Source organism: Vicugna pacos, chromosome 15 (assembly GCF_048564905.1).
Source record: "Vicugna pacos chromosome 15, VicPac4, whole genome shotgun sequence".
NCBI classification, from domain to species: domain Eukaryota; kingdom Metazoa; phylum Chordata; class Mammalia; order Artiodactyla; family Camelidae; genus Vicugna; species Vicugna pacos.
The window spans coordinates 16,546,077-17,122,792 of NC_133001.1; the positions used below are offsets into that span (position 1 = coordinate 16,546,077).

At 39.9% G+C, this 576,716-nt stretch overlaps 7 protein-coding genes, 5 long non-coding RNA genes, 1 other non-coding gene and 1 pseudogene across 58 annotated transcripts; 3 read left to right on the top strand and 11 right to left on the bottom strand.

Moving 5' to 3' along the window:
- Positions 1–2,409: 2,409 nt before the first annotated feature.
- C15H2orf74 (chromosome 15 C2orf74 homolog) lies at positions 2,410–25,524 on the bottom strand. Of its 10 annotated transcripts, none has more exons than XM_072937683.1 (8): positions 8,356–8,508; positions 8,070–8,262; positions 7,727–7,840; positions 7,414–7,630; positions 6,591–6,689; positions 5,543–5,677; positions 2,781–2,886; positions 2,410–2,630 (listed from the first exon to the last, which is right to left on the bottom strand). In XM_072937683.1, exons 2-8 carry the CDS (start codon positions 8,198–8,200, stop codon positions 2,611–2,613), a joined length of 822 nt encoding a protein of 273 aa, XP_072793784.1. In that variant the 5' UTR covers positions 8,201–8,262; positions 8,356–8,508; the 3' UTR covers positions 2,410–2,610. The 10 variants fall into 10 exon arrangements, with proteins under 10 accessions (XP_072793784.1, XP_072793785.1, XP_072793783.1 ...); XM_072937684.1 differs by having other exon boundaries at positions 2,604–2,630; positions 2,781–2,882; XM_072937680.1 differs by lacking the exon at positions 2,410–2,630 and having other exon boundaries at positions 2,640–2,882; positions 8,441–8,510.
- A 6,466-nt stretch (positions 25,525–31,990) lies between these two features.
- Positions 31,991–32,095, bottom strand: LOC116279443 (U6 spliceosomal RNA). The gene has a single exon (XR_004188806.1). It is a non-coding gene; the product is annotated as a U6 spliceosomal RNA (small nuclear RNA).
- Positions 32,096–50,970: 18,875 nt separating this feature from the next.
- Positions 50,971–91,215, bottom strand: SANBR (SANT and BTB domain regulator of CSR). Of its 8 annotated transcripts, none has more exons than XM_072937689.1 (21): positions 91,072–91,215; positions 86,491–86,649; positions 82,567–82,753; positions 81,657–81,750; positions 79,487–79,725; positions 76,443–76,501; positions 74,871–75,031; positions 72,322–72,408; positions 72,100–72,210; positions 70,040–70,163; positions 68,620–68,772; positions 63,792–63,937; positions 62,948–63,047; positions 61,929–61,961; positions 61,041–61,140; positions 56,744–56,835; positions 55,776–55,804; positions 55,624–55,697; positions 55,060–55,148; positions 52,408–52,499; positions 50,971–51,529 (listed from the first exon to the last, which is right to left on the bottom strand). In XM_072937689.1, the coding sequence occupies exons 2-21, from the start codon at positions 86,638–86,640 to the stop codon at positions 51,493–51,495; spliced, it is 2,157 nt and encodes a 718-aa protein (XP_072793790.1). In that variant the 5' UTR covers positions 86,641–86,649; positions 91,072–91,215; the 3' UTR covers positions 50,971–51,492. The 8 variants fall into 8 exon arrangements, 7 of the variants coding, with proteins under 7 accessions (XP_072793790.1, XP_072793791.1, XP_015092508.2 ...); XM_072937690.1 differs by having other exon boundaries at positions 90,661–91,215; XM_015237022.3 differs by lacking the exon at positions 91,072–91,215 and having other exon boundaries at positions 82,567–82,784; positions 86,491–86,627.
- Positions 91,216–98,867: 7,652 nt separating this feature from the next.
- PEX13 (peroxisomal biogenesis factor 13) lies at positions 98,868–123,746 on the bottom strand. The gene is made up of 4 exons (XM_006201483.4): positions 123,584–123,746; positions 110,653–111,347; positions 103,915–104,040; positions 98,868–101,485 (listed from the first exon to the last, which is right to left on the bottom strand). Exons 1-4 carry the CDS (start codon positions 123,673–123,675, stop codon positions 101,187–101,189), a joined length of 1,212 nt encoding a protein of 403 aa, XP_006201545.1. The 5' UTR covers positions 123,676–123,746; the 3' UTR covers positions 98,868–101,186.
- On the top strand, positions 123,694–178,634 carry PUS10 (pseudouridine synthase 10). 3 transcript variants are annotated; one of them, XM_031675640.2, is made up of 18 exons: positions 123,694–124,284; positions 127,282–127,422; positions 130,165–130,428; positions 131,168–131,254; positions 153,214–153,248; positions 156,466–156,577; positions 158,659–158,720; positions 159,016–159,061; positions 161,099–161,163; positions 162,538–162,623; positions 163,675–163,800; positions 167,221–167,277; positions 168,127–168,203; positions 168,297–168,352; positions 169,538–169,655; positions 173,398–173,540; positions 175,073–175,172; positions 177,102–178,634. In XM_031675640.2, the coding sequence occupies exons 2-18, from the start codon at positions 127,297–127,299 to the stop codon at positions 177,138–177,140; spliced, it is 1,599 nt and encodes a 532-aa protein (XP_031531500.1). In that variant the 5' UTR covers positions 123,694–124,284; positions 127,282–127,296; the 3' UTR covers positions 177,141–178,634. The 3 variants fall into 3 exon arrangements, with proteins under 3 accessions (XP_031531500.1, XP_006201544.1, XP_072793795.1); XM_006201482.4 differs by having other exon boundaries at positions 123,694–124,205; XM_072937694.1 differs by lacking the exon at positions 123,694–124,284 and adding an exon at positions 124,302–124,396.
- A 9,074-nt stretch (positions 178,635–187,708) lies between these two features.
- On the bottom strand, positions 187,709–215,646 carry REL (REL proto-oncogene, NF-kB subunit). The gene is made up of 10 exons (XM_006201575.4): positions 215,271–215,646; positions 206,180–206,322; positions 204,128–204,276; positions 199,859–199,950; positions 192,680–192,820; positions 191,464–191,568; positions 191,139–191,351; positions 190,490–190,558; positions 190,276–190,347; positions 187,709–189,228 (listed from the first exon to the last, which is right to left on the bottom strand). The coding sequence occupies exons 1-10, from the start codon at positions 215,278–215,280 to the stop codon at positions 188,447–188,449; spliced, it is 1,776 nt and encodes a 591-aa protein (XP_006201637.1). The 5' UTR covers positions 215,281–215,646; the 3' UTR covers positions 187,709–188,446.
- Positions 215,647–215,934: 288 nt separating this feature from the next.
- On the top strand, positions 215,935–283,661 carry LOC116279432 (uncharacterized). Of its 3 annotated transcripts, XR_012058972.1 has the most exons (6): positions 215,935–216,173; positions 217,843–217,912; positions 272,412–272,491; positions 275,819–276,030; positions 280,911–281,101; positions 281,222–283,661. It is a non-coding gene; the product is annotated as an uncharacterized lncRNA (long non-coding RNA). The 3 variants fall into 3 exon arrangements; XR_012058971.1 differs by having other exon boundaries at positions 215,950–216,173; positions 280,911–283,661; XR_012058973.1 differs by lacking the exon at positions 272,412–272,491 and having other exon boundaries at positions 215,952–216,173; positions 280,911–283,661.
- PAPOLG (poly(A) polymerase gamma) lies at positions 273,456–306,431 on the bottom strand. 2 transcript variants are annotated; one of them, XM_006201480.3, is made up of 23 exons: positions 306,182–306,431; positions 304,051–304,212; positions 302,516–302,582; positions 298,035–298,116; positions 297,737–297,846; positions 296,612–296,665; positions 294,653–294,764; positions 292,375–292,464; positions 289,198–289,336; positions 288,277–288,349; positions 287,366–287,486; positions 286,930–287,014; positions 286,480–286,533; positions 283,663–283,782; positions 283,125–283,234; positions 281,306–281,427; positions 280,892–281,067; positions 280,406–280,494; positions 280,106–280,326; positions 279,513–279,578; positions 279,270–279,326; positions 277,446–277,540; positions 273,456–275,041 (listed from the first exon to the last, which is right to left on the bottom strand). In XM_006201480.3, exons 1-23 carry the CDS (start codon positions 306,196–306,198, stop codon positions 275,017–275,019), a joined length of 2,247 nt encoding a protein of 748 aa, XP_006201542.2. In that variant the 5' UTR covers positions 306,199–306,431; the 3' UTR covers positions 273,456–275,016. The 2 variants fall into 2 exon arrangements, with proteins under 2 accessions (XP_006201542.2, XP_031531504.1); XM_031675644.2 differs by having other exon boundaries at positions 273,456–277,276.
- On the bottom strand, positions 300,880–300,997 carry LOC116279439 (5S ribosomal RNA; annotated as a pseudogene).
- Positions 306,432–318,380: 11,949 nt separating the features above from the next.
- LOC140685680 (uncharacterized) lies at positions 318,381–331,003 on the bottom strand. The gene is made up of 3 exons (XR_012058979.1): positions 330,821–331,003; positions 324,428–324,491; positions 318,381–318,536 (listed from the first exon to the last, which is right to left on the bottom strand). It is a non-coding gene; the product is annotated as an uncharacterized lncRNA (long non-coding RNA).
- A 29,393-nt stretch (positions 331,004–360,396) lies between these two features.
- On the bottom strand, positions 360,397–369,802 carry LOC140685679 (uncharacterized). Its single transcript, XR_012058978.1, has 4 exons — positions 369,678–369,802; positions 367,838–367,980; positions 361,446–361,720; positions 360,397–360,572 (listed from the first exon to the last, which is right to left on the bottom strand). It is a non-coding gene; the product is annotated as an uncharacterized lncRNA (long non-coding RNA).
- A 2,118-nt stretch (positions 369,803–371,920) lies between these two features.
- Positions 371,921–428,738, bottom strand: LOC140685678 (uncharacterized). 3 transcript variants are annotated; one of them, XR_012058977.1, is made up of 6 exons: positions 428,670–428,738; positions 426,983–427,129; positions 408,599–409,097; positions 398,364–398,414; positions 386,254–386,322; positions 371,921–372,191 (listed from the first exon to the last, which is right to left on the bottom strand). It is a non-coding gene; the product is annotated as an uncharacterized lncRNA (long non-coding RNA). The 3 variants fall into 3 exon arrangements; XR_012058974.1 differs by lacking the exon at positions 428,670–428,738 and adding an exon at positions 428,370–428,425; XR_012058975.1 differs by lacking the exon at positions 428,670–428,738 and adding an exon at positions 428,103–428,297.
- A 26,162-nt stretch (positions 428,739–454,900) lies between these two features.
- Positions 454,901–553,212, top strand: BCL11A (BCL11 transcription factor A). 14 transcript variants are annotated; one of them, XM_072937705.1, is made up of 6 exons: positions 455,729–455,842; positions 456,313–456,487; positions 463,314–463,643; positions 537,653–537,754; positions 543,001–543,143; positions 552,701–553,212. In XM_072937705.1, exons 2-6 carry the CDS (start codon positions 456,433–456,435, stop codon positions 552,800–552,802), a joined length of 732 nt encoding a protein of 243 aa, XP_072793806.1. In that variant the 5' UTR covers positions 455,729–455,842; positions 456,313–456,432; the 3' UTR covers positions 552,803–553,212. The 14 variants fall into 14 exon arrangements, with proteins under 14 accessions (XP_072793797.1, XP_072793806.1, XP_072793799.1 ...); XM_072937696.1 differs by lacking the exon at positions 552,701–553,212 and having other exon boundaries at positions 454,901–455,842; positions 543,001–549,037; XM_072937698.1 differs by lacking the exon at positions 455,729–455,842 and having other exon boundaries at positions 456,016–456,487; positions 543,001–544,743.
- On the bottom strand, positions 515,446–536,287 carry LOC140685681 (uncharacterized). 10 transcript variants are annotated; one of them, XR_012058992.1, is made up of 7 exons: positions 536,184–536,287; positions 535,031–535,114; positions 520,764–521,094; positions 518,853–519,074; positions 518,009–518,183; positions 515,873–515,927; positions 515,446–515,661 (listed from the first exon to the last, which is right to left on the bottom strand). It is a non-coding gene; the product is annotated as an uncharacterized lncRNA (long non-coding RNA). The 10 variants fall into 10 exon arrangements; XR_012058986.1 differs by having other exon boundaries at positions 515,446–515,761; XR_012058991.1 differs by lacking the exon at positions 518,009–518,183 and having other exon boundaries at positions 515,446–515,761.
- Positions 553,213–576,716: the final 23,504 nt, after the last annotated feature.

Here is a 576,716-nt window from a genome sequence, read left to right on the forward strand (position 1 = left end):
TGACGCATTTGATTAGCCTTTCTCAACTAGGGGTCCTCATATGAACTACAGAACACAGAAAATGATGTGAGTAACTATTTTCTTGATTTTCCCAAGGATGTTATCTAAGTAGTATGATTCTTAACACATAGGAGAAAAAAATATGAATTGAATGAATCATTTCATAGGAGTAAAAGAAGACATTGGTTGATGAGATATGAAAGGAGTGAACTGGGCTTTGAAGGTAGAGATGGGAGAGGTCGGTCCAGACCAAAGAAGAGAAGCATCAGCAAAGATGCGAAAGTCATGAAAGTCGGGGGCAGTAGGATGGACACAAATAGAATGGACGATAAGACTATAGTGAGGACATTTTGAGGGTGTGAAAGCCAATATGAAGAGCCCTTTTTCACTTCAATAGTGAAGGAAACGTGTGCTGAGTTGTAGTGTCAGACCACACTGGCAGGCTCTGAGCCCTAATACTTGGATCCAAGTCTTAGCTCTGCCACTTACTAGTTGAGTGACCTTAGGCAAATTCCCTAGCCTCTTTGTACTTTATCACCTCTTTGTACTTTGTAAAATGGAGTATTATTACTATTACTACCTATCTGTATTGTTATTAGTTTCAACTGCTAGTTACAAAGTAGCAGTAACAAAATAATACAAGATAGCCTTTTCCCTTCAAGTAAAAATAGGCAGTCCATGGCAAGATATACATGGGAGCTATACAATCATCAGAATCTGAGCTTATGTCAAAATCTTCAACACATGGCTTCCACATCGGGGTCCAGTTTCAGGCAACATATCCACATTCTAACCAGCAGGAACCAAAAAGAACAAGAGAAGAGAATATCCTCAACCTGTAAGACGCATCCCAACACTTGTGCTTAGACCCTGTTGGCCAGAACACGTCCCATGACCATCCCTAGCAAGGAAGGCTGGGAAGTGTTGTCCTTATCCTGGTTAGCAACGTGCCCAGCCAAGATGTGGCAGTTCTCTTCCCAAGCAATAAGGGAAGAAGAGATACTGGGGGACAACTAGCAGTGTCTGCCACATAACCTCATAGGTGGTGTGACGTTAAAAGAATTAATACAACTAAATCTCTTAGAACAATTCCAGGCATGAAGGAAGCACTTAAAAATGTTTTTGTTGTCTTATCTTCACCCCTCCTCTGTGATCTCCTTTACCTCTGTACACCAACTACCACCAAACTCCAAATACTCGTAAATTGACCTTTCTATCCCAGATTTCCCAGCCAAGCCAAAGGCAGCTCCTAGAGCCAATGTTCCTGCCAAAGGAGTCCTACTTCTTGCAGGAATGGTATCTTAGTCAGCTCACACATTGGTTAGGAGCACCCTGTGAGTGGCCTTGGCACTAATGCAGCAGTGACTCAGAGAATGGCAGCAGGGCTGGCCCTAATGCACACTGCTCAGGAGATCTGAGAAGCACATTCTCCTCCATCACTTTCCACCCCACTTTTACATAACTTCTCCAATAGTTAGGATAAAGGCTAGGCTTCTGTAGCCAGAGACTCTCCCCAACCCCACCTCTTCCTCCCTAAAAGTGGCTTAAACTGTTGGAAGTTTATTTCTCTCACTAGTGGTTTAGGACCAGTGTGATAGCTGGATGGATGTGTGGGGCTTCCAGATTACATCCTGCTGCTCTGCCACTTCTAAGATGCTACCTTCATCTGCTTTGTCAAAGATGGCTCACAACCACCTCCACATTCTTACCTGCAGGAGGAAGGAAAGATAAGACAGGCGTGCTTCTCTCCTTCCAAGGGCATGACTCAGAAGTTGCAGAAATCACTTCTGTGCTCACCTTAATGGCCAGAACTTAGTCACATACTCCCAGAGAAAATACAGGGGTAGGGGTTGTTACTAAAGGAAGATGGTAGCATGGTTATTTGGAGACCAATTTACAATCCCTGGCTCACTGCCACTTCCCTTGAACCTGCTCCACCTCTTCCTCTCATGGCTTCCCTCTGTCCTGTCTGTGGGCATCATCATCTATCATCCAAGGGCTGGGTGTTCTATTTGTCCACCCTGCCCTTGTCTCCAGGGCTCCACCCTGCACAGCCCAAGGGGCGCCATCCATGTCGCAGTCTACACTTCACAAAGAGCTGTTCAGTAAGGCAGCCCTGCTCATCCCTCACAGCTGACTGGACATCCTATCAAGTCCCTCTCCTGTGTTTTTCTTGAGTCACTTTTCTTCATTCCATCTCACCTGTTCTCCTCTGGGTCTTCACATTTTATTGCTTGGATCTTTACAATGGCCTTCCTAGTGGTCTTCTTGCCCCCATTAGATTCTCTCCCCTCCAACCCATCCTCCACTGCCTCCATAGCAATCTTTCTAACAAAACCATTAATACAATAGCTCTGCTTTACATTCTTCAGGGACTTCCCATGTCCACCCCCTTAGCAAGGCTCACTCAAGGGCCGGCCTGGCCCTCATCTTGAATTGTTCCATCACCAGCACCCTGTCCAGCAGTCACACTCTGGGGCCCTCCCACACATCTGTGCCTCTGAACTTTCAGGACCTTCTGCCTGGAGGGCCCTTTCCCTTCTCACCTCCTTCACCAAGACTTTGTTCTAACATTTTCCTCTGCAAAATTTTCCTTGATGTCTCCACCTCTCAGAGAGTCACACTCCCTTCTGCTGGTACATTATATCATAGTGTTAGAATCATATCACACATTTTAAAAGCTCTGAAATGAGATGGCATTGTCAGCTGGCATGCTCTTGACCTCTACTGGAGTCATGTTCTCCCAGAGAGGACTGCCAGCCACCAGAGGCAGCACCAACCTGAGACTCGACAGCCTTCTGGATGACCATCAACGAGCCCGGCCTCTCGGTGTTCATGTCCTTGTGTATCCTCTCCCCTTGGGCGTGGGCTGGACACAGTGACTTGCTTCCAGTGAAGAAGAGTACAGCGTAAGTGACTGCCAATGAATACTGCCTATTAATAAGTAAAAACTACTCATTAACTTTACAGGGGAGAAATCTGACAGACACCATCTTAACCAAGTGGTAAAAATTAAAATTACACCAATACACATGGCAGCACACAACTCCTGATGTGATGCACTGAGGTCACAGGATCACTTCTGGAACATTCCTGCCAAAGACACATGGCCTGAACCTAATCATGGAGAAATATCAGGCAAACCCAACAGTGAGGGACATGCTACAAAGTACCTGATCTGTAATTTTCAAAAGTGTCAAGGTCAGAAAAGTCAAAGCAAGTCTGAGGGAATGATCCAAATTGAAGAGAAGAAAGAGACGTGACAGCTACACGGAAAGCATTGTCATGAACTGGATCCTGGACCTATATGGAATATAACTGGGACAACTGGCAAATTTTGAATGAGCCCTCTTGATTAGATGGCAAAGGTATCACTGTTAGTTGATGGATAGCTTGTGGTCATGTGGGAGAATGTTCCAGTCTGTAGGAAGAATGTGCTGAAGTGCTAAGGCTGAATGACACAGAATGTGTGCATCTTCCTCTCAAATGCTTAAGACATCTGAATATATATATATGGAAAGAGAACAAGAAAACAAATGTGGTAAACTGTTAGCTGGGGAATCTGAGTGAAGGCACACAGTTCTTTGTTCTATTCTTGCAGCTCTTCTGTAAATTTCAAATGATTTAAGTATAAAACTTTAAAAAAGCCTTCCCAGTTGTTACTGGTGTTTTGATTTTCCATTAGTTCTTCCTAAACAAGTTTTTAAAAAGTCCAATTTATCAAGCTTTTCCCTTTTGGCTTTTGGGTGATGTGTCTTGCTTGGGGTAGTCATTTGAAAAAAGTCCCAGAGTCCACAGCTAATTAAAGAGAAAAGGTGGTAAGTCTGATCCCACTTCTACAAGAGAAACACCAATGGGCACTGAGAAAGAATGCTCAGCTTTTTTTAACTAGAGCTGTAGCTTAGCAGATGGAAATGGGGGAGTCCTACTTGACTGCCCCCCGGGCATCTTCAGTTGAATTTCTGCAAACACCTCAAATTCAGCAGAACTAAAACCTAGCTAATCTTTTCCCTCAAACTAGTCCCCTCTCTGGACTTTTCTACTTCTGACAGTCAGGTATCCAAACTCAGGAGTCACCTTTGTGTCCTGTCATTCTTCCCACATTGAACCAGAAACTGACCTTCTTTACTCTGTGTGTTCTGCCACCTCCTATTCCAGACCCTCATCCTTTAACCCTGGGCTGGCACTAGAGTCCTCTCCATTTATCTCCTACTTGCTGCTGGTCCATCACCTAATCCTGTAATAGAGCTCTTCAACCACCCACCACTTAACTGCCTTATGTTGTTTTTTATATATAGTATTATTTTAAAATACGTAGAAACATAACATCAACCCCTTATTCTTAGAGCTCTCATTCAATTCTAAAGTCAAAACAAATTTACAAATCAAATATAAACAAAAGCATAAAACTAATAAGATTCAAATTAACATTTAAGGCCAGATGCTGTTCTATTGATTCACCCCATGGTTGTGACACCACTGACTGGCCTTTCTGGAATTCCGTGTGCCTGTAACATCATGGGCACTGATGGCCAATTTTCCCACCATTTTCCCCTACTGGAAGTTGTACAAAACCACAGTTAGTACAGTCAGTCACAGGAAATTGGCCTTCACTTCGACACAGGTGCATCATTATGGATTCATTCCTTCTCTACTCTTTTCTTGTCAGCTTGTGACAGAGTAACTTGGTTTCATAAATACAGATGCAGATACAGGCAATGAACCATGCCAACATATGGGGAATATGCACCTATAAATGTTTATCTGGATAAGTCTGAATTTTCTTAGATTGAAATTTTAAACCATCATAGCAACATTATTCACAACAGACGAAAGGTGAAGCAACCCAAGCGTTCATCAACAGATAAACAAAAAAACAAAATGTGGGATACACATACAAATGGGATATTGTTCAGGCTTCAAAAGGAAGGAAATTCTGACACATGGATAAACCTCGAGAACATTATGCTAAGCAAAAGAAGCTAGTCACAGAGGACGAATACCGTGATTCCACTTATATGAGGTGCTTAGAGTCATCAAATTCATAGAGATACAAAGTAGATTAGAAAGTAGATTGGTGGTTGCTGGGGCCTGGTAAGGTCGGGAATGAGGAGTTAGAGTTTAATGGGTACAGAGTTAGAGCTGTGCAAAATGAAAACAGTTCTTTGGGTGGATGTGATGGCTGTACAACGTGAGTGTACTTAAGATTATTTAACTGTGCACTTAAAGATGGTTAAGACGGTAAATTTGTGTTTTACCACAATTTAAATTTTTTTTTAAATTTTAATGTTACCATCAGGAGAAAGATTGGGATTTTAAGTGCTTGTAGACATCTCATGGGCTCTGAATGAATACTTCTGTAAACCCCTCCCCTGCAGTCCCATGGCTTTACCCCATCTTCCACTCCATACCTCTAGCCTGGGATCCTGAGACTCACCTTACTCTGGCTCCTCACTGCACTTCACTGTTATATCTCAACGCTCCTCAGCACCAACCTGGCTCCAGCTAACTGGTGTCCACCAAACTCAGTACACACTCTCACCTCTTTGCCTTGGCTTGTGCCTGTGGCCATCTGAAAGACACTCTTCCCTCTGCTTGTCTTAGCCAATCCTTCCATTCCATTAAGTCCCTTCTCTGCCCCACAGTGGAACGGTTCCAGACCACAGGGACTTCTCCCCTACAAAGGGCATCAACACTCCCGAGTTAGCGTCAGGCACACATTCTAAATTATTTTATCACTTATTCCCCTAATCATTCAACAAACATTTATTAAGTGTATGCTGCACACAGGACAATGTGCGAGGCTCCTGAATCAAATGCTATGTTTTCTGCTTTTTATCTCTCTCATAGCCCCTTACACATTTTACAAATGCTGTACTGGTCTGTACTGTCATAGTCCACACATGAAAAACAAATTTTAAACTACTGAAATCAAGAAAAGTATCATCTCAGGATTTGCCTAAAGTAACAGGCAGTTTGTTGCTGATGGTAGTTGTTTTGGTGTCAATCTTAAAAAGCAGCCATCAGTACAAGAAAGTTTCAGGACTGAGTTCAAAGGGAACTGCGTAGTAGGAGGCCCTAGTCCCAGCTATTGGAAGTTTCCATGATGACAGCGGTAATACTATTTGGTCATAAATGCCTGTGATCAAAGCATCAAGAACCTGTACTGTTGCCAAAGTCCCCCTTGAACATGATTTACCTAAAAGACATCTGCACAAACACAAATAACTTTATTCACATGTTATGACAGTGTTTGAGTAGACAGAATTTTAAGGACACTTAATACAATTAACTTCTTGAACTCAGATTTGACTTTTTAAAAATCTATATTCAAGCTCTGGATATTTTACTTACAGAATTTTGCACATAGTCCACTTCTTTCTGCACAAAGGTAAAATACTATCTGAATTTGTTTAATTCCTCATTATTTTGCTGTTTCAACGTGATTCTGTACCCCAGTCACTTCACTGTTAGTCTAAGGTTACATTTCTTTCACTCTCAGTGTTTTCTGAGCTTCATTTTCTCTCTTTATGTAATCGAGTATAGCTTCGAGCTACAGGGTTGTCCTTCCCAAGGTCCACAACAATTACCTCCCTAGAAAATGTCACTCCTTTTAAGGGTCTTTTGTGGTTACCAATAGCTGAAGGACTTCCAGTGACAGGGATGGGTGGTTTTTGCAAATAGTCATCCTGCAAGAGAACGGGACAAACGGTCTAAAGTGATAAATTTATGAACGCAACAAGCCCTGCTTTTAAAACTATAGGTTTTATGTACATTTTTAGTGAGAAACAGCAAAGGTATTTCTAAATGATAGAGGAAAGCATGAAAGACCATCATGATCTAATTCAGATTCGTATGGTTACAAAAGCATACGCTGCTCTATTCAAATAGCATTTGGTGATGTGTTATTCTCTCTATGAAGCAATCAAACCCAAGAGCCACCTGGACCATCATTCTGTCTCCTACTGGTCCTGGGGCATGTGAGTTGTTCTTATTAGGGAGCTCCAAACATGGAGATCAGGAAGGCCCTGCCAATGTTTACATGCTGTTGTAGAAGGAATAGAAATAGAGCAGGTACATGGGGTCTGGTCTTGAGTTCAGCCTTGGTGGGGGAGTAACTTTGAACAATTCATGAGAGAGTTGGATCCCCCTAAGTGATCTCCAAGGTCTCTTCCACCTCTAAGATTTTAGGATTCTGAGTGAAGCAAAGTGAAGGGGAACTATTAAGACAAACACAAATGTAAGAATGAAGATGGGGCATGTGTCCAGGAGCGGCATGTGTAATCTGTTTAATAACATGAACCAACAGGCTAGAATATGGTTTAAATGACTGTGGACACTGTACTCCTTTCCAGACACAAACCTAAGTTACAGACAAGACCACCTTTCATTATACCTAGCCAAGGCATTTACCTCCTCTTCAATCAGACAAATTCTAAGCTGCCCCTTGAGAGTAGAAAAGCCCATCATCACCTCCTGACCGTTTTCGCCAGCAGTCTCGGGCTTTTGCTTCTCTTTTATTTTGTCTTCTTCTTCATCCTCCACATCCTCTCCATTTCCTAAGGGTATGGCCACCACCTCTTTACTCTGTCTCTGGACAAGAATGCCAGGCCTCATGGGTACAGGAGGCCTATAAAATCAATCAGCAAGGTTTTAAAAATTCATCTTAGCCACCATTATCACACACAGAAATGGCATTCTACCACATGCTAAGGTACAGACTTACTTTTCTTGGTCTCCTAAATTGTCCACCTCCATATTAGCAGCTGTACAACCTTCACCTCCATTAGCATCTGTACAAGGACCTTTCTCTGTCTGTTCATCTTCCCCGTTTTGGGTACTGAAAATAATCAAAAAATTCAGAAAAGGAAGAATGGTCTTAATGTTAAGGCTTGAAATGGAACTTCATTTTTAAACAGGAAATTATCATTTCTAAAACCCTGAAATGGAAAAAACAGATAGCTACAGCATTATTATTTGCTCTATTTTAAAATGTTTTATATTATTTCTAGATACATTTGCTAGTGTGACTTGAAAGCTGATCCCAATTTATCAGCATGGATTTATACCATTTATATAAAAAAACCACCAATAAAAAGAAGATGCAACTGAGGCAAATTAGAAGGATGATGAAGAAAGTGAATGCTGTGGTTTCAAAGCTCATAGGGTAGCTAGGAGACTCGTCCACTCTCACAGTCATAGACTGTCCAAATATACTTTTCCAGCTCAGTTTGAATGTAGTTCTCTTGTTCTTTAAGTTTTCTAGAAACAGAAGAATAAAAGGATGTTTTCATTGTTGTTCTTTTGATGAGCTTCATAAAAGATGCTCTGCTTGTTTTGGTGACGTGGACTCACAATGGTTAATTTCTCTCCATAAATGTGGTGGGGGCTGAGGTGGCTAGAGGGGAGACTGAGCTGGGACACGTCGGACTCAGCTTACCTCCCCTCACCCCAAAAACTATGAGAATTCAGAGGAGAGAGAAATTGGAGCAGCTGGAACTGAGCCCAGCTCCCCATTCTTCTCTCTTCACTGACATCATAGAATCATGGAACTCCATTGAGTAAGTGGGATCAGAACACCAGCCCAGCCCCACCCATCACCTGAAGTCAGGAGAACCATGAAACTCTCTGCTGGGCTGCAGGCTGTCCCCTGGCGTCATTCTGGCCACTCTATGGACTTTCTTTCTACATTCCAAATACCATCTTTCTGTTCTTAACCTGAGCCTATCTTACTGTTTCCTTCACAGATCACGAACAATCAGTCCACTTCCTTCTTATAAAATCACTCTCTACAGTGCTGAGATTAGTAATCAACTAACCCCCTAATGGTGTTCTCTCCAGGCTGACTAGCCTAAAGCCTTCAGATCCCACATCACTGGGCCTAATTCCTGGAACACAGAAGAAAACTGGCAGCTCTAGAAGCCACAGCTGAAGAAGTAGGAGTAGAACAAGATGGTTAGAGTAGAGATGACCCCCAGGCCTGACCTAACTTCAGGTGAGTAAGTGATGACCATGACACCAAGCGAGAGAGCAGAGCTAGGATTTTCTGAGGAGTAAAAAAGTGTATAAGGAGTACAGCAGCTGCTGCCAACCATGTCTGAAAAGTCAGAAGGTGAGCCCTGGGGCCTTTGGCTGCAGCAACACTGGCTCTTCTCTAGAAGGGCAGGGACAGTGATTTCTTTATCTTTGGATACTCCACCAAGTCAGAAGCTGAAAATTCCATGCTGAATGAATGAATGTGTGTATGTGCATGTGTGTGCGTGTGTGTGTGCGTGTGTGTGTGTGTGTGTGCGCGCGCGCGCAAGTAGAGTTTGTTGGAGGGCTCAGACCAAAGCTGATTTTGCAGAATATGTGAGTATCTGAGCCATTCCTGGCAGAGTCAGCAGAATTTTTGGATGCTTTCTCCAGCTAAGGCTCAGAGCCCGTCTTACCCTCCTTACTCTACACTGCTGCTAGACTGAGATTTTGAGTCTAAATCTTCTCATGTCTCATATACACTAGCAATGCACAATGGCAATATTTTATATTGATCTACTGGTGGCTACACAGGTCTAGACATATGTAAAAACCCATCAAACTAGTGAACTTCATGCCCTCTATAGTACAGATATCATATTTGAATAAAAAGGAAAACAGAGTCCCATCCCCATGCCTGAATTTAAGCATGTATGGTAAAAAGAGTAATGTGGGACTAGAGTGACTGTTGCTAGTTGTTCCTGTCTCCAAGATTGTCTGCCACACATACTTTGAGACAAGGGATCTTTGGCAAGAATACAGTAGTAACAAAAAGTAAGGGCTGATAAAACTGTATCATTAAGGGCTTTCTTTCACTGACTGAGGCTTGGGAATCAATATCTTAAATTGTTAGTTATTATAATTTTGAATGTGTATAGTTAATATAATTAGAATATAGTTAATATAATTCTGAAAGTGGAAGGTTATCCAACTTTAGTCTCTAAATCACATTTTGAATTCACTGGACTGTAAGCTCTGTGATGACATGGGGTCTTACTCAGAGATAGGGCTCCAAAACCTAACACAATATGCCTTGCACACAGAAGGTATGTGTTCAAAAAATTATTTATGTTGACACAACATTGTAAAATGATTATAAATCAATAAAAAATGTTAAAAAAAAATAAACCACTAAAAAAATTATTTGTGGTGGGACATTACTACTAGTCCTACAGAAATTAAAATATAGCCTAAGAGAGTACTATGAACAATTGTATGATAAAAAATTGAATAACCTAGATGAAATGGAAAAATTCCTAGAAAAAAAACTACCAAAACTGAATCATGAAGAAATAGAAAATCTGAATAGAACTATAGTAAGAAAACTGAATCAACAGTAAAAAAAAAAAAAAAAAAAACAGAAAAACAAAAAAACTGCCCAACAAAGAAAAGTCCTAGACCAGATGGTTTCACTGGGGAATTCTGTCAAACATTTAAAAAAGAACAAACACCAATCTTTCTCAAACTCATTCAAGAAACTGAAGAAGGAATAAGCCCTAAATTATTCTATAAGCACAACATTACCTTGATACCAAAGCCAGGCAAAGATACTTAAAAAAAGAAAACTAAAGACCAATACTTCTTATGAATATTGAGGCAAAAATTTCCAACAAAGTAATAGAAAACTTAATTTATTCAAATTTTTAAAGGATTATACACCATGACCAAGTAGGACTTATTCCTGAAATTCAAGGATAGTTCAACATACAAAAATCATGTAATGCAAACTATTAATGGAATGAAGAGGGGAAAATGATCATCTCAATTGATGCAGGAAAGTAATTTGCCAAAATTTAACATCCTTTCATGATAAAACACTAAAAAAAAAAAAAACCTAGGAATAGAAGAAAACTACCCCAACATAATAGAGGCCATGTATTAAAAACCCCACAGTTAACATCATACTCAATGGTGAGAAAATATTTGCAAATCACATATAGGATAATAGATTAATACCCAGAATATATAAAGAACTTCTATAACTCAACAAGAACAAAACAACCCAACAACTCAATTCAAATATAGGCACAGGGCTTGAACAGACATCTCTCCAAAGAAGATATACAAATGATCATCAAGTACAAGAAAAGATACTCAACATCACTAATCATTAAGGAGCTAATCAAAATCACAATGAGATACTACCTCACATTCCATTAAGAAGACTATTATTTTTGAAACAAGGAGGGGGGAAACAGAAAACCAAGTGTTGCTAAGGATGTAAAGAAACTGGAAACCTGGTGCATTGCTGTTGAGAATGTAAAATGGTACAGTCACTGTGGAAAACAGTATAGCAGTTCTTCGAAAAGTTAAACATAGCATTACCATATGATCCAGCAATTCCCACTTCTGGGTATATACACAAATGAAGAAAAGCAGGGACTTTAACAGTACACCCATGTTCACAGCAGCATTCTTCACAATAGCCAAAAGCTAGTAACAACCTAGTATTCATTGACAAGTGAATAGATGAACAAAATGTGGCATATACATACAACGGAATGTTATTCAGCCTTAAAAAGAAATGAAATTCTGATACGTTACACATGGATGAATGGTTGAAGGCATTATGCTAAGTGAAGTAAGCCAGATACAGAAGGATGACACATTATGAGTCCACTTATATCACATTCTGTAACAGTCAAATTCATAGATGCAGAAAGTATAACAGTAGCTACCAGGTGCTAAGAAAGGGAGAAATGGTGAGTTATTCTATAATGGATACATAGTTTCAGTTTGGGATGATGAAAAAGTTTTGGAGATGGATAGTGATGATGTTTGCACAACAAAGTGAATATACTTAATGCCACTGGCCTATACATTTAGAAAATGGTTAAAACGCTCTTCCATGATGCCATCACCACCCACTGGGCTTCCTTCCTTCTTGCTTTCTCTCAGCTGTCACTTCAACTCAGTAACACACCATGTCACCTACCTGCATCCCAAATCCTTGTCCCATCCAGCTCCAGCCACAGACATGCTGGAAAGTGGCAGATTCTTTCATGCTCTGTGTCATTTCTCACCTCCCACCCCATTTATTCCTTGACCCCTGACTCCCAGAACCCTGAAAATTTCATTCCCTCTTGTTATCAAAACCTTCGTTTTAATCCTTTGTACCAAGAATGCTGATTAAAAACATAAAGTGTTTCCACTCTCAAGGATATTTGTTTATTAACAAGAGCTTAAAGTGAAAGCAAGACAGTTGGGGTAGAATTTCAGGTATCAGCCAGGAGATGGGGAGTTCTCTTTGGAACAAGTGGGGCTTTTCTGGTGCTCCTGGCATCTGCCACATTTGGGTCAGACATCCACTCCTCCTAGGGTGAGCAGTTCTGCCCTGCCTCCCCTCTCCTGCTTTCAGTCTCCTTTGGAGTGGTGGCCAGAGGGTGTCAACTCCTGGTGACAGGGTCCACAGCAATTTGTGCTACAGATGGGTCCAGGGTGCATGTGAGTCCCCAACCACCTCCCTAAGGCCTTGATCCATGTGATTGGGTGAGGTCCTCTGACAAGAGCATGATCCCCAAACAGCAGGATCAAGACGAGGACATTCAGAGGACTCACAAGTCACAGCTGCCTGAATTTGGAAACTGGTAATGAGCACAGGACCCAGGTCTGGCTAATCAGAAGAGTCCACAGTTCAGGGGTCAACCTGTGACCTAATCAGCTCAGTTAGTCTCAATGTCAAGACATCTGCAGAAACCACCAGCACAGAAGAGAGCAGGGCTGAGAGGTGTGGAGAGAGACAAACTACAAATGACTCTGCTTGATCTAACCATGCCTGAAGCCTTGATTTTCAGTGTGGAGTAGACACTGAGCTTTCAGTTATGTGAGCCAATGCTATTCCTTTTGGGCTTAAACTGGTCTGAGTGGGGTATATGTCTCTTCTGATCCAAGGTTCCTGATCAAAACACAATGTAACCAACATCAGACTGCCTCCCTTTCTGAGCCTTCCAATCTTAACATGAGATTCCTTGATTTCTCACACAAGAGTCATTGAGCCATCAATCATGTCCTGACCTTAGTGGACATTAAACAGGTTCCCTTCAGCCTCCAAAAGACAAGTGGAATAAAATGAGTGCCATTTCTTGTTCATGAAATTAGTGCAGCCTTTTTCCTACCACAGCTAGTAGGGCTGCTTGGAGGTTCTATTTTGGATTTTAGAAAGCTAACTGGAAGTGACCAAAACTCATCAACATCGAGCTGTGACATTTAACAGGGCACCTGGGTTGAAATAGTTTTTTCTTCTACATTAATGGCCAAAGTCTATCAGTTTTTACTAGAGGAAGAAAGAAAAAATGATATTAAACAGCAAGATAAATGGATAATATTTCAGTACATACAATGTTCACACAAGAGAAAGATGGTTCTGTTGAGAAGTCTTTGTTATTTATGATTCGCAGTTAACCTTTTCATGCAGAAGCCATTTATAACCTCAGGAAGTCATTACAGCTTGATAAGGTTTTTAGAAAATCCATTCATCATCCAGCTGTTTATCACAGAACAAGTTAACACTGAGCTGTACAACAGGAAACACTGCCCTTGGCAGAGGTGATGACACTTAAGACAGTACTTCTCTCACTAAGGAAACAGGCACCAGTTCCCAAATGCCACAGTTAAGCACAACAGCCTACAAAAATCACTGCAAAAGATTTTGCAAAACTTTATAGGAAGTATCTCTTCATGTGGAACTGAAATATCTTTGAGAAAGAGTGTGTTAGCAGTAGTGTACTTTTATTTTCCTTTCTTTCTTTTTAATGGAGATACTGGGGAATGAACCCCAGACCTTGTGAATGCTAAGCATGCACTCTACCACTGAACTATACCCTCCCCTTAGAAGCAGTGTACTATTAATATCACATTATAATCACCCAAATTGGGTAAATACATTCCTGGCTTCAACCACGCTAGCCACAACATCCATCTTGGGCCACATTTTAAAGTCCCTTGGTCTTGCAGGCTTCACGAAGATGGAAGAATACGAAGTTGAAGATTCAGCCACCACTGAGCCATCATCCCAGTGGTCCCCTTCGACCCTCTCGTTTGTGAAGGACATACCTAGGCTGCAGGCAGAGGAGAATGTTCTTGCCACGTATCTGAGCATCTTCTGCCATGCCCCATGCTACACGGTTAGTAAGGATCAAATTCCAAGGACTTTGAAAAAACAGATCGGTCTCTGATTCAACATCTTCCTGAGATGTCTGGGAAACATGTTAAAGCCGACCTGGTTCATCTGTTCCTGGGAGACTTCCTGACCTAGTGAATCCAACCCAGGGAAGAGGTGATTCGTCATTCCAGTCTACCTCAGGGTTTGTATAGGCTGAGCCTTTTGCACTCACATTGTTTTCAAGTCTCCTCCCCATTTCCCAACCCTGTAACAACTCAGAACCTGTAACAATCCCTGGGAACCACTATCAAGAGGCAGATGGGAGACTTCCTTTGGTGTTTGAGTTTGGAAGCTCCAGCCTTAGAGGCTGATGGCAGTGGTTTTGTTTTGTTTTTTCCTTTTCATTCAGTTCAGTCTGTAAGCTTTCTGCTTTTATTTCCTTCTAAACATAATGTGCTCTAATCATCTGTACTGTTATGATTTTATAAATCAATCCACTTTTTTAGTTTTTATTCCTTTTGATCAACCCCTTTGGTTTCAGCATTTCTGAAAAGGATACTAAGGAATTATCTAGGGCAGGGCTTCACTAACCCTCTGTGTTGAAGGAGCAGGTTTTTGTTTTTAATTCCAATCCACTGAGGATGAGTATTTTAGTAAAACAGAATTAACCATACACTTGAATATCACAGCAGTGTAAAATAGTTATCTAAAGTTTCTAGGTATTTACTGTCAATTTCTGCATTTAGTTGCAGACCAGTGACATTTAGGGACCAGCACCATTTCACAGATCACATTTAGAGTAACACTGGTTACCAGTTTCCTCATTTATTTGTTTTAAATGCAATTTTTCATTGTAAAAATTTGTAAAATGTAGAAAAAAGAAAATTAAATCTCTCATAATTCCACTACCTGCAGAGAAAAACTGTTGAAACATACTGGTATTTTATACTATATATACTGGTATATATACTGACATATATGTTATACCTATGGTAATTGCATAACCATCACCACCATCTAAATTTAAAGCGTTTTTATCATCTCTAAAGGAAACCCTTTACCCCTTAACAATCACTCCTTATTCCCTGCTCCCCAGTCCCTGGCAACCACTAATCTATTTTCTGCCTCTTATAGACTTGCCTATTCCTGACATTTCATACAAATGGTATCATACAATATTTGGCTTTCGTGTTTGGCTTCTTTCAACTTAGCATAATAATTTTAAGATTCATCCCTGTTGTAGCTGAATTCATCCCTTTATATTGCTGAATAATACTATATTTTATGAATAGATCAAATTTTGGACATTTGGGTTATTTCCACTCTTAATATTATGAATAATGCTGCCAAGAATATTGGCACGTTTGGTATAAGTTTTTGCATAGACATATGTTTTCATTTCTCTTGGGTAAATACCTAGGTGTGAAATTGCTGAGTCATGTGGTAACTCTGTGTTTAGCATTTTGAGAAAATACATATGTACTGTATAGTTTTTTAAATTGGAACCATTGTGTATATACTTTGTTAAACATCATTTTTACTACGAACATTTCCCAATGGCTTTCAATAATCCTCAAAAGATGATTTTTGGCAGCCCATCCCTCTTCAGAGATGGCCCGCATTCTGTCTAAGGAATGTGTACCTACTTTTAATCTGAGCACCCAACCCCCACACCTCATGGCCTTTCTCTTGTATCTCTTTGAATAAATCTACCTTCAACGTATCTCTCTGAATAAATCTACCTTCACTCAAAAAAAAAAAGATGATTTTTAATACCTATACATATCTCCATTTTATAGAAGCATTACAATTATTTTCTTATTGTTAGACAATTATCTTTATAAATAGCATCAATGAACATATCTGTACATAAATATGTGAGCACAAATCTGATACAATTAAATTTTTAGTTTTATTAAATATTAATCTTTTCTTTTCAAAAGCTTACTGGCTTCTGGCTCTTTTATTTTAAAATCTCATCCATTTTGCGTCGTCGTTTTCTGGCTCAAAATATCTTTACATATTGATCTTTTATTTTTATCTCCTATTTATTCCCCCCTTTTTAACCTTATTTCTAATTTCTTAGATTCAGTCTCCTCCTTTTGTTAAGGCAAAAACAAATCTTTATTACTCTATTTGAATTAAAAGAAACCCTAGACTCACAAAAGTGCCATTTGAGTAATTCAGTTTTTTAGGAACTTGCTTAAACTTGATTAATCACTTTCAACTTTTCTGTTAACTTTTCAAGCTCAAGGTAAAAATGATCATGGTACATCACTGATGATAGTTACTTTCATACTTCACTTCATTCATAATTTTATGTTCTTCTTCTTAAAGAAGTCCCAGATGTAGTATAGCTTCAGGAGCCACAGGACCTGCACCCAGCCCTGTGCAGGGTACGTGTATCAGACGCGCTCTGAGAAGTCTCCTTCAACGAGGGGCTGGTTCCTCCCTCCTCCCACCATGGGAGAGGCACACCTGCAGAGTATATTGATAATTCTCTCTCCTCCCTCCAGGACCTTTCACCCCAAACTCTTCAATGGGTGGGCAATTGCTGATGCAGGAAGAACCAACCTCTCCTTCCCTTACTTGGGCGTGGGTCCTAAGAGTCTTTGTTACCTCCTATATCATGCTTGACGTTTGGAGTCTCTGCTATAAGTCCAAGTCAGAGCCCCTTTCTAACATCCTATAACACAAGTAAACAAACATGAATTTCAGATCTTGAGTAATGCCACAAAGAATATAAAGTAACAGAGATCAAGAATGAAGACTACTTTCCATGACCAGGACCTGAATGAGAAGGAGCCACTATGAGAAGATCTGGGAGCAGAGAGAAGAGCTAGTGCAAAGACCCTAAGGAGAAACCGAGCTGGGCGCATTCAAGGGTCCAAAAGAAAGCCAGTACATCTAGCATGTATCATAGGGATAAGCAGTCTGGTTGGAGTCAGGGTCTGGCAGGGGCTAGGTCATAGAGAATTTTGCAAGTTTTACAGAAATTTATTTTTTTCTGAATAATTGGAAGTCATTGGACAGCTTCAGTAGGGATGTGATGTGCTCAGATTTTTTATTTTATTTCTTATTTTCATTATGGTTGCCATTGGAAAGTAGACTGTAAGCAGGAAGGAGAAAAAGCAAGGAAGCTGGAAGCTGTTTGGGGATGATGACTTGGATTAGGTGATCCAGTCAGAACTAACCTGAAACATGCAGGTGCCCTAAACAGGTAAATAATCCAGCATGCCTTCAGTGAGACCCCAGTTGGCTGTTTCCAGGGTTGGTGGCAGTCAAGCCTTCAGACAATATCATAGACCTTAGGATGCCACCTTGACTGCAGCCTTGTGAGAGACTGGAAAGCAGAGGACCCAGTTAAGCTATGCCCAGAATCCTGACCCACAGAAACAGTGAGATAACACACATGTGTTGTTTTAAGCTGATAAATATTGGGATAATATGTTCACAATAGGTAACTAATGCAGCTCCTGGATGATACTGATGCTCTTGGTCTGAGGACCACATGCTGAGTAGTCAGAAAGTAAAGGAGAAGAGAAGATCGCTGAAGAAGGGCTAAAGCAGTCAGCAAAAGGCACTGAGTCTGTGGTTTGAGAGCATCTCAGCCACTGATGTGTTGCTGTTTGTCTTCCTGGTGCAATTACAACAGCATAAAAGAACCAAATGTTTGTGCACACACGTTTCTTTGCCTGTGCCAGAAGTTGCTAATGGTTTGTAGGTTCTCCCAAGAAAGAAAATCATTAGGATAAAGGAGTCAATACAATTTGGTAAACAAATTCTCCAGCAATTTTCTTAGGTTTGGAAAATTATGATTTTCTGTAAAGTTCTTTATTACTGATGATTTCAGATATCTTCACAGATTTGTAACCCTTCACTTTATGTATTAGCTTTTTTAAAAACTGTTACTGAATTTAAGAACTTGGAAGAAAAAGTCAAGGTCATTGTTTCTCTCCTTAGAATATTGTATTAGGTAATCTATCCAATCAGATCTTCCAAGCATGTCACCACATTAAGACAGTGCATTTTCGTATGATATTCTGTATTTCTATTTTGTTTGTTGTAATTTCTCCATTTTCCTTTCTTATTTTGCTAATTTGTGCTCTCTCTTTTTTCTTTTTTGTGAGTTTGGCCAGAGGTTTGTCGATTTTATTTACTTTTTCAAAAAACCAACTTTTGGTTTGGTTGATTTTTTCTATGGTCTTGTTAATCTCTATTGTATTTACTTCCTCTCTGATCTTTATTATTTCCTTCCTTCTGCTGCTTTTTGGGGCTTTTTGTTCTTCTTTTTCTAATTGATTTAGGTGGTGGGTTAACTTGTTTATTTGAGATTGTTCTTCTTTTTTGAGAAAGGCCTGTATGGCTATAAACTTCCCTCTTAGCACTGCCTTTGCTGTGTCCCATAGGTTTTGAGTGGTTGTGCTTTCATTATCATTTGTCTCAAGGTATTTTTTAATTTCAGCTTTGATTTCCTCATTGATCCATTGTTTTTTCAATAACATATTGTTTAATCTCCATGCTTTTCTTTTTTTCTCCTTTGTTTCTCTGTTGTTGATTTCCAGTTTCATGGCATTGTGGTCAGTAAAGATGCTTGAGATAATTTCTATCTTCTTAAATTTGTTGAGGTTTCTTTTGTGTCCAAGTACATGATCAATCCTGGAAAATGTTCCATGTGCACTTGAAAAGAATGTATATTCTATTTTTGGGGGGTGTAAAGCTCTGAAAATGTCCACCAAATCTAGTTTTTCTATTGTAGTATTTAATTTCTCTGTTGCCTTGTTTATTTTCTGTCTGGAAGATCTGTCTAGTGATGTTAATGCAGTGTTAAAATCTCCAACTATGATTGTATTCCCATCAATATCCCCCTTTATCTCTGTTAGTAATTCTTGTATGTACTTAGGTGCTCCTATATTGGGTGCATATATATTAACGAGTGTAATATCTTCATCTTGTATCACTCCTTTAATCATTATAAAATGTCCTTCTTTATCTTTCTTTATGGCCTTTGTTTTAAAGTCTATTTTGTCTGAAATCAGTACTGCAACACCTGCTTTTTTGGCTTTTCCATTTTCCATTTATGAAAAACTATATGGAACCAAACTGGATAACCTAGAGGAGATGGACAAGTTTCTGGAAACATACTGTCCACCAAAACTGAATCAAGAAGAAACTGAACACTTGAACAACCCGATCACTAGAAAGGAAATAGAAATAGCAATTAAAAACCTCCCTACAAATAAAAGTCCAGGACCGGACAGCTTCACCGGGGAATTCTACCAAACATACAAAGAAGAACTCATACCAGTCCTTCTCAAACTCTTCCAGACGATTGAAAAGGAGGGAATACTCCCAAACTCTTTCTATGAAGCCACCATCACCCTGATACCAAAACCAGGCAAAGACACTACAAAAAAAGAGAATTATAGGCCAATATCACTGATGAACACAGACGCCAAAATCCTCACCAAAATTTTAGCAAATAGAATCCAACAACACATAAAAAAGATTATACATCATGACCAAGTGGGGTTCATCCCAGGGACACAAGGCTGGTTCAACATACGCAAATCAATCAATGTAATACATCACATCAACAAGAGAAAGGACAAAAACCACATGATCACCTCAATCGATGCAGAAAAAGCATTTGATAAAATTCAACACCCATTTATGATAAAAACTCTCGCCAAAGTGGGTATAGAGGGAACATATCTCAACATAATAAAAGCTATATATGACAAACCTATAGCCAGCATAGTTCTCAACGGTGAAAAACTCAAAAGCTTCCCACTAAAATCTGGGACAAGACAAGGATGCCCACTATCACCACTCCTATTCAATATAGTCCTGGAAGTCCTAGCCACAGCAATCAGGCAAGAGAAAGAAATAAAAGGGATCCAAATTGGAAAAGAAGAGGTAAAAGTGTCATTATATGCTGATGACATGTTACTATATATAGAAAACCCTAAAAGGTCCACAAAAAAGCTACTAGAGCTGATCGAAGAATTCAGCAAGGTAGCAGGTTACAAAATTAATGTTCAAAAATCAGTTGCCTTTCTTTACACTAACGATAAATCAACAGAAAAAGAAAGTAAAGAAACAATCCCCTTTAAAATAGCACCCAAAGTAATAAAATATCTGGGAATAAATCTAACCAAGGAGGTGAAAGAATTATACACAGAAAACTATAAACCATTGATGAAGGAAATTAAAGAAGACTTTAAAAAATGGAAAGATATTCCATGCTCTTGGATTGGAAGAATCAATATTGTTAAAATGGTCACACTGCCCAAGGCAATCTACAGATTTAATGCAATCCCTATCCAATTACCCAGGACATATTTCACAGAACTAGAACAAATCATAATAAAATTTATATGGAACCATCAAAGACCTAGAATTGCTAAAGCATTACTGAAGAGAAAGAATGAGGCTGGAGGAATAACTCTCCCAGACTTCAGACAATACTATAGAGCTACAGTCATCAAGACAGCATGGTATTGGTACCAAAACAGACATATAGACCAATGGAACAGAATAGAGAGCCCAGAAATTAACCCACAAACTTCTGGTCAACTCATCTTCGACAAAGGAGGCAAGAATATACAATGGAATAAAGACAGTCTCTTCAGCAAATGGTGTTGGGAAAACTGGACAGCAGCATGTAAAACAATGAAGCTAGAACACACCCTTACACCATATACAAAAATCAACTCAAAATGGATTAAAGACTTAAACATAAGACAAGATACAATAAACCTCCTAGAGGAAAACATAGGCAAAACATTATCTGACATACATTTCAAAAATTTTCTCCTAGAAGAAATAAAAGCAAGAATAAACAAATGGGACCTAATGAAACTTACAAGCTTCTGCAGAGCAAAGGAAACCAGAGATAAAACAAGAAGAAAACCTACGGAATGGGAGAAAATTTTTGCAAGTGAAACTGACAAAGGCTTGATCTCCAAAATATATAAGCAGCTCATACGACTCAATAAGAAAAAAATAAACAACCCAATCCAAAAATGGGCAGAAGACCTAAACAAGCAATTCGCCAAGGAAGACATACAAATGATCAAAAAACACATGAAAAAATGTTCAATATCACTAATTATCAGAGAAATGCAAATCAAAACTACAATGAGGTATCACCTCACACCAGTCAGAATGGCCGTCATTCAAAAATCCACAAATGACAAATGCTGGAGAGGCTGTGGAGAAAGGGGAACCCTCCTACACTGCTGGTGGGAATGCAGTTTGGTGCAGCCACTATGGAAAACAGTGTGGAGATTCCTCAAAAGACTAGGAATAGACTTACCATATGACCCAGGAATCCCACTCCTGGGCTTGTACCCAGAAGGAAATCTACTTCAGGACGACACCTGCACCCCAATGTTCATAGCAGCACTATTTACAATAGCCAAAACATGGAAACAACCTAAATGTCCATCAACAGGTGACTGGATAAAGAAGAGGTGGTATATTTATACAATGGAATACTACTCAGCCATAAAAACCAACAACATAATGCCATTTGCAGCAACATGGATGCTCCTAGAGAATGTCATTCTAAGTGAAGTAAGCCAGAAAGAGAAAGAAAAATACCATATGAGATCGCTCATATGTGGAATCTAAAAAACAAAAACAAACAAACAAACAAAAACAAAGCATAAATACAGGACAGAAATGGACTCATGGACAGAGAATACAGACTTGTGGTTACCGGGGGGGGGGCGGGGTAGAGGGTGGGAAGGGATAGACTGGGATTTCAAAATTGTAGAACAGATAAACAAGATTACACTGTATAGCACAGGGAAATATACACAAAATGTTATGATAAATCACAGAGAAAAAAATGTGACAATGAGTGTGTATATGTCCATGTATGACTGAAAAATTGTACTGAACACTGGAATTTGACACAACACTGTAAAATGATTATGAATCAATAAAAATGTAAAAAAAAAAAAAGACAGTGCATTTTATATATATATATATATATATATATTTAAATGTACACAATTGTTCCTAGCATAGCAGCTCTATGCTACTGATAGTCAAAAACTGGGGGAAAAAACAACGTCTAACAACTGGAAAATGAATAAACAAATTGTGGAATAGTCATACTATGGAATACTATGCAGTAATAAAAAGAATGCACTACTGATATACAGAGCAACACAAACACATTTTAAAAATATCTCGTTGAGTGAAACGAGCCAGACACACAACGATACACACTCTATGATTCCATTTATATGAACTACAGAACAGGCAAAATTACAGTCAGAATAGTAGAGACCTCTCAGAAGGGAGTATTAAAAAGAAAGGCTATGATGGAACCTTCTGCTGTGATAGAAACGCCTCACGTGCGGATCTGCATGGAGGCAACATGGATGTATACATATGTAAAATTCACTGAGCTGTATGCTTAAGGTATTTGCATATCACTGTATTTTTTTTAATTAAAAAAGGAGGCAATGGGATAGAAGATCTAGGAAGACATCTGAGCTGGAGGTGTAAATTTGAGATTTTTATGCACAGGAAATATTTAATGTCATAGATCTGCATGAGATCAATTGGGAAGAGAGTTTAGATAGAGGAGAGACCCCCCAGATTAAGCTCTAGGGAACCAGAGGTTGGGAAAAGGAAAATAAGTCAGTGAAATAGACTGAAATCAAGAAAGAGAGAGAAGGAGCAGGAAAATAAGGGCTCAGAGAAAATGCTTTAAGAAGAATGGAGTGATCACCTGCAATGAGAGCTAGAGATGAAAGCAGAGAAGTGTTAGTACGAAAGAGACACCCAGCTGTCAAAACAGGCTCTGTCTAATGTAGGACAACTATCCTCCACTTCCAACCCTAACTCTGCTACCAATGACCTCAACACACAGCCCTTAAATCCTGAGAGCTTCTGATTTAAAGAACAATAATAGCTTTTTTAAAAGTCCACCTGAAAATCAGCTGTAAAATATTTTAAATTTACATCGATAAAGCTCCAAGGCACAGTCTTACTTCCAAAACACAAAAAAAGAACATAAAATTAAGACTTATTTTTTTCTTTAAAGAAGTCTTGAAACATTTTTTTTTTATTTTTAAAAACTTCTGCAGAATAAGCAGTTTGGACCAGTTTTCCTAGAGGACAACTGGAAAAGCTATATAAAATATTTTAAATTATTTGTTTGAAAGCATAGGAGGGCAAATAAGGCCATGAAGAATTATGTGCCAAGATCTAGGAGAAAATGGAGGGATAGAAATCTAGGTAGCTGAGCCCAGTACTGAGGGCTCTGACAGTCTTCCAATTTCCGACGATGCAGGTGAGAAGCTGAAAAGAGCTTTGGACAGACTCATGGGGTTAGGGGAACACGATTCAGGGCAAATCCTCAGGCTTTAGGTTGAGACACAAGGGGTCACATTCTAAGAATAGGTTGAATAGACAGGCCCTCAAAAGTACTGAAGGCCAATTCTGAATTATCTCAATTTCAGAATCGATTAAGTTGCCCTGAGATTGATAGTGCTCCCAGCCACCTATCAGAAGCAAACATGAATTCCCTCTCGAGGAAAAGGGCATTATTTCAGGCTTCAAATTATCTCTATAATTTTTCCATATACAATGACCACATTAAAAAAAAAAAAGCCAGGCATACAAGGAGACAAGCTGATATCTTAACAAATCAAGGGAGGAGGAAAAAACCAGACCCAAAGGGGAACCAGCTGGTAGTTATCAGACATAGATTTTTAAATAGCAATTCTTAAATATGTTCAAGGAAAAAAAGAAAAAGATGACTTTGGCAGAGCACTGGAAACTATAACAGACAAACAAATGGAAATTCTAGAACTAAAAAATAACAGAAATTAAGAATTCAATAAATAAGTTTAATAGCAGATCTGTTAAACAGCACCAAAGAAAAAGCACCATCCATTTAAAAAAATTGATAATTGGACCACACTAAAATTATGATCTTTTGTTTATCAAAATATATTAAAATGAGAAGACAAGCCAAAGAGTGTTCATGTACAAAGGACATATATTCAGAATTTATAAAGGACTCCTGTAAATCAATAAGAAAACGACAACCCAATAGAAAATGGGCTTTTTTATTAAATGGGCATTTCACAGGAGAGGATATCCACACGACTAGTAACTCACAACTAATATCCTTAACTAGGATAAATTAAAAAACAATTATAACAGACTAAAATGTTTTGATTAAAAATAAAGCTTTCCTCCGTATTTCCAAAGCATGTGAATAACATATATCATAAGTAAATTTTTAAAACTACTTTAAAATTAAAGCAACTAAGATACTAGAAGAACATACACTTAATCGTTAATAGTAGTAACCTTCAGACGGGAAAATTAGAAGGGGAGATTTTTCATTTTTTATATTATGTATTTCTGAATTTTTTAAAAAGTTACAATAATTTAATTTTTCCAATGATTAACATTCATACGGTTCAAAAAGCAATGCATTATAATGTATAATTGAGAAGTCTCTCACTGTGCCTCTGTCCTCCCTTCCACCCCATAAGAAAGCATGAGTATTCGTTTCTTGTGTATCTTTCCAGAATTTATGTGGAAATAAGAATCATACAATCTTATTCTCCTTTCCTACACAAAAGGCATACCTTATAAGCTGTTCTGCACCTGGTTTTTGGTTTTTTGTTTTTGTTTTTTATTTAGCAAGATATCCTGGAGATCTTTACATATCAGTACGTAGGGGACTTCCTCATTCTTTCTCACAGCTGCATAATGCTCGATTGTGCATATATACCACTGCTGTAAAAACCAGTTCTCAGTTCTCTGATGGATATTTGGGTAGTTTCCAATCTTTTGCTAATTATAGTCAACAACTTCATACATCATTTCATATGTAAGCAAGTGTTATCTATAGGAAGAACCCCCCAAAGTGCGATAATTGGAACAAAGTGTAAATGCAGCTGTAGTTTTCTAACCACTAAGGTTGCGACCCTTTGCTCTCCCACCTGCACTGTAAAGCAGCCTCTGTTACCTCACATTCTATAGAGTATATCGCCAAACGTTTCAATGTTTGCCAATCTGAGGAGTAAAAAATAGTACCTCAATGTGGTTCTAATTGGCTTTCTCTTAATACAACTGATGCTACACATCTTTTTGTATGTTTAAGGCCTATTTGTAATTATTTTTCTGTGATATCTTTGTTCCCCAGTCCTTTGCCTGTTTTACAGTGAATATTCAATATATATTTGCATTTGGGAAAAAAAATGATTCAAGAGGGTAAAAGATGTTAAAATTCCTGTCATAAAAACGAATATACCAGCCTTTCTTCCGCGAGTCTGGAATCCGACCAAGGCGAGGATCCTTGAAGATTCTCCAACCATGGCGACGGCGCCGGCACCCGACAGCGCATGCTCAGAGGACTCTCCCTGGATTCCCAACATCTGCGTGCGCGAGCTCACCAGCCTCCTAACGGAAAATCTGTTGCGCATGCTCCTTAGCGTGTCCTCCCAGGCGATTTCCCGCAAAGGCGTCGGCTGTTGCCCGTGGCTGGCGCTGAGAGCCTCGCCTGGCCCCCTGCTGTTGGAAAATGTCCCGAGGCACCATCCCTGATTTGAAGAAGGAATCCCACTACGTAACAAGACTTCTTCCTGAGGCTTTTAAACAAACTTACATAAGCGGGTATTCAGTAATGCCCCTGTCTAAACAGTCTAAAACGCGTTTTTCGAATTGATGCTTTATATTGAGGAATTTGATTATAAATGACTTTAAAGCGTGTCATGAGTTTAATAGTAAACTGTATACTTTTTAATGTTCCATAGGCTGCGCTAGAGAGAGAGTCGCCTAGAAAGAAAAGCCTGGGGAGAAAATACTTGTGAGGAAAAAGAGGCTCTGGCATTTCAAGTTTGGTTGATGAGACGGAGAATTAAACCTTGCCCAAAGACACCATCAACTCCAAAAAGGATGCTGCGCCAGTCACGTTTCTGCATTTTGTGAGACATTTTGAAATCTATAGAGACAGTGTCCAAGGTTTTCAAGCTGAATACTGGAGCAATGGTTCTGGATGCTCAAGGGCTGCTTTCCCCAGTAAAGAGCTGTAATGGCTCCACTCTCGGCTCCCCACAGAACATCTTGTGTTCAGTATCTGGTTTTATTATGGCCTTAGGAGAGAAGTTTAGGGACCAGTGATTTTTTTTTTGAGTCCTACCAAATGTTTTCTTAATAAATTTCCCTTTCTAAGCAATAGATTGAAATGTCAATACCTGCCTAAGAGGGTGTGATGGAGATGGCTAACCAAATGTTTCTTTAAAACGCCCAGTTTTCCCATTTCAGAAGCTGCCCATACCTGGTGAGATGCTTCATCAAAGCTCTAATGGGCCTGCTTATTTTGGAAAATGGATCAGAGCCATGGCTGCCTACATGCAGTTTTGCACAACTATGGCACTCCTATGTGGAGCCAGTTGGATCAGGAGACCTGTCCATAAACTAATATACCCCAGGTCCTGGTCTTAGTAATGTTAATTATAAAAGGAGGGCAGTGTATTGAACCACTGTGAGGGTAAATTCTTTAATAGTGACTTTGGGTCAGATTTCTGCATTAGAGTTTCTTTTCTTTGTTCTGAAGCTTGTAACTATTTCTTATTCTTGATGTTTATTTGGACTCAGAAATGTGGATATTTTTTAATGGCCTTTGTAGAAGGATTTTCAATGGCATTGCGGGGACAGAGGTGCAATTAGGGTGGATTTTAAGAGTGCATAGGAATCAGTACAAAAGCATCTGTATACCAGTGGCCTTCAAACTAGGGCACACAAAGACTTTCCAAGGGATCAATTTTCAGGTCCTCAATTTCATGTAAACTTTCCTAAAATTGCATTTTCCTAACAACGGTGTTCCTGAGAGCAGGCCTGTGTTGTGGCCACAGCTTCTCCTTTCCTGCCTCAGCTTTCTCAGTCATCCTTACCCCTTTTTATAAAGGAAAGGCAAACAGCTCCTCCTTGTTTAACAATGGGTGTAAAATGTCCAGGGATGACAAGCAGAGGGACAATTCACAACATTGACCTGGACTTGAGAAAGCAGTAACTCCAATAAATTATTTTTAAAAGCCGGGTGTTTTCATATTCTTTCAACCAAATTGAAGAAGATGATAGATGATAAATGATAGTACACACAGTCATATTTGGCATTAATTTAGGAGTCCAAAGAAATGACTGGTTTTGCTGTAAGAGGACTTCTATCTACTTAGTAATATGAAGAAGTTTCTTATCACATAAATATGAGCAATTGGAATATAAGTGATGCTGAGCCCCATCACTCTGAACAGTAAGTTATGCTTGAAAAGATAAGCCAGTTGAAAAAAAACCCACTCATTTTACTAAGACAGCACTGCCAATAAAAGTTTACTTCAATGTGATTTTGATCCATTATGTTTTAATAATTACAATAAACCCATGAGATATTGTTTAACTTTTAGAGACTTCTGGTCACAGGAAAAATGTAAACATTTTAATTTCATATACTTTTTTTCAAAGAAATATGATAGGTAATCAATAAAAGACTGTGAAACATAAGATATATTACATTAGGATAAAATTCTGTGGGGGAAGTGAATTAGAACTAGGAGTTAAACTTAAAAAAGTGATGTAAAATTTGTGTGCTAAAGACAAGATTTTAAAATTGTTTTTGGTTTTTTTAGTGAATGATGAGTATCACATTTAGATTTACTTGATACATTTTAAAGATTCACATGACAGTGTTAAAACACCAATGTTTACAATATTCTGGAAATTATAGCCTTCGCAACTATGTAAATAATATGAAAAAATTTAAATGTTAAACTAAAAACATGCCAAGGGAGTACACAGCTTTATAAAATTCTTCTAAGGTGTTGTAGGCAAAAAACTTTGAAGACCCTGCTGAGGAAAAATTCCTTCAAGCTTTGCTGTGAAGGAGAATAAAGAAATGGGATAGTGGCTGAAGGGTTAATGCTTGGTCAAGAGGGATGATTTAAAACATGAGATGAGGTATATTTCTATGCTGATGGGAGTGTAGGGGGGGAAAATTCTTCTCTACCCTCTTAGCGTCTCCAGCTGGGCTTCAGAATTAAACTGACATAGGACAGATTAGCAAGAGAAAAGCATACAAGTTTTATTAAAGTTTTGCATGTACATGGACCTTCACAAGAGAATGAAGACCCGAAGAAGTGACCAGATCAGGAAGCTTTTATACCTTCTAAACAAAGAAACAATAAACTTGTGAAGAAATAACAAGACAAAGGGGTTTGGGCTAGGAGCAGTCAATGATGGGAAAGCAGCTATGAGATAAATGGGAGCAGGGCAAAATAGACGAGTGATTTTGGTAAGTTTGTACAGATCCACTGCAGCATCAATTCCCAGTCTATGATGATAAGGGTTGTCTTCTCTTCCTAGTACAGGAAGGGTACCTTTCTCACAGGAAATTTTATGGCCTGTTTTTAGATAGAAAAAAGGAGGTCAGAGAGCCCTTCCTGCATCTGTTTCTTAAGTGCGCTCTGCTCAAAATAATCAATATGCTCAAGTGGCTTATTTTGGGGTGGCATGTCCTGATAGAGCTGATGTAGGAGGTGGAGTGAAGTTCTAGAGAAGGTGAGAGCCAGAGGGATCCAGGGCAGAGGCAGAGCGATTGGTCACTTTTGATACGGGAGGAAAGGAGAAGGTGGCTGCAGGTTAGGTAAATCATAGATATGGTGAAAGGAGATGAGATTGTCTTTTTCTCAGTAAAAAGTGAGTGAGATGGGGCATCAGCTGAGAGGGGCAGTAGTTATGAGGAATGTTTAGGAGATGTTACGAAGTAGGAGACAGACATTATATATAAGCTTATCTGACATCTACACTTATAACCTAGATAGATGTCCAAATGTGTTTGGTGGTCTGTGGAAAGACATGTATGTTTTTGCTTTATGGGAGGGAATTCTAGTGATCTATCACTCAAGGAATTCTTACCAAGAGATTAAACATTAAAATAATAAGTTTTTCCTATAATCAAGCCCCATATAAATCAGTTTTCATTTATGTTTTCAACATTTTGAAAATCCCTTCACAAATCTCAAAAAGTCCTAATGTTTGGTATATATTGTCACCTCTGACTGTGAAAGACTCTCCTGGAATACTAGAGGATCATCACTGCCATTTTGAGGGTTATTTTCACACCTTTTATACAAATTTGAAAAAAATATACAGCAGTCATAGAAGTCAAATAAGGATAATCATTTTATCAGAAGTGAATACAGAAGAAATTTTTATTTCCAAACTCTGCTAAAAGTACTTTGCTGCTAAAATCAAATTTGTTTTATTTCCTTTATTGGAAGCTTAGAGTGGTGGTGAGTATTTTAAAAATTCTATTGGTTTTTGTAAAGATAATAGATTTTTGTCAAATTGGTCACTTGATAGCAAATATATTTCCTTAGTTATTACCACATCTACTACGTAAAACTAAAATACTAAAAAATAGAGCTACTCATTCATATTTAAAACTTTTTGTCATAGGAATACATTTAATACCATATATATTGGGAGCTTTCTCCTAAATACCAACTGATTAAAATATAAACTTCATACTTCATGATCTAGAGTTTGTTCTTACCTAAAACACTGAATCTATTATGGCAAGGAACAGCATAAAAAACTTTCTTTAAAAACAGAAACAAAAACAAATATCCTAAATACGCTATCTGAATCCTGAGTTTCAGTTCCTGGATTTAGGTAGAGAATCCAAAGAAATCTTGTTATCCAAATCTATCTGTTTCTGAGTGTCAGCTAGCCAATAGCAGGAGTTTAGATAGCAAAAAAAAAAAAATTATCCAAAAATTTCTTGAATCTCAAGTTCCTGAGTTTGGATAGCAAGGATTGCCTTGAGTATCTTTCTGCACATATATGCACAAAGATGTTATAAGTACTCAGATGTATTATCTGTCAGAAACAATGTGCATCATCCTGAACTTTTCTCTCTCTCCTCTCATCATAAAACCCAATCAATTCCTTAAAGGTTGTATTTTCTAACTCAAATCTATTTATATCCATCATTCTCACCAGTTCCAATAAGTCTCTTAATGGTCTCCCTGTAAATCGCATCCCTCCTTAGTCCATTCTTTACACTGTAACGGAGAAAATATTCTAGACATTTAAATCACACTACTGCCCTGTTTAGCACCCTTCAGCACCCTTCAGTGGTTCATCATTGCCCTTAGGATCAAGGCCTGTATCTCCAGAGCTTCATCCCACATCTTTTCCTGCTACCCTAGGTTCCTTAAATCATCGCACTTGCCTTTTCCTGACAGAGTCACATCCTCTTATCTCCAGGGCTTTGTTTATGTCCCCACCTTCCTAGGACAATGTCATCCTCTTCATGTGGATAACCTCTACTTCAGCTCTCTGCCTAAAATGTTACTTTCTTAAGAGAGGCATCTCCCATCCTTCCTTCCCCTCACCCAAAGGGTAGATTAGGGATCTATTCTCTGAATTCCCATTGAAACCCGTACTCCCCACCATACCAGTCTATTTGTGAAGCATCTTATCTAAACTCCCTGAACTCTAGGAGTGTAGCCACTATCCCTAGTTCTTAGCAGTGTCTGACACACAGTAAGTACATGCTCAATAAATATTGCTGCATGGATGAGTTAACATTTCCAATAAAATTAGTATAACCTGCTCTACAAACTCAAATACAAACCTATTTGCAATGCTTTTATTTTCTCCCAAACAAATGCTTAATCACCCAAAAGCCCTTTTAGCAGGAAGCCCATTATTTCCCACTTGTGGAACACTCCCTCATAGATTGCCCAGATACCCCAAGGGATAACTTATTCAGTCTACAGTGGGTTCTGTTCTTAACTGGAGTCTGATCAGTTGGCTAATGCTATAGTTTCCCATTATCTCACATTGTCACTTTTGGAAACTGGATCCAAGAGGCAGTGCTTGTGTGGATGTCACCCTTGCCGATCTATATTTCTGCCGTGAGGTCAGACTCTTTGAGGAATGATAGGCTGTTTGCCAAGGATGTTCCTTGGCCCACATTTGGCCTAACAAGAGCCCACTCTTAACAATCAGCCACAGCAGATCACAGACAGCCTCAGGAGGGTTGGGTCAGGATGACTGGGTTTACCATGGTTCCAGAGCCACCATTTCTCCCTTTCTCTCCAGTGAGCACCACTTACCAAAAAAATGAGGCAGTTTTAAAAATTCTGTTTATCTCAAGACACAGAAAGTCTTGCTGAGCCTTTCTCTCAGCACATTCAGAATCCTTACTGCTTGCCTATCCTTCTAAGTAAGGCTTCCTTCTGTCATTCTCAATCCTAGCCCGTGCTGTGAAAGGAAGGAAAAACACAAATTTGATCTTTGGTAGAGTACTTTTCTGGTCAGGCAGTCTGGCATGTCAAGAAAGAAGAGACTGGTGTGGAAAGACAGTGAACTAGTTGAAGCTTGCAAACTTGAGTCTCTTAATTTTGCAGCCAACTAGTTGGTCTAATGACTTTAGCCTCTTTAAGCCTCAGTTTCTATTATCTGCAAAAATAGGAGACTCTCTGATCCTTTCCAGCTCTTTAGAAGTCTATAACCAATATTTTTTAAAAATCATTTTTGTTGAAATAATTTACATACAGTGAAATGCATTTTAAGTATGCAGTTTCAAGTGTTTTGACAAATTTATACTATAATCAAGTTACAGAACATTTCCATCCCCGCAAAATGGAATTTCCATTTCCATCATAGTTCCCTATGGCCCTCTGCAGTGAGTCCTCCTGCCCTTAGCAACCACTGACTGGCTATTTGTCACTATAGATACAGTTTTTCCTATTCTAAAATTTCATGTGAATGGAAGATATGGTATATATTCTTTCTAGTTTACTGATTTTTAAAATCATAGCAAGATATATATAATGCTTCATAAATTTGTATCATCTTTGCACAAGGATCACACTAATCTTCCCTGTAAAGTTCCATTTTTGGTATACATGCTGCCAAAGTGAGCACAGTATGTAAAACACAGTACGTAAAGACTTCTTTTGTACCTAGGTTTGTTTTTTGTTTTTTCATGGCATAATATTTTTGTGATTCACTCCTGTTTTTGCATGTTCAAGGTATTTTAAATATATTTTAAAAGCAAATAGATCCCCAGTACCTCCATTAAACAAATAGATAAATAAACCTAATTACTGCCCCCCCCCAAAGCAAACAGTGTTTTTAGACTGGAGAATTTTTTTTGAATACTGTCATTCTAATATTAAAAAGTTAAATAAACTTGAGTAATTTCTTGATGTTATATGGTATCTGTTTATTAGCAAAGAAAAAGGTCATATGCTATTTATTTTCAGAATCAATTGATTTCACAAGTGAGAACATAATAGTGAACCCTATAAGGATAGTATCAGAGCAGGGAAACAGGGATGACCCTATGGCAGCAGATAATGGCAACCCATTGTGAGGAAAGCACTGCAGAGGGTGGCAGGGGCAGTCAGGTGGGGTCAGGAGATTGGCTTGCACAGGGGATTCAACATTATCAGTAAACATATTTCAGATAATGGTGGCCAGATTTCTCACTGACTGAAAAGGAAGAAACAAAAACAAAGAGGGAGAAAGTTAGATGAATCCTGCAGTATTGAATTGGACTTGGAATTATCAATGTGAATTAGCAGTTTACAATACAGGTGGGGAGTTATAAAAATATAGAGGGTATATACTTATACTTCCTAGCTCTGTCCACAGAATGGGCCTGGAAGCAGAAATATCCCAGTAGAAATGAGCATACCTAGGACCCAGATGTTGGTTTCTAAATACCATTCCTCACTCAAAGAAGCCAGTGTTTCTTGAATAACTAGCTGATTCCAGACGAGAACAGGAAAAATTAAAGTTGAGCTTGGAAAAACTTATTGTGCCAAGAGGTATGGAAGTGTTAAAAAAATGATGGAGACATGTCAGGAGAACACACAATTCAACATGAAGTGGCTCCCACTGGCCAAGTCTGGGATAACCTAAGCATCAAACTAATGCCATTTATACATTATAAATCATTCAATTAAGTAGAACCCACGATATGACTATATGAATAAAATACAGGGAGAGGAGACAGTTTTTTCTGACAGTAAGATAGAAATAGAAAAATGCCATTTGGCAACTATCATAGTAATAATTGATTCAAGAAAGAACCATCAATGGGTGCTAATACTGGTAGATAAAAAAGGGGTGAGGAACTAGATATGTGTGTAGTTTCAAAGTATCTCCACATATAATATATGTTAACTACAAAGAAGAAAAATAACTTCACAATGGAGAAGATAAGAAGACATTATCTTAATCAAATGATGAAATTTACCACCACCACTAATGTACAAATTGACATTGTGTGCCACTCAGCACGATATGAGGTGTCATCGTACGAATCTAAATTGAGGGACAGTCTACAAAATTACTGTCTTATAATCTTCAAAAATGTTAAGGGCATGAAACTCAAAGACTCAGAAACTTTCCCTGATTGAAACAGTCCAGAGAGACATGACAACGAGGTATAAGGCTGAACCTAAATTGGATCCTTCCTAGGTAATATAAAGGATATTACTAGGACAATTCACAAAACTTGAATGTGGTCTCGGGGTACATTTGGGAATTCTCTGCACTATTCTTAAAATTTTTCTGTAAGTTCAAAATTATTTCAAAATGTTTTTTTTTTTTAAAAGATCGAATCAGTTGGTTTCAGAAATCACTTTAAAAAAATATATTTACTATCTTGGCCAGAATTTGTTAGAATCTTTTTTCCCTCCCAGAACTCTTTTGGATCTGTTACAATATATTTGCTTGCAAGTAACAGGAAATCCACTCAACTGTCTGAAACAATAAAAGAAATGCATTTTCTCAGAAAATGTCCTGGGGTAGTTTAGTCAACGGGTTAATCACCAGCCCAAGACTGTCTTTAAATTGTTCCCCTTTCATCTCTCAGCGTAGCAGCTTTACCCCATCTTGGTTCCCCTCATGACTGCAACGAGGTTTCAGCAACTCTAAGCTTAATGTTCTGACATTACAACGTCCAAAGGCCCAAAAGGGAAGAAGAGTACATCCCTTAGTCATGCCTATTTTTAAACATCAGGGGAAATTTCCCAGGAGCACTTCAGCAGACTTTCCCTCACCTTTCATTACCCATAATCACATGTCCACTCTTAAATGAATCACTGGCAAGGAAATTTGAATCCCCATTACTAGAGTGGATTGATCAAAATTCATCTTCTGGGGCTAGCGAAGGACCAGCTTCCCTTAAAAGCATTTTACCACTTAATACCTGAATGAAATTGGAATTCTATAAGCAAAGAAGAAAGAGAATGGCTGCTGAGTAAGCAACCAACATTATCTGTCCCACAATACTCCTTAATTTAATTGAATAATCTTTAAAGATTTCTTTAAACATCTCTATTTTCCAGTGTAAAGGAAATTTTAAAAGAACATATGTTACATATGATGGATTACTGAATTTACTTCAGAACATTCAGGCATTTAATTTTTCTAAATCCAGTTATAACCAGTTCAAGTCTCCACTCACCCCTCTGATTCACACAGATTCCAGTGCTGGCTTCCCTGACACGTAATTCATTAATCTAGTCACTGGCTAACTCTCAACCTCAGCAATCACTGAGATGTACTCACATCTTGATCTGATCACCATCTGTGTGGCCCCATAGAGATCAAGGTATAGCTTGAAGGGAGTGGGAAAGGGTGAGCTGCGAACAAAGGGATTACAGGGACAAGCCCTGCCCTCTTCCCACCTATGTTGATTCTAAAAGTTGAAAACCAAAAAACAATGTTTACATTATTGTAGTTATGTAAATGTCGTTCACTGAAGAGCCAGACTTTTCTATGATTGCACTTTCTTCTCCGGTTCCAATGCATAACTTAAAGATCCTCTTCATATCTCTCCTCTGCTGGGTCCCTTGTTTTTTGGGTAGCCACACCTTCTTTTTCGCTGTGTTGGTGTATGACATACACAAATAACCTGAGAAAGTATGTGTGGAAGGTACACTTTTTTGAGTCAGTGATTAACTACAGGTCTTGTGACTCTTTCACACTTGATAGTTTAACTAGGCACAGAATCCCAAGTCCAAAGCATTTTCTATTGTCTGCTTTGCTCCACTGTCCTCTACCTTCCAGTGTTGCTCTTGAGAATATATCATTTCAATTTCCTATGCTTTGAATACGGCTTTTTTTTTCCCTCTGTGGAAGGTGTTAGAGCTTCTCTCTATCCTTGGCATTGTAAATTTCACAATGACATACCTTGTTTGTTTGGGCATCACTTACTTCTATTTTTCAGTATAAAAAGCACAATTTTAAGAAATGATGACTATGACAAACAGAACCATGGCAAGTTATTAAACATATTTTTGTACACATATATGAATATTCCAAGAGTAAAATATCATTAAGTGTGAAACACATGATAGCACTATCCATATATACAGAGCTCACACACAGATCCACCTGGGTCATCTCTGGATCTTTTATATACATGTCATTGATACAAAAAGTCTGCAGTTGAACTTCTACTCTCCAGTTGTCCTTTTCCTGATATAAAGTTAAATATTTAAGGAACTTTAGAGATATAAAGAAAATGCATTAAATGCTAAGAGCTGTCTGTGCTTTACCCTGAACAATTGTGCACTATACCTTGATAAAAACTTCTGTAGCCCATTTCTAGCTAAGATAGTGGAAGATTCTTCTAGTTCCTTTTTAGCCAGTTTATTTCTTCATAGTCATTTGAGGACAAGGTACAAAAATAGCTCAGGAAACAAATTCCATTTATATGGTTAAGTTCAGTATAAAATGCCACTCAGTTTTTAAGTCACTAAAAGGACACTTTCTGCAGCAAAAAAAAAAGTTCAAGTTTTTGTTGTTTGACAAAGACATGATAATGCAATACATATATTATATAATCATTACAACAACCTAAAGTGAAATGTATACAGTTTAAGGGAAACAAGTTTGCAATTGTTTTAATCTAGAAATCTGTGTTTCTTGGTTGTAGAACTTTTCTTGAATTATTTTATTTCATTGATAATTTCATCCTCCTTCTGATTTTCTCTTTCTGGAACTCCTATTAGTCAGATGTTGAATATCCAAAGTTGAATGATCAAAAGTTCCCAATCATCATTTTTCCTCCTATAGTCACAGCTATTTCCTTAATCTTTCCTATAATTGCATTTTTATTTCAGCAAGTAAAGAAGCTCCTCCTTATTCTCTTTTTTCTTGTATTATCTTGTATTTATTTTATGGATACAAATGTTCTTGAATTTTTCTGAAGATACTTATATTAAAGTTATTTTTTAATGTTTTATTTTGTTACCTGAATTAGTTTTTCCCTCTAAGGTCATTTTTTCTCTTAGTTTATTTTGCTCTTTTTCTGTTGGGTTGTTAAGAAATGTTTTTTGGCTATTGGTCACATTTAAGAACTAGGCAAGAGGAAGCCTGTCTACAAGCCTGTGCTTTTGGGTGGGGCCCTCTCCTGGCCTGCTTTAGTGTGAATGACAAGAAACTGGGCACAATTCTACCAGACACCCGACTCCAAGTCTGCTCTTCTATTTCTGGTTCTCACTTCAGCCGGTGGCTCTTCCAAGAAAAAAAATCTTGAGATTATCTTCAATTTGTCCACCCCTCCCCAACCATTTCCTAGGTCATTTTCTAAGTTTTGTTGATTTTCTTTCCTAAACATCTTTTTTTTTTTAACATCTCTTAACTCTCATGCTTCCTATTTTATCTCCACTGTGATCATTTTATGTGTCAATCTGTTTACGTTATAATAGTGAATCTATACTGATTTCAAACTATGTAAAGAATAGTTATGTTCAGAGAAGCCCAGCTTCTGCAGTTCTAATCCCTCCATCTCATTCCTGCTCCCCAGTGATAACCAGTTTTGTTTTTGTTTTGGTTTTGGCTGATCTTTTTTGTTTCGTTTTGCAAAAATAAAGAAATGTATTTGTTACTCAATAAGAAAAAAATAAACAACCCAATCCAAAAATGGGTAGAAGACCTAAACAAGCAATTCTCCAAGGAAGACATACAAATGATCAAAAAGCACATGAAAAAATGCTCAATATCACTAATTATCAGAGAAATGCAAATCAAAACTACAATGAGGTATCACCGCACACCAGTTAGAATGGCCGTCATTCAAAAATCCACAAATGACAAATGCTGGAGAGGCTGTGGAGAAAGGGGAACCCTCCTACACTGCTGGTGGGAATGCAGTTTGGTGCAGCCACTATGGAAAACAGTGTGGAGATTCCTCAAAAGACTAGGAATAGACTTACCATATGACCCAGGAATCCCACTCCTGGGCTTGTATCCAGAAGGAAATCTACTTCAGGATGACACCTGCACCCCAATGTTCATAGTAGCACTATTTACAATAGCCAAAACATGGAAACAGCCTAAATGTCCATCAAGAGATGATTGGATAAAGAAGAGGTGGTATATTTATACAATGGAATACTACTCAGCCATAAAAACTGACAACATAATGCCATTTGCAGCAACATGGATGCTCCTAGAGAATGTCATTCTAAGTGAAGTAAGCCAGAAAGAGAAACAAAAATACCATATGAGATTGCTCATATGTGGAATCTAAAAAACAAAAACAAAACCAAACAAACAAACAAAAACAAAGCATAAATACAGGACAGAAATAGATTCATGGACAGAGAATACAGACTTGTAGTTACCAGGGGGGTGGAGGGTGGGAAGGGATAGACTGGGATCTCAAAATTGTAGAATAGATAAACAAGATTACACTGTATAGCACAGGAAAATATACACAAAATGTTATGATAAATCACAGAGAAAAAAATGTGACAATGAGTGTGTATATGTCCATGAATGACTGAAAAATTGTGCTGAACACTGGAATTTGACACAACATTGTAAAATGATTATAAATCAATTAAAAATGTTAAAAAAAAGAAATGTATTTGTTGTTAAACTAATATGGATATATTAAGTAAAATAGTGAATATATTGTTTAAAAATAGAATCTATTAGATTATTGTTTCTATTTTCTTCTTGAACAGAAGACTCTTGATCTATACACTTCTTGCTTCTTTACTTAAGAATATATTCACATAAGTTCATAGAAATAATCTTTGTCCTTGTTCTTCTTAATGGCTGTTCAGTATTCTAATGTGTTGGTGTCCTATTATTCAACCAGTTTCCTGCTGAACATATGAGTTGTTTTCACATTAGCGCTATTGTGTATAAATAATTCCACACTGAGTAATCTTCTGTTTGTATTGTCTTACATTTGTCAGGTTGTAACTTCATAGTAATTTCCTAGAAATGGCATTGCTGGGTCAAAGGATAAATACATACATATATTTACTAGATACTGCCAAATTCCCCTCCTTGAGGTACTACCACTTTATTCTTTTGGATTTTTGTCATTTTGGTACTTAAGTGTAGTTTTAATTGGCATTTCTCCTATAATACATTGAACATCTTCTCATTTGTCTGTTTGAAGTCCATTCATATATCTTTTCCTGGGAACTGTTTATTCAATATTTTGTTCTTTTCTCATACGTTTTTGTCTTTATGTCTTTTTGTCTTGATTTTTAAAGAAGTTATTATATATTAGTGAGAGTAGCCCTATGTAATAAAACCGTTAATATTTTCTCCAGGTTGTAATCTCTCCTGACTTTATTTCTTTGCCATGAAGAAGTTTTTTTTAAAAAAGTAGTTAAGGTTACCAGTCTTTCTTTATTGCTTCTCCCACTCCCAGATTATAGAAGAATTCATCTATATTTTCTTCTAGTATTTATATGATTTAATTATTTACAAAGAGTTCTCTGATTCATTAGGATTTTATTCTAATATATGAGATCAGGTATAATCCAAGTCTATATTCTTCAAAATATTCATTTGTCCTGATGCTTAATTTATAGTCCATCTCTCCCAGTGGTCTGAGATGCTACCTTTGCCACATACTAAATTTCTTTATTTTTTTGAGTCTACTTCTGGACCTTCTCTTATGTTCTAGTGATCCACACACAGTTGCAGTTGTAGAGACTTTATAGAATGCTTTCGTATATGGTAGGGCCAGCCCATCCTGCACACCAAATTGCATTTCTTTTTCCAGATCTTCTTATATATATTTATCTTCCATATGTACTTAATAATCAACTCATCTAGTTCTCAGAAAAAATGCTTTTTTAATTGAGATCACATTAAATTTGTATATTACCTGAGGAAAACTAGTAACTTTATAATATTGAGTTATCCTATCCATGAACACAGGCTACTTTTGTATATGTTCAAGTAAAAAGCAAATATTAATGAATAGAAAACAAAAATACGATAGATAGAATTGTAGGTTAATAGGAAATGACAAGTCCACACTGGTGATTAGTCTAATAAAAGTTTTATGGCTGTAATATTATTATAGGAGATAGTCAATCAGGTTAAATTTACCTCTATCCAGGCCCTCTAACTTCTGTGTGTATAATGCACAGTTTTATACAGATAATGTGGGCTTTACAATGTCCTATATGACACAAGTTTGTGGAATGTTAAAGGATGTTGCAATATACATCATTTCTCTAAATTTAAAAAAAGGAGAGATAGTCTGTGAGCCTGCTAGGTAGCTGAGCTTTGACAAGTGTCTTTTGTAAACAGTTTGTTTTGCAAGTTTGGGACAATTTATGTGTTTACAAACTAACTGCTATATAGTCTTGCTAGCAGGGCTCTGAAAAAATGCTCTCTGTACTAAATTTTAAAAAATTTCATGATCTAGGAATGAGAAAAAAATTTTTTTTCATGTTAGCAAAACTAGCCTCATGTATTTCATAAGGGACAGTATTGTGGGGAATGATGGTGGGAGGGAATGAGTCATAATTTTAAATCTCTTCATTAATGGGATTTTTTTTTAAACCTGGTTCTTTCAAAGCCTGATAAAAGGTACTAACCTCGACAAGATTAAGAAGGAGAGAAGGCAACAGGAAATACTAATTAGAAATAAAATGATTCCATGAATGGAGAAATAAGTGTGGCCGTGTGACTGAGTTCAAAGCAACTGAATTTGAACCAAAGTGATGTGTGCCAGCACCAGGCCACAAGTTCCTCTGCTCTCCCCTTGTCCTGTGACTAGGTAACCACGGCTACCTGGAAGCCTGTTTTGAGGAGGGTGGAACCAGATGATAAGAGCCTGGGTCCTTGAATTACTAACTCAGGAAGTTACCTGCTATTTGGATTTCATTCAAATGAAAGGTAAACTTCTATTGTTTGAGCCATTTTGGGGTTTGTAGGTAGAATTACCTTAAACCAGAATTTAGTATATAATAAATTCAGCATCTCAAAATAGTAGAGGAAAGAATTCTATCTAGTATGTGTGTTTATTGACACCATGGAAACTGGGAAGCCATCTGAAAGCAAAATAAATTTGGATCACACATTATAACATGAAACCTTTCAAATGAACCAAACACTTAAATGGGAAAAATAAAATCATAACAGGTTCTAGAAGAAAACATGGAGAATTTCTTTATAGCCTTTAAATGTGAAAGGCCTTTCTACATGTGACTCAGAATCTGAAGTCATGAATGATTAGATTGGTAAATTTGAGTAGCTAAACATAAAAACTCTCTGAATGGCCAAAAGACACCATTCCCCAAGTAAAAATACAAATGATAAATAGGAAACTTCTTCATTTTGTTCCCTCAGCCCTAAGGGTGGTGGCAACTACTTGCAATTATTACAGTACCTCAATGTCCTCTTTTCACTTTTAAATTCTCCATTGTCTATTTAATCAATTTTAAAATAACAGTTGTCTATTGAAACACTTAATATGGTTTCTGTTTCGCTGATATACAATCTCTTACAGTGTTTACTTCTGAAACAGTATAAACTACTTATTAAAAATTAGAAAAAAAATAGAACAAGATGGCTGGACTTAACTAGATATCAAGGCCTTTCTAAAGCCATAGGAATTAAGACAGTGCAGTTCTAGCACAGGATTAGACAAACATCAATGGAACAAAATATGGATCCCAGAAAAGCTTATATATACATAGAAACATGATACTGTATGACAGGCCGCATTATAAATCAGTGAAGAAAGTATGAATGAAGTTGAAATCATTTTACATTTAAATGGAAAAATATAAGAATCAGATGTCCACCTCCTACCATACACAAAGTCTACACCAGGTAAATTAAAGATCTAAGTGTGAAAAGATAAAACTTTAAAACTTCTGAAAATAAACACTGGTGTAAATATTAGGATAGGAAAGAATTTCTTAAATAAGACACAGAAAGAACTAACCATAAAGGGCAAAACTGACAAGCATGACTACATTAAAAGTGGAAAGTAATGCTACAGTCTGGAAGAAGATATTTATAATGCATAGAATCAGTAAAGGATTATTAGCCAGACTATAAAGAAACCCTAAAAAATCAAATTTTAAAAACTCAATAGAAAAATGGGCAAAGGATATAAACAGGCAATTTTCAAAAGGGTAAACACACATGGCCAATAAACATCTGAATATACACTCAACCTCACTAATAATCAGGGGCATGTAAATAAAAATATCAAGTCACTATTTCATACTCACTGGACTAGTAAAAATTAAAGCCTATCAGAACTTTGATAACCATTTACAAACATTCAACCTAAAGGTAGGAACGGGGACTCTTTGAGGTGATCACATGACTTGTTTTGACCTATTAAATGTGAGCAGAAGTGATATGCACCACTTCTGTGTAGAAACTCTCAAAGCCAGAGTGCCAGCCCTTTAGTTCTTTTCCCCTGACTCTCAGAAGCATGTGTCAAGATGGAGCCTCTCAGCTCAGGTCCCCAAGTGACTGCAATGAACAGCTCTTCACTGCTGACCCACAGCACTGCGCCTGCAGCACGAGCAAGAAACAAGAAACAAACTTTTGAATTAAGCCACTGAGATTTTGTGGTTGTTGGTTATTGTGGCCTACCTGAGTCATCCTGACTGACAGAACCTTAATTGCTGGTGAGGCAGCACAACAGCGGGGACTTTCACATCCTGCTAGTAGGAGGTCAAGATGGTATTGCAACTCTGGAGAAAACTTTGGAAAGCTTTAGCCAACTTGTGCAACTCATGTATGCACAAGGACAATGATCAAAAGTTTTTGCAGCATTGTTTTAAGAAAAAAACTGCTCTACACAAACACTACAGGCCAGAAGGGGGTGGCAAGATATATTCAAAGTCCTGAATGAAAAAAAGATGCAGCCTAGGATACTCTACCCTGCAAGGATATCCTTTAGAATACAGGGAGAGACAAAGTATTTCACAGACAAGCAAAAACTGAAAGAGTTTAGCAACACTAAACCCATGTTAAAAGAAATATTGACAGGTCTACTCTAAATAGAAAAGAAGCAGGATGCTACAAAAATGAGGAACTCATAACTGGAAAGGTGATAACTATCATGAATTACAAATAGAATAAACACAAAATTGTGAAAGAAGACATCTAAATCATAAAGAGTGGGAGAGGGAAGCAAGGAAATAGAGTATTTTCTTTCTTTCTTTTTAAATTTTTTGTTCTCTGTAGGATGGGTTTGAGATTATATTACTATCTGTTTAATAAAAACAGTTATAATAATGGGTTAATAGACTTAACAAAAAAGGGTAACCACAAGCCAAAATCTTACAAGTGAGTCACAAAAACTAAATAAAATCCAAGATAATACAACGGAAAATTACCAAACCACAAAAGGAAGAAGAAAGGAACAAAGAGGAAATACCAAATCAACTGCAAAAATAAGTTCAAAATGGCAATAAACACACACCTATCATTAATTACTGTAAATGTTAATGGACTAAATCCTCCAGTCAAAAGACGTAGAGTGGCAGACTGGATAATAAAGCAAGAACCTTCAATATGCTGCATACAAGAGATCCACCTTAGGGAGAAGGAATCCTACTTCAAAATGACACCTGCACCCCAATGTTCATAGCAGCACTGTTTACAACGGCCAAGACATGGAGGCGGCCTAAATGTCCATCAACAGATGACTGGATAAAGAAGATATGGTATATTTATTTATACAATGGAATACTATTCAGCCGTAAAAACCGACAACATAATGCCATTTGCAGCAACATGGATGTTCCTGGAGAATGTCATTCTAAGTGAAGTAAGCCAGAAAAAGAAAGAAAAATACCACATGAGATACCTCATATGTGGAATCTTAAAAAACAAAACAAAACAAAAAACATAAATACAAAACAGAAACAGACTCACAGACATGAAATACAAACTTGTGGTTGCCAAGGGGGCGGGGGTGGGTGGGAAGGGACTGACTGGGATTTCAAAATGCATAATAGATAAACAAGATTATACTGTATAGCACAGGGAAATATATACAAGATCTTCTGGTACCTCACAGTGAAAAAAATGTGACAATGAATATATATATGCTCATTATAACTGAAAAGTTGTGCTCTACACTGGAATTTGACACAACATTGTAAAATGAGTATAACTCAATAAAAAAATGTTTAAAAAAATAAAAGAGAGACTTAAGAGACATGAAAAAAAAGAAAAAGAAAAAAACTGAAAATAACCTCAATGTCCGTTGACAGAAAATGGATAAATACATTTTTCTAGATTCACAGAATAGACTACTATACTATAAAGTAGCTAAAATAAACAAACATAAGGTATCTATCTCGGGGGGAGAGTATAGCTCAGTGGTAGAGTGCAAGCCTAGCATGCATGAGGTCCTGGGTTCAATCCTCAGTCCACTAAAAGTAATAAATAAATAGATAAACCTAATTACCTCCTTACCATAAAAATTTTTAAAAATTTAAAAAATTAAAATAAGCTATTTGTCTCAAAATGTATAAATCTCAAAAACATAGAGTCTAAATATTATATAAGGAGATGTACAGTATGAGTTCCTTATATAAAGTTTAAGTAGTGTATTATGCTGTGAATGTATAATATATGTAGTAAAAGTATAACAACATTCATGGGCATAATAAACATCACCTTCAAGGAAGTGTTTACTTCTGGGAAAGGAGGAGCTGGAAACAGGATCATCTACAATAGGGTGAGGATACTGGCAATATTTCACTTCTTATAAAATATATATATCATGCTATTATGTCAAAATGCTGCGTGGTAGGTAGGTACCTGGATGTTTGCTGAATTATCCTCTGTAGTTTTCTACTTGAAATATTTAATAATAATTAAAGAGAAAATACAGGCAAGCCAAAATGAAAAGAAAGAGCATCTATAATTCTACGTTCTCTGCCCCATCCCTGAATAACTTCTATTAACATATTGGTGTGTAATCTGTCCAATGTTTCTCTGTGTCTTTGTGTCTCTGCCAAGAACCACAGGAGGAACAGGGTGGCAGGTCTTCAGATAATCACAGTGAGGACAGTGCAGAGTTTAGCAGGCTTGATAATCTGGATCTTATCTTAAAAATTTAGAAGATATAGTTTTGCTAAGCTAAAATATTTACTAAAAGGAGAAACATTTCATTATTCTATATATATGGATTTGCATTAATTCATTTCCCACCACTTATTTTGTTTTGTAAACATTTTCCCCCCTCTCATTTTTTCACAACTACTAGAGACTTCTAAACATAAAACCTATAAATATACAAAAGCATGGCTATAAGAATAGGCATTTCTGGCATTGAAGATGGGCATCAAATTTAAACTTGATCTTATAAATGGTGTTTCTTGCTTTTTTCTTTTTCTGCTTTTCTTCCGAAAAAAAGGAAGCTCTTTCTTGTTTTGTCTTCTAGGATTCCTTAAGTATTTTAGCTATAATTTCTTCTTTCTTTCCCCAATATTCTGTTTCCTTCTATAAGCAATATGCCTATATACACTTGCTAAGGAAGACTAAGCAAGCATAAAGCTTAATGTGACTTTTAAACTATGGTTTCCTTGTACTTTTAGCGCCACCTTATGGCAGCGCTCTGGTGTCAGAATCTAAGCTTTCCTGTTTTTTATGCTCCTGAACACATCTCTGGCTGAGGTTTACAGTGTTAGCCATTTAAAGGTATCACGTCACATAGCAGTATGTTTCTCAACCCGTCTATAAAATAGAGTCACCTGGTGACTTTAAAAAAAAATACCAACTCTAGGCCCGAGTCCAGAACCACTGTCAGAGAGATGAACACTGATATGCTGGGCAAAGCTAGATGTCATTTAACATTCAGCTCCACTGCTTACTGGGAAAAAGTCATCTTTCTTCTCTGAGTATATATGACTGCATATACTCATGCTGTCATGTGACTACTTACGGTTAATAATGAATACACTTCAGTGACCCCCTCAACTATATGTTCCTGATATAAAATAATTCTGTCAGTTGCCTACATTTCTCAACAAAGCTTCACTTTTTCTTAATTTTTCTGACATTCTCTTAATTTTAATGGTTGATAGCTTATAGTTGGCTCAATATTTTTTTCAGGGGGGGACATATTAACCACAGAGAAGCATAGTCAAAAACAACAATCCACCACTCAAAATTAACAAATGTGAACAGTTATGTTTGTTTCATATACAATTTTACTAATAGAGGGTAAGTGTTGACTAGGGAGTCAATACCACCACCAACAAAAGCAACAAGAACAGATGACTGCTAAACTGTAGCAATGTTGTGAGTGCAATACAGTTCCGGGAGAAGAGGTCAGTGGATTCATGGAGGAGGTGCTTGGAGCAAGGGGAAAACTTCCCACAGGCAGCAAAACGAGAGAGCAATCTAGGTGGGGGATCAATGTGAGTCAAGGACAAAAATGCGAGTGAGCACAATATAGTTATTTCTAAAAGATCTTCATGTGGTCTAATAATACCACTGAACACTTTTTGAGCACTTACCTCTGTTAGACACTGTGCTAAGTGCTTTCCATGCATGTTTTACCTTGTTTAACCCAGCAATAAGGTCATCAAGAGCACACTGCTCAGGTCATTCTTTTCTGTTGCCCCTAAACAAGCTGCCATATCTGGGTCTCAGTTTCTCCATCTGTCAAAATAAAAAAGGCAGATAATACTGTTCTCTGCATGGATATGTGCATATATGCACATATAAACACAAGAAGAGACTAAATAGAAAATAGTATACCTGTTAGGATAAACTGGTGGCTAAGTGGTAACTCTATGTTTAATTTCTTTTGAGGAAGTACCAGTCTGCTTTGCACAGTGGCTGCATTTGCCACATTCTTGGAAACATTATTAGTGGCTTCTTGGTGACAGCCATTCTATTGAGTGTAAAGAGTTAACTCATGGTGATTTCCACTTGCATTTCCCTGATGGCTAATGATGTTGAGCATATTTTGAAGTGCTATTGGCCACTTGTATATCTTTGGAGAAATATCTGTTCAAATCCTTTACCATTAAAAAAAACTGGGTTGTCTTTTTAATGCTGAGTTGTAAGAGTTCTTTATAAATTCTGGATATAAGTCCCTTACCAGACTTATGATTTGTAGATATTTTCTCCCATTCTCTAGGCTATCTTTTCATTTTCTAGATTGTGTCCATTGAAGCACAAATGTTTTAATCTTGGTGAAGTCCAATTTATTTTTTCTTCTGTTGCTTGTGCTTTTAGTGCCATATCTAAGTATCCACTGCCAAATCCAGATTTGTGAAGATTTACTCCTGTGTTTTCCTCTAAAATTTTTATGGTTTGCTCTTACATTTAGGTCTTTGATCCATCTTGAGTCAATTTTTTGCATATGGCATGAGGTGTCAAACTTCACTCATTTGCATGAGGCTATCAAGTTTTCCCAGAACAATTTGTAGAAAAGCTAATTCTTTCCCCCATTGAATGATCTTGGCACTGTTGTTGAAAATCACTGGCCATAAATAGATGGGTTTATTTCTGGACTCCCAATTCTGTTTCACTGATCTGTATGTCTAACCCTACGCTAGTATTACACTATCTTGATTACTGTAGTTTTGCAATAAGAGTTGAAATCCGAAAGTGTGAATCCTTTGTTCTTTTTCAAAATTGTTTTGATAGTTCTGGGTTCCTCGTATTTCCATATGAATTTTAGGATCAGCTTGTCCATTTCTACAAAGAAGCCAGCTGGGATTCTGACAGAACTGTGATGAATCTATAGATTAAGTTGAGGGTTATTACTGTTGTTTTCAGAGAATACATTTTATGTTTTTGTTAAATATTTTATTCTTTTGATGCTATTGTAAAGGGAATTTTTTAACTTTCATTTTCCTATTTTTCATTGCTGAGTATATAGAAATAAATTGATTTCTGTATATTGATCATGCATTCTGAAGTCTTGAACTTAATTATATGTTCTAATAGTTTCTTAGTGCATTTCTTAGGATTTTCTATATACAAAATCATGTCATCTGTGAATGCATAAAACAGTTTTACTTCTTTTCCAATTTGGATGCATTTCATTTTCTGGCATGGGAGACAAACTGCAAACCAACAAAAAAAGAAAAATATTGCAGTAATAATGTCAGATTTGTACAGAAATAAAACTATGATAATGTGGCGAGAGTGGATTGGGCAGCTACTGACACTATGTAGACGGAAATGCCTCCTGTGTGATGACATCTAACCTAAAATCTGAATTATAACAAACAGCGTTCAAGACAGTGGAAACAGCTGATGTAAAGGAACTGAAAGGTGGGACTGAGCTTACTTACTGGAGGATCAGGGGGCTAATGTGACTGGAATGTAGTAGAAGACGGGAAAGGAGACCTGAGAGGCAGCCAGGGGCTAGGCCATGTGGGGCTTTGTAACCCGAGCAGTGGAGGTTGGATTTTACTCTAGGTTGGATGGGGTGCTCCTGGAGTGTTAAGCAGGGAAGTGATGTGATCTGGCTCACATTTCAAAATCACTATAGATGCTTTGTGGATAACAGAGGTTGAAGTAGGAGCTTGAATCACTTAGAAGACTTTTATAGGATTTCACGTTAATGCTTGGAGTTAGTGCTTGGAGATGTTAATAACTTGGAGTGGTGATTATGGAGATGGGAGATAAGCAAATGGATGTAGGGTAGGTCTGGGACTTGCTGATGAATTGGATGTGGGGAGTGAAGGAAAGAGAGTAATAATGAGTAATTGCTAGATATTCAGCTTGTGCATTTGAGCGAGCAGTAGAGCCATTTACTTAACAAGCAGGGAGCTGGTGGTGGGTGTTGGGGACTTACATCACAAGTTCTGTGTTTACTGTAAGATGGAGACCCCTACTGGTATTCCAAATACAAATGTCAAGTAGGCAGTTGGACAACAGACTGTAAGCACAGAAGTGAGCGGGATTACTTGTTTTCAGTTTGAAGGAGCTGCCAGTGAGCCAGGAGAGAATGTTTCAGGTGATCCAAGGTAAAATTGTTGAAGGTGTTGGAATGGGCTGATAGGCAGATTCCAATCCCAGTGTGTGGGTTACTTCACCTCTCTGAACTTTCTCCTCCATCCATAAAATGGGGATAATACCTGATTTGGGAGCTTACTGTGAGACTGAAGGAAATAAGGCACTTAAGAGAGCTGACACCACCCTCAGCATACACATTTAACCACTACCCTTCTACACTACCTCTAGTTGGATAAGAATTAGGCTTGCCATAGACAAGTAGTAAGACCAAAACTAGCTACCTTTTCTCAAGATAGCTTGAGGAAAGATAATCTTGGAAGGAGAGCTGCTCTAAAACCACGCTGCAGCCTTCACTTTCTCACTTACTGAAAGTAAACCTCTTTGAAAACAGAGTAGGTCACTACCATATATCAGGAGATAGTTTTCCTACCTAGCTCTTCCTACAAATGTTTGCTCTGCTTAAATAAGGCAAGATGTTTAGTGTAACAAAGTAACAAATGATGCCACAACCACATTGAAGTACTAGGTGCCTCTATTCTTTCCTGCATTAAACACAAACACACATCAGCCTCAGCAACATAAGCTATAGGAAGAGCGATAGTGATTTCTCATCTTAAAGAATTTAAGGGTACTTCCCAAATATTAAAATAACGCAACAACAACAGTTAACATTTCTGGAGAGCTTAGCACAGAGAATTACTATGCTAATTGTTTTAGATTTATAAATCATTTAATCCCCTCTAAATCCTATAAAGGTGGGAATAACATTATCCCCATATTATCCTCTCCAATAGGTCAGCTTTAAATGAGAGAGTTAGCTTATTAGAATTGGACAGGCTAGGTATCCCAGTGCCTTTTAACTGAGAGGTGTGAAAAGGTGGGATTCAAAATAGTCCCTCAACGAGTAGTTGAAGGTTGAAGAATTAATTCCAGGTACTGGAGATATTTTTCTTTTCTTTTTTTTTTTTAACTAAGATTTGCCTTTGGCAGATTGGCATGATAGGGCTTCAGCCTCAGCTTCCAAAACAATCAGCATATCTCACAATACCTGGTTGAGCGTTCTGAAGAAGGAAAGTAACAAAGTGACACAAGAGTATGGAATCAGCACTGTTACCATATTACTCTTTCTGCAGTTTTTATCCCTGAAATGTTTTGCTGAATCTTTACCAAAAATCTCATTTAAAACAATCTTAAAATTTGCAAATTTCACCTCTTCCATGAAAACCTGTCATCTAGGGCCCACTTAGACCTTTCTGAGAAGACGGAATGATCAAGGGACTTACCAAACAACTTTTGTCTTTAATGTTTATTTCAATTAAAGAAATGTGGATTTAGAATTAACGTAAGGTAAAACCTCAAAGTATTAGGCAAAAGAAGTGCTATTAAGAGTTTGATTAAAATGTTCGTGGTACCTGTGCCATGTACTACAGACAGACATTAACAAAATAAAAAGCGCACTCTGAAGAAAATCAGATTCTGATAAATTCTGTTCGTAAAAATCAATTCAGTGGTACAGTCCCCCCAGGGGAGAAGTAATATGCCCTGTTACCATCAGTTAAAAATCCAATGAGCATATTTTCCTCTTTTCGTTGTGACCATCACAGCACTATATAACATGTGCAAACCTAAATCCTTTTGATCAGAGAATACGGTAAACTAAGCAAGATTCTGGTATGTAAGTAACAGGGCATACAGAGCATGTACTATAAAACATTTTCTTTTGAAAATAAAAATTTTATAATCTATTTAAAAAATATCAAACAATTGAAAACTATATCAATTGCAATAAAATTTCCAAACAGTTCAATCTTGGCAAAGCCATACATATAACATCAAATAACACCCAGCTTCTTTTACCAACTATAATGCTCATTAAAGATAATGATTTCTATATGTGTAAACTGAGTGTAACATCTCAGCATTTCAACAGAAATTACTGCTTTTATACATTAGCAAGTCTGTCCTCTAAATAATTGGAAGAAATTTCCATTATAAGGCAAATGAAGACTAAAAATAGAAACAGTGCACCTTAAAGGTTTTTCAGAGACCTACATATAAGTAATTTCCAAACACATAATTTTTGTATGCTTCTAATTTGGAACAAATTCTCCCTGAGCACTCTTTCTGCTTGGTTTGAAAAATTAAAACATGATCTATAGAATGGAATTTTATTTTGATTTCTCTTGAATATATGCAATTTTTCATCTATCAAATGTATTTGGGAATCTTGCCTTCCACCCATCTCTAAAGTAGTAAATTACAACTGTTTTAAGGGGCTATTTGAATGGTGACAGATATATGGTTGAATTTTACTGCCCTGAGAACTGTACAGTGGGTGTCTCTTATAACTGAAATGATTTAATATCCTAAAACTATCAATAGTTATTTTAACAAATTCAGAATGGCACTAGCTTCACAGAGGGAAGAGGTAATAATCAGTAATTTCAGCTCAGATGACCAATAAATAAGCGTTAAAAAAAAAAGTTGGATTAACATTGTGCTTTCTATGGAATAATGCTGGAAAAAATTAAGCCTCTGCCCAACACAGGAAATACCTCACCTTGAAACTTTATTTAATGCAGTCTTAAGATCTGTTGCTCCTTAACAGTCATGCAAACTTAAAATTAGCATCACTGGGAACTTCATCACACAAATTGCAGTTCTCAGTGCTATCCCGAGATTTACAGCCCAAAAGACACTATCATCAGTGCACATGCACAGTACTACCATCTGCTGTGTTCCCCTAATTTTTAAGTCTAAAAACTCTTAGCTACTTTGAGAGTTTAGGCTTCTTCTCTTTCAAATAAATAAAGATAACAAATATCAGTAGTCTTAGCGTAGCCTAGCATCACACCAAAGGAAAACTAGATTTAAGAAGTTTCATATTTACAACTAGATTTCATAAGACCTAACTATGTATTTCCCTTAGCACTATGACTGATGCGACTTGCAAGAACAATTAACAAATAACTTAAAACATTTAGAAGTCATTGTTCTGAAGATCTTCAAGAAGTAAGCAATTCCAGACATCCACAGGTGTGTCTTCTCTCATCTTAGTTATATTTTAAGGTGCTTTACGCAGGACGACCTTGACCAAAACGACTTTTAGACCTGGATTTTTTAAACAGAAAAGAAGGTCAGAGGTGCTTCTAAAACAACAGGAAGTTGCTGCTGCTATGGGTTATATTTGCTGGACAGTGTCAAAGTGTAATGAAACTTCATATAGCTTCATAATCCATTTTCAAAAACTCGTGGAGATGAATTTTGGAATTCAGATTTTTTAAATTTGGGGAGATAATATGGTTCACATATTATATATTATGAATCTGGAGCAGTGCCCCATAATCAGACACATTAATATTTCTTCAGTGAAACAATGAGCATTTACATTAAGTGGGACAAACAAAAACCTTTATCAGATCAAACTTGAGTTGCCACCAATGTATGACGAAAGCTTTTTGGCTTTCTGGGTTTTCCTGGATTTCAGAATTGCAGATAAGGCATTTGGATCTGTATTAATGATCAAATCTCAGTAACTGTTAATCTTCCAAAGAAAATTTGTGATGTAAAATGACATAGGACCCACAAATTAGATTTTACATTTAGATTGTTAGACTAGTTAGATTAAGAGAAATAAAACAAGGAACAAGAGAGATTTCAATGACCTATAAATATTATAAAAATTCTAATTCACTGCAGCACTGTAACTTACATTTTCATCAACAGTTGGCTCAGAACAGAGCTAATTCAATAAACAGAAAACTTAAAAAAAAACAAACTATACTTTCATTAAATTTTGTGCTCGTGACCTTTTAAAGTCTTAACTTTTAAGTTAAAAATCTGGTCCTGATTAATATCTTGATGATCTAATTTCTGAAACAAAATAAAACCACACTAAAATTAGTGCTTCTAGTGTTCATATGATTTTTCCCCTCCAGAAAAATCACTTACAGGCCAGTGGCATTCTGAATTCATTGACGCTAATTTACCTTGTGTTTTTCTCTGAGCTGCTCTGCCGTGCAGTGACTGGCACTGAGGCCTTGATTTGTGCTTCGAGCCTGGAGTAAATACCTCCTGCAAACTAAAGGGTAAAGGAGCAAATTTAATTTATTATCTTTATGGAACCAATAGAAAGAAGCTCTGCTTTGTTGAAATGGCATTACTTTTTAACTTAGAAGTAACTTTATTTTGATATGTTTTAGATTCCAGCTCTTTTTGTTAAGTTTCACTTTTTATTGAAGTGTAATTGACTTACAGTGTTAGATTCAGGTGTACAGCAAAGCAATTCAGTTATACATATACATATATACACAGATATTTTCAGATTGTTTTCCATTATAGCTCATTACAGGAAACTGAGTAATAGTTCCCTGTGCTATAAAGTGGGTCCTTGTTATTTATCTATTTTATATATAGTAGTGTGTATCTGTTAATCCCAACCTCCTAATTTATCCCTCCCCCTCCCTCTCCCCTTTGGTAACCATAGGTTTGTTTTCTATGTCTATGAGTCTATTTCTGTTTTGTAAATAAGTTCATTTGTATCACTTTATAGATTTCACATAAAAGTGATATCGTATGATATTTGTCTTTTTCTGACTTACTTCATTTAGTATGATAATCTCTAGGTCCATCCATGTTGCTGCAAACAGCATTATTTCATCCTTTTTTATGGCTAAGTAGTATTCTATTGTGTACATAAACCACATCTTCTTTATCTAACCATCTGTAGATGGACATTTAGGTTGCTTCAACGTCTTGGTTATTAAATAGTGCTGCCATGAACGTTGGGGTGCCTCTATCTTTTTGAATTAGAATGTTCTCCGGATATATGTCCAGGAGTGAGATTGCTGGATCATATGGTAATTCTATTTTTGGTTTTTTAAGGAATCTCCATACTGTTATCCATAATGGCTGCACCAAATTACATCCCCACCAACAGTGTAGGAAGGTTCCCTTTTCTCCATACCCTCTCCAGCATTTATCGTTTGTGGACTTTTTAATGATGGCCATTCTAACCAATGTGAGATACCTTATTGTAGTTTTGATTTGCATTTCTCTGATAATTAGTGATATTGAGTATTTTTTCATATGCCTATTGGCTATCTGTATGTCTTCTTTGGAGAAATGTCTGTGTAGGTCTTCTGCCCATTTTTAGTTTGGGTTGTTTGTTTTTTTGTTATTGACTTATATGAGCTGTTTATATATTCTGGAAATTAAGCCCTTGTCAGTCCCCTTGTGCCTCTTTTAAGTCAATCAATTTGACACTACCAGTTCCTGACAACCACTGATCTGTTTTATGCCCCTATAGTTTTGCATTTTCCAGAACATTATATAAATAGAATCATATAGTCTGTAGCCTTTTGAATCTGGCTTCTTTCACTTAGCATCATATATATAGGAGATTCAGCTATGTTGAGGCATGTATCAGTAGCTTGTTCTTTTTCATATGTACCATAGTTTTACTCATTTACCAGGTAAAGGATATTTGGGTTGTTTCTAGTTTTTGGCAATTCTAAATAAAGCCACTAAAAAAAAGTGTGAATTCATCTGTATGGTGAGTAAACATAGTCAGTGTTATTAGAAACAGATAAAACTCTTTTCCAAAGTGGCCATTCCTTTTTGCATCCTTACTAGCTACATATGGGAGTTCCAGTTGCCCTTTATTCTTCCCAGAATGTTTTTAAAAAAATTTTAGAGATTCTACTTGGTGTGCAGTGGTACCTCACTGAAGTTTTAATTTGTATTTCCCTAATGACTAATGATGCTACATCTTTTCCTGTGCTTATTTGCTACCTACATCCCTCTTTCATGAAATGTGTGGTTAATCTTTTGCCCATTCATTTTTATTGGATTGTTTATTTTATTATTGAGTTTTGAGATTTCTTTACATATTCTGGATACAAATCCTTTACCAGATAAATATTTTACATATATTTTCTCACAGTTTATGTCTTGTCTTTTCAATCTCTTACAAATGCTTTACAAAAACAGGTTTTAAATTTTGATGAAGTCCAATTTGCCAATTTGTTCTTTTATGGATTACACTTTTGGTGTTGTAGCTAAGAAATGTTTGACTAACGCATGGTGATAAATATTATTTTCCTCTGTTTTCTTTTAGAACCTTTATAGGGAAGTAAATTTTTAAATAAGTAATTATGGGCAAGAGTTATTATGAATACATAATACAGTACTAATAATGATATATAATGCTATGACTAACATGTAATTCTAGTAAGAGTACAGGTATTTCTAGTCATCATTTTCAGCAAGATAACACCTTATTTTAAAAATAACATGTCAGCACTGCATGCAGAGTTGATCAAAATCAGCAACCTCCAGGAAGTCATCCTCTGGATAGTCAGCAATGCACAGAGTTGATCTGTTCTTGGTGGAACAGTACACTTTCAGTGACAATGTACCTTATTATGTGTGTTACAGAGGACCTATCATCCATGGGTAGTAAGAAGTGGTAAAAAAAAAAACTTTTATGTGAATGATCTGACTAACTGGTACAGAATATAAAAATATATCCAAATATTTACTCTTTTAAAATTCTTCTTAAAACATCTTTATGCTCATGATGAAAATAAAGTAGGAAGGCATTTTTAAGCAAGCACAGTACACTAGGACATAATTCTTACTTCTTTTGCTTCTTTTGACTTGACTCGGTCCAGATCACCCAATCTCATCTTTATCAGGTGCCCGGTAATTTCAGACATCCGCCGTTGATCTGAAGGTAAAAAATTAATAAACCTTACTTTTTATGAGGATGATTAATAACTTTTATTTCTTAAAGAAGATTGCAATTATCAAGAGTTTATGGAAACATCATTGGATATTATTCACAGACACATATTTATCCCTGAAGAATTTTAGGTTGCAAGTGGTAAAACAGCTTATACACAAATAGCTGCTGCTTTTAAGATTATGTAAATCAGTCTAGAACATACTTAGCCATCTTTAGAGTGGAAGGAGAGGGCAAAAGTCAGTTCAAGACACCTCAAAACCACAGATGCATAAAACAATACATTATCTACTGGGACTGTCTAGCAGTGAAACTCTGGTTGATGCCTAAGAGAATGTGCTAATTCTGGGCCTTATTCCAGTTGGAATCTTTAAAGCTATTCAGCATACTTCATAAAATAAAAGACTCCTATCATTGTTGTTTTACCTAAATTGTACATTACCCAAATAATAAAACTTACCATCTTCTCTTTGTGCATCTTGGTTGAATCTCAAGGATCTTGTGGCATCCCACTTATTCTTCTGCATACTCACACTATTGAAAAAAATTAAATAAAAATTAGCATAATGCTTTTACAGTGGACACCTGATTGGATTAAGGAGCAATACTCACATGAAAGGAGACACATCTCTAGAAGTTGACTAAAAAAAAAGTAGACAACATTAAGGCCCAATTAGAACACATTTACTAATTAGTGTTAAAGGTAATAATAAAAAGAATTTACATTTACTGAGTGCAAGATACTGTAACCAAGAGCATTACATTCTTTCATTGAAGCCTTGCAATGACCATGTGAGATAAGTGCTATCCCTATAATAAAACAGCTTCAGAGAAGTTAAGAAATTTGTCCAAAGAGAAATAGACCGCAAATTTGAACCCAGCTTTGTCTGACCTGGAAGCCCCCTCTTATGCAATGATTTAGAATCCACTCATCCTGTGTCTGTAGTCCTTAACACAGAGATGAACATATAACCCATCCAATGTAACTTGTTTCAACCTGAGCCTTTCACACATTTTTGGAATCCAGTTTCTCTTTTAGCCAAATATAGTTATATTAACCTCTTATTCCTACCTAGCTTTTTACCCCCTCCTTTGAAGGCATGGGGAAATAAGAGTAACTTTAAAAGGTCATAAAAAGTAATTTATTTAAAAAATTCAAAGCCTACATTTTTTTTTGCCTACTAATTTTTTGAATAAGTAATATTGGTTTAAAACTCAAAGTATAAACAGCACATACAGTATGTAAAAAGCCTCTGTCCCCCAGTTTCCTTCCTTAGAGCTATCCAATCATCAGTTTCTGGTGTAGCTTTCCACAGATATTTTATGGATATACAAGAAAATTCATATATATATATTCCTTCATCTATTCTACACAAACGGTAGCATAATATGCCACTATACATACTGCTCTGCATTTTCATATGTCAATAAACCTCAGAGATCTTTAATCTCAGCCTTTACAGAAGTTCAATCACTCATTTTTACACTGCTAGCATGGTATTCTTCTTTGTCAGATTTTGGTTCTACTTGATTATTTCTCAATATGAACCCTAGAATAGTAATACATAATTAAGAGGTACCTTCTCCAATGCCTTTTCTTTCTTCTGACCACAGGGTGAAGACAGTTGTTTTTTTGGTTGTTTAGTGAACTTCTTTGGCTTCTCCTTTTTCCCTGATAACAGGTCAATGTCATAAGCATAAGTCTCACATACTTCCCCAGTGCACTTGTCACATCCAAACAATAAAACCATTGGGAAAAAATTATTTTTTAAAAACTAACAGATTATCTCTGGATAAAAAGTAAATATGTGGAGAAAATCACACTGAAAGTGCTTTACAGAGGTTCATTTAAATTGCTTTTCTCCTTTCTACTTAGTGAAAAACTATGAGGGGAAAATGAGGGCAATAAATTCAAAGTCCCAGTGAAATTAAATATAGAAAAATGTTGGGGAAACTATACTAACTTATTTCTCTCTATCCAAATCAACAGTGGAATCATCCCATAATTCCAAATTTTTATATATTAAAAAAACCCGAACAAAACTATAGCCCAGAAAAACACAATTTGAGAAGGGGAAGAGAGAAGAACTCACAAAAAAAACTTTCAAATGTCTTTTGCTCATGCAGGAGGTGGGGCTATGAAGGGAAAAATGGAGGTAGGACAGAAAGGATCTTGGGAAGAAGCGGATTTGGGACAAACTGTATTCTAAACCAGGGCATTCCTGCAGCCAATATTCTGAATTTGTTCTGGCTGATAGTTTAGTGGAGAAAGGAGAGAGGGAGGGAAAAGAAGTGTTTCTCTAACAACTATGTTTGAAGGTAAGAATAATACACTGGGTCACTACTTCCCAAATATCAATGATTTGTATACCACCTATACACTTTTACTCTATCATTTTAAATGGAAACTTCATTTCACTACCATAAATGAAAAACCTGTAAAATGTATTACATAGAAGACAACCTTGAAGATAACAGAATAGAAACAAAACAGTATCAATAATCTAGATAGATTTATTTGCCTGCTCACAAGTCCAGACACACTGATGTGTGTCTCTTTGTTAAAGTGAGAGAGAACCAAAAGTTATAAAAAATTGCTAAGAGACATGACAGGGTGGGACATCTGATAATGGCAGTGTAAAAAGGTTGACAATTCCTTCCAAAACAACAATGATAAAAACAGAACAAAAATACTACAAACCACCATCTGCAGGTACTGGAAATAATCAAAGGAAAGCAGAAAGAGAGATGCAAGAGGTAAGAACTGTAAATTTATGGTTTTCTTGTCTGAGGGCATTTCCCTACCTCCCCAGCTCAGGGAAGAAAATTATATCCTTGAGTTCCATGAAGATGATGACAGAGTTCAAAGCAACTGAGAAGCTGAAAATTTAAAGGGGAAGATTTGGAATTAAGAAAAGTCAGGGTGAAAGGGATGGCTCCATGGTAGAATGTGTGCTTAGCGTCCTGGGTTCAATCCCCCAGTACCCTCATTAAAAATAAACAGACCTAATTACCTCCTCCCCCCAAAATATAAATAAAACAAGAAATAAAAAGATCATCTAAGCAAAACAAAAATAAATTAAAAAAAGGAAAGTCACATAAGACCTGAGACCTAAAATGTGAGTATAAACTCTGTCCAAATTCTTAGGTGAGTGTTAAACTATGCAAGTATATGGGATATCCCAAGAAGCCCAGCAAAAAAGGCAACCAGAAACTAGGGTGGGGTGTTGATCCTTGCAAGATGGAACAGCTCTTTCTGAGAAGTGGAGTTTCTTGTGCCTTTGACCAGATAATTTCCCCAAACTGCCTTTAGCTTGAGCTTCTGAGAGCAGAAATCTTACTGGCCTGTGTCAGAGGTCAGACTCGGGACTGGAAAAACAACTAGGAATCTAAGGGGAACTCAAAAAGCAAGGGAACTATGAAGCAGCTGAGCCCCCAAATCTGAATATAAATTTTGTCCAAATCCTTGGCTGACCACTAAAGTACACAGGTTGATGTGGCCTCTGGGGGAGCAGGCTAAAGCAGCAGCAGTTGGCAGCCAAAAAACCTGCACAGAGACATTATGCACTGCAAACCAGGGAGGAGACAGATATTTATAATTTGGGTGAGGAAAGTTAACTGCCTACTAGGACAAAAATTCCAACAATTCTCAGAAGAACAAAACAGACATGAGAGTTGCACATAGATAATCTACAATGTCCAATTTTCACTCAAAAGTTATGAGATAAAGTAAGTGAAAAGTACGACCCATTCATAAAAGAAACAGTCAACAAAAACGGATTCTGAGAGGACCAGCATACTGGACTTAGGAGACAATAACTTCAAAGCAACTATTATACTCAAAGGAAAAATGGTAGTACTGAGTAAGCACATAGAGAATCTCAACAAAGAAATGTAAAGTATAAAAGAAGAACCAGGAGAAATCCTAGAGCTAAAAAGCACAATAATTAAAATGAAAAAAATGTACCAGATGGTCTCAAGAGAAAATTTGAAATGGCAAGTCACAGACTAGGGGAAATATTTGAAAAACATACTGCATTCAAAAATATATAAAGAACTTTTACAATTCAATAAGGCAAATAATCCAATTAAAGAATAGGCAAAATATTTAAATAGACATTTAACAAAAGATATACAAATGGCCAATAAGAACATAAAAAAGATACCTAGAACTATACACCCACTAGAATGGCTAATGTTAAGAAAAAAAAAAAACAATAATGCCAAGTACCGGTACAAATGTGTAGCAACCTGAACTCTCATATATTGCTGATGGAATGAAAGATGGTACAGTCACTTTGCAAAACAGTTTGGCAGTTTCTTATAAAGTGAAACATACACTTACCATATGACCCAGCAATTCCACTCCTAGGTATCTACCCAAGAAAAATGAAAACGTATGTCCACACAGACTTGTATGCAAATATTCACAGCAGCGTTATTCCTAACAGCCAAGAACTGGAAACAACCCAAATGTCCATGAAATGGTGAATGGATAAACAAATTATGGTATATTTAGATAATGAAATACTACTCTGCAATAAAAAGGAACAACTACTGATATACACAACAATATGAATAAATCTCAAAAACATCATACTAAGTGAAAGAAACCAGACACAAACGATTACTCATGATTCCATTTATAGGAGAGCTCAGAAAAGGTAAACCACAGGACAAAAAGCAGATTAGTGGTTGCCTGGGACTAGGAGTGGGGAAAGGCAACAGAGTAGGAGTAACTGTTTGGAGTGATGTTCTAGGTCTTGATTTTGGTGGTGTTTATACAACTGTGCCAAGACTCTTCAAAGCATACACTTAAAAATGGGTGAATATTTTTTTTAATGGAGGTACTGGAGATTAAACCCAGGACCTTGTGCATGCCAGGCATGCACACTACCACTGAACTATACCCTCCCCTGCTAAAAATAGTGAATTTTATTACATTGTAAACTATACCTAAATCAACTGTGGAAAAAAACCCCCACAATATAGTAGCATTTTCTCCTTGACTAACTAATACTGAAAAGTAATTGATAAAGGAGTAGTTTTTTCATTAAGGTATGCAGCATGTCAAGAACAATTATATAAAACTTGGAAATAAGGGAAAGGGAAGATTGTATCTCCTTTAAGTGTTATACTGGAGGACTGTGTAACAAGCCTACCCAAGAATCACTTAATCCTCTAAGAACGTCCTCGTGTTTGACTTTCCTCTCTACCATTGGTTGAAAGCCTAGATACTATGAAGTTTCATGCTAACTTGCAAATTTTTGTGTCTAATAGAATTGCAAATGATTTCCATCTAACAGAAAAGATAACCCCAAATATTATGGGTTTATTGCCTTTGTAGGACATTAATCAGTTTTCTATCTAACCTGCCATCTTTTTTTAACACTCTTTTTTCAAATGCCTACAAATACTTGAGTCTTCAAATGCTCTTTGAACCACTTTCCCTGCTATTTCTCTTACAAATGGGCTAAAAAAAATTTGACACAAGTTCATTCTGTAATTGGATAAAAATCACGTTTTTAATTTTTTAAAAATCATACTTTGATGACTATTATTTAATACTTCATTTGAGTGTCATTTCAAATCATCTCAGGTACACTGTGATAGTCAGATATTTTGAGAAATCCATGAGTTTACACCTGAAATGAAAACTTGGAGGATTCTTTCTTAGTACACTGAACTTTAAACATAGTTTGAGTATTCTGTGTTAGTGTCAAGGTTAGGGAATCTTGATGAAGCCTCCTTTATTTTTTCCATGTTGTAACCTACCATGTAGACTTATAAACCCAATTCCTCATGTCTTGTATTAAAGCCTTCAGAATACAATCCCTTCATAAAAGCGAGACTTGATTTTAACTTAGAAATCCATACTTTGTTTCTTGGATACTTCTTCTTCATCTCCAACTTCATCTTCAGTGACCTCAGATCCGGTGGTATATTCTTCTTCTTCTGAAAATAATGACTGTTGTTTCTGAATTAAAAAAAAACAAAAACACATCCTATTAAAATTTTATATTATCACATCACCAATGAATTCTCTCAAATGCATTCGTCTCAATTTATTTTGGATTAATGAGCCAAACAAGAACTGATAAAATGACCACTGTCTAGCATAACACTCAGGAAATGGATATAAGAATTTTTATATTTAGGACAGGATCACATTACATTAAAAATTTTAAAAATTTATTTCCTTCATACATTATAGCAGAGTGGTAAGTACTTAGTATTTGTTGAACTGCACCTCTATCACTCAACTGAAAGTACATTCCTTGATATTAAGATTAAATTAAAATATAATAATTGCCAGTATTAACATAATCTCATAATTCTTATTCCAATCTTGTGAATACTGGTGGCAGATGGCACAGTAATGGCAAATAGGTTAAAAATCAACAAATCAACAAAATCACTGAAACTTAATTGATCTGTTGCTTTGTTCAATGTCTTTAATGTGACTTAAAAGTGACTTTTAAAAAGTCATTAACTTTGTAAAATGATTATAAATCAATAAAAAAATGTTAAAAAAATAAATAAAAAGTCATTTAAGAAGACTTGTGGATTATTTAGCTAGATAATGGAATATGTGTCTGTTTTAAACAATGACATTTTTAGTAAGTACAAAATTATGGAAGCTGAAAAGGATGGCATACGTTTAACTAAAATGTATAAAATAAGGCACTGATAAGATTCTATTAAACTAAACTTTGATTTAGAAAGAAAGAGATTCATAAAAGCAGAATATAGTTGCTCACTTACCAGTTGCAGAGTCCAGTTTTTCAGTGACAAGAACTATAAAAAAGACAAAGCAGGACATTAATATACCTGCATCTTCCAAGATTACAGCTCCCTATCTTCAAGTGAATATTGTAAAAGAGGTGGAAAAAGTTTCAAGTATAGTTCCCTTCCAGGTTGAAAAATAATTTTAAACTCATCTGAAAGTGATATATTATAATCTTTTACATCTTCTGCCTTGAGGAAAATGTATATGTTTACAAAAAAGAAAAAAATCCAACATTTCCTATTATAATTTCCAAAGGACAAGAAATCACATGTAGAAGTAATATAATTTTAGTTAGATTTTGAATTATTTCAATCACTTTTTAATGTTTATATTCATTATAAATTAAGGAACCAGATTCTATATGGATATTTAAGAAATCTAATTTGCTATTTTATATATAGTTTATAAATAAATGTTAATAATTAAACACATATACCCATCTGGACTTCATAATGCATTTTACATGGAATATTTCATTTTCTCAAGTACATGCTACTTTAACCAACACAAACATGGGAAGTTTATACGCAAAGAGATTTCTTGTGTATTAGTAGCAGGAATCAAAGGAATCAAAGCTTTCTGGTCACCTTAAAAATACCTGTTTTGAAACCTTGGAAAAATGAAATGTATTACTGGTAACAATTCAAAAAAAAATTTCATACCAAAAAAAGTTTATAAGACTAGGAAAGGATAAAATATCCAATTCAAACATCTTTATTCCTCATATCATTATTTGTCCATAATAAACCCTGAAGACTGTGTTATATTTTTTCCCAAAATATAAGTTGATTAATTATTAATTCTTTGAGGGCAAGGAATGTATCCTATCACCCTTACAGTCCTGTTAACTCAGCTTAATATCTTGTTACGATAATCAGTAAATGCAGACTAACTGAAATTTTCTATTTCAATTTAAACCAATCAGGTTTCTGTCAAAGATTAAATGTCATCAATTGTTTTTATAAGCAAAGAATAAATGAAACAAACTACTCACAGCATTGAGCTCCCCACTCTTGGGGCCCCATGGTGTATTTGGTTCCAGTAAAACATCACAGTCTAGACCCTTTTCATCACAGAGACCAACCCCAGAATCACTTGAAAGAAACAGACATTTTATGGAGAAGTGTTCAATTTAAGAATTTAAATGCAAATAATCTTTTCTTAATTGCAAATGTTTTATAAATTGCTCCTTAGAAATACAGTTCTCGAGTATAAGGTATACCTCTTGAATATTTACATTTCTTAATGCATCTAGTGATTCCCCTAGCAGAAGTCACTCCATATGGGGGAAGCATGACTACACGCCCAGCATCATACCTGTCAGGTGGTGAAATAGGCTGCTATGACAGTTTCTGCTTTGAGAACAGCCTTCACTAGAGAGTCCTCCAACCCCTAACCTGACAGCCTGCTGCAACTGCAAAATGATGGAAGTGACTTCAGAAATTACTGAATCCAAGGAATTCTAGTTTATGCAAAGATAACCTCAATCAACATTTTTTTTTCTAGTTCCATCAATCAAGATAAGATGAGCTTAAGTAACTTGGAAAAACAAAAAAATTCAAAAATTGGACTGCAGGGCCCATCTTTTCAATCATCAGAAACTCCTTTTATTAGTTTTTCTTCCCCTCGGACCTCCAGTTTTTTGAGGTATTCTTCCTATCAAATAAACAGCTTCTTGCCCTTATTGTAAAGTAACATATAATTTCAGTTAAGCTTTCTGGAATAATGTAAACTACTTGAGGACTGCCATTACTGATTTAGGGAAGCACTAGGGGATACAGGATTCAAGGATGGGAACCACTGAATAAAGCTGCAGTACAGTGTTTCCCCCATCTCACCTAACTGTGTCTTTAGCAAAAGGCACAAGAATGACATCTTTGTGTTTGTGCAGATCGTCCAGGATTCTAGCAGTTGGACAGGACAGCAAATCTTCACCCTCACCTTGATCACGAAGAGCAACCATGTGGTCCCTCACTTTACAACCCTGTTGTGCAAGAGACTAAATCTGAGAGGTTGGTTCATTATAGAGAAACATTCCTTTAAAGATGACTGTATGTTTCTGTTCTTTGCCCAGTCATACCATCCTCTCAATGATTTTACAGCTTTTTCTCAAGAAAAAACAATACTCATACAGAAAAGAGCATGAAACATAAATGTACACCTTAACAAATACCCAAGAATATTCATGTAACACCATCCGCATTAAAAAATAGAATATAGCCAGCACTCCAGGAGTATGCACAGGCCCATTCCCAATCATAACGGCCTCCCTTCTCCAGGATAGTCTCTATCTCAACATTTATGGTACTCACTCTCTTGCTTTTATCCGTTTACCACTCAAGGATGCATCCCTAAACACTAGTTTAGTTTCAATACTATGTTTTTACAATTCAACCATGTTACTGCATGTAACTAACATTTGCTTTAATGTATAGTATTCCACTGTATGAACAGTCACAATTTGCTTATCAATTTCACAGTTGATGGATGGGTTGTTTCCAGTTTGGAGCTACTACAAGTAACACTATTATGAATATTCTTTTACATGTTACCCGAAGCACAAGTGCTCATGGGTACCACATTATATTACTATCAGCAGTGTATGACAGTTCTTATTACTCTATATTCTCTCTAACACTTGGTGAGACATTTTAATTTTAGTGTTTCTGGTGAGTACATGCTCACTCTGGTTTTAATTTGCCATTTCCCCAATTACAAATGAGATTTAGCTCCTTTTCATGTTTACTGGACAAGAAACTTTCTTGTGTGAAATTCCTATTTTTCTTACTGATATACATGAGTTTAAAAAAATCTAAATATGAACCTTTTATAGATATGTGTTGCTAATATCTGGCCCCACCTGCAAGTTTGTCTCTCAGTCTCAGTTTATTTAATGTAGTTAATATACTTGAATTTAAATTTCTTCCTCTATGGTATTATCTTTTAATAGCTTTATTAATTTTTGTCTCACATATAGGCTTTTTTTGGGCAAAGATTTTGGGCCAGAGTCCAATTCTGTTTTTTCCCTCATTTTGATATCCCAATATCCTCAGTACCTCTTACTACAAAGTTTATCCTTTGCCCACTGGTCTGTAATGTCACTCTGTCATAGTCAAGTATTCAAGTGGCTTTAAGTATAGTCATCCCTCGTATCCATGGGGAATTGGTTCCAGAAGTCTCCATGTATACCAAAATCCAAGGACACTCAAGACCCAGAGTTAGAAGTCTATATCTGCAGATTCAACCAACTGCAGATCATGTAGTACTGTATGTATTTATTTAAAAAAATTCATTTATAAGTGGACCCACACAGTACAAACCAGTGTTGTTCAAGGGTCAACTGTACTTCACTCACTTCTGTTGGTCTATCTGTTTAATCTTCATCAGGGGTTGGGGGAGGGTATAGCTCAGTGGTAGAGTGCATGCTTAGCATGCACGAGGTCCTGGGTTCAAATCACAGAACCTCCATTAAAAAAACTAAATAAATGAGTAAATAAATAAATACCTTCTCACCCCCTCCCCCAAAGAAAAGAGTATGGCTGTTCCTTACAAAATCAGAAAGAGAATTGACAGAATAAAATTATATTTAAAAAAATTTTCATTAGTATCACCTTGTCTTAATTACCAAAGACAATAAATTTTGATATTGAGCAGAGCAAGTACTTCTACTTTTGTGTTCTTTTGAGAGCATCTTATTTATTCTTGGCTCTTTATATTTCCATAAACATTGTAGAATTAGGCTTTTTATTGAGAATGCATGGATCAATATAGGTCAGTTTGGGGAATATTTACATCTCTACAATACTGAATCTTTGAATTCATGAACATGGTACAACAATCCATTTTTTTAACTTTATTTTTTCTCAGTAATGTTCTATGTTTTCTATATAGAGTTCTTTCACATTACTTTATTGTCTTTTTGTTCTTGAGTTGTAAGAGTTCTTTGTATATTCCAGCTACTAGACCCTTATCAGATATGATTTTAAAATATTTTCTTCCATTCTGTAAGTTGCCTTTTCACTCTTTTTTACTGAAGTATAGTCAGTTTACAATGTTGTGTCAATTTCTGGTGTACAGCATAATGCTTCAGTCGTACATAAACATATATACATTCATTTTCATATTCTTTTTCATTATAGGTTACTACAAGATATTGAATATAGTCCCTTGCACTATACAGAAAAAAACTGTTGTTTATCTATTTTATATATAGTAGTTAGTATCTGCAAATCTCAAATTCCCAATTTATCCCTTCCTATCCCCTTTCCCTGCTGGTAACTGTAAGTTTGTTTTCTATGCCTATGAGTCTGTTTCTGTTTGTAAATAAGTTCATTTGTGTCTGTTTTTTTTTTAAGAGTCCACATATAAGTGATATCATACGTATTTTTCTTTCTCTTTCTGGCTTACTTCATTTAGAATGACATTCTCCAGGTCCATCCATGTTGCTGCAAATGGCATTAGTTTATCTTTTTATGGCTGAGTAGTATTCCACTGTATAAATATACCACAACTTCTTTATCTATTGATCTGTCGATGGATATTTAGGTTGTTTCCATGTCTTGGCAATTGTACATAGTGCTGTTATGAACACTGGGGTGCATGTATCTTTTCAAATTAGAATTCTTCTTTTCTGGATATATGCCCAGGAATGGGACTGCTGGATCATATAGTAACTTGATTTTTAGTTTTTTGAGGAATCTCCATACCATTATCCATAGTGGCAGCACCAATTCCCATCAGCAGTGTAGGAGGGTTCCCTTTTCTCCATACCCTTTCCAGAATTTATCATTTGTGGACTTTTTAATGATTGCCATTCTAACTGGTGTGAGGTGATACCTCATTGTAGTTTTGGTTTGTATTCCTCTGATAATTAGCAATATTGGGCATTTTTTTCATGTGCCTTTTGGCCATTTGTATGTTTTCACTGGAAAATTGCTCATTTCTTTCATTATTTTATTTGATCTCTTGGCAACATTTGGCATTGTGGACCACTCTCTCTTTAAATACTGCTCCCTTGACTTTCATGACACTATTCTTGTTTTCCCTCCTATTACTCTTTCTGCTCCTGATCATTCTCCTTTGCAGGCTCATGCTTCTCTAGTCAGCCAATAAATGCTGGAGTTTCTGTAGGCTCCATTGTAGGCCCTCTGCCCTTATGCTCATCCATACGTGCTGGCTTCAATTATCACTTATTTGCAAGAAGACTTACAAATTAGTACCTCCAGCCAAGACACTCTCTGAGCACGAAAACCCACATATCTATCACTCTTTGCCTGATTACCTCATAAAGCACTTCAAACTCAAAATGTCCAAAACAGAATTCATGAGATCCTGTCCAGACCTGATCCCTTCTGTTGTTTCCTTTTCAGTGAATAGCAGCACCATCTACCCAGTAGTACAAGGAAGAAACTGAGTCATCCTCGACTCCTCCTATTCCCTCTGTGAAACAACCCATCAAGTCAATTCAGTTTCACCTCCTAAATACTTAATTCATCCATTTCTTTACATTTCCACAACCCCAGTCCAGGTCAGCATCATCTTTCTAAGACTATTCTGATAGCTTCTCTCATCCCTGACTCCACTCACTATTCCATAAGCCTAAGCAACTGATATTTCAAAATCTGAAATAAAGAAAATACTTAAATGTGGCCTATGAAGTCCTGCCCCTTTGTGGCCTGACATCTTACTGCCCTCTCTATCCCTGTCTTGAGCTATGCATGTTTTCTGTAACAGGCAGTTTCAGTCTTGCTTACTCACCGTGTTCCTTTTGGCCTTACTGTTCTGACGAGAGGGCTCATTCCCTCCCTCTTCTCTTCGCATACTCCTACCCACCCTTTGGATCTTCACCAAATGCCAACTCCTTAATGGAGGGAGGCTTCCCTTGACTTCAAGGCCCAGGTCAGACCAGCCTAATACAGAAATTTATGGTCTGACATACTTCTTCAAACATTCCTTTGCATGTTTTCCCCCTTTTGATATTATTGCCTCACCTGTAAATTCCATGAAGGAAAAAACTACCCGATTTTGCATGCTGCTTTCTGTTTTGCACAGTCTGTGATGCAACGTCGGCATTTCATAAATATTTGCTGTACTGATGATGATGAAGAGCTTTAGGTTCCTTTCATCCATTAGTGAAATTTAATTACATAACATTTTCAAAAGTGTTAGTAATTGAGGACTCTAACCTAGAGCAATAATCACATACTGTACCAAGTTAAATGTGCAAGGATGTTCACTGCAACACTGTAATGCTATCAACCTGGAACACCCGAGATGTTCATCAGTAGGAGACTAGTTAAATAAATTGTGAAATATGCAGCAGTTAATAAAATGACACACAATGGTCACCTAGGTATACTGTTGAGCAAAAAGGGAAAATTACAGAATAATATGAATAGCCTGATCCTATTTCCAATATAAAAAACTACATATAATTTGTGTCTGAAATGTATAAAACAAGGTCTGAAAGGAAATTGTTAACAGAGGCTGCCTCTAAGAAGAGATGTAGAATGAAGGAGGATTTTACTTTTTATTACACTTATTCATATAGTTTAAAGTCTTTTCTACATGAATGTATATTTATATTTTAAAAACAATAGAAGAGGAAAAGATTTAAATACAAAGTGTTAGAGCTGTAATTACAAAAGGGCAACATTCAAAATCTACCTTTGTAAGCTGAGTGGGGTCGAACCGAAGAACCTTTTGGTTACAGCAGGGATAAATTCCAGTGCCAACAGTACTCAGTGAACTTCCTGCAGTAGGATAAATCACTGTTTCTGAGTGATACTGACAATGTGAAAATTCTGTACAGAGAAAAGCCTGAATAAAAGAAATGCATAAAATCAACTATTATTCCCACAATGAAATTATACATCTCAAAAATACTTAAGAACACATACTGTAGGTTCTACCTACATAAAATGTACAGAAACGGCAAGTCTCTAGAGACACAAAGTAGGTCTGCAGTTGTCGGGGGTTAAAGGTGAGACTAGGTTGGTGAGTGGCAGCAAATGGATATGAGGGATCTTTGGGGGATGATGGAAATATACTAAAGTTGGATGGTGGTGGTTGTACAATTCTGTAAATTTATTAAAAGTCAGTAAACTGTACACTTAAAATGAATGAATTTTATGGCATACAATTACACTGCACATGAGGGTATAGCTCAATGGTAGAGTGCATGCTTCACCTGCATGAGGTCCTGGGTTCAAATCCCAGAATCTCCATTAAAAAATAAACAAGTAAATAAATCCTCCCTTCCTCCACTTTCCAACAAAGAGTATGGCGGTTCCTTACAAAATTAGGAAAAAAAACTGTGGGGACAGATGGAGTCCACTAGGTAGAAACTTACACAGTTTGGAAAATCTCACTCTGATGGTTAAAATTAGCTGCTCTCCAGTATTCCTTCCCTCTACTGGAAATCATTACCCCAGTGAGAGAGGAAAACTACTGGGGGCAAGAAGGCCCAAGGGATTCATAAAAAAGTTTATGTAGAACACTCTAAATTTATATGTAAGACTAATTAGGAATGATTATGACCAATAAAGATCTACTTATTATATAAAAGGATTTATTATAGGTACCCGGAACTAGCAAGCTCTCTAGTGCTTTTATTATAGACTTCATTTACAAAAGAATGAACAAAACCTTTTTGGGAACATAATTATTATAACAAGAAGGGCACATATCAACAGCATCCCATCTGCAAAGGTGTTTCTGAATTTCTAAAGAAATTTATGGGCTAACAGAGAAGCAGTTTGGCTGGAAATAATAAAAGACAATAAGGATTCTGTATTTTTTTCCACTGAAAAAATGTATTTGATCACTTAAAATCTGTTAGTTTTCTATAAATTCACCCAAGTCACTGATTGTTTCAGCAATGAAAATTAAAAAAAGCAAGAAACAGGCAGAGAAATGAAGTCATAGGCAAGCAATGTTTAATAGCACCATCATTTTTGTCACTAATTTCTTAAAAAGATGTCAGATATTGTTCAAACACGCCAAAACAAATTAATTAAGCAGCATATATCAAAAGAGCCTGCTCTCAATGTTTACAGAACAGAATATTAAAAAAGAAAAAACTCACTTGGTAACATCTTGAACAGGTTAGCCAGTTGACTGTTCCCCACAAGCGCCAATATACATCTCTCCAAGATTTTAATTCTTCAAAAAGACTATTCAAATACTCATGAACATCCCAAGTCTTATCTCTGAGGAAAAGAACCTCAGTTGTTATATTATTTTACAAGCAAGCAATATAAACAATTTGTTTCAGCAAATGTTTTTAATTTTGTGGCTTACTTCCAAGAACATTCCCCAAATGATGGCCATGGGATGGACTACAATGAATGATAGAGAAAATTTCACTTGGGAGTTTGTTTATTCTTTTTTCCCCTTTGGACAACAGAAAAAGGTGTGAAAGATGGATGCTGAATTATTTTACTATACTAGATAAATTAAATATAGTTTGAGCAGGCTAATATGTGGGACTTAGGCATCCGTTCCTAAACAGAACCTTTACTCTAATATTACATATTATAAAATAGGTTGTTAATTTTGTTGGTGATTCTAAACATTTCATTAATATCTTAGTTCTTTAGATTATTTCCAAAAGACATTTTTTTAGTAATTGAGCAATTAAGTAATATAAAATTAAGTCTCAGTAATATACATTTTTAAGTTAACTGATATAAACTTAAAAAAATAGACAAGCCTTAAAACTCCATTTGCCATGGTCATATATATAACAGGTTCCCATTTTTCTGCAAGTCTCTAATCTTCTTGAACTTTTGTTATTTTTATCCTTAGTTCAACAAATAACAAAATATCATCAAGTTATTACAAACTACACAGGCACATCTGCTTTAATTAGACTACTTAAAAAATGCCACCAACAGCTGACTTACAGGAAAATACTTTGAAGAAAAAAATAATGAACACTGAACTTAATGTCAGTTTTTTTACACAGTAATATTAATAGTTATTGCTGTCAAATGGAAGTAATTTCACAGGTAAAATCAAGTCTCAAGACAAAAAAGTATAAACTCCCAAGTGCTTACTATAACAAATGAAATTCCCTTATTATATGCAGAGAAAAATGAAACATTTTAAATTTGAGACTGTACTATTAATGCTAGGGTCAAATGTGTTTTTCTGGATTTCTATTTTAACATTTAAAATATGAAATCTAACATTTGTAGGGTTTTTTTTTAATAAAAGTGTTGTACATTTTTAATATAGAAAAAAAACAAAGAGAAGATGAATCCATAATACTATCACTCAAAGGTAACACCATAGTTAACATTTTAGCGAACACATTTTTAGTTTTGTTTTATAGCCTGTTTTTTGTTCTTACTTAATTTACCACTAACAACTTTCTCTGTAAGTATGTATTCTTTTACATTCTCAAAGGCTGCACATTAAGAACTGACTAGATGTGTTTTATATAGATATACTATTATAAGGATATTAGTTCATTTAATCATTTGAGTGGTTTTTTTTCCTATTTATATACACAATAAATGCCCTTATTAAGTGCTTTCATAAATCAACATTAACTCTTTGGATAAATTTCTAGCAGTAGGATATTGTCAGAGAATATATGAATATGTTTTAAAGCTTTTGTTTTCCTAAGACATTATACCAACATACAACATTCTCCTATCACTCCCCAACTGAAAAGGAGAACTACTTTTGCACTTAAAAGGGAGTAAAAACTATGCATTAATGGAATACTGACAAAGTATGAAGAATAAATACATTATGGAAAATTCAAGTTTAAAGACAGTTTTCCTCATTCACCAAAATTCACCTGGAAGTATATCTGGTTCTCTTGTCAAATTCAATGTAACACTTATATAAATAACTAAAATCTATTAGTGAAAAAAAAATCATTTTAATGGCACTGACGGTAGTGTCTTCCAAGATTAACGCACAATAATTTTTACTAAAGTTTAAAAACATGAAATTTATCCAGTAAATAAAATGCAGCTTTTACAACAACTGTTTTGAAAGTAGCATCTTTCTAAATCAAAGTTGGATCACATGTAGAAAAGATGGTATCCTATCCCTTATGAGAGTAGTTTTGCTTTTATAAATACACTATTAATTCACATTAAAAAAGCTGTATTTTTATTTTCACTATACCTTATGTGAATGTAGATAATATTTCCATGTTGATCCACATTGATTTTTCCAGGAATGCAAGGAATTCTTCTTTCTGTTTCTTTTGTTAAAAGTTTCTTACACAAACTGCATCTATAACATAAGGAAGACACAAAAAACATCCAAGAAGAAGATGCTAAATATAGTAAAATTAAAGAATTTAGCTGCACTGTATAGCATATCAAGAAAAACATATCTCTATACCTGTATAATGTTGCTGCATTATTCCGAGAATCTGGATTCAAATATTCAGGATCAAACAGTCTTTCAATCTTCTTACAAAAAAGTTTACTATTAACAATAAATGATCAACAAATTAATTTGGTATATCTACTTTACTAAAGTTACTTGATAGTGGTAAATATAAATGCTAACCTATCTGCACATGTAGAAAATTAGACTAATAAATCCTTACAGAGCCCCTCTTTGGGAAGTTATAATATACTTTCAGTATTCTAAGTAAATAAATCTACTAATGAGAACTGCTTGATCAAGAATCCATTTTCATAAGAAAAATGAGACAGGATATCTACCTGTCTTTCAGTCCTTTGTTACAGGAATATTCAAGATTGAGAATTTTGGAAATTTAACAATCCTGGGTCTAAAAATAACTTGTTATGTGATCTTTGGCAACTTGATCTCTGTGAATCTTATTTTCTCATCTATAAAATGGGGTTAATAATTTCAAATACATAAGGTTTTATGAGGGTAAAATGAGACAGTATTTGTTAAAGAGTGCAAGACACAGCATTAAACATTAAATAAATGTTAATACTTTATTATTATGCATAACATAATTATGTTGTGCATGAACTTTGTCAGAATTCTAAGTATGACATTAATTCCAAATGTTTATCCTGACTGTCTCCACTTTTTGTCAAGTAATGTCTCCTACTGAGGCCAAATCTGGATTTAGGATCCCATCCCATTTACAAGAATTAAGCTCTTGGATAATTCCCCTCTGTCTCATTCCCCTTCAGGACTAAACTCTTGGATAATTCTCCTGTATGACCAATTTCTTCCACTTTAATAAATCATCCTGATTAGCATATAAGCATAATCCAACACCTTCCTTCTTTAAAAAAAACAAAAATCCTTTCTTGAGCCTACCTATCCCTAATGGCTACTGCTAAATTTTTCTGCATTCAGAGCAAAATATCTGGAAAAAAGTTGTCTAAACTGGCCACATTTCTGTCTTCATCTTACATGGTAGCAGCATTCCATACATGTGACCATTAGTCACTTCGTCCTCTCTGAAGCCCTCTTTCCTTCTGCCTTCCCTTTGATCCACTGGCTTCTTCTTCTCAGGCCCCTCACCAGCTACTCCTCTACTGAACCTCTAAATGTTGGATAGTCGTCATTAATACTCTTCTGCTAACAATTAGAAAATAAAATAAAAACAGTATTTACAATAGCACCAAAAAAATTTAGAAGCCTGTGAACAAACTTAATAAAGGAAAAATATCTTTACATTAAAAAAACTATAAAACATTGCTAAAATAAATGGAGGGTGAAAACCATGTTCATGAACTGAAAGACTCAATATTATTGAGATGTCTCTTCCCGGATTTACAGGTTGAATATTAACCCTCAAATCTGCAGGGGTGTGTGCGTGTGTGTCTGAGTGCATGCATGCATATGAGAGCGAAAGAAAATGGGCAGGCTGATTATAAAATTTATATGAAAATGCAAAGAACCTAAAATGACCAAGACAGCAATCTTGAAGAAAGGTAAAGCTGCAAAATTTAGATTACTGGATACCAAAAAATATTAGAAAGATACTGTAATTAGGACAGTGTGCTACTGATAAAGTATAGGCAAAGAAATCAACAGAACAAAATGGAGAATTCAGAAACAGACATCACAAATATAGTCACCTGATTTATACTAAAGGTGCTTCTGCAATTCCCTTTTGAAAGTATGGTTTTGCCAGGAAATCTCATCCAGTTCCATGGTTTCAAACCCCATTTACTCTTATATTTCTATTTTAAGCCTTGACCTCTGACCTAAACTTTAGACTTATATATCCAGCTACCTACCTGCCATCCCACCTGGATGTCCAAAAAGTGTATTAAATATATTAAATAATCTTTACAAGACCCAAACCCATCTCTTGATTCCCTTCATTCCAATCATTTCCCTCTCTATTAATGACACTACCATTTACTTAACTTTAAAATCTAGTAATAATCCTAGTATATACTTTCTCTTCCCACATGATTCCATTTGAAAATCTGTCAGATTTTCCTAAAAACATATGCTGAATCCACCCACTTGCACGAATACAAGGAATTCAGCTCCACTGCTTCCACTCTAGTTCAAAGCCTTTCCTCTCTCACCAGATCACTGTACTAGACTCCAAATAAGTCTTGCTTCTTATATCCTTCTAGTCTCTTCTCCACACAGAACAAAGTGTACACACCTTGCTATGACCTAAAGAGCCCATAAGTGATATGACAACTGTTGACCTTATCCCATACAACTCTTCCCTTTTATACTAAGGTCTTTCTTTATAATTTTTAACATAATTCACCACCACAATCTGCTCATATATGCCTTACACAAAACAACTAATGTAATTACTAATTTTTATCTTGAGCCACTGACTCACAATATATTTTACTTCATTTAAAATAAAATGGAAATGTATTTCTAAATATATTCTAAAAACAGAATTTTTACTAAAAAGAAATAGAAACAATGTATTTCCTCTAACAGGAAGATGACTTTTAAAACTAAATTTTAAAAATTACCTCCTAAACTTATCTTTCTTGTCCTTTAAGTCGTCAACTTCATTGTGTGTGAACAGATCAGCTATACGTGTAAGAAGATTTGCATTAATACAGTTCATGTTGCATGGGGTAGCTACTATGGCATTCATATTTTTGTGGCAATACTGAATACACTGTTCAACCTGAGAAAAACAGACACAGAATGGAAAATGAATGTTGAAGATAGTAGCATAAAGGATAATGTCATATCAATACTTTTCAAAGATAAGATTCATTAATCCATGCATTGCTAGTCAATAACTGAGTTTTGTCTCTTGGGGTTAACCTATACTGCTCCAAAGTGGTCCAGCAGTCCAAATTTGTACAAATATATATACATAGATGGAAAAATAATTTTCAGCCTTCTCAGAATATTTCAAACAATAATGCAACGAACATCTTTCATGACTGTGGCATGTATATATCTTAGTCTACAAACTCAAGGGTATAAGATATGTGACTTCCTATTAACTAAACTTAGTGACAATTTTAAGTCTCCGTATCTCTGGTAGAAACACAGTTTCAGTCACTTCAGGGTTTTGTCAGTTGTGTTATGCATGCTCTCTGACTTTCTTTCCCATTCTCCACTGTGAGATACATTTACTTTTTGAGGTAGATTTGGGTTTTGGGGAAAAACAGTACTGGCTAATTACATATTCTTCTGAATATTTTGCTATGGCATAAAAATCATCCTTTATGGCTTAGATTTTAAAAACCAGAACTCAGACTCTTTTAGTCTCTGCTTTTTTCTGTAACCCTTCTCTAAAGCAATTAATACTAGCAACTACAAGGGGAGGGACTAAAGGAGTAGAAAGAATACAGGGAACTTTTAAAACCTCAAACAAATAAACTTCACATCTGTTAACACAGCAAAGGAGTATTTCACTCTGTAGTTTTTACCAGAGGCTAAAAGCATATATTTATTTAAAGTAAAAACCACAAAAATATACAAAAACATGTGAATGGTAAAGAAACTTATTAAATAAGAGGAAAAAGAAGAAAAATATATTTAACGTTAGAGCTTGATATGTATGTGTATATATTGTGCTTTTATACTTCATCAGCTACTCTTAAACAACAGAGATGAGTGTGTGGGTTACACATACAAAATTACATTGTTTAGTAGTTGGGTATTTGTTCTTCATTTGCTGAACCATAAATGAAAGACACAAATAAGTAAAACATGCTTAAACTAATTATTTAAATAGTAAACCAAATACATTCCAATTAACTTTCATTTCATTTGGTTTAAGAGCAAATTCTTTTTGGAGTAAAGTTAATTCTGTTTAGAATCATGTACTGCAACAGCTAACTGTTTCCTTGAGGATAACTGTCTTGCTTTATGGGCATCATATACAAATGGTACGTAGCTTTAACCTCTTCCCAACAAAGTACCTCCAAATATTAGCAGTTTACTCTAATGGAATCACATTCTTGAATTAACAACCACTTCAGTGGTAAGATGTCTTAGAGTTTTCTAGACACTTGAAGGAAAAATCAAGTTACATTAAGCATGGGTAAATAGAAGAGCTTTGGTCTTTGATTAATACTTACCAATGAATCCATTTTTAAAAACTCTGAAGAAATAAGAATTGAAATGACATTTCCTGGCTCTAAAAAAAAGAAAAAAATTAAAGTCTCCTTTTGATTTGTATCTCAATCTCCTTAGAACAGGCTCCTTCTCACCCTAAAAGAGGACGTTACTTTAATAAGAACAATTTAATAAAATCTCACTATGGCTTATATACATGAGAGAAAGAAAATGCAATGTTAAAACTTAGGGTATAGAGAAAATGTACAATAAACTTGCCCTGGAATTAGATTCACATCAAGTAAAAAGACTCTAACTAAAGACATGACATATGCGAACTCCTCCTCAACTGAACCAGAGAAAAAGGTAATTAAAATGGAGACTATAACTCATCACACAAAAATCACAGTGAGAAAATTTTTTAAATGATTAGACAGCTTATTATTAGTAAAGTTATTTCAAAAGTGGTTCAAATGCTTGTTATGAACAAAAACTTAATTTATAAGATTATGAAAGATAATATAAACTTTACTATTGAAGAAATGCAGTTACTTCCTAAAGGCAGACTGAATGAGCCTTGAGAGGCACAACCAGGGAAAGGGGGATGCCGGCTGATACTATCCTTTCAGTAAACCTAAGTCAGGGGAGGGTATAGCTCAAGTGGTAGAGCGCATTCTTAGCATACATGAGGTCCTGGGTTCAATCCCCAGTCCATCTTCTAAACTAAATAATAAATCTAATTACCTCCTCCTCTGCCAAAATAAAGTAAAATAAAGTAAGTAAAAAAAAAAAAATTTAAAAAAAACCTAAGTCATCTCTCATGAAGTATATTTAAGAAAAAGAAGAAATTGTGATTTTTATCATGATAATATTAAGACAATTCTCCTAAATAAAGGACTATTAAGTCCTTTAAATAAGTAATCTCAACCTTTCCTTAAATCACAATTCTAGATTAAAGGTTCTCAAAAAGAAATGGTAGAGAGAGGAAAGAGCTGGTGAAAAAGTTCCTCAGGAAAGTGTAATATAACTCATTCTAGTTAAGACCCAAGGTCTGGATTACTACTGATTTAAATTAACCATTCTGGTAGTTTTCTTAGAATAAAAACTGCTTTTATAAAACCTACATTTGTAGCCACTGATTTAAGGTCCAAGAGTACAGAGCAACTAGTTTTGCTCTACTTCTTTCACTTTACTATTTCATGAACAGGATGGATCAAACAGTAGTCTTTTTCCTCTCTACATATTTTGATATATCTGGATGGTCTGGAATCTCTGAGCTTTGGTTGGCTGAAAATTTTGTTTTAGCAGTTTTGTAATTTTCACTTAAGGACCACTAGAAACCTTTTCTATTACTTTGGTCACAAAAATGTATTGAATTATGAACATCCTCATAAAACTTTTACACTATCAGTACAGACTGATTTACTAGTAAGAGTTTAAAAATACTTCGGTAACTACTGTAAATAGCAATTCTAGTGCACTGAAAGACTTTATTAAACCACCAGTGCGATTGCCTATGTAAGTCAACACCCAAAAAAGATTACTTAGTAATTATTCTTCCTATTGTCTAGAACATTGGTTCTCAAACTTTTGCTCCCAAGACCCTTTTACAAAAATCTTTAAATCGAGACTCCTAAAGAGTTTTTGTTTATGTGGGTTACATCTATATTTACCATATTAGAAATTAAAACAAAATATTTAAAAAATATTTACTAAGTCATTTAAAAATAATAAACTGATTACACACTAACACATTTTAATGAAAAATAACTATATTTTCCAAAATGAAAAAAATTTAGTGAGAATAACGCTGACATTTTAAATAAATCTCTTCATTGTCTGACTTAATAGAAGACAAATGGATTCTCATCTTTCTACACTGAATTTGTGGGTAGTCTTTCTCAAAGGTTAGTTACAAATGGGAATCAGAAATCATATCAGTGAACTGTTTCCACTCTGCTATCTCAAGATCCACTGATTTATCTTGCACTTTAAGTGGATCTTTAACCCATGCATACTTTTTTTTTTAACATCATGCATTGGTCATTTGGAAAGTATAGGCTCACTGAGTTATGCAGATCTTCCAAATGCTGAAACATTTTATTATAATATTAAAAAATATTACATTTGTTAATATGATCACCAGTCTCATAAGAAAAGTCTTTAGAGGGACTGGCAAGTACATGGAAGTAAACACAAGTTTTCCAAACTTTCTCACTTGAAAGCTTGAATTTTATCATTGGCAACAAATATTGTCAGTTGTTTCCCTTTAACTAACTGGCTCACTTAATTCATTTTCAAGAAAATACCTGCCAAATGCCTAAGTCTGAATAACCATAATTTGTCTGCTAGCCATTCTTCCAAGTAAAAATGGTTTCATTAAAAAATCAGCTAGTTTAGCTTGCAATTCAAGCACTAACTTTATAAGCGCTTTTCCTTCAATCATCATACTCTGGTGTGCAGCAGGACTGTACTTCATGTGTTACCACACAGAATATCAAAAAGATGTATACTCAACAATCAAGATTTAATAAAAGTAGTAACTTTTACTGCTTCATCAAGGACATTTGTAAGTGAAACTTGATCTTTTTTTCCTTTTCTTTTTTCCCTTTTTTTACCACAAATGAGCACATGGTGCTGAATAACACAGTGACCACCACTATAGTTTGATGTTCCTTCCTCGATGTTTGCTAAAGTGCCAGTGGTTTTACCCTCCATTACTTCTGTTCCATCTGAACAAAGGTCAACACAGAGAGAAAGACAAACAACATCCTGGCATTATTAAGCAGATTCTCCTGACCTTGTGGATCCTCTCAAGGGATCTTCAGGACTCCAGTGGCCAATGAACCATTCAGTGAAAATGGCTGATCTAGAGACCTGTCCATCTGCCATAAATTCACTATAATTTACTAAAAAAGGATGAGGTAGCAGTCTCCTGAAAAGTAATTACTAATCTGAGCATAAACACTAATGTTTGAACAATTTTCCACATTTCATGTTTGGCCTGAAGCAACTACCAGGTGACACAAAAATTTCACTACAAAATAATCAATAGATTGTCTTTTACCTAAAGTGGGCATCTCACAATCTTTATTCTCCTTAGTGTTCCTTTTAACATATTTTATCAACCAGTTGAAAATGTGAACGTCACAATGAACTGAAATGTCCACCTCTTCCCAGCGCTGGGCATCCATAGATAAATATTCAGCAAAGTACTTCATTTCTGATATCAAAAGATCTCGTGGGCAAATAAAATCTTCTTTCAAGTTTTTGGCTTCATCACATACATGGATCACCATGTTTGGCCTTCATGAAAAATGTTACACAGAAATGAAATTATATTAGAGTTTTAGAAGAGGAGCCATGAATATTGACATTTATTGGAAGTATGAGAACAGATGTTTCTGAAGGTTTTAACCACACATTAGTTTTATAGGGTTTGATGTTCAGAAGTTTTCGTAAGTGTCTTGCTAACCTGATCCGTTTATCTTAAAATTCTTACTAATTTTAGTTAAGCTATTGACTTAATAAAACAAATAAAAATGTTTTTTACTATAGAACTTATAATTTACAGGGATTAAAATTCATTATTTTCATAAATTATAATATTTTAAAAAATACGAATCACAAAGAAAAATTAAAGAGTACGTTATAATTCTTGTGAGGAACATAAAACAGCACTTTTACATGGTAAAAGGTATGGAAAAGAGATAAAGATCAAATATTAAAATTTCCTTATTATTAATAAATATAAAAAAGTTAAAATTATTAAAATATCAAAAATTAGCATGGCTACACTGTTACTTTTAATAGCAAGAAAGTTTGTTTCTAGGCATTCAATAAATACAAATTAGTAAATGTGGTTAAAAAATTCTTAAGACTACCATGTGCTTATTTGCATATTTAAAAAACAATTTAAGAATAAGTTTAGATGATGTATCACAAAAATTGTTTCAAAAATTATGTACTCCTTGAATTTATATACCCTTGAACATTACGTCACCTCAAAAAGAAACACCAGTGTGATCCACACTGTCTTCATGTCATTACAAAAGGAAGAGATTAAATAGGAAGATACACTATCCTATGATATGAATTTAACATGTGTTTAACTGAACTTCAAAAATTCTAAACACAAAGAAATTACATTTGAAATAAAGTTGGCTACAGAAAAAGGATTAATAACCAATGCTCTGTCAGAGTCCCACAGGAATTTAAATAACTTCACAAATTGTTCTTTCAAAGAAATTATGGTCAAAATATAAACAGGTAATGGCTGGTATAATGAAGCATGAAGTTTCTGTGGCTTTCTGGACCACAGCATGAAACACTAGATAATTCTAGTAAAAAAATTATCTGTTAAGTTCTTGTGTCACACAAACAAACCTACCCGTTAAAAACCTATGTGAATCAACTAAAATTCACTAAACTATAAAAGGGTGAATTTTCTTATTGTGATAAAATATACATAACATAAAATTTGCCACTTTAAGTGTACAGTTCAGTGGCAGTAAGTACTCATGTTGTTATGCAATTATAACCACCATCCATCTCCAGACCTTTCAAGAGAGTAAACTTTATGTATGTGAATAATGTATTAATAAAGTTGTCACAAAAAAACTATCAAAACTGAAAATACACAAAGGAACTTCTAGAGATGATGAAAATGTTCTTTATCTTCATTTGGATGATGGTTATATGGTAAACTCATTTGTTAAAACTCATCAAAGTGAATACTTAAAATATGTGCAGTTTTTGTAAAATATACAAAATAGTACAAAATTATCAAAACTTGCGTTATACTGAAAGATATATTCTAATTTTTAAATGTTTCGATAATGAGTAATTATATTTACATAGTTCTAAAATACATAGCCAGTTTCCTTAATGAAGTTGGAGAACTAATGACAGAGATTTTCCTTTGGGTTTTAAAATTTACTTTTGAAAATTTTATGTTAATAGATGATATTACTAATATTTACAAGATGAAAATGAATTTTTAAAGTGGAAAACTGTTGTCCGATTTATAAGTGTTATGAATAAGCCACACATTTAGCTATCTAAGCAACTGTTTACAGCTCAACACATGAACTACTCTGATTTCAATTGTTTCAGCAACCATGTAACATGAAATTCCTAAATTGTGGTAACTGATGTATACAATCACCAATCATATATTTTATAATTTAAAGTTGATATTCATATTAATCTTATCTAGCAAAGAACCAGCCTCCTACCCTTCAGATTCTTCAGTCTTTTCTCCACCATTATGAGTAGTACAATTTTCACTTTCTGAAGAACAATTCCTTGTGGAAGCTATACTATGTTTTCCTTAAATACAGAAACAAACACATACAAAAACAAAGGGGGGAGGTTAGCATTTCTAGCTGAGAATGGGTTTTTACTTATTGAATGGTTATACTATAAATGTATGGTTTCCAAAACTAGTTAAAGATGGTACTTTGTCAGGCGCCTTAGTACTTCTAAAAGTATATGGAAAAAGCAATACAAAAAAAGGATCACAAATTGCTAACATTACACTGAAGATTTAAAAAATACTGATATGGTGTGAACAGATGGGGTCAAATGTTCAAAATCCTACAATATAGCTTCTCCTCCTGAAGCAAATTTTTATATCGATACTCTGCTGCTGCTGAGATTAAAATAGTTCACTACACTCTAAGATTTCTAAAGCCAGTTATTATTTCCAATGTAATTGTGGAAAACATCTCTTCTACCCTGCTTCTGTGTCATCTGAAGCTACTGTTGACTCCAATAAAGGGGAGGTGGGAAAAAGATAACACGAGGGACAAAGGAAGATTCTCTCAGTGAAAGAAAATTAAGTAAAAGGTATAGGTCAGGTCCCTTCAAAATTTATGACATAGCTAGCCTAACAGACTGGAGTAGTACGTTTTGACATAGTAAAAAGCTTTTTGTAGTAATAGTGTTTGACCTGTAAATTAACATTTAAATTTTTTTTCAAATATAATTAAGACAAATTTCTAAAGTTAACGAAGATACAAATACTAACAGATTTTTCTATTAATGTTTCTACTAGCCTAAAATAAAGAAAAGTTGACTGGAATGCATAATATTTTGCAGAATTACCGTAAGGACAAGTACTGCATTTTGTTTTTAAAACCTTACCTGTTTTAGAAACTGCATCCTGACCAATTGGAGTCTCCTGAAACTCTCCCTGTGTGTTAAGAAGCGAGGACTTGATATACGTGGCTAAAGTTTCAACAGGGCTCTCTCCAGCAGCCATTAGGAGGCTATACTGGTTGTCGACGGGTGAGCTGCCACTGCTCTTCAGTTCATCAAACCTCTTTGCACACTGTGATGATACAGGGGAAGGAAATGCAAATCTGGGGGGGTTTAATATCATTTTTTATATGTGAATATAATCTGCTAGGCAACAACTAGAAAATTAGCACACATTTTGATACACAAAGCCTCTGACAGATTTTTTCTTTTTCAAGATTCAGGGTAGAATTTTCTTTAATACGCTTTAACCCAATAGCATAATATGTTTATGCTCTCGTAGAAAAATGAAGAATGCCTTTATGAATCATATTTCCCCATGGTCTACAGCTATTATTAGTTGACAATTTTAATAATTTATTTAAAAACCTGGTTTTTACTTTTACATCAACTTTCTACCAAAAACAAGACCAAATTCTAACCTTCAATGGAAATTAAACCAAAAAGCATCTGATTTGTGTACTAGATTTTCTTTATTAAAGTAATGAAGTCTTTGTTCTTACTAATAGTGAGTTTTGCCTTGCACAAAACACTGTAGTAACACTTCATGGCCACGTATTTGGGCACAGTTGTTCTAGCTCAGTGTTTTACCTTAACCCATCATTAGTCATGGAATCAATTTAGAGGGTCCAGATAAGCAATTCAAAAAAAAAAAAATACAAAAGATTAGAAAATATCAAGAGTGGATTAATCATAGTAAGGTTAAGTAGTCTGTCATGAAAATGTCATTTCTAAGAGTGCACTGCAGCATAACACAAAATGCCTTCCTTAATGTGGGTCTTGGTCAGACAACAGTGATACAGCACTCATGTTTAAATCTCCATCAACATCATATTGGATGGCAAGTTCCACAACTGACCAAGTAATCTGGGAGGTGCAAAAGGAGAAAAATACATTCCATGTATATGTGTATATGTTAACTGAATAATGTACTGGGTATGGCATCATTCATTTATTACACAAATATTTACCAAGTACCCACTAGATATTAAGCACCATTTTCAGCAAGGATTGTTAAATAATAGTACTATAGTACTATTATCATAAAGAAATGCCTAATCCAAGCTTAGTCCTTTCAAAAGGCATTTAAAAGATACGTAAGTGACCAAAAGATTATAAATCATTATGTATGTCCGTCTCTTTAAACAAAATCTTAAAACTAAATACAAATAACTAACATGATAAATGAGAAACAAAAAACATTTTCTGTATGAGGATAGAAAAAAGTAGTGATGAAAGTCTGGGCAAAGGAAAAAAGGCTGCAACACAATTAGAGAAATGTACAGATTCACAGGTACATGTATAATGTATACGATAAAGAACAAAAATGGCTTAACTGAATATTTTCCTAACAAAATGAGTTTATTTTTTATAACACAGAGAAAGTGGTATGTAGGCTTTTAAAACAGATTATTTTGGTATCTTTTAGGTAAAGCTTATAGATATATTGGAAACTGAGTGTAGATTTATCTTATTTAACAAAGCTTGTAATTTCTAATACTTAAGAATAAGAAAATTATGAATCCTGAATATTTGAAATGAATACATGATTGCTTAAACAGAAAAGCAGTGGCCAGTGAATAATTTAAACTATACTGTTAAATGTTCTTTTGTGTTTAAGCAAAAATTACATGACATCTACATGCAAAAGAATAAGGTTTGATCCCCTACCTCACACTACATACAAAAATTAGCTCAAAGCAGATTAAAGACTAAACATAAGAGCTAAAGCCATAAAATTCTTAGAAGAAAATAAAGGTATAAATCTTCATGACCCTGAATTTGGTAATGGTTTCTTAGATATAATACTAAAAGCACAAGCAACAAAGAAAAATTAGTTAAACTAGACTTCATTAAAATTTAAAACTATGTACTTCAAAGTACACCATCAAGAATACAAAAAGACAACCTGCAAAATAGGAGAAAATACTGCAAATCACATATCTGACAAAGGACTTGTACCTGGAATATATAAAGAACTTTTACTATTCAATGATAAAAAGACAAATCACACAGTTGAAAAATGGGCAAAGCATATGAATAAACATTTCTCCAAAGAAGCTCCCATAAATCCATTAAAAGATACTTGGTATTATTGGCCATTAGGAAAATGCAAATCAAAATCATAATGAGTTAACACTTCACACCCACTAGAATAGCTGTAATAAAAAAGACACTAAAAGTGTTGGCAAGGATGTGGAGAAATTGGAACCCTCAACATTGCTGGTCAGAATGTAACGGTGTAGTCAATACGGAAAATTTACATATGTTATTTCAGCTAAGGTAAACACTTACCTAGAAAATCTTGGAGAAAGGGAGGGGAGAAAACAAAGAAAATCTTAATTCATTCTTTTTCCACTTTCAAAATACCAACAGGTCAACTTTGACATGGAAAAAAATTTATAATCCAGGAGATTAAGAGAACATTCATAAAACTTTAAAAAAAAAAGTTTTTTTTGTCTACCAGACAGTAAAATAATATTGAAAGGAAGTCAATATGAAACTGTCAATATGATTAGAATTTACAGGTTTGCTGTTTTTAAAACTTAACATGTAAAAATCCAAAAGGTGAAAAAAGTATGGATTAGGGAGTAATAACACAGACTAAATAATAAGTTCCCTCATCACTTCACAAAGACCTATAACATAACCGACGGCAAGTAATCTCTGTGGGTACTGGTTTTCTCAGCTGTAAAAGAAGAGAGTGGAACTTGGTTCATTCACTGATCCCAGAAGTATTTATTCAGTATGTATGATGGGCCAGGCAAGTGGTGAATATGCTTAAAACCAACTGGGTAAAATCACTAATGTCATTTCTACTTCCAGGTGATTCACCCATTTTAGGATTCCCTTTAACAGCAAAAATTCTGAGGTGTTTCTCAAACTAGGGTTCATAGATGAATTACCAGAAAACTAAGAGTTCTCTGTAAAAGTTTTTAGATTGTAAGTTTTGACTCTGAGGATAACATTAATTAAATCATCTAGATCATTAGGATGACAGAATATTTCAGTGCCTATTTGTTTTTCTGTTGTAAATTAATTGTAGATTAAGTTAATACCAAGAAATATTTTAACTGTCCAAGACTAATTTTAATAAAGGACAAAGGTAGAGAGGAGACAGGTGAGTCCCAAGGCAAGTAATGTCCTGGTGCAACGGAAGACTTCATAGCAGGTTAGAGAGAGAAGAGTGGAAAAAGAATGAGGGCTTTGAAGGGCAAATGACAGTATAGGCTAAATGCAAAAAATTTTGTGCCACAAGGTACTACACAATATTTGTGTCATAAACAGCAATTTAATCTCAGCAAAACACTGTTACTTATCACATTAAGTAAGCTTATTAGTTTGAATTGTGTTAGTCTGCATTTTCACTTGTGTCTATATAATATGTAAATTTGGTTTATAGTTGTATAGGTGTGTTTACACCTAGTATTGTTAGTGCATATTTATTTCCACTATAATAATTTAAGTCATTGGGAGTATTCAAGTTTTTTCCTTTAAAAAGGTCTGTACATTACTCATTTGAGAAGCATAATATTAGGAATTTAATAACGTAAGGAGTTTATAAAAAATTTATTTACTCATTCAGTTGCAAACATGTAAGATAATGTTAAATTTAAACTTATCAGGTGGCTTAACATATCATATAATTTATATAATGTGTATATCGTCAAATTGTACCATATGCACATTCAGTATTTATACATGCATTTGAATATGTGAAACTCAAATTTTTTTGTTAGTAGTTATTCCTCTAAATTGATCACTTTTTCTGATTTCTTTTCAGTAGATATTTGGAGGACTGCTATTTACCTCTTTGGGTGTTAAGCCAGGCACAAGCCTTGCCACAGTTTCCCAGTTGATGGTCTGATGGATTCCAATTAATGGATAAAGGATCATGTCCAACACCATTTGGTTGTTATTGTTCAGGAAATTGTTGTTTTCTGAATGTCCACGACTCATCTTTGGGAACTACAGATAGAAAAGACAAACAGATTTATTTGTATTGGAAATCCAAATGTTTTCATAACATTATAAATCAGTTATAATTCATTCCTAAGAATTATCTGCTACTATGTAAAGGAAAAATAAAACTGACCTAAAATCAACAGAGAATATACAGCTCAAATCTCTTCAAATATAATAGCATTTGAATATTATGCATTGGTGGATGGATGGATAGACGGATGGACAGATGAATAAATATGTGATTAAAAAGTGTAATAAAATACTTTTAATTTAATTTTAAAATATTGAAATATTTTGGGGGGAGTAGGTAATTAGGTGTGTGTATGTATGTATTTAAACGGAGGCACTGGGGATTGAACTCAGGACCTCATGCATGTTAAGCAAGCACTCTACCACTGAGCTCTATATTCCCCACTCTAACAGAATATTTATGGTAGAATATAAGTGATGGATATAGAGCTGTTTGCTATAAAATTCTTTTGACTTTGCTGTAGATTGTTTAAAATTTTTAATAAAACATTGGGGGGAAAAGTTGAATACAACATATCTTCCTTTAAAAAATCCTTATGTGCATATGATTTATATTTTGATTAGCAGTTCATGCATGGTGGAATTAAACTGTAAAAAAAAAAAGCTGTTGAAAAAAATTATAATTTCATCCCAGTCCAAAGTCGTATTTCCTTTATTTCTCTGTAAGTGAAGGTTCATGCTACAAACTATGACAGTTAAGCATTTTTAATTCTGACTGATGCAAACAAATGAAACTTAAAAGTTTAAAAGCTAATCTGACATTTTAGGATAAGCACAATGACTGTTACTATGCCATGTGATTATTAGTTTTACATGGTGGGGAGATTACATCAACAATTGTAATTAGTTTTTGTGCGTTTGAAATGTTTTTTGGAAAGTTCTCTTCCTTGTCTTCAGAAGCAATGCGACAACTGTCCTGATAAAGTTTAATCATTACACACACCCAAACACAGACCCTGACTCTCATATATAAAAAGCCAAGGCACCTCCACATACATACACACATGCACTCATCCCTGTACAGTGGAGGCTTCCCTTGCTTCTTCAGCTCGCTCTCCACCCATCTCTCCTCCCATCACACATCCTCTAGTTCAGTCCAGACCTTGAATAACATATTCTGTGACTAAGGGTGTTCAAGATCTTCAGGAACAAGATGACCAAGAAAAAATTCTCTAGATGGCTTTCCAAATGGATGTAGTTCAACAAATATTTAGTGAGTCCCAACAATGAGCCTAGCATTGGGGACATAAAAAGAAATATGGCATGGCCCCTGTTCTCAAGGAGCTTACCAACAAAGAGGTAAGTCAAACAGATTGTTTTAATATCATCTGCTGAGAGGCAAAGCAGGGGCTAGCTATCAAGGGGCAGAGGAGGGACACTTAACAGCTGTGGTATTATGGTGGAGAAGGAGGCTGTGGTATCAAGGAGAAAAAGAAGCTATCCTCTTTAAGCTTGAGAGAATTTTAAGAATTTATGTCAATTATATCTCAACAAAGCTGAAATTTAAAAAAAAATGAAAGTTAACATTGAGGCCCCACTATATGCCAGGCATTGTAACTGAAGTTAGAATATAAATTTACAGATGAAAATAAAGACAAAGATTTACAGCCAGTCATATTTATGATTTAACTGATGTTGAATTTGGGTTGGGAATATAATCTCCAAGCATAAGCTGTTTCTATGGAAAATACTATCTATTTCAGGACAACAAATACAAAGCAAAGATTCATTGACAGATGAGTATAGTGGGAAAAGCAACATACATGGGAGTCTGAAGCTCTGGTTGGAGTTTTAACTCTACACGTTAGTCAAGGCAAGTCACCTGAACTTCTGCAATAAAAATTAAGTGATGGTAGGGGTGGGGGGTATAGCTTAGTGGTAGATTGTGTGTTTGGTATGCATAAGTCCTGGGTTCAACCCCAGTGCATCTGTTAAGTGGGGGAAAAATTAAGTGATGTAATACCTCTGACTGACATCATAGAAATAATCAAAGGGATTATTTTGTGAAAGCACTCTGAAGACAATAAAAGTACCTTACAAATGTGATGCAGCATAAAATAACAGTATCTACCTCCCTGGATTGTGTTGAGGATTATGCGAGATGTTTAAAAGTTGGAATGGGGAGTTGGTATGCAGCTCTCAGTAAGTGTTAACTATGATTAGTAATGTGTAATCGTTTACATAAAACACTGATATAGGACATTAGGTGGCAGATATCATAAATTATCCTACAGGTTTCTGCATGAACATTAAAAAGAAAGCAAAACAATAAGTACTCTAAAATCATAGCTTCCCAGCAACTAGAGAGGTTCCGTTGATGGGCCAGAATCGAGTTGTGGATAAGGGTATGGATTCTGGAGCCAGACTATCCCAATTTTTGTCTGCTTCTACCACTTAAGGTAGAACTGCTTCAGATTACATATCTCTAAGCTTCAGTTTCCTCCTTGGTAAAAGGAAGAAAAACAGTAGCTACCACATACTTTGAGGATATATGGACAGTGCTACCTGGCACATAATACAACATAATGTTTGTAGTAGTAACATCACCATTCCAAAGATCCTCGGATTACACAGATTCATAAAGATACATGTGACAGATGAAAGGAGAGATAGCAACTTTCCAATTAAGTATGCTCTTAACAAAATGAGTAGAAAGTCAGATCTAGATTCCTATCTAGTTTACCACTTCCAGCAGTACAGCCTATGCTTTCAATGGTTTCAGCTGTAAGGGAAATAATACCTACCTTTGAGGTTATTGTAAGGATTAAATAGTTATATATATACACATATACTATTACTATCTTTCTACCTTCCTATCTCAGCCATGATTGGCATAAAAAGTTCCAAAAATTAGTTTAAGAACTGTAAAACACTGCCTTGAGCCCAGCTGGAAATAGATTTTACAGAATTCTGTTATTTTCCACTTGACTGCCTAGCATATTATCACTTTTCATACCACACAATTTGAGGTGTGTGTTAGGGCACAGGGTACAATTTATTTGAGTCTCAGTAGAAAACAGTGTAAAATGGAATTCAGGGCAAGGACGTGGGTGCTGTCTTTTTCTTTACTTCCAAAAAGATTCATTTAAAATTTCTCATATATTTATTGTGACCCACAATGTGCAGGTACCTGTTATATAATCAAAAATACTGTCCATATAAAATACTTTAAAACTTGTATGGGTATTTCAAATCTAATACTCATTTATAATATCCATGTCTAAGAATAACTTAAATTGTCTAGATGCAAAAATTTTTTTTCTGTTGATATTTTCTTTACATAACTACCCAGTATTAAATCCAGTTAAATAAATGTTCAAGAAAGCATCCCTTAGAGTTAGAGTGTAAGTATGAAAGGCATGGATGGCACTAATGGATAATCCTTAGTAACACATAAATTCTGAGTAGCTGTCACAGTGCACCCCATTCTGGAAAAGAAGTATATAGGCTTATGAAAAACTGACAATAAGAGAAAGTTTGAAGCTCAAATTACACTACTACTAGATCTCCCATTCATGACAAAGCATCAAAAAGATGTTAATGTTTAACGTGAAACGTGTTATTTACCAAAAAAATTCTACTTGTTAAAACACTACACTTTTAAACAACACACCTCATACCCTCTCCTCTATTCCCACAACTGTGGCTTATTTAAATGTATTAGTAAGACCAATCTAATTAATTAACTAATGCCAAACAGAGGTCCACGACCGGCATGTTTTTTTTCCCTTCTTTCTTACAAACAGAAAAACGGTCGTGTAGACAGACTTTTTTTCTCCCCTAGGCAGTGGAAGATGGAAAGCGAGGGGGTCCTAGGGCAGGTCAAAGGTGGGAGATAATACTGAGTCATCCCACAACACGGTAGAAGCCCTGTGCCCAGGATTTCTGACCACAAATGAGAACGGAGGCAGCTGGCTTTCACTGTAAAGGGGGAATAAAATCACATCTGAACCCTAGGATGAAGAGATTAAAAGCCCTGCAAACCTTCGGCCCAGAGGCTCACTGCGCGGCGCGTCCTCAGGGCACTGCAGACCTTCCCGTTCTCCCCGCCTCGCCTCAGGGGAAGAAACTCTCCCGGCGCCAGGCGGGCGGGGGCGGACAAAGGCGCGGTGCTGCAGGGCGAGGCGGGGGAAGATGCGGGGCACGGAGCCGAGGCGAGGCCGGAGAAGCAGACGCTGGGGAGTCACTCAGCCGGTTCGCGGTTGGGACCGGCTCCCGGGAGCTGGAGCACGCAGGGCTGGCGGGCTGCGGGCTGCGACTCGGGGCGTTCGGGGGCACTTTGGGCGAGCGGCCCCGCCGGTCTGAGGAGGCCGCAGAGGGAACGAGCTGGCTGCCAGCCGTGCCGCTCTCGCCGTACTACCCGCCCCCGGGCGGCACCCTCGGCGTCTCGCTCACCTCCACAAGGATGCGGCGACTCTCGCCGCGCCTCCGTCACCTGCAGCGGCCGGCACCGCCCGGCCGTGAAGCCCCCCCGAGCAGAACCGCAACCCGGGCCGCGGCGCCGCCGCCCGCGCCGGCTCGCAAGCCGCGGCGGGGTACCAGGGCCGATAGGGGGATGGAGGGCGGGAGCGCCGAGCGCGACGCCGCCCGGCCAATCGCAGGCCAGCGCCTCTGCGGTGGAGCCAATGGGTGTCGAGCTCCTGCCGGGCGGGCGGGAGCCGAGGAGCAGCTGCTGCAGACGGCCGCCGCGCGGAGCCGTGGCCGGCCACCTCCCCCAACCCTCGCATTCACTCTCAGGTTTGTCGCAGTGCAGCGTCCCCACCCTCCTAGCGTCTTGTCTCTTAGCAACCAGATGCCCGCAGCCAGAACTTAGGTGGTCAACTGTGAGTCCAGAAGAAAGGAGAACATAGGGGAGATGGAAGAACTAAAAGAACAGATGCAATGGTTGGTGGCTTTAGTATACCAGCTTAGGTCATGTAAAATGGGAAAACTGCATGATATGAGGGACACCGGAAGTATCAGGTGAAGCATTGTCTTTATCAGGAGGCATCTCTTGAAAAATGTAAATAGCTCTGGGTGATACGTTCAGTTTTCATACATTAATAGGTTCAGTACGTATGTGTTATTGGTGGCGACTACTACCGGGAACCTAGTCAGATGTACAAGGCTCAGTCTTGTGGGGTAAACGCTACATGTCAGTATTTCTAATTTCCACTTGGGATGTGTCTATTCTCAGAATCAAAACTAAATGTTAGGGTCAGAAAGGATAGAAATGGGAAAGCCCTATTCAAATGAATAATTAGCATTATGAAATCTGATGATTAAGTGTCTAACTGTATAGAATGCCAGTTTTTTCCAATTGTATCATCTGTGACTTTCTGCAAATCTTTTACTATTTTTCTTCCACAAAGATTAAAATTAGGCAAGTTTGTACCACAAAGATGCTAGTTAGGTAAATCCTTAAAGAGAAGCTACTTACTCTACTCCCTCTCCTCCTTTTACACAAGATGGAACTCAGTTGTGACAGTGGAGCTAACCTAAACCCTTAAACCACAAGGACAAGAGCAACCCATAGGATATTGCAGGACAGTAACAGAAGGAACCTGGGTCCTGAATTACCTTATGAAGCAAAGCTGCCTAACAAGCCCTCGACTGCCTGCCTACCTCTGGACTATTGTATGAGGAAAATGTTTGTCTTGCTTTAGTTACTGTATTTTTGATCTATTTGTTACAGAAGCTTAGCGTATTCCCTAAAAGAGAAAGTCCCTTAAAGTGGTGTCTACAATAACAAAGATTTAAGATACAAGTGGCATTGGCGGGTAGAAACAAATTGCAGGCTGGTGACTCTTCCCAAAAGTATTTTCACCTGTGTTAACTTGAAAGGCAGGTTATCAAGCCTATAGCTCTGAGGGAAGTGGTTTAGAAAAGGTCAGATTGTGAGTTTGTGGTTGACTGTCACTCCTTGCTTTTAGCAAAGTTCATCCGAAAGAAATGAGGGGATGAAATTACACCTAAGACAGGGATTCTGACGACAACTAAGACTGTTTACACAGTAGAACCCTTGAAAGGTCCAGCACTTTAAAGCATCAGGCACCACTCCTTGTAGCCAGGTATAGTACATAAAAACTAGGCAAATAAGAAAACAAAGCAATGTCAACGCAGGAAACCCAAAAAGTTATATAAGGAATAAATAATAGAGATGAAAGAAACAATATCTACATGGTCACAATAATGCAATCATTTTCATTGATTCAACTAAAAGTTAAAATATTATAATATTAAAGATTTCATTGATTTAACTAAAAGTTAAAATATTAAAAAGATGGGGTAAGAGGAAGTATGGGATAGTAGTGGAAGGCAATTAAAAACTCCATGGGGGAGGTGGGAAGGAGAGGTTAATAGATAACTTCTAAAATTGATTAAGTCAAAATTGCAAGATGACCACATTATATTTCAAAGTAAAAAGATAAAAACAGAATAGCAAGAGAGTTAAATGTGGTTGCTTCTGGCATCAAGGACTCTGTAGGCAGGGACTACTTTCTCTCTTCATGTGTGTTTAATTACAATTTGATTTTTTAAAACCATGTGATTATATTAGTTTGATGGTTAAAAATGTAAATGAAGGGATAAAACATACATAGGAAATAAGGCTAAACAGACAAGTCTTTTGTTCAAATAGGCAAATATTAAAAATGAAAAATTAACTAACAATTTAGGATAAAAACTCCATGTGATACCAACATCGGTGAAAGAACAAGAAAGGGGGAGACAATAGGAAAAGTGAGAAAGCAGGGAGGGTGAGTGTGCCAACATTCTTGTGTTACTGTAAGACTCTATTAATACTGATAACTTTAAACACTGATAAAGAAAAATAATTATGGGTTAGAAGTAACCATAACAAGAATTAAAAATTCGACTGTATGGCTTCCAAACCTGCAGAAGAAAATGATCTATAAAAAAAAAACATGGTAAGTGCAAAACTTATAATAAGGTAGCAAAAATATATAAAATAACTGATAAAAATGTGAGACTATCAACAACTGGAGATTTTAAACATATTTATCTCAGAAACAGCAGATTTTAAAAAAGCAAATATAAAGATATTTAAAATATACATTCAACTTAACACACTGTTTAACATAATTTCCTACTTCGTATCGTTACATGGAAGTATTTCTCTAGAATAAACTGGTGCCTTTCTCCCTCCTTCTCTCCCTGTCTCACTAACTGCTTCTCAGGGAAGGAGTGATCTATCCAATTGATGAATCTGGAAGGAGAAATGACACAACGGAGTTTTCCACCTCCTCTCTACTCTCTCATTGGAGCTACTTACCTACAGTTATTTAAAGTGCTTTCTGGTCTGCCTAAGACTGGATAGAAAATTTAATTTAAGTAAATATTAGTAAATCCTATGTCATACCCTCCAAACTAGCTTTAACACAAAGTTCACTGTCAATGAGCCCTGCCTGTCTGCTCAAAGCATTCAATCAGCTATTCAGCCTCTTATTCTTAAAACAAATTAAAAAAAAGCTTTTTGGTGGGGGCGGAGGTAATTAGATTTATTTATTTTAATAGAGGTAATGGGGATTGCACCCAGGACCCAGTGCATGCTAAGCACACATTCTACCACTGAGCTATACCCTCCCCTTCCAGTCCTCTTATTCTTAAACATAAGCAGGCAACCAAAGTTCAGCAGAAACCCAAGGAAAATATCATGATAGACAGAGGTAAAACATAAACATAAACACACACACACAGAAAGTAACCCAAGGGGGGAAAAAAGACTGCAGGAAAATGGAAACTTCAAAACAAAATAATTTAGTCATTAATATTCTCAAATTCAACCTACAAGCTTCCAGAGAGGAAAACAAATAGGACCCATACAAAGGGTCAAGAATCAGAAATAGCTTCAGCCTTCTCAGCAGTCACAAGGAACCTAGAGACAACAGAGAAATCACTTCAAAATTTTAAAGAAAAATAATGGCCAACTTGGAATTTTATGTCAAGACTGTTATTCAAATTGAGAATAAAATTAAAAGACATTTTTGGACATTCAAAAGGACTCACACTTTACTTCCCTGCAGCCTTTCTCAGGAAAGAGATGTGCTAGATGTGCTTTACCTCTCCAAGAGAGCAAACCAAGATAGAGGTAACTGTCGGGTATGGAAACAAGAAAGATAGATCATAAGACTCCTCAGCAAAAAAGAGACAGAACCCAGGATAACTGTGCACCAGGCAGAGAGCAGCCAGTTCAGATTTGTGCAGAATGACTAGAGAGTCTTCAACACGATGCTTTATGTTATACTATATTTTTAATCTGACAACGCTGAGATAAGCCTGGCCTAGGTTAGCTGTACTTGGCTCGCCAGACCACATGTTAATGAAGTCCTTGCTCGTTCCTTCTGCTCCTTGGATCTTTTGAGAACACATAAGTGTTCTGCTTTGTTCCACTCCTGACTGCTGAAGGATAGCCATAGCCACTCCCTCTGACTGTATTATAGGCAGATATCAAGTTCTAGTAGCTGCCACATCTGTCAAAATACATAAACTGCAGATAAAGCTAGGTTTCCCAATATTTGCTTAGGGCCTTGCCCAATGACTTTCTCCATAAAAGGCTCTTGTAAATTTTCAGAGAAACTGAAGCCAGACTATGACCCAGTGTCTCTTTTCAGCTTATCTTCTCCCAGGAAACCTTATCAAATAGTGGCAATTCTGCCTTCTGTATACTGTTAGGTTTACTGCATATCTCACTTTTATCTTAATCATTTCCTACACTTACTCATATGTGTTTTCATTTATTTACTTATATTTAGAATTTATTTATTTATTTATTTTTTATTTTTTGGGGGGAGGTAATTAGGTTTGCTTATTCTAGAGGTACTGGAGGTTAAACCCATGACCTCGTGTATGCTACGCATGCACTATACCACTTGCGCTATATCCTCCCCCCTTATATGTGTTTTTAATGAAACAAATTATTTCACTACAAAGAAAATCAATTAGGAATGCAAGAATGGTTCAATACCAGAAAATCAATGTTATTCACTATATTACTATTATTAAAAGTAAAAAATCAAAAGACCATAAAGCAAATGCAGATTTAAATTATCGATAAAAGGGACATTCTTTTGATAAAAACTAACTAGCATAAAACTTACAGCAAACATCATATTGAATAGAGCAACTTTAGACTCTGAAGTAGAAATAAGATAAAAATGCCTGCTACCACAGCTACCGTTAAATACAGACTGGCAACCTGGCCAAAACAATAAAAAGGAAAGAAAGGTATAGGGACTAAAAAGGAAGAACTAAAACTCATTAGTTGCATTTGCATTTACTTAGACAACCAAAGAGAATCAATTATTTTAGAATAAGCATTCATCAAAGTTACAAATACAAGATCAACATACCAAGTCCAACATACTTCTCTGTAACAGAAATAATATCATTTTCAACGGCTACAAAAAGTATGAAGTATATAGGAATTAGTCAACAAACAAACAAAACCCAATAAATACATGATGTCCTGAATAAATGGAGAGAAATGATGTTCACAAATGTGATGATCCGACCTTGTAACAATGTCAGTTCTAAATTAATCCGCAAATTCAATGCAATTCCAATAAAAATCTCAGCAGCTTATTTTTGGGAACTTGATAAACTGATACTAAAATGTAAACACAAGAATAAAAATCTACAAACAGCTAAGGTAATTTTAACAAAGGAGGACAAACAGATTCACTTATCAGATATTAAAACTTACTATAAAGTTATATTGAGACAGTGCTGTACTGGGAAAGGAATTGACATATATCAATAAATAGAACAGAGAGTACCAGTTTCATGTTTATGGGAACTTGGTCTGTAATGAAATGGGGAAAATATGGATTTAGTAGATGGTACCAGAAGTAATTACTATAGTCCTTCTCTGCTTACCCAGCAAACATTCACACTCACATGACTCAAAAGGATATAACTTGGCACCAAGGTCACTTAGCTTGGCTAAAGGGTACAGCACAGTAAACACAGCCTATAGAGAGCATCCTCCTTAGGTAAGCCTTATATGCCATAGGAACCACTATGTTGTAAAAATCCCTTGAAGGTGGGTTCCAGGTCTCTGCAAGGAGAAACAAGCTTGGTTACCAGTTGTACCTTACTCAGAGAAATCTCAAAGCCTGTGTTTTCTACAATAAAAAAAATGTTGCTGGATAAACAGCTGGCATTCCATATTTATCTTAACCCAGTAGATTTCCAAGGAAATAGTGCTAAGGAGAAAGTAAATCCAAGAACATTTTCCTCTTGAGAGAAGTGGTGTTGTCAATAACCCTTTCCCCTCAATGATTAGCTGGAGAAAAAGTTGGATTCATACCTCATACTCTATCCAAAAATAAATTCTAATTAAAATAAATGTAACTGGTAAAACTATAGCATGGATAGAACAAGACCTAAAAAATACAAACAATTGGGGGCAAAATTAAAATTTCTATTCCATGGAAGACACCAAAGACAAGAAGTAATAAATATCAAGTCCAAGTTATTTCCAACATCTGAGCCTAAAAAGGAAACATTATCTAGAATATACAAAGAACTTCTTGTACAATAATCAGCAAGAAAGAGAAAAACCTAATAGAAAAAAATGGGCAAACTATAAGTATAGGCAATCCACAGAATGGAAACCAGAATGACTAAAAAGCATATGCTTAGCTTATTAGTAATCAGATAATGCAATTAAGACAAAATACAATTTCACACATATCAGATTAATAAAATAAGAGAATATGTGCTGCTGAAAACAGAAAATGAAATCCTCATGTTTTGCTGGTGCAAGTGTAAACTGGTACAACCACTCCTGAGAACAATCCAGCATTACTTACTAAAATTAAATATGCATATACTCAAAACTCCAGCCATTCTACACTAGGACATATATACCAAAGAAACTTCAGGGCAGGGTCACAGGAAGACACGTAGAAGTGGGAAGGTCTGGAAATAACCTAAATATCTATGACTAGAGGAAGATGAGCTATGGTATGTGAATGCAATAGAATAATATAAGTCAGTCAAAAGCATGTTATATACAGTAACATGAATAGGTCTTAAAAACCTAATATTTTATGAAGGCTAGAAGCAAAATGATATTTACACCATAATATCATTTATGTGAAATTGAGAAGTTATACAAAATAGATGTTATTACATAGTTTTTCAAAGAAATATATTAAAAACTTGGAAGATGGCTTGGAAGGATAAACATTAAATATGAGAGAGTGGGGACGATGGAATTGCAGGTAGGTGATGAAGAAAAACTATTAAGGTACAATGAAGCAGGACAAAAATGTAGCCTTTCTAGACCAAAGATACTGATGTCGTTAATAAAGAATATAATCAATGACCTACTCAATTCTGAGCACCTGAGATCCTTAAAATAAAAATGTATTTTATATGAACACAGAAACAGTTAAGACTTAGATTACTTGTTATTTCTTTAAATGTGAAAAACTATTCACAGGGCATAATATAGGAAGTATCCTACAGGATTTGTGAGTTAGCTGTCTTTAAAACAAACAGTTCATTCTCTCACATAAGACAGGCCAAATAAAAAACATATAATATGAAAGGATACTTCAAGACAATGCTTAAAATACAAAATTTCATGTGTCGAATAAATATTCCACTGTGTTTCTCTAGGCTGTTCTAGTAATGCAGCAAAATAATTTAAAATTACGTTTTTGGACAAAGTTATAAGTGAATGGATTTTAATTTTTAATATGCATGAATCTGAAATTCTAGACTGATATACTCTGTGACATTTTAACAGGGTGTAAGAAGTTTAAATACACATGGAAAAATTTAGAATATATATACTGCCATAATCTCTTAGTTTTGATTGTGTTTTATATTTTTTAAAAAGCACTCTCATCAGAGGCAGATGTAGCAGCTATCTCCAATGTTATCAATGAAGAAGCTGAAAAATAAGTGAGTTAAATCTTACAGTACGTAGAGGTGTCCAGACTAGAATCTAGGTCTTCCCAAACCTAGATCTGAGGTCTTATTTTTATTTTACTCACCTTCTAGATAATTTTTATATAAATGTAAACCTAATATTTTCTTTAAATCACAAGGAAATAGAACAGACGCACTGGTTTGCAGTAGTTAATACACACAATGGTATGTAAAAAAATACAGAGACTTTTATATTAATTGCAATCCTGAAAAAAAGAGTTAACAGTTTGTCTTCAAAAAATGTCAGACAGGTTTAATATATTTTTATTTGCCCAGTAAAAGTAACTTCACAACGTATTAAAAATTTTAACTGCATTTAATATTTGTTTTTCCACTGAAGAAAGCACAAGGGACAGCAGTATTCAAGTAAATGTATAATTGTGACACGACAAACTAAATCAAGTACCTAAATAAAATGTTAAAACATGAAAGTTTAGTTCTCTTACCTTTTCCTTTCTACACTGATAAACTAAAATCAGAAAATAATTTTAAATAAAACCTGTTTTCTTGTTGCAACTTGTGATTTATATTATTTAACTGAAAATGTTTTAGTTTCAGTTAGTAATTTCTGTTAAGTAGCAGTCCTTAAATAAGTTCCTAAAAATAACAATGGCGCCTTAAACATTATATTTAATCTCATCTAAAAAAATTATACTAAAACTGTCATGATAAAAAAGGTTACAAAATTTCTCTGCTTATTGTAGTCCTAAATTCCTTTTCTAGAATTTTAACAGAAAAGGAATTTTCAGACACAAATAGTTAACAATCAGATAATGTACACTATAATTATTAATCAAAAAATAAACACCCTAAGAGAAGTGAAATTGTTGTCTTTCTGTGCTATATGGTTTTCCTTATACATTTTAATAGCACAAATAGGATCCTAAAGACCCACCTTATCTAATCTAAATAGCACCTACTCAGCATTTCACCTCTACTTCACTTCTAGCATTCACTTTAGATGTCTCAACGCCAAATCTGTTTTATCAAAAATGTGTTTCAAGAACAAAATTTCCATAAATTAAGCTCTAACAAAACAAAAAACTTCTAACTGTAGAAAACAAATGGAAAATAATATAAAAGTAACCTAATCTTGAAGACTCAAAGAACTGGGTGTTAGAAAAATATACCTACAATAAACAAATTTAACAATTTTATTACTTTTTTTTCTGCACAGGGTCAACATTTGTTACTTTAAATATGTTATTATATTGTCTCAAAAGAGAGGTTCCTAAGACTTCAGTAAAATTCTATGTTGATTATTTGGTTCCTGTATGCTTTAGTCTAAACTGTTCTAGAAGTACTTATTTGTTGAACATAAAGTCTAAGAAGAAAGGTAAAAATACTAAATCAAAATCTTTATCAAATAATTCCAAGTTTTCAATGTATCTGTAAATGTGTTCTTGTACATCTATTTCATGATAGTATTATTTTGTAGTATGATCACAGCAAGTGTATGAATTTTCTAATTTTGTGGGGAAATATTCTGTGTACAGAAATTTAACTTCATTTTAAATCATGATTAAACAAAAAGCAAGTCAAATAGCATTATTATATTCTAAATGGCAATTCAGCATTTATAGTCTAAGTAGTAAAAACCAAACTGTAAAGAAATGTTGTACCCTAATGTGACACATTTTCAATGTTTAAAGTACAGCCTGAATATGGAATTTTAAAAAATTACACTAGGTAGTTAGAAGCAGAGAATCTATGAAAAGACTTAAAATCACTACTGCCAGGATTGAGTGCAAGCTCAAAGGATTTGAGTCTTGGCTGGAGGAAAACTAAGTAAATCTTTCATATACATATTCTGATTCATCCGGGGTGCAAACTAGTCATTCTGTAAAGGGATAAAAAGTTATACGATCGTCTGAAGAAATTGACATAATCTGTAAGATAAATTTCAGCCTTTTAATTAGTAGGGAAAACTATTAGGCTAAATATCGCCCTAGAACCATTTCCTTCACAATGCTTCTAGTGACCTTTTCAAGGTAAATTTTTAAAAATACAATTAAAAGATAATAGTATCAATTGTCAGTGGGTGAAAACATATTACTACTGCCTAAAGCAAACCCAACACTGGACATAATACACATCAGAAAATTTTTATTATTCAGTTTAATTAAAGTTGTTTAAAAAAATTAGCCTTTTTGCCTGTTCTCATATTTATATGTTGTCACTCAATTTCTGAGGATTCCAAGTCAATTTATCTAGAACTTTAAAATGCATCAATGATCCTCACTATAGTAAACTGTGTATTTTACAATTCATCAACAGTTACTCTTCCAATAAACATAGGGTTTCAAATAAGATGAAAATAATAGAACTCTCCATAACCTTAAAATCTAGGTGAAACAAACATTCTATGGTCCAATAACTTGTAAAATGTAACCAGGTCACTAGAGCAACATACTTGTGTACAACTTTAATTAAACTTCTAGCAGCAAAACCTCCAAAATAGCCATTAAGAAATGTTCTCACTGGATTGTAGATTAATTTCTTTGTAAGAAGTAATTCTAAAAAAGTACTCCAAAGAATAGTTCAACTGCAGGCAAGCATGAAAGATATTAAAGATCTTGTTTATCTCCATTTTTCCCAGCGGAATCAGTTGGAACTGGAACCTTAATAGATTCAATAAAAACAGATTCAAAGGCAGCTTCCTGTTCATCCAAAGAATCAGCAGCTGTGGCTCCTTTAATTAGTGTCTTGTTGGTGAAAGACTGTTGCTGCTTGGAAATTTTACTGGATTCCATTGTTTTTCTACCTCTTCTTTTACCAAGAATTTTGACATAATTAGCAGGTATAAGTCCTGTTGTTTGACCATCGAGACTAGCCAGAAGCCAACCACGCACTCTGGGTTGCTGTTCTGATAGAAGAAAAGACAGCCTTGTAATTATAATATACTTTGAGGGTCCAACAAAATATTGATAGTAAAATATTAAGTAAAATCTGTTATATTTACATAATAAAATACATAAATAGTATACATGAATATTCAAAATCAAGATCCTTAATTCTAGGATCCTATCTTGTAATTTATACTTTTAATTTTCATACTTACTAAATATTTTTTTCAACCCTAAAGAACATAAAGTTATCATCAGCTGGTGCATTCACTGAGTATAAAGATTCAGTTCTTCCAACATCAGTGATGAAATTTCATCATCAGTGAAAATTAAGCATCAATGTCTTTCATATTTTAAATTGAAATTTAAAGAATGAATATCTCATTACATCTCAATAAGGTAAGTTAAGAGTAAATATAGAAAGTGAACATATACATTTATGTAAGCCAGCTTTCCTTACATACTTTTGGCCAAAATGTAAAAATCATTCTACATGATTGTGATGTACAATCCTGAAGAACAGTGAATGTTAATTTTAATCCAAGATGGGGAAAAACTGAAGACCTCAATTACCTATAGCCACATGACAAAAAAAAAAAAAAAAAATCAAAGGCAATACTCCAAGCTTAAAATAGGAAAGATTATTTAAATATTCAATTTTGTATTTTGGTATTCTCCCGCCTATTTTATCCATGTCTTAAAAAAAAAAAGCTGTTTAACTGTTAAAAGTTTTAGTTCAACATTATAATTTAAGCCCAATAGGACATTTTCATGTTTAATATATAATAAAAGGAAAAAAAAGGTAAATTTAACCATGTCTGTGACTGATTTTGTTCTAAATGCTCAAACGTATTTTACTTGAGCAATGGTAGAAAGCAAAGATGCAAAGCCAAAATATTAAAAAGCAAAATTTGATGAATAATCTGAAATGTGAAATTTTCTGTAATATAATGTAGTTGAAAGAAATCACAATCTTCTTTATTCTTTATTTAGATTAATGAAAACTACAGATTATATGTGTTGTTCCTCTAACAACAAATCTTAAAAAAAATTCTTTTGAAATCCAAAATAGTAAGTTGCTATTTTCACTAAAGAAAAACATGGAATATAATATCCAGCAGCCTAGAATTCTTCTGAATTTACATTTTATTAAATTTTTTTCTTGGAAGCCCAGGTTTCGTGTGTGAGGGGACGAGGCAGAAATTTAGCAAGTCTGATCTGAAATTTTCTTTTCTTTTTTCTTTTGAGTAAAGGTAGATTTATTCAGAGAGATACATTGAAAGGCAAGAGAAAGGCCACGAGGTGTGGGGGTTGGGTGCTCAGATTAAAAGTAGGTACACATTTCCATGAATGTGGGCCGTCTCCAAAGAGGGAGAGAGAGAGGGGTGATCTGTAATTTTCAATTATTTACACATTAAACTAATGATCTGAACACTGAAGGTATTTTCTTCCCTTATGTGAAGAATGACTAACATCAGTAAAAGGTTAAAGTTTTCATTAATATATCACATGGCAAAGAGCCAAAGTGGTTAAAAGTACAAGTTCTAAAGTCAGACAAACCTAGGTGCATAGTCCAGCTCCACCACATCTTATATGATACTGGACAATTCACTCATTTCTGAGTCTCAGTTTCCTCATGTGTAAAACAGAGACAGGATAATAACCGTACTCATTTCACAGCATTATTACAAGGGTTAAAAGAAGTATGTGAAGTACAGTGTCTGGTACATATCAAATACTCTATAAATGACAGCTGCTATTATTGTTACTAGTATCTTGACCAACAAGATGTGACTTTTAATAGCAAATTTGAATCCCTACAAACACACAAAAAATCTCTTTTTAAAATAAAAATTCTGATCATCATTACTGGGGAAATGTGAAGGAAAAGGCCATTGTGTCTGGAGTCATTACAAACTACTAGCGACCTGGTCTGAAAGTTAACCTGAGAATGTGTATAAATTTCTTGTTGAGGTTCTTTAATATTTCATGACAGTAATTCCTAAATATTCATGTTGGATACTAAAGTAAACATCATTCAAGTAAAAAGAAAGCAAATACCAGTTCCAGCAATAAAAGATGGATAGGGATGCTCAGATGATGCTAGACAATTACTTAAGTTTATTAGATTTATTACACGTGGTGCTTATCTCATGTTTTTGGGTAGTGGTTAACTGAGTTTGGAATTCAAGTGTTCTCAGTTTAGAATAGACTATATAAACAAAATCTTTCCTTATCTCAGTGAAATATTATTGGAACAACTCTGCTGGGACATTTTTCTCCCACTCCCCCAGATTTGGAAAGTCTACAATGACATGAAAGAGAAATCCTAGTGACTACTTCTGAGTTAACTTTTATGGTGACTAAGATCCTTTAATGCAGTTTTTACTACTACATTTACACATTCTAAAAATGTACAGGTAATTCCAATTTATTCATGTTTTGTTACCTTTTAGAGCTAAGTTTAGCATATCACCAGCGCGGAAAGAAATTTCTTCTTCAGATACAGCAACAAAATCATATTCTGCTCTAGCAACTACATGGTCATCCTCACCACTTGCCCAGCTGGTATTCTCTATAAACCAAATTAAGAATTAAGATTAGGTTAGTCAAACTCAAAAAAAAAAAAAAAAGATATTTTACTGGCTAGTTTGCAAACTGTATAAACTTACTTGCCAAGAGAAGAGACTCCCCTCTTGAAGTAAAGTCTACAGTTAACAATATGTTCATTAAGATATCTATTATGAACTTTTTCCTTTTCTTTAAACTCTAAATTCTAGGTCCCTTAAAGCCAGGGGTTAGCAATTTTTTTGGTAAAGTAAAAATTTTTTTTTGATATTAAATATTTAAGGCTTTGCAGGACATAATGGCAAAACTGAACATTTGTGTAGTTTCTTATATAACATTAGAGGAAATTTTTTCCATAAATTTTTTGAAAAATTCAAAAAATAATAACTACTGAGCTTTTTTTTGTAACATAGGTCTTTGCAGAAAGGAATTTTTTGAGGTAGGATATTTCTTATTAATTGGGGTTCAAAGGCAGTGTTTCTATCATCAATATCAATTGCAAAAATTCATCTGTTAATGCTAATTTGTAATGAAATTTGAGGTATTTAATTTTGAAAATGTTTTTTGACAGAAGTACTGCCAAATCCTGATACCAATCCATTAAACATGTGGTTTTAATTGAGCATATTCATCCAAAGAAGATGAACAGAGTAGAATTGTTAAATTCTTTTGATATTTACCTTTTAACATGTCATTACATTAGAAATTAATCACTTCCAAATGAAGATTGAACGGAAGCTCTCAATGGCAGTTAAATGGATTTTGAAATACGGGCATTTTCTTTGCACTTGCACGGAGATTCTAAAACCTTTCTGCATTGTAGTTTGAGCTTGAAAAGTACATCTGCTGCAAATTTACGTGAGAATGGAAATCTTGCTTCTTGTTTTAAGTCCTGACGGCCTGGGGACGTATAAAGCAGTGTGACATTACTTGTGATTCGAACAATATTAGCTGTCGTCAAAAAGCTTTATACTCCAATGTAAGTTTTACATATAAGTGTTATTTTGTTTTATAGTTTCCGGTTGAATTCATTAAGAACATCACCAAGTCTGCAGCAAAAGCTGACTTCCAAAGCCACTAAGTGTTTACTAAGAGAGGCTGACGGTACTTGTTTTTCAGAAAAATTTCAGTCTTGGCTTTGATCTCAGAAAAACAGTAATAAAACTTAACTAGTGACTGCTCAGCCATCTAACAGCTGTACAGGAGGGCAAGTCAGGATCTTCAGCTTCTACTTCTGACAAAAATTCACAGAACTGAAAACACTTATGTCCACAAGGGTGACTGAAGTTCACCTATGACACTACATGATAAATTCAAATATTTTCTGCAGTGTACTAGCTGATTAATAGTACAATGAATAACCATAGGCTTTAAAAACTTTTTACTTTTTAAAATCAGTAAAATTTTGTCCAACTAAGCTCTTTTCTGTTTCACCATTTTTACAACCGTCAGTCACAACACATCTTTGCAGATTTAATTAACTTCATATTATGTTGGTTTAGTGAGTTTGTGTTTTTTCAACTTCTTGAAAATATTCTCATCTGTAGTTGTTCCATGCAGACTATTCACAGAGGCTAAATCTTCAGGCACTTCAAATTCAACACTGACTCCTCCAATAAACCAGTGAGCAGTATCAATAATACCTATTGGGTCATCATGAGCCAAGTAAATCCGTTTGAAATCATTTGCCTTGTTTTTAACTGACTACTAATGTTGTTTCAAATACTCTTCAAGAAACTTGCTAAAATGTTAATGGTCTTAAACAAGTTTACTTTCCCTAGATGTATTTCCTTGGCAGTTGGTAAACAGATTTCCTTGCTAATCTGACAAATGAGCCTCTCAGTAAAATTTATTTTGGTTGCAGGCTTTTTTTCTCTTCTTTTGCTCCTTTTTTTTTCCTTTTGGGTGAAGAAATATGCTACACTGCATATGCTATGATGAGATATTCCATTTTAAATTTTCTGATTTCTCTGACTGTTGTTCCTGTGAGTTGGCAATACTGTGATGAGTGCTCAGTCTGGTAATGTTGATGTATATTGTATCCATTTAATATAGCTATGTTGTCACTGTATAATAAATTCAATGTTTTACCATCCAATTCAATAACAACATAATCCAGACAATACTGTGCCTGGAAACTGTGACATTCAAAAATCCACTTTACTCTTCTTTTCTTGCATGGTATGTATGCAGTCATAGTAAAAATACATATACTGGAATATGACAATACACGTGGCACTCAATAAGCTGTCAGGTTATGTTAGTGAGATTTGCAGTGAGTGGAACAAGTGTAAAGCAGTAAGAGTGCCAGCGCAGATAGGGTCTCTGTTGCAAACTGCTCAACTCTGCTCTTTTACATGAATGAGTATGGCTGTGGTCTAATAAAACTTTACTAATGGACATAGATATTTTAATTACATATAATTTTCACATGTCACAAGTAGCATTCTTTTTGGGTTTTTTCCCAACTATGTATTGAAAATTGTAAAAACCATTTTGAGCTTGTGGGATGTACAAAAACAGGAGCAAGCCAGACCTGGCTGACATGCCATATTTTGCTGAGTCCTGTCCCAAACAGCAAAGAAGTCATAGGGCTTAAGCTTCCTCAGTTTCGCTTTTCCTCAAAAATCTCTTAATATCATTATCCACTTCTCCCCCTTTTGCCTCAAGATAAAAAATTGCCCCTCCTTTTTAACCTGCCTTGGATCATATTTTCTCCTACATCTTATAGGTCTCTTCATCTTTTTGACTCCTGTGTTTCTCCCTCTTCTACAATCACTCCTTCTCTATAGACTTCTTTCTTTCAGCCTAAAAACATGCCCAGATCTCACTTCATAAAAGACAAAGTAAAACAAAAAACTGAAAACCACATCAACTTGTTCTTACCCAAGCAGGCTATTCATTTTCTCCTTTCTATCATTCATTGCTAATATTTTCTTTTTAACACATCTTCTGACTTTATATACCCTTTATCCTCCTCCATAGTTGCTGTCTCCTCCACTTTACTAAAATTACTTGCTGGAGCTAATGACCTCCAATTGCCGAGTCTGATCATCTTTTTCAGGTCTTCATCTTATCTTATTATAGCACCTGACACCATGCATCATTCTTCTTCCCCTTCTTGAAATGTCCTCCCTCACCTCCACTTCTGTAACATAGGATTAACATAGTTCTACTTTCGCTCTTCCTGGTTTCTTAGTTCCTCTTCTATCACTGTAATCTCATCCACTTACATTACTTCAACTATCACTTCTACGTGGATGACTCTTAAATCTTTCATTTTTCATCTCTTTTCTAAGATCCTTTCCTGCCTTTTAAACTGCTTTCTGTAACTTCCTCAAGTTCCACTTGAATGTCCCACTGACATGCCAAATTCATTTTAGCTCTAACCAAACTGATGATAATCATTCACAGATCAGTTGTTCCAGGTGATTTGTCTGTATTTATTTTATTGACTTTACCCTCAAATACATATCCAGAATGTGACCCCACCTTAGAACCTGCATCATTGCCATCCAAAGCCAACCAATCATCACTTCCCACTTGAATTACTACAACGGCCCCTTGATTCTCCACATTGGTCTCTTCAACCCTAGCTTTGTGTAAAAACCACTCTCAGCAAAAAATTTTTCTTTTAAAACCTAGGTCAGATCATATCATTCCTTTGTTCAAAACTCTGTCGTGGCTTCCCATTTCGGAATAAAGGCCAAAGTTCTTACAAATGTCTACAAGGCTTATACCATCTACACACTGTACTCGTCCTTCCTTCACCTCTTGGTATTCTGACTTTGCTCCATTCACCCTGGCCTCCTTGCTGTTCACGTGACATGTCAGGCACACTGCCACTTAAATGCCTTTGCAGTTTTGCTGCTTCTCCTGTCTCAGACACTTCCCTCAAATAGCTTCCTCCCTTTATTTCCTTTGGGGAGGCCTTCCCTGACTGTGTGTAGCTCTGCAACCCCACTTCCTACCACTAGCACTCTACAACACTCTTCCCTGTTTTTTCCACCCACTATGGCACTTACTACCTTCTGACTTACTATATATATGACCTGTTTATTGCTGTCTCTCCCCACTAGTCACAAGGGTGGGAATTTTTTAAAAATCTGTTTTCTTCACTGCTATATCCCTAGATCCTAGAACTGTGTTTGGCAATGTAGTAGGCATTCAACAAATATTTACTAAGTTAACATTATTCAGACTGTGTCCAACTTAAGCTGGAGTGGGTCCAATTGGAGGCCACAGGTAAATAAAATTTTGTTTTAAGGTTGAACAAGTAGATTAACCTTACCAAAGATTATCCTGAATTACAGTGGCCACAGTGGACAACTTTTTGTTTTTGAAGTATAGTTGATTTACAATGTTGTATTAGTTTCAAAGTGATTCCTCTTTAGATTCTTTTCCATTATAGGTTACTACAAGATGAGAACTTTGACCTAGATAAGCTTTTATATTTATGAAGTATCTAGAGAAAAAAGGGTCTCAGTCAAGCACTCACCATAAACAGTAGAGTGAAAATTATTTTTCCTCCTCTACACTTTCTGGTGACCATACTGAGACCTGCTGAGACAAACCCACTCACTCCAGAGCCTGCAGATAGGATCCTGGGAAAACTGGCAGAAACCAGCAAAAGGCAAGAATTCTTACCAAAGTCAGCTTTCCCAGGTCTCTACCTGTGATGCCTGGTCAAGAAAGGAAGGTAAAACTTCATATTGCCCTTCCTTTCCAAATTTAGATTGGCAGGAAAAAGCATTAGTTATCAGTCCTTTCTCTCCCAGGGACAGCTAATGCTTTCTTTGTTTCATTTTGTGTCCTGAGAACTTGACCGTGCAAACATCAGGTTGAGGATCTCAAAAATATGGCTGGACATTAATATGGGTTGTACTCCATCTGCAGCTACATATGGTATTGCCAAAATCAACTTGTAAAGAGCTCTATTTAACTAGCTTAAAGACAAACAAGCATTTATATAAATCAAGTATACTCTCAGAAGTACGAAAACTAATTGAAATGTTTTTCAAGTTCACGTGATTTAGGATAATACTCAGTAAATAAAAGCTAATTTAAGTTTGTTGGTTTAATTAAAACAGGCATCTCTTTAGCGTATTGACATTAAATATAATACTTTTGTTCTACTGGGTTTACTAATAGCCAAATAAGCTCATGTTATCTCTGTCACAGAATCTGTCAACAAGAAAGATAACTTAAAATGATGGCTAGTTGTTTGTAACTTCCTGTGAAATTTTTATGAGTAATCTAAACATAATTGTTAAGAACAAGTGAGTTAAACAGATGTAAGATGAAAGTTTATAAATAAACTTTTCAACAATTAAAAAAACCCAAATAAAACAGTATCCCTCTAATGATTCAATTTTAAAGGTCTAGGGCATTTTGATTCCTCCTTTCTCATTATGTACTGCATTTAGCTAGTAACTAAATCACCTCAGTTCAGATCTTCATTATCTCTTGCATTTAAATGCAAAAGCATCCTAAGTGATGTCCCCAAATTAATAAATATTAAGCACCTTTCATTTGCCAATCAAGTTGTTAGCTTTGGGGAATACAATGGTAAATATAACCCAAAATTCCTTATTAACCTGACCATCCAATTTCAACCTGTGTTAACCTGCACTGACCTATTTTAATCACTTGAGACAGACTGATCTCTTTAGAGCACTGTTTATATGTCACAGCCTGCTTTAAAAAACTGAAACAAAACCAGACAACCAAAAAATCTTCCTTTCCCTGCTAAATGAAAATTAAGTTTTGTCATGGAAATTAAGACCTTCCATTATTACGTTTCAATTTAATTTCTCTGCCTTATTTCTCAATATCCTTCTATTCAATAGTATAGGACATCTGCTGATTAAATCTCATACTTCCTTCCTATGTTCAAGCTGGACCATCTGCTTAACAGTCTTTTTTCCCTACGTAACTGGTGAAATACTACCTATCTTTCCAAAATCTAACTTAGATGCCACTTTCTTTTTGGATACTAGTAGTCAAAAAATGTCAGCTTCACTTCTAAATTGAGATAATACTCTGTACTAGTCGATTCAATAGGGGTTTAACAGTCAAACAGGCCTGGTTTTGTTTCTGGTTCTGCCTTATTAAAGATGTGAACTTCAATTTTATCACTTGCATGAGGATAATTCCTCTTACGATTGTTGTAAGAATTAAATGAGACAAATTAAACAAAATACTTAGCACAGTGTCTTGCATATAAAAAAGGCTCAATAAGCCTTATGTTTCTCCCCAACTGTCATACTCCTTACACTTTCTTCCTCATTACCATTACTTGTGTACGTGTCTCATCCACTTCTTTTAATAAGTTTTAGAAAGATGAGGGGATTATGTCCTATGTATCTTTGTATCTTCCACAGCTTTAAGTTTAGTACCTTGTAAATAGTTAGGTACTGTGTACTGTTAAAATGACCTAAAAAGAAAAAATCAACAAGCCTGTTTTTGCTACATGTTCCTCTTCCAGTTTTAAAGTTCTTAATTGAAAATATAACTGGATCAAAATAGTAAATACAAATGACTACAAAGAAAGCTAATTTAAGTAATCATGATATTTGAGATTGTTACATGGCTTCTGAACCCATTCTATTACTCTTACCTGTTACTTCGTCACTGTAAGTAGAAAGCAGTTTCCAGATGAGGTAAGGACCACCAAGGATAACAGCAAAAAACAAGAATATTGGCCAAGATTTTGCTGAGTTAGCTGTTCTGTCCTCAGCACCAAGGCAAGCCACAGTTCCTTCACTTTCTGCCCACAGGTCCTCATTCTCAGAGCCTCTTCTTATACCTATCATCCACTGTAATCGTCTGTAAAGATATCTTATAGTCCTAACCAATGCAAAAGCTGAAAAAACTTTTGTGAAATGTATTTTCAATCGGGAAAAATGGTTTGCTACATCCAAGACAGCCCTGAAACTGTTATAGACAGCTGAAAAGGTAGCATCCATCATCATACTAACAGAGGCAAATGCATGCACAATACTTTCAATGGACTGAAATGCACCTCTGCTGCTTTCTTCAGCTTGCTGAACAAATCTACTAGGTGGAAGATCATCTATACGGAGGCGGTTATAGCCCAACCCATTATATCCATAACTATAAGGGCTATAGCTTCCATAAAACGAATTTCCATAGGCACCATATCCAGAAGAAAATGAACTGTAGGCAGGTCTGAAAGCGTTCATGTTGCTGCTTCCTGTCTGCTGTGATGGCCTTGGAAGAATAGGTGGTGGCACTCTGGTAAGTGTTGGTTGTCCAGGTCTTGTCAATAAAGTAGGACCCAAATCAGCAGATCTAAAACCAAAAAGAGCGTCAAAATAGTAACTGAAGCACACAATAAATTCATTCAAAATAACTAATAAACACCTTTTATATACCTAGTGTTATGACAGATTCTAGTAATGATGTCTTAACAGTAAGGAATAGCCTCTAATAACCAGATGCTTAGAATCTCAGTATTAAGAAAGGATGGATAAAATACCTGACTAAACTCCATTTTCTTGTTTACTTATGCTTGCATTGTTAGTAGTATCTTCAATCTGTGGTTCCTTTTTAAGACGCTTGCCCATTTCCTCAGGGTTAGTTGCAAGTAGGTATCTGTCCATTCCTACACCTAAACAGCACTATCTTAATTAACATAGTTTTAAAATAGGTCTTAATGCCCAATGAAACAAGTCTTCCCACAACATTCTTCATCTTCAACAGTGTCTTGGCTATTTGACCCTTCGAATTTCCATACACATTTTGGGATCAGAGCTTGAAGTTCTACACTACCCTCCCCTCAAAAGCCCTACTGAGATTCTGGTTTGGAATTACATTAAATCTGTAGATTAATTTGAGATAGTTAACATTTCTATAATATTCAGAGTTTTAATTCATGAATACACTATATGTTCCATTTATTTAGATCTTTTAAAGATTTTTCTCAATAATGTTTTTTTTTTAAATAACTGCTGAGTCTCAATGTTTTACAGTTTACTGTATGGAGGTCTTTCTTTAGATTTATTCCTATATATTTGATTTTTTTTGGATGCTGCTGTATATGCTGTCTTTCTAAAATTTCACTTTCTTCATAGCAGCACTATTTACAATAGCCAAAACATGGAAACAACCTAAATGTCCATCAACAGGTGACTGGATAAAGAAGATGTGGTATATTTATACAATGGAATACTACTCAGCCATAAAAACCGACAACATAATGCCATTTGCAGCAACATGGATGCTCCTAGAGAATGTCATTCTAAGTGAAGTAAGCCAGAAAGAGAAACAAAAATACCATATGAGATCGCTCATATGTGGAATCTAAAAAACAAAAACAAACAAACAAACAAAAACAAAGCATAAATACAGGACAGAAATAGACTCATGGACAGAGAATACAGACTTGTGGTTACCGGGGGGGGGGGTAGAGGGTGGGAAGGGATAGACTGGGATTTCAAAATTGTAGAATAGATAAACAAGATTACACTGTATAGCACAGGGAAATATACACAAAATGTTATGATAAATCACAGAGAAAAAAATGTGACAATGAGTGTGTACATGTCCATGAATGACTGAAAAATTGTGCTGAACACTGGAATTTGACACAACACTGTAAAATGATTATGAATCAATAAAAAATGTAAAAAAAAACAAAAAAACAAACAAACAAAAAAAAAACAAATAAAATTTCACTTTCTTTGCTATTAGATAGAAATAACTCATTTAAAAAAAAATATGGTCCTTACATCTAGCAACCTTATTTTGTATTCTTCTTTTGGATTTTCTATAATCCTAAGGATTTGCAGTCATAGCGTATGTAAATAATGATAGGTTTATTTCTGCCTTTAAAAAATTCTTACAGCTTTGTTTATTAAGGTATGACACCTTAAGACCTGCAGTAGAATCTTGGATAGAAGTGATGATAGCTGGCATCCTAGTCTAATTTCGAAGGGAAAATTTTCAACATGTCACCATTGATTATTAAGTTTCCTATAGGTTTGTTGTAGATTTTGTAGTTCACTTTTCTATTTCTATTTCTTAAGAGGTTTTACCATGATTAAATGCTGAACTTATCAAATGATTTCCTGGCATCTATCAAGATGATTACATGATTTTTTTCCCTTTATTCTCTTAATTTGATGAATTAACATTAATTTTCAAATGCTAAAGCCAACATGCATTCCTGAAGTAAAACCAAATAGGCTACAATATATTTCCGAACTTGATTTGCCAATAATTTGTTGAAGATTAAGAAAAATGTTTTTGTCTTTTCTTTCATTTCCTTCAACATATTAAATATAAAGTCTCTTTGGTAACTCCAATATCTAGAGTCCTTATGAATCTGTTTTTCCAGCTGTTTACTTAGTTGCCATTTATGTTATACAATGTCCTCCTGAGTCTGGCTATTTGATTTTGCTGTGCATCAGACATGCATGAAGAATTGTAGCAATAATTAGAGACTCTGGATGATGTTCTCTTTCTCTAGATGTGTTTCATTATGGATATTGGGTTTTTTTAAATTGAAGTATAGTTGATTTCTAATGTGTTAGTTTCAGGTGTATATATACATATTCAAACATATATATATATATACATATATGTTCAAGATTTTTTTTCCACTATAGATTATTACAAGATATTGAATATAGTCCCTGTGCTATACAGTAGGCCCTTGTGTTTATTTATTTTATATATAGAAGTGCACAACTGGATATTGGTTTCTAAACTATCGTCTAGTTTGGTTCAGGAAGACTGCTAGGCCTACTATCAATTTATGATGCCCTAATTAAATTTCAGGAATAGATAATCTGAGGCTGGGCTTCTGTTCCTGTAAGGGCCTGTTTACTTCTTTTATACTCTCATATCTAGATGTATCTTTTCAGGGTTTAACATAAGGTGTGGTTAATTTATCAGTACCTCCTCTTAGAACTCCAGTAACTCCAACAATGCTTCAAGAGTCTGTCAAAAGTGCTATTCAACCTGCTTCTCATTATCTAAGCTGCTTCTTCTGAAATCAGCAAAAGCTTCTATGGAAAAAGTGCTCTCAAAGGCCATGCTCAACTTTGAGGATTTTCATTTTTCCTGGATCTGGGCTCCATAAATCTTTATTTCCTTTTTCCTCTATAATGCTTTCAAGCAGATGTTTTTATATTCTGCTTAGATTACATGTTCTGCCATTATCAGAAGTCCTTCCCATAATTCTTTGACCATGTTTTCATAATTCTTGGGAGTGAAACTGCTGGGACTTACGGTAACTCTGTGTTTAACCTTCTGAAGAATTGCCAAATTGTTTTCTAAAGCAACTGTACCATTTTACATTCCCACCAGTAGTGCATGAAGGTTTCAATTTCTGTACATTTGCCAACACTTGATATATCTGCCTTTTTTATTATACCCATTGTAGTGAGTGTGAAATGATTTTTCATTGTGGGTTTGATTTGCATTTCCCTGATGGTTAATGATGTTGAGTATGTTTTCATGTGCTTATTGCCAGTTATAGATCTTCCTTGGAGAAATGTCCACAGAGGGGGGATATATGCTTCGCATGCATGAGGTCCAGGGTTTAATCCCCAGTACCTCCATCAAAGTAAATAAATAAACCTAATTACCTCCCACCACAACAAAATAAAAATTAGAAAAAAAAAGTCTATTCAGATATTTTGCCCATTTAAAAAATTAGGTTATTTGTCTTTTTAACACTGAATTGTGAAAGTCAGTATGTCTTTTGAAACAAAACTTCAGTTAAGGTTCACACATTGCATTTGGTTGTTTGTGTCTTCATTCTCTTCTAAACAGAACAATAAGGGAGTGGGGAAGAGCTCAGTGGTAGAGCGCATGCTTAGCATGCATGAGGTCCTGGTTCAATCCCCAGTATCTACATTAAAAAATAAATAAATATATTATAAATCTAATAAATTTAAATATGTAAATATACATATGAGTGTGTGTATATATTTAACATACATTTATATATTTGTTTATACACACACACACAGAATAATAATGTCTTGGACTTTTTCAAGAGTCCAGCTAGTTTTCTTACAGAATGTCCCACATTCTGGATTTGTGTTTCCCCAAAATGTTGTTTAACTTGTATCCCTATCCTCTGTATTTCCAGTTAAAATGAAATATGCATCTAAAGGTTTGATTAGAATCAGGTTAACATTTTTGGCAAGCATAATTCATGAGTGATGTTGTTTACCTCAGATTGTATCACATCTTTATTAAAAAAGGGACAAAACTTTAATAAAAGGTCAGTGGACTACCAAATAGTGTAGAATATTCAGGTTTTGATGAAGCAGCTCTGAGTAGAAGTGCTCCACTCAAATGGAACTAGTTCACTGCTTGAGGGTAGAGACTAGAAAGTGCTACCCTGGCTCATAAAAATTTGTTAACAATGGTAAAAGACATTATAAAATCTGCTGACAATGGTTTAGGATTTTTAGAAAGTTACAGAACTAAGAATGCGAAAAGACACTGATAAAGTCTCAAACCCAGGAAACCAAACAAGTTAACGACTGACTCAATGACTTAATCTGTGATATCCTTAATCTAAGCCCCCATTTTTATACGAGATTCTTACATGGAGAGTGGGTGTTGAGAAGGAGGTAGAGGCAACAGGAAACCTACTAGACAGAGAGAGATGAATAAAGAAGGGAAAGGCGAGACAACAGAACTCAAAAATTTCTACTCAAAATAAACATATCAAAAATGCTACACACAAGAATAAATAAAAATACCAAGAAAGCAAACTAACAAACATCAACAATAAGAATGAAAATTCATTCAACGAAAAACTAATTTTATATAACAGCTCAACAAAAATTCTAAATATGTTTAAAATGGTCAAAGAGATAAGCAGAACAAGAACTAATAATGAGACTGAATAAATTGCTAAAAAAGAGATAAATAAAGCAGTAACATCTGTGAAATAAAAATTAAAATTAAATAAAACCATGTAAATACGAAAAATTCCATTAGAAATCTCAGACACAATGCCCACAGCCACAGGGCATCTTGCAACTATCAGGCAAAAAGAAAATTAGTTGTTGTACACTAAGGAGCAGAGTAGAAATACAGAACTTGGGGAATTCCACTTCAACTAATGGCATTCTAGCTAATCAGACTACCCACCCCCAACAGAAAACAATTAGAAAAGACAGAGAAAATATAAAATTATCTGTTTAAAGCATGATGAAACAGACACTGAGGAATTATAGAGTCACGATCCAGGAGAAAGAGAACACCCAGAGAGCTCATTTTGAGATGTTTCTCAAGGGAAGAGGGCCAATTCTAGAAGAGACGACTGCCAGAAGAAGCTGAGCAGAGCTTTTTGGGGGAGAGGCGGGGGAGGGTAATTAGGTTTATTTATTTATTTTTTAAATGGAGGTACTGGGGATTAAAGCCAGGACCTTGTGCATGTTAAGTGCGTGCTCTACCACTGAGCTATACCCTCCCTGCCTGGAGCAGAGCTTTTAACAGCCTCCCTGGGCTAAGGAGACAAAAACTAGAGTTCAGAAACCCCAAGAGGAGGGACAAGGTAAATGCCCACACTTCAGACTGGGACCTTAAAGGGCCATATGCTAGGAGTAAGGGGGAAAAGGTTAACAAGAAAAAGACTAGCCCTGGCAGAAACTAAAAACCACAATTTCAAATTACCTTAATGCTTGACTGGATTAAAATGATCCTAGACTGTTAGTGGCCCAAGGTACCTGTAAAAAGTAAAACTCTCGGAAGGAAGAGACCATCCTAGGTCTCAAATCACCTTGTCTATATACAATGTCCAGCTCTCATTAAAAAACACTTGGGCCTTTATGATGACAAAACTACATGTTAAAAAAAAAAAAGAAGAGCAATATCAGACAATACAAAATGATCTATATGAATCCGGGTAACGAAGTTATCAGGCAGAGACTTTACACAGCTATGCTCCATATGAATATATAAGGAAAAAAAGGCAAGACTGAGATTTTCAGCAGAGACTAAAACTATAATGCAGGATTAAATGGAAATTCTAAAACTAAAAAAACAAAATACCTGAAATTATGAACTCTATGACTGACCGGTTTAATATCACATTAAACACAAAGAAAAATACTATCGAACTAGAAGAGAGTTCAGAAGAAAATAGCCAGAATGAAGCATGAGCAACAAAAGGATACATATAGAAAAGAGTATAAGATATGGCGTGTGTTGCGAACTATAGAGCATATATATAATTGGAGTTAGAGAAGTGAAAAGATGATGGGCAGAAACAATATTTAAAGAGGTAATGGTGAAGCCTTTTCTGAAATCAGTGAAAGACATCAAGTCAGATTCAAGTGTCTGTATGAAACCCACCCACAATAATACAACAAAAACCACACTGAAACCCAACAAAGTATAACTACTGAAAGAAACAAAGGGAAAATCTTGAAAGCCTCCAGAGGAAAAATAGAGATTCCTCTCGAAGGAGCAAGAATAAGACAGAGATTACTGAAACCGTCAGAAAGCTGATGGAGAAAAAGGAAGCCAAGAACAATGCAGGTCTCTTGATGACAATGTTGAGTTAATAGATCTCCATACCTCTTGTCAACTAAACAATAAATGTCTTTATAGTCTAAAGCTTGGAAAATCAGATATTGTTTTTTGTAGGAGAACTATTCCTGCTATGTTTAATAGGAGTTCCAGAAGAAGAGATGAAAAAGAATAGTGCTCAAACAATATTTAAACATAAGATTGGTGAGAGTTTGCCTGAATAAAGATATGAATCTTCAGACTGAATACTGCGGGTACTGAGCACCAACACTGTAGCTGCTGAGCAGGAGGAAAATGTAAACTTGTACATACGTGTATCTGAATATCTAGGAATATTCAGAGCCTAGGAAAGCTACAGAGGACCAAGGTATCAGGTAAAATCTTAAAGGCTGCTAAGGAGAAGGCAGTCTGAAAACGAATAAAAATCAGACTGAATAGGGGGAGGGGACAGCTCAAGTGGTAGAGCACATGCTTAGCACGCATGAGGTCCTCGGTTCAATCCCCAGTACCTAAATTAAAGAAAAAAATTAGACTGAATAGAAAATTTCCATAGCTATAAAACTTTGATACAAAACCAGAAAAGTATAACACAAAGAAAGAAAATTATAGGCCAATTTCATCTAGGAACATATATACAAACTTCTTAAAATATTAAATTTCAGCACTGTATTTTTAAAAAAAATCACAATTAAGCAGACTTCACCCAGAAATACAGGGACAATTAAAATAGCGAAGTTAACTAATGCAATAAACCAAACGTTCATATTAAAAGAAAAATACATATAATTATCCCAACAGATGCAGAAAAGTCATATAATTTAATACCCCTTCATAATAAAAATCTGAACAAAGTAGAGAGATAGGTATCTGATAGAATATCTTTCAAAAACAAAAAGCAAACGTCATATTCTACAGTGAAACTTGAGAAGCATTCCAATTAAAGTCTGGACCAACAAAAGATGTTGGCTATTTATGCTGTCTTATTTGTAAATGATAGGACTGTCAACGTGAGACTCAAGAGAATTTCAACCAAACCATCAGAACAAATTAAAAGTCTGACACGCTGGGTATAATATCTACAGCTTATAAAAGATTGGCAAAGACTTTCTGGAAACAAGTATAAAACATTATTTATGGCAAAGAAGAAGATCAAAATTCTCACCAATTGCATCTTTTACAATATTCATGGATGGACTTACTTAATCTAGAAATAACAGTTCCAATAAAATATAAAGTTCCAATAAAAATGCCATTAAGTATTTTTACAAAGGCTAAGTGTAACAAAGGCAGTTTTGAAGAATCCTAACATACAGACACCAAAACTTATTATAAAGACATTGTAGTGTTAGCATAAGAATAGGATAAATAGAGCAACAGAACATATCATAAAGTCTCCCAAACACAACCACACATTTTGGAAAGCTTGATATGATACATATATGGCATTATAAACTAGTATGGAATAAATTACTCAATAAATGGTGCAAGGACAGTAAGTTATTCAAATGGGAAAAAATTCAATTTCCTATTTTACACTGATTTTGAACAACAAAGCCGGTTCCAGGTGGATTAAAGATATGCTGGGAAGAGCAGAATATTTAAAAGAAAATATAGAGAAAAATTTTCCTGATCTGAGGTAGAAAGGATTTCTTAACCAAGACAGAATTCCTACAAATTGCTAGGCAAAGATAAAAACAATATAAAAGTGGGCAAAAGATTATCAACAGAAAAGACTCAAATGGCTAATAAACTTTTAAAAAGATGCTCAAAATATTACTGATCAGAGAAGTGCAAATTAAAGATTAAATGCCATTTTGCATCCATTATATTGGTAAATATAGTACTACAAAATAGTATCAAATGTTGGAAAAAATGTAAAGAAACGGAATACTTTGCTAGTGAAAATGTAAAAACTGGTGTACAACCACTTTGGGGGGCAACTTGGCAATAGTCAGTACTTAAAGATAAGCATACTCTTCCACCAATCAGCTCTCCTCTCAGAAAATCTCTTGGAAACACGCACAAGAAAGACACAAGGATGTTCACTGCAGCAGCTTTAAATATCTAACAACTAATACTCTAATACCTACAACAGAACAACAGTTTGCTTTTATATAACAGGATACCCTATGGCAACTGAAATGAACTACAGGCACATCTTATTTTATTACGCTTCACTTTATTGTGCTTTGCAAATGCTGCGTTTTTTGTTGTTGTTTTGTTGTTGTTGTTTTATAAATTGAAGGTTTGTGGCAACCCTGTATCAAGCCAGTCTATCCACACCACTTTTTGAACAGCACTTGCTCACTTTGTGTCCTTGTGTCACATTTTGGTAATCCTCATCATATTTCAAACCTTTTTGTTATTATTGTATTTGCTATGGTAATCAGTTATTTTATGTTACTATTCTAATTGTTTCAGGGCACCATGAACTGCGCCCATATAAGACAGCAAACTTAACTGATAAATGTTGTGTGTGTTCAGACTGCTCCACTGACCAGTCTTTCCTCCCATCTTTCTCTCTCTGCCTTTACGGCCCCCTTTTATTCCCTGAGACACAACAGTATTGAAACTAGGTCAATTAATAACCCTACAATAGCCTCTAAGAGAAAGGAAGAGTCACACATCTTTAACTTTAAACCAAAAGCTAAAAATGGTTAAGCTTAGTAAGGAAGGCATGTCAAAAGCCGAGACAGGCCACAGGCTAGGCCTCTTGCACCAGTTAGCCAAGTTGTGAAAACAAAGGAAAAGTTCTTGAAAGGTATTAAAAGTGCTACTCCAGTGAACACTCAAATGCTAAGAAAGTGAAACAGCTTTACTGCTGATATGAACAAAGTTTTAGTGGTCTGGATAGCAGATAAAACCAGCCAAAACATTCCCGTAAGCCAAAACCTAATCCATAGCAAAGCCTTAACTCTTTTCAATTCTATGAAGGCTGAAAGAGGTAAGGAAGCTGCAGAAGGTAAGTCTGAAGCTAGCAGAGGAAGGTTCATAAGGTATAAGGAAAGAAGCCATTTCCTTAACATGTGCAAGCAAGTGCTGATGTAGAAGCTGCAGCCAGTTAAGTTATCCGAAGATCTAGCTCAGATAATTAATGTAGGTGGCTCCACTAAACAACAGATTCTCAATGTAGACAAAACAGCCTTCTTATGGGAAGAAAATGACATCTAAGACTTTCACAGCTACAGTGAAGTCAATGCCAGGTTTCAATGCCTCAAAGAACAAGCTGATTCTCTTGTTAGAGGCTCATGCAGCTGGTGACTTGAAGGTGAAGTCAATGCTCATTTACCATTCTGAAAATTCTAAGGCCCTTAAGAATTACGCTAAATCTACCTTGCCTGTGCTCTATCAGTGGACCAGCAAAGCCTGGATGACAGCACATCTCTTTACAATATGGTTTACTGAATATTTCAAGCCTACTGGTACTTAGAAAAAAAGATTCCTTTCAGAATTTTACTGCTTACTGCTTACAGACAACGCACCTGTCACCCAAGAGTTGATGGAGATGTACAAGATGAATGTTTTCATGCTTGCTAACACAACATCCATTCTGCAGACCATGGAGCAATGAGAAATTCTGACTTTCAAGTCTTACTAATTAAGAAATAAATTTCATAAGGCTATAGCTGCAAAAGACAGTGTCTCTGATGGATCTGAGCAAAGTACACTGAAAACCTTCTGAAAGGATTCACTATATTAGATACCATTAAGAACATTTGTGATTCATGGGAAGAGCTCAAAATACCAACTTTAACAGAAGTTCGGAAGAAGCTGATTCCAACCCTCATGTATGACTTTGAGGGGTTCAAAACTTCAATGAAGGAAGTTAACTGCAGATGTGATGGAAACAGTAAGAGAACTAAAATTAGAAGTGGAGCCTGAGGATGGACTGAATTGCTGCAATCTCATAATAAGACTTTAACGGATGAGGAGGTGCTTCTTTATGGATAAGCAAAGAGAGTGATTTCTTGAGATGCTATCTACTCCTGGTGAAGATCCTATGAAGATTGTTGAAAAGACAATAAAGGATTTAGACTATTATGTAAATTTAGTTGATAAAGCAGCATTTACTCCAATTATTAAAGAAGTTCTACTGTGGGTAAAATGCTATCAAACAATATCGCATGCTATTGAAAAACGTTTGAGAAAGGAAGAGTCAATCAATGCAGGAAACTTCATTGTTGTCTTATTTTAAGAAACTTCCACAGCCACCCCAAACTTCAGCAACCACTACCTTAATCAGTCAACATCAAGGCAAGACCCTCCACCAATAAGATTACAACTTGCTGAAGGCTCAGATGATGATTAGCCTTTTTTTAGCAATAAAGTATTTTTAAAGTATGTACACTGTTTTTTTAGACATGATGCTACTGCACACTTAACAGACTACAGTATAGTGTAAACATAACTTTTATATGCACTAGGAAACCAAAAAATTCGTGCCACTCGCTTCACTGCAATACTTGATTTATCGCAGAGGTCTGGAACCCAACCTGCAATACCTCCCAAGTATACCTGTACAGCTATATGAATGAACAAGATAAACCTGAAAATAAATACTATTTAGCGGGAAAACATTTTGCAAATGATACATACAGTTTATAGACATTTACTTAAAGTTAAAAAATATACTAAACAATAATACATATATATACACAACATTGTAAAATGATTATAAATCAATAAAAATGATTATAAAAATAATACATATATATATAGTACACACACACCCAAACACTAAACTATAAAGTATAAAAATATTATATACTAAAAACCAAATAGGGACAGTAGTTACCGCAGGAAAGAAGAATGAGAGGGTTTAATTGTTGCTCTAATTTTTATTTTAAAAAATCTGAGGAAAATCTGGCAAAATGTTAATATTTCTTAAAGCTGGGAGCGAATACACACGTATTCATCATCTTACTCTCTACCAGTCTCTATATGCTTAAAATAATTCACTTTTTTTTAGCAGTGGGAAACGGTTAATTTTACATAAATAGAACTTTCACAGGTGGAAGAATAAAACCTCTCTCTTCCAAAGAGCAGTCCAAATTTTTTAAAGTCAAACCACTCATAAGAAAAGGTAGCAGAGTGTCACCCCAGCTTAGCAGCACAATTAAAGCTTATTACTTGTTATGCACCTATCATTATTAAACTAGCAACTGTGTTCAAGCATCTTAATAAAAGATTACAGTATTTTAGAACGTAACATTCGAGTATGTTGCGGATTTTTACATAAGTAAAACTACCATAGGCGATCTGACATTCGAGACTCATCATCTGAAGTAAGATGTCCAGATTCACCCAACACAAAACACTGTGAAACCCTTCTCTTTATTCTACTTTAACTTTTGAGTCCTAGATTCATTTAACGCTGATTAAAACCAAACAAAAAAACCCATAGGCCTTAGAAAAATCATACGCTATTTAAATAGCACACAAAGCCACTCACAGGCCTCAGTTTCGAACTCCCGCTTTAAGGTTGCTTTATAAATCATTACCCGAAGTATTGCTGGAAAAGAATGCAAAGTGTATAGGCTTGAGTTCCCGTAGCATGAAAGTGACCTTTGGAGCCTTCACCAACTTCTCAAGAGATGGTCAAAAGCTTTATATAGAGACTTTGCTCCCTACTGAGCCGGGGCTGGGGAAATGCTTCGTTCACCTGCTACGGACTGAAAGTCTACCGCTTTAAGGGAGGGAGCGAGGGAGAAGAGTCAAGCAGTTCCGTCAGAGTGTCCCACAAACAGAAGGGACAGGTAGCCGCTCCTTTTCTCCCACCGAGACCAGCGCCCAGGAGTCCCCCGAAAACGTCGTTATCGAGAGCGACCGAGTCAGAAACAGCTGACTGACATCGAAATTCCTCTCGCAGGCGCCGCCGCCCCACCTCCACCCCCTTAAAGCTTGGGAGGTGGGGGCTAAATGAGAGGGGGAGGGAGCACCTCAACCCCAGCAACGGCCTCAACCGCCTCCTGCCAAGTCCCCGCTCCCGCCCACGAAACTCGCAGCCTGAAGAGTCGCACACTTACTGAAAAGTGGGACCTGGTCCTGGTCCCGGCCCGGCCCCCGGAATCCGGCGGGTCTCCCAGGGTTTCGGGGGAGGCGGCGGCTGGGACGCCATCTCCTCCGCCTCCACTCGGCTCCCGCTTTACGCTGGGACTCTCCGGGCCCCGGGACAAGAGCTGCTTGCGCGCCAGGCACAACTTGCAAAGCGCCGAGTCCTCCACCCGGTCCGCCCCTACAGAAGGGACGTGGCTTGTAGAGCTTTGCTGGCTGGGACTACAGTGTAGGAGTATGTATTCCACTAATTCATGGGAAGAAATGCTCTCTTTATTTGCCTTAGAAAGAATTTCCGTTCTGAACCCGATGGTGAGAGTTCATCGATATTTCTGGTAGCGGCTACTATGACCTAGACGTCGGAGGCCCTTGGAGGCTTCTCTGGGACAGCTCGGACTTGGGCTGGGAGTAATTTTACCCCACGCACTTCTCCACCCTCGGGGGAGGTGGGGTAGGAGGCTGGCAGCCAGACAGCTTGACTGATAAACCTGCAAACAAGTAGGGGAGAGTCCACTCAGTCCTCGCGTGAAGGAGCTGGTACTTTCGTTCTAAAGCTCTCGTTTCCTTGGGGAACATAATATCTAGACGCAATAGGTGCGTTGTCTTTAGTCTTCCCCATTCCCTCTGAGGGCTGGAAAGGGTTAAATCTCAGGCTCCGGCGTCGTGGGAGAAGGTGAGGTAGGGAGGTCTGAGGTGGGGGGGGGGGGTGCATACTGGGTACACGAGAGGTGTGGAAGGAGGGGATCGTTTCCTTCCTGCTGGAGCGGCTTTGTTAGCAAGGAAGGGTGAGTGGGAAGTTTCTTGAACCCGACTGACAGGGAGAAGGGCTTGCTTGGTTGCCCAAAGACTCGAGGTTAGAGCTGGGGATGAACTTTCCAGAAGTCTAGAATAGATTCCGCAGCTGAGTGTATCGGTAGCGCGATGAAGTTATGAGCGCCCCCTTCTTTGGAAATCCACATCCCACCCCCACCCGCACAAGACGAATGACACCCTTCTGAATAGATATAAGTTTTAAAAGATCACAGGATGTGAGATTCAGTCTCCTTATTCTAATGGTTTTCACATGTCGCGCTTCTTACCCGTTTGCAATAGTTTCTGTAATCAACCGAGAGGTGAAAAAAAAAAAATCCGTCCTCTCTAGTAAATCAGGGACGGGGCTAGTTTGTGGAGAAGGCACTGGATTCCGGTAGGGATCCTGACACGTGGGAAGAGGTTCTGTTGCAATGACTTGTTACAGTTCTTTGTATAAACACGTAAATGAAAAGCAAACATCTTAAAGGCAACCAACAATGGAAACCTTATAGCATAGAATGCATTTCTCAGGGCTTTCCTTCAAAGAAATAAATCTAATTATAAAACAACTGATTTCTGATGTCTTATGAAATCCTGTCATTTCAGCGCTGTACACTGAGATGAAACAACCAAATTTAAGGCGTAACGTATTTTCTAATAATGTTAACGTGCCTTAGAAGTCTCTACATTGTTGTAGGTGAAAATGATCTTGAGAGGTTTGTAAGTCTATTCCTTTATTAACACATACATAAGGAAGAGAGGGGGTTTTTTGTTGTTTTTAAAGTCCTCTTCAAATTACTCAAGACGGGAGGTTTCCTAATTCTGAACAGGTTTGGGAAGTTTTCGGAGCCAACATATTGTAATTTGTCATTTATTGACTAGTATGCTACGTTTATTCGACAGAACCTACTGGAGAAACAAATACTTGTCTTTAAGGCAAAGGGGGAGAAAAGAATACATTTTAATACAACAAAAGTCTCCGGGGAAATCTTTGATACAAAGTACCCTTTTAAAGTACTTACTCATGAATTTATTGAGCAGGAGGGCTTGTTTGTTTCTCTTTTTGAGTTAAAGATTAATTCTGAATTAAATGAAATCCTTGACCTCAGCTAATGAAAAGGAGAGAAGAGAACTTAAAAGGGTGAGACAGTTTCTCTTTGAGGGGAATGCAATCAGGAAAACACTTTAAAGGCTGATAATCAGTTCCTCAGAGAATCCCAACCTCTTTTCACCATCAAACTAGCAGATTAAACGGTCTGGGGGAAGAGATTCAGAGTATTAAGAAGAAGAAGAAGAATTCAGATTATTATAAATAATAATGACCACACACTTTCATTATGTAGAGGGTGTTCTCCACATATTCTGTACTTTCTGGAGCTCAAATTTACTTAGGCAACCCTAAATCAGTGTTTCCTAATCTGTGCGTTTGAAAGTTCTCACTGGTGTGTCCATACAAGCCTGGCTTTCTTCTCTTCCCTTCCAACTCACTTGTTCATCTGAATTAGAACCCAGGCACAGGCAATCTGTTTTTATAGTCGGCCTGCTAAACTGATTTTTATGGTGAAGAGTTCCATAGAACTATCTACCTGTGTTTCCCATTATTTCGTGTCAAGGATCTACTCCTCATAAGTGGCCACAAACATTTAGAATCTTGCAAGTAAGTAGTGGGTTTTAAAGAGTTAGCAAACACAAACTAATTCTAAGAGTCATCTTAGTAAGCATTTGGAAAGAGCTTCACCCTCCCAAAAATATTAAGCAAGTTCATTTGAATTACAAAACTGTGCAAATTAAAGGTGCCAGTCTTTTATCTGTATGACTGTAGTCATACCATACTGTACCATACAATCATGGCTTTATGAAATACCAGTAGTTCCTCATTTTAAAGTAATGTGAGCTCATTCATTAATCAGATTTTTTTTTTGCCATAAGGAATGATTAAGTAATTTAATTTTTACTACCTCTCCTTCCTGGCAGCAAGAGAGTTATATTGGATTTCCCTCCATTATCTGTGTAGTATTTATTCCTAAGTGAGTTTGTTCAAATTGAAAAGATTTTTGACAATAACTACTCTAAAATATTTTGCATTTAATTTGTTTTTGTTGGAGTTTTGTGCATGATGGAAGCAGATTTTTCTCATTTTGTAACAGTTGGTTGTCATTTAGTTATTTTTTTATCAAAGTAAAATAGATGTTTTTGGATATAGTGATCAGTTTGTTTTAAATACCTGGGCAGGGGAGGGTCTAGCTCAGTGGTAGAGTGTGTGCTTAGTATGCACGAGGTTCAGTCTCCAGTATCTCCATTAGGTAAGTAAATCTACCTCCCTCTCCCTTAAATACATACATACATACATACATACATACACACATACACACATACATACATCCATACTTGATTGCTTAACCATCATTAAAGTCAGTTAAGTATTGTGTAGAATAATCTTTATTTTTTTTCCTAGCAAACTAACTTTTAATTTCTAACAGTAAAGTTTATTGAATTTATTACTCTTGTGTTCTCAAATAGTACTGAGTGGTACAAAATAAAAAGCAGAATTTCACTCTGTATTGTTGTTTTCATTACCTTCTTCAGAGACAGCCATTTTTTAAATTATTTTTATGTCTTTTGATTAATTTAGTTATGTTGATGCACTTTATCATAATCTAGAGTGTTAAAGTCCTGAACAACTAGAAACTCTTACCTGATGCATCTAAGAAGTTGCCTTCAAGTTTATGTTTCAATATGGATATAGTGAAAGGGACATTATTGGAGAGTACCAAATACTGATTTTCAAATATAAACTGTTATCCTTAAAGGTGATAATATATTTGTGAAAGTAAAACACAAAAGATGCTCATTAGTTTTACTTTTTCTTCCTTTCTAGTTATAATTATTTAATATGTTTCCGCTGACTGAAGGAAACAAGCGTGTGGCCCAGTTGTTGCTCAGTACTGGTACCTGTCCAAGATGTATCTTCAGATTCTGTGGTGTGGATTTTCATGCACCATACAAACTTCCCTACAAGGTATTTTCTTTCTTTCTTTCTTTCTTTCTTTCTTTTTTAAAGTTAAGAAAGATTCTCTATTTTGAAATCAGTATTTGTATATTTAAGGGTATGTATCTGTTCATAACTCTTCATTAAATTTTTAGAGAACTATAATAAAATAATTACTGATAATGGTAATTTGAGGATTGTCATAACCATACAAATGTAAGTTCCTTCTTAAGTGATTATATCTAACATTTAATGTAGTGGAATCTTTGTGGAGCAATTCCCTGGTGCATTTAATGTTTGTATATACCTTTCCTAAAGAACATCTAGACAGAATATCACAAAATAGTGCTTTTCACCAGATGTTAGTAAGATGTAACAGGAGTGGGTGATAGTCCTGAGATCTTCTATTAAGTGGAAGCATTGTGGGTTTGGTTGCCTTTTTTCTTTTCCTGTTTTCTATATTACCATTTGTATTTACAAATATGTATTTACAACCCTCTAGAAGTAAATGCTTATCATCATAACTGCTATTAATAACAACAAAGTAATATACTGAGATCTTTGACATTTATGGTAATATACAGAGAGCTTTGATAGTTAATAGAGTATTTCACATAAAATACATAACATTTTATGAAATATGTTTTATTCTAATAGTGATATTCTATTTAGAGGCAAATACTAATTATATATGTAAATATGTACTTATATAAACAGTACAAATACACACACAAACACATGCATACATATACTCAGTTCCTTATAATTTTTTAAAATTGCCCAGGAGTTAGCAATAGCAGTCATTTCTCCTTTGTATTAGTTGTTTCTATTATTTTGGAAATAATAATTATATTATTCATATAGCATTATTATATGTCAAATTCTCATATAATCTTCATGATAACCTATTAGGTAAGTACATACTATGATTGTCTCTATTTTCAGATGAAGAAACTGAGGCACAGAGAGGTTAAGCAACCTGCTCAAAGTTACACAGCTATTAAGTGAGCGAGCTAGGATATGAACTGTCTGAATCCAAAGCCTAGAATTTGGAGTTAGAAGACGTGGATTTGAATCCCAGGTCCACCACTTTCCAGCTTCAATTTTCTCCTCTATAAATGGGAATGATGATAACATCCACCTCACAGGATTTTAAGGGACAGTATGTGAAAACTCTTTGAAAAATGGAAATGGTACATATGCTATGTATATTCATCAATACACACTCTGACTATAAAATAGTAAGATTGATTTTGTATAACTTATACATTTTTTCAGATACATTATAATCTATTATTTTATACATATATTGTAAGATTTAAATATATAACAAGACAGTGTTATCAACTTTTGTTTGTATCATTTTATGTAAATAAACATGAAAATATTTGAGGACTTTTTCTGGGTAAACATACTTATATTTTGGTATTTTCTATTCATATAATTATATATGTACACATACATATATCTATATTATGCTATATTGACATTATAGATTTTGGGTAACAATAAACCTATTTGTGTGGGTCATAATATGCCTGTATGTGTATATATGTATGAGTATGTATTTCTTTTCTAAAGATTTAATAGGAGAGCTAATGTCTTAATGAAATGAATTAAATTTGAATGAGAGATTTTTCCCTTTAGAGTCAGTAAATTGTAATATTAATGAATTTCAAACGAGTATTTATTCAACAACTGAATAATAAAACCTGACTAATTTAGATGAAATAAAGAAAAAGTCCTCTGAGTATTTAGATGAGGGGAATGTCTGAAATATAAGAACAGTTTCAAAGGAATGGCACTTTTTTGTGTGTGTATATATATATTTTTTATTGAAGTATAGTCAATTTACAATACTGTGTCAATTTCTGCAGTCAAATGCTCTACCCCTGAGCTATACCCCCTAATACTGTGTCAATATCTGGTGCACAGCATAATGCTTCAGTCATACCTGAACATACATGTATTCATTTTCATATTCCTTTTCACCATAAGTTACTACAAGGTATTGAATATAGTTCCCCATGCCAAGCAGTATGAACTTCTTGTTAGGGAAGACACTTTTTACATTCTAACACAAAGAGTGACAGAAACTAGGCAAACCAGAATGTAGTAGAGGGCTTTTTTAAATTAATTCCTATAAATGGTTTGTTATTATGGTGCCAGATTTCAGCATTGCCAGCATCTGTTTACTTTTGTTTAGTAAATTGCCTTGAAATTATTTTTACTTGATAGACTTTTAATCTGTCTAATTGTTCAGATTTCACATTAAATATTGTATATATGATGTTTTAGTGGTTGTAAGATTATTCAAAAACCTAGGAAAGATGGAAATTCAGTTTGTATTTCTATTTGTTAATTATTAGAATTGAAGTTGGATTTTTTTTGTTTTTGTTTACTTGTTTTACTAGAATTAGCAAGTGAATGATCCTCACAACAGAACTACAAACCAGATTAATAAATTAATAAACTACAAACCAGACTAATGAAGTCTTTCTGTCTCAGATTTAGGATTTCAACTTCACTGATGTATGAAATGCTTTTGAAAAAACATTCGCAGATATATTATAGGAGTTAAATAACTCTCTTTTAAATTCCCCAGAAAGCCAATGCTGGTTAATAAAACTAATTGATTGCTCCAGAATTGATATAAATCCATATTGTATAAATCTGTGATATGTCATAATTTTCATTCCTGTTTTCATGCTTCATCTTACCCTTACGGACATTGTCAAAGGGTTATTCCTTTTTTAAAAATTAACTTTACAGGAGTTGCTCAATGAACTACAAAAATTTCTGGAAACTGAAAAAGATGAATTAGTTTCGGAAGTTCCAAACCCACCTCCCAAGAAAATTCGACTACAAGAACTGGAAGATGGGATTGATAGGATGGATAACCTGAGTCAAAATGGAGAGGGAAAGATCTCAATTATTGAAGATGGAAGCACTGCTTCCAAGAACTCAAATTTAAATGTATGCAATGTATGCCTAGGAATTCTTCAGGATTTCTGTGAAAAAGACTTCGTTAAAACGGTAAACTTTTTTATTAATATGTAACATGTAAAGATTTTCAGTTTTAAGACCTAGAATTCGTGTATTTAAAGGAACAGTGCCATTCATTTCAACCTGTCTCACACAAGTGGATCATTAGAATGTTTTCTAATTCTTTTTTCAAAAACAAAGCCTGCTATTCTCAAATTACCTTTTTACCAACATATCTAAAAGTTAATGACATATATATCCATGAATTTCGGTTATAAATACTGTTCAACTGAACAAAAATATATCAGTTTTCCCTTTGCTGTTTAACATAGCTAAAGAGTTAGAGAAAAGCTCTTAGTCCTACCTATTAATGTCCGGAAAAGACAAGTGTTAGAACAGCCTTGTGGAAGGTACATGATTAAATGTGAGATTGTCTTTTGTTTCCAGGTGTCAAAAGTGCCATATTTGCCTTTATTTTATTTAAAATCTCTTCTTAATTGTGAGGTGACTTACAAAAGTGTTTGATGTTCACTAGATTGTTCTGCAGATGAGTTCTGGCTGTTTGGCACCTCATGATATCAGTCTTCAGGGTCATAGTTGGCAAATACTGGATTTCAGGATGTTTGTGTGTTTCCTATTCAAAGGTAAAAGTTTGGAAGTTTAGCAGTGTCATCTCCTAGACTAGAAATTCATGTTATGAAGATTAATGTAAAATTTTCAGCAATTTCTGAGACTTTGTATAATACTTCTTTATGTAATAAAAAATACTTTTTGTGTAATACTTTTTTAGGTGTGCAAAAAGGTTGGAGGCTCTGGGTTTGAATTCACCAACTTGGTATTTTCAGTCTCCTTCCCACCACAGCTATCTGTAAGAGAGGTAAGATCATTTACTTGCATAAAATTATATGTGAAGTACACAATAGAAATTTCTCCAAAAATGGGGAAGTAGAGATATGCCTTACTATATTATATTTTTTACATTTTATGTATTTATTGAATGATTGAAAGCATTACATCATTATAGCTGCTTGATACTGGATGGAAAAAAGGAACGATTGGTTCAAGTTAGTTTATTCATCACAAGACTGCCACCTTTTTTTGAAGGTCCTTATTCAGTAGCAGACATTCAATGAGCATTAGCTCTGTGTGAAGCATGTTGGTCAGAGAAAGAGATTTGACGAGGACTCCAGAGGTTTTTTTGGGGCAGATGTGTGTGTTTTATAATGGTCCTAGGGTAAGATCATTTCAATTATGATGAGCTTTCTTTTTCCTGGAGTAAAATATAAAAAGGTGACACCTCTTTTAGTCATTAGAAAAAGGGAGAGAAATAGCCTCATATTTCTTTTAACTTTTTTCCTTTGGTAAGTGAAAAAAATAATAGTATTTATTATTGTAACATTCTTGTGTGTCAATACTGATGTTAAAACTATCTTTGTTAATATTGCTGGATGTAGTATAGGGAGAGTGACCTCTGTAATCTCATATTACAGCATTGAGTGGTAAGCCCATCCACTTATATGTATGAGGTATCTTTTCCTCAGGAATCCCAAAGCATCACCAGAACATTACATCTCATTCCACCACTTTCTTTAGGTGAGCATGTTTATTAGCCCCCGACAGGCTGAAGCTTGCCTTAAGACTTCTTGAAGCTGGATAGAATGGTAGAGAAGTGCTGGGAAGTGAAAAAGAGTAGAATGATTTTAAGTATTATCTCTGTTGATGACAAGATAACTGAGCAAATAGAAGAGTAAAGGGGACGGTAATGATATACTGAGATTTATAAACACTTAAAAGTCATTTTCTACTCAATTGTCAGTGCAGGGGAGGGTATAGCTCAGTGGTAGAGTGCATGCTTAGCATGCACAAGGTTCTGGGTTCAATCCCCAGTACCTCCATTAAAAATAAATAAATAAATCTAATTACCTCTCCCCACCAAAAAACACAAAACAACATAATTATCAATGCATTTCTCACTGATAGGTCATCTCCCGGGTCCAGTTTTGATAGAGAGAAACAGACTTTCAAAAGCTAAGCGACTCACAAAGAGTTGCAGTGTTTGAGTAACAAAAATAGGAATAAGAAGTATGTTTTCTAAGTGTGGTTATATATGTTACTACCAAACTCTTCCTCTCAAAGTTTATGTTTTTACATGAAAATTTGTATTGTCCATTTTTACCACTTACGCAATGATTTTAACAATATTAATATTTATTGAATACTTAAGAAGTATTTATATTCTGTATTAGAAATAGAAGATGCTGTTTTAAAAAATAGAAGTATTTTGCATAAACTATTCTTGCTTTTTGAAACTGTTTTTAACCACCAAACTATTTAGCAGAAATATGTAACTATTCCAGTTATCGGGAAATTAATACATTTCCAAAGTTTAGTGTGTTAAGTGACTCAATTGTTTTTGTTGTAATAATGAGTAATATATTTTTACCCACTCATTTGTTAGGAATAATAATTATTCACAGGTTTGCAATTTTGTATTTCCACAACTCAAATTTTTTTCAGCAAATTGTGTTTATGGTTCACTTTGTCATTTTGTTTTATTATTATGTTTTGTTACTCACTTTTACTGCCATCTTTTATTACTTCTTTGGAGTTGAGATATGTTAGCCAAGCTGGATATAAATTGATTTTTAAACTAGTTAACTTATTTTTTACACTTCCCAATTTAAACAAATTACACGTATTCAGAATATTCTTGTATTTTTGAACATAAATTCTGTGACTTCTCTATTGCTGTGTTTAATCTAGGTTGTGGTTTTTCAACTTAGATCTTATAAAACTTAGCACTTATTTGTCTGTGTGTAAAATAAACATTGATCTATGTGGAGTTGATTGATGCTAGTTATCTCATAATTCAGAGTGGAATATACAATTGAGTAAATTTAAATGATTCAACATTTTTCTACTTCTAAAGAAGAAAATTACGATCACAGATACATTGATTTGAAAGCAAATCATTTTTTAATCAACATGGTAGTATTTATTATATTCCTATTTGGAAAAGAAGCAAGGAAAGTGGTGACCTCAAGTAAAGGATTAAAAAAAGAAAATCAAACTATTAATTTTGTATTAACCCATCCATATTCTTGGCACTACCAATCCCTTTCTGGCTACAAGTATAGATTTTATTTACCATCATTATAAAAGCACTAATTTAAAAGCTTAGAAAGAAAAGCTTACACTTAGTATAATCATCGTCGTGTTCACTGAGGTTGGGAGAATATGGAGGGAGGGGTGGAGCACAGCTTCTGTATGTGTTTTCCTAGGAACTAGTTGATCTGGTCAGGACAATTATAGACTTAATATGCTAAAGAAGAGATAAACAAAACAAGACAAACCCCTGTTAGACATCATACAAAACATGGTAAGCAGAATAAATGGAGGCAATATCCAGTGATTCACAGAAAACAACAGGATGGAAACCAGCTGGACATAATACTTAGAGGTTCTAAAGTCTTTATAAGAACATACAAAATTTGAATGTTAAGTTGATTATAAAGGAGAGTAATAAATATCTCATGGCCATCATGGTGACTTGCTGGAATTGGCCTTACTATTTGAATGTAACTATGGAAGGATGTCTTGTTTATAAGACTCAGATTTGTTAAAAGGAGAGATATAACAGTGTGACATGGTAAGAAATTATGTACCTATGTTGACATCTGAGATCCTGCAAGTGGAAGGATGCTGAACATCATCCAGAGGAGCATAAAAAGAGAGAAACAGCATAGATACAGGAGTACAAGTGTGCTGTATACCCCGTGGTAATGAAGAAGTGATGAGTTGCAGATGTAAGATAGTCCCAAAGGTATTCAGTAGTATGAAGGACTCCAGGTGCCTAGGCACTTGATGGAGACCTCATTTGGTTCAAAGCACATTGTCTGACAGCATTTAAATTGAAACAGCTTCTTCTCCTAAAGTGAGTCTCAAACTTTAATATGTGTAGGAGTCGTTGGAGAGTGTCTCAGGCTCTCTAGGACCCATGACTTTATGTTTCTGCCAAGCTCCTGGGTGATGTTGGTGCTGCTGGTACAGCGATCACACTTTGAGAACCACTGTCCTAAAGGACAATGGGGGAACTAATCTACTTCTATATGAAAAATTGATAACCTTCTAAAAATTGTGTTCCTGATAGGAAGGGAGAAACAGGCATAATTAGAATATATCCTAGACTTTTGATAGGTAGACCTCAAACAGTCCAAAGAAAAGGCAAAGAAAAATGGCATAGGAATCAGCTGGAAGATAAACTGAAAGGACTGGGGGGTTCAGATAAAGTGCAATTCAGACCTTACTTAAAACCAAATTATCAGGAGGAAGGTATAGCTCAAGCGGTGTAGAACATGCTTAGCATGCACAAGGTCCTGGATTCAATCCCCAGTACCTCCTCTTAAAAAAAACTAAATAAGTAAACCTAATTACCTCCTCCCTAATAAATAAATAAATAAATACATAAATACATAAAAAAACCATATCTCAGTGAAATGAAAGTTTAGGGGAAAAATACATCTCAGTGAGAAGAAATGGGGTCTATCCTTCTTCTCTCTCTTTTTCTCTCTCTCTGTATTTACATAAATATTTGTATGACTTTTTATTTTGGAAAATTTCCAAAGTAGTAAGTCTAGTCTAATGAACCCTTATGTATCATCCAACTCCAGTGGTTAATTTTTTTTTGCCAACCTGAAATCAATTAAAAATATATATATACAGGAAAGGTGAATTCAAATTACTGTAAATGTAGAAGAAGGTTTAGATCTATAATAGCAACTGGAAAATAAAATTTCTAATGAGTACAGGCCTGCAAGAATTGCTGGGGAAGACATGGGGTGCTTAAGGTTATGTTTAGAGCAAGAAAGAGATGAAAAAGGGGATAGATCTGCTTTCTGGAACTGATGGTGTGCTGCTGATGCATGATATAGAGAAGCCAAACTCTGGAAATCCTATTTGGTTTCTGTCCTTTTTTGTCAAGGAATATGACCTTCAACCGAAAAGGGTAGAATGATCATTGGAAAGGAAGAATGAAAGTTCCAGAGAGTCAGGCATTTCCAAATGGGTTCGGGTGTTCCTGCCTGCAAGAATTACATTCCAGAATAGGTTCAGAAGGAACTTGCAGCTTCTGTGATCTTTGAGATCTTTTAAAGGCAGATTTTCCAAATGACTGGAGACAGATAAGGGCAGTTCCAGTTTTCCAAAGGGAAAGAAAATTGGTTCTATTAACTACCAACCGGGGAGCTTGACTCTAAAAGCTTGGCAAGATTCTGGATCAGGAACTAAAAAGTAAGTTGTGGGCAGTAAGGATAAGGAAAACTTTGTTGTCAATACATAGAACAAGTTCACTAGGGACAAATCATGTCTGTGTCATTTCTTTCTTTTACAGGCTAGCAGGACTGGTAGAACAGGGAAATACAGTAGCACCAGTATGACTGGAATTCAGCTAGTCATTTGACCAAGTTTCTTTCCTCATGGTAACTTCCTAAAAGTGGCAGGAAACATGAGCAAGATGTGAAGACAGTTGGATGGATTTTGTTCATACCCAAAAGGAGCTGATTAATGTCTAGTATCAAATGGAACAGTGTTTTCCCAAAGCTCTGCAGATCAACCACTTGAAACCCACCTGAGGAAAGTTGTTGAAAACAAATTGCTGGGCCTTGTCTCGGACCTCCTAAATCATAATCTCAAGAGATGGGGCAAAAAAAACCCTCAACAAGTTGTGTACATATTAAAATTCAAGAATCACTGAACTTCAGGGAGATTTCTGATGTGCTGCAGGATAGAACATGTGATGCTGAGGAACACTCACTACAGGTGTGCAAGAAACAGAGTTGGCCATATAGCACATAGGTTAAGGGTTAGAATTGAGATCCAAAAAGATCTCAGGAATAGGGAAAAATCTAATAAGATAAAATTGAACAGGATTAAACATAAATTCTTATACTTGGGTTTAGAAAAACAACTGCCAAGTAAAGGATAAGGCTGGAGTGGCTTAAGAGCTATGTTTATAGACAAGGATTACAAGGCTTACAAGGCTTAGGGGTTTTAGTTAATAGCTCAGTGAGAATTATGGGTGTGATGTGGATAACTTCTTTGGATTTTAGTCCAGATATTAGAAGTATAACATCTGGAAAGATGAAGATGACAATCCTGTTTTACTCAGTGTGGGCTGTTCCTGAAGTGCCATATTCAGATGGAATGTCCTACTTTAGGGAGAACCAGTACAAATGGGAAGGCATTTTGTGGCAGTCCCTGTAATAATCCCCAAAATTTGTGAATATGTTATTTTACATGGAAGAGAAAAATAGCACATGTAATTAAGATTAAGGATGCTGAGAGAGAAAGAGTATTCTCAATTATCTAAAGGGGCTCAGCCTAGTCATATGAGTTCTTAAAAGTACCTTTCTTGACTGAGGTCAGGGTTAAGAGGAAAAGGTTATTGTGGAGAATGGTCAGAGAGACACAATGTTGCTCACTTCGAAGTTGGTGGAAGGAAGATATAAGCCAAGGAAAACGAGTGGTAGCTAGAAGCTAGAAAAGGCAGGGAAACAGACTCCCCTGGCTTAGACCCTCCAGAAAAGGATTTGGACCTGTTGACCCAGTGATGCCAGTAAGACCAGTGTCAGACTTCTGACCTAAAGAACTGTTAAGATAATAAATGTGTGTCTTAAACCACTAAGTCTGTAGTAACTTGTTATAGCAGTAGAAACAAACACACATTAAGGTGAGTACATTCAGAATGGGGGAGACATCTAAACCCTGGCCACAGGAGCTGCTGCCAAAGGAACTTGATTTATTTAATTTGGAGAATGCGTGATTTAGTGGGATGAATTTTCTCTCCTTAAAATCTTGAGGGTTTTCCTCCCAGACAGATAGATTCAGGAGGGAAATAATTTTTGGCTATAAGGAATTATCCAGAACAGGATAGACTTTTCAGGAATAGTGAGTTTTCAGTCACCAGAATGTTTCCGCCAAGGCTGGGCAACTGCTTGGCAGAGACCTATACAGGGAAGGTGTGCACCATGTAGTTGATTAGACTAGAGATTTTGTTCAGCCCTTTCAAATTTCAAGGTCCTATATAGTTTTAATTAGAACATTTATTATAGTAATTTTTAAATGTCACCTTATACTCATGATCGATTCCTCTAAACTTCTACACCACAGTAAATTACTGTCACACTAAAATTACCATAGAATGAATAACCCAGACTTATGCTAATATTAGGCTAAACTTGCATTTATGGGAAAAGGGAATTCTAGTTATGGCCTTTTAAAAGTAAACGCTTTAGTCTTGTTAATTCTTTTAGGTTCATCTTTACTAGTAGGCTCCAGTAGGGGGCAATATTGTACTATCAATTTGGCTTATTGTTACTTCTCAGGAGCAGCGTGTGAGAAACAGTTCACTCAGTATTGACTTTGAATGGATTTGGTGTCCCATAAATTAATGTTACTTTGGTTGTATGAAACACTACTTCTCTATATGCAGCTTGATATAGAGTTTCATTTGTCAAATCAAAACCTTTTTCCTTTCATTTTTTTATACTTTGTGATATTTCCATGCTTTGCATTAAGTTCTATAAATTATATGTAGTCCTAGAAAAGTAGCCAAAAATAAAAGCAGTATCATTTCTGTGGTAGCAGTTTATATTTATAAAATTGCTTTTTCTTAAATTCAGACAAATGGATATTCAAAAGGCTTTGGATTTTTACTTAAGTCTGTTCTTAACCAGTTTGGGACCATCATCTATTTAGAATCCAAAAAAAGCAATGACTCCCTTGTCCTAAAGATGCACATATTCAAAATTTTGCATGTATATATAGGGTTCTTTTAAACTCCCAATCATTAACCTAGGATCTTTCTTGATTGCATCATACTCCAGTAATTTTCCCCCTCTGTAATTGGTTGATGTACTTACTTTTTCTAAAGGGCAATGTTTTTTCTAATTATGTTTAACTCATAGAACAAAATTTGACAAAATCGCTTTGACCTCAAGTACAGAGACCCACACTTTCAAGTTCATATTGTATGTGCAGGCCTGAGCTGGCTGTCTTCATTCATTAACCTGACTCTGATTTAGCATGTGTGTTTTCTACTTTTTGTTCCTTTTCCATGACTTTTCAATTTTTATTTTATATAATAAGCATCCTGCCTAAATTAGTTTTTGTTCTCTCTTACCCACCAATACAAACTTAAGGTTCACACAATCAACATACTTTCTGAGCTTACTAAGGAGTTTTCAGAATTTGTAGCCCTAATTTTGGTGAAGTTAGTCAGAACTTGCTTCAATCCCTATATGGTCCATTTATCCATGCAAAGTATTTTTACAAGGTTGCTGAACGAGGCACTGAAAAACATGCAAAATTATAGTAGTCACTGTCTCTGCCTCTCAAGGATCTTTCAGTAGACTCTTTATGGACGAATTGAGGGGATGTAACCTTGGTAATGTTTTGCATATACAGGATGTAACTTTTTAAGCCATTCAGAGGACATGCAACAACTCAAACCCATCTCCCTTATAAAAGGTAACCCCGCTAGCATGCCTCTGAGCACAGTACCAGTGTGTGAAAGCCTGCATCATCAGGGCCACAGAATCACAGATCTTTAGGAGACCTTGGTAATCATCTAGCACTCACTGAAAAATGTCATGTGTGTGGTTGTGATTTGTCAGAGCTCTGGCCATGTCACCACCCCAGGTATAAATCTATTAATACCTTTTGAGAATCTCTGCTGGAAAGTCCAGGAGTTCCTAACCTTTTAATCTCTGAAAGTTTAATGAATCCCCAGTATCTATGAATTGGAAAGAAGACATGCTTGGATGATTTTTTTCAGCCTCACAGTTTGGGATTACTTCACTAATCATCTCACTCATCCTCATTTGAAGAAGAGAAAACCAAAGCTTGCCCAGTGTGTCATATTTATTGGAATTTGGGTGTGTCTCCCTGCTTCATGCTCTTTTTTTGCTTGTTTGTTTTTAAACCATGCCGTCTCTCCATCTTGTATACTTATGTGTGTTTTATTTACTTAACTGCCTTGCCCTATGGGCATTGCCTTTTCTTAACTACTCTACTTGTTAAGCCATACACTCAAGAACATAACTAAGGATCAAGCAACACGAGAATGATAAATCCCAGCAGAGCTGCTGCATCAGAGGGGGACCATGGGACTGGACATGGGAGCAAGTTCAGGATTCTTTTACTCAGTATACAACTGGGACATGCTTCCAGGGGAGAAAGGATGAATGACATACAATTAGACCCAAGTCCTGGTTAGAGTGAGCAACCAGAAGCCTAGCTGTCAAGGAATCAGAGCAGATATTAAATAGATCTAATAACTCACTATTAGGGGGAACAGGTGCGGCCAGGGGGGGCATCAAATAAAGCAAGAACCTTTCCTGAGATCACTGAGGCTTGTAGCAAGGAGGAATAAGTCATATTCCTGGGAATGAGATGCCATGGTGAAGTTGGACTAGAAGCAAGGCTAATGCTAAAAACCATCACAATAATATAATGTATACTGGATTTAGGAATGCAGCTGGCAGAGTACTCAGACATATGTTTAAATATTTAAAGATGCATATGTTACTTCCTAGCTTTGCTTTTTTCTTGGCCTGAACCAGCTAAGTATAGGTAGAGGAGGCAGCAAGATAGAAAACGTTGCTATGGCTAATCCACCAGTGTGGGTAGTTGAGATGTAGCAGAGTGTGTTAAGAACATGAGGCAGCTTTAAATTTTTGAAGTTTTTTTTGTTTTAATTTGTATGGTCTTATTCTCGTGAAGTGTTGCATTTTGCATCTTTAAAATTTACAGTGAGAAATGGTTATATAACAGAATTAATAGGAATATAAGATGAAGCAAATCCTTTTTCTTTAAAATTCTATTTCCCCACCAGATATAACATATTATCACATTGCTACTTACTGATTGTTGAGTTCCTTATCAAACTTATTTTTTTCCATTCATTTTTAGGACTGTGTGGCCTAGTAGACTTTCAGAAAAAGGGAACTTCTTTTTTTTTTTTAATTTATTTATTTTTTTGGAGGGGTAGATAATTAGGTTTAGTGATTTATTTCTTGATGGAGGTACTGGGGATTAAACCTAGGACATCGTGCACGCTAAGCAGGCACTCTACCACTGAGCTATACCCTCCCCCCCGGAAAAAGGGAACTTCTAATTTAGACTCTGCTTATTTCAGATTTGGATTTCTCTTGTTACCCAATTGAGACAAGTCATCTCAATTACCCTTTTTGCTGAGATCACCACCATGTTTAAGACTTAGTAATTCTAACCTACTAAGTTATTATTTTTGAAAAATCATTGTAATAACTTATACATATATATATGTCTGTATGTATATAAAGTGATAGTTTATATGTGAAACAGCCGCACCACCACAATGTGTACTTATGTTTTAGGAGCAGCAAGATACAACTCCTTTCTTGGGAAAACAAGGGGCAGTAGCTGCCATCATTTATTGAGCATTTGTATGACAGCATGCTGTGTGTGCGCTTTCATTTAATCTGAACAACCCCTTGAAGTAGTACCTATTTTACAGATGATGAAACCGAAACTCAAGTTGACATTGCTAATAAATAACAGAGGTGGGATTTAAACACTCGTGTATCCAACTCCAAATTACATGCTTCTGATTATTGCTATGCCCTTCTTACTGCCAACACTGTGATTTGGTCAGGTATCAGAGTGGGTTATTGTGTATCTGTGTTTATAAGGAGAGACTTAGTCTAGGTTTTGACCCCCACATTCAAATGGTGCAATATCCTCAGTTAGGGAAAGGATTCTTGGTTGAAAAAGAAGAAAAGAAGAAGAAGAAGAAAAATGGAACCAGAGCTCTTCTTATTTTAACAAAAGTAGTAATTTAACAAGCATGATGATAAACCACCAGTTTATTTGGTGATTCTCTAGAACTACAACTTTGAAAATAAAATTAAAATTACATTTTTTAGTACTTACCCACCACACTTGGGTTCAAGTTTTGTTATCAGATGACTGGAATACGTACAGAAGAGGTTTTGAATCAAATATCTTATTATAGCCAGTATCTTAAAATAGAGGAATTTCCAGTCATTTTTGTGAGGAACTACTTTGATTTTCTTTTGGTCTTAGGAAGATTGGTATGTGTGTGTGATGATGAGTTATTGTGTTAATCCCTTAATAATTAGAAGTGGGAATGCCAGTTCGGCTCAGCCAGGTTCTTTCATCATATACACATCCAAATGTCCAAGAAGAGGGGGCTGGTGGCAGGTACCACCCTGATGTCAGACAAATCCAACTTCATTATCGACTTTTCAGAAACTTATTTAAGAGCTAGTACTAGTACTCCGTTATCTTTAGGAAAAAAATAAGGATCCGTTAAATTGTTTTAGACAAGATTTGTCAGTTAAGTAGTGTTGATTATTGGTAGTGCTGCAGTTGCTCCTGCTGCTTTTTAAAAAAAAAAATTAGTACTGCTTAAAATACTAAAAGTTATCTTTACAAATCTTTCCTCTTAAATGTTTGTTCTTCCTTACCAGTATTAATACAGGATCAATACTATTGTAATCTAATTTCTGGAGTAGATACCATTCAAGGAAATGTTTATCTGAGAATTTTTTTTTTCTAAGAAAACCTGAGTATTTTTCTCCTTGCCATTATTTTTATTATGCTAAGTTTTCCAATTTTTTAAATGTGATAAATATTTTTCAATCATTTTGGACACTCATCATTTGTAAAATCTCATGTGAAAGACCTTAGTTGAGCATTAGTTGGTCACTTCACAGTGGTGCTTCCTTTTTATTGCTTATAGCTTTTGGTTGAACAGTGAGTCAGAGATTAGCTGGGTGGATGGCTGTCTCTACAACCTTAGCAAGAGTGCTCGGAGCAGGTACTGGCAGAAAAAAGAGGGCGAGTTTCTTATTTTAAAAATGTGTATTATATATATGGCAAATTAAAGAGTCACGTATTATTTTTGTTGTAAGTTACAAGCTATTCAGATAAGTAACTGTTGAAGTATTGATATGACTGAAACTCTTGATCCTTTTTTCTGGTGGAATCTCAGTTTATTTCTAAAGTAGTTGTTAAAATGTTACTGTGAGTATCTGGGCAGATACAATGCTAGGGGAACTAACTTGGGTGGGGAGAAATAAAATGGATTTTATTTAAATGTAGTCATGAAGTATACACAAGGAAATGAAATAAAATAGATGCATTAGTATCAACACAGGTAGCCCTTTTATATTTATATTAAGAATCATATCACACCTATTAGAATGGTTATTATAAAAGAGACAAGAAATAGCAAGTTTTGGAGAAAAGGGAACCCTTGTACACTGTTAGTGAGAATATAAATTGGTGCTACTACTATGGAAAACAGCATGTAGATTCCTCAAAAAATTAAGACTAGAACTGTGATATGATCCAGCTATTCCACTTCTGGGTATTTATCCAGAGAATACAAAAACAGTAATTGAAAACATACATGCACACCTATGTTCATTCAGCATTATTTACAATAGCCAAGATGTGGAAGCAACCTAAGTGTCCATTGATGGATGAATGGATAAAGAAAATGTGGTATATATCCACAATGGAATTAGTCGTAAAAAGAATGAAATCTTACCATTTGTGCCAACATGAATGAACCTTGAAAGTATTATGCTAAGTGAAATAAGTCAGATAAAGACAAAATTGTATGGTTTCACTCACATGTGGAACTTAAAAAAAAGAATGAACAAATAAAACAAAAAAACAGTAAAATGCAGTAATGTTAACATTATATTTCTATTTACTGTTCTCAGTGCAATTGTTACATATCTGTTATGATAATACAGTGTTACAATGTTTGTCTTAAAAGTCATGCATATCTATTATATCGATACCCACAGATTTACCATTCTGGTGCTCCTCATTCTTTCCTCTAGATCCACATTGCAATCTGGTGTCATCTCCTTTCATGTGACTCATGACCCCCAGTGAAAAAGACCCTCATTTTACCATCTCCAGAAGTAACTCTAGTCTTTTGCAGGAGTTAGAGCAGATATTCGCCTGGATGGGTGGAGTGGTGTTGCGGATTTGAGGATCTACCTCTTTTTCAAACAGATTTTCAGTCAGTCTTCCTTATTTTGCTTCTCCTACCCCCACTTCCAGAATTCCTTGGCATTTATTCACCGAACTTTTGTTGATTGTGGAATATCAGTTTCCCCTGCTGCCAATTTAGGATTCAGGGTTTTTTGTTTTTGTTTTTGTTTTGGGGGTTTTTGTTTTTGTTTTTGGCTCTGATAAGTCCCTTACCACTCCCCTCTGCTTTCCAGCTTCCAAATTTTTCTATTCCCTACACTCTCACTGTCTCCATCCTGGTTGATTTTATGCTCTTTTAACAAATCTCTTTACTGTTGTTTTAGAGGATTAGCAAAAGTGCACACTTGAATTTGATCTTTTCTCTTTACCCAGAAGTCCGCATATATTTGTTTACTTTTAAAATACAATTTTTGCATTTGTCTCATTTTATTATAGTTACATTATTTTTATTTACTACATTAAACAAATTACTGAGACCAAAGTATACCGTCTTTCATCTGGAAAGACAGTATATTCTTCATCTGTGAGGTTAGAAATACTTTTTTGTATGGTGACAACACGAATGGAAATCTACCAATTTAGTTTTTACTTTACAAATTAATTATATGGAAAAATATGAAGACAAACTATGTGGAAAAATTATTTATTATAGAGTTTATGCTCTTTTTGGGGGCAGTTAATAGTAGGATTCATACCCGATAGTGACCCTAGGAATTTTAAGGTTATATTGTAGAGGAGTGATAGATGAAAGAGAAGGGTAGGGAAAATTAATTACCGCGTGGACTTATGAGTGTATTAAATAATAATTTTTGACATCTCATGCACTTAAGCCTTTTTTTTTGTTTAGTTATTTTAGCTTCTATTTTCATATCATATTGTACAAATTAGCAGTGGTGTAGGAATAATTTATTACCCTGCCCTTCTCTAGAAATGCACTTGAAATTTCCCACACACCAAAGGTTTGTCATTAGATCTTCTCTTCAGATAGTCTTCACCAAATTATTCTTAGGAATCCATGGTTCCTTTTCTCTTCTTTTTCTTTCATTGTCTCTATCTCTTTCTCACCTTTCCCTCTCTCCTCCCCCTTCCCTCCCTGACCTCCTCTCCCCCTCCAATCCTCTCTTCCTTCCTCCCTCCCTTCCTTCCAAATACTACATCAAAGTGTCCTAATAAAAATGTTGGCAGGATTTAAACTGGACAGGATTTACAGTCCAAGGGCCCCTGCCTTTCTCCTTTCGAAACCCTTTCCTCAAAACATCTTACTGCATTTTGTTGTTGGGTGTGTGGTTTGATCTGCCTTGATACTTATTTGCCTTCGTGTCTTGCACACATGTTAAGCACCATTCCTAGCTAGAAACTGGCCTCGTGCGGATGCTGTTCCGTTCTCAGATTCACAACAAATCACCTTCCTTAAACTTTTAGACTAAAACTAGAACTGAAAGTTTGGAAGGGGCAAGGCTTGAGGAAATCCCCTTTCTCCTTGCTGTATCTCTCAAAATTATTTCCTTTGTCCTGAGGCAGAGGATGTACAGAGGCAGGTTGAGCAATTGCCTGGATTTTTATAATAGCCTCCTAAAAGCTGTCCCTGCTTCCATGCTTGTCCTCTGCCACTTTAAAAAGTAAGTTAATTTGTGTCCTTTCTTTCCTTACCTTCCTGTGTCTCCCCATCTCCCTCAGAATAAAATCAAGTCCTTTAATTGCCTGCAAGGGCCTGTACTGGCCCTGCCCTACCACTACACCTTAGTTCACTGACTTCATCACTTGATACTTGTTTTCTTCCCTGACTATTCCAGCCACATTGGGCACAGCAGGCATACTTCTTCCTCAGGGCCTTTGCATTGCTGTTCTCTCTGCCTAAAATGTTGTCCCTCAGATGTATGCATTCCCCCACCTCCTTCATATCTTTTTTCAAGTATTTCCTTCTCAGTGAGGCTTTCCCCCCACTACCCTATTTAAAATTGCACATTGCTCTTATTCCATTCCCCTTTCCTGTTTTACTTTTCTCCACTTGACTGCATTTTACAAGGGGAGGGATTTGTGTCTGTTTTGTCTACCAGTACATGCCTAACAAACATGGGCACACAACAGCTATTTGTCATTGACTGTGGTCACCCTGAACCACATCCAGCATGTGTTGCCCAGGTCCCTAGCATCAGCAGTGGTAATTTATATCTACCCAGTGATCAGAGTAAAAGGAAGAAATGGAGAGTGAGAGGAAGGAGGTCTTTCCTTCTCCTCCACCTTTCAGAGGCCCTCATACTTCTTTGCTGAAAGAACACAGAACCTTTGAGGTTGAGGTATTTTACATAGAGAAAGAAAGAGTGAGAAGGTTATGTTCCATAAGCAATGTGGTTCTAGTCCCTTTTTCATTTCTAATGGTGTTTGTTGTTGCTAAAGTTCAGTAAGTACTTTTAAAACTTTTTTCCTTATGTACCCTTCTCCAGCCCCAAAATAATTTTGAGAAACTGTGTACCCCCTCACATATTTTTAAATTAACATCAGAAATGTTTCACTGTAAGTTTAAATGTTATCAAATAACACTGCTTTTAAAAATGTTTCCATTGGAAGTATTCACAGGTGAAATTATTTCTGAGGGTTTTTTTTTAACTCCAGCCCACCATTCTTTACAAAAACAAAAACAAAAGTAATAGAGATAGATAAAACAAGATTGGCAAAATGTTGATAATTTGAACCTGGCTTGAAGGGTACGTGGGAATTTATGCATTATTTTTTCCACTTTTGTGGTTTCTTACTTTCACGATAGAGATTTTCTTCAAATGACTAGTGATCTCTGTCCATTCATTTAAACATAGAACATTAAACAGTGTTTGAAAGTCATGTGTTTATGGAGTGGAAGGATGGTGCTTGTTGACTGGGTTTTACTGGAGAAGAATAGGTAATAAACTGACTTTTTATATGGAAGAACCGTATCACATTATATGAAAAATTTCCATCAGAAACCATCCAGTTTATCCAAAGAAGAATCCTCTAATCTCCCATCCAGAAAGGTATAAGCTAGGCAGCCTCTCAGGGTAGCCAAGAGCAGGGCAGGAAAGGGGGCTGCAGGTCTCTGTTCAGCCTGTAAACTCTCACTGACCCCCTCCTCTTCCTTGCAGGGCTTCACCAGCTGTCCTCTTGCCCAGGGCTCCTGAGTATAGACACCTCTAATTCAATTTCCCAGAATGTAAATCTCTTGCTTGGTGTCAGGGAGGGGACTTGGGGGTCTATCCGTTCTTTATACAAGCTTCAGCCATTCCCTCTCGTTTTAGCCCATGTTTCACCCTCTGTTGTCTCAGGCTTCCAGGCCTCTGCTTTGCTGACACTGAGGGATCTGCTTCCTGGGCTCTGCTACGTTTCGCTCCTGCGTCCCCTTTCTGTCGTGTGTTGAGAGTTGGAGTGATATGAATATTCTTATTTAATTGCAGGTGGAGTTTCCTTTTCTGTTTTCATTCCCCTGACTTTGACATGATTTTCCAGAGAAGTGGGCAAAAAGGGCTTTTGTCCACCGTCTTGAAGCCAAAAGTCTGATTATTTTTTGTAACATTCTTTTAGTGTATTTAAAAAGTGATATCTAAAAATTAATTTTTTGAATTTAATAAATTCTTATCCCTAAGAATACATTTAGTGCAAATCAAGTTCAACAGAGGGAATGATTCCAGTTTTGTAATTTTCCTGTGATAATTTGGAATAATTTTCAGATACTTCTCTTTATAGAGTTTTCGAGTTATTTTTTGAAGAGAGCTTTTCCAACCATTAGTAGGTTCTCAGCAATTAACAATTCGTTTGTCTCCTTGGTATTCTAAAACTTACAGTTTACCTTTAAAAGCTGTTTGTCTTGGTAGTTGTTTTGAAGTAAAATTGAATTTATGACTCCTGAAGTTGAGCACGTTGATGCATTGAAGCCTCTTGAATCTGCAGGTTCACTTCACACTAACTGGCATTTCAGTGAGGATGCTAGTTCTCTAAAATCAAATTCTAGGAGGAAACACATTTGCACCCTCAGCCACACCCAGTTGCTAACAGGTATTTGTTGAGACGTCTTTGCTTCACTGATGCTTTGAACTCTAGAGTTACCTAAAATTCACTTGTCAAATTATCCCCTCGTTAGCACATGACCCTGAAGGACAAGACTGAAGCACGTCTGTCTTTACATCTGTATCAGAGCCTCTTACTGCAGCTGTGCTAAATTTTCTGACCCTTCCCTCCACCGCCACTGCTACCCCGCTTTCCCACCCCTATAGGACTTCCTCTTGTGATTATTTGCGATCAGATCCTTCAGAGGTAGGCAAACATCAGCATCTGGAGTATTGGAAAAATGTGGTGGAAAGTCTCCTTTTTAAAATTCACAAAACAGAAATAGTATTCTCTTGAAAACTGGGTCAGTAGAGCTGTACCTAATTTGACCCTGCAGATTTATTCTATCTTTGCTGATTTGTCCTAGCTTTTCTCCTCTTGCCTTGTCAGAAACAAAATATTCAACCTTTTTTTAATGTTATCTAAAAGTTTTTATTGCCAACAGTAGTAGGAAAAGCTGAAGTGAGAAGGTTTTATGTCTCACGTCATTTTCTTTTTTTCTCAACCCTGGAGGGAAAGATAATGTAGAGGATTGGAGTGGGTTTTTAAACATGACTGACAGAACTTTTATTTATCAAAGGAGACACCCAGACTCAGTGTGTTAGTCATTACATCACAGGTCTGACACCAGAGATTCTGTGAAGCAGTGAGGAGGCGTGGGGGTAGCTAAGTGGTAGAGTCAGGAGTGGTTCTAGGAGTGTATTCGCCCTCCCTCTCTTTTGACACGAGGTGAGGACTGGGCTCTAGTGAGGTAGGTGCCTAAAGTATTGCAGGCTGGGGGGTTGGGAGGAGGAGGAGAAGCAAATCTTAGGCAGTTTTGCTGGGTGGGAAGAGGGAAGAAGAGTTTCTCGTGTTACTGATAGCATTATTGAGCCTAATTCCTAACTGGCTATTTGTGTGCAAGAAAAATACATGTGCGTGCGTGTGTGTGTGGGTGTGTGTGTGTGTGGGTGTGTGTGTTAGGAAAAGAAGAAGGAGCCGGGGGTAATACTTCTAGCTGCCCAAACAACTGTTGTCATTGCCCTGTTGGTGCAAGTCTCTATTTATATTATCTTCATTATTATAAATCAGTCCAAGAGATGTGTGAGATTCAAAAGACTTTAGAGTTTTAAGGGTATTAGTGGTAATTTAGAAACCCCAACATCACTGCTGATCACCAAGTCCTGCCGATCTGTGTCTTCATTATCTCGTAAAGCTGCCGCCTCCTCTTCATTCCTACCACCACTGCCATATATATTATTTTTTACTTGAATTACTGCTTTATTTTACCAAAAGTCTTCATTTCCCTTAGTTCCTATCTTCTTCCTCTAATTCACACTGCAACCAGCATGAGCATTCCTGAAGACAAGAGTGATCATGCTACTTCATTGCTTAAAATCCTTCTGTGGCACCATATTGCCACATATTGTGTAAAACTAAAACCCCTTAACATGGGTACAGTAGTTTTATGATCTGAGTCCTGCGTCCTCTTTTGCACTTTGCAGCCACACATCCTCAACTCTTTAGGGACCACTAACTTACAGTTCCCAGAGCCTTCCTGATATTCTGTGGCCTTTGCACTACAAGATTTCTTCTGTTTGGAACATACTTTTCCCATTCTTTTTTTTTTGTTGTTACTGATAGCATTATTGAGCCTAATATGTTGTTGGGTTTTCTCTCAATTCTTTTTTTTTTAAACAAAAACATTTTTTATTGAGTTATAGTCATTTTACAATGTTGTGTCAAGTTCCAGTGTAGAGCACAATTTTTCAGTTATACATGAACATACGTATATTCATTGTCACATTTTTTGTCGCTGTGAGCTACCACAAGATCTTGTATATATTTCCCTGTGCTATACTGTATAATCTTGTTTATCTATTCTACATTTTGAAATCCCAGTCTGTCCCTTCCCACCCCCCACTCCCTACTTTCCCCATTCTTCATCCAGTTAATTCTAAATAGCTGATCCTTCAAAGCTCAGATTAGGTGTCACTTCTCCTACAAGACTGAGCTGAGGATGTCTTAAATGTCCCTTCAAAATATGTCCCTGTCACAGTCCCCACCACTCTGTATTTTAATTTTTATTAATACTATTAATCACTATTATTAATATTTTATTATCATTTTACTTACATTTATTCTCTCCTAGTTCATGAGTTCCCTTATGAGCACGATCTTTCACGTCTGTTTTCTCAGTAAAGATATCACCACATAGGAGGTAGCCTGAAAAATAATGAAGCATTGAGCCCCTTCATCTTATAGTTGAGAAACCAAGGCTCAGAGAGGTAAGCCACCTTGCAAAGTGATCACACAATATTTAGAGGCATAACCTGCATTTTAGTCTAGTGTTGGTTTCCCTCTTTCAGAAATTAAAGATTCAGGTTTCTGTAAGGGCCAGATAGGCAACAAATATGAGAAAAGTGGGTTATCTTTTTTATAGTCATTCCAACATCTTTCTGGATCATATGCCTGTCTCACACTATATTTTCGCATGAATGATAAAGAAATATTTTAGTGTAAGAAATATTTTATTTTCCTCTAAAGCTATCATATAAGAAAAAAGGTAGTGTAAAGATAATGGTTATATTGTGACTTGATGAATTATAGAAGATGGAATGTTGTTTCTTCTTTGCACTGTCATGGGAATTTGTATATACACAGTGTGGCACTTCATGTTATAGTTTCAGTCTTTGGATTTGTGCCCTGGCTTGGCACCCCAAATCTGCTGACCTTTCCAGTTTCATCTCTAGTCATTGAACCTCCGCTCACATTTATGTACATACATACATACCCTAAGCTCCAACTTTACTGAATTGTAATTCCCCAACATGTCATTTTTAATGCCCCTCTCTGCCTGTCCTTCCTTCCTGCCACCTCTGCTTGAATCAGCCTCAATCCCTGGCCCTGCTGTCACCACTCCCATTGTTTGGTGCTGGATGAATTCAGCTCAGAAGTTCAGAGTTCAACTCAGAACTCTAAGTTAAAAGCCATTCCCAGGCATAGAGTTTCCATGATATGTGTATAAAGGTATATCCTCTGTGTGTGTGTGTGTGTGTGTGAATGAGACCAGAGTGCACAAGCACTTCAACAAGCATGTTATTCACCTGCCCCATTTAGCAAAGCAGGGTCTAGGATTAAATCCTGTGGCTCCTGAATTTTCAGGAGGTGACATACTGCCTTTGGTATCAAATTTGATTAAACTTGATAATGTTAATGCCATATGGTTCTGAGGGGGAGGAAGAATTAAATTGCTTACTCTAGAGAATGATTTTTTTTCCACTGACTAAGGAATAGAACATTTATTAAAATTATCTTGGTGACCTGAAAGGGAGAAATGAAGTTCTTTTTCCTCAGCAGAAGCAGGTCCAGGGCATTATTAGCACATGGTAAGAATTGAATAATTGAGCAACACTGACTTCTTTGGGATTCAGCCTTCCAGCCCCTGCTGTGTGATTAGTTCTGTCCAACCTGCTGGTATGCTTGAGCAGGGAGCCTGCAGAGGATTAAGAAGGAAAAACCCTGTAGCAAATCTCACGTACTGAAGACATTTGATTTAATTTTACATGTTACACATGGTAATCTGGTTTCCATTGGCAACCCCCAGCTCTGCCCTATTTTATAATCAGAGGATGGCAGGATAGATTGCAGATTTGATGGCATCACCTGGAAGTGATCATATAGAACAGAGTTTACCTCAAAAGAGGGGAGAAAAAGATCACTAAAAAGGACAGAAGAATCTGAGTCCCCTTAAAAAAAAAAAAAAAAAAGAGGACAGATAGTTCTCTATAGCTCAGATACCCATGAGGATTTCATTGACAAGGAAGGTTTCAGAACTACTTATAGCAGAGCCATTTGGGATGTGGGGGAAAGGGATCAAGCCTTGTAAATCTTTAAAGGGCTGTAATTTTATTATTTATGAATTGTGGATAAGGTTTTAATTCAAAAATGGCAATAATAGTTACCATTTATTAAGTACATGCCAGAAACCCTACTTGGTTCTTTACATACACAATTTCATTAAATCCTCATAATTTCTCTGCAAGGGGAATATTACTATATATTACTGTCCCTTTATAGATGAGGAAACAAGTATTTAAGGTATGGAAGCTGAAGAGGAATGGTGGGGCAACATTAACTCCAAGGTTTCAACTTTAGGAGACCATTATTTTTTTCTATGATCTCAATGTCTTAATAAGTCTTAATAGCTTCTGTTACAAAACAATATACTAATTAATGTTCATTAGTGATGACCTTTAGCCATCCAGAAATGTTTAATTACAATCATCTTAGTCTAAATCTCTCATTTTACACATTAGGAACCTGAGTACCAGAAATCCAGTAAAGCCTAAAGCAAGGTCTTCTGATCCCTCGTAATTTGTGTATTATTACCATGCCTGTACACTTTCAAAGAGGGCTTGAGTAAAGGGAATGAAAGAAGGAAGGGGTCCTGCAGCACTATAAATGGTATTAGTTTGGGTTAGCAAAGTAAACAAGTCAGAAGATACTGATGAGACACTTAGGCATTGGGAACAGTTCTAGTTCTTACCTAGCTAGTGATTAGTTTATTCTGCTTGGCTCATGTCTGAACCAAGTAATGCAACTAATGTTTCCGAATGATCATAAGTCTTTAAAATTCTCTGGTGTCCCACCAGCCATTTGAAGTTTAAAAGGACAGGGCTCTACATATGAACCACAACAGCTGTCAGCCTATCTTCAGGTCTTGAAATGGGGGTGACTGGCCATTTTTGTGACATGTAGAAGCAGGGACTACATATGGTATTTTATTGACTTAACACATGTATGCTTCTGTCATGTTCACAAAATGCCGTATATGAGGCATGCATTACATTTTTTAAGGTGAAAACTTTAGGAGTCTAATGGCAAACTGAGAAATCTTAGTGTCATACATTTACTATGCAAAGCATTTTACGTGAATTTGATTTAATCTTCATAACAACCATGACTGTGAATGCTATTGTCTTCATTGTGGCAATATTTTCAGCCTTTTATTAATCCTTCCCAGAGCATTTTCTCTAACATTTTATGAGAATTTTCAAAACTACAGCAAAGTTGAAAGAATTGTACAGTGAAAACCCATACACCCACCTAGATTCTCTACTTGTTGCTATTTTCCTCTGCTTTATGATCTATCTAGCCATTAGTTTATCTACCTGCCCATCTTAGTTTTTGTTATATTCCGGAGTTACAGACATTGGTACATTTTACTCCTGAACACTTACATGTGTGTATCATTAATCAGTTTAAAATGTGTTAGCCTTATGAAAAAAACAAAAACAAAAAACTGAGTCCTTCAATTCTGTTTTGGGGATACAGCATGTACTCAGTCACTTTGGGCTTTCCCCGATGAAACAGTAAGATATTTTAAGAAAAAAATGCAAGCTACTCATGTTAAAAAACACTTGTAAGTCATTAATGAGAAATAGACATCTGTCGGGAGGAGGGGATACCCCTGTTGAATTCCTAGGCCCCAGCAAGCTAGCATTGCAAAGTGACATCTTAACCTCATTTCTGATTTTAAATGAGATTGAGGTCATTGCCACATTTCTCAACACTGACTCCTCTCCTGAAAAGGAGAGTTTGATTAGCAAATTACTCAAGCACTTTGGTAATGATATTGGAACCGAATTTCAATGAACCTTTTTTACCCTTTTCTCTTCTTCCTGGGTGTGACTAAATTGCCTACAGCATGCTGCATGGTTGCTGGTAAAACAGGAAATGGGGTAAGTAATTTAGGGAATTTTTACTACCATTTAAATATAACCTACCTGATTCTTAAAGTACTTTTACTACTACTATCTCTTTTTTTTTTAGAGTGAGTTCACTAGCGACTAGAGAAATTGTCACAAGGAGAAAATTTTTATTGTATGTATTTAGTTGTCAACCTTGCTTGATTTTTTTGCACAGTATATTAGTAGTCTATTAAAGCAGATTCATTTTTTATAGATTTATTATGAATGTAAATCATATTTTATATGCATTAGGCACTCATATAATGTAGTTTGGCAAGCTATTTTAAAGGAACACATTTTACACTGGTCTTAGAAACTAAATTATAAAACTAATTATGCTATTAAAAAAATACATAGTAAAGCCTTACTTAAGGCAGAACACCAGTGAGTTTATACAAAGTTAAGACTAGAAAACATAGGTCCACAGTCCTTTATCTGAAACCCTTGGTGCCAAGTGTGTTTTGGAACTTAGAATTGTTTAGATTTTTGGAAATGTGGTGTTAAATGCCATATGTAACATACCCCTCTCCTCCAGGGTCTGGGGGTACTATAGAATCAAACACATTAATATTTCTGCAGTGAAACATGTGAATAGTCACACTAAATTCAGTAAAGTCTAAACAGCCTCACGTGTTCAAGTCAGTTTGGTTGCCAACTGAGTTAAGAAAAAAATCTTTAGTTTCCCAGAGCTTTCTGGATTTTGGAACTAAAAGTTTTATACTCTTATGAAAAGAGCCACGTGACCACTGGAGGTTCCTGTGTACCCTGGAAAGAAAACCAAAGAAAGAAATACAGATTTCTGTATTAGAATTTCATACTTGGTGATTTATAGGAAAGGTAATTGATTTGGCTTTTGTGTGTGTGTTGTATTTTGTATCTTCATTTTTAAAAGGATAATAACCACATATTTATCAAAGGTTTTGGGGTCCTGTTAGATTAAATAAATCTCCAAGTCTTGTGATTCTGGCATAATAAAATTTGATCCTACGTTTGAGAAATTTGTTAGCGTAGTCAGCGTATGCTACTTTTTTTTTTTTTGCTTCCAGTTTCCATCCATGTTGCTTGCTGTTGTTGTTTCTTATTGAAGGATTTTAAACTAAGCTGAGTTCTTAACGCTCCTGATCAATGCAGAGATACTAGAAAATAAAAATATATATATAGAATACTAGTCTTTCCTTCAGTGTCCCTAGTTCATTCTAATATAAAAGACTGTGGAGGGATTGTCATTAAAGAATTGATTCGTGGTATTTAGGGGAAGATGGTTCATCTTTGCTCTGGAATGGTTGTCCTGTTGTATCTACAGCAAAGGTGATTGCAGTTGAGCTCCTCATCAGTAGATATCTGACAGAGGAGAGAAGGAAATGCAGTTACTAAGGATTAAATTGGTGCTGAATTCACTTTAATGATTCCTCTAGGACCATCAGTCGTAAGTTAAGGGCCTCTGTGAAAACATGTACCCTAAACTATACAGAAAAGTTATTAGCCACATTCAATTTGCAGGATTGAAAATCTGGCATTTTAAGTATTGTACTTTTGCCTTAAATGTGAGGATAAGATTTCCAAAATGTCTGTTAACCCTTTCCTATAACTCTTTAATCTGGAAGGAAAAAATATTTGTAGTTGAAGTTTTAAACTGGACTAAAATGCTCTAAATGTATCAAAGACTATGAAGGATTTAAAATACCAGTTTTCTTAAATACATAATAAGTAATGTTTTAACCCATTTTTAGGATTGACGTTGGCTGCAACCCTTTGTACTCTCTAGAGTCCAAATAATTTTTAGAGTTTTTCATTCTTGTGTTTTCTGTTTCAACTTGTTATTCTTTAAAATGTGTGCTTATACCTTAATTATTTACTTTTTAACTCTGATGCTATTTTATGCAAATATCATTAGTTAAACTGTTGATACAATATCAAGATATCCTTTCAAAATACCTGAAATGTTTCTCATATTCAGAGAATTAGGAACAGTTTATGAAGCTCGAACACTTAGTGTTTGAATAAGTCCTTAAATGTAAAGAAGTGATTTAATTTTTTGTCAGATGTAGGATTTATTTACCAGGGTATTTCGTTGTTAAGCCACAATCCCAGAGCATATGAGTGCATTCTGTTTAAGCAGTTATATTCTCAGCTGGAATAAGAATGGGTAAATTAACTATTTCTTAATTTGTATTTTTAGAGGAATATGGTGTCTCTCTCTCTATCTGTATCTATATATCTATATATCTATATGTTTTTGATCAATTAAATTTAGCTATTAGCTGAATTACTTTTTGTTTTCTACCTATAGTTAGTAGCATCTTTTGGTCTTGAAGAATTAAATTACAATGGGTATTGACTATAAGTAGTCCTTTCTATCAGTGAAACTTTAAAGAAAGGATTCACAAATTGGCTTAAACATCTCTTTTGTTAAAAAAAAAAAAGTCCTGTTAATAGCCATAGGACTGATGAGAAGTTTTAATTATTTGAATGATATGGACCTGTTAGTTTATTAGTGACATTGCAGAGTAGAGTTGTTTTAATATTACCATACCATGTTTTTCTTGCCTTTGAGCGCAGTTTCTTTGTATCTCAATTTTAGGTTTCAAACTAAAAGCTCGAAATCATAATTGGGACTTCCCCAAACCTATTTATTGGCTTATGAGTAGATTTTGGGGGGAATGTCAGATTTTTATTCAGACATTTATATAATATTAAGTTGATAAGCATTTTAGAACATTGATACTTTAGGATTTAATTCTTCTTCTTTAGTAGTGAAGAAAAGTACAGCTTTTACATTGATTTCCCCAAAGCCCCCCATTATGAGGAAGAGAGTAGATGCAAAGATTTTTTTTGGTCTGGATGAGATTATTGTAATATACAGTGTTGTAGTTTCTGAGCAATAAACAATCCCATCTGTTCCCCCTTTCCATCTTCTGATGTGTAAGTCTTGGAATCTGGCAATTCTAGCTTAGATAAACTCATTAGAATGTTTTTGTCTTTGAAGCTTTAAAAACTGTCTTATATGCAGTTTCTTAATTCTACTAGAATATAGGTCCTTGAGCTGAAGAATTTTTATCTGCCTTGGTCTCTGCTTTCTATCTAATGTGTAAAATAGTGCCTGGGACATAGCAGGTATTCAATACATACTGTTTAATGATCGCATAAAGTTATTGCTTTCATGAAAATGAAGTTTTCCTGTCAATGAATTAATTTTTATGTTATTCAGAAAGCAGAGTCTGTCGCTGGGAAGAAACGATATAGTTCAACTAAAAGAAGCCTACAAATGGATAACTCACCCCCTGTTTTCAGAGGAACTGGGTGTTCCCATTGATGGAAAGGTATCAGGTCATCAGCATTATAAATTTTATTCTCTGGGTTTACTAGTTTTACTTTGTTATGTGGGAGAGTTTCGGTTAGTCAAAAGAATCTTGTCTTTAAATAATCCAATAAAGGATTTTTAAGCTTTTAAAAAGTTAGTTTCTAATAATCTTAAATTGAGGTTGAAGTTTTTCTTTTTCTTTTTTTTTTTTTTAAGATTTCTTTGTGATCCAAAACACTTATGAATATAACAGGTAGTGTTGATCTTAAAAGGTTAGAAATGAATCTATACCTTTAGTATATTTATAGTTTAATTAGAGAGACAGATTTACTGATCCAAAGCAATACATAAATAACTATGAACAAGTGTAGACTATTGGCTGATCTTGTTTTCAATTGTGCAGACAGAATCTATTCAACTGTGGTGAGCATGGGCTCAATCTGTCCTGCCTTGTTTGTATCTCAAGTCCCTCTGTTTAATTTTAAGCCGGACTGCCTTTGAAACCAGAACACTTAGCCACCTCCCTATTCCAGGGCAGACCTTGCCTCAGTCCTTGGAATGGATTGAATTTTAGGGATGAGCTTGATAGGTTTCCAGATGTGGAAACAGGACATATTCCCAGATCATCTTAAATTAGATTTTTATAGTGTGGCCTCATTGCTTCATCATTTTGCTTGAAGAAAATTCCCTAAATATCAGATACACCCCATTCAAGTAAAATCACAAAACTATCTTTCCAAGCTAAATAATTAAAAATTTTTTCATCATTCTGGATAATATAGCTCTGTTTCCTCTGTTAGTAAGAATAGACTTTTAAACTGAATACTGAGAGAATAGAGAATAAAACCACTTCACAGATAGTATGAAGAGGAAATGAAGTAATGAAAGTACTTTGGAAATTAGAGAAGTCATTGATGCAAAATATTTTTACCTCAAATTTCAGTTTGAAGCACAGATAATTTTACATGTTGAATCAGTGAGAACAGAAAATAGAAAACAAAAGCTGCAATAATGTTCTAGTAGATTCAGGATGAATAAAGGTTTCTGAGTAAAAGGAATGTGTTGTAGTTTTAATTTTATTTTGTAGATTAGAGCCAAAAAAACCCCAAAAAAACTATTCACTATTGTGATTCTTGAGTAGCTAATAAGCTTGCTGACGATCCAATGTTATCAGTAAATATAGAACTCAATAAAAAAGAAAAAAATGTTATATTGTATGACATTTATATCTTCTTCTCAGTGTGGAATTTTGTATAATCTCCATGGAGGTAAATGTATATAGAGTATGAAAGTGTGCTTTTTTTGTGTACAAGGATGTTCATTGTATCATTTTTTAATAACTTAAAAAGAAACTCTTAAGTACAACTTAAATGTCCAACAGTCTAGAGTGAAAAGATGTTCATGACATAATATTAATTGTATTAAGCAATTTTCCAAAAGTCTGTTTAATATCCCAAGAAGCATATACATTTATGTTTATATTCATAAAAATGACTAGGAGGAAACATGCCAAACTGTTACTAGTTCTTCCTCAGTGGAGTGGGATTGAAAACCCATCCTGTTTTATTATTTTATAATTTACTATGTATTGCTTTTTAAATGAAACAAAAAATTAAGATCTTTCTTTTAAAAGTCAAATCCATTTAAGAAGTTTGAGCACTTAAATAGAGCCTCTTTACAGAGTTTTTAAGCATGTGCATAAAATGATTTTGCTTTGCTAATAATTCTAATCATAGTAGTGACAGGAATAATTCTTCATTTCTTTCAGTTATCTCTTTCCACTTCCCTGAATTCTCATTCTTCTTCATGCCTAATTTATATATATGTACAAAGAAACATACAAATTTATTTTAAAATTTGTTTTAATCTTGTTTTTTTTGTAGAATCACTAGTAAATTGAGCTTTCGAATTAAAAAAGAAAAAAGCTATTTCCTTTACAGCTGCCTGTGAACAAGCTGATTTGAAAACAGTTGTATTTCCAGTTTTCCTTGTCACCGTTTTTCTGAGCCAATCTTTGAGTGTTAATTTCTATTTCCATTCATAAGTTGTTAGATGTTGGTTTCCCTTTGCTCATTTTTAAACTGTCTTTATAATTTTTAGAGCTTGTTTGAAGTGAGTGTGGTCTTTGCTCACCCAGAAACAGTTGAGGATTGCCACTTCCTGTAAGTTACAACGTAAACAACAATGCCAATTGTGCAACATTGCTAATACTTTTTGATTTTCATGAAAATAGTATCGCTCTTCTTTCTAATGAGCATATCAGAACTCATGTCTTAGTAGGTTTAAAATGTGCTCTCTGATATAAGGGTCTAGGCAAACCAATGTAGCTCATGCAGGGATTCATTTTGTCTACTTCTGATATCCTGAGTTTACCCTGAGTTTATGTTATATGAAATATATTTGAATTATATCCACCCAAACTCATTAATCTTTTATATTAACTTGAATTTTACTTAGACGTGCAACATGCCCAGATTGTTTCAAGCCAGCCAAAAACAAACAGGTAAGGATTCCTGCTTCTTATTCTTTGAGTTTTGTTTGAGCTGAATATTCAAATTAACAACAAACAGGATATACATTAGAAATGTTGGCAATCTATTATACTAAGAATCAGTCTTTAAATATTTCCATTTGCTACATTCGTTTTCACTTTTTTCAACTCTCAACACCTTTGCCTCTGGCTAGGAAGTCTTAACGTGCAAACATTTTCATGTTTGTGTCATTGTCTGGATTGTTTCCCCAAAATTACATCATTTGGGAAAACATGCATTCAACTTCAGCACCATTCTAAACTTTTGTCTAATATTCAGTTTCTAGAAATCAGTGTTTTGAAAATACAATCCAAAGTAAATTATTTTATTTAGGACAGTCCTGAATTAATAGAGCCACATTTGCAAAAGGGCATTTTATTTAAACTCCCCTTTACTGTCCGATGTGAGCTGGTGTTTATGTTAATGAACAGATTAGTTAGCATGTACTTTTAGTTTCTATTATCTAGGATAGAATGGCATGACATGATGTTGGCAAACTTTCACAGTTACTTAGCTAGTTTTGTGCAGACTCAGGCATTCCTAGTTTCATTGACATCCGTTTTGCTATTGTGGTTGTTGAAAAGAATATAAGTTTATTGTAAAAGATACATCTTTTGGTCTTACCTCTTGCTTTGACTAATTTCTGGGCCTTTTAGAACTTTGTAGAGGGGAGGGTTGGCATTGGTGGGGTGGGAGGGGTTGGTGGGGGGATTTTGTAACATTTGCCAAGTGCCCTGTGCAGAAATGATTAGAAATGCAGACCAAGCCTAAAACACTGCTTCCCTCCTCTTCTCACATCATGGCACACCTGGAACATTACCATGTTTGGTCAGCACCCTGAGGTGAACAGAAGAGGCTGCTCTAAGTTAGAAACAGCAGGCCTGGGGGTTCTCACTGACCTAGACCCTGCCCCTCAGCCCTTATGAACTAAAGGGATCTTGGCATAACTGTAGCTCACTGCTTTGCCGTAGCAAAGGGAAGCTCTGCCCAAATGACCTGTAAGCAATACTTATATTGAAGATCTAGTTTTACTTTTTGTTATCTTTGAGGAAATATACAAACATCAACATTAAATAATACAATAAAGAAATTTTTGTCAAAGCATCACAGACACCACACCATTTGGCAAGTACATGTCTTAAGTGTAGTTTTCCTGCCTCACGGCTGGGAGTAAGCTGAATGACCTTTTGAGATTCTTTCAGGCCTGAAATTTTGTATCTTAACAAACAGGCACTTAATTTTCAATTCTAACCCAGTGACACCTTGGGGTTCCCCAGAATACGGTTTAGAAAATCATTGCTCTTAATGATCAGCTGTTGAGATCCCTACATTGTTCCCCTTTTTAGTCAAGTGTAATTTCTCATAACGTAAGAAATAATCGTTATTTATCGTAGTGGCCACATATGTGTGCACTAATTTAGTTCTAGTATGTCTGCCATGTGGTTTGGCTTTTCTTATTTTTAAAAACCCAGAGTGGGACGTTTGTTGTAGATGCCTTTCTATTCAGTATAGTGGATTTGTTTACTTTGTCTGTGGCTGGTGAGTGATGTTGAGTTGTTAGATGCTAGGTCAAGCCGGTTGGCTCTGTTTTACCCCCTTACCCTGGCAGACAACTCCTAAATTATATACTGTGGCTCCTGAAGGGATGTAGGGAAGAAAAGATAGATGGATCAGTCTAAACTTCTTTTGAGGTCTGGGAAAAAATACTCAAAGCACACTTCCTGCGATGTCATCATTTGTGTATTTGAAAAGGAACCCGTTTGAGGCGGGTGGGACGGCGCGGTGAGGAAGGCGTGTTCTGCCAGGTCTGCCTGGCCTTGCAGACGTGGACTAGACTGAAGAGAAGGGCTGCGGGGCGCACCAGCTGCAGGGCTGGCAGTGTAGACACTTATGTTCTGTTGATTTTCTTGACGCTATTAAGTGTTTTTCCCTTGTAAGTGTGGCTTAAGATGATAAAGTTTCTCCAGCCATGTTCTAAATGCCTTTTCTTTTCATTTTACCCTATATAGTCAGTATTCACTAGAATGGCAGTCATGAAAGCTTTGAATAAGATAAAAGAAGAGGATTTCCTCAAGTAAGTAGAAGTATAGAAACAAGGAATAATCATGGAATTTTAGAAGAAAGAGAGTGTTGGAAATAATTGGAATTATCTCTAAAACAAGACTGTATTCATTATATCCCCAATCCCTGGCTCAGTATCTGGCATGAAGTGGTATTCAGTAAATGTCAAATTAATATTTGAATTTATGACTCAAGTCCAACTTCTTTATCTTTTAGAAGAGGATATTGAGGTCCAAACAGAGAGTTGAGTTGCCTAAGATTTCAGCTAAGTAATAGAGAGTGCACGTAGAGCCAGATTTCCTGAGTCTCCAGCATCGTACTAGCCCCATTACATCCCTAATCCTGGATTTCCTATCATTGTCCATCTACAGAACAGTGAGAAAAAGGCTCATGAGTTTCCGGTCTTGTTAAAACATGCTGCAATACAGTAAACCTTAGATTTTTAATTTTGTATGTTCATTTTATTTAATGAAAATTTATCATAGTTATCTTTCCAGAATATCCCTGAATAAATTTCAAACAATGAAGTTATGAGGAAAAAGTTTCGTATATTTTACTGACTAAAAATGAGCCTCAGAATGAAAATATTTTTATTAAATTTTAGGAAGTAAAGACAATTACTCTTTACAAGCAACAGTTCCCAAGTTTCTAAGCGATTTCTTTGTTAAGACATCTTGGGAAGCTGAATGAAATTTTAAAGACAAGCATTTTGGATTAAGTCCATATCTAGTCATTTATGGGTAGACTCCAGTGCATGGCTTTGGAAGTTCGCAGATTGTGGACAGAGAATAAAGCCATGAATTGCTCTTTCTCGTCTGTCCTCAGTTGATGTTTCTTAGCCAAAGGACAGAGTCTGTCACATTCCACTTTTCCTAGCTCTGTGGTCTGATTCCCAAGGTCGTAGTTGGAATGAAAATGAAGAAGAGAGAAAAATGGTGGAGTACCTTCCTCACAGGTGGGACATGCTCGTGTGACGGGTCTCTGACAGCACACCAGCTTTACCCAAGTGATTGAGGATTTCGTAAGCCAGCAGCAAGTGTTTGTGGGTAGCAAAATGAACTTGGAGAGGCTTCCACCTCTTATATTTGGATTTTTCTCCCAAATCTCAAGGCTGATGTTGGAAATGATCATCTGGGAACGTGAAGCCTCCCGAGCATGAAAGGTATTAGCGGAGCCCTCATTTACTTAGTGCCACTCTCATGTATTAAAAGTGGTACTCTAGAGGCCTAAAAAACCCCTCATGGTTCCAAAACTTAAAATTAGGAAGAGGCTTAGTCCTTAAGAGACTTGGGCTCTGTGTGTCTGAGACAATGCTGATTCATCGTAGTTATGTGGTTCAGTATCATGTCTGGAATATAGCAGCTGTAAAATTTATTTTGTTTTGCAGGCAGTTTCCTTGTCCTCCAAACTCACCAAAGGCTGTATGCACTGTTCTTGAAATTGAATGTGCTCATGGTGCTGTTTTTGTGGCTGGTAAAATATTTAGTCTAGAATATACTTGCACTGTCCATTTCCTCTCCTTTCTGAAAAACTCAACTGACTCCTGTTTCCATCTTATTGCTGTTATTAGTTTCTGATTAGTTAACTCTTTGGAGAAATAGAACTGATAGCCAAGCTTATTTTAGGTCATCTACACATTCTTAAGGATCACTCAGGAGATCTGATATTTAAAATGCCATGCCAAAGGGAACTGACACTTCCCAGGTGTTAATAGTTTTCATCAGAGATGGTCAAATAAAAATATGGGTAGTTGTACAGACCAGAAGCTGGTCAGGATAAACATAGCTGTGGAGAGGATGTTTTATAGCATGAAATCCATCTTGAAAAAATAATTTTATTGTCTGCAAAATGACTAAACACTCGACTTCTGCCTGAAAAAAAAATTGTTGTGTTGACTTTCCCAAGAAGTAATCTAGTAGACAGTTTTTGTTTTGAAAGCTACAGCTGTTTCATAGTAATAGCTGAAATGAAATTGTTCTTTAGTCTTGAATATAACACCCTGCCCTGCTCCCTGCCTTGGCATAGCTTTGTTCATGAAGCAGTGAGTCATATTCTGTTAGGGTTTTTTGTTTAGGTAGTTAACAAAAACTTTAAAATTTCCTGTATTCAAACTCTTTGGAATACATTATCACCGATGACTGTTACACTAAGAGTACTTATTCATCAGGCGTAAAAGTACTAATTGCTCTTTTTTTACTCCTTAGTGTGTTCCATAATACTGTAACTTGTTCAGTCAGCCAGTCAGATTAATAAGTGTATTGAGCATTCCCTTAGAACTAATTTGATGCGTCATATTTTGTCTAAAGCCCTCTCTTCTATTATTTCTTAAATCTTTTCATTGACTCATCTGTATGTCTGTGTGCTGACTCTCCAAATTAGATTGTAAGTTAGCTGAAGGCTAAGCCTTGTTTTATATCATAGCGTCTAGGATATTGATACTCAAGAAATAGTTGTTGCTTTTCTTTTTATCCTACTGTGTTAATTGTACCATTCCATCCAGGCTACTGTTACATTTCTTTGGCAGGGAGATATAATAAGTACTCCAGGAATCTACCACAAACTCCTTGGATAATTGATGGACAAAGGAAGCTGGAATCTTCAGTGGAAGAATTAATTTCAGAACATCTTTTGACAGTATTCAAAGCAGAGAGTAAGTGTTAACGATATTCATATTTTAAATACATTGTCATTCATGAGTAGACTTCTTGGAGGTGTCAGGAAAGATTTCTTTATTTTGTAAATCACCGCCAAGTCTGGGCCTCTTGCCTGACAACTTCCTGTGAACAGGGATCTCCATGTCTGAGCTCCTCTGACCCGGGCTGGATTTGAGTCAGGGTGCCTTGGGATTTCTTTTCTCTCACAAGATTGCTGCCTTTTCCTGGGCAAATTCAAAACAATTGAAACTACTTTAAATGAATGCACTTACACTGTGACCCTGGGACACCTCAGCCTCAGCCTCTTTTGGGGAATATGAGAAAATTAAAACACAGCTTCCACATCCAGTGCTTGTTTAAGAATAATCACTGGCAAATGCCTGGCTTCCATCTTAACAGCTAAAATGTACTGGAATAAAGTTCAGGCCTACGGAAAACAGATCAACAGCTGTCCTTTCACAGGGACTTAATGGTAGTGTGTTGTTTTAATTTCGTAAGTATTAATGACCCCAGGTTTGTTGGGTGAGTCAGATCCTGTCAGGCATGTACTTTCTTTGTCTCAATAGGCCTGTCAGGTCAAAGGAGCATAAAATCTGGTGATTTCACCTAGGATTAGACTAGAGGAAAGGTACCAAGATTTCAATCACAGGAAACCATGCTGTACATCAGGAAAAACTGTAGGCAGTGAGTAAGTACAATAATACTCTTCAGAGTGGATCTTCCAGTATAATTAGAACACCTTTTCTTTTCTTTTCTTTTTTTTTTTTAAATAGAGGTACTAGGGATTGAACTCAGGCCACTGTGCATGCTAACTAAGCATGTGCTCTTCCACTGACCTATACCCACCCACCTAGAACCTTTTTGGGTGGACCAGCTAGACACCCATCCTCCTCTCTGATGAACTTTGAGACAAGCCTGCTTTAGGAATGGCAAGCAGGTGACTGAAATGAGATATTGCTGTCCCTTCCAGCTCTCTGTTTGTCAAGAGGAAAGAGAAGCACTTCAAAAACCACATCCCTCTTATAATTTGTTGCCCATCAGGAAGGTGAGCCCTTTTTTAAAAGGACCATTAAGAATTATTTACCAATGGAGAAGAAAGTAGCAACCTAGTATCTTCCAGAATCTTAGTAGTAAAGACTCGTGGATATTGCCACAAGCTTTTACCTACTTAATTTAATATTTACATGCTGGTCGTCTCATAATACTTATCCAAGTTATGAAGAAGTGAAAATAAAGCAGTAGCATAAAAAGTCTCTTTCAAACCCTTTTTTTGGGCCACCTTATTCCCTTTCTGTAAGAAGATTCAAGATTTAGTTCTGATTATTTGGGTCCCAAGAGGGCTGTTGGGAGGGCTCTGAGACAGCCATGTTTCCCCCTTGCAATCTTTCGTGAAGGTGATTTGTTGTCATTTTTCATTTGAGGAGGAAAAATATTGTCCCCATACTGAATATAAAGCCAACTATGTGTTTAGCATCTCTGATTGTGTGCTGTGGAAATTATTGTGAGCCACTTGAGAAAAAGCAGACCTCTGGGCGTCTGTGCTAACTGGCTCCTTGGGATAAAATCTTGCTGTTTGAAATCCCTGATTAATAACATCAATTGGCTAAACCTGTACTTCTCAGATACATGACTTGTTACTTCTGTGATTCACATCTAACAACTCTGGGAAGATGGTTCTGACTGTTGTACCTCTAAGTTTTAAGCTCTATGGAAATAAACCAGTATTGCATGAAGCAGCCTAGCTATTTCTGTAAAGGTTCCTTCCCCTCAGTGGGAGATGCAGACTTGTTTCTCAGTCACTGAACACTCCACATCGTATTATCTACTTGCCAATTCTCCAGTTAATAACTTTGACATACTCTCAAAATCAGTGTGTCCAAGAAATGTTTTCCTAATACATTTATTACTTTACTTATTGAATAAGTATTTGTCGTATAAGTTCCCTGCTAAAAACTGGTCTATGTCTAGCTATAGGATGAAGTCCAAATTCTGTAACTTGTTATTCCGAGGCCTTCATCATCTGGCCTCTGCCCATCCTTCAGTCCCATTGTCCGTCTGCCCCCAGGTGTGAGGGCCACTGCAGACTAGCTGAACCCTTTACAGTTCCTGATCATTCTTTTTTTTTTTTTTTGTCCAACTTATTTTTTTTAAATTTTTATGGGGGGCGTAATTAGATTTATTTATTACTGGAGATACTGGGGATGTAACCCAGGACCTCATGCATGCTAAGCACGCATGCTACCATTGAGCTATACTCCCCCCAACCTGATCATTCTTGACTTTGTTTTTTTTTTTGTTTGTTTTTGAAATAACTGTTCCATTGAGCAGAAGTCTGTAGAACGCACAGTATTAGTGGTACAAGGCAAGACATAATGTGAATTTAGAACAATCAGCTAAATTTTAGACATACATTTCCTACCTGTTCTTTGGCTGCCTGTGGTGGTGTGGTATAGACAGTGGTTAAGAGACTCTGGAGCCAGACTGGCTGGCTGGTTCAAATCCTGACCTTACTACTTACCAGGGATGTGCTCTTAGGCAAGTTACTTACCCTGTCTCTGTCTCACCTTCCTTAAAAGTAAAATGGGGATAATGATAGTATCTACCTCATAGTGTTACCATATATGAAGTGCGTGGAATAACGCCTGCTCACGGTCATGTTTGCTGTAGCGATGATGGTGAAATCATCAGTTGGTTCTGAGTCTAAGAACATTGTCATGTAACCTCCCCTCCCTGTTCAAGCCTCTTTCCCATTCCAGTATTTGCAGTTTTTAGTCTGTGATGATCTATCATAAAATGAACACTTGTTTTGTCATGGTCCTAGCTTAGGTTTACTTATATAATGAATTTGCTTTCAGAGTCAAAGCTCTTTTTCTTCCCCCCTCCTTCCTTTCTTAGAGTTTAATTCTCAAATAATGTTTCTGCTTTGTTTTCCTTTTGTTTTAAGGAAAAGAAAGATTTTTCACCATAAGTTTGTAGTTAGGGTGGTGGTGGGGCCTTCCTGCAAAAAGTGCTCTGCCTTTGGATTTCCCATGCAATAACTAAGGTCTCACTTTGACATCAGAAACACCTAGCTCTTCCATTTATTCTTGTGATCTTGGGAAAAGTACTTAACCTTTCAGAAACTTGGTGTTCTTTTATTTAATACCTACCTCATAAGGTTATAATAAGGATTAAATGAAGTAATGTGTGCAGAAATTCAGTTCAGTGCCTGGCATGTAGTAAGTGCTCAATAAATGTTATTTATTATCACCTTTGCTATTTTTAGTAGAGATTGGGATTAGAGGTGGGATGATGACTATTCCTTGGGATTCTCCAATAGATTGTTCACGACAAATTGGGTTTTTGCTAAAAGATGAGAATGAAAGTCTAAGGACTATCATGTCTCTGATTTTTTTTTCTTTATCTGCTTTCCAAAGGCTTTAATTTTTCATCCTCTGGAAGAGAAGATGTAGATGTGAGAACATTAGGAAATGGTAAGATTGCGACAACATCACTTAACTAGAATTAACTTTCAGATTATCACCCTTTTCAGACAGCAGATTTATTATAGTCACTTAGTCAAAATCAGAGTGGGCATAGCCCAGAGCTGCTGCATGTGAGGAAGCCTTGTGGATTATGGAGCTGCTTTTATAAATTATATGAGTATGTTTTAACAGGAATTATTTCTTCAAAGGCCACCTTTTTTGCATACCTGTAGGTTGCAAGAGGCTTTTCTGTGCCTGATATTTTCCAAAAGTTTGGTTATTAATTGTTCCACTTAATAACATTTCAGCATTACCAGTACAGTTTTCAAAATGCACATCTTCATTTAAAAAGTGCTTCTGCTCTCTTACCCTTTCATTTCTCTCATTTTACATTGTTGAATTGCAAGAAAGATGATGGGAATAATCTTGAGCTATTTGAGATTTGTAATCCCTTTTTCTCATGGAATCTCAGCTTTTCATTTCATTAGTGGACTAGGCTAGGAGAATGTATTTCAGCTTGGTGTACCTGGGCATTACTGCATGGGACAACTTTATGTTAGGTGTAACCAAGTCAATTAGTGGCTGTTTGAATTTGATTTTATAATTAACACAGGCTTGTCCATCGACCTTTGGGAAAACAGTCATTTTCACATATTGCCCGTAGTGGGTTTTAGCAGCCCCCAAAAAGCCCCTTGATTCTTTTCACACATCCCTCCCTCCCCTAGATGTAGTCATGTCGCTAAACGTTCAGTCCCTAGAGCTCAACTCGTTTTTTCACACCTCCTAACCCTCTTGCATTAGCCCAAATGTTAACTCCATCAACACGTTTCTGTTTCATGACGGGGTGTGTGCTGCCAGGAAGGCCCTTTGCAATTGAGCTGGTGAATCCTCATAGAGCACATTTCACTTCACAAGAAATTAAGGAACTTCAGCAGGTAAACCACTTCATGACATGGAAATTGTCATGTTTCTGCCACTCCGTAACTGAGCTAGAGTTGCTAATTGTTTTTCTTTTTCTAATACTGCAGAAAATTAATAACTCGTCTAACAAAATCCAAGTCCGTGACTTGCAGATTGTCACAAGGTAAGGATAGGCCCACTGGAGATGATTTCAAAAGGGAAGTTTTGGTTGTAGGTCACATATCTGATAAAGAATCTGTATCCAGAATATATAAAGAACTTCATAATAAGAAGACAACCCAGTGAGAGATGAGAGATGATTAAGTGCGTATTTCTCCAAAGAGGATATGTGAATAACCAACAAATATATGAAAAAATGCTCGGGGGGAGGGTATAGCTCAAGTGGTAGAGCATGTGGTTAGCATGCATGAGGTCCTGGGTTCAATCCCCAGTACCTCCTCTAAGAATAAATAAATAAATAAACCTAATTACCTGCCTCCACCAAAAAAAAAGAAAAGAAAAAAAAAAGAGAGAAAAAATGTTCAACATCTTCAGTTATTAGGGAAATGCAAATAAAAACCACAGTGAGATCCCACTTCATAAAAAGACAGAAAATAACAAGTGTTGACAAGGATATGGAGAAATTGGATCCCTCATACATTGCTGTGAGATTGTAAGTGCTGCCACTTTGGAAAACAGTTTAGCAGTTTCTCAGGAGGTTAAATATAGAGTAACCATATGACCCAGCAATTCCAGTTCTAGATATATACCCATGAGAAATGACCCATGAGAAATGAAAGTGTACATCCACGCAAGGACTTCTACATGAGTGTTCATAGGAGCATTACAATAGCAAAAAAGTAAAAACAACCCAATATCTATGGATAGACAAACAGTGGTCTATCCATAAATAGACTACTGTTCAGTAACAAAAAGGAATGAAGCACTGACACATGCTACAACATGGATGAACCTTAGAAACATTATGAAGTGAAGGAAGCCAGACACCAAATACCACATATTGTATGATATCATTTTATATGAAATGCTCAGAGTAGGGAAATCTATAGAGACAGAAAGTCGATTAGTGCTTGCCAAGGGCTAGGGGAAGTGGAGAATGAGAAGTGACTGCACATAGGTGTGGAGTTTCTCTTTTGGGGTGATGAAAGTATTCTAAAAGTAGATTGTGGTGATAGCTGCACAACTCTGTAAATGTACTAAAAAAATCACTGAATCGTTCAGTTAAAACAGGGGAATTGTATGCAAATTATATCTCAATAAAGCGACTTTTAAAGAAAGGGAAGTTCAGGGCAAGGCTTGTCTGTATTTTATATATCCAGATAAACTTTCTTTTATTATTTTTGTTTAGAGAGGCAATAGGACATATGAAAGAAGGTGAAGAAGAAAAGACCAAGACCTATAGTGCCTTAATATGGACAAATAAAGCAATACAGAGGAAGGACATTGAATTCCTAGATGACATAAAGGTAATTCAGTGCTGTAATTCTTTTTATTTTTCTACTGCCTATAGAGTCTTTTGTTTTCTCATTTGTTGCCAACAAGCTCTGGGGACTGTGAGACTTGATGCTAAATCCCAGCTTTGCCATTTACTAGTTAAATGACTGGGCAATTCATCTGAGCTGTCTGAGACGCAGCGTTGCTAGTGGTGAAGAGCCTGGCTCCCAGAACGGATCGCCTCGGTGTAAATCCTGGATTTCCATTTCTTAGTTGTGTGACTTTGGACACGTTGCTTAGCCTCTTGGTGCTTCATCTATAAAATTAGTTAGAAGGATTAAATGAGTTTAGTCATATAAAGCACTTAGAATAGGATCCAACACATAGAAAACACTCAGCAATGCTATTATTATATTTGGCCATCTGTAAAAAGGAACTGTAAGATAGCACTTATCTAATAGAATTGATGCCGAGATTAAGTGAATAAATAAAACATTTTAAATAAATGGAACAGGATGATGTATGTGGAGCACAAATGTTTGGGCACATGCTAGATTTTCCTTCACATGAGCATATCACTGTAGAAGGTCTACATGTTCATTTGCATATGTCTTCCCACCTGCCCCCACCTCTTCTTGTAAAGATAATTTACTTTCAAATGCAAGGGATGAGCATAAATGGGCACAAAGACGTGTATAGTTATCACAACACTATTTAAGTGAGCCATATTTTGTAATAATTGAGATGATCTGCTAGAGGGGACTGGTTTAATCTTATGGCTTATCTATATGATGGACTATTACTAGCCAGCTGTTAGAAAGTATATGGTAGATGAGTATCTATTGCCAAGGGAAAATGTTCCTGATAAATGCTAAGGGGGAAGAAACAAGCTATAAGAATATATAGAGGATGATACATTGTGATTTAAACACACATACACACAAGTGTGTGCTTATGTATACACGTATGTATGACTATGTAGAAAACAAATGGTATGGCAGAAGATACCATAAGATACCATAACTTTATACTCATGAAAAACACAAGACACCCAAGAGAGATACATGGACAAAGCATATGAACAGATAGCTGAAGAAAGAGCAACTCCAAATGGCCAAGAATCATTTGAAAAGATGTTCCACCCCCAGAGTGAAGTAACAGTAAGACCTCACTTTATTCCTCTGAGACTAAGAATGCCTGCTGGTTGGAGAGGGGAAGAAGGCGAGCTGTACACATCGTCAGTAGAGAGTGTTTCAGGCTTTTTGGAAAACAATGTGGCAATGACTGTAAAAATAAAAAATATGCTGGACTTCTACCCAGCACTTCCACTACTGGCAATCTGTCCTGAGGAAATAAAACTCCAGTGCAGAAGGATATGTGCACAAGGACATTTGTTCAGAGTGACAAAATTAGCAACAGCAAAACTGGAAACAGCATGAATTTCCTTCAATAAGGAAATGGTAGAACAAGTTGGAATATTATTCAGCAGTTTTTTAAAAAGTTGTTTAAAAAAAACACCCCAGCATGTGATCCCATTTAATTTCTGTTATTGTGTGTATATATGCCTTAAACTATTGGAAAGAAAGATAGAGGGAAGTCTACATCTGTGACTTGTAGGAACACCCATGACATTACAAGAAAAAAGCAAAGTACAGAATAATGCTTATATTTTTAAGTGTTTTGGTGAAAACATACAAGTCATTCACCTGCTTGGAGCAGTTCATCTGTAAAATGAAAGGTGGACTAGATGACCCCCACTGGGTCCTCCAGTTCCCAGGTTCTGTGATTCCGTATCTAGAGCCCTGTGGCTTTTTGCCCTATTGTCTCGGGTCTTTAGGATGATAGTAATACCACAGACAGATATCTTTGAGATTGCAAAATAAATTTCTAAACCTCTATTCCATCACATGTGTATAGCTTATTTAGAATGCTGTGGGGAAAATAAAAACTCATTTTAAAAATAGATTCACAGTTTAGGGGTTGCCATAGAGCTAATTCAGAAATAATGCTGAAAGAATAGGTAACGTACCAGGTAGTGAAAGGGTCTATTTTAATGCACCACACCTCAGGTGCACCAGTGAGACTAGTTGACTTCGAAGTGTTAGGGTTAAAACATTTTTTCAGATATTCCTATTAGCAACAAATATATAAAAACTGAGTTAATGCCCCTTTTCTGAGAAAAAAAGTCACTTCAAATTTACTACTTTTCTCCTTGTTTTTAGGGAGGAATCCTTCTCCCTTACTACTACGTCTAAGGAAAAAAAAAATCGCTTGTGTGTGCTATGTGCTTCTGAAGATTTAGCAGTGTGGGGACAGCAGAGTAAATGACGTGGTTTCCTTTTGTTTGCTAAATAAACAACCAGACCAAAAAAGACACACCAGCGTGTGCTCATCAGAGCATTATGATGGAAGCAGTGGTGGCTCTACCAGCTCAGTTGTGCCTCCATTGACTGCTCCTGGATCAGAGTCCTGGGACTGACTTGAGGTGAAGGAGACAGAGAAGGGCACGCCTTAGCTAGTCACTCCTTTAAAGGCCAGCTGGCTCTGTGCTCTGAAGTGCAGCCGAGTCTTTACAGATTCCGTCATAATTCAGCTTTGTCCTTTTTTTGGTCCTTTTGGCCAGAGTAACGTCAACCCTTATGGAGACAACTTATCTCATCAGAACAAAGTGCTTCTAAAATCAAAGAATTACAGAATCGTAAAACCCATGAGTTAGGAGGGTGACTCACTGCTCTGATAAAAGCAGTCATGTCATTTCAAGTGTAGTCTTTGTCAGAACTTGCTCTTCTTTCTTGGTGGAGAACTTGATAGAGGGGAGACCAGATGGAAATCTTTCTTTTCTCAGCATGGCTTCAGGCACTCACTAATCACATAAATTAGGAAGGAGTTGTTCCAACAAGAAATTGCAGAGGATTCAAAGTTCTTCTGAACCTGCATAACTTGCTGGTTATGCCCAATGTCTATTTTTAAAACTTAGAATTAGTTGGCTTTTTACAATATTAATCTCTATTTTTAAATTTCTACCTTGTGACATAAAAGGAAATCTCTAATTGTGAGAAAAATAAGCCTGTGTCCCTAAAGACCTGATGAAAAAGACATGCATTATTATTCTTAAGTAATTTAACTGGGCTAACAAATATTGAGAGGTCCTGGTTTATTGTACACACTTACAATTTACTGTATTGAAACATGACCCTAGACAGTGATGAAACTGTTAATTTTCCAGATATATCCTCTTGTATAACCCAAAAAATAACCTGTGAGTAGGTATACGGTTCTCCCTAAACACGCACATGGCCCAAGCACACAAGTAATGCTGATGTCCCACCTACAAACAGCCATTTCTCACCTCAGTCTGAAATCCCCACTGGTAGGTCACTCTTTTGGGTTAGGGAACAAATAGGTAAGAACATTGTCTTCTAGAAGAGCTCTGTTAAAGGGCAGGATAGAACTCCAGGGTCCTAATCAATTTGTTGACTATTAGAGCAAAGGGGACCTTAGGGATCATTTACCTTTAAGCCTTTTTTGTTTTTTTTTAATGGCTTACTGGGGCCCAGAAAATGAGTAATTGTGGACTGGGTTATGGGAAGTCCCATAGAGTTGACTTAAACCTTAGAGGATACAATTTATTTTAGTATTGGTTTCTGTCATGACAGTGATAGATGGGGTCCTTTAAGAAAATGTCTGTAGTGAGCCATGGATGACAGAGGAAGTGCTAAGACGGGCTTCACTGGGCAGCAAAGCTGACACCATGGTTATCGTATCCTCCTCTAGGACTTAAAGATTGACCAGAAAACTCCTTTACGGGTCCTCCACCGTAGGCCCTTGGCTGTGAGAACTCGCATCATTCACTCCATGGAGACACACTATGTGGATGAACATCACTTCCGCCTCTACCTGAAGACTCAAGCCGGAACGTATCCTTTCACCTCCGGTAGCACTGATCTAACCAGAACCCTGTTGGGAGGGTTCATGCTGCCCTAGAAAAGAGGTTGAACTTGATCGATCTAGGAACGGTTAGGGAAAGGTTTGGGTTGGAGGTGTTTTTGGTCTGAGGGGTTCTTACACATTAAACTTATGTTTTTCAAAGTGACATTTTAAACCATGAGGTAACAGCCAGTTCAATGTGAACTTTAAAATATTGAGTATCTCACATAATGCTGAGTACATAGTAAGTACTCAGGGAACACTTTGATTGATTCATTGATTCATGTCTTTAACATTTTGCAAGTCACATATTCATAACCACATTTGGGTCCTTTCAGCATTTTGAGCATTTCCCCCAGATAATTAAAGAGGGATGGTAGATGGAAGTGGCCTTACTTTATGTAGTGATGTCACTGTATTTGGCCACTGGCCCATAACAAGAGAAGAGTCCCAGGTTGATTGCTTGTTCATAAGCTACCCTGCTTTGTGTGGTTTTGTATCAGATCTGAGTTGCTGGTTAAAATGTATCAGGAAATTGCCATAGTCTTAGCTTTAGTTTATTTTTCAAAGGTGCTCCTTGTTTGTTTCTCAGTTTTATATTTTTTCGTGATCCAATAGCATGATGTGATAAGATGCCTTCTAACTAGTAAAAACCAATGACATTTATTGGATATGATAAGGGAAAAAAAGTTTTAGTCACCAAATAGCATTCTCACTATATTGCTGTAATTAGCCTGCCTGCCATTCTCCATCAACCTTCTCTGCCCTCTTCTTCCCCTGCTCTTACCCCAGAAGTGACTAAGCTGAAACAAGTATAGGTTATTTACTCCTAAAATCTAAATTTTTACAGTTTGGATCAAGGCATGATATATTTAGACGAGTGGGCAGACCACTGTATCTTTGTTATTTGGAGCACATTTGCCTATTGTAGATGTAATTTCAAAGGAATCACAGATTAGAAAATTTTTTTAATCTAATTTCAGCTTTTATTTTGGTGTGCTAGGAAGAAATGCAATGGTCTTTTGAAGAAGCTAATGTCTTTTCAATCTCATTAACATACTTTTAGAACCAGCCATGTACATGTACTTAAGCCATTAGCCAAGAAATACTATTTGTTAGAACTTCAGATACTATGTGATTATACACAGAAAAATGTGAATTTTTCACATATATTGCTCAGTATACTGAACTAGTTCATTTGACTTATACCTTATCCCTCTGGCTATGAATTAAAAAACCACTCTGGACTTTTATTCTGGGGCTTTTTGGTTATCTCCCCTCATCATTGCTACTCAGAAGTAGCACTCTATAAAGTGAGAGAAAAGGGACAATTGTTAAATAATTAGGAGTTTAGCAAAGAAGACTAGATAATTATGTGAGTCAAAACATTTGGTCAAAGTAGAGTGAATAAACTATTGGAAAGTAAAGAGAACATAATATTAGCATATTGTGGTGTTACCTTTTTATTTATCGTCTAAGAACAAACTTTTTTCATTTCATTTTTTCCTTAAACAAACCCCAGCTACATTAAAGAGTTTGTACATGGAGACTTTGGGAGAACCAAGCCGAACATTGGCTTGCTGATGGATGTGACTGCAGACATTCTTGAGCTGGATGTTGAGGTAAACCATGTCGTTGCGAAACTGCCTGTTTGTACACTGAATTGAGCCATGGTTATGCTTTTTAGCATTAAGCCAAGTAGTGCTATTCACTTTAATAGGTATTTTAAAATGGTTGAAATCTCACAGCATTATACTGCAGAGAGAGACTAGCATCAGGATGTGTTCCTTTTTTTTTTTTTAAACAAGCTCTCATTATGATCCTTGCAAATATATAGCTACTTTACTTAACTGTGCTGTAAATATGACATGAAATCTAAGCTCTTAAATCAAGCAAGGAAATGAAGTTGTATGTGCCCTTCATATATCCTTTGGACTCTTTTATAAAGAATTTAAGGGAGCTTACTTAGAAACACATATTCAGGACAGGGATAGAAAATGGGATGTGCCAATGATTATAAAAAAAAAAAAGCAGTTCTATAAGGATTCTATGTTGTCCAAATTCTCTACTCTTATAGTCTGAATTGAAATCAGATTAAATTCTTAAATAATGAGAAGAATGGAATGAATGGGTCTTTCAGGCATTTCTCCATAACTGTTTTTCTCATTTGAGCATCAATAGGTATTGAGTCACAAATTGTGCTTTTTGGTGAATAACTGATTAGGAATTGAGCCCACCAAAAAAAAAAAGTTTGCACTTGGGTATAATATCAGTTATAAATAAAAAGAAATGGGTATATTTGGTATAATTGCCTAGTGTGAAAACAGCCATGGTAATCTAATTGATCACTGAAACATTATTGTCTTACCAGCAATTCTCTTGAAGTGCTTTCAGATTAGATTTTATACACCTCCTGTGGTACCTTCAAGGTTGCAGGGAGCCTTCTTAGCTTAAGAGTGTCAAAGGGCCACAGGCCAAGTTTTCTCAGCCCTGACTGTCCATTGAAATCACCTTTAGAGCTTTTAAAACCCTACAAACATCTCTACCCTCCCCTGCCCTCAACACATACAAGATTGTGATCAATAATGTTTGGTTTCAGGCTTGAGAAAGCACCCATTAATTTATATATGGGTTGTAAATCTGGGCTTTTCTAATAAAAATTTCCAAATCTGGTAGTGATGCATAGATTAATTTAAAAAATCATTTTTAGTAAATTATTTCAGGTTTTAAACTTTAAGTTTCAAAAAACAACATGGGTACAGTAGTTGTGTGGTTTTTATTTATTTAATTACTTTTAAAATTAACTTCGAAATAGGCCTTCTCGTTAAAGCAAAATGCAGTTTCATACTTTTAATGCCAGGAACATGATTATTTATGTAGGGGCGAAACAGTCTGCTGCTATAATTCCATTATGACTCAGAGATCAAGGTTTTGTTCCAAAAGAGCCAAACCAGGATGAGTAGAGATAGAGAAATTCAATTTTAAAAGAAACAAGAATTTTGCTAGACTTATATGTGACATGTAAAGATCTCTAATCCATTTCTAGTTCCAGGTGATCTTTCATAATCATTTATTTCACATTTAGTTGCTAAGCTACAAACAAGACTGTAAGTGTAGAGAGTACCTGAGTATTGTTAAATGCAAGATGGGAAAATGAAAATGATCAGAAGACTAAAAGTTGCTGAGACTTCTGAGGGAAAGTTGGTGTTGCCTCCTGAATTTATTTGCTACTTTACCCATAGATAGTGTTATCTTAAAATGTTAAAAAAATTTAAATGTTTTCTAGTCTCTTATTGGTCAAAAGGTACAATTAATAACTGGCTAACTAGCTGAGTAACCAGATACTCAGGAATCTAGGAACATACTTCAGGCCCAAGAATCCAAGTCCTAGAGTGGATCTTAAGAGTGTTCAATTGTAGTGTTCAATGGCTCTTTTCTCCCAATACAGTTTCTTCTGTTGCATTATATTAAAACTGTTAAACTTATACAGCATTACCAGCAAATGTTTACTGGAACAGTAATGTTTTAATGACTTGTTTTCTTCCTTCTAGTCTGTAGATGTTGATTGGCCCCCTGCTCTGGATGACTAGCTTTTAAATTTGGAAACAGAATAGGGTTTTCCGGCACGATGTGGACATCCATGTGGCATGCACTGTGAACTGGCTGTTTACCCACCATAACGGTGTCTTGGAAACCATTTGGATCATGTTGATCTATATATTCTTAAGTTTGTTGTTAACATCTCAGGTTCTATGTATGTATATATTTTGTGTTGAATTGTTCTTAGGATGTCTTACGATTTTTCTTGTTCCCCCTCCCCGCACAAGTCAAACTATGAATTATGAAACCATTCTCTTTCCTAATTCTTTTTTAGAAAGGTATACAAACAGGATACATTCTCTGATAATCTTGAGATGTAATTTCTTTTAGCAAAATTTCCCGCCACAAGCGAGATACCACTTTTAAAATCATGTTTTGAATTTTAAAAATTATCTTCATAAAAGTTATATCTAGATTTATGCAGCACAGTATCCTTATAATATACTAAGATATCAAATACAAGTCTGACATCATTAATATGTTTCCCAGTAAGCTTCAAGCAAGCTGTTTACCAACAGAAATACTCTTTGGTGTGATCTGTCACAAATCTTAACGATTCCAAGTTATTACTATTTTGACTATCTAAAATTGTCAGTACATTTCCTGGGGGAGAGAAAGAGAAACCTTAGGAGTTGAGGCATAACATGGTAAGAGACTTTGATAAACCTTTTAAATGAGACATAAGTGCCTTCAATGACTTTAATCCCAGAGATAAGATTTTGAAAAATTGAGATTGCTTAACAAAGGTAAACTGCTATTATTCCAGAGTGCTTCAATATATCATCCAATTTCAGACATCTTCACCAGGGAGATAGGATATTATCATCTCTACTTTATAAATATGAAAACCAAAGAATAGACATTAACTGATTTATTGAAAATTGTCAGTTACTTCCATGGCTAGGACTAGGACTGAAGGTTCCTGGTCTCTAGGGTTCTTTCTTATAAACCTTATTATTGAGCACTTGCTGTGTGAAGGAGGCACCCAAGGATGTCATTTTAATGCATATAACCATGAAAATTGAATTTTGGAATTTAGATACCAAATCAAGCTTACCAAAAAATAGCCCAAGTAAATTTCATATGCTCTCAAATGACTACCATATTTTAATAAGTTAATCATTAGTTGATACTATGAAGAGAAAAAACATTAAGCAAAACCTAAAGAAAACAGATGGGTCATTAAGAGAAAAGTTTCAGAAAGGAGTCTTATTAAAATTTCAGATTTAAGTGCAATTTCCATCGCCCTGATTCAACTATCAAAGCTTATTTTAGAACACATGTGACTTGGATAGTTTTGGATTTCCCATCTCTACATTAAACATGCTTCATAAATACTAAGATGTATATTACTCACCTTAGGAATCAGGAAAATGGTTTGATACGAAGAAATTTCATATGCAAATAATAGCAAATAATTTTGCACTATTTTTGATGCCAGAAAATGAGAAAGGGATAATAGAAATAAATTTTTGATAAAAAGGTAAGAACATTTGTGTGACTGTTTCTCAGTTTCTGGGAAAATTCTGCTGCAAAAGAGATTTAAATAATTTGGGAAATAGTCTTTTGTGTGTTCCCTTTTGGCTCAGCTTTGAATTTAGTGGATCTGCAAATGGTAGAATTAAGAATCTCCTTAGCAAACTTAAATCAGAAGACTTCTGTTGTTCAAATTTCTATTCCTGGGATTATATAAAATTTCAAGCAAAGCTTAAAACATTAGCTATAAATACTTATTCCAAATGTTCACATAATATTGAGACACAGATTGTTAAAAATTAACGAGGTCTTTAAGGAGAACTGGTAACATTAAGTAATGAGAGTACTATATAGTTTAACTTTTGCCTATATATATATTTTAAAATTAGTTTTATGATCTCTTATAGCTTTGTATAAATTAAATGTCTCTTTAAGTAACACTTAGAGAAAGGGCCTTTGTGCTTAGTATCTCTTCCCAAATATAATCTGTGCTTTAGTATAGGAAAAATACTGACTACCTGGAAAATTTGTTTTTAAATGGTAAAATGAAAAATTTTCCCAAGTAAGATAACTGGTTACATTTATAAGTTATGTGAAATCAATTTAGAAGTTAAATTTCTATTTCCAAATAGAAAAACATCTTACTTAGATATTTTCTTTTGGGACTTTATTCTTTGATGTAAGCCTTTCTGAGTTGATTTTTTAAAAAATAGTATACCCTTTATTATTACAGAGAAAATAATACTTTTATAATATTTTTAAATTTAATTTTTCACTTTGAAATAATTTCAAACTTACAGGAAAGTTGCAAGAAAAGTACCGAGTGTTTTTTCCCTTAACCATGAGCCTATCACCCCAAATACATTTAGTGTGTGATTCCTACAAACAAGGACAGTCTTCTACTTCACTACAACGTAGCTATCAAAATTAGGAAATTAACACTGACATTACACTGATATTACTCACTCAAGTTTCACCAGTTGTCCCAACAATGTCCTTCATAGTCAAGGGATAACACTTTGCATTTAATTGTTATGTCCCTTTAGTCTTCACCAATTGGAAACAGTCTTTCCTTGACTCTCGTTAGTTTAACGTTTTTAAGGATTTCGGGCCAGTTATTTTGTAGACTGTTCCTCATTTGGATTTGCCTAATGTTTCCTTATAATTAGATTCAGGTTATACCTTTCCAGCAAGAATACCACAGAAGAGACTATCTTCTTGCATCTTCTCAGATGTCACACAGTTTTGATTATTGCAGTTACTGATGATTGTGCTTTGATCAGTAAATGAAGACGTGATGTGGGCCAAGCTTCTCCACTTTTATAGTTACTCTTCTCCTTTAATAAGTGTCTTACAGGGACACCATAAAACTTTCATTCACTAGTTTTAGCATTCACTGAAGATTTTCATCTGAATTAATTACTACAATGATTATCAAATGATTTTCTAATTCCACCGTTCCTTTTACACTTACTGGTTGGCATTACACTGAAAGGTAGAGTTTTCCCTTCTTGTGGATTCATGGCTTCCTATTTTATTTGATGGTTTATAATTTGCTACCAACATTTATTTTGATTTCTAAGTGTTGACTTGGCCAGTGGGTGCCCCTTCAAGTTGGCCCCCATGTCCTTTTAACTTGTCTTTATTCTTGGAGCATGTTTGTTCTTTCTAATACAAAGATATTCCAGGCGCATCTTGTATTTCATCTGCACCAGCCTTGGAATGGGCTATTTCTCTAAGAGGAACTGGTTCCTTTTCATGGAAAATGACAGTTACAAAAAAGATCTGGGCACTAGGTGTGCTCATCGTTATTGTGGCATTGCTGCTCCCAAGCCCTCTCATGGTGCGTGCACTATGCATTTATCCACCTGTTCTGAAAAATATGAGTTTATACCAGTACTTCCAACTCCAGCCTTATTCTAGTTTTCTCCCTTTGCATATTTGTAACTTCTTTCTCTGATAGTGAGAAATTTGGCTCCTATTAGCCTTAATATATTTACTTAATAGATTCAGTCCCCATTATAAGTAACCAGTCTCCTATTACTGCATTCTTACTCCAGATCACTGAGACTCTCCTCCCTTCTACCCTCAGATGTTCTCAGGCTCCACACTGGGCCACCACCTTTGCCCCCTGTGGCAATACCTACCTGTACGTAGCTCAGAATAAGCAAATGATTTTTGTCTTGAATTGTTCAGCAAGGGACAGAGACAGGCAGGAAATAAGTCAGGAAGGCAGAAAATAAAAATCTTTTAAAAAGGCATTTCAGTAGTTACATATGCAAGTATATTCAGCTGTAGCAGTCCATAAGATGTCTAATGTTTCTAAGCAACCAAAACTACCTTTCTCTGTAAGGAGGATGCTATAAATATAAAGAAAATCTCACTGATAGTTTTAAAGTCAAATAGGTACAAATTGTAAGGGTTTTAGAATTTTTTCCATTTATTATATTTCCAAGGAAAAAAAATCACTGTATACAAGGTATTACATACAAAGGTAATAAAATATTCTGTACAATAGAAGGTATTTTGACATTTTAAAAATGATTACATCTTGATATCACACTTAACCTTAAATAATTAAACAGTACCTGAGAACTTTTAAAAATCAGTTTTTTTCAGTGCACCCAGATTCATTACAGTCATTAATAACTATATAAAAACACTCAGAACAGTTTAAAAAACTGGAATAGTGCCATTCTGCAGGGATCTGGATTCATCATAGTCAATAGTATTGTTAAGTACATTCTTTTAAAATGGAAGTCATCTTGAAAAGGGTTCATCTGATCTGAACCATGCGTTTAAGAATGCCCATACCCAAATACTGTGTTTTCCTTTCCAACTCAAAGCTACCTGAACTGTGCACCAGTGACCACCATTTTCAGCTAGTTATCCAATAAAATCAAGTGTGTTACCAACAAAGTCTTCTGAAACTGAATTCCACAAGGAGACCCCTAAATACTCCAACTTATCTATTTTTTATTACATTTTATGCAAAGCTGTAATGTTCTGATTAAAGTTTAAGAAGAAAAATAGGCAAGATGAATGTTTGATACTTTTAACAAAATTTATATTTTATTTATCTGCTAATATTCCTGAAAACTTGATATACGGAAATACCAACATTTTGTACTAATTACTGTATATTACTCTTCACACATAGGGGTTTAATGAATTTTTGGTAATTCCTTAAACTTTTAAAAGTCCAATAGTAAACTGAAGTTGTAGAAGTAAGAGATAAGAATATTAGGGTATGATAAATTCTACTCCCTTTAAATAATTACTAGCAGGTGGTATTTTTTCCCAAAGCCATGGACATTTAGAATAGAAAAAAACATTTAGAAGAAATATTGCTTAAAAATTGTATCTGTTTTATTAGTGAGGGTAGTGGGGACATGATGGTCTTTGGTTTGGGGCTTTTTAGTTTTGGGGGATTTTCTGGTCTATATTTTTGAATGCATGAAAAAAAATTACAGACACGATTACGCTTGAGATTTGATCTTATCCACTGATGTTAAGTCTGTACTTTAAACTCTGCTAAGATATATTAGTTAAAATATTAATTTGACTAGATCGTAGGCAAACAAAGGCATAAAATGGATACAGACAACCCATATATTTATCTCTGATTCACTACCCACTCCTAGGCTTATAATGTTAAACAGCATGAAATTTTCTATTATATGTGATGCAAAAAGCACCTTAATTTTGTCCCTCTCAAAGTCAATCTCCAGAAACAAAACAGATCATAAATCTTTCAGTAGCCACTTCATTAGCTATGATGAGCCTCCTTTTTAGTAAGATAGTCGTATTACTCCCAATTCATAGTCAACTTTGGTAAAGAAATTAAGAATCATAGAATTTCAGAATTGGAAGTTACTGATTTTATCTTCACTATATAATAGGAAATGGTCTGGAAAGAATAAGGCCAAATGAAGGCCTTCCAGCTAGCCACTCTAAAGAGAATCTCATCTCGGGGTTGTTACTAAAGAGTTGAATCCATAGTGATTTCTGTCACTCTGCAAACTGGAAGAAATGTTTGGATTAGAGATTAATCAAGGCCACAGGATCTATGCAGATGTCGGTTTATTAACAATGTTTGATTAGCACTGTATATTTTACAGCATTGCTTCTTATGCATTATTTTATTTAATACAATACACTTTGTGAGATAAGTAGGCTGGAAATTATATGCATTTTATATTTGGGAGAGGCCCACAGTAAAGTGCTAAATATTACATAACTTCTAAGTGGCAGAGCTGAAGATGCAAACCCAGATGTTTTGATTAAAAATTACTTATTCTTTCCATTTCTTTATGCTATTTAACATCACAAAGTTATTTTTCATCCCTCAATAAATCAATTTATGATATAATACAACAAATTATTTGGTGCTATTAGGCAGCCTGCATCATCAATTCCAAGTCTCTCCTAACATGGGCAGTATAATTAGTTTTTCTGAAGTATTAAGTTAGAAATTGACAACCCAGCTGTTTTTGTTCACTAAGGTTTTGAGTAGGGAACCCCAGTTACCAATGTAAAATGCCATTAAGACAGTGGGTTCTGGTGACAGAAATCAGAATAGTGATTTTGAGGAGAAAGTAGATTGGGGAGGGATATGAAGGAAACTTCTGGGGAGCCAGATATGATTATTTACATACGTAAAAATTCATCAAGCTGTACACTTAAAATTAGTCCACTTTACTGTATAGGTTATCCCTCAAAAGAAAAAGACTGATATCTTTGAGAGTAAGACTGGTCTCATTCACCTGTGTCATTTCTAGCACCTGATATGGTGCTTTGCACGTTAGATATTCAAAAATGTGATAGGTGACTGATTACATAAATACTGGTGTTTCTGTGCCAGGGTAAGGTGCTAAGAAAATACAACAAGGAGAATTAAGATTAAACCTGACAGATACAACAGAGAGAGAAGCAGCAAGGTCAGAGATTATGAAACAGTCTTAGTAACTATAAAATTTCTACCAAATACAGCCGACACTACAGGAGAGAGAGAGAAAAGTATTTCACGAGTCTGGTAATCCCGGCATCACTGCTTTTCCCTTTGAAAACCATATCCTTGTCCACATTTTCTATAATGACTCCTATGTCAATTTCACCCTTCCCTCTCTAATAATGCTGCTATTTACTCAGCACCAACTATGACAGGGATTGTGCTAAGTGATGGAGTCCCAAAGGTGAATAAGACAGACTTTAAATAACTGCATTTTTCAGTGAGGAGTTCTGCAATAGGGGCATGAAGAAAGCTGTACTCAGCTAGGGAGGCATGACCAAACTTCAGAGGAGAAGCCTTGTCTTAAAGACCATCTGTTGTGGTTGTAAAGAGCAGAGGCAGAGTGGATAATATGTAAAAGGCATGGAGGCCTAGTGGCCTGAAAGTTTTTTCAAGGGATGCTATCTATATGGTATGGTATAGCGAGGAATGGAGTACTTTTAACTGGAGCAATAGAGAAAAGATTCTTGTTGGGGAAAAAATGAAGGCCTACACTAAGAAAGCAGCAGGAATGAAGGAAGGACAAATGCAAGAGATTTTTAGGAGGCAGACCCAAAAGGATTTGGTAACTCTTGAGGGAGTGTGAAGGAGAAAAGAAATAAAGTATGATTTTGAGATTCCTATTAAATATCTTGCTTGGACGGCAGGGTAAATAGTAATGCCATTAATGATAGTAGAGACTTGCAACAGGAGTAAAGGCATTCAGGTACCGTGAGAGAAAGGTGAAGCTTTCTGAGCACTGACGAGGTCACCCAGGGGGAAACAGCACCAACTGAGGATGGGGGCTGAGACTCTGGAAAGAAAATCAACCTCAGACGGGAATCCTGTCTACCACAGAAACTTTGGAGGAGCATCCAAGGATGTCAAGAGGATGGGTAGGTCGAGCAGGGTGAGGACTGATAAAAAAAAAAAAAGACACTAGATTTGACAAGAGAGGTGTCTCTGGTCACTCTTCCCAGAATATTATATGAAAATGGTAGGAGATAAAAGTGAAAGACTGATGGGCTAAAGAATGACTGGGAAGTGAGGAAATGGAGGCTGAAAGCATTTCAAACGTCTGAATGTGATGGGAAGCAGCATGAGGATGGTAGGAAAGGTGTTCACCTTTTTTAGGCTAGAGAAAACGTCTACCATGTGTATACACAGAAAAGCACTAAATGGTGACAGGAGGGTACAGAAACAAGATGGGGAGAAAGAAGGAGGGACCCAGTGTACAAGTAGAGCTTAAAAGTAGAGGTCATCTTTTCCTCAAAGCTGAAAGTGGTATTGTGAGAGCAGCCGAAAGTGTAAATACATTTAAAGAAAGAGAAGAAGCAGGTTGTCAATTTTTTAAAATTATAAAATCTATGATCCATAAATAGCACCTGAAAAATGAAAAATCCATTTGATATACTCTGAACACAAATGTAACAGGAACTTAATTCAGCTTACACAGAAAAAACCCTGCAAAACAAATCAATATACTCTGAACACAAATGTAACAGGAACTTAATTCAGCTTACACCCTGCAAAACAAGTCAATTGTTTAATTTAAAAAAATCCATTTAGATATCCTAACAGTCAGTGTTAAAGCTGATAAGTGCTAATTAATACAAAATCATAGGATTTTGTATTTTAAAAAAGGTTCTCCATCTATAAGCCACTATCTGGAGCTATTCTGGGTTCATATTTTGAACAAGAAACTATGCCTTCAGGTTTCTTAATTCCTGGTAAGTTTTACTAAAGTATGTTATATGCTTATGATTTTTAAAGTTATTTAACAGAAATGTTTCATTTTGAAATCATAATTTCTGAGAAATATTAATGATACTTAGGTCCTTTAATCGTCTTTTGCTTCTCAAACTGTCCTGATCCCAAGTCTTGTCTTGCTCTCCTTCTCATTTCCCAGTTTCATTCAACTCAGAATTTTAATGGCATGCACATATTGCCCATTTTGACCAAACTGGCTAGTTTTATTTGCCCCAGTAAATTTATGGTTTGGTTGGATACTATATAAGTGAATTTTTTTCTAGCTAAGAATATACTCAACATTTATAGTAGGTTCTAGTTGTAAAATAAACTAGGTCTTTAATAAGTTACTTAGCGTCATGATAATTCCATCACAATTAAGATTATTGCCCAAATGCTACAATCATTTTGCCACTGGAATTACTCTGCTTTCAAACAATTTGGGTCTTCATTATTAATCCTCTACCTAAATGTACATGATTCTGATACAGTAAACCCAATGTCACATTAAACACAACTATAAAAATCATAAACATTCTAATAAAGCTATTCTCTCTTTCAAAAACTAAGGTTCTATTAGTAGTTCTTTGAACATTCAATAAATATTTACTGAGTGCTTAATACGAGGCAGACACTGTTCTACAAATGTAGGATTCAACAAGCAAAACACAAAATTTTGCCCTCACGGAGCTTATATTCCAATATAGGAAAACAAATAGAAACAAATGCTTAGCAGAGTCAGATCTTGATAAGTGCTGTGGACAAATTTAAAGGAGGGGGGGCATGGACTGCCAATGTATACATAGTCAAGAAAGGCCTTGATCAAATGACAGCTGAGTGAGACTGAAGGACTAGGCAGTGAGCTATGCATGTATCTGAGGGTAGACATTTAAGGCAGAGGGAACACCAAGTACAAAGGGTCTAAGGCAGGAGTGTCTGCAGTGCTTTTGTGGATGAACACAGACCAGAGAGTGCCCAGAGCTGAATGAGATGGGAGAAACGGTAGTGGAGGAGAGCAGGAGAGGGAGTGCAGGCCTGCTAATTTTGAGGATTTTGGTCTTAGAGAGCCACTGGATGGTTTTGAGCAGATGACTATGATTCTGACGTGTTTTAAAAAAATCACTCTGGCTACTTCAGGCAGAACAGATTGTAGGATTGCAAGGATGTAAAGAGAGTTTTGGAAACTATAGCTTCGATCTAGGCAAGAGATGATGGTGGCCTGGAACAGGATGTTAACAGTAGAGGTCAAAAGAGGTGGTCGGCTTTGGACACATTTTGAAGGTAGGGCCAAGCGGATTTCCTGATGGACTGGATATGCAAGATAGAAGAATAAAAGATGACTCCATTGTTTTGGGCCTGAGCAACTGGAAACATGGCATTGCCATTTAATCACCTGAGGAAGACTGAAGAGTAAGCAAGTTTGGGAGGGAAGATCAAGAACTTGGCTCTGGATATGTTGAGTTGAGCTTTAATTAGATTTCCACATGGAGATATCAAATAGGCAGATTTACACACAGGCATATGCCCCAACTCGAGTTCGGGGGATGGGTCTAAGCTAGGGGTAAAATGTGGGAGTTGACAGCATGAAATTGGATGAGATCACAGTGAGTGTGGACACGTAAGAGAGAAAACTTCTTCCCCTTAAAAATATGAGTGTAGAGCTAAAATCATAAGCAATTTTAAAAGATATGGATTTAAATAGTCCAAAATGTAGAGAACCTTCCATCACCTTGAAAGCTTACTTCAACTGCCTTCTGCCCAGCTTAGCATTTAAAAGAAATTTTGATTTACATATAAATCTAAGAAACTCCAAGAAGCCTCAGAAAACCCCTTAGGGGTCACCTTGGCCCAGGGGCCTCAAAAATAAGAAGAAATTAATTTTTCCAATGGCATAGCCATTACAGGTTTTACCTTAAATTTGCTTAAAAGCAAATATCAGTTAATTCATTTAATTAAAAATACATTATAAAAGAAGTATAAAAAAGTGTATCTGGTACACATTACTATATATATAAAGTAGATAAACAACAAGGACCTACTGTATAGCATAGGGAATTATATTCAGTTTCTTGTAATAAGGTGTAATGGAAAATAATCTGAAAAAAAAATCTATGTATATGTACAACTGAATTGTTTTGCTGCACCTCAGACTAACATTGTGAATCGACTACACTTCAATAAAAAAGAACTAAAAAAATTTTTTCTTAAAAGTGTATCTGCAGAACCTGGAGCCTTGCTTTAATGTTCTCCTAAGTCTGTCCTGGGAAAATGCGGCAGGACTCTCAAGACAGAATTCCCACCACACACAGTGTCAGGTCACGTGTTTCAAAAGAAGAAACAGTAAAACTTTTATTTATTTATTTATTTTTAGGTTTTTTTTCTGGGGGGGTTAGGTTTATTTATTTATCTATTTATTTTAATGGAGGTACTGGGGATTGAACTCAGGACCTCGTGCATGCTAAGCATGCACTCTACCAGTGAGCTATACCCTCCCCCATACTAAAGCCCTTTTAAATGACTATTTGAGAATTTTTCTTTTATGACAGTTTCCAACTTGTATTCTACATACTCAAAATTGTTTTTTTTTAATGGAGAAACTGATTTTATTCAATATTTAACATGTCACAGATTCATCATACACTTTCTATGGTCACATAATTTAACCTGGGCTGAAATATGTACTAGTTTAAATAAACATTCTTTGCATGTAGGATTTCACAATGCATCATAGCCTAGAAGTTCAGTCTGTGTGGATTATCTACTTTTAAAGCATAAGTCATCTGTAAGTGCTGGACTTTTCCTAGCTCTTCGTGAAGTTGGGGAATGAGTTCATCCCTCTTTCAGCTGCAGCTTTAAGCACTGAGCATTCATCTTTCATTATATCCCAACAAATTCTGCCAGCAAAATGAGAAGCTCCCAAGCCAAGACTTAGAGGAATCCCCTACATACCTAAAGTTATAATTACAGTTGATCCTTGTGTTATAGTTTCAGAGAAATATCGAACACAGAATCTATATACGGAATATCAAAATGGTTGCAAACCTTAGACTTAATTCTTGCTCACAATTTAAACATTACAAGTTACCTTGGAAAAAATCCAAGTGCAAATGAGTCACTCAGTTGCTCATTCTGCATAGTGCCAATACCTGAATACTGACTATTTTGAACAAAACTATGACTGTTTGGATTAGTACCGTTTGATGGTCCTGACTCATTTATCATACTGTTATCTGCACAAGTAAAGTCAGATCCCTCAAATGCCTCTGATTGTGCGACAAAAGCAGTAGTACTGGAACTGGCGACTGCTGACATACTGGAAGAGGACATCTGATGGAGCTGTCTCAAGTCTCTTGGGTCTAAAAATGAATTACAGGAAGGGTTTTCAAGATTCATGCTCACAAGTCTCGGATTATCAGTCTCCCTCATGGTGTCATTACTGGGCGGTATCATATTCACAGGGCAATTAGGCAGCATGCTGGCATCAGAAATACCATATAAGTCAGCTGGTGACACGGATGATGCTTCCATTCTGCCTATGTCATTAGTATTGTTATAAATGCAGGTACTAGAAGCATTCAGATCACTCACAGACATATCCAGGAATGGTGAGATAACTTGTGAATTAGAGGAAAGTGCCCCTGTTGAAAAACTGCTCAGTGAATTTGTATTCACTGAGCGTGAGGTGGAGTGGGCCACTGATGACCAGCTTGAAGAAGGCTGAGGTACCACTGGTGGTATGGGTGAAGCATGATGTGACAATGCACTTGAGATGGACACAGATGAGGAATAGTAGGATTCTGCTTGACTTGAAACTGGCCTGGATGTTTCTGTCAGAACTGCACCATGAGAAAACAAGTTTGATTCTGTGGGGGAGGAAATGTATTTTTACAAAACTGAAATAAGCAAAATTATAAAAAGCATTATTTCTAAATTAAAATTACATGAATACACTAAATAAAAATGTTTCAAGGAAACTGACGTAACATTTCAAATAAAAATGTTAAATAGCACTAAAATTATTATGAGTCCAAAACTGAATTATTAATACTTACTGTTTTTACAAACATCTATAAAATACTTTGGTAAGTTATTTCGGCATAGATAATTTCATTTCAGTTAAATGTGAAAATCTAGCTTCTGAGGCCTTATAAAGGTGTTTCTGAATGGTGACAAATACCAGAATTTCAGTAACTGGGTCTCTAAACAGCCAAAATCATTTTATATTCTCCACTTTTAGGAGAAAATGAAGGGTTGGAGGAAACAGTGGTTAGGGATAACTGAAAAATCCACATAAACTTTCTAAGCTATATTAAGATATAACTTAAAGGTACTACAAAATCCCCAGTCAGAAAAAAATAAAGGATTCTGTATTTACTGACCTGTTTTATGACTGCTGTACATATTAAACCAGGATAAAGCACTGACTTAAGAATGTAAAAAGAAAAAAGGACTTCCAATTAACCCTGCTTGAATGGTCTAAATCAGAAATTGGCAACTTTTTTCCTAAGGGTCAGACAGTACATTTTTTGGCTTTGTAGGCCACATAGCCTCTGTTAGAACTGCTGCTATAATACAAAAAAAAGCAGCCATAAACAAAGTTCATTCGAATGAGCTGTGTGCCAGTAAAACTTCACAAATAAAGATAGGCAACAAGCCATTTCTTCATGACACACTGTAATTAGGAAAATTACCAGCATATAAACAAAATGCAATTTCTCAAACAATAAACCCCCAAAATATACATAGTTACCAAAAAGGACATTCAGAAGCTGAGATCAATTCATCCAATATTCAGAACATGAAAAAAGACGTAGGAGTGGGATATATCAAAGAGGCAGTTTTCACTCCTAAGAATGTGCAAAGCACTGGTCTCTCTAATCACAAGGAATACTCTATAGGGAATAAAATACCTTTTTTGATGAATCTTCCTTCTCCAGTTGATCCTAGGGGGCTAGGTCTAGGTCTTTCAGGAAAAGTAACTCCTGTGATAAATTTTTTCCATTATTAAATGTAATTTGAAAAACAACTGTCTCAGTTAAAATTTGGAAAACTGAATAAAACCAATAAACAAAAACAAAAACCCCAAATTTATTTAAATCACAAATCCACCCTAAATATTCTTACCACAATCCTGCCACAGTTTCTGGAAGAGTAGACTTGTTTTTTGCTTCTTTGCTTTATTGCCATATGTATCTGGTTAGAAAGAAACCGAGAAACCATGTGAATCATCACAGGATTACACTTCCTCTCCTCTAATAAATATATAGATGTTTTATTACTATATAGAAAATGCTTTAAATAAATGTACGTAATATGGATTTATAAGTGTTGAAAAGTGTGTTCCAAGTCAATAATGAAGGATATTTTTCTCTTAGTAAAAAAGAGTTTATAATACTCATTTTCTTATAGCACCTACAAGTCACCAACGTCAATTAACGCAAAAAGGGCCAAAATGGAGACCACTTTCTCAATGGCAAGTTTGCTGTCTATCAAAAGGGTACATACAATAAGGACCAAAATGAATCTCAAATATAAAACAAATTTTGATAAACAGTTTGGATACTTTGAAATTATTCCAGATTTCTTTCCTAATAAAGAGATGCAAAGAGCACAAAGATCAGTCAGTATAAAATCGACCAAAAACTTTCAGGAAAAGAAATGCAAATTATGAATAAACATAAGCGTAATGCAAATGTATCTTACAAGAAAATGTTATTAGCTAGCACGACTAACTTTAAGAAATATATAATACATTACCACGAAAAAGTCATACCTTTTTCATCCGGCAGATATCTAAAATCCATAGATTCACTGACTTCCTGGTCAGAAGGTCTCCGCAACTGCATTTTTACTGTTACAGGTTCCGTTATTGCTTTGCAATACGGTGGAGTCTTGAAAACAATGGCTACTTGACGGTGTACATCAGCTTGTGAAAAGATACCTTTTGCTTCCCAATCGTTCAACACAAACCGAACTTCTATGTCATCTAGTGAATACGAAAGCAAACAATAATGGGAAAACAAAGTAAAATACATCTATTGATCTAAAATATATTCTGAATTCAGTGAAACAAAAAAACAAAACAAACAAAAAAATACCTTTCTGAACTTTATCACAGAGTAGAAATATTTCATCTCCTCCTCTGACACTTCCACAGTTCTTGTTCACACGACAAATCCTTAATTCTGCAGTATTAGGAGCACCTAAGCATAAAGGATTTTTTTTAATGAGTTGCTACCTTAGTAATATGTTTTATTCCTTTTTGATAGATAGAATTTTAGGAAAACAATTAACAGCATAGATTAAAAACTTCAGTGTATAAATAAATTAAGGACATTAGATACTTAAATTATCCACATCTGTCCCTTTCCTTTCTTAAGAGCATTGCTCAAGCTGGTCTAGAGCCTTATGATTTCATTTCTAGGCAATGACATGTCCTCTAATTAAATGTCTTTGCTTCTGAATTCTGATTCTTCCTATCTGTCCTACACCTGTCATCAGATTAATCTTTTAAAATCACCACCACCCTATGGCAATGCAATCTTCATGCTTCCTCTTACCTGGTCGATATTATTTCCAGTGACTCCCTGGCATTCAAAGCCCTCCATGATAAGGCTACTGATCTACCTTTATAGCCCTGTGTTCTGTCCTTCTACATGCACAACAGGTATGATCATACACCACTGGTGGGCGCTTATATAGGAATATATACACACACACAAATAATTGAGGGCAATTTCATAATCTTTCAAAACTATAAATATCCATATCCTTTGATCTAGCATTTGCTAACATTTCTACTTCTGCAAATTTATGACATTGGCACAAGATATGCACATATAGGATATTTATTGCAGTATAAATTTGTTGAAGCAAAAAGAAAAAAATTGAGAAGGAAACAAACCAAAAATCTTGTAATAGGGTAATGATTTAATAAAAGTATGATACAGCCATGTAAGGACATATGCAGCTACTGAAAAGAATAAGCTGCCTGAAAGGGAAAAAGGTTCAAGATACAACGCTAAAAGGGAAAAGAAGTTTTAAAACAATCAGTGATTTTTTTAAAAACTTGCCAAAAATATATTATGTGAATGATGATAATGATGATGATGTGGTATCTGTGTGCATGTGTGTAGAAGAAACTGGTGAAATATCTTTGGAGGATGAGATTATAGGAGATTTGCTCTCCTTGTTATCTACTTCAGTAATGTTTGAATTTTTCCTATAATGAAGAAATTCTTTTAATTAACAAAATATTTAAAAAGTCACTTTTAAAAAGTCAAGTCTACAAATACAAGAAAATAAATTACTTACGGTTGTCATAAATTGGGTTAGAGACCAGAGGAGGTAGAGCAGTTGTCAAATTACCATGTTCATCAGGGAGGAAAACTTGAAAACATAATCTCACCACATTGAGGTCGCAATCTTCAATATCAAGCAGCTGTTGTTCAGGGACTGAACAGTACATTTTTTTTTAAGAATATATAACAGTCACATGGAACTAAAATCTTGCTAAGTCATCCTCCCTGCCCAATATAGCCAATAACCTTGAGTAGCAACCACATCTGCACTAACAAAAATAGAATGGTACACAATCTCAAGACTGCCTTTTATCCTTTTCATCATATAGTCACTATTCAACATACTTAAGGTATGGCCATGGTCAGGAAGTAACTAGCCCAGTCATCTGAAATTTAGAGCAGAATCCCAGATTGACATTAATCAAATTTTTACAAAAATTGCTGCAGGTTATACACAGCTGAGAATAGGCATTCATGCATTAATTCAACATATATGTATTTAGCCCAGTCATGTGTTAAGGACTCTGTAAATTATCTCCAAATTCTTTATAAGAATGACTTCATTTTACAGATGAGGAACTGATTTTAAAGAAATGCAATCACTTGTACAAAGCTACACAGCTAAGAAGTGGTAGAGTAGGAATTCAAACTCAGGCCATTGAATCCAGAGGCTATGCTCTTAAACAGTGAACTCTATTAGAAAATTTTACATATATTTTGCATAAAAATGACATACAAGGGAATATTTACTAAAATTTAGATCAATATGTTAGGGATTAAATACCAAAAGGATACTAGATGAGGCAAGGTAGTTTCCATAAGAAATTTTATGAGCAAACTAAGTTTGTTAAAAAAAAAAAAAACCATAGCAAGAAAATTTTATAGTTCGGAAAAAAAATTTTAAAAACATTCTTTATAACAGACTATAATATAATGACAGTTTATTAAATTGCTCTTTAAAAGAACTCCAGTGTCAGAGGAAAACATTACTGCCTTTACAAATACTAAAGTGTAGCAATCACACAACTAGCATATCCATATTTTTTAAAAGTGTGAAATACACATATTAAATTATTTAAAAACCTGTATTTTTCAAGAAGCACTAAAATTTGAAATACAAATTTTGAAAACAGTTAAAACCCAAGTTCTTAGTCTTACAGGCAATAACTAATGAAAATGACAAAGTAATTTTGACTGCTTTTATTTAAAATACACTCACAGTCTTAGTAGCTATCACAACATTAAAAATTATTCCGTTATCAGCATTCTTAAGCCTAGCATTTGAAAGAGACTAAAAAACCAAAAAGCAACTAAAAGGTCAAATGTTTTGAAATAAACACCTGTACCACAGCAGCATACTCTACTGGCACAATTATGTAGGCAATGAGGTATATCTCTTCAAAATCATTTTTTTATAGCATCGTAAATTTAGAGTTTAAGACATTAATGTTTCTCAACTCCAAAGATGAATAATCAATACACAAAAAGATAAATTAATAAAGTGCTTTGACAAGTTTAAAAACAAACCTATGTGAATAGATAAACAAACTGTGGCAGCCAGAGAATTAAAAAAAAAAAAAAACCCAAACTATGGATATATACACCAACACGGATGTATTTCAAAAACATGATGTGATAAAAAGGAACTGAATATAAAATATATACCATATGCTTCCATTTATATGAAATTCTAGAAAAGATTAATTGATGGCAACAGAAAGCAAATTAATAGTTGACTAGGGCCAGAGGAGGAAGAGGGAATTGACTGGGGAGTGGGCCAAGGAAATTTTGGAGGAGTAGTTAGTGGTGGTAGTGGAAATACTCTTTACTTTGTATGGTGGTGTTATATATATCTGGGTAGATCCTACTGTATATAAACGAGGCCTTAAGAAAAGTTTATTTAAAATCTTTTAAAATAGTACATAAAAGAAAAATAAACTGGGTAATAAACGAGGAATGGGAATGAAGATGTATTTATTATAAATCACAATATCACAGAAACCCAGAGAGGTGAGTTCAGAATAAGAGAACTTGTTTTTCCAGATACAGCCTGCCAATTTTGTAAAAGGTGGCTAAGAGGATGAGAAATTGAGATGAACTCTCAAAAGACTGTAGGTGAAAAATAAAGGAGTTCAGGGTCTGCTAAAGATGGAGGATCTGATAAATGCCTGGTGCTCTGACTGGGGCTCTGGAGGAGCTGTACCCTAGGAGTGAGGGTGAACTGGATGGAAAGATAGCAGACCTCACAGTGATGAAAGCCCAGCTTCAGACAACCTAAATCATTCACTGATACTAGATGATGCGGGATTGCTGTGAGACCAGCCACCGACCAAAAGAAAGTCTTCTGAAGGGAGGTAACAGCCTAGAACTAAAAACTTTTCATATAGGATGACTGGTATTCTATTTTAAATAAGCAGGCATAGAGGAGACAAAGCAATTTCTTTAAAAGAAAAGAAATTGTTAACAGACTAAAGAAACAGACCAGAAAGGTTCCAAATAAAGAAGTTTTCAGACACATTATTTAAAATATCTATACTTAATATATTTGAGATGAAGACAATATTGAGAGTTCAGTAGAGTACTTGTAACTATTAGAAAAGGAACCAAACAAAATTCTAGAACTGAAAAATACAGTAAACTGAAATTTAAAACATCATCAAATTTATCAACTGTTTTATAGAAAACATTTTGTGTCCTGTCTTTCTACGTGCCAAGGACTAAAATCTATTTACCAGTGTTCTATACGAAGAATTTTCTAAAGTGTTGATTTGCATTAAAGCCTCTGATTCATTTGAAAGCTGATTTTATTTTTAATATGGCAAGAAATAGGGAAACCAACTTAAATAACCATTTTTTCCAGCTTCACTTACCAAGTATTTCCTCCCTTTCGCTTGAACTGACATGCTACCACTGTTACATACAAAAGTCTCATATTTTCACAAGTCTGTTTCTGTGCTCTCAGTTTTACTCCACTGGCCAATCTGTCTATTGTTACCCCAACACTTGGGGTATTAACCTCTTCATTAGTACTTCTTCATAGGAAACCCTAATATCTGATAAGATCAGTTTCTCATCTTCTATAAAGTACCCTCCTTTTCCTGTTCAGAAACATCTTATCGTACTTAATGATAATCTTGTTGGGAGCCTGGAATTTCACTGTATCAGCCTGGGGGAAAAACCCATCTTTAAGGATAATATTGATATTAGAGAACATGATATACCTCTCCATTTATTTAGGTGTTCTCTATTAGCACATAATAAAATTTTATAATTTTCCCTAAAGAAATCTTAATCATCATTTCTTACATCTGTTGCTATGCATTTTATATTTTGACAATATTTCCTTTATTTGCTGATGTATAGAAAAGCAACTGGCTTTTGTACGTTAATTTTGTACGTTACATGCATTCACACTTTTAAACTTATTTTAATAATTTGTATATCCTTTTGAATTTTCACTATAAATACAGCTTCCAATAATTATAGTTTTATCTCCTCATTTTCAATCAGGTCTCAGTGCACTGGCTACAATCTCCACTACAGTGTTGAATAACAGTGGCAAGAATACACATCCTTTTCTCATTCCTAACTTCAAAGTGAATGCTTCTAAATGTTTCCTACACTTAGCGTAATGCTTGCTGTAGGCTTTTTAATATATACATATCATTCTATAATATGAAATACCTCATTTTATTTTGCACTGTGAAAAATGGTACTCAGTTGCAAAATCTAGCAAAAGAAAGCATGAGACCAATCAAATTCTCTTAATTTTTTCTTAAACTAGTTTAAAATTTCCCTTTACACTTGATGAAAATGATACATACAAGGTAACAACTATTCTCCCTAATTGATCTTTAGAAATGTTACTCCTTAGTCCTAAGAGTAGCATATATGTAATAAGAATTTCATTTTATCTGAAAAACAATATAATTTATTTCTTTTGGAAGTAGGGATTAAATTTTTTATACCAATTATAATACCTACTAGCTCAAGAGAGCTAACACAGTGGATTAGGTGGCAGAGATGCATATAGAAGACAGTCCCCACGTTTCAGAGTCTCACGATTTAGTGAAGGAGAAACATGTAAATAAGGTATAGCAAACTGTATTAGAAATATGTACAGCACTTTGAGAAAACATAAAATATGTTGCTGTCAGAGAAGGTCACAGAAAGGTTAAAGAAGTGACCCTTCAATCTGAGGGATGAGCAGAAAGAATTCACCAGGTAGATTAAAGCATTTCACACAAGGGAACTGCAAGTATAATAACATATAAAAAATATGGCTCTTCTAACATGGCAAAAACAGAGCATGCATGTTTGCACTCTGTTGGGGAAGGAGGGACTGAGAGCTGACAGAGAGGATGAAAGCTGGAGATGATGCTGGGATGGAAAACAAGGATCAGATTATGAAGGACTATGAATGCCATGCTTGAGAAACTGAATTTATCAAGTGTATCAGTTTCCCAAAGTGTGGTCTATGGATCACCTGCGTTAGAATCAACTAGGGCAGAGATTTTTGAACTGTAGTTTGGGATCCACTGATTATAAAATTAATTTACTGGGTTAGACATGCATTTTCTTAAAAAAAAAAACAAATGAAAAGGAATTGAATAGAGAGTATATTGCACACAGTAAGAATATTTTTTATCTATGTGTATCGGTGCACATCTGTGTGTTTTGAGCAGAGAAATAAAATCTATTTCCTACTGTGAGTTGCAGGCAAGAAACATGGATCTAGACAAAGGCTTCTTAAAATGCAGAGTCCAAGGCTCTGCACCAATCTATCAAATTAGTGAAAATGTGGCCTGGAATCTACATTTTTAACAAGTACTAAGGGATTCCTAAGCACACTCAAACTGAGAATCACTGCTGAAGATTATTTGGAGCCACTGAAGGATAATAAGGAGAGTTCTGAAATGATTCACACTGATTTTAGAAGAATGTGTTTGGATGCAGAGTACAAACACTGCCAGGAGGATGATCAAGAACAGAGGCAGGAACACAAGTTTAGAGGCTATCAACAATGGTCCAGGCTAAAATGATGCAAGCTGACATTCCTACAACGGTAGTGAGAAGAGTGGAGAAGACTGATTGCGACATGGTCAGGGTAGGTGGCCAAAGCAGTTTTTCTGGAATAGTAAAGGGTTCAAGAGGAATAGTGGAAGAGATGGTAGGAAAGGTATGTTGGAGCTACATGACTTTCAATTCAGGGCCATTTACTTTTTAAACTATTGAAGGAGCTACTGCAACTTTTTAATCACAATAATATGTTCTAAGATTATTCTAATGGTGGGGAGGGAGTTAACACAACTCAAATTATGAGATAAGTTCCTAAATTAGGGAGACAGCAAAAGGACTAGGGGAAGGAATGAATGTTAAGAACAAACAAACAACTAAACACAAAACGTAAATACTGTGAATGATCAACTGGCAGGATTGTTCTCTTCCCAAATCTATATTTAACTGGGCAGCACAGCAGAGATAGGACCAGGAGCCTGGAAGCCAGGCTACCTGTGTTTAAGTCCTAGCTCCATCAGGTATTATTTCCTTGGGATTAATTTTCAAAAGTAGAAAATTTCTGGGTCAAGAGTATGCTCATTTAAAATTCTTTTTTTTTTTAAATATTTTTTGAAAGAGTGATTGATTGATTGATTGATTGGTGGGGGGAGGTATTTAGGTTTATTTATTTCTTTATTTTTAGAGGTGGTACTGGGGATTGAACCCAGGACCGCATGTATGCTAAGCATGAGCTCTACCACGTGACCTATACCTTCCTCTCCTCACTTAAAATTCTGATTCATAGCTAAAGTAAAAGAACAACTTTTAAAGAGGTCATCAAATCTAGATGTAGTATGAAACAGGAATAATGTATTATAAAATAAGGAGATTATAAATAATATCTACTGTTTATCATTTTTTGTTTGTCAAGGAGTAAATGTTAAGTACTTTATGTACACTATTTTATTTAATCATTGTAACATTGCTTTACAGAACAGAAAACCAAAGCTTTGGTTACATAACTTTCCCAAGTCAGGTAGCACATATAAGTGGCAGAGCTGGAATCCAAATCCACATCTCCTGATTTAAGTGGACAAGGCATTAAAAAGGAAGGTGTAGGAGGAAAAAGGCACATAGGCCATCTATGGAAGTTTGGGGGTTTTTTTAGTTTGTTTTTGTTTTTAGCAACCCAGAACAAGACATGGTATTAATAACATACACTCATGTGGCACTTATAATAGCTCCTGGTACGTAATAAATGCTTTACATGTTGTTACTTCTTTTAATTCTTGTAACAACTTAGGAGGTAGGTACTATTAGTATCTCCACTTTTATAAATAAGGAAATGAGGGCACAGAAAAATTAAGGAAATAATCACACAAGAGCTCACAGTATAAAAATAATAATAAAAAATAAAGCTTTTTTAGTAAAACAAGAATAACTTAAATGTTTATTAATAGATGACTAGATAGATTACAATCTATCCAAACCACAGAATACTCTGTTCAATACCCAAAGTATGCATATTTAAGTAGTTGCAGATGACTTTACAAAAGAGACTACCATAGTGTAGGATGCCAGCATTCAGCCTGGTAGTCATTTTTCTATTCAAACAATATGGCCCCTTGCCTATTCTGTAGCAACTGTGGCACAACTTCCAGGTGCTAACACCAGGTGGTTTCATCCCCAACAAAACCCACTGGACAGTAAATATCTAGCCATAACACAAACGCACTATGCAAATATTTTATATAGCTTCTACTATTTCTATACTACTTCCACACTGGGATTAATTTAAGTTTCACCGTTGAATATACCCTTGAGTTAAACACACCCCAATACCTTATATCCACAGTGCCTATTCAACATTCGGTAAGGGGTATGTGTGTATCGTCTGCTGGAGCGGCAAAAGGAAGGCCAAGTTCAAAGAGAATCTGAATATTTTTGAGGTTTTCTTACAGAAAACAATGACACTCTTTACTGATAGTAGAAAGCCTTGTCTCTGTAAGAATTGATTTTCAACACTAAAAGATTTTAAATATACTTGATTCCTCAGATACAGGTAGAAGACAACAAGTATATAAGTGAACACAGAACTTAAGACAACTTTTAAAACATAGGTTCAAGATACAAATAGAAATCACAAGTAAGACAATATCCAAATAATAGAAACAATTATATCAAATATACTTACCACTGAAAGGATTGATTCCTGCTCTTATTCTTGAAATAATAGCTTCTTTGACTTCCTTTTTTTTTACACAGCGAATACCCAAATTTTGAAAACTAGAAGGAAAACACAGAACTTTCAAACTATGTTATGGTTAAACACAAGCATATATAAATGAGATTTTACTGAAGAATATTATAAAAATCAAGCAAATATCCAACACTGAAGAGTCATCAATTACATCATATTATAAAAATGTGAGGATAAAAAAGTGGGGTTATATTTTTTAAGAGAACTGTTAAAAGTAGTATATACCACTTTTACATACAGTCTTTTACAATTACATCTTACTAATATGTCTATGTCAAATATACTGAAGTAGACAAAGATTAATAGGAAACTGACACAAAAAAGCTAAAATTCACCTCAAATCAGTAAAATCTGTATATTTGATAATGTAAAGCAAAAGTTGGAAAAGATGCCCACAGGCTAACACCTACAGGTATGGTTTTGCTGAGCTCATAAAAGTGTTAACATTTTAAAAAAATGTGCACAGACAACCAACATTTAAAAATCAGATAACCACATATAAACATCTAGATTTCTGGCTTCTCTAGAACATTTTAAGGTCTAACAACAGTGGACTGACACAGAAACACCTGACCAGAGCTGAGCACCTGTGGCCCCATTTATGCAGGGCTCTCCAGTTTGCTACAGTGCCTGCTAGCCCTCGACATCTGAACCTCTCCACTCCATGGACATCTGATTTTTTTTTTTTTTACTTCAAATGACTTCACTGTTAGTAGCAGTGGAATATGTTTTATGCCATATCATATGAAGTAATAGTAATTATTCATCACCAGAAAGCATTGAAATATATATATATATATTTTCATTAGAAAGATGTTTAATGGTAACAATAATATTTAACACAAGTTTCAAAATGTCATTTATGGAAAATTTCTCAACAGCTACAAATATTACAAATTTGCATATGTGTAGTACAGATGATGGTGGGGGGAACTCCCCTACCACCACCAGCATACTTGTTCCCACATGGAAAAACCATGACATCATTAAAGTTGGGTGGGTGTGAATAAGGAAGCAAAACTTGGTTATAATAACATTACTCTCACTGCAAACTTCATATGGACCTTCTCAACAGGAGGCTGCTTGCCCTGTTTACCTTCATGTTATGCTCTTCACCTTCACCACGCTTGTGATTTTGTTAGCACGTAAATTACCTTTAATATTTCCTTCCTCTGCCTCCAGTAATTAAAAAACAAACCTTGAACTCATAATTTTTTCTTGAAATCCTGAAACTACAACCCTCCTCAAAAGTATTCCACTTCTCTGAAAGATTCTTAGCTTGGTTCTTACTTTTTTCCTTGACAAAAGATTTTAAAGAATTCTTCATTTTAATATATTTATATTCTACATGATTTTGTTTCATCTGAAAAACCATATTTGACTGCTAGTCACACAATATTAGAAATAGCAGGGATTTCTGAAATTCTGACATGAGGAAACCATGGATCATATCGAGATTATTTGGGGTTCTTACTATGTACCAAAAACTCTGGAAAGTACTAGGAATACACAATCCCTCCTCTCATGAAGTCTAATGTAGGGGTTGGCAGAATATAGTCCATGGATTAGATCTGGCCTACCACTGGTTTTTGTAAATAAAGTTTTACTGGAACACAAACTGATCTGTTTGCATATTTCCTCTGGGTGCTGTCGTGTTACAATAGCAGAGCTGAGGCACCAGAGACCACTGGGCCTGCAAAGCCTAAAATACTTACTATCTAGACCTTCATAGAAAAAGTTTGCTGATCTCTAGTCTAGTGAAACAGAGAGATACTAAGTAATCACACACAAAAATGCTAAACTGAAACCATGATATGTTTTATAAAGGAGATATACATGACGTCACAGGAGCCTATGGTGGGAGACAGTTGATCAATTAGTGTGTCGGTGATAGAGGTCACTGAGAGAAGTGGAAAGACTCAAGACCTATTTAGGAGGTGCCCATCAGTGACTTTAATGTGTACACTTGTGTGTGTGGGGGTGTCAAGGATGACACCTTTGGCACTTTTACAGCAACCACTAAGATAAGGTACATTGAAGGACCAGTTTTGAGAAGAAAGAGATATGATCAGGGTAATATCATGGTTTGGGGCATATTCTATTTAAGGTGCTTTTGAAATATTTAAGGGACTATGTCAAAGAGGCCATCAGACTTATTACCATTCCCCACTGAAAGGTACTAGGGATCCTTAGAAAAAACTGATGATTTCAAGGCTGGGGCAAGAAAAGTACAAGTAAGTCTTGAACACTTTGCTGTGTCAGAAAGTAAAGAGGTGCTCAAAGAAAGATGAGGACACATCAGGACAAAGGAAACAGTCTGAGGGGGCTTATACTGGTCAAATTTGGGTCAATTTGAAAATTAAAGTAAGATTGCTAGTAGTGGACTAGCATTCAGTTATAACAAAATGAATATAAGAATCCACTGGTCTATATAGTGGTAATTTTTCAAGTTGGGTAGGGAAAAGATGGCAGTTTTTCTTCACAAAGAATATCAACAATGGGAAAAACTAGTATCACATCTCCTGAAGCGATTATTTTGAGAACAATACAGCATTACCTCTGCAGATTCCTTGTTTTCTTTCATGTTAAGGTGAAAATACAACCCATGCTATTCATAGTAACATGGATATGATCACAAGCAACCTTTGAGACTAGCCCACACTGAACAACAATCTTCAAAACAAATAACCTTAACTCTTCAAAAATGTGAACATCATGAAAGACCAAAAAAGGCCAGGAAACTGTTCTAAATTGAAGAAGACTAAATAAGCATGACACCTAAAAGTAGTATGTGCTCCTTAACAGAATCCTGAATTGAAGGGAGAGAGGACAGCCACAATGGGCATTACTGGACATGAGTAAGGCAGTCCAAAAATTAAACTGCCCGTAACCAAGATCGAGAAGGAATAGCCAGAAAAGTTAAAGAAGGAAAATAGGAGAGTTTGTTCTCACAAAATCAGAAATCAAGGAATAAGAGTATTTTAAGAAAGGAGTGGTCTACAACATAAAATGCTGTTGGAAGGTCAAATAATATAAACAGGAAGTATTTCTTGCCAGTTTGTATAACTAGATATTTCATGTTTTGTGTTATTATTGAAAGAGGAATATTTCAAAACTGCATTTTTTAAGTGGTTACTACTAGTATTTAAGGAGGCTACTAATTTTTTCTTGTTGCATTTAGTTTCATTTTGCCTCAAAAGCAATACATGTTCACCACAAAAAATGAACTATAAAATAAATACAAGTTAAAAGAATATAAAACCCCACAATCCTTCCCACCCAGAGACAACTACTATCAACACCTTAATGTTCATATTACCATATACATGTACATATTTATTTTTTTAAAAAACTAGTTATCACACATTGTTTTAAAGCCTACTTTATTTACCTAAACGTTGGGAATATCTTTTAATACAAAGACACATTTACAATGTTATATTCAAGGCTACACAGAAGTACACTGAATGGATGTAACAGTTTATTTAATTAATCCCCTTTTGTTTATTATTTGGATTGCTTCTAACTTTTTCCATTACAAACAGAGTTTCCATGAACACCATTATAGCTAAGTGTCTGAACATGCTTAATTAGAAATTATTTCCTCAGGATAAATTCCGAGAAGTAGAATTGCTAGTTCAAGAGATAGTCATATTTTTCAGGCTTCTGCTAGGTAGCTGTTAAAGGGCCTACCAGAAAAATTTATACTCTCACCAATGTGATGAACAGACCCACTCAGCAGCCTCATCAACATAAAGTGTTACTTTTTTTTTAAATCTTAACTGTTGTTAAGAATTGTTGTTTATAACTGCCCTTTTCAAATAATAATTCCAGTTTTCCAGTTGATCTTCTCACATCTGGTAATTTTTAAGTTAACCGTTAACAAAAAGATAGAGTAAAAATTCATGAAAGAAAACCTTTCATAAATTGCTCAAAGAACGAAAATCACAGTATAAAATAAGTTTATGTTTACTTTCAGTAACAATAAAGAAGTATTCCTGCTACAGTCAGGGGCTGCATCTACTAATAAAGAATGAAAGCGTAGTTCTAATGCAAATAGTAAGAAAATTTAAATGTTTACTAAATAGAAGTACGATGAGGAATTCATTTATTCTGTTAAAAAATAACAGATGTACATGGATAGAAAACAAGAGCATCTTATGCTTATCCTATTCCTGAAAATGTCTGTGACTGTGTACTTACAACAAAGGTCTGCGTTCTTGTCCAAATTCTGCTTCATAGTAGCCATCTCTGCAGTCTTTTCCTACTAAATCATGAGGATGAGGTTTATATGGGTCGTTCTTTGTTACTAATGTAATTCTCACTTTTCCTTTTCCATAGTAGTTCATAATCTGAAAAGGGGGTAAATCAAATATATGATCCACAGATATATCACATTAAGAACTGATCTACTAAGTGAGAGTTCAATTTATATAATATAGTTAGCGCTGGATAAAGTCCAATTGACTGGCAACTGCAGTTTGGATGAAACTTTTCAGAGAATACCTGCAGAGAAGAATTTACCCCTCAGTTCCTTGGCATATTATCTTCTGTCCTAATTTCAATCAGTCATATCATCTGGTTCTGCTTATTTTAAAACAAGAAAAATTATACCAAAATATTATCACAGAGCATGAGGAAATATTAAGATGTTGAATCACAGAATGCCATGCTCTTATATTCATAGCTATACCATAAACATCCCTTGAAAGTATATATTTAAGCCACTTTGGAAATGATACCACATCAATATGATCATTTTACTTAATATGTGACATTTCATTTCACAAAAATATTTGTTAATCAATAAGCATATCTCAAGTGTTCACTGTACAATAGGCAGTAAGTCCAGTTAAGGTTTGCAAAATTAAGTTTTCACACAGTAAGTACATCTAGAACACAGAGAATGAAGAAAAGGGTTAAATACAGGAGAGGAGGAAGGACATCCTGAGCACGTGGGGAGAAGCCAATGTTTAGTTTGGAAGCTAGCAAGTTTGCAAGCACAAAGCAGGGAATGTAAAAACCAGCATACAAGGGAGCGAGGTAACTAAGCAGGAATGGGTGGCTTTGCAGATAAAAGGGCATTAAAATCCATAATTTTGATTTTAAACTTAATTTGAAGAGTAACCAGAAAGTACTCATAGCCTTTCTGAGTAAGAGAGAAGGTAACAACTTAAAAGTATAAGGTAGGCTGATGGAAAACTCAAGCTGTAAAGTTGGTTAGAACCTATTGGAATGGTAGGGATACAGATCTTAAAAATATTAAAGAAAATGCATAAAATATGCTGAATTATGGAGAAGAGTTAAAAATCGCTCCTTTTTATTAGCATCTCTCCCATTTTAACATTTAAATAAAAAGACTTGTATAACTCAAATCCATATTGCTGCCAAAACATGTAATAAAAGTCATGAATTCAATATGTAATTTTGCCACTGGCTTTTTCTATAACTTAGCATTTCCTTTAAGTTGAACAGAATAAACTTTGTAAATAATCCAGTAACAAAATGATAAATTAAGATCTGTTGATGAAAGAATAAATAACACTTTTCAAAATCCATTCTGCCATTAAGGTTTTAAATTGGCATTTAAAGAATAAAAAAATTCATTAAAAATCGGATGAAATATAGTATATAAATATAGTATATGTTATAAATAAAGCATACTACAAAAGTCATTTTGGATCAAAAACTACTTTCAAAATTTATGCTAATATGAAAAAACTGTATTTAAAAAAGTGACAATATTTCAAATCAGTCAATGCAACCCAGGGTATCAGGGATAGGCAATAAAGGTAAGAGGAAAAAAAAAAGACAAAAATACTCCCTTTTTCCATAGCAGATTAGCCAACTGATTGTAGGAGAACTCTAATTGAGTTCCCAAATGTATGTTTTTCATCTACAGAACAATTTTGCTCATCCCTGGAAGGAGAGAATGCTTTTTCCTCATTAGCTTTTGGTTCCATGAAAGACACCATTTTCCAAAAGCTGTCAATGTACACTAACTAAGCACTAAAGAATCACTCTAGTTAGATGAATATAGAAACAATGTATAACTATCTGCAGGGATGAAGAGCCCATACTATTTTTAAGAAACGTCCCTAGAGATCTATCCAATACAGATCAATTAAAAAGAAAAAAAAAAAGGAGGGGAGAAGCCAGTGGAGATGACTATGAAGAAGCTGCATCTTTAAGGTAACTGCTGGAGCTATACTAAGAAGCAACTAAGAGATAACACACAGGAGAATGGTTTATTACCTGGATGGATGGGTATGTTCGGTTATTGTCTGTGCTGTGCTCCCCTGGAATGCTGCCTGCTGATCGTCCTTCACATTTGTATCGAAAACGCATTCCTCTCTGCCTGGGTTGTTCAATTATCTCAATATATGGGTTATATCCACCTGAAAATTTTAAAAGGGGGGGAAGGTGAGATTAAGATAGAAATAATAATGAATTTTAACTTTTTTTCCCCAAAACAGTAGGCTAAAAAATTTTCCCTTTAATATTAAGTAACAAAGTTGCAATGTAATGATTCAAGACTGGGTGTAAAGACACTTCTCTCTCCCATTCAAATTGAGCTCCCATACAATGTAAACACAAATCATTCAAATCATATTTACTGTTTAGTATTTTATCATTTAATATCTATAACTAACATCAGTGTAAAGTTCTGCAATAACCACTTCAGAGATACACACTTTTGACATGAGACCAAGCAGAAGGGTTTTCCCCAAGATTCCCCCAAAAGGGTCAAGAAGATAGTCTTCAGAAATACAATACTATACTCCAAAAGTGACTTTCCTTGATTTTACATTAGATTCTTAGCAATGGACTACAAGACTATTTGTTGAAAATGAAAATGTATTTAAATCCTTGCAGAAGAAAATGTTAAGTTTTTTATATTTCCATTGGTATCTTAGACTTATACATAATACACCAAAACAAGTTCCAGAAGGGACTACAGGCTCAAAAGAAGCCAGTAAGTTCCATCTAAACCTCTTTGAAAGTATATGACAAAATGGAGGAAAAGAAAAAAATTATTTACTTATAACAAATATAATTCAAAACATGCACCTTTAGAAGGAACTACTGATACACACAATATAAATAAATACCAAAGTAATAATGCTGAGTAAAAGAAGCCAGACCAAAAGAGCACATACTGTATGATTCCATTTATATAAAATTCTAGAATATGTAAACTAATCTATCATGAAAGAAAGCAGATCACTGGCTGCCTAAGAATAGGGGTGTGGAGTGGGTGGGGAACTTTGAGGGATGAAGGACATGTTAATTACCTTGAATGTGTTGATGAGCCCAAAATTGTATACATATGTCTAAAGTTGTAAAATTGCACACTTTAAACATGTGCAATTTATTGTAGATTAATTATATGTCAATAAAGCTAAAATGTATGTATCTTTACCCCCTTTTATTATCCAAATCATGGAAATGACAATTCAATAAAGACACTCAAGTGTGCTTATAAGTAAGGTACTTAGTAAAGTGTCTATTTCAGAGGTATGAAAATATCTTCCACTAAAATATAAAAACAAAAATACCTTCCTCAGTTTAGTGATTTCTAAATTCCCTCATTTAGATATCCATTTCTTTGACTAAAGGCTTATCCTCTGTTAGAATGCAAGCAAATCTTCAGAAAGGCTAACACAAGCGGGTCTTATCAGTGAAATATGGGGAAGAGGCCTTTTTGAGTCCTACCCAGCCAATCTTGACAGTGAAAACCCTGGAAATGTTACTGTATCTCTTAAGTCCCTTACTGTATAAAATGGGGATAATAACAATAGCACCTACCTCATAGGGTTATTGTGAGGACTAGAGATAACGTATGTTAGGTTCTTATCAAGTGTCAGGCATATAACAAATATTCAGTAAATGGTGTCTATTATTATTTCAGATGCTTTCTTGAAATCAGTGATTTATAATTATCACCATAAATGGTGTAACAACTGCTACTTTCAAGGATCTCACAGAACAGTGGGGCAAACAACAGAAATTGTTATAGAGGGAATGAACAAAAACAAAATTTTGTTTATGCTAACATAATTCTGCATAAAATGACAGTAAGAGCAAAAGAGTCAGAAATGTCTAATTACGTCAAAGGAAGAGAGTTAATGAAGCAAAAAGGTAGGGAGATAGGAAGGGGAAGGGAGAAAGGCAGGCATTCTAAAGAAAGGGAAGACTGTGTGGTGGCACAGAGGAAAAGAGCTGAAGAATCACACTACAGCTCCAGTGGAAGTGGAGTATATTTCCATCCTTAGAAAGAGAACTGAAAGTCAGTACATTTGGGGATCTTGATTTCATTCTATGAGTGACAGAATCAAAGAATGGTTTTATGCAGAGGAATTACATGATCAGATTGACAGTTTAGAGTAAGCGTTCTGGTGGCAGTGGACAGATTAAAAAGAAAGGAGAAAATAAAGTGATCAGTTAAGAAGCTGTTACGGTAATGGGGGCAATGATGAGGGTAGGTCTGAAATTAGGTAGTGATAATAGGAATGAAGGATTATTTAAAACATAAAATTGATAGTACTTGGTGACAAAGTGAACATTAGAGTTAAGAGAAAGTAGAGAACCATTGATGGTTCCATGCTTTCTACTTTGGGTTATTAAGTAGAGTATTATTGGTATCTTTAATTTTATTCTGTTTGGGTCAGACTCCTTGTTTTTGAATTTACTACCTATTTGTTTATTCAAAAGACAAAGAGCCAAGGAATACTGACATTGACCTAATCAAGTTCATAACATTTATTTCAATTTTACTGAAAAACGTAAGGCATGCAGATGAGTATTTCAATTTCACACCCTTATATACCCTTGTATATTTCAAATAACCAAATTCACATTTCAGTTTCAAATATTTCACATCCTTAAATATCCTTGTAGGAGTATTTAAAAGAAAGTACATTTTCCTCTCAATACGAAGTTCAAAATACTCAACAGTAATTTTTAAGTGATGTATTAAATAGGTTAACGTGGTTGAATTAAAGGTCAAATAAATCCCTGCTCACTGCTTATTTAATGTCTTTATGGGAAGTTGATATAGAATGACATCATTAATGGTAAGTGGCTAACTCTGGGGGGAGGAGTGTGAATAAAATTGCTGGACTCATAGTGAGCATTCAAATATTTCATTGGTTACACAACACTTCCTTACACTAGAAAGTGTGTTTATGAAAAAGGTCTCTAGATAAGAAAATAGAAAAGTAGTTACTGAAAGATTAAACAAAACTTTTTGAAAAAGATTTTTAAATTTGAAAAATGATAAATATTAGTTATATAACATCAAGTGCTTAAAAATTCATGAACTCTATTCTTCCTACTGTAAAAGCTCTTTATTGGTAAAAAGTCAACCAAGTAACAAGAGTCTATTTTAAGAGCCTCCATTCTCCAGCTGGAAATAATCTTCCCCTCTTTTAAACCACCATACTAAATTCACTACACCTCTGTACTCCTCATACCCATTCATATTCTAATTTCTTTACCCATATTTATGATTTTAAAGAATTTCCCAGCTGTAAATCATTTATATCATGCATCAGAACAATGTACCAGTTACTTCCTTCCTCAGTACCCTGTTTTGAAGCGCCATTCTTTCTGAAGATAAAAAGTGGTGAATTACAGTCATCTATGGAGTGGAAGATGATAAAATGTAAATCAGGGAATTGTAGGGAAAATGAGTATTGTTAACTTAGATTATCTCAAATCACTACAGTTTGGAAAATCATAGAAATATCTTCAAAATTGGTTTTAAAGAAGTTGATTACTGTACTTTTCTTAAACCAACATTATGCAATATTTTTAACAGTATTCCTATATTTTTAACAGTATTGTAAAATGCTAATATAGACCAGAGTAACATTAGAAATACAGCCAAAATGTCTGCAAGATCTATTTGTTTTCATTTGCACTGAGGCAAAAAAGAGTGTTATCCGAGTTTTTAAGATTTAAAAAAGTACATTGAAATGAAAGTTAAGAAATCGATTATCAATTGTCAGAAATAGGCATATTATTAACTAAAACATAGCTAGCACTGGGAATCACAATTAGAAAAAATGTTATTTATAGTAATTACAATGTTGTTTTAAAGCACTTTTATATACACTTCTCATTTGATCCTCTTAACTTTAAACTTCATAAAAACAGGACAGAATTATCCCATTTAACATTAATAAAACTTCAAAATTACATGAAGTTATAAGAAAAAGAAATTATGAAAAACATTATCAAATATGACAGGTTGGATTCCAGGGGTCAAATTCGAAGAACAACAAGCATTAAAGCTGCTGGGGATAAAGTCACAATAACTGATACAGCAAATAAGTTAAAATAAGTGCAACTTAGTTTAAGAAGATAATGCATCTTGGTAGAGGCAAGTGAGTATGTAGAGCCAATGAAATTCCTGGAACAGAGTTCATACTGGGGGTATATATCAGAATCACCTAGGTAGCTCTTTCAAAAAACATACATGTCCTGACCCCACCCGAGATTTGCTGAAAACAAACAGAAATCCATCTAAAGCCCAGACATGTTTCTGAAAAAAGACTTCCAAGAAATTCTAACACACTCCTGGTTAAGAACCATTGCTCTAAAACATAACGTAGTGGAAACAACAATGCACATATTTAGAGAAGCAATCCAAAAATTCATGTAAAGGATGGGCCAGGGTGATGGATAAACTAGGTAGAGGAATTCTGACTACTTGTAACTCCCACTCTAAAAAACTTATCCAAACGCAAGCAAGAGAAAAACTCATTATTATAAAGATAACCTTCAACTGCACTGGTTTATTTAAAACAAATCTTTTACAGAGTTAACATTTTAACTATCATCAGTAATACTTCGTACAACACAGTAAGCCAACGTGTCAACACCTCAGTTCTGAATAACTGACTGGAGACTTCATCTCCCTCACTGAAGTTCTGGATAACAGAGTGCCTGGGACCTAAAGGAGCAAATGGAGCTAGCATATACTTTTCCAAATATCACTTCTACTCACTTTGGAGGAAAAGAAAGTATCTTTCTTCTCTCCTCAAGTCTAGGAACCCCACTGAATTATGGTGATGATCTTCTTTAACTTAAGATACAGGTGAGTTTTTCCATTTCTTCCTAATTATGATCAAAATTTAGAGTTACCATTTCCTACATAGATAGAATTGCATCCAATTAAAAAAGGGGCAAGAAAACTTAAGCCTATTCCCATAAGGACAGAAAAAGACTACCACAGAAGGTTCAAAAGAAATCAAACGAAGGATAAGTTACATCAGTAAAGTTAGCAAAGGACACATGGTTTATCCATGAAGCAATTTTTTATTTACTTTTTTTTTTCCAGAATGCTTACTATTATTTAAGTGGACAAAGAAGACCGCCTCCAAACATCACTCAGATTCTACTCCCCTAGTTTAAATATACACAAAATAATTCCAAATTGTTTAAAAGTAAATGGGCATTCTTACATATTCCTGATATATTTTCTACCTAGCATCTATTCTAATTTTTATAGATGTTAAGGTTCCATAAAATTCCAGAATCATCAGGATACTTAAACAATGCTCAGGTGCCAAGTGTTTCTAGTAGCTCCTGTTTTCTAGAGGCCTGAGTCCCAAAACTGTCTCAGTACAGAAGAAAACTAACATTTATGGGCATGCATTATCTCATTTGCTCCTAACAAGACTCTGCAGTGGTTATTTCCATTTTTGTATCACAGAGTGGCAGAACTGAAATAAAAACCAACCCAGGTCCATCATGGGCTAAGGTCCAGGTTTATTCGAATATATCAGGCTGATTCTCTCAACTGGGTCTTAAGAATCCAAGTAAGAGAATTTACAGATGAGTATTTGACTGATGTATGCACCACAAAGTAAATAAAAAATGTAATAAAATTCTGGCAATAGAAATTTTACTGCTAGAGATTCCACTGTGGTTGGGAGGGTGTGGTGGAGGAATAAGCCTCAAAAAAAAAAATGTTTACATTCAGGGTGAAAAAAGTAGAGAAACCAAATTAAAAATAGATGGCAGGGCCAAATCATCTGTCTTAAGGCCACCAGATTTAAAACTAAAAATCACCGATGCTCATTTAAATATGAATTAAATTAATTTTTTAGTATATCAAACGCAATTATTTGAGTCATGTGCCTACAAACACAATCATTTGCACAGAACACTGATGAAAGATGGAACAAAAGAAAATTCTCAGTCCCTTAAATTGTATTTGAGAACGATACCACACACACCTCAGATGTTCCTAATTCTGATTCATCATCTGATTCCTCCCCAGGCAATTCACTCACTCATTCCCTTCACTCTGTATCACCTTAATTCTTTCATACCACTGTCATCTCTACATTTTCATGTGTTGCACTTCTGAAACAGCCTTCATGTTTATGTGTTTAGTCTTTTATTTAAAAAAATAATTCATTGCTTTAGCTATCAATTCCAGCTTCCAGCTCTATCATTAAAGATGAAGTTGTATCGTACTTATACTGATTTTCCCCCTTATTCCAGAGAAATAGTTCTTTTGAAATTTACACTACAGAGTTGATGAGTAGTGCATTTACAAAAACAATTTCTTCATGTACTTCCTATTACGTGACGTAGCAGAACTTTACTAAAGAAAACTAAACATACTATATGTAAAATAGATAAGGAACACAGATTTACTGTATAGCACAGGGAATTATACGCAATATCTTGCAACAAGCTATAATGGGATATAATCTGCAAAAAAACACAAATCATTCATTGTAAATTGACTACACTTCAATACAAAACAAGAATTAAACAAAAGAATCACTTTGCTGTGCACATGAAACTAGCACAATATTGTAAATCAGCTATACTTCAATAAAAAATAATTTTTTAAAAACTGTGACTAAAATTAAATTATCTAAATTTTAAAACATATTTTACCAAAGACAGTACTATTTATTAGTAAACAGAGCTATATGCACACAAGAACATTCGTACTTTCTATTGGAACAATGAGAAGCTTAAATTCAGACAAAAATAAGCCAATTTTAGTTATATCAAGCAGAATAGAATAAATATATAAGAGCAACGATTGCCTAACTATACATACCTTGAATGGGACTGGGAACATTTTTCTTAATGGCTATTTTAATTGTGTCAAAAGACTAGAATCAAGGTATAATTTTTTTTAAAACAATAAAAACAGCTTAATAGAACCTGAACTGTGAAATCTAAATAATCTGAAAGTTTAACTGAACAAAACTTAGAATCATACACACATTAAAGCCCCAATTATTAATGGCACTTATATAATTTTATTTATGAGATTATGATCTGTTACTTTTGTGTTACACAGATCACATATTCAACTACACACATCTATTTATATATGACATCGGGTGAGAAATGAAGAAACAGTCTTAAATGCTTCGTAGTCAAAAATACTGCAGACTGTAAACTAAACAATGATAAATTAAGCAAAAGTTTGTTTTTTGTTACTCTTTTAGTTAAATTACTGTTTCAAACAGGATGAGAGTTCATAATTTAGTGAATCTTTTTCTCTAAGGTCTTAACAAGTGATTAAAGAAAGTACACTAAGCTTCCTTTTAAAAATTTTTACTTAGCTGTTTTCACACAACCAAATTACAATTTAAACAATGTGTTTTATTTTAAACAGTACCATTTTAATGTAACTCCAAAAAAGGCCAAAAAAAAAATTACCCTATAACTTGCCACTCTTAAAAATTTTTTTCCCCTTCAATTTAGGGAATCAATTTTCACAGAAGCATAAAACATAGGGTCATTAAACAAATGTAAATTTATCACATTTTAAAATGATGTGGGTCTTGACAATACTCTCTGTGCAAATGGCTAACTCTTTTCTTTCTCTTTTGAGAGAATGAGACGTGTTACATTCATGTCGTATCAAAGTCTGGTTAAATTGCCAGCAGGCTGAGATTTTTTTTACTTAAAATACTGGCCATTCTTTAACTTTCATACAAAGTCTTTCTGGTGACCAATAAATTAACCAAATACTTCAAGTCATCTTAGCACTTTTAATCTAAACATGCTTTGAATTTACGAATTTACAAGATTATCTGAAAGTATGGGGACACTGAAGTGGGTAAAGAGAAAGTTGAAATATTTTAAACTACACTTGTATTCTCACATGAAAACCACAGACAAACTGAAATCAAATGTCATGTGAACCACCCCAATTTCCTTTTCAGCCTACAGCAGTAGCTACAGCTTTGTTCTGCTCAACCCTTTAAAAAAAAAAGTCCTTTACGCTCTCTACTTCCTCTTCTCTGCTAGTCATCAGCCGTCTACCGAGGGTCACTGTACCCGCGAGTAGGGAGGATGCCGGTCAAGCATAAACAAGCCTCCATCTTCAACCTCCTAGCTCAGAGTTAATGCACATTTTTAGGTCTCCCTACCTTTGCTCACGCAGCTCCCTCTGCCGGGAAAGCGCCCCAAGGAGCCTTGCCAGACCAGAAGAGGTCCCACTCGCAAGCAGTCTACTCGATTTACTTCCCTTAGGCTACCTGCTGACCCAACCTGTGGCTGGTTAGGAGATCCCTCCCTTACCCTTTAAAGCATTTTCTTGGGAAACTGGTCTCCCCCAAAGTAAGACAATCAGGCATTTATTGACTAAAAATAAATATTCACCTAAGTGATATAAAGTTGTTTTCATTCCTACCCGTATTTTAAAGTACGGGGATTCTAAAAATCTTCCTTCCCCCTTCCATCCAACAAAGGAAAACAAAACTCGACTTCTGTTCCATAAACTAGAAAGTTCGCACTTTACAGTAAAAATTATCCGCTTTGTGGAAGCAACGTTTCCACTTATGATCTGTTAAAACAGCACTGGTGATTTTCAAAGCCGCACCGCCTTTTGTGCAACTGTCAGCAGACCAGCGATCGCCTCTTGGCAACTGATGAAATTAAGAAAGACAGACCTCTCCTGAGGTCGGAAGGTTCCTCATTCCTGTTCTAAAACGTAAAGCCACCATTTCAATATAAGTCAATTTTCAAACACGGGAACGCTTCGTCTGCTTTTATTTTTATTCTTACTACTTCTCTAATCCTAAAACCAAGTCGTCGGGAAGTTCTAAGGTTCCGGCTATTATAATAGCATCAAATTACAGAGCGTGACTTTGATTTCGCACGCAAACCCTGAACCAGGTCACTTTTTAATAAGGCTGACAATTTGCCAGACGCAATTTTAAGGACAGAATGCGCAACAACCAAAATTGAGCCCCCGAAACCCTGAGCAGCAAGACCCCAGGACGAGCGCCTTGCCTCCCCGCACGGGGCCCGGCCCGCGCCCCGGCCCTCGGTAGCCCGCGCCGGGAACACTCACCGGAGGCCATGGCTCCGCTCACCGCGCCGCACCGTTCCAAGCGTCCGGACCGGAGGCCGCCGCAGGCAGTCAGCCCGTCAGTCAGTCCGGTGGCCGAGGAACCTCTGCTGGCAGAACCCCCAGGCTCCCTGACCACCCCGGCGCCTCCTCTTCCTCCTTCCCGCTCTCCTCTGGCTTTGCGGCTCACACCTTCCCACCCGCTTAACTCTCGCGCTTCGGTCACCCGGCGTCGCCCGTCCAGGCTGCTGGAACCAGGGGCAGGGGGCGGAGCGCCGCGACGGCAAAGCGAAGGCCGGCCTGAGACGCGGGCAGCCCGGCGGGAGCGGAATTTCCCGCGGCTGACGTAGGCCCCTCACCACCGCCTTCCCCAGGGCAGGGGCGGGGGCGGGGCGGGGGCGGGGCGTCCCGCGACCTGCGCGCGTGCGTCGACCCTCGGAGGCCCGCGTTCCGCCCCGCTCGTACCAGAGCCCCGCCCCCGCTCCCGCCCCCTCCCCCACAGCCGCTGCGGGCGTGGGACCCCGTGTGGGAAGCGGGAGTGCGGAATCTTCGGGAACGCTGGGAGCCCGGAGGTAACGGCTGCGAGCGGGCAAAAGCCGCCGGCTCGGGAGAAATCCCCCTCCTCCAGGATGTTCTTGGGCGCGTGGCTTAAAGTTCAGGAGCTGTGGGAGGGTGCGGTGACGTGGAGAGGGCCGGCAGCTCGCGAACACTTGAGGGCGGGCCAGGCGGTGAAGTGGGGCCGGCCGTCCGGGCCTGGGGGGAACGACGGCCGGGGTTTTCGATGGGTGGTTCCCCCTCTTCCCGATTTCGCACATGCAAATAAATCTCCGCCTCCGCCCCGGCGGGCGGCGCAGCGCGGGCGTACCGGAGCGCCCTCGAGAGGAAGTGCTGAAGCTGCTGTCGCCTGTACGCGCTTGTAACTCATGTATTTGCATATGGGGACCCCCGCAGTCTGTTCTTCTCCCTTTGCATCTAAATTACGAGGGCTCCGTTAACGTACTTTGCCTACTAAAACTTTTTAAACTTGTAAGGTCGACAGTGCGAGTTCGTTGCCTCATTACTCTGCTTGAGATTAATGAAGTGGACACTGCCTTGGGATTTAAGAGATGCCCACAAGAAAAGGAGGGTTGGAACGAACGTTTAATATGTTAAAGGAGTCCAGTATAACTTTGTTTCCTTCATGTGTAAAGACACTCGCAGGTGTCAGATTAGTTACTTCATATATAATGAATTATCGTTTTATAGATGAGGCAGTCAGAGTTCAAAGAAGTTAAGTAACTTGTCCATACTTCAGAATACTGGTGAAAAGAAAAGCACAATTTAAATTTAAATTTCAGGGTTGTTTGATTTTAAACCTCCATGACCTTCCTACTGTCCTTTACTGCCTAAAGTAAGTATGGAGGGGAATGGGAAATAATTAGCCTGCCTGTATACAAGTGCCAAAAGTGGAGAACTCGGTAGGGGAAATAATTAAAAATAAAATCTGCCATCCCCAAAATATCCTCTCCACAAGATACGGAAAAGTAGAAAAGAATGGAACAGTTTTATTGTTGAATAAGCATTAAAGAGTACTGTGATGCACTGAAGAGACTGCAGACACAAAAAAGGTCTCACTCCTTGATATGACCAGGCAGGTAAAATTAATTACATACCTGTTGTCTTTACGCCAAGGAAAAATAATCGGAAGTTACATCTTGGAGCCAAAAGCCAATGCTTAAACTCCACGGAGACAGGGAGGTGGGGCAACCATTCTTGATGTTCACATTTCAAAGAGATAGCTCCAAGGCCCCTAAAAAAGAACTTAAGGGGTTATAAAACTGGCAAGAAGTTTATTTAGCTTTTTAAAAGGTGTACAGACATCTCAAAGAGAAATCATTTATAGTTTTTATTTTTCTAAAGGAATTACTAAAAGAAAAGGGAGAGGGTAATGGTCTCTGTTCTTTTTGGCACCAGGCAATTTTTTAAATTTAGATTTCTTAGATGTGGATTTATCCTTACAACCCCCAGTGTCACAGCTATATGAATGAACTGAGCACCAATGTTTAAGAATCCATTAGGAGGATGAGAGACAAATAAGGAATGGAAAATATTTTGCATGTATTTGCTTATCTTTCACCTCCAGAAACTGATTGATTTAAGAGATCATACACCATAATCAAGTGGATTTAAATACTTCTTAACTTAATAGGAGATAATAATGTTTGCTTACTGAAGAGTTCTGGACCAACCTCAATCTGTCCCAGTTGCAGAACCCCAGACTAGTCTTAAAACCACTCCAGTCTATGAAATCACAATCTGGATTTTAGGAGATTTAGTGACACTACAGAATTTTAAATTACTATTATCTTTTATTTTTCAGAGACTCTCATTTAAATTTCCTTACCAATAGGATGACACGTTTGTATTTATTTCCAGGGCTATTTCTATTTGTCACATGAATAAGCTATGGATTTATATAATCTCACCTTTTTAAAGGCTTTTTTAAAATTTTCACTGTTTTTTTTTTAAGCTAGCTGAACCCTTTTCCCAAAGATCCAGTCCACATCCGAAAATGGAAAATATTTTACTTTTGCAGGATAAACTTAAGTAGAAAAAAAGGGAGATTACAAGACAAGACAATGGATGGACTAAAAACAACAACAAATGTGAGTAATGGTTTTTATTTTTTTCGGTACTTACGCTGGGGAAGAATGTTTGTTACAGTAAGGATGATTGGCTGCTGGTCGTTAGGGATGATAATGAGTAGCACGTAGTATTTTTCCTCAAGGGCTTGCAGTTGTTGATACTATTTATTTAGTCCAACAAATACCTGCTTTGTGCCAGGAGCTCTTTAGATTGTGGCACAAACACTGATAAACAAGGTAGTGAACTATTCCTCAATTAAAAAAATAAAGACAAAATCTCTGCTTTCATGCAGCTATGTCTCCCATGAAAGACATCAAGTGTGTTAGCAAATAAAATTATTCAAAATACTATTATTAAAATATTTTATTTCTTTATTGCTCAAAGAAAATAAGGTATTGGGATAGAAAGTGACTGAGGGAGGGAGATGCTCTTAAGACGTGACATTTGAGTGGAGTCCTAAGTGATAAGAAAGAGACATCCAGAGGGAGAATCAGGGAAAGAACATTCCAAGAACCAAGCGTTTGAGACAAGAAAGCTTATTTGGGGGACTGAAAGGCCAGTAAGACTGGAGGAAACTGGATGCGATTAAAGAGGTAAGCAGGGGCCAGATCATGGAGGACTTTGTAGGCCATGGGAAGGAGGATGGATTTTATTCCAGCTGCATGTTGGAGAATTTTAAGCATGTGATTGATAAAGGATTACAGCTCAAAATGTTAACTCTGGCCAGTGTATTAAACTGTTACGGACACCATGCATTAACTAGGGGCAGGAGTGAAGGCAGAGCAGTTGAGAGGCTGTTGCAGTAGTCTCACAGAGAAGTGAACTTGGTTTGAACTAGTCTTTTAGCGGAGGAGATGGTGAAAAGAGGTCATATTCAGTAAGATTTGGGTGACAGAATCAGAAAGACTTGCTGATGGATTGGGTGTAAGTGGAAGGGAGAGGGAAAAAAAAAAACAGGAATAACTCTCACATTTTTGACCTAAGCAACCAGGAAAAAAGGAAGGCTGGTGAAGAAAGGTTTGAAAAGGAAAATCACTAGTTGTGTATAGACATACTAAGTTACAGAGGTCTATTAGTCATCCAGTAGGTAATTGAACATTAAAGGGGGAGGTCAAAGACTTGAAATAAAGATTTGGGAGTCAGAAGCATTACATTTCCACAAAAAGTTCAGATAAGGAAAAAAATATTCTAAAGGGCCCCAAAGAGCTGGTAGAAAAGAAGGAGCTGCCAGTGAAATAGGAGGGAAATCAAGAGACTGTAGTGTCCTAGCAAGTGTTTCAAAAAGAATAGAAGTGGTCAGCTGTGTTAAATGATGCTGAGAGATTGAAAAAGATGAAACTAAAGAAATGACCTTGAATTTGGCAAGGTGAAGGTCATTAATGACCTTGGTTAGAGCCATGTTAGTGGCTTGCCAAATCCCAAGTCATTTCTTTATTCTCATCTTTTGAATTGGAGGAGATGGAGAAGAGAAAGCTGAAAACGATGAGTATGGACAACTCTTTGAAGAGTATTAAAGGAAACACATGCTGCAATAGTTGGAGGGGAATGTGGAGTTGCATTAGGCCAAGGGCTATCACAGCAACCTCGGTCTCAACAGGTGAACACAATTGAAGTTTATCACTTGAGTCACAGTCCAGTGTGAGTTGAACAGCTTTCTTCCAGGAGTAATCCAGGGACCTACATGTCTTCTATCTTGTAGTACCAACATGTGTCCTTCAAAGTCACCTTGGAAAAGGGAACAGGGCAGAGGCTTACGAATGGGAGATTTTTATGGGCCAGACCCGAAAGTGTAATACATTACTCTGGTCATGGCCTGCTTTCCATATGACCTCCACAAGGGGGCTAAGAAATATAATTTGAGAAATGTCATTTAGTTGTGTGCCCTGGAAGAAGAGAAGAAATGGATATGAGTAAGCACTAGCAGTTTCTGGCAGTGATGTTTTGTTTTGTTTATAGAGGGTGAAACTAAGTCATGTTTGTAAAAGATGAGACTGACTCACTGGTGAAGGAGAAATTGGTGATGATAGAGAAAGGGTGAAATCTGGAGCACGAGTTATAAGGTTGGCCGTAGATTGGAATGGGGACACTTCCTCTGTGGTAACAAGAAGGAAGGCAGAGCAGATGCAGAGAACCTGGTAGACCTGATGGTATGGAAATGAGGTAGTTAGTCAGATTGCTGTTTTTTCTTAAGTGAAGTGTGAGGTAATGTTCAGCTGGGGGTGGGGGACATCTATTATCTCTTTTTATTAGGAATGAAAATAAATGATTCCAGCATGTCCCCAGCATATTTCCCTATCTATCAGCCTGTTTACCACACTGAACTAGTTACCTGGTCATGTGCCTGGCTCTGGACTAAACTAAAAAATCCTTGAAAGCAGGACCTCTTATTCCAGGTGGCTGGCACATAGCAGATGTTCAATATTTGTTGAGTGAATTATCCTGTCTAGAGATCAGCATCTCTATTTCTCAGGCTTTTCTGGGTTATTGAACACCCCACCATGTCTGGTCTTTAGTGTGTGGTATGTACACTTTGCACTTCGATAGCACTTCTGAGCCTACGATTGATTTTATTCTAAAACTTTTGTTATAACTACATCTGTTCAGTTTGATGACAGGTATCTTTTTTATTCTTCCAACAAGGTTTAAATTGTTTAAGGCATGTTCTTTAGTATCAAGAGTAATGATACTCTTCCTTACCAGCTCAGTGTCTGCTGTTTAATAACAGATATTTGTAACATCTCCTTTACTGTCCTGAAGTGAAATTCATATATATGTCATCTACCTTACATGTATGTTTTCAAACAAATAAAAAAATTCCATAAGAGCAATATGAAAGAGAAATGAAAAGAAAGCCATGTGTTAAAAAAATAATACTGACTTTGATATGTAAATGCTTGGGTACGACTACATTAAAAGACGTAATGACGTTTTCAAATGTTTGCGTCTATGTATAGAATCACAGGCTACAACTGGAGCCTGACACTGATGTGTTGTATTGGGAGGCTGTCACAGTTGGGAGTTTTCAACTTTTAAAAAGTTTTCTAATAAAACAATCTTCTCTTGACTTACACAGTACAGTTGGCCCTCCTTATCCACAGATTCAAACAACCACAGGTTGAAAATATTTGAGGAAAAAAAAATTCCAGAAAGTTCCAAAAAGCAAAACTTGAATTTGCTGTGCACTGACAACTACTTGTGTAGCACTTACATTGTATTTACAACTACTTACATAGCATTTACATTGTATTAGGTATTATCAGTAATCTAGAGATGATTTAAAGTATATGAGGAGGATGTGCTGTAAGTTATATGCAAGTACTATGCCATTTTATATAAGGAACTTGAGCATCCTTGGATTTTTGGTATTTAAGGGGATCCTAGAACCAACCCCTCTTGGATACCGAGCAATGACTATAGTTGCATTGCTGAGAAATTTAGCATATGTTAAAACCATGCACAAAGTATTTTGTGTTTCTATGTCAAATGGAGTTGTGTTTTAGGCTTATATTATTACTATACTAGACTTTTCATCCACATGAATATGAAATATTGGAAAGTCATGAGGATGGAGGACAGTTCTTGGCCATACTGGACTGTCCTTTGCAAGGCATCTAGTATCCCTGACTGCCCTTGCAGTAAATGTCACTGGTGTCCCCACATCATTTTGATAACCAACAATTTGGTCACAGATTTCCAAAACATCCCTGATGGTTTGGAACAATAGTTCTTAAATTTTGGTGGTCAGAAGTATCACTTGGAGAGCTTGTTGGGAATACAGATTCTTTGGCCCTACTCCCAGAAATTCTGATTCAGTGGGTAGGAGAAGGGCCCTGAAATCTATATTTTGTAATGACTACCCCAAGACTGAGTCATGAATAATATTTGACAGAGGCTGTGAAAAAAGTCTGTTGAAATATCCCCGTCCCATACATAACTAAGGGCCCTGTTCTTGAATTTGAAATTGCAGACTATCGTACTCTTCTTTCTCAATACTTTAACATGTATAAGTGGTTATTTTTACACTTCTCTGATAGCCAGAATGATCCTGTTCATCAGATTGAATGTCTCTCCCTTAGAGAACTCTAGATGAACTTACCACATTGCTTCTCTTTGATACCCCTTTTATCTGTGTTACCTTCCCTCTGTTACACAGTTTATGCAGACATTTTACATCAATTTAGGCCACACGGTTATTTTAAAAGAAAATAAGCTGTATGGAGACTACTTGCTAGTCCCAATTAGAGCACTGCTGGTCAGGACAGGTTGTTCTAACAGCCAGAGTCCACTGTTAGGAGTGGGTTTTATCCGTTAACAGAGCTGTCGGCCACGCCCCACTGCTACTGTCCTGTTTTACTTCATATGTGGGTATTGTTTCTTTGGTTTTGTTTTGTTTTTTAAATTTTTTTGTACAGTTTGTTTTTGGGGGGAGGTAAATAGGTTTATTTATTTATTTTTAATGGAAGATTGAACCCGGGACCTTGTGCATGCTAGACATGCGCTCTGCTCCTGAGCTATACCCTCCCCACCATGTGCGTATTGTTTGAGACCTCTGAAATACACTCCCATGAGTTTAAGAGTCTGTAAAAGACAAAAGTAAGGGGGAGAACACCTCATAAATAATGAGGATTAGGATCTACAAATCAGGTTTGAAGAGTCCTGGAACCATTTCCATTTTCTTCAGCATACTGAAGCATTCTTTAAAAATGGCTGCAGTACTCACAGAAGGAGGTAATACTTAAGTGGGGGTGGATGTCATCTGGTCAAGTGGAGAGAAGGGAAGGAGAGAAAGGTTAAGACTGCATGCATATTGTAGAGACCAGGACAATTGAAGCAGAGGGTGTGCGGCAGACAGTGCTAGCTGACCTCTCTTCCTTTTCTGTATTCATATAGCTTAGAAATGGTTATTCAGCTACACTCTGTCTCCCAGCTTCCCTTGAGTAGAGATATATGTCCACCTTTCTTAGGCAGAGCCTTTCAGATGGTGAGCCTGCTTCCTTTTTGCTTTCCTGTCATCCATCTAATGTTGGTGATGATGTCCTAGCCTAGAGGTTACAATTGAGGTGAAAGGAACCTGTGTGATTGCATGGAGCAACCTGGAACTCACGCATTGAATTCAGGAAAGTATTTCTCTCTTTTCTGATCCACTGCATTTGGATCTTTTCGTGATAGCAGCTAGCATTACAATAACGAATATGAGTATTGATACGCAAACAGAAATATGGTTAGAATCTGGTAATGGAGGGGTTAGAATGCCAGGAAGAGTAGTTTAGTTTTATCTCATAGGCAACAGAGAAATATTGCAAGTTCTCCAACTAGAGAGTGCTATGATAGAGGCAGTGTTTTGGGAAAATCAGATTGGTAGCATACAAGGCTTCCATTAAGAGGTTGTTGCAGTGGAACAAATAATATAGCTGAAACTGACCAGGATATTGAGTGTGGAAATGATGTAAAAATGAAGAGGAAGGAAAACACGAGATATTACAAAGAGAAGTGATAGGCCTCGGTGACCAACTGCATATAAGAAACTAAGGAGAACTGGGAGTCAAAAGTTCCAGATTTCTAATCTGGAAAACTGCTGATACAGCAGGAATTGCTGTCAGGAAAGTAGAAATGGATAGACTAATATCAAAAATTTGTAAGTAGTTTGGAGCGTGGCGGCAAGCCCAGACCCTGCCATCATCAGTGTTGCTTGTTCTCCCTCCTGTCCAGCACTAGTCCATGGACCACTATTTTTAAAGCAAACTTTAGGGGAAAGGGATAGTCCCTCAAGTAAGAACCAATAGCTCTGAGGAAACCTGCCCCACTCACCTATTTTCATTTAAGGAACTGAAACATGAGGTTTGGGAACACTCAGAGAAATGAAATCTTAGTATGTGAAAACTTAAAAAAGCAGTCATTAAACATTCATTTTTAAAGCACCTCTTTTTAATGTTTATGTGTATATTGTGTGGGCCCTATAGCACTATACATGCTAGCTTTACGTGTAGAGCACTGCTTGGAAGTATGACGCAGTGCACCAACGTGGTTTCTGTAAGAGAAGTAATGGCTGGTGTTTCACAAACATGTGATCCAATAATTACTTGCAAAGATTTAGAATTAGCATTTTTCAGAACTTGTAATAAAGTCATCTTCACCTTGAAGTCATATGATGTTTCTGATCTATCTCAACAAGAGGATAGTTAAATTTTAAGGTTGGAAGAAACCCAATAGAACATTTCATCCATGCCTTCATTTTACACACGAGAAAACAGGCACGGAAAATTTAAGTCCTTTGCTCCCGTCTTAACAGCTAGTTGGTTGCTGAGTTGTAACTTGAAACTAGACCTCCAAACCCTTAGTTTGGATCTTTTTCTCCTGTGCCACGCTGCATTTCCAAATATGATCTCAGATACAAAGCAATACAAAAACATTTGTTAGCTAAGTAGCAGCCATAATGTTACTAATGAAAATGCTAACATGTGGAGCGCTTAGCATTCACAGGCTCTGCACCTTTTAAAGACTGTCATCATACAATACAACATCAACTATACCTCAATTAAAAAAAAAAAAGACTCTCACACTTTTTTCCCAAAAGTCTTCAGTTCAACTCTAGGAAAATTAAAAATCAGTTCTTTTAACTCTTTTTATTCAAGGCATTGACTATCATATTCATCATTTATTCCCTACAGTGGTCAGTACAGTGCCCTGAGTATTGAGATGGTCAGTAAGTATCTAGTGAAGTGTAAATTTTTACACATTGCATCACTCTAGTGTTGATATGAGTATAATATATCACCTCTGGGCAGTATGTACTATTAGAAAAAGAGAGAGAGACACATACACAAGGCTCATCTCTCTCCTCCTCAAAGAGGTAACCATGCCTGCAGAGGCAAAATAGTGATTATATTAAGACAAATACTGAAATCATGGATTAGAAGCAAACTGAGCCAACTAGTTAACAAGTTCTTTAATAATATTCAAAGTCCTTAAATTTTTGCTAAAATTTTTATTTAAAAGTTGCATCAAAAATATACATGTAAAACATTAAAGAAAGTTTGGAGAGAAGAAGAAAAATGGCCTATAATTCTACCTCACTAATGTAAATGTCACATATGTGCATGTGTGAGTGTGTGTACATGTTTCCTTCCAGAGCTTTGTCATATGCAGACTTTGATTTATTTCTTCTGCTGTTACTTTATCATGGTAAAAATTAAAGCAGAGAAAATGAGAATCAGTTAAAATGACTTCACCCCCAACCCTGTGAAAAAAGTGTCCAAGAGTAATGGTTTGGAGTATATCTTCAGGTAACTTTTATTACATTTTTAATATAGGTACAATCAATCATGAATACTATGCATACATAAAATTTGACAGCCTGCTTTTTTTGCACTTGATATTTATACTATTCACATTTTCTTGTGTTGCTACAGAGTTTTTATACTAAGCTCTTAAAGGAAGGAAGTTGGCTAGAGAATGGATGTTCTAGCAAACTGGGAATAGTTCCAAGGTTTGTAGGTCTTATTGAGGTTAAAAAGCAGATTTTCTGTGACTATGGGGTGGAAAAGTTGGAAAAATAGGAAATTATGAGCAGAAGTTTGGGCTTTCTAAATTATTGCATTAATTTAGAAAGGTTTGCATTTTGTTTGCTAACAACTGAGATTATAGACATCTAATCATACTTAGAGTCATCTAATAATAATCTATTCTAAATATTTTGTAATACAGCAAACTATCTCTAATGAGGTTCAAAATGTGTTAAACCTAATTTTGGATATTCCAAATGGAAATTCATTTTCAGAGTAAACAGATACACATTTATTTTTATTTAGTACTTATTAAAAGTAATAGATCAATATTATAAATCATAAAATTATACTTTCATATTACTGGGTATATTTTGAGTACATTTTTTGCCTTAGATTTTTGATATGATGTTGGTCACACTGCTGAAATAGGAGGGACAGACTATAATAGATCATGAAATCTTCTCTCCTGCTTTGCTGAGCTTAGAATACCTTCCCTTCTGTGCAACCTGCATCATGCTTTGTCACCTAGGCCACAGAAAGACTGTGTCTGAAGTCTCACTGAATCTGTCATGAATACAGTATCTTTATCTTTTGACACTAACCCCTTCCCCTACCATGACTCCAAATCATCATTAGGCTGATGATAGCAACAAATACTATCCCGTCTCCTCTGTTGCTTTCCCACCTGTCTCTTGAACCCCTTGCACTAGAACTCTTTTGTACTTCTGCTGCTGCAAAACGTATTTTACCAGCTCATGTTGAAAAGTAGACAGTGAAAGTGGCATCTCACTCCATTTTTAGCACTTAAGCTCCAGTGAGAAAACCCTGATAATCCATGAGAGAAAGCTCTCCGTCTCAACAGTGTGAAAGATGGATTGGAGGAAGGGAAAGACTAGAGACAGGTGAATAGTAGGGAAAATAATTGTAGCAATGGAGGGGAGGGAAGATATGCTTGAAGTAAGGCCGTGGCTTTGGGGAGTAGCTAATTGGGAGACATAGGTAAGGAGAACTGCCAGTTTTCTGCTTTGAGCAGCTGTATTAATTGTGGGGGCATTCAATGATGTAGGAACGTGAGGGTAGGGGAATTTCTCCCTTTGTATGACAGTAAATCCAAATAGGAAAAGACCTCTTACCATTCTTTCTCCCTTCCCTTCCCCCTTTATAACAAAATCTTGATTTCATTTGGATAATTTGCTCTGCTACAAATGCCAAGTGCATCTTTAAGTCAATCATGGTAATCCCATTCTTGATCCAGAGAGTGGTTTAGGAATGGGCAAATGATACATTTCTGACCACTGTAACAAGAGGGGGAATTTGCTGGAACATTCTGGAATCTTTTTTTTTCTTTCATTTCTAGTAAAAAGAGACACCCAGGAATTCACTGGACTGTGCTGTGTCTGTGAGTGACAAGTGAACTATAGAAGCCATTTTAAGATCTTGAGTTAAAAATAAAGCCAACATGCTTAAGATGTTGGAGCAGAAAATTTTAGAGGAACCTGACATGGTCAGCTGCTGAGTTGGAACCATCCCACCTCAGATACCTTGTTATGATAAGTATTTCCTTATGGCTTAAGCCATTTAAGTTGAGGATGGTATTGTCTGCAGCCCAAAACAATTTAAGAGCTATAGAACTGTCCTTAAATAAAGAATTCTAGCTAGGCTTGTAATCAACTGGAAATAAGATCTTTGGAACTGGATCCTCAATGATCCAGCCAATGACCCAGAGCAGTCCATCATTGAGAAGGAACTGACTTTTTGAAGGCTGAGCTCCAGGAAAATGGTCTCCACTAAAATATGTATTTCCTTAAAGTGGACATTTGTTCTATTAAATTAAGTTAAGACATAGTATTTTAATTTTCACTTCCTGTATTACACTTACAGTTACTGTATGCATACTGTTGCTCAAGACCGCTGGCAGATTCAGAAATAGAACTCAGCGCCAAGGCCAAAATGGAAGTTTACAGTTTTGTCAAAGCCCTTGACAAAGAGTACAGGAAATAAAAGTCAACCAAACAGGAAGTAGGCAGAGTAGAACAGAACAGCCAGAAATATTTGGGCCTGGCGCAAGAATTAATCTGCCTGCAGAACACAGAATTACTAAGCGAAATCTTTAGGGCTGAAATCTTTAATTTGTAAACATTTTAAAGGGATCATGAAAGAGGGGGAAAGCACAAGGAAGTAAAAGAAGAGAGAAATGCTTCTCTGGAGTAATTAGTGCATAAACTAGAGACTGTTTTCTGCATAGATAATGGCAAGTTTAAAACCTTTCTGCAAATTCCTTGACCCTCCTCCCATAGAGAGGTGAATTATGTGGCCCTTCTCTTTGAATCTGGTCCAAACCTCAGTGATCATTTGACCAGTAGGCTATGGCAGAAATGACATTATATGACTTTCCAGGGTAGGTCATAGAAGGTGGTGCAGAGTCTACCTGGTTTGCTTGTCCCTGCATTAGAACCATGAGGTGCTGTGTGAGAAGCATCACTGCCCTGAGACCACCATGCTGTGAGGGAGCACACACTAACCAGAGCTGTGAGGTGTTTGAGGTGACAGACACTAAATGGTCATCTAGGTCAATAGATGCCTTAATTAGAACATCTGTGCATTCTTACAGTTGTAAAGGTTCCTTCTGCTTCATTTTGATGACCAACAATACTACTGTAAATGTATTTGGTTTTTTGAAGTTCACAGGGTATTAATATGTTGGAGCACTATGTAAATCTAAAGAAGTTATAAACAGCATTTATTACCTTGCTTAAAAACAAAACAAAACAGACAGACCACATGGAGAGGCTCTCTGACCCAGGGAGAGAGAGATGTCCAGCCGTCCCAGGTTCTCCCAATGCCCACTCTTCCCGCTCCTGCCACCGAATGGCTTCAACTGCAGGAGAGATCCTAAGGCAGAACCACCCAGTAGAGCTCCTCCTGAATTCCTGACCCGCGGAAACCACAAGAGATAATAAAATGATTGCTGTCATTTTAAGCCAGTGAGCTTTGGGGTGGTTTGTTATGGACGATTGAAAGCCGGAGCAATAGAGGAGGTGATTTAAATACTATGGCTCTTTAATAAATAGGGGAAGAACCCTAGGCCATTAGAAGTCATTATAGCTAATTAATATAACAAGCAAGGTGAAGTGTTGGTTTCCAGTCAGAGAACTACTTACCAATAATTAAAGCAAATAATTAATTGGTGAGGCCAAGTAATATTTTTTTTAAATCTTGGCTCTCAAAGAACTTTGCTTTAGTTAATATGAAATGTTAAAAAATTATGCCACATTTCTTCAGAGCCAATTTATGTAAGTCATTTTCTTTTTTTCCCCACTTTTTCTTCCAATTTCAGAGATTCCTATTACCAACAAACTATGACAGATGTTTAGGTTGTTTTCCTGACATGTCACAACTCAGCAGCAGCTCAGAAAGCTACAAGCTGAGGCGTTTAGGATCCCTGTGCACTGGGTTCCAGCTTCCTGACCCTAGGACATTCAGTTAGTAACCTTTCTGTAAGGGAGAGTGCAGGACATTTTCAGTCTGCATGGGACTGAGGTGGGGCCGTATGTGTGAGCTGAATATCAAGATGGGAAGGTAGATGTCAGAGAAGCAGAAGCCTTTGTGGCTCCGACTTCTGGTCTCAGTTCTTCCTTTTCTTGGTTTAAAGTATTGGAAGAAAATGAATAAAAATTAAGATCAACCAAAGCAAATGTAGAAAAGTAACATGGAAAATGTATATGAATGTCCAGAATAGACAAATCCACAGAGACAGAAAGTAGACTAGTGGTTGACTAGGGCAGGTGAGTCTGGGGCTAAAGGGACATGAGGACTAATTGGTAATGAGTACAATGAGTGTGAAATTCCTTTGTCGGGTACTGAAAATGTCCTAAAATTGATTGTGGTAATGATTGCAAAACTCTGAATATACTAAAAACCGTTGAATTGTACACTTTAAATGAACTGTATGGTGTGTGAATTGTATTTCAGTAGAGCTGTTATAAAAAATGTAACAAGGGAAATTTTTATATAAAATGAAAACAGATAAAAATCAAACTTGTTTGTCATAATTAAAAGGTTATCACTGATGCTTAGAAATTTCCTTGGCTATATGAAATGACGCTGAGATTCCTCTAGTGCAGAGTTTAGCAAACTTTTCCTGTAAAAGGCCAAAAAGAAAATATTTCAGGCTTTGCAGACTAAGAGGCAAAATCATAACTATTATTTAGGTGCTCATATAATAAGACAGAAAATAAATTTCTGCACATTTAAAAATAATAAAATTTAAAATGTAATAGTTGAGTATAATTTTTTTTTGTAATACAGGTCTATTGAGAAGAATGGAGTATTTTTTAGGAGATAACATTTCACTTAAGTTTCAAAGTTAATGTTTCCTATCCTCAAATTGATTACAGGTGTTCTGAAAAAAAAAAAAACAGGGTTCTTAGCTCATGGGTCATATAAAAACAGTCAGTGGGCTGGATTTGGCCTATGGGTTTACCAAACCTTGCTCTAGAGGACTAAATTCTTAAAGGCTGGTTTATTAGTCTCCTAGGGCTTCTGTAACAAAGTACCAGAAACTAGTTAAATTAAAACAGCAGAACTTATTGTCTCACAGTTCCAGAGGCCAGAAATCCAAAACCAAGATGCTGCAGGGTGATGCTCCCTCCAGGGTCTCTGGGGGAGGATATTTCTTTGCCTCTTCTAGGATCTGGTAACCCTAGGCTTGTGGGGGCATAACTCCAAATTCTGCCTTTTTCTCATATGGCTGTCTTCTCTCTATCTGTGTTTGTGTTTTTTCTCTTCTTATAAGGACATCAGTTGTACCCTAATTCAGTATGACTTCCTCTTAACTAATATATTTGCAATGACCTTATTTCTGAATAAGATCACATTCATTGGTACTGTGGGTTAGGACTTGAACGTATCTTCTTGGGGTACACAGTTCAACCCACAACAGCAATGGACTTGGGCAGAGAGCCCAGGAGGATCTTTGGGTTAGAGATGTCCTTATTCTTGTGTACCTCAGAACAGTAATGCTTTTGGTGAGCACCAGGTTTGGCTCAGGTCTCATCCTGGGGAGCACTTGGAAACCTGAAGCAAATAGAGAACACCACCGTTCATGGTTCCCATAGTTCCAAACTTGTGGACAATTATTTTTTTTGTTACTTTAAGGACCCTAGATATCACTTAGTCGCTTTCATTTAAAAACATGTCATCTACTATTAGGAAAAAGGGCTAGAATTCATTCTATACTAGAGTGAATGTTTCGTAGCTATTTTGGACTTCCTGGAAACTTCATGATACATCTGAGACTTTAGAAAATGGGCAAATATTTGTCTCTTTAGTTTGCATCACCTTAAAACCTAAAAAAAAAGCTATAAAAAAAGAATTAAAAAAGGCTATTATTGTGGTACAGGCAAGAATTAACGGTGGTTTGTAGCAAGACTGTAGCAGTGATGATGGAGAGAGTTGGATGGATTAATGATCTCTTAGCACACAGGATCTACAGTAATGATCTCTTAGCACACAGGATCTGCAGTATTTGAAAATTCATGTGTATTAGGGTGAGAAGAGGGTGTCCAAAGTGACTTTAAGGTCTCTAGCATGAGCAACTGAGTGGAGAGTGGTGTGACAGAATGAAATAAGGGACGTCAGAAGAGGTCAGGGTAGAAAGATCATGAGTTTGGTTTGGATATGACCGTTCTGAGCAGCTTGTGAAACTACAGGATGGCTATCTATATATGTCTGAAACTGGAGATATAAATTTCAGAGTGGTTGTTGGGATATAAGGGGACCAATGAATAATGCTCCCCTACCTTCTGAGTTCAGAACCAATGGAGAAATAGATCTTAGGGAACAGTATCTCAACTTTTTTATTGGTTAAGTTGCATTGTTAAATATAGCTTTGATCTGTAGACAAAACTGGGCTTTTTAATGTCTTCCCCCTGAATTTAACCTGTTGGCCCCCAGCTGCTTATCTCCCCATTTGAGAAAGAGAGCCTGGCCCAGTAAGATTGTATCATATAGGATAGCATGCAGGGGGCACGGATCCAGAGAGAAAGAGAGATGGGAGGAGAAAGAAGCACCCAAGCCTTCAGTGAGTCACTTCTCCTAGATGAAGGACTGAGTGTTTCAGCAGGAAACAAGTGGTGTGCTTAAAGAGATAATATAGCAAACGGATTATTTGCAGAGGTGTGGGCAAGGTTAAGGGATCCAGGATCTACATACAGGAAGTCCTAGTTCTAGGGACAAGAGGAGGGAACTCTTACCAGAAATCAGGAGTGCTGCAGCCAAGTGAATGAGCTCTGCCCAACAGAAATGTAGTAAAGGAAAGGAGCCAGTGCCAAAATGATGTCTGACAGTGATGTAATACCAGTAAAATTGAAATGTCGCAAGGACCCTTCTTCCTTTACAGTATCTCATTAATCCTGAGATGTGAATTTTCCCCCCACATTTTAACTTCTCTAAAATTGGGAGTCATAGTACAATCTTATCATCTAGTCAGGTGTTCTGATGGAGGTGTCGTTCCCTGTCATATGCATCCAAACTGGCAGAACAGATGTCAGCAGCTTGGAAGAAAACCGAGCAAAGTAGAGTGCTGTTATAAAATGCTCCATCCCCAGGGCTCTTGATGACACAGAGGGGGACACCATCTGAGGTCACACGGGCTACTCTGAGTTAAAACGTGGTTCAGCCATAGAGACAGAAGGTAGATTGGTGGTTGCAGCGGCTGGGAGAGTGGAAGGAGTGGACTAGGCAGTGACTGCTAATAGATACAGAGTGATGGAAATGCGCTGGAATAGGTAGTGGTGATGGTTATACAACTTTGTGCAATATATTAGAAATGATTGAATTGTACACTTTTCAAGGGTGAATTTCATGGGGTTTGAATGATATCTCAATTTTTTAAAAGTGATTCAGAACATTGAGAGAATCTGGGTAATGGATATACGGGAACTCTTTGTACTATTTTTGCAAGTTACTGTGAGCCCCAAATTATTTCCAAATAAAAAGCTTAAAAAATACTTTTTGGAATACTGTCCAAAATGGAGGTCTTATATTAAAAAAATCTGTATTCAAAATATGTTTATAAACTTGTGTGAACTATCTCTTAGGGGAAAGAAGTAAAATAATATTTAATAAGAGCTCTTTTCCAAGTTTGAAAACAAACATGGTTCAGAATATTTGGATTCTGAAAATAAGGAGCTTCTAAGAATACTTTTAAGTTATTTTCCTTTTTAAGGTGTGCATGAGAACGACATATGCTAAAGATCTATGTCTAAGTCTAAAAGTTTGTTAAGTAAGTACAAGATAAACATTTTAAGTGAAAAATGTTGTGTTAGACTTTAGTTGGCATTTTCTCTCCTTCTCTTCGTAGTATGTTTGCTGTTATGAAATATAGTATTACATCCCCAAGGAGGAATAAAAGCTCCCAAATCAAATCTTTCTCTTGTAAGGTAAAGACCACAGTCATGAAGGCCCGCAGTTACCTTCTTCTACATGAACTCTCATTCTGTTCAGCCTCAGCCCAGGGGCCTCATTCAGTGCCTGGGAAGAGGGGGATCCCCTCAGCAGTTGCAGGCAAAGCCTCTTACATGTTCTGCTTTTAGAGTCCAAAGGGTTAACAGGACATAGATTACCAGCCCCAGCCCCATGCCCAAGAAACTTAGAAAACAGGAGCACGTTTGCTGGCCCTGTGGCATTTAGACCAGTTGTATGAGTCCTGATTCTAGGTTGTGAGCTGCAGAAACCAACTGTACCTGATTTAAGCAGAAAAAGGATGTGTTGGTAATTCTTTGGGCAGCTGGGGGAATTGCAGGGTAGACTGTAAAACCTGGTGTGACCTATGAACTGATCCTGAGAAGACACTGTTGTCAGCAGCTGAGCCGTGGGCCCACTGTCTCGGGGAATTCTCTGCTGGGCTTGCGACTGTGTATCACTGACTCCTGATTCAAAGTCCAGGGTGGGTGGGTCTCACTGAATAAGCTTCGGTCACGTGGCTGCACCCTTGTCATGTGGCTGCAAGGAAGCAGGGAGAGTAAGCGACATCTTCTTCTGTAACAGGAGATGATAGACTCTGCCTTCCACCAAGACTCTTAAGGAGAGGGAAGAGGTTCAGATGACGGACAGCTAAAAATCCTGATGAATGTCTATTTCAATAAAATTAAAATTCTTAGAGTCTCAGAACACACATATATTACTGGCACCAGCTGAAGACCCAGGTGGAAGTCCAGCAGTATCTGAGGGGAGGAGGGAAGGCTGTGAAAACATGAAAGAGAAAATGTTACTGTTGTCAGTCTTGTCTGAATGCCTCTCAGTCTATAGATCACCTTTCTGTGGTTCTTGACCTGTGAACTTTACATGGTGTTGGAAGAAGTCTTTTCATCATGAAGTTAATTATGGCCTAGATTTACCATATCATATCTGGAAATTGAAACCTTTCCAGCCTCTTGCAAAATTTAGAACTTTTTAATGATGCTCCAGGATTTATTGGAGGCTCCTTTCTTCCCCATTTAAAACCCCTTAATTTCTATTTCCCTTGTGTCCCTGTGAAGCCAAGGACACAGCCACATTTTTTTTCTTGTGAGCAGTCATTGCAATTATGTTCTGGTAAACTGACTCTTTGGGGCGGGTGGTGGGGGGAAAGCCCTGGTTGATAGCACTTGCCAATTTCCTTGGTGTAAATACTCCCACTGTGGAAGATTTCAAGCTACCAAACATGATTTGCGAAATCCCTGAATATTTCACTGCCAGCTTGTATGAGCTTATGAGCCGTGGCCTCTTGCCTGGAATTTCTCAGGCCTGTAACTCCTGCCTCCTACAGAAATTTTCTCACTTCTTTAACCTGGAGAATCACTCACAGTGGATTCCTCAGCTAAAGCTGCTGTTGAATGTATGTTCCTTGAAGGCAGAGGTCTTTGATCACTGCTGTACCCCTAGGGCCTAGGATGATACCTGGCACCCGGAGGGCTCTCCGTACACACTTGTTTGTGGTAGTGGTTCTGAGGCTCTTTCCTGGGGCTGGTGAGGACTACCAGCCCTGCCTTTATCTTGGGTCAAAGGCAGCAGAGACTTTCCCTGTGTCCTCTTTTTCTGCAAAGTGGGTCATGTCTCTGATCATCTGTTTGCCTCTCTTGTTCCACTTCTCTTTTCAGGAAGACTCAGCCACATTTTTAACATTTAACTTGCTGCTTTAGTTGATCACTTCCTTCTTTATCACATCAGCCAGCACTGTTTGCTGTACTGATTAGTGTTTTCCTCTTTATTTCCCTTTGCTTTTGAGTCAAGACATTTGCTTTTCTGATATACTCCTTAGATCCTGTTTTATGGGGTCCCTCACAATGAGCCATCTGAAGTCATGATGTCTGGAGTCTGCCAGAAACATGGCTGTTGACCCAGCTCTTGTCCTCTTCTATCTGTCTTCCTGGGTGGGTGATCCTTCATGGATGGTGGTGTCCTCCTGGACCAGTATCTAATCCAGGCCTGGACTCTATCTACCGCCGTCCTGCCTGGTTCTCCTGCAGCTCTTTTCACCTTCCTGTGCCTTCCCTGAAAATCCCACTTGAAAAGTTTCCTGGGTACATTCCCTCAAGGCACACGCTTTACCTGCATTCTCTTCTACAATAAGCCACCTTGAAACTCACTGGTAATGCTAGCAGCATTCTGTGCTCATCTTCCCAGACCTCCCCACCTTCAGATCTGGCCACGGTTGCGTGACTACCTGGTGTAACTGTCGCAGTCTTTAAAGGGTGATTCCCCAATTAAACTTACTGTTGACTCCTTATCTGACCTTTTAAGAGGGCACTTCTCAAGAGCTTCCTGGAACTGTACTCCTGGCTGACAGTGGCAGGTGCAGATTATTCCAGTCTGTTCTCTGAAATCTCACCTCCCTCTGTTAGAGTTCTTTGGATCCCAGTTACTCTTTCTGGTCTATTAATAACCAAAACAAACAAACAGAAGGGTTTCTAACACCTTCCTTGAGGGCAGTTAGGTCCAAGCATGCCCCCACCATCATGTCTCTTAAGGGAATCCTCTCTACATGACCATGGTGGTGAGACGCAGTGCTGGCCAATCAGAATGGACACTAGCTGCAAATGACCCAGGCGTGTCTCTGGCTCCTTTATCTTTCTCTCTCCAGCTGTTCTCACTCTGATTTCAAGATCAAAGTTTTGTGGGGGGATCTAGCATACCACTACACCAGCAGCACTGTTAAGATCAAAGTTTTATTAGAGAAAAAAATCACTCACATCTCTTGTTGAAGAACAGTAAAGCAGGCTTTATTCAGGACCATCATGATAGGTTTAGGGACCAATGGGGTGTTGCAGCAGGGGAGAGATGTTGGGCTCAAATTTGAATATAAGGGAAAGTAGGAATTTATAGCAAAGGAGCAGGGAGGGGGAGTCAGTGGATAGAAAATTACTGAAACATCGGGGTAAGGAGGGGATTTTGGCTAAACCATCCTAGAAGGATTCTTGCTGAAGGCAGGTCAGGCTGATCAGACATCACCTGGGAGGTGGTGGAGGCTGAGGAACCCGATGAGATATCGAGGGTGATCAGGTATTGAGAGAGGAGGGGATTCTGACTAAAGCGACATAGCAGGATTCTTGTTAAAACTGGACAAAGCAGAGATGAATGTGGAAGCCCAAAAGTCAGGGCCTAGTTGAGAAGAGAGTTCAGAAGAGCCTGATGCGGTTTCGTCAAGTAGAGAATCTTTGTTAGTTTCTAAAACAATCCAGCTCCTCTTTGATTCCGAGAGACAGTATGTTCTTGGCATGAGGCCTTTTTACTGTTTCTTCCTGGTCTTTGGTTTACTAATATTTCCATTGATGTCCAAAAAGATGGCCTGCCACCTTAAAATAAGGGACTGTTTTCCTCTCTGTTCATTGATGAAAAGCCACCACCTTCTGTGGCTGAACCTCCAAATCTGAGTCTTTGATCAAAGCCATGGCCAGACTTAAGCAATAAATCTAGAAAGAAATTTGATCCATGTGGTGGCGTTTGAGGGTGATTCCAGGAGTCTGTATCAGGAGGTAAATTCCATCACAGTTTACTCCTTGGCCTGAAAACTGAGTTCAGTGCAATGTAACAAAGAGGAAGAGAATTTGAGGTAGGTGACAAAGCACCTAAAGCTAGAACTGCACTACTAATATATTCCAACCTGGTCCTTAGGTGGTCCTCAGACCCACCACATCACCTGGGAACTAACAAGAAAATGCAAATTTATAGGCTTTACCCCAGACGTACTGGGTCAGGTGATGGGAGCCCAGAAAACTATTTTAACAAGCTCACTAGGTGATTCTTATGAATATGAGAGTTTGACAACCACAGCTCTTTGCCCAGGTGGATCTCAGCTCCCTTTACAGGAAGTTTCATGTAAACTTAGCTTCCTTTGGGCTGTTCCTACCTGAGAGATTTGGTAGGAGTAGCAACAAATTTTCCCAACCACTAATGCCTGAAGAATTGGTTAACTGAAGCTCTGCATGTTTTAAGTGACTGAAAAGTAGCATCTAATCCCTTTGTTGGGTGTACCTGCTTAGCTCTAAAGTTGCAAAAGCCTGCACAGCCTGTGTACACTGAGGCCTGGGTTTGCCGAGGTCCTGTGGCACCAGTCTCATTGAACTGCTGTGTGTCCTAAAGCAGTGGAGGATCTAGAACCCAAGTGCTTACTAAGATGTTGACACATCTGCCTGCCACACCTGAAGCATCCCTCCCTCTGGATAGATCTTAAAGTCTCCAAATCCTGATCGTTGCTCCTGCTTCTTGAGCTCTCCTGGTTTGTAGGCCATAGTTTGGGGGTGGGGAGGAAACAAATCAAACCTCCCTCTTCCGGGTTCAGAACCAACTGAGAAGTAGGATCAGGCCACTGCTTAGGGATCAGTATATCAGCTTTATTGCTGATAAAGTAGAATTGGAAAAATGCAGCTGGGAATCTGCAGCCACCACTGGGTTTCCTGACACCTTCTCCCTGACTTAATCCCCACCCCCCCACCAGCTGCTTGCTCCAGATTCAGCAGTGTGGTCACAGGAGCTAGCACAGCCTTTCCCCAGCCTTCCCAGTCAGCTCATTTACTTGCTCTTTGGAGAAGAGTGGTAAATTGTGGAGAGAGACAGGTGAGGTACTCCAGTACCATTCCTTCTTGGGAAGGATGTGAGGATGGAGGAGTAGGTTTTCCTTGGCTGTGGGATAGGATTTGAGTCATTGGCACCAATGAGTCTAGAATGGGAAGAGAGGAAGGTCAGGACTGAGGCTCATATTTAAGCAGGGTTTCAAGGAGGAAACCCCAGCCACAGAAACTGAGAGGAGTCCAGAGAGTAGGGAGAAGAACTAGGAGCGTGTAGTGCCACAAAGGCCAGAGAAAGAGCGTTTTAAGAAGAGAGTGATCATCAGGGTCCAAGCTCCTGAGGAGTGTAGTAAAATAAGGACCAGAAACTGTCCCTTAGTTTTAGGCACTTGGGTCCCACTGGCAACCTTACTGAAAGATGGGAAGGGGAGCTTTGGGGTAGTCAGTCACTGGGAGGTGTCCAGGAGGAGAGTATTTTAAGGCGGACAAAACTTGTTTGAAAACTGATGGCGAAGGGCAGACATCTGTGCTTGTGAGGTTGTGACAGAGGTAAGTAGCCTATACCACACCCTCCAGGCCGGTGCCTTGGGTGCAGGGCTCTGCCTGTCTGTTGGAAGCACCTTTTCCTAATTTGTGCAAAGATGCAGTGTGAGCTGACAGCAGCCCTGGATGGAAGGATGCTGGTACCCAAAAGGGAGGAATAAAGGCTAATAGGTCACTTAGTCACCTGCAGAGCCAGGGCTCAAAGCTGAAAGCTTCTGGCTACAAATTCAGGGATAGCTCCAAAAACCCCTTGGGGCAGAAAAAACAAAGGCTATTCTTTACTTCAAGACTTTGCCTTATTTTGGCAGCTCCTATTATTTTTAGCAACAAGTATTTAAATTCTGATCTGTAAGATGATCAAGATTCAATGGTCCTAACCCTCCCTTAGTGACAACCGCTGAGTTCCCTGGGGACCCACACTTTAGATGCACAGATCAGCCTCTGACTCTCAGGATGGGAGAATGTCTTACTGGACCAGTAGTGGTCTCTCCCTTCTGTCTATCAGTAGTCTCAGAGACCGTATTCTCTAAGAGCTGGCCTTTAGACAGTTTTTATAACCATTGACTTAACCGTTATTTACCATATCTTACTTTTTTCAATTAAATTATTTCCAACTCTGACATTGTAGAAATATTACCATCAGAGACTTTTTAATGATAACCTTTCCCCCTGCTATACCATACTCTTCCAGTTTCATACACAATTTATCAAATGCTTATGTATCTGGAAAACCAAAAATAAGTGGACTTGAGAATGTTTGGCTTAAGGATCTCATAGGTCTCTTTGTTTTCCTTCTTAATGTGTTTGTTTTCCTGTAACATTAATCAAATTCCATAAATAAAAACATAATATTACCAAGGTATATTTAGTTTATATTAAGATTTTAATCTGCTATTGAAAGAAAAAATTAGGATTGATGCTAAAAATTTATTTTAAATTGGCCCTAGATAATTTAGATCTGTAAGTTATTTTTTAAACACACACACACACCCCAATTCTATCAAACAGCCAAACTTTAAAAGTCTAAACTTTGAATACTATAATTAGGACTCAATTAATCAGTAATTTTAAGTTTATATCTCCCCATTTTTAGTATTCAAATGTAAGTGAAAAGACAATATAGACTTATTAGGAAATGATTAGACAGAGGAAATAACTGGCTTATGCAAGAGAAGGTATGATGATCAAAAGTGCTATCCATGTGGTCACCAGAAACTTAGAACAGGCTGCTTCCTGAGAATAAGTTAGTATAACATTACTCTATTGACCACATAACATTTATGCCAAGCTCTTTTTTAGCAGATAAAATATTACACTGGAATGTAATAGGCTTCAAAACAACATGATAACCACCAAACACAAAAGGGACATATAAATAACTTTTAATAAGATTTTGGCCTTTCCTTTGTATGGAGTCCACAGTGGAATGATCTTTGCAAAAGTCCATCCTAGGGTTAACAGGGTTTTGTGACAGATTTAATGAGGTTCTGTCCTGAGGTCTGTGAGGGAGCTGACTAGGTCTTGCACTGGGCATGGAAGATGCACGATCACTTCAAAGAGACATAGCAGGCCTGTGCAGAAGAACAATCCCCTGGTTCAGGCATGGCTGAGACATGGGGCTGTCTCACCCAGAGAGGAAGAGAGAGGAACCAGAATGGTTCTCTCTTTAATACAGTATAATGATTGCCAATGGGGATAGAGAAGGGTGGAGTGAGAAGTGGAAATAAAAGGAAATAAATTCACTGATAAAATAAGAGTATCCTTTTACCACCCGGTAATATAATAATGATGATAATGTGCCGTGAACTAGGGGGGATGATCAATAATTCAATAAAAAAAATCATACTTACATAAATAAAATATACCCGAGGTTAGTTATAAAGTAGGTTTGTTTCAGTACCTTTTCCCTTTCTACTCCCTTCCTTTCTCATTCCTTCTGTTCTTTCTTTTCCCTGTCTCATGGGCTGGCTGGCTCGCTGTCCAGGGAGTCCTCGCTCTGAGTGCTTCCCCAGGAAGCATCTCATTCCTGCCCCATGTTCCATCCTTTTCCCTCTCTTGGGACTTCTGTCCTCTGCTTCCCTAGAACTGGGAAGCACAGCCTTTAGTCCCAAGCGAGAGGGGCCCCCATGCTGAGCCCAGTACTTTCAAGGGCTGCTCCTGCTCCTGCTCCTCCCTCTCGGTGGAGTGAAGGGGACAAGCCCTCTTGTCCCTTCCCAGAGCCCATCTTCTCCTTCTAGAGCACATTCTGGGAGCCTGGGACCCCAAAGAGCCCCAACCGTCCTTCAGGCCTGTTCCCAGTATTGATCCTCTTGAGGGCAGACTGTATCTCTGGTGTGTCCCCCCGAAGCCCAAGATGGCCATGGGGCAGCTGTCTGGGGAGGTGAACAGAGCTTGGTGGTACACACTGGGGTGTCCACATGCATGTGCAGGAGGCCCTGTGGTGTGGGAGGCTGGACCTGGGCTGGAGGCCAGGAGCTGGCCGTCTGTGTGCCACCACTTTGGGTGGAGAAATCCACAGAAGCTGAAAATTCTAATGTGAACCCAGCCTTCCAGGTTGTTGTCAGGGTAGGAGGATACAGCATACTTGGTTAGTTTGTTGGCTTGATTGGTAACTTTTGAATATTTAAACACATATTTTGTAGGCCTCCATTTGCACTTTTGCCCTGGCAAGTGTATATGACTGTCTTGGGTGGGACTTCGCCTTCTGCAGGACATCTGGGGCTTTGATAGGCGCCCCCTAGAGACACAGCACCCTAAACCTGGGGAGAGCGGTCCGAAGCAGAGCAGGGCAAAGGCTGCAGCAGGTGAGGGGTGCAACAGTCTTTGGTGAGCCTCAAATCATGCCTGGTGAGCGGCTGCCTCATCTGCCTTTGCCAGCTGGTCCTGCTGGAGAATGGCGGGTGGCCATTCTGTTAACACTCAGGTGTGCAATTAAGGAAAGCAAACTGTCCCTTCCCTATCAGGCAGTGGGGCAGTGGGCGTCCTATCTACCCTCTCCTACTTCTAGAGGGTGGAATAGTACTTAACACTGGCTGTACATAGCTCTTTATTCTTTCTTAACTCATGCCATTGTTTGATGGAAATTTTAAATGGGGAGGCTGTGATACAACCAAATGGAAGCTCCTGTGGTGATGTAACCAGCCAGAATGATTCTTTGGTTGGAGGATGATGAGCCTGGGAGGGACCAGGGAGCAAAAGACACGCAGGAAACCTGCCTGGGGGCCTGGTTGGGGCAGAAAGCCTGGAGTCCAGTTCCTGTGAGTCGCACATCCCCGAGGCCTCTACCCTTCATCTGTCTTCCTCTCCTCGCCCTTTCCCACCCCTCCCCCAGGCTCCCACTCTCCTCTCTTTTCTCTGTTCTCATTGAGGCATATTAAAGATTAGAAAGGGATTATAGGGGCAGACATGGCGAGGCTTTGTTAAATAGAACTTTCAGAAATAAAGGGGAAAACCAAAACTATTTCCCCCTTCAATAAGTTGTATTTCTCTCAGGCCAAAGCACTCCTGGGGGTTTCCCCCAGGATCTCATTCACCAAGGCTGTTTGTTTTGTTTTTCATTTGCGAGTAGAGACTACTTCATTCAATATTAAATATTTACCGAGCTTGTGTTATAACAAGCACTGATCCAGGTGCTGGAGAAACTGGGGTGAGCTGAAATGACAGAAACCCTGCCCTCAGGCCGTCTACATGCTACTGGGGAGAACATGCAATGAACAAGATAAATGATGACAATAAGGTGTGTGGATGTTGTGTTTGGTGGTGAGAAGTGCTAGGGAGGAAATAAAGACTAGTGGAGTATAGTGGAGGGTGGCCAGGGAAGGCCTCATTGAGGAGATGGAGAAGAGGCCGGAGGATATCTGAGGCAGAAGCACTCTTAGGGCAGAGAAGAGCATGCAAAGGCCAGAGCCAGGAGCATGCCCAGCAAGTTTAGGGATCAACAAGCAGGCCAGGATGACTGACTCAAAAACAGGATGAGTACAGAAAAGAGTAGATGAGGTCAGAAAGGTGTGGGTGTGTGGGTGGGGGATCATGGAGGGCCTTTTTAAGCACTTTGATGTACTCTGAACAAGATGAGAAGCCACTGTATGGTTTCAGCCTGGGAGTGACATGATCTGATTTGCATTTTAACAGGATCACTTGCTGCTGTGCTGAGAATGAGCGAGCAGTGAAGAACAAGGGTGAAACCAATTAGGAGGCTATTGAAATAACCCCAGAAAGAGAAGAAAGTATCTTAGACCTGGGTAGTTGTAATAGAGATGGTGAGGAGTCGTGAGATTCTGGGTATATTTTAAAAATACAGTCAAAAAGATTTGCTAATGGATTGGTTGTGGGGTATGAGGAAGAGAAAGGGGTCAAATAGAACGTCAAGGTTTTTCACTTGAGCAGCTCGAAAAAGGGAATTGCTATGAATTGAGAGGGAAGACTTCAGGGGTGCACGCTGGGGAGAAGATTGTGAATTCAGTTGTGAAAATTTACATTCTAGATCCCTGTTAGACATCCAAGTGCGAGAGCCCAAGTCAGCAGTCAGAGATACGAGTTTGGAAATCAGGGGTGGGGTTGGGGCTGGAGATAAAATTTTGGGAGCCATCAATAAAGAGATGGTATTTAAAGCCAAGAGATGATGGAATTTTGGAGGAAATGACAGTAGATGGAATAGAGAAGTCCAAGACATGGGTCCTGAAACAGTCTAGTGTTTATGACTGGGAAGACGTACTAAAACAAGCAGACAAGACAGAAGGCCCAGTCAGTGGGACAGGAGGAGAGTGGGAGGAGTGTGATGCCTGACCTGGAAGCCAAAGTGAAGAAGGTCTATCAAGGAGGACGGAGTGATTGACCCTCCAAAGTCAGGGTCACTGATGACCTTGACAAGAGTCCTGTCAGTGGAGCGGTGGTGGTGAAAGTCTTGTTGGAAAGGTTCAAGGACAAATAAAGAGGAGGAATTGCAGCTAATGAGTACAAACAGTGCATCGAAGGCCATGAGTTGTAAATGGAGAGAGAAATGGGGCTCAAGCTAGAGGAGGAAGCAGGGTTGAGACAGGTTTTTAAGGATAAGAGAAATAACCACCTTTGTACATTGATGGAGAAGGTCCAGTGGAGAGGGAAAAGCGGAAGGTACAGGGCTGAGGGGCTCTATCTGGTAATGTTAGGAAGATCTACATTGTATTGAATGCTTATGTGTGTTAGGTTTTTATATATGCTATTCATTACTTAAAACATGAGACATATATTATGGTTCTCATTTTATTAGCAAGGAAATTGAGGCTCAGAGAGACTAAGTCCCTTGTCCAAGGTCACCCAGCAAGGACAGAGAAGAGCTGAGTCATAGCTCAGTCTGTCTGAGGGACACTCAGGCCATCTTGCCTCTGGGTGCACTGGTTACTCTTCTGGGTGTGGGGCTTCCTGGGCACTGAAAGGGCACATTTACTGTTTTACATCCCTGCCTGAGGAAGAGTCTCTGTGCTTCTCACGGCCATGACCAGAGACTTCAGTCGTGGGGAGAGTCTGAGTCATTCTGCCTTCTCTTCTTTCCTAAACTTCGGGACAAGAGACAACAGAGGAGGTACCTTGGCATGTGTTTTTCCCCAAACCGCTGTACATTAGACATCTAATGAATAATTTTAAGGTGTATATTGGAACATACAAAGGGGTGGAAATCAAGAGTCCTAGGTTTTAGTCATGTCTGTCTGTATATGGTTGTGTTACTTCTAGCAAGTCAATGAACTTTGAGTCTTAGTGTCCTCATTAACAAATGAGGAAGAAAAATATCTGTCCTCTTTGCTTCTTGAGTGGTTGTGAAAACATCTCATTACATCCCCTACCCCCGGTATTCCTGCCATGTGTGAGATCATGTGCCATTTCCAAAGTGTGTCACATATGATGGCATCAGTGGGTCTCAACCTGGTGCACAGCAGAGCCCCTGTGGAGCTTTTACAAATATTGTTCTTCTGCTAGGACATGGGAAAAATGGAACTCACAGGTGTTACTAATGGGAGTGTAAATTGGTACAACCACTCTGGAAAGCAGTTTGGCAGCATCTGTTGAAGTTAAATCAATACCTCCCTGTGATGCAGCGTTTCCATGTTTAGGTTTATACCCAAGAGAAATGTGTACACTGGTGCGTCGAGGGAAATGTACAAGGATGTATTCAGCAGTGGTATTTGTAGTTGCTCAAACTACAAACATCTCAAACGCCCGTTAACAGTAGAATAGATAATAAACTGGCCTATTATATATAATGGAATACCGAACAGTTTTAAAGTTTGCAAAACATGGCTACAACCACATGGATGAATCTCATAATTATAATGTTCAGTGAAAGGAACCTGACATAAAAGATTGCCCTCAAAACATGAGATATCATAAAATCAGGAATATCAGGAAAATCTTAAATATCTGTGGTGTCAGAAGCCAGGACAGGAGTTTTCTTTGGAGAAGAGGGAATGAGTAGACACTACAAGGAGGGCACAAGAATGGCTTCTGGGCTGCTGGTGATGTTTGTGTGTGCGAGTGTGTTTACCACAATGATGGTTATTAGACGAATAAAAAAGACATATTTTGGATAATTCACTGAGCTGTACTTTTGCTTTGTGCACTTTTTGGGTGTATGTATTCTACTCTAATTAAAAAACAAAACTGCTGCGTAGTTCCCATCCCAGGCTAATTAAATCAGAATCCCTGGCGGGGAAGCCCTGGCTTGGGCTTTTTCTGGAGCGTGCCCTGCCCTCTGCCGTGGTTGGTGCCACACCCTCCGGGAGGAAAGAACTCCAGCTCCATGTCTGTGTCGGGTGTGCCTCAGCGTGGTGGGGAGGACGGGGCGTCTGCTGGAGGGAAGGCTGGAGGGCCCCGTGGGCTGATGACTGGCAGCAAGAAGGGCTTTCAAGGACATGCCTCTGAGCAAAAGCAGCGAAGCTTCTGGAACCTGCAGAACTAGCATCACCTGGGAATGTGTTTGACATGCACCCTAGATTTGCTGAATTGGGCGCTCTGGGGGTGGGCCCAGTAATCTGCTTCAACAAACCTTTCAGGTGATTCTGATGCGTCCTGAAATTGGAGAACTGCTCTAAAGAGTAGCAGGAAACCAATTTGGCCAATTTGGCGAACACACAAGGGATCCATTCTGAGACTAGGTGTTTTGCTGGGTAAGCTTGGGTTTTGCCCTCTGCCTCCCCTATTTGTCTTGCCCCAAATCAGACCTATACCAGTAGTTCTCAACCCTGGCTTTTAAAAATGTCTCTTCTCAGATGGGTCCCAGGCATCCAGGTGCTTCTTATGTGAGTCAGGGCTGATAAACTGTTCTATATTCAGGTACTTTTGTGGTTGAGACAGATGATTGTTAACACCTGCCCCCAGATTCTTATAGTTGTTTCCTGCAAGTCCTGTGAAGCAGAACTCAGGCCTCCTGCGATGGCTTGTCCGGGTCTAAAGGTGTTTCCTGGGGGCCGGTTTGGCCTTGCATGCAGGTACCTCTGCAGACCACAGCAAGGCTACGTCGCGCACGCACACGGGCTCGGCTCCTCCAGCTCCTCTGCTACACAGCAAGCACCAGTTCTGCTGCCCCTGCCGGAGGCCGAGCCAGAGAATGTGAGTCAATCCTTTTGTTTGGTGCACAGAAAATGTCAACAAATGCTAGCTGTCCTTATTTTCATTATCTAAAGTGTATGGGTGCCTTTTCATTTAAGCTTACAAAATACCTGTTGGAAAGACCAACTTGGTTGTTTTATCTTGAATTCTCTGTCCCCTCAACTTTCCTGCAAAGCCCAGGAAAGACCAGTCACATTCATGGGGGATGTTCTAAGTCAGTGGTTCTCAAAATGTGGTGTGTGTGTGGGTGTGTATGTGTGTGTGTGGTGGGCAGCAGGGCGAGGAGCAGCAAGAGTATCGGCTAGGGAATTTGTTAGACATGCAAACTCCTGTCACCAAAGAATTTAATAATAAAGGGGGCAGGAGGAAGCTTTTGGAGATAATGGATACGTTTATGTTACAGGTTGTGGTGATGGGTCCACGGATGTATATTTATCTCCAAATTCATCAGGCTGTGTACATTAAATATCTGTGGCTTCTCCAAATTCATCAGGCTGTGTACATTAAATATCTGTGGCTTTTGTATATCAATTATATTTCCATAAAGTGGTTTGAAAATGAAAAATGCAAACTCTTGAGCCCTACCTGAGAACTTCTGTGTCAGAGACTCCGGAGGTGCGGGCCAGCCATCTGTCTGTGGTTCTGATGCTCAGGGTTAAGAACTACTGCTGTCAGCTCTGGCGGCTCAAGACTGTTAGAAACGCAGAACCTCAGGCCCCAACCCAGCTGAATGAGTTAGAATCCCCAGGTTATTGGGATGCACATTAGAGTTTGAAAAGCGCTGCTCTAAGCTCTCTCCCTGCGTCTGCTAGGAATTAGGACACTAGAAAGGTGCATTCTTGGACCATAGCTTCCCAGTTCCCCAGAGAAATGCCATCACAGGACGATAATTTGAGTGTAAGAAACAGATGCTTTTCTGTGTCTGTGGAAAACAATTTCTACTGCCTTTTATCCCCCTCAAATAAAGATTCATCCTGTCGATTTCCTTGAGAGTGAGAGCAAGCATGTGTGTCTGTTTTTGAGAAAGAAGTTGAAGTTTGGAAACCTGTTTGTTATGTACCTAAGTTGCCCAGACACTTAGATTTTACCTCAGTTCTAAGCAGTAGTCTTAGCCTAGGTTCTCTGATACAGCTTTCCCATCTCCATCACGTGGTCTTTGTGTTTTGATTCTTGTTTTAACAATTCTCTTGTGGCTGCATTTTTTTTTTAATTGTAAGTAAGCTCAGGTACTGTGTGATATGATAAGAAATAAGTGCTTGTCTGATACTTTGGAGCATCTCTGCTGATAGAAAACAGACTTCGGGAATTCAGTTAAAATCCCTTCTGCTCCATGAAGCTCTCCTGGCCGCTCTCCACCACAGCTGTAATTCATATGGCCTCAGATAACATTAGTTGTCATTATAACATATCACATGTTGCCCAATATTTTGTGAGTTAACGTTTGTAAAGTGAACACTGTAGGAACATAGTAGACCAAATTATGATGTTTACCATTACCACTATTATTGTCATTGTGTATATGTATTTCTGTGTCATTCCAACTAGACTGTAAGCCTCTTTAGGGTGAGGAGAGGGCCTTGTTTATTGTTGGATTCCCATGTAAGCCTGGCTTATGTCACACTCACAGGAGGTTCTGACACATAACATTAAAGGGAGTATATATGCGAGTGCTTTGAAAAGGCAAACATGGTTAATTGCCATTACTGGAGCACTGGGCCTCAGCCAGTCCTCTCCAAACAGAGAAGCTGTTGTGCCAACAAGAGTGGCACATCCCTTAGCCTCAGTCCCAGAAGGCATCAGAAAAAAAAAAAAAAGGAAGTGAAGGATAAATGTCACCAAAGTTGTCAGTGAAACTCAGTTCAGAAGAAACTCTGACCAAAACCAAAATGGAACCAACTGAAAATGTTAATGGTCATTTTTAGTAAGTCACAAGAATTTGAAGAAAGGCTATTTTAATAAGTAGAACAATTTCATTTTCCATATAGCCTAGGAAATTAAGATCTAGATGGTTTCTTTTAAATAGTCTCAGGTCTACTTTGCACCTCTCTTGCAGAAAGCAGTAGGGTTCCACCTTCAATAACTTGTCAAGGAATAAAAAGAAGCAAAGGGATAATGTCTTTAAGTATTTGTTTACAAGAGAAAAAACATTGGATGTTATATGTGGAGTTATCCAACATAGTATGCTGGGGGGAAAATATTCAGGCAAGAGAAGAAAATTGTGTAAAGAATCAGGTCGGCAGGTTGTGTAGAAGTGGGTTCAGGTGAAACTAATGAAGCCTGAGATTTGTGGCCCCTGGCTTAGCCCCAGCGTCTTCTAAAGCCCGGAGAGGGACCCTAGCAATTTTGTGTTTATAATTTTGCATTAGTGTTCCTAAAATGGGCTTCAGGAATTGTGTAGGTTTCAGCTCTACAAAACTGGAACTGCGCCTGACAAAATGCCTCTCTATTTCTGTAGCTCTTTTCAGATTTACTTTTTTACACTTTTTTAGCTCTACCTGTCAGATAAGGTGATACAACAACTAAGGACTTTGATCATGAGGAAAAAGGTCCTCAGAGACCTGCTGAGTTGAGGGTGGTGGGGAGGTGTGGAGCAGTGAGGGGTGGAAAGAGATCACCACAGCTGAGATCAACGTGATGAAATGTAGATAGATCCCAGAACATTTTTCTGCAAGGATTATCATTGTCCTAGAGTAGAGACTCAACTTGGCTAAATTTTCTTCCAGTAGAGGTTTGGCAATTTCTGGAGACATTTTTGATTGTCATGGGTGGGTTGGGGTGGGGAGGGCTGCTTGCTCCTGGCATCTAGTAGGTAGAGGCTGGAGGAGGGGTCGCTTAATGGCCTACAATACACTGAACAGCCCTCTGCAACAGAGAACCCTACAGGTCAGTAGTGCTGGTGGTGACAAATCCTGTTGTAGAGATGCCTTCCACTTCTGGTCACTGACAACTCAGGTTGTCAAAATGAAATGATCAACAAACAGTATAAGGTAACTTTTTAAAAAATATTATTTTTTCATAGAAGTATAGTTGATTCACAGTGTTGTGTTAGTTTCAGATATACAGCATAGCCATTCAGCTATGCATATGTATATTCTTTTTCATATTCTTTACTAGGTTATTACAAGATACTGAATGTAGTTCTCTGTGCTATACAGTAGGACCTTGTTATTTATTTTTATATATAGTAGTTTGTATATACTAATTCCAAACTCTTGATTTATTCCTCATCCCCCCATCCTTTCCCCATTGAAAACCGTAAGTTTGTTTTCTGTGTCTGTGAGTCTCTTTCTGTTTTGTGAATGAGTTCATTTGTCTCACTGTTTTAGATTCCACATGTAAGTTATGTCATAGATACTGGTCTTTCTCTGACTTACTTTAGTTAGTATGATAATCTCTAGGTCTAGGTCTAGGTCTAGGTCATGTTGCTGCAAATGACATTATTTTATTCTTTTTTATGGCTAAGTAGTATTCTGTTGTATAAATATACCACAACTTCTTTAGCCAGTCATCTGTCAATTGACATTTAGGATACTTCCATGTCTTGCCTATTATAAATGGTGCTGTGAACATTGGGGTGCATGTATCTTTTCAAATTAGACTTTTTCTCTGGCAATATGCCTAGGAGTGGGATTGCTAGATCATATAGTAACTCTCTTTTTAGTTTTTTAAGTACTCTCCATACTGTTTTCCACAGAGGCTGCACCAAATTAAATTCCCATCAACAGTGTAGGAGGGTTCTCAGGTAACTTCTTAAAGGCACTTTTTAGTTTGGTCTCTCCCATAAACCATTGTTTGTCACGTATCTGGCTCTTCTTTCTTTAGTAACTACTCCCCCAACCCCCTCCCAACACACATGCAAAGGCTGTTAGGACAGTGGCTCAAACTAAAACAATGGTGAAAACCAGGTTCCAGCACTGATTTTCAGAAACAGGGAGTTCCTCCTATAGTAGCCTCAACACTGCAGGAGAATCAGAGGCCCTGGAGTGGTGCTTTATTGTGCAAATCCTGATCAAGAGACCAGCTTCCCTAAAACTAAAACAGAATCTGTCATTTCCCTTGACAAGGCATGGAGGCAGTGCCTGGAAACATCCACACCTTGAAAATGCTGATCCCACTCCCAGGCTGCTGAGCTCTTCTAGCTCAAGTCCCAACGATGCCAGTGGACTGCCCCAATTCCTACCCTCTGATCTCAGCTGGTCCTCACTGCCTTTTGGCCTTCCTTCTAGTCCCCTTCTAACTGTGTCTCTTATTCCCATGGCTACTCACTTCCCCCAAGGCCCCACACCATTCTCTCCCCGTTTCCCTTCTGCAGATGCCCTTGCCTCGTGCTTTCCAGAGATGAGTAACAAAGTAATCAGAGCTGGTGTCGTTCGTGTAGCAGCCACGGGCACTGGGCTGGTGCAGTACGCACGGCACGCTTCATCTGCAAGATCAGTGTCCATGACCCTGCCTTGCAGATGATGAAACCAGAGCTCAAAGGGGCCTCCAACTTCCTCCAAGTCACAGTGCAGGCATTTGATCCTAGCACTCCCCATCTCCGGGATGAACTCCTTTTACTTCTATCTTCTCCACTGAAAATATGTCTCTGTCTTGATTCCTGGGTCTGGGAAGAAGACAGGATCTTTCAACCCAAAGTTTCCTCCTCCATCTTGATCTCGATCTCCTCCTTCTCTCACTGAACTTTACTCCTTTAACTGTCCCCCTTCTCTCTCTCATGGAGCTCAGTCCCTCCTCCCTACAAATGCATTCATTCTGCCCTGCTTCACCAGGACCCTTCTGCCTCACCTGCTGCCTCCGCTTCACTGTTAACTTGTCAGTGTGGCCATCTCTTCTGCTGCCTCATGTGCTCCTTGGCCTGTCCCATCGCCTATTCCATGAGCAAAGGCTCGCTCCCTTCCCCGGCTCTGTGTGTCTTTGGCTCCCCTCTGCTCCATCCTGGATGGGCACCATGTCCACCTCCTACCCTGTTGTTTCTCAGTGCCTGGGACAGTGCCCTGAATAGCAAGGGTGAAGGTGATGACCTCACCTTCAGAACTGGGCAGAAATCAGACCAACACTTCCCAGGGGCCAGGGAGATGGCTGAAGCAGGGCTCCCAGGGAAATTCCTTTGGGCTGGAGTTATGTTCATCAGAATGACGACACACTCTTGCCATTTTTAGAGCAGTGATTACCAAATGGAAATACCCTATTTCACCAGAGACTGAGACCCAAAGTCACTAGCTTAATATCTAAATGTCATTCACCTCTTCACTGTAACTGAGGCTCTGAGAAAGAGAGACACATGACTACATGCTAGGGGATTCAATTCCTGTTTTTCCTTCCTGTTTGTCCTCTGCTAAAATAAAAAAAGAAATACCTAAAAGAAACTTATTGGTTTTGTTATCCTGATAATATAGTATTAATGCGTCTGTGGAGATAAAGTTAAATGAAACAATAAATGGTTTTTGAGCTGTTGGCATCAAATGTCATCAGGTTTTAAAAGACAAGTAAATAACAGCTAAGCACTAAATCTGTATTTGATGGCAAAGATCCTTTCTCTGGGTAATTCCATTCTTATACCCTCTCCACTAAAATGTCTATAGGAATTTCCATATGTTGGTATTAGTAAGCTTTGTCTAATTTTCATCCATCTGTCTATTGGTTCATTCATTAATTCAACAAATATTTATCAAAACTGTGTGCTCAGTCCTCAGACACAATAGATGCAGTGCCTGTCCTCAGGGAATATAGTCAAATCTGGCACTTACAATTCAATATGTTAGGTTTTGGATATGAGAAATGTGGGGTATGGTAGGAATATTTTCACATATACTCACCCCAGACTTGGGAGTGGCTGATCAGGGACAGTTTCCAGGAAAAAGTAATATCTAAGGTAAAACCTGAGTGTGTTAGGTGAAGGTGGAGGGGATGAAATTGGAGGGGTTGTCAAATGAGAGAGAGTTTTAGGGAACTGAAAATAAGTCACTCTCAGTAGATCAGAGAAGAGAAGAATGAAGAGAGATTATCATTCTCATCCTAGTTCAAACTTGGGTATATAAAGTGGCTACCATTATTATCCCCATTTTGCCCATTTTGCAGATGTGGAAACAGGCACTGAGAAATTAAAATAAATTGCCTAGGGTCACCTAGCTAGTGTGTAGCAGATCCCAACAAAACCCAGTATCTCTGACCTTAACTGACAAAACACTGCCTTTGAGATATTTTCCAAACTTCCTCCCAGCGATGATTTGGAGACTCCAGGAGAAAAAAGTAGATTGAGGCAGTGATTTTATATTTAGTATGGAGTCTGAGTGGAAGTCTTAATCAAAGAAAGCCTGCCCTCCCCTGTCTGCTCCCCTCTGTAAATCAGATTAAGGTAGAGGTATTGCTCTTCTAAGGGGAATTTTCACTTAAATGGAGGAGGGGCCAACAAGTTTTGAGCACCCTAACAAGTAGGGTGGGTGGAGGGAGACATTTTGGGGTAGAGGCCCAACCTGTACCCCCCCGGGAATGAGGAGGTAGTACATAAGGGACTACCTAGTCATACAAGTGAAGGCATCTTTTTGGCCTAGAAGAGTTAGTATGAATCACTAAACTCTTACTTTTCTTGTGGGGAATGACTTAGGTTCTTAAAAGTTGCACATTTTAGAAATTCTTTTCCCAAGAATATGAAAACGAATGTATGTATGTATATGTATGACTGAAACATTATTTTGTACATCAGAAGTTGATACATTATAACTATACTAATTTTAAACGTTTTTTCCCCCTCTCCAATTATTAATGACATAAGTGAAAATTACTCAGGTTGACTCAAGGAGTAAGTTGGCTAATATATTCAGAGTTAGCTGAGTGTTCTTTAATTCAGCGACCGATGTGGAACAAACAGCTTCATATTCCTTAAGGCGGAAACCTGAAAGGGTATAATCCCATAAACTTTGCAACAAAGACTTCAAAGTGGTAAACTATGTGGACAGTACACTCAAGCTTGGAGCTTGGTGATTCGACTTTCCAAGACCAGATAATCTTACAGTTACCTACCAATTAGATTAAAATTTGAGACTATGAGAAATCTAACATATTTTTCATGACTAATTTTTCCTAGAATAAATATATTGCAGTTTGAAAAGTACGGTATATCACCCTTGAATAAAATGCTCTCTTTTCCTGTTTCATCTCAGTTGCCTATTTCCTTCTCGAGAGAGTAGACAAGGATGAGTAATATTTTTAGCTACTGAGACTGGCTTGAGTTAAAATGCCCATTCCAAGACCTCTTGTAAAAGGATGAGGACTGAGAGTTATTTTCCATGTTTATTTCCAACACTAGTGAAGTTGATGGTTTGTGAGTGTCTAGTTGGTTGGATTGGAAAAAGAGCTTTGGAGAAGCATATGGCAGTGATGCCCAATGTGAATGGGAAAATGTTGGATTAGTTAGTTGCCTGAGTAGAGAAGACGTGTGTGTTTCATACCCATGTTTATACCACTACCTAGGGAATGCAGAGTCATGTGGAAATTGGATATGGTTTATCAACCAGGCATCTCTACTTAAACCATTCCCTACCCCTCATCAAAAACTAGACAGTAATCTTCCTGGCCCTTTCCCCACTACTAAAAACTCGTTGCACTTGGCCAGATCTGATTTTGCTATTTCTCTCAGGTACATGGATAGAGAGCTTGGTTAAGAACTTCTGCTTATTGAATTATTGTATAGATAATTGATTCATCATCTTGAAAAATAACACTTTTTTTTCCCCCACTGGGACATAGGCTGTCCCTGCCCTTCAGATACATACTGTAATCAGAAACACAGTCATCACCAATGAGCCTTTAACCTTAAAGAGAAAAAACTTGTTTCTCTCTTGCCATTGGGTCTGCTTGTCACAGAAGCTAGAAAATGTATGATGTGGCACTTCTGCCTTGGGGGTCATTGAGAGAGTGATTGATTGGAGGAGGGGAAGAAGGGAAGTGAACAACTAAACAGACTCAACTCTGTCCAAGCAAATGACTAAATGACTCCAACTGTGACCAAGTCGGTGGCTCTGGGAGTACTTGAACAATGAGCGTGCACGGTGGTTCACATTCCACATACATTTATTCATTCAAACAAACGGAGCTTTTAGGAGCTGTGCAGTCTTAGGGGAAGACACAAATTTAGGACTCACCCCAAAGTGGGCTCAGCATAAGTGCCGAGAAGACCTGAGGCTCATCTACAGTCAGTAGTTGCTTCCTCTTTTAACATGAGCCAGTAGATGGAGTTATTTTCCCTGGGCCTCAACTGGCCTATATTAGTAAACTATAAAGAAATAAACTCAAATGACTTTGACAAGAGGAGATTTATCAGAAGGCTCATGTAACAGTTAAAAAAAAAAAAAGGCTCAACAACTCAGCCACAGGAAGGGCAGGGAGGGTATCAGATATGAAGGAACCAGGAAAACCCTCCCTCATCCCCCACCCAAGCCTTGTCTCTGGCTGACTCTCTGTAGAGAGGCTCTCTCCTGTCTCTCTGCAGGTAGGGGTCGTCCCCACCATGGTGGTGCCACAGCCTCATTTCCCAGCTTCCATCCCTCTTTCGCTGTCTTGACAGGCTCAGCCTCTTAGCTGGCCATCAAATGTTGGAGTTCCTCGATGCTCTTTCGTAGGTCCTCTGACTTCCTCCCCCAAAGATCTTATTCATGCCCACAGTTTCAATCACCATCTTTTGGGAACTAATTAATATGGGAACTTAGAGGGTTCCCGTATTTATTCTCCAACACAGGCCTTTCTCTAAGCTCTAGGCCCATGTATCCAAATGCCTACCTGGCATCTATGCTTTGGTATCTCAAAGGCATCTGAAACTTTTTCCTTCTTTCTTGGTAACAAAATCCCCATGTTGTTGGAAGTGGCAATGTATCTCGCTGAAAAGACTACTTTTTTTCAGCTTCCCTATGCAGGCAGGGAATGGACAAGGAGAGATACGTGGAAGTAATTAAGTTGAGGCTTCTAGGGAAAATCCTTTACAAAAAGCTTACTCAGCTAGAAGTTTTGCCCTTTTTGCCCTGATGTATTCCTCCTCCTTCTGTCTGAAATGTGGTTGTGATAGCTGGTTGCTAGCGCAGTCATCTTGAGAATATGAGAAGAACTTAAAGATGTAAACAGCAGAGAAAATGGTGGCAGAAGCCTGTGATAAAAATGCCTACTTTCTATCTAGAACTTTTAGGTGAGAAATGATAAATTTCTGTCTTACTATTACAGGTCTCTATAACTAGAACCAAACACAATTCCTAACACATAGTGATCTTTTGATGCGCCTCCATTCTTATCTGGCACCAGGCCCCACTCCACCCTTCTCCCTCTTCTCAAGTCATGCTGTCCTCTCTCCTGCCACTTGGTCTTCCACATGCCACTCCCAGTGCCTAGATCTCAGCTCAGCCATCACTTCCTCAGGGAAGCCAGGCTTGACCAACTTTACCAGGTCAGTTCTTCCATCATAGGCTCTCAGAGTACTACCAGCCTCTTCTTTGTACTAACTGTCCCCATTTGTCATTTTACATTCTAGTGGAAGGGACTCATATCTGTCCTTCCTACTAGTTGGTAAGCTCCATGGAGGCAGGGCTCTGTCCTGTCCTTTTTTTTCTTTTGATAAGAAACTACATTTCTTTGGAATCTTTTTTTTAATATACATTTTTGGGGGAGGAAGAGATAATTAGGTTTATTTATTTTTAGAGGAGATACTAGGGATTGAACCCCAGACCTTGTGCATGCTAAGCATGTGCTCTGTCACTGAGCTATACCCTCCCTGCTGTGTCCTTTCCTTTTATTACCATTATATCCTTTATACCTAAGCACAGTTTTATAATAAGTACTCATTCCCAAAAAGGAAAATGAATGCACCAGAAAGGAGTTACTCAGGTCTCTGGTCCATATTTTAAAAATCATAGGGAAGAATTCTGCTGGTTTAGTTAGGGCCCATTTTACCTCAGGCCAAGAACAGGGTCTATAAGAACACAGTATTTACACCAGAGAAATGGGCAAACAAATCACCTGTTTGGATTAGAGAAAGGAATGATTCCAAATGAAGGGGAAAGGGGATAGGTACATGTAACAATAAATGTTACAATGTTAAGGCCATCTTTCATGCTTCTTGTAACCTGATTTTACCTGGAGGGAAAGAAGGAGGAAGGAGGGTTCACAATACAATTTGACTCAGGCTTGCGTGTCCTGAGAGGGGATCTGGTCCCCAAACTATTGTGTGTAATAGAGGGACCACCTTGGTACCTTCCCTCAGGGTCTATTCTCCATTCATTGTCAATAGATTATGACAAAAAGAATGAAAATTCTTTTTTTTTAATTCTTGTTTTATCCAATTTTATGACTTTGATTTAATTAAACAAACATTTAAATATATTTTAAATGTTCACTTAACTCAAAGTCCTTCCCCTTCTGACCCCTGCTGCCCTTTCTGACTTCCTCCTATTTCTCGATGCCTGAGCTCAGCCCTGCCTCAGGGACTTTGCACCACTGTTCCCTCTGCCTGGAACTCTCAGTTCCCAGATCTTGGCAAGCTTGGCTTCTGGGGAGGCCGAGCCAGCAGGGCTGCTGTGCATACCTCTGCAGTTTGTACACTGCATTAAGGTGCTGGACTAAGTGCTCAAGTTCACTTCCAGTGCTGCCCACCAAGCCGTGTGCTCTGAGGAAGAGGTGTATTTTTCTTCACCAAAGAGCATCCTGTAGCAAATCAAAGGGTCTTTGGGGTTGCATCTGGCCAGAGGGGAGATCTTTGTCTAATTTATGCACAAGCCAGGTAAGGCTAGTGGTGGCCTGTGCCTACAGGGCCTCCTCATTAGAGCTGGAAAATGCTCTCCTCTCCTGGATGATGACCCTGTGGCTAAACTGACACTGATGCTGAAAGCCATGAAGCTGACTGAGGGTGCAGGAGAGAGCACAGTGGGGCGATCCTGGATGAGAGCTCTGGCTCTGCCCGTGTCGGGGCTGTTTTGGTTTAGTCTCTTCTTCACATCGTGTACTTCATTGTTCCACAGTATATACTGAGCTCCTATTCTGTGCTAGGAAGGGGTTCATGGGGACCATGCTCTGCGCTTTGGGAAGTCAGACTAGAGAGAAGGAGATACAGGTCAAATAATCACATCGGTGACAATTAACATCAAACCATGATGCCCAGGATGGAGAAGGTGGGTCGGGTTTTGATAGCTCGAGGTAGGAGGATTGGGAAGACTTCCTTGAGGAAGTGACTCAAGCTGAGAATGGAAGGATGGATGGGTTGGAGGTGACGGGGCAGAGAAAGGGTGGGACCGGATGTGGAAGGTAGCCTGATCCAGAGAAGAGCAGAGCCCTGGGCCTCCCTCTGAGAGCAGGTCACTCTAGTGCCCTAAGGTGTTTCAAACAATGCTTTTTGGCTTTTAAGAATAACTTGTTACTATGTCATCACTGAGGCAACGTTTGCAGATCATTCTGGTAAGTCATCTTTCTGGCTGCGGAGAGCAAGACTTGGCGGTGTGCTGGAGCAGGCTCCTTTCTGCTTGCGGGAGCTGATGGTACACATCTCTGCCCAGCTCCACACTCAGTGACATAGCATTGCTAGGTTGAAATTGGTTATTGGGGGAGTATTTACACCAGAGAAATGGGCAAACAAATCAGGGCTGTTTTTTTTTTTCTCTCGAAGAGCCGATGTTAAACATTTAGTGGCATGCCACTGAGCGTGAACCCCTTCTCAGCCCTAGAGAAGTTACCCAGTTTCACAGAGAAATGTAAGTTTTCTTGAAAGGTTGGATTTATGGCACAGTGACTTGGTGGCCTTTGGATTCTGTCTGAGATAGCTGGAAAAAGAGACCGCTGTCCTACTAGAGATTGGAGTGTGATTTCTGTCACTCATGAGTGTTTCTTGGCAGTTGACTTTCAAGAAGCAGAACCTCATAAATGCTGTAACTTGAGGGTAATAGAGGTGGTCAGACTGGGCCAGTCTGCACTGCTTGCCGACTCCCTTCATGGTTGGAGACTGTTACCAGGTCCAGGGGGCAAATAGTAAGAGCACCCAAGACCTCATTTCCTCCCCTCTGTGGATAAGCAGTTGGTTCACAGCACAGGGCAAATACAGATTATGGGTGTAAGTCACTCCCCTGCTTTCTACCACCATAGTCATAGTTTGGGAGGGCTTGATGCAGATGGTGAATCTCCTGACTCCTGACACAGTCATCCTCCTCACAGCATCCCACCCAGTGCCTGGCACACAGGCCACCTCTCTCTGGACACTGGCTTTTGAATCAATGCATCCCATGAAAGAGAACTCATAAAGTTTACAGAGCAAGATCCTCTCCTCACTCCAGGCCTTTGTTTGTCCTCATGCTTGCCTTTCTGGTAGCTTCCATTTATGCTGCTAAACTCAGCTCAGGGAACTCTGAGAAGTCTTCCCTCGTCCCTGGAGACCAGGGTGCCTGCACTGTGGAGGGTATCCCCAGTTCCTGTGCTCCCAGGTCCTTCTACCCACTCCGTCTCCTGTGAGTGTCTACATCTCATTCATCCTTCCAGACCTGGCTCCCGCCCAGTGTTTGGTATGAAATATGCCCAATAAATACTTAATGTGCAAACGAGGAGCTGAAGCTAGTGCAAACAAGAACTTAGACTTCTGGAAAGATTGGAGAAAGCCACACTTAACAAGCTCCCTCAGCATGTCAGGTGTATGAATGGTAGCAGAATATGCCACCACAAAATAGGCAACTTTGGCATAAGAATTATTTTGAACTGCAGGCCATTGAAAAGAAGCAGCTACAAGAAAAGCTTTCTTCTCCCTATTTTCCTAAAAGCAGGACAGAAATTCATAGATGTGTCCTCTTCCCCTCTCTACCAGAAAGGACAGAAGTTAAGTCATTGGAAGTACCTCTAGACCCTTAACAGCTCAGAGATGACACCAGAGGAATCTGTTTAGCAAACTTTACTAACAAGACTTTATCTTTCATTAGTTACGCCATGTATTTGCCTTCCCACAATTTGCCACCCTAGAAATTCAAAGTCCTTTTCCTTTTCTTGTCACTTCTTTAAAAGTGTGTTGTTCTTTTGTTAAGGTGCTGCCTAAGCCCATGTTCTTACCACCCCTTTGAGTTATTCATCACTGGGTACTCCCATGTGTATGTGTAATGCATGCATTAATAAACTTCTGTTTCTGTCTTGTTAATCTGTCTTTTGTCAGTCTAATTTACAGGGCCCCAGATAGAGAACCTAAGAGGATAGAGAACCTAAGAGGGTAGAGGGAAGAAGATTTTTTTCCTCCTCTACACATGGTACAGTGTCCTTAAATTCTTTTTGTGTGTATGCGTGTATATATATATATATATTTTTAATTGAAGTACGATCAGTTTACAGTGTGTCAATTTTTGGTGTACAGCATAATGCTTCAGTCATATACGAACATACATATGTTCTTTTTCATATTCTTTTTCACCATAAGTTACTTGTCCTTACATCCTTACAACAACCCATGAAGTTAATTCTGTTATTTCCATTTTACAGAGAAGGAACTGAAGATCAGAGTTATTAAGTAATTTACCCAGAGTCACACAGCTCAGTAGGCGGAGCTAGTACTCAGGTACAGATATGATTCTCTGCCTTCCACACACAGTGATTTAGCGTGGGATGCAACCAGAGTACTCAACTGTGGCAATTAGAAACTGGTTAATCTTAAGATCCCTTTCTTTACCTTTTTTCCTTGCCTCTAATATTACAGCCTTCACTCCTAGGGGCCAATTTGCCTACACATTGATTCAATTTAAGCATATAGGACATGGGGGTTTATTTCTGTTGCATTTCTCACAGCTTTCCAGGGAACATTACATTACATTTGTTCCATTCATTCCAAGTTCTTTAGGTTTATGATATGAGAACATGTACCAAGAAGCTAATAGAGCCAGTGAACACCTTCTACTAAAACTGTTGACCAGTGTGAGTAGGCCTGTGGAAAGGACCCTGAAATCTGCATCTTAACTGGGCACCTCTGGTAGATTTTTTTTATTTTTTAGGTGATTTCAAGGGCGTGTTTTAAATTTTAAGGTATAATTTACAGAGTTAAGTGAATAAATCTTGTGTATAGGTAGAATTCTTATATAAGTATACACATTTAAACCTGAGTACAGCTGTCAGATCAAGATAGAGAAAAAAATTCCCCTCTAAGTGTTCTCAGAGATGACTACCACTCTGAATGTCACCGTGGACTGGTTTTGCCTGTTCTTGAACCTCACAGATACAGAATCATACAGTTTATGCTCTTCTGTGTCTGTTTTCTGTCACTCACATTGTTTTTGCAATTTGTCCATGTCGTTATGTGTGGCAGTAGTTTGTTCCTTTTTATTGCTGGTACATTCCATTGTATGACTGTATCCTAATTTATTTATGTATTCTCTTATTGCTGATCACTTAGATTGTTTTGTTCGGGGCTATTATGATTAAAGCTGCTTTGAGCATTCTTGTACTGATCTTTTGGTGAACATAGTTACTCATTTCTCTTGGGTAGTTACCTAGGAGTGAAATTGCTTCTGGCTTAAGGTTTGATTTCAGAGGTGGATGGGAGTTTATTTACCACCAGGGGCAAGAAATGCAGTGCTGAGGCAAGGCTTCCGCAGTCACTACCCAAAGGAAGAGTGCCAGGGCTGGGGCCTCAGTTGCTGATTTCTAGCTCATGTATTCTTTTTGTTTGTTTTGTCATTTGTCCTTTTTTTTTTTTGGAGTATATTTTTATTGAAGTACAGTCAGCTTACAATGTTGTGTCAATTTCTGGTGTACAGCACAATACTTCAGTCATGTAGGAGCACACATATATTCGTTTTCATATTTTTTAACCATTAGTTACTACAAGGTATTGAATATAGTTCCCTGTACAGAAGAAACTTATTGTTTGAGCTCATGTATTTTTAACAGATGATATTGCCCCCAAGGTGTTTTCTTAGGTGGAAGTGGGTGGGGAGGGGCAGAGGTATGTGGGGGGGAAAATCTCAGCTATTACAGTGGCTCCTGGCCCTGAGATATGCTGATCTACAGTAATGTCATGAGGAGAAAGAAGTATCTGACAAGGCTCCATAGGGGTGATAATGAAAACAGTTTGGGGAACACTGGTCTAGCTAAGCCTAGACTCTCTCACATCTCCAAAATCTGTAACCTAAGACAGTCGGCATGTTTTTTGGTCCAGGAGGGTAACTTGGGAATAAGCAACACTACCCAGAGATGCCTGAGGTGGAACACAGCCATGCTCCTGGGTGTGTGTTGGCTGGGCTGGGGGTACGGGGACAGCCACACTCTGAAAGGACAAGGAAACCACCGGAGTCCATGAAGACCTTGCTCTAATCAGAACAGTGGCCAGCTGGCCCAGGAGAGGAAAAGTTTCTTTTATTAGCAGCTTTTGTTGAGGGAGGAAGTGATGAATGTCTCCACAGGCCCACTGGGTGTCACGTAAGATCAGATCTTGCCTGGAGGAAGCTCTGGAACCACAATGCCGCCACCACACTCAGGCTCCTCGGCCTTCGGCACCCATTGTTCTCCTTTAACTCACACGTGATGTTTCCGCCCCAGGAGGCCTTCCCTTGTGAGCAAATGGAAAGTCAGAAATCTGGAAAGAATGAATGCACCAGAGAGAAAGCAGACATCACTGACTGAGCCACGGGGAGACACATGCAGCCCTGATATGACTCCAGGCAGGAAGAGAGGGGGCTTGGAGAGAAGTCCCTGCTTCTGGGGAGCCCTCCACCCCCTTCCTCCTGAGGGGGGTGTGGTTAGCTGTAAGAAGGGCCGCTGGGCAGTGTATCCCTTTCTTCAGCTTTCTGTACCTCCGTCTCCTCATCTGCAGAATGTGGGTAACACCTATGGCGCCTGCCTCCTAGTGTTGTTATGATGGTAAACTAGTGAATGCATGTCGAGAGCTCAGAACAGACTTGGGCTGCTGTCTCCTCTAAATGACTATTTTAAGAACTTTTAAAAATTATTTCTTGGGGGAACGTAATTAAGTTTTTCTTTCTTTAATGGAGGTACTGGGGATTGAACCCAGGACCTCAGGCATGCCAAGTACACACGCTTCTACTGAGCTAACCCTCCCCCTCCAGCAGCCTTCACTATTACTTATGATAACCGATCCCTGCCCTCAAGCTGCTCCCACACTAGGGAGGGAGCCACTTTCTAGTTTCTTACTCAACTAAAAGGCTGACAGGCAAGTATGATTTCAATACTTTTTGCCTGTACCTCTCTAGACTTCAGGCAGGGGTATTGCTGCCCCCTTGGGGTTGTCAACTTCTTCGTTGACTCTTTTTCCCCTCCCCTAGTCTCTCCCACTCAGCAGCCAGGCTCCAGAAGGGGGAGGTGGAGAAAACCACTGTCCTTGGGGTGAGGGCGGGGTATGTAGCTCGGAGGAAATTTTGATTGAGCCCGATGACTCATGAGTCACTGAACATTTGGCTCAGCAGGGTGAGGTCGCAGCACAGACAGGGACCCAAGCTGAGGGAAACGGAGCTGCTCTCACGTGAGGGACGCTCCAGAGCCAGGGCGGCGGTGGTGGTGCGCGCACCGCACACACTGCGTTCTCCCTTTCCGTGTTACTTTGTTAGAAGGGATGTGACGAGCCGGGCTCATGCAGACAACAGGTAGGATTGGTTCATCTGGTGGTTGGCATGGCTTTCAGAGGCCCTGCTTATTTGTTCTGTGTCCAGTTTCCGCAAGATCCTTCAACCTTTCTGGGAAGTCACTAGGTGCTTTATTCTAAGCATCACGGGTTGAGGTCCCCAAGAAGCAGGCTCTGCCACAGAGATTTGTGTGCACGTGATTTTACTGGGGAGTGATCTCAAGATCAACACCTGCAGTGGGGAGGAAAGGAAGCAGGATGCACAGAGGGAATGGTGAAATTCCATGCTGTCACAGCACAGGCTTCATCTGCTGTTGCCAGCTCTGGAGCTAGGATGGACCTTTACAGTGGACCCAGGGCAGGGCAGGCTCTAACCCCCAGACTGACCGCTGGATACAGGCTGCTCTGGAAAGGGCAGGGTGGCCTTGGGTGTGGTGGCTCTCCTGGGGCCAGAGCAAGCCCTGAAGATGCAGTGGTGAGCTGCTGGCTGCCAGCACTCCCCCAGCGGAGGGGGGAATGCACACCCCGTCCTGAGGGGAGAGTGGGGCAAGGGACCTCAGCATCCAGCACACTGAGCGCCGGCATTAGACCTTTCTATCTTTCGCCACTGTTCAGATGCTTCCCATTTTCTAAGACCTGCAGAGTAGAGTGACCACGGGTATAGATAGGTTTTAGAGTCCGACAGACTCACATTCAAGTCCCTATTTCTGCCATTCATTTGGCAATATTTATAAAGTATATTTCAGGTGCTGTTCAAGGCACTAAGAGTACAAAAGTGGTAACACCCCTCCCTCTGAGCTTGTATTTCATGGGTGGCAGGGAGACTCAGGCAATTAAAGAAATGTACATTTAATGTCATATATGACATATGATATCTATTATATAAATTATTATGTATGATATTGTTACATATTGTACAAGTTACATTGTATATAATGATTAGTGACATGGGAAAAGTCAGCAGGGTGTAGGCGGTAAGGGAATGATGGTGGGAGTGCTGTTTTGCTTGGAGGTCAGGGTCTTCCCTGGGAAGATGTGATGTGTGGCTGTGCAGAGACCTGGGGAGCGTGGGTTTCAGGTGGAGGGAACTGTGGTGCAAGGGCCTCAGAAGGGAGTGTGCTGCATGTTCCCAGAGCACCAGGAGGCCAGGATAGAGGGGAAGAAGGTGGAGGTGTGGAGAAGGAGGTTTCAGGAGCAGGAGATAAAATCAGAGAGGGTCTTGGCATCCAAAGCAGGCAGATCTATGGAGACAGAAGGCAGGTGCCTAGGGCGGGGGGAGAGGGGAAGATTGGGGAGCGATGGCAAGCAGAGGCAGAGTTTCTTTTTGAAATGATGAAAGATGATGAAAATGTCCTAAAATTTATTGAGATGATGGTTGCACAGCTCTGGGAATATGCTGAAAGCCACACATTGTACAGTCAGCAGGCAAGCTGTATAGTTTGTGAATTCTATCTGAAAAAGCTATTTTAAAAATCAGAGCAAGGAGAGGGTATAGCTCAGTGATAGAGTGCATGCTTAGTATGCCAGAGGTCCTGGGTTCCATCCCCAGTACCTCAGTTAAAAACATTTTTTTTTTTTTAAATCAGAGCAGTGACTGACAGGAGTCTGCGTCAGGCAGGGCCTGGGAGGCCCTCAGAGGATTGGAGGTGGGGCACTGCTGGAACGTTTTAGGCAGGGGAGTGGAATGATCAGATTTATGTTTGAGAAGAACCTCTCTGCTGAGAATGGGCTGAAGGGGGCAGGTGGGGAAGCAGGGAGATGATAAGGAGCGTCTGGCAATAATCCAGGTGAGAGGTGCTGGTGGCACCGGCAGGTGCTGGAAGCAGGGGAGTAGGTGGCTGAATTTAGACTCCCTTGGGTGGTGGAGCCGACAGGACCACTGGAGGTGGGTGTGTGAAAGAGAGGAGTCAGTGTTTTTGAGCCCTAGCTGGTAAAGTGGAGCCGCCATTTACAAGGATGAAGTCAACTGTGGGAGTGAAACATTTTGGGGAGGAAATCAGGAGTTTGTGACTATGTGCTTTTGGGAGGTCTATTAGAGGTGCCACAGAGGCAGTGGGAGCTGTGTCTTCAGTCCAGCATGGGAGCACGCTGGGCTGGAGAGGAATTCTGGGAGTTACCAGCATATTGATAGATTTTATTCTTGAGGTTGGATGAGACCCTAAGGAGGAGTAAAGGCACAGGTGATGGCCAAGTGTCTGAACCTTTGAGCCTTAGTTTTCCAAACTCTGGAAGACCTCCTGTGCATGGCTGTTGTGAGTGTTGGCAGATACACAGTGAATGAGGCACTCCATGGACAGTAGCTCTCTCCCACTGCCTTTTTTCATCTCTGAGTTCCTCAGGCAGACTTATTGTCTGCTTAGATCTTCTGCCTTATTATTTAACTTCTTTGTCCAGTTCAGTACTGAGAACTGACTGAAGTCAGCCATGCTGCTGGGAACATCAGCTACCTAACATCCTGGCTCCCACTGTCTACCCTGTCAGGATGTGCCTTCCAGTGGAGAAAATATAAAACCCCATCAAACTAATGATGATGTATGGCAGACTTCAAGGCTGTAACGGGTGCAACACTGGGCTGGGGGTGGGGAGGCATTAATTCAGATGGGAGACATTTGTGAGGACCTCACTAGGGACGCAGAACATGAGCTGGAGCTTGAGAGTCAGAAAGGAGTATTCTGGGGAAAGATGGTGGTGGAAGGGAGGGCAACCTACCATGGCTGTGGCTGAAGCACGGTGATGGGATAGAGGGAGCTCAGGCTGGCTCGAGGTCAGATTGGAGGAGTTGGGAGAGAGCACACTGTTCAAAAAACCTGCACCCATGGGCACACCCAGAACTGCTGCCCTCTGAACATGGGGCCTTTTGGTTCCTCTCACTCTTAAACCCATCTCATCAGCTTCATTGAGGCTGCCTACCGTTTTCTACCTATCCAGTCATGACCTTCCAGCTACCTCTTGTTCCCCTCCTGTGGTTCCATCACTGTAGCCCGTCTCTTGCTGGCATCCTCAACTGGTTAGCTGCTTTGGCTTTCTACTCCATCATCATATAGACTCCCAATCCTGGTCATTTCAGTAACCTCTCTCTCTTCTGTTTCAGGTTGTCCAAGTAGCTAGACAACATTTTCTTAACTGTATATTGCAGTAGCTTCAACTTTTTTTTTAATCACCAATGTCAGTTGAGCCCTTAAAAGTAACGGTCCATTCTTTCATGCATCCTTAGCCAGCTAAATTTCCCATCTTCCACTGTGGCCACGCCAAACCTTTGCTCTTCTTTTCAATTTTCTCTCTGCACAGAAAATGGAAGGCTTTCAGAAAGCACATGCTCCCTCAGATGTTTGCCTTCCCTACATGCAAACGTATCTACTTCTTAATAGTTATCTCTTGCTGCATTCAGAACCTTGTGGCTTAAAAGAACAAACATTTATAATCTTTGAGTTTGTGGACTCTGGGTGTGGTTTAGTTGGGTGCCTCTCCTTTGAGGTCTCTCATAAGAGTGCAGTCAAGCTATTGTCTGGGGGTTCAAAGACCCTCTTCTAGGGTCACTGATGTGGGCCTTTACGTGGGGCCACCTTACACATGCCAGCTGATTCCCCTAAGGGGTTGTGATCCAAGGGAGGGCAAGACAAGAGTGCTCAAGATGGAAGCCACAGTCTTTTTATAATCTAGTATCAACAGTGGCATACCATCACTTCTACTGCATTCTGTTAGACGTGAGTCGGAGATAGGGGGTGGGGTGGGGAGGGGAATAGCTAGTAGAGGGAAGGGAAATAGCTCAGTGGTAGAGCACATGCTTAGCATTCACGAGGCCCTGGGTTCAATCCCTAGTACCTCTATTTAAAAAAAAGTATCTCAAAATACATAAAAGGCTTGAATATAAAAAGTAAAAAAAAGAAAAAGAAGTGAGTAAGTCCAGCCCCACTTAAGCAGAGGGGATTACACAAGGGCATGAATACTAGGAGGCAGAGGTCACTGGGGACCATCTTAGAAGCTGCCTGCCACCACTTCTGCCTCCTTTCCACATTCCTACTCCCTGCCTGGGCTAGTTCCTCAACAGGTGCAAATGTTCCTGTCTTCTGGATGTAGCTCTATCGAGTATCCACTGTTGTTCTATTGGCTTCTTCTCAAACTTCACTCACCGAGTTAAAAATAAACCCACCCTCCACTTTGGTCTATGACCTCTGATTTGTCCCTCCTTCCCTGGCTGCTCTTCTTGAGAATGTGACCTTTATTCCTTGCATTCACTTCCACCTCCACAGCACTGCTCTGCTAAGGTCATCCTAAATGCCAGATCACATGGCTACCTTTCAATCCCTGCCTTACTTGACTTCTGCAGTCTTTAATGCTATTAACGCTTCTCTTTAGTGTCCCTTGCCTTGCTGATTTCACTTTTTCAGCCCATCTTTCTTCACTTACCCCTAAATCTGAGATTGTCCAGGCTTTTGCCCACACTCCTTGGCTTCACTCCCTCTGAACCCCGCATTCAGTACTCCCAGTACCTCCATGCTCTGCTAACTGTTGTCGGAGCTGTGAATCTTAGCCTTCCAACTCTGAGGTGAAGGAAATAACACATCTTGACTTGGTTTAAATCAACTTCAGTCTGACAGTGGGCCCCCATTCTACTGTGCTGGCAGGAAATTAATCTCAGTAATTGTTGACTGTACCCCCTTCCACCCAGGGGTGTGTCAAGGTTGGCTCCTCCTGGGAGGCCCCTCTAGGCAAAGCCACTGGTCTTTGGTTCTGGCTGATAAATGCTGAGACATTCCCTGGTCTGGCCCCATGGTTCCTTCAGGGCCAATGACCTTGCTGCTTGGAGCAAAGGGACCCTTGGTAAAGTGAGTGTCCTGGGCCTGGGATCCAGCCTTCCCAACTACACTGATCAACTGCCCTCATTGAGGACTTGTCACCTCCCTGGTGAGTTGACACAGTAATGTCCAGACCCCCGTCCTCTGGGACCTGCTGATACTTCCCCTCTCCCCAGTCCAGGGTCGAATCTCTTCTCTCTCCTCTTGTAGCTCTCAAAGCCCCCGCCCCAGGAATAACCAAGCACAGACTGCTGGATGATTGCTTTTTCACTCTGCAAGAACATCTCAGGAAAGGAACCACTCCAGGCCTGACCACCTGCTTGGAATGCAGAGGGGAGAAAAGTACAGCAAACAAAAAATACACTAGTAGTGCTGGGAGTTTGGCAGTGGTTTCGATAAATAACACCTTCTCCTTTGTGAGTTTGTAGGAGACAGATGGAGATCCAGACATTTGCTTTATTACTGATAATGCTGATTGGAGACCATGGCTTTGGGTCTGCTCCAAGAGGCTCACTCTGCAGACCACCCTACTGCAGTTCCAGGGAACCACTCAGCACCTGGAGGGATAGATCCAGACGGGGTGAGCCCTCAGGGCCTGACTGCACATGCTTAGTTCCTTCCCCAAGTGACCAATCAGATAAGCTGCCCCCCTTCCTGTTTCTCTAGTAGGAGAACCCGTCTCGTGAGGTTAGGTCCCTACTCACAAATACCTGTAAATGCAACCCTGCCAACCTGTGAAGTCCGGGCCTCCAGCCAAGGCCTCTCTTCTGGGCTCTAGGCCAGTGCGGGCATACTTTGGAGATACTGCGAGTTCAGTTCCAGACTGCTGCAGTAAGGCGAGTCACACAAATGTTTTGGTTTCCCAGTGCATATATAAAAGTTAGGTTTACACTCTACTATAGTCTCTTAAGTGTGCAATAGCATTATGTCTCAAAAAATACCTTGATTAAAAAATACTTTATTGCTGAAGATGCTAACCATCACCTGAGCCTTCAGCAAGTTGTAATCTTTTTGCTGGGGGAGGGTTTGAAACATTGTGAGAATCACCAAAATGTGACAGAGACAGGAAGTGAGCAAATGCTGTTGGAGAAATGCCAACAGACTTGCTCAGTGCAGGGTTGCCACAAACCTTCAATTTGTAAAGAGTACAATATGCGCAAGTTGCAATAAAATGAGGTGTGCCTGTATTTCCCACTGTCTACTGCACATCTCCATGAGGATGAACTTGAGGCAGCTCAAACTCAACACAGCCAAATCTGAGTTCATGACCCTTTCACCCCAACACTCCCTCTGTACTCTCAGAATTGATGGACGATACAATGTCTTCCAACCCAAGGGAAGTGGGAACTATCCGCTCCTCTTTCCCTCATCCAGTTTGTTGGCAGATCCTACGCATCCTACCTCAGAAACCTCTCAAAACATATCCCCTCTGTGCTCCCTTGGCTTCCTCCCTCCGCGTTTCTTAGCCAGACCATAGCAGGAGCCTCATCATCTCCCTGCCTTTCTCTCCCCCTCTCCCATCCACAGGTAGTGGGACTCTGCCTTTCTAGCCTCTTCTTAAACCTCTTCCTCGAATGCATCCAGTACTCCTTTCACATGGTCCTACTATAACATCTAATTTCCAGAACCTTCATCTTTTGCATGAGGTTTCCTCTGCATTGCTTCTCCCCCTCCCACCTCTCCCAACTTTTTGTCTGCCTGGAAGACTCCTAATTGTCCTGCAACATTCTACCCCAAGGTTGTTTTTCCCTAACACCATCCCTGACCAAGGCGGAAGTAGGGTCCCTCTGCTGTGCTCCCACAGTGTGAGGGAACCCAGATGTCCGCCAACTGTCTACCAGTCTGACGGGCCCTTCAGTGCAGGGACAGTTTCATTCTTGTTTGTGTCTTGGGTGGCAAACTCAGTGCCTGGTGAATGTTCCATGAACATTTATGGAATGAATGGCTTCAAGACTTTTGTCTTCCACTGGCCCCATCAACTCAGCCTGTCAGACTGATCTCATCCTTTCTTCCCTCCTTCCCCATCCCCTTCACCTGGTGACCTTGGTGCAGCTGATGGGCTCCGAGCTCACAGGGAGTTTAATGGTGCTTTCCCTCTGGTGTGCTCAGCTGGAGGCAGGAAAAGCAGGCGTCCCTGCAGGCGGTGAGTGGGCCTTGCTGGAGGAGTGGCTGCTTTTGTACATCCTCAGGGCCTCCTGCAGATCAGACTCAATCGCCTTCACTTCCTGTGCTCAGGGAGATTAGATACTGCCTAATCAACGCTGATTTTTTTTTTCTCTTCTTAATATTTGAAACTGCCGAGTACCAGTTGCCATCCTAGTGGGTGGCTTTCAGAAATCCCCTCTTTTCTGGTGTTTGACTTCTTGTTGAGTTTCAAGAAACCAATCTGTTTGGAAAGAACCTGCACTTAGAAGTTCTTTGAATTGCTGTGAAGCCCTGGCAGGAAGTGACTTGGGATCTGGGCCAGGCAGTCTTGTCTCACTCCCAGGAGAGGCAGGAGTAATTAGGTGTAGGTATGACTGGGTAGGGTGTGGCTTTGGATCACTCCTGTGGCCATTGCTCCATGTCTGGCTAGTTTTACAGGTGTAGTCTCACCTGAAATCAAGAGGATGCTCATTGAAACCAGAGAGGTTCACGCTCTTTGAGTCCTGACTGGCAGACAGCCTTGTTAGGTTCTCAGCTCAGCCTAACCTGTTGTAACCCTTAAGTAGACTGAAGAACAAGCCAGTGGAACTCTTTAAGAATTAAATGAGTTTTATGCACTTTCTCCAAATAGAACAACTGTTCTGTGTACGTTTGGAGAGGGACTTGGCGGCAGGGCAAGGACCAATTATCACCACGTCACTGGGTAGGAGGTGATCTAGGACTTCCGTCTGGCTGAGGTGACACAGACACTGGCTTCTTCGGATTCTTTGGATGTGTGTTTAGAAGTGGATGCCCATTCAGGGCCACGTGCCTTGCCTAGTGCATGATGTGCTGTTTTGTGTAGCCCCCTTAATGCTTCAAAATTAATTAAACTTCACTGTGTGCCAGGAGCTTCTGGGTTATCTATCTCTTTTAATGCATTTAGCAACTCTTTGAGGTAGATTCTGTTACTACAACTGCCATTCTTGGAAAACTGAGGAACAGAGAAATGAAGTAATTTCCTCAACTTCTCTCAGTCGGAGCTGGAATCTGAGCCTAGGCTGTCCAAATGCAGAGCCTCTAAACCACTTCTCTGTGCTCCTCTGCTGAAACAGGTCTTGATAGATTCACTTTACGGACTGGTAACCTGGAACCCAAGGTCCTACAAGCAGTAAGATATGGGAGCAGAGATCTGTCTGTTCCAAAGTCTGCAACATTCTCTAACAGCATACTGGTCAGATGGTGGATATACTAGTTTAAAAGGCAAAAAGTTCTATAAGTCTTCTTAAAAAAGAAAAAAAGGTTGCCTCCCTTCCTCAGTCCTGATTTCTGTTCCCTAGAGACATTTATTTTTAAGTCTTTAAGACTTTTCTCCCATTATTTATTCCCAGTTACTATTTTTCTCCTATATTTCTAACTAACATGCTTCCACTATGCTAGGCTCTTTGGTTTTGGATATTTTCCACTCACTGCTACTGAAGATGAGGATCTCACTATCCTACACACTCCTTCCCAGTATAGGTACAATTTGGGGCTAGTTCAATATTCTCTACTTACGTTATTATGAGTTGGTGAATATTTATAGCTGAGCCATGTGATATACTGTAGACATATTTCCTTTTTATATAACTTTTTGATTTCCCTGAAATGAATATGTGTCATTAAAAAAAATTACTTGCGTGTTCTCAGACTCTGACAGAAGTGTTCACATCCTCGCATGATGATCAAGCATATCAAGTGAAACTTCATTTTCATTTTTCTTTTCCTGGTATTTTTTCTCCTGGATCTCTTTGCTTCCTGCTCTCACTTAGATTGATGGCTAAGGAATGCTACACATCTCTTATTCTGGGAGATTAAGTTTGTCTGTCCATCCTGTCTGTAGACCCTGCCAGTCTTTTGGAATATTTTCTTGTGACAGCTTCCCTGGGAGGCTTGAAGGGCAAGTGTTTAAGGTGGCAGAGAACAAAGCACAGGGGACTAAGTGTCCACTGTAGGTACACGGATGTGAGTGGTAGAGCCTAGGCAGAACTGGGCTCTCCTGACTCAGCCCTGAGCTCCAGGCAGGAGGCCACAGTGCCCCCTGCAGCCTGGTACAAATGACCATTGCTGCTGCTGGCCAGGCCTGCCTCAAAAGTTCCAGACTCCACAGAAGGCCAGGTGGCAGGGGTTTGATTCACACTTCCAACTAAGTTCCTTCATAAATGTGAGATACGGTTGAGCACTAGACTTTGAATCATACTTCCTGAGTTTGCCGATTAGTAGTTATGCAGTTTGGAGCTGGTCACATAATCCCTGTCTCAATTTTGTTTGTAAAAACGAGAATAGTGCTATCTCATGAGGATCATTGTAGATTAAGTGCCATAATGTTTTAAAAGGCATATCCTAAATGCTTAGGAAATGTTAAACACGTATAATTATGGTCTAGAATTCCTCAGGAGATAGTAATACTTTTACTATTGAACCCCAGTTCTCTGGTATTCTTGAGTCCCTGGACCATACTGGGATATAATATGAGCCCTGTGTACAACAGAATTTTCTAAATAATTTATGCATCTCACTCGAGTGAGTCTTGGTCAGTAAGATATGCCTGTCATTCTTCAGTCTATACCCAGTCCACCCGCCAGGGATTGATTGACACCCCTTGGCCAGCTGAGGTCAGCTGACCAATACTAAAATAAATACCACCCAAACTTCCCAATTCTTGCCCTTTGTTGATTTTTGGCTTTCACAATTTTATTATCAATAGATAAAAAGATGTTAAGTTTTTTGGGGTGAGATTTCTCTGGGAGAAAGGAGTATCTGTCCTTCACCTGCTGTCTTTCCCGGCACTACCTGCTTTAACAGGTTGCATTCTAGAGCAGACTCAGTAAAGAAAGATGATCCAAATCTGAGATGAACTTTTGGGAAGAGAACTAATGCACTATATTTCAAGTTGTAGGTCACAACTCTCGAGGCTGTGAAATTACCTTTGTGAAATTACAGCTAGTACCTAAAGTATCAACCTGTATCTCGCATAGTAAGGAAAGCATTTTGTAAAACTTGTATTATATATGTGTATATACATACATAAACCATATATACACACACATTCATGTATGTATGTATATATGTGCTGGCTTACAATATAAAATGTTTTTAACTAAGCTTTACAGTTGAGAAAGTTTGAAAAACATGTCTTAATGATCGTCACTTGGAAAAAGTTGAAAAACGTGCCTTAATGATTTTCATTAAATTTTGTTTGATTCTGCATCTTAGTTCCTTCATCAGGCCTCTCTTACAGAAATCCTCTTCAAATTAAAGAGAAAAAAAAATCAAAACCAACCAACCAAATAAGATTTATGCATTTTCCTCTTCAGTATTTTCCAGGCACTCACTACATAAAGATTCTTGGATAAAGGTTCCTACTCTCAACTTATAACCTCTCAGGGGAAAGCAAGTAGGTAAACTGATTATTATGCAAGCTAGATTAATTGAAATGTTAAAAAGTACAAGTAATATGTTAGGAAGGTAGGATGATTGACTCTGGCCAGGTTATCATGGAAGGACTTATGGGACCATTAGGCTCAAAATGTCAATAGAGATTGGCAAGGAAAGGGTTAGAGGTGTGTCTTTTTAAGGAGTAATAAGTAAAAATTTGGCTGGATCATATGGTTTGAAAGATAGTTTTTAGAACATGTGCTTTAAAAGCAACAAATTTTATCTTGCCCTTAATACCTGAATGCATTCAGATCTGCAAAGAAGCTGTTACAATGTTAATTTACCTCAGCATTTCAGCACAGTGTGGTGATTGTGTTGAAGTTCTATACCAGGAGCAGTGAGTTGCCCTGTTCAGAAATTTACACTCCAGGGATGGTCAGCTGGCACTCCAGTCAGTGTTCTTCACAAGTGACTGTTAGAAGTCCTTCTGTCATGCACAGCTCAATCAATACTGGAGGCTTTGCTTTAATTAGCTTAATAAATGTCAAGTGCATTTCCACTGGTACCATGAGGGCTTGCTAATAATCTTGATGTAGACGCAGACTCTTACTTGTGAACTTAAGTACTAGACATCAAGATATGCAGATTGGCTAAAAACAAGTCCCTGTTTATCAACAAGAATGTGACAAGCTCTGTGGCTTACTTCTGTGGACAGTACTCAAAAGCTGTGCTAAATGCACCTCGGTTCCACTATTAGTAGAGAATTTTGGTCACCTGATGTTGACCACAAGGATGGTAGAATTTTGCCCCCAGTATTTGCTACTGTTTGCTAATGTTTAATAAGATATTCTGTGTCAGGCAAATTGAGGGTGAGCTTTGCTTTCATATTAAGCAGGTAGTGGATACTGCTATCTGCCAAAAAATAAGTAGATGTCTGGTACTTCTGAGTTAGTCCCGAATAATATCAGTCAATCATCAACAGCTATTTATCAAAGCAAGTTTATTTGATTACTTATTGCAGACAAATAATGAGGCTTGCGTGTACAACTAGGAAATAAGACAGTCCAAATAAAAGGCAGGAAAATTAATATGAACTACACAAACAGCTATCTAGAGAGGAACAGCAGCTGCATTCATTTTACATAGTACTGTGAAGTGATGTAGCACCATTTACCTCAAAGATATCATAAGTCCTTTTTTAAGGTAATGACATGGATCTTTGCAGCAAAAATGCAGCAAGACATTAAAAATTATAGTAAGCCTGATAATCGCATGTTCAACTAACTTCAAATATAAAATTATATCAGAAAAATTATTTCAGAAAAAATAGGCAATTGGGGAAGGATCTGACCTTGTACAATCCTATTTAAAAAATCCTAAGGAAATAGTTACCATTATTGAGACCGGTTTTCTTCCATCACTTGTACTATAGTCATCACTATCATCATGACCTAAATTCTAAGTTTTGGAAGATTTAATAGGTAGGTAGTTATTTAAACACACACGCAATTTTATTTATAAAAAATTTTTTTCTTTACACTAAAGTTTTGTTTATTGGCCTGTTCAGTCTATTCTGGTCTGAACCACAAACATGGAGGAATAAGAACTTTAATGCTACCAAAACCAAAGGATTGGGATCTTTAATGATTAATTCTATTTTTTACCATTTCTAATGATTATTCTAGGCTATTCTACTCTGGTCAATCTTACGCTGAAATTTGTTGAACTTAAGTTTGACCCTGTTAGTGAATCTAAGTTAACATGAGACATTCATAAATCCAATCATGTTTTTCTAAATACTAGTGAAGTTTCATACGATTTATTAAAAAACTTAGAAATTCAGTGTTCCAGAGTCCTCCATCAGTCCACCTGATTAGCTAAGAGCCACAGTACATTTTTAGACATATACCAGAGAAACATCTTATGGAAAAAATTTCAAAGAGTTTGGGAGTATTCAATCCTGAAAAGCTGTGGTTCCTAACCCCACCTCCTTTTTCTCTTGCCCTGATTTTACAAGATTTTAAGCCATGTATCCTGTCTCTCAAATTACATAAGTCTCTAAGGTTTAAACTAGCAGATAACTGTTTTCCTTTGATATATACTGTTCTTCAGAGCCAGTCACTAAAAATGAGATTAAAATTTAATACCCTTGTGAAAATGAACATGTATCTACATACTGAAGAAGAAGTTGACTTTATAAAATACACTTCTGGGTATAGTTTCAACACTTGAAATCAAACACATCTACTTAACACCACTGAACATAGCATGTAATCGCAGACCATTCCTTTCCATCTTACTTACTTGGAACTAGTACAATGAGGGCTCCTACTATTCTAACAAAATGTACAGTTGACCCTTGAACAATGCAGGAGTTAGGGGCGTCAACCCCCACCCTCCTTGAAAACACTTGTACTGCTATCTCAAAAACAAAGAAATTGATACGTGACTCACCAAAGGGCAGGAAACTGGAACAGTTTGGATACAATCAGGACTCAAACCCTAGTTCTTTTGATTCCACATATTGTGATCACTAATCGAACATCAACTTTCCCCCACACTTAAAGATCTGTAAAATGAAAATACAAATACTACATTTATTGGAAAAAAATCCACGTATAGTGAGACCTGTGTAGTTCAAATCCGTGTTCAAGGGTCAACTGCTGCATGTTCTACCTACTGTTCAGGATAGAAAACACTTCATTTCTGACCAAACCCACCAACTCAAGCACCTCATCAGTTCCCCAGTTACCAAACAGGTAGAAGAATGCTTTCTTTGAAAAGTCTAACACTGAACTATTGGCTGTGTCTTAATCCCATGTCAAATGGACCCTTAAAACAAGAGAAATAACTGTATTATACAGTATAAAGGTTAGGCCTGTTGCTTTCATATTAAAGGGAAACTCCACTAGTTATTCCAAAGAATCAGTTTATAAAACAGGGTAAACATGGGTATATGTATGGGGAATTCTTCGATTTTAAAGCCTGATAATAGGAGATAATAGATAAATAAAGAAGTGCAAACACATCAAATATATAAAATTAAATCCCTCACTAAAGAAGTTTTCAAGAGTTTGAAGTCAGGTGAATTATTCAGTCCTTTCATAATCATTCACTTTTGCTGAAATAAGAGTATCGGACAAATCTCAAAATATTCGAATAAAGGAAAAGAGTCAGCTAAGAGAACAGCTTTGCCAAAGAAGCTACAACTTGGCTATGGGAGTTCATTCTTGTCTTCTGCTATATAAAAAGTGAATAATGGAACAATCATTGTTTTTTCCTTGCTCTTCTTTACTTTAAAGAAGTTTTCCTTTGTAAAAGTTAAACACCAGAATTTCCATTTCAGAGACCTAGGAGTCAGGGAACAGGAGTGGGAGAAGGATACTGTTCTCTGACAATCAGAATTCAAGTATTTCAAGTCAATGGCTTGCAAGAGAAAATGGACTATTACTCCACCTAAACAACATCGCATGAGTCCTACAAACTATGCAACACAGGATTTTCCCTGCAGTATTCTAATGTACCATTTTGTGTTTTTCCTACTGGATCTACTAAATGGTGAGTGAAAGGTAGACTGAAGAAGGTAATATATACCAGCATTCCTGGCTGTGCAATCTATACATTTTCATTTTAAGAATAATTTAAGCATAATCCATATTTAAAAAATTAGACTAAAGAGAGACAGTAAAGGTTTTAAAGTTTTCTCTTTGAAAAGATGGTATCTTACAGTACATACAAAAATACTCTGAAAATACATACGACTTCATTTACAAAACACTGAATCAACATATTACAAGAATTACATGGTTATGGATTTAATAAATGGAGCATGCGTTCATGAAACTTAAAAAAAAATTAAATGCATTGAAAAAAGCAGTGTAAAAAAAAGACAACTCATATATTCAAATAAAAATTACAAAGGTCCTGAGCCAATTAATGGTTGGTAACAGTGTCATTCAAAAATGCCTTTACGTTTCAATAAAATCCACTGCTTATTTCTGCATGCCTAGTCCATGAAGAAACTGATGTTGTGGGGTAAGTAATGGTCAGGAGTTATCATGCCAAGTTAACTGTACACCTCAAAAATACAAGTTTGCCATACTTAAAGGTATCTTATCGTTGATGCTGGAATGAGTTGCTCCGTAGTAAAAAAAACACCAACAAGAATGGCATGAGATAGGATATGTAACAACTTCACCATTCATATACTGACTTTCAGTATCCTGGCTGTATTTTGATTCTTAATAAAGATGCACTTCGAAGGCCTCCATAGGAGGCAAAATACAGAGAATTTATGGTGCCCAACTCTTATGTAATCACGGGACTAATCCTCCCTGGTAACTATGCAACATTTGGACAGAAAGGCACAAAAAAAAAATAATTTAAATATTCCATGTGCCAATCTGGGAAAAAATAATTTAAATCAACAGAACAGACAATAAGTACATCTACACACATGAGGAAAGCAGAAAAGATACCACACATTCATTTATCTCAGGTTTCACAAAGTGGCTTCAATGCTAAAGTAAATGTGTTAAAATCGGGAAAATTATTTTTGTTGTTTTTCAACTTTTTCAGTTTTATACAATGATTACAACATAAGACTTAAAAAAAAAAAAAGTTCAGGACTTGTTTTATCAGTGTCCAAAGAGCCAAGAACTGGTTCCCATAACAGAGTAACAAGCATCGAAAGTTAAGGCAGTAAAACTTCCAACGCAAAGCCATAATAGTGTAGATGACAATTTGATAGCAGGTGATCCTCAGAGAAGTGTATGTAGCAATCAATGAGAGAATGCTACAGCATCTGCAGGTCAAAGTGTGAGAGTTCAAAAACCACTTCAAGGTTGTTAGGCTGATGGCTGTAACTTTCACCTTACTTTATGTATGACAGCCACTTCTATTTAAAAAGAGTGGCTGCATCTATGCCACTAAATGATTGCATATTCACTTAAGTAAGGAGGCACTGCTTTTACCGATTTAGGGTCAGTCGAATGGAATTTTTGATGACACGGATGTTATTTGCTGGAACTGGAGATGATGAATCTGGGAGTTCTTTACTGGGCAATCTCTGTTAGAAAGAAACAGAAACAAAGAAGGAAAAACAAATACATATTATTAAGGTCCAACTAGTAAATAAGTCATAAAACTTGAGTTTTTCTCCAAACTGCTAAAAACTCAAGTATGTGTTGAATATTTTCTCCCAATGTTCATAGGTACTTCCTGTTTGGTGGACTTTTTTTTTTTAAACAGAGGCGGAAAGCAGAGGGACAGGGAAAGGGCAGAAGTGGAAGACTGTATGTATAGCAAAGAGGACTTAACAAACATGGCCACTCCTAGACTGAGAAATGCATAAAGAACACGTCCTCCTCAGAGTCAGGCAATGGTAAAGAGAAACAGGAAAAGCATGGTCACTAAACAGGAAACTCAAGGTGCAAGGTAAAAAATGTGTGTGACACAGAGGAAAATTTGGTATCCAGTTACATCCCTCAATTAGTTTCATGTAATATATTCATGTGAGAGAAAGTTTTCAGGAAAACTCACTTGCAAGTAAGGGTAGGTAACTTTAGTGATGGTAAAATTCAGGGACATCAATACGAGGGCTTTGGAAGACACTAAAGATTATTATGTAATGAAGGCAAAATCTAAGAAATTGAGAAACAAAGATAGAAACCTAAAATACAGACAGTTATGTGATGGAAACAGTATGTTAGCTTCTTGTCAAGAGACGACTCCCAAGAGTTAATTCTCTTCTCATGTCACCTTGGCTAAACAAATTATATTACACCTACATCCATTCAAAAACACATGAAAAATTTTATATATACATAAAAGTAGAGGTTGGGAAGGATAATGAAGGCTTAGATGCCACAACCAAGACTCAAATATTATTAAAAATTTGCAACATTTGTTTAGTTTATGCCTTTCACCTTTTATAACTGAAATCTTTTAAAGCAAAACCCAGACATGTCATTTCACTTTCATATTTAATATCCATCTTAAATTTTTTTCTTTCATTATAATACATAATTTCACACTCCTACTTTTTGTAACCCACTCTAGCAATAAAAGAAATTTTACAAATTCTACTACTAATACATTATGAGGACATTTCCTATTTTGCTTTAGAATGGCTGACACATCCTGGGGAACCTGGTAGGGTGACAGTGGACTGTGATGAGAAACACTTTATTCTTTAATAGGGGGTGAAAATAAGCCATTTTGTTCACTGTAACCTCTCAGAGAAGGACTTTTTCTGACTTAGACAAGGCTGATTTTTTGAGCACCTGCAATATAAATGATAATCCTTTGAAAGTAAATTTTAAAATTGAGATTTAGGGGCTCTTTAGTTCATGTTTTAAAGGTACTTACCCTGTACATCAATATATGTGGTTCCTCCAAAATATTAGTAAGGACAGTTCTCTACTACCAAACCTAGATTCTGTCAGTAAAACAGTGGTGTACAACAAAAGACAGACTAGCAAGTGTTGGTAAGAAATTACTGTGCTGAGCACTAAACTGCTTCTTTAAAATAAAAACAAAGGTTGAACATACCTGAATAAACTGTCTTAAATGACTCCCTCTTTTCTAGACTTTGAGGTACATACATTTAGAATCATATACTTTGCTATTTCCATCCCCAACTTCCATCTATACTGCTGGTCTCTGAAGACAGTGACAAAATCGTATTACCCTTTTCCTTCACTCAGTGCTATGCTCTTCTTTAATAAGCTTTTTTGTACCTGTAGATTGCCCATGAATTTTTACCTATGTATTTTACTTACAAGTAAGACTGTTACCTTTTTGCGTGATGTGTCAATAGTTGGAATAGGCATACATTCTCCTCCAATGGCATCCTAAAAACAAAATTACGTACAAGTGAAAACTTTGTCCTATAAGCAAATATTTATTTCCACATGAAATAAAACCTAACCAAAATTTGACAGACAGATCTAATCTGATCTACTTTTGAATACAGTACTCTTCCTGAAACATGGCTCTTTAAAAGTAAACATTTTGAAGCACACTACTAATATACTTACCACTGATTTTCTTTTTCTGTCTTCAGCAGCACGTGATTCCTTAAACGTTGATTCAAGTCGAATAAACTAAAATATAAACATTAAAATGAGTTATTACCTACAAAACCCATATAAGTCTATACAAAACCGAGAAACTAATTATTGATTAGGCTAACACCAAAACTATTACCAAAAACTATAACAAAGATGGTTTTGTGAGGGAGGAGACTGACTCTGAGGAGGACTGCCATCCTTAACCTCTACAGTTTGAGGGATCTTTTTGCTTAATCAATTCAGATGATGATGAAAGTTTTACCACCACCTACTGGAGGCACAGGAGATCAACATTATAACACACAATACATATGATTCATTAGTTACCAATAATATCTTCTATGTAAGTCAAGGAGAAAATTAGACCAATCATTCAAGTTTTCAGACACATAAATAATTTGAATTTAGGATGAACAATTAGTGTTATCCTGTTAGGGGTTGGGTAAGTACTTTTTAAATACTAAGATAGCTTTAAAGAATTGTGAGTTTGTTTAGCACTATTTTAAGTTTACTTTGAAAAAAAATCAACTACTGAATCACCACTTAGGTTGAAGTTTTACCTTCTCTATGTCTTTCAACCTCTTAGAAGACCCATCTATGGATGGGGAATGGGATCTCTTGGGTGTAACATTCTTAGTTATATTTGACATTCCATTTAGATGTGGTTGCCCCTGGGTAGAGTTGTGGGGTGTTGTGATTCTAGGAATGACATTTCGTCCTACTACAGTAGGAATGGTACATACAGCTGGGGGTGATACAGCTCTTACTGCAGAGTCAACTTCTGAAAAGGAAAAAAAAAGATTTTAGTAATTAAATAGATATGTAGTAGAATAATTACTAAGAAAAGTGTAAATACCTACTTGCACCAATGACCGGAATAGACAGCCCTTGCGCTGGCGGGACACTCAGTGGCTTTTCCACAATTATACCAGCAGGATCAGCATTATTCCTGTTAAAAAGTATTCAACTATCATCATTAAATTATTTAAATATCATGTATTTAAAATACTCTTATTTTAGCACTTCAGATTACTTCTTTCAGTACTCCCACATTAACATTTGACTGAAGGAAGAGAAAGGGTTGGGGGAGGAAGAAGACCCAGGGAGAATTAATAGAAAAAATTAAAGAGAAAAGCTGTTGTTCGCGTGTACTTATGTACTCCACCTATTCATAAATCTATACCTTGTCCCACAGGATTACCACAGTCAAGTAATTCTAAATAAGAAACTAACTAGTAACTGGCAAAATAAAATGTTTTTACAATTAAAAAAAAGTATTTAAGCAAAGGTATAGAAAAGTTTATCCTCAAACTGAAGACTGAAAGGAAAAGTTTTAAAATACATACCTTTCTGTCTCTCCTGAAGGAGTAACATCAGGCTTGGCAGGTTTGCTTGCAGACACTGGGGAATTAAAAGGTGTTCCATTATCAGTGTCTCTGGAGCTGTCCAAACAACTGCCATCCAGAGATGATCTTTTGGACTGAGGGCCACTCGAACTTCGGCTGACATCAGAAAGACTTTGCTGAAAGAGAGGAAAACTTTCAGGATTTCAAAAAGTAAATAAAAATGACTGGTTTCAATTCTGAAGTACATATAACAAATTATCCTTTGTGATTAATGAAAGTAAGATTTTAGTCCTAGATTGACTTGTCTGTACTTTCCTTTATTCTCAATAGGTTTGGGTGCTGTAAAAAAACACAAATTTGGTCCCAGGATCATTTGTCTGAGTTCCACTTGGAGAGTTAAGAGTACAAACTCACCTTTTTTTTCTTTTGAAGAATCTCTGCGGGAAGGTAGTGATGAAGTTGTTTTTTTTTAACATGAGTTGCTTCAATTTTCATTCCCTCCTTTAGCATGTTTATATTGTTTGCCTGTCTGTACACTGTAACAAAGTCAGTATGTTAAATGGGGAAATTCTTTCTGAATCAAGAGCTTTGCTTTTTTTCTGAAATTTGTACCTTCAATATATCCCCATTACTACACACACATTCCTCTTACAGAACAAATACATACTCCCAAAACATTTTCACGTCACAATCCTACTCAAGTACTGACTAGTTTTCTCATGTCAACTCTTTAAGACTTTCCTATAATCAAATCTCATTAACAGATAAATGTATGGAAGAAAATTTTTTTCCAAATCTTATTTTCTGCTATTTTCCCCAAAGGCAATCTCTTCTTATAATTACTTGCCCAAGTCCAAGTTAATCCTTATACTAAATATCCAAGATGCAAACTCAAGCTCTCCTCCTCCATGAAGCTTCTTTTATTACACCAAGCACAGAATGTCAGATATCAGAAACCATCCAGAAGTACTCCCTTATTACACAGGTGGGGAAATGAGGCTCAACAGCCCTGAATGCCTTGCCGAAACTGGTATACACACAGCCCTGGATTCCCATTCTAGTGCTTTTCACACTGTATAAGAAAATCAGTATTATTAACTACCACGTAAATTATTTAACCTATGTTAACTGTGAATACCCAAAACTTACCCAAGGATGGGAGGTTTCTTTTGCACAGTAATTACTGTGAAATGTAAATTATTTACTCTTGGGGCCTTAGTATCTCTAACTGGAGAAGAACACTTTATAAATCTATAATAAACAGAGCTTCCCAACCTCCTCCTTTTGGAAAAACAGGTCCAAATTAGAATGGAAAAATGTGTACCTATGCTTTTGTTCCAGATTACTTATAAAACAATCACCAGGAGTGCTTGTTCAATGTGCAGACTCCTAGCTCTACTTCCCAGAGTGTGTGATTTAATAGTTCTAAGGTGATGCACAGGAACCTACACTTTCATGATAAATATGAAGGCTAGTTCAAAAGAATTTAGAAAACTCAGATGGGCTAACCAAGAATATTAATAGTATGAGTGTATACTTTCCAGATTTTAAGACAACTCCAGATTTGTAAGAGATATATTAAGATATTCCACAGAGATGTTATTAGAGAGCCAGATGTGAAAACTCTTTTCATTGATTCTGAAATATATTCAGCAAGTCTGTACTGACTGATACTTAGAAAACATAATAAGCAAGTCATCTTTATGATTGTGATTATAAACTGTGGCTATGCACACTAAAAATCACCTGCAGAGTTTCTTTAGTCTTCCTTCTGTTTTAAAACAGTTAACACATTCACATGATACAGAATGGCTGGAGAGTATACAGCGAAGTCTCCTCACCCCAGTCCAGTAGGCACACTTGGTTCTCCCTGATCTAAAAAGAACCAGTTCTACCAGTTTCTTTCTTTAAAACTATATATCCTTCCAGAGATAGTCCACATTTTTTTAAGCAAACATGCACATATTCTTTCTTTACTTCTTTATACTAATGGTAGCACACTATACACACTAGTCTGCAATCGTGCCCCACTCCCCCACCTAATATGTCTTGGAAATTGTTTTATCATGCCTTTACTTTTTTAATAGCAGCACAGATTTTCATAATATAAATGTACTATATTCATTTAACCAATTGTGGAACTTCAAAAAACATAGCCAGCCAGATACTAGGCAGATGATACTGTGTTATAGCCAAAGTTGAGAATCACAGCTCTATAAGGACCAAGTCTTACCTGTATCAGTAAATGACTGTATATCATATGTCAGGTCTATATTAACACTTTCTGCATTTTCTACTCTCCGGAAAATTATTCCAAGGAACCACATTGATACATAATTGTTGCTATAAAGTAAAATTTAAGAATTTCCATTAGTTTTTACAATTTTACACATGCTCTTTAGTAATTAAAAATTCATCTCTATGAAAAGTATAAGCATATTTTAGTGGTTTGGCCAAATTATTAAAACTGACACCAAGAACACTATTAAGTTATCCTGCGTTATTATAAAGAAGATTAAGTGGCTTTGAAAATGATTTACTTAAAATATATTTAAAGATACTCCAAATATTGTGATGGAGTTTTTGCTGGGGTCTGTGGGGTACCAACATAGCATGTACTTCGTTTTAACACATGACCACTCATGCTCAAGTATACAATGTATCATCCTCCATCAATGCCTGTTAAGTAACAATTTCACAACTGATCTTAAACAATACTATGTCAGATAACATTATTTAAGATATATAATATTAAAAAATAATTAACTTACTCTTTATGATGTTCCTTATTTCCTGGGAATGACTGGGGATTTACATGGGCAAGAGTAATAAATTCATTCCGTTCCAAGTTTCCAACAAGTACACGTATTTTAGATTCTACTAATCCAACCCTAAAATAAAACAACAGACAAGATTTTTCCATATTCAGTTTGGAAGCTACATCCAAGTAAATCAAACTGCATATTAGCTATGATGCTTTACATGTTCATTTAAGAAATTCAGTCCAATATATCAAGGGACCCTATTTAAAATATCATTCAAGTAAATAAGTTAGTGAATTTCTATGTTTCTTTCCCTTTCTTTTTAAGAAGAATTTATCTATATCTAATGCATTCCCAATCTAAAATACTCTGCCTGTTAAGGCCATAAAACAGTCATGATTGGAACATGAATAAAAACTATAGTTAATCTGGTTCTAAATCGTTTTCTACTCAAGTCTTATGTCTAAATGCTAAAACTAACATACAACTGTTAACAAAAAAGCTAACAATTGGCACTTAATTCATGAAATAAACATGCTCTAATCTTCACAAAATTGATACTAGATATTTTAAAAATAATTCACTAAAATAAGATCAGATACTACTAAAATACAGAAAGCTTCAGGAGATTTCTGCAACTTTATTTTCTACCTTAAGAAATGTGATTGCTGTCACTTAATGTTAACTTATTAATGATTTTATGAATTAGAATAACTAGAACATTTTCACATTTTTTAAACACTTGAAAAAGCTTACACATTATAATTGTGTGTGCTCCAACAGCAGATATACAAACACTGAGTTATTCCTTGGTGTTATCTAAATGAGATGTTGGCAAACTTTTTCTGTAAAGGGCCAGACAGTAATTATTTCAGGCTTTGTGGGCCATATGTTTTTGTCACAACTATTCAACTCTGCCATGTAGCAGGAAACCAGTCATAGACAATGTATAAATGAGTAAGTGTGGCTGTGTTACAATAAAACTTTATTTATAAAAACAGGAACAGACTAGATTTGGCCCAGACCATAGTTTTCTGATCCCTGATCTAGATAGTTTTAGTGAAAGGATTCTTTTCAGGGTGTCTTAAATGCTCAATGAAATAAGTGTTAAACCCTTGGAACAAAGACAGTAATGTGTTTTCTTTTTCCAGAAATCAGACCTGAGAAAGGCGCAATCACCTCTGGGAACCTAACAGTTTCTGTCTGATGGAGCTAGGGATGTCAATACACTGGAGGGCAAACAGAATGAATTCAGAGGCACTAGAAAGAATGCACTCCACCTTGATCAAAAATATCTCCTATCTGCTGAGAGAAGCATAAAATTCTTTTTTTTAAATTTTTTAATTCTTTTTTTACTTTTTTAAAAAATTTTTATTTATTTAATTTGGGGGGGGTAATTAGTTTTACTTATTTACTTATTTTTAGAGGAGGTACTAGGGATTGAACCCAGGACCTTGTGTATGCTAAGCATGCGCTCTACACTTGAGCTACACCCTCCCCCTGAAGCATAAAATTCTGAAACCTTTCATGCTATCATCTAGATGAAAACATTACATAAGCTCATACAACTCAGTATCAGAAAGCAAACTCAATCAAAAAATAGGCAGAAGACTTGAATAGGTATTTTCAAAAGAAGACATATAGGTGGCTAACAGGCATATGAAAAGATGCTCAAAGTCACAATCTTCAAGGAAATGAAATCAAAACAACGAGATGTCACCTCATACCTGTCAGAATGGCTATCATCAAAAAGTGTACAAATAACAAATGTTGGAGAAGATGTGGAGAAAAGGGAACCCTTTGCACATTGTTGGTAGGAATGTAAACTGGCACAGCCACTATGGGAAACAGTATGGACATTCCTCAAAGAACTAAAAACAGAACTACCATATGATCCAGCAATTCCACTCCTGGATATATTTATCTGGGGAAAAAAACTAAAACACTAATTCAAAAAGATACACACACCCCAGTGTTCATAGCAGCAGTTTACAATGGCCAAGATATGGAAGCAACTGAAGTGCCCATGAATAGGCAAATGGATAAAGAAGATGTGTATGTACAAAATGGAATACTATTCAGCCATAAAAAGAATGAAATCCTGCCATTTGCAGCAATGTGGATAGACCTCGAGATTATGCTTAGTGAAAAGACAGAAACTCAAATACTGTATGATACCACTTATATGTGGAATCTAAAAAATAATACAAATGAATGTATATGCAAAAGAGAAACAGACTCACACATACAGAAAACAAACTAGTGGTTTGGGGAGAGGGAAAAGGGTAGGGGCAAATTAGGGGTATGGGATTAACAGATTTAACTATGTATAAAACAGGTAAGCAACAAGGATATATTGTATAGCACAGGGAATGATAGCCATTATCTTGTAATAACTTTCAATGGAGTAGAATCTGCAAAAATATTGAATCACTATGCTATACATGTGAAAATAATATAATATTGTAAATCAACTAAACTTCAAAATATATATAATGTCTTTCCTTTTGTTTGGGGAGAACATGATGCTAAGGATGAAAAACTCAGTAAAAGACTAGGTATCAGAATCATTCAAACTGCCTCACAATTTTGCTTAAATCTGACTCTGAGAAGTGACAAAAGGTAAAGATCTGTACATGTATCATTATCTTGTGTCACTTCTGAATCTGAAACATTAATTTAATGGCATTTCTTAAACACTGATGCTCCATGGTCATGTACAATAGTCACCAATAAGATTTAATGATTTTGAAAATATAGAAGGTGTCTTACAAGTGATAAATGTTATCATCACACAGTAAGTAGAGAACCTGAAATATGTCTTACCACTCTAGATGATTTTCTTCTGTTGATGCACTGGCAGTCAATACTATATAATGTCTATGAAGAATTTTCAATAAACAATCAGGAGAAAAAAAAAAGCCAGAAACATTGTTACAGTGATTTTCCATCATTACTTTTTCTTTCTCCCTCCCAATGAACAAAAGAGCTAATACAGGCATACATTTATGAAAATTAAAACATGCTCTGATTTTCACAAAATTAATTCTAGATCCTGCAATTAAAAACAATTCACTAAAAACAAAAATACATGAATACTGGGTTAAATACTACTAGAATATAGAGACTTTCTCATCACCCAGGATTTCTGCTAACCTAGTCTCTACTTCACTTGAAATATAAGTGACAGCTGTCATTTACTGTATATTAACTTTGTAAGTTTAACATTCTTCTTCCTTAAATGCATACACACACAAAATGCAAAATTTCAAGTACCTGTACTTTTGAAAAAAATTTGGTGGCTCAAGTAGTTTGGACCAATCTGATTTCCCTTGAAGAATTTCATCTGTGACTGCAAGACCTACAGAGATAGACAGAGACAGACACTGATTCTGAAAACTGACCATCGTATTATCAGCTCCTCTATCCTCCTACCGACCCAAACTTCAAACCCCATTGAATCCCTGAGTATAAAAAAAAGTGTAAATTTATTATGCTTGTTCTTAGAACACAAAAGTCAATTTCTCCTCAACTGGGGTGGCTCCATTTTTGGTATTAATGTTATCACATATTTTGGAAAACCAATTGCTAAAAAAAAAATACACATTTGAAAGTTTTTAGAAAAACAGACATAACTGCAATAGAGAATAAAATTGCTGTCAACCAAAAACTTGTGGAAACATGTAAAGTGCAATAGGGCTAACACGTTTACCTTGTTTAAATTCTTCTACCATTACTGTTCGAGTTGATGTGGACACATTATACGTAGAATTCTGTTGTGGGTAGGCAGGGGTGATTATGGGCATGAGATGATACCTATCTGATGGATTTACCTGTGAAATTAGAAGCAGAATAATTGATCTATTCTCCTATTTCAGTTGTCCTCACTTCATTTCCCCAAAAGTCTGAAGAATATGAAATATAAATTTAATACTACATTTCCTCAATTCTAAGAAGTACATCTCCCGTCCCCAACTACATTTGTTTCTGAACTCAGATGTGTCTGATAAGTCAAAGTTAAAGGAAACTCTGCAGAAGTTTATTTTTTCCCTGAAAAGCTGTTAAACTGACGGTGCAGCTTATAAACAATGGCCTTTTAGAACCAAAGAAATACAGTATCATAAGTGCAAAAAGGATTATCTAGGTTCAGTGGTTCTCAATCCTCTTTCTGCACCTGTTCAACAGATGACCTCCCCAGGTTACTCAGAGGAATGAGCGCTTGCTCTGAAAGCAAGATTAGTGAGAGTTATGCTATCTTGGAACCATAAACCTGCTTTAAACTGCACTGCAAAGTAAACCTTTTATATACTTCAGTACTTTAACTATTATTAGTAACTAATTACTTGTAAGATAGTTTTTAACAATGGATTATAACATCTTGGTTGATACACCCACTCAAGTCTTATATGGGTTATTTTTAATGACATAACATTTGGATCAGCATTCGAGGTACAAATCATCTCCACCAAAAAAAAAAAAAAAAAAAAAAAAAAAAAAAAAAAAAAAAAACCAAACAGAAGGAAGATGAGTAGGGACAAGAGGAATTATCCTTAACTAGACTGCACTTTAGAGAATGGTCCTTTTGCTAAAAAGTTTAATGAAATTCTATAGTAAGTCACATACCCGAGGATCCCAAACTGGCAAATTCAAATTACTTTCTTCCGGTTGCTTCAGCAGCACAGGATTTGGCCATTCCCTAACAAGAAAAAGGCAAATTAACTCACTTAAGACCTCACTTCAGGAACTATGTGAAATGTTCAAATCATTAGACTCCACTCCAACTGTCACACAGCAAATGTTTTGAGTATTTGATATTGAAAACAAAGAAACTGACAAAGGAAAAAGCTGCTTTATTTTAAAGCAGTGTTCTCTGAAAGGGAAAATACAGCTTTGCCCATTTAGCTGTAACTAATTTAAACTTGAATTTTTCCCTTCCTTCTCTTTGCTTTCATGGATTTAACTCTGATAATTTAATAACAGCAACAGCTAACATTTACTGAAAGATACTTCTAATAAATCCTGGGATTATCATCTCTATTTTACATATGAGGAGATCTTAACCTCTATGTAGCTAGTAATTGGCAGAGCAAATGCCACCTGCACAAGCTAAAGGTCCACATTTACAGACCCTCTAGAAGAAAGCACCATATGGTGTCCCATCATTGTCTCAAATTTGATTTTTTTTTACATTTTTTATTGATTCATAATCATTTTACAGTGTTGTGTCAAATTCCAGTGTTCAGCACAATTTTTCAGTCATTCATGGACATATACACACTCATTGTCACATTTTTTTCTCTGTGATTTATCATAACATTTTGTGTATATTTCCCTGTGCTAAACAGTGTAATCTTGTTTATCTATTCTACAATTTTGAAATCCCAGTCTATCCCTTCCCACCCTCTACCCCCCCTCAAATTTGATTTTTTAAAACTTAACTAAAAAGGAATGGAAGAAAGTCTGTGCATAGCTGTTAGATTTCCAAACAAATTTACATATAGGTAGAGGTTAGTAAATAATAAAAATATGCATGTGAATACTTACCACTTGGAAAAAACTAAAAAGAACTTATGAACTAAAGTAGAAGCTGCTGCATTTGGATATAATTGGCAAGTTCTTGCAACTAGCATTGCCCAGGAGACACCACCAAGGAATCCCAGCATGTTGGAATAAATACCACGTCCTAGAAAATTAATATAGATGTTAATTATTGTTAGGACCTACTGTCCATAACATTCAAGTATAAGGAACAATATAACTTCCCTCCTAAAATATGCTTAAAACTCTTTTCCCTTATAGAAATATTAACATTAATAAGCAGACCTTCATGCTAAGCTCATAGTCTTTGTGTACACTCTGTGATTCCCATATTACCCACTACTTTGCCCTCCAATACAGACATCTTAGTTCCCTGCCTCAGTTCTGACTGTGTAACTGGCCTCTCCTGGTAAGAGACTGGAATTCCCACCTATCAATACCTATGGTTGAGAGAGAAATGAAAGGGAGGAGGAAAGATACTTGGAGGTTTCATAAGTGGAGAAGAAAAAAACATTTCAGTTGTATACAACTCCTGCTTATCTGTGAGGATATGTTCCAAGACCTCTAGTGGATGCCTGAAACACAGGATGGAGATCTATCTATCTATAGATATCTATAGATAGATAGATAGATCTCCATCCTGTGTTTATACACACATACCCCTGTATATTTATGATAAAGCTTAATTTATAAATTAGGTACAGTTAAGAAATAAAAACTAATACATAATATGCTGTAATAAAAGTTATGTGAATATGGTCTCTCTTCCTGTCTCAAAACATCTCATTGTACGAATTTAATGCCCTTTTCATCTTAACTATTTATCACTAAGTGGCCAGAACTTTTCCAGTATGACGTGGGACAGCAAAACTAGCATGAAATTTTCTTTTTCTTCTTCAGAATTTCATGATATAAGATTGGTTCTTATACAGATCTTAGCAACCTTGCATATGGTTTTTTTTCTTTCCTTATTAAGTTGAGAACTTTCACCTTTTCACTTAAAGGAAGCACTTTACAGGTTCTCTTTGGCAAATAGGAATTGCCAGCATCACTACTGTTATACTTTGGGGCCACTAGTAAGTAAAACAAGGGTTACTTGAACACAAGTACTGCAGTACCCTCCCTGTTCCAGGCAGGTTGGTGAGAGATCACAATTTAAAATTAATTTATTGTTTATTTCTGGATTTTTCAATACAATATTTCCAGACTACAGCTGACCACAGGTAACTGAAACTGTGGAAAGCAAAATGGCATACAAGGGGGTCTACTGTAATCGCATTCATGGGCATTTTAAAATCAAGTGTAAACTTGGGGAATAACTTCAGTATTCTGAAAAAATTTGTATACCTATCCATAAAGTACATTACACCACTGGTAATACTCATTTCTCGTATGATTGTTTCTTATAGCAATCTATGAAAAAGCAACACCATTATTTCATCAAAACAAGATGCCCTCGGTTATTATATAATACAGATTATTTTATGTCTCACTAAGCGAGAGAAAAAAATACAAAATGTCATTTCAAATATGTTAAATGTGAAAAACATGCATCAAAGAATTGACAGAATATGGTATTAAATTTAATCTACAAGGAAAACCAAATTATTCATGATATCCCTTTACTACAAATTACTTTATCCTAACTATACAATTGAGCCCAAGGACACATTCTACTTGCTTAAGGTCTTCTTGGATGTGTACTGTTCTTATGGGTAGCCATAAGTAACATGTGGCTATATATAATTATTTTTTGGTATAAGCTTTATTGAGATACCTTTCATATACCATAAGATTCATCTACTTATAACAGACACATTACTAAATATAAAACATACAAACAACAAAGACCTACTGTATAGCACAGAGAACTATATTCAATTTCTTATAGTAACATATATTGGAAAAGATGCTGAAAAGAAAATACATATGTATGTATGTGTATAACCGAATCACTGCTGTACACCTGAAACTAATTTTTTAAAAATTTAGAAGATTCATCCATTTAAAGTATAAAATTCAGTGGTTTTTTAGTCTGTTCATAGAGTTGTTCAATCATTACTGTAATCAACTCCAGAACACTTTCATCACCCCAAAAAGAAAACTAACAGTCACATACCTATTTCCCTCCAATCCTCCCAGACCTAGGCAACCACTAATCTACTTTGTATCTCTATATATTTGCCTGTTCTGAACATTTCATATTAATGGGATTATACAATATGCACACTGACTTCTTTAACTTAACACAATGGTTTCAATGTTCATATTATGTTGTAGCATGTATCAATACTTCATTCTTTTTAACTGCCAAATAATATTCTACATTATGAATATACCACACTTTGTGGTTGTTTTTGTACCACTTTTTAACTATTATTAATAATGCAATGAACATCTGTGTACAGGGTTTTGTGAGGACATGTTTTTACTCTTCTTAGGTATTATTTAATTTTACATTTAAATTAATTAAAATTAAATAAAATTTAAAAATTCAGTTCATCAGCTATTTCAAGTGCTCAATAGCCACAAGGTACTGTATTGGACAGCACAGATAAAAAACGCTTCCATCATCACAAAAAATTTTATCGGAAAGCACTGTCTTAGACTATGTAAAACCTGGTGCCAGAGGTGCAACACTGCTTAAATGTATTTAAAATAATACAAAATGTGCTATGCCAGCTCAGGACTGGGTCTTTTATGAACCGTATCCTATATATAAAAACTAGTGTATTTCAAGGCTTTATTAGAAAAGTGTTATAAGGTAAAAACAAAAGGTTAAAACTATCACTGTAGGTTTTTCATTTAATAGATTTTACTGCTATACATCAGACTCTCTGCTGGTGATGGGAAGGCAAAGATAGTAAGATGGTCCTGCCCATACAGAGTTTGAAGACAAGGAAGGGTTTTACTCTTCAAATTCTAACTCATTCTGACTGCCTGGCTGAAACCTAAGATGTAAAGTCTGGGGCTTCTAGTTTTCACCCACGAGAGAAAAAGGTAGAGTCACACATCAGAACACCATAAGCAGCACACCTGTAAAAGAAACAGCTTCTTCAAAACTTAATGGACCTCAATCCCCTGTGGTATCAAAAGGTTCAGGAGTTTTCATATGTGCTTCTACCATTAACAACTGAAAATTATAATTTTATAATGCAAACATAAAAGACTTGGGATACTTACGTTTTGCCCACAGTTTGACTGCTCTTAGGGTGAGTCTGAAAGTTTCTTTATTTGGCACTAAATGCAAAATTTCATCAGTAACTCTACAACCTGAAAAATATAAAGCATTCATTTTTCATTATGCAACAAAGCCCAGTCAATTCAAACATCCTTCTAATTTCAACTCTCAAATGCTAAAAATATCAAGATAAAGTGTGAGGTTTAATTTCTCAGCGTACTTTAAATTTAGCACTTATATATGAGAAATCAATTTGCTTGTAAAGAATTAAAAAGCACGTGGGTAATACAACCCAATATTAAAATGAGATGAGTCTGAATATCTTTTTAGCTTTTTTCCACATTTGGCTTTACTGTTAATCAAATGTCTCCAGGTTATAAAACTTAACTGCCTTAATACAAAGCTTATCCATAAATACTGTGATGTACTGTTCTACTCTGGAAGTACAGCAAAATGTAATGATTAAGTCAAACAAGATACCATAAACCAGTGGTTCTCAAAGTGCAGTCAGTGGACTTCTGGGTATCTGTTAAGTCAAACCTGTTTTTATAATAATATTATGCTTTCTTTGCCTATTTCACTGTTTAACATTTGTATCATGGTGCCAAACCAGTGATGGGTAAAACTGCTGGTATCTTAGCAGTGAATCAAAGCCGTGGCAACAAACTGTACTAGTAGACAATATTTTCACCACAAGTCTGCAGTCAGAAAACAGGAAAGGAACATGTGTGATGTGTGAATGTGTTCAAGACAAGCTGAACTATCTGCTTTTTTCAAAGAACACCAATTTTACTTGAAAGAATGACTGAGAGACAACTATGGTTACCCATAATTGGGTATTCAGCAGACATTTCCTAAAAAGATGAACAAAAGTGAGCTCCTCACTTCTAGGAAAACAAAAGACAAAATTTGTTGGCAGTAATAAAAATTTGAACTCTCAAATAAAAACAAATAGAATTTCAGACGACTAGTATCTGCTACAATGAGCTTGCAGCTTTCCAAGACTTAAAGACTTTTCTGATGAGACTGGTGGTAATATTAATGAATGTGATTAAAAAGTATTTTATGATGAAACGTGTTAACATTTAGAAGAGCCAAATAACTTTGTAAGTATTTTCCAAATGACTGAGGCATGAAAATACAAAATCATGCATGGGTAGAAGATTCAGTCAAAGAATAAGACAAACAGATTTTAATGCAGCAGAGTACAAAAAGTTAACAGGTTTTAGATTTGACGTTCTAATTAACATTTTTAAAAGATCACTATTATTCAGCAAAAAAGGGAACAAACTACTGATATACACTACAAACATGAATAAACCTCACAAACATTACGCCAAGTGAAAGAAGCCAGACACAAAAGACCATGTATTATATGACCCGGTTTATACGAAATGTCCTCAAAAGGCCAATCTATAGAGATGGAAAGTAGATCAGTGGTTGCCTAGGACTGGGGGTTGGAAAGGGGAATGACTGCAAATGGGTATGAGGGATCTTTTGAGAATGCTGAAAATGTTCTAATTTGGATTGTGGTGCACAACTCTGAATATAGTAGACTACTGAATTGTACACCTAAAATGGATGGATTTTATAGTATGTAATTTACCTCAATAAAGCTGTTGAAAGGAAAAAAGAAATTGTCACTGGTTAAATTTTGGTGTAGTGTCAAAGAATACCCACAATTATCTGAAAAGGCTATTGAATATTCCTCCCTTTTTCAAGTACATATCTTTAAAAGGCCAGATTTTCTTCCTATGCTTCAATCAAAACAAAATTTTACAGGAGATTGACTGTAAAAGTAGATATAAGAATCTAGCTGTATTCTATTAAGTCAAATATTAAAGAGAGTTGCAAAAATGCAAAAAAAAGCCATTCTCACATAAAAATGTATTTATATTCACTAATAATGGGTTTATTATTGTTATGTTTAAATGAATAAATACTTTAAAAAGTTCTCAGTTTTTATTTCTAATATGATAAACATTGATAAATATAACTCACAAAAACAGATGATCTTGGGGGGTTCTTAAAAAAATGTTTAGAGTATAAAGGGGTCCTGAGACCGGTAAGTTTGAGAACCACTACTATAAGCATAAATATTTCAAATAAATTTGTGTTTTTCAAAGATGCTTAAATATGATCAAATTTTTGTATAAAGAAAATTACATCATTTTAAACTTAGACTAATCCTTAAAAAGTCTATGAATAGTTCTGCAAAAAGATCTCTATTTGTCTAGTTGTTTTCACGCAGGTATCTGAGATTTCTTTTTAGAAGCTTACCATTTAGGCTGCGAATACACCTTATATCAAGGCTTCTCAGTCGAGAGTCGTCTCTTAGATCTAAATTATCTGATATGGTTTGTATTGCCAGTCTTGCAAAGACTAGATCAATCTTTGGAAAGATGAAAAAAAAGAGAGAAAAATATTACTTTTTCTCCTTCTAGTCCATTTTCCCCTTCCCACCTCAAAAAAATGTAAAAAGTTCTAATTATTAGTCTGGACATTTTACCAAAACTTCCAAAGGCCTATGCAGGCAGTATCACATTGGAAAATCACTGCAAAGTTTTGGAGAATAATTTTTAAATTAAGGGAAAGCATTTTAATTTTAGCATATATGTCAAGCATTAAAAAAAAAATCGAAACCTTATGAGTGAACTTCTAGATAAAAATGGCAGATCCAATACATTTACATTCACTCCCTCTTGAAACCCCACTAAAATACCAGCAAAATTTCATTTTGTTTTTTGTTTAGTTTTATTTTGTTTTTAAAGGCATAACTCACTAGATCAAAGAGGATAGGAGACAACAGAAAAAACTATGAAAGCTGGAAAGCAGATGGACAAGTGGCAACAGACTCAGCAGATCTAAGAAAGCAGAGATAAAAAAATTGTGTATCTAAGAAATAAGGACAGGAGGCTGTAAATAAATTTATAAATAAAAAGGAACATTTACAGAATAAAAAAGTGTTCTGAGAAATTAAAAATATGATGGCAGAAATGAAAAACTAGAGAAAGTTTTTAGAAGATGAGAAAACCCCAAAAAGCAGAACAAAAATATGAAGATGTGGTTCTAAGTGGGAAGGAAGAAATTAAAAAAAAAAAAGAGGCAGTTCTGGGGGTCTAACATACAAATGTTAGGAATTCCAGAAAGAGGAGAGAAAACAAAGGCAGAAAACAATAGAATTCAATACAATTTCCAAGAACTGAGGGACAGGAGTTTTCAAACTGAAAGAACTACTAAGTACCTTAGCATATTGGGTTTAACAGACACATACCAAAACAAAAAGTATATTACTATGAATTTTCCAACTATGAAGACTCGGAAGGAAAAAAAAAAAGTTAACATAAGTGGCCAAAAAGACAAAAAAGGTCAAATACAAAGGAGGAGGAATCAAGCTGGCATCATACTCCTCAATAGAGCACGGAAGCTAGAAGACAATGAAGCAAGGCCTTCAAAATTCTGAGAAACATTATTTCCCACCTAGAACTCTACACTCAGCCAAACTATCAATTTGGTGTGAGAACAGAATAAAGATAGTTTTAAACATGCAAGATCTCAAAAATATGTGCTCTTTTTCAGGGAGCTGGTACATAAGCACCATTAAAGTGACAGTAAGTCAAGAAGGAAGAGAAGCAAAAGGAAATTCCAGGATGAGTGAAGAAAGATGTTAAAATGACAGCTGTGTATCAGTCATGGAGAACAATCTGTGGATTGGAACAAGTGAGAAGAATCAGTGAGATATTTTTTCAAGAGGATAATGACAGAACATCTGAGAACATCTCTAATGGAGATTTAGACAACTAGGAGAGACTTAGTTTGAATTAGTTGTAAGTATAAAAATCATGCAAATAAAACACAGAATAATTAACTTCCAAGAAAACAAAAGCCACACAGCAAAGAATGTTAACTTAGTATACTTTGTGCTCAGTTTTGAACATTATTTTTATAAGACCACAATAATATAAACACTGAATACCACTCCAATCAGAACTACAATATAATTATTTTAGGAGACTACAGGAATGAGAAGGATATGTATAAAAATGTTGGGGATAGGGATGGAGGTTGGTTCATTTTCCATGGTGAGGAAGGACTCACCATTACTAGACTATTTGATTCCTTAATATACGTGTCTATGTAAGTCTGATTTAAAAAAAAAAAAGACAAAAACACAAAGGGAAAAAACCCATATATGTTAAATAGTTCAACTGTAAAGTCAGAAAAATATTTAACACTTACTTCAATTCCATCAAATTCAAATTTTATAACAGGCACAAAGGCATCTTCTACAGCCTACAAAAGAAGAAAACAATTGTAACAAATAAGGTGTAATCCTTTCTCTATCCTTCCCAAATACCAATGTGAATTCTTAAATTTTCTTGGTTTCTCATTCTGAGTAAGCAAGTACTTATACTACATGATTCTGTTATTTAAGATACACAAAATGCCCGTGACAGTAGTTATCAAATTATTATCCTCCTAAAAATATTCAGTAGAAACTGGCAGGCAGAACTGATATCATCTGGGTATTTACTATTCGATGAGGTTACATTGAAAACTGATTATTTACAAAGAGCACTAGTGTTAGAAATTAAAATATAATCAGATCTCATGACTAATCCACAAAAAAACCACAAAAACAAAAAACAACATAGTTTGGATTTAGTAGAAATGTTTCCCTGCATCTTCCTTAATTCCCCAACCGAACAAATTCTTAACCTTCTTCATTCCCAGACACCCAAGTAACACAGATCCTTTGACCCTCACCTTATCCAAGCACTAGAGACTGCATTAAAACCACCTGTTTGTTTAGTCCCCTCAATTCCTCTCTCCTATGAACTATGCCTTGTTCACTACTGTATCTATGGGACTAAGAGGCCAGTATCTGATGAATCACTGGTGCTGAAATCTTACTTGCTGATGAATGACTAGATATACACTTATAGTTATACCAAATGAATCTTATACATAATAGCAGCCACCATTTTAATATGCATCAACCATTTTTCAGATATTATAGTAAACAATTTATGTAAATTAGCTCATCAATCCTCAAAAAAACTTTATAAGAAAGTTAACACCAGATCTCCATTTGATAGCTATGGAAACTGAGACTCAGACAGAATAGGTAACATGACCACAATCGTTGAGCTAATATGTGGTAGACTCTAGATTCAAACCAGGCCTGTGTAACTAAAAAGCCCATGTTCTTAATTGTTGTCCATTAACAAGACAGCAGTTTCTTAAGAAATATGTCAATCATCATAAGCCCTAGCTTTTACAGTTATTTACTGACGAATTAAAAATATTAAATACCAGAAGATACTTACTCTTTTTTTTTTTTATTTTTAAGAAGATACTTACTCTTAAGTTTCTAATGCCATCTTGATGTTTCAATTTTTCAAAAAAAGACTGAAAAAAATCAGATCGCTCCACATGTCTTGGAGCTACACAAAGTGCATCAATGTCAGCTCCTGCAAATCAAAGTATTTCTCATCAAAAAGAGTACATTAAGTATGTTTTTGTATACACAAACATATGTATAGAAGAAAGTGTGTAAGATGAGTACAGGAAATGTTAAACACTGATTAGCTCTTAGTAGTGAGATAATAAGAGTTTACTATTGAAAGTTCTTATCAGTAAAACATAGAAAAGTAGTTACCTTTGGTGTGTACTCCAAGTCTGTAGGAGCCAAAAGTGAAAATTTTTCCACCAACAGTAGCCACAACAGAAGGTGGGAGATTCTAAAATGAAACAAAAATTTAAAAAGGCATTCAATGGTTCAAATTATTTAGCATTACATTTGCGTAAATACTATAACAAAAGTCGGCAAGGATGTGAAAAAAAGGGAACCCTTGTACATTGTTGGTGGGAATGTACATTGGTGCAGCCACTGTAGAAAACAGTATGAAGGTTCTTTAAAAAACTAAAAATAGAACTACCATATCCAGCAATTCCATTTCTGGGTATATATCCAAAGAAAACAAAAATACTAATTTGAAAAGACATATGCATCCTAATGTTCATAGCAGTATTATTAGAATAGCCGAGATATGGAAGCACCTTAAGTGTCCATCAACAGATGACTAGATAAATATGTAGTGTACATGTGTACACGTACACATACACACACACACAGGAATATTATTCAGCTGTAAAAAAGAATTGCCATTTGCAACCACATGGATGGACTTGGATGGTATTATGCTTAGTGAAATCAAAGACAAATATTGTATGATATCACATGTGAAATCTAAAAAGTAAAACTAGTAAATAAAACAAAAAAGAAATAGACTCAGATATAGAGAACAAACTAGTAGCTACTAGTGGGAAGAGGGAAGGGGGGAGGTACATGATAGGAATAAGGGATTAAGAGGTATAAACTACATATAATAAGTAAGCCACAAGGATATATTGTACAGCACAGGGAATATAGTCAATATTTTATAATAACTGTAACTGGGGTATAACCTTTGAAAATTGTGACTTACTATGTTGTACACCTAAAACTTACATAATATTGTAAATGAAGTATACCCCAGTTTAAAAAAAAATTGCCTAAATGCTGATAGATACTACATTTTTCAACTTTGGTGAGCTATTTGTCAGAGCTTTTTTGATTCCAACTTAAGTAATGAAGGTATTCCCAGAGGAAAGATAAAACAAATTTGTGTCCAGTATACATGCACACACTTTTATATTAAGAAAAACATTTTTTATCCCTTAACCCTACTTGTCCCTTCCAACTGCCTGTCTTTGGCTCAATCACTCTTAATCGTCACCAAGCAACTCTTTAACTACCAAAGTAATGCACTTTCAACTCTCTATAGCTATCATACTCTTGACTAATACCATCTCCCCTTTACTTTTTGTGACAGATATACTTAATTTCTTGATTCTAGCTCTGTAATACTTCTCCAAGAAAGTGGGGTCATTCCTGACATGATCTCCTTATAAGAGCTAATCTAACAACTTCAATTAACATTTTTCTGGTTGTACCAGAATTACAATGCTACTTTTTACTTCTCTCTAGCGCCAATTCTAACCACTCATCGGATGTTTTTCGTTCAGATTTTCTGATCCACTTCAATGTCCATGCCTGAAACCTAGCAAAATTCTTCCTATGATGAACCAGGTATCCCTCCTGACTACTCTATTTCTGGTCTTCATTTCCTTATTGCCCATACCTATAAGTCATTATTATTCTTCCTGGCTTACCAATTCTTAGTTCCCTCATATATCACTTCCTCCCCACCCAGCCCCATTCTGGGCTATTTAATAGTATCAGAAACTATCTTCTTGCCCTTAATCTTTATTTTCTTATTCCATTTTTCACAAAATTCACTGGCTCATGTTCTTAAATTATTCTATTACACAAGTCTTCTGTTCAAAACCTGCCAATGCATTCTTCTCTGACTACTGATCCTTGGAGCCTAAGAACTTCCACGCTGTTATGGATCTTTCCTGCCTTGTCTCCTGGTCATCCCTTCTGGAACTCCAACTGCCAGCGTGTTACATAACCTGGTCTCTTTCCCATTGCATTTGCCATTTTCCCTGTCTCAAATACATGTCGTCCTCTGGGTATCTCAATACTGTTTTTCAAAGTTCACTTTAAGTTCCACGTCCCTCATGAAGCCTTCTTTGATTATCTACCCCATTATAACAAGCTCTTTTCCCCACAGTGCACCTCTACTGTTATTATATTTAACCTCTTTACACTATATTTATTGACTTTTTTCCCCCTGTAGGTCCCATCTCTTCAACTATATTTAAATTCCTTGAAAGTGAGAACTATATTTACTATTTCTCTTACCTCCCCAAAATGCCCAGTCCAAGTTCCAAAGAATAGTATCTGCTAATTAACTTCAATAAAAGTATCTGCATAACAGGATATATTTGTTACTTCCTGTTTAATGGATATTTATGTTTCAATAGTAACACAAATAATTTTATAGCTAGAAAAGTTAGTAAAATTACTGATGACTAACATGAATCAAAAGGATAGAGCAGCCACTTTAGTTTTACCTTTATACTTTGAAAAGTATGATTCCTGCATGATTTATGAAAAAGTGATAAACTGAATCACAGTAAAATATCTTCACCACAAACCATAGTATTTAACTAAAATGATCTGATTTGGAGTTCTAGATTATTTAGTTTAAATATTCCAACTATGTGTAGAATATTAAAATGATCTTTGATCTAACTCAAATCCTTCAGATATTTTCCAAACTAAAATATATATAAATGAAAGGGAATTGTAAATGATATAGAAAATAACCAATCACCTTACCTATGGAAAGGAAGACTTTAAAACCAGTTAAAAAATTTAAAAATAAGTAGGTATTTCATTTTCTTTGCTTAAAAAAAAGGCCAAATAGTAGTAAAGTCTCAAAATTTTTAACAATGGTTTTATGCCTAAAAATTAAAGCTACTGGTTTTTGCAAATTAAAGCAGTGATGTGAATAAAATGAGGGAAAAGCAATTTCTTTTTTTTTTTTTTTTTAAGCCTACAGCAACCAGTATTCCCAGCAGTCTCCTATCCAAGTACTAACCAGGCCCGACTCTGCTTAGCTTCCGAGATCAGATGAGATTGGGGGCGTTAAGGGTGGCATGGCCGTAGACAGGAAAAAGCAATTTAAAAATAATTAAAAACAAAAAAAGTTTGACCTTGGAACAGATTCTACTGGATTTTTCTTTTAGGTGTAAAGAAACCGCACAGTAAAATTAGGTGCATCTCTCAATAAAGTCATCTAGCCTCTCTTGTGAATACTAACACTTAATGTCTCTTGACGCATCTCAGAATGTACAACCACAACAGCTGACATAAAGATCACACAAGAAATCATAAAGCTTGTTACTCTGATTTTAAAATAATTCTAGCAAGTTGAGTATCTGGTTTGCATACCCATAGTAATTATGGGCTGATAATAGAGAGAGATAACAGGTTCCCCAACACTTATTTAATGCCTCAGCTCTGTCCTGAGGTTGTGCAGGTGAGTTAAGCCAGGTCTTTTTCACCTGCTCAGAATTCCTAACTGAAAACCTCAACTACTGATAAACCTGCTGTGAGCTCAGAAACAAGCCAGATAGCCGTTTGGCAGCAAAAGTAAATAGCCTAAAGACCATTATTTAAACTCAATGACTGTAGACTCAGCAATCTCTCATAACCTTATTCAGAGCCCACTGTTCAAAAGAACCAATTTTATACATGTATCATAGGTACAGAAAGAAGTGATAAAAGTTGTAAAAGAAAGAATGCTAACAGGTGTTTATCTGATTTCTAAATCCATGCAGATTAATGGCTAGAAAAGGATTTTACAGAGACACACTACTGCTGTTAGACATTAACTTTCAGCTGATTGTTGTTAAGGAAGAGATGGGAAAACTGAAAAAAACAAACAAAAAATTTTAAATATAACAGAGTGGGCCACTCAGTGAAGGGGCAAATAGTATTACCCAGTTGAACATGCCCTACCTCATTTTACTACAGCCAGTAAAATAATATTCATAGTCATGACTCCCAAACAAAAATTCGATTATGTTCAAAATACTCTAAGGAAGCAAGAAAATGTAATCAATTTCAGAAGAAAAACAGTTAAGCTACCAGAAGGGGGGGAAGTTGCATAATTACAAATTAGGGTTTGTCAACTCCTGTATCTCAAGGGCCAGGCAGGTATACAAATGAGGGAAGTGTACACATAAGAAATACAGAAACTGATTGATAAATGACAGATGCTGTGTCAGAGAGAGCAGCGTGCAGTGGGGACCATGAAGCACTGGAGGGGAAGAGCCAATTCCATTCAGGCTTCTTCTTGCCTTGCACAAAGGCAGGCCCAGTGCTGCCAGACCTGGTATTTCACAAGAAGTCTGAAATCTGGCTTTTAAAGTAAAATCAGTATTTAAATTTTGGTGTACCACATGCGAGTCAAGTGAGATATTTATGTGGAACTGTAGCTAAACAGTGCTACCTCTGGGGTAAATGCTCATTCATTTAGAACTCAACTGTCTAGACCAATTCATTTCCAAGTACACAAAGGAGCCATGTTTTAATGTATCTCAGATTATTCTCAACTCCTACACCTTACTGTAAGACTAATGACCAAGACATAATGAAACTATGAATTCAATTTAGAGTCTTACCTTACTCTCACTGACCTCAGAAATCCATTCTTTTACTAAATTGTTCAGTTTACCAAGAACAACCAGCCTATAATAAAAAAAAAGTTTTAGATTAAAACAAAAAAAGCCTACCAAAACCAAACAGTATTTTAAAAAGTAATTAAACATACAGGCAGTACCTCTGTGTTGGTGCTAGAGTAAAAGCATATTATATATGTGCTAATGCTATCAAATCTGTTGATACATGGCACATCTCTTTGGAATTATTAGGTTCCTAAGAGTTCCAAAGAGACGATAAATGTGATGATAATATTTTGGTCTTTGAGCTATTTTCAAAAATCAAAAAGCCTAATAAAAAAATCAAAATTACCTTCAATAAGGCTGCAGAGACCAAATGAACTGTCAACTTTCTTGGCCTTACTATGGAATAACAATTCAGTGTGGTAATAATAGAGGTTAGCATTCTCTCATTGACAGTTAAGTTTTCGGATAATAAACATGGACAAATAATTTACTGGCTAATTATTATAAAATTCACTTACAAAAAGCAACTCGATATTAAAACAAACTTGCAATCAATGGCAATATCCAAATTCAGATTTAAGAAAAAAAGGAAAGAAGGGTTCAGGTATCTTAAAGATAACATACGAAAAATTGAATGCCTGACCTGTCCAAACTTGCTTCTCCCTCAGCCTTCCCCAGGTAATGGAATTCCACCCTTTGAGATGCTGAGACCAAAAATCTTGGCATCATCCTTGACCCTTCTCACTTCTCCTCTCACATTCCACAGTCATTAAACAACACTACCTTTAAAATATATCAAGAATTCTATCACTTATTACCTCCACTGCCACCCTCCTATTTCTGGCCACCATCATTTCTTCCTTGGGTTATTATAATAGCCTCCTAAATGGTTTCTCTGCCTTTGCCTTTCACCTCTTTTCAGACTATTCTCAACAAAGCAGACAGAGTGACTGCGTTAAACATGAGTAAATCATGTCAATCTTCTGCTCAAAACATTACCAGCTTCCCATCTCACTCAGAGTAAAAGCCAAAACCTTTATAATGGCTTTCAAGGTCCTAAGCAACCTTTCCCTCCAAGCTCCTTCTGATCTCATATTCTTTAAGCCCACATTCCCCTTCTTATCCACTCTGCTTCACATACGGAGGCTACCTTGTTGTGCATTTCTTAAATAAACGTCACTCCCACCTCAAGCCTTCTGCTTAGAATGCTCTTCCCTCAAACCCACAGAGCTCCTCCCTCACCTTCAAGATGTCCCTCAAATGTCAATGAGGCCTTCCCTGACAACCTCCACTCCCAACTTCATTTTTCTCAGTAGCACTCATTATGTGTAACACTATTTATTTTACTTATTTGGCTAATTGTTAGTCTCCTGCTCTAACCTCCAACTAAAATATAAGCTCCAGGAGGGCGAAGTTTTCTCTCTGTCATTTTTGTATCCCTAGGCAGGGACATCGTTGGTACTTATATATGTTTATAGAATTAATGATTAAATAATGTACTATAAAATATTTTGCATTTTTAAATGACATACCTATGGTTCAATTCTTCCTCATCTTCAAATACTCCAAATGGTTTCATGGCATCAATTAATTTCTGTGTGTATATATGATCAATTTCTTTAGGACATGCCAAGCTAATTGGAGAAGTGATTCCATAATGCTTTTGTTGACGCTGGCTGTCCAGCATGGTGTTTCTGTTCAAGAAAAATGAAATAGCATAAAAAATTTAAAGCATATACTGATACATCAAATCTCTCAATCCACTCATTAATTTAGCTACCTTAAAAGTTTACTCTGTGCTAATAGTTGGGGCCCCCACTGTTTTTTAACAGGAAAAAGGATATTTTGTGCTTGTGTTGATGAAGGGCTATTCATACTGCCTCAAGCTTTCATGGTTAGGATGTCTTTTCAAGCCAAAAGCTGCCTGTGTTGGCATCAGGACAACTGTGCCAACACCACTCAGCTAAAATGCAAAGAGCTTGAATGGGAGCTGGTCCAGGGCCACCTCCACTACACCCTGCAGACTTAAGTTAAGTACTTTCTACATACAATCTCTGAAAAGCAGCTAGCCACTTGAAAGAAAGCTCTAAGTAAAAATAACGGGTTTTCCCCCCAACTCAGGAAAGAAACAGAAACATCCCATTAGAAGGTCCTTGTGAAATACTCCAGATTTAAAAAAGAAATCACAATTAGATTTGTCCCTAAGAAACCTACATTAACATCCCTTACTTGAATCAGAGTTTACAATTCTAATACTTTGTGACTCTAGTTATTTGTTTTCTTCACTTAAGACTGACACCAACTATGATCTTGGGTCCCACTTTCTTATCTCTATGCTGAAAAAGCTGGCTCTCAAGGTCCTTACTAGCAGTTCCAAATTCATGGTTTTGAACCTCCCTCATCTAGATAGGAAAACAAAAGCAAGCAATAGAATCCCACATTCCCTTCAATTAATCAATTTCACTTATCGGTAAACACCCTACAGAAATTCTTGTATGGTGTACAAAGAGACATGGTACAAGAATGTTCACTGCCACACTGTAACATTAAAAACTTAGAGATAATCTAAAACTATTAGTTAACAGGAAAAGGACTAAATCAGGGTGTATCCCTGCAGTGGAATACAATACAGTTGTTAATATGAATTAGAGCTGAAAATATTATCATGGACAAATCTCAAAGGCACTATGTTACACTAGAGTTGCTCAATGACAAGTGTGATACTAGTTACATAAAGCTTAAAGACAAGTAAAACAATGTCAGTTATTATGGACACATACATATGTAGTAATAGCATTAAAAAAAACCCACACAGAAATAAACATCAAATTCACAACTATGGTGAACTCTGGGGAGGGAGGTGAATGGGACCAGAGAAGCAGGTAGGAAGATCCTTCAGATGTATTGGGTATGCTTCGTTTCTTTTAAATAAAGATATGTATGTACACAACACATACACACGGAACGTTATGCTTTGGGAGAGAAGGATGATGGGTACACAAATGATGCTTATGTTATTCTCTGCATTTTTCTGTATGTTTAAATTATTTCTTAATAAACCAAAATGTCAGAAGCTACCACACAATCTTGCCAAGCACGGACACCGTTTCTGACTTATCCAAGTGTGAGCAGGAGGTATAGACAGGCAGACTGTGGATAGGTGGGGAGGCCGGGAGGGGTGAAAAGACCAGTCTTTACTGAAGAGAAACCCGTGGGCTGGGATAGGTCATTCACTCCTGAAGACCTGGAGACAGCTGGTCAGGAAGGGAGGAAGGGGAGGTAGGGGGATGGTATTTACGCCAATGCAGACAGGAGCAGAAACCGGCTCAGAGTGTGCTGGGGGCAGGAGAGTGACCGACAATTTCTCCCCACGGTCACACGCGCCTCTCTCCCACCGCAACCTCGTCTGGGGGCGTCCTCGTAAGTGGGACAGCCGCGGGAAGAAGAGACTCCTGGAGTCCGCGAGTCTGTGCACGGGTGGCCAGGTGAGCAGCCAGTTGTAGGGGAGGTGCCCTTGCGGACCGGCCGGGAGCGGGAAAGAAGACTACCCGGGAGAGCTCTGGGCAGAGTGCAAGGGGCAGGGAACCGAAACAGGGTCCCGGGCCGACCACCCCAGCCCACAAGGTTTCGCTTCGCCCCCAACCGCCGCCCCCCACCACTTACGCAGACATCTCTTTCATCGCTTCCTGCGTCTCCCTCAGCGGCGAGTGTATTTCGCTCTGGAGTCCTGTTCTTGCTCTTCCCTTCCCCTCCTATCCAATTTCCTCCGCTCGCTTGTAGCTCGCTTGCTCGCTCACTTCCTCACTTCCTACGACCGAGGCATACAACCGAGTAGTGAAAACACCACAAAACCGGCTCTATTTATGACAATACAGCGCGGCCGACGCCAATATGGCGCCGCTTCCCAGCCTGCCCTTCGCCCGCCGCGGCCCCGCCTCTGGAGGCCTGGACCCGCCCTCGGCCACGCCCCCTCCCCTTCGGGTCCCGGGAGGCTCCGGTGGCTCCGCCCACAGGGGCGCTCGAACGAGTTCGGGTTGCAAACGCAGGTCCGAAGGAGCGTTTGGTCCCCTCTTAAGCCGGTGGGGCTGTCATTCCAAGTTTACCGCTTGGAAGATGATTTGAAACACGTTTTTTGTCTTATGGGAGACTATATCATATATATATATTTTTTAAATACATATATATTTTAAAAACCTCACAACTTTGCCTAGCAAATATTATTTTAACTCTTCCATTATACCACTTTAATTTAATCTTAGCTGTGTGTAATCTAATCAGGCCTGAGGTCACACCCTGGAACGTGTGACTTTAATTACCCCGGAGAAAAGCAAGCTTGTAAATTGGAGGCTAACTGTTGACTTCATCTAACTATAACTGTACCTCGCCCTGATTCAGGACATTGTAGCAGTTAAGGGAGAGAGGTTGAAAGGAAGGCTAGCAGTTTTCAAGAAGAGGATAAACACAAGGCTGAATCAAAACTGCAGTTTCAAATGATGGAGATCATGTTCGATGTCAGTATTAGGAGGAAAACAAAAATGATGACAAATTTAAAAATGTTAAAGGGTAAAAATAATTTAAAACGCTAATTCATTACAAGGAAAAGAATGTCAAGAAGCTGCTTTTTCTTGGAATGTGACTCAGCATCACAGTAGAGATTATAGAATCATTCATTCAAAAATATTTACTGAAAACCTAATCTGTGCCAAGCACTGTGTATGGCTCCAGTAATTTAATCGTGCATAAATCTAGATGTATTCTTTAATCTTGTAAAGATTGGAGTTTGGTGAGGAAACACTCAAATATATTTTGATATTTGGTAACAGTCAAGTGATATTCCTTTGTTGCAGAACTAAATCACCTACTATGTATCAGGCACAAGAGATACTTAATTCCTGCTCTCAAGAGTTCAAAGTCTAGTGAAGGAGAAAAAACGTACACAGAGATCATTAAAATACAGTATGGTGTGTGATAATATGGGGTCAGGGGTTTTAGGGAGGCCTAAAGTGGGCCACCTAAACTTGGGGGTGGGATTGCTCAATAGGGCTTCATAGAGTAGGGCATGTGCTTAAATTAGCAAGATTTGGGAGTAGGGATTGGGTGCAGGTGGTAGGGAGAAGGCAAAGCCTACCCCAGGTAGGATACAGTAACAGCATGGGCTTCAGTGCGAGGGAGGCTCAAATTTGAATTCTAGTATTGCCACTTACTAATTTTGTGACCTGAGGGCAATTAACCTTAAAAAGGCCTTTCCTCATCTATAAAATGAAGTTAATAGGATTGTAAGAGAATTAGATGAGAAGAGTATGTATAGCCAATACACATCTCAGTCTGAAAGGTCAGACATGCAGAAAATACCACTTTATTTTCTAAAACAACTTTTCTCTCTGAGCCCCTCATTATTCTGAGCTGGCAGACAAAGACAATCTTGGTCACCCTGGGTCTCCCCCTTCCCACTTCTTGAGACCAATCAGTGGAGTTAGGGCAGATTGTGTACATCTGGTACTGGCCCCTGGTAACGCACCTTCCTGTCTTCTTGGCACCTGGGCCTGGAGGGTCCCTGCTGCCTTCAGGTCTTGTCTAGTGCTCATTGTAAAGGCTTGTAGTCTTAGCCCAGAGCCATCCTAGAGCTACTTCTTCCCACTGCACCTCATCTCCCGAAGAGTTTAGGGAAACTTGGCAGTCTGGGAGATAGTCTCCTTTCCTCAGTGTTTCTAACCAAGGCGTTTGTTGCTAGCCACATACAATTCTCTTTAGGGCCCAGCCTTGCTTCAAACACAAACACACCAGAAAGATTTGCCGGCTGATTCTGTTATCTGCCAAGGGCAGAGCCCTTAGTTTAGGGCCAGGCACATAAGAATCAATAAAGTGAACTCTTATTTACATTGATTACTGCAACTCTTCTCTCTTAATTTTTCTCTTTACGTATTTAATTTTGAAATATTTCTTGTCCTTTCCTTTCTTTTTCCTTTTATTTTCACCTGTATAGAATGCTTTGTTTGCTCTTACCTGCTATAGTAATTTGGAACAAAAATGAACTCTGCTTTTAATTTTACTAGTTCAATGAAATCGTAAAGTGTTTCAAAGACAGCTTTAAACCTTTATCTAACTATCAAAGCCAATATCAGAACAATACTTTCAATTTTCTTTTACATTATTTGTAGTTTGCCTCAATTTTTGTTGTTTTTCTTCTTGTTTCCCTGTCTTTGTTAATCTACCTGGGATTGAATACCAGTCCTCAACCCCCATTTCAATAAGGACACTTTCTTTCAAAGAAGAAATGTTTTCCTCTTTGGGGGTCTACACTGTAGCTGTAATTTTCCAATTACAAATGTAACCCAAAAAAGGAAGCCTGTCCCTCTCTTCCATTCCTAACTCCAGCTTTATTCCCCAGGAAACCATTATTAAAAGCTGGGTACCTATCCTTCAGAATGTTTTCAATATATCCCAAACTACATATAAACATGTACCAGAGGTTTTGGTTTTGTTGTTTTTAATTTAAAAAAAAAAGGATTGTACTGTATGTGTTGTTCTGTTTCTTGGTTTTGTTGTTGCTGTTGTTTTTAACCTAAAAAATCATGAGCATCTTTCTATGTCAGTAAATCTTATGGACTGAATTGTGTCCCCAAAATTTCATACATTGAAGTTCTAGGTCCTAGCACCTAAGAATGTGACTGTATTTGGAGATAGGCTTTTAAAGAGATAATTAAGTTTAAATAAGGTCATTAGTGTGGCCCCTACTTCAGTATGACTGGTGTCCTTGTAAGAAGAGGAAATTTGGACACAGATGGTACAGAGGGAAGACCATGTGAAGGCACAGGAGAAGATGGCCTTTTTCAAGCCAAGGAGAGAGGGCTCAGAAGAAACCAACCCTGCCGACACCCTGTCTCAGATTTCTTGCCTCCAGAACTGTGAGAAAATAAAGCCCTGTTGTTTGAGCCTTCCACCCCGTCTGTTTCTTAAGGCAGCCCTAGCAAACTAATACAGTACATATGTATCTACTTTGTTTTTTTAACAGTAATATGGTATTATTTTATCATAAATAGTATGTAATATTTGTCAAAATATAATTAACCATTTCCCTATTGTCTCAAATTTGTTTATATTATGAATAATGCTATAGTAAACATCCTTATACATATACCCTCCCTACTTGTGTCACCAGTTATTAATACTTTCTTAATGATGGGATTACTATGTCCAAGGGTATGTATACTTAAAAGTGAAATTTATATATTCCACATCATCCCCTAAGAAGGTTATACTAATTTACATCCCAACCAACCATATGTACAGGATATCTGTTTCCTTGAACTCTCACAAATGCTAGATATTAAAAATGTTTTTTATACTTATTATGAAAATTATAAATGTGCAGAGAAGTAGAGAGGATGGTGTAATAAACACCATATACCTATCACCTAGATTTAATAATTATCTTAGCATTTTGTCATATGTTTCACTTTTTTTAAATTGAAGTCTTTTAAAGTAAATATAGATATGGTGACATTTCACTCCTAAATATTTTTCCTCCAGTTTTGTTGAGATATAGTTGACTAACAGCACCGTAAATTTAAGGTGTACAGCATAATGATTTGATTTACATACATCATAAAGTGATTATCACAATAAATTTAGTGAACATCCACCATCTCATACAGATACAAACTTAGAAAAAAATTTTTTTTTCTTGTGATGAGAACTCTTAGGATTTACTCTTAACTTTCATATATAACTTACAGCAATGTTAATTATATTTCTTAAGTTGTACATTACATCCCTAGTACTTACTTACCTTACAACTGAAAGTTTGCACATTTTGACTGCCTGTGTCCAACTCCCCCTACCCCTACCTCACTCCTGAATATTTTGATATGCAAATTTAAATAAGAACACTTCCCTATAGAACTACAATAACATCAACACACCCAAGTTTTCCACTTGTCCCCAAAATGACTTTTTGCGGCGAGTTTATTCATATTAGAATCCAACCAAGAACCATGATTGCATTTGGTTGTTGGGTCTCTAGAACAGATACTCCTTTTCCTGTTCCTCCTTATCTCCCTCTCACATCCTCCAACTTTTTTATTTTTCCTATGACACTGACTTGGAAAGACCAGGATAGTTGTCCTCTAGAACGTCCCAACTTCTGGATTTTTCTGACTGTTATTTAGCAATAATCCCCATATTTTCTATTATTGGAAGTTGGATCCAAAGGCTTAATTAGATTCAGGCTAAACATTGCATCATATAATGATGTAACCCAGGAATCACAGAACTAAAGCTCTGGTTATTTCATTATTGGTGATATTAAGATTGACTGCTGGGTTTATGTGGTGACAATCATCTTGGAACTAGCTCGTGATCTATGAGGTGATAACTTTCGCACTAGGTGAATAATTAGCTCTCTATCTCTATCTCTAATGCTTTCAGCATTTGCTGATAATTTGTGTCTTAATTACGTCCTTAGAGATTGCAAGTTGTGATTTTCCAATTCTGTCTACATTTACAGGTGGCATTTTCCTGCAAAGAAAGGCTCTTCCTCATCGACTAGGACTATTACGTTACTCTGTGATTCAATTCCTATTGCAAAGAAGAAATACTCCTGTCCCTCTCAGAGTAAGAATCTGGTGTGATGGTCATCTGTGAAGAGGCTTTCATTTGCTTGCTTGCTTGTTTTACTCCTTTTACTTTTTTTTTTTTTTTGCTTATCATATGGACTCATGGTTTTTTATATAGTCAGTGTTTTTCAATCAATTACACTCATTGTTCTTTTGATACTAAAATTGTCTTCACTTTGGCCAGTAGTTTCCTCTGTCAAGCTGGTTCCTTTTATATCAATATGATAGGTTGGAAAGTGGTATTTCTTTGTGGTTTTAACTTGTGTATCTCTGATTAGTGGTGATAGTGATCATCTTTCATATTTTACCAGGCATTTGTATTTTTTATTCTGAGGCTTGCCTATTCATATTTTGTGTCCATTTTCCTTTTGATATAAGTGTATTTATACCAATTATCAAGTCTCATCCCTACAAATGAAATGTTTCCAGTGCTTATTGCCAGTCTCTTCCAGCTGCAACTTCCCCATGCTTGAATTCTTTCTTTTGATCATCTCTTGCTCTCGAATGTGTCTTAAAATAGCTTATTCATAAAGGGGGTACATTTTCTTAGTTCTGGCATATTTGAAAATGCCCTCTATTAAATCATAACATTTCCTTGAAAGCCTGGTGGGTGTTGCTTTATTGTTACCTGATGAATCTTGGACACTTGTAAAATTCTTATTTTTGAAGCTTAAAAATTCTCCCCAAATAGGCCTTTGTATGACAGTCATTTCTTAAAATATGTCTGAAACAGAATAAACATTCAAAATTTTTTCGAGTCTTTTCTAAAGATTAGGTAAAATTTATTTCTACTTTAAAATTTATTATTCCTTCTGTTCATCAATCAGCTCTTTATTATTATTATTTTTTAGTTCATTCAAGTAAAGAGAATTTCACTTTGGGAGAGTTTTTAAATGTTAGTACAAGTAATTCAGGAAAAAAATCATCTTCAAAAAATTAATAGTTTAGCTTTTTAAGATCTCCAGGGCTGTACACTTGACTACAGGACAAATAGGGATTGTGTCTGTCTTGTTCGCCAACTCATCTTCTGAACTTAGCATGGGTGTTCAATACAGAGTTGCTGAGTTAATTTATTTCAAATGTTATTCTCTCTTGTATCTTTCTTCATTTCATCATATCTTTTTGCCCCAGTTGATGGGCTATCTACATTTTGCCTCCTCCCTCTAACTTAATACTTTGATGTGTCTGAATGTAATACAAGTGCTCCATTGAAACGTTTTCATCTCTGAACAAACTTCCATTAACTCGAAGAATTTCCTTTACCCATCAGATTGTTGCATTATGCACACTGGCCGTTAGCAGGTTATGGCTAACACTTTTTAAAGAATGAATATAAGAGTATGGTGTCTCAAGTAGGTACATCCAAAAATGACCTTGTTAGCTAGTGCTGGGGTTGCCCACGTATCATGTCAGGTGGGACTAGGGTCTCCCCTTCTGCCAGCAGGATGGGCTTTGCCCAAGGTTAGCTTCCCAGGATAGCTTTCTACCCCTAGCAAAAGGGGCTGTAACTTCCTAAGGGCGCCTGAGATTCCTGAATAATGGGCAGCTGGCACTTAAACTCAGTCACTCTAGTCTCTATATCCACATTCTGACAAGGCTGCTGTCTCACAATTTTACTCTCTAAAGTATCATCTCAGGGCACATGTCTCTCTACTGGAATAGACACAGCACCCAACCATCACATCCCTCTCTCTAGGAGAATGGGAAGATCTTTGACCACAACATCTTCTCTTGCTGACCTTTGGCTTGTAATTTTCCCCACTAAAGAATGTTCCTTAATTCAAGCTGAATGGCCATGTGCAATTCATCCCAAGTCGTTGCATGATAGGTGGCAACCATGAAGGGGCTCCCTCCCTACTTTGAACAACAAAAATAAAATAAAATATATGGTTGAATTTGTTCTCAGTGAATTCATGTCCAGTCTTGCTCAGTTGATTTTGAACAAATAGGAGTTGGATGCTGTCAGAAATGGATATGGGTTCTGATTGTGCCTCTCCCTTCGTAACTCATACGTTAGAACTGTAACCCTCATTGTGACGGTATCTGGAGATGGACCCTCAGGAGGTAACTAGATCTTGAGATGGCTTCCTCATGATGGGATTAGTGCCCTTATAAGAATAAAGGCAAAAGCTTACTTCTCTCTTTGCTCTCTGTTATGTGAAGATACAATGAGAACATTGCCATCTGCAAACTAGTAAGAGGGCAGACACCAAATCTGCTGGCACCTTGGACCTCCTAGCCTCCAGGACTGTGAGAAATAAACTTCTGTGTTTTAAGACACCCTGTCTATGGTATCTTGTTACAGCAGCCTGAACAGACTAAGACAGGTCTCTAGCCAAATTTTTAATAGTAGGACATCAGATCCGGATGAAATAAAGAGGAAAAAAGTTGCCAGCAATGACATTTCAGAAATGTAGTCATATTTTGTTATTGAATTGTAGGGGAGGAAAGAGCAGAATGAGGGGGACAGTCATAGTGAAGCCACATTTCTATCAACGTATGTAGTGTCTCTGGGAAAAGGACCTTATTCTTTAAGGTTTTAAGTTTGGATGTCTAGTTTGTGCCTCACTGGGGCTTCAGCCCCAAGGACGTCGAAGAGGGAGGGCCACTTGAGTGTTACAATTCCTAACAGGCCTCTCAAATGGCTTTTCTTCAGTTTTCTTTGACAGCGTGGTCTCTACCACTCCACGTCAGGGATGTCAGAGGGCACAGCCTAGCATCTGCTCACATCCATAATTTGTTGTCTCCTCGAAGAAGGATCGCTTACTGTGCTTTGGTTTTATTTTGCTACCCAGTTCATTCAGCATTGAATTTTTGTGCAAGTCTTCAGTGTTTCTACTGTGAAATGTCTATTGCTGATGTAGGTATTTTGTTTGTACAATTCATTGCTTTTTTTAAAAAAATAAGAATTTAGTGCAAAGGAGGGGCAAGGCAAGCACCTATTCATTTTTCTTTCTCTAGAATAACATGTGAAGTCCTGGACATGCTTTAAGCAATTCAAGAGCCCATTGATAAGATGTGTTAGCCCCTGAGAGCAACTCCAGTTCCATGTATCTGGATTTTCATGGTTTATGTTTGTGGGGTGAGGCCCCCTGTGCCTCTGAGTATTTTCTTGCATTAAAATCCTGCTAGATTCATTGAAAGAGCCCTTTGCTCTGCGCGCTTAGATGCGTCAAACCAAGCAAGATAGCAGTCAACAGCCTTCCTGGGAGGCATCTTAACTGCCTGAAGCTAGGGATCTCAGCAACCCTTCCCAACTGTTTCTTCTCTACACACTCAGAAGGGCAGAAGAAGTGTGCCAATTTAAAACCTTTTCCTCAGAGCTCAAGGGATTAGCATGTAGACTCAGTGGACAGGGCAGGTAGGTTCCCTGCTTCTGTCCAAATTGAAGCCAAGATTAATTATGGTATTCACCTGTCCCTGAAACAGGCCGGGTAATGGATCCTGCTGTGCACTCCCTGAAGCAGCACTAATCCCACACGATTATCCGGTTCTCCGTGGACTCACTGGCTTTGATCAACTCATTCCTTCTCAGCAGGCCAACATGGTAGCCACAGGACACAAGTGCTTAGTTTACAATCATGTTAATTTTGCTTTTTGTTTGTCTTTAGCAGTTGGAGATTAATGAGTAAAAGGGTGTTTAAATTTTCAACCAGTCTTCTTCTAATCACTTGGCCACACTGTTGCTGACAGTTTTATTACTTTGATTTCCTCAATCAATCAGGTGTACAGTTTCCTTGTCCAATACCAGTTAGGGTGCAGGAAAAGACAGTCCTCCCAGGAATTGCTGCTGCCGCTCTGGATTCCATGGAAGGCGATTGTGAAAATAGCACCTTTCTAGTGACTTTTCATAGGATTTCGTTGCTGAATGCATCCCTGGCATTCTGAACAAACACAAACATGTTGCAAAGGATGTTCTTATGCTCCTTTTTTATAACTAGGGAATCAAATTAGCCTTTAGCTGTTGGGATGGTGAAAATTAATTCAGAATTTGGAGTAAATTCTTTATAAGAGGAGGTTGTTCTACTCCAGCTCCTAATTCTGTCTTCTGAACCAGGGAAAACAAACTCCATTGCATTGCAGGTTTTCTTCAATGTCTGTTTCCTGGCTTGTGTATAAACAAGCAGGGCCTTAATGATTCTCTTGAAGAATTTTCGTATCAAAGAAATCTCCCTTGGGTCTAATACACTGTAATGGAGATTTTGTACGCATAATGCCACTGAGTATGCATTGTTTTTGGAGGTAAGGAACAAGGATAGCTTTGCTTTAACATAGCAATGATTTTTCTAAAGTGCAAACATGATCATGATACTTCTCGGCTTAACATCCTTTAATGTTCCCTATGTCCTCTGGGTCAGGCTCTGACAAGTTTATAGATGCATATCTCCACGGTGAGTTCTCTCTTCCTGTATCGTGCTACCAGCTCCTAACACAGTCCTGGTCGGGAAGAGGCCCTCACTGGGGAGATGCTTGAGGCACCGAGGAAAGAATTTCATCTTGGCACATTGAAATGAAATGCATTCAGGGGTCTGTCTAGTTGTCCCAAAGGCATAATGGCATTTCTCAGGACATCTAGCCTGGGTGATATGTGATACCCATTTCTTCAGCCCCCTGGGGCTCTTCCTCACCCTCCAAAACTCTAGGGAAGATACCTGAGAGATGGGCCTTAAGAGCAAGCTTGTGGCTGTGGAGGAAGGACAATGAAGTGAAGATGGGCACTATGCTGCAGGGGGCAGAGATTAAAAGGAGGTGTGGGACCTGATGGAGACAGGCTGAAGCCAGATGTAATGGCAGAGATGGCGTCTAAGTTGGCTGTGGGACTTGTGGGTTGCTGCTGTGGCCGGTTGCATTTTCTAAAGATGGCCTCACCAATTTATATCACATGTTCTCCTTACAATGTGATTGAAACTCCTCCATTGAGAGATGGGGCCTATGTTCCCAAGCCTTGAACCTGAGTGGCCTTTTGTAACCAGTGGCATGGTGGTGGAATGATGCTGTGTAACTTCTAAGGCTAGGTTGTAAAAGGCTATAGAGCTTCCTTCTGCCTCTCTCGGGACACGTGCTTTTGGAACCCCAAGCTGCTATGTAAGAAGTCCTACCACTCTGTAGCTGCTGTGCTGAAGACACACACAGAGTTGAAGGGGAATGTTTGTGGGGCCCCAAGTGTTCTGTAGCCAGCTGTTGGAGTCCCCCTAGCCTAGGATTTCAGGGAAGAAGCACTTAGCTAACTCCAACCCCAACCAATCAGACTTAAATCTCATAAAAGACTGAACCTGCCTAGCTGCTCTGGGATTCTTGACACAGACACCATGAGAGATAAAAATGGTTATTATTGTTCTAAGCCATTTAAAATAGCATCAAAAACCCCAAAATACATCAAATAGGGAAAACAGGTAACCTTATAGTTCAGAAGCCTAGCAGATACCATTTTAACCAAGGAGGCAAAATGAACATTATCAGCAAAGAGAAAAATTGCCATTGTGTACCTCCTGACATGGGGCACTAAGAAAGACACAATGTCACTTTCATGGTTTTTCCTTCCCCCAAGGCATAATCTATACCTAAGCATAAGGAAATATCAGATAAACCCAGATCAAGGATATTCTACAAAAAACCTGCTCTGTAATTCTTAAACATTTCAAAACAAAGACAGACTCAGAAACTGTTCCAGGTTAAAGAAGACTAAAGAGACATGACAACCAAGTGCAATATGTAATCCTGCATTGGATCTTAGACCAGGAAAAAACAAAAAAACGCAAGACAAAACATCACAATGCTTTTTTTCTCTTTTGTTACAGGGGACATTAATGAAGGAATTAATGATGTTTAAATAATTCATGCAGATTAGAGAATAGTATTATATCAATATTTATTTCCTGATTTTGGTATGTGTATTATGGCTATATAGGAGAATATCATTGCTTTTACAAAATACAGATTGAAGTATTTAGAAATAAAATAAAATCATGTCTACAATTTACTCTCAAATGTATAAATGGAGAAAACACATGTTCTTGCGCTAGAATATAATTGTCCTTAAATTGATCTAAATATTCATGCAGCTTCAATAAATATCTTTTTTCTTCTTTGTTTTTAAATTTTTACTTTTTAATCTTTTAAAAATTCATTTTTAATTTTATTTTTAGGGGATCAATAAAAATCTTGGCAAGCTTTCTGTTTGCTTGGTAGGTTTTGATAAGCTGATTTTAAAATTTATGTGGAAATGCAAAGAACCAAAGATAGTTAAGACAATTCTGAAAAAGAAGAATTTGCTACTAAGCACCAAAACTTATAAATCCACAGTTATTAAGTCAGCTTAGTATTGTGCAAGGATAGATAAGCAGACAAACTGGGCAGAACAGTGTGACCAGCAATAGACACACACAGACACTGGATTTATGACAAAAACGACACTTCAGAGCAGTGGGGAAAGATGATCTTTTCAACAAATAGTACTGGTACAACTGGATATTTACATGGAAAAAAAATGAAACCTGACCTCTACATCATATCATATATAAAATTAAATTCCAGGAAATTGCAGATTTAAATATATGAAGCTTCGAAAAGCAACTAGGAAACAATCTTCATAATCATGATGAAAAGAATTTCTTAAATTGGACACAGAAAGTGCACTAACCATGAAGGAAAATATTGATAAATTGGACCAGACTAACATTAATAACATCTGTTCACCAAAAGACACCAGTAAGAAAGTGAAAATGCAAGCCATAAGATTTATATCCAGAATATATAAAGAACACTTTCAAATCAATAAGACAAATACAGACAAGCTGTTTTAAAAAACGGCCAAAGGTTTGAACAGATTCACAAAATGACTACTAATATGTGAAAAAGTATTCAAAAATCAATGAGATTAAAATGAAAACAATAAAATGTACTGTACACTCTTACCAGAATGACTAAGATTACAAAGACTGACATATAGCAATTCTTGGTGAGGATGTGGAGCTATTGAGAACTCTCACACATTGATGGTAAGAGGTAAATTGGAAAACTGTTTGGCAGTATATCCAATTGAATATACACATACCCTAAAACCCAGCAATTTCACTTCAATAATTATTGGTATCCACTCCTCCTGTAAGTTTTCTCAGAGAGCAGCAGACAGAATTATATGTAGTCCTAGCATCAAACTAGTGAACTCAATACAAGGAATACCAGTAGACATAATAAGAGATTCTGCCTTGCGGTATTAGTGTCATACTCCAATGCTGAAGACCAGACTTGGGACCATACCTTAATCTAAATGAGACTGACAGGAAGACAGAGTGTTCAGGTGGACACTGAGTCCAAAGGAGATTTTGTTTGTTCCTTGTTAAGCCCCCTCTCCCGCCTCTTCTGAGTCTTTCAGGTTGTTCTTTAGAAGGAGACCAGAAAAGCTGAGGGGAGAAAAAATAGTTCATGTATTCATCATCTCCCCTCAAAGAGAAACAATGATTTTTATAGTACAGTACTTTTTAAAATGTTATTCTCTCTTCCTGTTTTAATATGAGTCTTCAGTTTAAATAGACTATAAAATAATAGTCATAAATTCATGAAATATGCCTGCAGTAGCAGAAATGGAAGAAGCAAGTTCTTGGAACACACCTGAATAAAATCCTATAGTCCCTGTGCAGGGTTTGAGAGGCCATAGCTCATAGAATCATTAATTTAAAAAAATTATTGTTGAAGTATAAGATACATACAGAAAAGTACACAAATCCTAAGTGTACAAATTGATAAATAATAAAAAGTGACCACACGTATGTAACCAACAATCAGGTCAAGAAAGAGTAATCTATGAAAAAAGTAACTCATGGTAAATAAAAGGTCAGGAGAGTGGTTAACATTGGGAGCTGTCATCTTAGGGAGACACACCCGCTAGAGTGTTGAAAATGTTCTCTGTATCTTGATCTAGGTGATGGTTATCACTAATGTTTACATATGTAAAAATTATCCTGTACATTTCAGATTTGTGCATTTTCTCTAAGTCATAATTCAATAAAAAGTAAAAATTTTTAAGGATTGTTTTTGCCTGCTTTTGAACTGTATGTAAATGGAATCATAGCACTGTACATATACATATATGTATATACATGTATATAATGTATACATCACTGTACTTTACATTCTTAGTCTCAACTGGTAACCCTTGTCACCTAAGCTAGAAACCTGGGGGTCATTCTTTTTTTTAAAATTTTTTTAATTGAGTACAGTCAATTACAATGTGTCCATTTCTGGTGTACAGCACAATGTCCCAGTCATGCATATATATACATATATCCATTTTCATTAAAGGTGTTTACAAAACATCAAATATAGTTCTCTGTGCTATACAGAAGAAACTTTTTTCAAAAATCTATTTTTATCTATAGTGGCTAACATTTGTAAATCTCAAATTCCCAAATTTATCCCTTCCCACCCCGTTTCCCAGGTACCATACGATTGTTCACTATGTCTGCAAGTCTGTTTCTGTTTTGTATCAGGGTCATTCTTGACTCCTGCCTCTCTGATGTCCAGTTAAACTTTAAGCTCTGCCAGTTACTCTTTTTTTGTTTTGAAATAATTTTAAGCTTGCAAGAGTAGTGCACAAGAATAGTTTTTCCTTGAACCATTTGAGCATAAATTGCTGACATGGTGCTGTAACACCCCACAAAATCCCTAGAAATGCATTCAAGTTGTGTGCACAACAGTCCATTCCTTCTTATTCCTGAGTAGGGTTCTGTGGTACCACAGTTCGCTGGTACCAGTCGAAAGACATCTGGCTTGTTTCTAGGTTTTGGTTATCACAAATAAATCTGCTGTAACATTCATATACTGGTTTTTGTGTGAACACCAGTTTTCATTTTGTGGGAGTAAAAGCCCAGGAGAGCAGTAGCCGGTTTGAACTGTAGTTGTATGTTTAGTTTTCTAAGAAACTGCTGAACTGTCTTCCAGAGTAACTGTATCCTTTTACATTTCCATCAGCAATGTATGAGCCATCATTTCTTCACATCCTCGCCAGCATCTGGTGCTGTCACAATATTTTACTTTGGTGATTCTGTTAAGTGTGTGGTGATATCTACTGTGGTTTCAATTTGCATTTCTTTAATAGCCAATGATGTTGAATATCTATTCATGTGTTTATTTGCCTTCAGAATATTTTCTTCGATTAAATGTCTGTCTGTGTCTTGCGCCCATGTTCTGATCTGTGCAATCCTCTTTCACATTAAATTAATGAAATCACACTCGACATATTCTTTAACTAAGACATGAAATGTTATATTCTCAGTCTCAGCTGATAACCCCTATTCACCTAAGCTAGAAACTTGAGAGTCATTCTTGACTCCTGCCTCTCATGTCTTACTCCTCTGTCTCCAGTTCTAGTAGGGTTGTTCACATTGTAACTGTTGAGTTTTGACTGTCTTCTGTATATTCTAAATACTAGTCCTTCGTCTAGTACAAAGGTTTGCAAATGTTTCCCCCCAGGCTATAGCTTGTCTTTTTATCCTTTTAACAGTCTTTTTTCAGAAAATTTTTTTTTAAATTATTTTGATGAGGTCCAATTTATCAATGTTTCCTTTTATAGATCATGTTTTGGTGCCAAGCCTAAGAACTCTTTGCCTACCCTGAGATCCTAAAGACTTTCCCCCACTTTTTTCCCAAAAGTTTTATAGTTTTACATTTTACATTTAAGTCCAGGATCCATTTTGTGTTAAACTTTGTAGAAGGTGTGAGATTTAGGTTAATTTTTTTTTTTTGCTTATGAATGTACAATTTCTCCAGCATCATTTGTTGAAAAGGCTATCCTTCCTCTATTGAATTGTTTTTAAACCTTCATCAAAAATCATTTGGTCATATTTGTCCTGGTCTATTTCTGGGTTCTCTGTTCTGTTCCATTGATTTATGTGTCTGTCCCTCCACCAATATCACACTATAGATCACTAGCTAAATAGTAAACCTTAATATTCGGTAGAGTGATTCTTCCCAGTTTATTCTTATTTTTAAAGATTGTTTGAGCTATTCTAAGGCCTGTGCCTTTTCACATAAATTCTGGAATAAGCTTGTCTATGTCTACAAAAAACTTTGCTAGGATTTTTATAGACATTCTATAAAACCTATGGGTAAATCTTGACATGTTTCCTATGTTAAGTCTTCCAATGCATGAACATGGTGTAGCTCTCCATTTATTTAGATCTTCTTTGATTTCCTTCAACTGCATTTTATAATTTTCAGCATAAAGATCCTGCACATCTTTTGTAAGTTTATACCTATAAATTTCATCTTCTTTGAAGTGATTCTAACAGCACTGCGTTATAATTCCAGTTTTCACATGTTCATTGTTTGAATACAGAAATGCAGTCAATATTTGTGTGTTGATCTTGTATCCTGTGACCTTGCTGAACTTACTTATTAGTTCTAGGAGGGTTTTGTTTGTTTGTTGATTTTTTTGGTAGATCACTTGAAATTTTCTACTTAGACAATCACATCATCTGCAAATTTGGACAGTTTTATTTTTCACTTCCCATTCTGTACATATGCCTTTTATCATCCATCCTGCCTTCCATCCTTCCTTCCTTCCTCTCTTTCTTTCCTTCTCATTCTCTCCCTCCTTCCCTCTCTTGCTCCCTCCTTCCCGTCCCTCCCTTTCTGCCTTATTGCACTGGCTAGAACTTTCAGTACTATGTTAAATAAAAATAATGAGAGGACCTCCTGATCTTGGAAAGCATTCAGTCTTCTACCATTAAGTATGAAGTTACCTGCAGATTTTTTTTGTAAATGCTCTTTCTCAATTTGGGGAAGTTCTTTTTAAGCCCCATCTGCTGAGAGCTTTTATTTTGAATGAATGTTAGATTGTGTTAAATACTTTTTCTCTATCAGTTGATACGATTATGTAATTTTTCTTCTTTAGCTTGTGGATATAGTTGATTATGTTGATTGTTTTAAAATATGTTGAACTAGACTTGTATACCTGGAATTAATCCCACTTGGCTATGGTATATAATTCTTTTTATACATTGCTGGATTAGGTTTGTTAATATTTTGTTGGGAATTTTTGTGTCTAAGTGAGATATTGTGAAATACTGATGATTTTTTTTTTTGTACTGTCTTTGGTTTTGGTATCAGGGTAATACTAGCTTCAGAAATTTTGTTGGGACATGTTCCCTTCTCTCCTGTTTTCTGGAAGAGATTATGTAAAATTGGTGTTAATTCTTTAAAAAATGAAATTCTCTAAAAAAATGAAAATACAGCCTATAGACTGGGAGAAAATATTCACAAAGGATGTGACTATGTAAGGAAAATTTACTCCAAATTAAATCTAGAAAGCTCACTCACTTTGGAAGGCAAATATTCTAATACTAATAATGAAACCACATCAAATGCCTTGTTCGATTGTTGCTGTTACACTGATTAGACAGGATGGTGATCTGTGCTTTCAAAGGATCACTGGTTACACAGAGACTCGGATGTCAGAAATGACATTCAGGGTTGCACTTGGTCAAAGTCAAAGTCAATTCAGATTCTGATTGAATTCTGAGGTTGAACTTGAACTTCAGTCTGTGCCTAATATTTATTTGTTTATTATATAGCATGTCCTATGGCACTAATATATTATGTGCATTATAAAACACACACGAACATTAAAAAATAAAAGTGTAAGACAGAAGTTGTCACATTTTCTACCTGGATTCCAGTGAATGTTCTTGTGTACACCCTGGGTGTGTGCACTTTTCCCTTGGGGACCACTGATCTAAAAGATAAAGTTTCAGCTCTTTAACCTGACGTAACAGGGCCCTTCGGGAGCTGCTCACTGCTTTATCAGTCATCTTTCCTTGTCTTGAACCTGGTACTCCAACAGCACTGAACTGCTTGTAGTCTCTTATGCATCCTGCTGTTTCTTGCCTCTGTGCCTTTGCTCGGGCTGTTCCCTGTGCCTAGCATGCTTGGCTAACTCCATTCATCCTTTTGTCTCTGCTCAGTCACCACACGCTCCAGGAAGTTCCCTGGCACTCCTTTGTCCCTCCTTTGATGCTGTGTTAGGTGCCCCTCCTCTTGTTTTCCAAATTCCTAGTGGGTGGTTCTATTCTTACACTTATTATTGTATTTTAATTACCAGGGTGGACCCTGAACTGATTTAGCTTATATTTTTGCAACCCTGGAGGATTGGGGCTGAAATAGAAATTAAGCTGGGTTATAGAAAAGTAGAAAAAGTTAAGTCTTCTGTACACTTTCTTGATCTTACTGACCCTAGCCCTTGGTCCAAAGAATCATACTTTAGCCAGGGGTTAGGGTCAAAGATGAAGAAGGTGAAGATAGCTATATATTTGCCATGTACTCAGTTATGTTCAGACATAGTACTAGGAAACAGTACTATGTCAAAGGAAGATATTTGAGGAGAGTTTAATAAGAGAATGTCTAGAAAAAACTCACTGTGTTTTCCTTTACTCTCATACACAACATTTCTGAACCCAGGTTATGGGTTTTTCTCACAATGACTAATTCTCTGACACTAGCTGGGTGTCCTGCTATTCTGTTCAATTCTGACACTAACTGGAGTTAGTGTCAACCCTACAGGATAAGGACTCAGTCCTACAAGAGTGCCCCTCACTTCAGAGGCCAATCCCAATTAGTAGGTCCTTGGGTTACCCACAACTTCTATCTGACTTGGCTACAGATTGGAGGTTCCCAAGACCCACTCCTTGGGTTCAATAATTTGCTAGAGTGGCTCTCAGAACCCAGGAAAAAGTTTACTATTGCTGATTTGTTACAAAGGATATTCTAAAGGGTACAAATGAATAGTCATATGAAGAGACACATAGGGCAAGGTCCGGAAAGGTCTTGAGAGTAAGAGCTTCTGTCCCTGTGGAATTGGAGGGTGCCACCCTCCCAGCACATGGATGCGTTCACCAACCCCATGCTCTCTGGATCCTGTACTTTGTTGATTTTTACGCAGGCTTCATTGCATGGCTATCATCCATTATGAACCCCACTTCCAGGCTTTTTCCCCTCCACAGAGAACTGGGGAAGAGGGCACCTGAAATTTCCAAGCTTCTAATCATGGCTTGGGCTTTCTCGTGACCAGCCTCCATCCAGGAGCCCACCCAGAGTTGCCTCATTGGAACAAAAGGCATTCCTATCACCCAGGGAACGACAAAGGTCTTAGGAGCTCTGGGGCAGGAACTGGGATCAAAGACTGAATATTCGAGCAAAAGATTTTCCTAGCACTCTTATTTACAAAGATTTAAGAGCTCTGTGTCAGGAACTGGGGGCAGAGACCAAAATATATATTTATTTCACAGGGACTACTTACCAAGGTGTCGGCTGTGCATAGGTACCCAGCGCTCTAACAGCAGGCTCTGTTTCCACTCCTAGACCTGCAGGGGACAGGGAAGGGAGGAGTTACAGGAACCCAGAGACAGGGAGAGCTGTATGGACACAGCCACCTGGCAGGAGCAGAGACCTCTGAAGTGACCCTGCTGGGAAATAAACACCCGGACCTTGTTCTCCTGACCCTCCATCTCCTGCCAGTGCCCCCCAAACTTTGGCTGAACCCAACTTGAAGCCAGAGGGCAGAGCAGCCTGGTGATGCAGTCCTGGGCACAGAGTACAGCCGGGAAGGTGCAGAGAGGATCAGGAGGGCAAACAGAAGACACTTGCACAGCTGGGAACACAAAGCACCTGTGAAAATTCCTAAAGTATCTACCCTCGGCCCTTCCTCCACTTAGTCTTAAGGTTTCACACATGAAACTTTAAATAAGTGACATAATAAAATGATGGCAAATGCTAAAATCGTTCCTTTACCTCTGAGAGGGCTGCTGTCCCTCAGCTGTTCAGCCACTGCTGTTTGGCTGAAGTGGTGGGGAATTCTATAATGCAGAAGATTAGCAAAATATCAGACATCACAAACTCAGATGTCTCGGGGGGCCAGGCAGGTGAAGAAAATCACACTAAATAAAACATCAGTGGATGCAGCTGCAGGCAGCCAGTGGGTGATCGCTGGCTCCCTTTCCTAATGATATTGCCTTTCATCAGCCTTAAGTTAATGGTGATGAGCAAATACCAATCACTTCCGGCTTTGTAGAAATCAGTCTCTCCTAAGCCCTTCCAAAGGACTGAAGCCCTGGTAACTGTGGGCATAAGGCTAGGTGTGCTTCTGGAGGAGTGCGAGGTGCAAGCACTGTTCTAAGGGCTTCACCTGAATTCGCTCCTTTAATCCCTTCCAGGCCCCTACAAGACAAGAATGATTATAATCACTACAGGTGAGGAAACTGAGGCACAGAAATGTTAAGGATGGATGAGGTGACATACTACATCTCTTCTGCAGTGCATTCTAGGCAGGACTGTCTAGCTGGCAAGAGCTCAGGGGATTGTGTATTAATTTTTGAATCTTATTTTAATCTAACTTGGTTTAAAAAAGATTTGAGGTGTCTAAAATATTTCACATTTGAAACACATTGTATCATTAAGGAAACAGTTAATCTGGAAGGTAATAAATGTTCCTTTTAGAGAGGCCAAGTATTTGCACGGCCACAGTCCTGGCTGCATTAACCTCCTGGGTGCAGGAAGTCACAGTAGCCTCTCTTCACTTGTCTGGACACCTACCTGGGCCTCGTGGGGCCTATGGGTTTCCAGGCGCTACATGTACTCTGCATTCTAGACATACTCCTTTGGAACAGACAAATGGTGGGGAGAGGTAGGCTTTGTAGAAGGTTCTTCTTGGCCACCTTAACCCACCACCTGCACTCCTCTGTATTCAACAACATATGAGTGTTTGATCTCAACAGTGGGTGTTTACTCCCTTCCAAGATACATCAACATAAGCAAACCATTATTTGCAAACCTCTAGCACTGCACTGGATAAGTGGGGTGGGAAGTGACATCTTGCCCTGTTCCTAATCTTAGGGGGAAAGCATTCATTCTTTCACCACAAACAATAATGTTAGCTGTGGGTTTTTGGTAGATGCTCTTAGAAAGTTAAGGAAATTCCCCTCTGTTCCTATTTTTATTGTAAGTGGGTATTGACTTTTGTCAAATGATTTTTTTCTGCATCAATTAATCTGATATTGTAATTTTAATTAAGTTGTTGATGTGGTGGATTACCTTGATCATTTTTTAAATGTTGTATTAGTCCTGCATACTTGGCAGAAATCGCACTTGGTCATGATATATAGTTCTTTTTATACATTGCTGGGTTAGATTTTTTAATATTTTGTTGAGGATTTTTGCATCTAAGTTGATGAGAGATATTGGTCTGTAGTTTTCTTTTTTTGCACTATCTTTGGTTTTGGTATCAGGGTAATACTAGCTCCACAAAATAATTAGAAAATGTCCTGTTTTCTGGAAGAGATTGGGTAGAGTTGGTGTTAACTCCTGTGTCATTGTTTGGGAGAATTCTCCAGGGACGCTATCTGGGCTTGGAGATTTCTTTTTTAGGAGTTATAAAATCATGAATTCAATTTCCTGAATTGTTGTAAGTCTATTTAAATGATTACGTTCATATTGGGTGAGTTGTGGTAGTTTGTGTTACTCAAGGAATTAGTTCTTCATCTAAGTTGTCCACTTAGGTGTTTAGAGTTTTGTTTGATTTGTTCTTAGTATTCCCTTATCATCCTTTTGATGTCTTCAGGGTCTGTAGTGATATCCTCTGTTTCCTTCTTTTTATGTTTTTTTAATTAACAGCTGAGGTATAATTGATATACAAAAAAACTGCACAAATTTAATGTATGCAGTTTGATAAGTTTGGACATATGCATACACCCATGAAACCGTCACCACAAACAAGGTAACAAATATAGCTGTGGCCTCCAAAGGTTTCCTTGTGCTCCCTCTCTTTTTGGTGCTTATTACCATTTTCCTTCTATTTCTGGGGTCCGTTCTGTTGCTGGAGTTCTTTTTAGTGCTAAGAACACAGTATGAGAGCTCCCTTTTAAATACATTTTTAAAGTGCACAATACAGTATTGGTAACTATAGGCACTGTGTTATATAGTAGATCTCTAGAACTTACTTTTGCATAATTGAAATTTTGTACCCGCTGAACTCCCCATTTCCCCCACCCTGCCCACCGTAGTCTCTGGCAACCACCATTCGACTACCTGCTTCTATGAGCTTGATTATTTTAGCTGCCTCCCATAAGCAGAATCATGCAGTATATGCTCGTCTGTGACTGGCTTGTTTCACTTAGAGTAATGTCCTCTGGGTTCATCCATATTGTCACAGATGGCAGGACTGCCTTCTTTTTTTAAGGCTGAATTATCTTCCATCGTACATATATACCACATTTTCATTATCCATTCATCTGTCAATGGACATTTAGGTTATTTCCATAACCTGGCTATTGTGAATAATGCTGCAATGAATGTGAAGATGCAAATAGTTCTTTGAGATCCTGATTCCCCTCAAATATATTTATCCAAAAGAATAAAAATCAGAAAGAATTGAAATATTTTGTCAGTTCACTGATTTTTTTGCTCTATCCTCTCTATTCTGCTATTTTTATTGGTTTATATCTTTTAAAACAAATATTTTTCTTTGGGGTAGGGATAAAAAAGGGTTATTATGGGATTTTGTGAAATCATGTGTGTGAAACTTTTGAAAATTGTAAAGCTCTACAGAATTCAAAGAATCTTTCAAAAATATAAATAAAAAATAAATTTTTTTCTTGAACTGTATCTTTTTTAAAAAGTTGAGTTGATGAACAATCATTGATGAACAATTTATGTTAATTTTGGGTGCACTACATAGTGATTTGACATCAGCATACACTATGAAATGATGACCACGATAAGTCTAATAACCATCTATCCCCATACAAAGTGATTACGATATTACTGCCCACATTCCTGATGCTGTATTTACATCCTTGTGCTTTATTTATTGTAAAACTGGAAGTTTGTACCTCTTAATTCCCTTCACCTATCTCTCCCCTCTGGCAACTACCCGTTTGGTTTTCTGTATCTATGAGTGTTTTCATTTGTTTTTGTTATTTAGATTCCACATAGAAGTGAGATCATATAGTATTTATCTTTCTTTGTCTGACTTACTTCATTTAGCATAATATCCTCTAGATCCATCCATGTTGTTGTTTCAGATGGCAAGACTTCTTTATAGCTGAGTTATATTCTGTTATATATATACACACATACCACATCTTCTTTACCTATTCATCTACTGATGGATCCTTAGGCTATCTCAAGAAATATGTCCACACCCTTACTCCAGAACCTAATTTCTTCTCTTGTCCTTATTACCATCTTCTTTCTATTTCTGGGGTCTGTTCTGTTGCTGGAATTCAACTCATCCTCCCCCTGAACCTTTACAGGCAGTGTGGTCTGATGACACCTTATATTGTAATTCTATTTTTTAATTTTTTGAGGAATCTCCATGCTGCACCAAATTGGCTGCACCAATTTACACTCCCACTAACAGTACATGAGATCTCCCTTTTTGGAATTTTGTATCTTTTCAAAGAATCAACTTTGGGGTTTATTGTTCTTTCCCATCATTTCTTTCTTCCATCTATTTCTTTAATTTCTTCTCTTATCCTTATTACCATCTTTTTTCTATGTTTTTTGGGTTTCTTCTGTTGCTGAACTTGAATTCAACTTAACTTGAGTAGTTAGGTGACTAATTTTCAGTCTTTCTTCTTTTCTAATATAAGCATTTAAGACTACAAATTTTCCTTAAGCAACACTTTGCTGCATCTCACAAGTTTTGTCATGTTGTATTTTTATCATCATTCAGTTCTAAGCATGTTTTTTTAAAAAAAAAGTTATGACTTCTCCTTTGACCAATGAATTGTTTAAAAAATGTTCTAAAATTTCCAAATGTAAGGGGGCTTTTTTTTTCTTTTGGTAATTGAGTCTTATTTAACTGCATTGTGGGCAGAGATTTTGTTCTGTATGACTGATACCTATTCTTTCCAATCTGTTGAGACTTGCTTATACTCTAGTTCAGCAGTGCTCAACTGTAGTCTGCAGATCCCTGGGGATTCCCAAGACCCTTTTAGTTTTGACTATGAGGTCAAAACTATGTTCATAACAATGTTGGGACATCGTTTGTCTTTTTCCTGTGTTGTGTGCTATTTGCACATGGCAGGTAAAACTCCTGGTGCCCTGGCTTGAACCCAGGAGGTGGCACCAAACTGTACCACAACTCATTGTCTTCTTCATCCCCACAAACTTGCAGGGGGGGAAAAAAAAACCCTGTTTCACTTAAGAATGTCCTTGATGAAGCAGCAGAAAACTTATACTTTTAATAAGTCTTGAACCACTTTTACTGCATTCCAAAGATTGATGGTTGTCCTGTGGAAAAGCACTTATGTGACTCAAGTTGAAAGCAGAATCAGCTTTTTTTCTAAATGAAAACCTTTTTTTTTTTTAAATAGAGAGAACAATTGACAAACAATCTTGGTTATTCAGACTTGGGTATTTGGCAGATATTTTCTTTAAAATTGTCCTATTAAGCCTGCCACTTTAAGGAAAAACTATTGATAATAATTGTCAATGGTAACATTTGAGCCTTCATGTAAAAATTCGAATTTAGGAAATCTTATATACACCACTGTAAGCCTGACAGCTTTCTGATACGTAAGAACCTTTCTGATGAGATTGGTGGTGATATTATTAAGAGTGATTTTTAAAAATACACATTCTATTAAAAAAAAGTGTCAACATTTGGAAGATCTACATATCTCAGTGAATCATTATTTTCCAAATGATCGATGATGTCCAAAATTATGAATGAGAGAAAGGCTGACTCAAAGCAAAATAGACTGATGAATTTTCACGTGGCAGAGTGCATTAAAGTTCACTGACATGGTTTCAGATTCTATATTCAATTAACCTTTAAGAAATTGTCACATGTCGAATTTGAGTGTAGTATCAGAGAAGAACATCCGCAATAGTCTGAAAAAGCTACTAAAATACTCCTCCCTTTTCGAGCTACAGATCCATGTGTCAATGCCTTCCAGCCAAACACTGCCAAGAAAAGAGCTGTAACTAAACAAGCTGGGTTTATTACTCATTGCAGGGAAGGAGAGTATATACCAGGAGAGTCTGGCATCTTGGTGAAATGGTTAGGTAACTGGTTAGGTAATTTTGGGGAAGGATTTAAGAAAGCAGAGCTTTATTCTGGACAGGATGCTGTAAGGAAGTAGGAGTAATTCTATGATTGGGTTTCTTAATAAATCTTGTTTTTAGGAAGGTATAGAGGGTTGAATGGGGACCTCGAAAAAGATATGTCCACATCCTTACCCCAGAACCTGTGAATGTTAGCTTAATTGAAAAAAAAGGTCTTTGCAGATGGTTGTAATTAAGTTAAAGATCTCCAGATGAGATCATCTTGGATTATCTGAGTGGGTCCTGACTCTATGATAAGTCTCCTTACAGAGAAAGGCAGAGGGAGATCTGAAACAGACACAAAGGAGAAGGCCACGGGGAGACAGAGGCAGACACTGGAGTGATGTGACCACAGAAGTGGGAATAGATGGGGAAGGATCTTCCCCTGGAGACTTTAGAGGGAGTGAGACCCTGAAGACACCCTGCCTTGTCAATTCTGACTCCAGAACTGGGAGAGAATAAAGCTCTGCTGTCTTAAGCCCCCATGTTTGTGGACACTGGTTTCAGTAGCCACATGCAACTACCACAGAAGGGCCGCGTGGAGAGATGCCCGAGCTGTAGTTCTAAAGACACAGTGGTTACTCACATGAGCCAGAGCAGGGAGGTGTCTGGTCACTTTTCGCGGCTTAGACAAGTTCATGGTCTTGTTTTCGCCTCCGCCCGTCATGGTCACAGAGTGGCTCTGTCTGGGGTGGACGCTCTGTGACCTTGACCACCAAGGGCAGCTGGGTGCCAGACCAGCTCCCAGCAACACCACATCCTGCTGGGCCCCAGGGGCTGCTTTTCTCATTCTCATGGCTGAGGCTGGACTTTCTGCATAGACTCCAACCTAAACAACCAATCACAGCCGGTGGAAAGCAGAAGCTGCTGTGAGAACCCAGCTGTTTTCTATTAAGCGGGCTTTAAAGAGATTTGCCAAAATGTGAAACAATAAAGTTCTTCTCACTAAGTAAGAAAAGCTATTTTTCATAAAAATGTTATTTACATTAACACACAATGGTATTATTATTTTTGTTCATTTAAATAAACATTTGTATTTATTTATTAAGTTAATAAACACATAAAACATCTTTCAGTTTTAATTTCTAATCTTGTAAATATTGGTAAATATAGCCTCCATAAACTTCTTCAGTAATTTTTAAGAGTATAAAGTGGTCCTGAGACCAAAAATGTTGAGAATCACTGGCCTAGTTCATTGACAATTTTTGTAAATATACCATATATACTGTCTAACTTTGAGGGGCAGGTTTCCATACATGCCCACTAAACCAACCTTGCTAAGTGTGTTCTCAACACGTATATCTGAGTTTTGGAAGGCCTAACTAATCAATAATTTGGAGGGGTAAATTGAAATTCTCCACTTGGATGATTAATTTGCAATTTCTTCCTGTAGTTCTATCAATTCTATTTTTTCTTTACATATTTAAAGGGTATCTGATTAAGGCAGACTGGCTTACTAGCTGTGTGGTCTAGGACAGTTCACTTATTTCCTCTGGGCTTTATATTTCTCACTTGTAGTATGTGAATAATAATAGTACTACCTCATAAGGTTGTTATCAATAAGTATTTGCTACTGATACCTTCACTAGCAGCAGTTAGTGTAGGAACAGAAAAGGAGAACAGTTGGATTTATTCAGTTGTGATTTTGGCTGGGGGAAAGGTGGGAGAAGGAATATAAATGGACAAGGATACTAAAGCGGAAAAATAATAGTGGGAGGATAGGCTGGATGGGAAAAGAAGTGACAAACCTGAGCAATAGGAAGAAAATGCAGTGGGCATCTTAATGAAAGTACAGGACGCATAGGGGGAAAGGGGATACTGAGTGAGCTGGAGAGACAATTACCGGCATAAATTTGAGGGCCAATGGAAGATCCCAGCTGTGGGTGGAATGAAGGGGCTAGGGTGATGGAGTGGTTACCCCCATGATTGCTGAAGCCACACAAAACGAGTGGTGCTGAATGGAAATGAGCCCACAAAGTCTTCTATGCTGGCCTGACCAGCAGAACAGGTGGCAGTGGAGCAGCAGGATGGCACCCATCTCAAAGCAGAAGTGATCCTTGGAGAGTGGCACGGGCAGCTGAGTAGATGACACCCTGCTTGAGGTCCTGGGGACCTGGGAGAAGCACCACCTTCACTGGAGGCAGATGCAGGGTAACCAGGTCTTTAGGAGAGCCAGCTTTCACGGCAAGAGGATGGAGGTGCTTCCAGGACAGGGCCGAGGTGACAATGCTGGGGAGTGCATTTACTGTGGAAGAGGGTATAGTGTAAAGCTTGCAGGAGGGACCAGTGGGCCAGCGGATTAAAGGAGAGAAAACACAAAACAGAAGGAGAGAAGACATCTTCCATCTGGAGCCATGGTCAAGGATGAGAAACGTGTGAGGCATGCTGAGATTGGCCAGATGCAAAGATCCAAATAATCTTCTGGACAATGAGGCCCAGGATCAGGCCCAAGATAGTGTCAGTTTCTTATGATTTAGACAAGGAGGAGGACAAGGAAGGGCAGTTACAGACAGATCAATAAGAAAGAGGACTTTTTAAACGAGCTGTTGTCTGACTGTAGTGTAGTCTGCCCATAGGGTAGTGAATTCCCCATCATAACTTTTTTGGTTTGTTTTAAAAGAAGTTGGATAGATGGACATCTTTCAGAGAAGCTGAGAGAAGGGTTGGGCTGCAGGACTTCTAAAACTCTAGGGGAAAAAAAAAACAACTTAGAATTTGAATGTAGTATTTGACTACGTCTCCCTCTAGTGGTCATCCTTCAGAATTAACAAAAATGAATTAAAAATCTCAAACTGAAAGGCTAGGGTTGTGGCTTTCAGAATACCCTAAATTCCATTTTATGTGAATTCTGCATGAAATCCAGATAATAATCTGTGCATTTACTGTTTGAATCACAATGATGATTTTTCTAAATCAAGAAGATGACATTAGGCTAGTAGTAGACTTCTATGTCAGGTACAGAGAATCTAGGGATGAAGCATAAAACAAATTAGATTCCTGACTTCATGGGGTTTCCAGTCTAGCGTGGGGAAATAGATCATCAATAACCAGTAAGTGAGAAGGTTACAGCCTCTGATTAGTGCTGTGCAAGAAATCAACAGAGTGCTGGCACAGGGACTGAGAGTGACTTACTTTAGATAGGGTGGTCAGGGAAGACTTTTTTGAAGAGGTGATATTTAAGATGAGAAGAAGCAGAAGCATATTCTGGGCAGGGGGAAAAAAAACAAGTGCAAAAGCCCAGTGATGGAAAAGAGCTTGGAGTGTTCCAGCTGCTAACAGAAGACTGGTACTAGAACAAAATTGGTGAGTGGCTTAAGGCTTGGATTGTGGTTGGCAGAGACAGAAGGGACCATATCATGCCAGCCCTTGTAGGCCTGGCAGGGGGAACCTCAAAAGCCATGGGAAATTCACTAATGACAACTTTCATCCTAACTTAACAGGTTGCACTTATTTAAAAAAATTTTTTTTTGACATTATCTATGCCTACACTTAGCTTCTAAACAATGGAAGAACTATTTTAAAATGGGAATTTGCTTTCATATTAACTGATTTGTTCTACTGGCTCATGAGACTATAGACTTACTGGGCACTAAACATTCTTTCTGTATGGGCATTTGGTAGTGAATTGAAACAGGATGTTGAATTGGAAACAGCAGGTTCTTTGTTGAAAAACATTTCCACTTACATTGGCTATTGTTCTCTTGAAGGAAGTGAACATCACGTACAGGGCACTTACCTCCTCCTGAGGAGAAATTGGAGACAGCTTTCTCTTTTCATGAAGATGATTTCTGTATGTGAATTACCTCATCCAAAAGGAAGACTTACCTGAATTAGCCAAGCCCCAAAGTGTGATTGTTCTTCTTCTGCAATGTGAAAATGTGGAAAACTTAACATCACTTATACTTTGTCAAGTAATTTCAGGAGAGAGTTAAAAATGTAAGGCTCAGTGTAGAGCAGTCAGTTTTTTTTTCCTTTTGATCTAAATATTTCTCACTTTAGAAGAGGCACTGTGAGAAATGAGGACGGTGGATGCTAGACAAAGGCAACCCTGTTATGTGTATAGGAGGAAAGTGTTCATTGCTACCCCATGGTTAGCCAATGCTGAGCACACAGCCAACAGTGCAGGCAATTGCGCGGTTGTGCCAAGGAGACAGCCTTACCTACCTGTGTAGCAGCAGCCTGGGCAGTGTCAGTCTAACAAGATGATGATGGGAAAGCTCACTTCATCAGATGATGCAAGATGTGCGAATATGTTAGTTCTCCAATCAAAAGCACAATACTAGACTCTGGTTCGAAACAGGCAGCTGTAAGAATGGTACTTGGCCAGAAGGAGGAAGGGAAGAGGGAGAGAAGAGGCATGTGACTGGATCAGCAAAGGCAGTATGTCTACTTCCACCATCACCCAAAATACCTCCTGCCACCCAAAACAGCACCCAAAATATAGGAGTGGGAGCAATAGTCTCACAACTGGGGATATTTAGATTCTAACCAGGATTAAAATTTTTCGTTGTTGCAAATTAAATCATTTTCTAAAAAAAAATTAGTATAAGCATAGTTTGGAATATCTGAATCATGTATATGACACCTTTGAAAGTGAGTATTGCCACATGATTTTAACGCCCAAGTTTGCATTTTTATATATAATCAAGATGGTGCTAAGTCATGACATTTAACTGTTTTATGTGTATTTACAGGATTGTTTTATTGTTTTCTATAAAGCACATGATTAACTTGAAAATAAAATTTGCATTTTGTTACTTACTCCAACTAAAACCATGCAGTCTGTTGCTCAGTAAGCTCTTGGCCACATTCATTCCTGGGATACAAGATGGCTGAATTGACCTAATGGAAGTAAAGCTTCTGTATATCAGAGAATATACACTTACTCAGTGATGTCAAGACCCAGTCAGCAGCTCAGAAGTTCCGTACATCATGTTGTTTACACCCCAAACTTAGGTAATAAGTGCATGGATACAGTACAAAAGCCTTTAGATCTAGTCAACATGCCAAGGTATAATCAGCTATGCTTACATGATAGGTCAAGTTGAAAGTAAATCTGATTAAGGAGCAGACAGTTTTTTGGGGGGGGGTGTGGAAGAATCAGGTTCCAAAGCTATTTTTTTTTCCTGCCTAGAATGCTCTATATCTGCCACTTCATGTGGTTTCTAATTTCTCAACTTAAATGTCACGTTTTCAAAAGGGTAAGTCAAGGAATAATATCCATAAAAGAAATAAAAACAGTTCTTGAAAGAGAAGTCAGTAACTGGGACAAATTCTAGATCATAAAAACAATTGGAGAATTAGTAAACTGAAAAATGTGCTAAGAATTCACCCAGCATTCAGTACAAAGAAAACATGAACAATAAATTAAAGATGTGAAGGATACATTTTGGAGGCTTCAGGCATGTCTAATAGGAGTTCAAGAGAAAAGAATAGAGGGAATTATGGAGAAGCAATATTTGACGAGGTAATAATTTAAAATTTTCTAAGCGGGGTTGAGTGCATGCCTGGGTTCAATCCCCAGTACTTCCATCAAAAAAGTAAATAAATAAACCTAATTACCTCCCCCCTGCAAAAATAAATTTAAAAATTTCTAGAATTGAAGAAAGATGCATAGTCTCAAATGAAAGTACATTCCAAATACTAAGTAGTATATACAGGAATAAATTCACACAGAAGGCACATTGTGGTGATACAGGAACAGATAAAATGTATCCAGAAATGTGTTTATGTGACTGAAAAATCCCCCATAAAACAAATTTTTGCTTGTTTTTATAAAAAAAGATAAAAATGAAAACTCCTTAACATTAAGATTGTGTGTGCGCACGTGTGTGCTTAATATGTAGTTAAGTAAGCAAAGTCCTTTAAAACAGTTTAGCATACAAATGTGGAATAATTTTAGAGTATATTAAAATTTTATGGTTAAGAATATCTACTAAATATTTAAGATGGCCTAAACAAATAGACAGATACATAATCTATACATTCTCAAATTGGACTGAGTCTCTGAAAATTTATCAGTCTAATAATGACAAGAAATAGATGATTGATAAAAAAAAAAGGATTACAAGCAGGAAATAAAAAATAAGATGGTAGAAAAAAGTCCAAATAGATCACTGATAACAACAAATATAAACAAATTCACATAATGAAAGATAAGCTATCAGATTTGATTATGCTTCTTACAAGAGATACACCTACAACAGAATGACATAGAAAGTTTTAAATTAAAGGAAGTTAGTAACTCAAGAAGAGCATAACCAAAAAGGAAAGGGTAAACAAAGTAAATTATATCAAAATTAAGTACTTGTCCTCATCAACTGCTGGTGTAAAGGGAATAAAAAGAGAAGCCACAGTGAAAGGGATTAAGAGGTGCAAACTTCTGGTTAAAAAAATAAATGAGCCACAGGGATGTAATCTACAGAAGAAGGAATATGGTCAATAATACAGCAATAACTTTGTATGGGGACAGGTGGCTACTAGACTTATCATGGTGATCATTTTATAATGTGTGAATATAGTGTGTGCAAATGTCAAGTCACTATGTAGTACACCTGAAACTACAGTAATATTATAAGTCAACTATACGTCAATTAAAAAAGAGAGAGAGAGAGAGCAGCCACTTGCCACATGTATCCAGAATATATAAAGAAAACCTGAGAATCAGTAGGAAAGAAACAACCCAATGTAAAGAGGGGCAAAAAGCATGTACAGGCATTTTCAAAAGAGGAACCAAAAATAGTGAATACGCATATTAAAAGATGTCTTACCTAATTAGTTACCAGGGAAACGCAAAACAAAAAATGCAGAGCTTCTATTTCACACTTACCATTTTGGCAGAATTTGAAAAGTCTGATCATTTCAGTGGAGCAACAAAGACATGTATATTTTGATGACAGAATAAACATTGTTACGACTTCCATAGTAAACGATTTGGCATGACCTAGAAAAGATTTCTCATCTGAAATTATGATATTTACCTCATAGAGTTGTTTTGAGGATCAAATGATTTAACATCTTTTGAGGAAGATATTATTATTATGCTCATTTTTTTTTTCCATAGTAGGAAACTGAGACATCCAAAGATTTAAGTAATCTGCTTGTGGACTGGGAGAAGCTATCTGCAATGCATATGAGCGACAAAGCATAATATCCAGAATGTGTAAATGTATCTTATTGATAAGAAAAAGACAAATAACTTAATAAAAAAGAGCATATTCACATACAAAACAAATGGTCAATAAACATATGAAAAGATACTCAATATTTTTAAAAATCAGGGAAACACAAAACAAAAAATAGAATGCCAATGAAAAATAAAAGTGATGTTGAGATACTGTAACAAACCTACTTGTCTGGGAGTATAAACTGATTCAATTGCTTAAGAAGCAGTTTGTCAATATCCAGGAAAGTCTGCAAATGTGCAAAGTTCAGGACTCAGTAATTCCTAAGTATATGCCCCAGATCAAAGGTCTTCAAACTGGGGTATGCATATCCTTGTGGTTATATGAAGATTTTGCCAGGGTACTGGGGTACTGATAGTTAAGAGAAACTTCCAAGTCCCATGTATACTACTGATCCCCCACCCCCAACCCCAGCAACTCCCCTGTGCTTCTTTTCCATCTTCTCTCTTATAATTGCCCCTCCGATACTCTTCAAAAAGAAAAACAAGGCATACTTTTTCTTTACATTGCAATGACCAGGATCACTATCACCAACCTAAACTGTGTCAGGTGTCCAAAGATGCTTTTCTACTATATTCACAGAGTTGCATCATAATGTATATGGAATTATTTTGAATTTTATACATGATTTAAAAAACTATTTCCAAAAGCCAAGTACTACAGCACATATACATGCACATATTTACTGGAAAATATGAAAAAAAATCATGTCTTTTATACTACTTCTTACTTTTAAAACCTCCATCATTTTAGCTACAACTTACACTGCATTATCATAATTAAGCATGAGAAACAGCATATAGATTTACTGTTTTAATTTATTATAAAATAATTATATTAGATGTACATAAATTTGATCTTGATGATTTTCATTAATTTATTATAAAGATATGTTCAATAATCTATTTTTGATAAGAAAATTTATTTTCTGATATTCCTTGAAATACGTATTAACACATTTCCTTTAATTAAAAGACTTAAATTCCTTTTAGCACCTTCTCCTGCCTCTTATGTTATTTGTTGTCATGTATATTAATTCTCCCTAAATTTCAAACCATATAGGATACTGCTAGATGCAGATAATATTCATATATACTTACCCTTTCTAGTGCACTTCATTCCTTTCTACAACTTTGTGCATCCATCAGGGATTATTTTCCTTTTTTAAGTGTGGGTATGCTGGTGACAAATCTCTCCATTCTTGTTTTTCTGGCAAATGGCTTTATTTTGCTTTCATTTTTGAAGAATATTTTTCCTGGCTATAGAGTTCTATTTTGGCAGGTATTTTCTTTCAACACTTATGAAGATACCTTTCTATTTTCATCTGGTTTCCATCATTTCTGTTGAGAAGTCAACTGTCAATATTGTTGCTACAGCTTTGAAGATGTTTCTTTTCTCTCTGGTTGCTTTGAGTTAGAATTGATCCTGTCTTTTCCTTTAGTTTTCAGCAATTTTACTCTGATGTGTCTAAGTGTGTTTTAATATTTGTTTTATTTACATTTATTCTATTTGGACTCTATAATAGTTCTTGAATCTATTAAGAATCATTCCTTTTGGAAAATTCTGGGAGGTGGGCATCCAAGTGTTCACCATGTTATTCTATGGGCTTTGCTATTTACTATGAATATTTCAGAAAAAATGTTTTAAAAGCAAAATGACAGGTCTTGCCTCAGGTGCTCACCTCGGACGCTACTCCAACTTTTTTGATTAAAAAGGTTGCTCTTCACTCTTGAATTCCTGGCTTATCATTTTGATTCCCTAGTTTACTTATTTAACAGTAAGATTTTCAAGTGTTCTCCCCATGAACATGTATAATCAGGCCACCGAAGATGGCTTTTCCCTTGCTCTCTGTACATCCCCTGCTCGACCAGTCCTTGCCTCACCTACACCCTACTCACCTGACTGACCTTCCTTCTTAATTATAGAGCCTAGTCAGTAACTGCCTACATGTTTTCCCCCTAGCCTAAGCTAGTGATTATTCTAATCCTTAGGCCAGAAGGGCTCCACAGTTAGTTTATCAAAGGGAAATATCTGCCCCATGGCAGCCTAACCTGAGGGGCTATGAGGGGCGTGCCCCTCAGCTGGTTTTCCTGGTAACTCATGAGCCAACCTGACATCAATTCCCCTATAAGCGGCAACCTCCTCCCCAACCCCTTCCCCAGGGAAGGCTGCTGCTGTGTCCTGCCTGCTGTCTATGCAGTGGGGTGTTGCTCCAGGACCTTGCTTCAGACACGTAAGATCCCTCTGTCCAATAAGCCATCGATTTCTGTGTCACTGTCTCCAGGCTCTTTCTTCAGTCTTAAGTCTGGGCAACACAAGGCTTGCAGGCCTGCAGGATGAAGCCCAACAGAACAAATCTGAGAATTATTGTCTAAAGTTCAGAAGCTTGAAATATATCTTGAAAGCTAACATGAATGCAGAAGTATCATGAAGAGGGACACTTGAAAGAAAGCAAGCCTTGCCAAAGATGATAAGGTCTAGATGCAGGGAGAAGGGGAGAAGGCACTGTTATAAGGATTGCGTTCCTAGAAGCAGCTGTAGGAGCAGAGAACTGTCACAATGATCAGATTCAAGGAAATCATAGAAGTCTGAGAAATTCTGTGCTGACCTTAAGCCCTATTGAGATTCCCAAGAAACAGACAACACATGTCTAGGACCAAAAATTTTTTTTTAAAAAAAGAAGAAAAGAAGTTATCCAGGATCATGACAGCTAATAGATTGCGCTTTAAGTTATTCACAGAAGAATTTACTAATTATCTGTAAGGAATGCATGGTCAAACAAGAATACATTCATGTATACATATCATAATCAGCTAGGGTGTGACATATGGATTCAAACACTCTTGATTTCCACTTTGTCCTATCTAAGTGGCCATGGCAAATTGCATGCCCTCTGGGTCCTTAGTTTTTATAAAATGGAGAGAATAATAATGATAACTTACTCTACCTCCTTCACTGGGCTATAGTGAGAAACAGTACTGTGAACTAGTGGAGAACATGGGCTCTGGAGTCAGGTGGGTCTGGGTTCAAATCTTAATTGTGATACTTACCTGGGTATATTGGGTAAGTCTCCATGTCTTTAAGCCGTAATGTGCTCATTTGTAAAATAGAATTAATGATGGTACCCTTAGGATTCACCAGAGTACAATGAGATTTTTGCACAATGACTGATATATGGTAATTAATATTTCCTGTTACTACATAATTGAGAAATAAGTAGAAACATTTTGAAAATGATAAAGAGTTATACAGTTATGAACAATTACCATCTCTATAATGTCTCATTTTGGCTCTTTAAACTGATTTTCTCTATTATTTCCAGAGTCCTGAGTAAAAGAACCCAACCAGGAACTGACTATATGCAGTATGGCCGATCTGAGGTGGACTGAACAAATCATTCAGACGTGAGCTTCCTGTGATGGGGTCTACTTGATGCTGGTTCCATAACTGATTACACACAATGATTACACATAAGTCTTAGGGTACGAAGAGAACTAGATCTAAGAGAGCTACTTATAGTAGTACTGTAAGTCTAAGGCACCCCACAATTGGGATCCTTTGATGGAGAATGTTAGAAAGAGCAAGAGACAAAGGGCACATGAGAACCACTCTAGTAGCTTTATTCTCTTTTGCCTAGGCTGATTCTAGAGTGAGAAAGCATACAAGTTCCCCTTTCCCCTAACTTTAAGTCCCCTGTGACATGCAAAACTTTATAAATATAGAAGGAAATCTGAACCTATTTAAAGAAAAAGAAATGAAGGGTAAATATTTCTGTGTCCCCACATGCAAATACGAGAAAGATAATTGAAGGAATTTTTAAACATTTCAAATGCTTATTTTTTTGAAACATGTGAGAGATTCACATGGTACAACACTTAAAAGCACAAATGGTATGCCTTCCTTCCCCTTTTCTAGTCCCCTACTTCTTTTCTTCTCTAGATTCAACTACCATATCATACCCAATTTCTTATATGCCCTAGATATTATGTGAGTATGTGTGTGTGCATGTGTGTATATATATATAAATATGTACGTGTGTGTGTGTGTGTATAATATAATATAATATATATATATATATATATATATATATATATATATATATACACACATACACCCACACAGTTAAAGGGATTTAATCTTATACAGTTGCAGAAGTTGGCTAAATAGTCCCTGCAAGGCTGTTGTCTTCATGTCTGATGCTAAAGCTTGAAATCTGCAGGACAGGCAGTTGAGGATAGAAGATAGAGATAAAACAGGAGGGAGCAAGCTGGCACCCACAAGCATGGGCTGGAATCCGTGAGGATGGACTGGGACCTCTATCAATTCTCACTGCCTCTGACTTGCTGTGGGTGTCCTGCAGAAGAAGCCGGTACCCTTCACAGAGCTAAACGCACACCTGGGTGCGGGGATGGGGAAGCAGAAGGGGAATCCAGGGGAAGGTGCAGCAGTTGCAGGCCGCTGCTGCCCTGTGACAAAGAGCTGAGCCAACAGGTAAATAACGATGTGTGTCAACTACGAAAGTGCCTGCTTCCACCTTGTAAGCAAAACAATCAGAACAGCTGCAGCTTTCCCTCTGCCTTGCAAATCTCATGCAAAAATGTCTCTTGAGACCCACCCCAACTGGAACCACACAGAGAAAGGAATTTGGGGAGATATTCAGGCTGGTCAAGTCAACACATTACAAAGGTACCATATAGGTACCATTTTTCAGTTCTTACACAAATACTACCATTCTATATACACTCCTTTGTACCTTGCTTAGAGGGCTACCATGTCATTATTTATAGGTTTATGTCATTCTTTTTAATTGGTATTGCACTCGGGCTGTTCCAGTCCTTTGCTATTTCAAATGATGCTGCAATGAATAACTTTGTGCATATATCATTTTGCATGTGTGCAGGTGTATCTGTATGGTAAGTTCCTAGAGGTTCAACTTCTGAGCCAAAGGTTTTCTGCATTTAAAATTCTGACATGTTGCCTAATTGCTCTGTATAGAGGGTGCATCAGTTTGCTCTCCCACTGAGCAAAATATGACAATGTTTGTTTTCCTGTATTTTTATAACACAGTTATTTTCAAATCTGTTTGTCTTTGCAAATATAGGTAAAAAATATATTTCAGCATGGCAGTGTGATTGTAATTTGTACTTTTATGATTATGAATGGGTTTGATCCTTTGGAGATACTTTCGGGAAAGGAAAGGAAAGGAGACGTCTAGAAGTTTCAATTTAGGTTGAATTCAATGTCCATTTACAAAGTTATCTTTAAAATACTGGCCATTCCTCCTCCAAAACACATTGGATGTTAAAGAACCTCTCATTGGTAACAAATGAAAATACTCTAAGGTTCCATCATTTTAGCAGGAAGCAAGAGAGTAAAGTACAAACTGGAAGTTACCAAATCTGCTTTTTTCTTAGCTTACAGTGGAAACATAATATACATGGGATTAATTGAGAACAATGTCTTACAAGTATCTCATTTAATGTAATTATCCATCTTTAGAACAATCTTGAATTATACTAATACAAAAAAGAAGGCTAGATACTGGAAATAAATTTCCCTCCTAAACTACCCCTGGATTGTCATTAATAGCAAAATATTAACTGTATCTACATCCTAAGTGTTCTTTGTAGATCAAAGTTATCTAACACAAGTTTGAGTCAGTGTCATAAGTCTGTTACTTTTGGAGATGGCTGGATTCTACTGTTTCTTTTTCCCTTAGTTTTTTCATTCTTCAAAAAGGATGAACACTTTACATGGAAAGTAATTGATTTTTAAAAAGTTACAGGATGTTCTTAGTTACAGTTGGCATGGTATTAATGGTCCATTTTATAATTCAGATATCTGAGTATGGCTTTTGGGTCTTTTACTGTTTCCTAGTCAAGGGTTATTTGATTTAGCAGGAATTTTTCAGTATCTCAGCTTTCTTTTCAATATCTCTGACTTTTCCTGGAGGAACTCTGATCTATTTCATGAGAAAGGGACTGGCTCCCTCCTGGGAAAGTTCCTTGCAAAAGTACGTGTGTAAACTACTATGTACAGGATAGATAAATGACAAAGTCCTACTGTATAGCACAGGGAACTATATTCAATGGCTTGTAGTAACGTGTAATGAAAAATAATATGAAAAAGAATATATATGTATAACTGAATCAGTATGCTGTCCACTAGAAACTAATAATAAATCAATTGTACTTCAATTTTAAAAATGTTAAAAAAAAAGTATGTAGCTAGCCCACATAGTGTTTATGGTAGTGTTACATTTGTTAAAGACACTCAGGGGGCACTATTAATGAATCTGGGCAAAGCTGATATTAATTATGTCTTCTGGTAAGTGTAGGGGACGTTTAATATAGCAAGTCATCAGAGATAAGTACATATGAATGGAAGGCACACAGTAATATTAGCCATCATACATACCTTATTTGCTTTGCCTGTGAAATCAAAATTCCCTTTTACTGTGGTTAAGGAGAGTCCTCATCTTAACAGTGACTAACTGTTGTTAGAAGAATCAAGAATTATGAAGAGTTTAATATTTTAATCTACTTTCAAACTAAGAGTTTAGTCTGCCAGTTTCCTGGATGTTGGAAGAAGACATGAACTTCCTGGGTCAAAAACAAAGGACTTCGTTACTCATGTCACAGTAGGCAGCATGATCTTCTTGTTCTCATCCATTCCCCTTGTCCAACACATCCCATAGCAGCAGTGTGGATGCAGGCCCCAGGGAATGCTGCATATCCAGTGGGTTTATGTCATGGCTGAGGGACCGTGAGCTTAGGACACTATCAGTCTTACAAGGGCGTTGCTTGCAAACCTGCCCAAACATTGCCCTGAACAGAAACATCTTTATGATCCTGCACAGCAAACAAACCTTCCCTCTATCCTAGAGGGAGACACTATCTCTATCTCCTAAGATTGTTCATTTGAACAGATAATCCAGAATAAAAGCTGTCACAAGATGAACAGGAACACAAAGGACCCAAGGATAACTCTGTCAACAAGAAGTAGGAACATTTTCCTGACTCATTATCAGGTCTGAATTCCTATTTTTAATTCTGTATTATGTTTTCTATAACCAAGACATTGTTCTCTAAGTATTGTCTTCTGCTAGTAGGTAACTTCCATATATGTTTGGAAGGATTGGCTGGGAAAGATACTGGATTACAAACACTGGGCACGGAGAACTATAACAATTCTTTGCCTACGTCTCAGGTCAAATTATCAGAATAAAATGAGGGTGAGAGCCCTGAATGTCTGACTTTGCCTCTTGCAGAAGCTTCAAATGCCCCTAAGTTTTCTTAGATGTTACGTTCCACCCAAGTAGGTGAGGCAAGAACTCCCTGGCACCAAATATGGCCACAAAGACAGATGTTTTAATGAACCTGAGAAATTGTGGGTTTGGATACAAGTGGCACTTTTTGATACTTAGTGATCAGCTTAAGAATCTCAAAGACATTCAGGCAGTTGGAAAGACCTTGCAGAAAAAGAGTGATTTTCAGGGACAGAAGTACATTGTCCATAAGAAAACACATCACATACACCAACCTCCTGAAATGGCTAACCTTAGCCCAGGGATGCAACACAGATTTCTTGGAGTTCTCGGTAAATCCCTGAGGTGACAGGGGATGCTGAACACAGTGAATGTTTAAGCAAAGGATCTCTTAGGAGTTTCTGCCAATAAAATATTCTCTAAGTCAAAGAGTATCTTCACCTCTCAGCTTCTTAATAATGAAAGTGCTGGTCAGGGTAGCAGGCTTCGGGCATCCTCAGTATTAGGAAAAGACTGACCAGTACATGTCTCCTAGGAAAGTGTTATTTTCTCACTCTTTAAAAAATTAATTTCCCTCAGCCCTTATCAGGGAACTGTAATTTTTTTAAAACCCTGCACTGTACTTTAGAACTACTCACTCTGCCAAATCAGACAGAAATGGTAACCGTTTCTCACTAGAGAATGGAAGGCTTGTTACAGTTGTATTACAAACAGGAAAGAATTCTCCTTTTTCTTCATTTTTGGCAATAAATTATATAAAAATTATTGATAACATGATGTAAAAATACTGGAGGACATTTTGAAGAGGTGAAATAAGTCACCCATCATCATATTGCCTGAACATAGCACCCTCCTCATTTTTGAATGTTGCCTGTTGGTCCTTATTTAAATACATGCATATTTTTGGCATAGTTGCAAGAGATGTGTATAGCAAGTAGCAACTCAATTTATGGATATATCATGCTAGAGTCCTAAGGAATGGGATTTTTCTTTAAAAATCATCAGATGCTGCTAATGTGTTTTAAAAGTCATCCATGCCTTAATTTATCTTACAGCTTAACTATTGTTTTATTTTACTAGAGGGAATAAATACACTTTCTTCTGACTGTAGACACTCAGACCAATGCTTTTGGGGTTTATTCTGAGTTTTGATAGACAGACTCCATTACTACCCCCTTTTTATCTGGTATAACATGTAAACATTCATTCAGTTAACCTAAAAGTTGTATCAGACTAGTAAAGAATACATTAAACAGAAAAGGGCCCCAAATCACAGGCCCACTTCCTGCTGCTCGAGATTGTGATCTGATCTGTCGGAAGGTAATGCTTGCCCACCATACCATTAAAATACAAGCTTCACAAAAGTTTTGATAGCTGGGGAATCTGTGTTTGGCTACATTAGCAGACCTTAGCTGACACCTTTCTATAGGAGCAATGGGTGAAAGCTTCAAACTGTCCTACATTACTTGTGGTTTTTTAAACTATAAGGTTAAAAAAAGCATACGGGTAGGTAATAAGATGTAATCCAGAGGAGTATTGGGGAAAAAAAATCTTCATTTGGTGATTAATCCTATCTACTTATGACACTCTGCAATGACTCAAGTCTCGGGCTCAGGAAAGCTGTGAAAACACGGGCAATGCAAATTGGATGGGAAGGCCATTATGGCAGACACCACCATGCACTCACCCCAGCCTCATTTTCTCATTTCCTAGGCACCCTGGTTGACACTTTCCAGCCTCTTTTGTGGTCAAGTGTGGCCATGTGACTGAGTTGTAGCCAATGGCGTGTAAGCCCATGTACTGTGCGCTGCCTCCAGGCCTGGCCCATAATGACCTCTAACCAACGAGCCTCCATGCTCTTTCTCTTCCCTGCCTGATCCTGAAGAGCATTCTTAGAAGCCATGTGTTTGTAAGATGGTGGGGCCATAATATGGAAGTCCATCTGTGATCCTCGTTAACTGATTAGGAACAGCTATTCTACACTTTAGGAAAATTTAGACTTCAATTGTGTTAGGCAAGTGAGACTTCAGGGTTATATCCATAACAGCCGCTACTTCTACTCTAATTAATATAATTATGAAATAGAAAGTTATTTGACATATATAATCACACATGCAGAAACACACATTATTTTTGTTTCCCTGTAAACAAGCCATGATGATGGCAGACAGGGTACTAGCTCAAAATATTTGGAAGTTAAGCACAGTTGGGGACTGAGATACTACCCAGAGGAAACAATTATCTATAGGATCTAAGAAGCAGCAATAAAGTAGTAAAGTTAAGCACAAGGGATCTGGGGCCAGACTGGCTGGGTTCTAATCCTGGCTCTTCTGCTTGTTATCTGTGTGACTTGGACACATGATCCAAACTTTTCTTGCCCCAATTTACTCAACTATAAAGTGGAAACAACAATAATAGCATATATGTACTTCACAGACAGCTTGTAAAATTTAAATGAAGTAATATATATAAAATGCTTCCAGCAGTGCCAGGCAAAGTAAGCACTCGACAAATGTTAGCTTATTATTATTAGCAAGTAAGAACCATGTGTCAAGCAAGGACCCAAGATCTGATGAAAAGAGAGCCTTTGTGTGTGGAGATTCAGGCCATGATGGCTGCTCAATCTTCAGGCAAACATTGCCCATCACTGACGTGCTTCCCAACTGGGTGGATCAAATTTTGTGGTAAGATATCCCAAAATGAAGGAACACTTCAAATTCCTGCAAAGAATGTCCCTCTTTCCTGCTCATCTGCCATGAGCATGTCTTGCCATTGTTAGGACTCCTTCCTTCGTCAAGCACCAAGTGATAGGTTATACATCTTTCTTCATTTTTCCTCTCAAGTCTCTTCTGTCCTCCACGCCTCCAAAGCAGAGAAGCAAAATAGATATTTAGCGAGCCACAAACCTCTGCCTTTGCTTAATATTGGTTCTATCTCTGGTTAGCCTTGGGATAAAAAGGTAACTTGAGTGGCGAAATAGAATTCTATTTAAAGTCAGTAGCATATTGAATCTTCAAGCAAAATATAGAATTGAGAGATCCAGATTTGCAATTTGCTAAGTGAAAAATAAGCATTAGGTTTTTTCAATCATTTCTTTAAACATTTAAAAAATTTTTATTTATTAATTTTTTATTGACTTATAGTCAGTTATAAAGTGTCAGTTTCTGGTGTACAGCATAATGTTTCAGTCATACATATACATATGTATATTTGTCTCCATATTCTTTTTCATTATAGGTTACTACAAGATACTGAATATAGTTCCCTGTGCTATACAGAAGAAATTTGTTTTTTTATCTATTTTTATATATACAAGTTAATATTTCCAAATCTTGAACTCTCAGTTTACCCCTTCCTACCCCCTTTTTGCCCCGGTAACCGTAAGATTGTTTACTATATCTGTAATTCTGTTTCTGTTTTGGAGATGAGTTCACTAGTGTCTTCTTTTTTCTTTTTTTAGATTCCACATATGAGTGATATCATATGGTATTTTTCTTTCTCCTTCTGGCTTACTTCACTTAGAATGATGATCTCCATGTCCCTCCATGTTGCTGCAAATGGCATTATTTTATTCTTTTTTATGGCTGAGTAGTATTCCATTATATAAATATACCAAAACTTCTTTATCCAGTCTTCTGTTGATGGACATTTAGATTGTTTCCATGTCTTAGCTATTGTAAATAATGTTGCTATGAACATTGGGGTGCATGTATCTTTTCGAATTAGAGTTCCCTCCAGATATATGCTCAGGAGTGGGACTGCTGGATAAGATGGTAAGTCTATTTTTAGTATTTTAAGGAATCTCCATACTGTTTTCCATAATGGCTACACCAAACTGCATCCCCACCAACAGTGTAGGAGGGTTCCCTTTTCTCTACAGCCTCTCCAGCACTTATCATTTATCTTTTGTGGACTTTTTAATGATGGCCATTCTGACTGGTGTGAGGTGATACCTCATTGCAGTTTCGATTTGCATTTCTCTGATAATTAGCAATATTGAGCATTTTCTCATGTTAGGCATAAAGTTTTTAATTCATATTTTTATTGTGGTAAAATATACATAACATAAATGTAACTCTTGAAATATTTTGAAGTATGCAATTCAGTGGCACTAAGTACATTCACAAATCTTGTGTAATTATTACCACTATCCATCTCTAGAACTTGTTCATCATCTCCTACATAAACTCTGTACCCATTAAACAACAACTCCCATTCCTCATTCCCCTGTCCCTAGTAATTGCTCTTCTAATTTTTGTCTCAATAAATTTGCCTATTCTAGGTATCTCATATAAGTGGAATCATACAATATTTATCCTTTTGTGTCTGGCTTATTTTGCTTAGCATAATGGTTCTAAGGTTCATCCCTGTTGAAGCTTACATCAGAACGTCCTTCTTTTTATGGTTTAGTGATATTCCATTGTGTGTCTATTCACATTTTGTTGTTCTACTCAATTGCTGGTGGCTCCTTGGACTGTTTCACTTTTGGCTGTTGTGAAGAATGCTGCTACAAACATGAGTGTACAAGTATCTGTTAGAGTCCCTGCTTTCAGTTCTTTTGCATGTATACCTAAGAGTGGAGATACTGGTAATTCATATTTTTAAGGAGATTTCCATATGTGTCTCATTGACCAGACTGTGTTTCATGATGTCTCCTCACTGCAAGGGGATGAGATGGGGCTGAGAACATGAGGTTTCAAAAAAATTTTTCCCCAGCCTCTGTAGCGGAGGAAGGCAAGAATATGTGGACTGGAAAAAACTGGTGAGTGAATCCGCCTATTGTGTCTGCCACAATATACATGCTGGAAGATGAATCTGAACTGAGACTCTGCACTCCCACAGCAGGCAATATGGATAAGAATTGATTCCCTATGGTAACTATAATGTTGTTGGTATTCTATAAATTCAAATTCAATGCTGTCCTTTCTTTTTCCTGGATCCAATTTTGAATGATTTTATGACTTAAAGGAACTGCCTCACCTAGTTTCAGTGGGACTTTAGATAAATCTACTTTTGATAGGTAATTACCCATGGTTTGGTTTATATAAAATAGGCTTTCCAACAGAAGGGGGGGCACTCAACTGTAGATAGAGATAATTAAGTGATAATTAAAATTGGGTGGTTTAGCAGTAACAATACAAATGGGGAAGGGGCAAGATGGCATCTTGAAAAGGAAATCATTTCTATTAGAACAACTAGAAAACACAGCTAGTTCTGTTTAAAGATTACTATTCAAAATTACTGTTCAATTACTCCAACTTTTGCTATTTGACTTACACAAGGACAGTCATTTATCACCAGAAGTTTGGGAATAGAATCTAGCCATTGCATTTGTAGAGATTAGACCTTCAGAAAGAAGATCTATCCTTATCTTAGACATAAATTTTAAATCTCCATTATTAAGGAGAAGATCACCAAGGTGACAATCTTATCAATGATGGATTCAAGTATGGAATGAAGGATGGGAAGATCAAAGCATGAATTAGGTATTTTGTACTTGTCTGACATATATATCATTAAAGAAAGAGGAGGATGAGTGCGTTAGGATAAAGTTTCAGATGCATTAATAGAGCCCCCCAGTGACAGTGGGTTGAACAAGAGAGAAGTTCATCTCTTGTGAGCATGGTTCAGGACAGGTATAGAGGCTCTGCTCCATAGGATCATCTCGGATCCTTGCTGCCTTCTCTCCTATTTCTTGGCCATTCCAAGCAGCAGGATGGAAGCAGGGGAAAGGGTGAAGGGATGACACGTCCCTTACCTTTTAGAGTGTGACCAGGAGTCAATCCCCTTTGTACCCGGGATTTAGATATATGGCCCACCTTGCTGCCAGGGAGTCTGGGAAATAAAGTTTTTATTTTGATGGCCATCTGTCCAGCTAAAAATTTGGGGTCCTATTATTTTAAAAGGAGAGAGTGGATTTTGAGATTCAATGAATAGTCTTTGCTACCATAAAAGTGTTGCCATGATGGAAAATAGAACAATGACTTTAAAGCAAACTGGAAAACTTTGGTGCCAGAGGAGATCTTGGGTTTGTGCAGAAGCAAATCCCTCCTATCCTCTCGACAGATTAGTAATCCATCCTTATGAGCTTTGGGGCTTTTCAGTGCAGTGGCCAGAGCCAGCTATTGCTCTGAATTAGCCATTCTCCTGAGCAAGACAGGTTCCCCAATAATTATACGATCATGGGAGACACAGGACAAGCTCTCTTTCTGACTTCACGTGCTATGGCAGACTGGATTAGTTCTTACTACTGCCAGCTATCTTCTGTGAAAAGGATGGCAGCCACGTCCTTCCCTGGTAACCTTTATCTGTATCTACTTACCATTCTAATGTGATGCAAAGAAAAGTAGCCAACAGAAAACCTAGGACACAACCAGGGTACAGGAGGTACTGTAGGGAAAGGAGTCAGTGGGTCAGCTAGAGACAGATGTTTCTACTGGGCCTCAGGGTAGCCCGTGGAGAGAGAGGTGGCTGTAAGGGAGGAAGGTAACCAAAAGAGGGGATGACAGCTGATCATGCGCAAAAGGAAATGCTTCCCTCTCCCTAGTGAGAGTGAAGTAGGTCCGGGGACCTGTGGCTTCCATGTATCAGAGGAATCGAGGCAGGCATACCTCCGAGGGTGCAGAGATGAATCATCTAACTTCAAGGTGGCCTAACAGAAAGTTAGGAAGTGGAGCAACGCCAGGGAATTACAGCAAGAATGGAGGTAACAAGTGTGCTGCAGTGGGAAGGGAATCTAAATGCCTAGTCAGTCTTTGATAAGGCCCAGCACTCTTCAACCCCACTGGGACTTCTGACCCACCAACCTCAGCTCGCTTCCCCACTCCCCCCACCCATAACCCTCCTCTTGTCCTTACTTCCCACCTTGCTCAGTTTGGATTCCATGGTTCATCCCTAATCACACCCTTACATAGTATTCTATCTGTCTGACCCTCTCTCCCTCCATATTTCCCTGGAAAAACCTCAATTCTGATTAAACTCAACAGCCCTCCCACTCCCTGCCTGGCCCTGAGCAGCAGAATGTGGCTGGAGAAAGCCAACAATGGAGGCCACTTTGCTGACGCTCCAGAGCCCGCAGTCTTGCACAGCCACAGCCAGCTGTCCTGCACATCACCAGGGTCAAGTTAGTCTCTCTTCCTGAAATGATGCTTTCATACCCATTCTTCTCTCATCAAACCATCAGTATCACTTCTATCCTCACTCTTAGCTGTTGCCCTGGCTCCTTTTTTCACTGAATAAATAAAAATGATCAGCCTAGAATGACCTCATAATCTTCAAACATACCTGCATTGGTGACTGCGAGTGCGCTGCTTCCCAGTAGTTACCTCCCACCCTGCTCCTACCACAGGCACCACCGGTGCTCTGGTCCCTCCCTTCTTGCCAGCTCAAGGTCTTGCTCCTGCAATGGTTCCCTTTCTCTGTATCATTATTGTCTCCCTTCTACTGGCTCATTTCTGTCAGCAGACTAAAATGTGGTAATATTGCCCAGTTATAATACCTCCTTCAGCCCACATCCTCCTCCAGCAACGGCTCCATTCCTCTGCTCCTCTGAACAGCAACACTCCAGGAAAAGGGTATCTTTCAAGTACCATGTTGACTGGGCTGTTTCCTGCCATTCTGGAACTGATGATCAGGGCTAGAGATGGGGACAGAGAAGAGCAAATTAAGGGATGATTTATGTCTCTGTTGTTCCAACTATCATTTCGCTTTCCTATCCATTATTAGCCTATTAAAAAAAAAAAAAGACAGCATCACATGGGTTGAGTTGTCAGCTTACTGGGAAGATCTGTGCTTTTCCCTCCCCTCCCCTTAAAGCAATGGAGTGGAGCCCCAGAGATTCACTTGTGACTTCAAGTTGGGGAGAACAACATCCCATTCTCCGGCTGGACATCTATCTCCCTCTGCCCATCTGAGAAGTGGGGAAAAGGGGATGGGAGGGATGTCAGGCCAGGGGTGAGGCTGCAGTGGGACAGTCTGTTCTCCCCTGCTGGAAGTGTCAGATTTCCATGGGTCAAGGAAACCCAGGGGAAGGTTTTGAGCCCACCCACCAGGACTGTAGGGAGTAGAAGAGATCTGAGCAAAGGTTATATATCCCATCTCAGGAAACTGACAATTGGGAGGCTCCTCTGGGATCCCCCAAGGAACTCATCATACATGTACCCTGGAGAGAGCTCAGATGCCACTTAGATGCCAGCCCCACAGAGGACATCTGTGGCCAGGAGGAGGCAGCTAGAGAGGCACAGACAACCAACAGAGGGAGGAAGCTACAGTCTCCTCTTCCCCTTCCCTCTCCCACTCCTGACCCTGGGGACAGGGAAGAGGAAGCCAGAAAAAACCCCTCAACTCCACATCCCATCTGCAATCTAAGCAGGAAGAGTCGGGGACAAGAACAGACCCCTTCTAGTCTGCAATCCAAACCCCTGAGCCTGGCTGCCTTGTGGGAGTGGGGGGGGGGGTGAGATTTAAGTCATTGATGGGCTTGGTGTTTTAAACTGGATAGAGTTAGTAACTGAAAATAACCAGCAAGTTATGAACTCTGCTCAATATTGCAGTAAGAAATGGGAAAATGAAATTCAGCTGGAAAATGATTGAAAGCAATGATTAAAGGAAATTAAAACTGCTGTTTGTATCTCACAGAGTCTGGACTTCTCAATAAACCAGTTGCATCTATACTTATCTCTCTTCTTTTATATCTTGTTCTCTTTCTCTTTATTTATTTAAAACAGTTAAATGTATTTTTATCAAAGTGACACATGTAAATAGTTTTAAAAAGTCATAAATAGTTCTAAACATTTAAAAAGTTTTGAACAATCAGTTTTTCAAGACTTACAATAAAGAAATAATCTAATTTCTTTCCATTCGAGGGAATATTATATATTTTACATATAATATATATAAAAGATAAAGCCTTAAAAAAGTTCAAAAAGAGAAAGTAGTTGCCTCTGAGATATAAATATATATATATTTCTTGATTTTTCAGTTTTATATATTATTTATCTATTCACTTCCTATTGTAAAAGATGAAGAATTAGCTTTTTAACCCTCTTTCTCTACCTACCATCCTCCCAATATATATTTATTACAATTTCAATTAATATTCATTATTATTGTGACTAGTAAATAGTCTTAATTGAGCTCTTTAATGTACTATGATTATGTTTCCTTGTACAATTTGTTTCTTTGAAGTCATTTCCTCGTTTACTTCTTTGCTTGGTTTTCTCTGTACTTATTAACAATTTATCCCCAGACTGTCTACCAGAAGCATAAGGCAGCTAATTTATGTTTCTTTTCATTTCTCTCCCTTGGACACATCCTTCTTGGGGTTCTCCACCCTCACACCCCAATCTGAGCTTCTTGCTCTCTAGGCCTGCTGCATGGATGTCGACCTGGGATGTCCCTTTGCCGTTCTGCTGGGAATTCCCTCTACAGCTTCCTGTGTTGGGTCCCTTGACTCTTGGTTTACTTTCTTGTTTTGATGGAGTACATCCTCCAGTATCTCTCTAAGAAGGTATATAGGTAGTAAGTCAAGGCTTTGTACATTGGAAATACTCTTTATTTTATTCTCACGTTTGATTTTGTTCTCCAAGCCCAGAGTTCCTGTGGTTCATCCTCTCTAGGCTAATAGTTTTTTGATGGGGTCGGGAAGGATCAGTTACTCAGGTGCGTGGAGGTAGAGGAGAGAATTTAGGGAACTTTTTCTTCTTGTGGAGACTTTCACTCATTCTTGTTTTTAACTCTAGCACCGCCACTGCTTAAATGCCTGGTACCTTCAATTCCTGAGACTTCCTGAAGATCTTTTGCATGAATGAGACCGTTTCTTGTTTCTCTGTATTATATGTAAGCAGCTTTCAATTTTCTTCCAGGTTGCTTAGTCTGTTACCACTCATCTATCTGCTTTCCAGATTCTAAAATTTTATTGACATCTCTCGTATTCTCTCATCACCTCTCCTATTCTCTCTCTTCCATAGTTTTATATAATTAAAACCCTTTATTATTTTAGTGGTGAGTCAATAAAAAACAGAAGTAAACGTGGCTATTCAGTCTTCCATTCAGCCTAGAAGTCTCCATTCTCTCAACCCACTCCAATCAGACTTATCTCAAACTGTTCTCATATAGGTCAAAACCTTGCCAAATCCAGTGGTCAGTTCTCGATCTTTATCTCACTCAAATTCTCAATAGGATTTGGTACAATTAAACACTTCTTTTTGTACCATACCCTCCTGTCTTTCCTGCTGCCTCTCAGCCTCCTTTTCTGCTTCTCTCTTTCTCACCTCTAAATCCTGTAGTGCCGTAGGCTCCATCCCCTACCACTCCTCTCCTCTTCTCTATTTATATTTTCTTGGGTGACATGTGGTCCTGTGGGATTAACCACCATTTACATGCCAATATCTCCAAATATATATCTCCAGTTCCAATCTCTGCAACACCCTGGAGCTCCATACTTACATAAGTCCACCTGTCTATCTGACATTTCCATCTGGGAGTCCAATAAGTGTCTCAAATTGGACCGCTTCAACCTAGAACTTGGTTTTATCCTTCAGACCTGCTTCTACCTCCATCTTCACCATCTCAGTGTAGTCACCTAGATTTTGCTCAGAGTGAACACCCAGGAACCATTGTTGATTATTCTATTTCCCTTATCCCATGTCAATTTAACAAGTTATAACAATTCCATCTTCAAAATAAATCCTGGTTGGACAACCTCTCATCACTTCCCCATCTCTCATTTGGACTCCCTATAATAGCTTCCTGTCTCTGGTCTTTCTGCCGTCATTCTTGCTTTCCTGCTATACTTACAGTCTGTTTTCTGCATAGCAGCAGGAATGCTCTATATAAAGAGCAAGTCAGCAATGTCACCCCATTCACAACCATCCAGTGGTGTCTCTCATACTTTGAATGAAGCCCTCTCCTTACAAAGGCCTATGAGGTTGACATGAACTGGCCTCCACCTCCCTCTCCACTTCACTCTTACTCTGTTCCAGCCACACTGGCCTTTTCTGGATATCCCATCTAAGATAAACTCTCTTCCCCTGTAAGTCTCTATTCCCTTAGAAAGCCATCTGCTTCCCAAGGTCCCCATGCCCCTGAAGACAACTCTTCTCAGCAATGACCACTGGTGGGTTTGCCATGGGGGAGGGAGTGGCCATAACACCTGGCCCTAAATATCCCACCAAGTATGAGGGAAAGTGGCTAGAAAGTTGCATCCTGAGTCAATGGAGCAAAACTCACATCTGCTGATTAATGGAGCACTGTGATGAGAGTACACATCCTTCCTGTGTTTTTTTCCAAACATTACATGATGTTGATTGACCAGAGGGAGACAAGACAGAGTCAGGGTGACCTACCTGTATTGTAGACCTAGGGAGTGCAGAGGGACATTCTGGAGGGAAGAGTGTGTGTCAGGTGGGAAGGATATGCCAATCAGGAAACATCCTGTAAAACTGACTTCATAGAATTTTTAAGAACAGAGCTTAGTGGCTTCACTTTCTGGCTCTAGTAATTCTTTTCTTGGTTGCACACTAGGGTTGAGATTAAATAAATTGTTGTAGACTCTAGTCAGCGCTGAAGCACTTGGACCCTGGTTGAGTTCAATCAGTGAGGCCAGCTGCAGGAAGGAGACATTTCTGCCACACTCTTGTTTAGGGATTGTTACCTGGGCCCAAGGAACAGCCAGTATTTCTCTGGGATCTTGCTGTAGGGCGAGCTTTTAAGCAACCCCGGATCCCTGACCCTAACCTGGACTGTGAAGGCTGTCAGGACCCTGGAGGATTCCAACATCAAGCACCCTCTCTGCCATGATGGAGGGGAAGAGAACTGACTGCAGGACATGGACTAGATGCTCTGCAACATGTTTTACTGTACTATCTCAGAAGTCCTAGCACTTGCCTTAGGAGGGTCCATCTGTATTAACTACCTCAGTAATGTATTCATTGTTGTGACAAATAGTCATTGTGCACAATTATACCCCAGATACCATTGTTCTAGAAACTATGGTTATGGGGTAAAGAAGACCAAGTTTTGCTCTCGTGAAGCTGACTTTCAAGTAGAGTACATGACCAAGCAGACAAGTGAATCGATGAATAAATCTGTCAGACAAGATAAAAAATGCCAAGTCATTCAATAGGTTAGTGACTGTCTAAGTGTGATCCACAGACCTCTGGGGGTTTCTGAGACATTTACAGGAAGTCTGGGAGGTCACGACTATTTTCACAAAAGTATTAAGACATTATTTGCCTTTGTCACGCTCATTCTGTCCTCAGTATACAGTGGCATCTTCTAGAGCCTATGTGTTTTGATGATGTCATTGCTCTGGTAGGTAATGGAATGCTGGTAAATACTGATAGATACGTGGCCCACATACTGCCCTGTAATAACCCCATATTGGGATTCTCAATAATTTTTAAGAGTGTAAAGAAGTTCTGAGACCAAATAGTTTGAGAATCACTGTGAAAGACAGAGCCTGGGGTGGTGGGGGAATTTATATATTATGGGATCTGTGCAAAAAAAAAAAAAGAAACCGGTGCTTTTCAGTTGGATGTGCCATGGACACTGAAGTGCAAGCTGGCTCTCCGGGTAGGGTCGTGACGTAACTCAAAGGAGGCACAAGCCCTGCACCTGAGGAGGGGACTCTGGGAATCTGGCCGCAAGGCATCTCCTTTGTAACGAGGCTGATGCTAAGGCTTTCGGGGGTATTGGCCAGTACCAATCATGGGTAGGAGCTGGGGTTTCCATCTTTTACCCCAACTCTTACAAACACAGGATTCCCATTAGGAGCCTGGGAAGGTAGAAGTGGGACTATTTGTGGCCACAGCTGTGAGAAGCAGGAAAACCCAAAGCCTCAGTGTCCACTCCCCCAGCCCACCTGTCTCCTCATGCCAGGGTCTAGGGCACTGGGTTGCTATGACTTGCTTTATCCTGGCAGAGTCTTGGAAGACACGGGGCAAGGAGCCCAGGAAGCTGGATCACTCCCTAGGTGAGTTGTTGGGGCTGTGTGTGACATGATGACATCTGCTGGGCCCCTCAGCAAATTGCTCCCGATGTAGCTGCCTCAGCTCGACAGTCTGTCAGCAGCACTGACTGGGAACCCGCTAGCAGTGTGCTTTGGCAGGCGATCCAGGCACTGAAGTAGCAGTTCCCAGGAGGTGAGGTTTAAGTTATCTATCTATCAAATCCTGTCTCTCAGCTGACACCTGGAAAAACCAGGTGACACCCACATACCTGAGGCCCCAGCAGCAGCCCAATTAAAGGTTGCAGTTTTTCTTTAGTTACTTTCTGAACTTGGAGTTCGAGAGTGTGGGTATTAGACTTTGCTTCTGATCAAACCGCGTGACCATTCCAATGTCTGAGTACTTGGAAGTGAACGTGCGTACGTGTGTGTTACACATTTTGTTGGGTCCCTTTCAGTACGACCTAAGACTGATCACTGGACGATGACTGATCACTGAGTATGCACTTAATTCCACAAGCAGAAGCAACCTGTCCAGGAAAAACCCCAAACAAGCCACCAGATAAAGGTTTAAATGGGCTTTCTGCCAGTGAATTGCATTTGATAGTTGCGTGGGTGCAGCCCATGGCAGGAATCCACACAGCTCACAGGAGATCTGTGGGGCCCTGGGGTGTTGCAATGTCACTCTGTCTGGGTAAGTGACAGCCAGGATGTGGGATTTGGTGATTATTTTTGGTTTGGTTTGTTTCTAGCTCAGAAGAAAGACTATATATAACATTGAGAGAGGCATAACTTCTAGATTGTCAAGGTTGGTTCTAATAGTGAATGATATACTAATATATGTTACATGGAACCACAAACTTGCAAGAGCAATGCTCATGCACTAGATGAAAGGATAAATCTTCTGCTGTGTAATGGGAAAAGAAAGCTGGCAATGTAAATGCAGTCTTAATATTTTTTCCAGCATTGCATGTGTAATTAGGCATCCAGTGACTTCCTCATATAAGGAAATTTGACTTTAATGGGAGCTATGTGGCTAACTATGAATGGAGTCTTTTGAAAATGCAGAGGTGAGGATGGGAAGGTATTAACTGTTAAGATAGATTATTTCCTTGGCCTTGAAACAAACAAAACAAAACAAACAACCCCCCCCACATACACACACCACCATCACCAATCTGCCAGCACATAAGCTATATGAATACATGCTAGACTAATTTCCCAAGCCCTGGAAATTAAGCCAGGAACAGAAAGGTCTGATAATTTTCATCTCCTCGTATTTTGATCATGTAAGGCTCCCTTCCAAAAGGGCTTCTGCTTAATCAATGCAGTTTCATTGGTGTCTAGAAACTGCACATCTTATGATGCAATCTCATGATGTCTTGGAAGATTAAGGCATATCCTTGGGTAAATCCAAAGTTCACCATTAGGGAGAGGACGTTTCAAGCACATAGTTTAACTCCAGCTGATAAAATAGAAGCACACTCCACCCCATCTCCCAGCCCCTAAATGTCCAGAGAATCACTGGGAACAGATCAGAGCAGTAACAGCCTGACCAGGGTGGGTGCCAGATATGACAGCACTAAAAATGTTTGCTGGGTGCCATGGTAGAAAGGGTTAAGAAGTAAAGGCAGAAACCGAGCATGAAGATTGTAAGATTGTGGACCGTCCTCAAAGGCAACACTCACTTCCGAAACCCTGGCTCCTAGTGCGTGGTTCATCCTGGGGGAGATCTTTCAGAGGGAACAGTGACAAACTGAGTCACCCCCATCATATCTTCAGCTTAAATGGCCAGGATTCCTACGTGGTTTCAGCTCATCGGGCTTAACAGTCTATTAGGAAAAGGCATTCTTTCTAACCAAATTTAAAAACTGGTAATTGAAAAAAAAGTTTTGAAATAAAATATACTTGACTGTTCTTCTCCTGGCAGGTTACAGAAAATATTTTGAGCTGTCAAAAGGGGGCATCCTTGCTTTTCCAGATAAAAGAACAACTTGAGTTTGCTTTTCAGAGAAGAAGCCTCAGTGGGAGTGGCAGGCGGCAGAGCGCATAGTGATTCTTAACATAACAGGTGTGATTCTAAGGAGACACCTGGGGGCGTGGACCCTGGCTCCTCCAGCCAGCAGCAGCAGCAGCACCACCAAGAAGCCTGTTATCAATATGGGATCTCACCCTAGCCCAGACCTACCGGATTAGAATCTGCATGTAACAAGGCCCTGGGTGGTCAGGGAGCATCTTCAGGTTTGAGCAGCTCTGCTCCACAGCCATATTTCTTAACCTTCCCAAAGAACAAGAAACACCTGGTGGGGTGGGGAGCAGCGGGAGGCTTGTTAAAAAAGATTCCTGGGCTTCCAACTCTCACCTACTAACCCAGAATTTTCAGCACAGAGGTCTGGTAATTTGCATGTTTAACAGATGTCCCAGGTGATACTAATCCTGAGTGATACGTAAGCAACATTACAAGGCTACTTTTATATTTTGAAAGAAATACATACTGATCTCAAAAAGAAACTGCTTTCTGCAGAACACATCTTCCTTTCGGAAAGGTGCAGTCTCCCTTTTCCTTCCCACTCCTACTCTTGAAAACAGAATGCTAAGGACAGGGAAGTGGGAAGCAGAAGGGAAACCTCAGAATGCTGCCCGCACGGGTGTAGCGGGAGAGGCCCGAGGGAGAGGTTCTGGGCGCTCTGTGACACTGTGGGCACGGGGATTGCCAGCAGAGGGCAGCAAAGTACGCCCTGCTGCAGGGACCTACCAGAAAGACTTGCTTCTGGGACTTTCTGGAACTGTTGGTGGACCTCAGGTATGGCCAGACTGACCCTATGTTGAGGTCTCAGTAGGCTCCAGTCGGGTCTGAATGGGAGCCAGGTAAGGTCTGAGCCAGTGTCGTCCAGTAGAAATGGAATGTGAGCCACAATGATGATTTTAACTTTTCTAGAAGCTGTATTAAAAACAAAACAAAAAACAGGTGACATTAATTTTAATAACATTTTATTTAACCCATCTAAAATGTGATCATTCAACATGTAATCAATATAAAATGATTAATGAGATAGTTTACATTTCTTTCTGTACTAATTCTTTGAAATCCAGTGTGTATTTTATACCCGCAGCACATTTCAGTTTGGACCAGACCCATTTCAAGTGCTCAGTGGCCACACGTGGCTAGTGGCTACGGTACTGGACACTGTAGGTCTGAGTTGTTGAAGGACTGAGGGAAAAAGATAAGGCCAGGTAAAGGGGAGATTAGGACCAGAAAAGGGAAGGATTAAAATCTGGCCTAGGGACAGATTTTTATGTTTTCATCCACAATCAAATATTCCCTGAGGGGCTACATTTCAGTTCATTATTGAGGACCTATTATCTGCCAGGAGTTGGGCTGGAGGCTGGAGGTACCTAACCCCTTGAACACAGCCTCTGATGCTGAGGAGCAGGGTCCAGACTAGTGGGGAGACGGTCTGTTTCCAGAATCTCTCAGGTTCGCGTGGGACATGCCGAAGCAAGTTTCTGAGCAGGCACTGGGTGGACCCTGAGACAAATCATTTGACCCACCCTGGGGGAAGAGGCTCTGAATGACAACTCCGTCAGTATTGGTTTTGCTTCGTTTTTTTCCTTCTCATAATCATTTCCAGGTTTACTCAGAAGTTGTCTGAAACACACATTGGTTTGGTCTGGGGAAAGAAAGTCTGGCGGAGGGGAAAATCCCTGAGCTGGCTCTAAGGCTCCCTGAAAGGAAAAGCCAGCACATCATCAGCTACTGTCGTACTGAATCCCATCTGCGGCATCCCAACCTTTTACCAGAGGTTACACCTACCACATTCAAGGTCTCTTATTCCCCCAGCAGCACTGTTCTAGGTTAATGCTATTTTGGGAATGCGGTTCTTCATTTCAGTGTGAATTTCCTCATCTTTCTGCACAAATTGAGTGAAATCCTTAGTGCATTTTTTTTTCTTAGATGGATGGAAGCTGAAAGAGAATGGAAGGCCTCCAGCTGTTTGAGGCTCTGTCCTCAACGACAATCAAAATTCTCCATCTTTTCTTGTTCTTGGCACTTTCTGATTGAAATAAGATTCCAGCATTTATCTGCACCTGCAATTTTGACAAGAAAGGAAAATTTAAAAGACAAGTGAAAGAATTCTCTGAGGGAAGTCAATGAGTCGACAGTAGTCAGACGCCTGCAAATCTCTTTTTGCATTCCTCCGTCAATTAAGCTACAGTCACATATTGGAGAGCAGAACTTAAGTCTGTGAGTAGAAATGCAAAAATGTGCGTCCATCAGTAGCAGGAACCTTCCTTTGGAGCGAATATTACTTGGAGAGCAGCTGATGATCCATTTGGCATTGAAATGGAGAGGATTTTGAGTCAAAGAGGCCACTTTAAATTATAGATTTGAGTTTAGTTGAAGGTCAAACTTACCTTGCATGAATAAAATCTTCAGAGATTTTGGAATATACTCAGAAAATGCAAGCTATCTTGAGCACATAAGCATTTCCTTCAGGGGATAAAAGCAGTTTAATATTATCGCCCTCTGCATAATTATTGACCATATTAGCATAGGAGATACTGAAAAAGAAGGCAGAGTAACAATCTGATGACCGCTTTGATTCTCAGCAGCTACAACCATAAGCTTTGGCAGGAAGTTGCTTGGAGACCAGGGAAGATTGGTAAGGGAATTTGGAAGTGCCCAGTAATTTCACTGTGACTCAACAGACGGCCAAAATGACCCACCAAGAAGTGAGAGATTATTTACCCAATCCTGTATGACATAAATAATCTCCCATCTCCAGGAATTTGGGGACCATCTATAGCATCATAATGATGGTTTTGTTATCTGGATTCATCTGTCATCTGACTCAAAGCTTCCTGGCAGCCAAGACGAAAAGGGAAATGTAATGAGTTACAAGCTCGTCATTTAGGAGGAAGAAATGTGCTCAGCTCTCAAAGGAAACTCAAAAGGGACATTGAGAAGGATGTATTCTAAACATTAAAATTATTTGGCTATAATATCTTTCCAAAAGCTTCTGGCTCACCTTGCAGATTTATCATTAGGATTTGGGAAAGTGTAAATGCACTTCAAAGGTTTGCAAACCTGTTAATATGAATTGACTTCTTTTCTCAACTCCTCCCCCAATGCTAATCTAAAGCCTATGTCTTTTTTTTCCCCCATAGCTTGCTGTGTTAATTGGATTACAGAGATAATCCCCCTCCCATAAGAAGTAATCACTGCAGGTTTTGGAATCTACATTCTGCTGCATTTTGTAGGATTATCTCTCAAAGGCAAAGATTAGAAGCACTGGTTGGTGCAAATAAACTCAAGTTTTGTACTGTAATCCCTTCCAGTGAAGATGGGGCCTGGGGAGGCTCCGAGGTTATAAGTGAACGAAAGAATGCTAGATTGGCAGTCTGAACACCTGACTCCTAATCTCAGTATCATCACTAATTAGTGGTATAATTTATGGCAAGTCACTTTACTTCTCGGAGACTCAATTTTTTGTGCAAAATGAGAAGTACTAGATCAACATTTCTCAAAATTCAGTCCAAGGAAAACTGGTGCTTCAAAATGTCAATGGATATCCCATGAATGACAAATTGGAGATGAAGCAGATTTGGGGAACTCTACACACCATCTCCCTCGAGAACACTGCGCCCATCGGCTCATAACATGATTCTTAAGAGTTGTGCGGTAAAGAGATGCTCATACATGTTTATGTGTGTGTACGTGCATATGATGTATTTTACATACATTATATATACACATATTTTTTTAATGCAGGGTTTTTCGAACTTATTTTGGCTGTAGAGTTCTTTTTTCCCTAAAGAAAACTTATCTTCAGGAATATGGGTGGTAAATGTTGAACAAGATCAGAGGTTCAAACTTTTTGTTCTCAGGACTCTTAAAAACTATTGCAGGGTGGAGGGTATAGCTCAAGTGGTAGAGCGCATACTTAGCATGCACAAGGTCCTGGGTTCAATCCCTGGTACCATTTCCAAAAATAAAATCTAATTATCTCCCCCTCCAATAAAACCTAAAAATATATGAAGTCACCTAGAAATGTAAGGAAAAGATACTTCAGTAAAAAACTATTGCAGACTTCAAAGAGCTTTTATTTATGTGAGTTACTCTATTTTTTTCATATTATACATTGAAAAGGACACATTAAAATATTTACTTATTAATTCAGTAAATATAACAATAAAACACATTGCATGTTATCATTAACTTTTTAAAAAAGTAACTATATTTGCAAAACCAAAAAATATTGAGAAGAGTAGCACCGTTTTACATGTTTGCAAATTTCTTTAATGTCTGGTTTGGTAGGAGGCATCCAAATTCTCGTATCTGCTTTTGTAGTCTGTTGTGATATGTTGTTTTGCTGAAACATATGAAGAAAATCTGGCTTTATGTGATTGGAAAAGGGGGAATGCTGATAAATGTGGAATATTAAATGATATCAATGAACTTTTCAGATCTCTTCCACTAAAATCCATTGGTCTATCTTATACTTTGAATGAGTTGTTTAGTTACACATGATTTTATAACATCACGTGTTCATCATTTGGATGATATTTATTCACTGATATGCAGATCTTCCAATGGATGATACATTCCATTACACAACAGCAACTATACAATATTTAAAAAATCACATTTGTCAATATCACCACAAAGCTATCAGAAAAGTCTTTGAGGATCGGGACGCTGTCAAGCTCAGTGTGGGAGGTCCAAGTTTTTCAAGCTTCAAAATTTTATTTGAAAGCTCAAATTTTATCATTGGCAACAAATACTGTCAATTGTTTCCCAAGTCTGAAGAACCACAGTTTGTCAATTGTTCTTTCAAATAAAAGTGATGTTGCTGGTTCAGCTCGCAACTCAACAGTCACACAAGTGCTTTTGCTCAGGATCACTGTGCTAGACATGTATTTCTCATTTCATCCCATAGCATGTTAACTCAAGAGTCGAGATTTAACAAATTTAGTAATTATTGCCACTTTATTAAGGACATTCATAAGGGACATTGGCTCTTTTCTTTTTCACTGCCTCTGTGTAGTGGTGAAGAATGCAGTGACCACTGGTACAGTCTGGTGCCACTGCTTTGATTCATGCAAAGGCACCAGCAGTTTTACCTGCTGTTGCTTTTGTGTCATTAGTGCAAATCCATCACAGTGAAAAAGACAGTGTCTTAGTATTATTATGAAGTAAACTTTGACCTCTCAGATATCCCTGAAAAAGTCTTGGGGACACCCAGGGGTCTGTGGGCTTCACTTTGAGAACCACTGGCCTAGACTGTCTTGAAGATCCTGCTCAGCTTTAAGATCTAAGATGAGGACAAATTTAGATTCATTTACATTTCCCACCTAGTCCCTCTTCGTGTGCATTTTTACACATTTGTTTGGAAGTTGGGGTTCAGCTTGTGAACCTGGAATAAAGAAGAACAAAGCCCAGTGGTTAAGAGCATAGACTTTGGAGCTAAACCAAACTATTTCAGTTTGAATCCTGGCTCCATCACTTCCTAGCTGTGTGACCTTGGGTAGAGTTGCTTAACCTCTCAATGCCTTGGTTTTCTCATCTCTAGAATGGGCATAATAGAAGTCTCTACTTCATAGATTATTGTGAGGATTAAATGAGCTAATTGCCCATAACATTAAAACAGTGCCTCCGTTAACTCAGCATGACATAGGGAAAGGGTGGAACTTGGGTGAGGGGAGTAGAACTTTCTGACTTCTGGAAAGAGATAACCTATGTAAAAAGAAGAAACTGGTATTCTGATTTATAGTTCAGTCTCTTGTGAGTTTAGTTAGCTGGAGTTTACTACTGGAAGTCTGATCATCTCTGGGTTTGTTGATCAAGTCCATTTTCACATACTTAAGGTTAAGAGTCTTACGCTGATCAGTGATAGATTCATCAAGACCATTCAAGCCATGAGGTCTCTTGAAGGTCCAGGAGCTGACTTTCCCTGGATGACACCCATGACCTTTCTGTTCACACATCTTTCTAACTATAACCAATGTGGCATCATGATACATGTGCTGACATTGATTTTTAGTAGCCCAAGCAAGAATCCTGCCAGTTCTGTGGACCAACCAGCCAGTTTTTAAGTGAGACCCTTAATTGCTATTGACTGATCTGACATCGCAAGTGTGGACCTATGGTCATTTGTTTGGCTGCTTTGACTCAGGAGGGTGAAAAATGCAGTCAGAAATGGAATAGTGTTTGACCCTGTTGGGACACTCAATGGCCTAGAACTTGTTACTAAGGCAATTTGGTGCTTGTCTTTTCTGCTCTCTGCCCTGCCTTTTCCGTTAGTGAGAGAGTGGAGCTGTAGGCACAGGAAGGCACATTCTCCAAGCCAGCGATGGAGTGGGAGAAGGATGGACAGTCCAGGAAGTGGGTAAGGACCGTGAAAGGCACATTTTGAGGCTGTACTATCTTCTTGGGGATGTTCATTTATCCAACAAATACTTACTTAGTTCTAGTACTAGACAGTAAAGAAGACAAACTATTCACTTCTCCCCTTTTCAGTTCACATTCTGAGACAGAAGTAAGGTAACCATATTACTACTCTGCTAATGGGGGCATCTAATTGTTTGCAATGTTGGACACGTGGTCATTGATGCTAAGTATTTAAGCCAGGGTGCTACCCTGGTGTGGGTCTGGGGAGGGTGGAAAGGACAAAAAATTCGTGAGCTTCAACACTGAGGATGCACACTCAGGACAAGTTCAAGCAGCAGAATCTGGGTGTGAGATTTGCATATTGACCTGCATATGCATTGGACTATACCCTTCCGCTTTCTCCTCTCAATGCTCATCTCAAGGTATCCCGAAGGGCCCCATGTTTTGGGAATCCTGTGGAAATCACCCGACTTTGGCTAGAGTGTGTATCGGGTGCCACATTGAGAAGACAAAGTCTGATTTTGGAGGAAGGACAGGACCTGCAGCAGTGACTTTGGGCCTGTCAGAAAGAAAGAATTAGAGGGAATGTAAATTAGCAGAAAATTTGGGGACGGAAGGGAAAGAAGGAAAGGAGAAACCAGAGAGAGGAGAAGTGGGTCAGAGGTTGGGCAACAGGGGGCAGAGGGACCCTTGCAGGCTCTCTGCCAGCAGACAGCCCTGCCACGTTGTAGCTGGGGTCTATACGGCGTTCTTCTGTTTTCACTTCACCAGACTCTGTTGTTTACGCTTTAAAATATGGGGTGCAGCAGAGAGAGAGGGATGGCATGAAATGAAGCAGAAGTTTGAGAGTAACAAATATAACTAGGGGGCAAAATGAAAACAAGAAGGTAAGAATAGATTAGGCTATTAAGAAAAACAAGGTACTTCTTAAAAAAGATAAAAGAGGAAGAGAAACTAAAGCCAAAAGAGGAATTTAAAGAAGACGAATTTTACTAAAGGGCTAGGAATTGGAAGCTGGCACAGAAAAACAATTATTATTCACAGGGGACAGATCTAGGTTTTGGAGGCCAGAAGCTTAAACAGTCTGGGGATGGGGCTTTCTAAGAGAAAGACTACAAAATTATACATGCAAAATTAGAAACAGGCCTTGGAAGGGGCCTCTGCTAAGGGTGGACCCTGAAACTTAAATCAATACTGCACAGTAAATCATCTTGCAAGTTTGTGGTGGGGCTCACTGATCTCCCTGGTTCACCTTCCAGATGGCCTCCAGCACCATCTGTGGGCGGGCCCGGCTCACCATCCTTCATGAGCAGTCCTTGGCTCCTAGGCGTAGGTGAAGCCCCTTAGCGGGCACAGCAGGCCCTCCCTGGGCCAGCTCGGTTCCTCCCCTTCCCTTTTGCACGTTCCAAGTCACCAACTCCACATTACTTGTCATACCCTTCATACTCCAGCACCAAATACTCATTCTGTTGCCTCTGCTTGGAATGTCCCCTTACTCACACTCTCCACCTCCTCTTTCTACTCATCCTTTAAGAACCTTCAGCTCCCTCCATCCTGAGGGTTGGGGGCTGGGTTATCTCACGGCACTGTGCATACTTCCAGCATAGACCTTGTCTGTGGTAAGGTATGGTACTGGCCGATTGCTGCCTGCTGCCTGCCCTCCACGGCCCCCACACCGTACACTCCAGTAGTCCGGAGCATGGGCTCTGGAGCAGACAGCTCAGCTCTCAATTCTGCTTCTTCAACCTTGAGCGAGTAGCTTAATCTCTCTGATCCTCCCTCCTTTATAAGAGGGCAATAACCACAGTGCTTACCTCAGAGAGTTGTTGTGAGGGGTAAAGGCGATGATGCACAGAAAGCCTTAGCCTGGTCAGTGGTGCTGAGCTCTGTGGCTTGGAGAATGGACATCACTGGACCCCCTGCTCCTGGCACAGGGCCCGGTGTTTAGGCAGCATCACTGAATCGAACCAAAACATACACTTTGCATTAATCCGAGGATGGTAAGTTTAAATGACTGAGAATTGAACATTATAAATGCTTCCCCCCGCCAAATTAAAGTAGCTATTGTCCTAATGATAAAAAGAAAAGCATTCTAAAATGCAAAAATACAAGAATAAAGTAAAATAAAGAATAAAGTAAATAAATTAAAAAAGGTGACCATATAATTTATCATATAAACAGGAACACTTTTGAGAGTGAACAGGCATGCTCTTGTAATAGACTGTCCCAGGCAAACCAGGAAATATGGTCACCCTACCTATAAGCTTCACTCCCCAAAGATGACCATGGTTAGCATTTCTGTTACATGGTCTTCTAGTCTCTCTTTTTTTTCTTACAATTATGTTGTAAATACTATCTTCTAACTTGCTTTTCTTTTACTTAACAATATGTTTCAAGATCCTTTCATTGGTAAGTGTAGATTTTTACCACTATTTTTAATGACTGCATACTCCATTTGGATGTACCGTAATTTATTTAACTCATCTCTATTGATGGATATTTAGATTGTTTTCAACTTTTGAGAACTATAAAATATTTATAAAGAAATTTCAAGTTGCTTTCTATCACCCTGTAGATTGGAATTTTGCAGGGACAAGATCCAGGTGACCAATTTTTTCTCTAAGGTACTTTGTCCTTCACAATGAATGTGTTTGTCACTTCCAGACTCTTAGTTACATCCTGTGGGCTGGCTAGCTGTTCTCCCTATGGGCATATGGGCATATCCCCTGTGTTAAATGGGGTTAAAAATAGAGCTTTTTAATTAAAACAACCAAGCATAAACAGTAACTAATATTATTGACAATTGTATTTAAATGGGTGACACAATTTAGTCAAGAGGTAAAGCATCATGAATGCGTGTCTTTAATTAGGTACCTTCCTTACTGGCCCTTAATTTTATTGCTGCTTGAATAAAATGTTCTGTTCATTCATTCATATGTTCATTCATTTACAAACTACTGATCACACTCTTGTGCCACAAAGAAGCTTTCTTCAATCTAAATCAAATACAGTAAAACCTCATTTATGTGGACGCCTCTGGTTCATTAGAGGACTTTTACTGTATTCATGCTTGGTGTCATTCACTCAAATCCCTCAATTTAATTGAGGATACCAGTTACTACCTCTGCCACTTGTATCCTGCCTGGAACTCCAAGGCACCTGAGCCCCTGGAGGTCCTTAGGGGATATAGTCAAGAGAAGTCTGCAACCTCCAAATGTGGGAACTCCATAGTAGCGCTTCTTGGGGAGTTTAGGGGAGAGGAAGACAGGTAGAGAAAAACAAAGCTGTGCTGAGATGCAGGTGCTGGCCACCACACAGAGACTCCAGCAGGTCACAGTAGCACAGGATGCTGAGGATTTCTGGATGGACTGAGTATTTAACAATTGTTTCAAAGCAGGATAATGAGCCAAGACTTGAAAGCCTACTGGTAAAAAGACAATGAGAGTTCTAAGCCAAAAATGAAGAGATGTGTGAAAAGTACTTGGAGGAAATAAAAGCAATAGATGACAAAGTCAAACAGAAACGGGCTTATATTAGGCCCTGTCTTAAAACTGATGTGATATGAAGAAGCCCCAGGTGAGGGTATTCGTTTTTTTATTGCTGTGTAACAACTTCCTTCCAACTTTGTGGCTGTAAACAGTACCTATTTATTACCTCACATTCGCTGTAGATTAGAACTCTGGGCGCAGAAGAGTTGGGTTCTCTGCTCAGGGGTTCTTGCAAAGCTGAAACCAAGGTGTTGGCAGAGCTGTGTTCTTCTCTGGGGCTCAGGGTTCTCTCCCACGTTCATTCAGGGTGTTGGCAGAATTCAGCTCCCTGTGGTTGTAGGACAGAGCTCCATTTTCTTGCTGGCTATTGGCAGGGGTTACTCTCTGTTCCTAAGGCAGCTCTCAGCTCCACGCAACATGGCTCACTCCAGAAGCAGTTCCCAACATGGCTATTTGCGTTCTACCAGGCCAACAGGAGAGTGTCTGTGGCTGCTTCTTGTCTTTTTTCGGGACCCAGCTGATTAGGTCAGGCCTATCCAAGATAATCTCCCTCTTGATTAACTCAAAGTCATCTGCAAATCCCTTGTGCCATATAATGTAACATAATCACAGGAATGAGATGTCATTGTATTCACAGGTCCTGCCTAAACTCTAGGGGAATGTGTTATGCAGGACATGTACACCAGGGGGCAGGAATCGTGGGGGATATCTTAGAATTCTGCCCACCACAAGATAATGCAAAACAACTGGAAAAAGCACTCTTATTGTGGGACTTAAGGTCACTTGGGTTTTTAAACAGGAATGCAGGAAACACAATGCATGCTGATGCAAATGTCCCTGAAATAACAATTATGAACCTTTGAACAGCAGAATGAAAAATCTCCAGGAACTGTATCACTGGGCCATCCCCTTGGTTACAAGTCTCAGGTTACAGGGCAGTAAAGGAGAGGGAGTGTGGCAGGGTTCCAGTGGGAACGGCATTCCAGTTCTTTCTGCTGGGGCTCACTGAGCTCATTATCTAAGACTTCCAGTGAAGTCTTGAGGGACCATTCAGATTAAAGACCAGTGACAATGCCTAGGCCCCCTAAGAGAAAGTCTTTAGGGAGGGGGCTCTTAGCAGAGGATGGTCAGGATGGTGTGTGGCTTCTGGAGCCATGCAGGTGTGTGTGGGAGTGGGGTGATAGGGAGATGTGGCCAAATGTCAATTTAACCCTCAATAGCTAAGATAAGAGTGCGTACCTTTATCCTCCATGCTCACTTTTAAGGGATAGACACCCAAGATGTTGCATATGAAAAGGCGGCTCCATCCCAGACCCGCTCCCCTCTTGCCCACCATGAGGTTCCTGTGTGTGGACCAATGCAGTGCCCTCGTGGAAGCTTCAAGAGTATCAGTCACCATGTTACACAGGACTACCCTTTATCTCAACTACCCTTTATCTCACAAATCTCAGGCTGCTAAGTGCTCCATCATCACAATCATCCATGTTCCTTCAGGGCTGAAAGTCAAGGGAAAGGGGAAGCAGGGGGTTGTCAGGGTCCTTCCCGTTCTGAAGAGATGCCCTACTCAGCTAGACTCCAGCAGGGGAGGGGAGCAGGAATCCTCATAACCATGGGAACCAAGTAGATACATCCAGATACAGAGACTTGGGCTTCCAGTTAAGGACATTTGAGGTCCCCGCCTCTGAAACTCATGTCCTTGGTGGCCACTGTCCTGCGTTGTGGATTGAACCACTTAAACTCATGTTCACAAAACTGGTGGACAAACTTTCATTTGCAACTACTGAATGCCATCAGCATCAGGAAAAGGCCATGGTGGAACCAAAAAGCAACAACATTCTGAAACACCAGAGCCCAGAGGAACATAACCCACCCCCGCCTGGGAAACTACAAAGTGGTGGAGCAGTGCTGATGCCTGTTGGGTTTTATGGTTGCCCCAATGCTAGGTGTACTTGTCAGGGACATGAATTACCCCACGGTGCAGTGCTCAAGACTTAAATAAATGCTTCAGTAGAGCAGCAGCTGACACTGTCATGGCCTTCAGCGTCACTCAGGAAGATTGCTCCGTTATAGGCAAGACTTGAGGATCAGCTGTTTTCTCTGCAAGGAGGCCTGGGCTGAAAAATTAGAAGGAAGCAGGGCCTAGCTCCATGCCTGTCGTCTAAGTCCTACTATCTGCCAGGAACTATTTTAAGTGATGGGCATAAGTATGGTGATCACTTGTTTACAGATAGGGAAGCTAAGGAAGGCTTAGAGAAGTCAATTGCTTGAGATCGTATGAACAGTAAGTGGCAAAGCTGGGATTTGCACCAAGTCAGCAGAGGGTCAGCACCCTTGTGCTTGGGGCCAGGCAGCTCTGGCCTCCTGCCACGTGCTGTGCTGCCCGGACAGAACACTCACAGAATCTGGCACTGTTTTTCAATGCAGGTAATACTCATAAATTGGGTAAAGACGTCTAGTGCACTGAGGACAGTAAAAGGGAATGTAGGGTGTCTGGGTCTCTGCCTGCAGGATTACTGATTGAAGTATTACAGAAATGCCACTCTCCACTTCAGGGCTATTGGTACTTGCAGCGCCAGATGGCTGTCCTCAGGGTTCACTGCAGCTGAACATAAATATAAACCCCACCATTTCCAAGGGTGGTGCCGATGATGCCCAGGTGTGTGGTTCTGGAGCAATTTTGCTGCAAGTAAATCAGTAGGTCCATATTAGAAGACACGTGTTAATTTATTGCAGCGAGATTTTATGTCTTAGTCAGTCATTAGCAAGATTTTGTACCAGAAATTCTTTCCTCTTTAATCTTGGTGGGATTGGTATTACACATAACTCGACTATTAAGACAAGAATATCTTGCAGATAGGGAGGTCGTTAATCTAAAGGGTTTTTGCAGTGTGAAATGCAAATGCTCGGTGACAGGTATGCTGAGATCCCCCAAAGCCTGCTTAATCTGCCATAAAGGGATCTAAGGAAAGGTTTGATTGTTTTGTTAACACAAATAAGAAGCCCTTCCGCAGCTCTGCTCTCTTTGCAGCTCCAATTCTTTTACCATTTGTTCAGATAGACTTTCCAGCCCCTAGAGGGCCAGTTCATCAACACCTCCTTTCCCTCTGTGTTCCCAATGACAGACCTGGGATTTGGTGTCTACATTCACAGAAGGTGAGGGTAAAGCAAAGACACTCTCTCTCCGCTGTCTTCTCTGCAGGCCCCTGTGACCAGCTCTTCCTTGTCTACGCCTCCCTCTGGGGCAGCACATCTGGATGTTTCCACACATGGCTTCTGGGTTGATGGTGCCATTGGTCAACTCTGGGAGACAGCAAGGTCCCCCCCTGAGTCATCCTTGCAGGAAGCCAGGAGTCAGGCGGTTCTGATTCTAACCCAGCTCTGCCACAAAGTAGCTGCGTCTCCTTCGCCAAATCATCCTTCTTGCCTCAGTTTCCCTGACTGGGACTAATGGTTGCTGAAGTCCTTCCAGCTTTAAATATGCTCCAGCAACCTCTGCTCTGCACTGTGCAGAGGCCCTCAATAAAGTCTCATAATTAGTTCATTTTACTCAGTGTGATACGCCTCCTAATGTTTGTCACAATGGCCCAGGGCTCTGGTGTTGGACTTAGTTCAAATCCTGGCTCTGAGTGACCTTGGGCAAATTTTGTAACCTGTCTATGCCTAAGTTCTCTCATCTAATAACAGCACCAATCTCATAAAGAACTTGTGAGATTTACATAAGGTAATGTGCATAAATTACTTAACACAATTCTTGGTATACACTAAATACTACATGTTAACTGTTTTATTGATTTTATTGTTCTCTAGAACTTGGAAAAACTACAGGCTTAAATTTCAAGCAAACCACTTGACCCACCAAAAAATAATTAATCTCTATTTGGAGACTGGTATAGAAAGGGGTCGAACCCCATCTACTCCCTGTACCCAACGTTCTTACGAGAGTATTTCCTTCACTTGGGAGGATGAAGAGGCGGACGAGAACTTCTCTGGGCTTTGCCGCAAGCCCTCCTGAGGCTGGCCCACGATCTGCCCCTGTCCTGCCTTCTGGTGCCCATAGATGCCTCTGTCCCCCAGGTGTCCAACTTTGCAGTGCAGCTTTCTGGCTCTCCCACCCTCAGAACCCGTGGAGCACTTGTAGAGCCTTCAATATTCTTGTGGTACCAAAGGATCTTTGTGTCTTTCTTCTCCCCACCCCCCAGCCCCTCGTCATTTTCTCTCCCTCCTCCTTGGCTCCACCCTCTCCCATTTTCCTCCTCAGGGAGCCCCTTCCGGTTTGTCTCTCCATCTTCTTCTCATCCCTAAAGAGTCCTCCAAGGACACATCCACAATGGTCTCAGCTTAGTGCCTTGCAAAAAAAAAAAAAAAATTCAGTCCCTTTGCACCTTTCAGGAAAACCATCAGCCCAAAAAGTTTAGGGAAAAAATTCATTATCTTTAATAGGATTTCGTTACCAGGCCCAGCCAGGAGGGACCCAAGTTCCCAAGAAATCTAAATTAATAAATGCCCTACTGAGGGGTGGGGGTGGGGGTAGGGATGAGGAGACATAAACTGAGATACGATCTCTTTTTGAGCTTTGCGATGAAGGGTGAGAGTCTTGCACAGAAAACCTAAAATGTCGTCAAGCTAGGAAAAAGGATTTAAAGCATCCCTGAGAACCCCAGGACTGTTTGGAATCCATTTTGAGCAAAGTGGAAATATCTGGATGAGCGAAACGGCTGCTTTCTTTTAACTGGCATCTGGTTGATTAGGGACTGTTATCTACGACCATGAGAGGGTTGTCAGGAAAGTCAGCGTGTAGAACATTTCACTAACAAATTCCTAATTTCATCTGTGCCAGCTACAAAACTTATTGTACTCATTTTGTCTCTTGAACGAAAGAGCAACTGGCGGGTACCTTTGGGGTCTCGGAAGAAGATTTAGAGAGGTTTGTTAGTCTATTAGAAAGAGGAGGGAGCGGTTCTTCCCTTCAGCTGTAAACTCTAGAGAAGTCTATTAGAAACTCTCCATGTAGAGCTCGAATCGCCCTCCCCTCTGATTCAATCACCCCGAGTCATTAGGCTGGTTGAACACCACTTCAGACTGTGCGCTATAAATAATTAAAACGTAGAAACATGTGCGGTCACCTGACTCAGCCCCACGAGGAAGCGGTAATGCAGAGGATGTCTGACTTTGTGCCGAGCTTCTTCCTGACGGCCAGGATTTTCAAACTGCATCTCTAGTCCCAGCCTCATCCTCTAAGCAACAGCCCCACATTTCAAACCAGCACCATCCTGGTATTTGCTGCACCCAACAAACTCCATGGAGTGAACTTTGAAACTAGAACCCACCCCTCTTGGCTAGCTCTTCCTCCTGATGTTGTATTTCAAGACTGTACTCCAATCCTGAAGCCACTGAGCATGGCAGATGGTGTTCTCCAAAAAGGGTCATGTAATAGTTCCCTAGGTCTGCTGTAGCAAGTGACCACAAATGTGGTGGCTTCAAACTACAGAAATGTATTCTTCCACTGTTTTGGAGGCCAGAAGTCCAAAATCCAGGTGTCATCAGGGCCGTGCTTCCTCCGAAGGCTCTAGGGATGGGCTTCCCTTGCCTCTTCCAGCTTTTGCTGGCTCCAGGCATTCCTTGGCTTGTGGCAGCATAACTCCAGTCTCTGCCTCTGTCTTCACATGGCTTTCTTCTCTGTCTGTGTGTCATCTCCTCTTTTTGTAAAGACATCAATCATCGGGTTTAGGGCCCACCCTAATCCAGAATGACTTCACCTTAATTACATCCACAAAGATCCTGTTTCCAAATAAAGTCACATTCTGAGGTGTGGACAGACAGGAATTTTGGAAGGACACTATTTAAACCCAGACAGGCTTTGTTAGTATTTCCTGTCCCATGTACACTTTCAGAACCTTGCCACTCTCCCATTAGAGGTGGAGTCTACAGCCCCTCCCCTTGAACTGGGTGGGCCTTTGTGCTGGCTTCAATGACAGAGAACAGCAGAAGTGATGATGTGTAACTTTTGAGGCTGGGCCATAAAAGACATACAGCTTCTATGTACCTCTCTTTCTTATGACGCTTGTCCTTGGAATGAACCACCATGCTCTGAGGAAGCCCAGGCACATGAAGGGGACAACACGAAGAGAAACTGTGGGCTCCCACCCCTCAAGCCCAGCTGAGCTCCCAGAGACCGTCAGCATCAAGGTGCCAGTCGTGTGAGTGAGCCATCTGGAAAAAGGGTCCTCCAGCCCTCAGTCAGCTGCCTCGACTGATGCTGCATGGAGCATAGAGGAGCCTTTCCTGCTGAACCCTACCCAAATTGCGTATGTCTAAGCAAAATAAAGGATTGTTGTTTTAAGCCACTAAGTTTCAGAGTGGTTTTTACACAACATTAGATACCTGGAACACACAGCATAAAAACCTTTGCAGCACTGTAACTCCTCTGTCCTCAGTGCCCTCTAACCAGTGAGTCTACAAGTCTGTTCTCTTCCTCCTGTGCCCACTTAGCCAGGCATCTAATTATTTCACTCTGGATTGCATCTTTAGCATCTTTAGCATCTTTAGCATCTTTAGTCCAGGCCTCTGGACTTTGGTCCCCGTTTCCTCCATCCTACCAAACGATATCTAGTGCATTTTGATCTTGCCACTGTCTTGCTCAAAATTCATTGATGGATCTCCATTGTTTATAGCCTTTCCTTGCATTTCTTAACTAAGAGATAAGACTTCTTTAATCTGGCCTCAGTTTACCTTTCCTACCTTATCTCCTATGTCTTCGCCATAAGGATTCTCTGCTCTTAACAAATCAGACTATTCACCATTCCAAACACATCTTGAACTTGCTCTTCTCCCTTGGTACCTTGGTTTGCTTTTTCAACTTTTAATAATGCTTTTTATGCACCTATTCATGCCAGGCAATGTGCAGTAAACTAAGGAATACTGGAACACTGCCCTCCCCCGCCTTCTCACTTCATCTAACTGAAATTCTACTCTTATTCCAAGGCTCTGTTCCAAACCTCACCTCCTCCATGAAGCTTTCCCAGATCCCTCAGCCAAAAATGATCTTTGCTTTCCTCTGAACTCATCTTACATCTTCTTCTCCAGTCAAGCCAAGTCTGTGACTACACCAAGCTTTCCCAAGCCTCTTGGCCACTGCATGTGCTGCATGTTTTTCCTTCACCCTTTTCCGACTAGCTAACATGCACTAGCCTTCATACCTCAATTCAGATACCATTTCCTTTGAGAAATTTTCTGTGATCCACTTGCTCTGTTTTACAATTCCGAATATATGATTACCCTAGGCACAGGAGAGATCCCGTGCCTATCTCTGTGGTTCTGGAAGGGCATGGATTAGTTTTACTCCTGTATCCCATGGACTCAGCCCATAGAGAAGGCTCCATATATGTTTGTTGAATGACTGAATGTTGAATACAAGAGGAACTCACTAGGAATATCTCAAAGGCCTTTCAATATGGCTGGATACAGGAAAACTATTTGGAAATGAGGCTTTGCTTAGCTTTAAAGATTCATGGCTATATTTCAGGTTCCTTGAGTTGATTTTTGAGCTAGGCTCCAGGTGAAGGAAATCTATACATATTTTTTTCACTGTATCCCAAGCACATTTTGGTAATGAAGAAACATTTCAACTAGAAGACAATTCCTTTAACGTTTTGCTAATTATCCTTTGTTCTCTGTGTAAAAGTCTTATCTCTTCGACTAAATTATAAAGTTTTCAAACATAGAGACTGCATATTCTTTATCTTTTCATTCTCTTAGAGCTCCTATTTTGTATTGGGAACATAGAAGCCCCTCAATATTTATTCAGCAGATTTTTGTGGGGAGATATGACTAACCCTCCTAAATTTGTCAGTTTCCTTTGAAAAAACTGCTTTTGTGTGTATCAGTCTAAAAGATGCTTCCTTCCCTTGAATGGATGGATAGTGAAGCTCTTGGACTTGGACTATTAGAAGAAGTGAATGCTAAAGAGAATTTCATTCTGGGAGGAAACCCCATCTCATATTCTTTAACTTGTCTTTCCTTTTGGGAATAGGATTGTGAACCTTGAGTTTCCCGGGATGTCATGATACATCCTGGGGTTCCATCATACAAGGCTCTCCCCCTCCCCTCCAACTCCTGATGTGTCCCTGGAGACTGAAAACATTACTGTGGGAGAGAGGTAAGCTCTTTAAAGCATCCAAGTTTCAAGCTAGATTTAGATGACCTCTCTTAGGCTCTAATATTAAATTTGAGACTCTTGAGAGCATCTGTTGAGGGAATCCATCATCCTTTTATTTTGTATTTCCTGGGTTTCACTCAATATTATGACTCTAGGGGAAAAAAATACCATGACTAGTACTTGAAATGCTGGCACCTATAGTGTCTTGAGTTAATGTTACTTGCAGCTTTATCCAGGAACAATTCTGCCATGAAATACTCCGCTCTAAGAGAAACGAGACTACTGAGAAGGATTCTTTTGAGTGTCTCTGGCATGCCGAGAGGCGATGGGGATCTGTGTGTGTGTGTGTGTGGGAAAGTGAGGGGGTGATAAATTGTGTGCTACCTTTCCTTTAAGAGCATGTCCTTTTATTCCTGACACTTAAAAAGACACTGTCAAAAAGATGTTTTACTGATTTGACTTTCTGTGCAGGAGAACGTGCAACAGTTACCTAGTAAGTGGTTTTATAGGGAGTTTCACCCACACGTTATAATAAACTGAGCCCAAAGATAACATATCTTTTGTGCTTTTACAGTGCTTGGATGATAACTGTGAAAAATTATCTAGTGGAGGTTAGCAAACTGTACCTGTGGTCTTTTTCTCATGACCTCTGTATGATAAAGTTTACTATCTTGGAGCATGATGCATTGTCAAATAATAGGTTTGCTTGTCTGGCCAACAAGAAGTAATTGAGGAGTGTTATAGTTTTACAATCCGTGTTTCAATGACTCTGCTGCTTTTGAGTTGTTAGACCTGAACAAAATGGGTCAATGTTGAAAGAATAAAGTTTTTTCTCTTTCCCCCTCCCCCATCTCCCACCTTCTTTATGGAGGTGTTTTGAAAGGGAAGGGGGCTGGACTACGATGATTCTCTCCCCATGCATCCCAGCTTTCATCTGGGGCTTGAGGTGGGAGATTTTGGTCCTAGTTCAATGACTGAGAGCAAATTTGGACTCGACTTGCCAACAAATATCTATTGAGCACCCTTGCCTTCCTTCTGTCCTTGGAGAGGAAACAGGCTAACAAGCTTATTTTGGTTTAAGGATTCTTTGGACCTCAGATCTATGTCTTTACAGAACAATTTTCCCTGAATGTTCTTGTTGGGAGCAGATTAAAGTTGAGTGACCTGGATGATCCAGGATGGGTAGCACATTAAAGAGCATTTGATTTTGCAACATTCCGTTTTCTCTGGGGTTAGGCCTCGCCTGGCATTTTACAATGTGTATTCCATATGGCACTAGTTCCATGAGATGCTTTGTGATGAAGCGAGTTTGGGAAACACTGTGCACCTATTCTAAATTCTTATTTTAGGTTTGCCTCATGGTGGTGATTAGCGTATTAAAGGCTTGAAGAAGTCTAATAGCAGAGAAACATCTTAGTTTTTGCATTTCCCAAGGATGCTCACAGAATCCCACCCCACCCCCCAATACCCTGCAGAGCTAGTGCACTGCACAATGTATTTGGGGGAATTCTGAAGAACCAAGCTTTTGGTTTTTTATAAATACAGCAATCATACTTTCCAGAAAGAAACTACTGACAGGCCAATCTCTGCTTCCTCCCACCAACACTATACACATACGCACTTGTCTTAGAAATTTTTTTTTCCAATAGCCTATTAAGATAAAAAATTCAGAGCTTTCTCATGCATAGGAAGAGTTATTTTACTGCTTTGGGGGCCAAGGAGATCTTAGGAAAATAAATAAGATAAATGACTAGGATTTACATTTGTGTAGGAATGTTTGATGGACTTATTTATATTTTCTGATGGTATTGGTTACTAGAAATGCAAGGGAAGTATAATGGACTGGTATTCAAAATAAGTGAAGAACTCTTAAAACTCAACAATAAGAAAACAAACAACTCAATTATAAAATATTAAGGCCAAAGACCTTAACAGATACCTCATCACAAGATGTAAGGATGGCAAATAAGCATATGAAAAGATGCTCCACAGCATATGTCATTAGGGAAATGCAAATTAAAATGAGATACCACTACACACCTACTTGAATGGCCAAAATTTGGAACACTCACAATACCAAATGTTGGCAAGAATATAAAGCAACAGGTACTCTCATTCATTGCTGATGAGAATGTAAAATAGTATACCCACATGGGAAGACAGTTTGGCAGTTTCTTACAAACTAAACATACAGTTGCCATACAATCCAGGAATCATGCTCCTGGGTATTCACCTAAAGGAGCTGAAAACTTATGTTCATGTAAAAACCTGCACACAGATGTTTATAGCAGCTTTATTCATAACCGTCTAAACTTGGAAGCAACCATGATGTCCTTCGGTAAGTGAATGGGTAAACTGGTATATCTAGAAAATGGAGTATTACTTAGCACTAAAATGAAATGAGCTTTCAAGCCATGAAAAGATACGGAGGAATCTTAAATGCGTTACTAAGTGAAAGAAGCCAGTCTGAAAAAGCTATACGCCGTATGAGTCCAACAATATGACATTCTGGAAAAGACAAAACTATGGAGACAATAAGATCAGTACTGGCCAGGGGTTAGGGTGGGGAAAGAGATGAAAAGGAGATGCACAGAGGATTTTTAGGGTGATGCTACAATGATGGGTACATTTGTCCAAACCCATAAAATGTACAACACTAAAGGTGAACTTTACAATCAATTATGGGCTTTGGGTGATTATGATGTGTCAGTGGAGCTTCACCAATTGTAACAAACATGTCACTCTCATGAGGAATGCTGATAATGGGAGACTATGCATGTGTGGGGCAGGTGGTATGTGGGAAATCTCTCTACTTTACTCTCAATTTTGCTGTGAACCTAAAACTGCTCTAAAAAAAAAAGTCAGAAAAAAATGCAAGGAGGGGCCTGCTGGGTCTAGGGGAGACTCTACTCTAAACAACAAAAGTGTTAGTTATGATTGGCTAAATTCAGCAATAGGGGTCTGGGGACTAAAAGGGAATGGTGGTCTTTTTCTGGTGTGCTGGCTACTACCTCCATGTGTCCCTCTGGTGGTGGCATCCTCCCTGCAGAAGGAAGGCTGTGTGCCTCAAGTTCAAGGAGCCTAAACACTGCTTTAATACACCTCTAGAAGATACTAACAGAGGGAAGGACAGCTGCTAGATAGAGAGACAACGACAAGACCCCAGAGTGTGTAACTCAGTGGCCAAGAAGTGAACAATGATGGCAGCTTGGGCAGTGTCTGAAGCATGAAGGTGGGGCCTTGGAGATGAGCAGTGGCAGCTGTGAGGCATGCAGGAAGGTGATAGGATTAAATCGGCAGTGCTGTGGGCACTGCCCCCTTCTCAGGGGGTTGGGAATCTTGAAAACGGACCTTGGGTACAGTAGAAACTAACTCCACTATATTAACAGGACTCAATTTTATCCATAGGGGCAAAGCTCATGGACATCCTTCCCATTACTCAAATAATTACACACCCAGCCAGTCCAGCCCAACTATTTCAGAAAGAAGAGACAAGCACCACAGGGAGTGCAGCTGGGACATCCTTTCAGAACCCTTAGGATGGCTGTATTAGTCACCTATTGCTGTGTAACAAATTACCCCCAAACGTAATAGCTTAAAACAACCATAAATATTTACTATCTCCCACAGTAGGTCAGGAATCTGGGAAGCAGCTTAGCTGGGTGATCTGTCTCAGAGACTCTCATGTGGTCCAAGTCAAGAAGTTGGCTGAGACTGCAGTCATCTGGAGGCTTGACTGGGGCTGGAGGGTCCACTTCCAAGAGCTTTTCTCACAAGGCTGTGGGCAAAATCCTGAGTTCCTGGCTGGCTGTAGGTAGGAGGCCTCAGTTCCTCACCATGTGGATCTCTCCGTAGATCTGCCTGAATGTCTTCATCATGTGGCAACTGGTTTTCCCCAGAGCGAATAATCCAAGAAAAATCAAAGAAGAGGCCACAGTGCCTTTCATGACCCAGCCTGGAAGGGCACACACTGCCACTTGGCTGTGTTCTCTTTGTTACAACACATCACTAAGTCCAACTCACACTCATATTAGGCTCCACCTTTTGAAGAGAGAAGTGTCAAAGAAATTGTGGACATATTTAAAAATCATCACTATGGTGGTTCACTGGTATTTAATCCCTTCAAGAGGTTAAAGGGTTAACAAACATGTGCGAGAAGGACTTTATTTGAAGAAAGGTATAGATAAACTTGCTGGCCTGCCCAGAGGTGAAATCTATTGAGAGTCATAGAAATTCTTTATTTACTTTGAAATCAAAAGAAGGGCTCCAGACATGACTGCTTGTTAAACTGGATGAAATTAAAAATAGCTTAAATGTTTGGGAAGAGGGGGGGAGATGATTAGTTCTCAGGATATATTAAATGTCCTCACATAAGAAGGGAGTCAGCTATCGAGAAGGGCTGCTTTGGAAAACATATGCTGTGTCAAACTCCACCAGCAGATGCAGATTCTGCTGCTAAAGTTAGCTCCCTGAGAACAGAGCTGGGTGGGCTGCCATCACAGATGTCTCTGGAACCAGCACCCGAGACAAATAGAATTCTTACCACTGGAAAGCAAGGCCCCACACAAGAGCCTTCTCACCCTGGTGGAGGGGTTGAAGGGAGGTGTGAAGGCAGATTTATGACCCCAAATGCTGACTCTTCTGTGATTCTGGAGGATAACAGATGATTTTTAAGCCACGAGGTGTCCTGGTATTTTGCATTTCTAAATTTGAGAATCCCTCATAAGGTGAATTCTTGTTACTTTAAGCAGAACCCATGCTATGTAAAATCCAAGGCTGGATTGGAAAGGTTTTGAAACGAGTATTTTGAGATTTATAGTCTGAAATGTTGGAAGCAGAGGAGCTAAGTATTCCAAATGCCTAAAACACTAAAAGAGGAGTTAGAAAATGACAATAATGAGAAATGATTTAAATTGTTTCATTAGTGCAGGAACCAAATGCCTCTCTCAAACAAGAAGGGGACCCTGTTTCATGGCAGATGACAGACAGATGATATCACGTGTTGAGCTTCTAGTAGGTAACACAGCAGAATTTTTCCTAGTTTCACAGGATTGAGCCCACAGGGATGCCTCACAAAAGAAGGATTCTCTGATAAATAAAGCTGGGGAATGATGCACACACAGTTCCCCTCTTGGAGAGTCATGGGCACATCAGCATTTTAGTGGCTCTGAGAAGCCCTTAAATGAAGGAATCTGTTTAATTTTGTTTAGCTCCTTAGTTCTCAAACATATAACCATTGACTTTTTTTCACCTCTAAATTACATTAATTTTCAGCTATTTCTATCCCTTTAGAATGTATGTTTCACAAGGGAGGTCTTTGTTTTGTTCACGATTCTAGCCCCAGAATTGGGCTTGGAACTGTTCACACAAGCACCATGAAGTAATGGAGCTTACGCTTTAGGACAGCCCTTCTGAGTCCCTGTATCTAATTCTATGTTCACTGTTTTGTGTTCTTTCCCTTAAAGAGGACCTCTAAGATCATTATAAACTTCAGGTCCCACAAAACCTGGATTTACCCTTGCCTAGAATACATGAGGTACTCAACAAATATTTATTGAATAAATGAACAAACAAACAGGTATTAGTGTTCCTTGGAATACACATTGGGAAATACCATTGTAGAGACAGGAGATGCCAGGCAGGAGGGCCCAATCATTAATGTTCACATTAGATTGAGGAGGTAGGTGAGGAGAATAAAATCTCTCCTCGGAAAGAAAATGACTGCAGAATAGTGGAGCTGGAAATAAAGTCCAACTGATTTATGATTGACAACTGGGGCTCACCAGTGTCTTGTGCTCTCATGGGTTAGGATTTATCCGATGTAATGTTGGAGAATTTCAACATGAGGGCTCAGAGGGCAGACGAAAATCACAATACAAGCGTTAATCATCTCACTCAGCCACAGACTTTCCTGAGGAGAATCCTGGTGTTCCCAGACAGAGACCCTCAGCAGCTCCCTGGGCTGGCCACTGCCCTGTCAGCCTGGAATGGGTTCCCTCTTAGATGCGGCAAATTGGATTCTGACAGTGCTGGATCATGAAGAGAGTTCCACACAACTCAGGGATTGTCCCATCTGACTCTTCCCACCAGTTTTTCCCCTTCCAGTTCTTAACTCAGGTTTGATCCTTAAGCAAGGAGGTAGAGTTTTAATAGTCCCATTAGACCTCAGATGCCCAGATGAACATTGTCTTTTAAAGACAGTACTTTGGGGAGCAGCACATGGGCTCCAATACAGCTGTTACTAATAAAAATGTTTGTGGCCCTCTTTTGGAATTGCCTTTTGTGTCAATTAAGAGGTGCACGAGACAAAACCATCTCCTTGGCCATATGTTGTTTTTGACCAAAAATGGTTTCACTCAGCTTCTCCTGAAAAATGTCCCAGCATATTCAGCTGGATTGATTTTAGAATCATGTTAGGATTTTTATTCAAATTCACACAAATCTGCTGTCAAAAGACAAAAACTTGCCAGTATTGAGACTGTTCCAAAATATATGCCATGTGATATGAAAGCAACTCCCTAAGAGGAGACCAAAACCACAGTGAGCCTGGACAGCATCTCCACAGAGCTTGCAAGCTTCTAGGAGAGCTGCCTTTAAGGGGATAGCCTTTGCTGTCATTTGTCATTCAAGTTCTGATAAGAGTTTTCATTCGTCTGAATCCTGACTGTTCATCAAAATCACCCAGGGAGCTCTGTAAACCCTCCACGCTCAGACCCACTTCCCAGAGGTTCAGATTCAACGGGTATGGGGCAGAGCCCAGGTATCAATTTTCTAGTTGCGTGTGCGCACGTGTGTACGATTTGAACGTTCAGCCAGGATTAACCTCTATGTTAAAGAAACAATCTTATTAACTATGGTCACAGTTGTTCCTGTTTTAATTTTTCTATTGAGATAGAAATCTGTTGCGACTCGTCCAAGAGGCACCACTGAGGATTAATCAAACACAGATGGGGGAAAAGTTTTGTGGGCACTGTCGTTAGCAAACCTGGCACTGTGTGCCACAATCACTAGGGGGCAGACTAACACATTAATAAGTGCGCAAAGAAAGTAGTTTTCAAGAGGAAAAACAATCCCAGGAAATAAAAAGAGAAGTGGTAGGAGGTTTTGTTTGTGATCCTCATTTTACTAAGTCTCTCAAATACCACGATTTCTTCAAAGGTACCGCCACGGAACCGTCAGCGCAAACACTAGAAGAGGGGAAAGGTGCTGATGTATTTTGAGCACTGTTGGGTGTCACGCATGGTGTTGAGTGCATTGCATCCATCATCTCATTTAATCCTTTATGACCCTATGGAACCATTATCACTGCCTTTTTATAGGTAAGGAAACCTTTTACACATGACTGAGGCCGGAGGCAAAGTCACTTACTCAGTGTGACACAATGAGTAAGTATTAACAGTAGATCAGAGTTTAAAATTCAGGTCTTTCTGATTCCTAAGTTCATGCTCTTTCTTTATGCACACAATCTTTCTAGAGAAGGATGATGTTTTAGTGTGTGAATTTTCGCTTTTGTTTTTGTCATCACAGATCAGATGGATTAAGTTTGGTGCTATTTTTGTCATTTGCTGAAGAATGAATGCATGCATACATGAAAGTCTTGAGATCTAAATTACATTCTTGGATCTGAAACATTAGCCATAGAATCTTGTCTAAGTCCTGTCTCCTCTTTGGGCCACATCGTCCTTAACAGTAAGTTGGAAATGATGGTTCTACATGATACAAAGATTCCTTCTGGATCCAATACTTCTAGGACTCAGCTTTTACCCGCTCACTGGATAGATGAATGTGAGGAGAGACCCTGGGGTTCAGTTGGGGTGTCAGAGATCTACAGAGGGAAATGGCAGGGGAGACCCTCAGAACCTGAAGTGGCTATAAAAGAGCCCAAGAAGGAGAAACATTACTGCTGATGGCGAGGAGGCCTGAATGTGGGAAGAGGAAATGACATGAAAGAAACTGGAGAAACATGTAACTTTAAATGAATCTTTGTTGCTTCATCTTTTAAAGTAAAAAAGAGATGGTCTGACTCTAGAGGGTGAATTAGTTAAATGAATTAAATATAATTACAGAATTTCACCATGATCTGAGAAAGAGGTGATTTGTTTAATTCTTTGTTTTATGTATCATGGAAGGGGGGTGGTAAATTTCTCCCATCCTTGGCCTTCCTGACTGCAATCACAGGGCCAAACCATCCACATGGGACTGTCAATGAAGGCAGAGTTGGAGGGAGGGACAGAGAGGGCTTTGCTTATTGTACTGGCTTAAAATAGCTATTCAGGTAAGTTTTGTATACAATCCTCAGTCTCCAGCTGTGTGCAACACATACTGTGCAATCATCACTCTCAAAGAGTATGTGTAAACACACGCTGATCACTAATGATACTTTTGAAAGATTAATTTTAGTTCTTAGGGACTTTCCTGATTTGTCTCCAGACACACCAAAAATAACTTCACTTACTGTCCAGTTTATGACCATAATCACAAAAGCACGTGGAGCATGGCTTCACATCATTTAGGGAGGAACCTCCCAGGGAGATCCCCCCAAACCCAAGTAGAATATAATCAAGAAGACATATTGGTCATTACTCACCTGTGGATGAGGAGCTTAATAATTCAAGACCAGCTTCTGAATTCAGCCTTGTTTCTGCCACAACCACTGCTGGGAAATCATGAATAGGAAGAAAAATCAGTATCAGTCCTTTCCTTGCAGCTCTGTGTCAGGGCCAGAAGAGTCCAGAGAGTTAGGGTCCCTCCCAGGAGCTGTCAACGTGGCTGGGTCAGATATTCTATTCCTTCCTCCAGATCTCTGCCTTCATCTGTGTCCTGGGAGGCTGTCCTTCACAGACTGATGACCCCAGCTCCTTTGTGCTGTGGGTTGGCCAAGAGGAGGCACCAGCAGGAGGTCAGAGGGCAGGAGAGAGAGCTTTGATTCTGGCAGGGGTTGTGCCTCTCTGTGAGGACAGGTCCTGCTGGGCAGCACCCTCCTCGTGCGGTGACTCCAGCTCTCACTGGCTTCTAGTAATACGATTCCTCAAGCTGATGGTTGGAAACTGCTGCCCTCTCTTGCTGCTCCTGGGGCCTCTATACCTCTTAGGGTTCATTTAATCCCGACTATGCCTCTGTAAAGAGCCCCTTCATTAAACTCCTTAGTCAAATCCTTCCAAGTGGGTTCTGATTCCTGCCAGGCCTTGCCTGATATCCCAGTCTTTGCCCCTCTACCACAGCTGTCTCTCCTCCAGGTCTGAACCCTCATCAGCTGAAGCTGCTGCCGGCTGCTGGTCCACTCTGGGGAGCACCTACACTCCTCTGGGACCTCTCTCCTCTGCCCTGCCACACACTTCAATCTGTCTCTTCTCCTCCCAACTCTCTCCGTTCCAGGCTATCACTCCGTTTACTGGCCTTCCGTTCTGAAGTTTCTGTCCTGGTTCCTGACTTGGTTATAACTCCTTACAGTGGATCAAAGACGTCTATAAGGCTTCTGCTATGTGCCTGAGATTATACTAAATGCATTCATACATGTTATCTCAATTAATCCTCATAATTATCTGATGGGATCAGTATTATACTAAGAAATGAAAAAACAAGCTTCTGCCTTACCAGAAAAATTCCCTCCTTTTCTGCTAATAGCACCCGCGTTTCCTCTGGGACACTACTCTTCTCCCACTCTCAGTCCTTGTAATTCAACTGAGGCCAACTCCACCCAACTCCCTGGTCAGTTAGAAACATCATGACTGGCTCAGAGATATACAAATCACATACCAATGTTGGGCCAATGATAGTTAACTCTGGGTCTTTGATGGGACCATCAGAAAAGGAGCTTTTCTTCTTCTGGAGTTGCTAAGCAGAGAGACTTGCTTCTGCTGGTGGACTTGCTGCCACCTGATAATAGAATCTACCTGGGAGTGATGCCAACCCCAGAAGGAAGCAGGGTTAAAGACTGAGACGCAGCCACGTGGTGGCATGAAGTCATACCTTAAACTTCTGGGTTGAGATAGAGGCAGCAAATTCCCTTTGCAATTTAAGCTAATTTGAATTGGGTTTCTGTCACGTGAAACCAGAAGACTGTTGAATGATACAGAGATTAAGTAACTTGTTTTATGTCACGTATCTGGTAACTGGTGGAACTGGGCTTGGTTTGCCAAGGAGTCCGAGTCTCTCAAGGCGCCTGAGGGTACTAATAGCTATAAAAGCTACACACATGTTCAGCATTCCTCCCTGGTGTTTTGCATTAGAGCTTGAAGTAGGATTCATCAAATGAATCATTTCTTGCCTGGGTGTGATCTTGCTTCCAAGTTGCAATGTAATCATTATGCCCATTTTTAGTGACTTTCTGGTAGAAATCTTCATGGTCTTCCTCAAAGGAACTTGAGCTCTATGGCTAGTTGTTTCTTAATATCCATCTTCCTTCTTCTTTAGTGACAGAATCTTGCACATTTAACTGTTTGCATGGTTATCTTGCACATTTAACTGTTGCACATTTAATACAAGACCGTATTTTTGATGGAGCCGTCTTTCTTGATGTTGACTAAATTCTAACCAATGGGATGCAATCATAAGAGGTATGTGAAACTCCCAGGCAGTATCCTTAAAGGGAAAAGTATGTATGTCCTCCAGCTATTTCTCCTTTATGTTGGCTGGAACATAGATAATTGCTAGACTCAAGCAGCCATCTTAGACCATGGAGTACAAGACATGTGTTAAGGATGATAGAGCAACAAAATAGGAGCTTGGGTCCCTGATGATCTTTAGGTTTCCATGTAAACCCCAAACTGCCTATATTGTATTGAGACAAGTGCCTCCTTTCATTAATGCCACTGTTTTTGTATTGCTACTACGGTTGTCATCACTAGCAGCTGAACCTAATCCTAACTAATACAGGTCCTTTCTATAAATCATGTCAAGGGGAAGGGCAAGAATCTTCCACAGCTTTGGTGACAGATCAGCAGATGGGTCCTGAACAGTCTGAGGGCTTATGAATATCAGAGTGACTGGCCTCAGAGGTGGGTTTATGTGATGCTAAAGATTTGTAGGGACCGATCCCACAGGACCTGGGGGGATTTTGTGTTTATAATTTGTATTCTTTTTCTTCAGTGTTACAAACTTCAGACTCCACAAAAACCTGGATCCAGTGATGGCACTGCTGTTTTTTGTCTTGACTTATAAGGGTGTAATTCAGGGAAACCTCAGGACATCTCAGGAAGGAGGGTCTGACCTTGTGCCTAAAAACATCCTGTTCCCTCTGTCTGACTCCTATCCACCCTAAGGATCTCCCCCAAATCTTGTCTCCTTCAGGAAGCCTTCCCTGAATGTCAAGAACAAGCTTGTGTCTTTCTCCTCCACTAGTGGTCCTCAGGATTCACTTCATTTCCTGTTCTCAGCTGGATATTGTAGAAGGTGCACTGGCCTTGGAATCAGTAGGCCTGGCTTGACTTCTAAAGAGACACAACACTTTGACTAAGTAACTTAGCCTCTCTGGGCTTCAGATGTTTTTTATCTACAATGAGAGAATGATAGCACTTGCTTTAACTAGTTAGCCGGAGGAGGAAATTAGATAAAATACGTGCAACTATTTGCTTGATGATGAAGTGTGATAAAATTAAGCATATTATGATTACTAATATCACAGCCCTAATTCCAAGGCTGGTCCTTCCCTTAGCTTTAATGTCATCAGATGGGGCCCACAGATATTCAGTCACCTCCTGCTGTATATTGTTCTCTAATTTTTTTGTGTCACATTTTATTTTTACAAGTAGACTGGCATGTCCCAGGAGGCCAGGACCATGTTTTATAACCTCTGAGCACCTAGAACAGGGCTGGGCATACAGAAAGTATTTTAGGTACAAAAAGAGGCATAGAGGGAGTCAGTGTTGCTATCCAACAAAAAATAACTTGTTGGTAAATGTACTATTGCCTTGGGTCTAGCTCTTTGCTATATTTTTTTCAGGAGCTGATTGGACTTGGTGAGGCAAACTCACATCAAACAAGCTCACAGGAGACTGATGTATAGCAGCCAGGTGTCAGCTTATTAGTTTAAAGTGGGGAAGTGCTGCCTGCCTAGCCCCTTCCTGGTACCTGCATGCCAGGGAGGACAGATTTTTATTGAGAAGGTTGCTTGGTTAACCTGGAATCATGCTGTGGAGAAGTAGCCTGTTTTGAGGAGTATTCAATCTTGCCTGTTGTGTGGCTTCATGAGTCATGTCTGACCAACAACAGAGTCCACTTCTCCTGGGAACAGAAAGTTCATTTCCCCTGGACATAGTGCCTCTCCTGCTTGAACCTCAGTGAGTAAACAGGGTCAACTTCCCACTCCACAGACTTCCCTTTTTAAACATAGACATGCTTTCTCTTAACAGTGAACAATATAATTGATTCTTCTGCTTATTAAGTTACAATCATATTAATTTTGCTTCCCCAGAATCTTAGCTCAGGCTGCTACAACAGAACTCCATAGACTGGATATTTATCCAAAGAACAAGAGAAGACTAATTTGAGTGTATGTCTATGTATATATGTACATGTGTGTGTGTGTATCTCCCTATATTCATTGCAGCATTACTTACAATAGGCAGGATATGTAAACAATTTAAATGTGTCTATTATTGGATAAATGGATAAAGAAGATGTGGTATATATACTCAGTGGAATACTACTCAGCTATTAAAAAAGAATGAAATCCAAAATCCTGCCATTTGTGATGACATGGATGGACCTTGAAGACATTACAAAGTGAAGAAAGTCAGACAGAGAAAGACAATAATGTGTGATTTCACTCATATGAATCTAAAAACAAACCAAAAAACCCAACAGAAGCAAAGAAACAAAATAAAACCAAAACAAACTCATAGATACAGAGATCAGATTAGTAGTTACCAGAGGGGAAGGGGGTTGGGGGAGGGTGAAACAGGTGAAGGGGGTCAACTGTACAGTGAGGAATGGAAACTAGACACGTGGATCACTCTGTAATGTGTATAAATGTCAAATTATAATGCTGTACACCTGGAACTTACATAATTTTAAAAAATGCCCTAGACTGAGTGGCTTAACTGAAACTGATTTCTCACAGTTCTAGAGACTAGGGAGTCCAAGATCAAGGGGCCAGTTGGGTTCCTGGTGAGAACTCTTTTCCAGGCTTGTAGACAGACTTCTTGCTGTAACCTCATAGTGGGGAGAGAGACTGAGAGAGGAGACAGCTCTGGGGTCTCTCTCTCTTCTAATCCTATCATGGAGGCTCTACCCTCAGGAACCCATCTAGATTAAGTACATCTCAAGGGCCCTAATACCCTCCCACCCACCTCATAAGACCATCACATTGGGAAGCTGGGGCTTCAATATATGAATTTGGTATGGGACACAAGTCTGCAGCCGATAGCACTAAGATTATACTCTACTTCATCATCTCAGGTAGTGTTTGTCTGTGTGTCTGTCTGTCTGTCTATCTATCTATCTGTCAGCTGTGACTTGAAATTCCTAGTATTTTCAGTTTCCTCATTATGCTGAAAGTATGGCTTATGTGTGCTTTATTTGCTCTCCTTGTGGGTGTTTGTGGCTTTGGGGGGATGCGAGGGAAGATTCTGATTTAGGGGCCGCCATTATCAATTGGGCTTCAAGACTCCCAAACTTCTCAATCTCTTGGACTTCTCCCATAAACGAGTAACCATATCCGATATGCGCAACTTAAAACAGAAAGTTTAACTAGTTTAACTCGTGCAGAGAAACCTGATTTTAAGTTTTTGAGGACATGTCACGGCTGTCCCACATTCAGGGATTCTGGGACTATCTGTATGTTGAATAATGTTTGTGGTGTTGATCCTTGGACCCTATCCTCTGTCTTTCAGCCTTACCAGTAGGGACCGACTTGTTGATTTTTATTGCCACCTGTTTTCAGCACACCTGAAATGGATCATCTGAAAATTCACTGAGCCTTGAGCCATAATCCAGTGCAGTTAAAAGGCACTTTCTCTCCTGCTGAGAAATTAACACCTTCTTCTTTGTCCCAACTTTCTGGGATCATTTCCAATATGTCCTGGCTGGGAGTTAATTAAATCTGTGTTGACACATACTCAATTTCAAGTGGCTTTGCACATACAGGAAACCTGTTGAGATTTTCCCCTTTGGGGTCTGAAACCACTGATCCATCCTTTTATCCCAGTTTTCAGGGTAAGTTTTCCACTCACCAGGAAAGGATAGAATTTAAAATGAGAAATTTACGGGATTTACCACCCTAAGAAAATCACGGTCTCCCACTTTCCTATAAAGCTTTCTAAATTTCAAGACCTGCCTTCTGCATAAAACTTCGTATTTTCTATTAAAACAACTGGATTTATGATTACATGAAGCTCTCAGAGGCAGGGCAGAAGCAAATAAGTAAGGCTAGAATCCTCAACTCCACAGCACCACAGCAGCTGTTTCAAGAACACAGTACTCAAACCAGAGTCAGAAGATCTAAATGTAGGTCAAGTAATTTAAAATTCTGATTGGATATTGCATATGCACAGCCAGAAGCTGGGATTTTTGTTTTTTTTTTTTCCCCATCAAGAGTTAGAAATTTGGGTGGGTTACAAAAAAAGTTATTAGCAGCAACATCTAGAATCTTTGGTTCACCCCAAGAGGCCCATGTCAGCCTCATCTGATGCCATGGGCTTGTTTTAGTGTCTAGAGTGCCACTGGTGCACAGCGTGAGCACTCCTCCATACTGAGCTGTGGCCAAGGTGCTAAAATGCAGGTGTGTCTTGTTTAGTCTGCCCAATATTCTCTCCCTCTTTTTAAAAATGAGCCAACTTAAAAAAATTAGAACAGGATTTTGTGTTTTTCTTGAAACTCTGGTGCTCTAGCAACACCAACATCCCTACTTGGTAACAACGGGGTGTCGATGAATGGTGCTGCCCCCTTAGGATGGGGTATGTATGTCCAGTTTACCAGTTCCCATACAGCTTACTTCATTCGTTTACATTTCCGGTTAGATGTACGATGTGCCACTCCCCATCCAGCAATGTCCTACACCAAAGGCTCAGTAAATGGCCTTGAAATGTGTCTGAAATGTGTGCCTGTGTGTGTGCATGTGTACGCATGTTGCATGCATGTGTGTGTGCCCATGCACAACTGAGTGTGGGAAGGAGCAGGAGTGGGGAGTGGATGAAGGGTGGGCATTAACAGAGACAAGAGGAAAAGTGTCTTGGGGGAGGGTATATAATGCATGCCAAGAAATACAGGGCTTTGTCATCAGATGACAATGGTTCATTTAGAAATATTTCCCTCACTTCCCAAGGACAAGGAGCAGGGTTGGTTAGTGGATTGCATTCTTGCCCCCAAGGCCCAGGAATCTGCAGCGACAGCTCTGAGTAATGAAGGCTGGGGTGAGCGGCCTCATTTAGTGAAACACTGGATACCCACCAACCCTTCTCTGACATCCATTTTCTTTAAGTCTGTCCCTGTTTCTAACTCAGAATACTCTCGGCATGTCACATGGCATGGATGGGAACGTGAAAGGCGATGTAACAGAGAGAGTGGTAAAGAATATTGGACCTGAAGTCAAACAGGCGTGGGTTCAAGTCTGCGTCAAACTCCCCTCCCCAAGCTTAGCTGTGTGACCATAGGAAAGCTGTTTAATCTCTTCTAGCTTTGGTTTCTTTGCTGAAAGTGAGGATAATCATGGTCTACACCTTAGAGTTTAGAGGAGTAAACAGCGCCTGGCATTTGTAAGTGCTCTGTACATGTTCCCTATTATTATCCCAAAGTTCAAAGCTAAGCAAATTTCCCAATTTGTAACTTTCCTGAAGATGGTTTTTAACACTGTGTTCTGCACAATCAGAAGACCATTGGCTTAGCTGTTTCAGATGAAGTGCAGTACTCAGTTCCCCAATACTACAATTATTTTCCATATTTTGGGGCATGGCTATGCAGTGGTGACCCACGGGGAGGCTACAGAACAGACTTCTATTTGTGTGCTGCGGCCCTCTTTATTTGGGAGTGAGGAGCTGGCTCTGGTCCCTGCTGTGTCACACCAACTCTCAGATCACTTACCCTTGTTAAAAAATGCCATCTGCCTCAGTCCTCTCTGCAGAAAGCCTCCCTGACTCCCATCAGGGTGTCCAGGGAGCTTCCTGACCACGCTGCTCAAACTTAACCATGCTGGCTGCCCACATCACAGCGGGAGGGGTTGGCTCAAAACCTCACACCAATTTTCCTCTCCTCCTCCCTCAGAAACCTGGAACTTCTCCCAAGTGTAGATAGAGACCCGCTTTGGACCTGATCTAGAGAAAATTCCTTATTGCCCAACATATGAAATTGAAGACTCCTTGCTTATCCCATCTCCTCCCCTCTCCCTCCCCTTTCCAATCATAGAAAGGCAAGATGAAATGCAGCATTAGCCCTTGTTCCTGCAGCCCAGCTCCTTGGATGAGCATGTCAGGCTGGATACTGTAGCTAAACATAAATGAACGGTTATTAATGATGGTCATAATGTTTTCTAGCAGTTAGCTGGCTGTGATTCTAGGATTTTTTTTTCCACTGTGTTTTGAAGGGTTAGGTTATTTAAACTTACCATCAAATAGAATCAAATCAAAGTGAGGTAATTTTTCTTAAACACTAATCATTTTAAGGCTATTGAACTAAATATAGAGGCAGTTCATTAAATCATTAAAACAGCCTGCAATAATGCTCACAAAGTCATTATGGAGCTATTCCCTAGCCAGAGAGGTAGTGTTGCCTTAAGCACAGTTTAATCAAATTAGATGGTGGGCTATGTCATGGGGTTTCTCCTATTGATATTCATTAAAAATACATGATTTATCACTAATCTCTGTGAGGTAGATCCCACTCTTTCAAATGAATTTTGTAAATGTCAAGGGGAAGAAAACAGAATGGTGTATTGTTATAATAATTTAAGAGTCGTGTGATCACATTTACATTTTATATACTATGCAATTTAGGAACAGATAATAGCTTTAACAAGGCTAAACTTTTTTCCTTAGTTAAAGTTAGAACAGAAAGGCTGAACCCTGAGGATTAGCCATTATATTTTATTGTAGAATGGGCCCCAACATTTGAATTATCTTTTCGAAGAATGGTAGCTTGGCCCATTGTTCAGCTACTGCTTCTCTCAGATTCTTTGGTGGAGGGATTTCTACGTAAATTCACACTGTCCTGATCAGTCAGAATAAGATTCCTGTTTTCAGATCCTGTCCTGATTTGGCAGTTGGGAGAGGCGGCTGGTTTTCTGGCTCCCACTTCATCCTCCACCGCTCTTTGGCCTCAAGATCTCGCCCTCTCAAACCCTTGTGAAATTTGCTGGCTCTTTCTTCTCAGTGGACTGTAAAGCGCTGATAACAGTTTAAAAGGGTTACCCCACCCAGAGGTATTTGCATGTTAACTGGGATCAAAGCTGAAACTAAAGGGATTAAGTTCTAATAGTAGAATTTTAAGCATCAACCCATGGGTGCAAGAGGATTTTTCTACTGCCAGAGGGAAGCCTCTAGCCTTGATGGGTGAAGAGGATGGTCCACGGTGGGCACAGACGGGCCAAAGGTGGGTGGAGTGAAATCTGGCAGCAAGTAGACCAATATTGCTTTTCCATTTTCCATGTTGTGCTTTTTCCTTTTTTAAAACTGTGAATTGAGCTTTCTCGGTTTCAAGAACTTTCTTCCTAAACAAGTATCTTTCTAGGGGGTATACTTTGAAATATTGATATTCTGACTAGTCCTTTAAAGATTTTTTCCCCCCAAAACTGGGGACTAACACTTGAAACTCAAATTTACAGTTTGGTTTAAAACTCTCAATCTTGTCTTTAAAATACCCCTGAAGGAAGAAAGACACTTAAAGAAGGAGCAGTACCCCTCTTTTTTGATACGAAAATGTGCCTGTTCATAGCAAGACACATGAGATGTCTCCCTACACTTAAAACGCTTATCAAAAGCTTTTCAGAATATGACTTGCAGCCAGAATGGTCAGAATCACAGACAGAGGCACTCGATTTGTGTAAGATAGGAGGCTTTTAGCATCTTGGCCATTTAACCTAATATAAAAGAGAAACACAGCTTAAATGAAATCCTACTTATTTTACTCTGCTATATTGCAGAATAATGGAATGCCCACCCTTTTCTACACAGATCTCTAACTTGACTCTTGGCTCAGTGGGAAGCTCTCAGAACCATTTCCAATGCCAAACTCAAGATACAATAGGGTCTGGCCATTAGCCATGGAATCTCCTGCCTGTGAAATAATGGAGATGTGAACAGGATGGTACTGAATTATTAGCAGGAACTGACTTAACTTCTCGAAATAATAAACGAGGGTCCTAGCAAAGCCTCTTGTTAAGTAGCTAAGTGTCTAATTCACCTGGGATATTGTTTCAAAATTCATTTCATCTTTGGTAATTTGATGAAAGGAAGCACTGTACTGGCAGTTTCTCTCGTGCAAGGCTGCACGCACCTAAGGGCAGGGCAAATTTATTTTGATGATTTATGCCTGCAAGTTTCGTGGCTTAATGGGAAAATGCTAGATATATTTGAGATGATACTGCTTTCTCCCCCCTCTTCATTCATCAGGTAAACACCTTGATTACCTGCCTTCCAACTTTGTGCTCAGTAGAACTTATGTTATCTGCTGACACTCTGAAAACATTATTCTTGCATATTTGTGGTTGGAGAAGCCCAGCAGTCACACGGTGACTGATTTCAGGTGGGCAGTGCTCGGTGTGCATTGTTTAACTCACAGCTCTTTTCAAAGATGGATAATGGGAGGCTGGGAGAGTAAACAGAATGAAATGGAATATTTTCCCTTATGCTCCCATGGTACCCCTAAAATCTCACCAAGAACTGCAGGAACAGCTTTGCTGCCATTCACTTGAAGGATAGGGGACTTATTTTCATAGTTTATTAAATCTGTTAAAAATGAGAGGACTGAAATTAGAGATCATGGAATGAAGAGAGTTGAACAGGATGAGGGTAAACAGCTTATCCTGGTTTTCCTGGGTCTGTCCCCGTTTCAGCACTGAAAGTCCTGCCTCCTTGGAAACTCCTCAGTCCTGGGCAAACCCACATGGATGGTGACCCTAAGCACGCTCTTGCCTTTGTTCTCCTTAACCCTTTAAAAGACCTGGGTGAGCTAAGAGCCACTTGCATTTTAAATAAATAAATATATATGTATAAACTCTTTACACCGAAAACATCTCCTTTTAAAGCATTCCACTCTTAGGGGAAAGGGGTGGGGGTGTAAATTAGGAGTCTGGAATTACCATATAGACACTACTATATGTAAAACAGATCAACAACAAGGACCTACTTTGTAGCACAGGGAACTACATTCACTATCTTGTAATAATAATGGAAAATTCCTTCCTATAATGGAAAAGAATCTGAAAAACAACATAAATGTACATGTATAACTAAATCACTCTGCTGTACACCTGAAACTAACACAACATTGTAAACCAACTATACCTCAATAAAAATAAGTAAATTTTTTAAAGAGAGAGAGAAGGTAGAGAAGTTACCACAGTAGGTTATGGGTGAAAGGAAGGGAGAAGATGCAGATTCTAGGGAATACAAGGTTGTAGTGATGATTCTGTGAGTGGAGGACTGATAAGCATTTTCAATTTGATTCATGTAAAATTCTGGAGAATGCTAGTACTTTATAATGTCTTAAATCAGTCAAGTGGTTGCCTGCCAATAGTGTTGAAGAGGAGGAATGTATTACAAAAAGATTTGGGAAAACTTTGGGGATGATCAAATGTCATTATTTTAATTGTGCCACGATTTCACTAGTGTATATATATGCCAAAGCATCGAATTCTGCACTTCAAATATGTATAGTTTGTGGTACATCAGCTATACTGCAGTAAAGTTGTTAAAAAAAAGAAAAGCATTCCACTCCTACTCTTAGTAAGTTGAAACATTTAAATAGACATTTCACCTATTAATAAAAATGATTTTTTTACATCTATAATCCTCTTAATTAAATAAATTTCAGTTATTGTCCCATATAATCCTCAAAATTAGGGCAATAACCCCATTTTAGAGAAAATAAAACCGAGGCTGAAAACAGTAGTCAGTTTTCCTAACTCCACTTTTGTCCTGTCCTCAGGGTGTTGGAGAGCCACACTGCCCACCTTTCCTAGCTCTGAAGCCTTCATTTAGCAAGTATCCACAGAGCACACCCTCCACACCTAGAACATGGTGAGGAGGACACAGCTTTCAAATCTGTCCTGTTGATCTTCTGCACCAAGCCTTCTTCCAGGTCCAACTCAGAAACTATAACATTGCCTTCAATCCCACAAACAAACCAACAACCAGAGAACAATTAAGTTCTGCAGATTTTAACTGATGCCATGGTTGTTTGAGAACCCAAAGACAGTGGAGCGAGTCTCCTTGGCAAAGTGCTTGGGATGTGAACAGGTGTGTGGAAGTGTGTGCACGTGTGTCTTCTAATAACAACCCTCGTTTTCACTGCCCTGTCTCAGTGCACTGGAGGAGTGGTTATGGTCAATCATGTTATTGTTAAAAGGAAGTCTATCTCTTTATTGACACCATATAGACTCTTTCAACATATAATGGTGTCATTAACCTTCATGTGGTCACTAGCCAGCCCCTCCCCACAATGTCTCTAAGAGTTTGAGCTCCCTGGGATGTAATTAACCTTAGACCCGATTCTGCCTCTTTTGTCATACACTTGAAGTCTCACCCAAGGTCCCGACCCCACACTCACCGTGGGTCTTGGAGATGCAGTTTCCTGTTGGATGTGGTGTGTGCCAAGGTCCTGCAGGGAAAACAGACACACACGTTATTAGCAAGAGCATCTAGCATGGGGCTACATACAGGTGGCAGCTTAATAAGTACTCTTGGGTGACAGAATTGAGTTGTCAGGCCCTCTGTTCATTAATTCTTTTTCTGTCATGGTTTAAGAGATAGGATGAGACAGCCAGAAAAATAAAAAACCAAAAGCTCTTAAAGCCTGGCCTTCAGTTGAACAGAATAGAAAAGAGTGTTTCAGAAAGATGAGGGAGGTTAGAGTCATTTGCATGGAACAGATGACCAGTGGATCCCAAACTCTCTGGGCATGGTCTCCGAAAGCTAGTTTTTAAACTGAAAGACAGTGAGGGTTTTCTTTTCCAAAATTTGCCTTTTTTCCCCCTTACATGTAATAACTAGCTTTCATGGTCAATAGCACATATCCCTCTAGGATAACAAGGACCTGTCTTTTCAGTGCTTATTCCCAGTGCTGAGTACATAGCAGATGCTCAATACATATCTGCCGAATAAATGAATATCATAAGCCCTGGCAAAAAGGGATTAAAAGTAATATTTATTGCTTAGTACAGACTGCTATATACCATCATAGGTGACAGAAGCTGCACCTGTATGAAGCATGTTTAATGAAACCTTGGATGGTCATATTAACCACTGTCCACACTTCTTACTCTGCTCTAACTAAGCCTTGAAACTTCTTCCTCTACTCAACAACTGAAAAATCTGTGGAGTGGCATATGGGCCATGCTTAGCATTTGACCTACAATACAAATACTTAATGATGGAGAAACTACATGGTTCATGTTCCTAGAATGTTGAGGAATAGGGGAAGATAGGTTGGTGAGTAATCCTAGGATCAGGCTTCATGAGGCAGGAAAGAAATACTCAATCAGGTGAGTGCCAGCTTCCTGGGATGAGGCACAAATCCAAGATTTCCATGTATGTCTATCAAAAACAAGGACTGTTTTCTTAATTTGGGCTATCTGTATAACATCTTGCACTGCTTTGACCTCTAGATCAGAATCAGTGTATCACAGAGGGAGCCCTGGCCAGAGGCATCTGCAGTTGTTCCATTGGGAAGGGAATGGGAGAGTCCCCAGGGACAATGGTTTTCCAACATCAAGTATTAAGTGATGTCTTATTTCTATTATATTGGCCTGAGTCCTTTCAGAACACAACCTCTCATGGTTCCTGTTTTCCTTAGATGGAGGCATAAAATGCAGTGAAGAGGAGGTATGATGCTGAACATTCAAGGGAAATAGTCATTGTAAAAAGAAGATGGAAAGAGAAATCAAAATTAGCTTAAATAAGAGAGGGAAGGAAAATCCAATCCAGAGGGTTCAACTTCTGTAAAATCAAAGACACAGAAAATACAGCTAATGCAACAGAGACAAGACCAACTTGGAGCTATCTTCAACTACAATGTGTGCAAACGACGTTCTGAATTGCATCCTTTCTCATCACCAAGATCTCCATGCTGGTTACAAAGGCTACCATCAGGTCTGAGACGGGGCAAGACCTGCCTGCAAAGAGAGTGTTGCTTTTGTCTTCCGACTAATGAGACAGCAATGTCAGGCATGTGAAGATAAACTTCTTTACTCAAAGTCTCAGAAGTAGAAGAGAATTATGGCGCCCCTAAGAGGGCATCAGATTGTGGCCGCTTCCAGTCACCCTTCTCAAAAGAGAAGCCAAGGTACAATGGTGGAACTGAACTCAAACTCTCTAGAAAGTCTCAAAAGTTTCTCCCTTATCCTTCCAAAATAAATGCAAGAGAACAGAGAGCTGACATGCTCCCTGGTCAGATCTCTCTCAAGGATGGACATTGTTTCTTGGTCATCACAAGGGATAAGCAGGTAAGCCAGTGAGTTTTCATGTCAGTTTGGAGAAAAAGTTCTCTACCAGATGTGCTTCTTGCCCTTCATAAAATGAAGAAATTTTTAACCTTCATTTGAAAATCTAAGCTATATATTTGACTCAGCTAAAGCTCATGCCCTGATGAGAACAAATTTCTTTATATCCTTAATACAAAAGGTTGGAAACAATTTATCAGTGTGATGGAAACCTTTTATGGCATGTGGAAAAGATTCGTCTTAAGAAGCAAACAGATACAGTTTTTGCAATCATTAAATATCTTCTTACTTCATAAATCTTTTTTCCTCCTGACCCCCAAGCTGAATGAGAATAAATGCAGTAAGTTTCCTGATTCTTGGAACTTTGACATTAAAAACAAATGTGTACACCTTAGCCTTTCCATATTAACTTTCCTTTCTTATTTTCTAAGGCAGTGGGAGCATCATGCATCATCCACTGACATAGACTCTTATTTGCTTTACACAATTGGTCATTGAGAATAATTAAAATATACTAATTTAGAAAAGTCAATACATAAGAACTATTTTTTTATTAGTGTGTCTAAAATATAAACTTTATCTTTCTACATAGAAAAAAAACAGGTGTCAGAACAATTAGAATAGTATGATCCCACTTTTGTAAACTGAAACAATTACATGTGCTAATTTAGAGTGAGAGGAATGGTCTACACCAAAACAAGGTGTTGACAGTGGTTGTCTGGGTACAAGGGCTATATGAGTGCTTTCTGATTTCTCCTTTTTCCCTCTCTTTCTCTAATGAACATGAATCATTCTTGCAATAAAAAAAATTTAAAAAATACTAAAATAAATAATATGCATAATTATACTTCTCATACTCATAATTATATATCACAATACTCATAATAAATATATCATGGATTTGATGTATACGTATTTTCTTAGCTTACTTGAAGTTGAATATACCAGCCGTTCCTTCTGCCTCATTTTCCAGTCACAGCTGACTCCAAGGGCCAAATGCTCCTTGGGAAGACGAGGGGGAAAGTTCCCAGAGATGGGAAGCAGAAGCTGGCTATGACATAGGACAGCAGAGTTTACTTGGTGCCTTCCTTTTGGTCGTATTGATACAAAAAGATCAAAGAACTAAATCCTGTCTCCCTTTCAAAGATTAACTTACACCAGTCTCGTTTTTCTTTCCTTCTTCTCTTTCTTGCTCTTTCCCTCCCTTCCTTTATTTTCCTCCCACTAAATCTGAAGCTTCTTTAGAAGAGGGGCCTTCTCTTAGCTTGCTATCATGGTGTTGGTACAAGGTAGACGCTCAATAAGTGTTAAATAAAGGCCCAGAGATGCAATTTACTCAAGGTCACACAGCAGGTTAACAGCAAGATCAGGACTAGAATTCAGGCTAAATCAGAAAACCTACCAGCTATGGAAAGCATACTGTGTCAAATCAAAAGGAATGTTGGTGTGTCAGGCAGGAGGGCTATGCTAGTACTGACAAGGACATAGGTGATATATAACATACGTAACCAGTCTACAGACAGAGATAAAGGGAGTGAAGGCAAGAATCAAGTCGATAAACTTTCATACATGTTTGCTCAGGCTCTGTTTATTATCATACTTGCTCCTTCGTGGAATAACTACTTTTGACCATTGTTTTCTATCTCTCATAGGAAAGAACATATATCGCTTTGTAAAAAGTGCAGGCACAACCAGCATTGTATTTTTGCAGAGACCATTCATGATAAATTTACCCAGCAAAAGAAAAAAATAAATCTGTCTACACTGAAATCACAATGAACCTGTTTCCATTAAAAATCCCCGAGAGACAAAGTACCAAGTGTGAAAGTGACGAGGGTACAGATGAGAGATTTCCCCTCACTGAACTGCCTACCCCATGAGGCAGTCAGTGCAGTCTCCAGACCCAGGAGGTGAGAAAGAAAATCATTTTGTTGGATAAAAGTATTCTGAGTAACTGCCTTCTTTGGAAATGGGAGAATTTCATTTTTCCATCTGACAAACAGAGAAGACCTGTTTTCAGTGAAGACTCTGGAGTTAATCGTCCCAGGATAATGGCTACCTTTGACCAAAGACACAGCCCCAGGAGTTGTGGCTTCATTCCCTTCCAGTGTTGATCAAGTCTCAATCTTCGGGATGGCTGTGACATATTCTATTTCTGAAACTCCCTTTGAGGAAAACTTCCTATAATTTTTACCCACTTCTGGTAGTTGCTGTTGATGGTGATTTGTACCTCCACTAGAACCATGCTGGGCAGAACTGACCCTTTGCAAGCATTCCTTCATGACAGGAGGAATAGGAAAATAGAGGGGTGGAAAAAGGAGAAAGCAAGCAGGCAAAGGGGGAGGTAAGAGACAGCACTGGGATGATGGAGCCACCAGGAATCAGGATCCCTCCGCAATCTGACCTTCATATGCCTTTGCACCTGCATCCAACTTGTTTTATTAAAGACATGTTGTTTTGAAAACGTCTGAGTACCTGGGTTAGAGGTATGAAAGCACCCCAGGCATGCCAGCAATCTAACTTCCCTTCAAAACAATATTTTAAAAAATTGCTTACCTTAAATTTAATAGGATAAGAAATACACTAATTTTCTGGAAATAAAAATTGTAGCCACAGGTCAATGTCTTTACTAATTCACTTCCAACTGGCCAAAATAGGATCATTTGCTGGAAAGAAATCCAGCATAATGTGTCCTACCTTTCTGTCCCTTTCCTTTTCCCTTTGTAGTGATTCTTCTGAACCTGACCACTTTCTGGAGGCGTGTCAGAGTGTTTAAACTTTAGATAAAATACATCACTTGTTCCTGTGAATATACCATTTGTTCCTGTGCTACTATGTGCTTTTACGTAGTCTCAGAATTTCACTGCCTTTGGGTGGGGGTCTCTGTGTGCAGCTTGTAGAGTCACACAAAAATACTCAATATGAAGAGGGCAGCACTGGTAGTCTTCCTTGGTAAGGAATGTCATTGTTTATTAATTTTTCCACAAACTTTTCACTTTAAAAAGATTACAGATTCACAAGAATTTACAAAAACAGTAAAGGAGTCTTTTGTACACTTCCCTCAGCTTCTCCCAAAGGAGACATTTTACTTCCCAAAGGTAGCTGTGGTATAACCATGAAATTGACACTGATACATATTTAACTGGACAACAGACCTTATTCAGTCTTCACCATTGTTTAAACCTGCACTCATTTGAGTTCTATGCAACTTTTGTTATTGTAGTATAGTTGATTTACAACACTGTGTTAGTTTCAAGTGCACAGCATAGTGATTCAGCAGTTTTTGCAGACTATATTCCATTATCAGTTATTACAAGATGATGGATATAATTCTGTGCTATATTGTATAGACTTGTTGCTTACCTATTTTATATACAGTAGTTTGTGTCTGTTAATCCCACACCCCTGATTTGCCCCTCCCCACTGCTTCTCCACTTTGGTAACCACACATTTGATCTGTGCATCTTTGTTGTATTACATTCACTTGTATTATTTTTTAGATATTACATAGAAGTGATATCATATAGTATTTGTCTTTCTCTGTCTGACTCATTTCACTAAGCATAATATTCTCTAGGTCCATCAATGTTGCTATAAATGGCAGTATTTCATTCATTTTTATGGCTGAGTAACATTTCATTGTACATACATACCTTATCTTCTTAACCCAATCATCTGTTGATGAACACTTTGGTTGCTTGCATGTCTTGGTTATTATAAATAGTGCTGCTATGAACATCGGGGTGCATGTTATCTTTTCAAATTAGTGTTTTGCCAGGAGTGGAACTGCTGTACAGTACAGTAGTTCTATTTTTAGTTTTTTTAAGGAATCTCCATAGTGTTTTCCATAGTGGCTGCACCAATTTACATTTCCACCAGAACAGTGTACAAGGGTTCCCTTTTCTCCACATCCTCTCCAACATTTGTTATAGATGTTTTGATGATAGCCATTCTGACAGGTGTGAGGTGATACCTCCTTGTGGTTTTGATTTGCATTTCTCTAATAATCAGAAATGTTGAGCATCTTTTCACGTGCCTCTTGCCATCTGTATATCTTCTTTGGAATACTTTCTATTCAGGTCTTCTGCCCATTTTTTGACTGGGGTTTTTTTTTTTTATTGAGTTGTATGACCTGTTTATATAGTTTGGATATTAGCCTCTTGTGGGTCATACCATTTGCAAATATTTTCTTGCATTCAGTAGGTTGTCTTTTTGTTTTGTCAACAGTTTCCTTCATTGTGCAAAAGTTTTTAAGTTTAATTAGGTCTTATTTGTTTATTTTTGCTTTTATTTCTTTTGTCTTAGGAGACTGATCCAAGAAAATATTGCTATGATTTATGTCAAAGCGTGTTTCGCCTACATTCTCTTCTAGGAGTTTTATGGTTTGAAGTCTTATGTTTAGGTCTTTAAACTATTTTGAGTTTATTTAGGTCTTTAAACCATTTTGAGTTTATTTTTGTATACAGTGTGAGGGAATGTTCTAATCCCAAATGTTTCACATGTAGCTGTCCAGTCTCCCCAGCACTACTTGTTGAAGAGACTGTCTTTTCTCCATTGTGTATCTGTGTCGCCTTTGTCATAGATTAATTGACCACAGGTGTGTGGGTTGAATCTATGCAATTTTATCTCACGTATAGATTTGTGTAATCATCACCACAGTCAAGATACGTAACTGCTACAGCCCCACAAAACAACTCCCACACTCCACCAGGAATGACTTCTTTCTGTCAGTTTCTGGGGGAGTAGAACTGTATTAGTTGGCTAGGACTTCCTTAACAAAGTACCACAAACTGTATGGCTCAGACAACAGGAATTTATTGTCTCCCGGTTCTGGAGACTGGATCAAGGCATGAGCAGGGCTGGTTCTGTCTGAGGGCTGTGAGGGAGCATCTGTTTCATGGCTCTCTCTTAGCTTTGGGTAGTTCAGTGGCAACTCCGGTGTTCCCTGGCTTGCAGATATGTCACTCCAAGCTCTGCTTTCATTTTCACATGGTGTTCTCTCTTTGAGTGTATCTGTGTCCAAATTTCCCCTTTGTATAAGAACACCAGTCACATTGTATTAGGCCTCATTTTAATTTGATTCCCTCTTTAAAGAGACCCCACCTCAAAATAAATTAGGACTTCATATAAATTTGGGAGTGGGCATAATTCAACCTATAGTAAGAACTAATTTTTATTTCCTCAAGCTATGTTGACTCCTGGATGAAATCTGAGTTAAACTGACATCATATTTCCAGATTATTCTATGTTGAAATGCCCTATACAGATCAGTATCCTAGATTGATGCCTGGAAGGCCTGGTCTAAGTATCTCAACGAAGGAATTCGCTGGGCTCTAAGAAAATTCCAACACCTGAATAAATGAAAAGAATATGAAGAGAATGACATGTTTATTTTGGAGCTCAGTGGTAAACAGAATAGTGGACACTGGGTCTCACCAAGCATGAAGTAACCAGAGGTCATTCTATATTATATGCTTCCTAGACATCATAAATAAAAGAGGCTCTTACAACAATAAAAAAAAACCCAAACAACCCAATTTAAAAACGGGCAAAGGACTTGAATAGATATTTCTCTGAAGAAGATACATGAATGACCAATAAACAAGTGAAAAGATGTCTAACATCACTAATACGCACATCAAAACCACAATGATATACTATTTCACACCTTCTAGGATGGCTGTAATAAAAAAAATTAAACAAGGGTTAGTGAGGATGTGGATACATTGGAACACTTTTGCTTTGCTGGTGAGAATGTAAAATGGTGCAGCCTTTGTGGAAAACAGGTTGGTAGATCCTCAAAAAGCTAAACATAGAACTACCATACGACCCAGCAATTCCACTTCTAGGTATGTACCCAAAATAATTGAAAGCTGGGACTTGAAGTGATACTTGCACACCAATAGTAAGAGCACCATCATTCACAAAAGCCAAAAGGTGGAAAATATTAACAGATGAATGAATATAGAAAATGTGGCACATACACACAATGGAATACTCCTCTGCCATAAAAAAATGAAATGTTGACATATGCTACAACATAGATGGTCCTGGAAAACATCATGCTTAGTGAAACAAGCCAGACACAGAAGGGCAAATATTGTATGATTCCACTTATATGAGGTACCTAGACCAGGTAAGCTCATAGAAACAGAAAGTAGAATGGAAGTCACAGGAGCTGGAGGGAGGGGGAAGGGGAAGTTATTGTTCAGGGGGTACAGGGATTGTACCCACTGGGGATGGGTCTGATGCAAATTATTTAGGTTGAGATAGTGGTGATGGATACATGGCATAGTGAATATATTTAATGGCATTGAATGGTACACTAACAAATGGTTAAAACAATAAATTTTACGTTCTATGTATTTTGGTACAAAAACTGTAGCATATCCATTTAAAAAGGCACTGTTTGGGGAGAACAGAGCTCATAAGCTCATCAGTTATTGCCACATTGGTTAAAGAGACATCTCCTTGAAGTCCTATTAGACATGGCTTCCCTTCCTAAGTTCAATATCATTAATGTACTGTAACTCAATATAACAAATCCTTACTGAGCATCTACTCTGTACATGGCACTGTCTCTGATCCTAATTAATTCAGTAAAGAACTTGGGGGAGGTGAAAGAAGAACAACATTAGCAAAGAACCCTAGAAAGGGGAGGCTCTATCCAGTTCCGGAATAGAACCAGTTCAGGGAATCATAAGTTTTGACAAGACATTGGTCTTGACTGGTAGCTAAGATTTCACGAGGCAGAGGTGAGTGAGTGGGGAGAGGATTCTAGTCTTGAGAGACCGAATAACACGAGCAGAGATCCCAAAGCAGGAAAATGCAAGCTCATCTGGGCAGCAGGAAATAGTCAGCGTGACCCAGGTGGAAAGAGGTGACGAGGCTGTAAAGGCAGCATGTTGTAGGAAGCCTGGAAGACTGGGCTGGGGATCTTGTCCACCGTTTGGAAGCCAACTGTGAAGAAAGATGATTGGGGCTGCACTTCTGCAGGAGTCGTCTGTGGAGTTCATTGGGTTCCGTGTGCTTGTCCAGGCAAGGGACTCAAATAGGGTGATGGCACCAGACACAGTCCAGCCCGGAGCGAGACGAGGGACGTTCCTCAGAGGAAAACCTCTTTGGGCGCAGGGTAGAGGAAAGGAAACGGGAAAGTGTGGAGAGGGTGGCATCTGAGGAGAGAGGGCAGAGAGTTTGATTTCCTACAGCTGGGTTGCCAGGGGCCTCACACCGTGGAACAAGCCCTCGCCCATTCTCTGCAGGAGGTATTTCAAGCCTCTTCCACCTTCCTCAGATTTCCTCCTGTCTCACCATCTTCCTCCTCATTCTCAGCCTTCAGCTTTGCTAAGAATCACTGAAACCATCAAATCAGAACTCCTCTAGCTCTTTGCAACCTAGCAACAAACTGACTTGCCTCAGAACCTGCTCTCTCCTCCTTCCCTCCTCCATGCACCTGAACTCTATTCACCTCCTTCGGGACCTCGAATGACTAACTACCCCTCTCCGATAATGCCAGCCTTTGCCTCTCCACTGGATCCTTCCCATATAGGTATCTTTAAATGCTCAAACCTCTCTCTTCTGAAAAGCAGCCCTACATTGGCCACTTGTCCTTTCCAGATGCTGCAGCTTCTTGCTTCCCCACTCCAGCCAATCTTGTAAAAGAATGGTTGGCACTGGTTGGCCGCATACACTCAAAGTGAGGTACTCTCACCCTCCTTCTATGCCTGCTTACTCCTCACTCCATCACTGGCTTCCACCTCCATCCCTCTACTCAGACTGCTGCTGCTAACATCACTAGCAACCTCCTAGTAACTGTAATACAAACATTGATCCGTTCTATTCTTACTTGATGACTCTTGGGTTTTTTATTTTTATGATTTATTGCGATATAATTCCCACACCATATAATACACCCATTTAAAATGCACAATTAGTGAAAGAGTGGGTACAAGAACAGAAGAGTAGGCCAGGAGGCCACTCCTGTTTAAGAATGGTATAGCCATCACCAATCACCCTGAATAAAGGTGCTGGCATGGATGACAGTGCCGGAATATGGGGCTTGAAGAAAATGCTAGCAAGGTCGTCAAGGAAAGCTTGATTCTCATGTCCACCAAGTAAAACCTGTCATTTTCATTCATTATCATCAACTCCACAATTATATATATAAATAAACAAAAGTATAAATCAAATTTGTACTCACTTCTACAACAGTCGTCAAAGCACATACTCCACTGAAAATGAATTTGTCACCAGCGAAGGCCACAGGGGTCCCCGGGAAAAATAAGATGGAGTCTAGGTGATAAGATAAGGTCTAATCTTTTCTTTTGTGCTTCGTTTCACTCACCTAGCGGCCACGTGCAGAAAACTTGCACCTAACACGTCAGACTTGCGTTTCCAGCGCAGAACGGCCGTGCAGACACCTCCGCTCAAGATGACGGCGGCGGCGGTGGTGGCGGGCCGAGGGCAGAGATGCTGTGCCCAGCACTTCAGTCTGAAGAGCCTGAGCAAAGCGACGGCAGGAACTCCGTCCCTCCCTCTGCTGAGGACAGGACGAGTAACAAAGATCAGCAAAATTTATAAAGTTTCACTTGCTCGTAGGGTGTGCAGAGGCCTCACTCTGTTGCTTCAGACGAGAGACTCCCCAGCGGGGCAGTACAGCGCTGTGGACTGGGCTGCTGGCTCCTCCCGCGAGAACTCCGCTGGCTCCTCCCGCGAGAACTCCACCGCCTCCCAAGGACGAGATACCGTGGAACAGCCCAGCCCGTGTCCGGAAAGCCTGTGCTCTAGAGCCCCAGCGAGTACCTTTCCATTCTTTGATAGAAGAATGAAGCATTCTTTTGCTTCTAAAAACAAAGTACAATCAGTATATTTACATTTTAGTATATTCACAGAATTGTGGAACTATCACTGCAATTTTTTTTCAGTTATCGCCTATGTATTTCTTTATTGTGGTAAAATACACAAAACATAATAAAATTTACTATCTTAGCCATTTTTAAGTGTACAGTTTAGTATGTTAAGTACATTCACCTTGTTGTGCAATCCGTCTCCATTTCCTGCTGGCTCTAACTCTTTCACAACTCTATATCCTTGGCTTTTCACGATCCTCACTGCCACTCTCTGATTCCCAACCACCCCCGTCCATCATCTCTTGCCTGCACTACCTCAAAGCCTCCTAACTGGTCTCCTTACTTCCAATCTTGCCTCCCTCAAATACATATCGTTTCCAGAGAGATGGTCTATAGTGTGAATCTGATCATGGTGTCCCATACTAAACAACCGGTTCTCCAGTCACTTCAACGTGCCTTTTCTTGTCTCAGGGTCACCATACATGCTGCTCCTTCTGTTTGAATGCCCCTCTAAACACCCTCCATACACCTGGTTGACTTGATCCTCCTATGTCAGCCTAGACCTCACTTCCTCCAGAGGGCTTTGCCCTACTTCCCAGAGCAGGGTGGGTAGCCCCTGTAGCTGCTCCAAGTACCTTGTAGCTTTGCTCATGCCCTAGTTACACATTTATCTTTCTGAATCTCCCACTAGAATACAAGCTCCCCGTATGTTTGCTTGGCACACAGGAGGTCCTCAATATATATTTGCTGTATGAATTTGTGATAACTGTTTTCTAGTAGTGAACTGGGGCTATCACTCTGGAGCTTAATGGAGAAGGCTAAGTTGGAGACTTAAATGGAAATTCTAAAATTAATTGCATGCAAGAAACAGATGAAGCATTGAACTATATTTAATGTTTATTAAACTTGAATATATAGCTTACTAAAAATAAGTATATACTTATACTATTAGTATATATATTACTAGTATATTAAGCATATAAATAATATATAGATGTTAAAATAAGAATATATATGTACTTATCACAAAATTGAATATATACTATATTCAAAATTTTAAGGCAATTTCAAAGAATTCTCATCTGTCTTCAAAATTTTAGTATTTGTGTTTTAAGCCCAGATTCATTAACAACTATTTGGGCAGCTCCAGATGATCCCAGTTTTGAGTTAAACTGCACAGACTTGTCCAGTGCTGGAACTTAAAGGGTCCTTTCCAGTCTGCTGCGTGCTCTGCAAAATCACCTCTACCTGATGTCCTGTCTTCTCTCTCTTAAGGAACCGCTGGCTTTTGGAGGGAAGGGAGCAATTTCCAGCTGAATATTAGCTGAATTCTTTGGATCACATGATCAGGAAACAGTTAAAGTTTTGGTGTTCAATTATTTCAAACTTACTCAACGGTGAGCTACTTAAACACAATTAGTGACCTGATGAACAGCCTTGGGACATAATAATGACTCAGTATAATTTCCATGAAAGAATATCTCCTTAAATGTCTAGCCCCAGGAAATATGTTCATGGTGTCATCAAGCACTCATTATGTACGTTTAGTCCCCATGACTCATTTAGGCCTCACAGCAACCCAACAGGTAGGTATAGGTCTCATGATGTCCATTTTACAGGTGCAGCTACTGATCGTTTGAGAGGTTATATGGTTGCCCACGGTTACTCAGCTTACATAGCGAAGCCAGGATTCAAACCCAGGCTGGCCAGACTCAATAGCACAGCTCACAAGCCTTGAGTTTAGCTTTGTTCCTGAAGCAAAGCCAGGTGCCTGGTGTCTGAAGACGGCATGGGTAACACTGTACAATGGCAAACACATGACAAATACACCAAGCTCCTGATTCGTGATAGCCTTCTACTTCCATCACTGCTTTTCATCCTTCCAAAAACCCCAGGTGTGCGAGAACAGGGCCATTATCCCCATTTTAGAGATAAAGGGACTGAGACACAGGCAGGTTAAGCGAATTGCCCACTGTCTCATGGCCAGGCGGTGGCACAGCTGATATAGAACCCAGGTCTCCTGGCTTTTAGTTAAAAAGCTTTTTTCCATTACAGCACAACCTCGTGGCCTTCAGCTTTCAGACTCCGATTGAACAGCAGCATATGAATTAACTGAGGTTACTATATTATCTCCTAAAATGACAGCTTCCCATTAAAAAAAAAAAAAGAACAGCAAAACTTCACCAATGGAACATGTGCAAAATACATTTTCACAAGGTCATTCTTACCCAGAGCTGTCTTAAAAAAATTATTATTCTCCATTTGGGCTTTTGGTCCATGATCCCAGGGCGTGTGCAGTTAAATGGGAATGTAAAATTTTAAACAAACAATGTTTCAGAATTGATTTCTGGTTAATAGGCCTGATTTGGGAAGTTGGTGGGTTTGGAAGATGTATGTTAAAAGGAACTGAGAAATTGGGTGACTAGCACAGTTAGAGAATTTAAAGATGTTGATTTGGATAAGAACAACCCAAAATGTTCAACAGCAGTTGGGTTTGGTGTGCGGACAGGAGAGCAAAATCAGCACTATGGGTTGGTAGCATGTCTTTCCCAGGACATACGTGTATGGTGGATTGCAATCGGGTTAGCAACAGCACTTGGTTATAAAGGACGACATGTACGCTCAGCATACTTGTAGGGACCTGTGTTGGTTTTACCTGTAAAATATTTTTGTTTGTGGAAAGTACAATGTCTTTAAAACAACTACAGATATACGTGTTAGATTGTAATTCGATAGATACCAATTGGAGCCCTACTCTGTTTGAGACGAGGTTCCAGGTCTTGAATCAGGATTTTTGATGTTATGTGAGTCTATGAGCTTCAGGGGTGCAGGAGCAGCCTTGTGGCTGCCTGTGCCCCATCTCCTGCCCTCTGCTCTTTGGGGAGCTCAAGTCCTCATTTCATCCATTAAGGTGCTTGGGGGATTCCCAGTTTCTGAGCTCCCAACAATCCAAGAAGCAGATGTTGGAGGGGGAGGCCTGGCCTACCTTTCAGCTTTGTTCCCAGGCCAAATAAAACCAGAAAAGTCTTTCTATTTTGAGAAAAGCAATTTATTCTGGACTCATGTTTTCTCCCACACTTGGGCAGGTGAGATAATCTTAATGCAGTTTTATCAGCCTTAACTCTTGAATTCTTGGCTGCTAAACTTAAAAAAAAAAAAACCCTCAAAGAAGCACAAACCTTCCATTTCCATACCAAAGAGCACTAGGCTCTTCTTGGAAACCTTTATCTCTTTAGTGGTGGTGCTTGTCTCCTATTCTGTCACAGAATGGTGAAAAAATCAGCTATAAGAAGGGAAAACACTGCCACGGCAGAAACTTAAAACTAACTCGTTGATAACAATGTAGCAATAAGCATATGTTCTTTCCCACCCTCTTTCTTAAGCAAAAATGTTGAGAAGAAAAAAAATGTCTTACATGAAACAATCTTTCACATCTCCACACATGAGGACTCAAAAATGTATAGCATTGCCTTCACAATGTATAGACCCAGATTGCTTTTGTTTTCAAGTTTTTGCTTAACTTCTTAAGAAATGCCTCTCAAGATGGATTAAAATATGAAACAAGAAAAATTAAAAGGTGCACCTGAGAAAGTGGAACACAAACCAGGGTTCATCTCCAACCAGAAATACATGGGTTTTTGCGTGTGGTGGAAGTTTTATGGATGCTCTGAAGGTCACACAGATGTTAAGGGAAGGTCTGTAGTTACAATTCCACGTCTGTGTTTACGTGCTGCATGATAAATCACATTTATCTCTCCAAACATTTCAGCCACTTGTTATCATTTTTCAATTACTTTTACTCTGTTCTAGGGGGCTTTCTCAGGGATAATTTGTCTCTTAAATCTCCTGTTTTTTATTTGCCCCTAGTGAGAGAAGCAGGAAGGACACAGCAGATTTTGGAAATGAAGAAGTTGGCTGTTCCCCATGAAACTCCGAGTTGCTCTTAACCCCTCTATCCCCAAGAGATTTTTTTTTTAACCTGATGAAAGAATGGCCAAAATTTGAATGAATCAAAGGATAGGAATATAAGTTCAAAAACCAAGGAACTTTCCTGGAGAAAATAGTTTATACTTGGGAAAGGATCGAATATGCCTCCAAACCCCCTAGTACAATAAAGCAAAAACACGTAAGAGCTTATTTAAAATTAATATAATTTATGATTTTCCATAGACTCATTGGATTTAATTTCTATTTTAAAATATTTTAACAAAATTCCTTTCTTCCCCTCTGATATCAATATTGTCACACTTAGTATAGAGCAGATTAGCAAACTCTATTGAAAGTGGTAAAGGGTGAAAATAGGACTGCCATAGGGTATTGTGAGGATTAAAACATGTATAGTGTTCATAACAAAGTAGCACAGAGTGCTTAATATTTGCTTTTTATTGTTGTTGTTATTATTACTTGTGACTGTGTCTCCATATTTATTTTCCACACAATTGGGATCAAGTTATATATACTCTTTTGTCACCTACTATTTTAAAAACATAATAGCTTTCAGACACTTTTCCATGTTAATAACTATAAATGTATTTTTTAAAAGAAAGCAGATTATACTATATATTTGTTGGACTCAAACCAGTCTTGAAAATGAATGCCACAAATTCACCAGCTCGTTCTCCTGCAGATCCCAGGCACACAGTTCAGAAAGCACAGAGAACAAAACAAATAGCACACAGGTTCTGTGAGCTGACTTGGCAACCAGACCCCAAGCAAACAGAGGGCAACTGTTCTGCAGGAGCATCCAAGGGGCGAAAGGGCAGGCTTAAACGCCCCCTGAAAGTCGAGTGATGTGGTAGGGTGACAACATGGTAGGATTACTTCTTAAAGAGAATCAAAGTTTTATTGTTGTTTGGGGACTTGAACTCCCGACTCAGGTTTCATCCCCTGATATAAGTTGATTCTGAGTTGTGGAACCAACATAATCCAGAAGCCATCTGACCCTGTTGCCTATCTATTTCTATGACACTCGTTTTGATTCAAGGCTTCTGGAGGGAGCCCATGGTGAGGAGAAAAGGGGACTGACTTCATGCTTGATGGTAGCCACCTTCTGCACTGGGTTGATTAGTGTCCCCCCCAAATTAGCTCGTGTCCACCTGGAACTTGTGAATGTGATCTTATTTGAAAATGGAGTCTTTGCAGGTGTAATTAAGTCAAAATGAGGTCATACTAGATTAGGCTGGGCCCTAAATCCGGAAGAGGGGAATCTGGACACAAGGAAAATTCCATGTGACAATGGAGGCAGAGATTGGAGTTCTGTTACCACAAAACAAAGGGATTGCTGACAACCACCCAAAGCTCTGAGAGAGGCATTGAACAGATTCTCCCTCTGAGCCGCCAGGAGGGAACCAACCATGCTACATCTTGATTTAGGATGTCTGGCCTTCAGAACTGCAAAAGAATAAATTCTTATGATTTTAAGCTACCAATTTTACGGTAGCTTGTTATGGCAACCCTCAAAAACAAATACACCTTCTTATGAATATATGCAGATCAGAATGGAAATACGAAAAGTATATACCCAGAGTAGATAGACAAATAGGAAGGAAGGAAAGGAAAAAGAAAGGAAAGATTAGAGAAAGAACAAGTGTCTAGTTGGCCAATACTGCTTAATTAGAGGATGTCAGCTTTTGCTTTGTTAAGGTATTAAGGCTCATCAGCTCATCTAAGAATCCGGCTCTGAATCCGCAGCTGATGGAACATACATGTGGATGGAAACACCAGCCAGTGACAGTCAACATGTCTCAGTAGCAGGGGCTTTATCTGTAAGCACTGTACTACTTAGATGCCACATGTGCATCATTCTTACATTCTTCACCCATAGCCCCCTCTCTTGAAGACCCAGGCCCGAGTCTGGTAGGCAGGAGGAGGATTTGAGTGTCCGTCAAGGTGCTGATTCTAAGATTAAATGGAGATATTATTCTCTTTTATGCAAACTTGGGAGACTTAACTGCAGGCGAGTGTGTTCTGTGGGACCTGGGCAGGCTTCCACCCTGTCTCTGTGGGACTGCGGGCTCGCTCTGGGCCCTGCTGCCAATGCACAGGACCTGGGTGCATGTTACTCATGCATAAGAATACTTTTAACTCCTGTTAGTTTATACCCTGCAGTCCTAGGATTTAAAAGTATTTGAATGAACCGCAGCCAGGGTCAAATGATCACACTGAAAGAGAAAGCAAGAGTTTTTGCTAAATGAATTTTAGGGTGCCTTTGCTTTTACAATGAGTATCACTGTGTTATCTTGCTAGGGCTACGGTGACAAAGGACCACAAACTGGGAGGTTTCAATAACAGAAATGTATTGCCTCATAGTTCTGGAGTCCAGAAGTCTGAAATTAATGTATCAGCAGGGTTGGTGCCTTCTGAGGACTGCGAGGAAGAATCTGTTCCAGGCTGTCTTCTCCCTGTGTCTCTCCATATCATCTTCCCCCTGGGCTTGTCTGTCTCTGTGTCCACATTTCCCCTTTTTACAAGGACACCTGTCATTGGATTAGGACCCACCCTAATGACTTCACTTTAACTAGGTTACCTGTGTACAGACCCCCTCCCAGATAAGGACACATTCTGGGATACGAGGGTGGACTTCAATGTATCTTTTTTGGGGGGAGGACACAATTCAACACATAACACTAGCCAAGCTGAACCAAGAGCCCAAGTTCACATCCTGACTCTGCTCTTTACTCACTTGGCACCTTGAGGCAAGTCACATAAGCTCACTGGGCCTCAGTTTCCTTGCTGTAAGTGGGAATGGTAGTAACAGAATGTCCCTTTTAGGGTAGGTGCAAAAAGTATACATGTGTTTTTTACAAATTGAAGATATGTGGCAATTCTGCATTGTCAGAGGATGGTTAGTATTTTTAGTAATAAAGTATTTTAACATTAAGGTATATACATTTTTTAAGACACAATGCTATTGCACACTGAACAGATTACAGTATAGTGTATTTATTTAATGTATTTTTTAAGGTTTATTTTGGAGGGGAGGTAATTAGGTTTATTTATTTGTTTTTTAATGGAGGTGCTGGGGATTGAACCCAGGGCCTCATGCATGCTAGGAATGCACTCTTTCACTGAGCTATACCCTCCCCCTCAGTACAGTGTAAACATAACTTTTACCTGCACTGGGAAACTAGAAAATTCATGGGACTCACTTTATTGTGATATTTGCTTTATTGCAGTCGTCTGGAACCAAACCCACAAAATCTCTGAGATATGCCTACTATTATAAGGGAGTGACAGACCGGGCTGAGGAGCAAGACATCAATAAGATGATATTGGGCCAACCTGATACAAACCGACCTACTGTGTGACTGGCTATTTCCTAGGAGGGTGGGACCTGCAGGGTCACCCCAGGATTATCCCGGCCCCAAGCCCCTCCATGCTGTCTGTGTTTCTGGAGGAATCCAGCAAATCTTCACACTCACTTCCCTGAAGGTCTGCCTGAGTTCCAGTTTGAGAAACTGGAGTCCACGTTTGGGCTTTGGGCTGCCATTGGCTGTCTCAAAGAACAAAGTCCCCGTTGAAATCGACTGATTCTTTGGAGGAACGGTTATGTATGTGTTTGTTCCTTTTCCTGCTTCAGAAGATGGCGGAGTGCCCTACGTGGAAGTTAGAAGAGATTTTTCTACATTCCAGCACCACAAGGCACTCTCTCCACGTGCCACGCCTCCGTTTCTTTAAAATATATATAAACAGACAATGCTTTAGATGCCAGGAAATGACATGACCTAGAAAGTGAGATGACAGATAAAATGAGGGAAGGATCTCCAGGAACACAATCTTGTCGAGGTGGATCTTGTCAGAGCAGATTTTCTGTGACCATAATAAGGGCTTTTAACACGAGCTGGGTTGCCTCATTTCTGAGGAGTAGAGGCTAGAGAGATTCTTAAAAAGGAAAAATAAATATTGCTCTAATTGGAGCCAGAGGTGAGGCAGGGTGGGACAAAGAGTGAGCAAAGACTGTTTATGTTGGAAAAAGGGAAGCATTAGAAACGATTTAACTGAGAAATTCAGGAAGATGAAGGGTTTGGTCAAACGCAAAGAAGGCCCTCTTGTTTGAGAAGGAAGGACAGAGCCCAGGAGTCAAGAGGAAGATTCAAATTACAGAGCAGTGAATATAAGCTAAAGGAAAAGAGAAACCACTGTTTTCTGCAGGTATTAAGGCTGGGAAATTCGGTGTTAGGACAGGCATGCTGGCTGTATCTCAAAAGATTTGGGAAAATTTCATGCTAATGAAAAATGTTTATGGTTAGTCAAGATTAGATAATATCTTCTTGGGCAGAGAATAGGGGATATTTAAAGAGATCATCATAAACAATTGTGTCCCCAACCTGATTGGAAATTTCTGGAAAGTTGATCCAATGTCCTGTATTTTTCTTATGTGTTTGCTCACTAGTTCCTGACACATTGGTCATGGCTACCTTTTTTTTTTTAAAGCAGATACTTGACATATTTTATTTATACTTTACATATTTATATGTATGCATTTACATTTATTTATACATACATATTTATACTTTACATATAAAATGTCACATGTTCTCTCTGGCTCCAATCTGGGTCCCTGACAGCTTTCTGCATACAGTGCTGGCACCGTCTTTCTAAGACATGAGTCTGAGTAGGTCAGTCCAGTTTAAAGCCCCTAGGTGGCTCCTGCAGTCTTCAGTATAAAGTTGAAACTCCTCAACATGGAGATCAAGGCCCTTTGTCTGCTGTCTGGCCCTGCTTACCCCTCTGAGATCTCCTCTCCCCTGGACTCCAGCTACGTGGAACAATTAGCAGCTTTCAAACTGGCCATGTAGTCTCTGCCTCTTTGGAATAGCAGCTCCCTTTTCTTCCTCTGAATGTCCTCACTCAGGACTCTGCTCAAAAGAGATGTCCTCTGAGAAGCCTTCTCTCATCTCCTAAAGGCAGGCTGAGGCCCCTCCTGGTGTTTTTTTCCATGGACTCCTGGGCTAAGTTCCCCATGACATTTGTCACACTGCCCTGCAATGATCTGCTCACATATATGCCCACTCAGCCCTCATCAGTCTCTAAGTCCACTGAAATCAGGAACTGTGCCTCTTTAGTTATTTATACCTAGGGTCTGTTTGGTGCTTGATAATAAAGAATTGGATAAATAGTGATGGAAACTCTGGGAAACCTTACTTCCCAGTTCTCTTGGCTTCTTTTATACCAGCTATCAGGGACAGCAACACAATTTGTGGGCCCGGTACAAATTGAAAATGAAGGGCCCCTTGTTAAAAAAGCAGAAGACGGGAGAGGGTATAGCTCAGTGGTGGAGCATGTGCTTAGCATGCACAAGGTCCTGGGTTCAATCCCTAGCACCTCCGTTAAAAACAAATACATACATGCATACACCAAATTAACCCCCCCCACACACACACACAAAGAAAAAGCAGAAAAAAGCCACTTCTTTTATGCTTCCTTCCCTCTTGACCCACTGTGGTGTTTCTAATTTGCAGTTTACCATTGTGCACCCCTAAGCATGGAAATAGTTACAGGGAGAATGCAGACCTTCATAGGCACCTGAGGGTGTACACTCAGCCTTGACTGTTCCCATGTCTGTGGCTCCTCACTCTCCTCCTCTGAGCAGGGCAGCAGTTTTTGAGAGGAGGTAAGAGCGAGAGCCAAGAACCCATCCCAGGGAGGCAGGAAGCACATTCTTTTTTTCTTCTCTTCTCCTTCTCCTTCTTCTTCTAATAGAGGTATTGGGGACTGAACATAGGACCTTGTGCATGCTAAGCACGAGCTCTGCCACTGAGCTATTACCCTTTCCTCTTTGTGCATTTTCATTGTCCCATCAAACTTCACTAACAAATCACAGATCCAAAGATGAAACTATTGACATTTTAAGATGCAGACCACAGAGCATAAGCCAGCCTTCTGAGCAGAGGGCGCTGTGACAGTATTGGTCACACACAGCCCATGAAATCAGCCAGGCCACTTATTCATATACTACTGAACCCTTTCCTATGGAATCTGGACCATCCCACTGTTTTGTTTCTGCATCCATCAGTCTTGGCAGGACCAGACTTTGGAGACTTGTGAAGGCAGATGCGTCATGCTTCGGAGGAAGTAGCAGTAGTTTTTCAGAGAAAAACTGCAAGTCTTCCTGAGATGATGGCCCCATCATATCCCTCAGTACATCCAGGAGGCCCAGGGTGTTCTCCCACATTAATGAATTATTGACAAGTATTATCCTCAAACTCTAACAAGCTAAGGTTAAGATAGAATAGAATGGGAAAACTTAATTCCCTCTGAAAGTCAACTTTTGTTCATTCCTTCTGCCCTCCTCCTTGTGCCTAAGCTAATCCCTCCACCCTGGGCTCTGGACCCCAACCTGTCCTCCCTCCTCAGTAACCCCCTGCCCCAATGTTTCCCTGCATCTCCAACCCTCTCTCTCTACGGGCTTGATGCTCACCTTCTATTTAAGCCAAAATATCCCTCCTTCCACCCTATGTCTCCCTGCAGCTATATCCATGTACCTCTTTCTTTCTCTCCTCAGCCACTGTCTTTTTAGGAGTTGTCTGCTCCAGAATCCTCTGCCTCCCCCACCTCACTCACAGTTAGACCACAGTCTCACTCTGTTCCTGCGCTTCGGGCCCCTAAAGCAGCTCTCCTCATGGCCACTCAGCAAGTTGCTTGTCCTAAACTCTGTGAGCTCCATACAGAGTTCCTACTTGTGCCACGGACACCATGGATCCCTCCTCCCTCAGTGAAGCACCTCTTCTGCTGGCCTTGGAGATGACATCCCCTGTGGCCTCCTCCTCCCTCTCCAGCTGGTCTCTCCCTCTTTGCTTCCTGCCTGTATCTTAGAACATGGTTAGCCCAGGGTTCTTTCCAGGCCTAATCTTTTCTTACTCACTCACCGAGCCAATAACCTGGATCCTGGTTCTAGTTTTACCCTGATTTTCTTAGTGATTTTGTGAATTACTTAAACTTTCTTGGCTTCAATTTCTGCAGCTTTGAAAGGGGATCTCTCAGTCTCAGAGTATTGACATTTTGAGCCAGATGATTCTTCACTGTGGGAGGCTGTTCTGTGCGTTGCAGGATGTGCAGCGGCATCCCTGGCCACCACCCACTGGGTGCCCGTAGCGCCTCCCAGCTGTGAAAACCCAAAATGTCTCTAAATGTTGCCAGATGCTCCCAGGTTGGGGGCAAAGTCCCCTGGTGGGCACTACAGCTCTAAAGTGAGGAGGGGACCCAGGCAGTCTGTACGCGTTTGCTACGGCTGCCATAACAAAGCAACGAAAAACAGGGTGACTCAAACAATAGAAACTTATTTAAGTCTCACAGTTCTGGAGGCTAGAAGTCCAAGGTCAAGGTGTCAGCAGGGTTGGTTCCGTCTGAGGTCTCTGAGAGAACACCTATTCCATGCTTTTCTCCTAGTTTCTGGTGATTTGCTGGCAATCTCTGGCATTCCTTGGCTGATCTCTGACTTCACGTTCACGTGGTATCTTCCCTGTGTACATGTTTCTGTCCAAATCCCTCCCTTTTAATAAGAACACCAGTCATATTGCATTTAGGGCCCACCCTATTCCAGTATGACCTCAACTTAACCAGTTACATCTGCAATGACTCTATTTCCAAAGAAGGTCACAGTCTGAAACACTGGGGCTAGGACTTGATACGAATTTTGGGGGACGCAATTCAACCCATAACACCATCTCTTATGCCCCTGTGAGCTCCAGCATTCTGTAATCCTAATAAAAAGGGGCATTTTGGTCTTTGCAGACCCCAGTGGAGATTCAGATTCTTTCTCCTGAGTTTCCTCTTGCACCAACCACAGGGGCAACCCATTCTCTTTGAGCAACCCATTCCTTTTGACTTCAGATAAATTTCAAAGGAAGTGATGAGGAAATGCAAATTTTGACTGCAGCTGGTCCAGTCTCTGGCAGGTAAGAGTGAAAAAGCCCTCAAAGAACATGAACCATTATACAGCTCACCTCCTGTCCTTGTGTTACTGTGAACACACATCATGGAATTAACAATATGAATTAATCTGCATAGTTAGGGAAATTATGTTATTTTGGAATTACTCAATGACACTCCTCCCTCCCTGTCACAAAAAGGGGACAGCCATGGCTCTTCCCAGCCTGTCCCAAAAGACACTGTTTCCAGAGCAGGATGGTGAGCAACTTGATTGAGGCACCCACACTGAGCTGTTTGTTATGCTTATTTACTTATCTCTCCTTCTCTCTACTTAGTCTGCTAGGGACTGAGCCCCAGAGGTGCTGACAAAACACCTTCAGGGGTCCTGGTAGCCTTTAAGCCAACAAGAGCCTCAGACAGACTGGATGCAGTTGTGAAAGGAAGCACAGCATCCCCAAACCACGAGGCCTTTTCAAGTGGCTCTTCAGGGTGGTAGAGCTCCAGCAGCTCCTGCTCAGATGTCAAAGGCATGAGGACATCAGATCCGCAGCTGCGTCTCAGAGACCCGGTTCTTCGTGAACAGAGGAGTTCCCAAAATAGAATAGCAGCTCCTCTCCCCACCCCTAATCTGCTCATCCTGCCGCCTCTTTTCGGCAAATAGTAAGTGTTCTGAGGGACTTTGAGCCATGATGATCTCATAGCTATGTCTTGAAGGCTGTAAGGCAAAATACTTCTGCTGTTACATTCTGAAGTGTGCTGTTGAGCAATTATTTGAGTAATTTAAGCCAGAAATCTTCCCCCTCCATCATGATGCTTTTGCCCTGCGTTGTCTGGAGATGGCCCAAGTCCTTAGCTCTCCACCCTCTGTTGCCATTTTATAAACCAGAGCACAAGCAGGATTACAGGGGAGTAGAGAAGCAGGTGTCCAAAAGGGTGGCCCATGTGTCAGGTGCTGGCACTGTTCACGAGAGTAGGCACTGATTGAGGGTTCCAGCAGTTCCTGAGAACATGAGGGAGGAAGTGGGACTTGCGGAATCTTGCTGGAGCAGATAACTCAACTAAGAAATAGCAAAAAGGCCTTGTCCAGTCTGGGCAGAAGGCAAGAAGGAAATAAAAGCCTGCATGGATGTAAGAGATCACATAAAGGAAGTCGGGCCCACGGGCAGTCTCGAGTCCCCTGCTGCTCTCCACTCCATGTTGATTTATGCCCTGCCTCTTGTCACATCTTCACATCGCACATGGCCCTGACCCATTTCAGACTCACAGGAACTGAGGTCCACAAAACAGCACCGGCCCAGAGTTACAAAGCCAGTACTCAAGAGGGCTCAGCGTAAAATCCTACCTGTTACAGAAAACGAGAATAAGCCAATGAGGTGTGAGGAAAACTGAAAGTATGGTGGCACAGAGGTCTAGGGAAGGAGGGAGGAGAGAGCAGTCAGCCACATCAGTCCCCTCTGAAAACTCAAGCAGGATGAAGATTGCGTCAATATGACTCTGCAAAGGGAACGTCCGGGTGCTGCTTAGGATGTCATCTCTACGGTCTTCATGTTTGTGCCCCCTTCAGACTCATTCGTTGAAATCCTAACCCCCCAAGGTCACGGCATTAGGAGACAGGACCTTTAGGAGGTGTTTAAGTCATGAGGTGGCGCCTTCACAAATGGAATTAGTGTCTTCTAAAAGGCTCCAGAGAGGTCTCTAGCCTCCTTCCACCTGAGGACACAGAGAGAAGGTGTCAGCTGTGAACCAGGAAGAGGACCCTCACCAGAATGCGACCACGCTGGCACCCTGATCTTGGACTCCTTGGCCTCCAGAACCATGAGAAGTAGATTTCTGTTGTTTGTGAGCTACCTGGTCCATGGTACTTTGTTACAGCAGCCCAAACGGACTGTGCAAATACTTTACAGAATAAAGGGATCGTGGGTGGTCCAGGAGTGCGAAGGGTCAAGCCACACTGATCTTGAGAGATCGGGGAAGACCTCAGAAACCAGGTGCTGTCTGAGAAGAGCTCTGAACGTCAGGGGAACCGGAGCGTCTGCGATGAATGGGGTCTGCAAGGGCTTGTGCATCTCCAAACACTTTTCAAGAGCCACTTAAAAGTCACAAATCCCTAACCATTTCCCAACAACCCACACAGAGACCTCTCAGCCTCCTATGCACATCTAAGAATAGCCCACTTGCTGCAGTTGGCCTGAAATTCTTGCTTTTTGCGTCAAAACACTTGGCCACTATTTTCAGGCTGACACTCCCTTCTACAAACGAGAAGAGGTGCCACTGCTCACTGGAAGAGTTCTCACTTATTTGCTGTTGGCAGAGGAACGTGTCAGAACCTGGACAGTAAGTCAAAGAGTTTGCTGAGAGGAATCACTTTGGTTCTCTGCCTGTGGGAGAATCTTGATTTCAGTGGCTCAAGAACAGGCAGAAGCAGGATTAAAGGATTTTTAAAAAAGACTTTCAGTTTACTCAGCTTCCAAGCAATCCAGAAATCTCCAAGGGGGCTTCTCAAACAAAAGGAATCCTCACTTACAAATGTGGGAACACCATTAATTTTAAGGGGAGCCCGTTTCTGTACAACAGAAGACAGTATGAAAAAGGGGGAGGCAGACCCAGCCTTCTTTATTATAAATAAGTCACTTGGATGTATTCTGAAAAACAAATTTAGCTCAGTTTTAAATTCTATTTTAAAATATTGGTTTTTGAAGGATTTACAATAAACAGCCAGAATGGCTGTTTCAAGATCCGTGGCCAAATGGATTGTTAAGTTCTGCATCAGATCTGTGCTTTATTTTTCTAGAATTTCTAAAAGAGGGGGCTACTTGTGATCATTGCTACATGAAGCAGGATCACACTGTGGCTTTTGTGAGTTCTGGGCACTTTTGCCTTTGTGTGCCCCTTCCTCCATTTAAAAAATTCTATTGTTATGGGGAAGGGTATAGCTCAGTGGTAGAGCATGTGCTTAGCATGCAGGAGGTCCTGGGTTCAATCCCCAGTACCTCCATTGAAATAAATAAATAAATAAATAAATAAATAAACAAACAAACCTAATTACCTCCCCCTGGAGAAAACAAACAAAAATTCCTTTTTACAACAGCATTGGTATAAAGATGACTATATTCAGAGTATATGTTAAAACATTTTCTTTAATCTAAATTCATTTTTTTTTCTTCTGAAAAGAAATTAAAACCTTGTGTTAGTTTTCTGCAGTTGTAACAAATTACCACCAATTTAGCAGCTTCAAAAAACACAAATTTATCATCTTACAGCTCTGGAGGTCAGAAGTCCAAAATTCACCTCACTGGGCTGGAATCAAGGTGGTGGCAGATCTGGTTCCTCCCGTAGGAACAAGGCGGGATCTGTTTCAGTCTCGTTGAGCTGCTAGGGGCTGCCCCCATTCCTTTGCTTGTAGCTCCTTCTTCTGTCTTCAAAGCCAGCAGATTAACTTCTTCAACCTCCCTCTGACTTTCTGAACTCTGCTTCCACCTTCCCATCTCCTTCTCTGACCCTTCCCCTCCTGTTTCCCTCTTACAAGGACTCCTGTGATTATTCTGGGCCCAGGATAATTTCCCCATCTCAAGACCCTTAGTGTAATCACATCTGCAAAGTCCCTTTTGCCATGGAATGTCCACAGGTTCTGGGAATTAGGACATGGACATCTTAGGGGAGGGCATTACTTAGCCTGCCATAGTCCCTAACGCGCTCTGGCGTCCAGGCACCGTGCCTGTTGTGACTAACGGATTAGCTGGTCCTGACTCAAGGTGCCAATCCAGGAACTGTTTGCACCCGAATGTAAAATGCACTGCTTCCTTCATTGAGAAAGTCTTGCTCTGAAGGAACTGTGCATAGTGGCACCATCTATTTCCCTTTGGGCGCAAGCTCCTCATGGCCCAGCAGACCAGTGATGAACAGTCAGGGGACTGACGGAACTGCAGTAGGTTGGCAAGGTCTGGGTTAAACAGCCACAGGAATCTTTCCATTATTTCACTTGTTGTCCTTAGTTTATTTTTCTTTTCATTTTCTTTCTTTCTTTCTTTTTTTTTGGCAGGGGAAGGTAATTAGGTTTATTTGTTTATTTTTAGAGGAGGTACTGGGAATTGAACCCAGGACCTCATGCATGCTAAGTATGTGCTCTACCACTTAAGCTATATCCTCCCCCACTTGTCTTTATTTATGCTGGTTTGGGCTATTCTTGGGTGCTCCGGTGAGTACGCTCTTGTCTTCTTCAAAGCAGATGGTGTTGGTGATAATTCAGAATGTTGGGGAGCCCGCCTGCTCTCTGGTCAGTGCCGGACACTCAGTGGAGGTCCCACGGAGGCTTGTTGAGGCAATGAATGGATGCGTGAATTAATTCAAATTAGCTGACTTAAATATTGAATAACTCTGGGCCCACCAAGTAAATAGTCTGTTTATGAGTTGGCCCACAGTGGTCTTTACAGAGGAGAAACAAACAAAAAGCTCTGAGCAAATGCCTCAGGAGCCCTGTGTGGTGGGAGAGGGCGAACCTGCAGTCACCTGGTTCAGAGTCCTCAATGGGGTGGTGCCAATGCCAGGATCTTTGCAGCTCCATGGCCTCCTGGGTTCTTTCTCCATGTGTGTGGAAAGGGGCGCCACAGATCCCGGCGGCAAGTGGTGGCGGCCTGGGACATGGTGGAGAGCGGGGAGCAGACGGCCCCCTGGCGCTGTCAGCGGCTGCGGCGACAATGGAGGCCTAACGAACACGTAATTTTCCTCTCACTTCACTTATCCCTCTCCATCCGACGTGGCAGGTGTGCTGAGAAGGAGTGGTGTGTGAATCGATTTGGAGAGGATCAGTGACACGGCAGCGAGCCAGGGCTGCGCCCTGGGCCATCGATCGCCTCCAAATCAATTTGCACACCGCTCCCACGTAGGTCACCTGCCATTTCAGACAGGGAAGGGAACGGTGAAGTGAGAAGGAAATTACGCCGCGAAGTCTGGAGACCCTTTCTCAAGAATGTGGGGTCAGTCCTCAGCTGCCCTCGCATCTGCAGCCTTCAGAGGGGACGATGCTCCCAGCCCAGCCCGGGCCCCTCTCCATCTCGCTCACCTTCAGGGAGGGGAGGCATGAAGGCTGTCGCGAAACGGGGCCACTCTGAAAATCTATCAGCCTTGAGCTCACCTCTGGGGTTTGGGCTGCCACAGTCATAATCCTAAGAGCTATTTCAGAAAACCCAAATTGCCAACAGTAATAATCTCTCCGCCGCGGGACTGGTTTTCATTTGTGCCTCTCAATGCACTTTACAATTAATTCTCACCAACCTCTGCCTCCCACGAGGCAGGAGCCCAAGGGGAGCCCAAGGCAAGGCTTGGAAGCTTCATGGCTCCCCCATTGAGAGGGCAAAGGGCTTCCCCACTGGGAAGACAGGCACTGAGGCCCAAGTCTTCCTCAAGGAGCCAACAGCAACAATCTTCTTTTTTGAGGAGAGAAAGGAAGGCGGTTAGGGGTTGGTTAAGGAGCTGGAGGATGTCTCTGATTCCTGCCAAGTCCCATCAGCCTCGGTTGAGGCAGGAGGCAACTTAACCACTTATCAAGGCTGGAGACCTGACCAGTGAGTGATTTCCAAGGACACTGTCCATCCAAACACTGATTGTGCTGTGGACATGCTGTCTTCTCTGGAGCTATGGAGAGAGTGGGGTCCATTGCCACCCTTGTTAGGTCACAGGGATCCCAATAAAACAAGATGGAAGATGACACCTGCTGTCAAATGCTTAGCACAGTGCAGGACTCTGAGCGGGTGCTCAAGAATTGAATCTGACTTTGAATCCACCATGTGCGGACTTGGCCCCTTTCCCAGTGGAGGGTTTCGATTATAAGTACATTCCAGTTGGTTGGGCAGATTTTCCAGGCAGTGGGCTCCTGACAATTTCTTTTGTCTACCCCACCAGAGGCAGGACCAAGGCAGGTCCAAGGGAGACTTCATAGCAGGAGCAGAGAATGTGGAGGGATGAACCCACCCTGAGTTCTAAAGAGAAAACAGGAAAACTGAATCACCCACCTTCTGTCTCATGCACTTCTCAGACGCACCTGAAGCGTCTTTCTGCACCATGAAGGAAATGCTGATCAAGTTCTCGCTGTCCTACCAGTGCTGTCAGAGCTCCAGGGGAGGGTCAGGGGTTAGGCTTTGCATTTTGGGAACTTGTATCTGGGGAACAGAAATAGAGCCGTAGAGACAGTAACTCAAGAAGCTCTCACTCACCAGCTCCCCAGATCAGCCCACCTGCTTGAAGCCTGTGCAAGCTCGCGCTCTCACTCTCTCTCTCTCTCTCTCTCTCTCTCTCACACACACACACACACACACACACACACGTGCATGCACACTTCCCTCTACTCAGCCCAAGGCCGTGCCTTCCCAGCCCAGCTGGATTCCCTTCCAAGTGAAGCCTTCCTGGCTCTGCTCTCCCTGCTCTCAGGACTCTAGCTGATCCCATTAGCATGCAGTTTAAGTCTTCTTTATGATCAGAAGAGACTCTTCCAGACTCTGAAGCCAGCCCTGCGGCCGTTCACCTTCCATCCCACCTGCAGGGATGCCGATCTTCCTGTCACATTATTTTCTGTGACCTCACAGAGCATTTCCAGGGTAAGTAAAGAACCAGCTCAGAGTTCAGTTCAACAAAGCGTAACCGTTCTGCCCTGGGGTCACCAAAAGGGTGATGGCATGGTCCCTGCCTGGACGAGCACCAGGCCTGGTGCAAATGCCTTGGCTCCTTGGCTAGACTGAATGCTCTTAGGGGGCCAGGAATGGTTGGGTCTATCTCACAAGGCCCAATTCTGCAGCCATGTCAGAGTCAAGGCCGTGGGGAGTAGCTTAAACATAACTAATTCTAAGTGGCCTTTTAAAAATTTTTAATTTGTTGGAATCCATGCTGGAAGATAGGGTTAGATGGTTAGGAGGGAAGATTGAGTTGGTTGGTTTGGAGGGAGATAGGAGTGTCATTTCTGAAAGCTTCAACTCTACTCCTGCCTTTTAAAATAAACCAGAGCGTAAATGTTCCCTTTCTGCTTATCTTCCCCACTGAGCATTTGCTGAGACAAAAACCACGTAGGTGGAGTTTGGTCAATAAAGTAAGGGACAACAGACACATTTTGCATCCTCACTAAGACTGTAAGAGCCTCACCTGTTGAATAGGGTTGTTCAAGCTGGGAGAATCTGTACTTGACATCATTGAAAATGATGGTTAATTCTGTTTCTGGGACTTGATGGGTGGTCCCTATAGACTCAGGGTCCCCACAGGGCAGGGATCTGGCATGTTTAATGACTGTATGTACTTATTTCTCTTTGGCTCCACTAACATTTGCACATGATGCACACCACAGAGATATTCTATCTGATATAACTTTATATTACTAAACGCTTTAGTTTTGAGCAGGAAATATGTACATACTATTAAGGTCCAAAGAATCAGAAGCCACCCTCACACTTGTCCCGTAGACACTCGAGTCCCTCAGGTCACTAGGGCCAGTGCTGTAACTAGTTTCTTTTGTGACGTTCCAGAGATATTCCATGCATATGCAAGCAGCTCTATTGATAAATAACCTTGGTCATGGCTGCGTGGATATTTTAAATCACTATGCGTAGACCAGTATGGCCCCTTCCCTCTGCTTTTTCTGCTGACATCAGCTCAGCTGCCTTTACTAGGAGTGGTAATGTGTTCCCCCAACACAGCATTTCTAATAGAACGCACCGTAGCAGTACAAGCAGTCGCCGCCGCGATGGCACCGCGGTTCCCGCCAGGATTCCGGCCAAGCTCCGCAGTTCCGGCCGCGCGAGGGTCGCGCCGCGCCTCCGACGGCGCAGTGCCAGGCTCCGGTCGCAAGATGGCGCCCGCTTCCTGCGGACCCGGCCCGCGGCGGCGGCGCAGACAAAGGCGGGCGCCCGGCCTCCCTCGCGGGGCCGCAGAGGCGACGGGCGCCCCGGGTGGCCGCGGCCGCCCCTGCGCGCCGAGCCGGGCAGCTGCCGCCTGCCTGAGCCTTTGTCCTGCGCTGCCTGCCCTTGTGCTAAGGACAAGGCGAGTGGCTGCTGGGCGCAGGCGACGCCAGCCAGGCATCCACCGGGAGTCCTGAGCCGGCCCCACACCCCGCAGCTCGGCCCCGTGAGCCTGGGTTGTGGCCCAGAAGCTGGAAGCTCCGGAGTGCTAACGGCCCCCAGACGCCCGCCCAGGAAGCTTCCCTCCCTTTTCACTCCTTAGCAAAGAATTTGCCCCAGAATTCCGAACTGTGGAGGTTTTCACCGCTGCCCCGACCCCGAGTTGGAATGCTCTAGGGCCTCAAGTCGGCAGAGGAGACACTGGCGTTTAGATTTGAGTGGAAACCATGAGCGCCAGGGTCTGGCTCGCCCAGGCTCGTCTCTGCAGGGTCCGGGAAACCTTCTCTTCTGCCCTCACACCGTCTAGTCCAGCAGTGCAGTAGAACTTTCTGTGGTGATGGAAATGTTCTGCATCTTCCCTGCCCAGGATTTGGTAGCCATTGGCCACATGTAACTATGGAGCGCCTGACAGTGTGGCTGAAGAACTGAATTTTTAATTGTATTTGGTTTTAATGAACTTAAATTTGAGTAGACACTGGTGCTCGCATGTGTGTAGGTCCGTGGCTACACTCTTGGGCATGCAGCTTTAAAGGCTCAAGTTGATCTGGGCAGTTGAAAATGTAGTTATGTTGTTAGGAGCAAAGTTTTATAGAAATCTGCTTAAAGTGTGGAGTGCGTGCCTGTTGCACCTGAAAAGATGCCTGGAAGTAGCTGGCAGGGAGAAAGGAAAAGTGGTGTCAGCTGAGTTTATTTTGGCTGTTCGGGGAGATACGTACGTAGTGGGTGAGCTGTCTGTGGGTGAGGTGACATGGGAAAGAAGGTGAAGAGGAAGTGAGTCCTTACAATGTCTTGCTGCTCTGGCAAATGGGACTGTCCCAGCTCTGAACTATGTTTAGAGAGAAGTTGGGAGCATAATCACCATCATGTATTAAGTGGCTAAGTATATACATCCCATGTGCTGGGCTTCCTGAGACAAGATGATCAGATTCAGAAACAACCTTGACAGAACTTGGGTTCTCCTTTGGTCCTAGGTGCTTATGAGGAGGTGCAAGAGAGGGCCTGGGTCTGAGTCACTGGCCAGAAGACTAGGGTTATGGTGTTGCTGTCTTCCCTGGACATGTGATAATTATTAAGCAAAGACAGTATCGTTGTGGGTCAAGAGGGTGTGTATCTATGGGAGGAAAGGCAGCCCAGGATAGGGAAACCAGAGGATTTGTGCTCTTCATAAGCAGAATGTCTTAGGTTGCAAGACATCTTCTCACTCATCATCAGAGCACAGTTAAACGTAAAACTCACAAGTTACCTGCAGCAGCAATCAGCAGGGTTCTGGTACCTAAAGATTGCCTAATCACCTGTCTCCTCCAAGAGTGTTAACCCATCAACGACTTCCATTTATTCTTTATTGAAAATAAACATGTACACCTGTGTAGGTTCCCTGGTCTAGTTAATTGAATGTTTTCAATAAGCAATCCAATTATGTGACTATTTTCTAAAATCTGAGGTGGATGCTTCCTTTCAATATTCTAAATAACATTTGTGTGTATGTGTGTGTGTGTCTCTGTGTGTTGGGGGTGGAGGTAAATGGAGGGAAGTATGCAAAGATCGAGCAAGAAATCTTGTTATTATCTTTGGGGATTCAGTGCGTCCTTTAACCTATTCTAAATAGACCTGCGAACACTGACGTCTCGTTTGAACTAAAACCGATGACAGTGTCCTGGCAGAGCTTCTCGCCCACAGTAGGCACTCAATAAATATTTTGTGAATTTTTAGTGAGAAGGGAAAATGAGTCATGATTCCATATCCAAACAATCTTTGCGGGTTGTCCATCCCTTTTTGTTTTGTTTTGTTTTTCTCTGGAGATGTTCCCGACCACAAATAAAGGACAAGGGGGAAAATAGTTAAGCACACCTAGAGCTGTGTCCAAACAAAAGAGGAAAGAGGCTAAACAAACCCAAGGTTTTCTATTTCTCCCTGAGCCAAGTAATCCCTTTGATTACATCTAATACCTGCCAAAACCCAGATGGTGTGCCCACCCATCTCCCGTGTGATAATGCCACATTGTGAAATCTACCCATTAATATTAATTGTCAGCTAGAGAATCTGTCTGAACTACTAAAGCTTGAGATTGCCTTGAGAAAGCAGGCCCTGCTTTAGCAGGGATTTTAAGATAATTCTCATTCTTTCATTCTGTATCTCACATATGTAGAATGTTAAATAATAGTCTGAGAATGCTTTTCTAATTTCATCACATGTCTGCCTCTCACAACCCAGGTCTTAAACCACTGTCCATTTGGGGTCTACACCTGCTGACCAAAATATTACCTTAAACAGTGGTGGGCTTGCCAGCGACATGTAGGCACCCACTGTTCATCCTACAGAAAGAATTTTAACTCTCTGGGAGCTGTTTGAATTGAATGTGCCCTAGCATGCGACACTCAACTATTTCCCTTTTCTTTTTCTCCCTCTCGGTAATTGACTTAGTAATCTTTGAAAAGTCTTACAAAATCTCAGTGTTTTCAATAATTGCTTGGGCTTTCCTGAGGAAGGAGGGTAAGGGCAGAGGAGAAGGCCTGGGAAGAGAATGTGAGGTCCAGGTCCCTTTGGGGTGTGGCTCCTGCCTGATAATCCCATCTGTGGGTTTGATTCGGACTCTGATCATAAACATACCCAGGTCGGCTCTATAATCAGATCTGTGCTTCTAGGTCTGCCTATTGAAATGTCTCAGCATTGCAGTTTCTGCTGTATTCCCTAAACTTTTTTTTAAGCCACAAAATTTTAGAATCCATTTATGCCTGAAATAGATATGAAAATTTAGTAGGTGTGAGATTGAGTTTTTCCTCTGGAGTCGCACACCCCGCCACCCTTATCCTCATGGGTTATGGTACAGTCGCCTTTTGACAGTCATTCTTAAAGCCAGCACCTTAAACTTTATGAGTAAATGCAGAATCCAGCCCACACACTGTCTTTGTTTTTGCCAGGAGCATACAGGGCTGGTAAAACAAATTAATTCAATATTCTATGTCCCCTGTTTCAGGAGGTATCTCTCTGTCATCCTGAGCATGATGTCCAGCTCTGATCAGAGCTGCAGCCACGCTGGCTTGCTGACTGACTGGGGCAGAGGGACACCGCACAAATGAACTGGAAACAGTCTTGTTCTTTGGGTACATAAATGAATGTTTACTTCAAAGTCCTGACAGTTCTTTTATTAGCAAATATTAATTTCAACTGAAAAAACCAAAAGACCTTCCTGGAGCAGCATGTGTAAATAGAGATTGAGATAATTTTAAAAACACCTATTGGTATGTAAAGCAACCTTCCTCATAAAAAGAAGTAACTGCACAAGTGGCAGAAGCCCATTTACACAGCTAAATATTTTGATTATTTAATTTATTGCCATTATTTTACAAAATGGAAAAAAAAAGCCATTGAATTGCAATTTTGTTCCCATCCCTGGCCAACTTTGCAATTCTGTTTTATATGAATGCTGCTCTTGGAAAGCGATGAGGAATGAGACAGAAAATTGGCTTTTTTATAGAGAGAGGTGAGCCTTCCCACCTACTTAGTCTTCAGTCTTCAGAGGGGCTGGGGAAGGTGTGTTAAGGCCCCAGTACGTCAGGAGACAGGCCTTGCTGGGCTTTCAGTCAGAAGGTATGTTAAACAGTGGTGCACCTCCACTTCTGTCCTGCCTGGGAGGAGTTCGCAAATTGTTCTCTGCCTCCTTCCTGGACAGTCAGAGGAGAGGCGGACATGCAGGGTGAGGGGGGTGGCCTCTGTATCCTCTCCTCCCCTGTCACTGGAAAGTGGCTTTCTGATGCCAAAGACTGGGACAAGTTGTTATAAAGGCACCCAGAAGGCAGAAATTATCGCTTTTAAACTGAAGGTGAATCACAAGGCCTATTTCTGCGCTTCTGTTAAACCATTTAAAAAGACCAAAATTAACTTTTAAACATACCCATTCTTTACACAGATAGGAGTGGGAAGTACACCCAATCACTTTGTAAAACAGAAACCCTCTCTTGGAGAGTTTGTTTCACGTGTGCGTATTTTTAAATGGCCAAAATTCAGGTTATTATGGTATTTAAAAGAATTTGCTTGTAGGATCAGACCTGAACATTCCACGCTTAGCTCTGAGCAGATTTTTATGACCTGCTTAGAGACCTTTGAAAAATACTCTTAATTATAACAAGGCAGCATTGTGCAAACATGCCTGGGTGATGTTTACACTACCCCATTCTTATCAGTTAGAAGAAACACAACAAAAATATTAAAGAGCAAACAAGCGAAAGTCAATGTGAAAACAGATGAAAGTATGCCTAATTGAAAGAGAGAGTGTATGTGAAAATACTGTAAAAATTGTAATGTGTCACCACACAGAAAGTAATATCCTATTAGCAGAACCATCTCTAAGTCTTTTGAGCGAGTGCAGCCCTCCCAGTGTATGGGGCTGTCTGATGGCCTGTGTATTTATATATTTCAGTTGTGGCATGGTGAGCTATTTACACTTCTTTGTAAACCAGTCTGTACCTTCCTTTTATGCTGTGCCTCCTCAAAGGAGTCTCCAGAAGCCTGTGAACGTCTCAGATGTTCCTCATGAGAACTCTGGATGTTAAAGTCAAAATTGAAGCATGAGTAGTTTCAACTAAACCCTTGTTTTTAGGGAACAGCATATCTTGAGATGAAATGTCTGAGTCTATGGATGTCATTTAAAACCCCCACATCACCCCTCAGACCAGCTGTCTACCAAGAGGCCATGCTAACCACTGCCCTCACTCACTTACTGTCCAAAAGCTAGAGCCGAAGGGACAAAATTCAAATGTCCTCGAGGCCTTGGTCTTTAGAATTTTTGCTTGCAGTTCCTACTTTGGTTGGAACAGAACCCACTGAGCACTTCTGAGCTGACACCCTTGGACTTCCAGGGGCTCCCCCTCTCCAGATCGAAGCTGCTGATATGTCCTTATAAACACAAATGAAAAGAAATCTCTTTGGTGTCTAATCTGTAGTATCTAAAACCCAGTTTCCTTTTGCGTGAGCAAATTGAAGGATAAAAACTTTGAAAATAACCTGCTTCCTCCCAAATCAGAAAAACAGACATGAAACAGACATCAATGTCTCACTGCCCAGGACCTTGAAATTTTTAATTGGCTAGTAGAAAGTTATTTAAAAATAATGGGCAGGGCAAAATAAATATGTAATTTGATAGTCTGTTAGCAACTCCTTTTACTTATCACATGCAGAACATTTTCTAATTTTCTCTTTGATTGTAAATACAAATCTAGTTTATTAAGCAGAAACATAGATTATTAATAAATAAACCACTTGATGCCTGTAAAGCACTTTGAGGGCGAAAAGCCTCTACTAAATGGCAAATATTATTATTTTTATTGCAAGCTAACAGGAGGAAACTAAACTAATGAATGCTTACAGAGCTCCAAGTAGTCATCATACTCAAATTGCCACATACTGTAAACTATTCAACTTATTTCTTAGATAGAGATGCGTTTAAATTTTAAGTTGATACTTTTTAATTTTTGCCAATGTTGAAAGGCAACCCTTATGGGTCTGTAATTTAAATAAGAATAACTCAAGGGATTAATCACTTTTTACATTTAAATGGAAGTTGCCTGAAATATATAACACTTTTGAAAGTGCAGCTTGCAAAAAAGAAAAAGACAAGACCAAGACTAATTTTCTGAGTTAAATCGTTGCCAAGGGATATAGCTTTTTATAAGTATCACTTCTTTTGAATAACATCATAGCCATACACCAATCTACATTGAAATAATACCCTAAACAGATAAAGTGAAACCTGATGTTTTAGGGTTCAGGCTGAATGCTTTCTTATGCTATACTCTTTTGCATTTGGCCTTGACACTGTGGTGTATACGATACGTAAGATGAATGAAGTCTTTTACTATCTGATATTTGAAATAGGGAAATGTATAAAAATAATGCCAAGTCACAATGGAATAGTTAAAAATGAAATTATGGATGTAAGTCTGATTTTCCTGAGCATTTTTCTGAAATCAGATCATAAATGTTCACTTTTGATATTAGTTAAAGTGGACATACTGTATGCTTCTACATATTACATTAAATTTGCTGATACACATATCAATGTGTTTACATAGTTGGGGTCCATACTTTTTACCCCTCCTTATTGAGAGCAGATTTAATTTAAACAAAAGCAACTAATTTAACAGAGAAACAGATAATAATTGTAAATGTTACAACAGAAACTGCTTTGTTGAAATCTCCTATAAATATATGTTTTAGCTAAATCCTGTAGGAGAAATCCATATGGGTTACTTGAGATTTTCCTCACTAAAAATGTCAAAGCAGTCTTCATTCTCAGGAGAACTAGGTTCTGATCTGGGATCACAGCTAAGGTGTGCTGAAAAGAAAGCATTTAAAGACAATTTTCTTGTCTCTCCCCCCACCTCCACACACATACACATTCCAGGCATTTTAAAATGACACTGTTATGCTCCATGTCCAGGACTGGAAAACAAAGTCTCCTCCTGTTTGACAAGATTCAGCTTGCAGTGATTTTAGCAGCCAAGATATGAGATTTTTAAATTAGGGCCTTCAAAATGGAATATTAGCAGACCCATATTAAAACAATGCTGGCAGCCCTTACAATGATACAGGGTAATTTTCTAATTAGCAGAAGGCTATTTGAAATGCAGCATGGTGTCCCATTTTTCATACTGTTATTTTCTACTGGATAGAACTAGAGAAGTAAAACAAAAGCCATGAAACCTCATAGTCAAAGTTCTATAAATTGGTCTCTCCAGCCCTGTAAAGACAGAATCTAATTTTAAAGGCTTTTTAATTTACAGAACTTAGCTTTGCTGCACTAGGAGCGTTGTGCTAACAACCAGATCGCCATCCAGCTGGTTAACAGATCCAGAATTGTCTTCTTCAGTTATTTGATTTAAGGTTATTTTTGAAATTTATAATAACATGTATTACTCATCCTTGTTTTCTTAATATTTGTGTTTGGGTTCGTTTTTCTGAAAGAGGATTCAGCAAAGGGCTGTGCATATATAGTGGATGCTGAAAAATAGAAGGCTTAGATATCTGCAAGTATTTATTCTTTAGAGGTAGAAAAGGGGTTTCTTTCATTAGTTTGGGTCTTACGTTTTGGAATAATGGGTCAGGAGAAGAGGTAAGGGTTGGAGGTAAAAATGTTTGGAACTTACATAGGGAAGGACAAATTAGATTCTTAGACATAAATATTTCAAATATAGAAGCATTCAATGAATAGATTTTTTTTTCAACGGAGGTGGTGGGGATTGAACCCAGGACTTCGTGCCTGATAAGCAGGTGTTCTATCACTGAGTTATTACCCTCCCCCAGCAATGAACAGATTTTATACGTGAAGATTCCAAAAAGTCAGCCATCCTGTGCATGCGAATAGAAATCACTGTCAGGGGCATCATCTTCAGTTATGAGGAGGAAGCAATGAACATCTCATCCCTAGTAAGGTCCAAGTCACATTATTTTCATGCTGACCACTTCTCTGGCATATTGGTGAACAGGAAAACAGGCTGATCGGCAGAGAACAATTTGCTTCAAGCCATCCTCCAAATTCCCTCCAGGTTTCATTATTCCAAAGAGTATGTCACCTTCCCTACTCAGAAACCTCAAATGGTTTTCCACTGCTGGCAGAATTTTGTCAAGACTGTGAATCCTGACCTTAGAGGTCCTTCCCAGACTTGCCCAACTTCTCTTTCCAGATATCTTCCTGCTGCTCCGCTCTGTGCTTTAGCTGCACCAGGCGACTTGGCGGCCCCGGAACTCACCAAGTCCATTTGTGTGCCTGGTCTTGACTCAGGTCCTTCATTCCTTCCACCCTGAGTGCTCCTCCCACATCTTCCCACCTAGCAAAGCCGACTCACCCCTCCCTAGCCACTGAGGAATCTTCCCCCTTGGGGTGGCTGCTCAATCTCTTCTTTATTTCCTAACCCCAGTCTGACTGGTTTTATAGTCAGATGTGTGCAAGTTCCTCCCCTGGACTGTGTACCACTTGAGAATACTGGGACATGGAACTTTTTTTTTTCCCCAACTTTTCTTCAGTCCCCTCCAAACCTGGTACAGGTCCCTGGGTATGGTAGACACTCAGAAGCACTTGGCATTACATTGACCCTTAATGAGAGGCCTGCCTACTTCCCATTATGCATGGTATTCAATATTCTATAAGTTTAGCAAGATCAGCTATGAATTAAAAACAAAACAAAAAAGCAATAGCTGCTACATTTGAGGAATTACACTTTGAGTAGAAAGAGGGTGAAAGCAGCTGATGTCCATGGTCATCAGGAGGCATTTTTCAGCCACTTCTTCATTCCCTTCTACCCCATTCCAAAGTGATGAAAGCAATTCCCATATCCCTCTCAGGGCCCGGGGAGTCATACCCTAATTTTACCTGCACTGAAATTGGACAGGGATGGTGGTGGGCAAGAGCATGGCATGATTTGGTCCAGTCTTCTCCCCAGCATAGCCTCATCAACGCAGACATGATCTGTGAAGTTGCAGCTTTTTGATCATGGTGCATGTGTCTCTCTACAAGAAATAGGGCACCATTCCCCCTCAAAACAGTTAGGCTTTAAAAAAAAGAAAAAACAAAAAGAAAAAAAATACATCATATTATTCTATGACTAACTGAATAGAGTGAGATTTCTTTATTCTCAGGATGATTAAAAAGCAACAAACCTATCTCTCATGTATGAGACTAGGATATTGTTTAAAAAGTAGTCCATTCAACTCTGGACTGGATCTCTTGTTAGATTCCTTACCCTGATGACTCCTGGTTTGTCCCCTTCCTTGCTTGACTGCCAACAACTTGGTACATCCTAGGTGATTTTTCACTATTTCTGCTGGTGGAATAGAGACTCCCATGGGGTCCAGTTTGCCAGGCCATCAACACTGTTTTCAGTAGCCATAGATGGCAGATCTACCGACCCACTTTCTTTCCCACAAATGATAAGCTAAATTTTTTTTTAAATCATACTTCTTTGCATCTATTGGATGGGTTGTGCTTTTCCCTCCAAATCTGGGTTAATAGAAGTTTAAAAAATTTCTCTCCAACCCCAGAGGATCCTCTGAGTGGTCTCACAGTTCTCTGACATAGCTGACGCCTATGACCAAGTTGGGGTTAGAGGACATTGCCGTCTAATTTATCATTATCAGTCCAGGGGCTTATCATCTTCTAGAAAGAACTAAACAGATTTGCACAATACACAGGAAAAGCACTAGGACCTGCATCTTCTGATAGAACATATGTAAGTAATTAAGACAAAAAAATAATTGCACGTTTGAGAAGGTGGACTCACCAAGCAGTTGTTGAACTATAAAAATGCATTAAGTGTAGTCAGTTTCTTTTTTTAATTATTCAGGAATGTTGTTTATGTTATCATGAAAAAAAGAGGTGAGAAAATATATTCGGCAATTTTTGGTTTTCCCCCATTTGAGCAGATGGCGATTTGTAGTTCAAAATTTGTAACTCAAATTATTTCACATTTTTATTAATCAGTACAATATGTTTTTAAAACAACAAACTGCACTTAGAAATATCAGTGTAAGTTCCCCAATTCGCCTAGTTCCATCAGACAGCAGTTTAAGAATTAGAGATTTTGTTAGCGATATTGGGAAACAAGGCATTCTAGTTCAGTATTTCAATTGTCATTATTTTTATTCCAGTGTTCAAAGTATCTCACATGGGGGAGGGGGCAGATGAAAATAGTACAGAAAATTGCAATAGGGAGCTGTAAAAAGCTGGGAGAATCTGTTTCAAGATGTTTGCTTTTTTGATAGAACAAAAAGTGCATTTTGTTAGAGACAAATATTTTTGTGATAAAAACATTTTATGTGAAATGTAGATTGGACTTTTAATATAAAAAAGAAATGTTAAGCCATTCTATTTTAGGAAGGTTTGGCGTCTTAGAATGAAAGCTGTTAGAACTGCATATATTGGAATGTTCTCACAACTGTTGTCATCCTGTGTTCCTCTGCAAACCTGTTAAATTACATGAGTGTAGAAATAAGGGAGCTTTTTTATTATTATTAATTGACACTCATTTTTAGCTGGCATGTGCTGGCAGGTCTTTCCAGACAAACCTCAGACCGTACAAGGCAGAGCTTCAATCTGAAAGTTTGGGGAGTATTCTAAAGCTCTGTAATATGGAAGCTAGGAAGTGTAATATTAAAGTGATAAACATCTTATATTCAGTGTAATTCACAGTTTCTTTCATTCTTTTTACTATCTATAGATCTAAATCAAAACAAATTCCATAAAAGAGGGGGTTATTTTCAAGCACATTTTCCTTCAGAGAGCTCTTGAATATTTTATCATATCTATTTCTATACATATGCTATACATTTCTAGATCCCTGTTGAACAAAATCCAAGGTGATGATAAAAAAAAAGATGACATTAGAATTCCTAGGAGATATAAAGTTAGCCCTTGTAAATGAAATAAACTTTGTTTTTGGCAATTAAGGATTACACTGTGATATTAAGTCAAAGAACAGTATGTCTGAACTATTAAATTGTTTTTTCCAGAAGGTTATTAAAAATGTATTTCAAATTACCAGAGTGGCAGGGGGAAAAAAAAAACCTTAAAAATGGTTACATTTTCTTGTGCTCTTGAGGAGGCATGTTGGTTTCATGCGGTATGATTTCCAAGCAGAATTTTGTGAGCACCAAACACCCATTTTAGGACACGTGAGAGGTTCACCCCCCCCCCATCCCCACAGTAAGACCTTCTGAGCTGTCACTACAACAAACTGTGAATGGGTGGGCACTTCAACTGTCATCTGATAATAGGAATCTATGGATTTTCTGGGTGTCCCTCGAATTGTGCAGAACCCCAGGATTTAGACAAGCTCTTCACAAGGTCAAACAAAAAACCAGACCCGGATCCTGATGCCGCCGGGGATCAAAAGGGGCAGGAAGTACACATATAAGCTTGTGATGTGAGGTAGGAATCTCTGGTGTATGAACAGCGTCTGCGTCCTCAAATGGTTAATTCCCCCAGGCTGTCATATTGCATAAACAGATCCTCCTTTAATAAAATTAATTAGGTTCTGAGCTTTATAGGGTGATGCCCACTGACCCTTTACATGCCTATTGTTCCCAGATCCAAGCAAAAGAAAAAAGGATGCCCAGTCGACAAGAGAGGAGACCAAAGTTAAAAGATTAGAAATCTCAAGTAGTAGCAGGGAGAGGGGATGGAGGAAGCTAGGGAATGTTTGCTTCTGCACGGAACTTAAAAACAAAAACCAAAACCCAACAGCGCGGTGACGGGGTTCTGCTAATTTCTCTTTTTGCACGCGCCACGAAATTCAGGCTGCGTGGAGTTCCCGAGACACATCCAGAGTATTTGCAGATTGCAGGGACGCTCAGCTTTAGTTAAAAAAGACCCGAAGCACAGGGGCAGGGTTAGGTGGAGGGCACAGAGGATCTGCGAAAGAAAAGCGAGACCCCGCAAACCCATTTAGATTCCCACTACGTCCCTCCCTTTTCTCTGGCTACCCACCCAGCGCTATCCCGGGTATTTCATAGCACGAGTTGCTTCTGATATTCTTACAAGTTTGCTAAGGAAACTCCTTGAGGGTGAGAGCGAGAGCTGGGATGGGAAAAGGTGAAATGAGGACCGCGGTCTTTTTCTCTTTTCTTCATCACAAGGGGTTTGAGTTCCCATCTTAGGGATTAAGTGAGCGCATCCCGGGCTCCTCTCTTCGGAGGAAATCTGAGGCACGACAGCAAATACTGCCCGATTTTGTAAGAAAAAAAATTTTTAAGGGAAAAAAAGAAAAGAATCGTTCTCGACCGGATGTTTCCAATAACAGAGGAGCCAGAGAACGGAAAGGTTGAGGGGTTGGCGAGGATGAAGAAAAATTTGGAGAGGATGGGGGTTGGAGGTGGGAAGAGACGCAGCAGGGTAAGAGGAAAGAAATGAGGCTTCTGTGAGGAGAAGAGGAAAATAGGAAAATGAAGCAGAACTAGAAAAATGACAAAGTGTTGAGTGCTGATTTATTGCAGAAGCCTCTGGTCATTTCCATATATTGAAATGCGCCCAAGCGGCCAGTCAGTCAATTTCTTTTGAGCTGCTGCCGCCGCTGCCCACGGGCTGCCCACGTGACTCCCCCTCAGTCAGCCTCTTTACCACCCAGCCCCTGAAACAGATAGAAGAGGAAAGAAAGAGTGTGAGGCAGAGGAGGCATCTGTGTGCTGTAGTGGGTGATCTGGAGAAGGAGACATTTGTATGGGTCTTTGGGAAAGAAGGAATGTGGCCTGGGGAGGGGAGAGGTAGGTTTTAAGCTCCATTCAAGTGTTACATCCAGTTACCTCTCTGTAGCATCTTTCCATCTCTCTCTCCTCTCTCTCTCTCTCTTTCTCCTCACTTTCCTCTTTTCCTCCTTTCTCTTCCTCTCTTAAGATGTTAAGAAAGGAGACAGAATACCAAGGTAGAAAAATCTATCAGTCTACAAATATATAATGCAGATGGGTGTGGAGATGTAGGATATTCAAGTCAGATTTTATTTTGGTGTCTTTGGTACTATCCATTGCTTTGGTAGATTTTTCTTAAAGAAAGGCACACACACACACACACACACACACACACACACACACACACACACAAATCCTAGATAAAAGCCAGTGAGTTGTTAAAAATGAATTTGCAGCATTAGAGCTGTTAGCATCATTCAGCAAGCAGCAAGCTTGATAATTTCCAGGTGTTGGGGAAAGCCGTTGTCCGGGAGCTCTTACAGAGCTTATAAATCCCTGTTGGGAGGGAGAAAAAAAATCTTTGGAGGTGAATGAAATATCAAATCACAAGCCTCCTATGTAGATTTATGATTGCATAAGAAGCTTGATCATTTCCATATACTGAAATGTGCTGTCCTCCTGAGCCTGCCCAGCCCTTCCAGGAGACGAGGCGCTCCGTTCTGCCTTGATCAATGTTGACTATGAAGCAAGAAAGGAGGGGGGGGTGGTGGAAAGCAGGCTGGCACCAGATGGAGCGGGGTCTCGGGAAAGGTCAAGGTTAGCCCAGGCTGCTATTGAGTCGGTAGCAGCCTCACAGATAGATCTCTGCCTCGAAGGCACCCACTGGGGCTTCTCAAAATCAAATCTAATAGAAAAGGCAGTCACAGAATGAAATCGCTTCATCTGAATGCTAAAATTGTTATTAGGCTACATTAGAGAGATATCAGGCACGTGGTTACCAAAAAAGGGAGCATGCCTAGCAGTTTGTGTCTGAAAGAAAAGCTATGAATATGTTGATAACATCAGTAATGGGCAAGCAGTAGAAGAGATGGATATCTTTTTTTTTTTTTTTGGTCTGAAGACCAGATTAACATATTAAATGAACATGTTTTTCTTTTTTTTAGGAAGTCTACCTTATATTTTGAATTGTGTGGAATTCTTCTTTGGTTGAGGGGAGTAAAAAAAAGACTCAATCCAGAGATGGGTGATCTTTATTAATTGAGAAGTTTGACTCACTTAAGGAATTTTGTTAGTATCTTTCACCAGGTATGTGTCTTTGGAAATTCATCCCTCAGGCATTACACTGGGCATTGACACTGCCTTGGAAATCAGTCTTTCTGGCTTTGGACCACTGGAAATCTGTCAGAGGCCTTGCTCTTTTCCTTCTTCTTCTCCCTCCTGTTTTCCCTTTTGCATTCTTTTTAGAGACAAAACTGTTTCTGGAGTAAATTTCATCCCACAGGCAAATGCCAGCTTAGGAGAGCGCCTGGGACCAGACATACATACATTGCCTGTTAGGGTAGTCACACAAGCGTTTTTCAGATGGTCTCTCCCCAATTATCATAATGAAACCCACATTAGCTGTTTTTAACCTACAGCACAGCCATATCTTAAAGAAGGATTTAGTCTTGTAAAATAAATGCGGGCTACACTAGATTAAACATGATGACTGCACTCCAAGGGTTAATAAATTTAGAATTAACAGATCATCTCAGCTTGATACAGCTACTATAGATGATTTAATATGCAGCCTAAGCAGGTTGACAGTCAGCTCACAGATGCAGATAAGATCAAACAGTCTCTTGATTCAATAGATTGAATGGTTGTACTGAGTGTCTAGAAGGTGAATGACAGAACATATATGGCAGGGGTTTTGGTAAAACGGAGCTTCAATTCCCAACTGCTGTTTTGTGCACTGGTTTTCTTTTTCTAACAGTTCACCTTCTGTGGTGCTAAAACCTGGAGTGGGGTGAGTAGGGGTGGTTAAAAATTCTCCTTATCATATAGAGTAATGGGAGCTTAAGTTTTGAGTAAGGAAAAGATGGATACCTTTAATATCAAGATCTATTTCTAATTAGTTGTGCCTGGTAACTAATATCCACCAGTTCCCTTCCCTCTCTCTCCTCACAGGTTCTCAGGTCATGGATCTACAGACAGGAATCAAGATTCCTGGATGATGCAGGTAAAGGCAGGCTAGTTGCTGAAATTATATAGGCAATTTCCTCAGTCCTCTACTTTGCTCTAGCTTTTAAGATCTGGATATGGAAATGAAGTGTGAAAGCTAAGTTGAAATTCAAACTAGTACGTAGCCACAGTGAGATGTTTACACTAGGAGAGCTCACATTTCTGAAACAGTTGTTAAAAAATGGCGAACCTGGGTGGGAGCAGGGGAGGGGTTGGGGCATTGGGGAAGATTGGGGAGGGTACAACAGGAAAAGTTAAGAGTAGCTGTGTCATCAGGCCTTGCTTTGGTCGCCCTATCTAGAGTTCTGACACCTAACTGAGCTTTTTTTTTTTTTAAGGTTTAATTTCCTTTATCTATTCAGACTCTAGTAGTATTTAAACAAGAAGACAAAAACAATTTTAATAGAAGTGTGTGTTATCTGATATGATAGACAAGTTTATAACAGTTTTTATGATTTGATCAAGAACAAGGGCTCCTCCTAAACCCATTAGATTCTGTCATGTGAATATATATTCAGGCAATTTAAAAATGCATATTATGTATTCAATAGACCGGCACAGGTTTGAATTGTATCATGTTATTCTGTTCTATCACCACCCACCACCCCCCGCCCAAATCTTTATATGGAAATCTCTAATAGAGTGACTTTAGAGCTACAGCAATCACTTTTCCAATGTTCCTAACTTGGTTGTTTCATTTATTTATTTTATTTCATTTTATTTTTGAATATCAAAATGTCCAGTCCACACCATGGGCTAATGGCCCACAAAATTTTCCTTTAATAAATAAAGCCATTTAAAACTGAACGATAGCTCTACATGCCGTTAACACTTTAACTTTTCAACCCTCCTGCTCTAATATTCTAGTGGGTAAGCACGATATTCTTTTACCTCATTAGGTAACCTCTAAAAAAATTCTTAAAATACTCTGTTCTTTATAAGTGCTGTTTTGGATCTTGATGTGTTATATTTTTTGAGAAATAAAATCTATCTCTGTGTAACCTGCATATTTAAAGGTTTTGAACTAAAAGCAGATTTCTCCAATTTTAGGCTGAGGAATATGTTTAAAGTGAATTTGTGATGGGCAGGAGGAACTCTGAACTGAGCATGGCTGTTCCCGGAGCAGGGGTATCCGGTGTTTATTTCACATATTAACCGGATCTAAATGCTTCTGAATTTTATTCTCCCTTTCGTGGACAACCTGTGATTGCAGCAGGGGGCACTACCAACATACGAATTACTTAGAAGTAGGAAGCTCTGGCTCTCCTGTTTCCCGACTACTTGGAGGCATAACCACTGAAAACAGTTATCTCTCAGAAATTTGCATATTTATGGTGCCTCCTGCAGGTTCCTGTGATTGCTTTACAGTCAGGAAAGGTAACAGAAAAATATATATCCTCCTTTAAAACATGAAAAAGGATCATATAGGAACAGTGACTCTAATAGGAGACTAATCCTTGCAAAGCCGGTAGTATGAAATTTGTTTCTGGAACATTTTTGTCTTGGTTTTGTTTTAGGATTTGAAGGTAATATTTTGGAAGTTATAGGACTAAGTCTGATTCCTTGAAGAAAGATATAGGAAAATACTTAATATTTTGAGAGAAAAAATTAGCATAGATTTACTTATTCACTGAGTGAATACCTCTAAAGAACACAATTCCTTACAGACAAGGAAAAGCCACCCAATAGATCACTTTAAAGCCTAGTTCCATGGCATATACACACACACACACACACTCACACACACACACACATATATATATATATCCTAGTCACAAGCAATGAACAAATGTGCAGTGTAGCTTTGGATATAAAAGTTAATTAGGTCTCAGAAGAGAATAGTTTCATTTTTATTGGCTCTGAGTTCCAAGGATACCTTTGATACACCTTTCCTCTCAAGCCCCTTTTGACCTTCTTTGTGGAAACTGTACAGGGGCCAGACACTCAGGCTTGTTTGGTTCTGGATGCCAGATTTTTGATATTCTGCTTACTCTCTTGAAAAGCATTCCACCAAAGCAAGCCTCATAATTGAAATTACACCCAGAAAAATCTACTCTTATCTCCACCTCAGGACCAAGGCCCTGTCAATGTGATATTTTATCAGGGGTTTTAGTTCAGGGAGAGAGTTCATACACTCTGCAGTTGGCGATACCTGAATGCAGGAAAACGAGGGCTGGAGATTTAATTCCGAGTGGTCCAGGTTCCCTGTGTCTTCACCAGAACCTTATCCTTATTTTATCACAAGCCTATTGTACTTAATTTCCTTCCCTCCTAAAAAGCCAGTATACAGTGCTCATAGGACTGCTATCTGCAATCATCAGTGAAGATCCTTGCGATGGTGGAATTCCACAATGCACAGCCTTCTCTGTATCCCGTCCTTTCTGTGGAAATGCCTATCAAAATCAAGAGGATGAAGAGAATTTTTCCTGCAATTAGACTTTACATAATAAAGACACCGGGTAGTAAAAATAATACCTGCTATCAATAATGTGTGGTGACATAAATGCCCAAACTGTGAGCAGAAGGATTCTCTTATCACACATTAGTCACCACTGCTGTTTGTGTACTTATGCACTACCTTTCAGGGTAACATTAAGCATAGATCTGTTTGTTATTCTGGCTAGGGAAATTCTCATTAAAATAATGACTGCCATCATCTTATTATTACAGTGTAGTTTATTCACAACGTTTAGGTATTTGGTATTATATTGAAATATATATATATACCTCAGGATAAATATTTATTTCCTTGCTGCTGGTCAGTTTCTTGTCCCAAAAAAAGGAAGAAAAGATACTATCCAAAATCAGGGGCTCTTTTACCCCTTTTAGCTCCCATAATGAAAAGCTTTTTCTTTTCAGAATTTAAAAATTGTAAGTACTGAATCACAACTTCCCAGTATTGTCAGAAATGTATTAATTTTGAACATGTCTACAAACCAGAAATTAATCTTACTGATGGTAAAATATATGAAAACACAGGCCTAGGCTCAGCATTTAACATTTTCTCTTTGTCACATTAATTTTAAGAGATTGAAACCCTTAAATATAAAGATAAGTGGAAATACAACAATCCAGGATGGAATTCTAAAGTTCTAAAGATGTTACTAAAGCTAAAATCTTATCAACTAAAAAAGAAAAAAAGAACTATTTCCTTTTTGGTTTGAGGTTGCTTTTCAGTTTGATTTATTTATGCTAAAACAAAGAAAAAAAATTGAGAGTTGCAAGTACCCATTAAGCAGAGTTTGCTTCCTGTAAAACATATATTTTAAAATGAGCGTATTTTAAATTTTTCTAGAATCTTTTAATCAACATGTGCAAAAGATCTACAGTCTTTAGTAAAACCCCTTTATGTGCTTAATATTTGAATAATTAACATATTTGCTTTTTTCTCCCTCATATTTACTTGCAGAAACCAAGTTTATTTTGAAAAATCCACTAATCTTGTGTTTTCTCCTACTAATTAAGCTCAGAGTTCAAGATTCATTCTTTTAATAAAGTGTTGGGGTTCTCTTTCCATCATATTTGAAGAGCACATATGATATTTCCCTTGTTCCCTGAGCAAGGCCACCAAAATCACTGTTTGGGGATAGGTGGGAGAGCAGTTACCATTATCAGTCTCCATGAGCCTTGCCTCTTTCAAATGAGAACCAGCTAGAACAAGCCTTGATATTTAAAGTAGGTAGTATCTGGAGAATCAGGCTCCAGAATTAATCTCTCAGAGTTACTCTGTATTGCAATGTACTTGGATTTTGGCTGTTGGAATATTTTATTACATTTCAAACTCTGAGAATTGAGAACAATAAAAGAACATTTAACCTATAGTAGATTGGATTTTGAAGTTCCTGAGAATCTAAGTGGTCTACTTCATAAGTCTTTATTCATGTACCAGACATTTCCTAAGGTCCTACTCTGTGCTGAGGGGAAAAAAGATGAAAAGGACAGGGGTTCTGCCCTAGAAGCACTGACAACCCAGGACTTGTCAGGCGATGGCTCTGATGACATAAGTTATATGAAATATACACAGAGAGACATGCAATTGTTTCCATCTGACGCAAATGGACTTGCAGTTTATAATGTATAGATCAGATAGCAGTGCAAATGGCCCATAGTTCTTAACTATTTAAAAAGAGAAATAATGTAATTGTCCACTATATGCATATTTAATTTATTAGTGAGCAGACATAAATACCTGTGTCTTTTCCACCTGCAGTAGTAATAGAAAATGCATTTGTGGCATTCATTCCTTGATTTAACAAATGTGTTAAATGCCTACTATGTGTTGGGGAAGTGAAACAATGTCATTTAAAAAGTGATACATTCACAAATGCATGTTAGAATAGTCTATAAAATTGCCTACAAAACAAATGTAGTACAGAAAGCTCATTTCCCAAGAGTAGTTAAGCTATTTAATAATGTCATAAAAACTGAAAACAACAGATTATCACAGATACATTCATGACCAAACCTCATTATTTATCATTTTCATTTCTGGGAAACCAAGTTCTCTCTCCAACTGATGTCAGAAGTGACCAGAGCTGTGTTCCTTCAGAGTGGTCCTTGCTAAAGACTTGGAACTGTTCACAGCAGCAATGTGAAGCCAGGGCTACCCAAAGCGAGGATAATAGTGTGCATCAGTATGGCTTTGGCACGTGTGACCCATGAACTTTATGTGACATGCTTGTGCCAGTGTAGGTATATCTTAGTGTCTTAACAATGAAAGCCACCCAAGAATAAGGACCACACCTCGTGTCTACTCAGTGCAGTTCTCCATAAAGAAAGAAAGAAAGAACGAAAGAAAGAATAACAATTCTTAGGACCAGATTCTTTCGTTTTATAGGAACCTGGAGGCTTAGATAACTGACCTTGGGCAGGGATTTTTTTTTTTTTAAGAGAAAGAGAGAACAGGCAAATTGTACATAATGAGGAATGGGAGACTGGAGAGACTTGTTTATCTTTTACCAAGCTGCCAAAAAAAGATGAAATAGAAATAGACATTTTCTACCGGAAAAGTTTTCTTTGCTGAATTTGGCAGGAAAAAAAAATACTGATGATTAACTATCAGGGAAAAAAAAAGGTGTCAATTTCTGGAAAAGGGACCAGCATAGCCCCAGCTCTTCGGTGATCTCTGAGAATGACTGGCACAACTTGGAGAGTTTGTGGAGCTATGCATTTGTGGGGTTTATGAGAAGCTGGCAGAAAAGGAACTTGAGCCTGGTAACATGTTTTGATGATTGCTTCTCTTTTGTCACCTAGCTGATTCTAGAGGAGACCAACTAAAACTATTGTGAAGTGAGAATGATCAAGGCCATATGGTCCTTGATGGCTAAATTTTGAGGTCTGATTCCAGTCAGAGAATAGAAAAGGAGCTGCTCTTTCTTCTGGAATTGAAAAGGTTTCTAAATGCCGATGTGGTTGTTCTTGATGGGTCTTTTTCTGTATGAAGTCAGTGACCTTCGGGCCTGCCAAAAACACCCAGCAAGGGCCACATTTTGGTGTGTAGGGAAGGGATGCAGAGCAGCATGCATTTGAAAACTTCATTTTAACTCATTCACCATCTCATATTTATGGAATGGCTTTTCTAAAGGGACAAGAGTTGAATAAGCAAGGGTTTGAGCTTTTTTTTAGTTTTATCTTTCATCCGATGTCTACTGCCCTCTGATGGATGTGTTAACTAGGGAGACCACCACCCCCCCAACTCCAACCTCCACCATCACTACCATCTCCACCACCATCATCACGACCAACATCACCTCTATCACCATGATCACCACCACCGTGATCACCATCACCATCACCACCACCACCACCATCCTTGTTTTCTCTGTGACAGAATCAGCATCAGCCACTAATAAACATTATATATTATGGTGGTGGTATACCAGGTTAATAGAACATATTTCAAAATTCTGATCCATTAGATAATCCAAGATGAGTTCTTCATCCATCTGTCAACAACAACGTCAAGCAGAGACATACATGGTATTTGTATTGAGTCCTTGGGTAGTGCAGTGCTGACTGCACTGGGCTAGCTGTTGCTTTCTGAACAAACCAAATGATATCAGGAAAGCTACAAATTTTTGAAATAAGTTGATAATACCTCTTTTATTTTTACCACACAGTTGATAGACAAGATAAAGAAGATCTCAGGTGCTTCATTTTTCCTCTTCCGTAAATCTAGACTTTTCATTAGAATGTAACATAAAATGTATACCTATGTGTATAAGGTTGCATTCCTTGATATACAGTCTTGATTATTTTTAGTTTGTGTGTGTGTGTGTTGTGTATATGTATTGCAGGATAATAAAATAGTAAAAATTTATAATAATGGCAAAGAATACTTGTCCAAATAAAGAACTAACTGCCTATAAAATTTCCTTTTAGACAGTGAAGTCATAGCTAGAAATTGGCAATAAGACCATCTGAAATCAGTAAAAATCATTTCTGTGATGTTGTGTAAGGAAGGGAGGGAGGAAGGGAGAATTGAAGGGAGAGGGGAAAAAGGTGGGGGGCGGGGAGAGAGAGACAGAGTCTCCAAAAGCTCTTCCTCTGCTATTATTCTTTTATAAAACAACTTCACATCTGGACTGATAACTTGAATTCCACCCAGTGCCATTTAAATAGCCCAAGTTATAAACCTCTTAAACTTGGGGTTTATAACAGAAACACTGACAGACCCTTAACTATAGTGCCTCTATAGTAATGAAAGCACAACTATTTCATTATAGCAGTGTCTGGCAGGGCTGCTATAATTAAGAGTCTGTCAGCGTTTCCATTATAAACCCAAATTTTAAGAGATTTTTAACTCACATTGTTTTAAATCACATTGGGCTGAAACTTGCTGTACAAAATGTCAGGCCAGATGTGTGTGTGAGTGTGTGTGTGTGTGTGTGTGTGTGTATGTATGTGTGTTGTTTCTTTTCCTTTTATTTACTCTATCCTCTATTCCCCAGAAGAGGCAAATAAGTGAAGATCATTTTTTAACACTGGGTGTGAAAAACATGTACTGAAAAAAGTATTCCCTTATTAAAAGCAAAAGATTCATGGGGGGAGGGCACACAGAAAATGAAGTTTGAGATTTTTTTATTTTTGGTTGTTCCGATTGTTTTTCCCTTTAGAAGTACTCTCATTTAGAAAACCAGATTTGAACATATCTGAAAAGCAATGTTAAAAAAAATGAATCTTCTGATACTGGGTTCTTGATACTGGTTTATTTGGAAGATATTTGATAATGTGGACTACTGGAGGTGATGTTATCTTGAATTGTATTCTTAATGGTTCAGCTGTTCTGATCTTTGGGGTAATCTTTTTCAGCTCACCATCTTTGGAATCACTTTTAGGCTAAAATGTACTCTTACAAAGAGTTGCCTGACCAAAGCCTTATTAGATCTGGGGGAAAGTAATAGCATTTGGATGGTTAAGTTGGTTTCATTTATGTGGTTATAAAATTTATTCACTTATTTAGTCAAAAGCCATTTGTTGAGAATCTACTGTGTGCTGAATATTGTACTTGAATGTTTCCAACGTGGTCCATTAGATTGGCTGCACTGCCCAGCACCTATGTGTCCCTGATGTCAATGTTAGGGAGCTAAATCGAGTATTTCAGTGTTCCAACCAGAGTTCCTTGCTGTCTTCAAAGGGACCTCTTACTTAAGTGATGAGACTACTGCCCCTACTCTCCTCCCCACCCTGCCCCAATACACTGTTGACTCAGCATGCTGAAGCCCAGTCTAGACGGAAGTATGGATGTATTTAGAGCAGATTCAGCTTTTCATTTCCCTCCTTTCTTCCTTCCTCCCTTCTTTCCTTTTTCTGGGGGACAGGCTCATCCAGGTATGTGAAGTAGCCTGCTAGCTAGCTAAAGGCCCAGGGAGTCTCTGGAGAAATGCCAGACTAACAGTTCCTCCAGGAACCTCCTTGGGAGAAGTCTGCCTTTGCAGGTGTAGACACTGCCCTCCAGGGGCCCTCCTTAGGTCCCAGCCTCTGGATCATACTGGGAGCAGAGGAGGAAGAAATGTTATAGTGGGGTGGGGTCTGAAGGAGGCTGGGGATAAAAGGGGACTGTGGTCCTCATGCTCACCTTTCAATTTGAGGTGCCTACACAAAGCCCAACCCCATTCCTCAAGCACAACCCCCTAATCTTTTTAAAATTAATTTTTCCTTTGTCTTAACAACACCTTAGCACTCCCACCCTTAAGAACCCCCCAAACTATGCCAGATGATGAATCCAAATCTAAGTTTTATTTTTTTCAAGATGACTGCCCATTCTCTATTTTCTGAATTGCCATTAAGGGGGAAAAAAAAAGACGAAGAATGAAGTAAAAAGCAAGGTGGAAGCGATTGTATTAACCATTCATCCAGTCATTCATTTATTTATCTTTAAGTCTATAAAAGTGTTTCCCGCTAAAGGTAGACAGTGAATATTTTATTGTAATCTTGTAGTTTCCATCGAGACAGATCTTTTAACCCTTCATTCCCCAGCTCAGCCCGACTCTCCCGCGCCAAGCGATCCTCGGCTCAAGAGCTGGGACGGTATTAAGTCTCCCTCTTGGAGCTGTTTGTTGACCACATTCACGTTCAGAGCCCTGGAGCTAAAAGCACTTTACACCATAAAATAAAAGCACTGTCTTTTTTTCTAAAAGGTTACGTCTGGAGGCCACGCGGCTCATACTTCATACCGAAAACTACTGAAAGGACTATGAAATCCTCTATGATTTACACTCTCTCACTGCATTAGGGTATAGATCTGCTCGACTCTAAAAATACGGTGGGTTTCTAACCGACGTGAATATATGTGCATTATTTCAGAAAGTCTGTTAGAAAACTTGTCAACACATTATAAAGCATAAACCAGGACTTGGCTATTAAGTACGGAGATCAGAGGCAGAATATATATTACAGGAAGTCCTGGGGAGTCTCCTCCGCGGGCAAGATAGAAAGGAGGAGGAGGGGAGGGGAGGGGTCGTCTGTTGGCCTGGAGTTTACACGCAATGTCGTCACCAAAGGTTTGGGAAAGAGCCCAAGGAGCGTAATTAGTCCCTCAGTGGAATCAGCAAAGTATCTAGAGCTCCAAATGAAGTTAACTGAACGGCCAGAAAATAATTTTAACGTTGTCATAATTTATTACTTTCTAAAAGCTACTTTTGGAAAGGTAAATATACTTACTGTGTATTCAAGTGTGCGCGTTTAAAGTGACCTTTCACCCCTCTGCAAGCCCACCTGCATCATTAATCAATACTTATGTAATATTTTCAAAGCTCTTAAAACAACACATTTTTATTTTTTTGAACACACACACAAACCTTCCCCCTCCCCCACTTTTGGGGGAGCATCCAGCAGCTTTAGCGAGCATCCAGCAGCAATAAGGGAGGCGACGTCGCTCGTAGGGGTGAGCAGGAGGGACCGCGAGTGGGGGTCCGCAAGCAGAAGGATCAAATGCCAATACACAGCCCTGGTTTCCTGGACTGGGTGAAATCAGGCTGGGGGAGGGGCGGCAGTGGAAGGCAGTTCCTATTTCACTCTGGGCATTTTACGATGGTGAAATTAAATATATGTTAATGGTGGGAACGTCGCTGCTTACCTCTCTTTGGGCACCCAGGGAAAGCAGCTGCAAAACTGGGTTTTACATGTATGTTTTAAAATGTGGTTTCGGAAGGAACCCCCTGAAAGCTGAAACAAGTGCAATAACATAGCAGACCTACTTGTAACTAAATGCTTAATTTCCTATGATTTTTTAAAAAAGAAATCAATAAAATGTTGCCAGATATTTATAGGAAATAACCACGGATAGTGGCCCTGATAGGGTGCCGGTTTTAGAGAGCACACAATTGTGTAATGAATTGTAATTCAGAAGACTGTTAAATGTGAACCACAGAACCTTTCAGAGGTAATAAAGTCATTACTTTTTACACTACAGCCAACCCTGAAAAGCTTTATACACGCCATTATATATAAATCATATATATATATTTCTACAACACACATTCACTCATTTATATACTTTTATGGATGGATGGGAAAAATATTTAAATTTGAAAAGCTCGGTTCCGAAAGACTCTGACTCACTATTGTTACCTGAAGGGGATTTTATTTTATTTATTTATTTTTCAAAGGCCTCCCAGTTGTACTTTTTCCTTCCCTCTCCTCACCTTCCCTCCAACCATTCTCCTCCTCGCACCGCTCTCCCCATCCCCCTCCTCTGCAATGACATTCTTTTGGTTGCTCTAAGGCTAGTTGAACAAGACAAAAAAAAAAAAAAAGACAGTAGTAGAAAAGAGATGCCGAGCTGCTATGAAGAACTCATGAACAAGGGGAAATGGTGTAACGTAACGCTACAGAGCTTTACTGCAAGTGAATCTTCCTGCTTCTTAAACAGGATTTGAGTTTTCCCCCCCTTAAACTGGAGGAAAACAATAACAACAAACCACATTTACACAAACCCAGTCTAGCCCTCATCTCTCCTAATGCTGAGCATCGAAACCTCCTTTTCTTCCTTTGAGGAGCCCGAAGCTTCGTCGAGCTAGGCAAGCCAGTCATTTTCTAATGGGTTTGAAACTTTACTAAGACAGCACATGAATAAACAGCCGCTGGCCGGCGCGGCTGGGAGGTGGGTGCGCGCGTGTAAGCCGGGGGCCTTCTTTTAAAACAATAAAGCCCCCCGCCGGGTGGGTGAATTTACGAAAACGACGTCCCTTAGACTGAGGAGGGGAAAGAGAAGACAAGAGGGGTTGTGGAGCAGCTCAGAGGAGAGTGAAGGAAGGCTCCTCGCTCCGCAGACACACACTCACACACGTCCACCTGCAGCACACGGAGCCTCGCGGGCTAGGGCGACCCGCCTCCACCCTGCACCCTCCGCGCCTTCTTTGGACCCTGAGTTCATTTTCCTCTCCCTCCTGCCCTTCCGGATTTGGAATCGCGGCGCGGTCTCGGCGGCTGCGGTGGCGGTGGCTGAGGCTACAGGGTGGCGCAGGCAGGCAGGGAGACTGGGAGGCGGGAGACGCCGGGGGACTTTTGCAGGCACGTTTCTGAATAAACTTTCCAATCGCAGGGGGTGCTGTTGCTGTACATTTTACGTAAAACTGAAAGTATCCCACGCCAGAGTGAAGCCCGCTTTTTGACAGCAGCAGCAGCAGCAGCGTTTGTGTGTGTGTGTGTGTGCGCATTAAAGAGACAGGGGTTTATTTCCAACAGGTCTCCCCTAATTCCCCGGGAACGTCTGCAGAGGGGGCCGTGAACTCCGGGGTGTGCGGCTCCGCCAGGGGTGCCTGGGGAGCGCGGTGCTGACCCGGGGCGGTCTGAGCCACCAATGTGGCCTCCCCGCTGCTCCTGGGAGCCAGTGGCTCTCCCTTTATTCCTCACTTTCTTTCCCCGGATAACAGTACAGGACTAGTTATGCTCTCCCCGTAAGAAACATTTTCTTGCCATTCCTCAGTGCTTTTGCAGTTGCTCTTGTAGTGGGAGGGGGTGTGTCCTTCCTTGGGACCCGGCTCGGGGACCTCCCGCGGCGCGAGGAGCACGTTCCCAGAGACTGGCACTCTCGGGACTGCCCGTGCTTTGTCCTATGGTCGGCGGCCGCTCCGTGAGGTGGACGCTTCGGCGCCTCCCTCGCCCTGGGTCCGGGCGCTCCACTCCGGGGGCTGGAACGTTTTCTGAGTCTGGCTCCCCGTTCTTTTTTCCTCGGCCTTTCTCTCTCTTTCCGCAACCCTAAAGAGCTTCGACTCTGCTCCCAGTTGCATTCAGACCCGATCACTTGTCAGGGCGTTTAGATCCTCGGCCCCTCGGCTCGGCCTGGGGGCGCCCTCCCGGCCCTCTGGCCGGGGCCTGCACCGTCTCCCTCGCTCTTGCCCTCTCTCTCCAGGCCGCCCAGGCTCTTGGAGGCCCCCGCGCTGCCCCTCCTGACCCGCAACCCTCCAAACTTGAGCTGGACTCTGCTTCGCCGCGCGTTCCCTCCCGCCTCCCCTCACCCGCCGAGGAGCTGTAACTTGGAGGCTCAGCTCTCAACTTCGGGTGATTTTCCTTCGCTATCCTCTGCTCGGGCAAAGTTTCTCGAGCGCAGCCGCGGGCTCACGGCTTTTACTTCGGCCCCGGGCGTCCACACGCTGGGAGCGAGCGCGGCGGCAACAGCGGCGGAGAGGGGAAGTGGGTGTGCGCACGCAGGAGGGTGTCCGGGAGCAACTCTACCTGGCTTCCCTCCGCCCGCGCTTCCCCGGCCCCTGCAGCCTCCCCGTACACTCTGGTTTTTTTTTTTTTTAATTTTAAATAATCTTTCATTTTAGGGTCCGCGTGCGGGGGGGGGGAGCAGGGCGCATGTCTTGTTCCCCCCCCCCTCCCCTTTCTTCTCTCCCGGCCACGCCGCCGCCTCGCCGCTCGCTGCGGCCACTGGTGAGCCCGCGGCCCCAGCGCCCCCTCCCCTTTGCCTGCCCCTCCCCCGGGGGCCGCGTCTGGCGTCTGCGGAGCCCCCCGCCCCGCACCTCCCCCGCCCCGCACTGGCCATTGGCTTGTCCTGGTCTCTTTTTCATGTCCAGCCCCTGATGTGTGTCCATTGGTGTGAGCTTCCCCTTCCCTCCTCCCCTTCTCTCCTGCTCGCCCTGCCCATGTTTTGTGTGTCTCTGTCCATCCAGACTCCTGACGTTCAAGTTCGCAGGGACGTCACGTCCGCACTTGAACTTGCAGCTCAGGGGGGCTTTTGCCATTTTTTTCATCTCTCTCTCTCTCTCTATCTCTCCTCTCTCTCTCTCTCTCTCTCTTTTTTTTTTTTTTTTGCTTAAAAAAAAAGCCATGACGGCTCTCCCACAATTCATCTTCCCTGCGCCATCTTTGTATTATTTCTAATTTATTTTGGATGTCAAAAGGCACTGATGAAGATATTTTCTCTGGAGTCTCCTTCTTTCTAACCCGGCTCTCCCGATGTGAACCGAGCCGTCGTCCGCCCGCCGCCGCCGCCGCCGCCGCCGCCCGCCCCGCAGCCCACCATGTCTCGCCGCAAGCAAGGCAAACCCCAGCACTTAAGCAAACGGGAATTCTCGCGTAAGTAACCCAATAATAGTAATAATAATTATTAATAATCACGAGAGCGCGCAGGACGAGAAGCAAGAGAGAGGGGGAGAGAGGGGTGTGTGCATGCATTTAAATTTTTTTTTCACGAGAAAAACCTCCGAGAGTCAGGATAAAAGAGATTAAAGGGAGAGAGGGGGAAAAAAAACCCAACCTCATCCCATCCCGAAACATAACCGTGTGTACACTTTTGGGATAGCATGAACCTTTTAATTTTATTTAATTTTACAAAAATTTGACTCCTCCTCTTTCCTGCTTTCCGCTGCTTTATTTCGCTTTTCGAAAAGGAATGCAATGATTTCCCCTCCGATTTTGCAAAATAATGAACAATGATGTGGATGCTGACAACTCTTGTGCAAACCTAAGGGAGGGAACTGAAGGGGCAAGGGGGGTTGCTTCCACTCACGGTAGGAAGGAAAACGGGGGGTGGGGAGCCCAAGCCTAAAAAAACAATTCCCAGGAAGAAACGAGGTGAGACTGGCCCTCGGACACCAGCGCGCTCTCGATCAAGTGTGCACCGAAAGGAAAGTAGTCATCTCCACAATAGTGAGAAAGTGGGGTTGTGGTAGGGGGCCCCCGGCGCTCTGGAGTCTGCGGAGTCTGGAGAGGGGCCGCGGCGACAGGGAGAGCTTAAGCGACCGGGAAGGACAGGAGAAGCGGCCGGCGCTGCCTCCTTTTGTTCCGGCCCGAGGTGGGTGTTTGTCCCGCTCCCTTTTGTGCCGGCTCCTCGCGCTTGCCCTCCCTCGCCGCCGCCACCGAAGGGCAGGAGCAGGGCTGGGGGCGAGCAAGAGAGGGAGGAAAGGTGCCCGAGCCGCCGCCGCCGGGGTTGCAGCTGTCTGCCCCTCCCGGCTGAACCTCAGTGACGGCGAGCAGACGTGCAAAATAAAATAAAATAAAATAGGGCAAGAGAAAGTGAAATTTCTTGCCCCTAAACAGACGCCAAACGTTCCGCCGTCCGTTTTCTGCAACGCTGTCTTTGACTCCCCCACCCCCCCTGCAAAAATCTCACGATCTTTAGTACAGGGGAGAAATACAATTACCCCCCTTCCCCAAAACCCCTCTAGTTGTAAACTTAGAGCGCCGGCGGCACGGAGAGGGAGCGAGGAACTCCCTCCTCTTACTATTTTTTGGAAGATTTTCAAAAAAAGTGGAAGTGGATTTTGATTGGGAAAAATCTCGTGTCTGAATGTTTACAAGCACCGCGTGTGCGGGAGCCTCCTGCCAACAAACAGACAGAGGACCGAGCGCCGCGCGGCAGCCCGGGAGCGGGCGGCGGCTACGGCCGGGCCTCGCCCGGGCCTCGCCGGGCCTCGCCGCGCCCCCGCCCCGCCCGGTATCGCCCACCCGGCGCCCGCCGCCCGCCTGCCTGCACAGCTGCATGCCGTGCCGCGACTCCGCGCCAGCCGGGTCCAGAGTCCACTCTGGCCCCCCAGCACAATGCCCAGACCTCCTCCCGGCCAACCCTACTGCGAAATCGGCTGGGGAGAAACTCGGTTTTGCAAAGCATTTTTATTTTGCAAAGCAACCGAGAAAGCGTGTTCTGCCCACCCCTCCCCTCGATGTCTCTTGCCTCCGGCTCGGGGCGTCGGAGAGGTCACCACGTGCTTTCCTTGACCCCCTCCCACCGGGACTGGCCACTAGCCCCCCGCTCCGAAGCGCGGCCGAGTCAGATGGGGGTCGGGAGCGGGTAGGGGAGTAGTATGTTCGAGTATGCGTTTGGGGAGTATTGGGTCCCAGGACCCCCATGCACCCCACCCTTGAGTTCTTGCCCTCAACCTCGGTCCTGTCTCAGTCAGGGGGTCATTGTGAGTCTATATAAGGGAGGATGGGGTGGGTGATTGGATGGCTGTCTCCGGGCCATCAGAATGCGCCTGGAAAGGCGGGCGGTGGGCACTTAGGAAAGTTTGGCTGCGAGGGAAAGAAAGGCGTGAGAGGGCCCACCGCCCTCCCTTTCCTCATTCTAGACCCCTATTTTAATTTCTGCTGCAATTTTAAAGGACCACCCTATACCCAGTTCTGTATTTTTTAAAGGGGTGTATGTGCGTGGGGTGGGGTGGGGTGGGCATAGGGAATTGAATTTTTCACTGGGCCCTGGAACTTGTCACACACTTCGAAAGCTCCCCCGCCCGGGCACGTTGCGGGGCCCTCCCTCTCCCCACCCCCGCGCATCCCTCCCTCGCAGCTCTCCCCCGCCCCCCACTCCCCCGGCCGCGCCGGATGCGGAGCAGACGCGGCGCGCGGCGGTGTGAAGTTACAGCCCGGCCAGGTACCGGCGGGAAGGAAGGGCAGTGTTCGCAGCACTCGGGAAAGCCGGGCCCTTCTTCGGAAGGAAGAACTGGGGGCTCAGAGGACGGACTGAAGCATGGAGTCCGGGCTGCTCCCCCGTCCCCCATCCACCCCGGGTCCATCCTGGGACACTCTAGGCTGGGTGGGTTAGCCCCCCTCTCCCAGTGTCTCAGGGCGGGCTTTGGGTTCAGAGGCCAGCTTGGAGGGGGTGCGGGGGTCGCTCCTTTCTAATTTTCTGGGTTCGCAGAGGGGGCGGGAGCCATTCTGGTGTTCAGGACCCCTTTCTTCCCCCACCATCCTCCTCCTCTTGGGCTGAATGAGCCATTCGGTCGCTAGGAGGCAGAACAAGATCAAGAAAGCTCAGCGAACTTGAACCTGTACCAGAGCCTCCCCCACCCCCGCTCTGCGTTCTCGGCCGTGAGGGAAGAGCTTCGCGAGGGTGGGGGTGGGGGAAACGGACGGTTAGGCAGAATTCCCTTTCTACCCCCATCACCCCTTACGTCTTTGTTCTTCATTTTGACTTTAAAAATGCTTTTGGCCAGCGCTGCGGAGAAGCGCCCGGGCGCGCGGCCGACACCCCCGTGCGGCGGGAGTGGAGCTGGGTGCAGTTTTCGTTCTCTTTCTGGCGGGCATTTTTGGTAGGGAGGAAAGGGGAGTGCGCGCTCTCTGGCTTCAGGGCAAGGCCAAAGGGCGGGATCCGGCAAGTTTGCACTTAAGTCTCCAGGTTCTCTTCTTGCACCCTCTCGCCTCCAAGCAAAGCACGGATAGAGGCGGCCACAGCGGGCTTGCAGGCGGCTCTGCAGCCCGACCCCAGGCTCCCCCGCCTCCTACAGCTCTAGCCTTAGAGCCCGAAATCACAACAATAGTAATAGTTATCATCATAATGATGCGGGCAAGCAGCGTCATTAATAATGAATAACCGCAGCCGCCGCTGCGCTGCGCACACCGGTACCCGGAATTGCGGGAGAAACGCATTTGCAGAGATCCCCCAAAGTAAAAAGTGTGAGCCTGTGGACACAGAATCAATTTCAAGACCCGCGCTTGGGGTGTATGCGGTGATACCAAGACAGCACTAGGTTAACCAGCCGAGTTTTCCAAGCCTCACTTCCCATTTCTTCAACTGGCGGGCCAGAGGAACCGTCGTCACCCGATGGCCGGGCAGGACCGGCGTGGAGGCGGCCGTCGGGGCCCCAGGCTGCCCGCCGCCCACCGCCCCCGGCCCCCGGTTTCCGGCCCCACGGCCCTGCGGCCGCCGCTGCACGTGTTTGCAGCGAGCGTGGCCCAAGCTTACGGCCAGCACGCTGCTCGCTTTGTGCTTCAGAGTCCCGGCGCCCAACTTCAGTTTCTGCAAAGCCCACCTCCGCCAGGCCCCCTGCCCTGGGCCTGTCGCCCCTGCCTTCTCTTTTGTTTCTTTGCTTTTGCTTTCTGCATTTCAGCCTCCGTTTGCTTCCTTACCCTGTTAAGACAATCAAAGGGAAAGACTTGGAAAGCAAACTTGAAGGCAGCGCTCTTTTCCCCTCCCCCTCCCCAGCAGCCCTCGTTTCCCTTGCTGCTTCTCCACATTTCTTCTAAGGCTTTTTTTTTTTTTTAATTTATTCCTTTGCAACTGCAGAGGAAAGAGATCTCAGTCAGCCGCTGGGGCATTGAGACGTTTCAGTCTTGCTGTTTGAACGCAGAAGCATTTTATTTTCTATTTCTTTTTCCCCTTGTAGAGAATTCGCGGCTAATTATTATGATTATTTGCCCACTCCCTTCCACTTCAATCCTGGACTCCCCGCTTTGTAGCCAGAGCTTAGGCCGCAGCTTAGAAACGATGGTATTGTGGGGGCGAAGGAGGATGGAATTGAACTGAGGGAGGGGGTAAAATGGCTGAGGTTAGGAATGTTTTTAGGGAAAAGGAAATTTGCATTAAAATACAGAGAAATTATCAGATGCCCAGAAAGGAAATGTTGATTGCCACTGAGAAAAGATGTCAATGCAAATCAGTAGATTACACCAAGAGAATTGTATTTTCATATTTTCTTTGTGCCCCACTTCGTCTGATTTTTAATATTAATACCAGCAATGATAAGAACACATTTTGGTATTTCTCTGAACATCACTAGCCAAATGTTTAGCAGGGAGCCCGATGTTAAATGTATTTCATACGTTAGGATATAATTCTTGTTAATTAGCAATAATTTACGTTAAGAGCATAGAAAATGTTGAGGTTATAGGTTTTATATCTGTACATTTGATCATCTTGTTATTTTCAAGAACTTTGCCTCCTATAAAATTAATTAGGTGAAATGTGGAGGTGTAATCAGCAACCTCTGAATTACCACTTCATTTCCTGGTTTTGATTGTAAATCAGTTCAGTCACTACATTTAGAAGACTTTAACCAAGTCTGTTTTATACTGCATTACCTTTAACTATTTGATACCTAGGAGAATATTTTCTTTTGCTCCTAAATAATATTTCCATTTGCAGAAATGTTTCAGGCCTCGGGAATAAAAAACAAATCTTCACGGTGGATTTTAAAAAATGGCTTTTTTGCAAAGGTTCTGTGTACTTCTGACTTTAATAAAATATTTTCCCTGAGTCTATCTTCAGTCTGTAAACCTCAGGACTTGTAGTTAATGCTGAACAACAACAAAAAAGGCCACATTCGTTAATGTGTACTTAAATTCCTTAATTCAAATAGGAGGGATCTTAGAGAATGACTTCCCTATTCAGTTCCTCACTTGGTCAAAATGAAAGCAAATGTAGGAGAAAAATGACATAGAAGCATAATGCAAAAGCACTTCTGTTTGTCTTCTTTTATTTGAGAAGTATGCATATGTATTCTGTATTTATCTTTGGTCAGTATGTTGGGCAAAGTAATATAAGTGCTTACGTTGCTGTCTTTATTAGTAGGGATATAACCTTCATATTCCTGTGGTGACCTTATGTTAAATTAGGAGGAGTACCAGAGGCTAGAAATTATGACATGTCCTACTTGAGCACAGGTGCAGCTAGGCAGGGCTCTCTCAATATTATTTCACCCAGCACATCTGGGAGTTACTCCAGATCTTCCCCCTCAATATTCAGCCTGGGTAGGGTTGAAATAAATTTAACCTGAGTTCACTGGATTTTTGCACTTTATCAAAATCTGTTCCAATATTCTACACTCAAATTAAAATCTATTTTTTGATTCTCTGTGGCTTTAAGTTCATTAAATGTGAAATTGGCAGCTTGCTAAAGAAGGTCAGACTGATTAACTGTTTAAGACTTGTACATTTCTGCTTCAGTTTTATTAACTGGCAGCATCCTGGATGTGTTTTGTATTTTATGATATTTTGTGTATGTGTGTGATAGAGTAAGCATAAGGTTTCAGAAGCAGAGACTTACCAACTCTCTTTTCCCCTTTGAAAGGCTAAAAAATGAGAGAAACTGTTCAAATAGATGCTGGAGTATTTGGGTGCAAATTTAAAAAAAGGAAACAGGAATGAAAGACATATCTACCTTGTTATAGCATCCGCTGGTGATTTTGTGTGCAGAAATAGTCTCATAATGAAGCGTTTTGGAGCTCATTCAGAAAATTAGTCAACTTTGACAACATTAGGCAAAGTATTTCAAGTCTAAAGAAAGGACTTCTCAGCCTTGCTCTGAAATGTGGCGTTTGCTTGACCATTCTGATTTTTATGTGTTGGGGGCCACCAAGTGCAAACATGTTTAGAATATTTTAGGCATTCCTTTCTTCAGAATGAAAAAATGACTAATTGGCTTATTTTCTTAAGTACTCAAAAGTATCCCATTTAGCTAATGTGTCTGAGAAGAATTGCCAGTGAATTTGGTATTTCTTTGATTTTGTGGCACTGCTGAGAGTGAGATCAGAAAGGCTTTTGGCAGTGTGAATTATGCTGCGTTATGATTATTATTTAGATCTGTTTCACAGGTGAATGCCGTCGTTTTCTTATTATGGCAGTGTAAACGTGGCACATTTCTGTGTGATGTAGTAGCTTTCTAATTTATGAAGCCATGTCTCTGTATATTTAGGAGCATATACATTCACACACAAAGGGTATGTGTGTGTTTATTTACCTCTCCTTTTATTCTTGGGCACAATAGATAACTTAGTCTATAGGAAAAAAGAAACAAATTTGGTTTCAGTCCATGTTTTTACCAGTTTTTTTGAGGGGGTAGTTATTATTTAAGCTTTCTTTCATGTTTCTCATTAACTATTTATTTAACAGTTACATTCTTTCTAAACTCATGAACGGGGTGTGTGTGTGTGTTTTCTCTGTAAGTGTGCAAGTCAGACAATTTTCTTTATATATATGACGATTTGTCTCATTGATAAATTTACTTTCTTATTGACAACCTTCACATCCTTGTGCATTTTAAGTGCTTACATTTTTCTGGGCATTAAATGGAGGAGCCTAGAAACCCTTTACGTAATGTGCTGGGGTGGGATGGGGTTGAGAATGTATTTCCCCCATTTCTCTCCTTTCTGGCACTCTAATAATTGTGCTTTTGTTTCTTCAACCACAGCCGAACCTCTTGAAGCCATTCTTACAGATGATGAACCAGACCACGGCCCTTTGGGAGCTCCAGAAGGGGACCATGACCTCCTCACATGTGGGCAGTGCCAGATGAACTTCCCGTTGGGGGACATTCTTATTTTTATCGAGCACAAACGGAAACAATGCAATGGCAGCCTCTGCTTAGAAAAAGCTGTGGATAAGCCACCTTCCCCTTCACCAATCGAGATGAAAAAAGCATCCAATCCCGTGGAGGTTGGCATCCAGGTCACGCCAGAGGATGACGATTGTTTATCAACGTCATCTAGAGGAATTTGCCCCAAACAGGAACACATAGCAGGTAAATGAGAAGCAAGGAGAAAAGCTGTTTGCATGTTTTCTTTTCATTTTCAGAGGCGCTGTAGCCAAGCACTAAGGAGTGGTGAAATGCTTTCTCCATGTGACTGTCCATGACAGCCCTGTAATGTTGAAATAATCATTCCTATTGCTTATGTCCAGAACACACAAAAATAAATATTTTCCACTTCACTTGAGTCAGATGTAGGCAGAATAGGTTACACACACCTGATGCCCTCTCTCTGGATCTGCTGATTCTAAATATCTTTCCTTTTCTCTCCCTTTCTCATTTTTAAGTGTTAAAGCTTACTACACCCAGCCCAGTTTCCAATGTCCACTTCCAGCCTTGGTGACGAATCAGAGGCAAAGTGACCATATGGGCATTTGTAGTTCAGCCAGTGACCTGTTTGAGTCAGAATGCCTGGTCAGGCCTCTCTGGATGCAGTTCGTTTTCGAGGCTTCCGTGAAGTTGGGTGGGCTGGCAGGGCATTTTGGAGGGGCTGGAAAGAGTTAACTGTGCTACGGGGCTAGCCTTGGATCCATATTGGCTGTCAGCCCGTATGGGGCTGTAATTAAACACAGCCCTGTGGTGGGATGACACCATGACCTTGACTTTAAGATGCCATTTTCGACTGGCCAGGCCAGAGTAGAGAGGGCAGTTGCTGAAGCGCACAGACATGCTTACTCGAAAAGTTTAAGGGCATGTTGGAAATTTCAAAAGGTTGGTTTGACAGGAACGGCTGCTCCCTGCAGCCTGCCTCCTCAGCTAAATGATAAATGCTTCTCTGTGCTCTCTCTTGTCTCTGATGTGGTTTTGACAGATGTATCTTGATTTTGTTTGTGGTTTACACAACCGCATGTCACCCTTACAAATGTCCAGTGCAGACTTCCACTGTTTCTGCTATAACACAATGTTAAAATTCTCTTGGAAAAATACATACGTGTATTCAACAGTTCTCCTTCCTTTGGTTAAATTTAGCAGAGAGGTAGCTAGGGGTGTGGGTTTCTCAGCAGCTCAAGGGAAAAGGAATTAATGGCTAACAGAGGGACTTAAATCCCTACTCTAAGAGATAAACAGCACCACTATATAGTGACCCTTAACACATGTTTTAAAAAATGAAACAACAGTGATTTAACACATAAGATGAATTGAATGCCGATTCTGTGTTGACAAAACAGGCATGCCTGTTAGTGAATGACTTCCCTCTGTTTCCCCGCCCCTGCCCCCCAAGGCAGAAGGTTTGTTCAGTTTTAGGAAGGGAAGTGCATATAATGGATTGATTCACTGGAACTTGTCCCTCCAACCTACTTCGACCAGAGTTGAACTGCAGTGGGTCAGTGGTCCAGAGGGGATTAAATGTCGTATTATTTCTCCTCTCCCCCTCTGAAATTTGATCATTAAAATCAAATGTGGCCTTTCTTTCTTTCTTTCTTTCTTTCTTTCTTTCCTTCTTTCCTTCTTTCTTGCTCTCGCTTTCGCTCTCTTTCTTTCTTGCTCTTTCTTTCTTTTTTAATGCTTCTTGCAATGACACTAGATACTTTTCCTTTAGTGATATGAGAAATCTGCTGCCAGGGAAGCTGCATTTACAACATACGTTTCTCAAATCCACCACATGTAGCTTATATGACATGCAGGTTAGGATTTTATTCCCCATCCCCCGCCCCGACCCCCCAGTAGGATATGGCAATGACCATTTCCATGTGCTGTCTTGTGACTGGAAGGAAAATGAACAGAAGTGTAAGGCATGATTAATGAAGCAAGAGCAAGCGGAAGGGGATTTGTCGTCTTCGGAGATCCAAAGCCTTTCTAAATCACCAAATATGGAGTAACGCTTGCGTGATGTAACATCGTATTTACATATTGAGCTGCTCGTTTAAAAGACAAAACACAGTGTCTGTCAAGCAAGAATTAAAACCATACTTCTTACTGAGGTTCCAAATAGGTTATTCAGTCTCAGATTAACCAGCTTGAAAATTCTGTGCCTCTGTACTTAGAGAAGAAATCTAAAAAGCTGGGGGAAGGCCCTATAGTGAAGGCTTTTTACTGTCACAGTTGTAAATCTACGTAGGGAAAGGAGATATTTTTCTCAACTAACTCTCTGGGTGTCATAAAGATTCTTTTTTTTTTTTTTTAAAGGAGTAGGACAGTAACAGAGCCCAAAGAAGCTCCCCACAAAAAGCACTTTTAAAATATATTCTATAGGGCTAATGCTAAGTAATTTCACCGAGATGAAAAGCTACCTAAGCTATCTAAGATATTCAATGGGTTCACCAGCGCTGCCACCCAGGTGAGGTAAACCTTTCATGAACGAATAATTAAAAAGTCTTGATTCCTTTCATTGTGTTTAATCACCTGTTCCCACCCTAGAATTGGCTGAACATAAATAGCGTGGTCACATCTCAAAGCGAGATGTCAGTAACTAGAATCACGACTTCTCATAATTCACAGTAATGAATTAAGAGTTTCCTATGGTGAAATTAACATTCTACCCTTGCACATAAATTAAGATGCCCTGGCTCTCAGGTGCCTCTGAAGCAAAGTTCTGGAAACGGCTCTGTACCCCCAGCCCATTTCTCTCAAGCACGTCTTCACAATTCCAAGTCTGCTTTTCTTTTTATGGTGAGGAAGGAAACAATAAGAGTAATCACTCAGTAGATATTTGAATTGTGTCACAAAAAGAAAGGAGAGGCAATGCTCTGTATTAGGAAAGAGATATATTGATGAATCTCTAGAAGAATATGTTTGGCAACCATATAAAAGGTAGTCATTTAAATGCGCTGTGTAGGAAAGGCTTTATTAAAGTGATGTAAGTTGGATGTGAGCTTACTGTGTGCTCTGTGCTGTTTTATGGGCAGGAAGCTGGAATAAAGCAGTGACAGATCTTCTTCCTGAGATAAATAAAGCTTAGAATTCGGGCCTTTCACATAGGAGGATGAGTGGAGTTCTTTAAGCCTTCAGTGAGATGGTATGCATTTTGGCTGTACATAGGCCTCTCAAAGCTGAGTATTTTTTAGAAAGTTTTTAGAAAGGATGATTTTTACCTGGTTGACTACACACATATATGTTGGTCAGGTTGGTTTTTTTTTCATTTATTCAGATATTCAAAATATTGTGTGATTGTGACCCATTGAGACCATTGAAACAGCATTAATTTAGCTGGAAACGAGTAGGTTATATTGTGCAGAGCCCGGTTCATCAATTTGTGTGTCAGATATTCACCATCAGATATCAGCAGTCTTTGACTGGCAGTCAGGACTTTTCATTGGGGTTTTGTTTTGCTTTCTAGTTTCATATTTTGTGAGAGGGGAGATACTCATTGAAGATTAGTGACTGTGGAACTGCTGTTCACTTATAGAAAAGGCCAAAAAATACCATCCCATGGTATTAGCTTTTAGGTTTTGGCTTATTGCACATAGAAATCTTTAAATTAGGATTGGGTTGTCATAAAGTTAGCTTTTTGAGAGAATGGGAGAAAATATGACAAGTCCTGGAAAGCATAGTGAAGTACTATTGATATACAATATTTTTTTTCTCTTTAAAATCATGGGCATAGACATCGATATCAGGGTATTTAAAAATTATTTGCCCAGACAATACACCTCATGCCTAGATAATAATACCCTCGACAGGTACTCTAATGAAGGGAGAAATATTAATTCAATCCAGAAATACATAAGCACGTTACTTAAAGGTAAATCAAGTATAATATACTTATGCTTTTCAGAATTTAGAAACTCAGCTTGCCTTTTTTTTTGGTGTCTATTTGAATTGTTTCCTGTCTGACTAAACTGGAGGATGTATCAATATACTTTACAGTAGAGTGGTAAATGAGGCTATAAATTACACTATCCTATTATAACCTCTTATTTTTCATTTCTCTTTATTTGTGTGATTCTGAATAAAAACCACTGACTTCTGACGTGAATTTGTAGAATGGCAGCAAAAAAAAAAAAAAAAAAAAACCAAAAAGACTAACAAAAAACCCCTCAGTATGCTGTTGAACATTTTATTTACCTTCCTTTAGCATCCAGAGAATAGAGAATATTGTTTCCTAAGAAATACCTAGGATTTTCATTGGGAGCCCATGTTTGTGAGGCTGTTACCCAAAAGCTCATGTTCATGAGACTAGGAGTCCTATATACAGGATGTATTTGTAAATAAGGCAGAGAAAGGTTGTGAACTGGCAGCTTGGATGTTTTGTCAAAGTACAATGTCAGAGAAACTCTTTCTAAGACAAATTGTAAATAGAACTGTCACAGCGATTGCATGATTGAGCCACAGAAGTGTCTTACAATTGTTGGCATTGTCAGAGGACTTTTGAAAGCTTAATTAAACACAGTGGCCCGCATGGCTGCTAAATTTACTTCGGCAAGCCAAAAAGAAAAAAAATAAGTCTAAAATGTGGAAGATCTCAAAGATCCCAAAGTTCTTCCGATGTTACCCTTTCGGTGACACAGAAAAGATGCATTGTGCATTTTCCTGGTTGCCTTTTATAAATAATAGTTTTGAGAATAGAGCCACGTGATATGAAGATCATCCTGTGTGTGATGTGGAGATTGTGTTAGTTTTTCTGTCTCCTGCTGTTACAGACAGTTAATGTAAAAATGGCCTTTTATTGGAAACACAAATATGTATTCACTTCAAGAACAGGAGCAGAGGGGGAAAGTTTCCCTCCCATTCTGTGTTTATTCTGTGAAAGCTTAAAAGAACAGTGCTGTAATTTCTTAAATCACCCCATTCCTTGTTGTGTTGCAAGTTGTGCCTTTTACCTTAAAGGATCTGAAATCTGTTTTGCACACCTTTCTCCTGGTGAATGTGGCATTTAATTGTGGAGCTGCCCATGGGCTGGAAAATGCAACTGGGTATAGACACGTGCAGACAATGTCAGGACAGTGAAACTTAAGCTCAGGGAGAGGCGAGTTGGATGCATACTGATAGCACATTCTAGAGTCCTGGAAAGTCATTAATTTCACACTGCAGCCTCAGTGTAGTTTGGCTAATGTGGGGGTGCTGAATGGGAGTATATAACAAATGTGCAAATCTTAGAGAAGCATTTTTCAGAATTTTGTGATTTCTTAGTGAAAGTGTTTCATAAAGGAGAATATGTGAATGGTGGCCTTGCACACTAGGCAGGGAGAAAGGAAGAAAGTTTTGGCTTTCCTTTGGGGGAAAATATGAAATTTAACTGAAGTAGCACAGTTAGGGAGATGCACCGAGATTGCGTCATTTGATGTTAATTTAATCTACTCTGCTTGGTCTGTTCACACTCTTTTATTGCACAAAGAAATCATTTGACAAAATTTACCCAAAGCCCAAGTCTGTTTTTACATACAGTAGTACTGGCTTTGTGCAATAAAAGGCACTAAGCATCAAGCCGGACCCAGTCTGGCATCTTGCCACTTTTTTAGCAAGAGATTTAATCACCAAGGATCTTTAGTACCTTTCTGCTTGTTGAGATTTCATTTGGGTCATGGTTATGTCAGCAGTGTTGTTATTACAAAGATTGAAAAAAAATTTTAAACTTAGTGCCCATTTTAAACACTATCTTATATTAAGCAAGTTTTTGTTTTATGTGTCAATTTGGAGGACATTAATAAAGTTCATAAAATATGCTCAGACTACATAATTTAATGGATAATAACTAGTATTTTTATTTGTAATACCAACAGAAAGTTGGCCATTGTATTCCTCCTTCCTCTGTTCTTTCCTCCGACCTAGGTAAATAAGCACCCTTGAATTGCTTCTTCTCTTTACTTCCAGGGGCTAGAGCTCTGGCCAGTATCAGTAAATTTACCTTCGTAATTTGCCATGTAGTTTTTACAACAAAGACCTAATTAATTTGAGCATGGACCATATTATTGCTACTAGAGTCATTTTCTGTCACAAACTTAATTTCTAGGAAATGTAACCTGACGAATAAGAATGCTTTAGCTCTCCACATGTGCTCCGAGAGACCAAAGGCAGATTTAAAATAATAATAATAAAAAAAATGCCAGCATTATTTAAGCCAGTATGCTTGATGCCAAACTCAATTTGAAGCCAGTAAACATCAGACTGTATTTCTAATCGGTTCTAGAATGTAACGTATTCCATATTGGGTTCACTGGAATTTGTCTCTCTGCTTTTCACTGGCCAGCTGCACTCCCTGTGCATTTTTAAAACATTTCAGCAAAGGCTTTTGCTGTTCTTAGCAGGGTTAGTAACTTGGGGTCTATTTCTGGGCTCATTCGTCATTCTGCGATGGCATTGAGTCAGGTTGGCAAGGGAAGGATTTGAGGCATGGAGGGTGGTGAGGTCACTTCTGACCCCAGCAGGGAATAGGTGAGCTTCATTTGCCTTTCCAATAGGCGCACAGCTACTGCACCTTGGAAGATCTCTCAGGTGCCGCTCAGATGGGCGCATGTAAATGCCCTGTCAGATGCGGAGACGGAATATTAATGCTTCTTCCACCAGCGCACCATAATAAAGCTGTACACAGCAAGCTTAATATGCAGCTAGTCTGGGGAATTGTGTAAACTTAGATAGCCCAGTGTGAAAGACAGCGATGTGAAAATGCTGGATATGCCACAGTTTCCATTCTTGTTCTCCTTTGATCTATAGCAAAATGAAAACATCATTCTTTCCTTCTCTTGGAGTTGCCTCCCCAACTCTGCCACCTCCCAATCCCCCACCCGAATTTTTTGCATGTGCTGGTATGGAGAAATACGACATAATTTGTTTCATATGGTTAATTACAGGCGTTTGAATATTTAAAATTTTAAATAGCCACAGTTCCAGCTTTTCCTGTTAAAAGTATGTGATTTGAACAAAGGGAGTATAGTGTAAATATTTGTGGTGATTTGCAACACCCCTCTTTCCCCATTAAACACACACACGGACACACGTGCACACAAGACATTCAGTTTAAATCTAGGGCTGACTTAAAGGACTTCTCTACCCTCATTTGTACTTTTTTTTTTTACAACTCTCAACTGGAACTCCATTAAAATATTTTACCATTATTTTTGAGTCCACTGTTGCTTGAGGTTTTAAAGAGGATTTTTATAATGTGTTCATTTAACAGAATCAACAGCTGTCAGAACCAGTTGTGGTAAATCCACAAAACGTACAAAGAAAAATACACACGTTTCCTGAAACAAAACACTCGGAAAAATAAGCTGCCAAGAACTGGCGAATGAGAAGTTTGCAGACAGGGCACCAGAGTGTTTCTTCTCTTGGTTCACCCTGGAGACTGATGTGAGCAGATCTGATGCAATGCTGCTGAAAGGCTTACCTGAACAGGTTGCCGCTCTGAGCTAGCGCACACACGGGGGATAGGAGGGCCACCGCTCGCTCCCTCTCTGCCCTCCCTTTTTCTTTTTGATCTCTTTAGATAGATAAAATACCAAGTTCTTGGAGGGCTAAACAACAAATTATACCCACTAAAGGTGAAGTGGTCAGATTTAAACTTCCTGTAAAAGAGGCGAGAAGACACCGTGCACACCCTTTTCCAGATAGGGTTGGCAGCCTGTTATTCAGAATTGAAACGGCCCCGCCAGGGAATTCCCACTGGGGACCTGGAGCAGGCATGTTGATGAAGGGGATACCTAGGGACCTGTGGTCACTCACAATGAGTTTCTGTTTGTATCTTCACTGTTGTTAGCATTGGCAATGAACAATTACACCTACAATTTGATCTTACTTTTAGATAGAGGTGAGCCCACTGATTAAAAACTCCCATTAAAATGAAGAATGGAATTATTGTGAAATCTGCAAAGGTGCTTTCAAGAAGAACACAGGTGCTGTGGTGTACCTGCCTTCCTCCGCTTTCTGTTTTCTTTTTGAACTTTCTAAAAAACACGAGGAAGCATTGAAGCAGTTACATTTATATTCATCAGTTGTTCATTTTCTTGATATGTAATGATGCATAAAAAACTGCAGAAAAAAATCACATCTGTTAATTTTTAGGGGAAATAAGGTGTAGCTTGGATTCTTACCTTAGTTGGAGCACAAGGCACTACATGTCAGGTCTGATTTTTTACATTTTAAATATAGAGTTTCTCTTTGGGTCAAAAAATATCTAAAGCATTTCCTTTTACAGACTCAGGGGACACCATGATTTCATGATTTATTTACATTTAGGGGCAGCTCACAATGAGCCATTTACTGCTCATTTTAGCCCCCTCCCCAAGTCTTCGAGTTCATAGTTAAAACAATGCATTAACCAGTGTTAAATTTTAAATCTCATGAGTTTTTCTCTCCTACTCCATCCCATCCTAAGATTAAAAAAAATTATTCTTTTACATTTAAAAGTGAACATTGGCCACTGAAGAATGATTTAAAGTCTGAGAAAAATTTTAATAATAAATCGTAACCTTCTCATGTTATGTTTTTGTTATGTTAAGGGGAAAAAATCAATAAGGAAAAATTTAATTCTGATAAAGATACTCTTGGATCTTTGAAAACAACTGCTGTCCTTTTAACTAAAACATTTGAGCAGCTTCAAAGACTATGTATTTCTTCTGATCTTGGAGCTGTGTGACTGGTAGCAAGAAAGAAAAAAAAATCTTATTCTACATACAAGTGGATTGCTTAACAAGTCTGCACAGACACGTACTTGTTTGTACAATAGAGATAAAAATTCCTGTATAAAAATAATTCAGCTGCTGACAGCAGGCATTGTTGTTGGACCTGTCTTTTGTGCGTGTCCCAGCTCCGGGCCCCCTCCCCCACTATCTGCTTGGGGCAGCTTGCTGCCTGCAGACTCCTGACCAGAAGTTAATTGCTATATATTAAATATATAGGTATTGTATTTAAAGAGGAATATCTCGAGCCTTCCTATATGCATTCTACTCTACTTTCTGGTGTGATTGCGGCATTGCCAGCAGAGGGGTGGCAGGCAAATGCTCTAATAGGGAAAATGACTTGAAGGCAGTTAGGGGAAATTTGGCCTTCAAGTCCCATTTGCTCTGCAGTGTAGCATCGGTTTCTAAACTTTTGTTTTTAATCTAATTCTGATTTACTCTGTCACATCCCATATCAACCCTCATTGAACTCTACTCATGTAGAGTAACATTAGTGTCAAACGGAATTGGTCAGGACTGCGGACCTGTGGCTCATACAGATGGTCGTGGATGCAGGTTCCATGCAGCTCTGCATCCTATTCTTTCTAATAAACGTTAAAATGTGGCGCATTTCTGGGCAGGGCCCATGGATAAGAGACTCAATGATCCGGGGACAGCACCTGAGGTTTTCCCCCTTCTCTCTCCTCCTCTTTCTCACGTCCTTGATATACCTACATTTCAGGTAAGATCATCTCTAGGAAAATGTCCGAGACTGGGGCTGGGGGCTGGAGATGGGGAGAAGGCTGGGGGGAGAGAAGCTACTGGTATATTTTCAAGAGGGGCTCAAACACGATCACCAAAGCGGAGGGCCCTTTGGGTCCAGCTTCCGAGCAGTGAGCACATGGGCACGTGGTCCTTTGAAAGCTGTTATTCTCAGTCTGACTGGTACACTAGCTGAGATAGGATTTACATCTACTTCCCTGCGTTCACTGGACTGAGCGTTTGGGATGGGGGTCGGGGAGGCGTTCACTGGGAATTCTATCACCAGAATTTCTTAAATGTCAGGAGGTTAGTAAGGTGTGGAGTTAGCATTCAAGGTGTAAGTTAGATTCTTCTCCAGACTGGTAATTGGGAAGCGTGAAAATCCAAATTCCCATGACGCTCTCTAATAACTGGGGTGGGGTGCTGTGGTGGGTGGACACCATAACTTTCTGAATGTCAGCTGATGTCTGCCTGACCTGTTCCTCTTGGATTAAATGCTGCCAGTGCAGGGTGGGGGAACCCCTGGGAAGATAAATACCCAGTGACAAGATTTTCACTCCTCAGAAGTAAACCAGATCGCCTCCTCTGCCTCATATCCTCTCCTTTCTTGCTCTTTTCCCTTTGGAAGCAGAAACATCTAAAATGAATGCCACTCCAAGCCGATGAAAAAGCTGTTTTTATACCATAGTGGATGTTTACACAGGAGACTCAACTTGAGGGGAAAAAGGCTTTTTGGGAGGGTGGTGGGACTCTCGTTAATCTGTTTTGTTGGAGGACTGTGCAGTATTGCCTATGAGCAACTCTAGGCTGTTTTTGATAAATTACCATGTTTAGAGATAGGTTTGGCTCTTAAGGGCTTAGTTTTATGAACAAAGTCCGTAACGATGTTTGCAGCCTCTGTTTGTCTCTTAGCCCCTTGGCTTCACTAGAAGCTCAATGTTTAGTTTAAGCTCAGTCTGGAAGATATAACAATTTTGCATTAAAAAAATGAGGAAATCATAGGAAGAAAAACCCTTTGCTTTTTGGATGAATCTTACTGATAATTTGCTAAAGCTCATTTGAATTTTAAGCACTTCTTTAATCTTCAAAGGCTAAATTGCTTTATGAATATGCATGGTGTGGGCAGACTTCAGTTCATTACCTAGTTGTAAATTCTAATGACCATTAGGTCCTTCCAGTAATTGCGAATTGTTTTGCATTTTTGATTGGCCTATTAACATGTACATTCGGTGCACATCAGGCTGGCCTGTCAGCCTGCTGAAGGAGAAAAAAAAGGTGAAAATTGTTTATAGCACCAAGATTCTTAGATTTTCAATCTTGCAAAATTGATGATGTAAAAAAATTAAAGCCGTGTTTTTTCTTCTCAAGATTGAAAGTTCACCAAGAGATTTGACATATTTAATTTACATGATGACTTTGCACTCCTTCATTAATGCAATTTGCATATGAAGCTGTTGTTAATCACTTTTGATCATGTTTTGTGTATTAGCTGCCTCAGTGGCTCTCCTCCTCGGATGCCCCAGTAGAAAGGAGCAAAATGATGCATCTTCTTGCCAAGTTTCCTTTAGTGAATTGAGGAATTAGAAGTCTAACCTTGAGTAATTACATATGTTTTATCTGTTTTCTTTTAATGTTAAGTACAGTTTGTGGAAGTGTTGGCTGGAAGTTGTTCTCATTTGGGGAGAAGACAGTAAAATTTAAGTGTATGATTGAGGCACATCCAGATACATACAGAAATATGTCCTGCCTGCCCCTGTTCCCCCACGGAAGTTGTCGGGCAGTTTCCCTGTTAGCAGTTTGATGGCAGAGAGATTTGACTGTTCCAGTGTATTAAGACATCAGGCTCCTTTGGAAGAGAGATGGCTACAGACTACAGACCTTTCTAACAATGCTTTGGGTTTCTGCTTTGGATAGATGGCTAGCACCTCCACGTCTTGGGCCTGGGTTTGGCTGACTTCTTTATCTTTTAGCTCAAGTAAGTTTTCAAGCCTCGTTCTTCAGCTTCTGCTCTTGCTGTGTCCTCCTCTAGTCACTGAAGTAAATTGTGGTCTCTGGGCTCTCGGGTGCCTCCCTCAAGGTACGCAAGTGCCCTGGTTGTGAAAACAAGGTGCTAATGAACGGTTTCCGATTTTTGAGTGCCTGTGATTTTGGTGTTTGCCTTTGCTTTTGAATAGCCTGTGCTGTATTATTGATGCTCGTCTTTGGTTTATGAGTTTATCGCTGGTTAACAAGCAGAATCAGAACACTGAAACTGATATTCTGATTAAAAGGAATGTTTAATGAAAGAAAATAAATTGTGATGGAAAATGAACAGTGTGTAAGGAACATAACTACAATTTTAACCTCCAAGGGACCCTAGCACTGCCCTACCGTGACTTCCATCCATACCATGCTAAAAGCATGCTTCAGTTCAAAGTTGTTAATATTCAGCTGGGAAACAGTATCCAGAACACAAATAAATTATTAAGTGCATGAACTTTTTAGGCAGTAAGATGAACTGATGGGGTCCATCTGTGAGATCCAGGGGCTTTTTATTTGTGTGTGTCGAGCGATTCTGCCCTCTCCGACTTCACAGCCTTTGGTCTCCGGCCAACTGCATGCATAATTGATTCCACACGCACTATCATTTTCTTGATGTAATTGCTTTACTAAGATATGATGAAATCTAATGGATAATTTGCTATTTGAAAATGGGCAAAAAATGTTCATACTTTTTATTGGGGGGAGGGTTAGTAGACAAGGGGGTATTCAGATGACCCAGTATTTAAGAAAACAAAACATCGAAAAAAGCAAAGCTAACTTAGATAGGCTGCTTCATTCTCGTTGGTTATGGGTAGGAAGGTCTTTGTGACATATGGAAGCCAGTGTGTAAATCTCTCTCTTTCTATCTCATATCACACCCCCTCTTCATTCCTCCTCTGTCTGTCTCTCCCCCAAACTTTACAAGAAAGGGATCCTAACAAGGTAAAAAGTAAACAATTTAGTCATCACAAGCCTTATTATTCAGTCTATCCAGGAGTTTTGCCATGTCGGTTTATTTAACTTCCAGGAATGTAAACACTGACACAGCCCTAGAAGCAGCAAGAAAGATTACAGTATTAGAGTTAAAAACCCTGAGCGTGGAGTAGCTGTGCTTTATATTCAGCTATAATAACACTTTACATTGAAACATAATGGTAAGTCAAAACGGACTGGAAACTTCTGCTTATATGGAGTACAAATTTCATTCTAATAGATTGGCATCATCTAGTGTACCCAGAGTAGATGGTTATATAATGGAGAGACTGTATAAATGTCAAGTACACAAATAATTCTACAGGAAGTAAATGAAAAGTATTAGAATTTCTTAAATCACCATTGAATTTTGTTGGTGGGACAATCTCATTAGCTCCCTCAAATCATGTGTGGCTTTGCATAAGTCTTTTAAAAATGTATTTTGAGGGAATTTACGGATGCTGAAACATTGTTTTAATCCAAACCAGTTCATGCTTTAAATGTACCTTAAAAAAAGTGTACTGTTTTTCAAAGTACTTAAAGGGAGCAGAGGGGTAGAAAGCTTATAAAGCAAATCCATCTCACTGTGGCAAACTGTTTTTCAAGTAAAGTCATAATAATGAACAACACATGATCTGAAATTTGATCAGCAAACATATACTTATGCCAAGGAATTTTCTTTCTTTCTTTTTTCTCTCTTTCTCTCTCTCTCTCTTTTTTTTTGCAATTCACATACCAAGTTTCTGTAAATCAGGCAGAGAGTAACTATTGTTAAGGGGGAGACCAAATCATAATATACAGAATGGCACGGCTAAGCTGTCTTTTGGAAGAGACATTAACATCACCACCGCTAACAATAACAACAACAAAAACCCTTTCTACAAAACTGGAAATGACAGAATAGTTTTAAAAGGAAAAAAAAAAAATTCACCCTACCTTCTGATGCTCAAAACTTCAAACTATTAATAGACCACCAGTGAGATAGACTGTCTTTGTGCCTTGAAATGCAAAATGAGGGAAATAATTAGCAGAGGAACAAAATTCTCAAAATTTGAAGAACTTCTGTGATTACTGGGGGTATAGTGAAAAGAAAATGCAAATTTCTTCCTGATCTTAATTAGATTCAATTGTGTAGTGGGTGTGTTAGATTGAGGGGGAGGGGAGGGGGGAGGGAGTGCTGGGGTGAAGCGAGGGGCTGCGGGAAGTGGAGACAGGTTAGCAGGGGCCTGGTGGTGTGGCAAGAGGAAAGGCAGCTCCCAGCGTAGTAAACCGTGCCGTTGGGGCCCAAATCCCGAGCCCTTAATTTAGCAGGGCTTATTTCCCTTTGGGTCTGGAGGATTTCATTTGTCCTTCCAGGGGAGGGTGGGCACTGAAATAACAGCCTGGGCTGCGTTCGGAAGGGGAAGCAGCCTGTGGGTAACTTTTCCCGACCACATGGGAAAGCTGCGTGATATTATGGGCTCTGCTTTGTGCACTAGCCATCAGTCAGCCTCTCAAGGTGGCATCTGCACAGAAGCCCCCAACACCAGGGCATTGCTGCACCCCGTACCCCCAAAAGTCTTTAGTGTTCAGTGGTGGTGGTTGGCCAGGGTCCTGCCAAAGTATGTGTAGCAAGTTTCACTGGCTGGATTTCCCTTTGCGTGAAATAATAAAAACCCTGGCCAAGGCTTATGAATCTATTTTTGTTTCATTAATATTATTTTTATGTATTTTATTCATATTTTTAGGACGGACTGTGCTCTTGTTTGACCGTTTGTAGTTATAATTAATACATTCCGTACTGGTTGTAAAAAGTATACTCACATTTAATTGCAAGTCAGGATAAATTAATGGATATGATTTAAAACAAAACTCACTTAAAATGTTCTTGCAGGGAGCAAAAGAGGGGGCAGTCCTGCATTTAATTTATTTTCTGGGTGAGTGTCTGTGGTGAGAGGGTCGAAAGGATTGTGTGGGTCTAACAGGATGCATGTATGTGTCCGAGGGAAGTGGGGGCCACAGAGGGAGAAGGGAAACTGGGCAGGAGGAGGGGCAGCCAGGAGCTCTCTCCTTTTCTTTAATGTCTGAGGTTACCGGGAGGGGCTTAAGCAAAGTGGTCAAGTCCATCTGCTCCGGAGAAGGTGGTAAAGAAAAGAGGTTAGTGGCAAGAGGGAAGGAGCACAAAGGGAAAATTGTACATTGGGAGCGTTGCTCTCCGGTCGTGGTGTAGCCAGACTGGTTTAGCAGACAGAATGATAGATTGTTTTGTCAAGGGTCCCAGGGTGTGCCCTGAACTTGAAGCACTTTGTTTATCTTGAATAGAAAGGGAAAAGCGCAGACATAATCGATGTCTAGTTTTTAGGAGCTCGAAAGAGGTAGGAGAACAGAGAAGAGTAGGGGAGGTGGGGGAGGTGCAGGCCCTGGTTGTGGCTGTCCATTAACAGATGAACTTGGCCGAGGGCCAAGCTTTAGATGAGAGCGTGTCAGGGCCCCAGTGCAGCCAGGCCTTTTCAGCGGTGGGTTTTTTTTTTTTTTTTTTTTTTTTAGTTTCTCTCTCTCTCTTTCTTTTTTTCTCTCTCTCCCTTTCTTTCTTTCTCTTTCTCTTTTTTTCTCTCCCTTCTCTCTCTCTTCCTTTTTTTTTTTTTTTTTAATATCTGCTGACTGTACATCAAATGCTCCCAGATCTTTGGCTAAAAGCAAGGGAAAAAAAGATACACATCCCATTTTTTACCCCCCTCTGAACCAGTTGAGGCCAATCGTTTGGCTACATACACAGGATCTATCATCTTTCCTGGTTTGCCATTGGGAAATAGGGTTGTGATAACGCCAGTAATCCGGAGGGCCCTGGATCGGAAGGGTTTGGTTTGTTTGGGACACCAGGCTGTGTGAGCGCATGCGCCGAGTATCCGTGCGCAGAGCCAGGGCGGGGCACGGCGAGTGGGCTGGCGTGCTCAGGTAGGAAATCGCTGGAAATCAATTTTTTTTTTAAATTGGCTGAAGTTAAACTCCTCAATGGAAAGGACCTGTGAACTAATCTATTGGTGGCTGAGCAAGATCATACCAAGCAAGGTCCAGGAAAGGCCAGGGTGGGGAAAAAGTGCCCTCGTTGGAAGCACAGCATTTTCTGTGCACGGCTGGTGGCAAATCCATGTGTCTGGGCTTGTTTTGTTCTCGATTATCTTCTTTGGTCTGCTTCTGTGTTTTTTAGTTTACTGTGACATTATGCATTCACTTATGAGTGTTGGCAAGCAAGAGTCATCAGCCCAATAACTTCCTGACATTTTTGGCTCTTTTAATGTGCAGTCTTTGCCCTCCTGCCACAAGTGGCGAGGTAATTGAATTTCCCTGTTACTCACTGGCAGGAGGCATGTTCTGGTTCCCACCAGAGGGGCTGCTGGGTCTAACACAGGGTTCAGAGAATTCCACCTAGGGGACACCAGGGGCTTCCAAGTGGTCTGGAGGCCTGTCTGAAATGCAGTTCACACAATAAAAAACATTTTTTCCCATCATGGACTTGAAAAGGCACCGTCGTGAACATCCATGTAAGATATGATGAAATCATGTTTACTTCTCCAGGCTGAAGCCTCACAATGGAGGTGAGTTTTTCCCCAGTTACCTAGTGGCAAATAGAAACTGGGGACATTGGGTGGCCTCTGGGCTCATCCTACAGGTAACCCCAAACTCAGCCAAGCCCTGGGATGCTGTCTTCTCTCCTACCAAGGTTGTTTTTGTAACCTGCGTGGTGAGAAAGGGAAGAGGGTCTGAAAGAGGGGAAATAAGCTCTTAAGTGTGTCTCCTTTATTTTTTTTCCTCTTCCGCCTCTTTGAGTACATGGAATGAAATGGTGAAGAATTGCTGCCATTTCTAGTTGTGTGAGCTTGCACAGATTTCTTCATCTCTCCAAGCTCTAGTTTCCTCCTCGGCAATGTGGGGGGAGTCACAGGACCTACCTCATGGGACGTTGTGAGCTTTTGATGAGGAGGCGTGCCTGTATTCTCAAGTAAATACTTGAGAAAAACCAGTTACTATTATGATTATGACTCACGGCTGAGAACGTTTTTCTCCTTTAAGAGCTGGGATCTCAAGGTAGTTTGTCCCTGCATGGGGTGAGCAGGCTGGGATGGGAGGAGAATAGGGCAGGGAGGGTTCTCAAGCACTCACAGCCTCTTTCTGCCTCAGGAGGGGCTCCTGTGGGAAGGGGCCCCTGGGTGGAGAGAGCTCAGTAGCCCTGGCAGATCTGGTGAGGTGGGGGGCTTCTCGCCATTGGCAGCTCCCTCGCCGCTTGGCCTCTCTGCCTGCAGGCATGTGCTGCCTTACCCAGAGAATGTGCGTGGGTGAGTGACACAGCCGCTTTGGGTGCCGAGTCCTGCTTCCCCACTGACTGGTCAGAGGGTTTGGGGGAACCATTTAACCTCTGTGAAATGGAGACACCCCAAAGAACCTCCCTTCCAGGGTTGGTGCAATGAGTAAATGAGAGAAAGCGTGACTTACTTGCCACACAGGATGCACACCGAGAGTTGCCATTGCCATACTGTGGGTCCAGCCCATTGTTAGTCCACCCCACAGCAACCCCAAGAGTCAAGTCCTGTTGGTGCCTTTTAGTGGAGGAGGAAATCGGGGCTCACCAAGGGTTAAATAACCCTCCCCTCCCTAAGGGCTCACGGTTATGGATTCCCTCCTTTGATGTCCAGTCTTTACCGTCAGCCACCTCCTCAGAGGTTTGCAGCTTTCTGCAGTGGGGCTGGGCACCAACTGGGCGGGAAGCTCTGGTGCTGGACGGTTGGCCCTCCTGTGGGTTCTGTGGTCAAGTTTTCAGTCTTCGGGGAAGGAGAGGAATGTTCCCATCCAGTCCCTGGGCAGCTGTCCTGGTTGTATTGGAGGAGCCTGGGAGCTGTTGGAAAAAGCAGCAATGTAAGGAATTCTGCTTTGCAAGTAGTCACTTCTCCATCTGTCCAGAGTGAGCCAGAAGTGGGGCGAGGGTCCTAGAAAAGGGAGGAGGCTTTACTATGTGTCTGACTTGATTGGGAGACAGCAGTAGGCTGACCAAGAAACTCATCTAGGACTTTTAAGGAAGGGCTGGTGGAGTCTGGCTTTCAGCAGTTCTGTTCTATTGTTTCTTTGGCATTTTCTTCACTGACCACACCTTTAAAGGGGTGAGAGAATCAGATTTACACTGTGAAGGAGAGAGTACATGAGTGAGTGAGTCTGTGTGTGTCTGTGCGTGCGTGCGTGTGGGGTGTGTGTATGTAGGGGGTCCTGGGGGTAATAATCTGCTTCAAGGAGGTTTTCATTTCTGGCCGAACAAGCGCTGTGGTGAGGCGAGTCCGGAAAGCATGCTCAGAGACTTGGGGGAATTTTTGAATGGAAACTGCAGTCAACAACTCCATACGATCCACATGTGGCTTTCCCTGAGGCGGGTTTTCAGCTGCATGGTGGCCTCCCCCAGTCACTCCGCAGGCTGCTCTGACACCATTAATATTTGCTGAAGCAAGACCTGAGGTTCGTTGCAGAGGGATTACATAATGTATTCCAAAACCAAATGTCAGGGTTTTCCTTTTATTACCCATCCTTTTGGAGTGGCTGGGCCACCATAGACCACCATTATATAATTTTAGAGTCATTGGGTAGTCAGGAGGTGCCTACTGTGTGCTGAAGTCCCATAGGGAAGCTGAAGAGTTGGCCTCAGGACTGAAGAGTGTCAGTGGGAGCTCTGCTCATTTGCTAACCCTTCTCTTTGAGCCAAGGAAGATCGTTTAGATGGATGCTCCACCAAGATGTTGTCATTGGCGTGGATGCAAGTGGTCTTCTGAGTTGGGGGTGGGGATGGAGGTGGCTGGTGAGAATACATGTGGGTGGACAACTCCAAACCTTCCATTTCAGTTCTTACTCTGCCCTGGGACTGAGTCCTTGCTTCCTTCCTCCCCTCTCACCTCTTCCCCAGGCTCGCTGTGTCTCTACGTGCCCCGGCTTCAGGACTGATCATCCCAGAAGAGAAGCTCTGAGTTTTGTTGGCTGGGGTCCCTAGACTGAAAAGCTGAAATGATAAAAAAAAAAAAGAAAAGAATATCATAGCTTTAGGGCCCCTATTTTGCGCACCCCCCCACCCCACCCCCAGTTTTCTCTCCATTCTCTTGAAAATCAGGCCAGCTCTCCGATAGTGGCCTTTTGTTTCTTTTTCTTTTTCTTTTTTTTTTTTTTTGGTTCTGCCTTCGTTAAGGTAACATGAATTTAATGTCCCAAGAGGCAGGCTGGTGACCCTTCAGGCCAAGTGCCTGGATGTGGCAACGCTATAATAAATATTGAATGGTGAGAGCAATGGAAATTTAACAAAGCCGTAACTGAGGAGACCGCAGAGGGGCAGCGGACTGGTTAAGAGGCTGTTGGATGAGCTGGGTAGTATTTCTACTTCAACCTGATTGAAATGTCGACTAAAAATCAATGCTGTTGACTAGTGATAATTTACAGCGTTCCCAGTGCTAAGTAGTTCCCCGCTTAAGAGTGCGTTGGCTGGGCAGAGATTAGTGCAGAGAGTTGTGTGTGTCACAATGAATCAGACGCATTATAGGTCAGCCCTTTATTTGTTTCATCATGACTTTTACACAGTTGTCATGTAATTTATGGCTGCTTTCACGTTGTCAAACATTTTCATTGCATCTTCTTCCTTAACACACTCCTGACACAGACGTGCTGTCTTGGAAGGCTTGGTATTATTTCCTAATCTGAGAGGAGGCCTATAAACCACCAAATTACGCTATCTTCGGGCTAATCTAAATGCGCTGCAGATTAAAATCAGAGCTCATTTGTCCCTGATGCAAATTATTAAGTTCTAATTATAAATATCCATTTAATTACCCCATACATTTTTATTTTGCGGACCCTTTGGAGAACTGCTGTCTGTGACGGTGGACGGGGAGATGCATAGGAGACAATCTGTGGTAATTAATGTACACTCCCCAAATGGTAAAGGATAAACATATGCTGCTTTGTTTGTCTTATTTATTGATTGATTAGATGTATAGAGATTTTGGCATCCACACAATCTGAAGTTGAAATCCTTTTGAAAATGAAAACTCTTTAAAAATCTTTTGGGGGAAGAAAAAGCACAATAAAGGCAACCTGAGCTTTCTGTTAGAACACATCGTCCTAAAATATGGGATTTTCGCTAATTTTTAAATTTGATTTGATCTAGATTTCACAGAAATTAAGGGTGTGAGAAAACATACCTGTTTTGCCCTAGAATGTGAAATCATCGTTATAGAAAAACTATGATCTTTAAAAAAAAATGGCATCCTGGTTTCCAGCCTTGCTAGTATTCACTCCTAGCAAGCTACAGTATCTGCTTGTAAAGGAAGACAGTCCAGTTGAGAGCATTATGGTGAACTATTTTTGACTACCAAATAATGAAGTAAAAACAAAAGGAGAGGGAGATAAAATATAGATTTGTAAAGGCCTTGTAACTGGACATATACTCTTCATGAAGGCAGTGGGAAAATTACCAAGACTGGTTTGGGGGGTGGTGAGAATTGAGGTTTACTTTGACTTTTATTGATAGTGGAAAGACACTGGTCTGGGAACCAGTATGCCTGGATCTGATCCTGAGCTGTGAGACCTTGAGGTTCTTTTTGAGGTTTGGCATTTTAGTTTCTTCATCTGTAAAATGGGTAGTTTGGACCAGCTGGGTCTCTGAGCCCCTGTCATATACTAGCCTACTCTGAACACCACAGGCATGTTCCCAAGTTCCCCCTCCTTCCTGCTCTTTTTGGAATCTAGTTGCTGAATAGGACTCACCTGCAAAGAGGCCAGAATATTTTCATGATTTGCCTCAAAGATGGAAGCTACCTTGGAGCTGAAGGCTTGGACTCCTGGTCCCTCGGCAGAGAGCTTAAGGGCAACTTTCAAATTGCTGGAAGCAAAATTGAAGCGTGGTATAATGGAATGGTGATAATTCACAGAAGTTTCCAGCCTTACAAGATTTCTCCATCTTTTAATTGTAGCAAGCTGTTTTTTTCATAAACTCTAGAGAGTGTAATGTGTATTTTCTCCAAGTTTGCTTTTTTGGGCAACTGTAACTATGTCAAAATAGAAATACGTTTGACAAAGAAATCAGTTGAATTCAAACAACCAGGTATTTTAAATTCAATTAACTGACTGAATTCAGTGATATTTTCCTTCTTCCTTCCCCAAAAGCTGGTTTCTCTGTATGGACATAGCCTACATATGCTGAGTTCTTGGAGTTACAAATTCTTGCTTGTTAAAGGCATCCGATGCAACATGTTTAGAAGAACTCTCCCTCTGTTAGTGCTGAAGACAGCATAAATTGAGGGAAAAATGTTCTTTTTTTACTCATCATGTAGGTAAAAACATATGGCCGTTTTAGGGACATGTGATCTTTGCAATACATTTTCTAAACTCGGTGTTTACCATTGACTCTTAGAATGGACGTTTCCGTTTTCCATGCTGTCCAGCAAATGCCATTTATACATGGCATTAAATTAGATATAAAATGATGTTTTCAGAAGCATACTGAAAAACAACATTCAAAGTTAGCCCTTGGATAATGATTATCTGAGACTTTCTTTTATTATCCCATGTGCTAAGAATAAGGAGGAAATGAACCAATTGTGAAATCCATGTTTCTTGTAAGACGTAGACACTTGAAATCTATAGCTTCAATAAAAAAGTAATTTATTTAAATTACTGCCTCTTTAATTTATAATGTTTCGGGGATTTTTGTTAGGAGTGTTCTGTAAGTGCAGTGATAATCAGCTATTTCAGATTTTGCGTGCTCTTCTGTCTCTGGCAAAAAAACCCAAAAAACCAAAAAAACAAAAAAAAACCCAACAGGGAAAAGGAAAAAGTTTAGCTCCAACTTAAGCCAAAGCAAGATAATGGGCAGACTGAATGAATGGCAGCCACCTCGAGGCACTGTTTTCTCCTTCGGTTATTACCTGAAGAGAAGCATGATAACATTCATGCCAAAGAGATAGGAGACAAAATATGTATTCAGATATGAAGTTTAGGATTTCACAGCCTGATAGTCTCTCTCCCCTCCTCCAGTTGCATTGTGCAAATGTATCAGCTGTTGTGTTGTTAATGTGTGATACGTCGCTGCTGCTAGGACGGCCTTGGCTCACTAATGGGGTCAGCTGTGTCACAGTGTGATGTATGGATTATGTTTACCATGGCACGTTTTTGTTTGCGAGTGGGGCTGTGAGATGGGAGCAGATGATAAATGAAGATACTCTACAGTTTTCACACTCGTTTCTGTGGTCCTGAGTCTCCAAAACAGTCCCAAGCACTGCTGATCATGGTGAGGTATTTATGGGAGCATAATTGACTTTGAAGTTTCAGATCTCTGACTGAAGTTTAGAATGTGATGGTCCATTATGGTAATGTCTTTACTTAAATGTCCTATTTTAAACCCTAAATAAATTATTTACGGTTTGTTGCTAAAACTTTGGTAAATTCATGAACCTTTGGGCTGGTTAAATAACTTGCCAGTGGCTTTGTGTGCCTGGACGATTCATTTGCTTGGGCTCCTGTGTGTGTGTGTGTGTGTGTGTGTGTGTGTGTATGATTTCTAAATTTATTTCTCGAGTTTCACGTGCGATGAATGGTTTTTCTTACTGGAGCCTTGTGTGGTACACCTATAAAAGATTTGTGATCTCTTTTGGAAAAAAAAAATCCCCAAATACAGCAACACTCATCATAAGACATAGCAGATATATATACACATAATTTATACATACGTACATACTACATGAATACACATATACATACATTATGTATATATACATAGTGTATATATATAGTGTATACACACACACACACACACTCTCTATAGAGAAAGAGAGGTTGAGAGAGAAGGTAGGAAGGTCTTTAGATTTACCAAGATTCCATTAAGTTAATATAAAAGTTTAAAAAAATTGTTCATGTAACTACTTCTTTTCCTCAGATTCTAACTTAGGCAAATCCATCTTCATGCTATTTGTCTCTGAGGGTCTGTTATTCACGTAGCCCTGGATTGAGGGGCATAATTGCAAATTTAAGGACAACAGTCTCCAGCCGAAATTATATATGGCTGCCTGTACCTTTTGCCTTCACAGAGTTGAGAAGTCTGGTCCTTCTGGCGGTGGCTGTAACACTTGTTGCCTCGAAGTCCCTTCTTCAGAGTTCTGCCATGAGTCTATTTCCCGTGACCCACCTCTGCATCTGGTTAAATGGACTTCAGTAATCTGGACACAGTTACTTCTTACTTATTTTATATCCTGAAAGATATTAAGTCCAACAAGCTTTTACCCACTGAGTCTGTAAAGAAAACGGCCAGGCAATTTTTGTTTCAATCTCTGTGTCTCTCTGGAGCAGTAGTTCCAGAGGCTGATCAATAGGTTTTATTGTAGACCTCACTGTCTCTAAAAGCATTGTGACCTTATCCTGTCTAAAAATAGTATTTGCTCTTGCTTTCAGAACCTTGACCTGTGAAAACCCATTTGGAACATAACTGACATATCTAGTCAGCTGTATATCCAAGACATGCTCTGCGAATGAATTCTGAGCAGAACCGTCCAGAACACTTTCCCCAAAGGAAAATAAATACTGGTTCTGAATACGGGGAGTGCACCTGCTTGCCCAGTGTGGGGGTGGGGCACGTGGTGAGGAGTAAGGAAGACTCGGGGACTGGAAGCTGTTGTGAGGGGTAAGAACCCTCACAGAGGACTTCAGGAGGGTGCCTTTGGCCCCAAGTAGGAAAAGGGACTGCAGGAGCAGGAGTTTGGGCTGAAGTGCAAGACAGCTTTAAACAGAGTCCGTGACCCTTTTTAGAGAGCGTGATTCTCCCTGCGCTTTCCTTGGCTTTTCCTAAGCTTCAGTCTTAAACCTTGGTGGAAGGGGTTCTCTGAGGCATAACCTAGATGGAAAGAAGTATTTCAGAGTCTAAAGTAACTTCTCTATTATTTTTTTAATGATAAGGAATTACTTCCACTTTATTTATTTTTTGGTGTGATAATGGTTTTGTGGTTTGTTTTTTTTTAAAAAAGAATCATTATCTTTTAAAAATATGCATACTGAAGTATTTACTGATGGTATGATAGGATGTCTGGAATCAGTGTAAATAATCAGTGGGCAGGGTTAGCGATAGATAAAAAAAGATTGGCCACGAGTTGCTAACGGTTGAAGTTGGGTGATGCGTACTTGGGAGGTGATTTATGCCATTCTCTCTACCCCTGTGTATGCGTGAGATTTTCCCGAAAATGAAGGCGCTGCCTGATGATAAAAAGCAAAATGGCTTTGTTCGGCAGTGGGTGTTGTTTCTTTGCCAGTGGTTTGGCTCAGAGGCAGTGAGGAGGCAGGTGTCCTCTGGGAAAGTTTCACTGTTAAGGGGGTTGTCTTAGGGTCTGCACTGTGCATGGTGCTGCATTCTCCTGGTAGAAGGGAGAGCCCGTGGTTTTTTTTCCATGCGTGAAGAAGAGTTGGAGATGGAGTCTGACTGAATTTTGGCACTGGTGTCTCTTTTCATCCTGAGGGGTGTTAGGAAGAAGCAAGTGGGCAGTGCCTACTACCCTGGTAGTGTTGAGGAAGACAAGGCTCTTGGGTATTCCTGTGGCCATTGGAGCCCTGGCTGATTTGCCTGAGAGGAGGTGGACCACACTCTATGGAAGAAGGGGGTGAAAACACAGTCAAAGGGAGACTGGGGCACAGCCCTCAACAGATGAAAGGCAGGGGTGCAGTGGTTGCACAGTTGCAAAGGGGCATTGTGTTCTCCTATTTAGCAACATCTAGGCATGTCGCCTTGTAGCTTGAAAGTGAGGTCACCAGTGGTCTCAATGAAGCCTGTCACATCGGAGCCAGGGTGGGTCTGCTCTCTGCCGTATCTGCTACCTAGAAGCTGAGACCAGCCTCTCCGAGCTGTTCCCAGGCACAGGTCCCCCTGGTTTCACAAAATGTCCGCTCCTGCTCCCTTCATGTGGTGGCTATTATTAGCAAGTGTCACTCAGTTATCTTGAGAGTGGCGCATTTAGCTGCCATCTAAGTGCCTGACACTTGGGTTTACAGCAGATTAAATTAAATTTTAGGCTAGTTTGGCTTCACTGGCAGGAGACAATAGGAGCAGCTGTTGTAGAAATGTAACCTGGCACCCTCCAGGACTGGTGTGTGTGTGTGCATGTATGTGTGTTTTTTTGTGTGTCTGCTCAGAGGTGCACCTGTGGGAGTTCAGAGCATGCCGGTGACCCTTGGGTGATTAGGGACCTGACCGGCCCCTGTTGAGGGGGATGGGAAAGGTGCCATTGTCTGGGGCTGACCACTGGGCTATACCTCCTTTTCCTCTTCTTTGCATTTCATTCCTTCTTCACAGCAGTGTTTAGACAAATAGTTTCTCCAGCTTAGTTGGATTGTGTTTGGTTAGCAAAGGGAGGGTATGAAGCTGGAATAATCTTTCTACTGTTTGCACATCCGTGTTTTTCTGCAAAGGGGCTAAGCTTGCATGAAGACACCAATGGAAACCAACAGAGGAAGGGTGTGGATGATTTCTGGCTCATTGCTATGTGCTGACCAAGTTGACCTGATGGGCGGTGTAGGCAGAATGTTTGGCTGTCCCTGTCCTGCTTTATGTCTCAGATTCTTATAGGTCCAGTAGGCAGACCCACACGGGGGTGAGCGGGAGGTCTGTTCTTTTAGACACAAATATCTCCTCCTTGGTGCTTGTGCTCGGTGTGATTGTGCCTGTGAATTTAGGACCTTTATGCCTCATCCTGTTGAGTCAGAGCAAAGCAGTGCACATCAACATCACTTTTTAAAGATGCTTCCGAAAACTCTCTGGGGATAATTTCTCCCTCTTATAAACGGAATGCAAATGTGTACATTATTCCACGGAAGGGCAATGCTCTTTGCTTTTATAATCTAGGTCTTAAAAAATTCTGTGGCACTTGATTTCAGTTCCTCAGACTCCAGAATTTATACTCACTGATTAGTAATACATTATGCAAATAATTCAGTTTACATATCCAAATACTGTTTTGCATCATTCACACCTCATGTCTTGAAAAAAAAAAGTGAAATGTTTCCTCAAAATAAACAAAACCTGCAGAAGAGTTTATTGTAAGGGTGGAAATTAAAGAGGCACCCATTTGCCTGGGAACTTTTGAGGAAAATTTTAATACTCCTGCATAAATAATTTTGCAAGTTTTTTTTTGTGGGGTCTTTTACCCATAGGACATGCCATTCAAGGTATAATATGTTTTCTTTGGCTTTCTGAATTTTTCAATTTTTTTTGGAAAAAGAAGCCATAACACTACATCCGATACACATTTGTGCATTAATACGTAGAGCCGCAAGTGAAAATTTAAGCTGAGTTATTTGAAGGAGGTACCGTACTTGCTTACCAGTCACATGAGGTTTTTGCCAGAGAGAAAAGGAGACTAAGTAGATGCAAACTTTTATACTCAATGTCAAGAGAGAGTTAACTCAGCCTAGGCACGAATGCTTCAGTTATAGGTTGGCAAATGGCAGTGCCCTATGAAAGTCTTCTAGCTTTCAGTAGATTTTTACTCTCATTGGAGTAATTCAGGAGAATACAGGATGTGACCTGGAGCCCTTGTCTGAATAAGCACGTTCCCATGCCCACGTGAATGTCTGAGCCAGTGGCTTTGACCTCACGCGTCAGAACGGAATTGGCCTGAGACATCTGCCCAGAATTCCAGCGGTTCCCACCTCACTCTCTGGAGCGGTTCACTTACTGCTATTGCAAAGCATGTCAGGTTTCCAGAGGAATTTCCCTGAGAGGGAAGGAAGGAAGGACGGCAGAAAGGGAAGAAAGCTAGTGGGGGCCTGGTCTTCTCTTTGTGGCGCGAGCGCTGTCATCTTTCTTGGACGACGCTCCACACCCACCCCTCCTAACAGGTTATAGACACATTTTTGGCACTGTGTGAAGTAAGCGTTCCAACATGTTTTTAATCTTTAACTTTCACGTTTTTAGAAGTCTGAGGTACTGACTTTCACTGCCTGGAGATAGTTCAGGGCACAGCACCTGACAGGTGTAATGTTTTGTGTTTTATGTCTCTCAGTATGGAGGTTATAGTATCAAAAAGGCCGCAAAATGCCTTAAAGATGTTGATCCCCATGTACTGAATACGCATGGGCCCCTTCTTGCCCCACTTTCACATCTACCTTTTTTTTTTTTTTGTAGCCTGTGTTTGAAAGGGCCCTTGGTGTACTTGGGAGACAAGAAACTCTTTGGCTTGGCATTACCTCCCAGAGGGTCAGGACTGGGAAATCCCACTCCTCTCCACTTTTTCTCCAGGGTGGAGAGATGTCTGCCCTAGCTCTCCTTTTGCTGTGGATGGTGGGGAGACAGACTTGGTGGGTGCCGTGGCTTCAGGTCTCACCTTGAGTGACAGGAGGTCAGCAACAAGCAGCCGCGTCAAGTGCCGCTATGGACAACTGTGCCTTGATTTCTGCCAAGAAGCACAGTGATCGGGTCCGTCCACTCGACTGGAGCCTGACTTGTCACTGCTGGGTCCTCAGGATACCCTGTGGCTCCCGCTCTATGTCTGTTCTGGAGGGGCTTTTAAGGGAACTCTGTAACGATAAGCAGGCTTTTAGTTTCCTCAGCATTCTCTGACGGGCTGAGTGTTGTCTCTGAGCTCCCCCCCTCCCCCCCACGACTGGTGTGTGGTGATTCTCAGATGGAGCGTGGTGCTTCTCACCTCGTCCCCCAGGTCCGTGCGTGTGAGAACTGACCCCCGCATGGGTGATGGCCTCCCGTTCTGGTCCCCACCTCGTACTCTCCACTTGAGTAAGTGAATTGAAATGCAGGTGAGTTGGAATGTCATTTGACAGGCATGGTCTTGAGTCTGCTCTCACACAGACACTTACAAAGTAAATACATTTTATTAGTACTGAGTGGTAACAGAGTTCTTTGGGTTCACTTCACTGCCAGCTGCAACACAGCCACATGGAACTGAAACTGATCCAGTGTCGCCTTCACCTCCAGTGCCGTGTGCGGCGGGGGAGCACATGCTGCTGGAGGGAACCAGACAACATGATGTCAGGCCCAGTCTGGTCAGAGGGAGTCTGGATACAGAAAAGTTGGGCCTGATTTTGCCTTTTGAAATTAAGGTAGCTAAGGCTCAGTAATTATTTTAAAGTGGTTTTTAAAAAATTTCTCTCTTTCCCTGAAATTGACTTTTAGGGCAAGGCTCTTGTTCCTCATTGACCAGTATCTGCAGAATCGCAGGAGATAGTCCAGGTCTTTGAGTGTGGACATTTTCCTTCATGCAAGGGAAGTCAGTGTTTACTGAGCGTCTTCCATGTAGATGTGGAATCATGAAGCTCTGTCATTTCCCGTCTCATTCTGCAGATGAGACAGGTTGAGGCTGAGAGGGGAGCGAGGTGCCAGAGGTCACTCACCAGGCAGTGATAGAACTGACAAGCCCGGGGCCTCACACTTTCATCCCTGCCTCTCTGTCCCTACTCGTACAGCCTCTCCTGGTCCAGCAGGACCCAGGGTGGCCCTCCTGGCTTCTTCTCAGAGACTCATGCTACTCCCAGTGCTTTTATGTGCGACAGCCTAAATGGCTTTTAGAGTTGGAGCTTGCTGGGGAAGATCCCAGAGCTCTCTGGGCCGTGCTAACCTAGGGATCCTGTGATAAAACCCAAACAACAACCAACCAACTGGACCATTGCAGAGGATGGTTGGGTTGCTTTGCCTCATTCTTTTTCATGTCCTCTGCCCTGTTTTGAGCAGGCCTTCCTGCTATGTTTCCTGATAGGGCTCCCGCAGTGTGGCTGTCCTAAAGTTCGCACCATGTGCACGTGGAACATCTTGGCATTTTTATCCAGATCACTGGGCATATGGTGTAGATGGGATTGGGGTGGTGGTGCCTCTCTCAGGGGCAGATGGTTCTTGAGAATTGATGGGCCCAACCTCTTCCTCTACCAGACGGGTTCTATTTTTAAAGACATTTCTCAATAGCCGGAAATCCTTCCCTTTGTCTACCTTAAATCCCTCATGCTTCAGTTTAAACCCGTTTCCTCTTCATTCCAGAGAAGATGGAGTATCTCATCACCAGCTTTGGGTTGAAATCCCTCCTATTTTAGAATTTTGTCTCTACTCCCTGCCACTGCTCCTTCCTGAATAATCTCTAATCCCTAAACTTGAACTGTTATCTTTAAACCCATTTATTATTTTTGTACCTCTCTTAAGAACTTCCTAGTTTCCCAGATCTGTTACTCAAACATTAGTCTAATTACTGCCGAGTACAATGACAAGATGCCTTAGTGTTTTCCACGTTCCTTACTCCTACCTTCGCACTTGGATATCGTGCTTGTTTTTAAAGAACCAGCACTTCATTGATGACTCTCACTCAGCTGGATGTCCACTAGGAATCCCATATCTTCATCAGCCACCTTCAAGTGCAGTTAAACTTTCACGCCCAACTGTACTGTTGCCACAACTCTCTCTTCCCAGACCCCCTTCTCTGTCCTTGTCCACATTGAACTTAGTTCTCTGCTGCTGTCCCAAGTTCCCTGGACACCTCTTTGCTTCACCAGGTGACGGAGAGTTATGATCCTGTCTCTGAAGGTGCCTCCTCCCTCTTGGCTCCTGTCCCAGTGACAACTTCATGGAGGCTGAGAAATACAGTGAGTGGCCTTTCTTGCCTGACTTACTGCTGGGGAGAGAGCTGTTCATAAGTTTCCGCTGACATCTGGAGAACGTAGGTTTTGGAGAAGCAGAGCCCAGATTCCCCGCGAGCCAGCAGAGCCAATTCTTTTCTTGAGTTTCCAGCACAACCTGTGTTGTGATAATAGGAGTTGGTCATTGTGTTTAACAGTAAAACAAAGCCCAGGTGCGCGTCATCAGCACGTCTTCTGTGCTGGGGCGAGGAGAGGCGGTCATGAGTGTGTAGGATGATATGAAGAGCATTACAGACATGGGAAAGCATCTGGGAGTACACAGACATGGCATGAATAATTGCAGGCGTATAGCCACAAGGCTGCGTTTTCTGTCCCTGCCTCCCCTTTTTGTACCCCAGTTCAGTCAGTGAAGACGGAAGTGAAGTGATGAGAAGAGGGACCACCCACCCTTCAGACTCCAAGGTGTTTGCAGCCCAGGACCCCTGTGTGGGTGTGGGCCCAGCAGAGCCCAGAGAACATCCCCTGATTGGATCTTTCTCCGACTGACTTACTCACTTCCAGTTCTGCCCAGCCCAGAGGTGACTTGGTAATCCCCGCAGTATGAACTCACGGTGGCCTCAGTGGTCTGGGAACTTCTGCCTCCGGTCTCAAGGCAGGAGCAGAAATGGGGCAGCTGGGAGGTGGGGTGATGAAAAGTCGGTTGGAAACCCCTCAGTCAGTGTCAGACCCTGGTTCCATCTGCCCCTCTGTGCACCGCCACATTCTCCTTGCTTGAAAGCACTGTGCTGTGTTTCGAGGAGGAAAGAAGTAGCCTGGTCCCACATACATGCGTTGAGGGCTTGTTTCGGGATTGCCTTCCCCGGAACTGAATCACCAAAGCCCTTTCTGCAGGTAACTAAGAATATCTGAGTGGGGACCTGGCTCAGGCCTGGCTGGTGCTCTTTGGAGGAAGCGTTGCTCTGGGATTCGTGGGAAGGCAGCCACAGGGTCCGTGTTGTCTTGTGGGTGTTGGTGTTTTCTCCTCCCCGAGCCATAACTTTTTGAGAGCAGGGATCGCCTTTTATTTTGTGTGTTTTCATGCCCCACGTAATGCTGGTTCATTATGCTGTTTAATTCATACTTTGTTCTGGCTGGTTGATTGGAAACTGAAAGGCCCGGCTTTGAACTGGATGCCTTGGCTCCCTGACATGGAAAGGTGCTGAGGCAGGGCGACTTTATTCCCCCCCTTTCTCCCTGTGGAGACGATGAGAAAGCTTGGGGTTGGGGTAAGGAATGGCGTCTTCACGGCCTTCACTCCGCAGCCGCCTTTTCTCTTGGCCAAGCAGTGAGCCCTCTGCTTCTAGCTCCAGCTCCTTCTTACCTGAGAGTGGGTGTGGGGAGGCTCCTTAGGGCTGGGCCAACACTGGGGAAGGCAGCTGAGGGGCCCCCTGGGGGTGTGGGAAGCTGGGAGCCACCCACTGCAGAAGCCTGGAGCTTACCAGGAGGGAGAATGGCCTGCCTTCAGAGGGACTGAGTCCTGCCCTCCTCACAGCTCTGGCTGACGCTGGGTTGGCTTTGAAGGGTGAGTCTCTATTTTTGTTTCGTGTATGTGTGTGCAAGACCTTAGATATTTGAGTAGGGAAGTCCTCTCTTCCGGTTACCCTGTTCAGTGTGTTGCAGAGAGAGTCATCCAGAACAACTAGATGTATTTGCACGACTCTGATTTCTTTCATAAGAAGAAAGAATCTCAGTTGAATTGTGTGTGTCGGTGGCTTGCTCTCCAAGTCCCAGGGCTGTCCAGAAGTAGTGGGTTGCTCAGCAGGGCCAGGCTGGGGCTCACTGTCCTGTCAGTGGCCAGGGCAGCCCGCAGCCTTCTGGTTCAGCTGTGGTCTTTCTCGTGTGCTCCCACCTGCACCCCGGGGGTGGCCCAGCACATTCCCCTTGGAGAGCCATTGGGAGCGCTGCTGGCTGGAAGTCCCCCAAGGTATTGGTAGCACGTGCCCTCTTCGGAGGTGTTGGCCCAGCTGTGCTCCACTCTAAAGCTGAGTCTTGCTTCTGATTTCCTGATACCTGCGTGGTGTCAGTTGTGGTGGGAGACGTTTTTCCAATCCTGGCCAGGGATGAGTCAGTTGTGCTGTAGGTGGGAGTGGGCAGCCAGCCCTTGGAGTGTGGGGGCATCCAGAAGGGAGAGGGCAGGACAGGGAATATCCCAGCAGGACTTGAAGATATGCTCCAAAAAGAGAGGAAAAGCAGGCGTTCTTGCCAGAGGCCGACCTAGCACCCACGCCTGCGGAAGGTGCTCCCCGGGGTGGTTGGCTCCAGGGCAGTGGGCAGTGACCTCTGCTGCAGAGTAGCCAAGAGGGGGACATAGAAGCAGCTTCTTGCTTATCATCTGGCAGTGAATGCACCTGAGGAGTGGGCCCCTGGGGGCAGGAACTCCATCTAGTGCCTCTCCTAGGACCAGATTCTTTGTCCCTTCCTTGTCTCACATTCTCCCATCTTGGAGAAGTGTTGGCTGCCTGGACCCTGGGGCTGGCGGGGGTGAGCCTCAAACCTACTTAAAGCAGCACGTGAGTCCCTTACTCTGATCATCCTCCTCCCGGGCGAGGGCCTTGCAAAGAGTAGTGCTGGATAAGAAAGAGAAAGTCATTCACCACCCTTCAGCAATGCTATGTGGATTTTGGTCGGGAGTGGGTGAGTCCTCAAACCCTTCCCCAAAGGTGACTGTCCTGTGGGCTGTCCTTTCTCTGCCTCTCTCAGAGGTAACCAGAAGTGGTGGTGTGGTCAAATGTGGCTCGTCAGCTATTGCCCTGGGTGTTCGTTTTTGGGTGAGATTCATCTCTGAGATAGCTCACGGGTAGAACTCCTTTCTCTGTGTGTCATCGAGTGGCTGCCATGTGGGTGGGCCGCGTGGTCAAGTGTGTGCTTTCGCTGTAGATGCGTGTTGCAGTAAAACCTGCCTGTTCTCCCACCCCTCGTTAAAGGTGACTCATAGTTGAGAAACTGAAAGAAAATAAACTGACTTCACCGACTGTGAACCTCTCCAGGCTCCGAACCAATTTTAGGTAACCTGGGGATGCCCTGGTGTCTACATCAGTGAAGCCTCTTAAATGAGCTCAGCAGCGTGAAGTGATTGGAGGTTTTTATTTCCACAGGATCAAAGAATTAGAGCTGAGAGGAGAAGCAGATGCCATTAATCTCATTTTTAAAATTCCACATGTGTTTAATTGAACACTTATTCTAATGCCCAACACTGTGTTGGCTGTGTTGGGTGCTGGAGATACACAGGTGAGCGAGACCAGGCAGGTGCTCTCTCTTGAAGACTTCTCATCTGGTAGACATGTGTGTGTGTGTGTGTGTGTGTGTTAGACACGTACGTGTGTGTGTGTGTGTGTGTGTGTTGTGCATGCACGGGGGGCAAATCCCTTATAGCTGAGAGCCAGGCACGCAGCTGGAAAATCTAAAGAACCTGGGCCAAGAGAGGTGAAGCACATCAGGCAACCGCCTTTAGCAACTCAGCAAAGTTAGATGTGGGGTCTAGGTGCCTTCTGAATCACCCCCTTTAAAGCGTCCCAGGTCAGCAGGCTTCCTCTTCCCACAGCTCTCCAGGGAAGCTGCATGCAAAGCTGCCTTTGCAGACTCCTCAAGCCAGTGTGTCTCATCCTTCCAAGTTGTTTGGATAAAGCTGGAGGCCCAGATGGCTGCACACTTACTCCTTTTGGAGTTGCTGAGATGCTTGTGTTTCCTGGAGAGTTACTGTATCTTTGGCCCAGTTAGTACTAAGTACTGAGCCGGATCTTTTGCCTTTGAACACTTATCCTGATTATTGGAAAGACAACTTGGTAAGTTGGGTGTAGCAGATGAAGCACCTCATATTCTTACTTGTTTGTTTGGAAAGAAAAAAAAATACCCACTTGCTTTACCATCTTTCTTCTTGGAAACAGAGTGCACAAAGCTTAGAGAATTAATGGCACCCCCCCACCATGTCTTACATTACGAGCTTCTTCTATGCCTATTGCATTTTCAACTTATTACGGCTTTTCTATGGCTCGGAAAATCCCTTGACTGAGTGATGATTGTTTTCGTGAAACGGTGCAACATGTAAAGCAATGGTTGTCATTAATAGTGCAGTTATGTAGACTGTAGCTCTTTAAGCCTTCAGTTTCAAATCAGATTAGCGCTCTGTTAACTTAAAATAGCCCCCAAAAAGAAGAAAGAAGGAAAGAAAAAGAACTGTCGGAAATCAGAGGGAAATATTAGCATTATGAAACATGTTAACAAGTGGCCATTAGCACTTTATGTCTGCATGAATAGCATCTTTAAGTGTTTTATTGGTAACAGAATAGAGTGGAGTCACAGAGAATGGCATTACTTTTCAAATTGGCAAGTTCTTTAAATTCAGACTTCTCCTTGTTATTGCCTACCAGGGAGCATTTATTCACCTGTCAAAATGTATGCCAGGGTGGGAAAAGGTACTTTCACTTTTCTGGCTGATCCCGGGCTCTCAGGTGTGAGGGATTTGTCCTCTCACCGCGGCCCCCTCCACGCCCTCCCCACCAGGAGGAGGGAGAGCCTGAAGGCGCACGTGGAGGAGGAGTAACCCCGTGCAGGAAGCTGGCTCCTCCGGGCTTTGTACCTGGCCCGGGGCCCAGGCCTCGCACTGGTGTACGTGCTGCCTCTCAGTGTGCCTGGACATGGGCTTGCTCAGGGAATGTGTGCGGGGACCACCGAGCTGGGGTAGCTGTGAAGGTTGGCACCTCCCCATGTTCTTAGCCTCCTTCCCTTCTGGAGACTTCTCATAAGCCTTAGGGGAAAGTCTGTAATTTGGTCTTGACTGGCCCCTCTCAAGAGTCCCCCCCGCCACCAATTCTTCTTCCTCTCCCCAAACCCGCTGAACCCCTCCATTTATATTACAAGGTGAGATACTGTTCCCCCTGGGCCTCAAGGCTGTTGGGGGAAATGAAATTTGGCTCAAACTCAAACTCCAAAGCCCAGGTGCACCCAGGTCAGGCTGCCTAGTGGTTTTACAGATACAGTGGTGAGTGGCCTCCTGGCAGTTTGGGATTCGGGAGGTTCACTCATTCATTTTTCAACAATTTTTTTGAACACTTTGCCACATGCCAGGAACTGTTCTTGGGGTTGGGCATATAGCAATGATCAAAGCATTCAAATGCCCTGCTCTTGTGGCTCCTGTCCTAGCTGGGGAGACAGACGGCAAATGAATAAACAGGTGAGTTACAGCGCGCGTCAGAAGAAGACGGCCACACTGCTTTGGAAAGAAAATGGGGACTGTGTGGTGGGCATGTTTTTAATAGGATAGTTAGGGGTGGCCGCAGTGAGAAGCAAGGCTCCCAGGAAGTGAGGCAATCGCCCTGTGGGTTTCTGGGGGAAGGGGGTTCCTAGCTGACTGGGCAGTGGATCTGAAGTCTGCCTGGCTGTTGAGGAGGAGGGGCCCAGGAGTGGAAGGTGTAAAGGAGTGGGGTGGGAGCTGGGGTCCGAGGGAAGGAGACCAGCGCCAGCCTGTAGGCCATTGTGAGGACTCTGGCTTTGACCCCTCGAGAGATGGAAGCCACTGGAGGAGTGGCATCGTGTGATTTAGTTTTCAGAAGGTCACTTGGGCTGCTTTTTGAGACCTGAGTGTGGGGAGGTAGGGCAGAAGCAGTCAGGAGGCTTCACCAAAATCCAGGGAAGATGATGGCAGCTTCGACCAGGGTGGTAGGAATGTGAGAAGGGGCTGGATTCTGGACGTATTTTGAAGATAAAACCAACAGCATTTGCTGACAGATTGGACATGAAAGAGAGGAATTAAGGTGGACCCTAAGATGTTTGGCCCAGTGACTGGAAGGATGGAGTCGCTGTTTTCTGGGGTGGAAGGCATTGGAGGTACTTGGGAGGATGGAGTGCTCAGCCCAAGCTGTGGGGCGGGTTCTCCTCCTTCCTCCCCTTCCCCTCCTCCCACTCCTGCCCGCCTCTCCCCTCCTTCTCCCCGCCTCCCCCTCCTCCTCCTCTTCTCCCTCCTCTTCCGCTTAGGGCTGTGGGTGTAGACTTCCCCTGTTGGGGAAGCATTGGGAGGGAAGGGAGAGTGGTCCTCATGGGGCAGTTAGGAGAGCTCTAGTAGACGCCTTGTAGCCACGATGACGCATGTCAATCTCTAACTGTAGTCTGTCAGGGAAGGTGTTTTCCTGAACTTTTTACTCAGTTTCCTTCTATATTTTTCTTCAGCTTCCAGAGACAACTTTTGATTCAGAAATGTGTACTTTGCTTCTTGCCTTTCTTTCCCTGAGCTTGTTTTCTCAGAGTTCAGGTAAATCATCAGGGCTGCACGTGGACCATGGGATTTGGAACTAGGTATATAAGCTGCTTCTTGCCCTGGACGTCACCCTCTCCAGGTGCCTAAAGTGCGTCAGGAATCCGCTGCCATGGTGTCTTGCGCCTCCAGAGAGTTCTTTTCCGAAGATGTCTTTGTGTCTTTGCTGTGCTCAGGTCTGCTGGTCAGCCCGGGGTTTGGAATTTCGTATGGAAACCCGTTGTCCTCCTTTACTCAGGTCCTCCTCCTCCCTTTCCCCATTCCTGGAAAGAAGTTGGCTGGCAGATAGAGTGTTTTTCCTTGAAAGGAGAGTGGAGAGCCCTCTAATGGAAAAGTGAAATAATTCTTGGAATCCTCATAACACCCAAGCTGGCCAAGGCTGAGACCAAGTAAATTATTTGGAGATAATTTGCAACGGCCTGAATCAAACAAATTGCTTTCTGCCCTGGACTCCGCTTGAATGTTTAGTCCAGAAGCTGGTGATTTTTTTTAGCAGTCTGATGAGAAATAGGAGCCAGTGCTTCTATCTGAGCCACCTTTGTTTGGAGGGGGTCTTGGAGGTTTTAGGGCTCACAGGGGAGCATCTTTTGTTAGCAGTAGGTTCCTTATCATACGAGGAGCTCCTTTGCCCTCAAGTCTCCAGGAAGATCTTAAATGGCAGCATTCAGAGCCTGAGTTGCACAACCCTCAAGGCAGGCCTTAGTTTTCAATCTCCCTTATGGTGCTGGCTTTGCCACACGTAGAACAAATTATTCTAGAATCATAGGAGACCCAAGGGACAGCTCGTAGAACAGTCTAGGCCTCCAGCCCAGAGGTCTAGCCAGTTGTCAAAGAGATTCTTAGGGAGACCCAAGGGCCTCTAGCCACTCCCATGGCCCCAGGTGTACGAGCACCAGCCTCTTCCTGAGCCAAGCTGAGGCCAGTTCCTGACATCTTTCTCTCAGCCACACCTGTCTGTGACCAGTTTGCTGAAGTGGAAATTCCCAGAGACCAGTTTCCGTCCTTTGCCCAGCAGTCATATTCTTCCCACCTTGGAGGAAAGCAGAGTCCTTTTCAGAAAGGGAAGAGTCCCACACAGTTCCACGTTGGCCATTCCGTGCCTCCTCACCATATTCCTTTAGAAATGTGTCTTGGGGATGCTTGTCTCCCAGCAACTGAAAACCTCCTCAGTTTTGTAAATCTCATACTCAGTAACTGGGCTGCATGTGGCCCACTTAACCGCTGCAGGGAGAGTGGTCTGGGGAGAATTCTGTGTCCCCAAAAAGCTTTTCTCTGGCTCCTCTTTCACGTTCAAGCCTTCTCCACCACATTCTAAAACAAGTGTGGCTGAGTTTGCATTTTCTCTTACTTTTTTTATGTGTATAATTTTTTGCAATTGTTGTTTGGGAAAGAGGGTAGACGACCCTGGGGCAGTCAGCACGTTAGGTGGCTCTTGGCTCCCTGACATGAATAACTGCTTAGCTGTTGCGCAACTACTTTTGTTTGTGAAATAAAGGGCAGTAAGCACCATGATATGAGAGAATTTCAGGTTTATTGTGATTTCTTTTTTGTGTTTGCATCTGTCCTCAGTTAGGGCATTACCCGTAAACCCATAGGAACCCACACCGAAGACCGAAGACCATATGATTTTAAAGCTTTAGAAATCTGCATGTATAATATGTCTTTTGTGAAATTTTTTTTGTTCTTTTGCTTTAGAAACTGTAACAATAATCCATAGTAATTATCCCATAGTATGCTGTCCTTTGTTACAGGAGCACTGGATTAGTGTGAAAACGTGTCCTGTATACAGTTTCAACAGCTTGATTTTGCTTCTTCCCCCCGCCCCCCTTTCTGTCTTGTGCTATTTGGAAGACAGTTTCCACATTTCTGCCATATGTCTTAGAGAAGCTCAGGACTTAGAGGCAGTAGCAGACTTAGGACGGCGAGCTTAGTTCAGGTGGGGAGGCAGCCCTGTCTGACAGGGACTGTTATGCAGACAGTGAGCTGTTGAAACAGCTGCATTTGGAAATAGAGCTTCCCCCTTGCCTGCCCTCTTTTCTTGAGAGACTCCAAAACATCTGAAAATGCCAAAGCACTTCACCAGGTTTTAACTTTTCTGGCTCGAACAGAAGCAGCTTCAAATCAACATGAGCCCAGCAGTCTTTGTATGTTTCGTACACATTTTTCCAGCTTTTCAAGAAAGACAAGACTTTTCTTTTTTTTTCTTTCTGTTTCTGTCTCTTCTCCTTTTCTTTCTTCCTCTTCCCTCCTTCCTTCCTTCTTTCCTCTCCACTCCCCCCCCCCCTTCTTCCTTTCCTTCTTTGCCTTGTTTGCATTCTGCTGAACTGGAAGAGCATTTAATCCTTGGCCTTCTGTCTGTTGAGATATTATGTTTTTTTAATAGTGCTTGTTTATGACTAAGGTCAAAGACAGTATTTCAGAACAAAAATTAGAGTTAGTTCATAATTGAGTACATATGTATGTAACTGTTTATTTTTATAGTTTGCTAATTTATTTTTAAACAGCTCAGTTATGCCAACATGTTTATAGCTTCGTTCATCACATGCCTTACCAGTCAGGGTGTTAAAAGGCACATGCTTTTCAGTAGTTTGGTTCCCAAGTTAAATTAGATAATGCCATCAGGTAGCAATTTAATTACATTAATTGAATGTTTAGGTGGAAAGGTAGTTTTGTAGAGGCTATAATGAAATAACATTTATAAATACACATGTATAAATCTTAGCATTATAGACATTATTTGAGGTGGCTGACAGGAAAATGGACATATATCAGGCATTTAGAAGGAAACGTGAGGGGGCTCTCTCATCAGTGGTAGACGCTGCCTTCCCAATGCAGGAGGCTGCCGGGCACGGCCATTTCCTTCGTGAGCTGCCTTTATCACTAGTCCTCTGAGCAGAGCCACGCAGAGGCACTTGGGTGCGTTTTGTATAGCCAGGGCTTTCCTGGGAGGCAGCCGGCCAACCTGGGGCCAGCTCACTGAGCCTGAAAAGGCAAGACGCATTCTCGTGAGATCTTTGTCACCTTGGAGGGCCGAGGCTTGGCACACTTGGGTCTCTCTCTCTCTCCGTGGCACTCCAAGCCAGCTTCGTCCGGAATCCGAGGAGGGCTGTCCCGAGGTTTAAGGCATTTTACAGCCCAGGATGGAAGCCGCTGCCAGAGCCCTGGGGCATACCATGTGGCAGGTTCGCCCACAGCTCTTGCCAGTGAAGGTGACTTCCTCTGCTGCAGGGGGACTTAAACGAGGGGCCAGAGCCCCAGCCCCTGCTCAGCTGCCTTCCCTCCATGCCCTTGGCAAAATGACAAGCGTTGGGCTAATATGACAAGCTCTTTGGGCCCCAGTGTTCTTTCCCGTCTCCCTGTGATATAGTGCGGAGGGTGTCAAATGAGGGCTAGCAAAATGGGAATTTAGGTGTGCTGACAACAGATCCTTTGCCTGTGAGTAATTCATTGTCTTCTGACACCATCTGGCTTCACTTAGGCTCTGAAGCCTGGTGTGGTGTCCCGAACTGCGCAACACCCTCCATGGGTTATTCCCCAAATGTCCCGTGCCTCCCGCCCAGCTGCTGCGGATAAATCAGGTACGCCTGCTGTGACTCCTGGGTGTTTGTTTGCTGGGGGCAAATTCCTTTACCTACTGCTGTTTTGGGAATACTGTCCCCCTCCGTCAGGTAGCGATGTTCTTGGCGATACCTGTAATTGGCCCATTCTCTTTAGGAGTCAGCCACAGCCTCGAATGACTTGGTCTGAAATTAAAGACCCAGAGGGAGGATTACCCATCCTCATCACAGAGCAGCAGCCTTGTGTCCACCACCTCTGGGAGGTGGGGGCGGGCGGGCGGGGTTCTGATTTCATAACACTCTTGCCTTGGTGGCCTGAAGGTCTCTGTCCCTTGAAGGGGAGCTGAGGGAGCTGGAAGGAAGAGTGGGAGGTGTGCCTTTAAGGGAAAGGAGGCCTGCTGGTTGGGACACGAAGGGAAAGGTGGGTGGGTTTGGCCCCCGAGGGAAGGACAGGAAGGCTCTCATTCAGAGGTGGATGCAGTGTTTGTCCAGCTGAAAGCAGCCCCACTCGGTTGACTACCTGATGAATGATATCCCCCAAGCTGACAGCTGCTCCAGCACATTTCACCTGCAAGTCCTGACAAAGTGGTGTGTTCTTGTGGGGCTGTTGTTGCTGCAGCAGGCATTTGGAGGAATCTGGAAGAATGGGGCTGCAAAGGACGGCCTGGAAGCAATCTCCCAGTGTCTGTTCCTTCCCTTCTTGCCATCCCTCTAGGTTTTTTTGGTTTATGAGGCATTGGGCCCATCCCTTTCAAATATCCATTGTGCTCTTAACAATGGGGCCAGAAATAAGATCACGGTATGTGTTTATGGTTCTGGAATAAGCCCTTGGGTGAGCCCTTGTCATATCTGAGTCTCCCCTCCTGAGTAACCTTGTGAAGAGACAGAGGGAGAGGTGGTGTCTGAAGCCCAGAGAGGTTAAAGGGCACGTCTGGTCTCACACAGCTTCAGGGATACACTTAGGATTTGGACCCAGGCCTTCTGAGTCCACAGCCCACCCGCAAGGCAGACGGGGGGCTGGGAAGGCTTCAGAGCAGGGGATCGTGCCGGGGTGCTCACTGGTAGGGGAGGCAGGTAACAGGAAATAGTTTGATCTTTGAGGGTTCTCAGGGACCGCAATGTGCCTGACATTCAGGTTTTCTATATAATTTCAAGAATTTATTGCCATAGTCCCAAAGCACCAGGGGCGATGTTAACTTGGAGCAGGTCTCAGTAAATACCTCAGGCACAGTTCCCGGGGAGCAGCAGCACCTGTTTCTTGGGCTTATCCCCGACCTGCTGCAATGCTGAGTGAAGGCTCTGAGGAGGAGGGTTTAGGGGAGACAGGCGTGGAGCACCCTCAGCCTTCCGTTTGCCTTTTGCTATAGACTGGACTTTTCCTGGGTTCCAGGATGCTGAGGTCCCATTTCAAGGAGAACATTAGTGTAAATGTAAAACCACAGGCAGTTGGAGGGTGACTCCTTTGTTTTCTTCTACGTTTTCTCCCTGGGAGAGTGAATTGGTGGGGTGGAAGGTTCAAGGGTGTAATATTCTGGCGTTCAGATTGGTGGCCTCCTCCGCCTTTGCAGTGGGTGGCTGGGCTGGGTGAGCCCCGAGGTGGCTTAGAAAGGGAAGGGTGGACCTGACAGACCTCTGGAAACTTCATCATCGCTCCTGCATGTGTGCCAGCAGGCGACTGTGCATGGATGGCTGGGGAGACCACCGTGCAGTGTGAGCCCCGGGCCCTGGTTCTCTTTGTGCCAAGGCTTGGTAGGCCCCTCTGTTGTTTTGACTGTGGAGCTCTGCCAGGCAAGTGTGAGTAGAAAAGGAGACCAGGGCCCTATGGCACAGGGGCAGTGAAGGCTCATTGAGAGTTTCAGGGTTCTCAGACTGCCACCCAAAACTGAGAACGCTTCCAGCAGGCAGTGGGAAATTCTGGGTTTTGGTCTAATTGAGTCTTGACACTCAAAATCCCTTCCTTCCCTCCTTCCTTCCTTCCTTGTTTGGTTTGATTGAGCCTTAACACTCAGTGTCATTCATTCTCTCTCTTCTTTCCTTCCTTTTAAAAATCAATAAAACAGTCAAATCAATTTTCAGAAGGTTTAGATGAGTGCAAATTATTGTTTAATTTTTAAAAGTTTACAAAAAGAATTAAACTCTGACAAAAGAGCCAGGATACTGTCCATCTCAATGGGCATTGGGTTTGTATCTTGTCTTCCAAAAATCATCAGAGTGGGTTAAATGATCCCTCACAGAATGTCACATTTTCCTGGCAGGGCCATCTGGGTATTTGATGAAGGCTTTCCAGGGCTGAGTAGGAACTGCGGGGTGTGGAAGCCACCAATTGTGAGCCAGGAGACAGTCACTGGTGTTGGAGCTGGGACAGCTCCCGGACCTGAGCGCCACAGAATCCTTCTTGGTCTCAGGTAGTGCATGGGGAGTTCAGGCGGGAGGTTCTCGCCCCATCCTGGGGACAGGTGGAGAGGAGGGTAGAGAGGAAGTTGTGATGTTGTGCAAAGGAAGCAAGAGCTGCCTGTTTCACAGGCGGAAGTCTGGGTCCTGGAACGTCTGCCCAGTCGGTGGTGGGTGGCATGGGAGAGGGTTTTAATAAGAAATCAAAATCCCTGGAGAAGTGAAGTTCCTTTGCAGCTGCCTCCCCTTTTCTGTCTCCTGGTTGGACCTCAGTCTGTCCTTCCACCTGCTTGGAGACTGCTGGGGCTTCAAAATGGGGCCCAGGGAATCAGGGGTGATGTGGCCCCTCTCTCCCGGGACGGGGGGTGACCGGGTTTGCAGGAGGTGGCCCTCTGCTCTGCTCCAGCCCCTGATGCAGATGGAGTGAGTGGATCTGGGTCTGTTCCCTTCCCCACAGATACCTTCCTGACTGGCTTTGATCCTTATTTAAACACATTCCATGTGTATTAAGATGACAGACACATTGGTTTTGCTCCAAGCAAGTAGCCATCCACCCTAGATGGGCCCTAAAGACAGTAGGTGTTTGGAAGAGAGTAAGCAGCAAGCCTCACTGTTTCTTCACTTCTTCTGGGAGCCCTGGATAGACCAGTGTTCTCTCCGGCTCCCCCTCCCCCCCGTCTCATTTTACCCATGAGAAACTCGATTCTCTTGGAGATGAAGTGCCTCCTCCTGGTCCCGTAGCTTCTTAGTGACAGGACTGTCTTTTGATTGCCCGTTGAGTGCTTTTTCTGCTCTGCTGTATTACCGTGATCAGAGCTCAGTTGGTTTTCTGTGATTGGTATTATTTAAATGCATACTTTTGCTGTAAGAAATCATGAGATTGGATGTGAATAATGCTTTTGGATGTAGGAGCAGGTTAAGGGCAGGAAGCTGATGGGGACAGTACCTGAGAGCCAGGAGTTGCGATCATGGCAGATCACAAATGTGTGCTAGCAAGAACCCACTGTGCTATGCTCTTGAATTTCACGAAGAAGTCATTCTGTCTGTGTAATTTTATTAGGCTGAGACTTTTTCCGATGGTTTATTTTTCCGTTTGCTCACAGCCCATAGAAGAGAGCCAGGGAGGGAAGCCAGCACGTTTGTACTATTTACCTACTCTCTGACTTTGGAACTTAGTAAATCTGCTGTGTGTGGCTTTGTTTCGCCGACTTTTACAAATCAGGACCATAGACTGTAAGCACATCAGCTCACTTCGAGGGACCTGATAGCTGATTGTTGCTTTGATAAGTGTCTGTACAAATATTTATATGTTTCTGATAGTCTTGAGTTGCGTTGTTGCAACATGCAAAGCTGTCAGGTTTCCAGGGCTTCTGATGGTAAAGCTTTTCTCCATGGCATGAGGCTTATTTTCGATCTGGCCTTTCCTCCCTGAAACCTTGTTAGCCTGTGATTTCACCTAATGCAACACAAGTTGTGTAGAAAGAAAAATAATATTACCCCGCTCGAAAATTCACTAGTAAAATAACTAGAAGAAGAGGCCATCCTAGAATGCAGAGAGGCTGCTATAACTTCTCACAGTGTGTCTTCCTGATCCCCCTTCTTAAATTTTCATGTGAGATGAGCACGTTGCTGTAATTAAGGAAGCAGTAGAGTACTTTGGAAAGGCCTTTATCTCTTGCCACTCAGGTGAGCACCTGAAAGAGAACCTGTAAACCATTTGGAAGTGACTAATCGTATTGCAAAGGTGTCCTTCACTTCCCTGAAGGACTCAAGGCTCCCTGGGACACTTACATGTCTAGTTACAGATCATTAAGGATTAGAGCTACTAGACTGTGAGCTCCTTGAGGCCCAGGAATGAGGCTCATTTCATTTTGTTCTCCCCACCATTAACAATACATATTTGGAACAAATGAGTAAAATTGGCTGCCATTACATATAGAGTGGAATGAAGGTAGTACTTCTGGAATGCTGATGTTAATAAGTGCAAAATTGAATATTTACCGACACCTTTCCAGAAGCAGGTCTTGTTTTGGAAGATGTACCAAGGGTGTCTCGTTGGGGAGAGGCTCATGTGGTAGTCGGAGACCTCTGTCGACTGTGATTGGGACAAATAATTAAGGCTTTTCCCATATTACAGATGAGGACTTGGAGACCCAGAAGTGCTCGTGAGCCCGCAGGGCAAGGTTATTGAATTCTAGCAGGTCCTGAGTTCCTGCTCTGGTCTGAGTGTTTCACAGACATTATTTCAATCAGTTTCCATAGCAGCCCCAGGAGGCTGGCAGGACAGTATTGTCATGCACATTTTACTGATGAAAAAGCTGAGGTTCAGAGAGGTTAAAGAGCAGTGATGGGCTACACGCCAGGAAGTGATGGTAGATGAAGATTCCAAAGGAAAAAAAAGAAAAAAGAAAAAAGAACTAAAGATCGAAATACTTGGAACTTAGGACCAAATTGTTGACTCACTGTATTGCAATGTTAAATAAAGTTTTTTAAAAAGCTATTACTCTCACTACAATTTACTAATAACATTAATACAATATCATTAATATAACATTACATTAAAATATTATTAATTTTATAAGAGCAAAAGTGCCTGGTACTTTTAAGGAGCAAAATAAAATAGTTGGAAATTTAAAAAAAAAGAGAAGAATTCAGAATCTAATTCAGGAGCTTGAGTGCTCACCCTGCTGACCCACCAGTGCTTGAACCCACGTGTCTCACTCTGAGCTTTGGGTTTGAAGTTCCAGGCCCGTCAGCTTTTTACCTGGACCACTGGCAGGTAGGTCTCTAGAGGTAGCAGCCTCCAGACTGGCTCTGGATCGGTCCGTGGGTTTGGGAGGAGTGAGTCTAGTCCTTTTCACTTTTCCCCCATCTTTCACAGGGCCTCACCTTCCTTCCTAACCAGAGACATTGTCTGCCTGGCTCTTGGGTAGGCTGCCTGCTTTGATGTGCATTCCTGCTGGGGATTATTGCTCTGGCCAGGCCATGGCCGCTCCCCACCTGTTGCTCTGAAGGCATGTCTGTCAGCCCTCAGGGGTGTGGTTCACCTTGGAGAAGTCAGAGGTGGCTCAGCCTGAGGGGACTGGTCCCAGGGAACCTCACCTGTCCCCCTCCCCCTCGCCACCTGGGCTGGACTTGGGGAGTTTCATGCTCAGGACTGCCTCTCTAAACACAGCCCCTCTGCTGCCCCAGGTGCTGCCCTAGACCTGTCTGGGCCTCTGGGTTTTCCATCCCTGGCAGAGAAGCAGGGCTGTGGGAGTTCCAACCCTCAGTGCCCTGGGCAGAGCCCTGACACGCAACGGCTCTGGCAAGCAGCCTGAGGCAGGCCTGGGCAGAGGACAGAAAGGAGGAGAAGGTGCAAGGGGAGCTACAGCAGACCAGACGAGAGACAAAAGCCAGCTTGAGAGCCAGCCGCCTGGTGGTGGGGGTGCCTCGGGCGGTGAGGGGTGCCCAGGGAGGGCTGGCCCGGGCTGGCCTGCCTGGGAGGAGTCAGGTTGGCGCCCGCTCCCTCAGAGTCGTAGTCTTGCTGGAGGCCGGCCAGCTGCTGGAGTGGGTGTGGGGCAGTAAATGCAGGGTCTTGGAGTCTAGAAGGTTATGCGCTGGGAGGAGGAGAAGAAAGAGAACTGAGATGGCAGAGCACCAGACAGCTGCGGCTCTGCCCCCTCCCTCTACACAGTGCGGCCCAGGTGTGGCCCCCAGAGCTGTTTCATGGCGGCCACTCCCCTCAAGGCTGAGCGGTTTTCTTCACTACAATCCATAGTGTGGTCCTGGGGGTCTCCTGGTTCCTGAAGCTAGTGGGTAGGTGCAGGGCGCTTGGCAGACATTGTAATTGAGAAGGCAGCCCTTGGAAACGCTGCAGAGCCAGGTACATCAGACTGCCTTCACCTGCTGGCTGGGTGACGTGAAACAAGTTGACCCAACCCCGTTGAACCTCAGGCTCCTTACCTGTAAAATGGGGCTATTTACCTTTCCTGTTCACTGGGAAGAAATGTTCTGCTTGACTCCCACTCACCCAGAGGTGTCATAGAATGTGTGTCTTCTCCCAGAGCTGTTTCTCCAAAAGGCATCAGGCATGGTGGTCTTTGGACTTGAGCCTCTGAGTTGTGGGCTGAAAGCGTGGCAGGGGAAGAGGTGTGCCTGGGCCCCCAGAGGCCCACCGAAGGGTGCTGTCTGCCAACCTTGTCCCACACTTGCGGCTGGCCTGGACTCTGCCTGGCTGCCCCGGACTCCCCCTGGCCGCCCAAGGCTCCGTGGCCGGACATTGTCCTCCAGCTCATTGGCTTGGGCCCAAAGATGGGGAAAGATGATGGCTGCCCTAGGAACCTGAGTTACCAGAGGTTTGCCTCCCAGATGGGGTTTCCACTGTGGCATCCTTCCCTTTCGATGCCCATGTGCAGGGAGAGTCAGAGGAAGGGAAAATGGGGAAGAGCCGCTGCCCCTGCCTCACACCCCTCACCCTGTGTGCTTCCTGTTCCATTAGAGAAATGAAGTTTCTCTGTGAGTAGGACAATCATCTGAGGTTGATCAAGGTTTATGGGTGATTCAAATATATGTATAAGATACATATTTCTTAGTACATAAATTCAAGAGGCTTCCCTTAGTGACAGGGAATTAGCAGCCTGGCAAACAATGGGGTGAGTCCAGGCTGACCTTGGACCTGCAGGTGACGGCAGAAGCTGATGGCCAGAGGCTCCTGGCTTCCTTTTTCCTTATCAGCCTGCTTCCCTCTCTTTCCTGATTGTGCATGTTGGTGAGTAGCTGGGTACATCAGATCACCCCTGTTCACTTCTCTTTAGCATACTAAATCCATTTGCCATTAAAATTTGAAAAACAAATGCCAAGCGCCAGAGGTAGCTGTGTTATGAATGCCCCAGGCCACTTCTAGGAAGGAAAGTGGGTTGGGGTAGCCCGGTGCTTTGTGGTGCCTTGCTGGTACCGGCATGATGCCACTCTTGGAGCTGTCACCTCCCCACCTCCTCCATACACACCCTGCAACCCTGGGGGGACCCCTGTGTCCAGCCCAGCCTGGGTGTGCATCTTGCGTGCTTGGTCGGCACTGATAGGGGTCACTGGTGGGGAGGAGTTCTTGGAGCACACTGCTGCGAGTCTTCTGAGCTGTCTCTGAGGCTGTGCCCAGCCCGCAGTGTCCAGGGCCTCTTCTGCCAGGGCCCTGCTGATTATCACCCTGGGCATTATCTCTGCTTACCACCTCTGTGCCCAGGGCTGTGGTGTCCCCCTTGGAGAACCACACACCCATCTACCCAGAGGCCCTTCTTGCTTAAGAGTCTGACCCAATCCCCCCCCCACCACTACTTCCAGGGACTTTTGAGTCACCCCAGCCATGCTCAAAGCTGGGTCCTTCCCCCGAAGACCAGACCCACTGCCCGGGGGCCCCCAGTCCCCTGCCTCCTTGGGCCCGCTGTCATCTTGGCAACACCCAAAGCTGTGTTCGTTCTTGTGGTGGCCCTTGGCTGATGAAATGGTTTCATTTAGGACCATGCAGAGGACCCTTTTGAGCATTTCTGTGTTGGACCATTGTCCTGTCATTGGCAAAGAGAAAAATGGAACAAAAGAGGCCACAGTACTCTCTGGGAAATGCATGCCTGAGATAAGTGGCAGCACAGAGAAGGGGAATAGAAGGCTGGTCTGGACAGCCTTCAGAGGAAGGGCAGTTTGTTAAATTTCTGTGTAACCTGCAAAGTGCTACTCAGTGGGGGCTGTTATTATTATTATCATCATCATGGACATTATCATCACCATGAGAGGATATGGCAATGAGGTAGGTGGTAACCGTAAGCACTGATTGAGTTTCCAGCTAATTTCCTGATTTTAGAGGCCATGAACTTGTCTACCTGGAACATTCCAATTCAACTCAAAAGCTGAGGTTTGAGTCTAGACTTCAGAGCTCTCTGATATTTCCCTGGCTTACTAAATTGAGGGCTAGCTTCTAGGGTTTGACTTGAAGACAGCTTGTATGTCCTCGAATACTTGTGGTCCATATTGTGAAAAAATCTGTATTTATCAGAGAGCAGTGAAAAGGTGATACTTCATTTTACTAAAGTTTTTTTTTCCTTCACTTTACAAAAGGATCCTCAGCGGTATTCCTTTTCCGTAGAATGTTTGACTAGCTCAGTAAGTGTTTACAGGTCATTAACTGCTCCTCGGAAGGACTTTGTTAGAGAAAAGGAAGCCTGCAAGAAGACAGACTCAGAGCTCTAGCTTAGAGGATGCCAGTTAAAGAGAATTCAAATCTGTTGGCTGACAGGTGGCTGCTGAGCACTCTGTGCATCCAGCGCTGGGAGAGAAGTAGGGAGCATGCTTCCTTCCTCTGAGACTGGTAGTCTCGTGAAGTAATTGGGAAGACAGTGTCGTGAAGACAGAAATTAAGTGCTAAGTTGTGTTCACTCATCTCTTACGATTTATTGGTGGGAAAATGGACTGTGCTTTACAAAAAAATTAGTTTACGTACTGCTTTTCAGGAATACTGCTGTGGCACACGCACAGTGAGGGAGATTTGAGGAAAGAGTTGGCCTAAGACTCCTTCAGGGAGCTCTGAGAGAGTTTATGATGGAATGCAGAGGGTTGGCTGTCCTGGAATTTAATTCTATGTGATCAGTGTTTCCCTCCCAGAAATGGCCCAGGTCCCTGATGGATGCCAGGAGAGGGACGTCTGCAAGGCAAGAGGGTTGTATAGGAGGGAGAGGTGTACTCATCAGACTTCCAGGAGGGATAACTAGCTCGAGTTTGTGTCTCATGCTAGCGGCAAAGTGGAGGATGGACAACATCCTTCTCTCTTCCTGCTCTCCCGCGGGCTGCTGCTCTGAGCTCACTTCTGCCGTGTGTCAGAGCTGACCAGAGGACAATGGCAGACCTGGCATCAGAGGATCAGCATCAGCTCTGTCTCTGCTGGGAAATACTTTCCAAAAGCTCCTGGTTGTGACCTGGACACTTGGCTCAGTGGGCTAGCCACTTGCTCCTCAAGTAGCTGACACCTCTGGGATGGTCAGCTCTCACTCTGGCCCCCGTCTGTGGCAGCCTGCCCCACCTCACCAGGCAAGGCATCCTGTAAATGGGCTTATTGGACTTCATTGTATAAGTCCTAATTTGTTTACCCAGTAAATCCTAGTATTCTGGGATTTCACAAGCAAGTCCTTATTCCCCTAATCCATTTCCTCTGTATATGCAGCTTTCAATCATCCTCCCTCTTGTTAACCTAAAAGCCTTCATCATGAATTTTCACATATGAGAGTGGCCCTGATCCCCTCCTCTTTAGCTTGTTTCCCCATTTTCTGAAAATCTTTCCCAGATTTGTAGATTGTTTCTTAGGTGTTTTCAAAAATGTTCTAAGAGGGGGGAGGGTATGGCTCAATTGGTAGAGCGCATGCTTAGCGTGCACGAGGTCTTGGATTCAATTCCCACTACCTCCACTAAGTAAGTAAGTTAAGTAAGTAAGTAAGTAAGTAAATAAATAAATCTAATTACCTTCCCCCTCAAAAAATAAAATAAAATAAAAATTTAAAAAAAATTTCAAGAAAAAGAAAATATCCTTAAAATTTAGAGTCTCTCAGAGAAAGGGCAGTGCTGTTTAGAGCCTAGAGTTGCAGGTTGCCTTCAGTGTGCAGTCTCTGCTTTAGGTTCCCATGATCGTAGGGGGCTTGGGCTGGGGGAGGAGATTGAATTGCCTGTTTTTGCGCAGGAAGGGAATTGGAATTTGCCAAATGTCTTTTATGTAAAGGTACTTTGGGGAAACCCCAAACTCTCAAACCACAGGGATAATAATAAGTTCTGCACCCCAACCTGGAGTACAACCTGACTGCCATCACTGGCCAAACCAGACTTGTTTCTAGGGGGTTCCCCCTGAGTTACTGATGGAGCCTACATACCATCCCTGTGATAAGAAAGGAAGCTAGGCAGGACTTGGGAGTTACCCAGAGTGATATGGCTGAAAAGAGCCACACGGCTGGGTCTGTGCCCCTGGCGTGAACAAGTGTGAGCAGGCTGCTGCCTGCAGTGCGGTCTCAGCACTGGCCGGGAAGGAGCGCTGGCATCCACTCTTAGCTGTAACCCACCACGTCAGCACAGCTTTAAAAGTTGGTCTGGAGCAAGCCAACAGTTGCTTTTATCAAAGGCCCTGTGGAAGGGTTTGGTCTCTGATTGGGGTGGGGGTGAGGGCGGGGTGGGAGAGGAGTGGTAGATCTCTGGGTCTATGGTTGTTTGCTCAGGTGGCCTCCTTCAGGAGGCTCTCTTGTCAGTGGAGAATTCGATTTTATTGCTCAATGGGAATAGAACAGTTTGTATGTCATGCAGGTGGACTAGATCATTCTTCCCAAAATTGTAAAGGACGTGAGGGCTCCCTGTCTGCACTCTCCCTGCCTCCTCACCGTGCATCCGTTTTTCATCTGTCTATCTGCCCATCCATCAGTCATATACAGGTGCCTATCAGCACAGTAGCTTGGAGTCTGCAGTCCCAATTGCCCTCTTTCCCCCAGCCTCATGCTCCTTTCCTCTGTTCTCTTGTTCTCTGCCTCTTTCCTTTTCTACTGATTCCAGCTTACTCTTGGGAAAGGGACTGATGACCTCATTTCTGCTGAGGTGTGACTTAATAAATACCAGGAGGCATGCGTTTTATTCCATGATAAAATGTACGCATTTACTCTGTTCTAAGTACTCTACAAATATTAAGTCATTTTACTTTCATAACAACCCTATGAAGTGGATATTGTTATTATTCCCATTTTACAGATGAAATAATTTTTAAATTCTAGCTGGAGAAATATAGCTTGGTGGTGATACATTAGGAGTGAGCCAGGAGTATTTGTCATCACAGAACCAGTGTGTCTCTCCCCTCGTTTGGCTTTGCCAATCAGAGACTAGGTGATTGGAATGAATGCTCTTCTTCCTCTACAGTATTTCATCTCCGCCAGCCCTGGGCCATTTCTACTCTCTCCTCCCTGTGCTCCCATCTCTGAAAAAATGGCACAAGATTTAAGAGACATTAGAGAATTAAAGATAATTTATTCCCACATTCGTGTTTACTGTGAGGTGACGACACCTGGCACGGTCACCCAGGCAGGTGGTGGCAGTGCACAGATGAGAAGCCGGGACTCCCAGCTCCCAGCCTCACGTCTCTCCACGCTCCCGCACCACTCACCACCCTGTCAGCGCCATCTTCTTCCCTGCCTCACACTTCCTCAGTCTGTGGAGATCTCTTGTCCCAGGAGTAAGGAGCTGTTCAAGTGTCTTCAGTAATGTAGGTGCACCTCAGTCATGGGGCTTCACTTTCTCTGTCTCAGTTTGTTGCCAGCAGCAGTCTCTGTCCTGGTTTCTTCAGCTTTTTCCCCTTGAGTGTTGTCTTTCTATTTAAGGTGGCAGTCCCCACTTTCGTCCCCTTTCCCTCCACTCCCCATGTCTTCCTTGAGCCTGCTTCTGCCACCACCTGGGGCCACTGCAGGTCCGGTCCCCAGGCTCCAGCTCCTCCATGGATCCTTCTGCTTCCTGTTCTCCGGTTGTCCCCCAGCCCTGCTGTGTCGCAGCCAGTGAGGGGGAGGGAGGGTGGAGGGCGGGCTCTGCATGTCTTCCCTGGATTCTCTGCTGTCCACATCAGTGGGCAGCAGCTGGGGGGCCCCTCTGAGGGGGGCCTTGATGTTGTCTTACTTCCCAAGGCCTCTTGGCAAGGTGAACTTATCTCCAGGACCCTTGGCTGCTGTGCAACTACACAGCTAATGGGGGAGGCCCACACCCGCTTCTCCGACCTAGGGAGGCTCTTAGGGCTCACAACACCACATGTAAGAGTTACCCCTGACTCCAGAGGGCTCTCAGTCCCAATGAATACCCATTGTAAAAGACGTTTTAGAGTCACTTCCCATCACTTCATTAGAATAGTTGTGAGGTTTCTGCTTGGAATAAGGTGACATTTGGTAATTGAGCCAAACAGATGCCTGGGGTACAGGCTTTGGAGCTGAACTGCTCAGGGAGTGAGGTGGAAGTGGGGCAGGCTGTAGGGTGACAAAACGGGGGCTCCTTGGACTCTCAAACTCAAAGCCTTTACTTTGTTCTCAAAACTTGGGTTGCTCTAGATATTTACTGAAGAGTAATGAAGACTTGCATTCATACAAACACATATACACAAATGTTCATTGTAGCATTGTTTGTAATAGGCACAAAGTGGTAACAACCCAGATGCCAATCAGTAAGTGAATGGAAAAACATAGTACAGCCATACAATGGAATATTCAATATAAGAATGAGATAGTAATACACGTAACCGCATGGAGGAATCTCAAAATCATTCTGCTCGGGGAAAGAAAATAAGAAAAAGTTGAATGCTATATGATTCCACTTACGTGAGATTCTAGAAAAATCAGAACTGTAGTGGTAGGAAGTCAATCAGTGATTAAAAGCGGTCAGAGGATTAGGGGAGGAGACTGACTGCAAAGAGGCATGAGGAAACTTTTTTCTTTTCTTTCCTTTTTTTCTTTTTGTGGTGGAGGCACTGGAGGTTGAACCCAGGACCTCCTGGACGCTAAGCATGTGCTCTACCAGTGAGCTATACCCTACCCCCCACTTCACCGAGGAAACTTTTTTGAGTGAAGGAAATATCCTGTATCTGATTTTGGTGGAGGCTGTGCAACTGTATACAATTAGCAAAATTCATCAAACTGTACGCTTAAAATGAGTGATTTTATTGTATGTAAATTATGCCTCAATAAAGCTAAAAAATAAAAAGCAACAACTTGATTTGGACCATCATGGAAGACTGTCTGTTTATCTCTAGCCTTTAGCTGTTTGCGTCTTCTCAGGACTCCAGACGTCTTTGATGGGGCACCAAAGTACATTTCAGGGAACTCAGAATGCTCTTTGGATTCTGAGGAGATTTCCTACAAGTTGGTAATGAGGGTGAGAGAGGCAGAAGCAGACCGAGATGATGTCTTCCTTCACGAGCAGAGCACATGCACTTGTGTGAGAAGTGCGTGAGCACTTTCGAGCGTGTGAGGCAAGAGACAGGAAGGGGAGGGGATTTATTTCATAGAATTCCAGAGGGCTTTAAAAGATAAAAGGGGAGAACATGCCCGAGTCAGTCTTACTCACTGATATGTCTTCTCCTTGGGTGGAGATCCCAACTGTCTGGCTGTCTGGTGAATTCCTGTAAAGTGAGAGTTTTTGTTTTTAACATCTGTCTTCCTCTCCAAGTTGCCTCTCATTCATTCTCCAAGGTAGCCAGCATACACCTGATATCTGGACTTTCCCCATTCACTTGGGAGACTTGTGGGGAGTGCCTTTTCTAAACCCAGCTCGGTTTTAAGGCTATGTAGATTTGAGTCCTTACGTGGAAAACCTCTGTGCGTGTGTAGTGTTCAGTCGCACCTGGCCACACGGTCCGACTCCAGGTCTTGGCTCTTGTGGAGAGAGGATGCCCTGGGTGCTTTGATATGAACAGTCAGCCCAGCCTGGAGAATTGCAGGCAGCATTTCAAGTAATAGTTACGTTAGCTGCTGCCTCCGTTTTTGTGGGGACTTCTCTTTACCACACCCAGTAGATAAAGTGGCCAAGAACGTCTATGTTTACTGCTCTCTGGCATCAAAGCAAAGCCCTTTTGGGTGGTGTTGGAATCAAAAGAGTATTAAAAACATGTTTTTTAGAGCTTAGCATTTTGCATTCAGGATGGGCTCCTGCTCAGTCTAACTTCTTTGCTGCTGACCAAGGTTGAAATAGAGCTAGAGGGTTGTACAACCTTTAAAGTCAGGTTTCCCATAGAGAAGATGTTATTTTTTGGTAACTGACAGCCAGGCTCAATCGACCTGGCACACACTCTGGTGGGCAGATGTACTTCACTTCTGCTCTTCTCAGGGTGTGGGGTGGCTGTTTAAAGAGGGTGGATATTAATGCTAATCTTTGTGTAGCATAACAGGTTACTACCACTTGCCCTTTTTTTTATCTGGAAGTTCAAGCAGATATCAGAAGGGAACTGTTTGTGGCTACAGAGATGGTTAAAATTGCCATTATGAACAGAAATGATACTTGGGAAAAAAAACTTTCCTTTTAAGAAGGCAAATCACTCATTTAACCATAACTATTTGTTGAGTTCCTGGGATATATATCATATATCACATGCTATGCTGGGTCCTTTGAAATAAAATAAATAGAAGACAGCATCCCTGCATTTAAGAAGCACATTGGGAAGATGTGGAATTAAGTGGAGGCATGGAGAGGTAACCAGTGATGTAAGGACTGGGCATGAGCCCAGGGTGGTGCAGGAAACGAGTGGTCCTTGAGATTGGGGAAGGAAGAGATTGATTCTTTGTGCTAAGGTGACTAGTAGAACTTTAGCTGGGCCTTGAAGTACGATCAGGATTCCAGGAAGTCAGAGAGGAAGAGGAAAAGCCTGAAAGGACATGGGAATGGAAGGGGTTTTTCTCGAGCATTTTCCTTGGTGCATAGAGGGAGCTAAGCCAGGAGCAGAAATTCAGGGTGGGATTGTGGAGCTCAGGAATGGCGGCTAAAGATGTCAGACCATAGCCTGTAGACCATGGGAGGCTGTCAATGTTCTGAGCACAGGACAAAGGCAACATTCTAGGACAATATCAACTGAGGAGTCTGTCCAGAGAAAGGATGAGGCGGGTTGCTGGAATTCTCTCTGTAGCATCCTTCGTGTAGAGTTCTCCCCTTTGACAGATACGTTCTAGAGGATGGAGTGGTTGACTGCAGGGTTTTCACAAGCAGAATGGAACCAAACATTGCAGGAGACTAGCAAATTAGTCTGTTATTAATGTAGAGTCGTGGAAGGTTTTTATCTCACCCACATTATGAATGGGAAGCAGACAGGAATGAAGTTTGGAATCAGGAGGCTCTCGGGTTCCACAAAGGACCATTGTCCCTCTCCTCCAGACCATCCACGTGGGGAATTGTTCAGGACCCGGTTAGTTTTTCATGATGGTCTTTATCATTCAAATGGTGTGTGATGAAACAAGGCAGGCACCAAAATTCATATCCTTATGAACTCTCTATAATAGCACCCTCCTACTTTGGGGATTTTTAAAGCTAGTCTGAATTCGAATAAACTTTTCTGGATGATGTAAGAGGAGAGTGGATAAAAGGAGTAGATAGGCATTTGGGGAGGGGGCGGGGAGGAGGACTAGGGCTCATGAGATTAGCCAGGGAGGCATAGAAAGTCAAAAGGAAAACAGAGGCCCTAGTGAACCCAGGATATTCTAGAGGAGAACTAGCCTCTGTTAGGGTTTGAAATGGTCAGAATATCTTTTCAGCCTCCTTCATGGTACTGTCTTCTCTAGCCAGAATTTTCTTTTGAGACAGGTGGTTGGTCACTTGGCGTACAGCATGGCTTCTTGTCCCGGACAAGCAGGAGGCCATTTGAGCAGCAGGCAGGGCAGCTGTGTGTTCCCTGCAAAAGAGTAACAGCTTCTAGGAGACTTGGTGGCTTTGGGGAAGAGCTCACAGTGGCAGAAATTCATTAGAAAGTAGGATAGAACTGACTTCCAAAAAACTGGCATGATGTGGATCTGGATGTGCTGTGGGCCACATGACAGAAAGGAAATGGAATGAGAAATGGTGTGACTGACAAGGACCTGTTGGCCAGCTCCCCAAAATGAATGTAGTTAGGTATTGCCACTTTATCTTCCTCAAACTCTCTAAACACCAGTCTCATTGGAGTCCAAGACATCCTTTACAAACCTTTTGGTCACCTATTGTTTATGACCAACAGCAATTTCTTCTATTTCTTTCTTTGAAGATAATTTTGGGTGGTGTGGACTTCAGGCTGTTTTTGATCTTTGGCTATTGGTTTGAAAATATTTTTTGTTATTATTTTCACATCAGCCAAAGCTAGAAAGTTTCACTGAATCCCTCCTGCAGTGTGTTTCCTTTCACTGGAGAAGCGAACTATTTACAGCCATAACAGGGTTTACACTGAATTGTATAAGTGATACTGACTTCTGTGTCAGCAAAAAACGAAACAAAAACTGATCATAGATGACATTACCTAAATGACAGTCCCTACGTGTGTCCTTTCTTTCACATTTGCTGTAATCCTGTTATGGCATTGTCCTATTACCTCAAGTACTGTCATCTTTAAATGCTGTCAAATCGTAACTGGATTGCCAAGGACAGAGGAGAGGAATCAGGGAGAAGTCAATGGCGTTTCCCGACACACTGCAGAGATGGGCTTCTTCCCTCTCTCGCAGGTTGAATTCTTGGAGAAATTGTTCAGTTTAAATGATGACTCAGGTGTCTTTTACAGGCTTTGATGAAATAGCCAAGTTTACTCCTCATGTTCCTAGAAGGAAAGAAAGAAATGTTCTCTTTTAACAGCCAATGACACAGACTCTCCCAGGGTAATGCTAATGTTTCTGCATAGTGAGAATGTGCTATAAGTATCGTTATTATCGTTACTGTGTTTTTAATACCAGATCAAAAGTAACAGCAGAGAGAGGGCTCTAGCTAAGGGTTTAACATTCAGTTGATCTTGATGACGTTTCCTCAGGTTGCTTACAGGACTCCATTTTAGAGATGGGAAAACTGAGTCATAGACTCCTAGAGGTAGACATCATTGGAAGCTGGAGTCGGAAACATTCTTATCTTGTGTTTATGCCGTATGTCCATGTTCCTCTCATATGTTTAGACCAAATTCTCTTATCCAGATTTCTCATAAAGCATTCATAAATTTCTAGTCTTCACTTTTCTGCAGCTTTCTTAGGTAGACCAGTTGATGGGGAAATTGCTGCATTGAAATTAAGCCTCTTGCTTTTTGCATTCCGTTGCTTATAAATCAGGGAGTGAGAAAATGGTTACTTTGAACGCCTTTATTAAGGCAGGTTTGGCTGCCAGAGAATAGGGCTAAACTGAAGGGAATGGCTAAGACGTCTTTTTCATGCCTTTTTTTTTTCCACTTTGGGTTTTATAACGGTGTAATTTAGTTTTTCCTTAATCTGATTCTGTATTCATTTTTAAATATATAATGTTGATTAGTATGTTCTGTTATTTATAGCCCTCCAGAAGGATCCCAAGGGAAGATAATCTCCATTTGAGAAGATGATTTCCCAGTTTCTATACAGATGATGAAAAAGTCACTGCCCACTGCATGCCATCTCCCCAGCCCCCACTGAGTTTTCTTCTTACTCTCTGTGTATGGCGTTGTGGGCTGCAGAAACCCAAAAACCTGACTGGAGGTGCAACATGGGATGTGCTGACATTAACTTAACATTAGGCAAAAGGACTGCCTAATTGACTTCCAAAATATAGGTTAGGGAGTTTTATGGGATACCAAATTATTTCACTCTTTCTCTGATTAAAAACAAAATATTATATTAAGTAGATCATTATGTGGGGAAAAGGTTGTAACTTCATACCCTTACAGGTATAGCCTGGCTTTCCCCCTCCTGGCCGTTGGCAGAGGCCCAGGACCGGGGACGGATCGGAGGCTGGCAATGCCCTGTTCACAGAACTCTGCAATGTCTGAATAGTTAAGTAAGATTTATGGGAGGGGCGTTTGCCTGAGCTTTGAATTTCCTGAGTCCTTTTGATTCTGATAGAATAGTAATCTTAAAATTAAATATTAATTTGTTCTGATTTCATTTCTGTTAACAGGGAAAGGGGCGAAGACATGAAAGGAGCAATGCGGGGCCAGGTTTGAGAGGCAGGGGACCATCTCAGGCTGCCCGTGAGTGGCGTTCACAGGGTGTTGAGCAGAAATGCCGCTCAGTGAAGGGGTGTGGTCATTTTGAGTCTATGGGCTACTTCTCTGTCATACCATGATGCCTTGGTCAACCATCTAATGCTGTAAAGTTCTTCCTGAAAGAAAGCCCAGACACAGTCCTGATGTTGGGTTGGGCCTTTCATGTGTCTGATAATGATCTACCAGCTAATCTATCATACTGCCCATTTCTCTGCAAAATGTGTGTGTGAGAGCACCCACACGAGTATGCATGTGTAGTCTAAGCATAGGTTTCTTGAATTTCTCACTTACTTCAGTATTTTACTACACATATGTCCCTAAAGTGGACTCTCAGCATTTGGCCACTGTGTTCTCTCTCGTCGTGTGGGAGGAAGGCACGGTGCCCAAATTGGAGGTGGGACGAGGCAGGCTGGTAGAGCTGTGATTGGTGTCTTCGTTTGATGTGTGGGAGAGAGCACGAGTCACAAGGCGTTCTCTGCAAATGAGCCATGGTCCGCCTGCAGAGCAGTGACCTTGAAAGCCCCAGGACCAACCTCCCCAGGATGTCTTGACCTGCGGGCCTTTCAGTCAAGTCCATTTCAGAATGGAGAACAGCTTGGCACTATCCACTCCTCTTGACCTACTGACAGAACAATGCTGTTAGAAACTTTGAGTAGATATGGAAACAGATCCCTAAATATACAAAACAGATCTTATGTGTGTGTGTGGTGGGGGGCAGGGGGTGGTGAGGAGAGGGAAGGAGAGAACCAGAGCAGAAGTTGGAGAAAGAGAACAGGGGAAAGAAACACTAAAATGTGCAGTCTCATTCCCCAGCTCTCCTGTTGAATTTGAGGATCTGATGTAGCAATATGTGTTTCCAAGAGAAAACAGTCATCTGTTGGGCACAGGGGTTTGTCTGGGGGGAGGGGACCTGGCATTGCTGTGTAACCTTAGGGAAACACTTGCCCTCTCTGGGTTGAGCTCAGCCCATTGTTCACAGAGGGCACTGCTGATATTTATAGACCATGTTTGACAGTCCCGAGTGAAAGACAACTTCACTTCTCACCTCAGAATAGCAAACGTTGTTTCTCATATCTAGGTTGCTGGGACAGCTTCCTCAGAACCTAATATGTCGGCAGCTTTGTGACGTTGGATGGAGAGTTTTTCTTTTTAAATGACTTGATTTGTTTTTGACACTTTTCACATTATTCCCCAGGTCTAGGTTTTTTCTTAATTTTTCCTCACAGGCAGAATCTAAATGATTCTGGTGGTTGTTGGTGGTGTTTTTCAGTTAACTTAAAGGCACCAAGGGCTTTCCTGGAACTGGTGTCTGGAGGCCGATGACCCAGCTGACAGCAGCAGGATGTTGGGGAGCATGGACCCCCAGTGGGGTTAGCAGTGGGGGGGGCCCTGTGGCCTTGGGATTCTTGCTGGGGTTCCCTCGCTCCACCCTGCCTGGTTGCTGCAACTTCAGCTCATTCTGGGTTTGTGTGAAGGCATCAGTCTGGCCTATGGCATCCTACTGCATTCCATCCCATTGCATTTCACAAGTCAGTTGCAAGGCCAGGCTCCCATTACCCCCAGCCTCCTGCATTTGTGTGCAAGGACCAAAAGTAAGAATGGGGTCTACTTAGGGAACTGGGCTTTGGCCTAAGACCAGTCCACATGGGAACTCTGGTGGCAACGGATAGCTGTTCTTCCAGGGCTGGCCCTTGGTGGTGGTGGTGAGGGTGTGCAAATAATTTTTATGTTTTTATATTTAAATATGGGTTTCTTTTTTGGCCAGGTCTTAAGTAAGTGCCACAGAGAATTTCTTTTTGGCTTGAACTTGATGAAATTTGGATGAACTTGTTGAAACAAACACAGGTTTACACACACACTCCCCCTTCCGCCCCAGCACATATCCCATAACGAGCTATTCCTAAGTGAGACTTCCTAAAGTTCTTACTTTGCATGGCGATAAGGGCAGAAGACCTCAGCCCCATATGCATTTTGGTTTGAGTTGTTAACCTTTCCTTCCTTCCTCTTCCCTTTTTCTTCCCCTACAAGATCCTCCTTCTCTTAAGAAAAAACAGATGCGCCATGCTGGAAGTATAGACTTGACCTCCACCTCACCAGGTGCAGCTGCTGACCAGCAAAAAAGAATAGGAAATATTGGGGTGGGGGGATGTAGTTTCTGTTCCACAGTCACTGCTGTTTCAATAAAAAGCAACCTGGTTTATCTGTAAAACCTACTTCCCTTTCTGGTGAGTGTGACTGTTTTGAATGGCAGAGGATTCTGTTGGAGGAGAAAAAGGAGGGAGGTGAGAGAAGGGAGATGTAGAGAGGACGAAAAGAGTAGAGACAAGTGGAAAGCAGGAGAAAAAGGGGAAGAAAGAAGGAAGGAGGAAGCAGGGGAAAGAAGAGTGACATTTGAGCTATTTTCAGCTGGAGTGAATGCAGATTTCATCAGGCTTGTTGGCGGTGGGGAAACAGGCTGTGTGGACAGTCACCTTGCCCGTAACTTCCTGGGAAGCGGCCTTGGTGACTGAATTTTTCTGACACTGTCAGAGTTTGGACAACCCTGCCAGCTCCTGGAAGGAGAGCCCTACAACTGTCACAGGCGAAGCATCAAAAGCACACACTGTCGATAGTGACCTGCATTTGCAGAAACTCTGAGGGCTTTCTAATTAACGGAGGAGATCCAAATTAGAGTAAAGCTGTTCGACAAGCCCCCTCACACGCGCTAAGTGTCACGGCGCAGATAATCATTACATCTAACAAGCGCCTGATTTTTAACAGAAGCTATAAGGTGAATTCGCTTATAATGGTTCAGTTTCAAGGGGGAAAAAAGTTCCCCCTGCCCTAAAAAAAGAAGGAAGAAAGGACAACAAGAAGAAAAGAAAATAGGGAAAAAATGGGAAAAATTGGGGGAAAGAAATGAAAAGAGATTTTCACACCAGCGCTTTGGGCAAATGCTCAGGCCCCCCATCCCTGAATTCTTGCCTTCGTCGCTGGCCGGAACATTCAGATACATCTTCTGTTTTAGATTTTCCTTACTGTAATCTGTGCCAGCTCGTTCACTTGGTGTTTCCCGGAGACAAGCCTCCTCTGTGCGTTATTTCTGACCATTGCAGCATTCCACAGGGTCTGAGTTGTTGAAAGCAGTGACCCAAACCGTGACAACTTGAATATTACAATCAAAGCATGTGACGTAGACAACATTTGATTTGGAGAAACCGACTAGGAGCTGAAGAGGACCACAGCTGTCCCCGGGGACTTGCCTGAGATTCCTCGGGGTCTGTCTGAGCTCAGGCCTCCTGACCCCGTCCAGGGCTCTGTGCACAGGGCAGGGGAATTTAAGTCCTGGCTTGAGGCATTGATTTAAACCAGCTTTCAAAGCCCTGAGGGGAGCCAGTCATTTGCGTGTCTTCTTTTCTGGGTCCCCCGTCAAAACCATCTCTCTACATGGGACGCACCTCAGAGGAGGAGGGGCTGTAAACTTGGAGGGTTGGCCGACATCGTTCAGGAAGTGCAGTATGAGGAGTAGCACTTCTCTTGTTCCCGTTGATTCTCCCCAACCTACACGATCCTTGCAGTTATTCACGGGAAATAAAATAATATAAATCACGCTGCCTGATTCTTCTCAAACAGCTCACAAAGTAATCACAGGCTGAAGTGCAGGTTTTCTTGCCGTGCCTTTATCAGTAAATCAGATTTTGAGCATTTATCAGCAAAAGTTAGATTTAAGCATCATTCCTGTAATGTTTGAAAGGAAGAAGATTTGTTTCGGTGGGGATGCTGCCAATCAGTGATCTTCCAGCTTGACTCTGCTATCAATTATTGCTGCAATTATTTGTCTAGTTGGATATTTAAAATGTCATCAGAAAGAGATGATTACATATTCCAGAAAGCGAGGCACTGTATAATCAGATGAACTGAATCCAGTTAAATGTAGTGTGGTACCAACCTGTCCTTCAAAGTAGAATTCTTGAGCTACCACCGAAGCAGCAGCCTTCTGCCCAGTTTTCAGGAAGCTGATCTTAACCTTGGGATGCAGCGTGCTGCCAGGGTCGGGTGATACTCAATTATGGGAAACTTTCCAAGTCTGAAAATGGAATTGCTCCTTCAGATACATGAGAAGTGCATTTTGGTTATCTCATTCAATTCATCTGCAAATCTATAAATAAGAAGTCCCTCTATTCTTCTTGCTTCCTGTGGATTTAAATGCCAAATCCTGATTTGTGGCAAAGTTGTCACATGCCCCTTTTCCCACTCTCTGCCTGGTGCCCAGGATCTAAGCAGTGGCAGTAGAAATTACAACTGTTTGGAAGCCAAGAAAAAGCTCCATTTCTCACTTTTCTCCAATTCCGGATATTCTCGGCCCTGCTCCATCCATCAGCCTTCTCCCCACACACCTCCTCCACCACACACCCTCCTTCTGTCCTCACCACCAACAGGAAACAAATACAGCTCCAAATTTTCTTTTTTTTTTTTTTTACGGAGGAAAAGAAACCACAACCTGAACAAATAACAAAAAGGCTCCAACCAAACTAAACTCTCTACTTAGAATGAATCCAAATGTTCTAAACTTAAAGAAACCCCCCTTGACAGGTCTGCCCTCCTCTCTGGACGTCAGGAGTACCCCTGAGGGACGGGATGGTAGATCTGAAAGTGATAGCAAGTCCTCAGCTGGAAAACATTAGTCCATCCCCATTTCTTTTTTTTTTTTTTTTGACACCAAGATTAGAACCAACTAGAGGTTCTGGAGATGTTTTCTTTATCTAGATGGGTTTCATGGGTTCAAGAATTTCCTACGGGGCTTTTCCCAGTTCTATTCCCAAAGAACTCTTATGCTGAGTTCTTACGATTCCAAAACTCCGTGGTGTTCAGAAGGCTCTCCCAGCATAACATAAAAATTTTTGAGGAGGGGAGAATCTGTTAGAAAATTAATCTTATCTGTTGGGATGGAGGAGGAAGAACTTTTGTAACATAGGAGCCCTAGGTTGTATGTGCCCGAGCGTGTGGCAGAAAGATGTAGGGGCTGGAGCAACCAAAAAAATGACTTAAAAAAGATCACCACCCATTGAAAAGGAGAAGAAATATTGTCTCTGCTGCAGTCATCCCTTGTCACCGTTGTCCCTCTCCTTCAGCGGCCGTGCTCAAGTTTCTTCATCTTGCGTGGGTTTCCCTGCCAGGCCCTGCAGCTTGGGGTGACCTGGGTCAACTGACCACGCTGTCCTATTGAGGGGCAGAAATTGCTTTGAGCCTTGAAAGCAGGTTATTGCTTTCGGTGAGTGAGGTGAAGTGTGTGATCATCACAAAACCGAGGTGTCAACTGACCACACTGTCCTATTGAGGGGCAGAAATTGCTTTGAGCCTTGAAAGCAGGTTATTGCTTTCTGTGAGTGAGGTGAAGTATGTGATCATCACAAAACCGAGGTGTGAAGGGCCAGGTTTGGCTCTTGGGAGACGGAGAGGGGGCCCAGAGTTCTGAATGTTTTTGCTTTTCCTGGAATCCCTGCCTCATTTCTGTTTTCAGAGTGTACGTATTTCTCTTCTCACATCCTCCTGCACGTCCCAAGCAGCGGCGGGGGCCTGGGCTTGGGCCTGGGGCTCTGGCTGAGCAGCGACATGCCAGTCATTCAGCTGGGAAGCCCCGGCCTGGAAGGCTTCACACTATCTCTTCTCTGGGCCTCCACCGGGCCGTGCCAGGGTCTGGTGCAGCCTGGGGGACGAGGTGTGGGCTGCTGCAGGCATTTTCCTGCATCAGAGGCAGGGAGATAGATGAGGTCACCCAACCAGCCTTCCACGCACCTTCCGTGGCTAACTTCCTAGCCTTATTTTTAAGCCTTTTAATGGAGCAAAACTATATGTTCTAAGTAGGGTTATTTGAACTGAAGGACTTCACACTGTTCTTTCTCTCGGGACAGAAAGATGGGGGTGTAGGTGGGGGATGAGAATAGAGGAAAGTGTGGGAGATTACTTTTAAAAAAAAAGAGAGAGAGAGAGGAAAGGGACCCAGACTAGGTAATTGGGACCAATTCATGAGAAGACTTAAGGAAATTTGACATCTATTGTAACTCTTCTAACTGTATAATTACACAGTGTTTGGAAAGTGAATTATTAACCTGATTGTCCATAACGACCATTGAATAAATATACAATCACAGGTTGTCAAAATTGTACAGTGAACCGATGGGCCAGCAGCCACTTTCAAGGGGCTGTAATCATCTCCTGGGTCAAGGCTAACCTGGAGGCACCTTGGTTAGTGAATCATTTACAGGAGAGACCTCAGTGACTCTGGGAAGGGAAGGCTCCCCTGGTCACTGCCGGGTCCGTGGCAGCTCCTTCCAGCCAGGTCATTTAGAATCGCCCTTTAGGAAGAAAAGTCCACTGCACAGCACTTGATTTATGAGTATTGACGGAGGGGCCCTTTGCCCAGAATGGTTCTGGGTGATGAGAGGTGGACGGTACAGTGTTGGTTCTCGAAAGGCTTGGACTTTAGTTGGGGACCCAGTGGTGGTGGTCACATGGAGCCCTGGACCCAAACGTAGTGTAAGGCTGGGGACAGAGAGTGGGACATCCTTCCCCATCCCAGCCTTTGTCTAACCTGGGGCCTTGCTGCCCCCGGCCCCCTGAGCTGCCTTGCCTCTGCCCTGGGTGCAGGGGGCGGGCATCCCGGTGGGGCCTCCCCCGGGGGAAGTCCGCAGCCCGCTCCACGCTGGAGGAGCCGCAGTGTCAGCCAAGAGCCGCAGGCCATAAATGCAAAGTATGGTTTAACAAAAGCAGCTTTTGAGTGAGAAAGCTGAGTGGAGTTGTCCCAACCTGTCAACTTCAGATTTCTTTCCTCCTCCCCATAAATCAAAAAACGGTTGGTGGAAGGGAGGGACAGAAGCGTTTCATTTTCAGATTTTGTAAGAAAATAAAATCAAATCAAAAGAACCTGTCCCACGCTGATACCTTACACGCCAGGTTTGAGCCTGAGGCAAATTTTTGTGGCCATGTAATAAGCCTCTTTAAAATGGTGACAGACCCTTGACTCTTTGCCTTGAATTACATTGATAAAAGACATTTTATTGCGTTAGAGCTGGGGCAGGAGTACAGGATGGTTCTTGCCTGGTCGGCCTCTTTGAAACCGCTTCAGCCCTGCCGTCCACACACCCCACCGCCTGACAAGGTTGGAGCGTGATGGTGGTGGAGATCTGTGGGCTGCTGACAGAAGGAGCTTTCTGCCCAGCAGTCGAAAGTTGAGGCTCTGAAAGCAAAAGGATTTCAGCCTGAGGGGCTTATTAGGGAGAGGGGGGCGTCTCTGTTCCTGACGGACCTGAAGAACCTTGACCTGGGTGGCTCCGGGTCGGTCTCACAGCTGGGACTGCATGGAAATAGAGTGTCACTGGTAACTCATTTCCCAGGCAGCCTTAGATTCAGAACAGGAAACGACCCTGGGGACTCCCCTGTAGTGTGGGGGCCTCCTTGATGCCTATGTAGAGGGGAAAGGGGATTGTGGCCCCCATGCCCAGAGAGGCCAGGGCCCCACCAGCTGACACAGTGGACCTGCCCAGGGGGTGGAAAGGATGGTGCATTCTTGGTTTGAGGAGCTTGGAGGTGTCTGATAACTTTGGGTGTTACCCCCGTTGAATCCACAGAATTAGTAAACCCGAGAACAGCCAGCAGCACCCACACTGTGGCTGGACTGGGGCCTTGTGAATGACTGCAGATTATACATGTGGGCATCTCTCTCTCTCTCTCTCTCTCTCTCTCGTTAATTCAGGAAATTCTTTCCAGGTTGGTCAGCGGGATAAATGAAGGATTCAAAATTGGCTAAAATGTCAGGAAAATAACTCTGAAGCCAAGAAAATAGGCCTCCAGTAAATAGGCTGTGCCTGCCTCTCCTTTGTTGTGTGGGGCTCTGTCAGAGAGGTTAGGGCCGAGGCCCAAGCTCCGAGGAGGAAGGTGCTGAGGGACTGAGCAGACGGCAGCAGAAGTTGGAGGAGCCTGTGGGCGGGCAGAGGCCTGTTTCTGAAAGAAGAACTTGCTGCTGTGGGACGAGGCCTGGCCTCGCAGCCCCAGAGCTCTCCTTGATTCAATCTCACCTCAGGCAAGAGGGCAGCCTAGTTTCGTTCCTGAAGAAATGTCAGAGCCTGACCTGCTAGACCATTTTTTTTTAAAGTTTGTAGAGCTTTGAAGCCTTAAATTAGTTCTCATAATTTCCGAGCAGTTCTGTATTAACCATAAGACATAATAGGTTTTAATTCTGGAAAATGGCCAGTTCTGGTTCTAAGAATCTCTTGGCCAAGATGGTCACAGAGTGTTAGGCCTGTACCGTGCGCCTCCCCCGCTTCTCCGGACGCTCACACATCACTTTATAGTCCCAGGAAGGCAAGTGGTTACCTGTAAGCTGCTGTAGGACTATGCCCAGACACTCTGCCTCAGCCCACCTGGAGGGCTTCCGAGGTGAGCGGTGAGGAGGGCAAAGCTTGGTCCCCAAGAAGGTGGGCAGGACTCTGAGTTCCAGCCCTGCCCTCACTACCTGCTGCAGGATGCCTCTGAGATCTTCCATCACCTGGGCAGGTGAAGAGAACACCTTCCCTCATCCCACAGGGTGACTGTAGAGTCAGAATTTGAGGAGAAGGCTTTGGGAAGAAGATAAAGTCCTTCACAGGGGCCGGGATGTAGTTTCTTAAGAAGGACCAGTCTTGGAGGCCTAACAGGGCCTTTCTGGGGATACCCGTACTTCTGGGCCGTTTTCCTTTGAAGGGCTGCACACAGCAGTCCACAAACTTGTTCCAGCTCTCTGGGCCTGCTCACATCTACCAACCACGCCTCTCCCATCCAGCAGCAGCACTGCCCCCACCCCACTGACTTCCTCCTTCGCAAGGCCCAGGAACGCCTGAAAACATTAGGGGTCTTCTCATAAGTGCCAAGCTTGGTTTTCTTAAGCCTATTCTGGTATTTTCTTGAGACTGATGAAAATGGTGATATGGGGGCATAAATTACGTTTGTTGTGAGTTGACAGATAAAAAGGCTCGGGGTGGCCTCTTCAGAGTAATTTGGGAGTTGTATGTTCTGCTTGCTTTGATAGAGAAGTCCTTCTCTGCCCTGGCTGGTGTTATCAGAATTAAACGTTTGCTGAGCAAATGGTCAGTCTCCTGGGATCCACCTTTGCAGCTCAAATGCCTTTCTGCCCTCAGTTAAGATACTCATCCCACTCTTCTCCAGTCACTGAATCCTTAGATCGGGAGGAACTCAAGTGTAGTTGTCAAAGCTTTGCAGGTGTCTGGGGCTATGATCTCTCCATTCTTTCCTTCTTTTCTCCTTGGGGTAGGGAGGTGTGAGTGGGGTCTGTGAATACGTGTTCAGGACTTCAGTTTCTTTCATTCTTCATCCCTTCTTCTAACCACGGGGGTACTGCGGTTGAGCCCCATTTTAAGAAAGCCCAAGATACATCAAAATCTCATCAATGGAAACTGATAAATTAGAGGGTGATTTTTCACATTACAGAAAGATTGTTAACTTTTCAAAAGGTTTCCGCCACGGGGTTCCTTTAAATAGTGAGCTCCCCCACTGAATTTAAAGTGTTTGTTTACAGATCATTAACTACTTGACAGAGAGGTTGGGGAGGGGGGTGGAGGAAGAAGCACTTGAAAGGTAAAAGTGTTAGAAGCCCTGCCAGTTTTCGATGAGCCTGGAAGGGTGATGAAACATCCCTGAAATTACGTCCGTTAGCAAATGTGATTCAGTTTACAGAAATTCAGTTTACACACGGCTTTCCAGGAACCCTTCAGTTGGCTGAGGCAGGGACCACAGGACTCTGGGGCCTTGCCTCCTGTTGGGGTGGCTGGGAGAGGACTCTGGCTTTTCTTAGAGCCCTGTGCGTGCCCTTGTGTGCCAGTGGGTGCCAGGCTCTGGCATGAGGCCGAGCTTTGCCACCGGCCTTCTGGCACGGGCAGCAGTGACCTTTCCCCTTGACATTTAGCCTGAGTTTGTGGGAAGTTTCTTCCTGGTTCTCTCTGACCTTCAGTCTTTTTGGCTCAGGACCCACCTTGGTTTCCTCCTTGAAGCTCAGACAGGTGAGCTTTGCAAGACTGCCCCAGAAGGTTAAAATCCACCACCAGGCCTACACTCTGAGTCTAAGAATTAGCCTGGATAGCAGACCCAGCCCACACTGGCCTGTAGGTTTCTTCTTATTCCTGCAAGGTCACAAGGGGAATAGGCTCATCCTGACCAGCTTCTAGGATGGCCCATAGTAGGTCTCTTAACTGCAACCAAGACTCCTGCCCTTGATCTGGTTGGTCTCAAGGAGACTCAGACTGGCCTGGGAGAGAGAGGTCCCATCTCATCCAGTCTTCTCTTTAAAGAGAGAAAACGTGGGGCCAGAAAGGGGAAGAGGTTTACACAGGGTCAGGCATAGCTGGTGAATGGGCAGAGCTGGGATTGAAGAACTAAAATTTCTGATTTTGTTCTAACAGTCTCTGCAGAGGAATGAGACCCCAAAGAAAGAAAGGAGCCTGGAGAGAGGTTCAGTGGGACCCATGAAGGAATGCATTGGGCAAGACCTCTTTAAAAGTAGTTCCCAAATTCCCCCAAATAATCTGAAAAATGACGTCAGGTGGAGGCAGGCCTGTGCACACACACATATGCTCCCTCACACCCCACCGCACACGAAATCCTCCGGTGAGGACTCAGAGCAGGAGTTAGGTTACCCCTGCCCTCCCTGTAGCTTTGAAGAGAAGAAAGCGGGGAATTGTGGAAGGAAGGTCAAGTTGACGATTGAAGAGACATAGCAGTATAGGAAAATCTCCACCTTTCTTGCATAGTCATTTGCTGAAAATGTGTCAGCAAGTACAAGCCCATCTTAAACTGGCAACAGTACATCTGAAATAGATTATTTAAGCCGGGGAGGTAGTATTGCAAGGGAGAACATGGCTATCAACACTTGTTTGTCTGACTCAGAGGAATAAAACACAGTGAATTCTGCCTTAGCAGACCATGCACCATTCATCAGGGAGACAAACAATCCAGGTCGGGGTGGGGTGGGGGCAGGACAGGTGAACTTTCATAGTTTCACCAGCGTACGCATGGCTGTGTCCCTTATTGAAAGAAAATGTGATGTTTGAAAATGTGAAGCTGTGAAAGCTGAAGACTTCACAGAAGTCCTCAGAAGGTTTAGTTAGATGACTGTACGCTCTGTTGTCAACCGAATGGATTGGTGTGCGATATTTTCATTTAAATGTATTGGGCCCCATTTGCTCTGTGTACACCTCGAGCTTTGCTTCTCTCTGGGTACCCATTCCTGCTTTTTCTTTTGTCTAGAAAGACCTTCCTCTTGGCTTTCCAGGTCCAGTTCCTAAGTTACCTCTTCCCTAAAGCCACTCTTCTCCCTTCCAAATGGAAGTAATTTGTCTTCCTTTGAGTTTCCATTGCATTTAATCTGTACCTCTCTTATGGCACACTTTATACTTTGGGGCAGAGCCATTTCTTTCCAGGCCTGTCTTCTCTACTAGACGAAGGCTCCTGTAGGGAAGGCTGTGTCTGAGTTTTCTTTGTGTTGCCCACAGAGGTTAGTCCATTGCTTTGGGCATTATAAGTACTCTGTAAATAGTTGTTGAATGAATGTGTGAAAGAATGAATGAATGGAATTTATCCTGGGCACACACGTTTTGCATAGTGAGATACATAGTTAAACGAAGGGAAAAAAAAACTGTCCTAAGACAATTTGTCTTTTTATGTAGCTGCCCTTCCAGTCTCCTCAAGAAGTTCCACCATTCTAAGGCAAGAGCTTAAAATGTAATAAAAATTTATCTAATTCACGATCAAGTGAAAATACTTTGGGCTCAGAGCCAAAGAATATTATTGGAGTGAACTTTTTTCAACACCCTAAATTTAACCAGCTGGAATTCTTTTTTTAAGTACCATCCTATTCAACCTTTTGAAATGAAGGATTTGCCTTTTAGTGGGAAATCTGCATTTCAACACAAAGATGGAACACAATGTCTTTGGCTTACTTATTCTTCAGAAAAGCAAGCTCCTTTTTTTTTTTTTTTGAATTATATGCTTTGCTTATGTTAAAGACGCAGATTGCAGAAAATTTTGTTTAGGCCTGACAGATTGGTGGCTTGCATTTTTTGCATTTTTATAGATAAAGGGGCATGAAAGATGTCATCTCTTCTCCCCACTCATAGAGAGGATGCCTAGGGTGAGAACTCTTAAAAGGTGAAATTGGTAACATATTATTTAGATAATCAAGGCTCCAAGATGACAGAATTTGTTGAAAAAGGGGAAAAAAAGGAGTTTTAAAATGAGTGATTGATAGGGGGCCATGAACAAGTTTCAGCAACAAATTTCTGTAGTGTGATGTCTGTAGAATTCTTGCTTGTTTTCATTTATAGAAAGCATCACGCTTCGGTAAAATCTTAGCTAGTAAAAAAGCATAGTGATGGGAAACATGCTCATGTTAATGCTCATTTCTAGAACAAAAGAGAATGAGATTTTGACAATATCAGAAGGTTAATTAAGAAGTCTGTGAGGGATGATAAAGTTGGCACATTTCAGTTCAGACTGACACAGCTCGAGACACAGGCGTTGCTAATGTTGACTCCATGATACTCTGATAAGCCACAGAACCTGAAAGATGGGGGCTGGTATCTGACCCTATAAACAGGGTCAAGAGCTAAAGGACATTCAATGGATATGCTTTCCAGTTAGATAAAGAAGCCTTTTTCCTAGACTACCTGCACTGTTACTTTTGTGTTTTGGATCCAGTAATATTGACGGAACTGGAATTAGTTTGTTCAGGGATGCATTTTAATTGTAGTCTGTAAGTTGGCTATTAGCTGGAGAGTAGGGGGGACCTGAGAATCTTGGAGCTGGAAGGGACAGTAAGGGCCCTTTGTTTTGGCCTGTCACCAATATAGAGATCCCTCCCCATCATGGTGAGCTGTCATCCATTCTTTTCTTGAAGACCCAAGGAGAGTGGGAGGTCACGCTTCACGGGGTAACCTTTCCACTTGAGGACAGTTTTTCTTCTTTTGTCCCCCATCTCTTTGGAAGAACAGGGAAGTTACCCAAAAACATGTTTAAGAGAAGAAATACACAAATGCACATATACATGTTAGTGAACAGCAAACATCTATACGTCTGTGTGCTCATCTAGAGAGGTTTTCATTCCGGGTAAGGTCCAGCTCCCAGAGGAGTCATTCAGTGTGTCAGAAATGATGCTTTGTGCTCAGCCGTTTCGGTACATTTGTAGATCAGTGGTATTACTTATTGGTTGGTAGCCGGTTGATTGGTAGCTGTATGACACACCAAGTGATTAGTTTCAGAGACAAATAGCATGTCATTAATAAAGGAATCTTTAAGATGTACTTGAGGAACCCTAACACTCAGTTTAATGATCTTAAATTCCAAGGATATCCCACCTGGCTTATAGAGATCTGAGTCAAAAGTTGGTCCCAGGCCATATAGAAATGTAAAGTGACCAATGCATAATGTTCAATTCAAACCAGTCTCAATTTGTTGCAGATTTTTAATAAGACCTGAAAAACAAGATTCATTATTTTGTTATTCAGCCATAAAGAAACATTGCATTATTAGGTTTCTGAGGCCCTACTGCTGGGTCTGGAGGGAACTTTCTGAAGCAGAACAGGTTAAAACACCTTTCATCAGAGGAGTACAGGCATTTGAAAAGATTAATTCAGAAGAGGGCAACACATTTTGAGAGTCCAGAAAGGGAAGCAGGAGTCCCGTTCTTGCTGCATCCGTGCAGCGTGCCACATCTGCATTTGCAAACATTTCCGCTTTTGTGGAAGCAGGGAGGACACCATCTGCCTGACATAAACTGGTTTGAATGTTATGCAAAGAACGTTCCCTGTTTGATGGAGAGCCTGGGCCTGCTCCCTGTCCTGGTCAGTGAGGGAGGGTGGAATCTTGGGTTCCACACGGAGTGATCCTTAGGAATTTCCCAAGCTTGCTCTGATCCTATGGGAGGTGAGTCCCAGACAGAAGGGACGACGGCCTCCTGGCCAGTGGACCTCTGCCAGGAGAACATCAAAGCTTGCAGCTTCCGCGCCTCCCCTGACCCTAAGGCAGTGCTTATGAAACTGGACTGTGCATACAAATCACCTGGAGGGCTTGCTAAACACAGATTCCTGCCCATCACCCCCGAAACCCAGTTTTTGATTCAGGAAGTCTGAGGGGGGGGGGCCCTGAGACTTCGCGTTTCCCCCAGGCTCCCTGGTGGTGGTGATGCTGATGCTGGGCCTGGCTCTGCCCTCTGAGAACCACTGTCCCGCGCGTACCACCAAGGAAATAAAGAGAGCATAGCCAGACCCCCCCGCCTCCCTGCCAGCTGCCCGAGCCCACCTCTCCCTGGGGAGAATGAAAATGCAAGTGGGAGGAGAAGAGGTCCTCAGTCAGGGGCAGCCTGGAAGGGCAGAACTGCTGGTTGAGGGCGATGCTTAGAGGCATTAATTGTGAGACTCGACTCTGCCTAAACCGTGATGAAATAATTGAAAGCATCATAGCAAGAAGTTAAACCCTAGGGAGGCTATTAACAATTTAGCATTTCCAGTTCCTGTGGGAATGTCGATTCTACTTACCAACGCGAACGTGTTCAGGGATGTGTTCGGCCGGAGAGGCAGCAGTCAGCTGAGGTCCCTCTTGCCTTTGCTTTGACGCTCTTCCTGGAGGAAGAGAAATGCAAGCGTGAGTGTCTCACGAAGACAATGTCGGTGGCTTGTTAGGCTGTTAGGAATAGTTTCTCTCTAGCTGTCTGGTCCTGCAGGGGAAGCAGAGGTAGATGATGAAAACATTGGGGGTGAGCCAAGAGACTCAGGAAGCACATCAGGTGTTGTTTTCACATTTTGAAACCAAGTCAGTTCATTTGGACCGTTTGAAAGGCCCACTCAACACCTCTGGGCTGGACTGTCCCCCAGGAGAGGTCATTCCTCTGTGTGGGTCAAGGGAAAGAGAGCTCTCCTCACTGGCACTTCTTGGGCAGTACAGACCAGGGCAGGAATGGCAGAGAGAAGGAAAGAGATGGATATTCTAGGAAGGAGCACTGGGCGGGGAGTCAGGAGACTAATTCTCGTCTTCCCTTTGTGGTTAACTCCTCAAAGTGTGTGGCGGTGGGCCAGTCACTTAATTTCTCAGTTTCCCCACCTGTAAAATGAAGGCATTAGACTTGATGATCTCTGGTTTTTTACAACTCGAAAACCAAAACCAAAACCAAATCATGGTAACCAGATACTCAGATACTCTCCTTGATGAGCCCTTGCCTTGCCCCATGAACTAGTGCTGTGGCGGACTGGGCAGGGCTGCTGTCCCCAGAAGCTCAGCTTGCTTCAGGCCAGTAGGTTAGTAGACCAATTTGCCAATAGGAGATGCATGCAAGTGGTCAGGGCTGGATGAGGTTAACGGTTCTCCCATTTCTTGCTAGAGGTCTCTCTGAGGCACGTCAGGGTCTCTTCCCAGAGTAAGAGGCAGAGAATTTGAAATGAGACTCTCCCCTTGTGAGAGTCCGTGTACTTTGTTGCTTTTAGGCCAGGGTCACAGTACCTCAGTTGTGTGGATCTCCAAAGACAAGGATTTCAGTCTTGGCGACAAACAAAGTTATTAAATAGCTGAGGCAAGAACAAGTGTAAAAATGGATTCTCAGATTTCTCATTGAAAAACACTATGGCTAAATCTGTAGTTAATTTTACCCTCTCCTCTCAATTCATGGTACATAGAAGCAGTCACATGAAGACATACTTGTTTTTTACGTCCAATCTTCCCACTTTTGCTGGTTCATTTTGCTTGGGATTAGAGAGGAGGACATGCCTCTGTAGATGGTCTCGGGCTGGGCGGGGTCTCCGTGGCAGCCTCCCTGTGCAGCCGGGTAACAACAGATTTATGCCTGTGTGTGAGAGCTTCCATGAGCAACGCACCATTGTTACCCACCAGGCTCCTCATGAAAGGAAACCTTGTGCCGACTGCCCTGGCTGTTCTTGGCAGTGTGATCTATAGAAGGAGAACAGGATGTATTTTACACTTGAGACCTGCTATCCTAGAGTATAACAACAACTCTTCTAAGTGCTCTTAGTATTAAGCTAATGGAAAACACACTCTGTTTACTCACCATCAAAGTCTGTTTTTCTTCTCTCCCGCCTCCCCCAATCATCACAGACTCCAAGCCTCTAGAGCACACGGAGCGTCCCTGCTCCATCTGTCCTCCCCTCTGTCTCAAGGTTGACCTCTACATGCTTGGTTAGCTCAAGGTGGACTTGGAAAAGCTAGGAACTCACCACATAAGCCATATAATCCCCAGGTTGCACAAACCAAATATTTCCTTTCTCACAAAAATCTCAGTGCTAGAAATGCTTGATTTACTGCTAGATTTATGTTTATTAGTGTGAGAAGTCATTTTTCCTCACCAGAGTGCAGCCTGGAGAAGGTGGGCCACTTTTTCTAGGTGCTGCTATTTTGGGGATGCTGGGTCTCTCCTTGTCTTTGAATGGTGGGATTCCTCACCCTTCAGTGAGGACTTGGCCAAAGTTATTTTAACCCCGGAAGTCTAATCTTTTCATCCACTGCTTTGTGTTGTAAGAAACCAAGTCTATGTGGAGTACTCCATTGACAGAATTCTAGAGTGTGGCCCAACCAAGTCCTGAAATGCCCAGGGTTTCCCTATCATTGAAGGTGCTGTCATAAATACAGTGTAGGAAGAGGGGGTGGGGGACAGGGGAGGCAGAGTGGGACTCTGTTCTAGAAGAAATGATACACAAATCCACTCATTTCTGGTTAGCATATTGTTTTTGGCTTGAACTTGTCTATAAGCAAAGTAAAGATGCATGTAAACCAGCCTTGCAGATAAATCCCCGTTTTACCAGCCTTCCCATCATACGATCAATTTTCCCCTTGCTGCTTACACATCTCTTATAAGACAATAATCAAAGAATAACAAACAAACAAATGAACCAAAGAACCCTCCCCCCACTGCCCTAGACCTAGAATAAACCCCCCTTCCCTTTTGTCATAAAAAACCAAAATTAAAAACCAAACAGAACTGTGGGAAAGAACTCACCACTGTTCTTTTGATACAGGGCCTTGGGCCTGGTAACTATCTGCAAGGCTGTTGTAATGATGTTAATCTATTTTAATGGAATTGAAATGTGATATCCTGTGGTTTATGATGCACGTTGTTTATAGCTTCAGTGCTTGATTTTGGGTTTCTTTCACAGATAAACTTCTGCACTGGAGGGGCCTCTCCTCCCCTCGTTCTGCACACGGAGCTCTAATCCCCACGCCCGGGATGAGTGCAGAATATGCCCCGCAGGGTATTTGTAAGTTGAACATTATTTCTTCTACAAATGTTTATATGTGTAGAGATGAGAGTTTCTGGAAATTACCCTTACTTTTTAAGTACTGAAAGGAGTTACTTTCAAAATGTATTGGCATCTGCATATTTATTATTCCATTACTCACTTGGCACTTGCTCCCCTAGTCCATTCCGCCCCAAGTGGCTTTTTTCTCCTCCCCCTTTTCTTCCTTTCCTTACTGAAGGCATGGGGCTGATAACAGCTCATCCCTGCAGGTCTCCTCCCCAGGGTCTTCTGTGGCTCCATGGCTGGTGACTGCATACATCTGTGTGTTCAAGGCCCATTTTATTGCCGGACATTCACTCCCGTGGCCTCGTTTGGGACTTTGAATTTATTTCATGGCATACATCTTTAGCAGAGGCCAGAACCAAAAGGAGTCAAGTTTAGAGTTACTCTAGAGCTGTCCTTATGCATGTTGTATATGCACTTACCATGTATATTTAAACATGGTGTATTTTTATATATGCATGGTACATTACATATGTGCATACATACATAATTTCTACTTGTTTTTCTCCTAGATTTAGAGAAAAATGCACAGTAATGTTGCTAAAATTCAAAGATACCACCCCCACCCACCCCCACCATCACTACCACCATCCAGTTACTTGTCTAAGCCAACCTTTATAGTGGGGAGCTTTTTATGAAATTTAGATTTGTATGTTTATAAAAATGTTTTGGAAGATGCTGTTTTAGAAGGTAATACAGTTTGCTTCTCTCTGTAGGAATAAATGGCGTGAGTCACACACGGCTAAAAAGTTGGATGGGGCCCGGGGCAGGGGGCAGTGGGGTTGATTCCACCCCAAACACAAAAAAAAGCAGGTTCAAGAAAAAAAGAAGTGTGACATCTAATTTGTATCTCAGGAAAATATTTTCATCTTGAAAGTAAATGGAAAAAAAATAATAACCTGTTGTGGAAAGAAAAAAAGGAAGGGAAATTATCACGGAAAGAGAATAATCAAGAGCAAGATGCTGGAGTTGGGGCCTTAAAGGGGACTCATTTTCGGATGGGAGACGAACTAGATCCAACCATCTGGTGAATGGTGTCTGCAGGGCAGGGCCTGCTCCCTGAGACCAAATTCAAAGCTCGTTGTTTATTTTTGTTAACTCCTAGGTAATCCTAGGTAACAAAGAGTTATTGTGTGAATTTCACAAGCCCTCAAGTCCTGAGGGCTGGGTGGTGCAGGGGTTAAAAGCATCTCCTTTGCCCCTCTCCTCCCCCCCAACCCCAAGCTGGGCCAAAGCCTGGGTTAGGTCACCGATTGCAGAGTTTAGGGGGTGGACTCATGGTTTCAAGTCCCTACACGCTGACTGGGTGGGGAGAGCTCTCCGCATTTCGCTGGGGGTGCCTGGGGCTCACACCGGCTGTGGGAACAGAGCCACCCTTGGAGGGAAGGAGGAAGGGAGTAGGGCAGTAGAGGGGAGGGTGGAGCCAGGTGGCCGAGGGCTGCTGCCTGGAAAACGGTTTAGTTCTGTCTTCTTCCCGATCCTCCTGAGGGCAGGGAGTTTTGATTTGAGGGGTGGGACACTAGGAGCCTGATTAGGAGCCCCTGTTTTCTTCCACTTCCGGCAGTGGGAGGGAGCCTAGTTCGCTGATAACCATGCTGGCAGGACCAATTTAGGAGTGACCAGAACAAGGTATGTGGAAATGGGTAGTAGGGCTCCAAAAATCTCTCTAGCAAACCTGACCCTGGCCCCACTCAGCTGCCTCGACCAGCTGTCCTTGACCTTCAGAGCATTTAGCATTTGCTTTGTGGCCTCCCTGCTGGGTGCACCAGGGTCATGGGCCTTAAAAAAATTGCCCCCTCCTGCCTTCCTCTAACCGAGAGCTCCTCTTGGCCTGGGGAGGCCTGGATTCTGCATTCCAGTCTTTTCCCTGGAAGCCCTTGTGTAATAAAAAACCCACATTCATGTTGGACCTGATAGTTTATGCAGAGCTTTTATATACATTTGTCATTTGAGCCTCACAATTCTTTAAGGAACTGTTTTTTACCTTCATTTTACAGGTAGGAAACCTAAGCCTCAGAGAAATGAAATCACTGTCCCAGAGCCACCAGCTAGTAAACAGTAGAGCCAGGGGTCCTGCATCAGACCTTGCTCTTCCATATCCTGAGGCTTAGATCACATGACTCTTGAGCATTGGTGACAAACTAGAAATGGGGTCATTCCTTCCCTTACAATAAAATGAAGTAAAAGCCGTAGGTGAGCTAATAGCTGATTTTAACTGTTTTGATGCCTCAAGTTCCTGTGCTTGGGGCTGGGTCTCCATTTATTGCTCTAAATCAAAACAATCCCCGCGAATGCCCAATGAGGCTCTCAAATTGAGAAGTTGATTTTCATCAGAGTAAATGAAGAATATTATTATATTTTACACGTCAATAAATCAATGTAGCCCTAATTTTGCCACGCAGGAAATCAATTCTGGTCTTTCTAAACCATCAAAGATGTTATGAACAAAGTAATTTCACAAATTATGGCAAGTAACACATTTATTGATGACTGCAGTTTAGGAATTTAGAATCTGTGAGCACTGTAATATAATATGGTGCACTGGCATGAGCTGAGTGAAATACAGATTATATGGTGAAACCGTAATGCATCATTTGCTATTAGTGGACTGGTAATAATTACCAGTTTCAAAGCAGCTCTTTCCATGTAATCTTTAGTCTCAATCGTAACAGCCCTTCTCATTGACATTATGATTACACTAGCTGCCCTCATGATCTAGAATATCTAGTTGATGGGAATACTAAAATGTGGTAGTGAAAACTGTATGTTGTGTGCTCATTATAAGATAAAATGCCATTTTCTCTGACCTGATGTATGAGAGAGAGGGGAGGGTAACAGCACAGTGTTAACATATTGTGGCATGATCATATAACTGGCTCTGAAAACAAAATTTTAGGAAGCTCAGGGCAGCAAAATAAAATGGACTTTTCTCATTTAAGTCTGTTTGAAAAGGATACAGATGAGATCCTTGATGTAGCGCTAGAGATTTCAGCATTTATCAATGGCTGCATTCATGGTGCATGCAAAACCAGCATCGCTAATTATGGATCCAGGCCTGGGCTTCAATAGAATATTATAAGGTAAAATATGATTTAAAAGCATTTGTAGTGATGAAAGTGTTAAGGACTTGCTTCAGCTGACAAATCTCCTTTTTACTTACCCAATTCAGATTGTCAGGCTAAATGTATGATAATAACACAGAGTTCTAGAGAGGCAAAGGAGAAAGCCACAGAGGGTCACGGTAGTTGGAACCAGATAGTTTTTTTCTTGCCTATTTAGGACCCAAGTCATTGTTCAACAACAACAAAAAAATTTATGAAAATACTCTCAATGATGCTTTTTATTTCCCTTTGAAGAGAGGAGGCAAACAAAAATAGGCAGATAATGTGATACTAATGTCAGCATTTTCTTTCAAAATCTTTCTGCCTTTTTTTTCTCCTCCACATTAGGCAAATGTTTGAAACCTAATTTTGGTATCTTATCATCTAATCTTGTTAAAGAGATTTACCCAGGAGTGGGATATATTGAGTGAGATTATAAATGCATTGTAAAGTAAATTACAAGGTCAGGGCGGGGAGTCCATTATTCAGACAAGTGCTTGAGTGAGGCTGGCTTGTTTTGGAACAGGAGTGTTTGGGGCTCCTGTTAAGACGCTGCCAGCTTTTCTTTCTGACTTGCTAAATGGAGGAATCATCAATTGATTAATTTCTCATTCTCACTCTTTAACTCCACGGTGAATTTTTTTCCTTTTTCAAAGGTTACTGGCAAATACTAGCTGTGGCCTTAAGGAACTCGTCTTCCCCCACTTTTTTAAAAGAGGCGCTGAAGTGTATTTCTCATTTGTGTTTTATACAGTGTCTTTTTGGAATTGCTGGGAAGTTAGTGATTTTTCTCATCCTAGTCCTTTGGCCACCAGCATTTGCACCCTTTTTAATGCTGAGTTGACTGGAAAACTGTTAGTTGCTCCCTGGTTGTATATGTTTTTTAATTTAGTTATCTCCAAAGAGGAATGATTGGGAAGTCAAACTGGCCCCTCCTTGCCACAGCGGCATTTCCCATTCTCGGATTCTTTTCAGTGAGAGAGAAATAATGTGACTTAAGCAGGGCCCCTCTCCAGACGGCTTGGCTACTGGCCAGAGAGTTGACTAGCTGAACTGTGTCTTTCTGTTTCTTTCTCAACTGGAGCTGAGGCTCAGCCGAGGGCGCAGGATGTCGTATAATTTGGTTCACGTTGTTAGCCTCTCAAAATAATGAGGAGGAGGCTAGTGTAGCATTTCTCTGCCTGCTGCCCATCATGGTACTGGCTGCTTTAACTGTTCTTAAACTAGGATGCCGTGTCTGCTTAAGTTGGCACCAGACACTCCACCTAACTTCTCCAGACTCGCATTTGTTTGACTGGGGGGCACAACTCCTAAAGATTTGATACAGCCTGTTGGTTAAATCTGAATTAAACTTCTCTTTTGAGATTTTTGCAGCATCCCTTAAGATAAAAATGGGAGTCCTTGTGGGGTGCTGTGGAACCAGAATTGGGACTCACTGACTTTCACACCGGCTGGGATGTGAGAATATTGCTAGTCTGTCTTTTATGTAATTATTTCATGAGTACCTTCTCATTTTTAACAATAGCAACAATTAGTGTGTTTCAGGCTAAGATTAAAAGCATCTCTAGGGCCATAGAGAACTGTACTGAGTTGACCTTCTCTTTTTTGGTATCTCCATGAAATGATTGCCCATTTGGAATGTTCCTCTGTCACCCAAGGGGATTTAGGAAGCAGCCAAGTTTCCCTTAGGCCAACATGTCCAAGTCCCTCACTTAACTGATGAGGAAACAGAGGCACAGAGATGGAGTTGCCTGCCCCAAACCACAGCTGGTGAAAGAAGGGAAAGTTAAGAAGATGTTTCAGTGTAGGGACCCTTATCCTCAAGCTTGAATTGGTCTAGATTTTTCTGCTTTAGAGACTAGATTTAAAATTCTTAGAACTGTGTCAAATGGCAGGGAGACTGATTTGACAGATACTTATTGGGCACCAACCTCCAGATGTGTCAGCACCATCTAGGCCAGGGGATGAGGTCAGTGAGGGCTTCAGGCCTTGGGGTGGAGGGCTGGGGGCAGGGAAGGCTGGAGGTGGAACATAAATAAGCAATTGCTGATGCCCTCATCGGTGATTAAACATTGATGTTGGTGTTGTATTATTTTGCAGGTAAAGATGAGCCCAGCAGCTACACATGTACAACTTGCAAACAGCCATTCACCAGTGCATGGTTTCTCTTGCAACACGCACAGAACACTCATGGATTAAGAATCTACTTAGAAAGCGAACACGGAAGTCCCCTGACCCCGCGGGTTGGTATCCCTTCAGGACTAGGTGCAGAATGTCCTTCCCAGCCACCTCTCCATGGGATTCATATTGCAGACAATAACCCCTTTAACCTGCTAAGAATACCAGGATCAGTATCGAGAGAGGCTTCCGGCCTGGCAGAAGGGCGCTTTCCACCCACTCCCCCCCTGTTTAGCCCACCACCAAGACATCACTTGGACCCCCACCGCATAGAGCGCCTGGGGGCGGAAGAGATGGCCCTGGCCACCCATCACCCGAGTGCCTTTGACAGGGTGCTGCGGTTGAATCCAATGGCTATGGAGCCTCCCGCCATGGATTTCTCTAGGAGACTTAGAGAGCTGGCAGGGAACACGTCTAGCCCACCGCTGTCCCCAGGCCGGCCCAGCCCTATGCAAAGGTTACTGCAACCATTCCAGCCAGGTAGCAAGCCGCCCTTCCTGGCGACGCCCCCCCTCCCTCCTCTGCAATCCGCCCCTCCTCCCTCCCAGCCCCCGGTCAAGTCCAAGTCATGCGAGTTCTGCGGCAAGACGTTCAAATTTCAGAGCAACTTGGTGGTGCACCGGCGCAGCCACACAGGCGAGAAGCCCTACAAGTGCAACCTGTGCGACCACGCGTGCACGCAGGCCAGCAAGCTGAAGCGCCACATGAAGACGCACATGCACAAGTCCTCCCCCATGACGGTCAAGTCCGACGACGGCCTCTCCACCGCCAGCTCCCCGGAACCCGGCACCAGCGACCTGGTGGGCAGCGCCAGCAGCGCGCTCAAGTCTGTGGTGGCCAAGTTCAAGAGCGAGAACGACCCCAACCTGATCCCGGAGAACGGGGACGAGGAGGAAGAGGAGGACGACGAGGAAGAGGAAGAAGAGGAGGAAGAGGAGGAGGAGGAGCTGACAGAGAGCGAGAGGGTGGACTACGGCTTCGGGCTGAGCCTGGAGGCGGCGCGCCACCACGAGAACAGCTCGCGGGGCGCCGTGGTGGGCGTGGGCGACGAGGGCCGCGCCCTGCCCGACGTCATGCAGGGCATGGTGCTCAGCTCCATGCAGCACTTCAGCGAGGCCTTCCACCAGGTCCTGGGCGAGAAGCATAAGCGCGGCCACCTGGCCGAGGCCGAGGGCCACAGGGACACTTGCGACGAAGACTCGGTGGCCGGCGAGTCGGACCGCATAGACGATGGCACTGTTAACGGCCGCGGCTGCTCCCCGGGCGAGTCGGCCTCGGGGGGCCTGTCCAAAAAGCTGCTGCTGGGCAGCCCCAGCTCGCTGAGCCCCTTCTCCAAGCGCATCAAGCTCGAGAAGGAGTTCGACCTGCCCCCGGCCGCGATGCCCAACACGGAGAACGTGTACTCGCAGTGGCTTGCCGGCTACGCGGCCTCTAGGCAGCTCAAAGATCCCTTCCTTAGCTTCGGAGACTCCAGACAATCGCCTTTCGCCTCCTCGTCGGAACACTCCTCGGAGAACGGGAGCTTGCGCTTCTCCACGCCGCCCGGGGAGCTGGACGGAGGGATCTCGGGGCGCAGCGGCACGGGAAGTGGAGGGAGCACGCCCCATATTAGTGGTCCGGGCCCGGGCAGGCCCAGCTCAAAAGAGGGCAGACGCAGCGACACTTGTGAGTACTGTGGGAAAGTCTTCAAGAACTGTAGCAATCTCACTGTCCACAGGAGAAGCCACACGGGCGAAAGGCCTTATAAATGCGAGCTGTGCAACTATGCCTGTGCCCAGAGTAGCAAGCTCACCAGGCACATGAAAACGCATGGCCAGGTGGGGAAGGACGTTTACAAATGTGAAATTTGTAAGATGCCTTTTAGCGTGTACAGTACCCTGGAGAAACACATGAAAAAATGGCACAGTGATCGAGTGTTGAATAATGATATAAAAACTGAATAGAGGTATATTAATACCCCTCCCTCACTCCCACTTGACACCTCCTTTTTTCACCACCCCCCTCCTTTTCCCCATGGCCCTCCAGCCCCACTCCCTGTAGGATTTTTTTCTAGTCCCATGTGACTTAAACAAACAAACAAACAAACAGAAGTAACGGAAGCTAAGAATATATGAGAGTGCTTGTCACCAGCACACCTGTTTTTTTTTCTTTTTCTTTTTTCTTTTTCTTTTTTTCCTTTATGTTCTCACCGTTTGAATGCATGATCTGTATGGGGCAATACTATTGCATTTTACGCAAACTTTGAGCCTTTCTCTTGTGCAATAATTTACATGTTGTGTATGTTTTTTTTTTTTAAACTTAGACAGCATGTATGGTATGTTATGGCTATTTTAAATTGTCCCCGATTCGTTGCTGAGAAAACATGTTGCTGTTTCCAGTTCCGTTCTGAGAGAAAAAGAGAGAGAGAGAGAAAAAGACCATGCTGCATACATTCTGTAATACATATCATGTACAGTTTTCTTTAATAACGTGAGGAGGAAAAACAGTCTTTGGATTAACCCTCTATAGACAGAATGGATGGCACTGAAAGAAAATCTCTACAAGCTAAATGTCTGTCTCTAAAGGGTTAAGCGTATCAATTGGAGAGGAAGAAAAGGCCTTGAATTGACAAATTAACAGAAAAACAAAACAAGTTTATTCTATCATTTGGTTTTAAAATATGAGTGCCTTGGATCTATTAAAACCACATTGATGGTTCTACTTGTTATAAACTTGTAGCTTAATTCAGCATTGGGTGAGGTAATAAAACTTAGGACCTAGCGTATAATTCTATATTGTGTTTCTCACAACAATGGCTACCTAAAAATATGACCCATTATGTCCTAGTTAATCATCATTTTCCCTTTCGTTTAATCTTGTAAGCAAAACTGATTATACCAGTATAAAAGCTATTTTGCTCCTGGTGAGAGCTTAAAAGAAATGGGCTGTTTTGCCCAAAGTTTTATTTTTTTTAAAATGATGATTAAATTGAATGTGCAACGTGCAAAACCCCTGGAACATGATTAATTACATTAGTAAGGAATTCATTTTATGAAGATAACTTGTCTTAAATAACATCTTTTGAAAAAAATTCTGGCACCAAAAGAAATAGATCCAGATCTACTTGGTTGTCAAACGGACAATCAAATGATAAACTTTAAGATCGTATAGCATATTTAAGAGAAGAGACTGACAATAAGGTTTGACCGAGGGTAACAGAGGAAAAAAATATGTGATTTATTAGCACAACATGGTACTATTTGCCATTTTAAACTAGAACAGGTGTATAAGCTAATATTGATACAATGATGATTAACTATGAATTCTTAAGACTTGCGTTTAAATGTGACATTCTTAAAAAAGAGAAAGAATTTTAAGAGTAGCAGTATATATGTCTGTGCTCCCTAAAAGTTGTACTTCATTTCTTTTCCATACACTGTGTGCTATTTGTGTTAACATGGAAGAGGATTCATTGTTTTTATTTTATTTTTTTAATTTTTTCTTTTTTATTAAGCTAGCATCTGCCCCAGTTGGTGTTCAAATAGCACTTGACTCTGCCTGTAATATCTGTATCTTTTCTCTAATCAGAGATACAGAGGTTGAGTATAAAATAAACCTGCTCAGATAGGACAATTAAGTGCACTGTACAATTTTCCCAGTTTACAGGTCTATACTTAAGGGAAAAGTTGCAAGAATGCTGAAAAAAAAATTTGAACACAATCTCATTGATGAGCATTTTAAAAAAAAAAACTAAAAAAACCTTTGCCAGCCATTTACTTGACTAATACTTACTTGGACTCAACATTGCAAGCGCTGTGAATGGAAAACAGAATACACTTAACATAGAAATGAATGATTGCTTTCGCTTCTACAGTGCAAGGATTTTTTTGTACAAAACTTTTTTAAATATAAATGTTAAGAAAAAAATTTTTTTAAAAAACACTTCATTATGTTTAGGGGGGAACTGCATTTTAGGGTTCCATTGTCTTGGTGGTGTTACAAGACTTGTTATCCATTTTAAAATGGTAGTGGAAATTCTATGCCTTGGATACACACCGCTCTTCAGGTTGTAAAAAAACATACATTGGGGAAAGGTTTAAGATTATATAGTACTTAAATATAGGAAAATGCACACTCATGTTGATTCCTATGCTAAAACACATTTATGGTCTTTTTTCTGTATTTCTAGAATGGTATTTGAATTAAATGTTCATCTAGTGTTAGGCACTATAGTATTTATATTGAAGCTTGTATTTTTAACTGTTGCTTGTTCTCTTAAAAGGTATCAATGTACCTTTTTTGGTAGTGGAAAAAAAAAGACAGGCTGCCACAGTATATTTTTTTAATTTGGCAGGATAATATAGTGCAAATTATTTGTATGCTTCAAAAAAAAAAAAAAGAGAGAGAAACAAAAAAAGTGTGACATTGTACAGATGAGAAGCCATATAATGGCAGTTTGGGGGAGCCTGCTAGAATGTCACACGGATGGCTGTCATAGGGGTTGTACATATCCTTTTTCGTTCCTTTTTCCTGCTGCCATACTGTATGCAGTACTGCAAGCTAATAACGTTGGTTTGTTATGTAGTGTGCTTTTTGTCCCTTTCCTTCTATCACCCTACATTCCAGCATCTTACCTTCATATGCAGTAAAAGAAAGAAAGAAAAAAAAGGAAAAAAAAAAACACCAATGTTTTGCAGTTTTTTTCATTGCCAAAAACTAAATGGTGCTTTATATTTAGATTGGAAAGAATTTCATATGCAAAGCATATTAAAGAGAAAGCCCGCTTTAGTCAATACTTTTTTGTAAATGGCAATGCAGAATATTTTGTTATTGGCCTTTTCTATTCCTGTAATGAAAGCTGTTTGTCGTAACTTGAAATTTTATCTTTTACTATGGGAGTCACTATTTATTATTGCTTATGTGCCCTGTTCAAAACAGAGGCACTTAATTTGATCTTTTATTTTTCTTTGTTTTTATTTTTTTTTATTTGGATGACCAAAGGTCATTACAACCTGGCTTTTTATTGTATTTGTTTCTGGTCTTTGTTAAGTTCTATTGGAAAAACCACTGTCTGTGTTTTTTTGGCAGTTGTCTGCATTAACCTGTTCATACACCCATTTTGTCCCTTTATTGAAAAAAATAAAAAAAATTAAAGTACACAATGTAAGCTTCTTGTGTCCTCATTTGACACACTCTGTAAATTACTTTCAAGAAAATAACAGGTTTTAAGAGAAGGCCAGTCAGTCTTTTTGAGGATTATTTCTATGGGCATTTTGATGCGTGTATTATACCTAAAGGAACATAAAGTATGTAGTATATTAAAATAGACATATCTCAAATCATGGAAATAGTTTTTAGACTTTATAGTTCTAGAATAATTTTCAAGAAATGGAAAGTGTTTTCAGTCCGATGTTAAAAACTTTCCCTCCATCTCTTAGCAGTAATCCATTCAGTTACAAATGAAAAGCTTACTGGTAATAGCATCTTAAACTTTTATTCCCTTTGGATTTTTTGCTGTTCTTGTTGTGTAAAAGTTCTTTTCTGTTCTCCCATCCCTACCCTATCTTAGAACATAATGCAAAAAAGTTTTTTTTTCTAAATCAGCTGTTTTGTTTCAGAGTGAGTCTTTCCTCATCCCAAAAATAACCGCCCCCCTCCCCATCCCCACCATCCAAAAATCCAGAAATGAAAGCATTAGGCAAAAGAGAGAGAGAGAGAAAAAAAAGGGGGGGGGGGAGAAAGCAGGAGTTTAGCCAGATATGGCCAAATCTGTGGAATCAGCCACTGATTTCCTGAGATACATGGTGGTTTGCTCTGTGATTCTGAGATCCTAAGGACCCTAGATGGGACGAATCTTTTAAGTGTTTTTATAGGATCTAACTCGCTGATAGCAAATGAGGGTGGGGGTACCCTTCAGTTATCTTTGGGCCAACCAACAGATGTGTGAAATGAAGCAACGTCTTTGAGAAGCTAGTTAGGTCTGTTTTTAAAAAAACCCTCCTTAGAAATCTGTGTTGTCAGTTTTATAAATACTGCATGTTGCAGCATCTATTTGCTTTATCACATACCTCTGTGATACTGTCTCCCTGTTTCCAGTGTAGGTGAGTGGATACGACATTGTTCTTATTTTTGTAAAAACCAAAACAAAAGCCATTCTGTTGTCTTGTGGTAGCATTTCTGTTGCTCAGTTCTTATGCCCTGGTGCCTTGTGAGGTGGCCTTTTCACAGAATGTCTTATCTGAGGCAAGAATAGTTTTATCATTCTAAAATATAGAGAAAGTAGGTGTATTTTTTTGAAGCCCATTTGGGTGGGAGGCAGAGTGGAGGCAGACAGGAATTCAGTAAGAGAGGATTTGGGAGAGCATTGTACAGGAGCTGGGATGGAATGAGGGGGCACTTGCAGAAACTGATAATTGGCAGTGGAGTGAGAGGGGATATATGTTTTAGATGAGGTTACTTCACAGATGAGTCCAGGATGCTGTTTAAGAGAGAAATATTCTTCAGTGGCCAGGCCGGTTTTGGACATAGTGACTTCTGCTCAACCATATTAAATGTCCATAAAACCGCTGTGTGTTCCCATTCCTCTTTTCTTAGGAAGAATGAGTACAACTGTGCAGGTTTTATGTACAGTATTCATTTTAATTTCTCAGTATATGATGCTCTTAGTGTAATTAGGTTTTGCATCCCGACAGAGAGAATTAATAGTGGATACTGTATGCTTGTATGCTCAGATTCCTTAAATCAAATGGAGAATGGGGAGGGGTGCAAACATTTGGTGATAAATCACAGATTAGTTTTGATTTACATGGTCCCAAAGTTAAATAAATTTATTGGGAGACAGGTACTTCAGGGTTCTCAGTCTCCTGACTTACTGAAGCCCTCTTATAAAATATTATTCCTGAGGCTGCGTGCACAACAGAAGCTTGAAAACTTAGGCAACAAGAATATAACTTATAAATGACATCTTGTATCTGAATCCTAAAATTAAAAATCTTAATGTAAAATAACAAAAAAAATTTTGAACAGTAGGATGAATTCATGATGAAGCTTTAAAATAAGGAAATACTAAGGGCACGAACACATTTCAAAATTCTCAAGTTTATGGGACACCCCTGAATGCAATGGTCTCTGCATACTTGAACTCCCGATGCCTAAAATGTTCCCTTTTATCTTCAAGAACAATTTAATAAACAGGAATACAGTCATACCATTTCTTACAGATGTTAACCCAGAACCTCTCCAGTACATGTACTACCTTCATCCTGAGACCATTTACTATCCTCTCTCTGTTAAGGACGTACAAAAGGACTGAGACTAACACATTTTAATGGTTGCTAAGAAGTGAGGTGAATGCTTGGTTCTTCCTTTGTACCAGCAATGGCAGGAAGTGTGAAGTAGTTGAGTTTTTCCCAGGGCATTCTGTGATGGAACTGTTTATTTAAATACCATTCTTGTATATGCAATAAGTACATACTGTATATATTTATAATGCTTGAAGTGAGAACTTGAAAGGAAGTGGCAGTGGGGGTTAGATATCATTTCATTTGGAGAAATAAGGAAATGAGATGGTTTATTCACAGACACTAAAAGTTTGTTAAAAGGTACTGGGATATTTCAGGCCTTCCTGAAAAGGAGTTGAGAAGCCTCAGGCCCCATCCTGTCCTGCTTCAAACACTTTACTCTCAGAGAGTGAGGGAGGAAATACAGCATTTTCGTTTTCTTTAAAACCCTCGCCTGTTCCACACATACACAAACATGGTTTCTTAGGACTGTTGTAATCGTGTGTTTTTCATTATGATTCTGTTACTCCATTGTCCCTGGGCCTGGTGTTCAAGAATGTACACATTCCTATGCTCTTTTTTTCAGACAACTACCCACTAAAAAAAAAAAAATGTGGAATTTTGCTGGTATGAGGATGAGATTGGCAGTGCTCTTTAAACCTGCTTGGAAAAATGTTGTTTTAAAAAGACTGTTAACTTTTAAAAGGCATTAGACACTTAGCAAATTTTCCTAAGTGTCTCCTAAGGCCCTGCAACTTTCCCAATTAGGAATAAATAAAGCCATTTTCAGAGACATGGACATCAGAACACATAGACGGAATTGGGATTATGTGCATTTATTCCAGGGTCGCTTTAACTACAAATTGTAGACATGGGTGGTTGGGTCTGCACTTTGGCTTGCTGTCGTCTTGTTATCCCAGTAGCCCGCTGTTTCATTTAGTAAAACACATGGCCAGTGAATCAGCCTTTAGGGGGATGGGTCTATTTCTCTCTCTCTCTCTGTTTCCCAGTGTCATCCATGATCATGGGGTGCGATTAATGCCTCCTTACAAATGGGAAAGGAGACCTGTATTGTTCATGTGGGTCGTTGTACTCAAGAACCTAAACTTGGCCGAACACAACTCCATGGTTGATCCAAATACTGTTTTTCCTTTCTGTAAAGTGATAAAGGGAGCAGTTATCACGTCTTTACGAGCTGGCAGAAAAGGGAAATTAAGCCATTTCCCCAAAGTCTGTCCTCTAAAGCAGGACCCACCCCCCTCAACCCATAGAGGGCTGTGCTTTTAAATAACGATGGACGTGGTACACGCCCATGCTAACTATACTTTATTAGGGCTTTAAACATTGGTAGCAGGTCTAACAAAGGGGCTTGATGGAGGTTTCAGCTAAAGGGGCCTCAACGACAGTGACTTAGGGCTGGGCCGGAATGGGATTCCCCAGAGCCCACCTGGACACAGCAGGGCCCTCAGCCCAGGTCTCCCCTGCTCAGGGGGGGAGTCGAGAGAGCAGCTGAGCTCCAGACCCTGGGCCTCCTGCAGCGCCAAGTCAGGGGCGAGGAGGCCCCAGGCCCCTGCTTCGGGTCGCCATGGCAACGAGGCCTGGAATGCCACAGTGGTAGCCCTCTTCCTCTGCACGTCCGGACTCCCAGTTCTGCTGCTTCAAGTCAATGTGCACAGCAAGGGAGGAGCCCCGGAGGAAAATAACCACTCCCTTCTTCCCTTCACCACTGCCTTGCCCCCTTACAAAAGAGAAAAAAAGAAAAGAAAACTGCATGTCTGAAAGAAACTACAGGCAGTTTTTGGTGCCATTTGGGAGCAACTATTTTGAGTTCTGGTTTCCTCTTCAGAGATTTGTTCGCCTCTTGTAAATCGTTGGCTGCTTTGACGTTGAACTTGATGACATTTCATGTTTTCGTTGTGCTGCTTTTACATCAATTTTGATTTTTTTGTTTCTTTATAGTTTTGTTATTATTTTAAGGAAATGTCCCCCTTCCCTCCTCCCTCCCCTGTTCTCCTCAACCAAAGGACTGTTTCCTACTCAGTTTTCTCAGTCATAAGGGAAAGTGTTTCCTTCCAGGTGTGTCCCCAGCTTATTAGGACTATCCTATGATGGGTCGGGGAGGGGGTCTGGGTCCTTTGGGGGAAGGCAGGGAGGGAGGCATGGGAAAGGCACTCAGAAGTCAGAGATTTGGGGGAGGGGGGAGATTGAGTTTGAAATCGTGTTTAAGATGCCGGTGGCTCAACCTGTGCTTGCTTTAAATTACAATTTTAAGAAGCTAGTTAGAGAACAGAAAAATCACTGGGCCAAGTCACACCTGTACTTTTTTTTTTTCCCCTCCTCCTCTGTCTCCAACCTCTTTCTAGGTTCTTCACACACCCCCATTCGGCGTAGTACCCAGAGAGCTCAAGATGTGTGGCAGTTTTCGGATGGAAGCTCGAGAGCCCTTAAGTTCTGAGAAAATTTGAAGCCCCCAGGGGCGGGGTGGATGCGTGCCGCCCAGCCGACATCTGCGTGGTCTGTCATCCTGCTAGTTTGTGATGTTTTCTGACAGTAGCCTCCAAGAAGCCGTTGTGCGAAGACAGAGTCCTGCAGAGTCCTTCCTGCCCGGGCCTGCAGTGCCATTTTATTTATATTTTTTAATAAAAAGCAAAAACAAAAAAACAGACCCACACTGGAACCGTGAATCAGTCCCATATAGAGGGCCCGTGGACCATTACTGCCCCGAGTGCCGTCCTGGCCCCGCTGAGACCAGCCAAACCTAATTCCCCGTATTGTGGAAATGAGCATGAGTCCCCCAAACCCCTTGTTTCTATACATTCTATGTTGTCTTTTAAAAAGTGTGCTTAACATTGACACAATAAATGTTGGAGCTTTAGGTGGTGTTTGCTTGTTCTTTAATTATTAATGCTGATGAGACAATGCCACTGCTTAGGACTGTATTTCTGTACCTGTTTCCTGCAGACACCCATCGGGTGGGAGGGAGGAACAGATTTAAGGAATGAGTAGGAGGTGTAAGAGGAGAAATAGGTTACTGCTTATCAGATGGCATAAATTTTCAAGGAGAATCAAAATGCAAAACTTGGGAATAAATCATAGCAATATCATAATTAATGTAGTAGTAGTGTTGCTGTTTATTAATGCTGAAGTGTGGTTTCCCTAACTGTCTGACTTATAATTTGCATACCATTAAATAATGCATAATATGGCACGCTGAATTCTGTTTTTCAAATATATGCTTTTGGTGGCTACCATACAGGATTTGAATTTGTCTTTTAATTTAGCCCAAGAAAGATAATGTCACTGGGTTAGTGATAGATCCCAGAGAAGGTGATAAACGTCAGTAGTTGCTTAATTTTTAAATATTCTAATTTTAGGTTCCCAAAACTTTAGCAAATATATGTGAATGTAGACAACCAAACAAACATAAACCTTCTTTATTACTCATATCAGGAAATTTGGGACAGATTTTATAAGGGGAAAAAGTATAGGAGGAAAGAAGTTCATATCAGAACACACTATCATAATCATAACAGTGCCCCATTCCTTGGAAATTAGTGACACAAATAAGTTAGGTCTACAAACTAGTGATAAAAATTCCTTCTGGCCCAGTTAATTTGCAAGGAACTTTTCTCAGTTTGGTGTTTTCTATTGCCTGGAGATCCAGAAGAGAACTGGAAACAATATAGCATATTAAAATAGGTTTATAAATAATAAAACTCAGACACCTGTGTATTACAGATTTACATACTGGCTGTGAACATAAGTGGGGAAAATCTTACCCACTCACCCTCTGGCTAGATTTACCTAGCCTAGTGAGAAGACAGCAAAATAATTGGCATCTGGATTCTTTCCTGCTTGTTCATCATAATTAATGACTCCTCACAGTCGTGTGCTGCCTTACAGTTTATACAGTAGCTTTCATGTGCATTATTTCATCTGATCCTCACTGGGACAGATCTCAAGACTTCCACTTTGTGGATGAGGAGACTGAGGCTCACCAAGGTTAAAGGCTTGCCCAAGGCCATATCAGTGAGGAGAGCAAAGAAGCAAGGCGTTCGGGTGCCTTACTGGTCAAAGGGAGTGTCTCTCCCTATGGCAGCACGCAAGCCACAGTTGTTCGTGAACACACACATGTATGGCTCCCAGACATAGATCGAGGATGCCCACTGTTAGTAAGGGCACACAGTGTCTCTTCCTACCAACAGCTGTGCACACTGCAGGAGGGAGCTTGGAGTAAGCATCCCTTCTTGTCATCTCCTTTCCCCTATGGCTTTTCTGTGACAAATAACCCTGATTGACTAGGTGACCTGGTGAGTTCTGGGGACCTCCTCTCACCTAGGTGAGATGGGACCTCCAGACAAGGATTATTTCTTGGAGGAACCCTCCCAGCCCCGTGCTCTGCCTCTGTGCTACTGAAACCTAAAACCATTAGTGATTCTGTGACAGCATCCTCCCTGAACGTGCTAAGTTCCTTGCTAATACCTAGAAAGAGTGACTGTGCTTCAAAAGGGAGGCCCAACTGAAACAGAACAAACAGTCCTGCGTTTTGGAATGACTTCAGCCTTGGTGTTCATTACACTTTTGTTTCTTGTCTGTGTATCCACCTCCATGTTTTATTTCTTCTTGGAGTCAGTTTGTGAATAAATGGATATCTCTAAAAGTGGGATTTTTGGGGCGGTTGGGAAAGAGAGAAGAAGTGAGTAAAGGGCGTCTTTTTCCTCTCCCTTTTGGAGAAAAAAGATCCTTCATTGAAACAAACAAACAAGTAAAAAACAACAAAAAAAACCCCAAACATATCTTCCCCATACAATTTTTAGTTGAGAGAAAATAAAAATTCATTTATGAAATTCATTATGAAATGATGGTGTTATGCTAGGGCTAGAAGTTTTGAAAACCCATGCAAGATTGATGAATTGGGTCAACATCTCCCTGTGTGATATGTCAAGGTCGTGGTTGTCCGTGAATGGTGGAAGCAGCAGAAGGGACTGACAAATCTGACTGGGGTCCTCAGTGCGCCCTCTCCAGAGAGTGAAACTTTAAGTTGCAGAGAGATTAATTGGTTGCCCAGCATGCACCGAGCTTGGATTAGAGGACAGTCCTGGGTACTCAGAGGGTAGGGACCAAATATGGGACATTGTTCCTACCCTCCCAAGCCTGGTCTATGAACATTTATTTTGTGGTCTGTCCAGATTGTCACACTGAACAGAAAGATCTGTTAGATGTCTGGGTCCATGATTTCTGAGATTCAGATGCTCCTACAGCACTCAGCACCTGGTCTATTGAATATTGGTGGTGCTGGAGAAATAAACATATCAAAACCAGTGGGAAAGAAAAATCTTAGGCAAGGAGAGCAAACATGGATCCTACCGTGGCCAAATTGAGTGCCCCAAACCTTGGCAGAATGCTTCCTGGGCACTTCTGCTTGGAGTTTTCAAGAGTGTTTTATTAGAGTGGTAAGGAACATCTTTCAAGTTTTGTGTATGCTGACATCATTTCCTTTTTTTTTTTTTTTTTGAGGGCTAGATAGTGAGGTTAATGTTAAAGATGATTATTTATATTAGCGCATTTTCCCCCAGTGTTAATGTTTATTGCTATGAAGAATTCTTATTTTAGAGATCAGCGTCCTCAGAAAGTAGCTGTCAGAACTGAAGTTTTTTGTAGGTTGTTGTCTCTCTTCTTACATGCCACATAGCTTTGGCTCCTTTTAGGGTATCAGGCGAGGGAAGAGATTTGAGGAATTAACATATTGGTTGTGAAGTCAGTATGAAATTCAATTAGAAGTTCAAAAACAAGGAATGCTGCAAGCACACCTTCCTTCTTCAAGGATCCACCCTGAATTCTCAACCAATGGACAAGCAATAATGTTATGTTCCTTTTCTTTGATTCCCTAGCAGAGACAGCACTTTTCAGTTTGCAGTCCCCCAGGGTTACAGTAAGCCAAAGAACATCTCAATTCCTGCAAAATCTGGAAACGTTCTTTCCCTTTCTATCTTAGTGTAAATTAAGATACCTATTGTTAAATCACATTATCTTTCCCCTTGCTTTACATCTTAAAAAGTGCTCCCAGGAAATACTTAAGGTTTATAGAGCACTTTTATAGATGTGATAGAATCAATTTTCCTAGTGATTCTAGAATCTAGGCAGGACAAGAACAGACGACAGCTTGAAAGGAACCACAGCAATTATTTATTTTACAGGTCGGGGCAACAGAGGCCCAAAGATTACGTGCAGGACCTAAGATCACACAGCTTGAAAAAAAAGCGCGAGCCAAGCTCGAAACCACACAGTTAGTGGCTGAGCCAGAATTGGAACCCAAGCCTCCAGCTCCTTTGCAAAGGAATTCAAGCTGCAAATCTCTCCCTTGTGACCTACTAAATTCAGAAACAGGAATGGCAGAAAAAGTGTGCATTACAGAAGGATTTAAGAATGAAATCAAAAGCTTGTTGTGGTGCCAGTCCTAGTGGGGAACATGTAAGCATGTCCCACATTTCAAGGATTTCCAAGCAGGATCCTGATGACAGGCCACATTTAGGTCGCTGTCTGGAACGGTTCCTCCTTTAATCCACCCGTCTAATGGTAGAAATGAACTTAGGGACCAAGAATTGCTGGGAGACAGCTTTTAAAGTTAAAAGGGCATAAAAAAGAGCTACTCACCAAACCAAATTCATCTCAAATGTCTTAAATAGATCTCACAATCTGTTCCATTCTCTAGGCAGGATTTAAGAGAAACGCCCACTTAATTTGCATTTTGAGGCCTCATCACATCCTGTCAGAGAGAGAATCCAAGTAGCCAATAGCATGACCGGAATCCTGTTACTGGGGCTATTTAATTTTGAGTTCAAAGATGGTGAAATAGCAATGAACTAAAGGGCATGTTGGTCGAAACGGTATGCAAGTCCGGGTTGTGAGGACTATTCCACTTAATGTGCTATGTAGGCTGCACAGTCTTTTTCTGTGCAAGATGAAATCTTAGTCATTTTCCCCTTTGATCAGGGGTTCCTGGCTCTGTTGAGAGATGTACAAATTCTGCCTTACCCTTCATGAGGTCTGCCGCTCTCGGCTCTTCTGCTGCCGTTCCTTTTCTTGCCAACCATCCTTTGACTCACATTTACGTCTTTGAATGGACATGGGTTGACTTTGAATGTATCGGGGCCTGATGGGGCTGCAGTTGCTGCGTGCAGCAGCTGTTTCGAGCCTGCACGGGCAAAGTCATCCCTGAAATAGGAGCAGGCCATCAGGAAGCCTCACAGAGCAACAGCAAATCAAACATCCCTGTTGAGGATGGTCTGAGAGGAAGTAATTTGCCTGATATTTTTTCCTCCCTGGTGATAGTTCCCTGAATTTCCTGAAACTGTAATGCAAACAGGCAACTTCCACTGTCCCTTCTGCTTCTCTCTCCCTGCTGATGTGTCCTGTATTCTCAGACACACCGAAAGCAAGGCCTTCAAGAGGGATGAGACGTGGAGACTACCTTCCTTTGGGTCTGGGATGTGTGGAGAGTTGCGCTCAGGCCCCTATCTCAGAGTGCCTGGTGTAACCTGTTGCCTGCTTCCCCACACGAAAGGGAAAAACCAAAATATAAATACTCCTCTTCAGAAACTCAGCCAAAGCTCAGAATGCAGGAACTCGAGTGATTTTCTTTTAAAGGGGTCCCCTTTGTATGGATTTGCCTGTAGCCACTTGGCATTATTCATGGAATTCTTTTTATTTTTCAGCTTCTTTGAGTGTACATTTTCTTTTCCCTCTGACAGGCTGATGGGCCAGGGATGGACTCCTGGCGTTTTTGGTGCAGGCTGGTGAATGGTGCTGGTCTCTGAGCCAGCAAACCAGGGTTGTATTCCTGGCTTTATCTTTGCCTTGCTCATCCACCTGGCGTCCTCTCTCTCTAGTTGACGCCATTCAAGGCCCATTTCTTCCTCTGAAAAAGGAAGAACACACCCCGCTTCCTACCTCCTATTACCCAGCAGCATACAATTGTCACAACAGCATGAGCCATCTGAACGTTCCGGACTCTTTTTGAAGGATGGGGGTTACTGACATCCAGTCTTGATGACTGCAGAAGTGGAGTTGTGGTCCATCTTAAGAGTGGGGTTTCCTTTGCTTTCAATTAGTGGGCCTATTTTCTTTATAAGATTATGTCACACACAAAAAAAGCTGCAGGGATTTTTGTTTGGAATCTAAAGCTATCATCGTGTTTTTTAAATGTTCAGATTTTGGAAATGATTGCATTTGCAGTGCTCGGGATGGATTTTATCACTTCAGTGCGCCTTAAGGTTGGAGGTGCCTCACTATCCCTCGCCCTGCTGAAGGGTAGCCCTGGAGGACAGCTCTGTCCCACAGGCCCTTGAGCACCTCACCAAGGGTTGCAAAGCACCACACATCTTCTGCTGCCTGGAGATTGAGGACCAGGCCATGTCCGAAATGTGACCTCTCATTGAACACCTAACCCTTCTCATTTTCAGCTGGCAGATTGCCCAGAGCTGGGTAAACAGCAAAATGTAGGTTAAAGTAGAAATAATAATATTGGCTAGTGTTTATTGAGAATTTACAAGGTGATAAGTACAACAATAAGAGTTTTCTATGCATGTCCTTATTTCTTCTTCACAACCATCTTGTGGAGTAGGCACTATTATTATTCCCATTTTACTGAAGCTTACAGACACTTAAGTGACCTGTCCAACATTATACAATTGGTACTGCCACTATGATATAGCTCTTAACCTCTGTGTACTGACCTCCAGGATCTATCTCATTCTACAGTTTTGTCATCATATGTAATGTCAAAGTTGGGAGTATCATATTAAAAAAAAGTGACAACAGTGCTAATGAAAGTGATTAGGAAGTATACTCAAAGTGGCTTTGCCTACTGTGTTCTGGTCCTGTTAAATACTGAACCAGGCCAGTGTCACTATGTCCCATGGGGCTTGCATTTTTGTCCGTCCTTGGAGCTGAGAGGACTAGGTTGATTCTGTGAGGCATAGCTGAGGAATTCACTCGTGTGTCTTCTCCATCTCCAGTAAGGCTCATTCATTTGTTCAATCAACAAATATTTATTAGGTTCCTGCTATATACAACCTACAGAGTTAAGTGCTGGGGAAGGGATGCAAAGAGGTAAAAGACACAGTCATTGCCTGTCAGAAATGGCCACCAGTGGAGAATTTAATTAATTAGAATCCTACTAAATAACTAGTCTTAGTTAAGCTGATGTGGTGAGAACAGTGGGCGTTTTAAAATGCTAATATATAATTCACTTTGCCAAAGCAGACAGCAGTCCCAAGCAAGGGGCTTCAGAGCTCCCCAATGAACAGGAATGCTATTCTTTATACTTTATCAGTAGGATGCACACTTAAAAGTTGTTACAAATGGTGGGGATGAGTATACATTGATGTTTCTTCATCTGGCCCAGTCTTTCTTGTGAAAGAAAAAAAATAACAGCAAATAATTTAGAAGGAGGGTATTAATAAAAACATAGTTCTTATCCTGTGATCAAAGATAAGTGACCTATTCAGGGGATAAGTCCATGTATTTCAACCCTCTGAGCTGATTTGTAACTGATTACCTGGCTCTAATTTAATCTGAATGGAACATGACAAGGAAATCTTTACTTCTTCTATGTGCAGGCCTATGACCTCTCTCAGAACATTGGCATAAGCTAAGTTTGTTTTTTCCACCTACAGTGTGTTAGGTGGTGTTCTAGGCACTGTGGGCAACTATAAAGAAGCATAAGACCCCACTCCTGTCTTCAAAAGGATTATAGTTGGTCCTAATGTCTATCATCTAGCAAGACTATAAACATATAAGCAGATAATGAGCAAGTAAAAGATGCAGTATGATTATTTCAGAGGCAAGAGACACAAGCTGTAGGAATGCGAAAGAAGATAGTTTCTTTGGGACCAGCAGAGATGTTGGGCTTTTAGTTGGTCATCAAAGGCAGTTTAGAATTTAGCTGATAAAGAGACAGGATGAGGGCAAACCAGTTCAAGGCAGTCCTGGGGTGCTTGGAGGGCAATGACTAGACCAGTAAGGCAGGAAGAGAGGGGCTGTCCAAGAAAATCGTGTAAGGTAAGGTTGGAAACTAATTTGAAACCACATAATGGAGGGCCTTTCATGATAGGCTTAAGGAGCTTGTATTATAGTCAATAAATAGTTTTTCAAAATCATGTGCACAGAAAAGTTTTAGGAAGAGTGTGGCATGGTATAGAACGGATTGGAGAGGAACTCAAAAAAGACCAAGAGACCAGTAGGAAGTGATCCTTGAAAGTGTTGGCAATTTCCTAGAGGAACGGCTCTGCTTTGAGTATAGTTTTTGGGTCAAACTATGTAGTCATCCTCATCATATTCACGCAGACAACAGCCCCATTTTTCAATGGTATATGTAAATTCCCCATTTGCCCTAGTCTAGAGCCATTCCAGACTGCCTGTGGAAGCCCACAATAGTTCTTCCTTATGTGTTGACTGTTGCCAGAAGCCCACCCAATGAAGAGCCTGCAGATAAAGACCTTGAGGCCCAAGCAGGTCAGTTAGTCCCTAGAGATGGATGGTGTTTACAATACAAAGGGAAAACATCATGTCTCATGAAGCATTTAACACTTAACCACCAAGTCTCAAGCACAGTGATAAACTGGAACTGAACTGGAAAAAGAACAGAAAGCTACAAGAGTTTTCTTAGTTCAGTGGCTTCAAGGACTTTCCTTTTCTGGGGGAAAGATTTATAAATTGTTTTATTCTCTTGACTGCTTGTAAAAGTTATATTGTGTTGCTTTTTCCTTTGCAGCATGCTTGTTGATACATGCTATGTCCTGTAATAATATGATTTTGTTGTCATTTGGCCACAACATTAGATGAATTTCATAATGAAGTCGCATGAGCTGAAAGTAAGCAAGCATATTTACACGGAATCAGAGAATGTTCTCTGCATAAAGTAAGGCTGAGTCGGCTGGGGCTTTCCTCTCTTGGAGTTTACATTTCAAAAACAGAGACCTTTGTTTTTTTGTATTGCAGTCATATCATCTGCTCTCCTTCCATGCCTCACGTCCCCTGCCTATCATTCTGTTCCTCCTGGAAGCAGGACTGGTCCACGACTCTCCAGTGTCATAAATCAGGACATCTAAGATATACAAAGAATAATTTTTGACACGGGGTTGCAAATTCTCCCTTTCACCATCGAATTTCTCCCGGAGCCCCCTCCCCACTCCTGGGCCCTGTCCACAGCCACAAGCTGCAGCACTGGCCCCACTCCTCAGGAGGATTGTCGAGGTTATAAATACATGCTAAGGAAAAGTGAATGGCTGGGAGCTTCCCAAGGGGTTCAACATACATGGAAACATGCCCCTGAGGTGTGAAAACATTTTGATATTGCCAGTATGGCCTGTATCTCCCTTCCGACTGAAACAGAATAAAATATCACTGAAAAAGTTAAGTGTTCCCTCCAGACCTGGATGGGAAACAGGGAGGAAAGCAAGTCCTCTGTGAGAGGCAATCTGTGGAGCAGAGAACAAAGCTCCCTTCTCCAGCTAGGTACCCCCCTTCCACGTCAGCACAGGGCTCAATCACACTGCAGCAAAAGGATAATCATGGAAAATCATGTACACTTGGTTAGGAAACCCAAGTGTCCATACAATAGTAGTTAATGTAATAGTTTGCATATAATCACACTTTCCATTTTCCCTGCCAGTCAGAATTACGTTGTCCGTACAGAAAGTGTGTATACATGTGCAGTTTCACCTCTAACTCCTTATGTATACACCTGTTTGTAACATACACATGTTCATGCCCTGTGTGTGCCACCTGTACACACACGTCCAGACGGGAAAACACGCCTTGTCTGTAATGACTATGAAGATCTTAAGGACATTGTTGGGCTTTGATCTTTTTTTTTTAATTGAAGTATAGTCAGTTATCATGCGTCAATTTCTGGTGTGCAGCATAATGTTTCAGTCATACATATACATACATGTATTTGTTTTCATATTCTTTTTCATTATAGGCTACTACAAAATATTGAATATAGTTCCCTGTGTTATACAGAAGAAACTTATATATCTAGGGCTTTGATTTTTGATATTCATCATCCCCTGGTTTCTAGAGTCTTCTCTTCAGAAATTGTATTCACTCTGGGCTCCCACCCTTCTTCTCCAGGAGTTAAAGGTCAAGATGACAAACCTGGGCTAGAGAAGCTTAGTTTATCCTTTCCTGGCTGAAGGAGTCATTGTGTCTACAAAACAGATGTGGGATGGGCAGGAGTGGAGTAAACCTATCCCCTCTCCTACTGGAAATCACATTTAATTCTGACCCAAGGGGCCTCCTTGTTGCAAATGGAGAGGTAATTAAGCCTCCAGACTCTGAGACTTTTGGGGTGAGAGGGCTTAGTTTTTCATACATACATCCAGTATATTTTTGAAGAGCAGAGGGTGGGGGGTCAGAAAGGCTTAGGAAGCCTTAAAGAGAATGGAAACAAGATGACAGGTGTTGGGCATGTTGCTGTGAGATGGTATGGATACATAGAACACATCTTTAAAAATTCATTCCTGTTTTAAAAAGCTCCAAGAATGCTACCAGCATTCTCGATGGTGTGACAGAGGAAGAGGGAACTACCTTGTGTGGCAAGTGCTCAGGGGAAGGAGTGGGGGCAGGAGTGTCACTCCTGCTATCATGATTGTTTAAAAAAATCATTATTGAAGTGGAAAGCTTTCACCTGCAGAGACCAGAAGTGAGAACTCGAAGGACAGGAGCCCTCCGCTGGTAACCACACTTGGTTGTTAACCAACACAGCCAAGGACTGAGCCCAGTGACCTAGAGGGAAATGGCTGAGGTAACCAATCCCCAGGAGTGGTCCCCCCGAGGAGAGTCGGTCCCATTTCAGCCCCTGCCAGCGAGGAACATTCCACTTGCTGCTGCTCTGTGTTGACTCAGACCATCCCTCCTGGGTGTGTGGTGGCAGTAGAGCTTGGAAAATCTGAAACAAGTGAGAGGACTTAAGATTTCCATTTAGGAATGTCGACACCTTCAAGGGACACAGAGAGCGTGTGTGTGTGTGTGTGTGTGTGTGTGTGTTGGGCTTGTACCGAGGGTGGGGGTCACTCCCTCACTCCCCCTAGCCATGTTAGCACTGGTAAAGTGGAAGCTGCCCTTGTATACTGCACACCCTTCCCTTTCACCACCCACTTTAGGAAGCAAGCTGAGAGAACTCTCTAGCATGGGCACCCTTGGTTTTTTTTTTTTTTTTTTTTTTTGATGGGCCAAGCTTACAGTTTTCAAAGTGCTATGACAGGATGGTTGCAAAAATAAAAAGCTAGTGAAAGCTTAGTCACAATATTTCTATAGCTGGCAATCAAAAGATCATATTGCATGCAACTGGCAAAATCATCATAGAGAAATTATGCATTTTCCAGAATACCTTATTCCCTTCTGTGTATTAAACATTACTTTAATATTCTGGTGACAGTGTTTTATAATTAATCTAAATGTAAGGGAATGAACACACCAGAGATTATGTCTCAGTGCAAAGAGGTGAAAAAGGCTTTTTTGCAGTGGCAGACCGGATTACTGACTCAACTCCTTCCACTTAAGAGCAGCCTGAATACCACTAAAGCTAATACCCTACCCCATCCTCCAGTGAGTGCAAACATTTGGGGAGTACACTTTGGGGAGCAAAACCCTTTTTACTCATAAGGGTGTTAATGTTAACACAGAAGAAAAGCATCTTAAAAATTGCATTAGTTCATAGACTTATATTGAACTCATGAGGGGGAATCTAGCCCCAGAGAGATAAAAACTAAAGAGCTGAGCCATAAACCAGTATGATAACATCCTTATTATAAGATGCAAATTGAGGGACCCAATTCACTAAAACACATGTTACTGGTATTTAATTTTGCTTGTGGGAATATATCAGAAGTTGGCCTATGCCTTTTGCACAATGTACTTAAAAGGAGGGTGAGTAACTTTAGCTATAAAAAAAAAGTGATAAAGAAGCACAGGGCTAGCAAGGATGGAGAGATAATTGCAAGGATCTAATTTAAGGGTCAGTGTATACAGCTTTCTTTCCTGGCTTGGGTTTAAAGGCACAACACTGGCATGGGAAGGCAAGTGGGGCTGTGCTCCTAGGTGGGGAGCCTGGGTCCTGCAGCAGGGCAGCTGAAAGGGCCAACTAAGCTGGTTGGTGTTGGGTGGGGGTGCTGCTGTGGGTGGGGGCCAGAAGAGCCAGGTCCACGCCCAGTGGTCATCGCAGGAACTTCACTTGAACTAGTATGATGTGAGCCTGTGGTTTGGAGCAGAGAAGATGCACTTCCCCATGAGAAAAAGGTCAGTTCCTCTTTCCTTGGGTGGCACAAACAGCCTGTACTTGGACTTCCTGCCACTCCTCCTACCCACCAAGTAGGTGAATTATGCTTCCTTCTCAGGCTGATATTGAGACGTTGTACCCCACATCTCTCCAGGTGGCCACTCCTGTGGGGCTCAACAGATGAGAAAACTGGCCCTCAGCCCTCCCCTGCTCTCACCACCTTCCTTACCTGGGGGCTCTTCAGGAAGATCTCTCTCCCCTCCAGATTCAAAGTGCTATCAGTGGATCAAAATGCTGTCACAGAGTGTGGGCATCACTTGGGAGACTGTTAGAAACACACAACCTGCAGCCCGTCCCTAGAGTTACTGAGTCATGATCGGCATTACCTTTTGAGAAGTATGGCCAACCCCATGCTCTGATCTGTTGCACGAGCCACTCATTTTGCATCTACCATTTAGGGTTTGTATAATAAAGAAAGCGTCCTCCAAACATTTATTTATTTTTGGGGGGTGAGGGAAGAGTCAAATCTTTGTGATTAGAGGGAAAAATGTCATAGGAAGCACAGGGACACATTGGAGGTTGTCAGAGCATTACATACTACGTTAAATACTACCTTAGATACTGTCGAGGTTACCTTGATGTTGGCTGGGGAGGGAAAAGGCATCCAGCCTGTGGGGGCATGGAGGGTCTGTTGAGGGGATACATTTGCTCTGAAGAATGTTGTTTGAAGCCCTAGAAGAAGCTATGGACACAAGGGTGGTCTGCCTCTGCCTAGCCCTCTCCAGAAATAGGCTGCTGGCAACTTCCTTGACAGCTTAAGTTAGGGAGACAGCGACGGGAGGAAAGGGGAGGAGGGCAGGGGTGCCCAGGCCACCTTGGATGATTAAACTTGCTGGCCTCGAGGCTGGTGGGGTAAGCCTTCAGCATTTGCAGGGGCTTCTTGGACTAACTCTGCTCCTACTAACCTGCCAACGCCTGAAGTTCCTTTAATAAGACGAAAATCCTCTCATAACACAATCAGAAGAGAAAATGCTTACACTGCAAAGACTGGGTTGAGGGAACACTTAAATGTGAATGAATGAAACAATAACTGTCCAATCAATCTTCAAGTCTGAACAGGTGAAGAGATGGGCCTGTTTTGGTTTGGCTGGGCCGACAGACTCAACTAAACTCAACTAAAACAGAAAAGAGGGCTGGGTGCAGTAAATGAATTTTGAAGACTCCACTCTCAGCTATGAGTAGGGCCCGGTTTACCTCATATTGAGCAAGAGGAGTGGAAGCACGTAGGGAAGTTATTTCAGTCATGCAGCTACAAAGGCTGCAGCTCAACTTTGCATTATTCAATGAAGGTTTTGTTTTTTTTGTTGGTTTGTTTTTAAACCTGGGTTATTTCATACACAGGAGCTTGTCTCCTAGGGCTTTATTAATTAGAGCATTACATTTAAATATCTTATCTCTCCACCTGTCCCTGTCCCACACTTTGTGGCTTTCCCTGGAGCAAGTACCGTGCCCTCACATAATTCTCTGTAGAGGTACCCAGATGCAAGTGGCTCTTTCAAAGGGCCAATAAAACCTTTGGTGGGATAATTTCCTCTCTCAGGGTGGATTTTATTCATTTTGTTGTCACCAGGATGGCCCATGGGGATCCAGGTCTCTTCTATTTTTTAAAAGCAAAGAGAATATTTTTTCATGAGACTCAAAAGTTCAGATTACCATCAGATTGACCTAAGTGCTTTCAGATGGGCAGGAGATTGAGGCAAGGGCAGGAATGGGATTGCTAATTAATGTTTTCAAGTGTATGGATTAAGATGCTCGTGTTTTTCCAATAGTTCAGATCTAGGCTATAGCGTCAGTTTCCCGTTTGGCCTTTGAGAATCCATCTCTCCAGGTGCTTCCTTTAGGAGGGAGAGCCCTAGGATCTTGACTCTGCCACGTGAGATCAGAAGGAATGATTCCTGTGTACTCGAGAGAGATGCTTAAATGATAGTGCTGAATTGTTTGGGAAGCAGCCTCAGGTTTTTGGAGGAGGCATGAGTAGTTCATGGAGGGCTTTAATTCTGTTTAAATTCCCAGTCATTTTCTTATTACTGTTACTGTCTATATTTGTGTAATTATTGGCCCATAAAACAGTTCACAAGCATTCTCTCATTTGATTCCCACAGCAGCACTGTGGTATGATACAAGCTGGACAGGTGCTGTTACTTCCATTTCACTGACTGGGAAACTGAGGCTCGGAGCAGTTTCGGAGGCTCTCGTGAGGTCACACAGCTAGTTAGAAATCAAGCCAGGGTAGACATTTTAGTACTGTGTGAAGATGGCATAAAATGAAATCTATAGACCACTGTTTCTCTGGCAAGTTCAAGTTCCCTGCTTCTTCCTCCCTCCAAGACAATAAGTTGGTTCAGTGGCCTCTCCTGGGGCAAACTTGAGAAGTATCAGTGCTAGGCAGCTACCATTTGGTCCAGCAATTCTACTCCTATGCATATATCCAAAAGAATTGAAAGCAGGGACTCGCAACAGATTTCTGTACACCCATGTTCATAGCATTACAATAGCTAAAAAGTGGAAAGAACCCAAGTGTTCACTACCAGATGAGTTGATAAACAAAATGCGGTATGTACACACAATGGAATACTATTCAGGCCACAGAAAGAAATGAAATTTTGACACATATGACTATGTGGATGGAACTTGAAAATATTATGCTTAGTGAAATAAGGCAGTCACAGAGGGACAAATGTTATGTGATTCCCCTTATATAAGGTACCACAACAGGCAAAATCATAGAGACAGAAAGCAGAATACAAGTTACCAGGGGCTAGAGGGAGGGAAGAGGGGAGTTGTTTAATGAGTGCTGAGTTTTTTTTTTTTCTATTTAGGGGGTGGGTAATGAGGTTTGTTTATTTATTTAGTTTTTAATAGAGGTACTGGGGATTGAATCCAGGACCTCATGCATGCTGAGCATGTGCTCTGCCACCAAGCTGTACCCTCCCCTCATGAGCGCAGAGTTTAGACTGGAGAGGATAAACAAATTCTGGAGATGGATGGTGGTGATGGGTACATAGCATTATGAATGCACTTAATGCTGCTGAATTATACACTTACATATGGTTAAAATGATAAATATTAAATATTCTGTTACATGTATTTTACCATAATAAAAAATGTTAAAATAAAATCAAGCAAACAAAACCCAGATATAATACAAAAAGAACAAACAACAAAATAAGAGGCAATACCTGAGGAGACAAGGCAAGCAGAGAAAGCACAGTGTGGGAGAGACAAGGGCATGGAAATGGAAGAGGGCAGAGGGAAGGGGAAGGGCCCGGAAGTAAGTGCTCTGCTCAGGGATCTGCAGCTGGTGGGGGCAGCTGAGGCTACTTCAGGGAAACGTCCCAGCCAGTTTCAGCCAGAAAAGGACTGACTTTCTTTTACTTATACAAGACGATGTGCCTGGACCTCGTGGTGGCATCACCTCCCTGGGGTGGGAGACGTGTCCACTTCCAGGTTATTTATGTGTTTTATCCTGAGCGTAGGACAAGCGGCTATGAAACGGACCTGATATTTATGTCCATTTTAAAGCTGATGGCTGATATGAGTGGTTTCCAGATGAACTGTGCCCTCAGAGCCATTTGCTTTGGTGGAAGAATTCTGCTGGAGGGGAGACTGGGGAAAATCATCCAGTTTTGTGCTTGCTGCTCCATCTAATTATATTCTCACCTCTGAATAATTTCTGAGAATTAAGGAAGAGCAAGAAGTGGGGCCGCTTCAAGTTATGGGGACAAACCAAAGACAGGTAAGCTGTGCCCTACTGGGGCTGGGCTCTTTACTGTTAGTTTGTACTGTTAGTTTTATCATTCTGAAAGTTTTGTGTTGCTGATACTGCTCATTAGGAAAAGTGGAATATCTGGCTTTCAAACATGTGCTCAGCCTGGACCAGGGAAATCAGATTCTAAATTGTGCCTGGCCTGTTAATTTGTGTGATTATTTCTTGATTGTTTAGAATTCCCTGTTTTTTTGGTTTTTTTTTTGGCTTTTAAGCCACAGATGGTATGATCACAGCCTTTGTCTGCTGAACTCCCCACCTGTCAGACCCGGAAGGTTCAAGTCTGTGGACAGAAGAGTACTGAGCTAAAACAGAGTACAGGCAAGAGTTTCCTCTGGTTGTCACTGGGGTTTAAGAACTTGAAGGCTAAGAACTGGCCTCAAAGGCAAAGGAGTGGTGATCATTTTGTAATGTATAAAAATATTGAATCACTATGTTTTGCACTTGGAAAAAAGAAAAAAGATGAGGCAAAGTCAATGTATGCTTTAAAAATATATACATTATATACAACGTGTGTATATATTATATATATAACAATTCCTTTTCACATTCTTAGAGGCACACACACACACACAAAGCAAAGGAACTTAAGGGACCTGAAGTTACATTCTGAGACCAGGGCAAAGGACCCCACACCTTGGGGTCTTGCTGTGACCAGCTCTCAGGTGGCTATTCAGCATGAATTTGCTTGGTGATGGAGGCAGATGACTGTAATTCGTTTTTTTGCCAAGTGATTTAGTTTTCTGAGTCCTGAGTCATGGTCAAATCTTCCCTTTTTATCTTATTTATAAAAAAGTCAATTAATACAGGCTGGGCTTAACTGCAAGATAATTTAAGCAGGAGGAGAGGCTAATTCATATAAACTACCTGATAAATCTGAGAGTTTCCTGAAAGGATTCCAAATAAATGTATTTGTCTGGGAGGAGGGCAAGGAAGTAATTGTATTATTACTAGTAATGAGATGATCATACCTTTGAAAAATATTTTTACCTTTGTTGAGGAATTTCTCATTTGTCCCTATGCTACCCAGGTTTTGTCATCAGCCTCATTTCTCCAGTGATTAAACTGATGCCCAGAGGAGTCCAGTGGTTTGCTGGGGCCACAGAAAAAACTGCTTAGGCCAACAAGCAGGGCTTAGGACCCACCCTGCAGGCTTTTCTTGGGGTTTTCAATCTTGTCCTTTCTGGACATGCCCAGTCTGGGTTTAGACTCATGCTAGGTGCTTGGTAGGAGGCTGTTGGATGCAATGGGGTAAGTGCAGGGCAGGGAGTGTCTCTTGAAAGTACTAATGTGCTCAGGCTGGAGCTGGTCCTAACCTTGCCATGTGAGGTAATGGGAACTGAGGACGACACTTCCCTGAAAGGGAGACGTGTGAGCATCGGGCTCATGATACCGATGTGTGGGTTCTCAGTGATTCCATTTGTTGCCGATCCTTCTGAGTTGGGTTCCCGTAAGTGTCCTCCCGCCTGGTGTCAACAGAATGAGACAGAGTTCGGACCAAAAGCAAAGGAAAATTTTATTCTTTGATCAGAGAATGGAGAGGTGAGCTGATGCTCTAGAGCACATGCTGTCTCGGGAAGGCCGTGGGCGGGGCTGCTCCTCAGCCGGGAGGGGCGGAGTTCTCGCGGGGCTGGCGTGCTGTGCTGCTCAGGGCCCAGAGCGAGGTTTCGGGCGCAGCGTCTCTGCGCACCGTCCGCCGCCGCCATCTTGGGTTGCGATACTGTGTGCGCCATCCAGCTGAGGTGACAGGTGCAGCTGCTTGCGCCCGGAACTCTGGTCTGAAGTGCCGGGTGTGGGGCCTCTACTCGCGATACCTATGAGCAAGTGACACAGAAGGAAAAAAGGTTAGACTTTATTTTATTAGCCAGATTCTATTTTTTATTTCCCAGGAATTGTTAATGGGCTTTGCCGTGATGGATTCCGGCTGAGAGAGCAGGTGGATTTGCGTACCACCTGCATCCTCTGGGCCACTTCTTGGCCTGGCCAGCTCCCACTCCTTGCCCCTAAAAGGGCAGCTCGCTCCCTCACCCCCGGAGTTCCAGTGCCTTCTTTGACTGTTACTGTGCTGGTCAGGACGGCAAAGCCATTCCTTCAGAAGGCTTTTGTTTTAATATTCGCAGATCATCCGGGAGGAGTCGTTAGTCTCCTTTGCTCAGTGGGATTAATTTGTCATGTTGTGTCCATCTCACTTTAACTATTCCAGAAGCAGGGAGTCTGACCTTGAGAAGGCAAGACGTGGGGAAGTCGGCTGAGGCAGGACTGGAGTCTGAGGGGCGGTGGGTGGGAGGGTGGCAGCCATGGGGAGCCTCTCTGGACAGACGGCTTGGAGGCTAAGTTGGCAGCACTGAAGGCGACCTCCCTGGACCTCACCAGTGATCTGACTGGAATGTGTGCTGGGGGAGGGGCTGCTGAGGACGTCTTCAGGCCAGGTGCCTGGTGGCACCACACTGGATTCGGGGCCAAGACATCTTTGCTCTAGTCCCTGCTTTTTCAGTTCATTTTTCTTCCTTGGGCCTTAGTTTTCTCATCTGTAAAATGAGTAGCTGAATTCCAAAGTTCTTCTGATTCTTAAGATTCGATGTGACTCTCCCTGGGAGGGAGAACGTTGCGGGTAGCACTACTTAGTGGTGGCAAGGCAGGAAGTCACCTGGCATGGCCATAGGAAGAATCAGCAAATGGCTGAGGAGTCACTGCTGTGAGCAATTCGTGGTGAGCAATTCCCAGGCCAGTCGGGGAAGGAAGGTGACTCTTAAAAATGCCAGGGAAATAATAGAAGGAGGTTTTGTCTCAGTGACGGGCAAGTAGGTGCTAGTAGCAAATAAACCAGCTCAGGGTCTCAGCTTGGTCAGGAATGGAATGCCTTTTTTTTTTTTTTAAAGGAAATAAATCCAATCGGGTCTTTTATCTTGTTTAGAAATCATAAATTTAACATGTATTGGGGTTAGTAGACCAGTTCTGGGGCTGTTTGGGGGCACGGGTTCATTAGGTTGGGAGTATTTATGAGACAGGGTTTAAAGGACGCCATTCAACAATTCTTGGCCCAGGGCTGTTTTGGCTGCAGCTTTGGGTGATCTTTTGGAGTTCTGCTTTGCTGAAATATAGTTTAGAACACAAAGAATTTAAATGGCTTTTGAAAACATTTCCCACCCCAACTAGTTAAATTTCCAACACTTTGCAACCACAGCTGTAATTCAGTTTACAAACACAAACGGAGCACCTATTATGAACGAGCAGGATACAATAGGAGGTATTTTGAGGGAAACAGTAGTGAACTACACTAGGCGGGTGACTCAAACATTTTCCAAATTGTAATAAGTTTTGAGAGTTTTCCTTCTCAACTAAGAAGGCACATCAGCACACCTGCACCAAAACTTCCATGTGTCTTTTGGCTACAAGACTTAGTCTTGGTTTTTTGAAACTTTTGCACAATTGATAGGCTATCCTAATCAAAATATGGTTGATGTGTCTCAGCATGAACACTGTTTGAAAAAGAAGACTCTGGAATACAAACTGGTTTAGACAATCAATAAATGAATTCCGAGTCCCTGGGCACTTGGTGAAGGTAAAGAGCATGCTCTGTTCTTGGGCACCTCTTCTGTGCGTTTCATTTGTTTCTCTGAGCTGTGTAGTATTATTGCCATTTTCTAGATAAAGAAACTGAGGCTTGAACCTGTAAAGTGACTTGATAAACGTCATCTAGCTAGTAAGAGGTAAGATCAGATCTTTCTGATTCTAAAAGTCTTGCTCTTATTCACTCATTCATTCAACAAATTTTTATTTTTTTTAAATTGAAGTCGGTTTACAGTGTTGTGTTAATTTCTGGTGTACTGCATAGACATTCAGTTAAACATACATATGTATTTCTTTTCATATTCTTTTTCATTATAGGCTATTACAAGATATTGAATATGTTTCCTTGTGCTATACAATAGGACCTTGTTGTTTGTCTATTTTACATATAATAGTATCTGAAAATCCCAAACTTCTAATTTATCTCTCCACCCTCCCCTTTCCCCTCTGGTAACTGTAAGTTTGTTTTCTATGTCTGTGAGTCTGTTTCAGTTTTGTAAATAAGTTCATTTGTCATTTTTTTAGATTCCACATGTAAGTGATATGTGGATATGATACTTGTCTTTCTCTGTCTGGCTTACATAGCATGATAACCTCCAGGTCCATCCATGTTGCTGCAAATGGCATTATTTTATTCGTTTTTATGGCTGAGTAGTATTCCATTGTATAAGTACGCCACATCTTCTTTATCCAGTCATCTGTCGATGGACATTTAGGTTGCTTTCATGTCTTGGCTATTATAAATAGTGCTGCTGTGAACATTGGGATGTGTATATCTTTTTGAATTAGAGTTTCCTCCAGATGTATGCCCAGGAGTGCGATTGCTGGATCATAGGGTAAGTGTATTTTCAGTTTTTTAAAGGAATCTCCATACTGTTTTCCATAATGGCTGCACCAGTCTTGTGTTCAGTGTGAGAAGTTTTCCTTTTCTCCACACCCTCTCCAGCATTTATTGTTTGTGAACTTTTTGATGATGGCCATTCTGACTGGTATGAAGTGATACCTCATTGTAGTTTTCATTCAACACGTATTAACTGAAAATTTCCCATTAACATGCTGCCTTCACATTGGACAGTCTATGTACTAAACCCATGAAACAAAACACAGTACAACGCATTTTGCAATTAAGTACAACTTTAAGAGCTATATGAATTCAGAGAAGGGAGAATGATGTGGGTTGGAGAGGCCTGGCAAGATGTCTTGGGAAGATCCTAGGCTGGGTCTCAGAGCATAGAAAAGATTTGCAGAGACAGAGAACAGAGATGAGAGTTAGAACAGGGTGTGTCTTGGGGGAAAGTGAGATGCAAGGGTAAACCAGAATAGATGGTTTACCTTCCCAATGTCATAGACTTTTGGTTTGAAATGTATCTACTTGAAGAGGCCTTTTAATCCCCCACTGTTGGAGAGGGTGGAAGTAACCTGCAGTGTGTTACTCCCACCTGCCTTAATAGTGCTGTCTCTTAAGTCCAGTAAGAGAGCCTGGAGGAGTGAGAACATAAACTAATTACTCGTTGATGATGATTTCCACATTCTTCCTAAAATAATATCCAATCTGAATTACCTTTCTACAGGTACTTCTACATGGCTGAGATTTAATCAATCTGAGATAATAATGGGAAAAGCCATAAGAGGAATGATTTTAAAAGCTCTGTGTTCCCAAGGGGCATATGTTACTAGCTACATAGTTACAGACTCCTTTCTGTGTGTAATCAAAACATTTCCTGTTCCCTTTGAAAATAAGACACTTGTGAGAAGGTGCTTCTTTGTTGAAGAAGTAGTTGCTTGGATGCTGGCTTGATTTCTGAGAACAGAAATGATGTTTCTGTGGAGTCAACCTGAGCAACGTATTTCATTTGGCTTCTCAAAATTTTGCCAATACACATTAAAAGAGATTCTCAGGGAGGCGGTTGTGGTGACTGACTTATTGCTTCCCATGACCACTCTGTCCCCTTCTTTCTACCTCTTTATCAGCTCTGTATAACCGGAGGAGTTAGGATGGGAGGAGAGTACATGGTGGTGTGGGGCCCTGAAAATGGACAAGAGAGGTTGGAGGCTGGCAGTGGAGCCCCAGATGGACAAGGAGGCTCAAGGTGGTGTGGTGTCGCCTCTTAGCCACCACATTTTCCCCCGAGGGAAGTCTGCTGCCACCACCCTCTCCTTTGCCACTGGTGGTGACTATTGGGTACACTTCTCATAGGATTTGGGAGGGATGTCCATGTTCATCTCTTGGGGCCCATTAATTCAGTTGCTTGGGTGTTCTAGTGACAGACTATGTGGTGTGGTGGAAAGAGTGCCAGATTGCAAAAGAAGCTTTGGACCTGGACAGTTCTACTGTCTAGGCTTCAGCGAGTTCCTTAAGCTTTCTCCATGTCCATTTCCTTATTTGCCATCTAAGATGGTTGCACTAGGTAATCTCTAAGCTCCCTGCCAAGTCTGTGCCTGGAGGCCAAAGTTTAAATCTAGTCTCCCCTCCTCAGGGGATAGATAATGCTGCTTTGTGCAGGAGTCACAGACAGTGGCCCTCACCTGCCCTTATCTGGACTCCTCTAGGTGAGGATGTGAGTGGTTCAGCCCAAATCTCTTGTCTTTTTAGGTAAAACAGCTCCTGGTTGATGTCAGCAAAATTGTGTAGAAGAACTAGGGTGACCATCTAGGCTGGTTTGCCTGAGACTGAGACAGTTTTAAAACTGGCAAAATCCTGGGAAAACTAGGATGACTGTCCAGATGAGGACAGCATCCACCCACCTAGTGTGAAGTGCTGCTCAACCAAGGCCAGTGAGGGTGTCACTGAGAGATGTAGAAACATTCTAGAAAGCTCCAACTTCTCTTGGAAATTACTGTATTTATTCCCTGGAAGTCTCTTCAGGGCTCTGTTAGACAAATTTAAGTGATGAAATGTCTTCTTCCCCCAGTCCCCAGGCCTGTTGACTAAGACACTTCCTATCCTAGAGCCTAGTTTGGCCCTGGTCTAATTGGTCTTATACCAGATGTCCCTGAAACCACCTGTTGCTCAGCACAGCCTACTCGTCCAGCATTCACTTGCTCAGTGCAGGAGGCATGATCTGTAGAGTCCAATAGGACTGTGGCCAGGTCTCTGCCCCGGTTCTCACATACCCTCCAATCCTTACCCTGGGCCTGGGGATGAGTAACCTCCCTTCCAAAACTGATGCTGTGACTGGGCTGCTAAGTAAGAAACATGTGACCATAATAAAGCAGAAGCTGTAAGAGGTGAGGATGGATGTTTCATGCTCAGGATCCAAGATGTCCTGATTTAGGTGATTTATTCTTGGAGGGGGTGTTCTGACACTGGTGTAAGAGTCTGAAAGAGCCCATTCCCTGTGGCAAATAGGTCCTCTTTGTAGGATGTGACAACTTCTTTTTGGGGCTTGAACTCATTTTCCCTTCTCCTAAACCTTTTGAGTTGGAGAGCACCGTAAGTGGTTCCCTCAAGTCTCTTCCCTTTTATTTAATTCTATTTCTGCTCCTAGCTTTTCTCACTTGGGCCTTCTTTCTCTATATGCTCTAGGGGCACAGAACTCTGAGCAATCATTTTATAATTTTTAAAATCTATTTGAGTCACACAATTCATATACAGTTATTTTTTGTTGTAAAAAAAGTTCAAATTTTTTTGATCGAATGGATGAGAATGATAGAGTCTTGGTTTAACTCAACGTTTCCTTGGGTCCCTGAATGACAGTGTTGGGTAGACCCTCCTTCACCTGCTACCCGCTGGATAACCTGCATCAGGCTGTGATATAGGTGAGAAATACTGTTTTATTGTGTTAGGTCACTGATATTGGGGTTGTTTGCTACAGCAGTTGGCTTGCCCTGACCGGTGCAAGGCATTTCAAAGAATGGCAGAGTACTGAAATCTTGGCCTCTTAAAACCACATCAGCCAGGCTCTGCCCTACATAGCCTATATGTGAAGCTGTCTTCCATTTCTTAAGACCTAGCCTATGGTTTGAAAACCCAGCTAACTGCAGAGAATTGAAATAGCCTTTCCCCCTTCTCTGTTTCTGTCTTTTTTCCATAACCGTCTTTCCCATTGTCTTGGTGAATAGTCTTTTTCTTTTTCTCTCCCAGTTTACAGAAGCAAAATGGGAATGTTCAAAGGTTAAAATAGGCCAGTGATTCTTTGGCTATGTCAGCGCATTACAATTTGGGGTGGAGAATTTTAACAATTAAAAAAATTCTTTCTGAATCTTCTTTTGGCTTTAAGTACTATCTAGATAATTAATGCCACTGAGGTAACTTTTCTCCTCTCCAAATATTTGCACCTGGGCTCCCTCCTTTTTGTGTATGTGTATAGAAATAATTTCAATGCCCTAGCTTAAGATCTGGCAGAGAAAAATATCCTTATCCCCTTGGAGAAGGTCATCCAATTCTGGAAAAGCTGCCTCAAGAAAGGACCATATACACGTTTTGTAAAAGCATGATTATTAAGTTTCAGGTTTATTATCATGCAAATGCTTCCATTTCCCCTCTTACCCCACCCAATCCCCTCCTATAACAGTGAATAAAATGACATCTGGGACATTGGGAATTTAACCAGCCAGTCAGGAGGGTGGAACAGTGTTTCCTCAGCCAGTGGTTTACAGGGGTTTTCAGAGGGCCTTTGCAGGGAACCTAAGGACTTGTTCCTTTAAACAAGGTGCCGGCTTATCTCACATTTTGAAACTCCCTTTGCTTTCAAAGTTA

Excerpts from the sequence above, each read along its gene's own strand:
- C15H2orf74 (XM_072937680.1), bottom strand. The coding sequence starts at position 8,200 with ATGACTGTGAGAGTGGACGAGTCTCCTAGCTACCCTATGAGCTTTGAA. Across the intron at positions 7,631-7,726 it reads AATTTAGGAGACCAAGAAAA|GCCTCCTGTACCCATGAGGC; the intron begins GTAAGTCTGTAC and ends TTGATTTTATAG. Across the intron at positions 5,678-6,590 it reads GAGTGACATTTTCTAGGGAG|GGGAGAAGTCCCTGTGGTCT; the intron begins GTAATTGTTGTG and ends TGCCCTTTGTAG.
- SANBR (XM_072937689.1), bottom strand. The coding sequence starts at position 86,640 with ATGAGTCGTGGACATTCAGAAAACAACAATTTCCTGAACAATAACAAC. Across the intron at positions 72,211-72,321 it reads AATGCAGCAACATTATACAG|ATGCAGTTTGTGTAAGAAAC; the intron begins GTATAGAGATAT and ends CTTATGTTATAG. Across the intron at positions 55,149-55,623 it reads AGATGCACAAAGAGAAGATG|ATCAACGGCGGATGTCTGAA; the intron begins GTAAGTTTTATT and ends TTTTACCTTCAG.
- PEX13 (XM_006201483.4), bottom strand. The coding sequence starts at position 123,675 with ATGGCGTCCCAGCCGCCGCCTCCCCCGAAACCCTGGGAGACCCGCCGG. Across the intron at positions 111,348-123,583 it reads GGACCAGGTCCCACTTTTCA|ATCTGCTGATTTGGGTCCTA; the intron begins GTAAGTGTGCGA and ends TTTTGGTTTTAG. Across the intron at positions 101,486-103,914 it reads GCTAAACTTAGCTCTAAAAG|AACAGCAACCCAGAGTGCGT; the intron begins GTAACAAAACAT and ends TTCTTCTATCAG.
- PUS10 (XM_031675640.2), top strand. The coding sequence starts at position 127,297 with ATGTTTCCGCTGACTGAAGGAAACAAGCGTGTGGCCCAGTTGTTGCTC. Across the intron at positions 159,062-161,098 it reads AGCCAGCCAAAAACAAACAG|TCAGTATTCACTAGAATGGC; the intron begins GTAAGGATTCCT and ends TACCCTATATAG. Across the intron at positions 168,204-168,296 it reads AAATTAAGGAACTTCAGCAG|AAAATTAATAACTCGTCTAA; the intron begins GTAAACCACTTC and ends CTAATACTGCAG.
- REL (XM_006201575.4), bottom strand. Across the intron at positions 191,569-192,679 it reads TAACCCAATTTATGACAACC|GTGCTCCTAATACTGCAGAA; the intron begins GTAAGTAATTTA and ends CTTTATGCTTAG. Across the intron at positions 190,559-191,138 it reads ATATCTGCCGGATGAAAAAG|ATACATATGGCAATAAAGCA; the intron begins GTATGACTTTTT and ends CTTTCTAACCAG.
- PAPOLG (XM_031675644.2), bottom strand. Across the intron at positions 302,583-304,050 it reads GAGGAAGAATTGAACCATAG|GCTGGTTGTTCTTGGTAAAC; the intron begins GTATGTCATTTA and ends TTTTTATTATAG. Across the intron at positions 286,534-286,929 it reads AATTTTTTTCAAAAGTACAG|ACATTATATAGTATTGACTG; the intron begins GTACTTGAAATT and ends AATTCTTCATAG.
- BCL11A (XM_072937696.1), top strand. The coding sequence starts at position 456,433 with ATGTCTCGCCGCAAGCAAGGCAAACCCCAGCACTTAAGCAAACGGGAA. Across the intron at positions 456,488-463,313 it reads AAGCAAACGGGAATTCTCGC|CCGAACCTCTTGAAGCCATT; the intron begins GTAAGTAACCCA and ends CTTCAACCACAG. Across the intron at positions 463,644-537,652 it reads CAAACAGGAACACATAGCAG|ATAAACTTCTGCACTGGAGG; the intron begins GTAAATGAGAAG and ends TTTCTTTCACAG.